The sequence below is a fragment of the Acinonyx jubatus genome, chromosome C1, assembly GCF_027475565.1.
Source record: "Acinonyx jubatus isolate Ajub_Pintada_27869175 chromosome C1, VMU_Ajub_asm_v1.0, whole genome shotgun sequence".
Taxonomy (NCBI): domain Eukaryota; kingdom Metazoa; phylum Chordata; class Mammalia; order Carnivora; family Felidae; genus Acinonyx; species Acinonyx jubatus.
The window spans coordinates 99175168-99751883 of record NC_069381.1 but is presented as its reverse complement, the minus strand read 5'-3'; the positions used below and the strand labels follow the sequence as shown (position 1 = coordinate 99751883).

The 576716-nt window shown below is 40.5% G+C and overlaps 3 protein-coding genes and 3 long non-coding RNA genes across 11 annotated transcripts; 3 read left to right on the top strand and 3 right to left on the bottom strand.

Moving 5' to 3' along the window:
- Positions 1 to 147136: 147136 nt before the first annotated feature.
- LOC128313968 (uncharacterized) lies at positions 147137 to 171539 on the bottom strand. The gene is made up of 3 exons (XR_008295194.1): positions 170975 to 171539; positions 150071 to 151498; positions 147137 to 149566 (listed from the first exon to the last, which is right to left on the bottom strand). It is a non-coding gene; the product is annotated as an uncharacterized LOC128313968 (long non-coding RNA).
- A 51-nt stretch (positions 171540 to 171590) lies between these two features.
- SPAG17 (sperm associated antigen 17) lies at positions 171591 to 403176 on the top strand. The gene is made up of 49 exons (XM_015076178.3): positions 171591 to 171758; positions 204422 to 204562; positions 205175 to 205258; positions 237152 to 237283; positions 248376 to 248562; positions 250108 to 250302; positions 252563 to 252744; positions 256657 to 256818; positions 257967 to 258039; positions 258245 to 258357; positions 269131 to 269268; positions 269357 to 269470; positions 270269 to 270419; positions 273652 to 273879; positions 273975 to 274193; positions 281024 to 281085; positions 281670 to 281783; positions 288697 to 288851; positions 292430 to 292608; positions 294135 to 294232; positions 301793 to 302032; positions 303018 to 303129; positions 305243 to 305401; positions 307226 to 307339; positions 318103 to 318278; positions 320180 to 320297; positions 323174 to 323352; positions 325693 to 325852; positions 333886 to 334103; positions 335960 to 336104; positions 337834 to 337988; positions 347070 to 347258; positions 348910 to 349055; positions 349158 to 349288; positions 351014 to 351141; positions 352954 to 353136; positions 354092 to 354205; positions 354723 to 354768; positions 356671 to 356770; positions 356988 to 357035; positions 359728 to 359827; positions 360532 to 360634; positions 362317 to 362448; positions 370765 to 370901; positions 372387 to 372571; positions 374471 to 374531; positions 377437 to 377581; positions 379772 to 379916; positions 402990 to 403176. The coding sequence occupies exons 1-48, from the start codon at positions 171672 to 171674 to the stop codon at positions 379909 to 379911; spliced, it is 6678 nt and encodes a 2225-aa protein (XP_014931664.2). The 5' UTR covers positions 171591 to 171671; the 3' UTR covers positions 379912 to 379916; positions 402990 to 403176.
- LOC128313967 (uncharacterized) lies at positions 218537 to 225141 on the bottom strand. Its single transcript, XR_008295193.1, has 3 exons — positions 225044 to 225141; positions 219886 to 220032; positions 218537 to 218658 (listed from the first exon to the last, which is right to left on the bottom strand). It is a non-coding gene; the product is annotated as an uncharacterized LOC128313967 (long non-coding RNA).
- Positions 397042 to 428088, bottom strand: WDR3 (WD repeat domain 3). Of its 3 annotated transcripts, none has more exons than XM_027058267.2 (27): positions 427980 to 428088; positions 425290 to 425491; positions 424136 to 424345; positions 421288 to 421406; positions 419112 to 419190; positions 418127 to 418222; positions 417084 to 417197; positions 416776 to 416877; positions 416234 to 416331; positions 415261 to 415368; positions 414513 to 414743; positions 412077 to 412170; positions 410158 to 410259; positions 408404 to 408489; positions 407881 to 408016; positions 407147 to 407203; positions 405782 to 405882; positions 405452 to 405563; positions 404896 to 405030; positions 404569 to 404619; positions 403520 to 403585; positions 402940 to 403032; positions 402404 to 402451; positions 401462 to 401505; positions 399686 to 399814; positions 398080 to 398173; positions 397042 to 397777 (listed from the first exon to the last, which is right to left on the bottom strand). In XM_027058267.2, the coding sequence occupies exons 2-27, from the start codon at positions 425458 to 425460 to the stop codon at positions 397622 to 397624; spliced, it is 2832 nt and encodes a 943-aa protein (XP_026914068.1). In that variant the 5' UTR covers positions 425461 to 425491; positions 427980 to 428088; the 3' UTR covers positions 397042 to 397621. The 3 variants fall into 3 exon arrangements, with proteins under 3 accessions (XP_026914068.1, XP_014931666.2, XP_014931667.3); XM_015076180.3 differs by lacking the exon at positions 427980 to 428088 and adding an exon at positions 427369 to 427507; XM_015076181.3 differs by lacking the exon at positions 427980 to 428088 and having other exon boundaries at positions 397042 to 397234; positions 397610 to 397777.
- A 4-nt stretch (positions 428089 to 428092) lies between these two features.
- On the top strand, positions 428093 to 495060 carry GDAP2 (ganglioside induced differentiation associated protein 2). Of its 3 annotated transcripts, XR_008295192.1 has the most exons (15): positions 428094 to 428309; positions 436630 to 436873; positions 438154 to 438293; positions 446614 to 446767; positions 447171 to 447259; positions 452904 to 452980; positions 454356 to 454515; positions 456786 to 456942; positions 466583 to 466659; positions 467387 to 467463; positions 470615 to 470754; positions 471429 to 471483; positions 482606 to 482749; positions 486644 to 486864; positions 493873 to 495060. XR_008295192.1 is itself a non-coding variant. In XM_015076177.3 (14 exons), the coding sequence occupies exons 2-14, from the start codon at positions 436698 to 436700 to the stop codon at positions 486689 to 486691; spliced, it is 1494 nt and encodes a 497-aa protein (XP_014931663.1). In that variant the 5' UTR covers positions 428094 to 428309; positions 436630 to 436697; the 3' UTR covers positions 486692 to 495060. The 3 variants fall into 3 exon arrangements, 2 of the variants coding, with proteins under 2 accessions (XP_053070649.1, XP_014931663.1); XM_015076177.3 differs by having other exon boundaries at positions 486644 to 495060; XM_053214674.1 differs by lacking the exons at positions 486644 to 486864; positions 493873 to 495060 and having other exon boundaries at positions 428093 to 428309; positions 482643 to 482717.
- Positions 495061 to 507388: 12328 nt separating this feature from the next.
- On the top strand, positions 507389 to 567109 carry LOC128313966 (uncharacterized). 2 transcript variants are annotated; one of them, XR_008295191.1, is made up of 4 exons: positions 507389 to 514866; positions 518161 to 518323; positions 562692 to 562788; positions 563192 to 567109. It is a non-coding gene; the product is annotated as an uncharacterized LOC128313966 (long non-coding RNA). The 2 variants fall into 2 exon arrangements; XR_008295190.1 differs by lacking the exon at positions 563192 to 567109 and having other exon boundaries at positions 562692 to 562966.
- Positions 567110 to 576716: the final 9607 nt, after the last annotated feature.

The following is a 576716-nucleotide window of genomic DNA, read 5'->3' as shown; positions in this document are numbered from 1 at the left end:
TAACACATGGTCCAAGTGGAAAAATGCAGTCAATGAGGACCCAGGCAGCCTGGAGAGGTAGGAAGTTTCCTGAAAATTGAGGTATTCAAGCCTTGGCTGCTAGACTGTAAGATGAGGAAGTCGTACAGAGGGTTCAAGCATCAGATGAGTCATTTTAAACGACTGTCTTTGAGGACTCTTCCGCTCAGAAATTATGTAGCCGGTGAGTTCTGCAGTCAGCAGCATGTACTGAGTTGACAACACAGACATATACTACCTGCAGATGTGTAGATCAGGCCATTTGTGAGCGTCTACCACATGTGCACTTCCTCTTAGTGCCTCGATGAAACAGAATAAACAAACACAGAGGCCATTTATGCACATTTGCATAAGCGGACTTGTCTGTGTACAGAGGGGTGTGTGTGGACCAGCCAGGATGACTAAAGAGCCTGGGGAGTCTTCATGTTGTAGTTTAAGTGATGTGCTGATTCCTAAAACTAAAAAGCAAAGTCATTTTTACAACCCCTCTTCACTCTGTTGAACTGAATAAATGGGGAGGGCCCCCAAATAATATGGCCCTTAGGGAAAAGTGAGAGAAAAGTTAGATGAAGGCTATGAGAGAGGGTTGGGTAAGCGCAGGACATGGAAAAGCATGCTTTATTTCTCAGAAATATCACCGTCCTTGTGAAAACACAGGAGGAAGAAGGGGAAGGGGCCAAGAGCAGGAAAGCCTTTCCTTCATTACAACTGTCATCATCACAGGGTAGGGGGTGTTGAGCTGCCTCCTGGACACAAGCCCCCGCCCCAGTCCAGCCCTCTAGTGCATCTGCTTCTTCAAGGCACCAGCTGGCTTAATGTACACACCACTCACTTTATTTATTGCCTCTTATTCTCATTAAGTGAACCTAGGGGCCTTGTACCAACATGGATCAATGAGAGAGCATTCGCATTTACTCCTTTCCAGCATCAGATGGGGAAGAAAAGAGAGGAAAGTTATGGAGGAAACAGGAAGAGAAATAAATGATAACATAGTGGACAAAGTTGGAGCCTTATCTGGTACGACTGTGTTGGCAGAGCTAAGGAAGTCACTGTGATGTCCCTTACAGAGGACTTTTGGGGAAACTAAGTAAGGTAGAGTTAATGGGGCAGACACCTTTGCGGACTGTACTCCAAACCTGGTTAGGAAGCATTGTTAACTGCCTCAGATTTCTGTTTATTCCCTATTTTAAGGTCTGTGTTGGGAAGGGGCTCAAGCGCAAATCACATAGCCCTTACCTACTCTTACCTGGTCAGCTTGTTGGAAGCACACTTACCAGTTATAAAACTCACAATTATATGAGCTGTTTGTAATATTTATCATTTAATTTTTAAAGTGGCTTTTTTCAGAGCCCTGGTTAATATAGTAGACTGAATTAGCTTAAATGCAGTTGTGATGAGAACATTGACACAATGAATTACTTATTAGCCTTAACACCAGAATTTACTAATTATCTTTATTCTGGCCCAATCTATACAGTGAATTGGTCTGAAGAACAAAATAGCTTCATCCATTATCCCCAGTTACCTTAAACACTTACATCAGAATGCACTTAATGATAAATATAATTATGCCAGTAGTAAGATCTACCATTTATTTGGGCAGGCACTTAAAAATTATCTCTAATTCTAACAACAGTACTACAGACTGGTATTAACCAATTTATAGAGAAGGGGACTGAAACAAAGAGATGTAAAGTTCCTTGACCAAAGTCACACAGCTAGTAAACTGGGGAGCGATACCTCCTTCTATATCACTCTCTTCACCCTCTACTGAAATTTTCTGAATAAAAATACAGTTTATTTTTTCAAAGACTTTTTATTTTTTTTTAAGTTTATGTATTTATTTTGGGAGAGACAGAGATAACAAAGGTTGGGGAGGAACAGAGAGAGGGAGAGAGAGAATCCTGAGCAGGTTCCATGCTACCAGCGCAGAGCCCAACACGGAGCTTGACCTCATGAAACCGTGAGATCACGACATAAGCCAAAACCAAGAGTCAGATGCTTAACTGACTAAGCTACCCAGGTGCCCCACAAAAACATAGTTTAATAGGATTTGTGTACAAGCATTAGGTAGAGGCTTATCACCCTCACCTTATCACCCTCAGATAATCTAAGGAGCCTTCCGCTACACCATTGTGGCTCAGTAGAAATGCTGTAGAGAGGCAGGTTGGGAACACTTTAGCAGCTGTGACCTTCTCCTAAGCCCCAAGTATATGTAAATATTATATCTGCTCTCTCTCTCTTTAACTCACATGAACAAAGACCAGGGACAAACTTACTAAAGTTCCAAGACAAGGGTTCCATGGGCTGCTGCGGATCTTCTAGATTATCAACAAATTCTCCTGAAACAAGGAAGATCATAGGTTATCACCTCTCCAATGTTTTCATGAGATCTCAAGTTCACACTTGTCACACGGTGTGTGATTTGGGATTCAAGCTGATCCAAATGCTTGGCTACCTAAAACCTTGTTACTTAAAGTGTCATCTGTGGACCAGCAGCCTCAGCCTCACCTAGGAACTTATTAGAAATGCAGAATCTTAGGCCCTACTCCAGACCCACTGAACCAGCATCTGTATTTTAACAAGATCCCCAATTTATTTACATGTACGTTAAAGTTTGGGAGATGTTATTCAAAGGGACAGTTTGTACATGAAGAGTCTAAAAATGCTGATTTTTTAAAATAAATTTTTGTAATGTTTATTTATTTTTGAGAGAGAGAGACAGAGTGCAAGTGGGGGAGGGGCAGAGAGAGAGGGAGACACAGAATCTGAAGCAGGCTCCAGGCTCTGAGCTGTCAGCACAGAACCTGATGTGGGGCTTGAACCCACGAACTGTGAGATCATGACCTAAGCCAAAGTCAGATGCTTAACTGACTGAGCCACCCAGGCACCCCTAAAATGCTGAATTCTTAAGGTGACTGGTTACTTGGCAGGAAGGTGCAGCTGAAATGGTTTCTATAGTACATAAGTATAGGAACCACTAAAAGGGCATTTTTAGCAAAGATAGACTCTGAAAAATGTCCTGATTCACATGTTGGAAGGATCAGCACATCTTTAACTGGTTCAGGCATCAGAAGCTCTAAATTTTACAGCCTAGATATAGTCTCAAAATGATTTGTAGAGTATTCATGGAAGGGCAGTAAGTTTTGCTTCATTGGTCTCATGTCTGACTCTGAATTTCCTTTCTCTAGGATTTAAATTTCATTAGCAGTGTTATAGGTAGAAATGTTGTAAGAAATGTTGTAATGACTTTTTCTTAAGGAATATAAAATAACCCTAGGAAGAATAAGTATAGAAGTTAACCAGCACCCAAAATCTATATTTTATTTTATTTTAATTTAATATAATATTATTTTATTAATTTTTATTATTTTTACTTTTTATTTTTAATACTTATTTATTATTGAGACACAGAGAGAGACAGAACATGAGCAGGGGAGGGGCAGAGAGAGAGGGAGACACAGAATCTGAAGCAGGCTCCAGGCTCTGAGCTGTCAGCACAGAGCCTGACACGGAGTTCGAGCCCACAAACCGTGGGATCATTACCTGAGCCAAAGTCGGACGCTCAACAGACTGAGCCACCCAGGTGACCCCACAATCTATGTTTTATATTTAAGATGATATTATAACTTTAAAACTACAAGGTGAACCTCAAGGAGGTAACAAGTTCCTTCCACAGAATCTCTCTGTAAGCAAACAGAGTTATTACAAACCTAGAGGCCAGCCCAGCCATAGCATTAACCTAGGAATGCCCATGTAGGGGACCCTTCAAATAGGAGTAACTATTCAATTCTCTAACAGCTCAACAACAGATGGAATCACACAGATGAGTCCTTTGAGAAGGAGCTGCATGAGCCAATAAAAATCTTCACCACATTAGAAAAGGGTAAAAATATGGTGGAAAGACACAAGGTAGGGAGAATGGAAGGGAAATGAAGAGAAGAGAAGGGGGGAAGGGGAAGAAAGGAAGGAGTGAGGGGAAAACAAAGGAATAAAGACACACATGATTGCTCTGAACCAGATGCTGTGATAGATTCTCTAATACATATCTTCTCAAATACAGTTAATAAAACTGAGGCCCAGAGTTTTAGTAATTTTCCCAAGATCAAATAGTTAGCAAGTCTGAGTACAGGATTTTAACCTAGATTTACACCGGCACCAAGGTACAGTGTTTTCTAAATGTTTGCTGATCGTAGAATCACTGACCAATTTTCAAACTGAAAAAAAGAACCTTAGAGAGCAGAGCTTTGAAAATCTGAGACTCCTAGTGTTGAAGTGACTAGTGGATCTGAAATGACTGGCCATAAGGGATTTGCCTGAGACCAAACAGTAGGTAGGTCAGAAAGTCTACAGAGAACAGAGCTGTTTTGAACGTATCACTCTACACAGAAGGAGGGTATTTTGCAGAGCATAATTGTTGAGCAATATGGATACCACTCGCCTGGTTGGAGATAGTTTGCTCAAAAGTGCAAGAAAATTGGTTTCCACATGATTGAAACCAACTTAGGATTTGCAGGTGTCCAAAACTTAGCCATGCCTAAAACTTGTCCAGAGAGAATTGGCTTACCCAAAATCAAGTATGACTTCCTGTTTTTAAGAAATAAAACAGCTTAAAAAACAGAAATAAAAGCTTAAACCGCTTGTTTAAAAAGCTCATTGAATTTCTTGGCCAAGATATAGCTTTAAAAAAAAAAGTCTATTTTGATGATATAAGTGTAATTGAATCAGAACCATATGGATTCCATTCCCCCTTTTAAACTGCACATGAATTAGAAATTAAGTGTTCATTCTCCTCAAAGTAATTAATGACTCAATTGATTAAATATGATACTGGCCTTAATCACCATGCTGAGCTCACACTGGCTCTATTTTGCAGGAATCAAGATACTTACTAAATCCCAGACTCAGCTTGCATACATTCCTGTTTACGTCTTAGGCCAGTTTTGTTATGTTCCCCCCAAATGAGATATACTCTCTGGTAAGAGCACGGACAGCCTGATCATAATGCAATGCCTTTGCCCAAACCTCTTTTCTGTTAGGTGGGCCCTAAAGGGAGGTGCAGGGGGAGGCACAGATTCTTTCTGTTCTGACTCCTGATTGGGTTGAGTTTTGGGGACAGAGGCAGAAGGCTGGGCCTGGGAAGCTTCAGGGAGGTGGGCCCTGTCTGACTAAAGTACCTCTCCACTCTTCCTCATTCACAGGGCTATAGTCCCCTGAAAATATTATTCTCAGCCAATCAGTCACCTCTCAACCAGTCTAGCTCACAATCTCTACCCTTGTCTTCTTACCTAGCAGATCTCAGAGAGATGATAAGTGGTGTGTCTCTTTCAGAGCCATTGTTTTACATTTGATTACTTCTGACAAAGGCATTTGTGTTTGCTGAGCTCCTACCTCTTTGCCAGACTCTATGCAAGGCAGGGTTCTCACAACCACCTTTAAAGGTAAGGTAGGTATGACCAACCTTGCTGAATAGAAGAGGAACCTAAGACTTGAAGAGGTAGAGCATGTGCTCAAAGCCTCCGTCAGTTCCAGATGACTCCACAACCTGCTGCCTTTGCACCACACCACCAACTTCTTAGATGCTGATACAGACTCACATCAGCCTTCTGTCCTGAATGGCCACTAGCCCCCACCCTTCTTTTCTGTCACTGGTGAGCAAAGAGATGGGCTTAGGTCCCTGATGTGCATGTAAGACAATAGTCATTAGTTCTTACAGACTACCCTACCCAACCCCCACCCAAAGAATCAAGAAGCTCTAGAAAACCATCCTTTGGCCACCTTTTCCAGCTTCTACAGTTTCTGTGCTTTTCTGCAAAATTTATAATTTTGAAAGATAAAACTGAAGATTTATGCATGTATTATTGTATGGGTTTAATATCCACTAGTCTAAACAGTTATTCATTTGTAAATCCTTATTGAGAGAATTGCTACATGTTGAAATTCAATATAATGATAGAATCCTACATATGTTTATAAGAATACTTTCAAAATTCACAGTATCCCACGGACAGACCCGGTACACTGTTTTACCTATGTGCACGTACCTATGTGCACGTATACACATTACTCTCTTGAACAACTTGCACACAGGAAAACCACACATTTTTATATAGTTCACTCCCTCATAAACAAACACACCCACATAAACACATGGAAACAATATGCAAACACAAAGAGATTTGCAGATGTACTCGCAAATAAATCTGTAAAAAACAGACAAGTTCATGTTCATTCACGCTTCTCTCTCTTCCCTTCTTCCCTCCTTCCTTCTCTCTCTTCCTCCCTCTCCTCCTCTCTCTCTCCCTTCCTCCCTCCCTCTCTGTCTGATACACACACACACACACACACACACACACATCAAAACCTTTAAACAAATAACTTTTCAAATTGAAATACTGATTTCTCCTTTTGATTCAAAATACATTCTCTCATAGGCCTGAGGACTAAGTGTCTTTACAAGTCCAGACATGCTATGGGGATCCCCATGTGTAATGTTAATGCTTTCATAAGGAAAACTCTGTTCGTTCTAGACCTTAAAAAATCCTTCTCAAACTCTCAAACTTGTTGCGTTCTCCAACATGAGGTTTAGCCAAGGGAAAATCTTGCTTTTTTTTCTTCTTCTGCTGCTGCTTCTCTTCTCCCTCCTCCCCTTTTATAGTGGTGATAGTGGGCAATCACAGAAAAGAAAATTCTGTTAAACTCAGAAAAACTTTATGAAGCACCCTCGATAAGCCATGGTAAGGATAAGATCTGTAACTTTGAATGATAGTTTCAGACTTCAGAGGATAGCAGCAGACACAGATCTAGATATGATAACTCAGTATCATGTGAAATTCATTTTCAGAGCCGCAGAAAGAAAATAGCAAACAAGAGGGTGTGAGCTACTCCGCCTGGGGAAGGGAGGAAGGTCCTTACCGAATAGGTGGCATTACTGAGAGAGGACTCAGATGGGCTTCCTAAGCAGAGTAAACAACATGTATAGGGGCACAGAGGAGGAGGGTGCAGACCATGCCTGGGCCACAGTGAGCAGCTCAGTGTGCCTGGGGTTTTGAGGTGAGGGTTTCAAGGGTGTGGCAGGTAGAAGACAGTAGCTAAGTTTAGACTTTTTAGTACTGCACGCAGTGAGTGTCAATCCAGGGCTTCATGCAGGATCGTCATGTGGTCAGGTTTCAGTTTAGGAAAGAACTCCTTGTTCAGTGAGGAAGATGGAGAGACCGAAGGCAAGACCGGTTAGAGGATTATTGGGATGACACCAGAGAGACGGGGAGGGTACTAAAGCAGTGACCCACTTACCTGACCAAGTCAGAAACTCTAGAATCTCCCCCAGATTCTTCCGTTCCTCCTCCTCCTCCTACCATCCCTGTCCTGTTTATTACCAGTGTCTTAATGAGTCTGCCTCATAAATTCTTCTGAAATAAATTGCCCCTTTCACATCCTCGACTGTTTCAGAATGCCTCCTCCCCCGACACATACCATTTCAGACTCATTTGGTCAATTCTGTCCCATGCCTGAAATTAGCATATGGTATCCCTTTGCTTTAAAGTCAAAACCCGTTGACAAGAAACCCATTAAGACACTACCTACCTCTCCAGCCACATTTCCAACTACTTCCCTTCCAATCTTATCAACATCTTGCTCTTTCACATGAATGCCACGCTCTCTCCTGCTTATGTTACACATATTATTTCTTTGGTTGAGAATAACATCCCATTAGCTGTCTGACAAATTCATTCTTTAGGAATGAGAACGTACATCACCACTTAAGTTTGGTTTGATTCAACAAGTTTACTGAACATACAAAATGATCTGGGATTGCTACCAGATTCTGCCCTCCCAGAGCATCCTGTGCATGGCTGTATGGAGCCATCTCCCACGCTGGACTGTAAATGTTATTTGTTTATTTATTTATTTGGTCAGTCAGTCTGTCCCATCTCCCCATACTCACATCATTAGTAAAGAAGCCTAGGTCTTATCCAAGCCCTTTGGTGCTCAATACAAATTTAAGTAAAGAATAAAGTCAAAGATACAGATTTCAGAGACCTTTTGGAGAATTGACTTCACAGGTCTTCGTGCCTAAATAGATGGGCTGGGTTGGCGGGGGGAAGAAAGAAGATATTTCTACCTCTAAAGACTATAATGTTTGGTCTCTAAATGACAGTGGGAAGCAGTTTGCATTGGGGAGGAGCAGATATTAAATTTGTTTTGCACATTTCAATTTGCACACTTGTAGAGCATCTAGATGAAGATTTCTATTGGTTGTCAAAAATTCAGAATGAAGCTGAAGCCAGAAAGTATACATGTTCCCCCAGAAAAAGCATGTAGAATGACAAGAAAATGAAGCTAAACAGACCCTGGGAAACTTGGAGCCAGAGAATAAATGTTTCTCTCAAATAAGGGAATAAAAATCTTTGAGGGTCCTCCTTCCTTGGCCAAGAATACTTATAGAAGGAACAAACAGCAAGAGGGGCACCTGGCTGGCTCAGCAGGTAGAGCATGCAACTCTTGAATCAGGGTTGTGAGTTCCAACCCCACATTGGGTATAAAGATTACAAAAAAATAAATGAATAAATAAAAGGAACAGGAAGGCTCTGCTTGCATTTGTACAGGGTCTATATTTGTTTTTAGTAGCATAAACATCTAGGTACTGGCAGATAAGGTCAGACCTACACTTCCCAGCTAATACTCAGAGTGCAGCCTGTAGTCACTGACTTAGGAAACTATTGCTCACTGTACATATTCATTCACCTCTTCATAGCTCTTAAAAGGCAGGACCTGCATACATGTGGAATGTCCCAGGCATGGCACCTTGCTTAGAGCACCACTGGGGCCCTTCCCTATAAAGGCCACCATCTGTGGGCTGCCATCTTGGGAATAAGCCTGCCTTCCCATGAGCCTTAGGTTACTGGGTTCCCAGATGCAGAAACTGGACTGTTCTAAAAGGACTAGGAGCAAGGGTTTGTGCTTTCCTAAATTTCTCAAAGCATTATCCAGAAGAGATGACTTAAGGACCTTTGAAAATTGAGAAGAGTCAAAGCTCTTTTCTGAGCTGAGGTAAGGCATAACTTACTGTATCGTGATACCATTTAAACCCAAGTGCCTAAAATTGGGGCAAGGATTAAATAAATGTGGACATCAGGGCTGGTTGTTGGGAGTAGGGGATTTGAAGCTATCAGCAGCCACCTGCACCGCCCCCCACCCAAACCGTGTCTGTTCTAGCATGATACCTGGAATAATCTTCATCAGAAAATTATTGCTCATGTAATGTTTTTTTCTTATTAAAATGCACATAGTCCAAGATGGAGTAACATAGTGATAATAACAGAATCACAGGATGTTAGAAACTGGTGAGTCAGTTGTTTTCTTTTCCTTTCCCCCTTTCTTTCTTTTGTTACCTTAGAACGCTTTATTTCAATGAAAGCTTACTGCTCAAGTTCAATGTGACTAAGGGAAAAAAAGCAAAGCCGCACTAATGTGCATCAGCAGCAAAGCAAAATACCTGGAGTCCAGTATTAAAACCACTGTTCGGTTCCAATACTTCCACATTTAATCTACTCTTTTGCGAAACTCCCTTTCCACTAGACTTGGATGGGTTTAATGCTGACTCGGCTTGCTAATCACAATTGAAAAGGAACCCCCCACCCATCCTGCACTTCAGCATCAGCCTTTGCCCCGCTTTGGAACCTAGAAGTTGTGATTCCTTATTTACTACCATTTCCTCTCCTCACTCCATTTCATTTCCTTGCTTTGCCTTGTATGCACATCTCTTTCCCTCACTAGATCATATCTTTATTGTCTTTATCCCAATTTAGAGATCCTGATATTTCCCACACATACTGCTCACGATAACCGTACCTAATGCTTTTCACAACCCAAGTCATTTCAAAAATGTTAAATAAATAGATTTTACAGAATTAATCACAGGTCCACAGAAATTAAGCAGTATTCTCTATTTGTGAAATACAAGGACAAGACTCAATTCCTAGCACACACTGAATGTCTGATAAATATATAAATGCGTGATTGGATGAATGGATGAATGAACTAGGTGATAATGTATGTGAATGTACCTTGTAAACCATAAACTACTTCACAAATATGAGTTCGTCTACAAGTTACGTGGTTATTTTCTGGTTCTCCCATCTGTTGCACACTTAACTGAATTTTGGCAAATTTCAAGGAAAGCCCAGGAGGAAATCTGTGACAAGCCTCAGGGGAAGCTGTGAAGGCAGGCATAGAGAGATAAATCTAAGGGGGTGTCCAGGAGCACAAGGGCCTGGAACAGAGGGCTCCCTGACTGCTAACAATCCAGTTCTCACCCTTGAGTTTCCAATGATCAGCAGTAAGCAAACATGAATGTGCTTTAAGCAGCTCATTAATCTTCCTGGAGCCTGGGTGCTGAATAAGTCCTAGGAAAGTGGTAATGGTGGAAACAGGATCTCCTCTCTGGAAGTAGTTCCTTTCAGTGCCAGCTTTTGCCCCTGTTAGCTGCTAACACACATACCCCAGCTGCCTCAGTGAGGCTCATATTCCAATAAAACTGGGCAAATGGAGGACTAGAGACCAGAAGAAGCTTCCTATCATCCCTGAGTTTCCCAATAGGAGAGCCCTCGGTGGGTGATGCCACCCCCTTCAAGAGCTTTCACCTGGGAGATCTGTCCCTGATGTCTGGCAGCCTACGAGGACATGGTTTCCAGACTGAAAGGACAGACCAGAGTTACTTAGCCTCTGCTCAGGAACCCAAAATGAAGAAGAGAAAAAAATGAACCCACAAAGAAAGGTTGCAAAACCTGACTGTGGGATGTAACCTGAATTCACTTTAAACAAACTTCTTACTACATTTGGATGAGAGTGGAAAAGACTAAAGTCTTGTTGGAAACATTTTCCTGGTTTGTAACTGTGTCCAGGAGGAAGTTAACGATTCTCAGAATAGCGTAAAGCCAGAGGATCGCATTCTAAGTAGAGGTAGGCCTTTTCTCTGATTCTGTTGTTGGCATCATGCATTTATTTCAGTAGCTATCCATGTATGGTGTTTATTTCTTTACACTGCCTGTCCCCAATGGAAGGGACTATATCTTGTTTATCCTTTATTGGCTGATTGACAGCCACTAACATAGAATAAAGACTTTTCCCAAAACATTTTTGATACTGATCACACTGATTTATTTAACAAAGTTTATCTCCAGGATCTGATTTTTTATTCGGGACATGTTTAAAAATATATGCTAAATATGATTATACCCAGAGTAGCATAAAATGAGAAGTATTGTGGATCCAATGCATCAAAATATTCAGTACTTGAAGTTGGATTGGCTCATCTTGAGGGAAATCCTTCCCCTAGATCAATCACCTATGGCTATGGGGTGGGGTCGGAGAGTTATAAATATGGCCTGAAGTGGGAGTTATAAGTACTTTTCAGAGAAGGATTCTGCAGGAGGGTTCTGCAGACAACTCAAAAATGTGTCAGCTACAGACTCCCAAGTTTATGTATATATATAAGTGGGTCTTAGGACAGGATGTTCATGCAATTTGCTTAGCTGAGGTGGTGTGCGTCTATGTGATACTATTTTGTGAATGCTTTACTAAATCTCCAAATAAAATCAGCTTCTTTTCTCCTTTGTGTTTCTATATTGCCTTGTACCTACTTTTAATAGGACCATTAGCAAGTTCCACTGCAAACATTTATTTACATATTAGTAAATATTAGACCTCCTCCATTATTAGACTCTGATCTCAGTAATTAATGCATCTTTGTCTTATCCTGCACCCTGGCACGTTGTTTCTAGCACAGGGCCTTGGAGATACAATAATAAGGCTGGATCTGTTCCTCAAGTTGCTTATAATCTAGTCAGAAGGTCAGAATGGTTGAAAAAAAAATTAAAGTATAATCTAAGTGAATTAAGTAGAAGCAAATACAATGGAATTTCAGAAAAGGAAAGTCAGTTCAAGGTTGTTCAATTGAAGAAGGACGTAGCCTTTAATCTAGGTTTGTAAGGAAGGGTAGGATTTCAGCAGACTTGAAGCCATTTAAATCTATACCAAGATCCATTTATTTTAGCTAAGGAAACACGCTCTCCTGAGGAGTGTCCTGGCCTGCTCTGACGGCTACTGTATGGAAGCAATGTACCAGTAGGAGAAACTGCCTGTTCATTAAGGGTGAATTAAATCCAGCCACCTTTCCCTAAGCTCCCTGTGGGGAATCACCTTTATTTGCTGTTGCCTTTAAAGCGATCTTGTCAGGTTGTTTAGGCCTTTAACGTGACTGATCTTTACATTTGTGTTTTTGAGCAGGAAATGGCCAGACCCCACCCTGAGTGCTCTGTCTTCTTTAACAAAAAGCAAAATCCATCATTCCAACAATGAATCTCTTTTCTCCATTTAAAGGAACACTTAAAAACAGAAAACCCATATAAGAAGCTTAAAAAAGAACAGTTACTTGCAAAAATCTAGACTTACTGAAAATTAGTCATAGGGAAAATAGCCCAATTTAACCTTCAGTTCTAGAAATTAATGGAAAGCTCTATATTTATGGATAAGCAAAATTGGGACTATAGTCTATGAAACTGAATTTAATACTAGAAGCTCAAAAGACGTTCCTGCTTTAAGACATGGACCTTCTTGACTGAGAAGGGAAGAATATGGATAAGGCAAGGGTTGTTGCAATTCTGTGAAGAAAACTAAATAGAAACATTTTCCCACTAATATGGTTATGTCTCTTTTGTAGCATTCTGGCTGGATGCAGCCTGGAAAGTAAGACTACACATTCATAAAAGTAGATTTGTTGCAGGAATTGAGAATATAATAATGAGAATTTAGCCCCAGTATAACCTGCCTCTTATCTTGCTAAGAACTTTCTTAGGCTCTTAAATAAATTATTTCTTCTTCTCCCATAAAGAAAAAAAGAAATAATAAGCTGCAAGAGAAATTTAAAATACTTCTATGTAGGCATCACAATTTTAGGAAAATCACAAATCTCACATTTTCAGAAACTAAATAATGACATCAGTATACATATCACGATGCAAATTTGGGGTGAAATGGGTCTTCAGGAATTGTTCAATCCAGTTTCAAGCTTCCCAGTCATATAGCCTCTGTTAACCTTAAAAAGAGACATTCCCAGTTATTTCACCAGTAAAAGATGGGCTTATTCGAGAATAAAAGAGAATTTTAGTCCTGGACAAACAAACTGTGGCAAAGCCATAGGCAAGTCCAGAGAACAAAGGAGAGCCATGCTTTTTTTTTTTTAAGGAGTAAAGGGGTAAGTTGGGAAGGTTGTTACGAACTTAGAGTCCACTGGAGTAAACTGGGAGTTTGAAGTGTGGTGGCTCTTCATTGACTGAGCTGTTGTAGGGCAGGGGTCCCGAAGAAGACGTTTCTCCCTTCCTCTGGAGTAGTAGAGTAGTACCCCTGTGCAAGGTCAAGTCCATGTAAGGTCATCTGTGTCTTCCTGATGGGTCTGTAATTGACTACAAGTGGTAGTCCATTTTAAAATGGAGTCCTGACTCCATTTTAGTGAGGTTTCCCGTTACTAATTTCCACACCTCTAAGAATTAATTTAATTGCCTAAATACTTGATTTTGTTTCCACTGCCTTTGGGAGGCAGAATGTGAATTTCACCTTAATTTCTTCAAAGTAGAATTTCTATGCTACTATAAAAGTTGGCCCAGCATATGCCAGTCTCATTGGTTATGTAATTATATAATGTGATGAAAGAATATTAAAATCAGTGGAAAAAGAAGGTTTGGGCTTTTTTTTTCCTGCAAGAAATTACATTGAATGCTTTGGAGAGATTCAGTAAAGTTAAGACATAAAAAACTTGCTGTGGGCAAGACAATGTAGAAGATGGAGGAAATTTTTGTAAAAATACAGAAGGCTTCTGCACTCAGATTGCTTCAACAGTGTCCTTAAATTCTCACTACATTGTTTTAGAAACAGTAACTGGAAATGAGAGATGCTGCTTTTTGGTGACAGTCAGCTCTTACTCGAGGATTCATAGTCAAAGAAAAGGCTTTGGCCTTTGCATCTAAAGATTGGTTTATAAATAGTCATTCACATGTTTAAAATTATGACAAAATTCATGAGGTGGTATATATGCATCATTCTTGATTTCTCACTTTAACTGGCTTTTCTGATCACAAGATTAATCGCTAGTCCCAACTGCATTAGATAAGATGAGTTTTAATGAACCACTTGATATAACAGTTAATAATTTAGTAGGTGGTTCTCATTTCTTCAGGTGGTACAGACAGGATTTGGAAGTATTTGGAAAAAAATTAGATGATGGAACAAAAGGTCACTCAGGTGCAATAAGGAAGGCAACTATGCCATCATTTCAGTATGATAATTTCTTAATGCTTTTCCTGGCAAAAAGAATACTGAACTAGATGGATATGTAATCATACCAACCTTTACCAATATCTCAACTGTCCTCTACTGCAGATAAAGACATCAATGCCCTTACCATCCCTCTATGTTTTATTGTTCCCTTCGATACCCCATCTTGCCTTTGGTCATGTATGCCTTTTCTTTCTTTAAGTTTTATTTGACTAGAGTGGACACCTGTTACATTAGTTTCAGGTGTACAACATCATGATTGGACAAATCTATACGTTATGCTATGCTCACAAGTACAGCTACCATCTGTTATCATATAACACTATTACACTGTCACTGGCTATATTCCCTATGCTGTGACTTTTACTCCAATGACTTATTCATTCCGTAACTGGGAGCCTGTATCTCCCATATATATGCTGCCTATAAGAGACTCACTTCAGACTTAAAGACACATACAGACTGAAAGTGAAGGGATGGCAGAACATTTATCATGCAAATAGAAGCAAAAAGTCTGGGATAGCAATACTTATATCTTTATTTGTTTTTAATTTATAATTCTTTGACCCATTTTGCCCACCCCCCCCATATGTCTTTTCTTTTACATTGAGAAGTTACTAAAATTTACATTCTGATCTATAAACATTAAGTATTTGTTGTTTCACCTATAAAGAAATCCTGAAAGTTGAAAACCAGCAAATAATATTATTGTGACTATGTGACTAATGCTGCCTATAAATTGTAGGGTTGCCAGATTTCGCAGATAAAATTACAGGATGCCCAGATAAAATTGAATTTCAAATAAACAACAAATACATTTTTAGTTATAGTATAGTCCATGCAATACTTGGGATATGCTAAAAGATTATTATTTATCTGAAATTCAAATTTAGCTGATATCTTGTGTTTTATTTGCTAAGCTGCCTACAAGGATTGTATTTTGTACAAGGATTATATTTTCTCCATGAATCTAATGCCACAACCCCGGACTATTCAAAGTCAAAGAGGTAATATTTTTTTAAACACTGTCAATTATTTAAATTGCAGATTTCTTATTTAAAATCTGTCCAAGATTTTGTTCAGAACTCAGCATTATCATATTCTCTTTGGCCATTCTGAAATCACATGATAGGTTTTATGACTCCTCATCTTAAAAGTGAAGAGGTTAGACAACTTGTGTGTTTTTTCACAAACACACTTTTTTGTATGTTTTTTTAACAAAAAAAACACCCTACTAAATACCTGTTAAAGTGGTGTTTAACATATTATATTCAGTAGTCACTCCTCTGCATGAAACCCTTCTCTGACTTCTGAATTCACTTCAGATAAGGCACGAAATCCACTAAGCGGTCCTCAAGGCTATGCATGATTGAGCCCCTTTCTTCTCTTTAGTCCTACCTGGTGGCACTGTTTTCATTTGATTCACATCTTCCCATTGTTCTGCTGTTGTTAGTGTATCTGTAAGCTCGGTCATTCCTCAGCACCATCAGATTGTTCCCTCTGCCCCAAACACCACCCTACCCCATTGCTATTCTGCTTTCTCTTCACTAATCCCTGTTCATCCGTCATATCTCAACTCAAATGCTCCTACCACAGAGATCCTTTTCACTTTATGTCACATATATTTATTTATTTGTGTGATTATTGATGTTTGTCCTGCTCAGTGGGGACACTATAAACTCTGCCAGGAACCTTATCTCCTTGGTTTTCTACCATATGCCCACCTCTTAGCATTGTGTCTGATACATGGTAAACATTATATAAATATTTGTTAAATGAATGGATAGATGGATGAATAGTTAAAGAATAGTGACAGGATGAGGGTGATACGGTTTTCATCACCATTGTACAAATTAGGAAAGCTGAGTTTTGGAGAAATTGAATCACTCGTTTACTTAGCTAATGATGAGAGTCAGAATTGAAATTCACATCTGTCCACTACCCTGATACTCTGTAATGTTCCTTCATGTTCCAACAACCCATGATTATATGATCTGTAACCTTCTTCTTAAGACCATAGGTGGAGAGCATAATATTAGTTGGTTTTCATAGAACTATTTTCTCAGACATTAAGCTATGTGTCTTGGAGAAGTTGTGGAGGAGTGGGATTGGCTTGTGGTTTGGTGAAAGGGAGGGGCAGATTGAGCCACACAGCCACCAGAGACAGCACCTGGAACAGAAGAGAGCTTTTTGCCCACACACTGAGTATCTGGCTTCCAGATGGATCTTGGGCACACATTTGTTTTTGTAATTTTCCCCCTCCTCCTCATTTCTTCATTCGCCACCCTCCTTTCAGAGGAATTTAAGGATGGGCTTTGTGCTGCACTGCCTCCTTTTTCCTTCTTCAACCCCACCCTCTCTTTCTCTTCCACAAACAGTGACCAGCAATGACAGACTTTTCATGTGCTTCGAATCAAAGGGGAAACGAAATCTAACTGATTCACTCAGCACCCTTTAGCCTAGACACCTGGCTGTTTCTGCAGCTTTGGGGTAGAGTCTGATCTATTAAGTTAGGACAGTAGTAGCCCAGTTCATCTACTTGGATGAACTAGAAGTTCTGTGGGGTGAACTATGCTTATCTGTCCAGGGATATACATTCTGTAGTCACTCCATCATTATAGTATCATATGCAGGAGTTTCATTGCCCTAAAATCCTCTGTGCTTTGCCTTTTCACCCCTCCCTCCCAGTATCTTTTTCCAAAGAAAACCTTAAGACATTTTCAGAAAGTAGTCACTGTCTCCTTCTATTCACTAAACTGAGGGTGGAGTCTAGAATGGATGGTCCTGGCAGGGGTCTGTCTTTTATTATTCTTATTTTCCAGACCACGTACCTGTGCTAGATGAGGATAGTTCTATAAATGGATCCAGGTACACCACTGAACACATTCCAGGCTCCAGTCCCCATTCCCTTCAACCAGATTCTTTGAAGAAGACACCTGCCTTCATCTTTCCACATTATGTAGGGGTGTGGGAGGGATGACTCTGAAAAGGTCAAGGGAAGGTTGCAGCAAAGATGGGCTTTGTTGAACTAATGTCTGGTCTTTGTCTTCACCTTGATTTTTTTAAGCGAAAAATACCAGAGCTTAAAATGTGAGTAGAAGAACATGGAATGTGAATTATTATCCCCATTTGTGTACGAGTTAATGGAGGGAAGGGTCACATCCCTATCTTCCTTTCAGTTTCACTGTTATGGTAGATCATTATTGTTATAAATGCCCAGTATTTCTCCATGTGAAAAGATGACACATTTTTTGCCCTGTTGATGTTAGACTTGGTTAGGTTGCTTGCTCTGGCCAATTAAATATCAGCAGAAGTGATGTGTGCCACTTCTAAGGAAACATTTTAAGAGCCATAACACAATATTCTCTTTTCTCTCTACTACAAGGTTAGGAATATCCCTGAAAAGTATCATTCATTACCCTGGGTTGTGAAAAGAAGATAAGGTGAGGCAGAACCACAGGTGATCTACACTGGGTATAGTTTGAGTAAGAAATAAATACTTGTTACACAAGTCAGTGAGATGTGGGTATTATTTATATCACACCATAATTCAGTCTATATTCTCTGGTCCAACCTCCATTAACTTGGTTCAAAATTAGGTATAGTTATATCAGCTGCCAAGGAACACACAGCACTCATAGACTTTGAAGCCCTAATTCAAAAATACTGAGAGTGGCCCTGCTACTCATATGAATGGCATTATCTGTAGTATTTGAGAGTCCATAACATTTTTCTTGTTTTAGGGCTAAACATCATGTAACTGGTATGATCTCTAGAAACACTGCAATCTCTGTGACAATAAATTTCTTTCTTCCATCTATTCTAAGTCATTTCTCCAATCTAGCTTACCAAGGGGATAGTCCTAATAAGTAGTCCTTATTAAGGTCTGGCAGCAAAGGGAGGGAGTCAAGGTATCAAAAATAGGAACCAGAATATGTGTAGGGACACCATAGAGTTATCTTGGCTGGAATAAGTTACAGAGTTTTCCCAGAATGCCCTGTGGATAGAGGGTAATTACAGAATCAGGTACTAGCCAGACTCCAAGAAGTGGGATTTCAGCAGGAACTAGAATATTGAAATGTAGACAAGAATAGCAAATAAACAAAGCATACATGTTTCTGTTATGTTTCCATCACTAGCCTAAATCCAAGGGAGATTCAATGAAATAGAAACATGGTCCTCAAAATTGGAGTTCACAGTCTACTTAGGAAAATAAGTAAGCCAAACTTTTAAAAACATTATTGAAATATAATACACATACAGAGAATAAGACTACCAGGTGAAGGTTTTTCACAAACAGTATACTTTGGGTGGCACCAAGCATCATGTCAAGAAACAGAACATTGGGGCGCCTGGGTGGCTTAGTTGGTTGAACGACCAACTCTTGATTTCAGTTCAGGTCATAATCCCAGGGTCATGGGATGAAGCCCCGTGTCAGGATCCATGCTGAGTATGGGACCTGCCCCTTTCCCCAACTCATGCTCTCTCTTTATGTACTAAAGTAGAGTAGAGTAAAATAAAATAATGAAATAAACAGAATATTACATATCCCCCAGAAACCACCCTCATGATTCATTCCAATTTCCTCCCAAGGTTAACCATTATCCTGACTTCTAATAGCATAGATAAGTTCTGCATGGTTTTAAACCATGTATAAATGGAATCTTACCATATGTATTCTCTCACGTCTGGTTTCTTTGGTTCAGTGTTATGTTAGTAAGCAGCATTCATATTGTCCAGTGTAGTGGGAATATTCATTCTCATTACTATATAGTATTTAATTTTGTAAAGATACCATAGAGATACTTACATATCCAGTCTACTGTTGATGAGTATTTAGTAGTTTTCTGTTTTGGGGTATTACAAATAATGTGGGTCTGGAAATTCTAGTGCATGTTTTTGGTTAATATGTATGTATTTATATTGTATGTTGCCTAGGGTTGTGGTTGCTCGGTCATAGTGTTGGTAGTGGTTATGTGGAGTCCTCCTATGTTGAGAATAACTGTAAGGTTACGTCTGAGCTCAGAAAAAAATGAGAAGATTATTAATTTCTTCCATGGGTAAGTGACAGAGAGGGTATGCATGCCAAGTGTTTGACATCCCCAGTATTAGGGATCCCCAGTTGAATCAGTTCATCACACAAGTGGTTCTAAGTATAAAGTTAAGGAACAAGACAGAGGAAGCAATACCGGAAGTCATACAGCAAAAGACACACGTGCACACACATACACACACACTGATAAGATAGCCCTGACAGTCCTTTCAAATGCAGATTCTGTCTTTCCCAGTTGTCCACTAGTTTCTTCTTTTCTTTCAGTTACTACAGACAAGCTGTATGGTTGTTCTGAGAAACTGATAGTAATGGGGTGTGACTGTGGTGTAACCCACATTTTTCCAAGTGACATAAGCCTGGGTGCCTTGGAGTACAGAATACTAAGGAAGAGACAGATTAAAGAGGACAGCTGGAATGAAGACAGCCTCTTGGTCTCATGAGACTGGGAAGTGGCTAGGTGTGAGTATGTGTTTTAAACCAAAGAGTACTAATACTAAAAAGTAAAGAATAATACATGATATAAAAAAATAGGGAAAATCAACACACCAAAATGGTTATTCTTTAAAAGATCAATAAAATTGACAAATCCTTAGTTAAACTGACCATGAAAGAAAAGCACAATTCTAAAATCAGGAATGAAAGAAGGGACATCATTACCAATCTTAAAGAAATTCAAAGGATCATAAGGGTATATACTATGAATAAATGTATGCCAACAGATTAGAAAACATAGATGCAATGGACAATTCTTAGAAGAACATAAGTTATCAAAACTAATGCAAGAAGAAATAAAAAAATATAAAAAGACCTATATATATTGAAGATATTTAATTAGTAATTTTAAGGGCGCCTGGGTGGCTCAGTCGGTTGGGCATCCAACTTCGGCTCAGGTCACGATCTCGCGGTCTGTGAGTTCGAGCCCCGCGTCAGGCTCTGGGCTGATGGCTCAGGGCCTGGAGCCTGCTTCTGATTCTGTGTCTCTCTCTCTCTCTCTGCCCCTCCCCCGTTCATGCTCTGTCTCTCTCTGTCTCAAAGGTGAATAAACATTAAAAAAAAATAATTAAAAATAATAATAATAATTAGTAATTTTAAAACTTCCTTCAAAGAAGACCCCAGGCCAATAGTCACTTCATTGGTGAATTCTGTCAAACATTTAAAGAATTCAAGTGCTCATAACTCTTTGAAAAATAGAAGAGGAGGGAACACTTCCTAACTAAATCATTTTATGAGGCCAGTATTACTATGATAATAAAAACACATAAAAATATCACAAGAAAATAAAACTATAGACAAACATCCCTTATAAATATAAATTCAAATGTCACCCCAAAATACTAGCAGACCACATCCAGCATCTTTCAAGGACTATGCACCATGATTTATTCCAGGAATATAAAAAAATGATAAAATACATCATAGTAATGGAAAAAGGGATGAAAACCACGATGTCAACTCAGTAGATACAGAAAAAGCATTTGATAAAATCCAACACCTTCATTATAAAATCATTTGCCAAACTAGGGATGGAAGGGAACTTCCTCAGCATGATAAAGGGCATCTATGAAAGACACGCAACTAAGATCAGGAACAAGACTAGAAGTCTGTTCTCAGCACTTCTATTTAACATTATGCTTGAGGTTTTAGTCGGGGTGATCACTTAAAAAAAAGAAATGAAAGGCATCCAGATTGGAAAGGAAAAAGTAAAACTATCTCTGTAAATGATATGATTACATGTAGAAAAATCTTAAGGAATTTATTAAAAAAACTATTAGAACTAGGAAACAAAATCTGTTGTATTTCCATACAGAAGGAGTGAACAATCCAGAAGTGAATTTAAGAAAACAACTCCATTTACAGTAGCATCAAAAGGAAGAAAATACTCAGGAATAAATTCAAAGAGATAAGTCAAACACTTATACTCTGAAAACTGTAAAACATGATTGAGGAAAGTTTATAAGATCTAAATAAATTGGAAGATATTCTATGTTCATGGATTGGAAGACCTAATATTTTTAAAATGGCAAATACTTATTAAATCTATAGATGCCGTGTGATCTCTGTTAAAATCTCAACTTCCATGTTTGCAGAAACTGGCAAACTGATCACAAAATTTGTAAGGAAATTCAAGGAACCCAGAATAGCCAAAATAGAAAAAGGAGAACAAAGCTGGAGGATTCACACTTTCTGATTTCAAAACTTGTACATAACTGCAGGACCCAGAACAATATGGTACTGGCATAAGGGTCAATCTGTATGTCAATGAAGTAGAACTGAGTATACAGAAATAAACCTTTCTTTTATAATCAGTTGATTTTCAACAAAGGTACCAAGACAATCCATTGGGGAAAAGAACAGTGTTTTCAACAAATGGTGCTGGGATAATTAGATTTCCACATGCAAAAGAATGAGGTTGGACCCTTTATAACATACACAAAAATTAATTCAAATTAATGGATCACAGACAAATTTGAGAGTTAAGACTGACATTCTTAGAGGAAAACATAAAAATAAATCTCTGTAACTTTGAATTAGGTTTTAAATGATACCAAAACATAAGTGGCAATAGAAAAATTAGATAGACTGAACTTCATCAACATTAAATACTTTTGTGCTGCAAACGATACCATCAAGAAACTGACAAGACAACTCACAGAATGGGAGAAAACATGGATTTGACTAAGCAGCTCTCCAAAGAAGACCTCCAAATAGCTAATGAGCACAGGAAAAACTGCTCATTAGCTATTAAAGAAAAGCAAATTAAAGCTGCAATTAGACCACCTCACACTCACTAGGATAACTGTGATCACAAAGACAGATAATAAGTGTTGATGAGATGTGGGGAAGTTTGAACCCTTATACATTGAAGGTGGGAATGTGAAGTGAGAGAAGCAATTCCTCCAAATGTTAAACTGTTACCAAATAATCCAGCAATTCATCTCCCAAGAGAACTGAAAACATATGTCCCCACAAAAACTTGAGTGTTCACAGCAGTGTTATTTGTAATAGCCACAAAGTAGAAAAAGTCCATCAACTGATGAATGGATAAATAAAAAGTGGCATATACATTCAATGGGATATTATTTGGCCATAAAAAGGAATGAATTACTGATATATGCTACAACATGGTGGACCTTGAAAACATCATGTAATTAAAAAAAAAAAAAAAGCCTCTGACAAAGGAGCACCTATTGGTTCAATGTCTATGAAATGTCCAGAATAGGCAAGTGTATTTTGTGACAGAAGATTAGTGGTTGCCTCGGGCTGGGTTTATGGGGAGTGACTGCGAATGGATCAAGGTTTTTTTTTTTAGGGTGAAGACACTGTCCTAAACTTAGATCACGGTGATGTTTGCACAACTTTCTGAATATTCTAAGACCGTTGAATTATACATTTTACATGGAGAAATTTGTGATATAATTCAGTTTTTAAAGAGTAAAGCAGCAGGAGAAAAAAATGCAATCATAATTAAGGTGGAAGGAAGTGCATTTTGTATTTGAAATTGTTAACCGGACTTAATAGGGTCATGTGGTTTCCAACTGCCAGAGCAAAAACGGGGTCTGTGCAAACCTAATCTTTGTACGCAGCTCCAGGATTTCTGAAAATCTTAAAGAACTATTAAATTAAAAAAAAATAACTTTTCATAAATAGGCAGTTTGCTGCCCAAATCTGCCAAGGCTGTCTCTCTCCAAATGGCAGGCAGCAGGCTGGGCTGGGCTGGTTCTTCAGCTTTTAGAAAAGCCCTTGTCTCTGCCCCTCACCACGTACAACACCTTCCAGGAGCTGCCTGCTGCTCCTGGCCGTACAGCTCCGACTTTATTTACATCAGCCAGGCCCCAACCAGCTTCCCAGTCTGGACAGACTGGTTTACACTTGGATCCTAATTGGAGAGGGGTTGAGGGAAACCAGGAAAAAGCCTTCACTGTGGGCGCGAGTTTCCAGAAGATACTGAGGTTGAACAGCAGGATGAAAATATCAGTGTTTCCATGCTACCCTAAGTAGAAACCTTTCTTGCCCTAGTCTCCTCCTCTTTCCTTTTTTCCCCCTTTTCTCTTTCACATTTTGGCCTGAGATACCTTGTTAATTTTTAAAGATTAACAGGCCATTTAGCACGAAAAGAGTGTGGTGTGCAGGTCGCAGATGAATAAATTCATACCAAAACTTCACACTAAGATGAAAATCAAAGCTGTCTGTTTTATTGCTTAAAGTATCTGTGAGTGCTGGGCAGGAGGAAATTGGTATCTCATTAAAAGAAAATGAGAGAGTGAGGTAGAGAGGAAACTGAAAGCTCGTTAAAACTGGTGGAAAAGCGGTCTTAATTATGCTTTTCCACTTGCTAACAAGAGGACATTTGTTATGAGTTCAGGACACTTTATCCCAAGCAAAACAAACAGAGTTAACGACATTATTTTTGTCTTTTTAGCCAGTGGTGACTTTGGAGTCCTGTTTCAAAATAAAGGTTTCACTGCGGGAAGTCAATTAGACCAGAGAACACTGGCAAAGGGTCAACTGCTTTCGCTTTCAAAGATTGATTTGAGAGCTGCTATCCAACCTTTCACCTTGCCCCCATGTAAGGAGGAAGGTGGGCAAAGGTTCCTTATTAGTGCAAGAATCTGTGTGTCTGGAGAGGCATTTAGAGGCCATGCTGAGAGTCATTGGCTCAAAAACAGTTACTGAAAGTCTACTGCCCTGTAAAGTACCAGGTTCCTCTGCTGGAAAATGGAGATGCTAATGACTTCATGGTTGTTTTGGTGATTAAATAAGTTGTTATGTGGGAAAACACCTCCAAGGAACTTTAATGATATTGATTACCACTTAACTGATGATGACTGTGAGTCCAGTACATTATCTTAATTTTTACAATAGCTGTATGTAGTGCTGTAGTCTGCACACTGCGAGTGGAAAAAAATTAGGTTATGTACAGTTTTGTACAAGATCAACGAGTACGTGAGACAGTGGGATTTGAATCCAAGGCTGTTTTACATGGAAGGTCATGAATAAGATGTGGCCTCTGACGTTAAGGCCTATGGAGGTATCGAAACACACTTCAGTAATGGAACAGGGTATGATTAATGGCCAGAGGATTTGGTGTGCTAAGGAAATTTAAAGAAAAGAGAGATTCGTGCTGGCTGAAGAGTTATGCCAAGAGACAGTAGCTAATGTACAAGAGTATATACAGAATACTTGGTTCAAATCCCAGATTTCCTTAGTTTCTAAGCTGTGTAACAATGGACATGTTATTTTTTTTTTCTCTCGGCTGCCTTCAGCTATAACATGAGGATCAAGGTGCTACCTTTTTTTTTTTTTAGGTTGTGAGGGTTGTGAAAAATAATGTCTGTTAAACACTGGTCAGTGCCTGGTGAATAGCTTTTTAAAACTCAATATATTTCATGCAAGAGGCAGTAAATTTAAAGTTCAAAGGACGACAGTAGGGTTTAAACAGAGACATAGAAGTTTGACAAAAAATGAAGTATCTTCCAATATTAAATAAACTGCTATAAAATTGTTATTTACTGAATTTATTCAAAAATCCACTGGGAGCATACCATTTTCTAAGTACGTCAAGCATAAGAACTGATTTCGGGTTCATGTAATGGTGGAATAGTTTGTGTCAGGCAGACTTCCTGCCAACAACAATTATAAACTCTGCACAAAATATAAAAATCAACTGTTATACAGCGCTAGAGAGTTACCAAAGGTAATCAGAACCTGAAAGGGCTTTACCTTTTGTTAGAAGAGGGCCACGTGGGGTGAGATTAGCTTTTCTTCTGAGAGTAATTCCAAATCTATGTGATGTTAAGGGGAAAGAGCTCAAGCAAAGGGCTGTAGTCTTAATGGCTCCAGACAGAGAACAAAAGGGCAATCTAAGAAATGATTTGTCGTAGTGGGAGGAACCCTCAAATTTACAGATAAACTCTTCTCGAATTTTTGACTTACTCTCCAATGGTGCATGCTTAGGGAAATGCTATAAAGAAGAAAACAATAGCTGGAAGGCTGATAGAACTGAGCAGAGATTTCAGTGGCTTTATATTACAGGGGACACCAAGGGTTTAAAGTGCAGCTGGAGAGGCTTGAACTTTCCACTGAAACTACAAAATGACCACACTTTAGGCATGGACTGATTCTAATACTAAGGGAAAAACTGAAAGCAACCAACCCTTATAAAGTCTAAAATCAAGCCGTCACAAAATAAAGGTGACTTACCTGTAATTTAACTGACTTCAAGAACAAAATTTACTCAATCAGGAAAAAGAACTGAATCTAGTCTGGACAATGTGACACCCCGTTATTGGTATATAATTAAAATTTCTAGACATATGAAGAAATAGGAAGATGTTATTCTGGCAGTAGAAACAGACCTATGGGCAAACCAAATGCTGGAATTAGCAGACAAGAATTTGAAATAACTATAGTAGACTTGTACTACCAGTCGAAAGAGACCAAGATGGGCTGGAATTACCATGACTGTAAACAACTTAAAAACTGGATAAAATACAGGGAATTAATATTAGACATTGAACAATATGACTGTGATCACTGAAAAAAGGAAAAAAAAAAAAAGAGATGTGACTTCACATAGATTTTTTTTTTGCCTGCACGTAATTCCTGGATTATAGTGCAGGGAGAGGACACAAGTAGAGTTCAACGATCTTGTTGAGTTGCAGAGAACACAGTTCAAGGGTAACAATGAAGCCAGAATTTGGGGCAGAAGGCTTAAGAAGAGGGGTCTACTAAGAGAAAACGTTCTAAAAGTCTTCATAGTGATCTCCTTGACTATTTGGCTAAATGTCAACCTCTGCCTACAGAGACTGAAATACCAAAAGACCAGGAAAGAACAACTTCCAAGGAAAGAAAAAGTATCCGATAATTGTAAGACTAACAATTCTAGAACTTCCTCAGGGCTGGTCATCATTTGAGTTTCCCCCAGCCATTGTGGAAAAATCTCATTGAATATATGGTACATTCAATAAAAAATTGCAGAAAACCAGTGTATTAGTGGGATTAAATTACTCTTTGAATAAAGTCCACTCTAGATATTTCTTAGAAGATAATAAAATCAAACCTTGAAGGGATCAGATTAATATCTCATTATCCATTTAATTTCTGCTGTATTTGTAATATATCCTTTTTTCATCTAAATGTGATTTATTTGTGTTTTCTCTAATTTTTGTTTATCAGTCTCACCAGAGATTTGTTAATCTGTTTAATGAATGTACTTTGGTTTTATTTGCTTTCTTTATGGTCTCTTTGTTTTCTATTCCATTAATTTTTTGTTCTTTATTAACTTTTCTTCCATATTTGGTTTCTTTCTGTCATTTCTTACTGACTTCTTAAGTTGTATGTTAGCATATTGCTTTTCAGTATTTTTATTTTCTAATATAAAGATTAACATTCCAGCTATAAATTTCCCTCTAAGTACTATGTTAGCTGTATTCCAAAACTTTTTATATGCACTATCGTCGTTTCCCTTTAGTTCTACTTATTTTCTAAGCTCTCTCATGATAGGTTTCCCAACCTATCTGTTATTTAGAAGGGGGATTTTAATTTTTTTCTTTATCTCATTATTTTTTAACTCATTTGAATAGTGGTTAGAGAATGAGACCTGTATTATACTCATTCTTGGAAATGATTGAGACTTGCGTTATGGACTAGTGTATAGTCAGTTTTTAAAAAAGATCTATGTGTGCTTTTAAAAACTGGAAAGTCTACTTAGATTTGAATATAAAATCCAAAGGTATTTAAGCTATTCATCTAGAGTGGGTGGATAACAAGCTGAGGGCACATGATTTTAAAACTGAACAGTTTATAGTGTTACCAAATTACCAAGTATTGAGTTTTAAATTACGGTTAATGTTACATGACACCAACAAATGTGCTCCTTAGTCAGCAAGCCAGACAGGCAGATTAGGAGGTAAAGAGGCAGGCACCCTGACCTGGTGCTCCCTTAAGACAGGGTAATGAAAGAACCAGAAGTTTGTGGTATGGATAGCAATGATAAAGGTTCCACGCACACTTGTCTGTATCACTACCCTGAGGTGTGACCTTCATGCACCATTATAATCAGTGCTTACCTTCTCTTCTTAAGAGAAGATTCCTGATATCATTCTACATGCCAAGACTGCCAACAACTCTTAAGTGCATCTAAAATCCTGATGACAGCAATTAATGTATTCCATTACCCCCGTGCCTTATATACAGCTGTTTTTGTCTGAGATCTGCCAAGTTCAAGAGTCAGAAAACTATTCCCTCCTCACCTCCATGCCCCCTGCCTCATCTTTTCTCTCAACCCCTTTCCTTTTTTGTCTGGAATAACTTTCACTTAATGATTAGTGACTTTATTTCAATCCATCAACACTGGTCAGAATTACATCAATCACTTGGGCACTCAACAAAATCTGACCTGATAGAAAACAGCCTGCCAAAGGAAATTTGCAATCTGAAGGATGGAGAAGGAGACAAAATGGATGGGACAAAGGACGAAGCGAAGATTGAGGCTGAGGCAGAGGAAAACCTGTGGAAGGAGAAACTTCAGATCAGTTCCAGCTTATTGTCACGGTATGAGATGGAACTATTAACAACAAAGGATATGTGGTGGAGAGCCACTTGTCAAGGAAGAAATTGTGCTTATTAATTACACAGAGATCATATTTTCTTATTTATTCTTTCCCCTTAGTTGATTAAAAAGGTTCTTCTTCTACCAGCCAAGAACTCATTTATACACATTTATACATTTCTCTCTTTAGCATTTTTTTTTTACCAGAGATTAAATGACACCTCTAGAAACATGGACTTGAAGCTTCATTGCATTATGAGAATAACTAGGAACCTTTCAGCATCCATGGAACTAAGGCCTAGAAAAACAATATGTGATTCTTTCTCGGGTTGGCAACCTTGGAGACTTCAGGCAGGTTGAGGAGAGAGGTCATCATTATCAAACAGATTCCATTCAGTTTGTACTCAGCTTTTCAAATAGCCTATGGTATAGGCAGCCATGGAGGATGTGGCAAGAAAGCACTTGGTTTCCATTTCCTTGGGGTCCAAGTTCACTGAGTGTAATTAATCTATGTCTTTGACCGCTATTTCTAATGGGTCTGCCACCCAAGAGGATTGGACTGTGTTCGTGTTCATCTCTGTTCTTTGGACCCTGAAGTGTCCACCATCATGGTTCCTCACTTTACTGAAGACATTGTCTCCGCTGCCTTCAGAACGTCAATGTGTATTTTGGGAACAAGGTGGTAACAAAAAGGCACCAAGCTACCAATTTACCAAATTATATCCATCACCTGGCAAAAGAGATGAAATCCCAAGGTAAGGGGAAGCTGGGCTGTTTAATAGCAGAGAAAGTATGTGGTGTGGTGGGCCAGAACAGAGAACCAAGCATGGAAAAGTGCTGCAGGTGTCGGAGCAGGTGGCAGCTAGGAGAGGCTGTAGAAGACTGTTGGGGCCTAGGCTTGGGAGGGATTTAATTAGGTTGAGGAAGGAGGACGGACACGGAAGGCACACCTTGCTGACTTCTCAGAACTTCACTTCTTAAAAGTTAGTCACTGGAAAGAGCTTTAGAGGATTTTGCTTTCGATCAGTTCCTTCATTTAGTGGGCTTGTGATATAAAGCAAGGATTTCTGTGGAACATCTGTAAAACAGGGAGAATAAAATCAACCCAGCCTACCTCACAGGATTGTCCGGGGAGTTCACTAAGATTATAAAGGTAAAAGGGGCTTTGGAAATTGCAAATTCATGTGCAGGAGGACCATATTTTTGGACAGTTTGTTGCCTTGGGCTTTGTTTCTTTATAATGAGGTCTCTTTGATAGGGAAATGGTTGCATCTCTTGAGCATTATAGAGTGGGAAATAATTGAAGGAGAGAGTGAAGACTCAGTGAAAAAATGCAAGGAGGACGTGACGAACAGGCACTCAGGCACTCAGTACAAGTGCTATGTCCTTCTGTGCCAATAACCGGAATAATTATCTTCTGCTGCCTTCCTTTTGGTAAGAAATGCATCTAAATGAAGCACATTCAGAGGGAGAAATAGATCCTGCAATTTATAAAACATGTACTCCTCGTCACTGAAGAAAAGACAGAGACCATTATCCCTCTTGGAAAATGTGTGAAGTTTTAAATAATTCTTTGTTAGAGTGACGCTCTCCCAAGTCATTTCAATTTTATATAAACCGTGTCACAGCAGTGAATACTTAAAGAGAATCAACACATTAGGCTTCAACTGTATGTGTACTTTAAGAATTCAAAATAGAGAGGGGTGCCTGAAAGGCTCAATTGGTGAAGCATCTGACTTCAGCTCAGGTCACAATCTCACATTCACGGGTTGGAGCCCTGTGTCAGGCTCTGTGCTGACAGCTCGGAGCCTGGAGCCTGCTTCAGATTCTGTGTGTGTGTCTCTCTCTCTATCCCCTTCCCCACTTGTACTCTGTCTCTCTCAAAACTAAATAAATGTTAAAAAAATGTTTTTAAAGAATTCAAAATAAAGATTTAAATAAAATATAGCAAAAATGTTAAGATTTTAGAAAGTTGGTAGGTGTGTTCATCTACCAACTGTAAATTTGAAATTATTCTTTGCATAAAAATTATAATTAAAAATAAAGGAAATGGAACAATTATGATTTTTATTAACAGTTTCACAGAGGGGAAAATTAAAAATAAAAATCCACAAAAATCAAAAAGGAGAGAAAGGAACACAGAGGTTAATGAAACTAGTAAAAAACAAGTTGTAAGGTATAGATCAAACCCAAATACATCAGTAATCACTTCGAGTGCAAATAAACCAAATATCCCTAATAAAATATTATGATTATCAGACTGAAGTTAAAAAATGAACTGTATTTTTTAATAAAAATACCTTTAAAATGACAATACTGAAGGATTAAAAGTCAAAGAATGGAAAATACAAATATGTAAATACTAACCAAAGGAAATACTGTAAAATGATTGCAATAACACACAAGTATATTTTGTTTATAGAGTAAGAATGTTAGAAATAAAGAGACACATTTCATAATGTTTAAAAGGGTCAATTCATTGGGAACACACACACACACACACACACCAACACACACACGTTTTACATTCATATATATAGTATGTATTATGTATATATAAACATATATATAGCCTAAATAGCATAGCTTCAAAAAATAGAAAGCAAATGTTGAAAAAAAATAAAAGAAGAAACAGTAAAACCCACAATCGAGAGATTTATTTATGTTGTTTTTATTAAGGTATAATTAGCATCCAGTGAAATGCACAGACCTTAAATCATGAGTTTAAGTATTTATCAATACATATACCCGTGTAACCCACTACCCTATCAAAAGGTGGAATGTGTCAATCAACCTAGAAAGTTCCTTCCTGTCTTGCCCTGTCAATTCTGGCTTTCCAGAGGCCACCCCTGTTGAGTTCTTTCACCGTGTATTAGTTTCATCTTCTAGTTTCATACAAGTGGAATGGTATACTGCGTACTCCTCTTCAGCATAGTGGTTTTGAGTGAGATTCAGCTGTTTCGTTGTATGTACCAGTCCTTTGTTTTTTATTGCTGAGTGTTCCAATGAATGAATATACCACAGTTGGCTATACATTCTCCCCTTGAGGGACCTCTGGGCTTTTTTCAATAGGCTATTACAGATAAAGCTGCTGTGGCTTTCTCATGCAAGACTTTTTGTGGCCATGTTTTCATTTCATTTGGATAAATACCTAGAAGTGAGATTGCTGAGTCACAGGTAAGTAAGTATATGCTTAGCTGTATAAGAAACTGCCCAATCTTTTTCCAGATGCCTTTGGCAGTAAGAGCTCTTTATCTATACACTATCCAGTTTGGTATTGCCAATCTGTTTTCATTTTAGCCATTTACGGCTAATACCCCTTTTTGGTTTTAATTTGCATTTCCCTGTTGACTAATGATGAGCCCTTTTTTACATGTTAATTGGCCATTTTTATATCTTCCTTTGTGAAGTGTCTATTCAATTTTTTTTACCCATTTTAATGGGGTTGTCTTTTTATTATAAAAAAATCTTTAAATATTTATGCATTAGAAACATTTTCTCCTGGTTTGTGACTTGTCTATTATTTTTCTTAATGGTAAATTTTGATGAACAAAAGTTTTTAATTTTGAAGGGGTCTGATTTCTTAACTTTGTTTCTTTTATGGACAGTGCTTTCTAAAGACCTACCTAAGGGGGTGCCTGAGTGGCTCAGTTGGTTAAGCATCCGACTTTGACTTAGGTCATGGTCTCATGGTTCATGAGTTCAAGCCCTATGTGGGGCACTGTGCTGACAGCTCAGAGAGTGGAGCCTGCTTCAGATTCTTTGTCTCCCTCTCTCTCTGCCCCTCCCCCACTATCACTCTGTGTGTGTGTCTATCTCTCTCTCTCTCAAAAATAAATAAAAATTAAAAAAATAAATAAAAACCAATCTAAGAATGTTTAGCCAATATCCTCCAATATTTTCTTCTTAGAAGGTTTATAGTTACAGTTTTTATCTTTAGAGCTATGATATAGTTTGAATTAATTTTTGTGTGGCATAAAATAAGGTGTGAGTTTCTTTTTTATATGAATAGCCAGTTAATAGTCTTTCCTTTCCCCACTAAATTGCTTTGTTAACTATGACAAAATTATAGGCCGTATAACTGTAAATATCTATCTGGACTCTCCATTCCCTTTCACTGACCTATTTGTCTATCTTTGCATTATTAATAATTACTGTACTTTTACAAAAAGAATTAAAGACAGGTAGTATAGGTCCTCCAGTTTCGCTCTTGTTTTGCGTGTTATTTTGGCCAGTCTAGGTCATTTGTGTTACATATAAATTTTGGAATTAGCTTGGACATTTCCACAGAAAAAAAAAAAAGCCAAGATATTTACTGGAATTGGGTTGACTCTATGGATAATTTGGGGAGGATAGAAATCTTAATAATATTTAATCTTGTAATACATGAACATGGTGTATTCTTCACTAATATAAATCCTCTGTAATTTCTCTCCTCTCCCTCTCTCTCTCTCTCTCTCTCTCTATATATATATATATATATAATATATAATTTTTATGAATAGGTCCTTCATATATTTTGCTGCTTTACTCGAAATATTTTATGACTTTTAACATACTACAAATGGTTTGTTTTTATTACATATTCAAATTTTCATTAATAGTACAGGGACAAATGATTGTCAATTATTGACCTTGTATCTTGTGGTCTTACTAAATCCACTTACTAGTTCCAGTAGCTTTTCTTCATAGATCCTTAGAATTCTCTCTGTATCGGATTATCTTCTCTAGAAATATAGTTTTACTTCTTTCTTTCCATTATGTTTGCCTTCTTTCCCCTCATCTAATTCCACTGACTTCTGGTAAAGCTTTGAATAAGAAGCAGAGAGCACATCATTGCCTTTTCCTCAGTATTAAGGGAAAAGCGCTTAATTCTTCATCATTAACATGACATTGGCTATAGACTTTTCATAGATGCCATCTACCATTGTTGAAGAAGATTTCATCTGTAACAAGTCTGAAAGCATTCTGTCAAATGCTTTGCCCACATCTAGTAGGAGGATCATATGTTTTTCTCCTTTATTCTGATATTATGGTAAATTATACTGATTGATTTTCAAATGTGAAACCAACTTTACATTCCTGGAATAAGCCTCGCTTATTCACAATATGTTATCTTTTTTATATTTTGCTAGATTTGATTTGTTATAATATATACTTTTTAATGTTTATTTATTTATTTTGGTGGGGGAGGGGCAGAGAGAGAGAGACTCCCAAGCAGGCTCTGTGCTGTCAGTGCAGAGCCTGATGCAGGGCTCGATCCCATGAACCGTGAGATCATGACCTGAGCCAAATCAAGAGTCAGACACTTAACTGACTGACCCACCCAGGTGTCCCAATTTGCTCTAATATTTTATTAAGGTTTTTGAATGTATGTCAGTGAAGCATATTAATCTTTAATATTTTTTGTTTTGTTTTGGAAAGAGAGTAACACTGAATTGAATGAATGAATAATGAATTGGGAAGTGCTCTCTCCTCTCCTACTTTATGAAAGTAATTGTAGGATTATGTTATTTCTTAAACAAATGTTGACAGAATTCACCAGTTAAGTGTGTGTGTGTATATATGTGAATAGATGTTTAGTTATGAGTTTACTTTTTAGTAGTTATAAAGCTGTTAAGATTTTCTTTTACCTTTTTTAGTTTTGGTCATTTATTTTTCAAAGATAAATTGATCACTTATCGTTGTCACTCCTTTTAACTTGTCAACCATATTGGTGTAAAATTGTTGATAATATTAATATTACTTTATTATCTTTGTCAGCCCCCTTTTTAATACTGGTGATTTGTGTCTGTTCTGTCTCTTTTTGTGACCAGCCTCGCTAATAATTTTATCAATCTTTACAAAGATATGGGTTCTGGGGGATCTGGGTGGCTCAGTCAGATAAGTGTCTGACTCTTGGTTTTGGCTCAGGACATGATCTCACGGTTTCATAAGTTCGAGCCCCATGTTGGGCTCTGTGCTGACAGTGTGGAGCCTGCTTGGGATTCTCTGTCTCCCTGTCTTCTTCCCCTCTCCCACTAGCACTGTGTCTCTCTTTCAGGATAAATAAAATAATTTTTTTTAAATAAAAGAAAGATTTACTATATATATCTGTATCTAATGGCATTCTATTTTGAGTTAATGTTATATTAAGGCACATATAATGTACATTATATGTATCTATAACAGTATATCTACAACATCATGTATATCTACAACAGTATATCTACAATAGTAAATATATCTTGCTCCTTTCCCATCTTGGTACAATTGTTGTCATGCATTTAATATATGTATAATTAAACACCAGAATATATTGTTATTTTTGCTCTAATAAGTCAGTTATATTTTAAAGCAGTTCAAGAATGAAAAACGTAACATTTTAGACTTACCTGCATGTTTACCATTTGGGAAATCTTCATGTTGCCTTGTAGATTTGAGTTGTCATTTTATAGCATTTGCTTCTCCTCAAAGAACCTTCTGTGGTGTCTATTATAGTTTAGGCTTGTTGGCCACAAATTCTCTTAGGATTTACTTGTCTGTTGTCCACCTTCATTTTTGAAGACTGTCTTCACATAGGTATGGATTTCTGGGTTTTTAACCACCTTAAAAATATCTCCCCATTGCCTTTGGCTGTCAATGTTGCTTTTAAGAATTTAACAGTCATTCTTATTATTGTTTTCCTGTTTTGGGGGGATGGGGTAGTGATTTAGGGGTATGCTTTTACCATTTTCTTGTTGGTTTTAGCAGTTTGATTATGATATACCTAGGTGTGGTTTGCCTTGCATTTTTGCTGCTTGGGGATTATTAGATTTGTGGGCTATAGTTCTCATGAAACTAAAAACATCAAGCCGTTACTTACTTCAATATTTTTTTTGCCCCCAAACTCTCCTTTCCTTTTTTAACCAAAATGACTGTCATTTTCAGATGTGAAATAACTGAAAATCTCTTTTATTGATCGTAAGAATGTAAATTGGTACAGCCATGTGGGAAAATTGGTTTCCATTATTAAAGCTGATACGCATACCTAATTGCATAAAAATTACATTCTCAAGGACATACCCAATAGTGTATCCATATATGCACCAAAAGACATGTGTAAGAATGTAAAAACCCAATTTTGGAAATAAATGTGGTATGATCAGTTGTTATATACCATCATTATCATTACATCCAACAAATGAAAATAAACTAATGTATGTGATAGCATGGGCAAAGATCACAAATACGATGTTGAATCAAAGAAACCAAAGAGAAAAGAATATAGTATGGATTCATTTATATAAAATATTAAAATAGGCAAAACTAACCTATGGTATTAGAAATTAGGTTGGTGGTTGTCTTTGTTGGGGGAGGATAGTGTCCGAAACAGGCGTTAGAGAACTTTCTGGGTATGTTCACGTTGTGAAAATTCTTTGAGCTGTACCTGTTTCTGTATATTCCTGTATGCGTCTGTATGTATGTTGTGGTGCAGTTTTCTTTATGTATGTTTTAGATCAGTGAAAAAGTTATAAAAAATAAAAGAATTAAAATTAAGAGGTTAAAGAGGAAATGGTTCATTTCTACTGTACTTTGCTGGTAAACCAATATCACTTCAGAAATAAAAATTGTAAAAATCAAAACAGGGTATTAAGTGATTATAATGCATAGTTATGGGGTTTTTCACCCACAGTTTCCCTTCATTGAGACTTTTTTTTTTTTTGTAATGTGGGGAAAAAAAAATAAACAACATTTGGTTCATTTAGGCACCAAATTCTAGAGTGGTGAGACTCAGTAAAATTTGTTCAACTTTACACTTGTTTCATCTCTGCTTGTTCTGTAGTGGGCTTTCTCCCACTCTCCAAGTCCAGAATATTTTCTTTCTTTTCTGAACACAGATGTAAGTGGGATTTTTTTTTAAATGCTGAAAAAAGATCCAGGCAGAAGCTATTCAGATGGGTGGAATGCAGAGGCAAAGGTCCTTCCCTCCTTCCTTCCCCCACTGCTCCTACCCGCCCTAAATGTGTTTCAGAAGGGTAAGTGCTGAATGTGGTGCTAACTATAGGGAGAGAATGTGAAGGAAATGGAGAGAAAAAAAGTTTTGTGTTTGGTGAATCGAGTAAAAGGATAGTGGAGATCTTTGAGGGAGGGTAAACTAATAAATACTATCTATTTGTACTTTAAGATATATCTCGGGGTGCCTGGGTGGCTCAGTCGGTTAAGCGTCTGACTTCGACTCAGGTCATGATCTCACAGTTGGTGGGTTCGAGCCCTGCATCAGGCTCTGTGCTGACAGCTCGGAGCCTGGAGCCTGCTTCAGATTCTGTCTCCATCTCTATGTCTCTGTCTCAAATATAAAATAAAGTAAAATAAAATAAAATGATACGTCTTCACAAGTCTCCATATGGTCATGAAACCACTTTAAAATCTGTGCTCAAAATGAATTTTTAAGTGTATATTCAAATTATTTTATCCTGGAAGGTGTATGACGACATTAAAGAAAGCATAAGAGAAACATTCTATTAACTGGAAAGGGATACAAAGAGGGCAGAGCTTCGTTCAAGAGAAAATGAGTGAGAATGAGAATAAAAAAATCTTCTTACCTTCTGAGCAGAGAAGGAAACTAAGAAAAGAACATGCTAGCACTGTCTCTGGGAGTTTCTCCTTGATAGGTGAGAAAGAGGAAAATGGACAGAGAGAGAAAGCATGAACACTCAGGGATCCCAAGACCAAGCATGAAATAGCACCAATGAGCTACCTCTTGCTAGTGAGCCAAAAGCTAATCGCTTAGGGAGACTAAAAGGACTTTTGATCCAAATTCACCCCGAGCTAATCTAAAGTCCCTAAGATATAACACACCACAGAAAAACTGGGGCAGATATTCAGATCTCTAGGAGGAGGTTTGGAATTCCAATTACTTTATTACTTCAGCCCCTGAAGTCAATTGATAGTAAATATAGAACAAATGAGGATCAAAGTATCAGCTGTGCAAATGAAACTAAGTGTCCAATAACCCCCCATAGGTTCCCAAGTAACCCCAACTTGGTGAACAAAGACGAGACCTTGGGGTCAAGTAGCTTCCTGCTACTTCCCCAGTTGAGACATTGAGACTTACCATGGCAAGAGCTAGGTCTGCACAGAGGACTCTGATTTCATTTACCCAGGAAGATTGCAACCTGCCCTACAAACCGAGTCACAAGAAGCATGCAGAATGTGAGAGAGCTTCTGGCCTGAAGGCAAATATCCAATGGGCATTTAAGCAAGGTGGACAGAAGTAGAAGAGAGCCAGCCCACTGCCCTTCTCAGGAAACAGACCCTGAGATGGCATTTGGGGTGAAGAGGGTTTTAGGGGAAGGAAAACTTCCGAAATATAAAAAAGAGGAGGTACGGCTGCATGAGGGAATGGCCTGACCACAATGCAGGCCTGACAAGTTTCTGCCAGTCCAACAGAGACCTAGAGGAAAGCTTGACCGTTATAGAAGCGCTGCTGTGGGGAGAAATGGCTAGGCCCTTGTCCTGCCAACTTGTTCGGTCACTGGCTGGGTGCCACCTCCACCAACAGCATCAAAACTGAGGCAGATCCTAAAGAAGATGAGACCAGAAGTGATCAGTTACCCCACTCCCGGAAGCTGTGTGATGCTTTCTCAGGACAGGGTCCAAGTGGCTCATCTCCACGTCTGCCTTAGGGTCCACACCCTGTGCCATGTGATCTGCTTCTCTGTACGTATGTGGGGAGCAACCCCTCCCCAGGGCTCTGAGGGGAGACTTAGAAGAGGGAGGTCAGCAGAACAAACAAAGCCCCCATTGCTGCACTTAGTCTTGGGGCTGCAACTGACAGTCAGGGTCTCCCTGTTCTTCTATCCATCCAGATCCCCTGCTTTCAGCTGCCACGTCAGCTTAAGTGGGGCTGTGACCCTGTCCTTCATTTACGAGGAGTCTGAGCCCCTGGTAACCATGTCTTTCTCAGAGTGCATGACTGCACTAGTCTGATCACTAGTTATGGTTGAGCATAGGGGTACCAAAGGGCACCCAGCCGAGCTTCCCACATGTATCATTCCTCTGTGTCCTCACTATGTAACAACAATCCTACCTCCTCCTACTGACTAGGGCCAGATCCCTTATAAGATGGTGACTCTTTGTGCTCCTTGTCCCTGAACACAAGAGTCCCAGAGTATCCAGGTAGCAGCAGTAGTTTGCAATTTTTTTGAGTACCAGGACATTTGACCCTGCAGAACCTGGAGTAGCAGGCATGGGACGCACAAAGGAGCTTATTGGGTGACAGGATTTGGGGACCCTTGGTTCATGAACTCATGCACACTTCTTGTTGGCAGCAGAGCAGCATATAAATGACTGATTCAGTGCATATCCTGCATACCGAAGACTGTTATTCCATCCTTTCTGGGTGTTACCTCTGACTTTGCTTCCCAGCAGTATCTTTAGCAGGTCATTCCACTGCTCTATCAGGTTGGCAGTTTCTAGGTGATACATTATGTGAAAAGGCCAGTAGAACTATGGTCACGGACCCACATCAACACCTCTTTCAGTGGAAAATATCCCTGATCAGATGCATGTGCTGTGAGATTCCATGCCTGTGGACCGGGCACCGTGCAAGTTCCACATACTGCTATCGGTTGAGTCAGCCAAACTCCTACCTGGAACAGAGGTCTATTCCTAATGGCCCTTTAAGATTAGAAGGGGCCTGATTTTTCTTTGCTGAACTTGACAGTCCGATCCTGACCTACTACTTGAAACTGTCGTGTTGGTGCCAACTTGCCTCCAAGTGGTCGGTTGGTTTCTTTGAGGAATAATGACATTCTGAGGTCTCAATATTGCTTTCTATTGCTGGCAAGGTGGAAATTTAGAGGCAGACGTAATTGGCCTTGGTAAGTGGTTATTCATGTTGATTTATGCATTGTCTTCATCTTTGCCACCATGACCATGTGGTTTGTGCTCTCGAGCACCGGGGTGGGAGGGGGGGGGGGTGGTGACTGTTGACAAAATCTGTCTAACACCAGCAGGTCGAATCTACTTGTCTGCTCAGTCATTTGGGGCCTCTTCCACTGTGTGTGCTTTCTGGTGGGTGTTAACGCAGGTCACAGTGATCTTTGTGCCATGTCCCCTCTTTCATGGCCATCCATATGCCTCCACCTCAAGTCTCCTTGTCTTGATTTTCTACTCTTTCTCCTTCAGGCTTCTAGACAGCTAACCAGGCCAGTCACCACTGCTGGTTGGTTCATATATACTCAAACTTACTTTTCCTTCCACCCAAGCAGATGACCAGCTGCACCATCTAGAGCTCAGTGTGTTGAGCAGCTTTCCTTGCCACTGTCTCTCAATCTCTCTCCCCCTGGTAAAGCTGCAGTGCAGCTGTCATCCAATTTTGTCTTTCACCCACATGTCAAGCCATCCACTCATTAGCCAAGTTCAGGCTTTTTCCTCCACCTCCTTCGGCCAATAGGGGGCAACAGAGAGGGACACTGATGCACTCATAGTGGGTGAAATGGGGGTCTGGGCTTCTTGCTTATGCAGATTGCTGTGTCCTCAGGTCATACTCGTGCTCCGTCTAGGATGGATCATCTCTGTCCAATGGTGGATTGCTGCTGAGCCTGCCCAATTTCTCTTTGTGGAATCTGACAACCTTGGTTTGACTTCCAATTTGAAACAATCCATTTTCTTGGCGTCTAACCCACACTTTTCTGGACTTTCCTTGGCCTTTTGGCTTATTTTTCTCTAGCTCGTTTGTTGCCACTGGTTTGTCTTCCCACACCTTGAATGCTGGTGCTTCATAGGTATCTACCCTTGGTCCACTGGTCCCCTTATTTCTCGTATCTGCTCTGAGGTTTCTCAGGGCTGAAGCTACTGTATAAAACATGAGTTTGTAATAAAAGTGGAGTCTAAACTTCAGCTATACTATTTAGTACCTGTTGAATTTATGTAGGAGGTTGAACCTGTGTACCTTGATACAACTATTTTATTAGTAAGGATAAAATAGGACAATATTTGCCAAGTACTTAGCATGAGATTTGCCCCAAAAAAGTACTCTTTGATGGCAATTTTCCATTATAGCTATTTAACTGCTATCATGTCTATAATCATAGCCTAGACCTCTGGGTTTTTTTAATGTTTATTTATTTTTGAGAGAGAGAGAGAGAGAGAGAGAGAGAGAGAGAGAGCACGAGTGGGGGTACAGGGAGCACAGAGAGAGAGGGAGACACAGAATCCAAAGCAGGCTCCAGGCCCCCAGCTGTCAGCACAGAGCCTGATGTGGAGCTTGAATTCACAAACCACGAGATCATGACCTGAGTGAAAGTTGGATGTTTAATCAACTAGAACCACCCAGGCACCCCTAGACCTCTGTTTTAAGCCTTGATTTCTTAAGGTTGATTGCCTGTATCCATCTGAATGTCTGATGTCCCACAAACAGGCAATCTAAATGTATGTATGTTTGAACTCATCATCTTTCTACCTAATATGCTCTTTTTTGGCGGTTCCATCATTCAATGAATGATGAAGCTAGTTGGAAATCTTACCTCCGTTTTCTCTGTCATCCCAATCTAATCAATTTCTTTTACCTTCTAAGTATGGATCAAATCTATCTCTCCTTCTCCAGGGAAGGGAGGTAGTGGTACAGGTAGAGTTCTCAACTTGCCAACTAAAGGAAATGAGGAAATGTAGACTCTTCTTTAAAAACAAAACATTTTTCTGGGTCACTCAGGTTATTCAGGGAGCAAACGGTGTTTTCTCTCCACTCCCCTACCCCACCTGGTCACCACACACACACACACACACACACACTCTGTTTTCACAGAGATGGGATGGTCTCCTATCTTTATATAAGCTTTTCTATGTGTTCTTCACTAGTCTCTGATGTTAGTTGGTTGATACTGTCTTGACCTTGAGCCTCTTATGCTGGGTTTTCTGAGGTGCACCTGGTTGTATCTAACTTTCGTAGAACTGCTCCACAGTTCCTGCCACAGCCTTGAGTAGTAAGGATCCTGTCCTGGTGGCCCACTGACTCATTCCATTCTCAGCCTCTTCTGATTTGGGGGCAACCTGAGAGGCCTAAAAATTGCATCTGGCTTCTCTACACCTTGCTGAATTATGCAAGTCCCCCTCAGGCTGTCCTCTGGCTCACCCACCTAGACACCTTTCTTTATCTCACATTTCTGAGTCACTGTCTAGGTACCACCATTTTCCCCTGTATTATCATGCTAAATGCAGCTCCTTGCCACAGAGCTTCACTATATGCTGTGACTGTGCCCCGAGAAGCATAAAACTAAGCCCTCCTCCCTCTGTCTACTTCTGAGACTTTTCACAAATTTATTTGGATGTTTTCCCCGCAATGTTCTCCCTTAAGGTTTAGCTAAGCAGGAGCAGGTAAATAAGTGAGAACTCTCTCTGACCCTTGCTTCTCCCCTCTGTCTTCTCCTGCCAGGCTTTTTAGGGGAAAAAAAATTTCCTTTCCTCTCTGTATTATTTATAATGGCAAAAGTCACCATTTCAACCTCTAGGATTTGTTTTAGAACTACACAGGTAACTTTTGGACTTAAGAACCTCTTTGTTCTGAAAGCCTGACACACAAGATTATTCATTCCCCATAGACTAGACAAGCGTCAGCTTTGAGACTGGGAGGAGAAAGATGATCTGTTTCTGTTTGTTTCTCTGCTGTAACAATCTGCTTCTGACTGGAAAAGGAATTAATCATGTGCAATAAGACAGAAAAGATAAAAATCACATTAATAATTGTGATATTATGATTTATAAGAAATACATATTTGGTCCTTCAGATGACCAAATATATTTCTCATTTATATTTGGTCTTAATCCACAGTTCCTGGCATACTGCTCCCCAAACCCTTGGAATTTCCGAAATTTAGAGAATGATAATGGTGTCTTTTGTTGCGTTAATGAGGTGACATGGGAACCTAGTCCCCTCTCCCCTTGCTGGTAATGAAGCCTCAGAACACCAAAAGAATAATATCCCCCACTTTGCAATTTTACAATTGCAATTTTACAAAAAATATTTACAATTTTTCTCTTCTGACTGTTGATAAATCCAATATATCTGCATGATTTTTACCTTTATGACTTTTTTCAATTAGATTAGAATGTAAAGGCAGGAATTCTAATTCTTAAAAATTCTCTTTTATCCCTTCTCTCTATTACCAAGCCCAGGACAAGGATGAGCATCAAATGCTTTGCGAGAGTCTTCATTTGATCACTTAACTGCTGTGTACTAGACGCTATTTTAGTCACTGTGGTCACCATGATGAATAAGATGGAACAGTCCTTGTCCTGATGGAGTTCATATTTTCCTGACGGTTTCCCCATTGCAGGTTGCAATTTTTGATGAACATAGTGTGCACTAGTTATCGATCATCCTAGTCCCATCCCTTTTCAATAAATCTGTCCTATCCACATCCCAGGTGGCTATGACAAGGTGGAGCCATGCATAAGCCAAAATTTTAGAACCCAGAAGCAATGAATAAGTCATGGAGGCTTGTTAGTATAATGAGAGATTAGGCTACAGTCAGTAATGGGCTTAGAAAGAAACATGGATGCTATGATAAACTGAGAGACCAGTTTGCCTTGGTTCTGATTAGATTTTCCACAAAGCCTTACTCTATTGTAGTTCGTAGCTTCTTGGGAGTTCCACATTGAAGCTTTACCAGAAAACCTCCTTTGCTTGGAACAGTCTGAACAGCTCCGAGTTCTTCCTGGCCAGGTGTGTCTGAGGAAGCATGCTTCTGTGGAAAGGAGGGAGATGAAAGGAAAAGTGTTCAGTGGACCGTGAGTCTGGTATTGCTGCTGCTAATGGCATCACTAAGCATATGGGGGTCCAGGCTGAACTAATGAGGGGACTGTCTTACTTCCCTTACTATGTCCACTGCAGCGCTTCCCAAACTGGACTTTTAGGCAATCCTCCGTCATGAATCGTGGCTTGTTTTTCTTTCCTTGACCCTCATATTACACAGCCCCCCCCATCAGTAATTTTTTTTCCTGCATGATATAAAACTGCCAGATGGATCCCTTGCTTTGCTTGATCCCTGGATCATTTGTCCACCTGCTGTTCCTGCTGGTACTTGCCACTGGGATTCCACTGTCTAAGAGGACTGCCAGGGTACATTTGTCATAGCATGGCTCATTATCACACAAACTAAAGGCAGGTCCACGTCTTAAAACCTAACTGTTGAAATTGATTGTAAGAGTCCTGCAAAGCTAAAAATTCATTTATGGAAGCTGCCCCCAACATTTCATTATTAAAAAAAAAAATGTGTAGTGATCTACTAGTTGCCCTTTCCCCACAATTCTCTGGTCTCGTTGCTGAGAATTCACTTTTCAGTCTCTGTCTGGCCCCATCTTTTGAGACCAACCTTGTTTAAGGCAGGGAGAGAGTAAGTGAGCTCAGGAAATTAGGCAGCTATAAACCTTGCATTTCCTACTCTGATCTTACACTTTAGTTTTAACAACTAGATTCCTTCTTTTCTTTGAGATCCACCTGATCCAGGGGCAGGTGTGTGAATACAAGAGTCACTTCTGGCTTTGCTACCATGTGCCTTTGGGGATATTTGCGAGGCCCCTTATAATCCCTTTATATTTTTTATGGTGCTTTTGTATTCATTTCTCACTTGACTCAGAAGAGTCTCATCGGAATCAACCTATTTTACATTTGAAATCCATTTTTAATGGAGCCAGGACTGGAATAAAGCTCTTGTAACTTCAGACTCATGCTTTTTATTATAAGGCAACATTTATTTTCTTCCTTAACATAAACCTGTTCTGGAACATATAGAAATAGGTTTAATATAAAGAAGTTCTAAATCACCTACTGTAATCTCACTATCCCAGTAATAACCATTGCTAATACTTAGGAATTTTTAATATATGTATATCCTTTTTTACATTGTTGAAGTCATTCTGTGCAACCTAAAATTTTGCATACAATGGATTTGGAAGGTTTTTTTTTGTTTTTATTTTTTTACACTGTCACATGTTGATTTGAATCTTCATATTAAATTGGTCCTGAGGCTAAGCTATATATCTCAAATTACTTTAAAGCAAAAAAAGAAATAAGGAAAAGAAAAGAGAAGAAAAGAAAATAGGGGGCACCTGGGTGGCTCAGTCAGTTGAGCATCTGACTTGGGCTCATGTCATGATCTCACAGCTCGTGAATTCTAGCTCTGTGTTGGGTTCTGTGCTGACAGCTCAGAGCCTGGAGCCTGCCTCGGATTCTGTGTGTCTCTCTCTCTTACCCTCCTCTGCTCACACTCTGTCTCTCTGTCTCTCTCTCTCTCTTTCTCTCTCTCTCTCTCAAAATAAATAAACATTAAAAAAATTTTTTGAAACCAAGAAAGGAAAAGAAATGAAAAGAGAAGAAAAAAAGGAAACGAAAAGAAAAGAAAGGAAAAGAAAAGGTAATAGAATCTCCCAGGTGTAACAGAGACTGTCCTATATCCCTATAACTCTATCAGGGAATGTTAAGGCACGACATTCCTGAGCCAGGTTTGTTGGGCTGGGCATTTTATATAGACCAAAGAAGTTTGTAGATAAGCACACAGTAAACACAATACAGGAGCTGTCTGATTCCCTCCTTAAACCATGTGAAATTTGAATACCTCTTTCACAGTAGTCAGTGCAGGGAAAGATGTGTAATATAATCCAAATGACTACTCTGAGATAGTGTATAGTATGGTACATGAAGCAAAAGCATCCCTTTTCAGCAAGCATGCTCATGACCGGGGAAAACTATGTCTGAGAACAACAGCAGAGTTCTGTTTCATCAGCTTCGCCTATGTGCAGTGCCAACCTAAAAGTTAGGTGAGAAAAGCCGCCACCTCTGTGGTTTCATTGGAAAGAGCCTGGAACCTTCCCCATGATCCCAAACCTAGACGTCTCCACATCCTTAGCCCCTGAATTCCAACTGATCGCTGGTTTTGGGATTAAGATATTAAAGAACTTTGCTACAGTGCAAATGTATCATGTCAGTAAATCATTACTTACTTTGAGCTAACGGCTTGGCTGAATGCCTGATGCATAATGAAGATCTGACTCATCACAACAGGGGCAGGTCACTTAGCTGTGAGACCAGGACCTGGGCACCTGGAAGTGGAAGGAACGATGGAAGGAAACAGTGCCAGTCCTGCAGGGAGGCTCTGATGGGAAGCCATGACAGCACGCACACACTGGGTACCCAGGAATGCTAGAAGAGCAAGGAGGAGCACCGTGAGAGAGGAATGACACTGAGAACAGCCTTCAGCATTGTGGATCCCGGAGAATAAAGATACAGTTCACAGACCTGTAAAGAGCCAGGCTGTTTCATGCTTAGGAAAACTAATTAAGTAAATATGTATTCTCAACAGCATAGCCGTTACATCTGTGGCTGAAACAGAAAGCTTTCCTTGGGAGCAGCAGTAAGGTTCAGCCATGGCCCGAGGCCCAGACCGCTGGGCAGAGGCCCTTCCTGTTGGGAGAAAGAGTCACATTCCCCTGTTATTTGTGACAGCCTCAGGACCCACAGGCTGCCTGCAATGTGCAGACTGCATAATTCAGCATGAAGGTTGCCAACAATTTTTGGCCTCAGCTCTTTAACTGGTTTTCATTTAGCAACAATTTCACATTTTTCCAGGACGCTCTATGTTTTAATGAAGAAAAATTGGGCGACCTTTAGTCAACTTGGCAAAAGAGTCAGTGGGTGATAGTGGTCCAGAATAGTAATTACAGGGCTTACTATCACCATTAGAAATCTTAGAGCAGCCATTGGCAGTTCATTCTCGTGTGGTTTGAAAGAGAAGAACGTTCTGCCCTTAAGGTAGGACAGTTGTTCATACTCATCAAGTCATGAAGCTGTGCAACCATTTGTGACTTTAGAAGCAAGGCTTCTAATGGTGACAAAGGAAACATTACCCATGGAGTCAACTGGGGCCAACACCGGGGTGTCGTCCCCAGCCCTGTGCCGCACAGCTCCCATCACTGTCTCTCATCTCTCGCAGGGTACATGAATATCGGGTAGAATTGGCCGTGCAACTAAGGACATGAATAATCTGCAAATTGACTCAACATATCTCATTACATCCTTGACAAAACCAGAACTTTCTTACCACAGGCCATGCTACCCAAGCCTCCTGCCCACCACACTTCCAACCGAAAATGTGTCCCAGCCTTTTGGAAAGTGGCCTCCCAACCACACACAGGGATTTATTCATTATCCTAGCAGAAGCTTCCATTGGACAGCAGAATTTTTAGAGCCTGAAAATGTGGCTGCTCCACTCTTGTAATGGGCCTTCCAGCTGGAGGCAGTGGCCATGACAGGGTGCAACCAGGTCTGTGACATGCGCCTGATCTGGAGCCTGAAGAAAATGTCAAACCGTCTTTCAGCTCTTGTGCCTCAAATCTATGATAAGGATGTGGTTCCTCACCCTCCCCATTTGATTCACCAGACATACAGCGGATATACAGAGTGGTTTCCAGCTCAAGCGAAAGTGTGGGGGCCACCACAAAGGACAGCACGGCAATTGCCCCATTACACACATCTGCCAGAAAAGGACCTTCTGGCCCTTGGCATTTTTTACTTTCTATATTCAGTATGTATAATTCCAATCCGGACATCTTTGGTCCATTCACTTGCCAGTTTTACTTTAAAGAGAAACACAAAGCAGAGGCTGTTAAGGTTCTTTTACTGTGTTTATAACCTAGTGTTGTCAACTGCTTTGAAAAGGTGTATGCAATTTTTTGCCGTGACTGGGTGGCTCAGTTTGTTAAGCTTCTGTCTCTTGATCTTGGCTCAGGTCATGATCTCATGGTTCATGGGATCAAGCTCCGCATTGGGCTCTGTGTTGACAGCACAGAGCTTGCTTGGGATTCTCTCTCTCCCTCTCTCTCTGCCCCTCACCCACTCATGTGAGCATGCTCTCTCTCTCTCAAAATAAATAAACTTTGAAAAAAAGTTTTAAGGTGCATGCAGTTTTTTGATCACATGTGATAAAGCAGGCATTATTAAAGGCTCTGCAGCTATCAAGCCCCTGTTCTTAGTAGATAGCATAGCCTTGAGCCATATAGTAAGCGTTTAGAAAATTATTTTAATGATGACCTGGTTAACATGACCTAGAAATAAGGTCACTGAATTAAAATTAGCTTGAGTGTATAAAAAGTTACACTACTGTGATAGTTATTGCCAAGAAACAAATATTTCTGTTTCTCCTTTTGAGCACATAGAATATTTTGAATAGTAAAATTTGAGTAGAATAATGTTACTTCTGGAGAAGATTTTTCTTTTTTTTTTTTTTTTTTTTTTTTTGTGAGAGAGAGTGAGCCAGTGAGGGTGAGCAGAAGAGGGGCAGAGTGAGAGGAAGCGAGAGAATCTTCAGCAGGCTCCACACCCAGCTGGGGTCCGACAGGGGGTCTCAGTCTCACAACCACGATCATGACCTGAGGTGAAATCAAGAGTACGATGCTCAGCCAACTGAGCCACCCAGGTGCCCCACTTCTGGAAAGGATTTGTAAGAACTGGGTGCACTATTACCTCTATCTTTCCCTCCTTCATAGGTTACGAGCAACTCCAGATAGCTGTTGCTCCATCATTCTTGTCCTGAAGGATGATACAAAGAGCACGTTGTTTGAAGTTACTAGGATTTTAAAGTCGTTACTGCAGCATACTCTAGCTTGTCCTGACTGACAGAGCTACTTAAATGCTATTTTGCAGACATGAGTGTCGAACAGATAAGAGAAAGAGGCAGACCTTCTCAGTTTGGGTTTTTGTTGAAATCTTAAGATACTGTACTTTCAGGAAGGAACACGTGATCGTCTGCTCACCCCCTCATTGGCTTAGCAGGCAACCCAGAGAACCATTTACACTCAGTTGGTTGTGATAGTGACAGAGGAGGTTGGATGGCTCACTGGTTCCTGGAGTCCTTGTTTTGGTCAGATATCAAGTAGCTAGCTACCTATGTGGTAGAGGAGGACGGTATGTTGGATGCTACTAAATGTTGGATCCCACAAAAATATTTTATTATGAGAAAAGCACTGTCATCTATAGCACCAAAAATACTGACAAAGCATTATGTTGAAGACAATGAAGTGATCTTAATTATGTTGTGGAAAATGGTTAATACTAATTTTAAAGGCTAAGGTAGCACAGAAGAGTGCAAACAAGAATACAGCGATTACTCAAAACCTACCACCCAAAAATAACCTTTGCCTACATTTCAGTGAACATTCCTTCAGGCATCTCTCTGTGCATATATATTCACCTGTGCACACACATTTTACGTAAAATGGGAATCTGCTATTAAAGTCACATAAATGTGACTTTTATTTAAAAAAATAAAAATTTAAAAAATTTGAAAAGGGGGCACCTGGGTGGCTCAGTCAGTTAAGCATCTGACTCTCGATTTTGGTTCAGGTCACGATCTCAGGATTTGTGGGATTGAGCCCTGAGTCAGACTCAGCACTGATAGCACAGAGCCTACTTGGGAGTCTCTCTCTCTTTCTCTCTCTTACCCTCTGCCCCTCCCTTGCTCACACATGTGTGTGTGTGCTCTCCCTCTCTCAAATAAATAAATAAATAAATAAATAAATAAATAAATAAACAAATAAATAAATAAACAAGTAATTGAATCTAATATTCATAGTTCTGAGAACTGAGACTCAGGTATAAGCAATCCCTGTCCCGACCTTACTGTCTAGGTGTAAAGATAGATATTCAATAAGAATTTCAAGAGAAGTTAGTGTTGTAATATGGAAAGTCCAGGGAGGTATGCATATTGCAAGGAATTTTACTTAACCTAAGGAGTAAGAGATGACTTCCTGAGGAAGTGGGTTTTTTTTTTAAGTTTATTTATTTATTTTTGAGAGAGAGAGAGAGAAGGCGAGCAGGGGAGAGGCAGAGAGAGAGGATCCCAAGCAGGCTCCACACTGTCAGCTCAAAGCCCAATCTGGGACTTGAGCTCACAAACCACAATATCATGACCTGAGCTGAAATCAAGAGTGAGAAGCTCACCCACTGATCTACCCAGGTGCCCCAGAAGTGGTTTTTTTAGTTAAATTTTTATTTTTCTCTACAGCTGGTCAAAATAACTACATCATAATTCTCAGTGGTAGCATATTTCATTGCATGAAATTATGTATGTATTACAATTTATTTTCAAGTCCTAATTAATAAGCATTCAGCTTGCCCACTTTTATAATTTCTCATATACAGTGTTACAATGGAAGTTTTTTGGTATGCATTTCTTTGCCCTTATATTTCTCTGGGATAAAGACAGAGAAATGAGATCATTGGATCAAAAGTTGTGCAGATGTTGTTATATGTATATATATGTACATATATACACATATGTATACATATATATACACAATATATGTTTATTTATATATATACATATGTATACGCACAATATATGTGTATATATATATTTCTAAATTGTATGTGTACATATGTGCATGCAAGTATGTATATACATTAGAGATATCAAATATAGATATTGCTATATTGCCCACAAAAATGTAACAAGTTATACTCATTATCAATGCTTAGGAGTGACAATTCCCCAAATCCTGGAAAACTCAAGAAATGTAAATCAAATCATTTTGTAAATGTTGCCAACATTATAGGTGGGGAAACCCTTATTTTGTGTGCTTTTCACTAATCACCATGATTACATAATCAGCATCACATAATCAGCATCAGACATTGGATGAGGTGAGCAGGATGTAGATGATCTCATTAGACACATGTATGCCAGAGGGTGGGAGATCACCTTGTGAAAATTCAGGAACCTTCTGCGTTAGTGAAGTTCTTAGGAGTGCAGTGGTATAGGGCATGCTGAGATACCTTCTTTATGGCAGAGTACAAGTTATTGCATCTTGAACCCTCCACCACTAAGAGGCACAGTGTTTGGTAGTCCTCTTTCTTTTTTTGTGTGTTTATTTATTTTTGACAGAGAGAGACAGAGACAGAGCATGAGCAGGGGAGGGGCAGAGAGAGAGAGAGGGAGACACAGAATCCTAAGCAGACTCCAGGCTCTGAGCTGTCAGCACAGAGCCTGACACGGGGCTCGAACCCACAGACCGTGAGATCGTGACCTGAGCCGAAGTCAGACGCTCAACCAACTGAGCCACCCAGGTGCCCCAGTAGTCCTCTTTCAAATTGGGAAGTCAGATATATCATACATGGGAATAATGTTTTAACCCATTTATCAGGTCACTCAGAGATGTTAGTTCTGAGTATGGTCCAGAGCAAGAAAAGACTTCATGAGACGTCCTCTTGCAGCATGGATCATATGATCCATCTAAAGAGGTTGTTAGGGACTGGATGAGGATGCTATGGTGGAGCCTCCTACAGTTAGCAGTTAGCACTTGGAGATATTCAGGGCAGGCCCCCAGAATTCTAAAAGAAATCATGTCTCTACAACAGATGTTAGCCACCACTTAATAAACAGTTATAGGGGCTAGTAGAGCCTGAGAGCCTGACCATGGGATAACAAGTGACTCTGTGACCATAACTTTTTGCTATGACCTAGGTATCTTCATATCCATCAAACTAAGCAGAAAGAGAGAGCATCAGCCATCCACTGAATGATGGAAATAGAAAACCCAGCATTGGGCCAGAGAGGGTCAAGACAGTGGAAGCGAATAGCATGAACAGATGGTTCAACACTCTCAAGAACCCAGGACTCCTCTCCCTCAACTGTGGCCTCCTGGCAGTAGTGACGGATATCTCTGCAAACAATTGAAAAAGGAGGGAAAATCTCAGCTCACAGGTGAGTTGGCATAATAGCAAAAAATGAATGAATTACTATCACACTCTAGCTGCACTCGGGGAAGCCCCTTAAAAAGAGTAGTGAAGAGAAATTCCCTAGCAGGCAAAACTGCACACTCTACACTTCGTGGTTTAATTTGTAGGAAGGAGACAGAGCCTGAGGGGTAGCTTTCATGGACTCTTGAGCTGTGACAGAGGCCTTCAGTGGGTCCAGAGTCTGGAAGGACTGAAAATAGGAGACTAGTAATTCTGGGAAAGAGGCATGTGACTGGGCTGTGGGAGAGGACACAAGAAACAATGCTGGGAAGCACTCTCTTGCCTGTTAACCATTAAGTCCTGAAGGTTTAGAGAGGAAGGGGGTAAAGGAGTGAATATCTACTCTCAGCAGCCTCTCTCACCAATAGGGCTTTGAGCACTCACCTCAGTGTCCTTGTTGACTCAGGATTGACTGATTGAGAAGGGATGGGCAGGCATTCTCTCCAAGTAACACAGGGGAGAGGAAAGAATAGATTTAACATATTCCCTAATGCTCTGTTTTGGCCCCTCTTCCCAAGGCTTCTGCCCTTGGGGCATTTCCCTTAGGGATTTCTACCAGTTTTTAAGTTAGTTCCTAAAAATCCATCTTCCTTGAGGTTTTTGTGATTTCTGTAGAGTTGACTTAGGGGCAGAGAGCAGAACCTTTTCTAGTTCATTATCTACCTGAATTACTGTTTTCATTTTCCACAGCAATGGGGTTGGGGTGAAAACGAGTGCACAGAAAAAAGAAATGTTAGAGCAAGCAAAGAAAACAAAGGAATCTGGGAGATCTGTGGGGAAAAGAAAAGGATGCTGAAAGAGGAGAGAAAACGTACATAGTTCCCGGACTTTTCATATATTTGTGGTTCAAGTTCAAGTCATTGCCTGACTTCATTGGAACAAATTAGGGCCAGTTTCCCAAACCCAGTCTCCATGGTCATATGAATGATAAGTAATCACTGGATCATTTCTTCCACAGCCACTGGGGCATTAATCTTGAAATCCTAGGCGAGGCTCAGAAATGTGTGAAACAGTGGGGGAAGGGAGGTTCTCTGCACAATTTCAAGTTCTGAGATTTCCCAGAAGGTACAGAATAAGCTCTTGCTGTTAGTCCCATGACTTGAAACTGACTTTTCAGGTATATTTTTGATAAGTTGACATAAAACTAGATATTTCAAATATTTTGCTTTTCTTTTATCCTTCTCTATATGTAGTCATGGGAGGCTCACACAAGGCAAGTGTTTTAATTTCACTGCCAGTGTGTAGGATTTCATTGTTGTCATTACTGTGTTTATCACATTCCTCCCGGTTATGGGCCATTAGCATTCCACCAAAAAATATAAATTCTGAAATGCAAGGTAATTCAATGGGCTAGATATCCTAGAAGCCCCTATCCCCACCCCCAGCACACATGGGAGGCCTCTCCCATCTGGCCAGACCTAGCAGCTGAAATTCACCCCTGGGGCTTCTGGCTCCTGTCAATCACCCCATCCTGCTGTGAACACCACGTAGCCATTCCTCTCACACCAGCTCTCAGGCTGGCAGAACAAGGAACCACATGGGCTCTGGTCCACACTGCTAAGGCCCATGACATTCCTGGAGATAGCAATGAATCAATGCACGTCACCAGTACAGCATCTCTGCTGTGCCCAGAGTCCTTCATCCCAGAGGGTCCCCAGATATTTTGCAAGCCGATACCTTGTCCAAGCTGTGCATAAGCGTCTTGCTTCACCCACCACTGTAACCCACGCACAGCACCTCGGTGGTGGAAGCAGCTGTTCTGCAGCCTCACCACAATCCCATGGACCTCAGTTCGGGACAGGAAGCCAAGAAGAATACCATATCCAATTGAAAGGACAGGAGGGAATTTCAGGAGGTAAAACTCACTGAGCCAGACTTGGAGGCTGGCCAAGACACCTGGTTAACACCCTTTCTCTCCCCAGAAAGCATGGTACAAGTGACCACCAACAGCCTCACTCTAAGCTCCACTGGCCCCCAGATACCAAGCCACTTCCTTCTAAGGCTAACCGTAAACTCTAAATCGCCTGAGCGAATAAGAGTAAAATACGGTAAAAACTAAGGTCACCTCATCTCACACCTGCTGGGTTTAGCTAATATCACCTTGGAAGGAATAGGAACATCACTGAGGTACAATGAAGGTATGACCCGAGTATCTAGTCTTGCTTCCTTCATGACATTAGAGGGATATCAAAATCTAAGGACGTATCCAGAGTTTGGAGTTGAGAGTATGGATCATAGCCAGAAAGGTGGTTAGAGGGCCATGTGATGTCAGCTTTGAAGACTCTGGTTAAGTGAGAAATAAGTAATTCATGAAACCAATGATTTTACCCAAAAGGAACGGGGTAAGTCTTTACGGGTGCACTCTTTAAAGAAGTGTTCAGTTAAATAACAATAAAAGTACTACAACAATAACAACAACAACGACTGCTACTATTACTACTGCAATAACAAACAATATTATTACGTGTGAGGTACTCTATCAAGCACTTCCCGTGCGTTCCCGTGCAGTCCTCCCAGTAACTCTCTACAATAAATATTATCGTCATCCCCATTTTACACAGGAGTAAACTGAAGAACAAAAAGCTAAGTGATTTGGCCAGGATCACACAGACTGTAAGTGGTGGCATGATGATGATGTGACTTCAGAAAGTCAGGGGCATGCTGTCACCATACCCTTTATTGTCCTTCCCTCACCATCCTGTATTGGTTTTACAAAAAAGATCGGGGCCACGCGCTTTGTGGTCCTAGAGAGGCACCGCATACAGAACACAAAAGATAAAACCAGCTTTAATTGGGAACGTATAGGGCCACTTACTCCCTCCAAAAATACTTATTGAACATCCATAAAGTACCTGATGCCGTGCTAGAGATAATGGTGAATGAGATAGACGTGAGGCTGAGTTCGTTGGCACTTAAAGGTTAGTGGACATCCACATCATCCCCCACACCCTTCAGCAACTACTTTCTGAGAACCTTTTGAAGCAGACTTACCATAATACCCAAAGAGCAATTTCTAGAATGGGAGCTTCAATTTAGCTTTGAATTGTCAACTTATTCACTTGAGAACCACAAATTGCTTTTATCTTGTCGAAACTCTTTATAATGTATCTATTATGTAATACTTTAAAGAGCACCTTTGAGGGAAATTAAAAGTAATGTATGACAAAGTACAAGAAGAGCATGTACTGACTGGGATGGGAACAATATAGTTTACATAGAAACACACATACTCGGTTGATGGGTTTGTTACCTCCTCCAAATCACACTTGCCTTTTGTGATGGTTAATTTTATATGTCCACTTGGCTAGGCCACAGTTCCCAGATATTTGGTCAGACATTGTTCTAGATGTCTGTGAAAGTATTTTTAGGTGAGATTAACATTTAAAACAGTAGATTTTGAATAAAGCAGATTGCCCTTTATAATATGGAAAGGCCTCATCCAATCAGTTTAAGGCCTTGATAGAAACAGACTGACATTCCCCAGGGAGGAAGGAAGTTTTCCAGCAGACTGCCTGTGGACTTCTCCAACATCAACTCCTCCCTTGGTCTCCAGCCAACCTTGTATACCTTGGACTTGCCAGCCTCTACAGTGATGTGAGCCAATTCCTTAAATCTGTCTGTCTCTCTGTCTCTGTTTTCTCTATCTCTGTCTCTCTTTTTCTGTCTATGCACACACATCCTCTACTGGTTCTTTTTTTCCGCAGTCATCTAGACAAGGACTGATGGTGGCTTGGATTTGGGCTCTAGTGGTTGAGATGGTGAGAGCGGATGCATTCAGGAAATACTTGGAAGGTACAGCAGTCAGACTTGCTTATGAATTAGAAATAGAATGTGAGGGGAACAAGGGGATTAAGTATGACTCCTGGGTTCAGGGTCTGAGTGGGCAAATGATGCTGTTTATTGAGATGGGGAGCACTGGGGGAGCAACAGATTTGCGGGGAAACCATGAATGCTATTTTGAACATGTCATTTTGAAATTTCTGTTAGAAGTGAAAAAGATGTATATTCATTTGTATACAAACAAATGTATATTCGTTTGAGCTCACAGAAGAGGTCAGGATGGAGGTATAAGTTAGAAATCCTTAGTTCATAGTTGCATCTCAAAATCCTGAGATTGGATATAATCACCTAAGGTTCTCAACCCTAGCTGCACATTAAAGTGCTCTGAAGAGGTTTGAAGAAGGGTGTCGTCCTGGGGCCCATCCAGAATCAAGAAATCAGAATCTTTTATGTAAGGCATTGTTTCCATTATTTATTATTAGTGTTTTTTAAGTTTATTTATTTATTTTGAGAGAGAAAGAACATGCACACATGAGCAGGAGAAGGGGCAGAGAGAGAGGAAGAGAATCCCAAGCAGGCTCCATGCTGTCAGCGCAGAGCCTGATATGGGGCTTGATCCCATGAACCATGAGGTCATGACCTGAGCCAAAATCAAGAGTTGGGTGCCTTGCCAACTGAGCCACCCAGGCGCCTCTATTTATTATTTGTTTACATTCTCCGTGTGATTCTAATGAGACTTTGGAAAGTGTTTTATTCCCCGACTTGTGCGGACTCCTTTGCCTCCCCATCCTCTGATACATGTTCCCCCCAAGGCTCTGCCCTCTCCCCTCTTCTGTTCTCACTCCACAGACAGGAGTCTGCCTGGCACGGGCATCCGTGCTCTTTCAAATACCAAAGGCTGGCTGATATTACCAAATCCAAACCTCCAGGCCAAATCTTTCCCTCGATCTCTGGAATCACATATCCAACTAGACTTCTCTATCTGGATGTCCTCCAGATCCCCATACTTAGCAGTCACAACTGATCATATCTTCTTTCCCCCCAAATCTGCCTTCCTCTGCTGTGGCTCTGACTTCCAGGTGTCCACCCAGGACAGAAATATGAGAATCAGCCTAGATCTGTTCCTCTCCCTTACCTGCTTAGTTCATCAACCCCCAAATTACATGTATCCTCCTCTCAACTCTCTTTTCTTTTCTTTCATGCACCTCCCTTCAAATGTGTTGTGAATTTGCATGGTAACTTATAAGAAAACCACATTTTACATTTGTGTTATTTTTAAGTGCTTATTTATATAGCTTTCCATGTATGATTTAATGTATGATCATTTATTCCATTGGTTAGGGTGGGCACTTAGAGTATTATTGATTGTCTCCTCTTTTCTGCTGTTTTTCTATAAAATATTTTCTCTCTTTTCCATCGTTGAGTTCAAGCCCTCATCATTTCTCTCTTACTTATCACTCTTACTCCAGCCCATGCCGCTCTTTTCCATCCTTGATAAGACTAACAGAATACCTTAAAATAAAAACCTGATGCCTTGATCTAAAACATTTAGTCACACCCACATGCCTGCAAGAACACATCTAAACACTCAATGCCTAAAAAACCGTATCTAAGCTCCTCACTACAGCATCATCTTTCCCTTGTCTGGCCTCTGCTGTATCCTTGCTTGTCCTGGCTTTTCATTGTTCTACCACCTTCTTCAGACACACGTCTTCAGCCTCAGACACAACAAATTACTTGTAGTCCTCCAACGATGCCCTCTGTCTCTGTCCCATTTCTCAGGGCTTGGCGTATTGCTTCCTCTGCCAGAATGGCCTCCTACCTTTCTAGATCTGGCCAAGCTATATTCAGTCTTCATGGTCAGCTCTTGTATGAAACCCTCTGGACTTCTCCAACGGCCTCTTTCTCTCTTACCACCATACATTTTATATATCTCCATCATAATAGTTACCCTTTATGATGTATACCATCTCTCTATCTGTTGTTTTTCTCTTCAGGAGGCCCTCCAATTATACAAGCTTCAGATCCCACAAAACCTGACAGGGTCCATATCTTCTTCATGTTTGTACCCAAATTAGCTAGTATGGTGTCTTCTACATATTAGTTGCTTAGTACCCACCATCTGTTGAGTGTCAAGTGAATTAATTAAATTAAAACTTTAATTTTATTGGAAGAGAAAATTCGATGTGGCTTAGAAAAACATGGGGCTTGGAACTAGAGAAATATGAATTTGGTCAGGGCTCTGTCACTTAGATTTAACTTATAGAGACACTTTTTTTTTTTCAAATGTTTGTTTATTTATTTGAGAGAGAGAGCAAGCACGAGTGGGAAAGGGGCAGAGAGAGAGCCGGAGACAGAAAATCTGAAGCAGGCTCCAAGCTGTCAGCCCAGAGCCCGATGGGGCTCAAACTCAGGAACCATGAGATCATGACCTGAGCCAAAGGTGGACGCTTAACTGACTGAGCCGCCCAGATGCCCCAGAGAAGTACTGTTAACAATCCTTTTAGCATTCTGAGTTACATATTTAAAGGACTCAATAAGTGTTAGAATATATTGATATTGGAAGAGGATTAACCAAATAACTGAATATTTTATATCAAATGTTGTAAGATGGCTTCAATTATCATAGTGTAATATGTCTAATTAAAAAGGAGTTCTTTTTTTTCTACTTGACTATGTATGCATCATTTAGAAAGTACTCACATAGTGGGGCTGTGGCTTTCTCAGTGTGTTCTCAGTTAATTCCAAGGGTAGGACTTGCATACCATGAAAGTCTAATAAATACAAACTGGTGATTGTGAGAAGCTTAGAGATTAATAGAAAATCATGGGTAAAAGCTCAACCCTTGAAGGCTTATTCCATTATCAACCAAGCCACTCTCCATGTTTTAAATGGATGGTTGCATTTAATAGTGATTAAAATTTGTTCTGTCATCATTAATTGTATTTACACAGTTTCTTCTGCAAATAATATTTCAGGGAAATACGTGTTCAAATTATTTCCCTTAAACCTAGGAGCTTAACTTGGGTAATACATGCAGGATTCTAAAAAATCAAATTGCATGGAGTAGGTGAGTAGATCAGGGCTTCCAGCTGTTTCTAGTTATGGGTTACAGGTGTGCTGATACTTTTATTATCATTTTCTATGTGTGTCTTGATATGAAGAGCGCTGACAGGCACTTGTGTAGATAGAGGCCTAATTAACTATGAGTTAGTGGTCAGTCTCCATTTTTCTGTCTCGTTGAGTATGGCCCCTGAGGGGATGGCATACCCTCGTCGAGTATGCTGCCAGGCTGTGTGTGAATGGTTGAGCTCAGTGGGAATCTGACTATTTTAAACTCCTGAACAAGTCTTGTTTATCTGTCCCTTGCACCTGTCCCTTGTTTATCTGTCCCGGCTCTGTCCCTTGGGTTCTTGCTTTGATCCTCTGGATCTATTCATCGCTGTCAAACCAGTTTCTCTTGAATGATGCATCTTGAGTTCTCAGTACCCCCATCCTTAGCTACATGTGCACATTTAGACATTCTTTGCCTCTATTTGTCCTGCAAGAAATAATTGGGTCATGGTAAGTTCTCAAGAAAGGATCCATGAAAGTCTTCTACTCATTCATTCGTCATATCAGAGATCAGAACACAGAAGATATTTTCTTAGAATTTGCCCCATGTGTATGATTTGCATACATTTACATAGGTCTGATAATTTATTCCACAAGCATTTTTTGAATGCCACCATGTGTCAGGCACCGAGCAAGACACTTAGGACAAAAGTGAAGAACCATCCTGTTCCTGTCCTGAGAACCGTTTACACTGTGGAAGATAGAGACGTGTGTAAAAAATGACTATATTGCAATGGGAAAAAAAGACACATGAGTGACTGGTGCTACATATTTCCTTCAGGGCTTTCCTAAGCTAAATGTGTATTTTTATTTTATTTAAATTTTTAAAAAATATTTATTTATTTTTTGAGAGACAGAGAGAGGCGGAGCTTGAGTAGGGAAGGGGCAGAGGGAGAGGGAGACGCAGAATCCGAAGCAGGCTTCAGGCTGCTCACAGACCCTGGTGCGGGGCTTGAACCCACGAACTGTGAGATCATGACCTGAGCCGAAATAGGAAGCTTAACTGACTGAGCCACCCAGGCGCCCCTCCTAATTATGTATTTTTAAAAGTGGGATCGCTGCTACCCATATTCGTTTCCATTTTCTAGTTGAAGTATTTCCAGGCAGGCAGGGAAAACAAAGGAAGCAGACAGACCAGGCATATCCCTGGTAAGATCACCTCATTAACCCTAATGCCCCAACTGAGAGATGGTATCATTTCCCAAATTATTTTATAACACATGTCTTCTTATCTTAGATCTTAGTTTTTATATGCACCCTGTATCTTCCACCCCCAACTCCACCTCACCCAGCTGCTCTTCCTTGTGCTTGATTGTGCTTGCACTGCCCTTACTACATAGTATTACAAACCTACGCTCAGGGGTCCACAATAGGAGCGAGGTGAAAACTGCTTTTAGACTTAGTCCCAAAGGAAGGATTGTCCCTTCTGTGCCCAAAACTTCCATGCATTCATTTATTAAAAGGCTTAAGTAAGTTATTCTTTGTGAGTCAGTCAAGTTTTGACTCATTTTTAAAAAAAATTTTTAATGTTTGTTTATTTTTTAGAGAGAGAGAGAGGCAGAGAGGCAGAGCGTGAGCAGGGGATGGGCAGAAAGGGAGAGAGGGAGACACAGAATCCAAAGCAGGCTCCAGGCTCCGAGCTGTCAGCACAGAGCCAGACACAGGGCTCGAACTCATGAATGGTGAGAGATCATGACCTGAGCTGAAGGTCATGATCAACCGACTGAGCCACCCAGGCACCCCGAGTTTTGATTCATTTTTAAATGACAACTGCAACTTTAAAATAAATGAAAAGATTACACAAAACCTTGCTACCAGCTTTGGGAGTTGCATCCAAACTAGGCACAGTAAGCCAGAACAAAATTATTAAAACGTACTCCCTATTCCTGTGCGACAAATGACAGTTCCTCTTTTGAAAGGGAAAAGTCAGCTGTCAAATGCCATAGCAGCATGAACTTTCTTATTTCAGACAACTCCGGCAAAATGATACAAGCCTAAAAGGTGGAACTGATTTTTACCGTATCAAAGAAATTTTCTGCTCTTTGGAAAACATCATACCAAAAATATTTTAGATTCATCAGCCAAGGACTTAGGATACCCTAGTGTGTGGTGGCCATGATTCCATGGCCAGGTGTATCTTGAAAATATATGGGTCAGAAAAAAAAAATTGGAAATCGTGCAAAAGAGAAAACTCTGATATTAAATGATGGACATAAAGTAATTTTCAAATTGAATCTCCATTCACAGTATGCTGACTAGGTTGTGCAGAAGATCTGGTGAAATAAATCAGCCCACCAGCCCATGCGGTCAGACGAAACAGAAAGGATGCTGTTGTTCACACAGTAGTCTTCACAGGACCCCACTTGGAACCCACACAAAATCGTTCAGCCCAGCAAATCCTAGCTCAGTAAATATATGAAGTGTTAATAATGTATTTAACATTGACAGCCCACAAAGCTCTGTTCAAGGTGCTCCAGAAGAATGTGCCTGGAGGAAACAGAATAACCAGGTGGGGAAGCGGACAGTTCGATGTACAGCAAAAGTTCTAGAACAACAGTGAGGGAGTGACGCAGAAGGAGCACAGAGGGAAGGGACAGCTGACTCCAGAGGCCCATGGAAAAGCTTCAAAGGTGATATTTCTCGAAAGAAAAATAGAAGCTTTACAGGCAGATTAAGAAGCATGAAAAAGACTGTTCTAAATTTGTAGTTGCCTGTGGCAAGAAGTGATGGCAGATACAGCAGGAGAGATTGTAGGTTAGACCATAAGAAATAGCTTCTGTTCAACCATTTTTGACCTATAGTATCTTGGATTCTGAGAATGAAGGATCTGGCAGGGCCGTGCCCTAGAGAAGCTGGACTGTATTCTCCTGGAAATGGGGAGCACATGGAGGTTTTAAAGCCAAAATGGCATGCGTGGAATTGTCTTGTAGTAAGATAACTCTGGAGGAAATATGGAACGGGGACTAGAATAGGAAGAAGCTGGTGTCAGGAAGGCCAGTGAGGAGGCTGTAAAAACAGTCCACGCATGAGGTAAAAACAGCCTGAGCAAGGGCAGGAGAGGGACAGAGACAGAGAGTCCGCTATTGGGGCTCAGGTAATAGTTCCTTCCTCTGCTCTGCTTTATATTGCAAGGAACTAAGTTCCTTTCCTGGTCTCAGGTGACAACTAGCTGCCATATGTCTGACCAAGAAGAGGCACTGGAGCAAAACTGGAGATTGAGGAAGAAAGAAGCCAAGGTGGTCCCATTGTCCCTCTACCCTTAAGAGTGATAGTGGCCTCCTACTTTTGCCAAATGTCCCTTCTCAGATCTTCCATTACCTATTTAAGCCAACTTCCTGAATTATAACCTCTCTGTTAGATACACTTGAAGAGATGTCTGTTGCCCTGACTGGACAATAGAAGGATTAATCCAAAAGAGGCAATTGATACTGAGGACAATGTACAAGGATTAATGACCATAGATACGGAGGTAAAGGAGAGGGTGGCATCAAGGACAACTCTGATCCGTCAAAGTAGTGATACTGAGGGAGAAGAATAATTCTAGCAAATACTGCCCGAGAGGAACCATTCTACATGCTTTCCATAAAGTAATGAATTTGATCCTCCCAACAAATTCTATGAGGTAGAAACTCATATTCTATAATTTTCTATAATAATATTCTATAATTTTACAGAAAAACAAGGCCTGGAGAGTTTAAGTACTTTATTTACAGTTACAAATTAGTAAGTGATAGTGGCCAATAACCTAGATGGAGGGGAAAGGTCCGAAGGCCAGCTTATATCGCTTATATCTGGCCACTTGGTGTACCAGTACTCGCTGAATATCCAACTCTAAATGCTCTGTAGTTGGCAATATAGTCTGTAGTTTAAGGGACAGATTAAAGCTGGAGGTGTGAGTCACTGTTGTATAACTAAATGCCAAAGCCATAATGTCACGTAGAAAAATACCAGAAAAGGGGGGGGGGAGGGGTGGGTTAAAACTTTAGCAGTGAATGCTTTTGTGTAAATGAGGCAAGAAAATTGGCCCATTCTCTCCAATGCAGAGGTTATGGGCGAGATGACCACCAATAAGATGCTTCCTAAGTTGCCATGCTACACTGCTATGATATAATCCCCAAATTTCCCTGTTGCATCACTAACTTGTCACCACTTAATAAATTAGATTGGGAGTTTCTTGGCAGCACTGACTGTATATATTTCAACCAGTCAATCAAACAACAAGTATTTACTGAGCTTTTGGTAAATGCCTAGCCATATATTAGGTCCCGTAGGGGATTTAAGAGAAACCCAAGACACTTGCTCTTCCCTGAAGTACTTCATACAAGGAGATTTGTTAAATATTCTGTGCCTTTTTCTTATGTCTTCACTTGAAGCACCACCGCACACACTGAGAAGCTCAGTCAGTATTCATAGGATAGGTTTTTAATGACAGGAGGTGATTGAAATTCTTTCAAATTTTTCTTTCAAACAATCTCAGTTTGATAGTAATTTAGGGCACATTAGAGATGTGTAAAACTTCCCGTATAGTCTTAAGGAACTTCTTTGTTGCTGAAAGGTGTAAGTCGTAACATGAGGTCATTAATTTAACATCATCGAGCATTCCCTACATTAATTCAAAGGGATAAATCCTAAGGATACAAAAAGGTGTAAAACTTAGTTTCCTGAGAATGACACGGAATAAAAGCAATGATTATAAAGCAGTCTATAAAGTGCTACAATGGGGCTGTTCAGACACGCTCAAAAAAGTGCCTAACTCAGCCTTGGAGAGGATATCAGACACACCTACAAGAGAAGGTAGAACTGAAGCTAGGTCTTGGGAGACAGGTCCAATTAACTAGCAAAGAGGATAAGGTATTCTAGACGGAAGCATGCTCAATGGTATAGAGCACACCAGACATCCAAGGGCCACGTGTAAGTCAGAACAGCTAAAAAGAAAGGAACATGTGCCCGTGCCACATATACTAAGCCCGGAAAGTTACAGAGATCAGAGCTGAAGCAGGGCTGTGTAAGTTACACAGAGGGGCTTTGATTATATCCCCACAGCAGCAAGAGGAGCCACTGAAGGATTTTAATTCGGGGAATGAACTGATTATATTCACTTCTAAATAAAATCACATTAATGGTACATGGAACATGTATCTGCTGTTGGTTGTGAGGGGTAGGAAGAAGTAGAATGTGAGACAGAGACAGCACATAGGAGGCAGTTGTAGAAATCCAGGCGAGAAATTGTGAGGGTAACGTCTTTCTCAAGTCAGCCAAGAATCCTGTTCACAATGACCTTTGGTTTGGATGTGTAAACAGAAGGAATTTATTTTCTCTATCTTTCTTTTTTAATGATTATTATTTAATGTAGGTTATAACCCTTCCTGGAACAGTTCACTGAGACCCCCGGAAAGAGGCAGCCATTAAAATTAAGCTGAGTGAGATGGAAAGTGGGGCTGTAAAAACTCCACCGCAGCCACCTGGAAACAGAAAATGTTAGGTTTGTGAGTCCTGGCAGGCTTCATGGGAAGGAACTCTGTACTTTCAGTAAAAAGAAAGGATAGGAGCTGGATTCTTTTGATTGGAGTTTTCAATTTTAACCTTAAAGTAAGAAGAGTTTAGGAGAGTCTGGCAAGGGTCAACCTCTGTCTTTCCTAATTCTAAGAATATAAGCTTCAAAACCCTTTTGTATTCAGTAAAAGCAGTGAACAGTAATGGAATTGAGAAGAAATTTTCAAAGCCAATAATATTAAAATATAATCTTTGAAGATGTAAAATCATGACTCTCAGGCAAATATAAAATGAATACAGGTCAAAGATTTTGTTTAACTCATTAATTAGTGAGGGAACCAGTAAGATCTTCAAACTCCTCTTAAACTTATTTGAGAATCTGAGTGTATGTAGGCAGTGTAATAAATTGATGGGTTAGATACAAAACCAGTTAATGTCCAACAGATCTATCAACCTTTTGTTTATATGTTCTGCCAGACAGTAATTATTTGCATCTCTGCAGGGCAAAAATTTTCATGGTAATCTTCGTTCTTAAAGCGTTGTAAAATAGATAGTCAATAGAAAGTCACAGCCACCATTGCTCTGAAAGAGCATCCTGTAATCAGAGACCTATTTCTAATTGTTGGGTAACTTTTCTGACAGAGCTTTTGGTGAGAATGGAACTTTACAACTAACATGCAGGAAAACAACAAGGATAACAAAGTCAGATTTGGACATAAAAATAGCATTGACACACCATTGTGAAAATGGACACACCATTGTGAAAATGGATTAAGCATATGAATTGATAAGTCAAAAAAGAAGAAACAAAAATGACAAATAGACATATGAAAAACACCCACTCTCACAAGGAGTTTAAGAAATGCTATTGAAAACAATAAGGTACCCCCAACAAGTTAATAAACACAGGCTTAGTTGATGATATCTAGTGTTAGCAATCAGCACAGGGGAGTGTAAACTGAGAACGGCACTCTGGCTCATTCTCCAGTCCTTTGGGCTCTTGTCCACTGTATAGTGTAGTACACATTCCTGCTCAAGAGTAGGAGAAATGGCAAGGATAGAACCCAGGGAAGCTCACTTCTGCCCTAGAACCTGCAGCTTGTGCTAGGGTTCCCTTTGTAGTACTCTCAAGCCTAGTAAGGACAGGCTGCCCCAGACAATTCATAGTCAGCTTCCAATAAAGAAAAATCTCCCAGTTTTACCACTCTGGGGAGCCACTATTGAAAATGATCACAGAAGGGGAATATTTGCCATGCCTTGGAATCAGGAGGCTGGTACTGTTGCTCTGGTTGCCTTCATTCTTTCTTCTGTGTCCTTTTGCTTTATTGCAACCCCTGCCCCCCTTCTCTCCTCACCCTTCTCCTCTCCCATAACATCATCTCTCTCTCTCTCTCTCTCTCTCTCTCTCTCTCTCTCTTACACACACACACACACACACACACACACACGATAGTCACATTTTCTAACAACTCTTTTGTAGCCAAAAAATAGATGTGGTCAACTCATTCATATGATGTTTCCTGATTTTTTGTGTTTGCATTTCAAAAGAAAATATCTATTTAACCCATATTTGGGCAATATATAACCCAAATCTCTGCCGACAGAAGTCCAAACTTCCTTTAAAAGAGCAAGACAAAAAAATCAGACTGACAGAGGAAGTAAGTGCTTTGAAGGGGCCAATCTTATAAGTGGTATATTTTCAGAAAATAATGGGGTATAGTTGAGAAATGCCAAAAAACTGAATTTTTGTCTTTGAGGTGTCTCACTCCTTAGTTCAGGCAAATAATAATGTTTTTCTGACCAACACCATGCAGTAAGCATAGCACTAGGGAAGAACTTAGTATTTCTCATTATCACATGGAGTACAAAGGATACACAGTTGGGTAAAACATGGTTCTTTGAACTCAGAATGTTATGAGATCTTGAAGTATCAGTGAATTTAAAATAAGAAGAAGAAGAACGTAACAAAGATGATGTTTATTAAACGCTTACTATGTTCCAGAGACTGTTCTAAATAATTTACATATATCAACTAATTCCTAGCTTGGACCGAAGAGAAACAACACCGTAAAGCATATACTGTTATGATTCCCATTTACAGAAGACTAAAACAAGGTAGTAGCTTAATTTAAGTAACTTGCCCAAGGTCATCACACAGCTGATAAGTGGGAACACATTCTATATTAGTAGAAATCTATCTATAAATTTACCTATCTATCCATTCTTAGTCCAACAGGTGGAGGGAGGTGTTCCAGACTGGGTGGTACAAGGAAACCTGAAGATTCCCGACACTAATAGATAGACTCACAATTCAAACAGAAGATTTTCTGCTTCAGTTTTTGTCTTCTTCTCACCCAGACGCTTGGCACAAATGTGTTGCCATTGCTGTGTTTACTTTGTACTGTTGCCCCTTGCCAACAACTGCAGTTTGGGAATGAGTACTTCTGGCTGGAGTGACAGTGCCCAGGGTTACCCTTTGGAAGAGCACTCATAGCAGCACCTCTGGGCCACCTCTGTACCTGCAGAGCTCCAGGTGTAGCTAAAGACTACAGGCACCACCCGGCCTTGCCACCAGGCTCTCCAGAGACAGCATCTGAAAAGCGTCATCTAATGGTCGGCAAACCTCCCATGAGCATCCCAGCAGATTCCCAGCAGTGAACCATGGCCCTCTGACAAGTCAGATGACTGCCAGACTGGCCAAGAGTGGGGAGAGACACATATTGTTGACTCTTTCAGACTGAAAAAGGGGAAATTCTGATTCATTGGCAGACAGGCTTTGGAAACAGAGGGTCAGTTGTGGTGGTGGGTGCTTCCTGGTGTTCTGTAGTTTAAATTCCTACAATTACGAATCTCTTTAAACAACATACATACACACTCAAATATCCCCACAACCTGGTCATGTGGATTTCCACTGACTCCAAAATCCGGAACCCTGGGAGAATAATTTTCACAAGGTGAGCATTGAGCATTGAACCTCCTTTTCCAGGAAAAAAAAAAATTTTTTTTCAGTGGCAGCCTGCTGCAGTGGCTTCAAGGGAATAACTCACTTAGCCTGTGAATTCTGTGAGTTCTAAAGGTTTTGACAATGATATCATATTGTTTCCATGGTATTTTTCTTTTTTTTACTCTATCCGTCAAACACTATAGGAGGTGAGAGATCATTAGGACACCAGAGATTCTTGTGGAACAGGAAGAAAGATTCTGATATGGAAACTGGACTGGACTAAAGAAAGAGATTTTAAATTCTTTATAAATAATCAGGGTGAAAAGGGAGGATCATTCCTCCTGAATGATTTAGACGTTCATTTGAATCCATTTTTTTTTTCTCCACATACACTCCAAGGCTTTTCTTCTGTGATTCCAAGTCTCCTAGTGCCTGTTTGCTTGTCTGTTTCTTTCCGTTACAGCACAGCTTTATGCCATCTAGTCTTTTGTTCTCATTGCCACGTCAAAACTATTACTCTACAAAGCTCAATAATCTCACACTTCACATCTATCAAAGTATCCCGCCCTTTACTTATAATGCATAATTATCTCCCTGAAGTTGCTCTTTTCTGCATTTTCTGTGAACTTGTCGGGAGGAAGAAAAAAGAATCATGGCTTTCTCCACGCTAGTATCCCTAAGAATTCACCTCAATTTTAAAAAGTGACCGCAACTCATTTATTTCTCATTCTTTGCATTCACACCCCACCTCCAAAAGAAAAGACCTTGTGTTAACACAATAAAGCCTTAGGCTCTCTAAATACTCAAGAAATGTAGCAGATGATGATGGTGAAATTTCTTTTTTTTTTTTTAATGTTTATTTATTTTTGAAGGAGAGAGCATGAGTGGGGGGAAAGCAGAGAGAAAGGGAGAGACAGAATCTGAAGCAGGCTCTAGGCTCTGAGCTGTGAGCATAGAGTCCAACGTGGGGCTTGAACTCACAAACTGTGAGATCACGATCTGAGCCGAGGTCAGCACTTAACCAACTGAGCCACCTAGGCGCCTCTGATGGTGAAATTTCTTAAATAGCTTATCAAAATCCAAGATATCTCTTATCTACTAACATTAGCATTTAATGTCACTTCCCCAAATCAGAATTTTTACATTAAATTCCCTGTTTTCTGGATTTAGACACAAAGTGTTTCAATTAATCAGATGTGTTGGTTAAAAGAAATTACTTTATACACCATATGGGCCACTGAGTTTCAGGAAATTGCAATCTAACAAAATAGTCTTGATACCAAACTGTACTGAAAAATCTAATTTTTATTATTGGTTATGGCAAAGGTAATTTGGGAACTTGTGGCATCTCAAAGTCATTGTTATGAATTTTAGTTACCATGTTTCTGGCTAGTAGATGGAGCACCATCTTATCAGAGGAGAGTTCTAGACCTACCTTGGCCAACTAGCAATATGACCAATAAGCCAATCCCCTCTGGGCCTTCACTTCCTGAGATGATTAGACTAGATGATCCTGTAGGTCCACTCTAGCTCTAATAATCTATCCCTCTATGATCACATACTGGGGGAGTGATTGTTTAACCTATTTCCAACTAATGGAATGCCATATTACTTAAGCTTTACTTTAATCCCAATGATTATAATACATGTGATTTCTTAAAAAATAAATAATTAACAATGATAGAAAAACATCTAAGTACTTGAAAACCAAAAGGCTTTGAAAATTGCTTCAACTCAATCAATCCACTCTATTCTAACTTTGAAGAATGTGATTTCCAGAGAGAGTAAGTGATTTGTCCAGACTTCTTATCTGTCAGAGACATTGTAAGGACAAATATAGAGCCAAAATTAGAATTGAAAATATCCAGGTGTTCAGAAAGGATGATAGAATTTCTTGATATTCTTAAATCTGAGAAATACTGAGGGGCTCAGAAGGAAATTCACAGGGAAACACCTACAGCAGAGTCCATGAGTCTGGTCCAGGGAGGAGTGAACAGCAAGGAAGCTTAGAATCCACTTGGAACTCTAAGTAGAAAATACATGAGAACTGGAAAACCAACCTTGTATACTATGTGGCTATGAAGTTCACAGACTCATAAGACTAGTTACCCAAAACTGAGAATAACTGGAGTTATTGATAACTGGAGTGAGTCCAGGGAAATCACAGGGCTCTTATGGAATAATCTATAAGAGTATTCCCAGAATAATCTATAGGAGTATTCCCATATCTACATATACACAGACCTCCAACAGAAAGCATTTTGTGTTGAAGATGATATTAAGTATAATTATAAATTTCATGATTGATAAACTAGCATTCAGGAGAGACAGAAGACACTTACTACAGTAGGGGAAATCTGCATACCAAAAACTAGAGATAGTACAACAATCTGAGTGAAACTATAAGTGTGTCTAAAATGCTCCCATATATAAAGGAATAAATGGAACATAAAGTAGGAACAGGATACTTAAAAAGAAAAGGTAAATTTGAGAAATAAATAAGTAGAATCCTAGAAATAGGAAATAGAGTCACTGGTGTGAAAAGCCAAGTGTATGGCTTAAATAACTAGATACAGCTGAAGATAGAATTGGAGAATTAGAAATCAAACCTAATGGAATCACATTGAAAATCATCCAGGAAAGATTGATGGGATGGAATATATAAAAGAGAAATTAAGAGGCCAAGAAGAAAGAATTGAAATTTTATTTTGTTTATTTGAGGTACAGAAGGAAAGGAAAAAGAGAATAAAGAGAGATCTTTGGAAAAAATCTTGTATATGATTTTCCAGGATTGAAGAAATGTGTGATTCTGTAGATTGAAGAAGCACACTGAGTTTTGAGCAGGACAAATAAAAGTAAATCCAAACCTAAACAGTTGTATTGGCATTTCACATCATTACAGCCCTTAAAAACTATCAGAGGGAAACAACAGGTGACTGACAAGGGAATGGCAGCGGAATGTTCATCCACAATGGCAGATGCAAGTTTAAAGTGGAATAAATATCTCTAAAGAGGTAAGGGAAAGTAAGTGTACTGAGAATTCTATCACCAAAACATCCTTAAAGAATGACATAAAAAGACTGCATTTACTACTTCCGGATCCCTGCTAAAAGAATTAGGGAAGGATGTACTTTAGCAAAATGAAATTTTAATGTGGAAGGAAAGAAAGATGAGGAAAACTAGATGTGCAAGTAAGCAAGGAAATCGGTAAACATGCTGTTAAATCAAATGTTTGTTGTTGTTGTTTTAAAGAAAAGGTAATGACTCATGGGGCTGGGTTTAAACCAATCTGGAACTAAAATTCTAGGCAATAATAACATGAAAGAGTTAAGCTGTCCTAAAGTCCTTCTATTGTTTAGGAACACATGAAGATATTAGTTAACTTTAATTATGCATGTTAAAAATGTGAAGGCATGAGCGATGCGTGGGTGGCTCAGTTGGTTAAGCATCCGACTTCAGCTCAGGTCATGATCTCGTGGTCTGTGAGTTCGAGCCCCGCGTCAGACCCTGTGCTGACAGCTTGGAGCCTAGAGCCTGCTTCAGATTCTGTGTCTCCCTTTCTCTCTCTCTGCCCCTCCCCTGCTCATGCTCTGTCTCTCTCACTCTCAAAAATGAATAAATGTTAAAAAAAATTTTTTTTGAATGTAAAGGCATGAATGTGCCAAAATATATGTACCCATTCTACTGTTGCTGGACATTTAGGTTGTCTCCAGATTGGAACTATTATGAATAATATTGCTGTGAACATTCTTGCACATCTCTTTGGGTGCATATATGATCCTAACTGGTGGTGGAAATGAATGCTATACAGCATTTCACAACATAGATTATTCTCACAAGCAAGACTATCAACATATTCTGTGATACCATTTTTCAAGAAAAGTGCTAAAACTAACAAAACAAGTGTATTGGTTTGTTGAAAGTCATATCAGTGGTTACCTTTGAGGAGGAAGGGAGGGTTAGTGATTGAGAAGGACATTAGGGGGCTTCGGGGTATGAGTAATGTTCTCTTTCTTGCCCTGGTTGGTGGTTACCTGTCATGTGGCTATATTCCTTTTATGATAATTCATATAGCTGTATAATTATTACCTGTGCATTTTTCCATATGCACGTTACACTTCAATAAAAAATGGTTTATTTTTTAATGTAAGATTGTCACCAAAGTGATATAAATCATATAACTTCAAAACCCAGTAGAGGAGGAAAAGTAATTTTTTTTAATGTGATTAAACAACAGAAGGCAGAGAAGAAGAAGTGAAAAGAATAGAAAAAAATAATATGACAGAAATAATTCAAGTAGATCAAGAATCATAAGAAATGTGAATGGATTACACAGCACCAAAAGACAATTATGAAATTGATTTTAAGAAATTAGCTAAATGCTGTTTACAAGAGACCTAGTTAAGATGCACAAAACAGTTCAGAACAAAGGATGTTTGAGATGTATATTTGTTTTCTATTGCTGCTGTAACAAATTATCACTAAGTGGCCTAAAAGAAAACAAATGTGTTATCTTAACAGTTCTGTGAGTTAGAAGTCCAACATGGGTTTTACAGAACTGAAATGAAGGTGTGGGCCAGGCTGCATTCCTTTGTGAAGGTCCTGTGCCTTTTCTGGCTTCTAGAGGCTGCCCACATTTCTTGGGTCGTGACCCTTCTTCCCCATCTTTGAAGACAGCCACACGGGGCTGAGTCTTTCTCACGTCGTATCATTCTGACCTCACTGTCATTACATCTCTTTCTCTGACTTTTTCTACTCTTCAGCATTGCTATGATTACATCGCTCATCTTCTTTTCTAAGGTCATCTGATTAGCAACCTCAGCTCCATCCATCTGTTACTTTAATTTCCCTTTACCTAATATAACACATTCGCAGGTTCCAGGGACTAGGATGTGGACATTTTGGGGAAATCATTATTCTGCCTACCACAGATATATTTGGCAAGTAATCACCAAAGAAAGCTGATGTAGTGATAGTAACATCTTGCATAATAGTATTTAAGTAAAAATGTATTAGTAGGGAAAAGGGAGAAATGCATACTGATGAAAACTATAAGAAGATACACAGTAAGGTTGGCCTGATAAGAATTAAAGCCAGGAGTTGGACCCAAGTTTTGTGTCTGCTGGTCTAGTGTTCCTACTAACAAAAACCTCTAAAGGATACAGGCCAATAGAACCTTTTACTTGAAGCTCACTGTATGAGTGCTGGTAAATTTCTTGTCCCGAATGAAAATAATAATTACGACCTAGACCACAGGGCTGTTGTAAGAAATACCTCAGGATTGAGGCACACTGCAGCTATCCTATAAATGTTAAATAAAAATAATATTTCCTGTATCCTTACTAGGGTTGGGCAAATCCAGATGTATATTGTACTTTTCACATATTTCAAAATATTTTCAAATGTTTTGGTTTGGGTTCAATAAAAACCTCAAGTACATTTTGCCAAGTGCTTTTTCCATTAATTATTCAATCCATTTGTATTTCAAGGGAAATTCAGTCCACATGTTTCTAATTCATTTAGCACTAACTCATCAAAATATTGTTTCTCTCAGTGCTATTTTCTATCCAAAAGGCTTTTCAAGCCCTCTCCTCCATTTTTTATTTCTTAGAAACAAAAAGATATAATTTGCCAAGGGCAAACCCTAGTCAAGTACCAGAAGGTTTACTAAATACTGCAGCGAGAGCTCTTTGAGTTTGAAAAGTCTTCTGTCAATGTATCTGGTCCATGTTACCTACTCTCCGACTTCCTTTTTCCTTTGACCCATATAGATTTCAGGTTTAGCAATCACCAGAGTCCACAGGCCTGCAGACACTTTAATTCTCTTGCTGAATCCTTCCCCCTTAATAAATACCTTCCAAGGCTGGGGCCAGTAAAATAATGGATTCGTACCGCCTTCCAAAATACCCTCATGGGATCTGCGGCCAGCCTTAAAAATAGATACATTTTAAAAATCTGATCTTTTTAAGTGGGTAGTTTGTATGTGTGTGATATCTTATGTGTGATTAATGTTGTCTTAACGCAAGAGTGCCTAAAGGGTAAGGAGCTTGATAGTATGTTCATTGTGAGTGCTCCAAAAACAGCAAGAGCTGTGCTTAAGAGTGAGTTCCCACATCACTTGCGGAGCCTTCTTGCCAAAAAGGTTTAACCTGAATCTGATCATAAAGAGATTGTGGAACATTCTACAAGACAGTTCCTCTGGACTCTTTAAAAATCTCAAATACAAGCTGTCAGGGAACTTTTCTAGATTAAAGGGAATTAAAGGATGTGACAACTCAATGCAACATGTTAATTGGATTCAGAGTTTGGAAAAATATCTATAAGGACATTCTGAGGCAGTTGGGGAAGTTTGAATATGTTATATTTCTTGGATATGATAATGATTTGATTGTAGAGAAGTGTGTATATTCATATACACACACACAATGTGTGTGTGTGTGTGAAGAGAAAGTAAATACAGCAAAATATAGCAAATATAGCAAAGTGTTAACACTTGAGAAATCTGCATACACCCACCCCCACAACTGTGCATATACCCACCCACCCACACATACTCATGCGCACCCACACCCAGGAAATATGTAGGAGACTCCTGTCGGCAAATTTGTACAAATCCACCTCCAACCAGAAGTCGGTTTGCCCTTTTTTTTTTAGTATAAACTTTTAGATACTTGAGGTTGACAGTTTCACCACAATGCCAAGTTCAATATGCGTAAATGTTAGTTATTGATAATAATATTGCAAATGAGTATTGTTGCTGTATGTACAAGTAGACCTTGTAAGACAGGAATTCTCAGTGGTTAACAGACTGATGGGCTTTCAAGTCTAAGGACCACCTGAAAAATGCGTGTCCATACATTTCTTCCTGGTAAAGTGTACATAATTTTCATCAGATGTGTAAAGGAAACTTGAAGAGATTTTTTTCAACTGCTTTAAGAAGTTTCTAACTGAGTATTTCCTTTATTAAGAGAAACCTCAGACAAATCTCTAATTTGTCATTGCTAATAATGCCGGTGGCACTTATACCAAGAAATTCACAGCAGCTAGTAGAAGTCCTTCAGTAAAATTGAAGCCTTTTCACCAGTTACACACATTAGTTGTCAACATGTGTAGAGACTACTCCTTGAGAAGCTCAACACATTGGTAAGATATTTAAATAATCACTTTACACGCCAGAGGAAGGAAAGAAAGATAGTGGAAAGCTGGTTGCCAAGCAGTGGCTGGGCTTGTGCATTTTAAAGATTGCAGCATGCAGCCCCCCAGAGTATGAAAGGAGAACTAACTGACTGTGCCTTCTAATTAGAGCAGAATTAACCTCAGCAGCGTGACTTGTGTTCTGGAAGGGAATTTGGAACATCACTGGTTTATGGGACACAATTGTACACCAGGTGGTCCTAGTTAGGTGAGAGACTTTATGTTAAAATAATCCTTCTTTGGCTTTATTCAGCACAATAAAACCACTAAGACGTTTTCCCATATGAAGTATTTCTACAGGCACATTCAAAATGTTAATCCCTGTTTTTTATATGCATTTTTCATGACTCCTAAGAAGTTTACCAGGTTGGGAAATTTGCAAAAACTGGTCCCTTGACAAAGTCATGGGATGCTTTTTACCACAACAGGTTTGTTTTGTTTTCATGTGAGCCCAAAGTACTTTCATAACATCCCTCACTGTGAACGTCACGAATAAGATCAAATATTGTTATCCTAACCTTACAAATGAAGCCAAGGGTCTCACGGTGACTTTTAAAGGCTATCAGATTCTGAGTTAGTATTGCACCTTCATTCTGGGGTGAACAATCCAGAATTTTATCCGTGCTGAACATTCTGTGTAATACAAAGTTGAATTAAGGAAACCAGCAATGGGCACTTTTATTCTACAAATTCAAAATAATACAGTACATATTACACATATAGATATATATGTGAATGCATCTCTAATACAATCCCTGATATTTGGAGCAACCATCTGAGGCCCTGAGCATTTCTTAAGTGTCTTTAGAATCTTCACTGAAAGATAAAAAGTCCATGCCCAGGAGCGCTCGACTCAGCGTGGCGCAGTGGAAAGAATTCAGACCTGGATTTGAATTCTGAAGTCATTGATATTATTTATGTGACCTTGAGAAAAGTTATTTAGTCTCTTAGCGCTTTATTTGTTTCCTAGTCGTGTTTTTTATGAGGACCGAGACATCTTTTGATTGCTCTCGTTTGATTAGATTACTCAATTAAGCCTTTTTTAAAAACATGCTTCATAGTAGAGTTCACCTACATATCTTGGCCATTTACAGTATAAATATATACACTCTTCTCTATTTCAAGTGCCAATCATTCCATGTGAGTATATATGGGTATTTTAGGCACAGCAAAAAGAACGAAACTACAGATTTTGTCCATGTCTTATACCACATTAGTAAAAGTGTCAGGAAACAGTACATATGATTAATGCTGCTGAAATAGGCAGGAAATTATTCAGGTGGATTCAATCAACCCAGCCAAACATATAGGTAGCTTATTAAAATTTAGACAAAAGTCTACAGGCACTTAATACATAATGATGACTCTAGACCTAAATTAAGAGCGCTCCCCACCCCCATGCATGCACCCCAGCGCCTACAACTTACTGCCTAGAAGCAGACACTCCTCTTACAGCTAGAGTTCTTGACCTGCTTTTCAGCTTTTTTTTCCCCTCTCTGAAAGTAAGACACGTGACCTTTCTAAGCCCCCTAACCCAGAGCCCTTGCGGAAACACTGTGCCATTGAGTTTGCCCTTGAGGCTGTCTCTCACCAAAGCAAAGGCAATGTGAAATTGACATGCTGCTTATTCTCAACTACACCCTCAGACCTGTGAGCTCCTCCACATTGACTGGGATTTTGAAGGAAAGGAGGCACAATATGGATTTAATGCAGCTGGAAGACGACAGTTTTGTACACAAAGGACCCCGCACCTGGTTCGCTGGGGTCAAACTATACCTTAGGTATTTACAGCAGTCACTGAGAAGACAAGGTAAAGTGCTTTCCAGAATTCACATATCTTAGTTACTATCACTACAGCAGGAAGCCTGGCCTCATCCCTTCTCCCTTTTTAGGATCCCTTCACCTAGGTTTCGTTAGGAGAGACACGTCTCCTCTACTGGCCAAGCCCAGCCTGAAATTCCCTTAATTACCACAGAGGGGTTCACTGCTTTTAAAATCAGCTCAGAAAGAGCTTAATGTGGCAGTAAAAGCTCTGTCTCCAGTCCCACTTCTACTATTTATCGGCCATAGGACCTTAATAATAATAAAATGACTTACTTATCTAAAACACCTCCTGTTCAAGGACTAACAGATATATTTGGGGCATGTAAGTCTTTTGAGAAATCCAGACTACTGACTTTTACTAGAAAACCAAACACAAGAATAATAGTAACGATATTAATGGACACTTGTGCTGTGGATTCTGGGTAACTGCGAGGGACAGACACCATTTGGTACCATGGGAAACACAATAGGATCCTAGTGTCAGTTCTTGCATTCAAGAGCCAGGTGCTCTCAGGCAAGTTATTAGAATGCCTGAGGTCTCCACTTTACTCATCCGTAACATGAGGGTGTCAGACTACATCAGCATTTCCCAGAGTGTGTTCCTTGGAGCATTCTATATAGTTTGCTCCCCTACCCTCATCCACGTCCCCCTCCACAAAAATGAACCGTCTGGTGAAATCCATTTGCAGGCAGTCTCTGTTGCACCAATATATCTTGTGAGCATCCAAAAGGAGTATTTATTGTTTGCCATTTTCAAAAGAAGGAAAAAAGCAGTGTGTCCGACCAGCAGCATACTGTGCCCGGTACTTTGTAAACGGGGTTTGTCGTAGCATCGTTTGGTTGCTAGATACACGGAAAGCAGAAAACGGGCAGTTTGGGCCGACAGCATCAGTTATCTTCTCCTCAGTTGACAGCAAGTCCTATCCTCCAAGCTGCCGTTTGGCTCCAGAGGTCTTCCTGAGTCATCCACCAATTGTCTCAGTTAAAAATAGGACCGTGTCATGTGGGAGAGATCGCCACCACCAGCAAGCATGACCTTATTTAACATCACACGCTTGCCCGTAAGCTTCTTTCTCCTAGGTGTCTTTGAAAAGCCCACCAGGATCCAGGTATTAATCTGGGTACCGCAGATGTGAGTCATTTTCAAGGAAGGCGAGGAAAGGCTTCTCAAAAGAAAACAACAGCAATAAATTTCTCCCGATACAAGGCCTTTAGTAGATGGTGGGGAGGAGAAACAGGGCTGTCCGGGGAATTTTTCGTTGTTGTTAATTTGTTTTCTATCTTGTCTCATTTAAAAAAAAAAAAAACAAAACAAAACCCTGAAGGAGTTTGTACCACCAAAATGAAAATAGTGCGGTGGTCTCTGGGGGGTTGAGGTGGGGAGTGGGGGGTCACGCTCTGCCGACACATCTGGATTCTTGCCTTAAGTTTACTATTGGCTCTTTGGTGACTGTGATCCAATCACCTACTTGAGTGTGTCTTTGTGAATATGTGCGTATTTTAATTTTAAAGTGGAAAAATCCCACAAGTCAACCTGTAAATTTTAGGAAAAAGAGGAAAGAACCACTCGTAATACCACCATCTGAACACTAGAATTATTTTTACACACATCTCTCCAGTCTGTTATAAATATGTTTATTAGTTATGTAGTTGTAATTCTAATATAATTTTTTTTTCAGTTAACTTATTTCATTTACACTATATTATAAGCTTTTTCCCACAAGGGTACCAAACCTCATGTTATTTTTTAATGACTATCTAAAATTTCATCAATTTATTTACCTTTTCCTTTATTGTAGGACTTTTAGTTGCTTCAAATTACAGATTACTCTTCACTAAACAGCTTTGTGTAGTTGTCTTCTTATTATATTTTGAATAATTTACAAGAAACGTTCATGGACCTGAAATCAGTGAGTCAGATGAAATGAACTATTATGAGATCTCAGTATAAAACACTCAATTTCTCTCTGACATGACTGGGTCTCTGCCATCTCACCACAATGTGAATAACCTTACTTCTTAACACTTAGGAAATGTTTCTACTACCTCAAAAGGATCTTTGTTCTCATTTGCATTTCTTTGATTATTAGGAAAATTGGGTCTTAACCCCCTCGCTGAAAACAACGCAGTGCTCTGATAATGCCTGCTCTCCCCTTAACAATATTTTAATAATTTGCAAGTTGGTAGACTCAATGCTCTGACCCTCAGGTCAAAGACAGGCCTCAAGTTACAGGGCAATCAATCAAGAAAAGCTCTATGCTAGCCTTCCAGCCCAGCCCCCTGCCAGCACTGAAGCAGAAATTGTGCTTTTCAAGGATTGCCCTGGGTTCCCAGCCAGGCATTCACAGCTATTATTTTCCTGATGTTTGGCGTCTCTCTCTGCACTTGTTATAACATGTTAGTTCTGTGTGCTGAATATTCATGAGACACCTATTTGGGGCTAGGTAATGTGGTAGGCTCTTGTAGAGTCAAAATGAATTAAGATACAGGCTTGCTCAGCAAGTTTAAATGTAGCACAGTGGTTCTCGAACCTGCTGATCTTAGACTTATCCGGGGATCTTTCAGGAAAGAAGTTTCCTGGATTCACCTCAGACCTACCAAATCAGAAGTTGCACACTTCTCTATTTCTCACAAGCTACCTGAGGTCAGCCAGGCCCAGGATCCTGTGGCCTAGAGTTTGCTCCTTGGTATTATTCTCTCAGGATGACAAAAGAATAAAGCAGGAATACGAACAGGCAGTTCTCTGTGGGAGGATAAATGAAGGGGGTAAGGGAGAAATCAGCTTGCCCCAGAGGGAATGATTGGTCCCATCAGAATAAAGAGCAAATTACGCAAAGCGTACTGTCACCTTCGAGAAAGGCTCTTTCAAACCAAAGGGGATACATCTTATTCTGCTATAGTAGAAGGAGCCCTGAGCATACCTTCTGCCTGGGTCATTGAAATTGCCTGCCTTTAATTTCCTCCCTTACCCTACAATCCAGTGTTCATCTCCATGTCATTAGAGTGCTCCCTAAAACACAGATGGTCTCCCCACTGCCAACCAAATAAACCCTCACCTTTTTTTTAAGTTTATTTATTTGTTTCTTGTGAGAGAGAGCATGCAGGCGAGCAGAGGAGGGTCAGAGAGACAGGGAGAGAGAGAGAATCCTGCTTTTAAATTTTGTGTAGTGTCTTTCTGAACCTTAAATGTGAATTTGATTTTGTAAGAAAATTATTAACAAGGTCTGTTAAAAAAACAAAACAAAACCCAGCTCTCTAAGGCAAAGAAAATGAGATCAATACAAGGGTTTCTTTCAAAGGGAATACTGTTGGGGACAAGAGTGGATAGTAACAGTGCGGAGCCCAATGTAGGGTTCCAACCCACGAACCGTGAGATCATGACCTGAGCCGGAGTTGGACACTTAACCGACTGAGCCACCCAGGAGCCCCAGCCCTCACCTCCTTAACACGACAGTTGAGGTCCTTCATCAGCTCTCCGCAGACTGACTACCTTTCTATCTCATAATGACAAAATCAGCTGGAGGAGTTTTTCTTTTCAAACCGTACAGCCTCCCCTCCAGTCCAGCTCCTCAGTCTCAGACTCAGTTTCTAAAGGTTCTGGGCACACTCAGTCCACTCCACACCATGATAAAGCAGTCCTTGCCACCTGCAGTTCCCTCTCCCCACATCTAAGCCATCTCCACCCACACTTCCCTCTAAAGCCAAATGCCTCTAGACCATCCCCCTCTCATTTTACTTCCCACTCTCAGCTATCATATTTTTAAAAATTTTTCTGAATGTTTATTTATTTTTGAGACAGAGAGAGACAGAGCATGAACGGGGGAAGGTCGGAGAGAGAGGGAGACACAGAATCCAAAACAGGCTCCAGGCTCTGAGCTGTCAGCACAGAGCCCGACGTGGGGCTCGAACCCACGGACCGTGAGATCATGACCTGAGCTGAAGTCGGATGCTTAACTGACTGAGCGACCCAGGCACCCCTCTTAGCTATCATTTATTAAGTATTCTCTGTGATGTGCGCTCTGCCAAATGTTTTACACATGCAGTGTCGCAAAGGAACCATGAGTTAGGTATGCCCATTCTTCAGATAAGGCAAATAAAGCTCAGAGAGGTTAAATAAACCGTGTAAGTTTACCCAGCTAATAAGGACAGAACATGGAACCAAACCCAAATCTACCACACAAAGCTTGAGCTATGACAATATGTCGTCTTTACTACCTCGATCCCCTAAGACCTCCCATTGCTTGTAGAGTATCATCACATTCTGCCTTGTATTACAGCTAATTCTAAGTGAATTGGGTCCGATCTCTGGGGAGTACTTGCTCAAGGGCAGAGATCCTACCAGATGATAAGTGCTTAGCATTCCCTAGAGCGCTTAAGTTTCGCATTATAGTGAATGTATAGAAAAACGAAATGAATATAGTTTTCGTCTCATGGATGAATTTTTGCTGTGAAATGCAATCATTATTACATGCTGTGTTTATTACACTGACTCAGATATTGTAGATATACTTGCCCTTAAAATATAACAAAGCCAAAAGGCAAAGTCTGACACCAGAGTCACCTTGCAAGCGATTGTTAGACTTATCCCTCAACACCAGCATTATGAAAGGTCCCACTGGATTAGTGTTCAGAATGTCATGCATTTAAAGCACTTTACTAATTTTTGAAAAGAGGCTTTGGCTATGATACCACATACATTATGATTAATAAATAGGAAAATAACTATATAAACCACATGTGAATATTATGTGCTGTGAAAACTGGAATGAAGTTTACCACAATAAATTCCATTCTCCCTTCCAAATTAAAGTCCCACATCTCATCTTCTGAAGATCGAATGTGCCTCTGAAGGTGCAAGATGGTAGAATCCCAGGGCATTTGAGGGCCATCTCATTCTCAAAGTCTTCCCTTACTCTGTTAGCCTCCCAAGTGCAATGCTTTGAAATGCTTTTAAATTTTGTGTAGTATCTTTCTGAACCTTAAATGTGAATTTGCTTTTGTAAAAAGGTCTGTTAAAAATAACAATACAAAACCACCAGAACCCAGCTCTCTAAGGCAAAGAAAATGCCATCAATACAAGGGTTTCTTTCAAAGGGAATACTGTTGGGGACAAGAGTGGGTTAACCCCGAGTCATCCTCCTCCCACCTCTTCTCTCAGCCTCCCAGATACCATACAGCTGTTGAAAAGTATCTGTCAACAAAACTATTACTGTCTTTCCTGGGATCAACACTATGTCCTGGACCCTCAAGGTCAGCAGAGCCTCCTTCAGAGCAAGCAGAGGCAACGAGCAGAAAGCTTACAAGACCAGTGAAACCCCAAGGGACGCTGACAGGTGGAGAGCCTTCCCCGACTCTAGAGGGAATGATAAGGCTGAGGGTAGAGGCCAACAAGATAAAGATACCTTTCCTCACCCTCAAATCTCTTTTCTGGAACAGTCTAAGTCCTTCATCTCACTTTCTCCCTTCTTGCCTCACCTCATGCTTCCATTGAGAGTTAGGAAAAATAGCTATTATGAGGAGTAAATGACTAGATGTAGCTACTGGTTAAAACAAAAAAAAAAGTTACTGTATGTCTGACACTATGGTAAGGCTGTTGTGTAAATCACCTCCATGAACAAAACAAAAACCAAAACACCTGTGAGGTAGAGTCTGTCGTTTTATAGATGAGGAAACCGTTTAGAAGAGGTTAAGTAACTCGCTCAAAGTTGTTGAACTAGCAGACGGTGGAGTCAGAAGTTGAACCAAATTCGGGGCGCCTGGGTGGCGCAGTCGGTTGAGCGTCCGACTTCAGCCCGGGTCATGATCTCGCGGTCTGTGAGTTCGAGCCCCGCGTCAGGCTCTGGGCTGATGGCTCAGAGCCTGGAGCCTGTTTCTGATTCTGTGTCTCCCTCTCTCCCTGCCCCTCCCCCATTCATGCTCTGTCTCTCTCTGTCCCAAAAATAAATAAAAACGTTGAAAAAAAATTAAAAAAAAAAAAGTTGAACCAAATTCTAACTCCTAAGTCCATACATTTGATCTGTATACCTTCTGCCCTTCTATAATTCTCATCCACTGTAGAGGTTCTGACATAGGCAACCCCAATCTCCTGGGGTTTCTCACCAGGTAGATTCCTATTACCATAAAGTTGTGGTCAAGAGAGGGCTTTCAAAGTCATGGCATGACTGCTGGTGGCATAGAAATTATAGTCTTTCTGGAAAGCAATCTCTCAATGTTTATCAAAATCCTGAAAAATGTGACACTGTTTGACTTCACAATTTATCTAAATAAGACAAACAAGGATATTCAGAGACATTTAGGTAGAGGTGTTCATTGGTGCTATTTAATGATGTCAAAAATGAGGAGAAATGCCCTTCTGTGAAAAATCAGGGTTTTGGTTAAATTATGAAGTATGTTGGAATCCTACAAATTCATTAACACAGTAATGGAAAAAACTGATGTGGAAATTCATTCATGATATAATGTGCTTAAAATAGTTTTAATATTACTAATATTGCACAGTATGTTAACTAACTGGAATTTAAATAAAAGCTTGGAAAAAGTGGTTTTTAAAATATTACATAAATATTCTGCTTAAATGTATATAGGTATATTATACATTGTCTAGCAGGCTAACACCAAAAATGGGGTATGTAGAAGTTATAACTTATAGAATCATACATTCTCGTGGTTGGGAGAATTTTAGTTCACAGGCGCCAGTCCCAGCATCCCTGAGAGATAATACTAAGCATCTTTTCTAGGGCTTCTAGTGCCTGGGAGCCCATTAATACCTCCTCTGCCCAATTTCAATGAATTTTTGTACAGCACGTGTACTTGATAAAATCTTCTGTCTACACAGCACAGACCTATGTCAAGTTGCTGTAGTAGAAAAAAGATGGGGCAAATTTGATCCTTACAAGTGATTCAGAGCTAAGAATCCATTTTCTTCCATAACTTTCTCTTCAGAGGAAAAATGTTATATAAATCCAACTAGGTAAAACTTATAAATTTATAGTTCAAGCTGCCCCAGTCACCAGCACTAATAGCCCAACATCTCTAACCAGCATTGGAATCTGTAACTAGTTCTGACAAAGGCTTGCTTATTTAGTGGTACTTCTGGAAAATTCTACCAGTGAAAGGCAGACTACACAGGAGAAAAGAAAGGCAAAAATGAGAAACTTACTGTGGTGTGTGGAAAACTAGGAGCTGAACTGGTTCCTCAGGATATGTTTGAATGTTCTGGAATTTTCTAATTTGTGATCTTGCCTTCCAATCTGTGTATCACTGAGCTGTGTAGCAGAATGCTAGCCAGAGTCAAGGACTTTTCTGAAACTGGACATCTATGAGATGAGATAGTTATGTAATTTGGAATAGTGAGTCTTCCAGAGAGAGAGAGAGAGGGAGAGAGAGGTGTGTGTGTGTGTGTGTGTAAAGGCCTGAGGAATAGAATGAAAAGTCCAGGAGAAAAGAGAAGGATGTGAGTATTTCAGAAAGAGTTGGAAGAGTATATGTAAAAGATCAATAACTTGAAGTAACGGCTGAATAGCCAGAAAGATCAGTCTTACTGCAGAGAGAGAAGCTAGCCAGCTAAACAAAGATCAGATCATGAAAATTCTTTTAGGCCAGGCTCAGTGTCTGGATTTTATGTCAAGCAAGGAGAATTACTTGGCCAAACAGTATAGCATAGTGGTTAAGAGCCCTAAGTTTAAAATCAGTTCCTGGATTTGAAAACTGTCTCTGTCGTTACTATGCTCTTGAGCCATGTGAAATTACTGATATTCTGCTGCTTTTGACCTTCAACAGTGGCAATTGCGTATGGGTCAACCTACTACACAATAGAAGAATCGGTTCTTATCTCTGAAGTATTTCCCCAAAGCCTGCCGAGGTCCCATTCATTAGAGCGGGCGGTAAGAGAGCCCATCAGGAGTCTAGCCAACGACCGGCCTGTTTGCTGACTCCTGTCAGAAGATGTCACCTGCCTTAGCTGGCTGCAAAGGACAGGCCGTGCCCAGGGAAGGCACTGATCCCCAGCTTCCACTCAGTGCCCTCAAGCCCACCTCCCCTGTAGTGCCTGGTCGGCTTCTCCTTTCCCTGGTTTTGGTCCGAAAACATGTAACTCGCAGGGCATGCTGCTTCTGCCGTCATCCCTCAGCTATCTGACCCTGCTCGAGGAATTCCTGGCAAACAAGGCCCAGAGCACATGCAGGCCGCTCTTTTTCTTTCTCTTGCTCATTTGCTCCCTTTCTTTGGCTCAAGAATCTGCCTCCTCTGGTAAGGCAGGGATGAGTTTCTGAATTGTGTTTATTTGTTGGCGCTTTGGTGTGAAAGCACTCCCCGTCAGCTGCATATTAATCTTGTCAGCAGTCTGTATCTATTTTCCTCTGCCTCCCTCCCCTGGCCTAATTTATGGCTTTCCTTCCCCTTGCTTCCTATTGTCACAGTGACAGGGCGGGCTCTGTGGTGGGTACTCAGTCCTCAGACTGGAGCGAGACCTGTCCTTATAAGACGAAGTGATGTGAAACCCTTATACGTGCACAGTGATGTGAAATCCTGCAGTTTGCATGGCGAGGATAAATTGAGAACAGCCTTCCCTCATTTATTGATGTCCCAACGCATGCTGAGTGCTACGCTCCATGCTATCGGCAAATAGAAGAACCAAGAAGCTGGTCCCCGTCTCGTAGTGGAGAAGGCACACGGGACAGAGGCAACCCATGTGTCAGCATGTGTACTTTCATTGCTGAGCCACAGATATTAATAGCACAGACTCAGATTCGGACAAAAAGGGTTGAAGTCCAGGTTCAGACCCTTTCCAGTTTTGTGGCTACTATTTGTCCATTTGTAATGACCGTCTTCATTATCTTCTACACCTCATTTTTCTTATCTCTAAAATCAGTGAAGTAATATCTACTCCGTAGAGTAGTTATGTGAATTATGTCGCAGAATGTAACTTAGCTCTTGTTATAATATGGGGCAGATACTAAGCCTGCAGTTTATAAGCACTTCTTTATGTATTATTATTAGGGAGGAGAAGGTGAGGAGAGAAAGAGGAAGAAAAAGAAATTCATGAGATGGTGAACTTGCATATCAGGAAAGAGTTCTTAATGACGTTGTTTTTGAAGCTCTGCCAATTAACCTTGAGCCTTATGCTAATATTGGGTTTCTTATATAATTAGACCCATAGCAACAGGCTGTGTGTTTGAAATCTTGATAAAACCTCATGTTGGGCCACCTCGTCCTGACAGTGTCCCAGGAATCAGACTAAGTAGGCTCAAACATTTAGTGTGTCTAAATCCTCAGGTGCTGTCTTTAAAGACTGTTTATCCTGAACTGGAACTTCTTTATAATGTTAAGGAGCTAAAATGAGCTGTCATGAGCTAAATCTGATTCCATGCCTGAATCTCTGCTGCTCCTACCATCAAGGTCAACCCCGGGCTATTTTGCTAGTCCTCTCCCATGACAGAGGTCATAGTCACAGCCCTGAATTAGACTCAGCCTAACATGCTCTGAGTGCTTTGGTTTTATTGCAGGAAAAAAAAAAAAAAAAAAGTAGCTCAGTGTGTTACAGAATAAAACCTCACCACACAGTCTCTCAGTGGGCCCTAAGCCCCTTCCAGAAAACTGGTGTTCCATTCCCCCAAGTAGCAATTCTAGCAGAGATTTATGACTCCTCTGTGGACTCTCTCTTTATCTCAGTGTTTATGTGAAATTCTTAGAGGCCATAGGAACTCTGGTATTCCTTGAATTCTGTTACTTCTTAATTAAAAAAAGTTAAAAACAAACCCGGGAGACCCTCTGGCTGCACTCGTGGACAAGCTGGACAGATGGAACCATGGCACGAGACAGACAGCTGGGCTTTGCACAGCCTGCCTCCCTCTCAGGCCTTTCCACAGACTGTCTCTCTTGCTTTTCATGCTCTCTATCCCCACCTGGTGAACGTTACCTCATCCTTCAAGTCTCAGCTTTGATGTATTTTGGTCAGGGAAGCCTCTGTTGACCAAATCTGTCCCCTTGAGCACCTCCGCTTTCATGCATCAGAGCACTTAGCACACTCTATCTTAGTTCCTGGTTTGTCTCCATCCCCCAGGGAGAGCAGGAACCATGCTTGTCATGTTCATTATTTACTGCTGCTCCCCAGGATGGTGCCTGGCTTTCAATGTGTATTTATTGGACAAAGGAAGAGAGAAGAAGAAGGATGCAGCCTTACTGGATACACAGTGATCTGGCCTAGATCAAAACAAAGTCAACCACATCTTCAGACTCTGGGGCTGGTACACTGACACCAAGTGCTGGTGCCCTGCATGTGAATCAAAGGGTCTGAACATAGCCTGCATTGGACACGAAGTGAGGAATGTTGGAAGTTTGTTTGTTTATTGTTATCTGTGGCATTAACCTTAGGTAGCTCCTAACTTACACAGGAGCTTTTCTGTCATCCTGAGACCAGAAGTGTCATGTTAAGTTCTAGCCAAAATTTTAGTTTCAAGAAATTATCATTATGTTTTCAATTCCATTTCCACTTGTGGCTAAGACGTTCTTTTGACAATGGCAACTAAGAGCTAAGAGATCGAATTTTTGGACGATGTTGGAGAGAAACATTTGAGAAACAAACCAGTGCTGGGAAATAGGTGCAGTTAAGAAACATTCAAACTCAAAAAGTAAATCTCGCTCTAGCTCTCTCTGTGTCTCTGTCTCTGTCTCTGTCTCTCTGTCTCTCTCTCTCTCTCTCTCTCTCACACACACACACACACACACACACACATATGCACAGACTGGCAAATTAGAAGCTGAAAGATATCCCAGGAAGGATAGAGGCAGACATCTAGTTTCAAACTTACTAATTTTATGCCTCCAAGCCAGTGATTTGATCACACTGTCTCAATTCCATCATCTGTAAAATTGGGGTAATAATGCCTAGCTGATAGGATTGTTGAGAAGATTAAAAATAATATCTGTAAAGCACCTCACACATAGTAGGCACTCAATAAAAGACAAGACGGTGATGATATCTTTGACACTCATGGGGGAGGAGCAGAGAGAACACCACGTTCCCTGGCAAACCAAACCCCTTACAGCCTAGAGGGAAATCCTGGGCTGGACATGAGGTCAGTGAGAGCTCTGGATTCCTGGGACGGTATCATGCAAACACCATGGAGACATCTGATTACTTGACTTAGCATTGATTTATGGAACTTGCAGGATGTCCAGAACCCGAGGGCTATCTCCAGTCCAGGCCTACCTGGCTGAGAGTGTTGGTGAAATTTCTCTGCACAGTGACATTTCAGAGAGCAAATCAGCTCTGGAGATGCTCCTTAATAAGTAGTCATTCAAACATTTCCAGTTCCATCCAAACATTTTGTTCTCCGTTTTGTCCACCTATATATTTAAAACTGGAGGCTTCTCTCATCACACCTAGCCAAGGACACAGGAACTGTCCCCCGACTCCAGGATTGTCCATCCCCCCAAGTCCCTGAGCCATGAAGACAGTCTCTTCCAATTTCCTCCTGTCAACTGAGGTCTCCAGAGTCCTTGGAGAGGTTCATGCCGTCTATGAGATCTCCGCTCCCAATTTCTGATGCCTTCCAGAAGGAAAATGCCAGGCTCGGTTGCTTTTAATCTATCCTGCTACGTACCTGTCTGTATGAATTTTCACAAAGCTGAAATCACGGTGCATGTACAAATTTGAGTCCTACCTTTGTTTAATGTATGAAGCATCCCGCAGCTTTAGCATTTTTGATATCTTTTATTTTTATGGCAGTATAGTATTTATCCCCAGAAGGATCAAAATCTATTCCATGTTTCTCACGGCTGAATATCGAAGTTGCCCTCCTTTATTTTCTCTAATATATTGAACAAAACAATACCTTTAACCCAGGGAGAGCTAAAAGAAGAAAGCACGTGAGGGCCTCTCTGTAGTCTTTGAGGAGCTTGTCTCTGGCTAAAGCTTTGGGTTTCACTTGCTCCCAGCTTTCACAAACAATTCCCTAAAACAGTGTGTTCCCTGGACATCTGATCACAGAAGACAAATACAAGGACTGGGAAGAAGACTATTGTTCAGCATTTTTTTCTGCATGGAGAGTCTGATGAACAAAACAAAAGAAGCGTCTCTCATTTCAGTTTACAAACAAGAGCACTAACTAAGACCTTTCGCCAATGACTGCAACACTCACCCCAAAATCTAAGCAGGTCAGGCTCTCTGTACACGTTAAATGTGCCATTCCTATTCCTGTACCTGAGTTTATGCTGTCCTTCTCTGTCTGGAACACCTTTCCCCCTGCTGTCTACCTATCCGTTCTTTAGGTTCCAACCTGCTTTCTGTACAATGCCATGTTTAACATGTTTCTACTGTGAATCCTCACCAACATCTTGATTCTTTGAACTCTTATTAAAGGCAGAAAACCCACATTCTGTGTTCAGTTGTTTTCTGCAATCTTCATGTGGAATTACCTTATCTCTTTAGCTAGGTGAAAGCTCCTTAACATAAAGAAGCTCACCTTACCTTTCTTATAAACCCCACGGCTACTATGGTATGATATAACTGGGAATTTGATACATTGTGAAGGCCAAGTATAAGGATGGGTCTAAAGATGGGTGAGACCAAGGATCTAGTAATCCAGGGACATACAAACAGGAGACCACTTCCCAGGAGGTAAGCAGACCAGAAGGAGGAAAAAGAGATAGGAGCTTTGCAAGGTTCTGCAAGCCAGGGAGACATGGGAGGGGTCAGTAGGTGAGCCGACAGGTGCTATTGGAGAGATTTGATCGCCGGTAGCAGGAAACCGAGGAAATACACCAAGTATTTCCATGGCCATGGCCAATAGGAGGGATCAGGATGTCAGACCCTGGACACCTGGTAGATAAGGGCAGCATGTGGCCAGGCTGAGATTGAATCAAGACGTGCCCTGGCTTACTTGGGGGCAGTCACTGAGTGGAAGCTTTTACACTAGAGGTTAAAGATCCCTTTTCCTTATTTAATGCTAAAAGAGAGAGCTGCTAAAGCAAGTCCTAGTACCCACTTTGTTCTCAGCCAGAATTCATCCCAAGTATGGAAAAAGGTCTCATCTACAGATAAATCTAAGTAGGAAAACTTAACCTTTGGAGAAGTTTTGTGGAGGGGAGGCAGGAAAGCCCATTAATTCTCTTTATGTGCTAGGTACTCAGTAAATGTTCCCTTCCCTACCCTTCCTTACCCTCCCATCCCCTCTTTCTCTTTTATTTCTTTCTTCTTTCTTCTTTCTTTCTTTCTTTCTTTCTTTCTTTCTCTCTCTCTTTCTTTCTTTCTTTCTTTCTTTCCTTTTCTTCTTTTCTTTCTTTCTTTCCTTTGTAACTGTAGTTGTAGTTGGTGCTTACATTATGATGAGGACTAATTCCCTAGAGCCTCGAAATCATGACAGAGGGGACAGTTAAGAAACGAGGCAAGGGGCACCTGGGTGGCTCAGTTGGGTAAGTGTCTGACTTGATTTTGGCTCAGGACATGATCCTGCTCGGGGCTCTGGGCTGACAACATGGAGCCTACTTGGGATTCTCTCTCTTCCTCTCTCCCTCTCCCTCCCCGCGGGTGTTCAAATAAACAACTCTCTCTGTCTCAAAATAAATAAAGAAACTTAAAAAGGGAGGCAAGAATGGAGAAGTGGAAAGGATGATAAAAGAGAAATTCTTAAGTAGACCTAAAACCACTGGCTCCAGTTATCTTCCTGCTGGGACCCTAAACAACTACAGCAAATAAGGAGTTGCATAGACAGGAATATGGCAGGCCAGTTTTTGAGATCTCCTAAGAGACTCTCACCTGAATAAGGGCCCTAAATTAACACTGGTGTTAACTTGCTAGATCTGAGACCGTAATGTCAAGCTCCTGTCCCCCAGACCAGTGTTTCTAAGCTGACCACAGAGTCTCTGCGGAGAACAAGAATACTGTGAAATAAACACAGATGGGTAAGCACCAAGCAGGAAAGGATTTCTCCAAGGAAGACAACTGATTTGACAAAAACTCAGATAAAGTCTCAAATGCCCTTAAGTTTACCTCCCTGTTATAAGAACCAAGGGTCATTTGATGAAGTGGAGAGATCCAAACAATTAAAATAATTAAATAAATAAGTGAAGCAAGCTCACGTCAGCTGGTGTGATTTGCTGCCACTGGGGAAGTCCAAGTCAAACACTGTACTAGAGTTTGAAAACAACGGGGTCATTTAGAAACCATTCCTTGCATTCCTCTTAGGTCAGAAGAGGATAAAGATCAGAGTATTCAGGGCTGAAGTTTCAGAACATGATGTGATTACGATGGTGTTCACCCTGTCGTGTACAGCCTTCCCAGCTGGCATTGGGCATTATGAAATTCCCTGCCCCAGGCAAGTGGAACCTTTGCCACGTGGGAGATTGGTGGGGACATCCCCACAGCGTGACCTATTACTCTGTGTTCTCATAAAATCAGGATGGAGTTCAACAGGCCCCTTCCCATCAGCAGAAGGGAAGCCTCACCCAGCTGCCAAGCGGGCTGCAAGGTACTGAATGGGGCAAAACACAAGGCCTGATGTATAGTTTAGAACAGCCTGCTCGCAAATTCCTTAAACGAATTAGGACTGGTTCTGGCCTGGATCTCTCTCTGTGTCAGGGGCAGTAGAGGGAGACGATAAAATAATAACAATAATAATAATAATAATAATGATAATAATAAGCTTGCTAATCCTACCCAGAACTCCCCAAGACTACTTTGGTCTGGGGACACACACGCTCAGCCTTCAGAGATGCATATAGGTGCATTTGGTTAATCCCCATCACTGCGTGTCAGGGATAACTGATCTATGACTAAAAATAGTGTGAGGACAGCAATACCAGCTATGTGGGGCCCAACTGAGGACACAGTGGAAAACTTGACAGCAGCACAGTAGAACCTTCCTGGCCCAAGGCCACCGGCTCAAGGGCAAGAGCCCTGGGTTCATCTGCTGGGGCAGTTTGATTGACAGCTCACCTCCCAAGAGGTACTTTCACTCCCAAGAGTGCGTTTCAGTGGTTATAATCCTCTCACATTATTGAGCGCCCTCTGAGTGTAGGGCGAAGTGTTAGGAACAGGGGATATAATGATAGAAGACATGGTTCTTCTCTGGAAAACGTTTCTAACTGCATGATATTTAAGAAGAATATGTGACATAAAACAAAAACAATCCTGCCTCGCTTCACTTCACCGACTTCAGTCTGAAACTGTCTCCAGCACCCACAGCAACAGAGAAACGAAATGAGACTGCAAAAGCAGAGAGGTTCAAGCCCTGGCCGAAGTCTCTGAGTGGGACGGAGAAGGAGAGAGGCAGAAAAAGGCCTGAAGGTCGCATTTGCCGGTTTATTCACACAGGTATTATTAGTAATGCTCTCTGTAGCCTGAGGAAATGTCTGCCACTAAGCATTAGCTTTTAAAATGATAGAATCATTGAATCTCCGGATTTCTTCCCTATGTAGTTATCACAGGCCTATTCAAAGTCAGATGCTGTGCAGAGAATCTTTTTAAAGATTGCCGTAAAGAGGCGTTATGGTGATCTTGCCCGAAGTGTGTGTGATAGGAGCATAGAGCTGAGGAAAATTGCTGGGTGTTCTTAAGAAAGCCACACGCTATATGCCACGAGAGCGGCAATCGCCAACCATAACACCAGGTCTCATGGAGAGGCTCCTTCTCCCCTTCAGAGTGCTAGACATGACCGGGCATGACCAGGGGTTCATTTCATTTCTTGGCATATACAGTGCTGGGTTTTCGAACAAGGCATTAAATAGAACTTTCACCTCGCTTGTTGGCTTCAGGCCACAGGCCTCATAGAGTGCAATAATAACTTACTTAAACAAGTTCAAATTCAATTAAATGAAAAGTGGCACCTTTCAGTCATGAGTCAAACATCAGGGGTGAGTCGTAATAAAGAGTGTAGCTCCATTTTATGATGTTTGACTGCTGACAGCTTTTAAGTCTCACCCTAACCTCTCCTCCTGTGTTTCACACCTGGGCAAGCAGAGAACAAAGCATGGGTGGTTCCTCCTTTGGCACCAATGGGAGGTTCTAGACCCTGCCTGAATGAAGGAACCCTCATGGTGTGGGCCCCACCCCATAACCATCTATTTTACTCATGAGAGCTTACCTACGAAAAGCACTTACAACAGCTCCTGCCACGTGGTAAATGCTACGAGGTGTCAGTCATCGGCACTAGTGTGATTGTTGTCCTTGTTGATGGCATTGTCACTAGAGGAAAGGACTAAGATATCTCACCCCCACACACAGTTGTGGCTTTCGTTTCAACCCTGTGCCATTCCTGGAAAGGACTCAGAGTGATTTACCTTCCCAACCTCCCAATGTTCCCTAAGGATGAACCCCTTATATTAGAAATGTCTGATTGCTCATTCTTCTTGAAGACAACAAATTCCTAAACCTCTTGGAAATCAGGTCCTAACTCCATGGCAACCCCTCTATGAAGCTTTTCCTAATTTGCTCATGTAGAGTTCATCACAAGCACTGCTTCCCATGTGTATGGCCCTACCTCATCAGAGCATTCGCAACACCGCACTGGGGTCTTTGTGTTCTTGTCACCATCAACATGTAAGATTCTTGTAGGCAAGAAGTGTGCTGGCTGATCTCCTACTGTGGAGGAGAGCAAAGAAAACAAATAGAAAATTTTATTTTTATGCACATCGAAATTGAAAGCTTCAAAATGTGTGAGATATATATGTATACACACTGATGAGCATGTATCCCGATATCTATATCCATACTATGTATAGCTGTGTGTCTGTCTGTGATCTATCTATCCTGATGAGAATATCCATCGGGCGATTGTTAAACCGGCTGGAATTTGGAGAAGGTCGGGGCTAGAGACATACACTGAAGTGTCATTTTTCTGTGCTGATATTTCAAAGGATGAGCGTGGATAAGGTGAGTGAAGGTGAGATTTTAGAGAAAGAAGAGAAGAAGGGCAAGGAAGAAAACCTGGGGAATCTGGACTTTCCTAATTCTTGCCTTTCATCTCCACAGATGGGGCCCATTGCTCATTCTTCCTGTTTCTTATAGGTTCTATCCTTCTCTAAGCTCTGAGACCAGTTTTGGTCTTAGGGAAATTTAAGGAGCTCTTGATCCTTTCTTAGTTTTCATTCATCTCTGAAGTTAATCCAAGATATAAACCAGACTGGAAAGTGGGTCTCTGCTTTGTTCCTCAGGGCTCATCCTATTTGATCATCTTCCCACAGTCTCAGTTTTAACCCGACTTGGCCGTGAGGTATGCATTAGTCACATTAGTGTGCAGGTTTGAGATAGGAGTGACTGAATGAGATCATCAGGATTAGACTGGTGGTCCAAAATAAAAGCAAAATCTGAATTTGATGCCAAACCTAATACATGAATCAAAAAAAAAAAAAAAAAGGGGGGGCGCTTGGGTGGCGCAGTCGGTTAAGCGTCCGACTTCAGCCAGGTCACGATCTCGCGGTCCGTGAGTTCGAGCCCCGCGTCAGGCTCTGGGCTGATGGCTCAGAGCCTGGAGCCTGTTTCCGATTCTGTGTCTCCCTCTCTCTCTGCCCCTCCCCTGTTCATGCTCTGTCTCTCTCTGTCCCAAAAATAAATAAACGTTGAAAAAAAATAAAAAAAAAAAAGTCTTGGGTATGGAAAGAAATGGTTAATGTCAGTTCCTGACCTATCACAACAGAAGGAACAGAGCACAAGTGTATCAATTCATGGGAGCTCCCAAAGTCAAGAGTCAGCAGAATTTACCAGTATTAATAAAAACCTGAGGAAGCAGACACTCTTATTCCCTACTAAAGGAAGTATATCAACCATCTTGGAGGATAACTGGGCAATATATTTCAAAAGCATTAAAGATGTATATACTCCTTGATCCTGTTATTTCACATCCAAGGATCTAAAGGAAATAAAGGATCTTCAGCATGGATATTGAATTTATAAGAATGATGACAAGATAAGGTGGAGAAGAAAATGCAGGCTCCCCATTAATAACTTTCCAGAACTATATGCGCATGTCAATTATGACTCTGAGGCTGAAGTTTTGTTAAAATCTTGGTAAACAACTGTGGCAGTTCCATAGAAGAAACTCCATCAATCTGTGTAGAGAAATCATCCTAATGTAGGGGAAGTATAGTTAGTTGTCCATTATTCAGTCTTTTTTTTTTTTTATGCATCCTATTTAGTGTGGAGGAATGAAGAGCTTCTGGGTGAGTATTGACATCTTTGATAGAAACAGAAGTCCATAAAGTTCAGTTGTTCCTGAGTTCCTGGAAGACTAATGGATTGACCTTTCAAAAAGACCAAACCAAGCCCTAGCCGACCCATGCAATTTGATAACCAGACCTTAAATGTTAGCCATCTTACCAGTAATCTTTGATCAGCCATCCAGCCACTTATTGCTCTGTGATTGGCCATCACACAGGGGTTGTAACATGATGTCATTTACTCACCTTGGTTCAGTTAAATCATGGCACACCACAACTGTGGTAGAGATAGGTTATCTTTCCAGTTAGGGGACATTGATGATGATATATACTAAAACTTCAGTTTACCTGATGGACTTCTAAAATTTTAAAAATTCTTTTTTTAATGTTTATTTACTTTGAGAGAGAGCACACGTGTGTGAGAGGGGCAGAGAGAGGGAGACAGAGGTTTCACAGCAGACTCCACATTGACAGCAAGGAACCTGACGCAGGGCTTGAACTCATGAACGCGAGATCATGACCTGAGCCGAAGTCAGACGCTTATCCGACTGAGCCACCTGGGTACCCCTGTACTTTTAAACTTTTAAAAGGCACAGAGGAACAGAGATGCTCAGTTTGATGTGCCTATTGCCTGACAAGAGGGGAGTTCTATAGCTCTGAATAACATCAAATTGTATTTGCCTGTCATCAAAATTGGTCCCAGAGAAAGGCACACCAGAATGTGTCAGCACTCCATGCAAGAGGAATGCCAGCTGCCCAGAATGAAGAGAAAGGATGAAAATTTCTCTAAGAATAGTGCTTTACACCTTATTTGGCATTTCCATCTGGAAAATCTCAAAACATTTGGCTAATTTAATTACATATCTGTAATTATGTTTTGTACTAGGTTTCACAGAGAGGAGGAAATGAACATTTATTGAGTGCTTCCCTCCTGCCAAACATTGTGGTAGCTGTTTGACAAATGGAACAGGATGCTAAAATAGAACTTGATGCTGAGATACCAAGAGACAGCCAATTGCAGTTTGTATGATTGGCAAAGGAAGTGTTAAGAAACTCTCACAGGACTTACTCCCTCACCCACGTCAAGGATATAAAAGGTCGATGGGTATATATTGGAAGAGATTTTCTTTGGTGTGTCTACCGCCCTGCCCCCCAAGGGAGAGAGGGGTAAGAGTACCACCTCCCGAACCCAAATCCACAGGGCGGGAATTGGAAGAGACCAATATGAGATCTTACTGTAAGTCCTATGAACTTTGGGGGACATAATGGTTTGGTGTTTGAGCCACAGCTGAGGAATGTAAACAGACAGAGGTTGGGTGGAACAGAGTAGAGGGCTGGCGTAGCTTGGGGCATTTACTGTGGACCAGATGGTTGGAGAGAACTTCCTGTGGGGGCAAGAGGATGTCAGAGCCGAGAAGCTGAAGGTGGACCTCTGGTGGATGCTAAGAAACTGTGCAGAAAGTCAAATGTTAATTAATGCCTGGGACCTGCGCTTTAGGTGTGAGGCCCTAGTGATGGCTGAGGGTGGGGTCAGCAAAGAATTCCCAGAAGAACCCTGGAAAGAAAGAATCATTTAAATATCTGTCAGGTCCACAGGCTGCCACCTTTAGAACATCTCAGATTTCCCATTCCCTTACCTCTGCCTCCTCCCCTCTGCGCTGACCCTGAGGAACTCAGAAGCACTGGTTAGAAAAGGAAAAGTCTACCGAGGAAAGAGAAAAGTAGCCAATTGTACCTTCTTTCCAGGGCTGACTGCACACTTCCTGCTCAAAGAGGCACTAGATGCAGAGGAGTAGAAACCTCAAGTTTAGCTTTGCTTGGTACATGGAGCTGTACAGTTTTTTTAATTCTTGAAATGGAGCTATGTCTGTTACTTTGAAGGATGTAGCACCTGTGTGGGATATGATAGAGTAATGGCCCCCCATCCCCCACCCCTAAAAGGTGATGACATCCTAATCCCTGGAACCTGTGGATATGTTACCTTAAATGGCAAGAGGGACTCTGTAGGTGTGATTAAATTAAGGATATTGAAATGACATTATCTTGGAGTTTCCTGATTGGCCCAGTGTGATAGGAAGGGTCCTTATAAGAAGGAGGGTCACAGACCCAGAAGGCAACGTGATTATAGAAGTAGAGGTACAGACAGAGTTTGGAAGATGCTACACTGCTTGCTGGCTTTGAAGATAAAGGATGGGGCCACGAGCCAAGGAATGCAGGTGGTTTCTCGAAGCGAGAAAGAGTGAGGAAACAGATCTTCCCCTAGAGCTTCCAGAAGGAACACAGCCCTGCTAACTCATGTTAGGACTTCTGACCTCCAGAACAATAAGATAATAGTGTTTTCAGCCACCAGGTTGGAGGTAATTTATTATAGAAGCAGTTCACTAGCACAGTAATGCATAGGATTTATTAAAGTTTTCATGAAAGGGGAAGAGCAAAAAGTTGCCTCGCTGGTTCAAGGTAAAGGGACAGGAGGAAAAAAAACTCAGGGAAAGGTTTGCTTTCTGATTTTGTATTTCACAAGGCAAGTGGGTTCGTGGTTTTTCTTGATTATCTCAATTAACATTCACAATAATTCTATGATTAGGTATTATAGTCTCTATAATAAAATGAAAAAATGGAACTTGAGAGATTAATAGACCTGCCCAAGGTGACACAGGGGATGAGTACAGCCACAACAGAGAAAGAGCCCGAACTACTGGTGACAGGCCAGCTGGGAGTCACAAGCCCTCTTTCTTGTCCACCCTGGCTCCACAGCCTGTGATTTTTTCATGCTATCACCCCATTTTCTCATGTGCATCCTTCTCATTTTCAGATGGATCACAAACTGAAACACCTTCCATAAATTTTACGCCCCCTAAATGTATGCGTTCCCCACAAGTCTCAAGGCCTAGTTCATCCTAATTAACCTCCATGACACTCTTGAGCTGATGGTGTCCTAAGTCAGACTCTAGTCCTGACCTCTCACGATGACTGCATTTGCCAGGCTACTTCCCTGATTCAGTCTTTCTGAAAAGAATCGTAATCGTTTGGGAGTTAGGTCATCATCTGGACCTGCCCGTCATTCTTCTATTCCTCCAGACTGGAAAGTTTGGAATTACCTTAGCCTCATCTATTTATTTCATTCTTTACCCCTGTGATTGCCACAGGTGGTATATTCTACTCGTTCTATCTCAGAATGAAACCCAGAGAGAAAACAAACAAACAAAAAACATTAAACAAATGAATAGAATATCAGTGATCTGTAGGTAAAATGGCTTCTTCAAATGGCTTCAGATAGTATAGATAGATAAATATATAGATGAGAGATAGAGAGATAGAGAGATCTAGACAGATAGAGACAGATAGACAGATAGATACAATATTGGAAACCGTGGGAGTGAAGGCTGTGTTCACCATCCTGATTGCAGTGACATTTGCAGGCGTGTAGACATACACCAAATTTTTTTTAATGAACATTTTATTTTTATTTGTTTATTAAAAAACTTTTTGTAATGTTTTATTTATTTTTGACAGAGAGAGAGAGACAGAGCACAAGCGGGAGGGGCACAGAGAGAGAGGGAGACACAGAATCCGAAGCAGGCTCCAGGCTCTGAGCTGTCAGCACAGAGCCCGACACGGGGCTCGAACCCACAGACCACAAGATCATGACCTGAGCCGAAGTCGGATGCTCAACCGACTGAGCCACCCAGGCGCCCCTAATGAACATTTTAAATACGCACCTCTTATTATGTCAGTTATACCTCAACAAAGCTGAAAAATGAGGGGGAAAAGAATATATTTGAAGGAATATTCAACACTAGTTCCTCTGTCATCTTCTTTTCCTGCCTTATGATCTCTCCCTCAGGTACCCTTTTCTCTAGTATTTCTTGCCAGCCCAATCTGGGCTGTGTGCAGGCTCTCTTACCAGTCTTTTTCATGGCAAAGGATCCCTGAATATACCCTAGTTCCCTCCAGCTACAGCACAGGGCCAGGGCCAGGAACAAATCTGACACTCCTCAACGCACCACTTTAAATGCAAAATAAGAATCAATCAGAACGTCCTCACAGAAATTTTAAAAAGCTGTTAGGATACTAGGCATTATAGGTTTTGTTTTTGTTTTTGTTTTTGTTTTTTTGAGACAAGTAAATCTAGTTAGTTAGCAACTCTGTGAATTAGCCATTTGGCAAATTGGTTCTCAGGGAACTGTCTTTTGGTAAATTGACAGACTACCTACCAGACATCAATGTCCTTCCTTTATCAAGGGAAACAGATGACTTAAAAAGAGTATAGCTTGGGTTGCCTGGGTGGCTCAGTTGGTTGTCTGGCTTTATCTCAGGTCATGATCTCACAGTTTATGAGTTTGAGCCCCATATCCGTCTCTGTGCTGATGTCTCAGAGCCTGGAGCCTGCTTCGGATTCTGTGTGTGTGTGAGTCTCTCTCTCTCTCTGCCCCTCCTCTCCAAGATAAACATAAAACTTTTTTAATAATAAAAAAGAGTATAGTTTTTACATAATGTATAGTAAGAACCTGTGTATCACTTCTAGAAGACACGCTATGAATTTGCAAAAGGAGAAGAGAATATATAATATTTTGCAACATTCTCTTGCTTAGAAATTAGGTTTTCTTGATTTTTAAGGTTTCTGTCTTTAAAGTTGTGGCTGGAGAGCCAGGCAAAGTACAAGAACTCAAGATTCAGTGACATGACATTAGAGTTTGGGCCAGAGCTAAATGTAAAGACATTAAAATGACTTATGAATTATGACTAGAACTGGTTGAAAAGATGAAAAGAATGCAGAATTCGAGCACTTTAAAGAAGTAAATATTGAGAGCAGTCTGGGTTGGAGGGTTTGGAATTCTGTTCACCTAAATCAGGTAATAAACTGACTGTGATTATAAAGTAATCACAGAGAAGAATAAACTGAACCTTCGATATGTGAAATCTGTCCCATCTAAGGATATGTTGCCTTGGGAGCCATAAAGAAAAACAAGCAAACCATCAGAGCCTGTTGTAGTATCATCTTGCAGGAAGTACTATAAGGGTCCTTTGTCCTGGTCTCATTTCTGCGTAAAATGTAACTACCACTTGGTCTCATGTATTTGCATCCAGTCACTTCCAGTCTCTCACGATGATAAAACGGTGTCCTGTAGTTTGTTCTTGATCATGTATGGCACCAGTAGAATCATAAATATTTACTGCCCTGGTCCTATATTCTTGTCTCAGATCTTTCCCAGATATGAAGCCGCACTTGCTCAAGATAGAAAAACTGTTCCTCATCACAGTGGAAGTACTTTCTCAATCCTGGGAGTGATTACAATTTAATGTAGAAATGGTGAGGTAAATCAACGCATACTATAATATTTTAAATTATCTTTAGGGATAATATGATATATGTTTGTTATTTAATATGTCGCTAATATTCAGGAAACTCTGACATACTAGTCAAACAAAAATCTAGTTACATGATAAAGTAGTAGCACTTTTAATAATAACTGTCCACACCACGATAGACAGTTTGCAAAAGCAAACAAAGGTCTTGTTTAACTTTTGACAGAATGGTAGATTAAAGATGAACTAAGCCACACTATTGCTTTATTCCTCAGCCAAGAAATTTCTGGGTCTCCTACAGCTAACAACATAGTGAGTCTAATTGAAGAAATAGTTATAGACTGAGAAAATATCATACAATCATCATTGACGATGGAACAATCGAGTGAAGCAATTTAGCAGTCATAAGCATAAGATGTTTTATTCATGCCCTTCTACAAGGTGTTCAGAAAGAAATTGCAATGCAACGTAGTATAACAGAATCACAGACTGACCCAGAAAGACAGTGATCCACTGTGACCAGCCAGTTGATTTGAAAAGTACCTTGTACTAATAATTAAAAAAAAATGTTAAAATAAAACGAAATCACAGCTAGTGTAAGTTAAAAGGTTTCTTCCAGGAGCGCCTAGGTGGCTCAGTTGATTAAGCTCAGGTCTTCAGCTGACTTCAGCTCAGGTCATGATCTCGCGGTTCATGAGTTCAAGCCCCGAGTCAGGCTCTGTGCTGCCTCAGAGCCTGGCGCCTGCTTCAGATTCTGTGTCTCCCTCTCTCTCTCTCTCTCTCTTTCTGCCCCTCCCCTGCTCATTCTCTCTCTCTCTCTCTTTCTCTCTCTCTCAAAAATGAATAAAACATTAAAAAGAATTTTTTTTTAAGTTTCTTCCAACAACAACAAAAGCCTAAGCTTTGTAACTTGTAAATTATAGTATTTACACAGCAGAATTTAACAAACACAACGGTTGCTTAGACAAAGTTTGCTGGAGCCCGATGCAAAGTAGTCAACTAAAATGCCTTGAAGGTTCCGCATTTCACAATCATGTATGGTAAAGAGCCCCTTATCACTCAACTATGGCTATTTTAACACTTGTGTGCATGCAAAGACAGCAGCTATAGATGAAAAGACAGAGGCAGTTTAGTTATCTTGAATCCAATTATATAGCCCCAGTGCTACATTAATATAATAGATCAAACGGAAAAAACCTCAAGCAATTGGGAAAAGCAGTGATTGAAGAAGTATTAGATAAAGTAAATGAGAAGAACAAATTAAGTCTACTTCTGAAAATATTCAGAAAGTATCTTCAAGCAGTACACAAATCTTCAGTTGGGGATTGCTTCAAAAGGCCATCTAAAAAGCTTAAAGGAAACGACCAATAAAACGAAAGGAATCCTAGTGAGTGGAAGAAAATATTTGCAAGTGATATATCTAAAAAGGGGTTAATATCCAAAAGATATAAGGAACTCATACAACTCAATGGCAAATAATAGTAATAATGGTAGTCCTATTAAAAATGGTCAGAGGATCTGAGCAGACCTTTTCCAAAGACCTGCAGATGGCCGACAAGCACACAAAAAGATGCTCAATGTCACTAATCATCAGGAAAATTCAAATCAAAGTCACAACGGGATATCACCTCACTTCAGTCAGAACAGCTAATATCAACAAGATAAGAAATAATAAGTGTTGGCAAGACTATGGAGGAAAGGGAACCTCATACACTGTCAGTAATAATGTAAATTGGTGCAGTCACTATGGAAAACACTACGGAGGGTTCTCAAAAAATTAAAAATAGAAATACCGTATGATCCAGTAATTCCATTGTTGGGTATTTACCCAAAGAAAACAAAAACATTAACTCAAATAGATATATGCCTCTTTACATTTACTGCAACATTATTTACAATAGCCAAGATATGGAAAAAGAAAATGTTTTCTCAATATATATAATGGAATATTACTCAGCCATAAAGAAGAATAAAATCTTGCCCCTTTTTTTTTAAATGTTTATTTATTTTTGAGAGAGGGAGAGACAGGGTGCAAGCTGGGGAGGGGCAGAGAGAGAGAGGGAGACACAGAATCCGAAGCAGGCTCCAGGCTCTGAGCTGTCCGCACAAAGCCCAACATGGGGCTCAAATTCATGAACCATGAGATCATGACCTGAGCCGAAGTTGGACGCTCAACTGACTAAGCCACCTAGGTGCCCCAAATCTTGCCATTTTTGACAACACGGATGGCCTAGAGGGTATCATACCAAGTGAAATAAGTCATACAGAGAAAGACAAATACCACTTATTTGTGACATTACATATATGTGGAATCAAATAAACAAAATACAAACAAAAACAGAAACAGACTCATAAATACAGAGAAGAAGCTGTATTTATTGTCATAGGGGAGGAGGTTGTCATAGGGGAGGAGGGGCGAATGGATGGGCAGAACAGATGAAGGGGATTAAGAGGCACAAACTTTCAGTTATAAAATAAGTAAGTCACTGGGATGAAAAGTATAACATTGGGAATGTAGCCAATATTGTTGTGATAATGTATGGTGACAGATGGTAACTACGCTTATTGTGGTGAGCACTTGTAATGGACACAATTGTTGATAAACTATGTTGTATGTTTGAAACTAATAGAACATTGTATGTCAACTATACTTTGACGTAAAAAAAGAAAAGACTGTGTGTCATAATCATTGGCCAAATCTCCAGGCTCAGGAGATAAAGAAAGAAAGTAAATTTTCATCTTAGTTACTATTAAAAAGATAGAGCATTTTTCTAACAGGAGCTTGCCAAAAATAACTTTGCTTTTCCACTGACCTTAGTTAACAGTGGTACCTATGTAGTGTCACAAGTGAGCAATATTGTTTGTGATTATTTGGGGGTAATCTAACAGCTGACATATCCAAGAATGGATTGTTTTTAGAATGTCAGACTTTTACATTTAATTTTAATTTTGTAATTAAAAATTTTTAATTTTAATTTTAAAAGACTTTTAAATTTAACTACCAACATTTTTTCCTTACCATTTAGAATATTTATTTATGCTTACTAGAATCCATTTTAGAGAAATTTAGACATAGTTTTATCACAATCACACCTGTGTATATGAAAAGGAAAATATAAGCAAACTAAATCGTCACCCATGACTCCAAGTCCAAATCCTCGAAATCACTTTTTTTTGTATACATTTTTCAAGGCAGTGCCATATCCTGTGCCATCAAGAGTATATAAAAGCAGCGTTTCTTAGAAGAATTCTTAGAAGAATGCTGTTTAGTCAGTGGCAAGTTTCTGACAATCTGGTGTTTGATGACTTATTGACAGCCCTGATCCATGCATAAAGTGGTTACAACACCCTTCATCTTGTTGCTTTGAATTTTCTGTCATCTACTCCAAGGATTTGGAGACTTCCCCTTCTTCCATGCCACTACTTGGACAGTGAGAGGCAACCCTTCTGCACCTATCTTTCTAGCAAGTGTAATCCTCCCTTCATCTTCTTGTGGATGTGAACCAACAATATTATAAATAAGTAGTAATGAAAAGTTTTGAATTGTTTCAATTTATCCTTATCCCAAGAGCCGGTTTTATAATGGCAACATTTGACATAAACCTTGATTTTAGCCAGGTATTTATTTTCACTCCTGACCATTTGGCATTCTGTCACAATGTGTATTGGGTGCAGCTCTGCCTTTTATGACTCTTGTTCATCATCTCAGCATTCATTATCCCCACTCTCTTCTCTCTTTGTCTCTCTCTCTCTCTCTTTCTTTTTTTTTTTTTTTTGCAAGAGAGACAGTGCAAGTGGGGGAGGGGCAGGGAGAGAGGGAAACACAGAATCCAAAGCAGGCTTCAGGCTCCCAGCTGTTAGCACAGAGCCCAACTCAGGGCTCGAATCCACGAACCCATGCTGCTAATAAGACTCAGAGAGAGCAGTTCATACCCTCAGCTTCAAGGATGTGCCCTGATAAGTCTTAGAGAAATCCCATTCCCCTTGCCAGTGATGGATTCAGAAATTAACATATTATCTAATTCTGTAAGATGTGAGGGGCAATTTATTGAAGGTTTGGTGAAGGTTTTCTCTTCTATGTTAAAAGAAAGCGATTGGAGGTCTTTGTCTCTGCCACTAGATGCAAAAAGGAAAGTGGACCCGACTGCTACCAGCAGCCATCCCATTGGCATGAAAGAAACTTGACTTAAGATGAAATTGACTCGGCCGATAGTTCAGCAGAAGAGAATGCCCAGAATTCTGAGCCATTGGGTGAACCGACTCAGAAATCTGCCTGGTTTTCTCTCTTCCATTCATGTGAGCTAATATACTTCCTTCAACAATACACAGAGATTAAGATAGTTGCAGCTGAACACATGCTGTTTGATATAAACCCCTTATTTTTGGTTGGTCCGAATGAAATTTTGGACTAAGTCCTATCATTGATTCCTATACATTAAAATTTTTGAAATTATCAGCAAGGCAAATCAAAAACGTACCTGATGCTTTCTCTGGTGTTAGCAAGATGGGACCTAGCAGACATCTGGATTGCTGGAATCTGCCATCAGTATTTAATCTTGGTCTTGCCAGTTAGATGATCTGATTCAATATAGCAAATTAGTCCCTCGGTCAGGGTGATAGGCCTGGCCTAAACATGCTTTGAGTTTGAGAAGTTTACTTTATCTTCACCTTGGTGAAACCGTTGTTTGCACAATGGTGCAAGTTGTTGTGGCTCTGACTCCAGCAATGTCTTTGTGTAACTGAAATAGTTGTATGAGGTGATGCTGACTTGTCTGCTTTCAGATTCAAAAACATTATGTCTTTTGTTATAATACATGCAAAATCAGCTTTTACTTTCTGATTAAACTTGAAGCAAACATATTTTTATTATTGAAAGAATTTTGGTTTTTTTTTTCTTTTCCTATGTTTTCCCCCCTCTATCCCTAGTTTATTTCATAAAGCAAATAGTTACTGATTCTCTGTTGTGTCAGACGTTCAGTGGGTGAAGGCAAGTCAGTATGAATAAGACTCACAACCAGCCCTCAAAACTCTCATCATGCCTAGAGGAGAGTCATACACGCCATGTGAAAGCACAGCGGTATAAGCCTCACGCTGCAGAGGAGAGAGCAAGCCATTCTTCTTGACCTCATGTGATACGCTTTCCAGAAGTCCTTTCATTCCCGCTTTATGATTTTTTAATTTTGACCGAGGTTTCACTTAAATATTGTCCATCTTCCCACACCATATCCATTAAACTGAGCTTGGTTTCTTGTAGACAATCTCAAAAATTAGCCCTGCAGAAATGACATGAACGCTCAGTAAGGATTGTGATTCCGTCTTGAAAAAGACCTTCCTTGCTCTTTGGCCTTCTTCCAGAGATGGGGGTCGTCAGGGTTTCAAAGAGAGTAGAATGTGGTCTGACAACTGTAAAACTATGAATCCTTAGTGTTTCCTGGACCAGTCTCATGAAGTGTCCCTCTCTGCTTTATGGACATGCCCATGTTCTGTCCATTTTTTCTTCTTGAGCATGGAAACTATGACAGACCAGCCCATCCTCTCTCTTAACACAGGTAAAACCAGTATTTGATGTTCTTCTCCTGTTTTCAAAGATTCATCCCCTGAAACAGTAAAGATACAGTATCCCCCTTTCTGCTCTATGTAAAAGTGCTTCAGAGTAAATAGGCTTTCCTGGTAAAATCTTATTCTGATAATCTTAATGGAGTGATGACTTTTATTTTAAAAAGGACCATATATCTTGTCCTAATAAATGGCCTGGGTTCCAGAGTCCTTTAAGCTTTAATATTTTTTTTTATTTAAAAAAAATTTTTTTTAACGTTTATTTATTTTTGAGACAGAGAGAGACACAGCATGAACGGGGGAGGGGCAGAGAGAGAGGGAGACACAGAATCGGAAGCAGGCTCCAGGCTCTGAGCCATCAGCCCAGAGCCCGACGCGGGGCTCGAACTCGCGGACCATGAGATCGTGACCTGAGCTGAAGTCGGACGCTTAACCGACTGAGCCACCCAGGCACCCCTAAGCTTTAATATTAACTCATTCTTACTCGCTTTTTAAAAATGAGTTCTGTGCTTTGAGATATGGCTTCACTTTCTATTATGTGTATCTGCCCTTAACTGCAGCAACATTTTTCTAGCTGCCTTACCCAGGAATGACTAGTCACCCCAATACACGAGCCCTGCTAGCCAGTAGTGTTGGTGACCACCTCACACAATGGGATCCCTCACCTAATCTGGAAAGATGTGGCAGTCTGGTGATCAAGCATAAGCAAGCATATAGTAAGATGGAAGGAGTGACCATGGGTGGCAAAGTGCTCTGGTAGATATAGAGGACCAGACTGGTAAGGGGCTCTGGAGAGGGTATCATAGTTTCTGACCTCCTGGGACTAAGATGACCCTCTGAACTGATAAACAAAACATGAATTCTCCAAACTGCACAGAGGAAGAGAGACAGAAAAAAAGAAAAACAAAAACACAGCTAACATTAATGAATCCTGCACGATGTGACAAGCGTAGTGTTAGACATTTTTATGTATTTATTAATCTTCAAGAACTCTAAGGGCACTAAAATGCCTCCTAGCCAGTGACTGGCAGAACTGGGATTTGACCCAGAACCATCTGACACCAAACTTACCTATAAATTGGCTTTCTTAAAGCACTCCTCTCTGTGTTTATCCTTTTCCTGAACCTCAGGCAGCCATGTTTTTCCAGACCCTGCAAGTGTAAAATTGATGACATAATCATGCGATGGTGTCTATGGGACTATTACAGGAGGATTAGGCTATTATCAACAAATCGGGGACTAGTATTGTTTTATCAGCATGAGAGTGTTTTCAATTAATTTGTAATTAAATAAAGGAAGCAATTTACTGGGTCTTGGAGAAGTCAGGGCTGGGGACGGCTTATCTCATCAGCCTCAGCTGTGCATTCCTCCTGCACCGCCTCATTGTTTAGATCACAGCAGTGATACATGATCTGACCTATAGGAGTAATTCAATAAAACGTCAATATTTTCCTTTCTCCTTAACCCGTGGTGCTGTGGTGACTGGAGAAATCTGCCTGGAATGGCCTCTACCATAAGCCCATCAAGAACTATAGCTCTGGCCTTACTGCTCGCTCAGCTATTCCTGCCAAACAGCCCGACCATGTCAGAAATGACCAAACTGGTTTTGTCTAGGTGTGAGATGAGTGGACTTCATGGGTTCAGAATTTTAAATGTCTTTGTGTCCTCACTTTCTGGACACTATGTTGGCTGCTTTACCACTATGATCCAATACGATCTCTCCCCAATCATCTTGCAAAGTGGGTACAGTTATCTCATTTTATTGGTTGAGTGTATTTATATTAGTTGGTGGCTGAGCCAGGAATAGTACCTAATTCTGCAGCATTCTCAGGGCCCAGAGCTTTTCCATCCACACTGCTCAGCCCAGGCTTTTATGCAAACTGTAAAAGGTGAAATGTTGCTTGTCCTCCCATACAGCCAGAGGATATTGTTGTCATTTCTTTACAGGTTTTTCTTTTATTCGTGGTATCTTTTTTTTTTAAGTTTTTATTTAAATTCCAATTAGTTAACGTACAGCGTAATGTTAGTTTTAGGTGTACAATATAGTGATTCAACACTTCCATACACCACCCAGTGCTCATCACAAGTGCACTCCTTGGTCCCCATCACATATTTCACCCATCCCCCCAGCCTCCTTCCCTCTGATAATCATCAGTTTACTCTCTATAGTTAAGAGTATGTTTCTTGGTTTGCCTCTCTCTCTTTTATCCTCTTTGCTCATTTTTTGTTTCTTAAATTCCACATATGAGTGAAATAATATGGTATTTGCCTTTCTCTGACCGACTTAAGTATTATCACTTAGGATAATACTCTCTACCTCCATCCATGTTGTTGCAAATGGCAATAGTTCATTCTTTTTAATGGCTGAGTTATATTCGTGTGTGTGTGTGTGTGTGTGTGTATAAATACATATATTACATCTTCCTTATCCATTCATCAGTAGATGGACACTTGGGCTGTTTCCATAATTTGGCTATTATAGACGCTGCTGCTGTAAACATTGGGGTGCATGTATCCCTTTGAATTAGTATTTTTGTATTCTTTAGGTAAATACCTAGTTGTGCAATTGCTGGATCATAGGGTAGTTCTATTTTTAACTTCTGGAGAAGCCTCCATACTGTTTTCTGGATTGGCTGCACCAGTTTGCATTCCCACCAGCAGTGCAAGAGAGTTCTTTCGCCATATCCTTTGTTGTTTCTTGTGTTTCTTGTGCCAACACCTGATGTTTCTTGTGTTGTTGATTTTTAGCCATTCTGACAGGTGTGAGGTGATAATCTCATTGTAGTTTTGATTTGCATTTCCCTGATGGTGAATGATGATGAATATTTTTTCATGTGTCTGTTGGCCATCTATATATCTTCTTTGTAGAAATGTCTGTTCATGTCTTCTGCCCATTTTTAATTGGATTGTTTGTTTTTTAGGTGTTGAGTTGTATTGTTTCTTTATATATTTTGGATTCTAACCCTTTATTGGATCTTTCATTTGCAAATATCTTGTCCCATTCCATAGGTTGCCTTTTAGTTTTGTTGATTGTTTCCTTCACTGTGCAGAAGCTTTCTATTTTGATGTAGTCCCAATAGTTTATTATTGCTTTTGTTTCCACTGCCTCCGGAGACATATCTAACAAGATGTTGCTACTATGGATGTCAAAGAAGTTACTCCCTATATTCTCTTCTAGGATTGTTAGGGTTTCAGGTCTCACATTTAGATCTTCAATCCGTTTTGAATTTTATTTTTGTGTATAATGTAAGAAAGTGGTCGAGTTACATTCTTTTGCATGTTGCTGTCCAGTTTCCCAACATCCTTTGTTGAAAAGACTGTCTTTTTCCCACTGGATATTCTTTCCTGCAAATGGAATGATACTCTACAGAAAACGCAAAAGACTCTACAAAAAAAAAACGACTAAAACTGATAAATAAATTCAGTAAAGTTATAGGATACAAGATCAACATACAGAAATCTGTTGCATTTATATACACTAATAATGAAGCAGCAGAAAGAGAAATCAAGGAATTTATCCCATTTACAATTGCTCCACAAACAATAAGATACCTCAGAATAAATGTTACCAAAGAGGTGAAAGATCTGTACTCTGAAAACTATAAAATACTGATGAAAGAAATTGAAGAAGACATACAGGAATGGAAAGACATTTTATGCTTATAGATTGGAAGAACAAATATTGCTAAAATGTCTATACTACCCAAGAGATCTGGGTAGTATAGATTCCAACTGTTGATGTCAGCTCAGGTCATGATCTCGCAGTCATGGTATTAAGCCCTGTGTTGGGCTCTGTGCTGACAGTGCAGAGCCTTCTTGGGATTCTCTCTCTTCCTCTCTTTCTCTCTGCCCCTCCCCCACTCACATACACACACTCTCTCTCTCAAAATAAATAAATAAACTTAAAAAAAAGTCTATACTACCCAAAGCAATCTACATATTCAATGCAACCCATATTAAAATACCAACAGCATTTTTCACAGAGCAAGAGCAATCCTAAAATTGTTGTGGTACCACAAAGACTCCAAATATCCAAAGCAACCTTGAAAAAGAAAAGCAAAACTGGAGGCATCACAAATTCTGGACTTCAGGTTGTATTACAAAGCTGTAGTCTATCAAGACAGTATGGTGCTGGCACAAAAACAGACACATAGATCAATGGAATGGAATAGAAAACCCAGAAATGAATGCATAACTATATGGTCAGTTAATCTTTGATGCAGCAGGAAAGAATATCCAGTGGGAAAAAGACAGTCTCTTCGTGGTATCTTAGTCATCATCCAAGTGTCTGTAGAACTTGGCACAGATATTTCAGTAAACATATGCTAAATAACAATAATTATAAAGCAACCAAAAGAACAAATAAAACCTTACTGCTTACCAGCCTCCAGGGTCCCTTCTAAATGCTTAACTCATTAAAGCCTCATAAAAATGCTATGAGATAGATGCCTATTATTATACCTGTGTTACAGGTGAGGAAACATAGTGAAATAATTATTTATCATTACATATTTATTTTTTATTACTAAATAATTATTTTTTATCTTTTAAATCCTTCGCTGACAGTTAAGATATTTTTTGATATTGGCGCTTACAGTTCTGGTACTGATTTCAACGTGTGAGGGTTTTTCCCACACTTAGGACACAGCTGGGTATCCTGCAATTCAACATAATTCTGACGCTGTCTGCATGGACGTAGTATCAGATTCCACAGGTTAAGGGCCAAGTTCTACAAGACTGCACCCCCAGCCTTACCACTTGTGCTTCTGACCTACCACTTATAAAGTGGAGGCCCCAAGGAGCCCTCCTTATGTTTACTTAATTTACTAGAGTGACTCACAGAACTCAGAGATACATTTTAGTCACAAGATCACTGGTACCTCACAAAAGGATATAACTCAGGAACAGCCAGATGAAGAGATGCAAAGGGGCACAGGCTTCCGTGCCCGTTCTGGGCATCACTGTCCCAGCAGTGTTCACCAGTCCTGAAGCCCTTCCAAACCCTGTCCTTTGGAGTTTTTATGGAGGCTTCATTACTTAAGCACGGTTGATTAAATCTGTTGGTTCTTGGTGATTGAACTCTAGCTCCTCTCCACTCCCCAAGAGGTCAGAGGGTGGGACTCAAAGTTCCAACCCTCTAACCACAGAGTTGGCTCCAGGGACAACCAGCCCCCATCCTAAGTTGCTTTCTTAAAGTTACTTCATTAACATAACAAAAGTCACCTTTATGGCTTTCATCACACAAAATACCAAGGGTTTTAGGAGCTCCCCAAGAGAGGGGACACAGATCAAATATATATTTCTTATTATAAATCCCAGTATAATGGCACCCTTGCTTGATCTAAATGTCTCGTAGTCACATATACTATGCAAGAAACACTAAGGAAAGAGTAGAAATCTTACACATACAACTGGGGTGGGAGTGACTTCTTTACTCTCACTGTCCTGTTGGCTGACTGCACTTTCTTGGGTCTGGCTTAGTTGCATGTGCAGACTAGAATGTCTACATTGATCTCTCTCAGCTCTCTCCCAGAATGCTATATACTTGCACTTGTAAAACAATATTAAATTGTCACCTTTGGGTACAGTCTCAAAACAACAGATTTTCGAGGTAGATGCCGGTGCCTCTTTAGCAGATTTGTATTTTCTTGTTTTTGTGGGTTGCCGTCCCCCCTGGTGCAGAGGAACTGTCTGCAAACTGTTTCTATTTTACCATCAACGTTCTTGAGAAACAAATTCAGTTTCAATACTTCATTAAACTTGCACTTCCATTTTTGAGCTGAATTGCTACTGATGGGCTTCCTACAAAATAAAAAAAAAGTATCGCCAAACAATATAATACTTGTAGATTTATGCCATACAATAAATAACAAAACCATTATGGCAAAAGAACTCAGACTGCTCTCTCTATTCTATGACAAGCCTGCCAGGCCTATATTTCTTGCATATATTTCAGTTTCACCTACCCAGTAATTTCCCATGTTTCTATGGACATGACTCAAGATGACTTACTGTCATTTTCTAGTGGTCTTGAACATCTCCTAAGTCATGGCAGAGTGCAATGGGGTTTATCAATAAACACCTTGCATGCTGTCCTAGGGAAGGAAAGTGCTGCTTACATTGTACAAGGAGGCCCAGGAAAAGACACGATAGGTCATGGATGTGGAGAAAAAGGCAAAAGAAAAAAAATTAAACTTCCTTATAACTTACAGCCCATTGACAAGTCCTTGAGACAGGCAGAGTGACCTTCCTCTAGGAACTCAACTGCCTTGATGTTAATACTTTGCTAAGGGCAAAAGGCCACTTATGCTTAACATTAGTCTGACCTCCAGGATCCTGGAAGTGTCCTTAAACATATAAAAATTCCTTTGGCAACTTCCTTTATCTCTACCCACCCTTCAAGCTATATGTTAGCAATCATCCTGTAAGCATGGCCCCCTGATACACATCTGATGGGTCTCATGACTAAGGGTTTACTAGACAGTAGTAAATGATCTTTTCCTCACAACAGCTTACTCCTCAAGGTCCTGGAAACCTTGCTTCTAAATTCCTTAGAGTCTTACGCTATCCCTGACCCCCTCCCAACTTAAAAGGATGTAATCATTCACCCCTCACAACACCAGTGCTGCTCTTTGTGCCCACATGTCCTGTCCCTGTGCTTTAATTAAACCACCTTTTCCACCAAAGATGCCTCAAGAATTCTTTCTTGAACATTCACTCCCAAAACCCCAACATTTCACATTAGTCCTCACTAGTGTCTTTTACATTTTAATATGTATTAGAGTGATAACTCTTTTTATTAACTGTGTTTCTTACATACTACTAAATGAGCCTTGGAAAAATCCTGGAATAAGAAGTAAAGGTCTACCAAACTCACCCTAGCTTACTTTAATAATAAATAACAAAATGTCATTGAAAAAAATCTATAATAAATGCTAACCCAGACAGGATACCAGAACGACAGGTGTCAACTGGGACCGTTCCATGCAAACCAGGTGTATAGTCAGATTCCCTTTAAAGTCACTTCCAATCCCAAGTGATGCTGAGTCAGACAACTACTCACTTCACTGTAATTTCAAGACCTGATGTCTAGAGCGGTTGAGTCCTGACACAACTGGAGTCTCCTTCACTAGTAGTCAACTGCCATTTGTTCTTTCAATGTTGATTAAGCACTAGATAAATAAAAGACTACTGAGCTAATTCCTTGCCTTAAAGGAACTCACAGCACAGCAGGAGAATCAGGAAAGAAAGCCAACACAGTACAGCTCACTGTTCTGCCCTATGTTGGGTCTCACCACCATTTGTTAGTAGCTTGTTCTCTCTCTCTCTCTCTCTCTCTCTCTCCACACACACACACACACACACACACACACACACAGTGGCAGAGTGTTTGTCTGTCTCATTACTTCTGGTGTATGCAGGACCCAGCCTAGAACCTGGTGTCAGCTTAAGAATTGAATGAAGTGCTACCCTAGAGGTAAGCCTGGGGATTTGGTATCACAGGGGACAGGCAAAAATGAGATGGAAGATTGAAGATGGCGACTCAAGAAGGGACAAATGAGCTCAACTGGAAGGGCAAGGAGAACTCAGCAAGTTGGGAAGGGCAGAAAAATGCCTTCCACGCAGGGAAAATGATGTACATGAATGCACAGATGAGAGAAACAGCAGAGCTTGGGGAACTGCAAGTTATTCTGAATGAGGGGGACAAGGTGGAGGCATGGCAGGAAATGACGTTGTGGATAGGGCTGGCTGAAGCTTGGGAATCTGAATCACCCGTAGTCATGAGGAAATCAGAGTTGCTTTGGGACACCACTCAGATTTAAATTGCTTTTCTGAGGATCCGAACTCCAGTTATCCTCAAGGCTTCCTGGTCCTGAAGAACAGTGATGCCATCAAGAGAGAAATCCAGAATCAACTTGGCTATAAACTCTTGGAAAGAAAAGGAAACACCCCTTCACAAGTTCAATGGTAACAGACCTCTTACAGGAGCTCAAAGGCTCATTCATCTCAGAGCTGCTGTTACATTTTTGTCATGGATGCTGGAGGGCCTGCTTTCAAGCATCAACCTCTTCCTGTAAAGAAGAAAGTAATTGAAATAATTAACCACTTAAATCAAAAAGTAATAAAAATGGGCCTGAACTCTTTAGGTTTTCTTTTCCAGCATATACCCTGCAAATTGCCTAGACTCTGCAGTTTACTTTGGGTATATCCATCCCTTCCAAGGAAGAAAGTTTGGTAGGCTAGAAGCAACTAGCTTCATCGGTGATTACAAGCAGTGGGAATTTCTTATGCATTTGTGTGAGAGAGTACTTCGGTGTAGAAGAGATAGGGAAGATACACACTGCATGTTAGCCATTATGACAATAAATTATATTTAAAAAGTAATAAAATATTTAATAAAAAAATTATAACCCCCCCAAAAAAAAAGAGATGGGGAAGAGGTAGCATAAAGCAGAGACTGAAAATGTCTTTTTGACAGTGACTATGTCCACACTGCTTCTGAAATATCTAGCATTTTTTCCTCGTGTGATCTCTTGCTGAGAATATTATGGCAGTTCCCTTGCTAGAATCTCCATCTCTGGTATCCAACCATCATTATGGGGTCAGTTCCCATAAACCACAACCTCACTATTAATGCCACTTTAGCTTTATCCCCCACCACCTCTTCCCTTCACTCAACTTTCCCCAGGGACCGACCTCTAATTATTGTTCTCCAAACATATCCTGCACTTAGCCGCTTCCAATTATCTTTGCTTTTACAGTTCTCTCTGCCTGCAGTACTTACTTCCTGAGACTTCTATCACAATGCCTGACTCATGGTTCGGGAAGCCAATGAATGAATGAATGAATGAATGAACCCACAGTGTGTGGACACCTCCCTCTGCCAAAGAGGTGTGTAAGGCTGATGGCATTTCTGCGCAGAGACAAACTACAGTGCCTGTGTCTCCCCAGCTGCTGGCTTATGTGGTACTAAAGTCCCCAGCTGCAGACAGCTGTACCAGTTGGGACCAGCTGAGCTTCTAGCTGCATCCACAGAATGAAAACACTCATGCAGGGGTGAGACTTGTCTTACTGACAACTGAGTTTGTCTTAAGTAGTTGTGTCCCTGGGAAGTCCACTCACATTTCTCAGGCTTCTTTCAGGGTGGGCTTCTGGGCATTAGTACCACTTGTTAGCTACAGTCTGCATAAGTGCTTTGTTCCCTCAATAAGGAAAGTCTTGTATCTCTAGGCCCTTGGATGTTTTGGATTCTTTGCGGATAGTGGCTGGTGTTGTGATGAGCATAGTGGGAACACATGTTACAGCAAAGGGTTATTATTTACCGAAACTCTTCCCTTTTCCAAAAGAACTTTAGGAAGATTACAAAAAGACACATAGCACAAAGATGTTTTTAAAGTGAAAAAACTAATGTAAGAGAAGAATAGATGTAAGACAATTAAGATGATTAAGGATTAATAAAGAAAATGATTGATCTAGAACATGAAGGCCATTAAACCCTGTCTATGTACTGTAGGTATACTGCAAATCAGACTCGGAGCTTCCTAGAAACCAGGAAAAAAGAGGGGAAAATAATCAATTACAGGAATCATAGTGTCTGTAAGACAAGAGCAAACCAACTGACCAAGAGGAGCATCTCTCTTTGTATGCCCTAAGAAATGTTATTCTGTGCATTCTATAAAGAAGTGCCCTCCATGATGCAGTGATATAGACAGTAATGTCTTTAAGAACATTGAAACACAGCAGCAGAGTCTGGGCCTGATGGAAATCTGACGATAGGCAGAATATGCCCGTGAGAAAGAACCACTAGAGAGACCAGTGGCTTTCTCCTGCTCCTCACAATTTCAATCCAACAAATATTTCTAGAGCTGCTACTCAGTGTCATCCAGGAGTAAATGTTTCAAGGAGCCAGACAACAGCAGAACATACTGAAACCTAGCAAGGCTGTGGTCATTGCCCATCTGATACCAAAAGAAGAGAGAAGCTTGGTCAAAAGCTTAGTTATTATCATTGGAACCAGAAAGTCAGTGAAACCCAAATGCACAACTTGAACAGGTGAGGGGGTAGGTCTTAACAGTAACTGATTGTTTTCTTTGTTTAATGTTTATTTTTGAAAGAGAGAGAGAGAGAGAGAGAGATCAGGGGAGGGGCAGCGAGAGAGGGAGACACAGGATCCGAAGCAGGTTCCAGGCTCTGAGCTCTGAGCTGTCAGCACAGAGCCTGCTATGGGGCTCAAACTCATGAACCATGAGAGCATGATCTGAGCTGAATTGGCACTTAACTGACTGAGCCACCCAGGCGCCCAACAACAGCTGATTCCTAAATTCCTACAGTCAATGTAGCCATCACTCTGGTTAGTGCTGAGTTCCTTAAAGTTTTCCTGGGAACCCAAAACTACTACCTCAACAAAGTACTCTGGCCTTTTCTCCAGACAGAGGTATATTCTTGTCACACAGAGTAAAACGGGTATTGTGTTGGTGTAGTGGAAATAAACTGGCAAGTGATTGTTATTTTTTGTCTCCAAAGAATAGTCTCCAAATGGTAGAATCCAGAATACAATTAGGAAAGGCTCTTGTTAAAAGAAAATTATTTTACGAATTACCTTCCCACAGAGAAACTGATAATTCCCTTTAATGACTATGAGTGTGGAGACCACTGTGTGGGGAAAAATATCATTATTTGAGTATTTAATATGTGCCAGCACCTATGTAAAGGCTATGTTGCATAATATAAGAAATGTATAATTCTAGACAGCAGGACTAGAACCTTGAGTGGCAGGAAGTAGGCCTTGGTTGAATATAAGGGGTGTTTTAAAAAATAATTCAAGGTGCCAAAGGGCTGCTTTAGAAGGAGGGGATATCTGGGCAGAGTCTGGTCAGCCATTTGTCAGGAAATTATGTATCAGTAAAAAAAATAAACCTGGATAGCATTTGAGGGTACTTTTCAGTGATTCTATGAAAAGTGGGATGCTGCAACCCAGTTCTCAAAAGGAATTTTTTTTTCCATCTGTATTGGAATGGGCTTTGCTAATCCAGTCACGCTCCCTTACTCTGACTTCTGAAGCCTCATGGTCCCTAAGGCATGAAAACAAAAGCTGGGGTCCAAAGGACAGGACACAAATAACTGGTTCATATGTAGATAGAATTCATATCTATCAAAGGTAGGCAAAACAAGGCAATCTCTTTATATAGCAACAGAATCCTTGCTTCCTCAACAAACATTTACAGAGCCCTTGTGTTGTGCATAAGCTGAGAAGAGGAGGTAATGGTGGACAAAAGAATGGGGTGAGGGTATCAGTGCTAGAAAGCTCACAGGCCAGCAGGGGCAGTGAAGAAACTCAGCCAGAGCCATCAGGGTCATACAGCTGTGTCTGGGGCCAGGCTTTGACTTGACACAGCCTTCCTTCGTGTGGCTTTCTCAGACACTCGCCTGGTGCTCCACACCCAGAAATCTCATTCTTGTTGGCAAAGTCCACTTCCCCTGTTTGTGGAGAAAGAGGGAACAGAAATCATGGCAGCTTTGGCATGGCTTTTGTGGCTGAGACAGAGTGAAGGAGGGAGAATGGTAAGAATTGATGTTAGAGAGATGGTTGGGGGCAGATCCCAGGGGCCTGGGGAGTAATTATAAAGACTTTCACTCTGAATGAGATAGGAAGCCACTGGGGAATTTTGAGCAGAGGAGAAATACTGGATTTTATCACTAAGGGATGCCTCCGTGGCATCTGAGGCTACTGTTTTGAATATTCATCGTAGGGAGATAGAGGAAGGAGCAGGGAGGGTGACTGAGTGATTTGGGATGATTCAGGTAAGACTCAGAGAGAAGGTGGCCATGGCAGGGTACAGCAAGAAGGAAGAACACAGCATTAGGGCATGGAAATGATCAAGGTTTCAAGAAAATCGGTCTAGCAACAGGGATGAGAGGAAGGAGTGTATTGGTAGTAGGAAGAAATTGGAAGTCCTAAGAGTATTCTCGAAGGAGGGCCACAGACCACCTACATTTGAATCATCTGTAGAGCTTGTCAAAATACATATTCCTGGACCCCTGACCAAATCCATAGAATCAGAATCTTGATGGAGCCATTGTGAAGCCCTCACCAGGTTATTTTGAACACCAAAGTTTGGGAATCACAAAGGACTGAAGTCCTTAAAATTGAAAATCAACAGTGTCTATTGATGGAAATTTCAAGTTCGAAGAGAACAGATGGATGAATAGTAGACCTTTTCCCCCCCTCTAAAATGACATTATTTCATAGTAGTATGCTAGAAGCAAATATTTTTTTGTGCATATACTATGTACCAGGCACAGTCCTAAATAATTTACCTGCGTGTCAGGGAAAAACTATGTCTGACTAGGAAAATGTCTTGCTAGTGACAACCCTCCCCTCCCTGCACCCCCCTCCCCAGCCATCTAAGACCAGGGGACCCTAAGAAGAATCCTCAGCCTGCTGAGCACAGCCATGCATGTGGAGTTGCTGATCAGAAGCCGGGAAGGTATGACGAGGACAGGGCTCCGTATAAGAAAAGGTTGGAGAGGAAGCCTGGCTCAGCTGGGGGCAGGGCTGGAGCCTCAGCTGAGCGTGGGGCCCAGGAGGAAAGGAAGACAGAAAGACCGGCCTTGAGCAGGAGAACCGGGGAGACAAGAAAGAAGAAGTGGCAAAGGCCCACAGAGGGACTCTTGGGGATTGGCAGAGATGTTGCAACAGGATTTTATGAAGCTTTGTTAGGTAGTCTGTGATGTTTACCCTCTTCCCCGCCACCTCCCCTGTCGAGTTTTTTATCACTTGCCGATCTGTTTTGGGGACGCAGTGACGTGCCGGGTTGTGCACTGAGGGGGCACAGAGACTGCCCAGTCACCTCTGGTTTGCACCACCAGCAACTCATTCAAGCTAACAGCAACTGCACGGGGCTTGCCAACTTTGCCACCCAAGGCCATCCCACTCGCCTCCACTCTCTCTCCCGTGTGAACCCCTTGCGGCTTTTACAGAATCTGTGTGGTAATTTTATTTATTGCCTCGGCGTTTTCTAGGCAGAGAATCTGGAATTAGAGTGACCTTTCGCCCACAGCAGCTGCTGATTTATCACAGAATCTGTTAGAGTCTTGTCCAGATGTTCCTGACATGAAGTTATTTAATTTGAAATTGGCTCAGCTGGAAAATTAGGTTAAGGGTTTTTGTAGTCACAATGCAAGGCAGAAATTTTACCCTTCTTTTATAAACCCAAGGTGCCAGTGGTACAAACCACAATTCAAAGAAGTTTAAATTCTGGACCAGGCAATGAATGTTAATGTTGTATCTGGAGAAAGGCAAAAGGTGGGAGGAAAATTCAGTTGTTCTTACCAGGGGAGTCACCTCCGGGGCCTCAAGAATGGCTGCCAGAAGCCATAAAGAGACTACAGATGTGTGGGAGCCTCAGCAGAGCTCAGGTGAGAAAAGAGGGCAATCCTCTGGCACAAAGAGGGAGCATGCTTTTTTTTGCTCCTCACCTCTGCCCTAAGCACTCGAATCACTGCTGTTGATTAACTGCCGGCTAGGTCAAACTTTCCGTCATTAGGTGGTCCAGGGTACCTGTCAGAGCTCCCGACCTATTTAGCGCTGTGTAAAAGTTTCAGAGCCCTCACCTTATCTTGGAGCCCTGCCAGGAAGAAGGTGGGTGGTAGTTGCTGCTGCTGTGAGAAGCAGTTTGCTGTGTTGGAAGGAGACATTACTCAAGTTTCTATTCATTGTCAGAAAATCAGGCCTCTGAGGTGAGGATGAACTCAGAGGTGAAGCGGAGACCAGGGTAGAAGCCATCTTGCTCTGGTCCACCTTGGTGGTATGCAGCCAGACCCAAGGCAAAGTCAGAGGCTCAAGGGAGGGGAGCCTCAAGGAAGCACGGCCTTCCCAGAATCTACTGCTATAAGAGGAACAAACAAACTGGAACACATTCGGGGAAGAACCTCAGATCTTAGGATGGGAAGGACAGAAGTGACTAGGGAAGTCTTGGCTGAAATTTCAGGACAAGTGGGTGGTGAGGGGTGACGGATGTGAGAAGTTATTTCACATACCAAAAGACAGCCTGACTTGTTCTGTGGGGCCAACGGGGAAGTCAGGGTTCAGCAAATGGAAAGAGAGGTAGATTCTTAGGTAAATTTTAAAAATAATAAGGCCATTCCCTGTCTCCAGAACTGCTTGGATATCCACTCAACAAATGTGCCAAATGGGCATCCGGATGAGGATTTTCCTTAAAAGACCTTTCAACTCCCTCAGATCTAAAAATCTCAACTCAGGTCTACTCTTAAAATGTTTTCTACCTTTTATGTAAAACGGTCTACCTCACCCTAGTCATTTGATAAATTAAGATGATAAAACTCTTTTCACTGGAATATTGAAAGAATATAAAAGGCATCATGTGTTCAGTACTTCAAGGCTTTCATAATGGCAATTAGTGTCCCAATGCAAACTATGTGTTTTTCATTTAATTATATTAAGGGGCAAGTTAGGGAAATTATGCAAACTGAATGAAGTGGATAGTGTGGATATTTTGAAATATTTACCACAATTCTGCAGCCAAGGAAGATTCAAGTTCCCGATTCTTATTCCCTTGAACTTTTTTGCATCTGGATCTACTTATGCTGGGAATGATACCCACTTCCTAACCCACAGTTCTGCATGGTAACAACCCATCACATCCACCCAGGACAAGCCGCTGCACCAATCTTGGTCAGACTAGTGAGTCAGAGGTTCTTTTCACACTGGGACTGAATCTCCCAGAAACTACCATTCTTTACAGAGTGCACACAGTTGAGCTGTGTCTTTATCAATCAAGGCAGTGAGACGAAAATGTTGATGGTAGGAGGAATCATTCATTATCCAGAAGTATCATCCATACTTGCCAAACATCTGGATTTGGTGGAGAAACATCTGAGTGGTTCAACTGAATTTTTCTTTTTCATTTGGATGTTTTGGTGTCATGGAGGCCCAGCCTCAGTCAAGACTTGGAGGAAAAAACTTGGCAGAAAACAAAACAGAATGACTTAATGCAAGCATAACAGTCTAAAAAGAATAAATATTTTTTTTGTTTATGATTGTCATGATGCGAGAAGACACTGGGAAAAAATTTCTTCTAAGTAAGTCCGCGAATAATGACCAGGCAACAGAAAATAATGAACTAAGTTTTTAAGACCTCTTGCACAATTCGGGCAAATGATTGGTAAACTAGGAAGCCATGAAAATGGTACAATGTAAGAAGAACTGCGAAGCATTTTAGCAGATATATTGGGAAATCCTGAATGCACCGAGATTGGCAGAAGACAATAAGCTGCAGTGTGGAGCGTGAAAAAGTGTAGGGAAGAAACCATGTATCTTTTTGAAGGCGAATGAAAATTGGAGAAGAATCTCAGGAATCTAGCTAATAATAAATACCATAGACCAAGCAGGGAAGGGAAGAAAGGGATTTTGAACAGTATTCCTCATTAGAACATGGCTCTTTAGCTATTGAGGATAGATGAGTCCCACCTCCTTGCAGACCTCTTACAGGCTCATGAAGGGGAAAGGGTTTAGGATGTATATGGTGAATGCATTGGGGGCAATGAGACTCTTAAGCTTGATAATTAAATTGGTGCCATAGTTGTGCAGCTCTTCTCAGAGCAAGGAAATTCATAACATTATCCGTTCTTCATTTCCCCCCTCTCCTGGTCCTTCCTACATCACTTCCAGGTTAGTGAGGCTCCTATATACCCTCTCCATTCCTGGTCTGGAAGACGAGAACCCTAAATGTTGGTTTCTTCCATACCGCACCCTGACAATTGTACACTTAATTTCTCTGGGCCTGTTCCTTCATGGGAGTATTGGATAATATTACTTTAATGACAGTACCCAACTGCAGGATGTTAAAATCCGTAAGAACGAAGCAATTATTAGACAAAGCAGCAGGACTTGGAACGTTTAAATGCATTCACAAAGTGATGTTTCTTACTAAGCACTAGGATCCGAGTGCCATCCTTAAGAGGAGGCATTGGGCTGTGAGGTAATAGGCAAAGAGACAGGAGGAAAAGTATTAGGCCCAGTGTGCTTTAAAAAAGATTAATGGAGCTATGCCAATGGTACCAGGTTAGAAGAAGCAGACCCCAGTGTGGGCAAGCACTGAACACATGAATGATATTAAGAGATTATAGAAGTATGGGTGGGAAAGAATGAGACAGGATTCAACTTGGAAAAATGCAAAGTAATGCATTTGGAAGCAAGTAACCAAAAACATATGAGCTTGCGCTGCTATGTGGCAACAGAATTAGCTGGAGACATAATCATCATGCCAGTGAATTGGATTATCTCTGCACCCCTAGGGGAGGCCACACTTGGAATTCCGAGTTCAAATCTCTCCCTTGGAAACTAAGGGCCGGGAAAGAAAATGAAGAGGTCAGGAAAGTACAAAACTAATAATTAGGTAGTTAAAGATCATTGACTTGAGGGGAAGATTTTACAATTTCACAGAGTGGGCTGGCTGGTATCGGGCTGTGGTAGGAACATAGAGCATTGAGAATCCCACTTTAATCTATCGTGGGATTAGAGACTGTTAGAGAAGGAGGTGGTCTTAGAAACCTACTCCATTCCTCCTCCATTTTGCAAATGAAGCCAAGACTCAAATAGTTCAAAAAAGGCTATAGTTGGTTAAAGTGTTGTCTCAAGCAATAGCAGTAAATATGAAACCTCAGGGCCGCTTGGTTATTAAACCCTTAGCCGGATAATCTCTGAATGTGGCATCACTTTTGATGTCTTCTTGTCTTTGAGCAAAAAATTCATTTGGTCTTTGTTCTGGCATCTTTCCCTCGGGTCCCTCTCCCTGGTCTTCCTTTCTCTAGTGAGTATCTCCTCCTCACCTGTGTTTCCACCTGTAAAGACGTGGATTTCTTCTTCATCCCACAGGGCAGATCTGGGAGGGAGCCACCTTCTCCTTCAGAAACCTCTTTCCTTCAATCAGAATTACCAGTTGTCCCTCCTGCCTGTTCTCTTAGGCCTTTGCTTTCTAAGCTTCCTCTAGGACGGTGATCACACAATGCCCTGCAAGCCTGTGTGCTCAGCTCATGCTTTCATAGCACTGCTTCTGAGCCACAAGGCCTGACATAAACAACTATCTTTTGCATGAATGTTCAATGAACAAAATATTCCGTGTTCTCTCCATCAATCACTTCCTATACATTTGTTTCAAGGCAGGGAGATTTGGGGAAGGAATCCATGTGATTGGTGTCTAAGAGCAACATCACTTGCTCCCCTCACACGCTTTCCCCTGTATCAGCAGAAGTCCTTTCCAGAAGTCAAGTCTTCCAAAACACCCAAAATGGAACCACCCTCCTGCCAGCTCAACTGATTGGCCAGTTTTGTCACTCAGCCCTTGCACAGGTAGGTTTTGTATAACCCTCTCTTTAGAGATATATTTCACCACTGAAGGAGGATTCCACGGGGAAAGAAATGGGAAATGTTGGGTTTAAGACATAAAAGTAAGTTGTATTCTTTTACTGGTCTGTGTATCAGCGCATCTCAAGGCTGGGGATCAACCAGTTTAGTTTCAGAACTCTTTCCTCACGTGGCATCTTTAGGAAGGCATCTTTTGTGGAAAATACTTCGAGATACATTGAGCTTCCTCGCAGGTGGCCCTGCCTCATCTTTTTGCAGTAATAAGAATAGCCAGTGCTCGCTGTGTGGCAGACACTGGTGCAACACTTTCTACGTATTAACTCATGTAATACTCACAGCCCCACAAAGTACAATTATTATCCCCACTTTACAGATGAGAAAAGCAAGGTATAGAGAGGTTAAGAAATTTGCCCGTCATCAGACTGCTAAGAAGTGGCAGAAGCAGAGTTCGGTCCAAGACCTTGTGACCCCAGTGTCCTGCATATCAAGCTAAAACCCCACTCCCTATAATTGTCACCCCATGTGGACCTCTGGGTGCTACAAAATGAGTCTAGCCTCTTACAGCATGTGAACCCTTTATCTGAAAACAGTGAACATTCTTTCTGAGCCCTCTCTGCTCTGAATGTTCGAATTCTTCAACTGCTCTTCAAATGACAAGGTCTAAAATTCTTTTACCTTCTTGATGGTTGGCCTCTGAACCACCTCCTTGACTCAATGTCCTCATTAAATTTAGGTCTTGGAAATATCCAGCCAGCCTGACATGGCTCAACCGACTCTAAAAACAGCAAACTGTGGCCTTTCTAGACACACATTGGATTTGGGAAGTTTCATTTTTGTGTTTGTTTGGGGTATCCATATTGTGCCATTGGCCCACGTTTAGCTAAATAATAACTAAATCACTACAAAGCATGGGTTTGAGGAATCGTTCATGGGATCCTTTTATAAGTGACAGAAACAATGAGCAAAGACTGCCCTTAACTAAAAATGTCCCCGCTCAGGCTAAGTCTGCAAGTGTCGCATAAGCCATTTCCTACCTCCTGTCTTCACAGTTGTGACCTTTCATTGACCAGCTGGCAGCTGTAGCCAGCCTTCCCAGGAGGCAATCATGAGGAGGTACCAGTGATAGCCCAGGAAGTACGCTTTAGTAAGAGGAACTTCTTCTTAATTTTTTTTTAATGTTCATTTATTTTTGAGAGAGACAGAGACAGAATGCGAGTGGGTTGGGGCAGGGGCAGAGGGAGGCACAGAATCCGAAGCAGGCCCAAGGCTCCGAGCTGTCAGCACAGAGCCCAACATGGGGCTCAAACCCACAAGCTGCGATATCATGACCTGAGCTGAAGTTGGACACTCAACCGACTGACCACCCAGACGCCCCAAGAGGAACTTCTTCTAATGATGTTCCCATTGAATTAATATTAGCAGCAGTGTGGGAGAGAAGATGAGAGAAGAGGTGATTTTTCCATTATGAATTAGATTATACAGATACCGAGAGACATGAGTACAGCCAAATAGACACTTGGAAACAAAGCTCTCACATTCCATTAGGACCACTTAGTTCAGAAGAGCAGACCACAAGTGGTCTATCACCTGGATAGAGCGGTCAGGCCTCCGCTTGAATGGGAATTTCCTCACTTGACAGATGGGGATTGAGTGTCTGTTGGCTAACATTTTTCCTCTAATTACTAATTATACCAGAGAAAGGGGCTTCATGGCCAGAGTCCTGGAAATGTGAAATGTGATCGGTAGAGATTTGCAGTAAAGATGGAAGGTTGATGTGTGACGTCAGGCAGCTGGCCGGGAGGTTCATGGGCCAGGGGGCCCACAGCTGCTCACAGTGGATTTGAGAGGGTGGGGGCGGGGGGGATCCGGGAGAGGGAGGGGTCAGAAAAGGATCCGGGAGAGGAGAGATAAGGAGAACCATGTTAACAATTTTGTTTCCCCCTCTTCCCCTCTCTGTCATTTCAGAGAAGAACATATTAATCCTCTGAATGTGAAGCTATAGCCAACAGGTGGCAAGGCCCATCCCTGCACAGAAGGCAGCTGCGGAGAGTGAGAAAGGGTGCCAGGAAGAAGGAGCTTCAGGTGGGAATCTGCACAGAGCAATTAACCTTCACCCTGAAACACACCCCACTCTAGCCCCAACACTCGTAAAGGAGACCACGACCCTTAGGGTCACACACTTAGAACATTCCATAGAGCAGTAGTGCTAGATGGACTGCCCAGGGGCCAGCTGCAGTGGGATCCACTGAACCTTCTGGTTGACAGCAGAGATTCCTGGACCCCACCCCAGGCCTCCAGAGTCTGAAGCTAGGGTAGTTCACCTCCCCCATCGCTTTGTCTTGCACCATCCCATTGATTTTCTCCTTTGCACATAAACCAGTATCTGAAATGATAACATCTATTTACTGGTTTCCCGTCTTCCCGTTGCTAGTGTGCATCCCAAAGCAACAGGGACTACATGCTCAGAACAATGCCGACCACACAGGATGTGCATCATAAATACCTGTTAGGTGAATAGGTGAATTGAGGGGAGATGGGGAGGAGGAGAAATGCCTGTCCTGGTGAATAACTAAGCTGAGCTGAGCCCGGTTCCTATGCTCTAGTATCCTCAGGCAGCATGAGTTGGGGTGACAGACAAGAAAGAGGGAGGCTGTTCACCATTTGGGTTGAAAAAACAGTGGAAGACTGACGATCTTATACAAGCACTAAGCCCTGAATGCATTCACACAGGTTTCATGTAGGGAAATGTGTTAACTCCAGCCAAATATATAGACCGCCCCCCCAGCACTTCGGCAGAGAACACGGACCGCCTTTTTGCACCTCTTATCACAGGAAAGTCTCAAATGCACACCTGTCATTATTCTTAAATTGTCCCTGAGACATCAATATGAGACCAGCATTGCTACCCCTAGTTTGAGAGACACAGAAATGAAGGCCCTATCAATAATGGCAACATGCTGTGGGTAACAAAACAGAAAGGGGGAGAAAAAGGCTAACACGTGGCCATCCTGCCTCATAACCAACTGTATCTTCCAACCAGCTGTCTCCTATATATTCTTTGATGCTTATTCTTGAAACTACTATGGTGTTCATGATGGGCAGGAAGGAGAATTACACCATTTTGAATAATGCACGTTGTACTTAATCTACCCATGACTCTTTTTCCTACTTTTATGCGATAAAGTTGTTAATATACTACCATCCATAAAGATGACTAGAGTACTCACAAATGCAGCCTAGTAAATATGACACCTGTCTTATCATATAATGCTTTCTTAGAAACAGGTACTATTAAATCACTCTCTTTTTTTTTTAAAGTTTATTTATTCATTTTTGAGAGAGAGCACACACATGAGTGGGGTGGGGGGCAGAGAGAGAGAGTCCCAAGCAGGCTCTGTGCTGACAGTGCAGAGCCTGGTGCAGAGCTCGAGCTCACAAACCGTGAGATCATGACGGGCCTTAATTTCTGTGTCTCTCAAATCTGGAGTCGGGTGCTTAACTGATTGAGTCACCCAGGTGCCCCTAAATCACTCTTTAAAATCCCCACTCCCATATAATACGTGTAGTATCCTGGTTTAAGACTGAGAATCTTAAGTACAGTTGAAGTCAGAGGATCACAGGCTACTAGGTCTAGCTGTGAAGAACCATAGGATCTAAATTCTGCCCTCCTTACCGTATCGTAAGGAAACAGAGGCCCAGGGATTTCACATGGCATGAGATCCAATATGGCCAGCATTCCTATTTCTCGTTTGCAAGACTTTTCATGGGAAGTACGGTGTTCAGAATAACTCTGAGCACCAACGCAGGGCCTGGCTGGCATTATTTGTCCTTTTCACCATTGACTGATTAGATACAAAATCTCTGTAAGTCTGAGGCTTCGGGCTGCCTTAGAAATCTCTGCCTGTTCTTTTCCCACTATACCTGTATGCCCTCGAACCTCAGGGCAGTTCTGCCCATACAGAGCCAATGAATGTCTTGGTGGCTATAAGCTCCTGGTGACTATAAGGAGACTCTTACTTGTAACACTGTTTAGAGTAACTGAGCAACTGAGCTCATGTCTCCTAGACAGCTGTGTAAGAAAGGCCTCCCGCTGAAATGGTGGGACAAGGCGGACCCCAGCCTCACTCCAGGGAGGCGGGGAGGGGGCTGCTCACCCTTCGGGCACTACACAGGTCTCTCCCACAGCAGCTCTGAGAGCGCTCATTGCCACAAGCTGTGCAGTCCCAGCATCAGCATGAGCCAGGATGGGATAAAGAAGCCAGCTGTGAGCGGGTCTTCTCCTCCCATTTGCCAAGGGAAAAAAGATTAACAAGCATTCCCTGGCATGGGGTAGAAAAGCCATCAGAAGTTCTAAGACTAATGTGGCATCATTTTTCTGGTGGGGCTTGAGTGCTTTGGCACTCAGGGAGGAGTTAAACTCCCAAGTCTACTGTGTTTCATGTATCTGTTCTTAATATATTTCTGAGAGGTAAGTAGAATTATACCTTTTTAAGGACGGAACCACTGGGCATGTCTTTTCTCCTTCCCTACCCAGGGAATTCTTCATTTCCCAGAATTCAGCTCATTGCGAAACTAACTCTAGGATGCCTTGTCAAGTTCCCCATGTAGTCTCCTGGAAGCAATGAGTCTTCTTCCTGTGTGCTCCCACAGCACCCTGCACACCCCTTCGTGACGGTCCTGTCTGGTGGTTTTCTAATCATTGGCTTTAGAAGTCTACTTCCTCAGTAGTCTGCTTTTCTCCAGAGTAGGGGGCAGGTTTTCTTTATCTTTGTCGACACTTCCCCTCCCCACCCACCTACTGTCTCCTCCATTCTAAATCCAGTGTTAAAGACGGGCCCATCAAAGATACTGGAAGAACAGAAAAGCAAAAAAAAAAAAAGGAGGAAACTTAAGTGGCTTACCCGAAGTCACACCATTCAGCATCAGAGTTCCGACATTTAGTGGCCTACTCAGTTCTAAACTAGGCTGTCATCGTGTTTATTTGATTGTCCACAAAGAGTGACATATTTTTACGAATGGTTTTACTACTAAAGAAATGAAGAACATATAGCTCGGGCCAGCCAATTCTTAAGTATGATTAGATGGTGGCTTATGGACTCCATCTATGCCTTAAATCAGGATCATTTTTAGGTCTAATGGAAATTACATGGTGGCTTTGGCTTCACAGGGAAGGAACTTCAAGCTAATCAGCCTTGGGAATGCCACCATCTGAGATGCCAAGGCAAAAACAAAGGAATGCAATCGATTAAGTCTCCCTTCAAGAACTTTCCAAGACCTCGGGGCTGCTGAGATGAGATGGGACTGGAATCCTACCCACAGGCTTAATTGCTTTGCAAGAGGCCACAGCTGTTGTTGCAGGAAAGTGCAGGGTAAAATTCTGTTTTCTTACTTCCAGCTCTCTGCTGACCGTCTTTGAGATTGTTTCTGATCTGCCTAGTGGCCCATGCCTATCGCGAGAGGTTCTTTCTTTAGTGTCCTGTGTCTTGTCTTTGCTTTTCATTATATCCCTAGCGTTTAATGTAGGGCCTGCTATTTGCTTAGTAAATATCTGTTTGATAAATCAATGAAGCCACCAAAAGTAGAGCTTTAAAAGGAAATGGTCATTCTCTGGCACACGAGAGAGATGCCCCTTCACTTTTCCAACCAACATTTCCTTGGGCCCTTTTGCCAGAATGTAGGAACATGAGGAAAGGAGTAGTGTGAAAAACATTTTAATATTGTCCGGCCTATAACTATGTCCACTCAAATTTTCCCATGCATGTTCCATTACCAAATCTACTTTTGGGGGCCTGTTTTGTTTTGTTTTTGTTTTTTTGCTTCTATAATGACAACCAATCCCTGAATAATTAATGACTCGTCACACATTTACAACCTCTTCTGGCCTTTGAAATAGCTAAAAATGACCTGTGGACTAGCAGAAGAGAGGCACGATTGGACTTTGCCAGAAGTTGGGCCCATGGGGTAAGATCTAGAGAGTTACTGGCTTAAGTGGTGTTAAGCAGCGCCTGTGATTGGAAAATAAAAGGAAATAGAATCCCCTCAGAGAATCAAGAATAGCTAGGCCTCATCCTAAAATAAATAGGCCAAAGAAACATGGGTGGCAATGGCTTAATCCTCAAACCTGTTCTCCACCTCCCCCCCTTATTTCCCTTAAGTTTCCAAACATTTGTCTCTGCCTTCTTTCTGTAGTCTTATACCCAAACGTGTTTTAAGACTTTACGCAATGTAGGTTTGTCCCCTTCTGTTATCTTTTGAGAAGAAATGTGCATTCTGTATGTATTTTATCGATATTAGTGATGAAAAAGCCCAGGGAGTTAATCCCATGACTAATCACCATCAGTCCTTCGTGTTACTGTCCATCAAATCAAAATGCTTTCCAGTGGCTACTTACTTTCCAAAGTCAAAACCTTAGGGTTGTGTGTGCTTTTTTGTTAACATTTTACTTACTATAGCCAAGGGGTTGCTTTATTCTAGGAATATTGTAGGTCCTCTCCATGTTCTCCATAGTGTTTTCCCTTCATTTGTGTACCTTGGATCATTTGAAAGGTCCATTTACACTTAACTCTCAAGTCCCTCAATTAGTATAAGCTTAGAATTCTGAGTCTGTTTATTTTGTGCCACCTACCCCCAAGTGACTATATTGGTGTGACTTTCGAGCCTTAAAACCACCATTCAGAACCTAGAGCAAAGCCACCACTGTCAGTGGGTGTCTGCCAGGTGCTCTGGAAAACGCATCTGCTCGTTGCCGAGGGCCAGTTCTTTCACAGTGAGGGGAGAGGTGTTGCTTCCACAAAACAGCCCAGGGAAGTGAAGTTGAAATTGATTGAAGGAAATTACTCCTAAAGCCTTGCTTCTCCACTCCTTTGAAGATAGGAGTAAATTTGCTTTCCTGCATCCAGGTGGTCCTCAGATGTCCTAAATCAAAACCTAGTGAGGACGGGATTTTCACAACTCTACCCTGACCAGTCCACCAGGGCCTCCGTCCCCGAGCTGTGTTTCTGCACCGCCATCCACCCCGTGGCAACTACAGGGGCAAGCGGGCAGTGCTGACGCTCAGTTCCTTTCCCCTGGTTGGAAATAGGCCAAGACTGTGAACGTTAATCACCCAATTCCTCTAAAAGGTACCACGGGGCCTTTAATAAGCACAAAAGGCCGGAGTCTCGGTTTTACACTTCATCCATGAGTTTGTCAGAAGGAGGTGGCAGTTCTAAATGACTATTCATGCAGTACCTCAGACTAGAAGTGGAAGGAGTCCTGCGGTTGTTGATCACGGAGACCAGAAACCTGGTGAAAGACAGGCTCTGAGGAATGGTTTTCCTTTGCTTTTGAGGTCAAGTCTAAAAATCAAGCATTTCAGGGAGCAAATGCCCGTCTTTAAATGTCTTCTGTGCTCTCATGCATGCTGCTACCATCCCGGGGATTTGGAGTTCCCATCTGGGCTGCCGGTCTCAGGAATATAGTCTTTCTTTTCCTTCCGCTTCCGGCCTGCCCTGAAAACAGTGATGGTGGCACGTGCTTCGTCTTCTATCTTCTTAAATTACTTTATTCTAGGTGGGAAAATTAAAGAGGCACAAACCGCAGAGAAACAGGACCAGTGTGGACCTTAACTTTGTCCTGCTTAGTTGTGTGTCTCTACCAAGTAGCTTCAGCTCTCTAAATGTAAATATTGTCATCTATCAAGTGTATCTAAACAATAATTATTATCAGGATAAATTGACAAAAAAGTTAGTGATGGGCTTTGTAAATTACAGAATAATCTATAGATGTAAGCCATGTATTATTATTCTCACATTGTATAGCTATTTATGATGATTATTTATTATGCAGAGGACTTCTAGGAGAGTACACTTTTAAGGAATATATTCTTTTTTTCAAGTTTCTACTGTTATTATGTCCAAGAAAGAGGAACTATTGTAGTCTCCGCAGTGCTCAGAGAAACTGAGGAAAACCAATTATTTTCTTTGATCCAGTAGAGCATTTGGAGGAAAAGATAGAAAATATTTTTGTGTTGTTGGTGAAGTGATGGAGAAAACATTATTTATGCATTAAAAATTTTTAATTTTTTTTAATGTTTATTCATTTTTGAGAGACAGAGCACAAGTTGGGGGGGGTGGGCGGGCAGAGAGAGAGGGAGACACAGAATCTGAATCAGGCTCTAGGCTCTGTGCTGTCAGCATAGAGCCTGATGCAGGGGCCCCAAGCCAGGAACCATGAGATCATGACCTGAGCTGAAGTTGGATGCTTAACCAACTGAGCCACCCAGGCGCCCCTACAAATAATTCTCAAAGCTTGTTATTCACAAGGAAAAGATGGCTCCAAATCCAAATTTTTAAAGTAGCAGAAGTCCTTTAACAACACAGAACAATCAGTCAACAAAAATTTTCTTTATGAACCAGAGCTTTTTTCTACTCTATTGGGTTTTAAATGGAGTTCAGTAGATTGGTTAATATTAACATTTAAAAAAAAGGCGGGGACATGCAAACCTCAGGTTTTTTCATTTTATTTTTTATTTTATTTATTTATTTATTTATTTACTTACTTACTTATTTACTTATTTTAACGTTTATTTATTTTTGAGACAGAGAGAGACAGAGCATGAACGGGGGAGGGTCAGAGAAATACACACAGAATCTGAAACAGGCTCCAGGCTCTGAGCTGTCAGCAAAGAACCCGACGCGGGGCTGGAACTCACGGACCGCGAGATCATGACCTGAGCCGAAGTTGGCTACTTAACCGACTGAGCCACCCAGGCTCCCCTTCATTTTAAGTACAGCTTATTGAAGTATAATTGATATACAAAAACTGTACGTATTTAATGAATACAATTTGATGTGTTTGGACATGTGCGTACAACTTTGGGAAAAAATGGTCACTAGGAAAGAGTTCAGTTTGGTTTTGCAGTGAAAAGAGAGTAAGGCTGACTGATGGTGGTTAACTCCCTGGGCTTCATCATCACCAATATTTATGAAATACATAAAGAATGCACATTTCTTCTCTAAAGATAAAGTTGACAAATCTGTATGAATTTTGTTTCCATTAACAGTAGGTTTTGAGAGATACCTCTTAGGAAAGTATGTCGAATTTCCTCAACAAGTATTTTGCGCCTTTACTTAGTAACGTCTTTATTTTGTTATGAGCTCCCGAATATAAAATGTTTTTGTGAGTCCACTTGGCAGAGAGTTTTCACCACGCCTGCAGAAATGATGCATACACCATGAATTTTGTTTTGGCCTTCCTTACATTCACCTGTGTCACTTCCTCTCATTATTATTACCGATTTCTACTTCTTTTTCCACTTTTTTTTTTTTTGAGAATCTAATAAAAGCAAGCATCCAACTACAAAACATTCCCTATGATCACAGATTCATAGTACAATAAATCCACAAGGACCTCGAAAGTAGCCTAGAAAACTTTGAGCAGCAGGATAAGGTCTGATCGACATTACCTGACACATTTCGTTTTCACTATAGACTAAATAAAAGTCTAAATATTTTCAGTTGTTCCTGAATGTCATTAAGCTTGGCCTGATTTCTATAAGAACATAAGCCTTTAGATTTACATTCCAAGTCATTGAAGATAGTGTTAAGTATGTAGGAGTTTTCCTCAAAAAGAAGGGGCTGTGTCCCCTTGGTATTTCAAAACAATGTTTTTTACTAAAGTTGGGGATTACATCAAAGGGTATTTTTCTAAGCAACAAAATTCTCAACAATCACTAATTAAGGGACATGAAATTACAGGAAAATTTTATGTTTTTTTTTAAATAAGATCATCTGAAACATACTAAAATTCTTTATGCACATATCTGTATTTTTCTCATCATTCATTCAACAAATATAAATATAAAAAGAGGATGATGCTCTGTGAAGATGGAACAGATTTGGGAGGGGGCGAGGGAGAGAGTAGAGAGGAGAGAGAAGCAATTGTAGACACAGAGTACTGGGAAGCACTCTTGTAAAGAGACAGCTGAGAAACAAAGCCCTCAAAGACATGAGAGAAAGAATGATGAAGATAATCCTTAAAGAGCTTTAGAGAGAGAGAGAAAATGGCACCTGTAAAGGCCCTGTGGCAGGAAGGCATGTGGCATGTTGTAGGAACAGAGAGAAGCCTGGGCAAAGGGGACCCAGTAGGCAAGGGGAGCATGGGAGACTGGGAGGCCAGAGAGGTGTCACGGGGCCATATCACATCACCCCTTTGGGTTGTGGTAAAAATTTGGGATTTTCTCAGAGTAAGATAGGATGCTAGTCAAGGATTTATGGACACAGGGGAGACATAGACTGACAAGTTTGAAAAGCATCACTTTGGCTGCAGAATTGATCATTCAGGGCAAGGATGGAAGAAGTAAGCTGCTAGAAGGCTACTGCACTAGTCCAAAGGACAGAGGATGCTGGCTTGGACCAGAAGGGATGCCAGGGAGGTGCTGAGATGTGATTGGATTCTAGTTATATTGAAGGAAGAATCTTCAGGGCATTGATTTGAATTGGACATGAGGTGTGATTGAAATAGAAGGGATAAACTCTATTCCAAAGCTTTATCCTGAGAAACTGGAGCAATATTTATGAAATGAGGAATAATATAAGAGGTGCAAAGTTGGAGGGCAGTTCAGAAAACCAAGAGCTCAGTTTTGAGCAAGTCAATCTCAGAATCTTTATCAGCCTGCAGATAGAGAAGTCTGTGGTTCAGGGGACACTTGGAATTAAAGCCACAAACTTGGGAGTCATCAGCATAGAGATAGCTTGTGAGGCCAAGACACTAGACTGAGATTACCTCCAAGAGAGTGTAGTCAGAGAAGAAGTCTAAGGACTGAGCCCGTGAAACTCCACCATTAAAAGAGGTAGCAGAAATGAGGAGAAACAAGCCAGAAACAGGAACGGAGTGACTAGACAGGGACCAGAGTAACCAAACCAAAAAGAGGAGGCCCAGAAGCCAAGAGAAGTCTTTCGAAAGAAACCGTATCAGATATTCTGAGTAAGATGAGCACTGAGGAAAGTCCACTTTGCCTAGGTCACTGCTGAATTTAGAAAAGGCTGTTTTGATGGAGTGGTAGCGCTGAAAGTCCACCTAGGGTTGGTTCAGAGGAGTCCGAGAGGAGAATGAATGGAGACCGTGAATAGAGACAATTCCTAGAAGAGGGGTTTTCCTGTAAAGGGAGCAGAGCTGGAAGGCAACATGAGGCCAAGGCAGAATTTTGTTTTGTTTTGTTTTGTTTTGTTTGAACAACGGAAGACAGTAAGTATATAGCTTGTTTTTATGCTGATATTAATAGTTCAGTTGAAAGGAAAAATGTGCTAATACAAGAAAAATATGAAGAATTTGAAGACAGAAGTTGCATTAGTTTTCCAGGGCTGCCATAACAAAATGCCACAGACTGTGTGGCTAAAACAACAGAAATGTATTGTGTGTTTTGGAGGCAAGAAGTCCCAGATAAGGTATCAGCAGTGTCAGTTACTGCTGAAGGCCTCTCTTCTTGGCTTGTAGATGACTGTCTTCTGCTGTCTTCCTGTGACCTCTCTGTGTGCCTCTCTGTGTTGTAATCTTCTCCTCTTATAAGGACAGCAGTCACACTGGATTAAAGCTCATCCTTGGTACATTATTTAATCTTAATTGCATCTTTAAAGACCTTATTTCTAAATATAGTCACATTCTGAGATCCTGGAGGTTAAGACTTCAACATACGAACTTCAGAGGGGCACAGTTCATCCCACAAGAGATGCCCTGGGGTAGGAGAGGGGATTGACTCTAGTGCATGGTTTTAGCACATCCATAATAAGAGAATGGAAGAAGGAAAATATAGAAACAGATGTATGAAATTTCCTAGTATTAGTGTTTTCATCATGGAATAAGAAAGCAGATAATGGCCAAGAGGGGAGTGGGAGGAGATGCTGGAGGCTTCAGAAGAATAGAGAAGAGGTAGCACAGTCACAGGGGAGAGCGGTGGAGTGACTGGTGAGGGGAAATGGACTGTAGACTCGCTGGGCAGCACTGGGGCCCACCTGCTATGTGCGCTCGTGCCTCAAATGAGACATCAGCCTATAAAGTTGAGTGTTTTTTCCCCCGGCTATGTTTAGCCTTTGGGGAATGATACGGAGTAGACAGATTCTGGTTTAATTAGAGTTGTGGTTTTGCTAGATGAGTACGGTGGAGGGAGAGGGGAACCAGAAGGTTGAATATGTGTATAAGGTCGGATTGTAATGTTGAACCACAGAATCCAAGGGAGTAGGAAAAGAGGAGATAAGAAAATATGAGTGACAGTGCAAACAGAGTAGAACCAAAAGCTTCCTGTGGAGTTGGGGACTGTTGGAGATAGGAGGTTAGATGGAATGAGTTAAGTAGATGGGAAGGGCCAATCACGAAGAGGAATACTTGAAGTGAGATCTGGAGGAGCCACAGGAAACGGTAGCAGACAGCAGACCCTGCAAGCCCAAACTTCCAGTGAGCTGGGTGAGGGAGGCAGGGGGAAGAGGGAAAGGAGAATGGTCCAGAAGAGCCAGTGAAGAGTAGTGAAGGAAGAGTAAGGAGGCCAACTCAGGCACCCTGGGCATAGGAAAGGAAATGCACATGGCCTGAGAGGGCTATGGAAAAGTATCCTTAGAGAAGAGCTAGGCTTGAATTGAGATAAGAGAGGGAAGGGGTTGAGGATCAGAGGATTTTTGCTGGAGATAGACAGTGAGTTCCAGAGGCTATGGTGCATGTGCCTGGGATTGAAGGGGGCTGAGCCTATGGCTCAGTTTAGGGGAGGAGAGTTTGGTGGCAAGGAATGAGCTGGGAGACTTGGGCTTTCTGTCTGCCTGAGATACAGGGACAGGGGGGTATAAGGGATAAATCTTGACAGTCTCTAATCCCCAGGTCAGGGTGGCAGTGTTTGAGGTGGAAGACAGGAGCCTTTCACAGGGACAGGCTGTGCAGGCAGGCTAAGGGTGACGTGGCGATTGCCACTTGGCTGCTCTCCTAAGAAGGGGTGTGGGCAGCAGAGTCAGGTGCTGGAGATACAAAGTCCTGCCATTAGGGGCCAGAGAACCTATGGCAGAGAAAGTGGGATGAGGCAGGGAATGTTCAGTCTTACTCCTCACGGAATCACTGTGTTCAGTACACAAACAGGAAGCTACAATCCTACTGAGCATAGAAAACAGCTCCCAAGAGTGTGTGTGTGGCTGTGACAATGCAGTGGTGAGGATGTTTTTTAATGTGCTTGTTTGATCAATCATATTATATGGCCCTTCTTTGTCTGAATTTTAAGTACACATTATGATAGCCTACCAGGAAATTATACCCAAGACAGGCCTATGGACATCTAGGACAATGCCAGAGAAAAACACATGAGATTTACTGTGCAGAGCACCTGAGCTCAAGGTCAGGTTTTGTCCCTGTCCACCTGTCAGGCACAGGGCAAGCAATTTAAATACTCTGAGCTCTAGTTTACTATTCCGGAAAATAGAGTTAATGGTATCATCACAACAGGGTAGTTGTGAGTACATGGTGGTAATTCATATAATGCTACGTGTTAAGTATTGTTATTAAAATGATGTTATGACACAACATCATAGATGCATGTGCTTTCAGCTTAGAAATGGACAGAATATGAGAATGCAAGCTGGTGCAGCCACTCTAGAAAACAGTATGAAGGTTCCTCAAAAAACTAAAAATAGAACTACCCTACGACCCAGCAATTGCACTACTAGGCGTTTATCCACGGGATACTGGTGTGCTGTTTTGAAGGGACACATGCACCCTCCCATGTTTATAGCGGCACTATCAACAATAGCCAAAGTATGGAAAGAGCCCGAGTGTCCATCGATGGATGAAAGGATAAAGAAGGTGTGGTATAGATACACAATGGAGTATTACTTGGCAATCAAAAAGAATGAAATCTTGCCATTTGCAACTGTGTGGATGGAACTGGAGGGTATTATGCTAAGTGAAATTAGTCAGAGAAAGACAAAAATCATATGACTTCACTCCTATGAGGACTTTAAGAGACAAAACAGATGAACACAAGGGAAGGGAAGCAAAAATAATATAAAAACAGGGAGGGGGACAAAACATAAGAGACTCTTAAATATGGAGAATAAACAGGGTTGCTGGAGGAGTTGTGGGAGGGGGGATGACTAAATAGGTAAGGGACATTAAGGAATCTACTCCTGAAATCATTGTTGCACTATATACTAACTAATTTGGATGTAAATTTTTTTAAAAAATTTAAAAACTGAAGCCTTCAAAAAAATAAATAAAATAATAAAATTGTTTTTAAAAAAAAGAAGAAATGGACAGAATAGTTGAGAGGTTAAACCTCACTTTGCTCAGCCTGGGAACCCACTGCTATGTCCCCCAGCTGGGGAGACCTCCAAGACAAGTCAGATCTGCTTCCATCTAGGAGAGGGCAGTCAGGAGGTATATATATGTGTTAAGTACCTTGGAATTTATTAATATGAGAATTTAAGCTGCTCTTCTGAGGCATCTTCCAAGAGAGGCCTCTGCTAAGAACTGACCTGCCTCTAGACTTCTTGCTAGACGTGCAATAATGAACGTCTTAGTTGTTTTGTTTTGTTTTCTTAAGGTAGCATCAACCAGGTGCTTCCCTGCAGTTGAATTCCTTGAGTGGGACCACCTTAGCAATTTGTTGTGCATGTGTGTGTGTGTGTGTGTGTGTTTCCGTGTGAAACATATATACAGACAACTACTGCTCACGCAGCCCTGGGAACTCATAAATGAGAGCACACTGCTAAAAAGCGCTTCCCAGGGAAATGCTCATAAATGATAATTCAACCTTGGCCTCACCTTAAGCTATCAGCACAGCACAGGGTTGCTTCCATATAGAGGTGGTTTTATAGTGATTACTATCCACCACTTGACGTTTTTCTCCTATAACTGGGAGCTGGGGAAAGCTTTGATTTTTCCTCCACCATTATGATCTGGGACAGGACTCTCAGTGTAGCTACATCTTGCAAGCCTCCCAGGCATTCAATACTTCTCCCCCCAAAAGGGGAGTGATTCAGTGATTTGGGTGCTTATTTTGTGTTCTTAGATATCCTGCTAAAATATAAACTCATCGAAAGCAAAAGAGATTCAGTGTTTTCGAAACTCCCACAGGGAATGCTTCACAAATATTTCTGCCAATTAATTCACTTTAAAATGTGATCTGTAGAGAATCATTTCTGATCTTATCGTCTTAAAGAAAGGAGTGCAAATCTATAGAGCCAAAAATGGACCAAACCAAGGGTTAATTTCTCACAAACCACTGGCTCCTATAGATTCTAGAATCTGCTATTGAAAAACTGTGGCTACTAAGCATGAATATACAATGAATATGTATGCTTTTTATGCCCTCAAAACCTGCTATGGCAGGATCACTCACATGTGGTCACTTTGTGGACACAAGCTCCCACACTTCTCTGGAACTCACTGAAAATCTCTAAAAGTGTCAGAACTGAGGCCCACAACTATGAGCCTTGACTATTTAGCCACCAATAAAGATGGCTCGTCTCTGCCCCACCCCACGTTGAGGTGCTGTGCAGGTGTCTGTCAGCAACTCTTTGTTGGGTGCGGCTGTCTGCGTGAGCAAGGGACAGAAGTCCTACTCTCTGCCTCCCAATAATCTGACCCTGACCTTCATAACAGCTGGTATGGGGCTGCCCCCTGGAGGTCTAAGAAAGCCTGTTTCCTTAAAGGCAGGCCAGAGAATCTAGGAGAGGCAGTACAGATACCGAATCTGGAACAATTCATCCGACCATCTAGCCCAGGCCCGTCACAAAGAGGACAGTGAGGCCTCAACATTGGTGGAATGAACTCACACAGATGCAATCATTTTCAGGGATTCTGCCCAGCAATGCCAGGAGGTAGGACCCACTGTAAATTCCTCACCGGGGAACTTAACTGCAGCTTAAGACTGGGAAGAAATGGCTTCAAGTTTATCTTATCAATGTCCAGATTGTTCAGGCAGATCATGTCTTGATGGCACTTCCTGGATGTCTACTGCAGATAAGACGATGAGCTTAACATTATCCATTAGTTATCTGTTTCCTGATCATAGTAGCTAATCCTTTAATCCCCAAATACCTAAATCCTGGAAATAAATGATTCGAAGTAGCTTCTCCACTTTCTGGTGCCGTGGCAATGATTGTGCTTAAAAGCAGTAATCTTCTGACCTCTCTTGAAGCAGGCAAATGCCAGTGTCGCCAAGTAACAGGCTGTGCTTTTTGTGTCTCTAATTTCAATCCATTAGCACTGGTTTCCCCAGACTCTACACACTGGGCCCCAACCGTGCGTGATCCTCACCGGGCTGGGCACTTGCCGAATATGTAGCAATGAGCGTTTGAGGCCGAGAGAGTAAATGTTGATGAGTATGGAACACCCTGAGTTATCTCCCTACCTTTGAAACTGCAGTTTGGGTGGATTTGCATTACAGCTTCCTTCTCTTGATATAGTCAGAAGTGAATTAAATGTGATACAAAGAGGTGATCACAATGTTACTAACTAGGAGAAAAGCAGATCATAAAGCCATCCAATAATAGTTGAGAAAATAAAATTACGTGTCTAAGCCTAGAAAAGCTATTATGTTGGGATATTAATGATATTCTCTGGCTGGGAGAATAATGATAGATTTTTATTTTCTCTGAGAGAATCAATTAAGAAAAAGAAAGTACGATACTTATTGGAATTCTAGGAGGCAGAGTCCAGTGCTTCTTAATTGGTGGTTTGAAATCAAAACAAGCATAAAAGTGAAGGAAAAAAAGAGGTGCTGGACTGTAACCAGTGCATGTAAGATTCTTGCTCCCTACAGAGGAAAAAAAGGAAATATTAAAGATTTGTTATCATTTCTTTTCTAAGCAATGAGAATACTCTTGAAGTTTTGAAATAGCTAAAATTCTCTGTCTTTGGAGATGTACGTTGCTGGACTCTATTTCATATTGACTAAAGCTGAAACTTGTCCAAACTGCTTTGAATAAGAGATTTAAGGACGAAGGCCATCCCCACTTTCAGAGGGGGATTTCCCTGCTCAGTGGAGCTAAGCGGTATTTTTAAAATATCTGGCTGGATCTTAAAAGTCATTCATGACAGGTGATAATTGATTACATATTGAATTTTGCCAGAAACTCTAATGTCATTGGCATATAGAGACACAGCATTACCACAGTGTGTATGTGCAGGGGACTGGAACACAAATAGAGGGCTTCATAAATTAAATTTAATGTTTCGTAGCTCTTCTTTAAACAAAGTAGGTGTGGAAATTATTTTAAGCTAAAATTTATTTCTGTGTAAAATAAAAACCAGTCTCTGGATGTAGATGTGGGACAAGAAAGCAGAGTTTAAGATCATGTATAGACCTAACTGAACACTGAAAGAAAGGAAAGATATTTTTATATCCTAAGTAAAAAGTCAAATATTGAAATTTCAAATATTTTCAGACATGGGTTGTGTACAAAATAAGGACAATAATGACAGTGACAGTTACACACACATACCCCTGAATGGGAAAGTTGTTGTCAGTGAGTAGCTTTTAATTGGATAAACTGATCGGTGCATCTCATTTTATTTTTTTTAATTTTTTAATGTTTATTTTTGAGAGAGAGAGAGACCGAGCATGAGCAGGGGAGGGGCAGAGAGAGAGGGAGACACAGAATCCGAAGCAGGCTCCAGGCTCCGAGCTGTCAGCACAGAGCCCGTCTCGGGCTGGAACTTACAGACTGCGAGATCATGACCTGAGCCACCCAGGCGCCCTGCATCTCATTTTAAATTGAACATAATTGTGTTGTTTTATTAAAAGGTCTAGTTCCTTCAATTACCGTTAAGGTGCTGGAAGAGAGAAGAAATTGAAGGTAGGTGAAGAAACTCAATGACTTTGAGTGCAATGAAGCCCTCCTATTTTTTAAAAAAAAATTTTTTTTAACATTTATTTATTTTTGAGACAGAGAGAGACAGAGCATGAACGGGGGAGGGGCAGAGACAGAAGGAGACACAGAATCCAAAGCAGGCTCCAGGCTCTGAGCCATCAGCCCAGAGCCTGACGCGGGGCTCGAACTCACGGACCGCGAGATCGTGACCTGAGCTGAAGCCAGACGCTCAATCGTCTCTGCCACCCAGGCGCCCCGAAGCCCTCCTATTTAAGACATTTGGATTTGTTTACAATTGGTTTTTGCCTTCTTCCCTCCAGAGCAGAAGTAACAAACCAAGGACCGTGTGTCGGGTCAGGCCTAGGCCACCTTTATTTGGCTTACAGGATACATTTTGTTTTACTTTGCATTTGCTTTGCTGTAGTCATTGTTGTTGTTCCTCTTTTTGAAACTTTTTAAATGCCCTTGAAAGGTTGCGCCCCATATCAGTTTATCCGCAGGCCAGCTACCGCCCTACCAGCAAATTCACACACTCACAGTAACCGTTTAGCTTCTGTGTGCGTTTTTGTTTTGTTTTATTCTGTTTCCATTTTGGTCTATAGGCTACAGCAGTTCATTTCTTAAACTGTCCGTCTCCATTCATTGGAGACTGGGAAGTGTATTCAGTGGGTCTGGGATGGCCACTATTTCTCACCAGCTACAATAGAGTAGAAATTAGCAGTGCAGTACAGGTGTGGAAGGTAAACCTGTTTTATGAACTTTCACCTTGTGTACATATACGGGTGTATATTACATGTACGGGCATGCATGCCTCCATATGCAAACACAGGTTATAGGTACAAATTAAAAATGCATTTCTTACTATGACGGTAGTCCGAGAAGTTTGGAAAATACTGCTCTAGAGGGTATCTCTTAATTCTTAAGATGATATTCAAATTATGCATTCCACACACACATAATCTATTCCATATTCCACAAAGGCAGGTGACATTCATTCCACAAATATTTATTTTCTACCGTGAGCACTAAGAATTTTTCAAATTCCTTTGCCTTCCAGGAGCTTACATTCTTATCACTTAGGATACATTCTCAAAATATTTGATTACCTACCTACCAAGTCCTTTGAGTCTTTTCTCCTCCCCACTCCAAATTCTCCTCACTTCCTGTTCACCTCCCCCATCAATTCTTTCTTGCTCACCTTGGCCAAAAGTAAAGAGTTCCTTCCCTGACTGCCTGCCTTAGGTGACCCATTTAGCAGTTATTATATGGGACTATGTGGCAATTCCTCTGTTGCTTTAGTAAATGGCATTGTAATGTTGCTGGTGAGCGCACGCACACGCACACACACACACACACACACACACACAACACCCTAATTTTTCTTTCTCTCACCTTCCAGGGAGGATCTTATGCTGCATTGCTTGACTGTTGAGCCCTTATGGTCCTAAGCACCATCACAAGCCAAAATGCAGAATTTAAGAAGCACAGAGAATGCTATAGGTCATGCTATGTTAGAAAAAGCATAGGGGTACCTGGGTGACTTGGTTGGTTAAGCATCCAACTCTCAGTTTTGGCTCAGGTCATGATCTCATGGTTTGTGGGATCAAGCCCCTCATGGGGCTCTGCACTGACAGCCTGGAGCCTGCTCAGTTTTCTCTCCCTCCCTCTCTCTCTCTCTCTCTCCGCCCCTCCCCACAAGCATGTACTCTTTCTCTCCCTCTCTCTCTCAAAAAATAAATAAACCTTGGGGTGCCTGGTGGCTTAGTGAGTTAAGCGTCTGACTTTGGCTCAGGTCATGATCTCATGGCTTGTGGGTTTGAGCCTCGTGTCCGGGTCTGTGCTGACAGCTCAGAGCCTGGAGCCTGTTTCAGATTCTCTCTCTCTCTCTCTCTCTCTCCCTCCCCCTCCCCCACTCATGCTCTGTCTTTCTCTCAAAAATAAGTAAACATTAAAAAAATTAAAAATAAATAAATAAACCTAAAAAAAAAAAAGATCCAGAAAGTGGGGACAAGAGAGTAAAAGGGACCAGTGATGAATTAAATAGGAGAGCCAGTTGGTCTAGAGTTTTGTTGAGAGACATAAGGGAAATTTTAGGAATTTTTCTGAATTAAAAAAAATTTCTCCTTTGCTACTTGTTCAAGAGAAGCTTAGTAACAGCTTTTATTTTTCTTTAATGTTTACTTGTTTATTTATTTATTTTGAGACAGACAGAGAGAGAGAGAGAGAGAGAGAATGAGCCAGGGGAGAGACAGAAAGTGCGCTGAGGGTGCAGAGCCCGACATGGGGCTTGAACCCATGAACCATGAGATCGAAACCTGAGCCGAAATCAAGAGTCAGCCTAACTGACTGAGCCACCCAAGTGCCCCTAGTAAAAACTTTTTATTATATTTCAGGGCTGTACGGAGTCATATTTGTAACATTTAGGGATACTTCACAGAGCTGCTAGGAACCCAGATTTACTTGGATCACTCCTATATTATTTAATACTTCCCAGGACTGTGCTTAGCATTCCCAGTCAGATTGTGACATTTGAAGAAGGCGTGTTGGACTGTTTTTGCCAACTTCATGAACCTCAGCTCGCAGGATTCGCAACGAAGGGCTGTTTTTTAGTTTTCCCACTACTGTGAAGACTCAGTGCATTTGAAGGTAATTTTCAACCTACCCAGAGTTCAGATTGGACCTTTAAAATCATCAGAAGAAAGACATCACACCTGCGTGCTTGTTGCGTAACTTGCCTGTAAGGATTTGAGAAAGAATCTATGAAAGTCATCAATAAGATATTGGAGAAAAAACTTGCAGCAGCAGGCACAGTACCCCTTTTTGTCTTGCACTGTGTCAAAGGAAACTAATATATTTGGATTTATTACCAATAAATCTAGTTATTTTTCTGCCCAATTCCTGACCTCAAACTTGAAGGTCTGTAACTATAACTTACATGACATCAGACAGAATCATTCTGGGAATAAGGCCATTTCACTGCTCCCTGCATTAAAAATGTCATGTCACATGATCATTCTAACTCCGTGGTCCCATGAGCACATAGATGTGTGTACATACACATTAGTGTCAGTTTATCACCACATGTAACTTATCAGCTCAGGAACAATAGTCTGTCCACTGTGTGCAGTGCCGTGTGAGAAAATCTCAGAAAGAAGCTCTTATCTCCACATTTCAGGAAACCATTCTCCAGCAGACAGAGCCAAATATTGGTATTTCTGCACCTTAAGTCCATCATCTATTGATTCCTTTTATAGTATGAGCATTAACTATATACGTTGTAACCATGTATCATTTAAATAATATTTTTCTTGCTTTCAGGGTATCTTTTTATATGCATGGGCACCTCTGTACTATTAATTTCCACTTCTATAAGTTGTTTATGTTATATTATGCAGCACTAGCCAGTCATCAAGATAATAATGTGCATTTCTTTGATGTACCTCAGTCTGCACATCTGCTTCAGCCCCTCTCCAGATGTTCGTATTTATTTATATTCTTTGCTTACGTTTTCGAGATACTTCTGCTCTGGGGAAAGACATATTAGTACAATAAACTATACTGTACAGAATGTCAAAATAGTGTGGTCACCAGAATTAAACATAACTACCCCAGTCAACTAAAAGCGATATGATTCTAGAATTTTCTTGAATGCATACTTATAATAAGCTCTAAAATCCTTTCTTGATTCATTACTGAAGTGTCCACTGGCATAGTGCAAAGTGGTCTTTTTTTAATTGTTTCTTTTTTGCAAATTGTCTGGTGTGGCCAACTCCATCGTATCCATCTGTGATCATTTAGTACCTATAACTGTGTCTGAATCACCTCTAAAATTATTTCCATAGCAAGTAACTCCCAACAGTTTATATGTACTGAACACTTACTATGTGACAGACACATGCTGTCTGCTTTACAAACATTTCGTTGAATCCTCACAACTCCATGAGGCAATTGCCATCTCACAGATGAGGAAACCATGTGATTATATTGTTGGTTTCACAGAGCAAGGAATCAAGCCTAGAACCGCCCAGCTCTCTCCTAACTTCTGTGCTATCGCATCACATAGAATGATTTTATCTACAAATCAGACATTTGTTAATAGACGCAATCACAAAATAAGTACCTTACAACCCCTCCAGGCAGGAAGTTGCTTTCGGTTCATTTGTAGAATTTCAGGTGGAGGGAGGCCAGCTGATGGAGATTTGGATAGGAGCAGGGACTGGTTCCCCAGGGCCCAGTTTCTCAAGCTTACAGCACACACCCTTGGGACAAAGCAGTGTATCCTCCCGGAGCGTTAATTTTTCCTCAACAATAAGTAGTTTAAAATGATAATTTTTTATGAAAACAATGGTTATGTTATGGAACAGATCAAGACAAATTTACTCAAATTTTTAAATGAAAAGTGAGATTTCCAAGAAGCCTCCTCTTTCTGGGAGAATGGCTCCAGCCAGGTGTCCTGGAGGTCAGGCAGCTTCTTGCTCTGCATTCAGGGTATGTAGACCCACAGCTGTAGGAGCAGGGAAGCCCTTGAAAAGTCTGAAGCAGGTTCTGGGGTGCATTTCATTCTACTGACAGTTTGGAAGATGGATATGAAAGAAGAAAGACCAGAAGCAGAGAAAAAGAAAGTCTGAATAAAGGGTAAGAAGTAACACACTCGGCCATTTCACACACACACACACACACACACACACAGCTTGCAAAATGAAGATGTAAAAGATTTAAAAGGCACATGTCCAAATATCTCATTCACTACCCACCACCCCGCCTCTGTCTTCCTCTTCACAATAAACCTTGCCACATCTGTGTGAGCCTGGCCTGGGTTGCTCATTTAACCTGCCTTACACCGCAGAGCCCTCCAGCAATGACCCTAACTAAACATTTTCACACCCTGGGCAGTTTGCCATGGTCATTTGGTCACAGCCAGTTATATTTCTGGGCAAGGCCTGAAGAAGTCCGAGTTGTCTGCATAATGGTGCTCTGTATAGTCCGATAGGGACACACGTTAAGAGAAAGACAGTTTCGTGGAGGGAAGGAATGTTTCATTTTTTTTCTTTGTTTTATTTTTTTCTCCTCTTCAGCTGATGATTGTTGTTTCAGGATGTAGCAACTTCCACTAGTGAGAGAGATTTATTACTTACTTCCTGGGGAAAGCCGTTTTCTCTCGAGTGGGAACATTTAGACGGGGGCATCCAAAAGAGTCACGAATTTTTTACTTTTGCAACTTAGAGGGAAAGAGAAATTTAAATCTGCCCGATTTTCCCCTCTCGTCAGGAATGAGCAGTGATATGCTCTCCAAAACCACAAGGCGAGAGGGCCCCTGTGCTCCTTCTTTGCAGTCAGAGTCCAAAGTCACCAGCTGCAGCAGACTCTGTAACCACAGGCTGACACAAGTTCTTTTAGTGCCTTGGGGGACCACTGCAGCAAAGGCACAGCTACACAACTGCTTACTGCCCCTGCCTCCGTCACATCCCAGTGGTGGCTCCAGAGATGGGCTTTTTTCTTGTAATGGTTTCACTGGTGACGGTGGCTCTCAATGTCCCCTACGCCTTTTGGTCCCCCTGTACCTTCCCTCCCTGGTCAGTTGCATCCCTTCTCATTGCTGTCCTCGGCATTTACAGGCAGATGCCTGGCCAAGCCGACCACAGCCACACCCGTATCTCTCTGCAGAGCACCAACCATACAGCAGCCGCCTAACAGACCTCTTCCCTCAGAGCGCACACTCCACAGTCAAAGCCTGAGCTCCTCACCTCCCCTCTCAACCCTGTTCAATCCGGAGTGTTTCGTATTTCAGTGACCAGCGCCATTGTCCACTCACTTTCTCAAACCAGAAACCCTGAGCATCCTTCTGTCTCTCTTTCTTAACACCCAGCTTATGCAAGTAATCACCAGCTCCAGGCGGTTCTAACTCTTAACACTTCCAGAGGCTGTTTGCTTTACTTTTCTCCACCTCCACTTCCACCACCCCCAACTGGTCTGTCTGCCCCCCTCCGCTTTCTCTACCCCTGTCTCCACATGGCTGCCAAAGGGAATATCCTAAAAAACAGGTCTAGTCCTACTATGGCCTTTTAAAGAAAGAAAGAAAGAAAAATCCCTGGGGCACCTGGATGGCTCAGTCAGGTAAGCATCTGATTCTTGGTTTCCACTCAGGTCATGATCTCATGGTTCCTGGGCTGGAGCCCCCAGGGAGCCTGCTTGGAATTCTCTCTCTCCCTCTCTCTCTCTGCCCCTCCCCTGCATGTGCATGTGCACATTCTCTCTCTCTCTATCAAAATAAATAAACTTAAAAAAAACAACAACAACCCTGATGCATACCCTTTAGCCTAAGGAGAAAGTTCAAATACCCTAATTTATTTTACAAAACATTTCATGAGCTGGCCCTGTTCACCTTTCATCTTTCATACCTATGGCCTTAACTCTGCTCCCAAATGTAGACACCCAAAGGCACTTGGGGTTCCTAAAGTTCTCTCTTGCCCCTAAGCCTTTGGCACCTGATGTTCTCTTTGCCTACACCTGTTTCTATTGTCTTCCTATGGCTAACTTCATGCATACTGTCCAATTATACACTCGGCATCCAAGACTAGGGTGAGTGCATGTTCCCAACCGAGTGTACCCCTGTTATAGCTCCGCCTCTCTTGCTCTCCCCTAGCTTCAGCCCCACATACACCTCATATCTCTTTCCTCCTGATCCCTGGCGTCTCTCTTCCTCAAAATAGGTTAGGTGCCTGTCCCACGTCCCCCATTTGTACCCACTGTCCCTCCCCTCACTGTAGCATTTATTCCGCTCTATTGTAATTGCCTTTGTACTTGTTTATATTTCCAGTAAGTTCTTTGAGGGCAGGGACCTTATATTTACTATCTTTGTCATAGTGCTTGACATGCAGTAGGCAGTTAATGTGTATTGCATAAATGAATACATGATGACATACCTGTAGAATTTAAGAAAGTTGGACTTGGGAGGGACCCCATAAATCATCAGGCCAAACCCCACATTTTACAAATGAAGAAACTGAGGTCGAGAAGGTCAGGACAAGACTGTTTCTCAAAATGACGTAAGCTAGAAAAGCATCCTAGTATCTTATTTTTAGCGGATATCAGTTGCCACTGCAATGAAACATAAGCTATTCACCGATGATATTTAATATTCAAGCCAAATAATGTAATTTGTCGACCAAAATGATTTTATAGCTCCTTATAAAATAAAATAAAGCAAGTTTTTCTGAGATATTTTTCTTCGGTCAGTATGTAAGTACCTCCCTGCTCCAAATACCACCCACATTTCACAGTTGAAACTGGGAAAATGCCAGAAAGAATAAGGAAAAATGCAACTCGAAAGAAGAGTGTTTACCAATTTGTGATGCTGGGTGGCTAAGCAAGACCTTTCCTTCAACTTGTGGAGTGGACAGGACAGAGGAGGTCTCTAGTGTCTTAGAAACTTCTCCTCCGTGAAGTTCTCAGAGCCTTGTGAACTATTAGAGGTGGGGATTGTCATGAGTGTGCAGGGCAGGGCAGGGCATTGCTCATAGATGGTGTTTATGTCTGTATGTGAAGATATAGGTGGTATATGAAGGAATTAAATCCTTCATATTTGGAGCCCTCAGACAATTATACTGAATATCATTTAATAAAATGGTAATTCATTAGACATTTTTTTAAGTTTATTTTTATTATTTATTTTGAGAGAGAGAGAGCACAAGCAGGGGAGGGGCAGAAAGGAGGAGAGACAGAATCCCAAGCAGGCTCCATGCCATCAGTGCAGAGCCCGATGTGGGGCTTGAACTCACAAACTGTGAGATCATGACCTGAGCCGAGATCAAGAATTGGACGCTTAACTGCACAACCCAGGTGCCCCAAGGCTTTTAAATTTAACATCAGACTTCCAGCAAATCAACCTTGAATCTGTTTGGTTTGTATTCACGAAGGATTTTGGTGAGAAAGGGGAAAGAAATGCATGCAAGTAGCTAAGTCAGAATGAAAGCGGCCAGTTTCTGCTGCTCCCTTGAAAATCCGAAAGGCACAGAGGCCCTGCTGGGGGTTGCCGACTCACGGTGGAAGGAGACACTGGCATTCCTATCCTGTGCAAAGGTAACAGCTGAGATAAAATGAGCTCAGAATCCTGAGGTTTAGGATATGCTGTCAAAGACAGGATTCCAGCACTTTATCCTAGCATGTAGAGAAAACCGCAAGTCGCAGAGTGTCTCTCTACCAAATTTTCTCTTACAGAAAATGTAAGAAAGAGTTAAGGGCTGAAAGGGTTCTTATTTCCCAAAGGCCCTCCTTTCCCATTTCCTACTCCCCACCTTGACTGTCTCTGCAGAGACTTGAAACCAGTGGAATGCTGGTAAATGTATAGCAGCCAGTTTGCCAGGGTGGGTGAGAAATGACATGACCTGTAGCCTTTGCCGGTTTCTGTGGAGTGACCACTCCTGCCAGAGCCAATCACAAGTTACCAGGGCAACGTCACTGAATGCAAGGTGGGGACAAGGTGTGCGCGATCCATCGGCTGCTCAAGGCTGGCATGAGCCCGCCCCAGCACACCGCTGCTTGAAAGCCCGGGACCGACCAGGGTAGCTCCCGCCAGAGCAGGTCCTCGGGCTTCCTTGCCTTGAACCCAAATTCCTCGGTATTTGTCACGATTAGCGAGGTTATGCTACATAACAGATTAGCCATGAAATCTCAGTGGCTTAAAACAGCAAAGGTTTCTGCTTCATTCATGATATATGTCCAGCACAGGTCCATTGTGGGATGGTACTTTGCTTATCAGAATCACTCAGGTCTTAGGCTGATGGGGGCTTCACCATCTGGAAAGTGCTGGTGGCAGTGAGAGCCTGGAGATTTGCACATAGGCTTTTCACCATCTCAGCTCACATTTCATTAGTCAGAACTAGCCTCGTGGCCCCCCCTAAATGCAAGGGATTTGGCAAGTGCGACGGAGCAGATGGAATGTGTGGGGAGTACCACTGTCTCGTCACAGCAGTGATGATTTCAGCAGGCAACTTTGTTTCTTGATGGTTCAGGACACTCCACATACAGGGGACCCGGTAAGGTTAAGAAGAAACGAAGGACCTCACTGAATGCTTTGGGACAACCAGAGGCTCAGGAAAAATCTTCAAGTTATGATGTTTTATTTTATTTTATTTTATTTTATTTTATTTTATTTTATTTTATCTTATTTTACTGTTATAAATATTAATGTGCCAAACGAGTTGTTCTTTGGGAGGGAAACCTAAGAGTTCAACAAGCATCCCAAGCAGGCTTTGCTCTGGTCCTCTTTTACACTTGAGAGATGCAGCAAGTTATTATGAATTTGCTTGTATAAACAGTAAACTAGCAATTTGGGGTTTTTCGGCCTGAGCCTAAAAGCTCAGAGACCATTTCCAGAAGCATAGAACATTCCTGGGGGAAGGCGGCTCCTCAGAGTCCTACTCTCGTTGACACAGGGAATGTCTCACACTGGAGGTGGAGGGTAGGTAGACTGTGGGCTCCCTGAGACTCTTGCCTGAAACCACAGCATTTCATCCCAACTCAAAAGATGTGTATTTTGCCCCCAGGAAGGACCTGGTCTGGAGGCTTCCACTAGGGCTCCTACAGAAGAGAGGGCATCAGGTTCCTCAAATTCTCCCACTGCTTCTTGTATCTCCCAGCCCACGAGACACGACATCACTGTAGCCACCCCTCTTCTGAAAGCAAATAGCTGTGAGTCCAGGGCTAGGATAATGCACTGAGATCAGGACCAGAAGAATGTGATTTCAGTCCCAACTCGATCCCTAATTACTGACCCTTGGACAATCTCTTAATCCCTAGTTTCCTCATCTACAAATTGGAGGAGTTGGACTAGAGCTATAGTTTTCACTCTTGCTCTGTGAAGCCCTCAGGGATGGATTTGCATATGGGGAGAGAAGCTAGTGGGTAAGACCTCAGGACCACATTCTAATTTCCAAGCAGGGCAGGCATATATTTTTTTTATTTGACTTTAGAGATTTTTGGGCTTGTTTTCCAAAGGGGTGTCATTGCTTCATAAGGACATCTTAAGAAGAAGATGTTTCTAATGTGATGTTGTTGTTTTTTTTAAGCTTAAAAACTACCGGACTGATCTGATGGCATGAGAGCACTGGAGACGATAACATGGGGTAACAATTCGGTCCCGGGAGGTAAGGCTCCCTGATGGCTCACGTGGCACTCAGCTGGGATGCTCCTCAAGGAGACTGATAGCCACACTTCCATATCTTCCACACTTCCGCTGTCCAGGCCCCTCCAATTGCAGCCCGCGGGCAGCCTCCCCATCTGATCCTGCCAGCATGTTACAAAGAAGCTCAGACCAAGTAAGTAATACGCAGACTAATGGGCAGTAGGACTTTCCTGAAATGAAGGTAAAAGACCTCAGCCTGCACAGAGAGTGTGTGGTTTGGACTATTTCCACAGCATATTAAATCATACAAGAATTTTCACTCATCTTCGTCTTGGAGGTCACAACATGACTCTCCTCTAATGAATTCTTTACATTGGCAGCTCTTCTGTTTTTCTCCCTTCCTCTGCTGGTTCCTCACTTCCGCCTCTACCCTCCTCCCCGGCTACAGCGGCTTTTGCTCCTCTGGTCTCTGCATGGGAACATATGGAAATACTTTTCCTTGATTTAGGCCTGGAATTTGGTCTACACCTGTGTAGGCCTTTAAGTAACGGCTCAGCAGGCGTTTCGGCGAGGTCGTGCTCCAGAAGTGCTCTGTGCACACATTTGCTCTGGCTCCCTCACAGGCAGGCCCGCACCTCGCCTCCTTTCCCCAGGTGTTCACGCACCTCCAGATGGTGCTCCTGATATGCTGCTTTGCTAATCAGGATTCCAGAGATTATTCTTCAGAGCATGGTATCCCACCCCAGGATGGTCTTCCTCATAAAGCAGATGGTTGACGTCCAAAAGCCCTGCAGCCCCAAAAGGAAAAGAAAAAAGAGACTTCTGTCGCAGGCACTACCCTGACTTAACCTTGTGAAGTTGATACCGTTTGTTTGCTCAGAGAAGTCAAGGGACATGCTCAAGGTCATAGAGCCAGGACGCGGCAGAATCCAGGTTTAAAGACAGACCTTACTTCCAGTTCAGCATTCTCCCTGATTGCCAAGCCACGGTTCTTTGTTTTTGGAGATATCCCCCATATCATAACTATAAACCCAGATACTGTACTAGGTGCCCTATAGCCACTGTCTTCTTTTTACAGTAGCTCAGCAAGGAAGGTTCTAGATTAGTCTGCTTACAGATTTTACGGACGTAGCTCATAAAGGTTATGGTGCCCAAGCTCACAGAGCCAAATGCAGAAATGATCTTGATGCCCTAAATCTAGCAGTTACTTTCCTTAACTTTCAAGAATAAAAATCTCCTTGGAGCTTTCCGTATGCTTTCCGAATAATAGCAAATCCTTATCTTAACACACCAGGCCCGTCGCGATCTGGTTTCTGCCCGCCTTTCCTTCTGCTCCCCTGCTGACACTGATCTTTCCAATCATGTGGAGCTCTTCTTGGCTCCGCCAACTGCTGTCTCAGTCCTGTCTGCAGCCTTTCCTCCATTTTTACCTATGTTCAACTGCCTGCCGCTTAGCTGGTGGCCCCTTTTCTGGCAAGCACTCTGCTCCCACACGCCCACTCCCAACCACCTCGTCACAAAACCCATTGTGATTAACAGTCCTTTTGCTCTTGCACCCTCTTCTGACCTTCTAGACCAAAGCACTGACCACGCCGTAGTGTCATTGTCTATCGGGTTAGCTCCTGCCTCCACCGGACCCCACCCTCCTTGAAGACACAGAACACATCCTGTACAACTTTTATCCGGGAAGCGTACATAACACCTAAAACAAAGTAGAGTTCAAGAAAGTTTGTGGAAGGAACGAAGGGATGAAGAAATGGAAAGGAGAGGGGCGGGAAGGAGAGGGGTCAGGGTAACAAGGGGGAGATGTTAAGGACTGAACCCAGATGCGTCAGATTCTAAAACAGACAAGACTTCTACCATCCTATACACAACCCAAGATGCTACTCACCCTGTCAGAGATGTGATTACATGCTCATTGTCCCTTCTTGTTTTTACACACGCACAAAAGCTTAATTCTCTGCTCTGGCTCTCAAGGCAATCCATCTGGCTCTGCTCCTATCACTAAGTAGCTCCCTCTAGGATTTTCCAGAGTTCTCCATTGAACTTCTCTCTCTCTGTCTGTTTGGATCTTTAGAAGTCATAGGGTTCATCTAACAAAAACAACAAAAAAGACCCAAAAAATCAGAGTGTGGTATTACCAAGGACAATAGCTTACAGTGCCTTCTCCAAATAAATATGTAACATTGAACAGGATCTTGAATCCCGAAGAATGACCTAATAGAACTTTTTGCACTTCAGATTAATTTATTTGTGGGATGTATTTTTACACCGTCTATAGAATCCTCCTGGCAAAAAAGCAAAACCAGTGTTCTGTGTTTTAATGATAAACTTCCCTTTTAAATCACTTTCACTAAATGTTTTCATATGATAACAGCATTATATAATTACATAATAATTACATGTAATTATTATATAAGTTTCATAGGTATAAATATGCAAAATGAAGAAAATAAAAATAACCCACACTCATACCATGCAGAGATAATCACTCTGGTTTTGGTACGTATCCTTCCTTTTTATCTATGCATAGATATATCTATATATATATTTTTATCTATGCATATCTATATATAATTATATATATCTATATATAATTATGTAAAAATAGCTAATGTCTGCTGCATAAATGCTGTGAGTTGACATTGTTGCGTACACTCTAGGTGGATTAATTTTAACCCTCAGAAGAGTCTCATGAGATTGACACAATTACTATGTCCATTTAACATATGAGGAAACTGAGGCATGGAGAGACAGGGAGACTTTCCAGAGGCCACAAACATATTAAGTGGTAGAGCTGGCATTTGAACCAAGGCTGCCTAACTCCTGACATCATGCTTTAAGTCCCTAAGGTACACGGCTTCACAGACACATAAAAACTTGAGATTAGACTGTACAAAACCAACCGTGTCAGTAACTTGCTTTTTTATAGTTAAAATAGCTTGAAGAGTTTTCATGTAATTTAATACTTTTTTGAAACATCATTATGATAAGTACATAATATTTCATCATAATGAGGCAATCAACGAAATTGATGAAATTAATCAATTTCCTATTGATAGAAATTCACATTATTTTCCAATCTACTATAAATAAATGCATTGCGCTGAACAATTCCATAACTAATTTCTTGTTTACAATCTAGAATTGAAATCACTGTTCCAAGAGGTAAGACATTTACACACATCCATCATCCACACCCTCCAGCGTAGCTCCATGTAAAGGGAATATATCTCAGTAGTTGATCGGCAGAAATGCTGAGGAGCACAGCCTGCCCTCTGGCGCTTTTCTGCCAAGTTCTTCCCTATTCTTAGAGCTGGTCAAAACAAATGGAGAAAAAAATATCCTAAGCCAGGCATGTGCTGTTGTCAAAGATTGTCCAGATACTTCTCCTTGGACCAGCGCCACCACCGCCACTTGGGTGCATGCCTCCCTCAGCCTTTCTCCTCTGTCAGCGCCACATCAGAATGAGTTATCATTTGCAGTTCAGCAGTTGGTCTCACCAACATGGGGGCCCTTCCCATTTGGTATTCCTATCATAGGAACGACAGCAGGGAAGAGGAGATGCAGAAAGTTCCTGGAGGAGACATGTGAGAGGGATCCCTAACAGCTAGCCTGCCCCAGTAACCCACATGGCATCTCCAGGGAGGATTCAGGAGAGGGGATAAGCGAAGCCTCTCCTTCAAAGATGGTGAACCCCACTTAGGATGGAGAGACCATGTAAAAGGACCCAAGTGAGAAAAAAAAATAAACAGTAAAGCATGTTTTTAGTGTCTAGTAAGATGGTGAGGATAGCTGGAAAACCTTTTCTGAGCTCATTAAAATGAAGAAGAACATTTAGAAAATAACAAAGAAAGACCTTTAAAAAGAGCACAGCAAAAACAGAGGAGATGTCTTGTGAGTTTTCTGTCAGACCGTGTTGTCATAAATTTCAGAACCTCCTCATCTGGACACCACACGTGGAATGATGAGAGATTCTCCGGCACAGTCATTCAAGCAAGTTCTGTTGAGCACCTAACACTACCTGATATTTACCAAGCACTTTATGGTTTATAAAACTCTGTTCATACACACTATCACATCTTGTCTTCCCCTCAGTCCTGTGGGGCAATTATTATTATTACTTAATTATTGTTTGTGAGTTAACTGAGGCTAATGAACTTAGGCAGCTTACCCAAGATGGTACAGTGTGATGGTTAATTTCATGTCAACTTGATCGGGTCTTGGGGTGCCCAGATACTTGGTTAAATATTATTTCTGGAAGTGTCTGTAAGAGTGTTTCCAAAAGAGGTTAAACCGAGTCTAACTCAGTAGACTGAGTAGATTGTATCCTTTGGTTTTGTTTCTCTGGAGAACCCTAATACACATGGCTGTAGCCAGAATTTGGACAGGGGCTTCTTGACTCCGAATTCTCTGGCACCTACTAAGTGCAAGACCCGCCCAGCAAGGCAGACATGAAAGACCAGAGCCTGTAGAGAGAGCGCGTGACAGTCCCATGGGGAGGAAACTGCCTTTTCTATACTTGGGACCCAGGCCTCCAGCAATCAAGAACAAGACTGCAAGCACAGAGTTCTACTGTGTACCCAACACTGATGTGGGCATGGTGGAAACAAAAAGAGAAATAAAATATGTCTGAGGAATCCTTTCCCTAGGCATGTACCCTACTAATGCACACAAAATAATTAGGAAAAAATGGAGTTTCTAGTGTTGGCAAGAATAATGAATGAAGCTTTCCTAAAGGAGGCAAGGCTTTATCTGAGAAAAACTTACAGAGGAGAAAGGATAATTTAGTGGCTGATTGTAATGAGCAAAGGCATGGAAATAATGGTATTTGTATTTATTAGCATCCGTAATGATGGTGTAGAGGGAGGAGGTGGAGGATGGGAAGAGCTATCCAAAGACAAGTTTAAATGGAATCTAATGGATGTGTTAAAAAGAAGAAGAGGAGGGAAGTTAGAATGAGACCAGATTATAGAAGAAGACTTAGAAATCAATCAAAATCCATCCTTTTAACAAAGACTTACTGAGTGCCTTTTATGTGCCAACCCCTCAGCCTAAATAAATATGAATAAAGCATGCTATCTTCTCTCCAAAAGGAAGTCACCCCCAGTCTTGGGACCGTGGATTCCATATTGCAAATGATAGGGAGTTATGAAAGTTTCCTGAGTCGGGGAAGACAAAAAGAAAATTTATCTCCACGTAGCTATAATCTCTTAACCAGCAAACAGAGAAGATGAAGAGACAACAGAAATGTTACAGACCCACCCATTGTTAGGATAGTCCATAGGGCAGGTTACAGGGGCTATTTTCTAAAAGAAACGTGTTCAAATCTGAAAGCATTCTGGTGTGAGGTGACAGGAACTAGCTTTCATGAAAAGAAGCCAAAATATACAGACAGAAAGCCAATAAAAGGGTAAGAGGCAGGAGAAGTTAAACAGGGAGGAAGGATTTTAGCACAAGAGGAAGGCACTGTTTTTCTAGAATCTGGACAAGGTAAGACCCCAGGAATGGGGAAACAATATAGATACTCAAACACTAGGATCAGGGCACAGGGGCAGGCCTCATACCCAGGGACCAGGCAAAAGCTTGATGATGAAACTCAGAATACAAAATCAGTCTAGTTCCAGAAGCATAACAGTCTGTCCCTTGACCTGGGTTAAAGCTGAGCCTGTGGATGGAGATTAGGCTGATCTATGGGAAAATCTAGTATGACTCAAGACCCAGGAGTCAAACACATCACCATGCACATCTCTGAAATTTTCTAAGGGAAAGCTCTATAATCTGGCTTCACACTGGCACACCTTCTATCCTGCCAGTCTTTATTGTAACACACTCTTGATTCCAATCATCCTGGTCCCATCATTTTGTACCCCCACCTACTCACCCCAGCTGACCAACGCACCATAAAGACACACAGGCACACACACTTCTGTTGTGGTTGGTTTTGCCTGTACTGACTCTCTTACCTATAATGTTCTCTTTCTTCTTCCGAGTCCTTTCCGGCTTTTCTCTGAAATTGCCCAGGTTTGGGGGTTCCTTTCTCTGAAACAGAGCACAGCTTCACCTGGTCCTCTCATTGATTAGCTTCTTTATTGTCATGGCTTGGGGAACATTTTATAGGCCTGAATGTCACTTACTCATTTTGGTTACCTCCACTTAGACTTTGTTTCTAAGGGAAATTCGTTCTGATTTTCAACTTGGGGAGATTTGGAAAATATTCATCCCTTCCCTTTTCCTGGGCTGAAGAAGGCAGAGAATTCTGTTTCCTAACATTGAGAAAGCATCAGCAGCAGAAAAATAAGATAAAGACTCCAGTGAGAGTGAGAGGTCAAGGGAAGAGATAGAACGTGGGAGGTTTCTATCCAATATGGCATTAGTGGCCAGAATAAAATAATAGAGAAAACAGACATGGGTATTTTATATATGTGAGTTGGTGTTTGTTTTTCAGAGACTGTCAGCACAAACAGGTGATAATTGCTAGTAAAATCTACTTATAAGGTCAGTAATAATCAAAATAAAATTTGGGGCGCCAGGGTGGCACAGTTTATTGAGTGTCCAACTCTGGATTTGGGCTCAGGTCATGATCCCAGGATCATGGGATCAAACCCTGTTTTGGGCTCCACACTCAGCACGGGGTCTGCTTAAGATTCTCTCTCTCAAACGAGAACCCTCTTGCACTGTTGATGGGAATGCAAATTGGTGCAGCCACTATGGAAAACAGTGTGGAGGTTCCTCAAAAAATTAAAAATAGACCTACCCTATGACCCAGCAATAGCACTGCTAGGAATTTACCCAAGGGATACAGGAGTACTGATGCATAGGGGCACTTGTACCCCAATGTTTATAGCAGCACTCTTAACAATAGCCAAATTATGGAAAGAGCCTAAATGTCCCTCAACTGATGAATGGATAAAGAAATTGTGGTTTATATACACAATGGAGTACTACGTGGCAATGAGAAAGAATGAAATATGGCCCTTTGTAGCAACATGGATGGAACTGGAGAGTGTGATGCTAAGTGAAATAAGCCATACAGAGAAAGACAGATACCATATGGTTTCACTCTTATGTGGATCCTGAGAAACTTAACAGAAATCCATGGGGGAGGTGTAGGAAAAAAAAAAGAGGTTAGAGTGGAAGAGAGCCAAAACATAAGAGACTCTTAAAAACTGAGAACAAACCGAGGGTTGATGGGAGTGGGAGGGAGGGGAGGGTGGGTGATGGGTATTGAGGAGGGCACCTGTTGGGATGAGCACTGGGTGTTGTATGGAAACCAATTTGACAATAAACTTCATATATTGAAAAAAAAAAGATTCCCTCTCTCCCTCTCTGTCTACCCCACTCTCTCTCTCTCAAATTAAAAATTAAAAAAAAAAGAGTGCATAATGGCTACCATTTATTGATGCTTATATGTGCCAAACACTGAGATAATGTTGATTTTACGGAGGCTTTTTAAACTCTGCCGCTGGTGTCCTGGGATGCATGATATTAAAAAGAATTTTAATATGTATTTATTTATTTTGAGAGAGTAAGAGGGAGCCCCAAGCAGGCTCCCAACACAAGGCTCGATCTCACAAATTCTGAGATCCTGACCTGAGCTGTAATCAAGAGTCTGATGCTTAACCAACTGAGCCACCCAGGTGCCCCTGGAATACCTGATATTTTTCAGAGTATTTGTGAGAATAATTTCCAAAGCAAGAATCAGTAATTCTGTCTCCTTTTTGTGCCAGCATCTCTTTGCAAACTTACAAAAACGTCTTCTCATTGTAACTATCAACCATGATCAGAATTATTATTTTAATTAGAATTACGGTGACAATACACAATGCCTAGGGAAGGGGTGACTAACTCTGGATTTCAGAGCCACAACATTCTGGATTGGATGTTTTAGCTGAACTTCAGTGTTCTGGATTTCTGCAAAGCAAAGTTTCAGCACATATGCTTACCTCAGCTTGAATTCTTGAATTCCAATCAGCAAGGACTAGGTTATGTTAAGTACAGTTCATCTTTTCAGACAAATAGCCATAGTAAGGCTCCAAGAGAATGAAAGAAGTAAGTAAAGTAAAAACCATATTCTACTTCATGTAATACTGGAAAGATGCTGAATTTTCACTTGGGAGGTTTGGGAGATATCTGCCCCTTCTCTTTTCCTGTGTTGCCAAATGGAATTTATTAAGTATAAAACTACTCTTATTATAGTTGTGGTTTTCAGGTAGATTAATTTTAGAACAGATCTCTTTCTATCAGCATTTCAGAGTTGGAAATACAATTTATGAAGACAAATCAGATATTTTTGTTTAAGGAAGTTTAGCAGGAAGTTGAACACAAAAATCTTCCATCATTCCATATTGTCACTGGATATAAGTGTGGTGTGTGTGGCGGGTGGTGGTGGGGGGGGGGGGGTTGCAATCATAAAGGGGCTCTGAATCAAGCCAAAATCAGGTTTCCTTATTGAACCAGAGAATATTCAAACAAGTTCCCCAGACGTCTCTCCATCTGGTTGCCACAACTAGTCTTTCTGTTCTGCAAACCTCAGCCCCCGTACCTTCCTCCTCTTGTTCTTCATACTTTCCTCTTCTGTTCTCTCCCACTTCAAAATGCTCAAGAAATGCAATTCAGAGTCATTATACTGCCAGCAGCCTGCTCCATCTGTTTCTATCCACCAAGCTCCGTCTTAATATTTCTTAGTGCATTGTTCATTTCCCAAGGGCAACATAGGGCCCCATACACCAGGAAGAAGGAGTAAATCCAGGGTGTGGTTTCATTCAAATCTGCATTTGAGATCTATGCTCTTCCCCAGTAAGTGATTTTGTATAGTTTGTTGCCTATTAACGTGTGACCTTTTGACTGGAGGGTTTCCTGTGCACTGCATATGTGCTCAGTGTCCCTCTCATGTGGTAGATAATGTCTTTGATTGCAATGACACTTACTGATGCTTAGAAGATTTATTCAGGCTCACTCTTGGAAGATCCTTCTGTTGCATTTTTGGCTTATACTAGTTTTCAAAGTCTTTGGGGGAATTAGAATGAAAGAACCTACCTTTGACTCTTCCTAAGAATATTCCTATGGTTATTTTATTTTTTTTAGAGATTTTTACCACCTTACATAGGTTCTCTCCCTTACATTCAAGAGTTCCTGTCATTGGACAATGTCAGAATATATACTGAAAATGTCATTCATTTTCAGTATATATAAGCAAGAGCAAGTATCAGTTTAAGGGAAATACATTCATAAAGCTCACTCACACAAAAAAATGATTCTTCCTAAAAGATAGAAATACACATGAGGCTGCCTATGTTGAAGCAGAATTATTGGATGTCCACCAACCAGCCAGACAGGAATTCTTAAATGTGGAGATAATCAATTTAAAAAGAAAGATGTTTCCTATTGCACCATCATTTTGTTGTTTTAATTTGAAAGCTGCTTTGTCTAGGATGGACATCGGTTAAAAATAGATTATAATACTTATGTTTCTGACAGTGTGATACCTTAAATACAATGAGCAACTTGCTCCTTACCAAAAACTTCTGAATACGCATTGAGAATAAAAATAAAAACATTCTGAATAAAATTATATTTGAAAAAATATTAAAATATACTATTGAGCTGAACAGAATGTAAGAAATCTCCAAGACCAAAAACAAAGTAAAAGCAGGAAACCAGAAAAGTATGAAAACACCAAAGTGACCATGAACTTTTGTACTATCAATTCTGCCAGGAGTGGATGGGCTATCAGTAGTTACCCCCACATAAAACTGAAACTACAGGGATGCCTTGGTGGCTCAGTCGGCTAAGCGTTTAATTTCGGCTCAGGTCATGATCTCACAGTTTGTGAGTTTAAGCCCTGCATTGGGTTCTGTGCTGAAAGCTCAGAGCCTAGAGCCTGCTTCACATTCTGTGTCTCCCTCTCTCTCTGCCCCTCCCCTGCTCATGCTCTGTCTCTCTCAAAAACTGAGAACAGAGGGTTGATGGGGGGTAGGAAGGAGGGAAGGGTGGGTGATGGGTATTGAGGAGGGCACCTTTTGGGATGAGCACTGGGTGTTGTATGGAAACCGATTTGACAATAAATTTCATATATTGAAAAAATAAAAAATAAAATAAATAAATAAATAAATAAATAAACATTTAAAAAACCTTTTTTTTTTAAACTGAAACTACAGAGCAGTACACCTTTGGTGAAATAGAAGGCCTAAATACATACATATATAAATCCCACTCCAGAAAGGGTGACAGCAAGGAAACTAGCTTGCCCTAGCGTCGGTAGAGAGGAAAAGCTAACTCTCTCTGGAGGCTGCAAAATGACAAGCCCACCCGCATAGATTTGTAGGTTTGTGACCACAAAACTTCAAATATAGAATTAGTATCCACATACCTATGGGAGAAAGACACATTCAATTCATGCCTTAAAGATTTCATCAATATAAACTCAGAGAAAATAGTAACAAAATGTATCAAGAAAACAGTGCTCCATAAATGAGAACAAAACCAACAAGGATATATTCAGACACAGTTAACACTTCAAACAACAGAATTATCACATAAGAATATAAAATAAGTATGCTTACTATGTTAATAGAAAAAATAAGAATATCAAATAGGTTAAGAAATAAGATACTCGAAACAAAGAAAATGACCAGGCAGATTTGAAAAAAAAAAAAAAATCACATAGACCTACTAGGGCTGAAATTAGAAAGAAAGAAAGAAATGTTAACAGCAATTTAGACATGGATGAAGAGAGAATTAGTGAGTTAGAAAGTAAGTTTGAATGAATTGCAGAAAACTCAGTACAGAGAAACAAAAATATGGAAAATACAAGAGAATTAATAAATCTGAGGAACAGTGTAGGAAGATCAAATATAAATCATGGAGTTTCAAATGAAAACAATAGAAAAAAATAGAAGACAGGATATATGTGAAGACATAACTGCTGAGAAAATTCCCAGAATTTATTAAAGATATTACTTGGCAGATTCAGGAAGCAGAATGAATCCCAAGCTGCATAAATAAAAAGCAATCCATAACTAGGTACATCATAGTGAAACTATAGAAAACCAAAGGTGAAGGGAAGCTCCTGATAAAACCAGAGACAACATAATGACTACACATAAAGAAACAACAATTAAACTTATCGCTGACTTGTCAGCAACCATGGAAGCCAGAAAATTGGAAAATAATTTCTTCAACATTCTGAAAGAAATAAATCATCAGTTTAGAATTGTATGCCAAATGAAATGATCTTTTTAAATTTATTTTTAAATTTTTTAATGTTTATTTATTTTTGAGAGACGGAGCATGAGCAGGGGAGGGGCAGAGAGAGAGAAACACAGAATCAGAAGCAGGCTCCAGGCTCTGAGCTGTCAAACTCATGAACTGTGAAATCATGACCTGACTAGAAGTCAGACACTTAACTGGCTGAGCCACCCAGGCGCCCCTACCAAATGAAATGAGCTTTGACAATTCAATCTTTGAATGCTTTTTCATACAAATGAAATCTAAAATATTTATCACTAACACATAATCATTAAAATAAATTGTAAGGGTTGAACTGCACAAGGATAGGAAATTATATAAGAGGAAAGGTCTGAAATGGAAGAAGATATAATGAGTAAAGAATAACCCAAATTGTGGGTAAATCTAAGCATCTAGGCAAACACTGGCTGTCTTTTGGAGGAGAGATCAAAATGGAATGATATGCTGGCCAACAGTGGTGTACAAATGACAAGGGATTGGTGGAATTTAAAGCAGTCCAAAGTTCTTGTTTTGTTTATGAGGAGACTTTGATAACATAAGTATGCATGTTAAGATTTCTAAGATAATCTTTAAAAGAATGTACATGGAGTGTTTAACTTGTAACTAGTAGAGGCTAAAAATGAAATAGTAAACAAAAGTTTCGGCAAATAAAAAAAATAATAAAATAGCAAGAAAGAAGACAAAAACACAGCTAGAAAAGCAGAACAAAGGGAAACTACAAAATAATAAAATAATATAGTGGAAATAAATTCAGATAAATTGGCCATAATGATAATCAGTATATACAAAATAATAGACTTTAAGGCAAAAATCATTCTTTAGAAGCCACAGAATCACTATACAATGATAGAAACTTGCATATTACTAATAAGACATAATAATTCTGAACTTGTATGAATCAACTGACTCAGCTTCAACAGATATAGAATAAAATTTGATAAAATCTCAAGGATGGTTTTAAAAATTTAAATTTAAGAAAAGAGATTTTAACACCTCTCTAAATAATTGATAGATTAACCAGGCAATAAATCAGTAGTGACATTGAAAAAAAATGAATAATATGTACTCGATCATAGGTCTTCACACAGGCCACTGCTTCCATCAATTAGGGAATAGTCGTTCATTTTAAGTACACATAAAACATTTACAAAAATGTCTCACAGATGTTTCCATAAATTGTGTGTCAGTAAATTTCAAAGAATAAACATCATTCAGAACAAATTAATCATAATACAATTAAGTTAAAAATGAAGATTAAAAGAGGTGCCTGGGTGGCTCAGTCCGTTGAGCGTCCGACTCTTTGTTTCAGCTCAGGTCATGATCTTATAGTTTGTGAGCTCGAGCCCCATATCGGGATCCATGCTGACAGAGCCTCTCACTCTCTCTGTCTCTCTCAAAAATAAATAAACTTAAAAAATTAAAAATAAATAAGTAAACATTAAAAAAATTTTAATATGAACATTAAAGTGATAACTGGGAAAAAATCCACACATTTGGAAACATAAAATTACAATTCTAGTAACTGATGGGTCAAAAAGAAATTACAAAGCAATACCAACCGATAATAAAATACTGCTTATCAAAACTTGTGATATAAAGCTAAAATAGTACTTACAGCAAAATCTGAAGTTTTAAATGATTATATTAGCAAAGAAAAAAGGCTAAAATTAATGTACTAAACATCCATCTTTATAAATTTAAAAATAACAGAATACAACACAGTAAATAGAAGGAAAAACAAAGGTAAGAGTAAAAAATAATAAAATAAGAGACAAACATTCAGTACAGAGTGTCAAAAAGCCCCGTAATTTTTAGAAAAGACTAATAAAATGAGCAAATCTCTGGAAAGATTATTCAAGAAAAAAGAATGGAGGTAGATATACATAACCTTCAGAATGAAGGAAGAGATATAGAGATATAGTTCCCTTCAATTATAAAAATAATGAGAGATTATAACAACTTCGTATCATTAATTGTAAAACAAAAAACACAAATTTTTAAAGAAAAGTGTAACTTCTTGAAACTAACTCAAGAACAACTAGAAAACCTAAATAGTGTTAAAACCATTAAGGAAATCAAATCAGAGGCCAAATACATAAAACAAACAAACACAAAAGACGTCACCAGGCCCATACAGTTGCATAAGTGATCTACTCCAAACAATCTAGGGACTGATAATTCTAGACTTACTCGAACTCTATCAGCAAACAGAAAAAGAATACTTCCCAATCCATTTTATAGACTAATATAATTTTGTTATCAAAACAAAACTAGGACAGTATGAAAAAGAAAATTACAAGTGAATTTCTTTTGTGGACAGAGATAGTTTTAATTCCCCTCAAGCAATGAGAAGGATTGGGTTGAATTCAACTTACAGTAATAAAAATATTTACAAACTGTAACAATGTAAGAAAATATCAAGAAATTTTCTTTTCATTGAGCAGCAAATAAAAGTACTAAAACTGGAAACCCTAGAGTTTCGCACCAGTAGAGATTCTGTATCTGCATGGATGAGTGACGCATGGCCTCCAATTCCTGACAGCGGGAGTCGGGTGAATAGACCATGTGGGGCCTCCTCTCTGATGCATCCCGTGCAAATTCATACAGGTCTGTAGTAATCATAAGACGCCACTATGGACAAACACCTTAGTAATAATCTGATCATTCTTTAAGGAACTCTGCAGTCAAAAATGAGATGAGAAGAAGGTTAAGAATGTGCCATACCAATGGGGAGTAGTAATATGTTGAGTCTGTTTTAATGAGAGGTGAAAATCCCCACAGAACAAGGAGTTGTAGGAAGAGAAATGAGGGTAGAGAGGGAAAAGGATGGTCAATGGCGATGGTACAGTTTTGAAAGTGGGGACATGGAGTGTGGTGGGCAAAAACAGATGTGAAAACAGACTACTGTGAGTGTGAATGGTGTCAGTTCTTGGTAGTACCAAAAAAGTAAGGTAAAAAAATTATGCTGGTGACTGAATTCTAAGCCACATGAGAGTAGGAAGAGCATCTACCATGTTCTAAGCATAGGTCCTGGTGTATGATACTCAGCATACTCTGTTGCATGAATGGGTGTGTGAATGAATGCATAGCTAATAAAATATTAGCAGGGCAGAAGGAACCATGTGGTATTGGATTAGAGTGGTACACATCTGCATGAATTTATGTTTACCCAAATGGGCAGATAGAGATAATTATTGTGTATATGTGTATATACACGTGTTAGTTCTTAATTCTGCCTAGTGACGGCCCCGGAAACAGGTGCCACTCTGGTAGCTACAAGCATTCCCAGCACCCAAATCTGGGGTTTTAAACCCATTCTCCAATAAAAAAGAAGCAGGGCTCTGGAGATTCTAGGGCTGGGGCAGGGAATATGCAATACGAGACTGGAGCATCTGGGAGTGCCAGAAAGTAAAGGGGGGATAAAAGAGAGAGAGAGGAGAAAAGGAAAGAGAACAATGAGGGAAGAATATGTCAAGGGGACCCAGGAGTCAACTGAAGGGACTCCCTATGGTCAAAACTGGAACAACTAAGCTAAGCACTCAATAAATATGGTAGTATTGGATTAGAACCTGAAAGATCAAAAATACTCACGACTCCTTACTGACACAAAGAAATGATTGAATAAATAAATGGGAGAGTAGATTTCTGATACAGAAGAATTCCAAATACTTACCTAGAGCATAACTCCTTAAACCTTAAGTGTGGGCTACACATAGTGACTTCCTTTCAAAGAAAGGAAGCATCAAATCATCAAAAGGTGGTGCTAGAGGGGGATACTTTATAGTGGAGAACCCTACCAACCACTACCTTAGTCAGGTGTTTGAGGTTAACATCATCAATGATAAGTCATGTTGATAGCATGTACCCTTAGGTATCATGTGATGTCCTACTCTTAACTGGCACTTTATGCCTTTATTCTTTCTCCTCAATCCTGTAACTCCAGTCTAAGCATACGGAAAACAGGCAAATCAAAATTGAGGGATATTCTATAAAATATCTTACCACTTGAAACTGTCAAAGTCATCAAAAACAAGGAAAGTTTGAGAAATTATCACAGTTTAGAGGAACCCAAAGAGACAAGATATCTAAGTGTAATGCAGTATCCTGGATACGATCTTGGAACAAAGAAGTAGGTAAAAACTATTTGTTAATGATAGCATATCAATATTGGTTCATTAGTTGTCGCAAATTTATCATACTAATTTAAGATGTTAACAATAGGGGAAGCTGGACAGAGTAAATGGGGCTTCTGGATGCTGTCTTTGCACCTTTTCTGTAAAGCCAAACTACTCTAAAATAAACACTTTATTTAAAGAAAAATAGTAGCTAACATTTCCTGAGGGCACTGCATATGCCAAGTGTTTTAAGCAGTTGGCTACTAAGTACTTTAATCTTCACGACAACCCTATAATGCACACATGATTATCCCATTTCATAAAGAAACTGAAGCAAAGAGGGGCTAAGTAGTTTGTTCAAGGCTGTCACACAGCCTGCAAGGGCTGGAGAGGGGAATGGGGCCTAGGAGAAAGAATGTATAAGATGATCTCTAGAAATGTCTCTTAGCACCATGATTTGATTCTCTGATTTTTAAAAGATCTGTTGCATTGAGGAAGGAGTACATGGCAAGTTTAAAGAAACAAAACAAAACTTAATATTGAGGCATTTTTGGAAACTATGGTAACAAATAGATTAATAGGGTTTCAAACTCTTACCGGAGTAAAGGGGGAGGGAGAGAGATTATGGGTATATATGTGAGTAACTTAAGCTTTATAAAAACAATTTCAATAAAGTGAGGAATTTACTTCGTGGGATGAATTGGCAATGGTTATTACCCAGAAGTACAGTAGGGAAAATGGCCACCCTCTAAAGGATTAAGACAGCTGGCTCAGGTAGAGTGCATACCGTTACGTGAAAATAATCATAAAAGTTTTGAAATGTGGATGATTGTCAAATTGTATAACTTGATTATGAACAAAAGTAGAAGCCTAGAGATTATAGCCAGAGGAAGGGGGAAAAAAAACTTTTGAGAGCATAAAGAAGGCCCTGCTACGCATAAGAGAAAAGTGCAACAAAGCATAACAAAGAATGAGGTTTTATTTTGTTTAATATGGTAGAGAGTTGAAACATAAGAAAGAGTCAATGAAGCCATTATTTTGGTAGGCAAACCTAGAAACGGTTGGCTCCTGTAAAGGAAATGGTGGAAGACGTGAATAGATTCATTCAGAAATGGGGTGAGGCAGGGAAAGCAGCCTCTAATAGGACCTTTGGAAGCAGCATTTGTTCTGCTGATTGACTTGTGCACTGGCTGAAATTATTTTCTGTTTCAACGAGCCTTTTCTTATAATCTTCCTTTTCTTCCTAATATTGGACTTCAAGTGTTTTCTCTTCCCTCGTCTTCTTTCCTTATTTCCATTTGTATCAGCCATAAGGTGAGCTTTCATCGGAGACTGTGCATTCAGAAAAGGACAGAGATGGAGTGTAGGAACTTTTCCTTAATATTAACAAATCCCTCCTCCTTTTTCAGACTGACATGTTCACAAAACGGGTTTCAATGAGAAGGTTTCCTTCCTATTACATTGTTACTAGTAAGATTCTTTACATTTCAATGAAATCTCCTCTTAACCTTCTTAAAAACATAAAAGATGCCCGTGTCATGAATATTTCTTTATATTTCACATAGAAGCCAACGCTGATCAATATCGAGACAAAGATGTCAAATAAAATATATATGATAAGAACTGTGTTGTAATAAATGTGATTTTTCAAAGAATTCACCACAAATCAAACTATAGGAAATGTAATTTTTTAAAAATGCGCTCTTAAAGATCAGTGTACTTAGTCAGTGTTCTCCAGGGAAACATCAACAACAGAATAGATAGATAAAGATACGGATAGAGATACAGATATAGACACAGAGAGACATATAAAATCTTTTCTTCCCAAAAGATCGTTCCGTGGTCTGGCACATGATTTAGCGTAGGCTCACCTCGCCCATAGCTTTTGAAACTTGTACACAGTAAAAAGAAAGCTATTATTTCACATAGCACAAATTTAGAAGTGACGGACATCTGATAAAACATTAAGAAATCAAACATTTAGTTAAGCATTTAGAGAAATGACTTACCATGAGTTATGGATTCTGAAATAGTCCCCAAAGGATTTACAGCAAATCCCTTCACTGAAGACGTTTAAAATTAGATTCAAAGAAAAATTTGAGTGAGAGCACGCTGGTGTGGAAACTCCCACACTAACAAATATGAAACAGATGAATTTTAGCTTTTTCTATTTTTAATATATACAACCGTTATTTTTCGGATTCATTAAAAAATAGACTTGGCGTTCTACACTCTTGGCCACAAATAACATAAAGTAAAATAAAAATTAAATCAACATCACTTAATTACAGCTCCAGAGACCTACAGTTCTAAGAGACAAGACATTCAAGGCTCAAACTGTAACCTTCGAGTATTTTTATCATTCACAGAAACATAGGGTTCTTAGGGAAGTTCTTCTTTAGAAAGTGATCTACTCCCAAACGCCCCAGAGTTCACTGGGGATTAGGACCTGAAGCACTGCAGGTGATTTTAATTGTCACGATGATGCATAGAGAGAGATGTGACATCTGGAGTAAGTGGCTTCTAAACAATGAGGGGCTTTAAAGATTAAAGTCAACACTTTAAATTGCACTCACGACGGAATAGGCAGCTAATGCTGACCATAGGCTGCAGGTGTAATATTCTCCATATGTTTTGAAACTTGTAGCTGAAAGAGATCAAGCCCTCTGCATCACACGCAATAAAAACTCAAGGACAGTGCATTATAACGTTGCATTTTGAAGGTTAGCAGCACAAAGATCATGATGGTAAATAACACAAACAGATTGTGGGAAGTGTTCTTAGATGTAGAATGCCAATCTGAGAAGTCAGTGAACACCTGTGAGGCCTTCTTAGCCAAAGGCAAGCAGATCGTTGGAGCTAAATGTACTTTGAATACCTGAAATGTTGGCCTAGGATTGGATTGGTCCAGAGCTCCTGATGTTACCTGACAACAGTGAGAATGCTGGATGCATCTAGAGCTGGCTAGACCCTTTCAGGTATGAGAAATAATGCTTAGACTGCATGCCTAAATAAGAGTTCAGGGAACACTATGAGATTGAAATAGAAAACTTTAAAAAGTAACTTATGCAGTGATCATAGTATCCTAAAGAAACAGAGCATCCCTAGAAGTAGACAGTCCTTGGTGAACTAAACAATATTAAATGCAAAAATCAAACTAAACAAGCCAGGAGTAACCCTGCCAATGTGAAAGAAAATTCTCCACATAGTCTAGTTTTGTTTTAGCCACTGACATATGGGAAAATTTATGTAGTAAAGTTTATGCTTATAAAGTTTCAACTTATATTTAGTTGGGGAAACAATTTATTATACAAAAAAAAAAAGCATAAATGTATGACAGATGGCAATGCTTTTTTTTTTTTTCCTATTCTTGGCAAGGTCCCTTTTTAGCTGAACCGGCTCTCACTTCTTAAAACTATGAACATTGTTATTCACACCTATTTTCTGAAATTAAACAGACCAATTCTATGATGAAACATCCTATAAATTTGGTTCCTGTATAATGTCTCCCCATTTTGTATCATAAATTATCTAGAGTGCCACCTTCCCTAGAATAATGAAATAGACCCAAAGTAGGCAAAAGGCATAAAACTTTCATTTCAAATTCTCTAAATCAGTTTTAAAAATTTTTCTACATAAAAAAGTCTTCTATAAAATCTTCCATTCTGTTAGGACTTTTACAAAGGAAACCATCAAAGATTATCTGGCAAGTACATTCTAACATCCTGAAATCTTTATTTTTGACATTTAAACCATGCACCATTCCTTTAAATCATTTGCTAAATTATGATTTATGTTCATAGATGTCTTAGTGACACGGTTCATTTTCTGAAAAATGAGCAAAACTTTCCATAGGTGTATGTGATCGTAAGCAGGCTAATTTATTGGATTACTTTAATATGCAAACCACTTCTTTAAAGTTAAAAGCTTATTAATTGATAAAGTGAAAGAATGTACTGTATAAGGGGGTGGAAGGCAAGGTGAAGGGTGCAAGTGGGTTAGTAATACTAGATGCAGTCTCCCTCTTCCTCCCTTCCAGGGACTAACCTAAGAGCAAAGATTAGATTGTAGCCAAGCGTTGTAGCCTACTTGAAAGTAACCAGGTTGTTTTCTCAGCCTATTGTGGGAAGGCTGGCTACTGTCAGGTTTATTAAAAGCTGACTCTCAAATGAAAATTATCAAAAATGTTAGTTAGGGTAGCTCCAGCTGCTATAGCAAACTCCAGTATTTCAGCAGCTTAAGAAAATAAGTCTATTTTTCATGCACTTAATAGTCCCAAGCAATACCTTTGGTGGAGAAAGTGGGGTGAAGCCCAGGGGTAAAGGAGACTTTGGAACCTCTGTGCCACAGCAGTCATTCAGAAATCCAAAGCTTTCAGTGTCACCTCAATATCCAGGCAGATCGGGAAGCACACGAATAATATTGGGAGATATTTTTAAGGGCCAGGCTTGGATGTGGTGATTTATCACTCTGCTCATGTCCCATGCCTAGAACTCAGTCACAAGTTGCCATCTAAGGATAAAGAGGGATGAAAAATGTCTGACTCTCATAGTAGGAGGAAAGAAAATGAAATGTTTGATGAACAGCTAGTCACTTTTTTCCACAATATATGTCACAAAAATTGTGTTGCTGCAAAAATTGGGGTTAGACAGCTGTCACTTGTAAGACAAAGCTAGTGACATTTTCTCTGCAATGTTAAAAACACTTAATTTTACTTTTTTCTCCTTATTCTATTTTTCCTTCATTTCTCTTATCTGCAACCTACTTTATTAATCATCTGCCGGTGATTTGGCTGAACTGATTGTCCATAATGTTTTATTTTGAAATCTGTATTCACATTGAAGAAGAAAGAAAATTAGTAACGTAGTATGACATGCATAAACATCTAGTTAATTTTGTCTTATAAAATCTAACTGGAAGGCCAACAAACTCTTCACTGCTTTTCTAATACAAACACAAGACTCTTTTCCCAAATGGTTTAAAGCTATGGGAAGAATTGTGATCAAAACGAAGAATGATGTCATCAATGATTACTTACTTTTTAGTCTGTAAGCAATTCATCTTTATATTCAAGCTGCAATCCAAAGACGGTTTCATCTTATAAAGAAAATTTTAATGAAGGCCAAAATTTTGGAAAAATTTCTATGATAATGTATCAGTGGCAGCCTAGGTGGTTGCTATGGAGACTCTCAGGAAAATCTCTTTCTGGCATGAGTCCTCTGGATTCACTATGCATCAGACATTTTATTGTCATGACAAGAAGAGAGGGCTTGGAGATATGACTTGTGACTAGGCTGCATGGATCTAGTCTCTCCCACAAGATAAATACGTACATTGCAACAAGAAAGGAAAGTCAACAGTTTTTGTAAATTGCCTGTGAAAAGACTGCTTCTGGAAATTGTGCTTTCTCTTTAATATCTATATTAAAGAATTAGGGTGGCCAGAGAAACTTTCCCTTGGTAGGTCCAAATTATGAACAGGAGTTGTGAAGCAGCAGCATTTTTAAACCTGCTCCCTGCCCCCCAGAATGAAGTAAAATCGTAGGGTCTGGATATCACTACGGCCCTCACACACATTTTTTTCCCCAAAGAAAGCAATCAAAAGAGTTAGAACGTCTTCACCTATAGAAGGTCAGCTGGCAGGCCGTGCTGAATGAAATTAAGCTGCAGGTCACGTGCATCACCTTAGCCATCCCTGGTCCGTTGGGATAATTGAAGCATCTCACAGCAAGAGCAGGGTTTGGGAGGAATAGTTAAGCATTGTATTTTATAGGTACTAAAAGCAAAACACCTCTGGTTGAGTTCTGCCCCTGTCTGTCCTGAAATTAGTCTTAATGCAATGAAAAAAATAAATAAAAGTAAGTCTGCCCTCCTCCCCCCCCCCCCCCAAGAGGGGCATCTCTCATTTTGGCAGTCCTAAAACAGGTGTTGTAGAGGTTAATTAAACAAGATGGATCTGAGATTCAGGTAATCTGGCTTCTAACTCTGGTGCCATCAGTCATACACTGTGGGACTTGGAATAAGGCTGTTGTAAGAATAAAATGATATAACTATGTACAAGATATAGCCAGTGATCATGAAGCAGGAGTTGTTGTTGTTACCATTATTATTATTACTATCATTATTATTTGGGGGATTCTGACCGCTATCTTTTAGATAGTGGTGACTGTGGGGTGGGGAAAAAAAAAAAAAAGCTTCCACTTACCAGTGAAGGACAATTTGAAAGAACTGGGGCTGATTAGGCCGAGAAGACGGTTTAGAAAGACATTAATCCCGACTACAGTTAGATAAAGGATCTCTTGGAGAAGTGAGCCCACTGGTTTAGGAAGTCCCTGGGAGGAGGACTCAAGACGGAAGCAAAAGATGCGAGTCGGGGAGATAAATTTGACTTCACATAAGGAAGTATTTGGGGCAGAGTAGAAGGGAGAAGAAAATGGCATGGGATGTCTCTTGAGAGAGCCAGTTCTCCATTTTAGGTTAACCAGGATCGAAGAAATTTTGAAAGGTGTTGAAATCGTGGGCGGGATTCCAGGGATTCTGAGTTTCTAGACAATACCTCGGACCACAGGGTCTCCAAGAAGCAACAGAGCGGGGGCAAAGCGAGTTAAAGGAAGCCAGACAATCTCGAGGCTAGCGTCGTCCTGACCTCACCATCTTGCACAGTTGCCCTACTGGAAACTCCTAAAATTTAATCTGGGAGTCCGGCCTCGGAGTTGCATGGAGCTGGGAAGCTCGGTTGCTATGGCGACGGGAGCAGTTGGCCGGAGGATTCAGGGCAGGTTTGGGGCAGGGGCACCGCCTACGTTCAGGGAATGGGGCGTGGCTTCGGTTACTATGGCAGCGGGGACGCTTAGTGCGGGCCTGAGCCCAGTTTAGACGCCAATGCCCCTCCCGTCCTTTGCATGGCACCCAAGAAAGAGAAAGGCGGGACTCCAAGCACCAGTTCTAAGATATGGGAACCCTCGCTCATCGCTGCACACTTCAATCAGGTGAGCCCAGAGCCCTGAAAGTCCTCTCTGACCCCGGGAATGCCAAAGCCCCGCCAGACCCTCCAGGAAAGGCAGCCAGGCTCGCCCTCTTTTCCAGACGCCACCGCCGCCCTTTCTGAAAACTGTTCTTGATTCCGCTGTCCTACGCTTTGGGAGTTCCGCCCACTAAACGCCCCACGCTCCCATCCGCGCAGAGTGGGCGTTAAAGGAAGAAGGAAGGGGGCGCCGGTCAATCAGTGCGATTTCAAAGGGTGGAGAAACCGGAGTGAGGGGGAAGGGAGGTGGTGTAGCTCTGACTCCTCAAGATCCTTTTCAGTGAAGTCGCCTAGATGGCACTCCACAATTACACTGGAGTTGTCTTTATGAACTGTTTGCTTCCTGCGGACATGTGAAGGAATCATCCTGTTAAATCATCCGTAGCCTGGCCTGTGGTAAGTAAGGCTTACTAAATGCTGTAGGAAGAGAGACATGGAGTAGTTAAGATACCAACGTATTTAATACAAGTGAGCCTTCTGCAGAGAGGAAAAGACGAGATTCTTCTGCAATGCCCTGATACCACAACACCAAAGTTTTGATATATTTTGAAGGTACTGTAAGAGATCAGAGTACTGAGGGGTTGGCTGGTGGACTCATCCGTAGCCTAGCAAAAAGGTATCAGGCAATCTATAACGCCCCTGCCACATGACTTCAAATTGCACCACGTCCCAACCAGACTAGCTCCCCACCCCACTCATACCCACCAACACTTAGTTGGTTGGGGGGCCCAATAACTCTTGTCACCTGCTCCTGGAAATCCACTGCTACACTTAGTTGCTTCTAAATCCAAGATGACATTTGGATGGAGAAAGGTTGATTCTGGGAATTCTGGCCTGCCATTAATTCCAAAGTACTTTAAAAACTGGAAAAACATTTTTTTTTCATTTTCCATGTGTACATACAGTGCACTAGAGAATCAGTACTTAAAGGAAAAATATACCTAAAGTCTTATGATACCCTCATGAGAAATTCGTACTTCTGTGTCCTTATTTTCTACTGTAATTGTTTTTTTTTTTCTAAGAATGGTATTCTGTCTGATAAGGAATTCTACCTGATGAAGAATTTCATGAAAGTGGTTAAGACACTGCTGATGCTGACATGACATCATGGAATTTGGGGTTATTTCTATAACTTTTAAGAATGAAGGATGTCAGCTCAGTAGTTCTCAGTTACATTCTCAAATTCTCAAAGATGTTTTTCAAAATACTCTGTTAAAAGCCCCCTCTCTTTTGCTTTTATAAGTCAGCACTGGCCAAAATAACTTTTTCTCCATTTTCTTTGAGATTGTGTAGGCCAAGTTTGGGCTTGGAGTGAACCTTTCTGCTTGAATTATAAAGTGCTGAACAACAGAATTTGATGGGGGTGCTGACACTGCATTAGCTTTAGTGTTGCAAATATGAAGCTATAATTTTCCTAGTTGAATGGAAAACCTAAAGACACTATTTTTCCTTATGGCTCGAAAACCTGAAATAATACTCAGCTTTCTCAGTTCTGCTCAAACAGTATAATTTCAATAAATCTTATTTATTAAGAGAAAGATTTTGAACCCAAAGTAATATGTAGTTTTAAGGACAAAGGCTGAACTTCTTCAGTTTGTTGGAATACACACGTTTTGACAGCAGGGGAAGACAACTCCCCCCTACCTCTCCTAATTTTTATTTTCTCAGTTTGAGTTCATGTCTGCTCCGAGAGGAGAATTCCCAGATTACTTAACCCAGCAGTCCAATGTTCAGAGGCATGACTTAACCACCAATGTAATAGATTCTGGAGTGGGGTTAAAGAGGACTTCTAGAGGTGTGAATTCCTGATTCATAGGGTTTAGCAAAGTGCTTTGCACATAGTAGGTGCTCAAAAAATGTTTTGCTTTGGCACCCAAAATTTCTCTCTGTACAGTTGCTACTCAAGGAAATATTGTGTGCCAGTATGTATAGTTGAGTGTGTGTGTGTGTATGTGTGTATATGTGTGTGGGGGGGGGGGGGAGGTGAGAAAGGAAAAGTCTCAGCATTCCATAAGCTAGTTTTTTAGAATTAACGGATTCAAGAGTCACATCAGTAATGATTTTGAACTCGTGTACCTGTGGAGCTGTACTAGACTTTAATGAGAATCAGTAAGTCCACAATCTGGTTTCAGTGAAGTTACCTTGTGTCAGTATTTTGGGCTGTCCTTTCAGGCTGGAATAATTGCTAATTTTTCCGTAGGTTTTAGGTGGTCCTAAAACACAAAATGATAGCAAATGATACAAGGTAGTCTGTTACTAAGCTCTAAACGAATAGATAGAGACTAGACTAAGCATTAAATGACTAACTAGAGGTTAGGAAGATGAATGTGGGCTGGGATTGTCAGGAAATGTTTTACAAAATTACTTGCCTTTAGCTAGGCCCTAAAGAATGGGTAGAATTTGAGCTGGTAGAATGAAGGAGGATGGTTATTTTACGTAAGGAGACCAATATAGGCCTTAAATAAATCTGGGACATTTAAATTGAAAGAGAAATGTGGATTAGACTGCTTCTGGGGTACATTGCTCCTAAAATAATCCTGCCAATCAAAAAAGTCATTTACTAACTTTGCTATCCAGGCATTGAAACATTTATCTTATTAATATATGTGAAATATCACACCTCAAATTCGATAAAAATATTTAGGCACATTGGCAATAAGATAATAAAAATATCTTTGTGTGGGCTTGTATGTGACATAGACATTATATTTATGATATCCAGCAGCGTTAGGGAGTTAAAGATGCTTTAAAAAAAAAAAAAAAGTTAAGGAGGGAGCCAAACCATAAGAGACTCTTAAAAACTGAGAATAAACTGAGGGCTGATGGGGGGTGGGAGGAAGGGAAGGGTGGGCGATGGGTATTGAGGAGGGCACTTGTTGGGATGAGCACTGGGTGTTGTATGGAAACCAATTTGACAATAAATTGCATATTAAAAAAAAAAAAACAAGATAAATTAAAATCTTAATGCAACTGTCAAGGCCGCCTCTACTGGCCACAATGAGAGGAAAAGGTGCTAACCTAAACACTTGGTGACTGAAGGCACTATTTGGAGAACTTCTGGTCTAAGATATTTTTATCTGTACTGTTTTATCATGGTAAAATATAATAACGAAATTTGCCATTTCCACCATTTTTAAATGTACCGTTGGTGGCATTAAGTACATTCTTGTTTAACCATCACCACCATCCCTCTCCAGAATTCTTTCATGTTCCCTGACTGAAACTATACCCATTAAAGAATTCCCTATACCTCCCTCCCCCCAGCTCCCGGCAACCACCATTGTAGTTTTTGTATCTGTGAATTTAACTAAATATTTCATTGTAAATGTAATCATCTAGTACTTGTCTTGCAGTGACCGGCTTATTTCACTTAGCATAATGTCCTCAAGGTTCATTCATGTTGTAGCATGTATTAAAATTGCCTTGTTTTTAAGGCTGAATAATATTCCATCAGATGTACAGGGTACGTTTTATTTATCCATTCATCCATCAATGGGCACTTCTAATTCTTAGTTATTGTGAATAATGCTGTTATTAATAGGAGTGGACCCATTTTACAAAAAGAATACGAGTGTCCAAAAATCTGCTTGAGTCCCTACTTTCAATTTTCTTAGTATATAACTAGAAGTGAGAATTGCTGGATACTATGGTAATTGTATGTTTAATTTTTTGATGAACCACCATAACATTTTCCACAGTGGCTATACCATTTTATATTCCCACCAACAATGCAAACGTGTTCCAATTTCTCCACATCCTTACCAGTACTTTTAAAATTCTGGGGAGAGATAGGTAGATAGATGATAGATAGATAGATAGATAGATAGATAGATAGATAGATAGATTGATTCAGCCATCCTAATGAATGTGAAGTGGTATTTTAGTGTAGTTTTAATTTGCATTTCCCTAATGATTAATGATATCAAGCATCTTTTTATGTACTTCTTGGCCATTTGTATATCTTCTTTTGCCCACATTTTTAATGGAGTTGTTGGGGTTTTATTACTGTTGAATTGTAGGACTAATTTACATATTCTGGCTACTAACGCTTTATGAGGTATGTGATTTGCAAATCCTTTCTTTTATTTCCATGGGTTTCCTCTGCATTCTGTTGGCAGTGTCCTTTGATGCACAAAGAGTTTAGTTTTGATGATGTTCAATTTATCTAGTTTTTCTTCTCTTTCTTGCCTATGCAAGAAATCACTACCAAACCCAGTGTCATGATGCTTTTCCCCTATGTTTTCCTCTAAGATTTTTATGGTTTTAGTATTGAATTTAGATGCATGGTCTATTTTGAGTTAATTTTTGTGTATGGTGTGAGATTATGGTCCAACATTATATATATACACACATGTATATATATGTATATACCCATACATATGTATACATATTTATGTATATATATCTACATATACATATGTGTGTACGTATTATGCATGTGTATATATGTGTGTGTGTGTGTATATGTGTATATATATATATATATATATATATATATATATACACATATATATCCGCATGTGGATATCCACATGTGCATGTGGATATCTAGTTTTCCCAGCACCAATTGTTGAAAAGGCTGTCCTTTCTCATGGAGAAAGGGTGGGGCAAGGGAGAGTACAAGAGCCAAAAAATTTCCTACCTTATTGAATGTGGCTTTTTCTTGATTGGGCATTGCTTGGTGCTTTAGATCTTTGACTGGTTTCAGTGCTCCTATAAAGTAATTTCAGCCAGTTTCAAGTTGTTTTTCTAATGTTTCCAGGGGACGCAGAGGCATGTAACTGCCTAGTCTGCCATTTTTTTGATGTCACTGTGGTCTAAGAGAACTTGTAATCAATTATGATCTTCCCATTTCTTCCAAGCCTATTATAGGACAGGTGATGCTGAGAAAGTGGAGATTAGTAGAAGCTTTGTTCATGACAACTTAGGAAAATTTTTCACAATTGTCCAAACAATATAGCCATTCCCTCTAGGAGCTTACAGATTGCACAAGACCTGCCTCTGGGTAATGTCATGTAGCTTCAGAATGAGTGGGCTTCATGTTTCAATTGGCCTTTTGTGTTATGGTCCAAGCTTTGGTGCCACTATGGGAAAAAAGAATCTCGCAATGTTTTCTATGTTAAGTGACAACATGATAACACTACAGGAAATATTCAGAAGTCAGATACAAATCCTTTTTTTTTTTTCTTTAAGATGTTATGAACATGTGTCTCAAACGTGTTCTTCACAGTTCCAGGTTCCGCAAAAGTTGTTCGGGTTGATTTAGGTATCTCACAGGTAGAATTCTGGAGATTTTGCTAATTTTAATTGTTAACCCCTTTCATATTTTCAGATTATCTGAGGATGTTTATTTCTTTTCATTTGTTCCTGGTTTAAGGTCTCAAATTTTTTAAGTTTGTTTTTATTTATTTTTGACAGAGCAAGAGAGAAAGAGAGGGAGAGAGAGAGAGAGAGAGAGAGAGTGTGTGTGTGTGTGTGTGTGTGTGTGTGTGTGTGTGCACGCGTGCCAGAGAGGAACACAGAGAGGGAGAGAGATAGAATCCCAAGCAGGTTCCATACTATCAGTGCAGAGCCTGATGCAGGGCTCAGTCTCATGAACCATGAGATCATGACCTGAGCTGAGATCAAGAGTTGGACTCTGGGGGCACCTGTGTGGCTCAGTTCGTTAAGCGTCTGACTTTGGCTTAGGTCATGATCTCATGGTTCTTGAGTTTGAGCTCCATGTTGGGCTCTGTACTGACAGCTCAGAGCCTGGAACCTGCTTCAGATTCTGTGTCTCCTTCTCTCTCTGTCTGCCCCCCCCCCAACTCATGCTCTGTTTCTGTCTTAAATAAACATAAAATGTTTTTTTATTTGTTTAAGAGTTGGATGCTGAATCAACTGAGGCACCCAGGTGCCCCTAAGGTTTCATTTTTATGTGTAGTAAAAAGGCAGCTTCAACTCAAGAGACCATCTTTTGGCATAGAAACTTTCCATTTGCTTACTGTGACCCACCACAAAAGAAAAAAAAAAGAAAAAAGTTTATGGCAATTCATATACCCCTTAACCCAGTCAGCTTTGCTATTGTAATTCACTGATTTCATTTTGTAATTATGATTTTAGTTCCCTAATTAATGTCCAACTTAAGGGACTCAATACTACTTGTCATTTGCCTTACATTTATCATTAAGATTTTACTTCTTGATTAATACTTCAATTCTTATTTAATATGATTACTTACATACTTAAAAATATTTGGGGGGGGGGGTGCCTGGGTGGCTCAGTCAGTTCAGTGCCCAACTCTTGATTTCCACTGAGGTCATGATCTCATGGTTTGTGAATTCGAGCCCACGCTGATAGTGCAGAGCTTGCTTAAGATTCTCTCTCTCTCTCTCTCTCTGTCTCTCTCTCTCCGTGTGTGTGTGTGTGTGTCTCCCTGCCCCTCCTCTACTTGCTCGCTCACTCTCTCAAAATCAATAAATAAACTTAAAAAATATATTTGGGAACATCTACCATAATATGTTGAGGTCCTTACTGAGACTCAGGAGGTCTTGCTTCCAACTTCTGTATTTTCATTTTCAATGTATGTTTTTACACATTGAAATGTATGATGCAGGGCACCTGGGTGGCTCAGTCAGTTGAGCCTCCAACTTCAGGTCAGGTCATGATCTCAAGGTTCATGAGTTTGAGCCCTGCATCGGGTTCACTGCTGTTAGCATGGAGCCTGTTTTGGATCTTTGGTCCCTCTTTCTCTCTGTGTCTCCCCCACTCATGCTCTGTCTCTCAAAAATAAATAAACATTAAAAAAAGAAGAAATTCATGATACCTTTCAGGTAAGTAATAATATTGGCATCAAAGACGCAAGCTGAGGACATACATGGTAGTGCCATCCTTTCCTGTGTTCACCCAGAGGTGGAGATTCCTTGGGTATCTGGGCTAACCCGCCCCTTTCATACCACTGAGGATCTAAGCATGGCAAGGTTGAGACATTCAGTGATTTATCTTCCCTCGCTTTGGCTCTAGGCTTTATCGTATAACTTAGTATTTACAGAATGCCTTGAATTATGTGCTATCAATTCATGTTTTGTAGAACACAAGTATAATATGAGCTGCTTCGTAGCAAAATCGTATCTTTATACTTCTTGTACCTACCCCATAATGACTTGCATGGTTCTAAGCACAGGGTACCACACTCAAGCTATATTAATGGAATTAATTCACTGATCTACTTTGAAATATGAAGAAATATATATTGTGGAAATCAGGACAATTAGTAGACCAAAGAGATGTATTCTAAGAGAAGAGGAAGGGACAGAAAACATTCATTCACATAAAAGAGCATCCCAGCAGGTACATAGCATGATTATGACAGTGTCCAGAAAATAACTACGCAATGATACCATTTCAAAACTTCTCAGATATTTCAGCTGCCAGCCAGCTGAAAGTTCTTCAGAATATTTAGTTAGTAGTGTCTCCTTATTATACTTCAGTTGCAGAAGATTTTTTTTCTCTTATTAACTGTAGCTTAGTGACAATAGCTGAGTTGTGCACATTTGAAAAATAATAATAGAGTTCCTTAGAGTCTTGGACAAAGTTTATAGTTCTTGTAAAGGTTTAATAATGTGGATAAGGGTTCAAGATAGGTATTGCTGAAATGTTAATATCCCAGACCTCTTAAACAAACAAAGTTGTAAAACACATAGATGTTAGGATTATAATAAACTGAGTTTAAGTCAGTTTTGGGGGGAAATGTTCAACTGAAATGAAGCGCTTGAACCATTACGAATGCACTTTATCAAAAAGGGAAATACATTTTATTAGGCAGAATCCTTGAGCAGTTTTTGAGAGGCAGTGAAGGATTTTTCAACTTTTTTGATCTTAAACAGTGAGCTATTTCTCATGTTAATGTGTATTTAAGACTTACTGGAAATACTCATAATATGAGCTGAAGACTGATGTCTGGCAGCGAGCATATTTCTGAAATTGGGTTGGTTTTTATTACTATATTTTCTGAAATATGCTTTCATTGATATTTACAAAACAAATTGCCAGTTCACACAAAGGTTGTTTTAATAAAAGCCAATGAAAACAACTGAGTTGCTAGGAAGAATGTTAAGAGGGAAATGGACTTTTCGTAACCTCACATTATAATTTCTCTTTTCTGGACAAAAATGTATTATTTGAATGAGTTTGGAACTGAAAGGAATTAGCATGTCAAAATATCTACCTAGATGTTATATGTGATCACTTTTATTACAAATGAGAAATATTAAATATAAGTAAAATGTAAGTGTTGCCAATGTGAGTTTGGCAACACCCTAGGAAAATGTTAGTTAAGAAATGGTGAATGTTGACCATGTTTCAACTCTAGCCTTAGAAACCATCATTGGCTCCCAGTTACCCATGGGATAAAATCCAAGAAGTTCTGCCTGGCTTTCACAGCGCTGCCTAATTTGGCCTTTCTCTGTCCATCCATCTTTTTCTCTGTCTACTCCAGTTGAATGGTCTCCGTGGTATTCCCAGGCACGTACTGACTGACTATACCCATGCAGGTTCCTGGCCTGAAGACCATCCAACTCCTTCTCATTAAAATCCTCCCTCTTATCTTCCAGAAAGGAGCTCAAGTCACATAGTTCTGCCCATCACTGACTTTTCTCCTTCTACCGAACTACTCCAGTGATTGTTATCTTTAATGCGATCCTATTTTGAGCTGTGGTCCAACAATTTCAGAGTCATCTATTGTATCTCAATTCCCTTACAACACTGCAAATTCCTGGAAGGTAGCAGAAGGAACGTGTGATTCCTTCCTTCCTGATCGCAGCACCTAAGAGTGCTAAGTAAGTACATAGTGATCTTCAAGAAATACTTTTGAATCAAATTCATTGATTGGATTTTACTGTGTCAGCCTCCTGGCCTATTTTCTCCTTTGAGCTCTAGGATTAGTCTCAACCCATTGGCTGTAAGAACTTAAATTGAAGAAAATCTCAAAGCCTTAGTTTTTACAACCATAAAAGAGGGACAGTGGTCATACCTCCGTTACAGATATGAAAGCAATTGTTGAGAGGATTTAAAGGCATCTAACATGTAATATCTCAGACTCCAAACCCAAATCCCGTATTTTCCCCTTCAAACCTGTTCCTCCTACGTCTTCATCTCATTGAGTGGATTCGCCATTCACCCAGTGAGTCACTAGGGCCAAAAATCTTGCAATTGTTGTTTTCTTCCTCTTTTCTGCACTCTATAATTAATTTTTAGTAAATCCTGTTGGTTCCACCTTTGAAATGTTTCTAAAATCTGTCCTGTTGGTCTCAACTCCACTGTTACATCCTATTCTAAGCCATCATCATCACCTGCCTAAGCTACAGGTAGCTCAAGAGCTTTAGAACTTGGTTTCTTACTTCCATTCTTGCTGACGGAGAGTCTTGTCACCATATAGCAGTCAGTGTTTCTCTTAATACACAAGACTTTGAGTAAAATCCCGAGTGGTCTACTATGGGCTTTAAAGACCGTGTGTGTGTGTGTGTGTGTGTGTGTGTGTGTGTGTGTGTGTCCTCTGCTAACTACTTTGACTTCATCTCAAATCTTCTGTGACTCTCCCCTTCACTCAGTCCATGGTAGCCACACTGGCCTTTTTGCTGATCTTCAGACCCATCAAAAACACATTGCCATCTTTGCTCTTACTGTGCCCTCTTCCCAGAATGACCCTTCCCAAAATAATCATGTGAGTCGCTCTTTCCCTTCCTTTAGGTTTCTGTCCAAATATCTCCTTCCCCGACCATCCTATTTAAACTACACCATCACATTCCATCCACTTAACCCTGACTCTGTTCCTGACCTTCTACTTTACATATATTTCATTATTGTCTATTTTCCTCCATGAGAACGTCCACTCCATGAGGGCAGGGATTCATCTTACTGACTGATACATCACCAACCCCTGGCCTATAGAGGGGCTCAAATAGCATTGCTGAATGCAGGAATAGTAGGGCCTCAATAAGGAGGAGCTCCTGGTAATAATAGCGTGACTATATTTACTGGAGCAGCATGAAAATCAAATAAAGTATCTGAAGGAATGTGGAATACTATGTAGCCCAGTATAAATATTTATAATAATAATCATTATTATGTTTTTATAGGATAATATACTAATTATTGTTGTTATTACTCTTTTATATATTTTCACCTGGTCGTTACACATGTCTTCAAACTCAGTGTGTTCAGAACTGGTACTAACTATCCTGTTCATTGAAGTTAGAAACACCCTAGCCCCATCTCTTCTCATAACAAATTGGTCAGCAAATCTTATTACTGTGGCCTCTCTAGTTCACTTCCTTCTTTTTCACGCCTCGTAACTTCCAACACCATTATGATCACCTTCTCAACTTCTTCTTGCCTGCCTTCATCCAGGAGGGAAAATTAAAAATATGTTAACTGGCACAATTACATGGAAATCAACATATAAATTTAACAGTTAAATTACTTTTTCTTTCTTTTTTTTTTACAATTAAATTACTTTTTATTCTTTATATAAACTCAATTATGTGTACCTTATGAAACCCCTTGCCAGATGGTATAGTTTTTCGTCCTTATCAGTCATCACATTTTTCCGATGATTTCCAAATCATTTGTTGGTTTTCAGAAGTGTTGGTGCAGCCTTTGGTTGATGGGTTTCACTTCCTAAAAGTTGCCCTTGTCTGAGCCATGAGGTAACATGAAGAAATGTGCATAGGCTCTTCTGTGACTTTCCTTTTACAATGGTAGTCGTTATGCAATTTGTAGTTCTCTGTATGTAGAGGATTTCTCTCAATATCAACAATATCATTTGTCATAGTAAAAGTAAATTATACTTTTGGATTTCTTATAATTCCAGCCTTTGAACTGCGAATAATTATGTTGAAATTTTTTTCTAGCCTTCATAATATTGTGAGTTTTTTTATATTTAATTTGTTTATGATCAATTAAGTCACAAAACCATTTCTTGGAATGTCACATTCAATTAGTTGACTTAATTTTATAAATTTTTGATCACCCTAAATCTACTTGGTTAACATTGCATACTGTGGCTAAAGTTTAAGATTGAATAAATTGAAAGAGGTTAATAATTCATCGTGTTCTGCATTTTTGTCATAAAATAATAAACCCATTTCTGTATAATTTATTAAACAAAAAATTATTTTTCTCTTATAATTGATTACCTTGCTTTGTTTCAAGTTGTACTCTTTATTCATTTGTTTCTATATATCTTCTACATCTCTTTTATGGTTCACTTTATTAATTTTATATGGGCAAAATGTTTTCATTTCTCTCTGACAAAGCTAAAGAAAGTATTGAAATTCATAGTAGAATATTTCACTAAAGCCAAATCCCTAAAAGTTAGTTGCACTTTTCAAATGTTTAACTACTCCCACTTCAGATTTACATTAAAATGAACACACAGTCTTGGCATGATTTCTTCTCAGTCGGTGCAATGCTAGCACTATGTGTTGCCCAGCTGGGTTCTAATATTTCTCTAATGTCCAATCTTGAGCTCTCTTCAGATATATTATTTAATTATCTCTAGTGTTTGTTTAACATATGGTAATAAATAGGGGCTCCTGGGTGGCTCAGTTGGTTAAGCGTCCAACTTCGGCTTAGGTCATGATCTCACGGTTCATGAGTTCAAGCCCTGCATCAGGCTCGGTGCCGATAGCTCAGAGCCTGGAGCCTGTTTCAGATTCTGTGTCTCCCTCTCTCTCTGCCCCTCCCCTGCTCACATTCTGTCTCTCTCTTTCTCTCAAAAGTAAATAAATTTTAAAAATATGTATTAAAACCCCTTATGGTAACAAATGGAAAATTTATAAAGAAGGTACTAATATTGACTTCATATACATCTCTTATTGTATCAGCTGAATATATCGAATACATGCTGAGTTGGGATGAAAACAAAACATCTGAAATTTTCTTCAAAACTGTGGGCTGTTGGAGTCCCTAGATGGCTCAGTGGGTTAAGTGTCCAACTCTTGATCTCGGCTCAGACTGAGCTTAATCTCAGGGTCTTTCTTGTTCTCAGGGCGCTGAGTTCAAGCCCCCTGTTGGGCTCCACACTGGGTGTGAAGCCTACTTAAAAAAAAAAAAAATGTGGGCTGCAACTCCAGACTTTATGCATGTTACCACTCTGGCACCGTTTTCAAGTAAATACTTCTCAGTGAAACCATTTTTCTTGGTACCCATTGAAATAGTTTGAGATATCACAAATGCTTTTCTGTCTTGCTACACCAGATCAATAAAAAATACCTAATTACCTTCAGCATCTTGAACTTTGCATATTCGGTATTATTAAAATACTTTTACATGGGACTTTTACAGCTCTATCAATAGTGCTTAAAATTTTACTAGTCTGATTTATATGTTTTCCAAAAGGTTGCTCTATCATTTCAGTAGATAAATGCTTTGCCACAGTCAAGATCATAAGGCTACATTGCTATGATATGCCCATACAAATTTTTTTTCAAGGTTCAACTAAGTATTTCATGTCTAAAAATGTTCCCTTATGTTTAACTACGTAATAGATTGTATTAAAAGTTCTGATTATATGTTTAAAAATGTTTAGTAATTACCTTATTGACACACTTGATTTAAAAGAAGATTTTATTTGAAGCACTTTATTGCATGAAACTGATTTATTGTGTTCTTTTTTTCCTTCATTAGTGATTACAAATTTTCTTTATTGGAATCATGACCTTTAACAAAACATGATAGGCAGTTTGATTTAAAAAACTGTTTTGCCTGTTCAACTTTTAACAATACAACCTTTGAGCTCTATTTCCATCCAACATTTATATCACTTGTAATAATAAGTTAATCAGATTTTTATGTTGAAAGAATCAAGTTGTTTTCATTTTAGAAATGCAAACATTTTTAATGTTGTAATGATTTTTGCACAGTATCAGAACATGCCTCAGGTTGGGGTTGATTATTATTTTCTTCTTTGATCTCACGAAAATCCAGAATATTTACCGAGTACATGATACTTAAAAGAAATTTTAGAAACATATCCAGACTTTGAAGTCTCTTCACTGTGGGTTTCTATTTAAAATATTTACCATAATTGTGTATGTTATATCAAAAACTACACACACAGAATTGCATTTCACTATAATGACAATAAAAGTAAAAACGAAACAAGTCAAAAGCAATACTTTGAGGTTAGGGTGATGATTCACTAGGGATCCTCCAGAAGCCCAGGATGCTCTACTAAAGGATACGCAGTGTAGCCTTGCTGTCTACTGTGACACAGCCCAGATCCACAGACCTGCTGCAAAAGTCCCCTTGATGTCACAATGCCAGCAAGCCCAGTTATCAACGATCATAGCAACATCTTATAATGATCAGCTTGTACTAACAAGTCAATAGATTTTACATTCTTAATTTTACCACTTAGCACAGTTACTTTCATTCTGTCTACCAGCCAGCATGCATTTCAGTTCAGCCACCATGTTGGCATAGTGAGCGCTGTGTGTTCAGTGACTGTCAGCGCCTCCTCTTCTCCCCTCTGTGTACCCTCTGTGGCCACCTGGGTTGTCTTTCTGTAGTACCACTATGACTGTGGCACTTCCTGCTTCTGGCTCAGTTACTTATTGGCCCTTCTCAGTCTTCCTAGCTCTATTCCCGCCTCATCGTCCTTCCCCTATCCAGACTCCCCGTCATGCCTGACAACTAGATAACTCAAACCTGCTGGGCAATTTTGTGCTTTCATATATAACATATAGGTATAGATATAGATATAGATATAGATATAGATATAGATATAGATATAGATATATAGATAGATATAGATACAGATATAGATATATAGATATATAGAGATATATATAGATATTAGAATATCCTTCCTTCTCCTACACTGCTTGTTGAACTTCTTCTCTTTCTTAAAGTCACAACTCAAATATTCTTCCTGCATGAAACTATCCCTTGACTTCTCATTTCCTACATTTGATTCACCATGTTTCCATGGTTCTTATGAATAACATGATGATGGCACTTACCGTGTTTATTAGAGTTATTGATGGGTCTGTCCTCTCACATGACTGTGAAATTCTCAAGGACGAGAAGTGAGTGGTATTATCTTTGGGTCTCCCCTCTGGAAATGGTGCCTGGAACATATTCAGTCAATCTCAATTGGAAAAATGACAAAACAAATGCAGTAATCCTTCCTATTATTTGTACTAAAACTACCCTCCTTTAAATCATGTTCTTCCCATCCCATTAGTTTTCTTCTTTTTCTATTGTGGGCAAACAAACAAACAGTAATAATAGATGTCCAGCCCGATATACTTTGACATATGTATACACCCCTGTAATCCATCATCTAGATGAAGATATAGAACACTTCGAGACCTACAGCCAGTTTCCTCACACCTTCATCTGTTGATACTTATAGCCCAGGAATTCCACACAACTCTGACTTCTAACATCCTCAATTTTTCTGCTGTTCTTGCATTTTATATAAATGAACTAATACACAATTTATCCTTTTTGCTCAACCTAATGTCTGTGAAATTCATATATGCTGTTGCAGTATAAGTAGTGTGTTCTTTTTTATGGAATTATACTATTCCATTGTGTAAATATGCCATTATTTTTTTATGCATTCTCCTGCTGATTGACATTTGGGTCATTCCTAATTTGAAATATTACAAACAATGCTATAAACGTCTTGTGCAAATTTTTTCTTTGGACATTTGTACTCATTTCTCTTGGGTATATACTTAGGAATAGAAATGCTAGGTCATATGATAGACATGTGCTTAGCTTTAGTAGCTACTACAGTAGAGTTTTCCAAAGGGTTTACAGCAATTTACACCCCCATCAGTAATGGATGAGAGTACAAGTCGCTTATCAATCTTTTTTTTTTTTCTTTTTGAGAGAGAGAGAGAGAGAGAGAGAGAGAGAGAGAGAGAGAGAGCACCTGAGCTGGGGAGGAGTAGAGGGAGAAAGAGAAGAGACAGAGAGAGAGAGAGAGAGAAAATTTCAAGCAGGCTCCATGCTCAGCATGGAGCCCAGTGTGGGGCTTGATCCCACGACCCTGGGATCATGACTTGAGCTGAAATCAAGAGCATTAGGTGGTGATTAGGTCATGAGAATGGAGCCTCATGAATGGGATGAGTGCCCTAATTAAAGAAACCCAAGAGAGATCCATCACCCCTTCTTCCATTTGAGGTTTTAGTGAGAAGATCACCATCTATACGCCAGAAAGTGAGCTCTCACCAGATGCTGAATCTGCAGATTCCTTGATCTAGGGCTTCCCAGGCTCTAGAACTGTAAGAAATAAGGTCTGTTGTTTATAAGCCACCAAGTCTGTGGCATTCCATTATAACACCCTAAAGAGACTGAGACATACTGTATATTTCCCCCGTCTATCCGAAATTTGTTTTAGTCAATCCTCCCCCTGAAGTCCCTCCTTCCTCATGACCAGTTTATTTGCCATTCTGTCAATCTTTCCAGCTGTTCAATCCTTTCTTAAGTGTTATGCCTAAAACTCAACACAACTTTCCATGAGGACACTCTGGTTTCGTAAAATGGTAGGATAATGTTTTCTATTTAACTCCTCCTTTTTTTTCCAGACAGGAGGAGCAAAGGCCCTTCAATAGACCTGTAGCACATTGAGCTGATGGTTATGGGAAGCATTACATATAGACACGTTCCCTATAGTCGATCATCTAAACTTATGACTGGATTATGTTTTCCTCAAAGCATTCGCTTAGACTTCCCACACTGAATCTCATCTGATATATGTGCTTGCTCAGCTCAGAGACCTTTGTGAAATCTCCCTGCAGTGCTGAGCTATCCCCTTGGCACAGTGTCATTGTCAAAATATCTGATAATGATGGCAAGACAGGGTGACAGAGGAAGGCTCAGTGTCTGGAAATCAGAACATGCTTCTCTCTCTCTGTGTCAACTTGCCAAGATGTCATAGATTTTTCTTTCCATCTGCAAAATAAAGGAATTAGACTAAATGACAATGAAAGAAGCCACCCAGCGTTGGATTGGGATTTTAGATTTCATTGTAATCTATTTTCATATTTTTAATAAAAGTAGTTAAATAAAACCTGTTCAAGAATGATCCCTAGGGCTCCCCCCCCCTCCGTTACTACTACTTCATGCAGAGAAGGGCCTGCTTAAGCCTACCTTTGCTTTTAAGTACTCCCATGGTAACTCAATATTTTTGGGATGAAAACTTGCAAAATGCTTTCTAAGATTACATAAAAGTCTGTTTCCTGGCCTCCCCTCGTCCTCCTCCCTCACAGTCATTATTCTTTGTGTTGTTCTTATTGCGTCTTCTACTAAATATGACTAGAGTGTGTGGCCCTGGGGGGACAGGCAATGGCCCAGTTTCTCAGGCAGTGTACATTGAAACAGAAAATGGAGAAGGAACCCCCCCCCCAAATTATGTAAACATCCATGAAAAAAACATACAATCTCCAGAAATGTACATGACTCCATATATGTACATAATATCTGAGTTTGGGTCAAACTAGTTTAAGGTTAGGAATATTGAGTTCAACCACTTATATCTTCACATCGCATATTTAGAAGGCTGAGCGAGTATAAAAATGGTTTCTTTCTTTACACTTGTTATTGTAATTATAAAGTGAAACCTTCAAGAACGCCTATTGTTATCATCTTGCTTAACTTCTTCATTTAGCACTAACCTAGGAAAATGTGGAAAACTGGTTTATTATGACCATGTTTTCAACCTTTGCTATGGAAAGAACTATAGATATATTACACAGTATTACTCTTTGTGATAAAGACGACACTTTCGGTCAGAAGGCTGTATGCTTTAAATTATGTTTAAAGTAAGGATGTGGCCTGTTTTGCTCAAGAAGGTTTTTTGCTTAGTGCCTCTGTGCTCAATAATGAACGGTCTTATCTAGAGATCAAAGGTTTTGGTCATGTGGAGCCGAATTTGCAAATGTGAAGTCCATATGGGGAGGAGACCTCCGGCTGTACCCTCATTAACACCATCATCAAAACAGCTGAGGAAGCCAGCTCATCCTCCAAGGCGTGCACTTCACTTTTCCGGTTGCAGCTTTGCTGAAAGATTGCTTGTGGCTTCTTTAGGGTTCTTCCTTTTACTTTATCTGTTGGTTGGCCTCACCACCATGGCTAATTATTCTTTTTCCTTTAATGTTTATTTGAGAGAGAGAAAGGGAGAGTGCACACCTGCGCCCTTGCACGAGAGCAGGGGAGAGGGAGAGAGAGAGAAACTCAAGCAGGTGCCATGCCATCAGCACAGAACCCCGATGCGGGGTTCAATCTCACAAACTACGAGATCATGACCTGAGCCAAAAAAAAAAGTCGGACACTTAAAATGAACCAAGCAGGTGCCCCTCTAATTATATTATAGGAGCCAGTCAGTGTTCCAACAAAAGGAAAGTTGAAAGTTTTCTCTCTTTTGAGTTTCAGCTACTAAAAAAAAAGTCTTTAAAGTCATCCAGCTTAATTTGGTTGATGAAAATTTTCAGTCAAACAAATAAACATGTAGACACAGAACAATTGTGCTTGACATGTTTTAAATTAATTCAACTGGAAACAGCCTGCACCCTAGCTTGGATTGGAAAAAGTGAGATTAAAACAAAGGCAAGCTAGGCAAAGTGGATGCCTTTCTAGATCCTTCTTATGTTAATCTTTATAGACCTTCCCCACTAGTCAATTCTAAACATTGAAAATGTCAGCTATCCAGCAGGAACCTCTTTACATAATATGCCTTCAGCCCAGGAGTAGCTGAGATGTGGGTAGTCCACAGGGAGACTAGGCCATGATTAAGTGGCCAGCCATTATCTTCCCCGGGTTTGGAGACAGAATTACCCTTTCATTGTCTTCTGAAAGTTTTCCCCATTTTCATTCCTCTGTCCTATTTTGCTATTGACACTTGCCTCCTAATCTTCCTTCCCACCCATCCATCATCTGTTTTAGAGAAAGCAGACAGTGGTCCTTGATACAGAAACATCCCTTCATGGGGAAAATACTTAAAACACTATGAATTTCTGGAGTGTAAGGCCCATCCCAAAACACAACTTTTAAAATGCATTCCAAGGAAAATACAGATCATTTTCTTTTTTTTCAATTCTTAGAGTTCTTATACCTCTCCACTAACATGAAGAATTGAGGGTTGTCTGCCTGTATTTATATCTAATGGGCTTTTCTTTATAAACAAATACCTGTCATTGACTAAGTCATTCCATTTCAGTAGATTTTAAAATGTTGGACATGGTTTAAGACTGATTACACCAGCTAGTGAACATGGAGTCTGCATTAAATTCCGTTGAAAAAACACGTTTCTTCCATGTTAAATTACTGTCCAATGTACTACCTGGAGTCTATAAAAAAAGGACGGAGTGCCTGGATGGCTCAGTCAGTTAAGTGTCCAACTCTTGGTTTCGACTCAGGTTGTGATCTGACGGTTTGTGAGTTTGAGCCCTGTGTCAGGTTCCATGCTGACAGCGTCGGCCTGCTTGGGATTTTCTTCTCCCTCTCTTTCTGTCCCTCGCTCACTCATGCATGCTCGCTCTCTCTCTTTCTCTCTCAAAATTAAATAAGTAAGTAAACTTAAAAAGAGAGAAAAGAATCAAGAGGGTGGGTCAGTGGAAAAAGGAACAATGCAGCAATTCTGTTTTACAGGAGCTTACAATCTGAGAATGACAGACAGCAGTCCTCCTAAAAGTGTGATCCCTTGGGGCATCTGGGTGACTCAGTCCATTGGGAGTCCGACTTCGGCTCAGGTCATGATCTCGTGGCTTGTGAGTTCAAGCCCCGCGTCAGGCTCTGTGGTGACAGCTCAGAGCCCGGAGCCTGTTTCAGATTCTGTGTCACCCTCTCTCTCTGCCCCTCCCCCGTTCACACTCTGTCTCTGTCTCTCTCAAAAATAAATAAACATTAAAAAAAAATTAAAAAAAAAAAAGTGTGATCCCTGGACCAGAAGCCATAGCAATAGTGAGGAACTTACAAGAAATGTAGATTCTCAGGCCCCACCCCATTCTTACTGAATCATAGATTCAGAGTGGAGCCGGTTATTTGTGCTTTATCAAGCATGTGTCTGATGCAAACTAATGTTTAAGACATACCCTAATACAGTGATCACAATGTATGTACCATATTACTAGCATAGTACTGACAGTGAGTTTTTATAGGTAGTCAGAGGACATAGAGATCACTGTTGGGCTGGGAAAAATCAAGCAGGAATTTCAGCTGGAAGGAAGACATTCTGTATAAAAAGACCAGGCTGAGGTGAGCAGAGAACTGAGAAAACATAGAGCATATTTGTGATATACAGTTAGCCATAAACCAGACGCTGTGTTAGGTTCTTTACACGTATTATCATGGTCAATCCTCACAACAACATATTATTCTTATTTACATGAGAGAGTTGAAGTTCAACATTTTACACAGAGAAATTTACCTGAGCTGTAAGACTTTAGAAAAGTAATAGACAGTATGGTATTAAAAATATCTGAGGAAGGGCAGGTAAAGGGCTTTGAGTTCTACTCCATTAGAGTCCAAGAGTTGACAATTAAAATACCTTCTGTAAATGAGGAGTGAAATGATAAATTTGATGTCTTAGGAAAATTAATAGTTTGGAGATAGAAGAAGCTGGAGGCTTGACTGGACCCTGCGGAAGTTGTTTTCAATGGTCCAGATTCGAGGTAGTTATAGGTTGAGCTAGGAGAATCATCATGAAAATGAAAAGGAAGGGGCATACTCAAGAAACCCTAGGAAGAAAGTAACTGTGGCTGCCAGCCGAGAGGAGAATGGGAGAGGATTTGAAGTTATGATGACTGGGATAAAGGAGAGTCTCAGAAATCAACTAATTTAGCAGGATGAACTTGGATGACTTGTACTGTTTGTGATGTGGAAGATTTTGTTTGTTTTGTTTTTAGGCTAGAGAGAGGCAAAGAGCTCAGCTTTTAGATATACTGAGTTTGAGATGATGGTGGAACATCAAAGTAGAAATGTTCATCAGGAAGTCAAACATAGGCTCACAGTCCATGGTTGGAAACATAAACTTAGGGATTGTCAGTAGAGAGGTGCTCCATGGGAGCAGCTAAACTATCCAGGAGAGAGTATGTGCCAGGAGAAGAACAGAAGGTTAAGAACAGAATTCTGTGGAATATCTAAAAGATCCTCATGTATGAAACGGAAAGAAAAGAAAGAGCCTGATGGTCAGAGATGGAACATCCAAAATAGTAAAGACAGAATGAGGACAGGGTGGAGTCCTGGAAGTTAGATCAGGGAGAAGGGCCAAGTCACCCACATATGGAGATGTGGGGAGAAAAGGGCAAGGCAACTATATTTGGTGATAAGAATATCATTAGTGACCTTCAAGGATGTAATTTCAATAGGGTGAATGGTGGTGGTAATGGTGATCAAGGAGGGAGTTGGAAACAAGACTATAGAGTTTAAGAACATAGGCTTAAATTATGGAAAGAGCCCAAATGTCCAACTGATGAATGGGCTAAGAAGATGTGGTGTATACACACACACACACACACACACACACAATGGAATACTACTCAGCAATGAAAAAGAATGAAATCTTGTCATTTGCAACAACGTGGATGGAACTGGAGGATATTGTGCTAAGTGAAATAAGTCAGAGAAATACAGATATCCTATGATTTAACTCATATGTGAAATTTGAGAAACTTAACAGATGTTCACAGGGGAAGAGCAGGAAAAATAAGATAAAAGTAGAGAGGGAGGCAAACCATAAGAGACTTTTAAATACAAAAGACAAACTGAGGGTTGATGGGGGTGGGGTTGAGGGGTGGGGAAAATGGGTGATGGGCATTAAGGAGGGCACTTATTGGGATGAGCACTGGGTGTTATATGGAAGTGATGAATCACTGGAGTCTAGTCTTGAACCCAAGACTGCACTGTAGGTTAGCTATCTTGAGAATAATTTTTTTTTTTTAAGAAATGGAAAAAAAAAACCACATGGAGCTTCTCAGTATATGGAAGCCTCAAGTGTAGGTCACATGTTCTGGGGAGTTCAATTATGAAGAAAAGGAGATCAGATGGGAATCAGTCAGTGGGAAGACTGGAACTAGGTGAAGATAGTTATCTATGTGTGAAATGCCATAGAGGGGAAAGGAGAAGAAGGGCTGGAAAACTGGAGAGGACGAGACGGGACAATTGAAGGAACAAAGTTGTAGACAAGGTCAAAGGAAAGTGAATCATTGGCTCTAGAACAGCAGAGGAGGGATTAGAATCTTCCTCAGTCCAAGGAAAAGAGCAAGTTCTTGAGACTCATGAAGAATGCATGGAGATGAAATGTGAACAGGGGAGGAAACATAAGCAAGAAAATTTTGCTTTTCTGAGGCACTGGAAGTGAGGCCACTGTGTAGAGAGAAAGTGGACAAGCAGGAGACATAGTTGAAGAATTCCTTTCACTATTTTTTTTTAAGTGGCATCTGCCCATGAAACTTTGCCTAAGACACAGAGAGAGAAGTGGTCTAGTAAAATGCATATCACCTTACATTGTGACTTTCATATATCTGTCTCCCCTACCAGACTGAGGGGGTCTTTTGAGACCAGAGACTTCGTTTCCGTACTTTTTAAAATCAGACAAGCTCGAAGAATAATATAACAAGCACATTTGTACCATGGAAAATTGTATCATGAAAAATTGACAGTTGCTACTTTGTCTTTCTTTTTTTTTAAGTAAATGCTGAAAAAACCCTGAAAACTTTGTCCTTACCGCCACCCCCTGTTCTATCTCTTTCTCTTTCTTCCCAGAAACAAACTCCAACAAGAATTTAAGGCATATCCTCTCAGCCTATCTATGAACTTCTTTGTCTATATCCATGAATGGTATATAGTACTGTTCACTGTATTATTACTCTATGTTACTGTATGATGACTATATTTTTTTAATTTCCATATTCTATTTACCAATTCTGCAATTTGTCTTTTTTTTATTCAGCGTTCATTGTGTTTTGAAGTCAGCCATGCTGAGATATACAGATAGAGTTCATTACCTTTAATTGCTCTTATCCATTTTTGTATCCTCCATTTTTAGAGTAGCACGTACAACATAGGTCCCCACTTAGTAAATGTTCATTATTAGTGAATAAATTAGGATGAACAGTATAATAATTAAAAAAATACTTTGTACGGTGATTTATAGTTATGAAATACTTTCATATATAGTCTCTTTTCACTTTTATTTGTGTATTTCCTTCCCAGGCTGATATGGTTTAAGGATAGTAATTATGTCCCATGCCTATGCATTCTATTCCTAATGCCCATTTTGATGTTTGGCACTTAGTAACTCCTCAGTAAATATTGGTTGAATGAATGAATGACTCTCCACTATAAGCATTATTTTACTAAGGTCCATATTCTGAGTATCTGAGTGTTTTTCCAAGACCATGTGGTTGGAATCAGGACTAATAACCAGGTTTTCTGATACTAAAGCCAGTTCTCTTTTTATTACACCATTGAAAGAGCTATTGTAAGGACTATATTAGGGAATCAATAGGAAAGGAATAATTATAATGAATTACTGCCCTGATGTAACCAATAAATAGACTCCATGTACCTGTGTAATTGGAGAAAATTAATAACCATATCCAGATCGAGGGCTTGAAATTTATCATAATCATTAACTTGGAATACTTAGTCACATGGTCTTTACACGAGGTTCATATGGTGAAGGAGATATGTGAATTATGAGGGTGGATAGTGTTGCAGGAGTGAAGGAATGAGCAGGAAGCAGTTTCATTCAAATAGAACTGCTCTTGCTAAGGTCACTGGTAACCTTCTAATTGCCTTTGACGATATATACCACTCCTCCCCTGACTTCAGTGACGCCTTCCTTCCTGGCTCTCCTCCACCCCACCTTCTTGTCAGCCTCCTGAGAAACTCTTCCCTAACACAGCAGCAGTGGAGTGGATATCTGAAGAAAGTCATGAGCATTCTAGAAGAAAGATCCCAAGAACTGCCTCAGACACCCACCCATGCTCTACTCTGCCCACCCGCCAGGACTGGTTGATATTGATGAGTCCTTTTTACCCTTTGCTTGTCAATTTGGGGGTCTTATCCCAGTTTTCTCACCAGAGACAGATCTCCACCACCTCTGGCCTTCATTGAACAACTCCTGCTTTCTGGGAGGCTGGAAAAGTCAAGGTCACTGCACAATGCCAGCTCTGGAAAGCTGCAAATCCTGACTCCCTTGATGGGCCAGAGAAGTTGAGGTCGTTAAGCAGCCTGAACAAAGGAAAGGTCTTTTAAGGAACTTATTTTGAAATATAAAGATAGTTTGCTTACGTTCAAACTCCTATCTTAGTCATTTTTGTGTAACCATTGCAGTTTCATATATCACAGATGTTTAATCACACTAACAAATGCTTTTTCGGTAGAATTCCTGCTTGTTTCTTGTTGAATGGAGGCAGATCACAGATTCCTGAGCACATTGTTGCTCAAGGGGCACCCTCGCAGCTTTTTTGAGACACCCTCTGGGAGTTTTCAGATTAACCCCATCATTCCCTCTAAGCATGGTCAACCTTGGGTATCTAGAAGACCTGGCATTGCCCCAGGACCATCCTTAGATTCTCCTTCCTTCCCACATCATAATTTGGTTGCCGGAATATTGGTGTTTCTTGAATAGTTCATTGAATTTGGAAGAGAATAAGATGGAGTGTTTACAATCAAGATAGTCTGGTATCCTTGTGGTCGTCAGCAGCATCCTTGGGGATCCTGTACTCACTCTAGATGGATGTGGAAATTAAACTCCGTCAGTGCTTGTGTAGTAAACAAATAAGTGAGGACACTCGGATTAACTACAGGAAAATGAGTTGTCCGTGACACGTAATGAACTCAGCAGCAGCTATGGGGCACGGATGATGCATTAGGAAGAGTATTGGCTGGTTATTCTTTCCCTCTGAGTAGTCTCAGTGCCAAGGCCATACAAATTTATGGAACACGCCCATAACGTTTAGCGGATAAATGGCATTTAAAATAGAGAAATGAAGATGGGAAAAAACAAAAACCAAAGAAAAAGGCTATGAGAGGGTAATCATGAGCTAATACTGAGTCTTGAACATACATCTTAATTTTTAATGTGGGAGATAGCAATTCAACACTGAAGAGACTTGAGGGAGGGACAAGAGGGTCCCATGTCTGAGGATGGAGTTGATGACAAGTTGTAGCCTTTAATATCTGATGATGAAAAGGGATCTCCTTTCTTTGGGGTGAGTCCCCGATTCCCATTTTACGTTTGTGGCGCAATTAGCAGGACCCCTCTTCCCTTTGCTTGGTCTCCTCCGTTAGAAGAATGCCTCTGATATGTAATATTTGTTTGAAAACCCAAAGAAGCATGTTTCCTTTTGAGGTTTGCCTTACTTCTTATGTTCTGAAGTTCGTTCTGGACCTCAGATTTTGCTCCGAGCAACAAAACCGGTTGGGTTGTACTAACGTAATGGAGCCGTAATTTTAGCCAACTGTTGGGGGTGGGGAGATAGTTAAGGTGTGTCGTAGTTTCTGTGGTTTCTCTGTGGAGTAGAATTCCCTGCAAAGCTTTTCCATGTGGTGTTTTACTAGCTGTCTTAAAACTCTCTGATGCACGGAGCAAAACCGAATTAGGCTCATGTGCTACATCGGTGGGATGGGCCAAGGACTCTGAAAAACGAAAGAAAAATGATCAGACAGCCAACCTCAGAGGCTAAAGCATCCAAAGAGGATCAGCAGGACATAGCCAAATTCAAAACTGAAGAAGCAACCAGCTCTTTGAACCCATTTTTGCCGAAGTTTCTAGGGGAAATAAGAATTATTTAATCTATTAATGTTTTACCTTTGCACGGTACGTTACAGTTTACAAAATGATCCTGGGTATGTTTGTTCAGAGGAGCCCTGAAAAAAACCTTTGGAAGCTTGTATTATTAGGCTCATCTTTATAAATGAGAAACTGAGGCACAAAGGTAGTTCCAACGTCATTTGTCTAAGAAACCACAGAGGCAGAAGTGAACAACACTTCAGAGCTCTGTGTCTTTGCACCAGAACTTCAATAATTTTAGTTAGTGACCACATCTAATGTTCATGAAGAAGGAAAGCCAGCCAGATAGCACGTGCGTGCACAGTAAAGATGGTTCTGGACGGCTGAGCTCTCATCAGTGAACAGAAGACATTACAGTGCCGTCTACCTATCAAAGGAATATTTCCTTTCTTTACTTCAAATGCTCCGTGATTCAGAGGCATAGTTCCTTCTGAAGTTCTGAGTGCACCTGATAAAATGCCACATACTTAGCTGTCCTTCCCATTCTAAACATGTGTAAAAATTTCTCCTTACTGTGTGGTTTTGGCTGCTAAGTTCAAGAAACGTTTATTGAATGCTACGATATGCCAGGCCAATGAGCAAAGTAGGAAGTTATCTAGGTGGTATGATTCTAGGGGAGCCTTTTCCACTGGCCCAGACCACTGCTAAATACCCCCGTTAGCAGGGCATCCCTTTGAGTTAGTCCAGGAGTCGCTCAGATTCTTTTTCTGAAAATGCAGATAGCATGGAGAGAAAAAACAAAACAAAACAGAACTCTAAGATGGTCCCAGTCACTAATGCTGTGGGTATATTAATTTGTCTAGTTAACAAATCAAGTATTAAGGCCCTGAGCTGAATAGGAGGTGACGTGGATAAATTGCATTCTGCTCAGGAGAAGGGGGTGATGAATTCTAGAAAGCCCTGTAAGGGGCCCTGAGGAGCCAGAATATAGCCACAGGCCAGGGACTTGTCTGATCTGGAGAGAGAGGTGCATGAATGCTCTCTATCAAAAATAAACTTTAATCACTTCGTTTTTGTTTTTAAGAACTAGCCCTGCGTGGTATCTGGGCTTTAGGTCTGCGTCCATACAATTAATCAGATTAATATTTGCAATTCACATACCAAACGTGTGATCGTGTTCTTATTTTTTTAAGCCCAGTGAGCGGGTCTCCGTCTCTAATGAGAATTAGTCCGGTGCAACTGTCTGCCCCAGCCCTCTGTGCGGCTTCCTCCGAGCTCACTGCCTCCTTGGTCAGCTCTGCCCTTCTCTCCTGACTCCGGCCCACATCTCTTGCCCAGTTGGGGATGAGTCCGTGTCTCTGCCTGGCCTCTTCCAAGCTCAAAATGATTTCAAGCCCCCTTCTGCCACACTCTCGCGTTTTTTTCCCACAGCTCTGCAAAGAACATACCTTTAGAATTTTAAGCATAGTATGTTCGTGACTTGTGCCCTGTCTTCCAAGGACCTAAGATGTTTTGGAAGTGTATCAGTTAATAAGTTTATCGTTATCAAAGAGAGTTATTCTACAGATTGTCATTCAAATTAAGGTTGTTTTTTTTTCATGATACAGCTGTTGATATTCTGCTTGATTTTTTTTTCTTGATTCACTCATAAGCTCTCCCCGCTGGGAACAGCATGTATGGAATAACCATATTTGTTTTAATGGCTACCAAGAACAGAAGCCCCCACCAAAAATAACATCCATGGTGATGCCTATGATCATTCCTAGGTGCTGTGCTCAGAAGGGCCTTCTGTAGGTTTACTCATTCTGTCTTCACAACAATCCCATGAGGCAAGTACTGTGGTTATCCCCATTTATACCTGAGGCACAGAGAAGTTAAGTAACCTGCCCAGGGACACACAGATGATGCATTAAAATTTGAATCCAAGAAGTCGGCCTCCTGAGCCCAGGCTCCTAATCACTATGCTACGAGGACCTGCACCTCTCCAGAAGGTCACTGAAGTGTGAGGGAGTCTCGCCGCCTGTGGGTGAGAGGTGCTCGGGGACCAACCTCCCCCTGACCCCGCCACGGCAGTGGTCCAGTTGAGTCAGATGCCTGAGTGGAAAAGTATCCCCGAGGTGGTCGGGAGGAAAGGAGAGCCTTGGGTTGGGTTGGCCCAGCTCTTGCCGTAGTGGCCTCTCTCTCCTCGCTCTCGTCTGCTTTTCATAAAGCTCATTTGGGAGGACTGGGTCACACCAGAAACAGCATGGGCAGACAATATCACTTCACACAGCACGCGCTGCACAACATGTATGGGGGGGTGGGGAGTGTGACAGATGGAGAGAAACTGCTTGGTCCTCAGTATTTTTCCAGAGACAGTCTTGGCATCTCTATGTGAGTCTTAGACGCATGGGCCTTCCTGGGGCGGGGCCCTGACGTGCTGGTAAATGTTTACCCACCGGTTCTCTAGGGGCAAAGCCCTGACTCATGGCATTTAGCACTGTTGTCGTTTCGATACTCCCACCATGGGGGGATTTCACGTTGTCGCCACAACCTCACCGGGCAGTCGGGAAGAGTGGGGGCAATCGGACCCAGAACACTCCTGCTGAGGGTCAGAAGGTTAGGACGGATGGGGCAGCGATGCCCCATGTGTCAGGTTCGGATTCTGCACATCTGGCCCCTGATACCCTGTGCGGCTTCTGTCTTTCCTCCCTCCCCGCCCCACCCTAATATTCTCTCGCCATAAAATCAGGCTCGTAAGAATTTCATAAAGACCAAGAAAGAGAAAGGAGTCACAGGACTTGCAGCCTGTAGGCAGTTGGGTGGAGGGCAGGAGGGAGCAGGCCATGGAGGTCCCTCTTGTTGGGTGATGGGAGAAAGCAGAAAAGAGAGAGAGGGAGGAATGGTTTTATAGTCCATGCATGTTTGTATGTGAGTCTTTGGCTCTTCCCCTCTTATCTGGAAGAGCTGCCTCCTTCTCCTACCATCTGGTTGCTCGACTGAGCCACTCCCAGGAAACCTGTTTTAGCGGAGGCACAGCTGCAGGGCCTAACGCCCCAAACCCTTGTCACGGACGCCTGCCTTAAACCATGCCGGATCAGATACAGCCTGTTCCCCTCCTAAAAGGCCTCATAGCTGCAGACCGTGTGTGCATCACGGTTTCATGATATGCTACCTTCTAGTGCCTTATGGTTTCACAGAGCCAAAGTCTCACCGTCCAAGCACATTCTCTGTTGCCTTAAAATATTGATCAACAGATATTTATAGAGAGCCCTGCTCTATTTCCCAGTTACTGCTGGGCACCATGAGGTACAAAAGCGATTCAACCTAATTTCTGACCTAAAGAGCTCATGATCCACTTGAGAACACATGACAGCCACATGAACCAATTCCTAAAATAAGAAGCAGTTATAATAGTATGATGACCACGTCAGACTACAGTATTTATCAGAGATTGTGAGGCATCTGCAGTTAGAGAAGAATGTATAATAAGTTGTTTAGTAAAGGCAGTCAAAGCGGTGAGGTAACTGCATATCCTGGGAAATTGTATTGATCTTGTTTATTAGATAACAGCGTGTACCCATTTTTAATCTATATTCCTAACTTTTTTATAATTACAACCCCTTTTTAACACATACGATTGTAGCAGCCGGGTCTATGTAATAAAAATATTTCTTCTGCTGGCCAACAGCCCACACTAACACTCTTTTGCTGATGGAGATCCAAGACTCCTTTTGAAGGAAAAACCTGGTATGAGCAAGACATTCACAAATCCCTGTCCCCTGGCAGTAAATCTACTTAACAAGAAGGTTATCTTTTCAGTGGAGTATCGACCTAAAGGACAGGTTTGCTTCTCTGGATGGTGTTCAATAGCTCTGAAAAGAATTTGACTCCTCAAATGCCTCATCGGTTTTGTTTGGGGCTTGTACATCTCCAAATAAAAGTTGTGACAGTTCTTGGTTCATAGAGCTCGTCGGGATCAATCGGTACTAGGTAGCAGACCGTGGGAATCTCATGGCAGATCTCTGAGGGCAGAAGGCCCCCTGACACAGGCCAGCGAAGGCAGAGGGAGAGACCACGTGTGTTGTGTGGCATTGCCATTCCCCTACCTGATTATTTGTGCTAATAGGAGGAAGCTATCACATTCCCATGGGCCAAAAGCTAGTTTTCACTTGTTTTTGAAAGGGTTTTTGTGACTATCTTAGGAAGTAGGAATGCCGAAGTGAAATCTGGGGAGTTTGCCATATAGGAAAGGCAAGTCGTTATCAATCTACCCTGTGTGTCTGGGACAGTAGGTGCACGTGAGACAGCCAGGGTTGCTGCATCAACGTGAATACTTTGTCACTTCGGAAGGCTGGGATGTCTGTGTTTGGGTTAAGACGCCCTGCTGCTAAGCTTCAATTAGGTGAGGCTGGTAAAGTAAATAGAAGGTAATGGATTGTGTCCATACATGACTTCATTCCATCCTTGGAATGACTTTATCGATAACTGCTGGAAGGCAAGACTCAGCTGTAGCTGTGTCCAATATACCTCCAGGCAACAGAGAGCTGACTTTATTTGCTAAGGTGTTTGAGGTGTGCCCAGGCTAAAACCCCGGATCCTTCACCATCGGATACATCCAGTGTAGTTTTTCTAAGACGATGAATGCTTTCTTTGTCTAGGCGTATGCTAAGAGTTACCCCAAACTTCTTGAATTGTGTTAAACAAACCCTCCTACGGTGGCAGTTGGTCAGAACTCACGAGAGTGCGTGCTATGTGTTCATTTCTCCCCTATGGTCTGTCAACATTTGTATTCTCTGTACTCAATTTCTCTTGGTGCCCTGTGAACCCAAATTTAAGGACTGTGTTTAACGGCATGTTGGCGGGCAGGGGGGGAATACAGGTGGAGGGGTGTTTTGAATAGCTTTTTACCAAATCTGTGTCCCATTTTTTCCAAAACAATTTCCTATTTCTAAAACTGCTGGCAGCTCATGGAAATTTGTAATCTACAGTTATCCTGAAGTCCCAAGAGAAAGATTCAGAAATGATCTCCACAGAGCATTGTTCATTTAAGGATTCTTCCTAATTAGACCCCAGGGCAATGACTTGCTTTTCATTAGTTGATCATTGTGCATTTCCTGACATGTCGCTGCCCCCTAGTGCAGCACGCTAGTGAGTGCATCCTTCTCTGCAGACATTCTTGATTTGCATTATTACTGTCTGATCAGTCCATTTCATGCTTACCTGGGTTCTGGCAATGTGATTAGACACTAATCCATGACTCAGATAAAGTCCTTCATGGGCCCCATTTTTCCAAACAGATCCTATTCCGGGAGCAGGAGTTTGGTGGGCTAGCGAGTGCAGATGAGAAAAATGGAGTTTCAGCTGGACTCTCCAGACCCCTTCCAGTGGAGAGACCGGGCCCAGAATTTTCAGCATAGTGCCATGAATCAGAGGAACAGATCTCGTGTTAAGGTGCATCCAGGGCAAAGTAAAGAACACTCGGCTTGGAGAGAGACAAGCTTAGGAAATTTCCTTAACCTCTTTGAGCCTTTGTAAAACTATCATCGATTCAAAAAAAAAAAAAAAGTAATCTTAAGATGTCTTAAGGATTTACTACATCATCTATTTTTGAAGGTTTTATACACTTTAACATGTGATATAAATCTTCATCTATTATGTTTACTATGAATGAGGTAGCCATTAGGTGCAATTTAAGGATTATGGAAAGGCATTCTGACCCCAAAGACTTGCTCTCAGAACTGTTTCAAAATGATCACAAAATTGTAAGCCATGTATGTGGTCTCCATGCCAAAATGACCTTGAACAAGTTGTTTCACTTCGTTGGGTCTCTGTTTTTCCATCTATAAAGTATTAGTGCACTTATTTAAAGGGATTACTCAGGGATTCAATGAGATAACATATGCCTGGCACATGGCAGATTTCAATAATTGTTAGTTCCTTCCTCCTCCTCCTCCCTTATTTTTTTCTGGTCTGAAATAGTCAACACCTGCCTTTGACACCTGATACTAATGGGTAGATGGTGCCTAGATGGTGTACTGTGATGCCCTGTTTCTGAATTGTCCCCCAAAGAGTGGAGCGGCAGTCCTTCCCCCATCAGCTTTCAAATATTGGCGAGGACATCTGCCCTGGGGAGGGGATAAGGTAGAGGTGGTCATTAAAATCTTCAGTATCAGGAAGTATAACTGACAGGAAGCTGGGGGTATTGCCTGTTCAGGAACCGTGTACTTTCTTGTGAGAATAAAAGAGATTTTCCTTCTTTAATGATTATAGTTGCAGTGTTGACTGGGGGAGCAGACAAGAGATAAGAAAGGCATCCAATGCGGGAAAGGTCATTTGGTGATAGTGGAATTTTTTTTTTTTGTCAAAAGAATACATTATAAATGTCATACCTACTTTGAAAATCAGAATATTTAAAAAAAAACCAGATGCTCAGTCTTCCTGTGGTGAATTAGCAAACAAACGAAAAAGGTCTTAAACCCAATATAACAGAGGCAAACAGATCGAGCCACACCTACATGTACATATGAACACACACGCACGTACTTTGTAGGTAAAATACACATTTTTCTGCTTTCGTGTGTGGTTTCTGTTCTGAATGCAACATTGGTGGGTTTTGTTAGGTAGTTAGTAAGTTTCTGTGGAGAGAAGTAAGAGACCTTTAAGGATACTGATTATTCGATGCTAAAGAAAAATTTGCACTGAGGTCTTTTCTCCCTCCTAAACCCTAGTTCTGTCATCACCCTGACCATGGACTGGACAGAAACCACAGAGCACCACAGAAAATTATGCAATTCATTAAATTTGTGTAATATCCTTTCACCTCATCGTAGACGTTGTTTTGGAATCCATCAACAAGAAGTTTTACTCTTTTTGAATCAGATTTCTAGAGCAGAGCTAGAGGGACGTTAGGTATTGCCCTGTCCGAACTCCTTTATTTCATAAATGGGGGAAGTAAGGCCTAGAGAAGACACGTGGTTAGTGTGCCCCCCTTTATTATTTATCTCTCTTTCCAAATGTCTTTATCAAGTTTGCTTCTTCCATCTCCCCATAGGATTGTGAGTGTGCAAAAGCACTAGACCTGGTGTGCCTGACCTTGACACCCAGCACCACACAGTGGGTAATTCAGTGAATTCCATTCTTACTCGCCAGCCAGCTGCTTCTTCTCAAGAGAATTTATCATTATAATAGACAGAGAAAGGGATTACTGAATAAGAATATTGTAACATTTAGTAACATTTCTTTAAATTATTTGATGCAAATTTCATGTCCGAGTGTAATATTTTAGCCTATGTCTGGGAGTGGGGGGAAGTACTCGTTTGTGAATTAGCAATGAGATTCTCGTGTTACATGAGGAGGAAAAGCTGTGTTCTAGTTCCGTGCTTTACCAAAACTTCAGGGATTAAATTTTTACCCCATATAAAAGCCCATTTGGCAACTCATTCAATGTTACCCAATATTCAACAAGAGTTTATTGAGTTCCTACTATGCTCCTAGCGCTATCTATAGTCTTAGGATGTATCAGGGAACAAAACAAAAGATTTCTGCTTTCAAGATTATTTCTTAATATATATTTGTAACATGAAACGACCTATTTATTCCTAATACCAAATTACTCTTGGACAGCATTCTTGTGAAAGCATGCCATTTTTAAAAAGTTGTCTGCCTTAAAATAAAAGGTCTAGTTTCAAAAGAAAATGGGTTTTTTTTTCCGGTCGAGTTACATGAAATTTGGTGCAACACTGCCGCCTTGCGGCCACTTGAGTCAGAAATTTATACACACTATATATGCTCAACGCTTACCTTTAAGGTAGGGTTTAAAGTGAAAATTACCTTGTTTTTTTGGTGGAAGCCTTAGACACAAAACCTACCCAGGAGTATTTATCATTTAAGTCCTTCTGGTTTTTTTTGAACAGAATGATTGGAAGGGCTCCATCGCTTTTGTAGTCGGAAACCGGATTGAGGACGATCTTCCCATCCGAGCATTGACTCTTGCCGTCCAGGTCCCTCAGCGCAAATTCTTCAGTATCGTATCATGGCAAGACATTCTACAGCAGGTACCTGTCCCTTGCACCTCTAAGCCCCTTGAAGACTTTTTTTTTGCCTAAAATAACAGAATAAAGTAATAAACTAAATAAGACTTTCCTATTCTTGGGCTGTTGGGTAAATTTGGGTGGATTCTTTTCAACAAAATTTAGCTAGAATCAATGTGAACTGTTTAATCGGGAAGAATTAGTTTAGTCCCATGAATATTGCCCTTTCTACACGCATTCATTTGACCAAACCTCTGTAGCCATACCAGACTCCCTGCTAGGCTCTTTGAGGAATTATCTATTTAATAAAAGATTGAATAATAAAAGACTAAACTATTTACTGTTCTAGCAAAGTCCATAACAAGCCAGAAGAATTAAGTCTACAGAGAAGGCTAGCTGTCAGAGGTCAGAGAGGAATGACAACATAGGAAAGTCCTGGCAGGTGGCGCATATGCCTGTAACTACTAACAGCTTTACCAAAGTGACTATAAATTTTTTACTTAATTAATGAATATCTCTTCCTTGCTAGGTTTCTCAACCGTTCAAGTCACCTAAGTATTTGAAATTTATATATACCTAACTATTCTTTAAGTACGCTTCTCTTGTTCATCATAGATGAATTTGATTTTCTTACAGATCAATGAATCAAATGCCCTTCTTGGAACTACATCTAAGAAAGCAAAGAAACCTGTAGGCAATAGTGCTCCCTTATATTATGAGGTAGGTGAACATCTTTACTGAAAAGGGTTTTGTAATTTTTAGAAAATGAGAACTGAAGTGGTGATCTGATAGTCACTTTTTAAGAAGTTTTTAATTCATTCTTTGAAAGCAAGTTCTGGGTCCTCATTGGAGCTGCCTGAGGGCAGACACTTAAAAAAAAATCTGCCTCCATTCTAACAAAATCCCTCTCTAGGAATAAAATTGTTCTAGATTGTCGACACCATCCCTGCATCCAATTGAAGATTATAAATCAGAAGTTTTTATATTCAAGAGAGTTGGGTCATACTTTTTCATGGTAATTATTAAGTGTGTGATGATATTAAAGGGAGTTGTATTATTAGTGTATTACAAAATATTAGTTTCACCAAAGGAACAATGTAAAAATGCCCCAGAAAGTGTTTCCTGTACAAGACAGAGACACAGCTGTTACAATTTTCCATCAGTTTGTGAAATTTGGGCACACTTCCATCCTACTTCGACCAACATGAAATAATGATAATTTTTAGATTAATGGTCCATTCTGTCCCTAGCAGATGCTTAACACAAAAGTCTGGCCTGGGTGACCATTGGGTTTATGCAAAGACTTAGAACTCATGCTCAGTACAAGGGGATTTCCTCTCCTGCTGCCTTGTTAATATCAAACTTACAGCTTACGAGAAGCTATAAAAATCCAGTGATTAATTAGAATATCACTTAAAATTTGTCAGGCACTGTTTTATGGCTCGTCAGACTGAAAGCATAAAGATTTTTGGATCTTTCTAAGACAAACTTGTTTGCACTTTATTTCAGTGATCTAATAAAGTTTTTATGTGTCTCAGGTCTTGGATGATTTCCTAATGGCCACTTTAGTATTGCCTGAGTACTATCTGAACAAGTTTCATTGGATTTATTTACGCTTGACAATACGGTGGATTTTACAACATTAACTCTTGCCATCCTACTCTTACTATCACGAAAAACTGATTCTGTGCTGTTGGAGTCAAATAACGCATGTTTCCCCTCTTTTTATGATGCTCTGGATGTGCGTGCTCCAGTTGAAACATTATGTGATACCTGGATTTAAAATATTGGAAGTTTTCTTCTGAAGTAGCCATAGAAAACCATGTCCAATTCTCAGGCCTGGGACCAATTAGCCCCCAAAGGACTCTTTCTTCTTCAAAGATGCTCAGTAAAAATCAGAGATGATAACAGGCCAGTTTTGATGTCTAATCTGGACAGACATTTTGACTTGGATGTGGGATAGCACAACGTTACAAATCCAGAGTTCAGTTAGAAATCCATTCCTCTCCAATATGTGCTGTGGCTCTGGGTTGTGAATCCTTCACTCAGGGGAGGTCCATTTCACATCTGGCTCTGCCACATTCTTCCAGTGGAGCATTTGGGCACTAAGCCTCCCACACCCCCACACATACCCTTTTCTGAATGGTTCCAGAAGAAAAGGGAAGGGAGAATGAGCACCACAGAGATTGGCCCTTGGGTATACCAGACATGCATCAACTCCAATTGCTTCAGTAAAAACAGATATAGAACATGAAACAAATTCAGGCTCTTGATCAGCGTCAGCCGAGGACAGAATGCACATCGGGAGAAGAGGGCACATTTCCAATCTCAGTCCCTTCACGCTTAGGACATGTTCAGAAACTCTGTCACTTGGTACCTCACCCCAAGTGAATTGAGAAGCTGCAGCCGTGTCAACTGAGAACTCCAAGGTAGTTGTGAGTGGTGACCATGAAAGAGGCGCAGAAGCCAAACTCTTTTGGGACTTGTGTTTGAGGCTTATGAGTCTTTTTCTGCTTGAAGTCTTGCATAATCTGTAGCAACTAGGACGCGTGGCACAGGTCAACTCCCCAGGAGCCTCTTTGGGGAGTATTTCTCAAAAGAAACTCAGCAATGGGGAAGAAAAGGTCACCTAAGAAAATCACTTATGTGATGTGATATCCATAGAGTTGTGTCTCCTCCATTTTGGAAGGAGAACTCAAGGTAGACACTATGAAGACCATCCACTTACATTTACTTCTATTGGTAGGATACCCTCATTGGCCTTAAATCCGAGCCTAGTTGTTCTCACTTTAAACATGGTGCTGACCAGTTTGGCTTTCTGGTTTCCTTGCCTGCAGTCAATTAGGAGCAGCAAATTAAAGTGAAATGTCACCACAGTGCAGTTCATCCATGAGTAGTAAAATAGCGTCAGAACCACATTACATATTTCCAGTAACGACTTGCGATGTCTGGGCCAGCAAAGACCACATTCCTAAGTGATTTGCTCAGGCTTTCACTTGGATGGCTTGGTGTTGTGTACACACAGCCTCATTTTGAAATTGTGTAATTTCCCCTGAAACTTTAGAGTTCATCGAGCCATAGTATTGTATATATGAGAGAGTCTTTATTTATAAACCACAGTTCTTTGAAAATGTGCTTAGATTTGTGCTAATGTAATTCCACAGAGACATAGCTACAGCCCATTTGTTCGTTCACCATCTCCTGTCGGAAACCATGTTCTGCTCTATCAGAAACTATTCTAAGGACTCGTATGGGAATGGGAAAATATTCACCTTTGTGCATAGTCTCAGGGATGTTAGCTATTACTTTATTATTGTAGTAGTATATTATTATTTAATATCATTATTTAATAATGATGATGAAAATGATGATGATCCCATGCATTGGCCTTACATACGAACATACTTTCTAGCTTGTAATCCTATTTGAGGATGCGGACTTCTATGAAAATGGATATACAGATATTGTCTGTATTATATAATGACCAGTTTTGCCAAATAGTGGCATTTTACCAAATACCAAACAATTAACAACTACATTCTTGTTCAACACTAGGGGTTTAAACACTATCTAGACAATGGGTGGTGGGGAGAGATGAATATTATAAGGACTGTAACTTCAAGAAGCTTAAGGATTAGTTATGGGGAGAAGGGGGAAAGATATATCCTAACACACAATAAATGGTCAACAAATGCTTATTAAAAGAGTGAACAATACAGTGCATCGAAGTCCCGGAGAGACAGATGAAGTGTCATGGGCATTCAAAGGAAGATGAGCTTACCATTAGCTACTGTGGGGTGATGGGTGAGATCTAGAGGAGACTTGTGGAGAAGGTGGCATTGGGAGGGAAAGCAAGCGTGGCTAATTTTGATCTTGAACATATATTATTCCAATTAACCCATATCACAATTCTAAAAGGAAATGTAAATATCCCCATTTTACAGATGGGGAGATGGAGGCAGAGAGAAGGTAGGAAGTTTACTAATTAGAATAGTGAAGAACTTGAATTTGGCCATAGTTAAGTACATAGCCTCAGGTTGTTCCTCTTTACCACAAACCTGGTACTTTTCCACTGGGCTCAAATCTGTCCACCCTCGGATAGTAGGTCCTGGCGGTCTTGACATAAGTGAAGGCATAGGAGAGGGAGAAGAGTGAATATGTGCTAAATTTGTAATTAGATGGTATAAGATATACTCAGTAGGAAAGGGAAATCCTATACGTATTTGAATTACAACTTTAAAATCCTGAATATGGATATCTATGAGGAAATATTTCAAACACTCCATAGAATCCATGCTTTAAGATACACTCTTGGGCTTAAATTTGTTTACTAAATGTGCACAAATATTTGGCTGCATGTGTCTGTTTTATGGACCACATAGAGAATCTGACTTGTTCATTTGTAGGTTTATTCAGTCCCAACCAAAACTAAAGAGGAAAATATTAAGGATCATTCAAAGCTAGGTGCAGTGTTCCCTATGAGAGAGGTCTATGCATACCTGCAAAGATTCTCCCACCTGCAATTAAATCTGAGACACAGTATGTTTGCATTATAAGAGATGCACAAATTTTGGACTTTGACTTTGTGACTTTGATAAATTAGGAAGAAAAAAACTACCAATTGGACAGGCTTTTTTTTTTTTTAACTTCTCTGAAATCTGGGTAAACTGTCTTAAACGTTTTAGGTTCCATCCCATGGGTGTCTTTATTTTGTGATGGTGGATATCATACCTTCTACCTAGAAATGAGCATCCATCCACACATCCAGTGTTTGCCTGCCTGTATGACTTATTCGGAAAAAACAAATGAGGTCACCACAAAATTTTTTAAAAAACACAAAAGTTTGCTGAAACAAAAAAGTATCTATAAAGAATAAAAGTATTTATGGCCTAGTTGGTGACTGGCTTATTTTAAAAATTGATCAATTCTATACAACAAAGAACCTGGACAACTTGCAAGATTATGTAATACAGTGCGATTTTATGAACACAAATAATTATTAGTTTTCCTCTTCTATCAGTAAAAAAAAAATAATAAGACCTTATTTTTTAACTCATAGGTTTTAATTAAAATATTTTTATGGGCTTTTCTATTGGGAGATCATTCTGGGAGATCATTGAATATGGAAAGATTTGTTTCTGATGTTAGATTTGAAAGTAATGAATCAAATGCTGCTAAAAAATATATGGGTTGCAAATTTTATACATAAAGATCTAATTAGTTTCATCACGTTTTTAAGATAGTTTGCTGGTATATTGGATTAGTATCCCCAGATGTAATAATTTCATTTTGTTGGTTCCTATTTCTATGTGTGTAGATATATTCTTCGGCTCTTTCCCGAACACGTATTCATAATAATTCACAAGTAAGAACACAGACTTAATTATAATCGAGTTGCCTCCCTTGTCCACATTTCTAATAGGAAACTCATTCCTTTGACAGTGCTTCAAATTAACAGTCTATTCAATGGAATTGGAAGCCCTTATTGGGGGGGGGGGGGTGGCCCTTGTCAGAATGAAAAATGGAAAACTCATGCTTCAGAGATAGAAACAAATAATATGTGAAAACATTTAAGAGGTTTGAAGTTATTAAAATGGCAGCTCTACTGGGAACAGAAAGCAGTATGTCATGGAAGAAACGAAGGAAAAGGGAGTCAGGAAGCATTCTCTGGCCTTTTCAATCCTGCGTTTTAAAACAAAACAAAACAATTCAGGAAGAATTGGAAGGTAGCCAACCTAATGCCGTTATTTCATAGAGCTTAGGGATACACCAGGAAATTACAGGCCAGTTAGTTTAACTTCACTTGTAGGGAAAGTATTAAAAACTGCTGCAGGAGATCAAGTAAAAAGATGCTTAGAAAAGCACAGCTTGATTAAGGCAAGCCTGGCCAGCGTGGTTTTCGGAAAGGGAAGGTCATGTCTTAGGAACTTGTTGAAATTCTTTGAAGCTATTATGGCCAGTACAGTCTTCAAAGAATACAGCGAGGCCCAGGATCTGCGTATCTTTTCCGTTCCACGCCAGTCCTTGAGGGACGCTTGCAGAACGTGGCCCACATCAGGGCCTCGGTGCCCCGAGTTTCGAAACCACTATCAAAATAGTAGAAAATAACCTCTGATGGAACATTTTTAAAGCTGGAACCAATTAATACAACCTGATATTTATAAATGTAAAATAAAGACTTGGAACAAAATTTAGGAATATTGAGCTGTAACAAAGAAGTACTACATTGGGACTATAAAAACAATCTGGGGAGTTACTGTGCCAAAATCTGGGCTTTGGAGGCATTTCTCGCCCGAAGAAGGGAAAATGACGAGAAGTCACAGTGCTAGAAATGGTTGTAGGGGAAAGAGTTATGAAGAGTCACAACCAAATGAATTTTGTCAAGATGGGAAAAGGAGCCGTCAAATGTGTTAACAACCCCGGGCCTCTACAGTCCTGGAGAAGGCCAGAGCGGCCCAGCGGAGAAAGTTTAGTCCAGGCTAGTCAGTGAGGGGGTGGAAGTTCATGGCCTCCATTGCCTCAGGAATGGGCTCCTAGGGAGTGAATATATTTGCCTCTCAGATCGGAAACCTGGAGTTCTGTTTTCAAAGAAAAGCACAACTCAGGCAAAGGCGTTGGAAAGCATCCAAATCATGCCCCCCAGCTCTTTTCCACCCTGGGGCACAGGTGGCTGGCCAGGCCCATGCGTTCCAGGAGGGGGCAAGTAGTAGTCCCTGGTGAGGAGTGGAATCAGAAGCTGAGGCCCCTGGGATTCAGCAGCAGGAAACATACACCATCCAAGGGCCATCCAAGTGATAGAGACGCTGGTGGGACCTTCGGTCCATGGGAGAACTTGCAGACAAGACAAGAATCTAGTCGAGAATTCCAGGACATAGATCTCACTGGAGAAGAAGCCACAAGAACAAAGCAAGGTTCAGCTGGTGTGAAGGGCAGCCATCACAGTCTTAGCCGGGATGGATTCTGGAACTTCCCCAACACTCTGCATTCCACGCCCACCATGATTGGAAGGGTGTCAGGGAGGGAATCAGAAAGACTGTATCATTCTAGTCCTGTACCTAAGACTGTGAATAATCTGCCTTTATATGTGGCAATAATAATAGTTATGATTTATTGACTCCTTCATTTATTCCAAGTCTCATGTGCTTGGTGCTTCACATGTATTAGCTAACCTAATCTTCTCAACAGCCTGCCAGGAGGTACTTACAAATGGTGAAAGTGGAGCCTCAGACAGGTTGAGTAACTCAGTGACTCAGAAGCCTCTGTCCCCTCTGCTTGTGTCACATAAAAATCGAGGATAAATAGTTGAGATTCTGCAAGTGGTTGTTGTGGTTTAACATTTCTTGAATACGAGCTACTGTTAGCAATTAGAATTAAGCTCTAAAGCTCTCAGTCATTCTGTGATATGTTTACTGCTCTTCCTGCTGCTCGGGCAAAAACACTGGTATATCTGTATGTGACAAAGCTGCCAAACAATTTTAGTCCTTTTTTTTTTTTTTTTTTTTTTTTGAGCCACACTGATGAGCAGCTCCTGCCCAAATGGTTGGAGCAACTGGGACTTTTAATTCTTACAGTTTAGATTTATATGGTAAAGGTGACTAAGTCTTTCCTTTGGGAGAGGGAGGATGGAAGGATGGGAATTGAGAGGGAAGTTAATACATATATATGCATTAGAGATAAAGGTGTGGAAAGAAAGAGACCTGTCTGAAATCCTACACGATTTAGTGAGAGTGAATTTCATCTCCCAGAGTGCCTTCTGCTAGCTTGGTGAGACATGTACTTACTGGTTAGATGTGCTGATCCAAACCAGTCTGCCTGGGCTCATGCTCTGATTCCACCACCTACTGGCTATGGGATCTCGGGCAAGTTCCTCTAACTCTGTTGTACCTGTTTTTTCCTCTGTAAACTCAGCGTCCATGGTGGTATCCGCCTCACCGAGCTGTAGTGGTGATAAAATGAGATCGCAAATATAAAATATGTAGCATAGTCCCTGTCCTACAGTAAGTGTCCATTAAAGTGTAGCTATTATTGTTTTTTGTTTTTTTTTTTTTTAATTTCTATTCTCAGTCATCGTGAATGTTGGAGTTTTGGACTTCAGGAAGCATGAATAAACTAGAAACATCTGTGAGCAGGGTGTTTTATTTTTAATTTTATTACAGTGAAAAACACATAACATCACATTTACCATCTTAATTATTTCTAAGTGCACAGTTTAGTGGAGCTCAATGTACTCACATTGTTGTGCAACCAGTCTCCACAACCTTTCATCTTTCAGAACCGAAACTTTATATCCAGTAAACATCTCTCCCTTCCCCACTTCCCCTAGGCCCTGACGGCCATCAGTCTACTTTTTTTTTTTCCTATGAGTTGGACAACTACAGATGCCTCATAGAAGTAGAATCACATAACATTTGTCTTCTTGTAACTGGCTTATTTCACTTCGCATAATGTCTTCAAAGTCCATTCATACTGTTGGATATGTCAGAGTTACCTTCCTTTCCAAGCTGAATAATATTCCATGGTATGTATGTATAATATTTCACTCATCCATTCAACCATGGGTGGGCGCTTGGGTTGCTTCCATCTCCTGGCTATTGCGAATAATGCCGCTATGCCATAACTTTGGTATGCAAATTATGAGCATGTTTTCAGCAAGGGGAATACAATTAATACAAGGTAAGTTAATCACTAGGTGAATGAAGAGAAAAAAAAGGCAAACTAATGGTCAAAGCGTATTTGGGTTGGGGCGCCTGGGTGGCTCCATCGATTGAGCGTCAGACTTTGGCTCAGGTCATGATCTCACGGTTCGTGAGTTCGAGCCCCGCGTCGGGCTCTGTGCTGACAGCTCGGAGCCTGTAGCCTGCTTTGGATTCTGTGTCCCCCTCTCTCTCTGTTCCTCCCACGTTCGTGCTCTGTCTCTCTCTGTCTCAAAAATACCTAAACATTAAAAAAAAAAATCAAAGGGTATTTGGGTTATTCCATTATACTAGTCTTCGTGGCCATGATGGAAACTAATACACATTCTTCTTCTTTGTTATGTCATGTAAGGGATAAATATGACTGAACACCCTGAGGAATAAACAGCAGTAGTAACCATTTCTAAAATAATAATTATAATAACAAAATCTCACATGTAGATAAAAAGAAGGATTTCAAGACTCTTTCATTATATCTTCACACCTTCATGTGAGCTGAACCTAATAGCCAGTAGTATCTCCGTAGTATAAATGGGAACATGGAAACATAGGAACCTTAAGTGATTTGTTCCCTGTCGCCAGCCAGAGCTAAAATGAGTGTCAGTCCTCCTGATTCATAGTCCAGGGCTCCACTCCACACCCAACAGAAAGCAAGCCTCACTCATTAAGAATTTCTTAAAAAAAAAAAAAAAAAAGGGGGGGGGCGCCTGGGTGGCTCAGTCGGTTAAGCGTCCGACTTCGGCTCAGGTCACGATCTCAAAGTTCGTGAGTTTGAGCCCCGCGTCGGGCTCTGTGCTGACAGCTCAGAGCCTGGAGCCTGTTTCAGATTCTGTGTCTCCCTCTCTCTGACCCTCCCCCGTTCATGCTCTGTCTCTCTCTGTCTCAAAAATAAATAAACATTAAAAATATATAACCTAAAAAAAAAAAAAAAAAAGAATTTCATGTTGATTCTTGTATTTTCCACAAGACAATTTTAGACAGTTTATAGATACAAAATTTGTATTTTGTTAAACATATATTTTAATGTGCATTAAAAATAAAAATGGAATACTGACTTACAAAATCCCCAACTCCGTGGCTTAGGATAGAGCTCAATTTTTTCTTTTTTACTTGCTTTAAAGTTTAGAGGAAAATATTAGTTGCATAATACAGGTGGTAGCCAGCTTTGGCTAAATCATCAAGGGATGTTCAATGACCAAGGTTTAGGAAATGCTTCATTTTCATGTATTCCACAAATATTTGAGCGTCTATTACGCACCAAATCTGTGACTGAGTTTGCCTTGGTGAATAAAACAGATATAATTCCCTACCCTCGCACAGTTTACATCCAAGTAAAGGCAGGAATTAAGCAAAGCTCAAACAAGCAAACAAATGTATGCATGATTATGAACTGGGACCATTGCTTTAGATCAGAGAAAATGCTTTAGACTGATTGGAGATGAGCTGGGAGTCAAAAAGGAGCCAACTGGAAAGAGTAGGGGAGAATATTCAGGCAGAGTGGGAAGCAGATGCAAAGAACCTGAGGCAGAAAAGGAAAAGGAAAGATGTTGGCCTGTTAGATGGGCATCGAGGAGGGCACCTGTTGGGATGAGCACTGGGTGTTGTATGGAAACCAATTTGACAATACATTGCATGTATTGAAAAAAAAAAAAAAGAAGATCAAGAGGCCACTGAGCCTGGAACCTGGAATGTGAGGTAGAGAGGAGCGAAGGTTGGACCTTCGGGCACTATTGGGTCCTTGTTAGGAAAGAGTTTGCGTTTTTACCTCATAGGAAATGGGAAGCCATAAAGCCCTTTAAAGGGGGAAAGTGACACAATCTTGAGTTCTTTTTAAAAGAACTGTTTTCCCTGACTGAGTAGAGGCTAAAGTCTGGGATTGTGGTGCCTCCCATTTTGGTTTTCTTCTTCAATATTACTTTGGCTCTTCAGAGTCTTTTATGGTCCCATACAAATTTTAGAATTGTTTGTTCTAGCTTTGAGAAGAATGCTGGTGCAATTTTGATTAGGATTGCATTGAGTGTGTAGATTGCTTCGGGCATGGAGGAAGGCACTTGTTGGGAAACAACGGGGTGTTGTATGGACACCAGTTTGACAGTAAAGTATATTTAAAAAAAATAAAAATTAAATTAAAAAAAAAAGTTTTCCCACTGCTAAGTGAGGGCCAAATTGGGATGGGGCAGGAAGCAAATGTGGGGGTGAAGAAAACGCTTAGGAGACCCTGGAAGTATCCAGGTGGAGACAGAGAGTGCAGACAGATTGGAGGTACGTTTAGGGGGAAGGCTCGGCAGCAGGCCCCAATGTGAGAGGTGAGGGGTGAGGGACAAGTACGCATCAGAAGAGACTGCAAAGTCCTGGCTTGGGATACTGCGCGGAAATACCTTCTGATATAGAGAAAATTGGAGATTAAATTTTGGGGAAGTTTGAAAGGACCATTTGGGATAGTGTAGGAGAGATATCTAGGAAGGAGATATCAAAGAGGAAAGCAGATGTTTGAGTCTTCCTTCCCTTTTCGTGTCCTCACATGCCTAGCTTGGTGATGGTGCGTAGTCAGTGTGGAAGAAGTGCTTTTGGTCCGAAGAGCTCGCTTCTTCAGGCAGGGCTGGTGAGGGTCCCTCGTAGAGGCAACAAGGCCAGTAGAGCACAGCCCATCTCGGGTACCAGCAGTTCCCGGACCTTCCATCCTCCCTGGATGGGTTCTATGTCCCCAGTAGTGGCTTCCTACCTGTGGCTGTCAGCCCAGTGGTTTACAGCTGAGCTTGTATGTGTGTGATTTGTGATGCCAATATTTGTTTGCTATAAATAAGCTCCAAGAGAGTTTGAAAAACCAGTGCCCCGGAATCCCCTCAATCCATCCCTCTTCCTTTTGAATTTTCCTCTCTGTCAGTCTCTCACATCACCCTGCACTAGCCCTCTGCTCACTCAGCAGACATTGACCGAGTTTTTGTTGTGCGCTGGGTAACGGACACAAGATCGAACTGAACCCCGTCTCTGACCTCTGGAGCTCGTCGTGGATAATTGTGTAAACAACGTATTTGTTTCCTGCCATTTCATTTTAATACCTTGTAGCCAGTCTGATGTGAGAGTTACATATTGAATCCCCGGTTATAACTGAGTCTGTTCTTCATTGAGCCCTGTGGCTGACACTACTTATTGTTCACAACTTCCAGCCAAAAGGATAATGGTCCCCTAGACGGGGTATTTTGGAAAGAGGAGAGCAGGACGGTAGGACACACCAAAATAGTCAAAGATGCAACAAAGATACAGAAAGCCTGTTCCCTTAGAGGCAGAGAAAGTATTGCTGGAATTGAAGTATGGTAACAATTTTCATGTTTCTACGTGTCTTTAATATGACTTCTATTTCTGAAAATCTTACTCTTTCCTCGATCTTTGGTTGCAAGGAAAGGAAGAAGAAATGCCAAACTAAAGGGGCAAGAATTCACTATTAGAAATTCATTTATATTTCTTGAAAAGCTACTGTGCGTATTAAATACTCAATGAATATCTGAGTGAATGAATTTCAGATAGATATTTACATATTAAAAATGCTCCCATTCTTCTGTTTCACAAACACTATCAGCCAAAAACAGCCCTCAAACCTTGTTAAGTAGCAAGATCATGTAAGTTCCGAACAACATGTCCTCTGTATTACTTCAAGAAATGTATAAAATATATGTCATTGCAAATTTAGTATTTTGAAACATAGGAAACCAATCCTATAAAAATCCTTACCAAGAAAAAGTGAAGTTGTTCAATAAACCCCTTCCTTTAAAACTTTCGTATTTCAACTTCAAACTTACTTGGATTATAATGTGCATAAGCATTTGAAATCTATAGAACTGTGATGGTGACCAGAAATGCCCTGCATAGTGCCCTGTACTGCCCCCCACACTCCCAAACTATTAAGTTTATCATTATCCTGATTCTGATTAGCCTTTATCAAGAATTTACACCAAAAAAAAAAAAAAAGAATTTATGTAAAAATACAGACTCCCTCTGGCCTCACTCATTCATCAAGAAATCTTTAATTAGATTATCTTATTTGTCAGAAAGAATAGCCAAGTATTTTAGTGATTCTGAAATCTTTTAATATTATCCTTTTATTTATCTCGGGAGCTACAGAGAAGCAGAGCAGAGTCTGATAACATGTGACATTATCACAGGCCACCACCACTGGCCTCTGGGAGGAGGCGGTGCTGTCCTGTGAGCTCAGAGATTCACGTGAGGAATATCACTGAAAAAAGAAAAGGATAGATCCTATCTGGATTTAATGCAGGGGGCTAATATATTACTTTTTGTAACTAATAAAAGGACTGACAGCAAATTTCTGATTTGCTTTTCCCCCAGTAACATGTCTGCTTTGAATTATGCAGAAAGAATTCTTCTTCCTGCCAACTTGTTTCAATTCCCTGTGCGAAATCATCCACAGAACATTGTCAGAGGTTTCCTATAGAAGTTCATTTCAGGATTCCTCAATCAGTGGGGGAACACACACACACACACACACACACACACACACACACACACAGTCCTTTTCCCCCTGTTTTGGAGTAAGCAAAGGAAAATGTATTCCATTGGTAAGGTCTGTGTCTGGTGCTTTCCCTTTCTGAAAGCAGAGACAAGGATTAGTCATCAGATGAGGGAAAGACGTTTTCGCTCTCACCCCCGGCCAGCGTCCTGTTTTATGTACGCAGGCCCGCCCTGTGTGTAGGTGGAGTAGGCAATTGCCGTGTGATGTGATTTAAGAGGTGCTGGAAGTCCTGCCTGTCCAAAAATAGCCCCCACAGCCGCCTGTTGAGTTCAGGCACAGTGTCCATAAAACCCCGGTTTAAATGAAATGAAACTGCATTTTCAAGCTGTTAACCCCTTACATCCGTTATCCCATCAGCATGCCTTTATTTATCAGAGATAAAAGCTGGACCGTGGGGGGGATGTCCCTGCACAGGGAGAGCAGGGGACGGGCTCGGCAAGGTCCAAGACTTCCGGGAATGGGACAAGAGTCACCCACCGTCCCCAGAGGCAATTTCTCCATAACCATGATTGAGTTTGTTGGAACTACACCTCTTCCACGTCCATTTGGTCAGGGAGTCTGTCTGTTTTGAATCACTGTTGGATGGAAGATGACATTTTCTCAAACAGGCAATGTTCTTTGCTGCGACCCTTAAAGAAGGCAAGAATAACAACAGCTCACATTTGGAAAATGCCTCTTTGAGTACAAAATCCTTTCACGCGCCATGTCAGATCCGATCCCGACAACAGCCTTGTGAGGTGGACTTAACATCTGACTCTTCTCAAGTGGCAGATGGGGAGAGTCTCACCCCACCGCCAGCAGGCAGCTAGTAACGGCAGAGCCCCGCGTTGGAACCCAGACATCCTGACTCCAAATTCAAGGATCACTCTGTCAACTTCAAGTTCCTGGAGACACAGCCCCTGTAGTCAAGGAGATGATGGTTAAGTGTAATCCACTTAGTGACTCACCTAGACAAAAAAGCAAGCTCTAGGAGTTTGTTCTAGTGGTATTCCTGAGGAAGTGTTTCCCCTTGTCCTAACGTTTCTAAAGTCACTGTGCCAAATGCAGGCTTCTGCAGGCACACATTCAGCCTCAGAAACTTGAGTTAGGTTTTATCAGGCATTCACATCCTTGTCCAGGCAACAAACGTCTCCCAGCTAGAATACTGACTGCTTTGCGCAAAGCTCTAAAACACAACAATAAGCCAAATTAGATAGGGGAAATAAAAACATGAATTGGTGGAAGTTAACTTAGAATTTTCTCTAGAAGCCCTTGGGATTTAGGGGTTTTCTGAGACTTGATAAAAAGTGGGGGTAGAATCGGATAGGCATTATGAAGTGACTGTGAAGTCTAGGATTTCTACTTTGCTCCGTAGCTGAGCACACATGGCTCTATTTCTTTACAGTTTTGTACTAACTCTAGCCATTATGACACTCCATTCACGTTATACTCCTCTGCTGGTAAGTGCAAAGTGAATAGAATTATGTAAAGTTGAGACTTAGATGTTTCCATTTAGTAGCCAAATAACCCTGTTCAAATTCCGTCTCTTCTATGAAGTCTTCTTGGATTCTCCTAGGCAAAATTCATCTCGCTAGGTTATATTGTGGGTGGGCATGAGCATGAGAAGTCATGTGTTATGCCTCACTAAAACCCCAGTGCTCTAGGCTAGCCACCCTAAACTATTGTGATCACATATCCTATCAGTTAAAAAAAATTGACCAATTATTCCATATACAGTGTGGGTGTATGTGTACAGAGAGAAAGAGGTAAAAGTGTGTAAGAATACAACATCGCTGAACATCCTCAAAAATACAAATTCAAAAGGAAGAGATAAAAATATATTGAATCAGGAATTCTAATAATTTTCCCCTTCCTGGAAGATAGTCTTGTACGTGGCCAGAGATACATTTGGAGACCAAAACCACTGATTTGAACACATTGGTGGCACACAACAAATGTTTGTGTAATGGGTACATGAATGAATGAACCTTCTCCTATACCCACAGTCTCTTTGGCATAGTAGGCATTGTCCAGGACACCACTTTCTAAATTAGCGACCTCGAGCCACTCACTTATTTGCTTTCCTGGTCTTTGAGCACACTGGCTTGGTGAGAGGAGGCTCTGGCTGGGTGTCAGCCCACACTCACCTGTTGCGGGGGACCCTTTTACAAGGCACAACCTGTACAATGCCTGTGAAGGTCTGTGTGATTTGCATGCTCATTCTTTCATTCAGCGTATGTACTTTATCCATTGTTCACCATGCACCTGTCACAGAGTTAATGCCAGCCTTCAACCTGGAAAACAGATATGGAAATGAGCAATTCTATTACCATATGATAAAAAGGAAGTTTAAAAAAGTGTGATGAGTGCACAGAACAATGCCTAAATCTTCCGAAAATTTTGAGGGAAAGGCTTTAGGAAAAGAGCTTGAAAGCCAAATGGGGAATCGACCAAGTGAGGAAGGAGTGGGAATTCTAGGTAAAGGAATCAGCTCCTTCAAAATCATGCAGACCTGGGGTGCCTGGGTGGCTCAGCCGGTTAAGCATCCAACTAGCTCTTGATTTTGGCTTAGGTCATGATCATAGGGTTTGTGGGATTGAGCTCTGGGACAGTGTGGAGCCTGCTTGGAATTCTCTCTCCCTCTCTCTCTGCCCCTCCCCCACTTGCACTCTCTCTCTCTCTCTCTCTCTCTCACTCAAAATAAATAAATAAACATTTAAAAAACAGAACAAAATCATACAGACCTAGGATGCTACAGCATGACCAAGGAACTATAACTGAAGTTGAAGGAGCAGCCAGGAGAGAGACTAGACAGGTGCATCAAGGACACGTCACACAGGGCTTGGCGTTCCCCACTGAGAAGTGTGTGTAGTTTATCGTGAAGGCGTGGGGGCCACTGAGGAATTCTGAGCTGGGAAGTAGTATGAGAGGTAGAGATGTTAGTGTCAGTGTGCGGGAGGGAGCATTCTGTGGGAGGCTGGAGGGGTGGCATGGTTAAAAACAGTCCACTGCCGTATAGCATTTGCATTGTGTGTATACTTTACCAGCTGTTCTATCATAAAGGCAATGCAGTTTAATTGTAGAAAATCTGGAGAATGTAGGAAAAGCATTAGTCCATATAACAGCAGGGAGGGAGTATGGAATTAAAAATTATCTATAGAATATTCCATCATTCAGAGATGTAGCCTTCTTTTTAAAAATGGGGATGATATTATATATGCTTTCTATCATATCCTTTTCTCATATTATGACATGAGCCTTTCTCTAACTCCATATTCAGTGTCTGTATAATAGAAAGCATATCTCTATTCAATAATTCACTTAACCACTCCCCCTTTTCTGCTTTTGCTAAATTTAGACTGTTTACCAACAGTTATGACTCTGATTGTTTCCTTATGCAAAATTTCAAGAAGTGGAATTACTGAGTCAAAATATATCAATCTTTTTAAAGCTCTTGACACGTACTGTCAAAATGCATTCGAGACAATTTGTGCCAATTTACATTCCTTCTAACAGTTCCAGTTGAACCACACCCTCTTCAACACGGTATTTTTTATCTTAGTCTGTTTGATAAGCAAAAATCGTAACGTCAAACACTTAATTGTGTTTTTATTGGCTATGTTTTGTGAGTATGGAATTCATCAGAATGAAATGATTATGTAATTCTACTTTCAGATATCTTCTGATAGTGGGAGGGGACCCTCTATTGTCTAAATTCAGAATGGGGAATATTTGCTTTAAGTGATTTCCAAACAGATTTCAGGTGCTGTGAGGGATAAAAGAAAGAAGCCATCACCCAAGCCCTGTGCAAACTCAAGGTCACCACAGGAGAAGGACACACATGTGCCAGATTGCTAATGAAGGCACAGGAGAGGGGTCGGCAGGTATTAGAAGCGGGACCCAGGGGGAGTGATCTCAGGTAGGAAGTCTGGGAAAGGTTGACCCGGGAGGCTCTTTGGTGTAAGCCATTCCAATTTCCATCCTCTGCTTGCCTCCTCGTATGAGGTGCTCAAAGTTCCATGCCTCAAAATCATCTGGAGGGTTCATTAAAAATGCCAATTCCAGATCCCAGCCATGGTGATGGTGATCAGGGGTATCTTCAGGCAAGTCCAGGAACACATCTTCTGTCCTAGCATCCAGGCACTTCTGAGCTTGCCCTTGGATAAATGCAGCCTCCCTCTGTCCCCATGCTGCTCACAGAGCCAGGAAAGGGGCCATCATCCCCCGCAAGGAACTCTCCATCTTACTCTGGACGCCCCTTGCCGGACACACAGAACTGAACTGTGGCTCCACTTATTCTCACCCTTCCTCACTCCTCTGCACTGCCCAGGTCGTCCATTTGTCTTATTCATTCTGTCTTTCATTTCGAATGCTTGTGCTGGTGCTATTCTGAGAGCTGGAGGGACAGAGGAACATGCCATCAAAGGCCTCTGCCTTTGTAAACATCCAAAGGCCCGGATATCCAAATGGCAATCTGTTGAGTTTTGCCAAAGTAACAGTGACCTGGAAGGGGCCAGAACATGTTCATGCTCTGCTAATTCCCTTGCTTTTCAAGGTAGATGGTGCTGCCTCCCCGCCCTGGGCTTTGTCCGTAGCCTCTGAGCAAATGAGAATACCTCTGGTAAACATGCGAGCCTCTAGTGTCAGAAGCAGATGACAGTTAAAGCTGGAGGGGAAAGGTCCAGAATGTAAACTCTGAAATATGCATTCAAAGCATCTTGAAGTTTGCCATGGGTTACCGAGACCTCCACTAAAGCCTGGGGTTTTTTGCTACATACGATGACTCACTGAAGAAAAATAAAATGCCAAGACTCACAAGGAGAACTCTACACATTTGATCATGTCTCTTACCTGCTCAAAACTCTCTGTGTCTCATCACTTTCAGGATTAAATCCAAATCCCTTTAATATGTCATTCAAGTCCCTGGTGTCCTCGCCAGTGTCAACTTTCCCTTAGTCCTCCCCCTTTGCCCGCCCCTCTGCCACTTCTGTCTTCCCCCAACCCCCCATCACCTGCACCATGCTCCCAGCCACTTTCTAGTTTCCTGAATATGGGACTCTCTCTGGCCTCCGTCGTTGTTCTGTCTGGGATCCCACCCTTCCTCTCTCCTTCCCTCCTCCCCCATTTCGCACTGCCCAGGCTCAATCAGTCACTCCCACTGATCCTTCAAAACTCTCTGAGGAGTGACACCTACAGGAAACCTTTGCTATCTCTCCCAGTTTAGAGGAGGTGCCCTCCCATGGGCCAGCACACCTTCTCTCACCTCCATGACTGGGTAGGGCACAGGATACCATAGGATGTGCTCTGTGCACACTGTAGTGGGCCTTCCCGCCTCGACTGAGAGCTCGTTATGGGCAGAGGCTGCTGCTTTTGTCTCTAGATCTCTAGCATGGGGAATGTAGGGGGTGCTCTGTAAAATATCAGATAGGTGAGTGACAGGGTGGATCCTTAAAGTGTGAGCCAAGTTAATTCCTAACCAAGAATGGCTCCATCTCAACAGCTGGATGATGAAGAAGGGACATCACTGGGATTGCATCACCAGAACAGTCTGTTTCTAGACCAGGTCTCTGAGGAAGGGTAAACAGCATTGGCAATGCACCCTCCAGAAGGCCCAAGTTAACTCAGACTTGATCCAGGTCAACAGGAAGATCCAAGCATGGGTGACTCATGATAGTAGGGGCTCCAGGTAGTGGTGAAATTTGCAATTAAGCATTGTAAAACATGGTTCACAATGACCATCTGATTTAATCCGTACAGTAATTATTTGCTAAACATTTATTATGCTCTAGGCTTTGATTTCTGATCGGGGGGAAAAATAGATAAAAACTGATGCCCTTATGGGAAGGGGAAATAAGAGAAAAGATAAAGCATGTGTTATATGAGATGGTAATAAGTGCTATGGAGAAAAAGAAGCATAGAGTGTTGGGAGTGTGGACAGTAGAAGGAAGTTTTCTAATTTAAACATGGTAGTCAGAGAAGATAAAATTGAGAAGGAAACCCTTGAATAAAAAGCCCAAGGGAGGTGAGTTATGTGGATATCTGAGGAGGAGCCTCCCAGGCAGGAGAAATAGCATGTGCGAGAAGGTTCTGATGCATAGTGGCCGGACACCAAGAAGACAGTGGCTGGAAAGGAGTCCTAGAAGAGGAACGCGACCAGAGGTGGGCTCAGATCGCGTAGGAGTTGATCTGGAGCTCCTGGGAGGGTTTGGAACAACACCTCCAGCAGGCAGTGGGAGTGTGGGGCTCAGAGTCAGAGCCTACAGAAGGGAAATCTGAAGGGAGTGTTCTAAACTGGCAGTCTCGCTCATAACTCCTTGGTGGTGCGGTTCAGACTCCAGTGGAGTTCAGGAGAAAATACTAGCCAATTCTAGAAATGAGAAGCAGATAACCCTCTGCAGACTCTAGAATCACGATGCCATATATAAAGATCAATACCACCATTAGACACCAGTGCGCTTGAGCAAGGGACCACCTCTCGGTGCCCCATGAATGTCTGATGTTAGGTTACTGGTTCCTGACTCTGAGATGAATAGCCATGTCAAATGATACCTGTTAGAGGGAAAGCCAATAGCCTTGCTGCCTCAGATAGACAGACTCAGACTTTAGGGTGACCATGAGGCTCTGAGAAGGTCATCAGTTGATGAGCTAGGACTGAGGAAAGCAGATCAAAGGATAAAACCAGACTAATGACGCCCTACTGCTATACCAGACAGTTTCAAGATGGCTTGCCTCGAACGTGCTTCTTAGGGTGACCAACTGTCCTTGGTGCCAGGGACTTTTAGTTTTAGCTCTGAGGGTACCACACCCTGGGGAACTCCTCTGTCCATGATTCTCATGTTTATCATATACATGACCTTGGTCCCAGTTCTTAAACTCCAGGATTCTTAGGAATCCCTAGAATGCTTGTTAAAATTGCCTACCCCCAGGCCCTCGCCTCCAGAGGTTGATTTGGTAATTTGGGGGGTAGATCCTGGGCAATCTGAATCTTTAATGAGGGTCCCAGGGATTCTGGAGCTCGTGGAAAACTATGTAGCATCCATTTGCTCATAAAGGGTGCTGTCAGTAACTGGCCAGGAGGCACCCATATCCTCTATGCTTCCTCTCTAACTAATGAGTCAAGGACATGAGGGAGGGACAGAGACACTGAAAAACAAGCCCTCTTTGTGTGACAGGTTTGGGATAGATTCAAAGCTAGGAGACAACACCAGCCCTGAAGAACACCGCCAGCAACCACGCTAGAAAAGCATGACAGCTTTCCCATAACTGTGAGGGAACAGAGTACTCAGGGGGAAAGTGCTGACATACCAAAGGCATTCTTCACCCAGCAGGACATTAGCAGAAATCTCCCTGCACGCTGTTCTCTCAAGTGGCCAACTTGGTGTCTCTATATTAAAATAAATAAATAAACAAACAAACGAACAAACAAATAAATAAAGATAAGGGGCGCCCGGGTGGCTCAGTCAGTTAAGTGTCCAACTCTTGGTTTCGGCCCAGGTCATGATCTCACGATTTGTGAGTTCGAGCCCCACATGGGGCTCTGTGCTGACAGCATGGAGCCTGCTTGGGATTCTCTCTCTCCCTTCCTCTGTGCCCCTACTCCACTAGTGCTCTCTCATGTGTGCAAAATTTAAAAAATAAATAAATTAAAAAAATAATTAAAATCTGAGGCAAACTGAGAGTTAACAAGGGACTCAACGGTGAAACTGCCAACATGTGGCTTAAAGACACTGGCATGAAAAGGCCACAGAAGAAACCAGGGATGAAGCAGTGGTTCCTCGAAATCACCTGAGAGCCTGCTAAAACAGACTGTGGGGCCCCTCCCGCAGTTGTGGGTTCGGTAGTTCTGGGGTGGAGCCCACGAATCTGCACGTCTAACAAGTTTCCAGCTGATGTGGGTGCTGCTGGGAAACACACCTGGATTATCCCTGGTGGGTTTTTTGTTTTTTGTTTTTTTTTTAAGGTCTCTTAATTTGAAAGTCTGAATCTCACCATGTCCATAGCAGCTTGGTCACCTTACTTCTGACTTGAGAAAATAGAACTAAAACCGGCTTAAACCAAAGGGGATGTAGCGGCTTGTATAACTAGGAGCCTAGGCAAGCCTCAGGGTAAGCATCGGCCGAGGCTCCAGCCCCACCCCCTCAGTGCCCTGACCCTTCCTGTATCTGGGAGGTGGCTGGGGTGGAGGGTGGGGGGGGAAGGGTGGTGGCTACAGCAACCTGCTCTTCAAGCCTTTTCCCAAAGCTCTGTCACCACAGATCTGGTGGCCCCAGAATAAGACTCCTCACATCCCACTGGCCTTAACTAGATTGTGTGCTCATGCTGGACCAATCCTGGACGGGGCCGGGGCCGGGCGGGGGGGGGGGGGGGATGGGGGGGGTGGGGTGGGCAGGGGCTAGGGGATGGGATTACTTCCAGTACAAATAGGTCCACCCATGGAGCTGTGGTTGCCCTGAGGCACATGGGCCAAATAGGAGAGGAGTCAATCCCTGAAAAGAAGTCAGATTCTCCCAGGAAGAAAGCGGGGATGATGGGTGGGCAACCAGCAACCTTCAGCCTGGGAGGTGGAAGGTGGCATCCGAGCCAAACGGCAAGTGACACGTGCGTGTAATGTTGTGTTGTCGGGCGCAGGAAGTGCAGGGACCAGCCATATCCAGATATGTAGGTCTGGCAATGACTAGCAGGGTCTCAAGTGGCAGGACTCAGACTGAGGCAGGATTTCAGGAGAAGGACTTAGGATTTAAGGACGAAGAGGCTAGGAAGTGGAGGTGGCTGCCAGCCTGAGTTTCTGGCTTTCTACGGGACTCGGGCTATGGGACAAGACACTGATGGAGCCAGAGGGAAGGTCACTGGCCCCCTTTACCCTCTTAGAGTTCTTTTTAGCTGGGCCTGACAATTAAATTGGCGTTGTCCAGAGTAGCAGGAGACAGAAACATACACGTGTGCATCAGTTTTATGTGACAAGGGAGCCCCCATAAGGAAATGAAGATCTCGAAAAAATGGCAAAACCCGTGGGCCTTTGTCTCCAACTGAACAGGGAGGCAATGTGAAAAAGTAAGGAAGCGGTGCGGGGAGGCTAAAGAAACTTGAGCATTTATTTTCACAAGGCCTGTTTGTAGAGAATTCTCTGTCTCAACTTCTCATCCTTGATGATGCTAATGTTTCATTTCCCCTGGTATAGGGATGGCATCTTTCACACGGAAGCTTTTTACCTCCTGTTTTCCACAATCAAGAAAAGGGGAGGTCAGAATGTTCTTCTCGCCCCAGCTGTTTTTTAAGCGCTTTTAGCTCAAAATAATCTTCATGCCAAAGTGGTATACTTTGGGGTGGTGTATTCCACCCCTCCCCCCCCCTCCTCAGAGCCATTAGGGCTGAGAACTCTGAGCCTCAGGTCCCCACTAGGTCTCAGGGGAAAAAAAAAAAAAAGCAGCTCAGCTATTTCAGTAAGAAACACTAGATAAGATATCAAGAGTATTTAAACATAAAACTTTGGGCTAAGAAGCCCTTCATCCCTCCAGCCAAGATGAGGATTGGGTGCGGAGACTGGGGAAAGGCTGAGGCACTAGATGGGACTCCAGGAACTTCAGCGGAGGGGTGAAAAGGCCTACTGTGAGGCTGCAGAATATGGTGATGGCGAGCAGGACTGGAAGAAGATCGTCTGGGTTCAAATCCCATCTCTACTACTCACTTGCCGTGTGATCACGAGGCCTCCCTTTCTTTATCAATAAAACGGGGTGATAAGAGTACCCACCTGGAAGAGAAGGCAAGAATTAAATGAGCTGGAATATCTGAAGCTCAAAATAAAACGTAGTGCAGCACAATCCTTGACCTGTACGTGGTGGGTGCAATGTGACCATTTGCATGTTCCTTAGGCTGAGAACCTACTCCTGCTTGCCATCTATTCCTACAGCTTTGCAGTCGTTGCTGAAAACATTTGAAATAACTCTGAAGACAGCATTCCCACACTGATTGAATGAGTGAACCTGCTGTATGCCTACATCCCTACGTATTCTGTGAGGTCTGCAAGGGGGTTTAGATGAGTTAGGTAAGGATAAGGATCTGACGTCCGAGCTCCTAGAGGAGACAAACCCTGGTCACCAATAATCCTGATATGAGAGCTAATTCCCTTAGGAAAGGTTCAAAAACGTTGTAGGCTTGTTCAGTTGTAGCTTTCATCACAAGCTGAAAGAACCAAGAATGACTTTGGAGCATTAGGGGACCAAGGTGGGAGCATTATGGGACCAAGAAAAAGATCTTGATCTACAAAAAAAAAAAAAAAAAAAAAGATTGCCATGATTATGGAAACATGTGTTACTAATACACACATAAGCTAAGGCACGTCTGAACTTTCTGTATCATTCTTCTGAACTTTCTGTATCATTCTTCCATATATTATCACATTCAGCTTCATGTGCCTTTATATATTTTGTAGGTATACAAAAACCCGATCACTCTGTAATAAAAAGGAGGGAAGCTTTGCATTATCCTGCTTTGGAAGAGTAATTCCAACAAACGCTTCTAAAATAGAGTCCTGTGCTTTTTGACATGGGCATATTAGACGTTCGAAATGCGCGTCTCCTTTGGGAAAATCCATCCCATTTCAAATTATACATGCCTGTGAAAGCACAGATCTGTTCTACCTTCCATGTATTTTGTTATTGCTGCTTCTGAAACTTCCTTACAGCCCCAAAGAAGTCTTAATCCCTGTCAAATGTTATTATGTTACCGACTTTTATGTAGTCTTGAAAGGGGTTGTTTATTTAGTTTCAGTGACTTCTCGTTACTGCCAAATATTATTTCATTTCAGCACAGATGTAAGGGGTCCAATGACTGGAATTACTTTACAAGCCTGACATTGTCGAGAGATGGGTACCAGTTTAATTATGGACAGCTGAAAATGATCTGGGAGTCACCTGCTATGGGTATTTATCATCATTACGAACTTCTCACTGCTGTGGTCTGAGCACCTTCACAACGTCCCGTTTGCGTTGGACAGGCAGTGTGAGCCATGCGGAGCCTACGTCTTCCATCACCTTTAAACCTATGTATGGACAGCTTAATATTGCTTGATTGTTTTCTTTTACTCCGCTCAAAGTGAGAAAATATGTTTCAGCCATTCCTATTCCTTTCCTTTCCTCTTTTTCTGTCCCTCTCCATTGCCTCCTCTCCCTGCAACCCATATCCTTCCAGCTGTTTTTCCAATTATGCCTCATTGGAAATTATTCATTACTTAAAGAATGTGAATTGGGTAGACCAGACGTGTAGAGGATCAAGTAATACAATGACTGCAATATAGCTGGCACTCAGTAAATGCAGAGGGAAGGAGGGAAGGGGGGGCATGGAGGGAGCAGGAAACGGGGACTGTGGGATTGCAGAGCACTCTTCGAATGGGTCCTCCAGCTCACAGTTCAGGAGAAATTAGGAATAGCAGCCCTCCTCCTTCTGCCCGTGCCCCCCTCCCCGCACAACCCTCCCCCCATTGCCATTGCACGCCGTGCCATAACAAAGTATGGTTTCACACCTTCTCTTTTTATCTCTGCTTTCCCTACATGGATCTTGATCTGTTTTGGTCAGAGCAGAGGAAAGGGTTTAATGAAAGGAGAGGCCAGGTTATCACCTGCTGATAATAAATTGAGGTCACTGTCTACCTGCCTAAACGCACTTCACTCCATTCCTTTTCTCTTTTTCCCCAGCCTGGACTGTAAGGCCTTCCAGAATTTCAACTTTTTCCTGGAGAGGAGCATAGTAACAGTAAGAGCTAACCTCAGTGAGGGTTTACCGTGCATATGTCATTCGCCATGCTAAGACTTCTTATGCGTTATTTCAGTCAATTCTTTTGATGTTCTTTTTCATTTTTTTTTTTTTTACTGTTTATTTTTTGAGAGAGAGAGAGACAGAGAGACAGAGAGTAAGCGGGGGAGGAGCAGAGAGAAAGGGAGACACAGAATCTGAGGCAGGCTCCCGGCTCCGAGCTATCAGCACAGAGCCTGACACAGAGCTCAAACTCACAGACCACGAGATCACCACCTATAGGGAAGTAGGACCCTTAACCAACTGAGCCACCCAGGCGCCCCATCAATTCTATTTATGTTCTGTTTCTGTAAATCAGTGGTTCTCAGTCAGAGACAATTCTGTCCCTCTAGGGAACATTTAGCAATGTCTGGCGAGACCTCTGCTTGTCACAACTGGGTGGAGGCCAGGGTTGCACTAAAATATCCTGCAAGGCACAGGGAAACCTCCTACCACAAAGAAACACCTGGCACAAAATGTCAACCATGCCACTGTTGAGAAACCTTGCTGCAGATTAAAAAGCTGAGGTTTAGGGGTGCCTGGGTGGCTCAGTGGGTTGAGGGTCGTACTTCGGCTCAGGTCATGATCTCGTGGTTCATGAGTTGGAGCCCCGCGTTGGGGTCACTGCTGTCAGTACAGAGCTCACTTCAGATCCTCTGTGCCACTCCCTCTGCCCCTTCCCTGCTTGTGTGTGCTGTCTCTCTCTCTCAGAAATAAATAAACATTAAAAAAAAAAGCTGAGGTTTGAGGGGGATTCATTCACTTGCCCAAGACCACCCAGTGGTATCTGAGAAGCCTAGGACGCAAGCACGGCCTGTGCTTCCTCATCATGGTGCACACAAATCATTATAACCTCCGGGGCCCGTGTGCCACAGGAGCTAAAATTCCCAGCAGGAATGTTCCCATGAGAGGGTACCTCCATGAGTCATGTGCAGACCCCCTGCCCGTCCATCCTTTGCACCAAATATGCAGAATGGGGCCCATCCAAACGCTGGAAGTTTTGTAAAATACACACACACACACACACACACACACACACGTGCACGCGTGTGCATATGTGCACACATGCAAATGTGCACACGCACACACTGCAATAGTTCCTATTTAATGTTATCAGTAGATATAACATGTAAGATTAAAGCAGAATGCATAAGCAAACACTGATGCTACCCAAGCAACAAATTTTGAAGATGGCACATGCTGTTACACAGCCTACTTTGATGAATAGGTTCTACATATTTAATCCGACGTGTGTTCAACGGTAAACATAATATCTTGTGTTCTGTAGGGTAATTAGATAGAAATGGCAAGTAGTCCATAGTATCACTTTTTCAAGTGCCTAACAAAGGTGTTAGTATTTTTCTTTTTTATTAATTCTTCAACCTCCACAATCTCAGTTTTGACCCTGGTTTTCGATACAGAGTATCTTTGCAATCTTAATCACCCCACAGGCAGCTGTGCACATAAACATGCATACTCTTGTGCACACACACGCACACGCAGACACCCCCCAGGTCTTGTTCCCAGGGCAGTTTCCGTTGCCTTTATTCCTCCCTCAGGGCACCTAGCTGCCCTCTTACCCTTTCTCCGCCCCACTCACCCATTCACTCGCCCTCTCTGATGCTCCTCAGACCCGGATCTGCGGGAGATTTCCATTTGCTCTTTAGATCCTTTCCTCTGTATGACCCAGTCCTGGAATCTAACCGCAGCTCCCAGCAGTGAAACCCAAGGGTGGGTACCTGGGAAACCCGTCAGGTCCCCCCAGTGTCGCCATCAGTCCCCCCAGGCCTCCGAGCAGAGCACCACGAAGACAGAAACTGTATCTACCTTCCAGCTTGACTCTGGCATTGCAAGATTTCAGGTTAGCAAGAACGGCCACCCCACCCCAAATTCTAAGCAGCCACACCTATGACTTACAGGTTGAAATTATTTCACAGTGTCTAGTCCCTTTTATCCTGTCACTAAGGGGTAAAATCTTAAAATACGGCTAACCCACTGGTATGAATGAACTTCCTTCAAAGTGACTTACCAAGTTAAATCTTGGCTATTTTAGTGGCAAGAAGGATTTGAACTAAAAAATAACTAAGAATTGAAAATTAAAAGTTCGGTTCCTCAGTCATGCTAGCGATAGTCAAGTGCTCGATAACCACATGTGCCTGGTGGCCAGTGTGCTCAACAGCACACAGAACATTTCCGTCACTGCAGAAAGTTCTATCAGCACCGAGCTAGACAGAGATAGAAAAGTTGGAAAGTACTCGGTGTCCGTGAAGGGGTTGGGGAAAAAACACATTCCTTCACAGAGTGGTGGTGGGCACAAAAATGCTACAAAGTTTCCAAATGTCAACTTGGAAGTAGCCATAAGTATTTAAAATACACATGCGTTGGGGGGCGCCTGACTGGCTTAGTCGTAGAACATGCGACCGTGGATCTCAGGGTAATGGGTTCAAGCCCCATGTTGGGTGTAGAGATTACTAAAAAAATAAATACACTGAAAATAAATAAAAAATTAAATTAAAATAAAATAAAATACACATCGCACTTAATAGAAGAAAAAACTGAACTTGCTTAAATGTCCATCATTAGGAAACTGGTAAAATTAATGCCCAAATGTCCATACAAGAGGAGACAATGAAAATAACTTAAAAATCTATATGTAAGCAATATGTGTCAGCACAGAAAGCTGTCCTATAACTTTGTATATAAAAATATAACTCACCTGGGGCACCCGGGGGGCTCAGTCAGTTGAGCCTCTGACTCTTGATTTTGGCTCAGGTCATTATCTCATGGTCATGAGACTGAGCCTGGTGTCGGGCTCTTCCCGGAGCACTCAGTGTGGAGACTGATTACGACTCTGTCTCTCTTTTTGTCTCTCTTCTCCCTCTGCCCCTCTCCTCTGCTCACGTTCTCTCTCTAAAATTAAAAAAAAAAAAAAATACAAGCCACTTGACCCTACGAAAGCATGATCCTGTTTGTATTGAAATACAAAGGGTATCCATATGTATGTGTCTATATGCCCAGGAAACTACATAAGGTTACACAAGGCTTTCCTTCTGGAAAGAGGGAATGGCGGAGCAGGTTGAGGAAGCATTTTCTTTTCATTGTACATCCTTCTGGTGCTGTTTGGACTTTTGACCATGATGATGAACCATTGCACTTAATCGGTCATACGTTAGGGAGATGAGCTACTGAAAACGATGTGGTACCAAATGAATGAAAGTGCAAAAACATACACGGCAGAGTGGGATCCTCTGCGTGTCAAAAGCCTGTTTGCTCAGTCCCGTACTAGCTGGACCGAGTCAAAGTAATGGATTGTGTTCTTTCCATCCATCTCCAAACCCTAAGTCATTGACTCCAGAATAATAGGTTAAATATGAAGTCATACCCGGTGCATCATTTCAGCTGCTTTAACAAACATTGTGGGCCCCCAAGGAGGGACCTGAAACCAAAAGATTGTTTTTAAGGAGATCTGGTGGCTACTTGGAGTTCCTGGAGGGATGTCTTCCCTCTGCCTGACCCTCTCCCATCTCTCCTCTCTCCTCCACCCCTCACAACCACACTTTTCCCTCCCCTCCACCTTCTTCTGTGGCCTCTGCTCCGACCCGGAGAAATGGCAGATCCAAAATCTTTACCTTTCCTCAGAACTCACCTGCGTTGAGCATGACCAGGTTAGGCAATGATTCAAGATGCTCCGTGTGCCTTCTTGTAAGCTTACCGGGGAAACCAGGCAGCAGACCTCATGAAATTGTGTCTATCACCTATCTATCTCTCTGTCTATCCATCCGTCATCTGTCATATATACATGTACACATACATAGGCACGTATGCATATGTGTTTATACGTACGCCTATGTAGACACTTGTACACATGCATACACTTGGTTTCTATGGGAACCTCTGAAGTAGTTCTAACTCCTGTGCCGGCAGATGCTGTGCTTACTACTAATGTGGGAGGAAGCCCGGAGAGGAGGTTTGACAGAGGAGAAGGGAGGGCACTGGTGTCTGTGGGTGGGCCTGATCCCCAGGCAAGGGAAGAATTTGGCTCATTTGATATATTTTTGTTGGATCAGATCATTAGATAGTCAATGTGACATAAGTCTCTGAGCCAGGTCGGTGATAAAGAGGGAAGTGTTTTTTATTTCTTGGTATGCTCAGAATCTCAAATTTTCTAACAGACAAAGGGCATCTACCCTCCAGATACGATCTGCACACAGTTCAGTGCTAATGTGTCTTCTTCCATCAGCTGCACTCCCAAGCTAAGTTTCCTCTTACACCATCTTTCCCAGAACCGAGCACCCCTGGTAAGGCTGGCCTGGATGTGCCGCAGCCCTGGCAGGCCCCGAGACCTGGCCTGAGTGGGTCCAGGAGACACATCCAGGCCTCGCCTGGCAACAGTTTTCCTCCATTTTAATGAGTCTCATTTGCCCATAAGACTTGTTTTTAAGTTTCTGACTCATGCCAGGCTCATTTATTTGGTATTTCGGCTTGATGAGTACCCAGGTTTTAACCCACTTAGGACTGTTGTTCTGCCTCATTCTGGAAGCTCCGGTTTTTGTCTGAATATTCCCCAGCCCCGACCAGCTCACTGCTCCCCTTTTCTGTCGTATCCCTTATCATCCCAATACCTACAACCCTTGTCTGCATGCCTCCCCAGCACACACGCACACACACACACACACACACACACACACACAAATACACACACAAATACATACACATACATTGACTAGATACTGGACAAGCAGCCTTTACGATAATGGAAGGTTGAAGGTTTGATTATTATTTCAATTACCACAAGTAAGGTGAGGAAGGAAAGCCTCCCTGGAATGTTCCGTGAAAAGTTTGCATTCCTTCCAAATGCAGTTTTTTTTCTTCTTCCCTCAAAGACTCCTCCATCGAACACAGGCCCTCTACGGGTTTGTTTTTCATCGGAGACCAAACCACTGACTCCTGATTGGGGAGAACTGTGAGTTATGGAGGGTGACAAGAAGGAGTTTTCGGTAGAAATTAATTTGTAAACATCTTCCCTGCTTTGCCTCTCCTGGGGAGGGGGGTGACCACATACCATAAAAATTTCCAGCCTCAGATTTTGAGCTCAGCAGAGACTTTCATTTTCATTAATTATCCCAAGGATTCTCACTGTCATTCCCTTAGGGGGGACACACCCACAGAAGATGGCATGTGCGGGGGTCAAGTCCCCTCTGAGCAGCCCCAGAGAGGAGGACCGGCATGCTGGTTCCTGACACTGCTCCTGTGGCCACATGCACTGCCCTGCCCTGTGGGCATGAAGTCTGCCTCTGCATGGGGTGCCCTGGGGCTGTTCCAGGGGAGGAAGCTCCATGGGCAGTGTGGGGGGCTCAGTGCTGCCTTGCCCTGCCACTCCTCATCTTCACTGTGTGTACATGCAGCATGAGAACACGGGAACCTGGCAATTCCGGTGACACTGGCAATCTCCCCGCTGCACAGTAGGATAGCATGTTATTTTGATGCCATGCCAGAGTTTTGTTTTAAAACCAGCTCTGTACAGACAGTTTTAGATGGACCAGAAATAGCTTTTATGGTCTGCAAAATACCTTTCCCTCGGGACGTTTTTGTTGTGCTTTGAATACATTTTAGCACAGTGAGGTAACAGTCATAGACTCATAGAGACACGGGATTAGAAAGCAACTCCAGAGACATCCCATCCATCACCATGACGCCAGGCAGGCTTCACCCAGAACATCCCAGACATAGGTAAATATCCTGTTTTCACAGGTCATCAGAAAGAGAGACTCCACGCCACTCTGGGGTAACCCATTCCAGTGTTGACTTCCCTTCAATGCTGTCATTATACTTGTGTTACCGGGAACACACCCCACACTAGACTGCTGTGAGTTTTCAAAACCCAAATTTGTGTATTTTGAGCCAGATGTCACAAAACAGCCTGATTGTCAGCACGCTGTTTAACGGGTATTGAAAAATGTCATTTCAAACCAAATACATCTATCCTGGGGGCCGGACCCAATTGGACAGCTTTCATTTTACAGTAAATGTGTGACCTTCTGTCCCCTTAGGATTCCCTTCCCTCTTGAATCTGGTCATCATTAAACGGTGAGGCCCTGCAGGTGTACCCTTATGCTTTCCTGCTCCCAGAAATCACAGCCGTCATGTCCCTTCCCCTAAATCGTGTTAGCAGGACCAGAACTGCCATCAGAAGCAAAGCACTCCATTCCACGGAGGGGTGTTTGCTTAGACACACACAAAGCTTTCTGACACTTGGTCTGTTCCTTTGGTCTTTAGAAATAGCAGCTTTAAGAGAGTCCTTTCCCTGGCCTTCCCCTTCCGCGATGCAACACAGGAAACCCCAATGTAGTCTCTAAGAGGTCCAGTTACGTTTTGGCATCGAATAATCCACAGGGCCTTCTGCAGTTAGAAGCAAAATAGTCCTCTCCCTTTCTTTCCGCTATTTCCTTTGGCAAAGTGGAGAGTCATAAGGAACCGGATCGGTCAGGAAAGCCCTGACCAAGAGCTGGTATGAACCTCAGACAAGACGCAGCTCGATGAGATGCCGTGCGCGCAGTCATTGTCTGAGACAGAGGGTCTGAAATTGACACCATATGCGCCCCGAGGAGTAATTGCTCCAAAGGGGGGAGAAAAGCAACGTGTCAGAACATTTTAGTAACACCTAATTCATCTCGAGGTTATAAATAAATCTTAATGCTTGCCTAAAAACAAAAGTCGAAAAATACTTTGACCAGATTACTTTTGTGACAGTGCTTCCGGCAGAGGTGAACTTTATTAGGGAGACAACATGAATAAAGAGAAACACATAACAACTTTTTATGGTATATTTTACATGATTTTATTTTTTTGCAGTAAATAAAGTGGTTATAGGGCTCCAAGGAAAAGGCCCCAGATGTTAGAGAGTTGTGTGAAATTTAGAGGAAACAAGCTGTAAAAAGCGCAGTCATAAAACAGGCTGTCAGTGCCACACATCTGGACAATACAGCTGTATGTTCCTAGTGGCTGTCGTCACCCAAAGAAAACTCAATAACCTCATTTCACCCCAATTAGGCTGCATACCAACAGGATCAACATTAAATTGCGAGGGGGCGGGGGAGAAACGTTCATATGGCGCCTCTGCGTCAAGCAGTCTTTATCTTGCATTTGACTTTGGTCACCAAGAAATAAAAGATTGCTAACATAGCTATTTCCATTATTATAAAACCCTATTTAATTCATAATGTTGTAATAAGTCAAAGTTTGACAGCTTGGACTATCGGCTACGCCAAACAATAGACTTTCTGTAGCATGAAACTGACCTATCAGTCATCCAGAATGGAGCCCTGGCATATCTTTCCTCTACCCCTTTTTGGGGAGTCTGAGTCTCGCAGCATTGTGGGAAGCACTCTCTGCCTTATTGGAAAAATAAGTGCATTTTCAGACAACCCAATTTATGTAAAGTAGAAGATAAATGCCCCTCTCGATGGCGATGGGGTATTTTGCTCTAATTCTTTTGGCCAGCAGTGAGGCACCTTTGCAGTAAGATGAATATTGCAAAACTGAAATACCATTTCATCTTTTTGTCACCAACAGACTGTGCCAAAGGTTATAAAATGCCACTTTTCCCATTAATGTGTTTCTTCCTAGGTGTTAACGGCAGCAAAGGCAATTATGGACAGTGGAGAGAAATTAACCCTACCACTGATAGGGAAACTCTTGAAATTTCAGCTTCTCCAGATTAAATTTAAGGACCAGCAGAGACGGGAAAACGAAAAGAAGGTACTGTATGACGCTGGGTCTTCTAAAGAGGGCAAACAGGGCATAAAATGGAGTCAGTTTTCTCCAGGGACACTTCCTCTCTTCATAAGCCTTCCATTAAATGTTACCTAGCACATTCAGCTGTCGCCTGGACAACTTAAGAAAAAGGCCATCCAAAGATTTGTTGGAGGAATTATATTTTCTCAAAGACAGACCCATTAAAAATAAATTCCCTTGTGCAAAAATCAGACAATAATCAGGGCATGTGCCTGAGCTTGATTTTAGAGTAGTCTACTTATATGCTAGTAACAAAGAAGGGAATCAAGGTGAGACAGAGTCAGGAGAAGTAAATGTAATGTGAAAAAAACCCCACAAAGTCAGGGTCTAACCGTTTAAAATATTCTCTCTAATATTCAGTAGGAGTTCCTATTAAAATGGCAGGCTGCATCTGCACCTTCGTAATAATCTGAACATTTCAGCAGCAATCCATCACCCCCCCCCCCCATTATACGCTTGATTACTTCTTCACATGTAGACTTCTCATTTAATTTGCCTATGGAAATCAATCTGTGCGTTTTCCAAAGATTCATATTTTTATCTGAAAAAAAAATATTTTGAAATACCTTTAGCAAAACGATGCTAGGTTCAAATCCATTTGTTATTATCATTACTCGGAATAAGAGATGTTTTTCTTATTTTCCAAATCATGCTGAGATGTTTTTGGAAAGCCGAACGCTCCTGTACATACATGTGGTGTGTGTGTGTGTGTGTGTGTGTGTGTGTGTACACATGTATACATGAAATGGATTTACATGTAAGCTGTATCTTTATGCCCCTGAGTGGAAGAGGCAAAATCAGTTCATGGAAGAAGAAAGAGAAGAGGGAATGTGTTCCAGTAATACCTTTCTCACCTTTGCAAGACCCCCAAACCTAGGTTTCCTATTTGAATTGGATGCTTGACAGGATAATTGTAGGAAAAAAAATAATAATGCCACCTTATATTTGCAGAATAGGGCTTTATGTTTTTCAAAGATTCCCCATATAGCATCTTATTAGAGTGGCACACATTGTTCCCGGGAAAATTCTACTCATAGGAACACAAGTGATGGTCTAGTTTTCCATCTATTGAAGCTCTTTTCATCATGTACAGGACATTTGTGCCTTCAGAAATACTCGGGGTCATTAAGACTTGGCAGAAGAAAAACTGGAAAGTTTGAAGCTAGTATAGAAACATCTTTTCTTGCCTTTTTAAATTCCAACGTCACTTGGGAATATGAATTATAAAAAGTAGACTGTGAGTCCTGTGAAAATCTCTGTGCTTTCTGTTTTCTCTGTGCTTTCCCGCAGCACCTACAAATATACCTAATGTGCTAAAGGGGATCAGTTTACTTGTTTGCCAACTATTGTAAGTCAGCAATCGTTTGTCACAGAGTAAGCTTTAGTTTTCAGTTAATGGATTTTAAGTAACAGTAAATGGAATATCCTGGCAGCTCAGGAAAAAATTTTAAAGCTAGAATCAATATAAAAATATTTCTGCAGTGATTTTCCTCAGCATTTCTTTGAAATGTGAACTGTAATAATACAGCTGTGAGATTCTGAAGATGCTCAAATAATCTTAGTTTATTGTTTGAAAATTCAAAAGTCTAAAGGAAAGCGGGTTTGAATTTTAGATAGATAGATAGATAGATAGATAGATAGATAGATAGATAGATAGATGTAATAGAGGCATTCAGAGAACTCTGAGCAATCAAGAGCCAACAATTACATAGTCTAATCTGATGTCTTCATTAGATTGGGTTCCCAAAACACCAGTCCCAAATCTCTCAGTTGCAACCATACGAGTAAGTGCTAAATAAATTGATGAAAACTGATTGGAATGGAGTACTCTCCGGAAAATACTCTTGGTAAAGGCCAGATGAACAGAGTTGTTTGAGGGATGATATAATCTCTATTCATTTCAACACTACCACCCAACCAGTCAGTTAGAACAATTGAGGTTAATGCTTCTCAGCCAGCAACTTGGGCAGAAAAGTAAAATAAGTATAAAGTAAATAAAACTGACCCATGCTGTGGGATGGGGATGAGAAAAATGCAAAAAAGAAAAGACTTCCAGTTTCTTCCTCTTTCCTGAACCCAGGCGGAGATTCTGAGATTTCCTAGAAGGGGAGCTTTTTAACAGCAATAAGAAATCTACGTAGGTGTTTCCTTTCAAATGCCGACTATATTGCCGAAAACTGTGCAACCCAAATTGTGTTTTGTATCTCCTATCTTGAATTTTCAGAATTGTATTTTTAAAACCGAATGCCAAAAAAATATCCACAGCGGGAACTAACCAAAAATACCAGGGAGAAGATATGGACAAAAATAACTAATATAATTAGGTCCCTGTCCTTTATTCCCCAGTGAAACAAGTAGATCCTTATATATTTGATCCTGTTTTAATCAACCCAAATTTTTTCTTAGAAATAAGTGGTGGAAAAAAAAGTAAGTGGTGAATAATATAGTTCCAGATGCCAAATACGGTAAAAATATCATTATTGTAGATTGCACTGATTTTAATAATTTCTAGCACTTTAGCATGGGCTATGCTTATCATGCGTTTGCTTTGTCCTTGAAGAAAGCTTGCTGGCTAATTAATAGCATAAAAAATAATACAAGGGAAGATATTTCTTAAAGGAGCAGTTTTGAAGGCATTTCTGAAAAGCAAATGCCTGCTTGTAACTGCAATGAAGTAAAAAATAGTTGAAAACTCTGATCTATTTGGAAACACCTTGTTGGCTACATCCAAATCTGCATATCATGAAGAAAATATATTGCATTTCTCTAAATAAATTTTAGAATTTCAGAAATTCTGAAAGACTCTTTTATACAATTAACCCTAAATCGGATTTTGTTGTATCTTAAAATCTGAGAGTTTTGCTTAGAAATGACTCTTCCTTGCACACATGATTATCTCAGCATTTATTCTGTGTTTTTAGATCTGTCATTGTCATTCTGTTTTTAATTCATCAACTTAACAAACACTGATTGAAACAAACTTTACAGAAACAATGTACCGGGGCACACATATATCATAATGTTCATTATCATTTTAAAATAAATTATTTGGGGTTTGTATTCCGATCCGTGTTTTAATTTAATCTATCTGAATATTATAGCATTGTTCACATTTTTTACTTTTTTTTCACTCCAACTTTTATGTCTATATTAATGATAAACATTTATTCAAAACCAAAACACTTTATTGTGAATATATTTAAAATATATCGAGAATTCAGCTAAAACCTTTAATCATCAAAAAAGATGAAAAATGCCTATACTACAAAAAAAATAATAATAACCATTTAAATAATCGGCCAAACTAAGTCTAGTCTTCCTATGCCTCTGAGTCTAGTTTGGAAAATTTGCATATGTTTAGAAAAAGATCCAAATATATTCTAACTGTGCTTTTCATTTGTGGATGCAAATAACCAGTCCATATTTTCTTGGATATTTTCAGCATATTTTTTGTGTAAAAGCAGAACAATTCTTTCTCTTTCTGGCTTCTCTACTTAGGAGAAGTACTTGCCTTATTTTCCAGAGAACTAGAATTGGAGAGAAGGCAGTTAAGAACCATGGAGTGATGGTACCGGTAGACTTTTCTTAAAACAACTCAAAATTAAAAGCACCTACATTTGATAAGGCATTATGAGGAAGCCACAAACAACCCAGAGCCCGCTCCAAAGGAGGCACGAAGAGAAATTAGGGTAACTTTCACAGACGTTTTACAGCTTACTCCAGTTGAAACCCCCAAACACTGGAAACCAGCCAACGTAATGCCATTGTGTGTGTGTGTTTTGTTTTAAAAGAAAGACCAGAGGGACATGCCAGGAAATTACAGGCTGGTTAGTTTTGATTCAGTTGTGGTTAAAATCTTCAGAAACTATTTTGAGAAATCAAACAGAGGAAGAGCAGGAACTCAGTTTAGAGGGACCCGTGTGGTTTCAGGAAAGGAATAACTTGCCTCACTAACTGGATGGAATTCTTTGAAGCAGGATTATCAAAATGAGGGTACTACCAACAAAACCATTGCATCCAAAGAGCTACGAAATTCAGCAATTCAGGGTAAATAATAAATGACTCCCCGGCTAACTGATCTGTAGAAAGAAGTGTTTTCCTCATTGGAATGCTTTTAATTAATGAAAACTGTTTATGGGCTTCAGGAAAAAATGTAAAGAAACACGCATATTTAGAATAGAATAGTAACTTCAAATATGAGCAGCTGTAGTTACAACAGCTAATGATAATATTTAGCTACCGTTATTGACTCTTTGGCATTATACTAAGCTCTTTACACATGTTATATCATTTAATCTTTGAAATGACTTTATGAGGTACGGAGTATTATTCTTGATTTGCAGATGGGAAAACTGAAGGTGTGAAAAGTTAAGTAACTTTCCCCAGGTTAAATAGCTACTCAGAGGTGATGCTGGGATTCAAATCCAAAACTGTCTGACGCTATGTTCTTAACCACTGTACAGACACCTTCCAAATGTGTCTCCTTAGGTGTGCAAAATGGCACCCTTGGCCCACAGTCAAGAGTGCTGGCCCTAAGGTATTTCCCTGTAGGAGCAATGGCTTTGCTCAGTGATCTACCAACAACCCCCTGGTCCCACTAATTACATCACATACAACATCCCGAGGTGAAGTGTGAGGACAAGCCAAGGAAAGGAACAACGCTTACCAAAAAACAAAGTCCACACAGAGCTCACCAACCACCAATTCCCAAGGGAATTCTGATTTCATTTCTGGCCCCGCCCCACTGCCCGGAAATGACCTGGTCTCTGGGAAAATCTCTTAGAACTAAACTCCCTGAGACTATTCCAAACATCCTCACCCCCCTCTCCGCCCTTCTGGATGTTGAGGTGGAACAACACCGGCTGATCCACTGTTAATGCTTCTGAATCACATAGAATCCTGCAAGAGACAGACAATCAGATAGACATCAGACCCACTCCCTCACTGCCACCAGTCATAGAAAATGTCCACGTTCCAATTCTGTGGATTCCAGTTCTGAAGACGGCAATATGGCACCCCAGGACATTCCGCAGGGTTCTGAAGATTGCATTATTTGGTCAAGTAAACCCACTACATTCCTGGACTTATGTCTTCTACACAACAGCAGCTCCCTAGAAAAGTAAGCTCCTAACTCGACCCCATGCATTATATTTTCTATTTGGCAGGGGAGCAGGGAGAAGAGCAGAAGGGAAAGAATAAATAGGAAATATAGAAAAGAAAAAACAACATGTTCATAATGCCATAACACTACTACAAGTAATGTTAACATTCTGATATGTTTCTTTTTTTTTCTTTCTGTGAATTTGTTCCTTTACATAATCGTTGTAAATTAAAATATATCATAATTTTACTTATTACCACAGTAGCCACATCTATCACTATTATTGGTTGTAGGATATTCTATTGACTACTATAATTTTCTTAACCATTCCTCTATTGAACATTTCAGTTATTTCCATATTTTTATAATAAGTAATGTGATGAACAACTTTATAGTATAGAACTCTTTATATTTGGGATAATTTCCTTAGCATTGGCTTATATAAATGGATTAATGTGGCCTCAAAGCCCATTACCTGTGTTTCCAAAGTAAGTTCTAGAACCATTTAGACCCAGTTTTTCATTAAAAAAAAAAAAAGCCCCCCCGGGTCAAAAGAACTTGGAAATCACTGTGTGTTATACACAACTCTTAGAGATTTAACAGCACATTAGCTTATTAAAGATAGAGGAGTTTTGGGACGCCTGGGTGGCGCAGTCGGTTGGGCGTCCGACTTCAGCCAGGTCACGATCTCGCGGTCCGTGAGTTCGAGTCCCGCGTCAGGCTCTGGGCTGATGGCTCGGAGCCTGGAGCCTGTTTCCGATTCTGTGTCTCCCTCTCTCTCTGCCCCTCCCCCATTCATGCTCTGTCTCTCTCTGTCCCAAAAATAAATAAAAAAACGTTGAAAAAAATTTAAAAAAAAAAGGAGTTTTGTGAAAATAAATCTGTTTAATATTGTTTAATCTACCGTCTCTCAAACGTATCTGACTCCATAGATTTCTTTCAGCCCGCCTATTGTTCTCTTATCATCTGTAACCAATAAAATAGATCACTTGTGAGACGGTGATCTCTTGAAAGAGAACTAAAGTAGCATTCAGAAGACAGACCTAGTTTCTCATAAGCCACGTAATAAGAGTGACTTAGTCACTTAACTGCCATGAGCATGTTTTCTTATCTATATCCCTAACAATATTATTGTGGGAATCTGACGATAGAGCATATGTGAGATCATAAAGTACCACACAAATCTAGATGTGCTGTTACCTATAAAAATGAGATGAAGTAGAGCTATTTACCACTGACTTTTACCACTGACTTTTACAGCTAGTTCCACTGACTTTTACCACTTGCTTCCCTTTTATTGTGATAACATAACAAATACCTGTCACGGTATTTGAAGGCATTTGAATCTCGACATCAAGAGTCATTTAGAAAGTTAAATACAATCTAAAATATTTGGAAGCATCAAATAATTAGGTTGCCCTGTTAGAGAGAGGGACAGTTTTGTGTTTTTCCCTCTTAAAAAGTGAGAATAACAAGATTGAGGACACGGGGTAAGTGCCACTTGATACTCAACTAAATATGCGAAATGCTAATAGTTCTTTGGTTGTTGCTAAAACAAGAGCCTCACATCTGCTATGTAGCTTAGCCAGTTAAGAAATCTCTGTGCCTATCCACAGCCTTCTCACAGTAGGAGGCATCCAGATGCTTTTTGTACACACTGCATTTTAAAGAAAATGGACTCTGTAACGAACTTGACCTTTCCTTCATATGCTGGGGAACATGTTTTCCCCAAACATGGTGGAAAGAGGGGACTTTTGGATACGCCCCCTCCTAGTTTTTGTCTTGAGTTGGCAAGGATTCCCTCTTGAGTTACGTTTTGTGCAGATGACCATAGACTGGGAATATGCAAGCTGCACTACCCAGAAGCGAGCAAGAAAAGTTGGTGTGAACAAATTTCAGTTTGTGATTTAGGAAGGGGTCAACTCTGGTGAATGCTCAGCTAATCTGGTTCACTTCCTGCCACCCCCTAGCCCCGGATCTCAAGGCATAAACTCATAGGGGGAGGAGCTTACTCAGGATATGAGAGAATAGAAGAAAAGGGAAGAAGACAGGAGGTGATTTCGCTATGATGGGGGCTTGGTAGAAAAGGATATTTTGCTTTTTGACCAAAGTAGAATTCTGCGGCCCAAGCAGTCAACATTGTCAAGAATCTCAGGGACAAAGAGACTGTCCTGGTTCAGTTCAAGTATGGAGGGTTGGAGGCGTGAGGAACAGAGGGAATATAGGATAAAGTAGGTAGACGACAGCTAGAGTCAGACATGGGGAAGCAGAAGGGACTGGGTAGGGCACCATGTTCAGAAATCCACCAAGGATTTCTCTGCCTGGATCTGGAAGCCAGAATAACCTGGGTACTTCCATTGGCTTTGTCCTCTGCCGTATGATGTCTCTGCACCAGGAAAGTACATACATAGTTGCTCTACTTGGGAAATTCTTTATGTAGTAATTCTTGAAATTCTACCAATTGAAGATGCATCACTGATAAAGGAAAATGCAGAAGACTGAGTTGTATAGAGAGAACAATAACAATGATGTTATAGCGGCGCATAAACCTAATTTGAAAGAATGCGTTAAATATCTCCTTCACTCATCTTCTCTGGTGATTTTTGTTAGATCGCTATATTCTTTCAAATGTTTCAATAATGATGATTTTTATAGTTAAAAAAAGCTTTTTCAAGAAATGAATCAGGATTTATAGGTATTTTTTAGATTCTTTTGTAAAAGGAAGGAGGTAAATATTGATAATTTCAGCACTCAACAGGAAGAATGGGTGGGGGAGGGAGAGCTATGGAGAATCAAAAGAGCATCCAGGAAATAGTATTATTTAGCCCCTGGAAAGACAGAGTAGAAAGACAGACCATCTCTATGGCCTAACAGGACCACAGAAATAAAATGAATTTAGGGTTTGAGGTTAAACTGGCTTGTGTCTCTTCCATAGCAGTGTCTGAGGGCAAACCGTGTGTCTTAATTTATACAACATGAACAAAATTACTCATCTTGCAGGCTGCATTTTGAGAACCAATTAAAGATGATGATGTCTGGAAAGCACCTATCATACCACACAGCTAAGTCTCTCTACTTTATTGCTTATTTTAAATTTTGGTTGTGATCAGTCCTGCCTTCTCTGGGGTGCCAAGAAACCTTACAGAAGAAAGGGCTCAGGGAGTTCTTTACCTTATAGAACTCCAACCTTGCCAAAGAGTTGGGATGGGAACTATGTGATTACACAGGCTCCCAAACACCCCTAGGAAAGCCAGCAGGGCTAGAGGGCCCTCCTAACAGGAAAAGGATAAAGAAACTAGTTTTAAACTTCCTCTGTATTCAGCAGTATTTGTTTGGAATGACAGGATAAATGAATGGATGCATGACTGTATAAATGTTTAGTCTTCTGGGTGAACTTTAGAATAATGTCACCTGAAACAGTTTCTTCTTTTCAGTTCTAAAGCTCACCCTGAGATTTTATTTAAAATTGCAGTTGTGGAAGTTTCTGGAAGATTGTGATGGCAAAGTTGGGACTTTTCTGGGCAAGGCTCACTGTCCACCAAGGAGCTGCACGGGAGTGTTTCACTTCAGTGGATTTACCATCATCCAAGTGTGGCTGTTTGAGCTCCAGCATGAGCCTCGCCAATGCCTCTGAGCTAATTGGACTCAGGGGCACTGATTTGTGCTCTGGTTTCATTTTAAATTAACAATCTTAAAATTTCCAATAAGCTCTCAACACTGGCAGGGATTTCTACCATATTTCTTCAGTCAGCCTGACCTCCCAGTTTCTGACACGACTCACGTTACGGTCTCTGTTCAAAACCTCTTCCCTCGTACCTGCCTGTGCTTGGCCAGTAACCATGCCTCACCCTTCACCTGAAAAAACGGAAACATTCCCTCAGCACCATCGAGACCTCTCGCTCTCTTGAACCCACACTCAGCCAACCCCCTTCTTGCTCTTATTAAACTGAGAAATTGCCTCTCTTCCTATGAAAGGAAGTTGGCATGTTCTTTTGATCTTTTCCCACCTTACCTCCTCGAGGACTTTAGCCTCCCCCATATCTGCAGTGTCTCCCTCTCTACTGGGTCGTTCCATCGGATTGCAAACACATCTCCTGACTTGGCATAGATACATACACACCTGGACCTCATACTCTCCTGCCGCTCACTTACCCACTAACATCTCAAGAACTCTCACCCAGGGCATTTCGTGTCTTCCATTCAGTTCATCACTATGTATATGTGACCCACATCCAAACATGTGACTCCAACCATATCTCTCTTCTCAGAGGAGAATGTGTGTATTTGCCTGCCTCCTGACATTTCTGGGCATCTCAAAGTTAACGTGATTTTCTGAAAAGTTTGCTTACCTCCAGTAAAAGCCATTTCTTGCTCCAACTTCTCTATCATCTAAGTCCCTATTAGGTCTTTTCTAGACCATCGCTAGAGACTCCCTTCCTAGACTTCCTGTTCCCTATCTTGACGAATCGTAGTACTTCTCTACTTGAAACTCTCTGTGGTCTTCCCATTGCATTTTTAATAAAATACGAACTTGTCAACCCCACCTGTGGCATCCACTTTGCCTTTTTCTTGCTTCTCATGTGGAAGACTCCTCATCTTTCAGGCCTTCATTCAAATGTCACCTCCTCAGAAAGGTCCTCCGTCACCCACTTAAAGGTTTCCCCAACTGCGTGCCTATGACTACATTGGGTTTTATCCTTCATAAAAGTCATGGAACTTTGTTGTTATATTTTTACCTGTTTTTGTATGTGCTTTTTTCCTCTTTCTACCCCAGTAGACTAGGAGCTCAAGGGGACAAGCCCCGCCATATTTTATGCACCAGTTTATATCTGGTGCAGAATGAAATGCTGGGGCTTTTCAGACCTCTGCACCTTACCTTGTGCACTCCTGGCTGCCTCCACCCAAGGCTAGTAGTGACATCTACAGCCTTTCCTGATGCTTCCCTCTGCTGCTGAGGAGGGGGAGTTTCCCTACCAGTAGAGCTATAGGACCCAGGCCTGCATGGAGAATCCATAGGTACCTCTGACGCTTCTTCTTGGTGCCAAAGCTACACTGTTCTCTGGAGCCCTCGACATCCAGAAGACACATGGAGTAGAGAAATGCTTCTCTCCCCTTCTGTGTTACATTCTGTTAGCCGGACGCCGAAACAACATATCTTCTGTCTCTAATGTTTTAGAATGGAGTTTTTCAAATTTGATTTCATAACCTCAGGAAAATACAGAGCCCAGATGCTGCTACAATAATTTTCTTTTGTTTCCAATTGTGTTGATTATGGGAAAAACAAGCAACAGAAGCATATTCTGGATCTTCCGTATGGCCACCTTATGACACAGAGAGAGTCATAAGAGAGACAGAGAGAGACAGAACGCAAACAGGGGAGGGGCAGAGAGAGAGGGAGACACAGAATCCGAAGCAGGCTCCCAGCTCTGAACTGTCAGCACGGAGCCCGACTTGGGGCGCGAACCCACGGACAGCGAGATCATGACCTGAGCCGAAGCCGGATGCTTAACTGACTGAGACGCTAGGCACCCCGTGTTTTGTTTTATTTTTAATGAGCAAACAACCTCTCTCTAAGACTCAGACAGAGACTCCCCAGGGTTAGGCTGCAAGATAAACCTAAGATACTGCCATCATGAGGTACTCTGAATCCCCCACTCGCCTTACCCCCGACAACTGTGGTAGTTTATATGCCCATGCTTGACTCTCCCTTAGGATGAATTCTCTTCTAGAAGACCATTTGTGTAAACAGTCTCCTGGCACCCACCCCTCAGTCCTCATAGGATATGTGCCTTATCCCAACCTAGGCCCAACCTGGGATTGCCACTATCCTGCTTGAAGAATGAATACATGAAAAGTAAATGAGTAAACGAGCAATTGAATGAAATAAACCCAACCGTAGAAAAGCCATTGCTTGCACACTATATGATTTGGAGAAAAAGTATTCTCTTTTTCCAGGTAATAGAAGATCGTTTCAAGATAGAAAAGGATAAAGGGAAAGCAAAATCTCCCAAGGAGAAGAAGTCCTCAAGTGCCAAGGTTGCCAAAGGGAAGGGAAAGGATCCTCCTGAGGCGAACACAGCAGTGAAGAAGACCACACAGCTAAAACGGAGAGGGGAAGACGATGACGCTAAACCTTACATTGGTCGGTGACATGCCCTCCTGTGGGCTACCTTTCCCTTCCTGCCTTCCAATCTACAAATTAGCTTGAGAAAGCATTCCAATAACGATGCTTAATCTTTCACTCTTTATGAAACCACAAATCACATACTACCCATGATACCCTAATCGAAAAATATTGCTCTGTAGCAGTTCATTTGTGTTTTCAGCAAATATTTATTTAGCTCAGGTCTTGTTGCTGTGGGCAACGTTGTCATAATGCGAATAGGAAGCCACGAGCTGAGTGTGCTACCACCAAATAGCTTCCTACCTTGTTGGGGGCATTTTAAAAAGTCAGACATAATTATGAGACAAACTAGAAAGTGACTGGGCTAACAAACTAGAAAGTGTTGTAACGAGTGAAATACGGTGGCGATAAAATCAGACCAGTGAATTTGGGACTCACACAGAGCACACAGTTTCCTGACCTGACCTCAGCTTCTCCTGCTATTAGTTTCTCTTAGGGCAACTAGAATTTCCTTTCATTTTTGATTATTGATATAAAGCTGGTTTGACCCGTGCAGCCTATGAGTAATTCATTGCCACCATCACTTGAACCCAGATGGAGCTTCCTGTTATTATTTGCATTGCATTCAAACGAGGTGGCAGGCCTTCACATCCTTTATCAATTTGCCTCTCCTGGCGTATCTCTGCTCTAAATCCACTAGACCTAGCAGCTATGATATTATGGATTCAGTAGATAATATCAACACTGATTCGTTTAGTGATAGGAGAAAAATTATTGCTTAAAAATGAAAAGTTTGTGCATGCTGCATTATTTGTAAATTTATCTTCACGGGCTATTGTGGGATTTAATGTTTTCACATACCATCTAGCATGAATATTAAAGTACAACAATTATTTTTACCCCTCAGAATCTCACAGTCAAGGATAAACTCATATTTTAACATTAATAAAAACAGTGTAATGAGGGCTAAGCAGAGGGGGGACATTTAGGAAGGTGCACAACATATATTTTAAAAATTTAGTGCAATAAGTATATAATTGCTACGTAACCCATACTCAGCATTCACACCTATTGACATAAATACACAGAATACTTTGGTAGGGGGCATGTCCATATTCGATATTTCCCTCTCCTGTAAACACCTCTACTTATAAAATACCACAAAGCTGCAGCCACTCGTAATTCAGGAGTAAAGCCAGATGTTGCTCAAAAGAGGTTGAACCCCCCCCCAAATTACAGCCCACAGCCTAAACCTTTTCTTTTTACAAAAACCCGAGCACACATTTTCCATGACCACAGGCCCCACGTATGTTTGTCCTTCTATTATGACTCTATCTCATTTACAAAAGTGATTTAATATTTTGTAAAATGGCCACAGCCTTTTCACTGGAAGGGTAATAATGAAAACCAGTCAACATGACTGCATTCCGGCCAACTGGACTGTTTTTGGCAAGCCGGAGGTATTATAAACGCATGCATAATGTATGTAGCCATTGAACTGGCTGAGTGCAACCTGTTCTCTTTTAAAATGACGGCTGCTCTTTTTTATGGTATTTTGAACAGACGATGAGCCAGATGATGGTGCCCAACATTACATTATAGTCGTGGGCTTCAACAATCCTCAGCTATTAGCGATTATGACTGAGCTTGGCATTCCCATAAGCAGCGTGATTAAAATATCTTCAGAGAATTATGAGCCTCTGCAGACACACCTGGCAACAGTTAGCCAGCAGCAGGAAGTTCTTCTTCAGCCAGAAGGTATGCAGTCTGCTACACAACCCGCTGAATCTTTCAGTATCACCCACTGTCTGTAAAGTACAAATAGATTTTTCTGTCCAAAAAAATAGTCATGCAATAATACATTCATTGTTAAACCCTTTTAAGGCTCTGATTCGCTGTTTATGCTGCTTGCCCTAGTCAGGTGCTGTAAATTTTACAAAGTAAGATTGTATTCTCTTTATATCCCTGTGTAGCCACAGAGAACACGGACTGTGGGTCGGAAGACTTGGTTATCTGACTACCTTTCTCAGGGACGGTGCATCTGGAACTTTCACCTGAAGTGTGGGCTAGAAAAGATCGACTGTAGCTAATGGGTTCTTCCAGAAGCCACAGGCACGACATGGCCCACGGGAGGTCATAGCTTTGGATTCTTGGTGTGTTTTGCTTCTGTGTGATATTGTGATGAATCAGAGAGGGCACTCTATCTTCCAAGCCTTAGACTATGAAGCTATAGAGTGAAGGCCCTACCACACTGCCATTCACACATTTGGAGTCACGGGATCTTCATCCAAGGGAGTCGTGCCAGAATGGCGCTGTGGGAAGGGAACTGAAAGTCACTGGACCCTTTAGCGATAGAACAGGGATTCTGTGTAAGCCTGCGTGACCTGAAAGTCCAAGAGTTTCTGCCACCTTCTGTTGCTTTTATTGTCATTTACTAATAATACCATTTGCACAGAATTTTGTAATCTGTATAGGGATTACAGATTATATTATATATGTTGTATAACCACATCCCAATTTCTAGAACACTATGTTTTGAAATTCTGCTGTTCCACATGAGAAATTTCTACCACTGATGATAATAAGAGTCACCATTTATTGGGCAGATGCCTCGGGACGGGGCTCAGTGCTAAGGGCTTTAAGTGCATCGATTTCTATAGTTGCTACAACCACCCTCAGAAGTGTGTTTTATTACGGCCGGTCCCCAACTCACAATGGTTGGACTTAACAAATTTTCAACTTTACGATGGTGTGAAAGAGATTTGCATTCAGAAGAAACCTTACCTTGAAGTTGGAATTTTGATTTTTTTTCCTGGGCTAACAACATGCTGTATGATCCTCTTTTGTGATTCTGGATGGTGGCAGCTCCCGGTCATCCACATAATCACGAGGGAAAACTACCAATACGCTGACGATCATTCTGTCCCACACAGCCATTCTGTTTCTCACTTTCAGTACAGTATTCGATAAATTACGTGAGATTTGCAACACTCTATTACAAAATAGGCTTTGTGTTAGATGATGTTGCCCAACTGTAGGGCTAATGTAAGTTCTGAGCATGTTTAAGGTAGGCCAAGCTAAGCTATGATGTGTATTATATGCACTTTCAAATTTTCAATGTATGATGTGTTTGTTGGGATACAACCCCATCCTCATCATATGTCAAGTAGGATCTGTATTTCCATTTTACCAAAAGGACTCTCAGCCTTGAGGCAGCTATTAAGGAAAAGAGGTGAGATTCAAACCCAGATACTCCTGTCTGAAAGCATAGTTGTGACATTAAATAACTTATTATTGAAGCCAGTGAGAAAATGTTCCATAAGTCTGTAGCCTCTCTACAAAAAAAAAAAAAATTAATATATAGAAATAGAATCACAGAAAAATAGACTTTATAGTAGAATAATATCTTAGTAGTAGAACCCATTTAGTTATAGGTGTAATAAACATAAATATTATAGGCAAAATTTCGTGTGTAACTTTATGGGAATAGGTCATTATTTTACAGCCAGAGCACAAATGCTCAGAGAAGGCTCTAGCTATTTGAATGTGACCAAAAGTTACCTGAAGCATCAATCGTTGACATGGTCTATTTTTAGCCATGTGGGAGGAAGAATTGGATCGCCAGCTTTTCTAACCCATTATGAAACAAACACACTAAGATGGTCAAACAGTGATTTGGCAGAAAAACTGCTCCTACACAGATGAGCTCTAAGGGTGATGGATATCTCGAGCATATTTAGCTCCACAAATATGTGACCTTACCATAAGGTTTCTGGGCCTCAAGTGTCAAATGAAGGGGTGGGATGAGCTCGGGTTTAATATCAATTTCAGAAGTGAAATCCTCTGATTTCATAACTCTATAATCCAAGTCCAAATGCTTCTCAAAATTATGTTTGTTTATTTGCCTTTTCTGATACTGCACAGACACCTTTCAATGCATGTCACCCACCATGTCCACTTAAAGTGGGAAAAAATTCAACATTCTCATCTTGTTGTGTTAACATGTTGCTATGATTAGACATAAAGGCTGAAAAACTGAAGAAAGAGAATGCCATAAAAGAACTTGACATTTTCTGGAAATACCTGGAACCAATCCTGAATAATGAGAAACCTGAAACAAATCTCTTTGATGTTGCTCGACTGGAGTATGTGGTCAAGGCAGATGACTTTCCTTCTGACTGGGCAGACAGCGAGATGATGGTTAGTACACGCATTAGTGAGAGTGAATGGTTCGGCCATGTGGTAGTGTGGTTCCATTCATCACATCCACTCATTCCACCGACATTCACTGTGAATTGACTATGCACATGGCTTTGGGATAGACTCCACGGAATGTCCAGTGATGGTTGTAGGCTGGGTCTTTAGCTTTTAGTATATGGATTAATGGCAAAGAATAAGATGGAGACAGAGATGAAGGAAGGTAATTCTTTTATTTGGTGGCATGTGGCTTTGTCTCGTACTTTTAACAGTGTTCTTGGCAGTAGAATCTCAATATATGGTGTGTTAATTGTGAAAATGGTAAATTTTACAGTTTTTTTCAAATTACATTATCTTTCTTTTTTTCATATGTCAGTTCCAAACATTGCTCTTCTAAGCCCTTAATTTTATCGCCAAAAGTGAATTTTCAATATATTTGGCCAACAGGGTCTATCCTAATGGGATAACTTGGACCCACCCCAACAATTAACAAGTATTTTCCGAGAGCATTTACTGGCCCCTGCTACTGAGGATCTTGCAGAGGCATGACCAAAACCATGAAACAGAGAAGCAGTGTTCAAGTGCTCAGCTAGGTGAAATATACTCTGTTTCTGATTAATTTAGAAAAAGAAGAAATGGGATGTATCAAAAAGTAATAGCAAAGGCTAGATACACGACGGTTTTAAAAAAAAAAAAAGAAGGTTGAGTGACTACTTCTCACGGATGTTGTGGAAGATATCCAAGCATCCCTATCACAGAAAACTTCTCCAGTCTCTTTCTGGCCGACCCCCTGTTCCCACAAACAGGGGCCCAGAAGTGCTGAATTCCCTGCAGGGTGATATATTTCAGCATCAAGGGAGCTGAATTCCTAGGGAAAGCAGAGTCCTGGGGAGTGATCACACCAAGTGAGTGCTCTAAAGGGAGCTGGGCAAAGCAGGATACAGGGGGTCCGTGGGTGTCTGTGCACAGTGAGTATGGATAGCTAACAAAAAGAAAACTGTATAAAAGGAGAGTAGTATTGAAGCCTGGAACAGTTTCCGAGTCAAAGGATAGGCTGCCCATGGTCATGGGTTGGAGCATAAACATCTCTCACTGTGAGAGTCCCTGACTGTAGTGTCTTGACATGGATGTGCACATGGTAAGAAAAAACACTGAGGAGGGAGGCCCACATCTGCACTTTGAAGGGTGGACAAGATTGGAATAAGTAACAATGCGTAGATCAGCTTGAGTGATTAAGACTGTCAACATAAAGCAGGAAATGTCATAATTGTAGAAACAGAACACAGAAGTCTGAGACTTTGCCAATTGTAAGAATAAATATTAGCCTTGACCTATATATGGAGATGAAGCTGACCTTAGAGAGAATCTGTGGCTGAAGGCAGAGTTGTTCTAAGCAAAACTGGTTGCTACGAACTCCCTTGGCGTGGCCTCTTTCCACCCCTTCATCTAGACATTTCCATCTTTCCTGTTTTGTCTTTCACTTTTCTGCCTCCTAAACCTGAGTTCAGAAAAGAATCCACTGCGCTCTGTCCTGTACTGTTTCATGCCAAATTTGGTCAATATGCTTCTCTACCCTGGAGATGTTGGCATTCCAAGTAATGTAATACTATGATCATTCCCTCCTATTTTATGGGAATTCTGGATTATACCCAACAAGTATGAGATATGTTTGGGGAAGAAGCTATGTCTCTAGATATCCATGAAACCCCACCTCAAAGCCAGCTTCCTACTTTCTCTCTCCAATAGACCCTTTCTTCTCCTAAGAACATAAAATCTATGCCTAACAAAAACCCACATCTACAAATTTATGTTGGAGAAATAATCTTCCTGTCATCTGGGCCACATCCTGGCTGCATAACCTCTCAAGAACTTGCATACATTTTTGGTTCAATCGGGTGTTGGAGATATAATTCCTGAGCCATAATTCAGAGGAGGCAGTAAGAAGCATCTTCCAAGGCAGCCTCAGACCACGTGTCTTTCACTCTTGCTCTAGTTAGGGCTTTCTTCTTTGTGATTTCTTCACCCTCCAGGCATAGACTGAGAAGAGCTGAAATGTACTGAACCCAAGGTAGAGTACATTCCATTGATCTTCAGCACATAGTTGTAAACACCAAGGCACCTAATCACAGCTTCAAAAGACCCAGAACCCTGCTTCCTCCTCCAGTGTCCACAATTTTCTGTTCATTAGAAGATTTTAATCCCTCCATTTTTAAAGAAAATGAACAGACTATTTTACTTCTTTAAAACATAGAGTAGGAGAATTTAAATGGCAATTAAAGTTCAGAAATTTTCATGTTAGAAAAAATAGTATCATCTCAGTTGAAATACTAGAACATTCCTGACCTCCGAACTAGAACGTAAACACCGAGGATGTCTAGTCAGGCCTTGAAAGGAACAGTCAGGAATGAAAATATTCGGTTGTCTAGGGAGCCACTTATGGCTAGGGTGCCCAGCTGGACACACTGATCTCCTATCAATCAGTTTGCAAGTATTTATTGAATATCTTCTTCATGCCAGAGCTGTGGTCTGGGTCCAATTGCAGTAGTTTTTTTAGAGTCCAAACATGCCTTTATAAGGTACCATTTGTATGGGCTGAATGACCCAGTATTGAGGATGATAGAGAAAGAGAGCCTTGAAAACGGGTTGGTAATGGACTTGGGTTCAAAAAGAAAGGTTTCATATCGAAGAACAATGTTCACATTAAAGTTTGGATCACCTGAGAAACCCAAGAGTAATAAATCTACTTCTCATAGAAATAGACTAAATACATGGTATGGACACATGATGTCACACACTCAGCTATATGTGTAAGTTGGTAATGGCCTCATATCCAAAGCAGAAGCCAGCCAATGAGTCTTCTTCCTCTCTGGAAGAAGGAAAGCATTAGTACCTTTGTCTGCAAACAAGTCGGCTGTATTTCTGCTGAACCAAGGTAACGAAAGCTTTACATCAAATAAATGCCCATCAAGAAGTGCTAACTGCTCACGTAAGACATCTGCAACATCTCAAGTTAAGACCTGGGTTGCTGACATAATTTTCTGGCTTTTAGCATGCGATTTGCTGTTTTATTTAAAAATGAATTAGCTAGTTAAGGTAAGGGATCATCAGGCAGAAGTCTTACCATATTTCTTATAAACACAAGCAAAAACTGTGTTTCTGTGCCAGAATTTAGGCAAAGAGTAGCATGTTGAAGCTTAACTGAAGAATGTTCAGTCATACAGTAGGCATGTGAATCCCAGACTGGCAACTCTGCCTTGAAGATGGGCAGAACTCAGCACTTCTCTGGACTCCCGCCAGACTGTGATTCACTAGCCCCCCAAGGAGTTATCTCATTCTACCTTACCTCTGTAACTCAGAGCTAAGATGAGCCCACTTAATTCTTCTTTGTTTTCAGGTAGGCACACCTAGTGATAACAGTGCTTTTCCAGTTCTGGAAATGAAAGCCCAGGTAATAGGGGTATCTGATCTACTACTTGCTTGCTTGCTTTCTAAATAACAAAACTTATGGCTATTATATACAGAAACTGTGGACTATCTATTTCTTAGGGTTTTTTTCCCCCTGATGGTAGCACAGAACAGATATTGAAGTTACCTATCCAATATGGTGTTTTAGAAACTGAGACATCAGAGAATGGGCCATGTCACAGAAACTGATGAACAGGGTGTTTTTCACTTAGTTGAAGCATTAATTAGATTCTTACAGTATTAGACATAAGGCCCTCCAAAGGGAACATTCCACATTATGGTGAACAAGACGGACAAGAAGGGTTCAACAAATAAAGACTCACTCACCATGGCTGGTATTCAGTGGTTTGGGGATGTGCTTGGTTTAGTTGTTAAGAGAGAAACAAACGATACATCGATTTCAACAACATAAAGCTAATAATTAACTATTATTAATTCTCTCACCTGTAGCTGGAATTGGGTACTGAAATTTTTGAAAATGTTGCCTGTTTGATGTATGACACCCTGGATTGGAAGAGGCAACACCAACACTATTTGGAAAGCATGCAGCTTATAAATATTCCACAAGTGGTTAGTGAGAAACCTCTCTTGGAAGCCATGTCAGTTACTGAGGTAGGCACATCCTGGAATGTCTTCAGCGGGCTGAATGATGAACTGAACAACTTAATTGTCACATTTGTAAAACGTATGAAGGAAAAATTGCATAAATACTTGTAGGAAGGAAATACGGCCTTCTGGGATTTAAGAGGTAAGAGTGGGAACAAGGAGAGCTCCCTAAACACAGTCTAAAGGACACCTATGTGGTCAGGACTTTATGAAGCTCCCTAACTACCTGCACTCACTTTTAGCCCCTGGCACAATAATTAACACCTGAAACAAAGGGGGATATTGATAAGTTAATCACATTGTTTATTTAGCACCTAAAATAATGACCAAGACTCATCCCCTGTCCTCCTCATTGAGGTTGACTTTTAAGGAGGATGGCAGTCACGTTAACAGTGGTTTCAACAGAGCATGATGAGTGCTGTGAGAACAGCTCGGGCTGCGGTAGAAACACTAAAACATGGCACCCAATCTGATCTTGAGAGGAGCAGCAAGGGGAGAGGGAGGAGTCGGGAAAGCCTCACCCAGCAGGGTAAGTGATGTGGGTGAAGGCTGCGTATGAACTGTCTACAGGAAAGCCTGATGGGGGAAGGGACGGAAAGGTATTCTCAAGAAAGGGGCAAAGATGTACACACATATAGGGCCAAAGGAAAGAAGTATTAGCTCACAAGCCAGGACCACAGGGTAGGTCACAAGCCAGGACCACCATACTACCTGGTAGGTGCTCCTAGGTAGTATGTGCAAAATGGAGAACAACACGAACTCCTACTAAAGAGACAGGAGGAGGATGCCCTCTGGTGCTGAGTTAGAGAGTTTGGGTTGTACCCTGAAGGTTATGGGGGACCACTGACGGAGTTTAAAAGGGAGGGTGGCATGATTCTGAGTCACCCAGGGACCAGTGCCCTGTCTCCCCATCCCTTTCCTGGCAATTGCTCATTGGGCTCTGTTAGGGAAAAGTGAAAAATGTCCATTAACCATTAACTTCTTCCCTCCCTCAGACAAAACCCTTTCATTTGATCCTAATATTAGCCAATGGTTTTGTGGTGTGAACGTAAATATACAATCTCAGAATCCCATCAGACCCCATCACGCCAGCATTTGACGAAAGAATCTCTCAGCTGGATACCTCAGTCATTTCTTTTGAACACTTCTTTTAGGCTCCACAACCTGTTGCTCCAACCCCTGGCAAGAAGAAAGCACAGTATGAGGAACCCCAAGCCCCACCATCAGGCATGTATGAAACCTGAAAACCAACATTGTGAGCTGGGTCTTTAAGGAATACTGACTAGCCTCCATATTGCCTTCAGACATCCCTCCACCTAAACATCCTGCATTTATTAGTGCATGGTCATAGTTTGAATTTATGGATCAAATTTTGATGGAAGAAATGGAGAACACATCTTAAGCGAGCAATGACATATTGTATATTTTACAGAAGCTTTCGTCTTCACAACTGAAGTAGACATGAGATATTACAATGACTTGCTGAATCCAATTCCAGAAGAATTCATTTCTGTGCCCCTGATACTGCACTGTATGCTGGAACAGGTAGGTGGATATACGCCAAGGCTTTTTTCCCAGGTGGGTCACCTTGTCAGTCACTTCAACTCTCTTTGTTTGGGGTTTTAACTATTTTAAAACTACACACATAATACCTGAGTGCATTCTCCTTTATAAAGATTAGAACATTTTAGATAAAACTAAAGTTTGCTTTGACCATCTGTTTTAATATCCTTTCTTTTGCAATATTCTGGAACAATTTATATAACATTCCCTGAAGTTTCAGCAGACATGGCCTTGAAACTATCTGTGTCTTCTGTCACCTTTAAATTTATTTTTAAATTTACATCCAAGTTAGTTAGCGTATAGTGCAATAATGATTTCAGGAATAGGTTCCAGTGACTCATCCCCTATGTATAACACCCAGTGCTCATCCCGACAAGTGTCTTCCTTAATGCCCCTTACCCATTTAGCCCATCCCCTCACTCACAACCCCTCCAACAACCCAAAGTTTGTTCTCTGTATTTAAGAGTCTCTTATGTTTTATCTCCCTCCCTGTTTTATATTATTTTTGCTTCCCTTCTCTTATGTTCACCTGTTTTGTATCTTAAATTCCACATATGAACGAAGTCATATTATATTTGTCTTTCTCGGACTGACCAGTTTCGCCTAGCATAATACCCTCCAGTTCCATCCACATAATTGCAAATGGCAAGATTTCATTCTTTTTGATTGCAGAGTAATACTCCATTGCATATATATATATATATATATATATATATATATATATCCCACATCTTTATCCATTCATCCATCGATGGACATTTGGGCTCTTTCCATACTTTGGCTATTGTCGATAGCACTGCTATAAACATTAGGGTGCATCTGCCGCTTTGAAATAGCACACCTGTATCCCTTGGGTAAATACCTAGTAGTGCAGTTGCTGGGTTGTAGGGTAGTTTTATTTCTAACTCTTTGAGGAACCTCCATACTGTTTTCCAGAGTAGCTGCACCAGTTTGCATTCCCATCTGCAGCGCAAAAGGGATCCTCTTTCTCCACATCCTTGCCAATATCTGTTGTTGCCCGAGTTGTTAATTTTAGCCATTCTGACTGGTGTGAGGTGGTATCTCATTGTGTTTTTTTTTAATGTTTATTTATTTTTGAGAGAGAGACAGAGCATGAGCTGGGGAGGGGCAGAGAGAGAGGGAGACACAGAATCTAAAGCAGGCTCCAGGCTCTGAGCTGTCAGCACGGAGCCCGACACAGGGCTCAAACCCACGAAGCATGAAATCATGACCTGAGCTGAAGTCAGACACTTAACCAACTGAGCCACCCAGGCGCCCCTCATTGTGGTTTTAATTTGTATTTCCCAGATGATGAGTGATGTTGAGCATTTTTTTCATGTATCTGTTAGCCATATGGATGTCTTCTTTGGAAAAGTGTCTGTTCATGTCTTTTTCCCATTTCTTCACTGGATTATTTGGTTTTTGGGTGTTGAGTTTGATAAGTTCTTTATAGATTTTGGATACTAACCCTTTATCTGATATGTCATTTACAAATATCTTCTCCCATTCTGTTGGTTGCCTTCAAGTGTTGCTGATTGTTTCCTTTACTGTGCAGAAGGTTTTTATCTTGATGAGGCCCCAGTAGTTCATTTTTGCTTTTGTTTCCCTTGCCTCCAGAGACATGTTGAGTAAGAAGTTGCTGCGGCCAAGGACAAAGGGGTGTTTGCCTGCCTCTAGGATTTTGCTGGCTTCCTATCTTACATTTAGATCTTTCATCCATTTTGAGTTTATTTCCTGTGTATGGTATAAGAAAGTGGTCCAGGTTCACTTTTCTGCAAGTCACTGTCCAGTTTTCCCAGCACAATTTGCTGAAGAGACTGTCTTTATTCATTTGGATATTCTTTCCTGCTTTGTCAAAGATTAGTTGGCCATACGTTTGTGGCTCCACTTCTGGGTTCTCTATTGTGTCCCATTGATCTAAGAGTCTGTTTTTTTTTGTGCCAGAACCATACTGTCTTGATGATTACAGCTTTGTAGTGCATCTTGAAGTCCAGGATTCTGATGCCTCCAGCTTTGGTTTTCTTTTTCAGGATTGCTTTGACTATTCGGGGTCTTTTCTGGTTCCATACAAATTTTAGGATTGTTCCAACTCTGTAAAGAATGCTGGTGTTGTTGTGATTGGGATAGCATTGAATATGTAGATTGCTTTGGGTAGTATTGACATTTTAACAATATTTGTTCTTCCAATCTGTGAGCATGGAATATTTCTCCATTTTTTTGTTTGTCTTCTTTAATTTCTTTCATAAGCTTTCTATAGTTTTCTGTGAATAGATTTTTCAACTCTTTGGTTAAGTTTATTCCTAGATATTTTATGGGTTTGGCTGCAATTGTAAACGGGATAGCTTCCTTGACTTCTCTTTTTGTTGCTTCATAATTGGTGTATAGAAATGCAACTGATTTCTCTGCATTGGTTTTATATCCTGCAACTTTGCTGAATTCATGGATCAGTTCTAGCAGTTTTTTGGTGGAATCTTTTGGGTTTTCCCTATAGAATTTCCTGTCATCTGCAAAGAGTGTAAGTTTGACCTTGCTGATTTGGATGCTTTTATTCCTTTGGTTGCTGACGCTAGGACTTCCAATACTATGTTGGATAACAGTGGTGAAAGTGGACATCCCTGTGGTGCTCCCGACCTTAGGGGGAAAGCTCTCAGTTTTTCCCCATTGAAGATGATTTAGCAGTGGGTCTTTCATATATGGCTTTTATGATCTTGAGGTATGATCCTTCTATCCCTACTTTCTTGAGGGTTTTTATCAAGAAAGGATGCTGTATTTTGTCAAATGCTTTCTCTGCATCTATTGAGAGGATCATGTGGTTCTTGTCCTTTCTTTTATTGATGTGATGTCTCACATTGATTGTTTTGTGGATATTGATCCAGCCCTGCATCCCAGGTATAAATCCCACTTGGTCATGGTGACTAATTATTTTAATGTACTGTTGGCTAGTATCTTGTTGAGGATTTTTGCATCCACGTTCATCAGGGAAATTGGTCTATAGTTCTCCTATTTAGTGGGGTCGTTGTCTGGTTTTGGAATCAAGGTAATGCTGGCTTCATAGAATGAGTTTGGAAGTTCTCCTTCCATTTCTATTTTTTGTAACAACTTCAAAAGAATAGGTGTTAACTCTTCTTTAAATGTTTGGTAGAGTTCCCCTGGAAAGCCCGCCGGCACTGGACTCTTGTTTTTTGGGAGATTGTTGATTACTAATTCAATTTCTTTACTGGTTATGGGTCTGTACAAATTTTCTGTTTCTTCTTGTTTCAGTTTTGGTGGTTTACATGTTTCTAGGAATTTTTCCATTTCTTCCAGATTGCCCAATTTATTGACATATAATTGCTCATAATATTCTCTTATTATTGTTTGTATTTCTGCAGTGTTGGTTGTGATCTCTCCTCTTTCATTCTCGATTTTATTTACTTGGGTCCTTTCCTTTTTCTTTTTGATCATACTGGCTAGAGTTTATCAATTTTGTTAATTCTTTCAAAGAACCAGCTCCTGTTTTCCTTGATCTGTTATACTGTTTGTTTTGTTTTAATTTCGATAGCATTGATTTCTGCTCTAATCTTTATTATTTCCTGTCTTCTAATAGTTTTGGGTTTTATTTGCTGTTCTTTTTCCAGCTCTTTAAGGTGTAAGGTTATGTTGTGTATCTGAGACCTTTCTTCCTTCTTTAGGAAGGCCTGGATTGCTATATACTTCCCTCTTATGACCACCTTTGCTGCATCCAGAAATTTTGGGCTGTGGTGTTATCATTTTCATTGGTTTCCATGTACTTTTTAATTTCCTCTTTGATTTCTTGCTTAGCCCATTCATTCTTTAGTAGGATGTTATTTAGTCTTCAAGTATTTGTTGTCTTTCCCAATTTTTTCTTGTGGTTGATTTCAAGTTTTGTAGCGTTGTGGTCTGAAAATACGCACAGTATGATCTCAGTCTTCTTGTACTTTTTGAAGGCTGATTTGTATCCCAGTATGTGATCTATTCTGGGGAGAGTTCCATGTGCACTTAAGAAGAATGTGTATCCTGCTGCTTTAAGATGAAATGTTCTGAATACATCTGTTAAGTCCATCCAATGCAGTGTGTTGTTCAAAGTCATTGTGTCCTTGTTGATTTTCTGTTTAGATGATCTGTCCCTTGACATAAGTGGGGTGTTGAAGTCCCCTAATATTATGGTATTATTATCAATGAGTTTCTATATGTTTGTGATTAATTGATTTATATATTTGGGTGTTTAACGTTGGGGGCATAAATGTTTACAATTATAAGGTCTTCTTGATGGATATACCCCTTAATTATGACATAATGCCCTTCGTCACCTCTTGTTATAGTCTTTATTTTAAAATCTAGATTGTCTGATATAAGTATGGCTACTCTGGCTTTCTTTTGATGACCATTAGCATGATAGATGGTTCCCCATCCCTTACTTTCAATTTGGAGTTGTCTTTAGGTCTAAAACGGATCTCTTGTAAACAGCGTACAGATGGATCTTGTTTTCTTATCCATTCTGTTACCCTATGTCTTTTGATTGGCGCATTTAGTCCATTGACGTTTAGAGTGAACACTGAAATATATGAATTTATTGCTATTGTGTTGCCTGTAGAGTTTCTGGTGGTGTTCTCTGGTCCTTTCTACTCTTTGTTGCTGTTGGTCTTTTCTCCCTGAGTGACCCTTAAAATTTCTTGCAGGGCTGGTTTAGTGGTCACAAACTCCTTTAGTTTTTGTTTGTCTCAGAAACTTTTTATCTTTCCTTCTATTTTGAATGAAGCTGTGCTGGATAAAGAATTCTTGGCTGCATATCTTTCCAATTCAGCACACTGAATATATCCTGCCATCCCTCTGGCCTGCCAAGGCTAAGGACTTTTTTTCTCTTGTTGCTTTCATTATTCTTTCCTTGTCTGTGTATTTTGTGAATTTGACTATGATATGCCTTGTTGATGGTCGGTTTTTGTTTTTGTTGAATGGGAGTTGAATGGGAGTTCTCTTCTACTCTTTTTTTCTTTCCTTCATCTTCTGGGACCCCTATTATTCGGATGTTATTCATTTTTAATGAGTCACTGAGTTCTCTAATTCTTTTGTTGTGCTCTTTTGACTTAGCTTCCCTCTTTTTTTTTTTTTCTGATTCATTATTCTCCATAAGTTTGTCCTCTGTATCGCTGACTCACTGCTCTGTTTCATCCATCCTTGCTGCCATGGCATCCATTTGAGATTGCATCTCAGTTATAGCATTTTTAATTTCGTCCTGACTAGATTTTACTTTTTTTAAAATCTCTGCAAAAAGAGATTCTATGTTTTTTTCAACCCCAGCTAGTATTCTTATTATCATGATTCTAAATTCTGGTTCAGACATCTTGCTTGTATCTGTGTTGATTAAATCCCTGGCTGTCATTTCTTCCTATTCTTTATTTTGGGGTGAATACTTTTATTTTGTCATTTTGGAGGAAGAAAAGTATTAATTATTTTATTAAATTATTTTTAACATTTAAAGAATTAATTTACTTTATTGAAAATTAAAAATTAAAAAATTAAAAACAAAAAATCAAATAAAGGATGCTAGATCCTAGGTGTGTTTTGGTCTGGTTGTTGAAAGAAGCTTGATAGAATAGAGAAAAAAAGGAAAGAAAAGAAAAGGGAAAAAAAAATGTTTGAAAATTTTATAAAATGAATACAATAAAATAGATAAAATGAAATGATGAAAGTAAATTACAATTTTAAAAATATTATAAAAACTAAAATATATAGTAGAAAAAATTAAAGAAAAATCTTTTATAAAAACGGAAAATAAAAATAATTTTTTCTCTTTCTATATTCAAGAATAAGAAAAGAAAAAGAAAAAATTTGAATAGATGGACCAGCGAACAGAATGAAATACAATTGAAGTTACATCCATGTTCCCCCAGAAGTCAAACTATGAAGCACTTTATAACCCATAAACTTAGCAGGCGGAGAGACTTGTGGTGTTTCTCCAGAGGGTAGTTGGCACAGTTGGACAGGGCTTGGTGTAACAGCTCAATTCTCCACTAGATGGCGCTGCTTAGCTTAATGGGGTGGATCATTATGGATGAGTATGCCTGTATGTGCATGTACAGGAGAGGTGAAAATGGCATCACCCAACTACCAAGTCTCTGGTATCAGAATTATGTGCTCTCGCCCACTGGCAATCAAGCACCCCTGCTTTGTCTTTGGCTTCCGTCCACTCCCTGCTTCTACACCATCTGCAACCAAGCCATCAGCCTGCCAGGTAGCATCTCCCTCCCAAGTTTTATCTCAGATGCAGCTGTGTTTCCAAACCCCTCACTTCTGAGGGCCCTATGGCTTTGACCTACTCCACCCCTCTGGAGGAGGGTCTCCCCAAGCAATGGCCAGGTGCCAGCCATCCCCAGGAACGTTCCTGCGACTGCACTGCTGTAGATGCCCAGAGACTGCCACTGGGTGCCAGCCCGACCCAGAAGAAGTTCACATGATTGTGTAGCCCCAGGCTTCACTGCCCCTTAATGTCCTTGTTCCAACATCAGCAAACATGGCTGTTCTCCAGGGTCCACTGGAACCTTTGCCACACTGCCTCTACCAAATGTCCTCCCAGCAGGGGACCCACCTCTCCCCGTGTGGCCCAAGGACCCCTGGGACCTTGCTGTCTTCTCCTGGGGATTCGCCCTTCCCACCAGAGTACTGCTAGGTATGGAGCTGAGGAGTTTCAGACTCTGGGATCCCCTGTTTATAGAGTCCTAATGGTATTGAAACCCTTTCCTTTCTCCTTTCTCCCTTTCTTGTTAAGTCCCTTATGGGTGTTTCCACTCTTTCTCTTTCTCTCCAGCTGCTTTAGGGGGGAGTGCTTTTCCTATACTCTCCCCTTGTCTGCTGTTCTCTCCACAAGCAAAAACAGCTCCTTACCCTCCGCGGCTTCTCTCTCCCCCAGTTCACCTCTCTGCGCTGCATACGTGCCTAGTTCTCTGGTTCAGGTTATGCAGATTGTTTTGTAAATCCTCAGATTAGTTTTCTAGTTGTGCAAGATGATTTGGTATAGATCTAGCTTCTGTTCAGTGAAGAGAGAAGCAAAAACCTTCCATGCTGCTCTGCCATCTTGGCCCCTCCCTCCTGTGTCTAGTGTTATTTTAATGAATGAGAAAGGGGAGGTAGACACGTGGTTAATGGTCTTTGTCTTTAAAATTTCTTTTGTACTTGTAGGTTTAATCAGGTTTTTCTCTTTTTCAGGCCAATTTTGATCATTAGTGTTTTTTAATAAACATCCCCATTTTATTTGCGTTTTTAATATCACATAAAGTTCTTTGTTCACTTACACACATTTTAAAGTTTCCTTTGCATCTGGTTATGTTCCTTTTCTATGACTGATGTTATTTATTTTACTCTTCTGTCTTCTTGATCATGGTTGTCAGTGGTATATCTATTGTATTGGTCTTTTCAAAGTACTAGCATTTTGTTTCATTGACCAACTTTCATTTTACTTTTTGTTTAATTAATTTTTTCATTTATCTTTATTATTTCCTTCTTTCTACTTTCTTTATTTTGTATTTCATTTGAATTCAAAGCTTATTTCATTTATTTTCAGGCTTTTTGCTTTACGTAAAGCCACACATTTCCTTTGAGTATTTCTTTGGCTGTATCTTGATGCTTTCAATCTATTCAGTTCTAAATCTTTTATTTTCCATTGTTTACTGTCAGTTCCGAATTTTATTGTGTTATGGGCCGTAAAGATGGTCTGCGTCTTAAAAAAATGTTTTTTAATTTCCTGAACTTCCTATGTGACCTGATATATGTGGTCAATTCTTGTGAGTTTTCTAGATGTATTTGAAAAGAGTTGTTATAAATTAACTCATTTAATCCTTAGAACAACCTTATGAAGCAGAAACTATTTTTGTTCCCCATTTTACAGATGAGGAAACTGAGGCATAAAAAGGTTAAGTAACTTGTCCAGTGGTCAGTGTCAGAAATTGCTTTTAAACCCAGTCAATCTGAGTGGAAAAGTATTTTGATGGCTTCGCTTTTTGTCTTCTTTCTTCTAATGTTGTTTATAAATCTGATGTCAGTCAGATACGTTTTCTTTGTAGGTAATCTGTTTTTTCTTTCTGGCAGCTATTAGAGTTTTCTCTTTATAATTCATAACACAAGGTATGTCCAGGTATGGCTTTGTTTGTTTTATCGTTGTCACTAATGCTCTAAAGGAGTATAATCTGGTTTCCCGTTACATTCTGAATAATATAAAAAACTCCTTACACTGGCCCATAAAGCCCTAAAAACACGGTTCCGGCCTGATCTGTCATCTCATCTCCTGCCCCCACCCCCACTACACACCCCCCTCATCATCCACATAGGCTTTCTGGGCTTTCGTCAAATACACTATTTAATTCCACCTTAGCTTTTCACTCCAACTCCTCTTCCTAGAAAGTTTTTGACCCTCATGTCTGCAAAAGGGTGGATATTCCTTATCATTCACTCCCCAGTGGAAATGACATTCCATAGTCTTTCTCCCACCACCTGATCTAAAGGAATCCCCTGACAACACAGAGTGCTTGTTACCACATCACTTTGTTTAATCCTCTTATCAACAACTGCTCTTCTTAAAATAACTTACCTGCTTTGTGTCTTACCTACCTCCCCTCACTAGAATATAAGCTCCATGCAAGCAGGGACCTAACTCTAATCTTGTTCACCGCCATATGCCCAGCACACAATAACCACATCTAACCCACAGCAGACACTGAATATGTATTTGCTGAATTAAATCTATCCTCGGGGTATCTAGGTGGCTGAGTTGGTTGAGCATCTGACTCTGGATTTCGGCTCAGGTCATGATCATTGTGAGATGGAGCCCTGTGTCAGGCTCTGCACCGATGGCATGGATCCTGCTTGGGATTCTCTGTCTCCCTCTCTCTGCCCCTCCCCCACCTCAAAAGTAAATAAAACATTTGATAAATAAATACATATATCCTCAAATATTATTGTTTCTATTAGTTTATCCATTTATTAGATGGATGTTGGAACTTCTGGTTTTTCCTCCTTGTCTTTTAAATTTTCTATAAATTTTATCTTCTTGGGAAATTCCAGCTTCACTTCCAACTAATTCATTCTTCAGTGGAGTCCAGTCTGCTACTGAAGCTTTTTCTCGAGGGTAAATGTTTTTAATTTATAAATTCTCCAATTTCTTTTTACAACTGCTTGTTATTGTCCTTAGTGCATGGATGTAACATATCCCTATACCCTTCTGAATATTCAAATGTTTATTTTAAAGTCCTTCTCAGATTCCATCATCGTTTACCTCCAAGATACATTTTATGTATGTTGACTGCTTAGATAAGCACACTCACAGTTGCCTTTCATTACCCCATTATGTTTCTGGAAGACCAGTAGTTTTATTATATTAATAAATTTGTAAAAGCTGAAAAGCCCTCTAGAACTTGCAGTATCATCATTTTATTTATCTTAGTCTTTCTTATTTTATTCAACTCAATCCAAAGCAACAAACATGTATTAACCACCTGCCATATTTCAGGCACCAGCAGATGACCTCAATTCCTCACACAGGAAGGCACCCAATCATAATACATGTTGATTGAAAAAAATACTTAACAATGGGATGGCAAAAAGGTGAAATATAAGAGGAATGGGATAGAATTTTCCAAGACAGAGTATTAGAGGTTGACATTTCAGAGGTAGAATGGTTTTGAGTGGTCTTTTGTGATTGGAGCGGGTCCAAGAGACAATCGAAGGTAGAAAGTGGAGACATGAGTGGCTCTTTTGAAAGTAAGGAGTTGACAAAAGGTGATGGATATGAGGCTATTTTGTTATCCATCTATAGCAGTGGTTTTCAGCAGCGGCTGATTTTGCCTCCTAGGGGACATTTGTCTGGAGATATTTGGGTTATCACCATTACAGGGGATGCTACTGGCATCGAATGGGTACAGGCCAGGGATACGGCTAAACATTCTCCATTGCACAAAACAGAACCCACAACAAGTAACTGTCTAATTCAAATGCCTTAATTTCCAAGATAGAGAAACTGTATAAAAGGATGTGAAATCACAGAGGATGATTGCAGGATTTAAGGTGACACGAAAAGTTGTAATTTAGGTGCCTACCTTGATTACATTTCAACTCCTTTTGTTTACCATGTAAAATTGAACAGGCCATTTAATCTTTCTAGACCTCAGTTTCCCCATATAAAGGAGACTATTACCCTTGACTGATCTCACCATCTGTCATTATCTTGAAGAAGGAATGAGGACTTGATTTGAACCCAGTTCTTCCCACTCAGTGGCCTTGGGCTTGCACCAGTCACTAACTTCACTCACCCTAGCTCTTCCTCTGTAAAATGAAGAAAATACCTACTCCACAATGTTGCTGTGGTGCTTAAATGAGATAATGGCTGAGAAGCTGCCCCGTACACTGCTTGACATATCATAGGCACTCAATAAATACTTCTCGAACCCAAAGGGTATGTGAGCAGTTTTGAGTGCTTTAAGAGAAAGAGCAAATCATTAAGAAACAAAAAAATTCTTATATGGTTATTTTGACTCCTGCCATAGTAAATTTTCCTATTTACCATTTACGTTTCATTGTATCTATTTTAATACATACATTAAAATTATATCTACTCTTGCGCCTGGATTATAAACACTTTCCCTTTTGTTTTGGTAACCACTGGTAGTTACATTGCCACCTTGTGTCATCACTGTACTTTACTGGTAGGAACCGCCTTGTTTTTACTGTATCCGTAAACTGAATCCTCCCACCTGTTCATTTTAACAGGTTGTGGCAACTGAAGAAGACCTTGTCCCACCCAGTCTGGTGCAGCCACCTCCCAGAACAGATGGGTTGGACCACAGAATCGCCGCTCATATTGTGTCCATCCTGCCCTCTCTCTGTCTCACGGAGAGGGAGCAAAAGGTCAGATGGCATGACATATCCAAAGAGTTTGCATGCTTTGAAAAAGTACAGATTCTCTTTTTAAGTCAATGTATTTCAATTTGAATAGAATCTCCATGAAATATTCTTATCCGAAGAAGAACATGAAAGCAGAGCAGTGCCCAAAGGCCCTCTCCTATTGAACTATCATGATGCACATGCCCACAAGAAGTACGCACTGAAGGTAATAAAACTGGATTACCCAGAGGAGAAGGCATGCAAGAAAACCCATTTGTAATTATTCAGTTGAAGAAATTGCAGTTAGTTTTACCAATGCTAATTAAAAGTAACATTCAAAGGGCTTGCAAAGTGAGACCTCTGAAAATAGAGACACATAAAGGAGCGAAGAAAACGTGCCTAATTATAAGGGTCCAATTAGCCATTAAATTGATTGTGAGTACACTGGGGCACCTGGATGGCTTAGTCGGTTAAGTGTCTGACTTCAGCTCAGGTCATGATCTCGCAGTTCATGAGTTTGAGCCCTGCATCAGGCTCTGCACTGACAGTGGGGAGCCTGCGTAGGATTCTCTCTCTCTCTCTCTCTCTCTCTCTCTCTGCCTCTGCCCCACTTGCATTCTGTCTCTCTCTCAAATATGTAAACGTTTTAAAAAACTGATTTGAGTACACCAAATTCGCATTAAAACCTTCTAGTTACTGGCTTTAAATATCTTACTAATGTGAAAAACTAGTGAAGGCCAAAGAAGAATCCCAGAAGGGAGAGATGAATATATATGAGACTTTGGCAGTTTGTCACAGCGAGTGAAGAATCCATCATTTCTGTGCACCAGGAACCTCTGGCAAAGTGAGAACGAGCTTTTCTGACCTTCAGCAAAATACCAACACTTTGTCTTCCCCAATTACCATTGATTTCCCCTGTTCCCAAATAATGAGAGCAAAGGTATCAGGTTTTGCCTTCTCCATATGCATAAGGCACTTGACAGCTTACTCTAATGTCTTCTGTCATGTTGCGCTTTTTCATCAGGACCAAAAGAATTTTGACCCAGTTCAAATTGAGCAGGAGATGCAGTCCAAGTTGCCACTGTGGGAATTCCTTAAATTCCCTCTGCCCCCGCCATGGAACAGCACTAAGCGTCTAGCTACAATTCATGAGCTCATGCACTTCTGTACAAATGGTGAGTACGTTCTTTGTCTTAGCTTGAACTCATTCATTTATGGTCATATGTGCTTCTTAAGATTACACTCCTATTTGCAAAAAGTATTTTGATTACTTAAAGACCTTTCAGAGACTGAGGTGGGTATTTTGATTTTCTTACCTTGGATAATGTTATTAGCGATAGCGTGATAGCTGTGATGCATAACATTCTTCAATTTGATACACTGGGTTTTCTTTCCATCGTGTTTCCATGACAAGAATAACCTGCTCCTTTCTTCCTTCTCCCCGCTCGCCACCCTGTGTCCCCCTCCTTGGCATCATTGGAGAAGACATGGTGATCTCTATCTGAGGTTAAAGCACTGAGTAGGGAGCCCCCTGGCGGTGTGGTGCTGAGAGTGTGTCCATTCAGGTTCACCTCCTCTCGCAAGGGGAGGGGCCATTTTATGCTCTTGGAGGTAATTTGGAGAATCTAAAATCAGCTTCTCATTGCAGAGTTCACTGAGATTTGAGATACAGTCATTTCCCTAAAAATCTTTATTTCCACTTGAGGCAATCTGGAGATAGATTCCTACTTATAAGAAGGAATATGAGGGGCTCCTGGATGGCTCAGTCAGTTGAGTGTCCGACTTCGGCTCAGGTCATGATCTCACAGCTTGTGAGTTCGAACCCCGCGTCGGGCTCTGTGCTGACAGCTCGGAGCCTGGAGCCTGCTTCGGATTCTGTGTCTCCCTCTCCCTCTGCCCCAACCCACTCACATTCTGTTTCTGTCTCTCTCAAAACTAAATAAACATTAAAAAATATTAAAAAAAAAAAAAGAAAAAGGAATATGAAATGGCATAGACACCTTTATTGGACAAGAAAGCATTTGACCCAGAGAAGAGAAAAAGCACCTCAGTTTCTCCCCTTAAGCAAATCATGAAATATTTTCATCTCGATTTCTTCTTTAACTTTTAAGTAAGCCTAATAACAGAGAAAAAACCAAAATCTCTTGAATACTGTCATGCCGTCTCTTCATGGAAAAGCAGGGGATAGCCTGCTGGCCTGGGCATGTGGAGACCATTGTTGACATAATCACTCTCTTCCTGATGTTCCTGAGAATATCTGTCCTTTGTCTGTGTGCTGCCACACCTCACCTCCTCTTCTGCCTCCATTCTCTCTCTACCTCGTCCTACATGCAGCGTAGAATTCCTGTGTCTGTTGCCACCATTGCAACTTCACACACATCCCACTTATGGGTTTCATCCCAAACCCTTGCTTCTCCTCTTCTCTTCCCTCCTTCAGCACTTCATACTTACCAGATCCAAAACCGAACTCTTGACTGCCCAAAATTTCTCCCTTCACAGTCTTCTTTATTTCAGTAAATGGCAACTATTTTCTTCCACAACCTTGCAAGTCATTTCTGATTCCTCTTTTTTTCTTATGCCCCACAACCAATCCCACCGCATCCCTCAGTGATGCCAGCCCAGTCCACCATTGCCTCTCGCTTGGGCTATTTCAATAGTTTTCCAGTTGGTCTACAGCCTTTCACCTTTTTACCTAGCCTTTGCTTCATGCAATAACTGGAATCATCCTTCTAAAACGGTAGTCAGACCATGTGCCTCTTTAACTCAAAATTCTCGAGTGGCCACCCGTGTCACTCAAAGTAGAATCTAGATTCTTCTGCCATCCATATTTTGAGCTCATCACCTGTCAAGCTCTCACTGTTCCATTCTATCTACGTTGGCCTCACTGTGATTTGTGATTCCTTGAACATGTTGGTCACCCCACTGCCTCAGGGTCTTTGCACTTACTCTTTCTCCTGCGTCTATCACTTTTTCTCTCAGATAGATATTCACAGAACTTGCTCTTCCACTTCTCTACCATATATATATATATATATATATATATATATATATATATATATATATAAAACCCCTCCCCAATCGCTGTCACTTTTTATCCCCTCATCTGGCTTTATCCTTCTTATCATCTCTGATATGGTATACACTTCTCTGTTTACCCTGTTTCCAGTCACCAAAATGGATACTCCATAAGACCAGGAGTTCACTGCTTAGTTTACTGCTGTGGTCACAGCTTTTACTATACTCCTTGCCCACTAATATGTGCTCAAAAGATATTTGCAAAATGAATGAATGAGCAAATCTTCCTTAGTTCTGTAACTTTTCCCCTTTCCCTGTTTCTCTTCTGAATTTCCTCATGATTTTTCCAAAAACACATGCCCTTAGTTCTATTGGAGAAAAAGCGGAGGTTACCCCAGAATCATTGATCTGCCACTATCATTTTACTTTTCCTCATTGCATCCCATGGTTATTTGCTAATACCTACCTCATACCCCTCTAGTTTGAACTTCTAAAGTGCAAGAACCAAATCTTTTCTTTGAATCTGAGGCATCTATGACAAAGCCTAATACTTAGAAAACAAAATGAGTGAGCAGGTAAGTGAGTGAGTAAGTGGATGGATGAACTAAATACTGTAAGAGAATAAAAGCACAAATGGAGGGGCGCCTGGGTGGCTCAGTCGGTTGAGCGTCCGACTTCGGCTCAGGTCATGATCTCACAGTCTGTGAGTTCAAGCCTCGCATCGGGCTCTGTGCTGGTGGCTCAGAGCCTGGAGCCTGCTTCCGATTCTGTGTCTCCCTGTCTCTCTGCCCCTTCCCTGCTCATGCTCTGTCTCTTCCTGTCTCAAAAATCAATAAAAACATTAAGAAAAAAATTTAAAAAAAAGCACAAATGGATAGGGCCAATTGAAAGCTGATAACCTTTGAAGTGCAATTATTATTTTCACCCACCAGTTCAAGTGGCTGAAAAAAGGCCTTTTCTGAGACCTAAGTGTCAGTAAAACCTAGTGAATGTAACAGTTAGACACAAGTGAGTAGTTTGTTTCAAATTATAACAGTGGCAAAGGTGCTTTTGCTTACAAATCATAAGTTTTAAACATATTCAATCAATATGGTACCCTGGAGAATCCATGTGAATTAATACTAATACACCTAATGCTGATTAAGCTATGAAGCAGTTTGTGAACATTATCCTAATAGATTATACCTTGATTGTGCAGCTTTCTTATTATTAAGCACTATTGACATTTGTTGCAGAACTGTGGAGCCCATGTTTAAAGTCAGGTCAACACCCATCATGATATGACTGCCTTGTCATTGCGGTGGACAGACCCTCTGGGCGCCCCTCTGTCAGCCCTGTACCATGTGGTAATAAGAGCATTCCTAGCAGAATATAGTTCTTGCTTTCTTGCAGAAGTCTTGAGCTGGAATGAAGTAGAACGAGCCTTCAAAGTGTTTACTTTTGAGAGCCTGAAACTCTCTGAGGTTAATGAAGAAGGCATACTAATGCCTTCTGACATGATGTATGGAACAGATTCTGAGATGTCCAACATACCGTGGGACAACCCTGCCAGATTTGCTAAACAGATAAGGCAGAAATACATCATGAAAATGAATACTCAAGAGGCCAAACACCAAACAGGTACAGTGCGTGGAGGGAACCAAAAGCATTCTTCTGTTTTATGATTGTTGATTTTTCTAGCATTGTGTCTGATGGAGTCTCTTTAAACTGACTAGATACTGAAGCCAAAGACAGAATTTTATTTGTGGATCAGAATTGGTCAATGTTGGTGCAAGAGGATGAGGTCAGTAAAGAACCTTCAGACCCTAGTCGGTCTGGTTCTAACAAAATGAAGCAGTCTGACCCAAACAGCAAGGAACCCTTAGACTATGAAAATATAGAGCTGTCAGAGCAGGAGACCAGCTTGAGGACTCAGTGCCAGTCTGCGCTGTCAGGTGAGTAATCGTGTGTGTGTGTGTGTGTGTGTGTGTGTGTAGACACTGTTATAGAATGTATTAATCCAAAATATGATTCAAGAAACATTATCACTCATATGTGGAGTTTAAGAAACACAACATATGAATGTAGGCGAAGGGAAGGAAAAATAAGACTAAAACAAAGAGGCGGGCAAACCATAAGAGACGCTTAAATACAGAGAACAAACTGGTAGTTGCTGGAGGGGTATTGGGTGGGGGGATGGGCTAAATGGGTGATGGGCACTAAGGAGGGCACATGTTGGGATGAGCCTTGGGTGTTACCTATAAGTGATGAATCATTGGATTCTACTTCTGAAAATCAATACTACGCTGTATGTTAATGAACTTGAATTCAAGTAAATAAATTTAAAATTTAAAAAAGAAACATTATCTAAATTTAAATGCCCCCCTGTTTCAATTGAAAAACTATTTAACATCTAAGGTATTTGGTTAATTAAACTTTGCTACTGAGTGAGTCCTTGTTATTCCAACCCTTGTTTTTAAAATATCCTAAAGCCTGTTAGTGCACTCTTACCTGAGTAAATATAGTGAGGTGAACGTAATTAAACTTTCCTCATTAGTATTTCATAGGGTTATTGTGATTATATGAAAAATTATTTTAAAACTACCTGCAATAAGATAGTGAACTGCCTACTACAGAGCTTGGTACAAAATCAATGCTCAGTGAAGAACACTGATTCCCTTTCTCTCCTCCTTATAGCTCAGGTAATGACTCTTATTCTAAAATATAGCATCATAGGGGCACCTGGGTGGCTCAGTCAGTTAAGCATCCGACTTTGGCTCAGGTCATGGGTTCAGGTCATGATCTCACAGTTCATGAGTTTGAGCCCCGCATCAGGCTCTGTGCTGACAGGTCAGAGCCTGGAGCCTGCTTCAGATTCTGTGTCTCCCTCGGTCTCTGCTTCTCCCCTGCTCATGCTCTGTCTTTCTCTCTCTCAAAACGAAACAAAACAAAACAAAACACAAAAAAAAACACATTAAAAAAATTAGAATATAGCATCATAAATGTTATATTAGGAAGTATAGAAGCATAGGAGACTATTAGGCTAAATTTACTGAGCAATGTTATACATAGCTGTCAGATTAATCACTTAAAATACAGCTGTTAGTTTCCTGCTTACAACATTCAATGGCTCCCTACTAATAGAACCTAATTCTTTGGCCTGCTGTACCATGCGTCTCCAGTCGTACCAAATTACTTTTCCAAAATCTTTTCCACTTTTTCCCTTTTGCTTACTTATCCCATGCTCTGGCCAAACAGAATTAGGCTCTATTTCCTCTACACAGCCTGCTGTTTTCAATCTGTGTCTTTCCTCCACAATACCCTTTGCCTAGAGCTTTCTTTTTTATTACAATTAGGTTTCAGTGGCACCTCCATGAAGCCTTGTTAGATGTGTCCAGCTAGAAATGAATCCCTTAGCATTCCTGTGGTTACAGTTAATCTGTGCTCCCTTTATAGCATTAATGATCATTTCCTACTACTTATTACAATTATTCATACGTCTGTATTAAGTTTCCATAATACTATAGCTTCTTAAGGGTCACAGGTATGCTTATCTTAAAAATATTAACTGTATGCTGGGCAATAGAACAGGTATCAGCAAATTTTCACAGGATCAAAACTACAGAGTATATTCTCATACCACAGTGAAATTATGGTGGACATTAGTTACAAAAAAAATAACGGGAAAATACCTAAAATTTCCAAATTAAGAAATACACTTCTGCAAAACACCTCACTCAGTGAAAAAGTCACAATAGAAATTAAGAAATATTTCAAGTTGAATAGTAATGGAAATACTGAATATTAAGATTTCTATAATGCAAGATTTCTAAAGCAAGGGATACTCAGAGAGAAGTTCACAGCTTTAAAGGAATACATTTTTAAAAAGAAAGCTAAAAATTAATTAGCCAAACATCAGCCTCAAGTTGTTAAAGATGAACAAAATAAATCCAAATAAAGTAAAAGGAAGAAAATAAAATAAGAGTACATTATTAAGATATAAAATATAGATGTAACAAGGAAGAACAAATAATATAACAGTGTGGTTCTTTGAAAAGACTTTTAAAATTGATAAATTATTTTTTTTAGAAAAGGCTGATCACATAGAAAGTAAGCATAAATAATAATAACAGGAATAAAAATCAATAGGAATAAAGAAACACACTTTTTTCTGATCCTACAGAAATATAAAAGATAATAAGAGGATATGAGCAAATTTATTCCACTAAATATAAGAATGAAATGAGCAAATGACTAGAAAAGTATATCTTACCAACAGTGACTCAAGAAGAAATAGTGTTGTAATTGTTTAAATAAATTAAATCAATAATTAAAAATCCTCCAGGGTGCCTGGGTGGCTTAGTCAGTTGAGTGTCCAACTCTTGATTTCAACTCAGGTCATTATCCCAGGGTCACAGGATTGGACCGCACATTGGGCTTCATGCTGAGCATGAAGATTTTCTCTCTCTCTCTCTCTCTCTCTGCCCCTCCCCCCCAGTTTGTGCTCTCTTTATCTCTCTCAAATAAAAATAAATAGATAGATAAAATAAATAAATAAAAATATAAAAGTCCTCCCTAAAAGGACACACCCAACGCAAATATTCTTATTTACTAGTGATGCCACTCAAAAAAGAAATAATTGTGACCTTAAAAATTATTCCCAGAAATAAAAAAAAGTGTATCCTTTCCTACTCATTTTAGGAAGCTAGCATAAGCCTTAAAATCAAACTGTCAAACTGTCAACAATAGTACTACAGAAGAAAATTATACATCAAACAGATTCATGAATGCAGATGCAAAAATCCTGAATAAAACATACGTAAGCTGATCTAGCAATATACAAAATGATGCTAATACATCACAAGCAAGTTGTTTTTATAACAGGAATAGAGAAAAAACATACATTGTAAAAATCAATATAATTTATCAATTAACACACTAATGAGAAAAATTATATAATCATTCTCAATTGATGCAGAAAAAGCACTTAAAACTCTAGAAATTCATGAAAAAAAAACTTAGCAAACTAGCAATAGAAGGAAAATTTTTCTACCTTATAAAGTTTATTCTTAAATTGCTACAACAATCATTATATATCAAGATAAAATGTTGAAAGATTTCCCTTGACACCAGGAAGGTATATACTATGAACACTTGTATTCAGTATTACATTGGAGATGCTAGCCAACTCAGTAAGGTAAGAAAAAGAGATGAAAATGTAAGATTTGAAAAGGAAGAAACAAAACTATTACTATTTGTAAATATTGTGTATGTAGAAAACCCAAAATGAGCCACACAAAAAAATCAGGATTAATATGATAGTTTAACAAGGAGGTCATGGTTATAAAAGGACACACATAAAATGTCTGCAGTGCTGGAACTTTATCATTATTCACGATACTAAGCATTTCTGTTCTATGTACTTCTCTGTATGTGTTATAACTCATAATTTTAAAAGGCATTAAACAAAAGTAAGTCATCAGTGCCATAAGAGAACAGATGTGAGGTCAGTATTTTTTTAAACATTTATTTATTTTGTGAGAAAGAGAGAGAGATCTCAAGCAGGAAAGAGGCAAAGAGGGAGGGAGGGAGAGAGAATTCCAAGCAGGCTCTATGCTGCCAGCACAGAGCCCAACATGGGGCTCAATCTCAAAAACCATGAGATCATGACCTGAGCAGAAATCAAGAGCTGGACAATTAACTGACTGAGCCCACCAGGAGCCCCAAGTCAGTATTGACCGAATAGTCATCTTGCCATTTTCATTTACTTAGATGAGGGTAAAAGAGGAAGTCATTGATAGAGTAGAATTAGGGAAAATCTGATTGCTGATTAGTAGAGCAGATAAGTGAGGGTGAGGGGGACAGAGGAGAGAAGCATATAACATTTATTTAGTAATGCCCTGCTATATTCCAAGCACTATGCTAAGACATTTTACATATATTAACTAGTATTCAATATAAACTTCAAGTCTATGAGTAAGATACTATTATCCCAATTCTAAAGTCAAGGAGTTGAAGACCAGAGGGGTTAAGTAACTTGTTCAACTACATACAAGTAGGAGGAAGTCAGGATTCCAACAGAGAGCTAACTCCAAACCAGTGCTGTGTCTTGTGGCTTCCTCAGTTCCAGAAATTTCTTGTCTATGGGCTTAGCCACACTCATGGTCTCTTCTTTATGCTGATACTTAACTCGATTTTATTACCATTGGGTCTTACTTCCCAAAAGGGTTGATTTCCTATTTCTCTGTTCTAAGTGCCCTTACATATTAGCCTAGCTCACAGAAATAATTAAGCCAAATAAGTTAATCTGGGATTTTATGGCATTAGTGCATCCTGTGGGAATGTAAATGTATGACAAAGAAGTCACTTTGTGTTAATATGGATCCAGAATAAGCCAGGAGAGATATAAGGCCTAAGGTTTTTTCCTTTGTGTTTTGTTCTTTTCTTTAGAAGAGCAACTGGTGTATAGTTTTCTTCAGGCAACTTTTGCCACCTGGTGGTCAGACCATGTAAATTAGCGTTCCAAATCCTGGTGGAAAGTAGATGATTTGAGCAACTCTAAATCTTCGGGGCTAAAAATGCTATAATGGATAGTGTGTCCTAGAGACGGAGCAATCCTTGAGAGCTGAACCCCCACAACCTGTAAAGGATCCTATAGGGTGTGTATTGACCCCCATCAAGGAACTGTTACAGTTAGACAGGGGAGGGTGGCTGAGCTTTGGTGCCCCATGATGGCTGCTGTGTCTAAGGGAACTTGTTGGTCTTGCGTGCCCCCCCTGACTCTGAATCGTACTTCTAAAGCAGCCACTTGAAATCGTTTGAAACAAAGCAGAAATTGTTCACGTATTTCCTGCAAAACCATCTTAGCATCAAATACATATAAAAACCTGTTGCTGGATGTGAAGGACTGAATATTTGTGCTTTTCTTAACCAAACACTGGATTTCCATCTGAGACTGTTTTTGAACTTGACAGGGCCTATTGGATATTTATGAAAAACCTGAGAGTTGATAACCGTGAGGCTATGGGTTTAGATGTGCCCTCTATGCTTGTTGGGTGTTTTTTTAATAAAGTAACTGCTTTGCAGAGGGATCTTGTTATCTCTAAAGTAAAACAGATTAGGAAAGCTGTTTTTCAAAGGGATGAGAAAGCATCCATTTCCAGATGTGTCAAAAACTACTGAATCACACTGTCAAAGGATTATGGGGTTGAAGGCAGAATCAGAAAGAAAGGAAAAAATGATTTTTACTCTACTATTAAATAAAGAGTTCAGATTGGTTTTAGAATGTTCTTTCCTTTGACAAAATAACTGATGCACAGTTTTTTAAAACATATTTTCTAAACTGGAGACTTTTTCTGCTGGATCCTTAGACACAGGAGGGAGTATCAAATCTCCCGGAAATCTGGCAGACCACAGAATAGAATAATTTTTATTCCACAGATTTCATATCAATTGCTTTAGGGACACAAGGGACATCATGGTCTATTTAGAGTTATAGTTGGCCCGAGTTTTCTCTTGAGTAGATGTATTTATATAAATACTGAACTGAATTGACTTTATAGTTTTCCCCTAAATCAAAATGGAACATTCATGCCATCACCTTCACCAGCCCAAGGCAAGATGAAACTAGTAGCAAAAATGTAAGTAGCTATGCTCCTAAAAGAAAGAAAAACATTGGTCTATCCTTGGTAGACATGATTAACTACTCCCGCTAGAGGTGTAGATACAGTTCTCTTTGCCACAGAATGAAGCTGAATCTTATGCTTACCCTAAAATAAGCTTTTGTTTTGGGTTTCTTCCACAGTTCTTCTCTCTCTGTATGGCTTTAGATACATTTCCGGTTTTATTATATGATATAGATTTTCCTCATTCAATCAGAATGAACTGTACTGAAGTCCCACCATGTGCTGGGCACTCGGGGTACAGTTACAGAAAATAAGAGCAGGTTCTTATTCTCCAGGAATTCACATCCAAGATGGAGAGATAGACACAAGTAAATATTATCAGATGCTAGTAAATGCCATGATTAAAAATACAACAGGGTGAAAGGCAGAAAAGCCCTGGAAGAGATGACATTGGAGTAACAATATGAATGAAATAAGGGTTTGAACCAAGTGATTATCTAAAAGCAAAGCAAGACAGAATGAATGGCAAGTGTAAAAACTTTAAGACACAGCAAGCAAGCTGGAGAGCCTGGAGAGGAAGGAGCAAAACGCGAGTGGAAGGGATGTGTTTGGAGAGTGAAGGTGGGACCATTTTATATATGACTATGCAGCGATTAATTTGCTGTCGTTCTAAGGTTGGTAAAAAGCCATGTTGGCTCAGTTATTCAGCGGCATCACAAATACATTACCCCAAGATTCATCACCCACTCCATTTCTTTGGTCAAACTGGGAATGTGCTATATAGTTTATCCATTTCTATATGAGAGATTCAGAATCACAAGAGCTATAGTTTAATCAGCGAATATTTGCAACTCATAAAGGTAAAGGTACATTTTTAGAAGTGAGGGAGATAGCCTGAAGGCATAATTATCTGATATGATTTAGGAATGTATCATAGAGGAAGCTGGGTTCTTTTCCAAGGGTTTAGTATAACTTTTCTAGGTAGACACTGATTTAGAATTATTGACACAAACACCTTTTTGGAGGCATGAAACATGCCTTTCAGGAATTACCTTTTCAGCACAGAAACATAGATCATATGGGCAACAAAAAGGCACAGCACTGACAAAGGCAAGAACAAAGCCCAAACACAACTGGATGTTGGTGTCTTTGATTTACAGAACAGACCACGAACAATGAGATCAAAGATGAAGCAGTCACAAAGGCTGATCCTCTTGAAAAGGTGAGGAATTGTTTTCCTATAAGTGTAGATACAAGTAAGATGATCTGAGAAAACTGTGACCCAGAGTGAGAAACACACACACACACACACACACACACACACACACACACAAAGGAGATGCTTAGCAGGATAAGGAAGGGGATTACTCGGACATCCTCAGACCAGCTCCAACTGGAGAGAAAGGAGTTAATTTCACTAGCGGCTTAAGCAAAACTTCCAAGCTCCATGCTCCTCTCTAGACAGTGTGGCTTGGCAACCTCACAAACACCTGCTGACCATACAGCCATGTAGAACTAATGCTGTCTTGAAGTGAGTTCAGAAAACCTGCCTATAATTGCTAACAGGACTCAGAAGAGTATAACCTAACAATAAAAATATTTAGATTATGTTGCCCATAAAAAAAAAAAATTCAAAGGCATACTCTTTCTGGCAGGGCTCTCCTAAAATGTTGCCATATGGATTTATACATATGCAGATTTCCCCAATTAAAATGGAGTTCATGCTGGTTAGTCGATGGAGTCCAAGAGGGCTCCATTTGGACTTGAACAAATTAAAGCTGAAATTGTACTCCTATGGTTTTTTAGAAACCCAAGAAGATGACTGTGGAAGCAGACCTGGAGGACATAAAGAAAACGCAACAACGCAGTTTAATGGACTGGAGTTACACTGAACATTTTAAACCGAAAGTTCTGCTTCAGGTATTAATGGACTGTGAGTCTCCAGGAGACGGTTGGACAGGTCTGGGGAGTCATGGTATGATTTAGAACAGTTCGCTTCTAGGTCACTCTCTCAGATCTACTTCTGATCAATATTCCCATTTACTTCAGCTTTAAAATGAATGTATTCCCAGATCGAGCTATGCACGCCCAGGGAATCTCCACCCAAAGGGATGTTTTTATAAAATCTTGAAGAAGAAAGGAAATAGACATGACTGCTGCACATATTTTCTAAGAACAAAAGTAAGGCATTATGGGAAAGCAATCTTATTTTTCCCATATTGCCTATCAGTTCTACAAAGTTTTCACTACATTTCAAAGTATTTTCTGATGCAGTTTACAGGTCAATGGAACCTGTGATAGCTAGTGTTTATTGAGCACTTAACCATTTTGCTAGCAATGATTAGTAAGTATTATTTGTTCATTTAATCCTTGCAACAGTCCTTTGAAGTAGAAACCTATGTAAATAATAGAAAATTGAGACATGTTGACCAAGAGTAACTTTTGTGCAAGGTCACATGGCTGGCAAGTGAGAGAAGCAAGATATGAACCCGAGAAATCTGGCCACAGAACTTGTGCTCATGCAAAATAACAAGTAACCCTACATTTTCTGTGTATACATTTTATGCAAAAACCTGTACTTGCTTTTATCTTTTTAACTACTGACATCAAAGTTTTAGATCCACACATTTTTTTAAATGTTTATTTATTTGAGAGAGAGCTCATGCGTGCAAGGGTGGGAAGGGGCAGAGAGAGAGAGAGAATCCCAAGCAGGCTCTGCGCTGTCAGCAAAGAGCCTGCCGCAGGGCTCGATCTCATGAACCGGAGATCATGACCTGAGCCGAGATCAAGAGTCAGGCATTTAACCAACTGAGCCACCCAGGAGCCCCTACCTCTACACAGTTTTAAACCCAGAAAGTTCTATAAAGAGTCTTATGAAAAATAGCAACTCCCTCCTACCCCCATGCCCAAATTCTCAGAGGTAAAAATCTTCAAGGCATTTACAGGCTTTTTGTGTTACTTAACTCAGTTACCTCTAATAATGAGTATATTTTGTTTAGTTTTACTTTTGGTTGGGCATCACCATCAACTGATTCTCTCTTGAGGAAATAGCTGCCAACCCCCATCTAGCGTATGCATGTGCATGTGAACACACACACACACACACACACACACTCACTCATATACTCCCTTCTTCCCATTCTCTAACACTGTTAACTATATCATCATTTTTGTGTAGCTCAATATTGAATATTTAGTTTATTTCATTTTTATAAATTTTATTCATAGCTGAACTATTTACATTTTCTTTCTTGATACTATTTTTGTTTTCCTTGGTGCTTGTTTTCCCATTTTTTTTCCTTTGTGTAGTTTACTATGCATTTATATTACTCATCCCCAAACTCTCCACCAAAGAGTGAAATCTCCTCTCAATACATTAAACCACACAGGCACTCAATCAATTTTATCATCTAAGCCACCTCTCTCCCATATGCTCTGAACTCCCGCTTGCCCTCCAGGCCTACTTCACAGCTGTGGCCCTGGGAGCTTCCTTTCTTATCATCTGGGTCACATCCTTGGCCCCTCTTTCCAACCAGACACTGGGTTCCTGAATCACGTGTCATCTTCTTTCCTGAGTTACTCCCTTTTTGTAGGGGGCTATCACTTCTAATTGCTTTCTGAATTAAAATTCATGGCAGGTAAATTGGGGGGGGGGGCATTGGATGTGTGAAACCCTCTTAATTCTACCCTTACGTTTGAGTGACACTTTGGCTTTACATAAAATGCTCAGTCAGAAAGCATTTTCCCTCAACATTTTGAAGGCATTCCTCAATTGTCTTCTAGCTTCTTGGGTTGTCCTTGAGGAAAAGCAACAATGAAATTCTGATTCCTGATTAGTTGTTTGAGCCTGTTTTTTTCCTTCTGTCTGGGAGATTTTAAGATCTTCTGTTTGCTCCAGTGTTGTTGGTTTCCTGTTGATGTGCCTTGGTGTGGTTCTATTTCCAAATATCGTAGTGGTAAGCCCAGAACAATCCAGAGACTCCTGTCTTTATATTCTAGGAAACAAATGTTCTGTAATCATTTCTTTGATAACCTTCTCCCTACTGTTTTTTCTGTTTCTTCTTTCTGTTATTCTGGTGCTGAACTTTCTGGACTGAACTTCCAATTTCCTTACCTTTTCTCTCCTAATTTCCAATACTTGTCTTTTTTTTTTTTTTTTCCTGGAGATATGGCTCAGCTTTCATTTGGTTTTTCTACTGAGGCTTCTATTTCTGTTATCATCATTTTTAATTTCCTAAAGTTCTATTTATAATTGCAAGTTACTTTTTTATAGCATCTTATTTGTCTTACCTGATACCATATCTTCTCTTATCTCTATGAGGATATTAAAGTCCTTTGACGTCTTAGTGTTTTATCCCTAGATTGTGTCTTTTTCCTCAAATTTTTTTCTTTTTCTCTCAAGTTTATTTTTACTTTTGTTTTTTGGTCTTTATTTTTCATTTCAGAGAATAATACCTCAAGATATTTGCCTTTTTCTTCATGTTAATAATGAGACACTAAAAATATCATAGGAAGTACTGTATGAGGTCAGGGAAGGAGGGAGTTGTCAATAAATGGACTTCATTTTGGGTGACTTGGCTGGGTAGTTTCCTTGGGATACCCATCAGTGTTGGTATATTAGTCTGTACCCTTAAACCATTTAAATTCTCCAGGGGAGAAAACCCCTAATCTCCTAACTGAAAGACATAACTTACCTGTCAGGGTTTTGGAAGCTGAGTGGTGGGGGGAAGGCAGTTACACTTCTTACCATCCAGTCTCTAGATCTGCATTGTTCAATATGGTAACCACTACTCACAGGTAGCTTCTGACTACCTGAAATGTACTTTGTCCAAATTGAGACGTTCTGTATGTTTGCTATAGTATATACTATAGTATATAAATAATACTTATATACTTATGTATAGTATATACATTACTTCTAATATATATGTATATAGTATTATAATACTTACTATATAAGTAATATATATATTATACTATTATGTATTATATATGTAGTATATAGTATATATATATTACTTATATACTATAGTATATATTACTTATATACTTATATACTATAGTATATATTACTTATATACTATAGTACATATTACTTACATAATATGGTATATATTACTTATATAATATAGTATATATTACTTATATAATATAGTATATATTACTTATTATTATATATGTTACTACATGTATACTATATATTTGGTTTAAGTATATATACCAAATTTCAAAAACTTAATATGGAAAAGGTGATATATCCCATTAACAATTTTTATATTCATTACATATTGAAATGATAATTTTTTGACATATTGAGTTAAATAAAATATATATTTATTTAGGTTTTTATTTATTTATTTTGAGAGAAAGAGAAGGACAGAGAGCGAGTGGGGGAGGGGCAGAGAGAGGAAGAGACAGAACCCTAAGCAGGCTCCCCACTGTAGGCCCAGAACCTGACACAGGGCTCATGACCTGAGCCAAGACCAAGAGTTGGATGCTTAACTGACTGAGCCACCCAGGCGCCCCAAATAAAATATATTTTAAAAAGTAATCTTATCTGTTTCTTTCTACTTGTAAACTACGGCTACTATAAAGTGTAGAATTATACATGTGGGTCACCTTATATTTCTTGGACATCAATTTATGCTTTTAAACAATTCTCATTTATTCTGTAGCACATCTTCCCCTTAGCAGTGCCTGGGATCCCTCTTCTGAGAATCCACGGGGTCATTTCTATAGGTCATAATCCTCCCTTTGTCCGCTGAGGTGGGAGATGGGCAGACGCCTAGTTGCTCAGAATCGTCGAGGGCTTCCGGAGGCCCTAACGGCTTCTTAAAAATACTCTAATCTTCCTATTTTCAGTGTCTCCTTGACCCCACTCTCAGAGTGGGGCAGTGCTCTGGTACTTTCTTGAGCCTTTCTGCACTTCTGCACAAGGTTACTTGTGGCCTCTCGTAAAATTAATCTTAGAATTTGATTTTCTTTCTACCGGCAGTTACCCCTATCCTTCTGCTTTCCAGCTTCTCAACTGTTGTTGCCTTTGTCTCCTCTCCTGTGACCTTCAGCTTTGTGGTACTAAAACCCAGTAATTCTACTGTTCTTTTAATGAGGTGTCAAGAAGTACATGGGTTTCATCTCTCATCTTTAAAATGGAAGTTCATTTCAGGCTTTGGCTTTTTTTCGATTTGGCTCTGTCCTCACCCCTTTATGAATCACTGTCCTGCCACATCTAATGGACAATTATCTTGCTTCATCTTCCTTGGTCTTTTCACAGCATCGCAGAGCTGATCACTTCACTGTGAAACACTGCCCACTCTCGGTTTCCAAGGTGCCAAACTGTACTTCTCCTCAGTGCTCTGTTTGGACTTTTGTTGACCTAATGTCTACATATCGAAATGGCTTGAGTCTGAGCCCTGAACCTTCTTCTCTCCTCTGCAAACATCCTTGTGACGATTTCATCTATTATCTATGACCTAATGCTAATGACTGCTGCAATTTTATCTTCCAAATGATTTCTTAGTTCCATACTAGGATACCTAACTCCAAATTCCACTTGAATTTATGACAGGCGTCTCAACTTCAGGGTCCCACACAAAGCTCATAATTTTCCCACGTGAGAATGTTTCTCTCCTCATCCATCTCAGAAAATGTCACCTTCAAGCCAGAAGGCTAAGAGTTCTCACTTATCTCAGCTTGACTGCATCCCTCATGTCTGATCCATCGTCAGATTTTGAAGGGTGTACCTCAAAATATATCTTCAAGCTCTTCACCACCTCCACTGTTGCTACAGCCACCCTCCTCTTCTCCTGCAACATCCTCCTAATCATTAACCTGCTTCTGCTCTCGTCCAGTCCATTCTATGAATCAGATACTCCCATCAATTTCATCTGCTTAGGACACCTCCCTGAATCCAGGATGATCTGTAAAAATCTTTATTAAATTTTAAAGGAAAATCTCATCTATCTTGTTCATTTTTTCCCCAAGAGCCTACACAGTACCTGGCACATAGTAGGTGTTTATTTTTTAACGGAACTATAAATAACACAGTGTTATATTAGTTTCAGGTGTAAAATATAATGATTCAACTAGTCTATACATTTCTCAATGCTCATCCCACTAAGTGTACTTTTAATCCCCTTTCTCTATTTCACCCATTCCCTACCCACCTCCCCTCTGGGCAGTCACCAGTTTGTTCTCTGTATTTAGGAGTCTGGTTTTTTGTTTGTCTCTTTTTCCTTTGTTTTGTTTCTTGAATTCCACATATAAGTGAAATAATATAGTGTTTTTCTTTCTCTGACGGACTTATTTCACTTAACATTGCACCCTCCAGATCCATCCATGTTGTTGTAAATGGCAAGGTTTCATTATCTATCTATCTATCTATCTATTTTACATCTTCTTTATCCATCTTCTGTGGTTGGACAGTTGGGTTGCCTCCATATCTTGGCTACTGTGAATAATGCTTCAATAAATATGTGTTTATTTTTAATAAAAAAAAATTTAACTAAAGTTCATGGCACCACAATATTAATATAGGATAATAGGGAAAAGCCAAATAGTAAAAAAAAATGGAGAGGAAGGATACTATTTGAAAACTTATCAAACATTGATTGGGAGCAGCCATAGCTCTGAGAAACTTAGTGCTATAAATTCTAGCAGCCAAAGTAAACATGAAAACAAATTTTATAGAGCTCTCTAATGGAAAGAAGGATACATGTTCATCAGAAATGAACATGTTTTGTTTGGGGGTTTAAAGTCTAAAAGGAATTTGCATCTCCAAAAAGTAAAGTAATGAATAGTACCCTATGTAACAACAACAACAAAATTAATGCAAAAATATTCACCACATGTGTGTCTCTGGTATTGCCTCTCGGGGAACAGATGTAATAGTTTCAATACCACTCCATAAAGACACTCATACAGGGGACTAGATTCGGGAAGTAAATGTATTATTTTGGTAATGCTACCAGTGTAAAATTGAAAGCAAAAGTAAAACAGTCCTTTCCTAACATAATATGCAATTCCATGCCTTCAGCTCACCCACCAGCAGAGAACTGAAAGTTCCTGCATGAGATTGATGTTGAAAACGAAAACAAAAACAACAATCCACAGCTGTGTAATTTATTTCCCTGTGGACGTGTTTCCTTATATTGATTGGCAGTGAAATAGAAGCAGGACAAAGTGTGCCCTGCCCTCTGTGCCCCTCTGTCAGTAGCTGAGATCGCAGTGCATGCTGAGGGTGGAATGTTTTGGAAAAGGCCAAGGTTAGAAGTCACGTGCAAACAGTATGTATGAGAAAGACCATGCACCTTGTTCCTCTGTACTACAGCATGGTGTGGTGGAGAGCACTCTTTGGAGTGCAAAAATGATGACACAGAGACTGGTGTCCTGGCACCAGGACTTACGAACTCTATCTTCTTAGACAAACCTCTCATCCTTTCTCAGCCCCAGTTTACACTGAAAAAATGAGGATTTTAATATTTCAAAATAGGAAAAATAATTGTTCCTATTTATCTGAGGTTTTTAATGACGAGAAAATGAGATGATCTATATGAAGGCATGGAAAACGTTAAATAACTGCTTGACTTAATTATTATCTCCAAGCCTGAATAAAAAACACTTGAGCAAATGCCTCTATGCCTGCAGGCTAGTATTTTATTTTCTGTAAGAGTTGCTGAAATGTTCCCCCCAAATTCTACCACTGATGTTCTCACTAACAGTGAGACTAAGTGTGGAAATAAAGGGATGAGGGTAAGGGGGCAGAGACATACCTTAGCAGGAGATGCTTCTCATGGAAAAAAAAGACACAACAATGTAATTATTTTGATTTCAGGTTCTTCAAGAAGCCAGGCAGCAATACAGGTGGATTGATTCTTACTACCATACGCAAGACAACTCTCTACTTTTAGTCTTTCATAATCCAATGAATAGTCAACGTCTGCATTGTGAATATTGGAATATTGCTCTTCACTCCAATGTTGGATTCAGGTAACCACCTTGGACAGTTTAGTTAATTATTATCTTATTTTAGTTAGCTTGTTAGTTACTTGGTTAATTAGCTTTCAGTTCCTTAGCCTAAGGTAAGTGCTTCAAGCCAAACACTAAACCTTCAATTTAGTTTATCAAGTTGCATGTTTGAGGTGTACCAGGCACTGTAATAAGCATTAAAACTATACCAAATAAACAAGACAGACATCATTCCTGGAGCCATTAAGTCTAGTGGGGATTTCATTACCTTACATTTGATTTATTTAGACCCTAATAAAACTGCCTCTGAAAGATTCCAAGTAGAAACTATAACACATGACATTCTTCATGCTGGTTTTGGATAACTCCACTTGATCTGGGGAAGACTCCAAAGTAGGGCAACTGAGTGACATATCAACACAGCGGTCAGGTGCTCAGCAAACTGAGACCTCTAGGAATCAGTGATGTTTTTTTTCTGCCAAGCTCCTTAATTATTTCTTGATGATATTAAAGCTTTGCTCTGTCCTCTGAGTGATTATGAGAACATTTCATTATTTTTTCAATGCCGGTTAATGTATATCCAGTATTTATTTATTTATTTGTACAGCGTTGTTTTAGTTTAAAGGGATACAGAAAGACACAGAGAATGGGCTTACAGAATAACTGGGAAAACAGGTCGTGTGCTAATCCTTTGCTCACATATACAGTAGCTTACAAAATATAGCACATTATTTGGGGAAGGGTAGGAATGCTTCACATGGAAAACTATTTAGAGGTAGTGGCTCCCTACGGACTGGATGGCAGAGCCCAATGGGAGAGACAATATTGGGAAAGGATGAGGAACAGATGATCTACAAGCTTTGCGGTTCTTCTAAAGTTAATCTCTTATCCAGGATTTCTATTTCTTCTTCAGTTACTTTTGGTGATTTTTGTTCTACACATTCATGTATGACATTTGGATTTTGGATGTCTTTCGGAATGAAATTAAACAGTCGTCTCACAATAAATGCCCATTCCTGAGAGAGATGTACTAGCGTCTATCTTTATGATTATAGTTTTGTCTATTTCTCCTGTTAGTTTTGCATGTATTGTGTGTATATGTGTGTATGTCTAAACTTATTTTTGAATCTGTATTTCAGAAGCATCCTTCTTAATGCATTGTAACTTTTATCAATATGAGCAAATGTCTCTCTGTGTTCCCCTTAATGCTTTTCACCTTGAATTTCACCACGTTTGATATTAATATTGTTGGATAGTCTCTTATACAGAAATTTACTGATAGGACTTTCTCAATAATTTTACATGTCAACTGGGAATTGTGTCTCACTATGTTAATAGAAAACGGAATACAGTGGCTAACCTAATAAGGGAATTCTTTTTCTTCTGTAGTGACAAATTTAGAATTGGGCAGTATCTCAGGGGTAGTTCAGCTACTCACCTAAGTCATCAAGGAGCTGGACTTTCTCTGGCTTTCTAGCCAGCCATCTGCCACCCTTTTATTTTTCTGCGTCATTTTGATTTGTAGATACATGTCTTTTCAGTGTTACCTTGGATTTTTCCAGCTACTCTGAGATCCTCTGTCTTTGAAAGATTTTTATAATTAATTTAATAATTAATAACAATATTTTAAAACTTTATATTTTAAAGAATGAATCTATTCACTTCTGTTTTTATAAGTGATATGTTTGGCCTCATTCTTACCATTTAATTTTACATGCATATTTCTACTTTAGGATTAATCCCTTTTCATCCTTAGATTGAATTTTCTTAGTTCATTCTTAGTGTGTGATGTTTTTAAAGTTATATATTCTATTAATATCCCTATAGAGGTTATCCTTTTAAATCACATATTTAAATATTTTTATATCGTAATTGGAGCTAATGAGTATGAATATCATTCCACAGATGTTAAAATTTTTAACATATTTTTACTTACTCCCAAGAAATCGCCATTTTGAAATTGTCTAGAAATTTTATTTCCAACTGTTAAGTAATATTTTTAATCACAGACAAGGAGCACAAATAATTATTTACATTTAATTACAAATTGTACTGTTTTCTTCCTCAGCCCTTTTATTTATATACCATATTGTCTTCTTTCTTGGATTTATTTTTTCAATGCAGCTGGAGTACATTTGTGACTAATTCTTTCAGAAAGTATCTGGCTGGGGAATTCCTGAGTCATTGCATGCTGAAATATTCTTTATTTTGTCATCTCATTTGAATACTGATTGGGCTGTGTACGAGTCTGTGTGCCCTCATCATGAATAAATAGCAAGAACTCTAGGTTTTGTTTGAAAGGCAGACACATCGAAAGGTTCTGAACCTGAGAGAGACATGATCTTCCTTTAGAGTGAAAAACATCTCTCTCTTCTGTGTTGAGAATAGACTACAGGGGGTTAAGGGTAGGTACAGGGAGACCAGTTGGGGGGCTACTGTAGTCATCCCAGCCAGGGGCGATGGTGGCTTAGACCAGGAAGAGAACAGTGAAGCAAATGAGAAATGATTAGATTTTGAATATGTTTTAAATATGTGCTTTAAAAAATCATTTGGATTTCCCAACAGATGCGAAGTGGAGTGTGAGAAAATCAGAGTGGTCAAGGATAACTTCAGGGCATTTGGGCTGATCAACTGAAGTATAGACTTGCCATCAGCTAAGAGAGGAAGATTGGTTCATTTGGGGAAAGGTTGAGTTTGAGATGTCTTTTCCCTTCCCAATGAAGATATTGAGTACCTCAAATTTACAGTCTACGGTTTTCAGTTCATTTCTTTAAAAGGGAATCAAAAATGAGAGAAAACTGTGAAACAGCCTGACTATAGAAACCCTGTAGCTTTATTTTTCAAGCCTTAGGCCTCACTTTCACACAATCTGACAATAACTAATCTTGATTTTCCAACCTAAATATTTCAACTTACTTCCTCAGAAACAACTCTCTAAGGACACTCAAATGTTGTAAGTATATACAACATTTAATTAAAAATAATTACAGTCATCCACATAAATAGAATGAATGGATTTGGGAACAACTATGACTGACCCCTGGTGAGCAACAACTCACAGATGTGAGCCTAAGTGCACATGCAGCGTAGGGCACAGTATTTACAGTGTGGGTATTCCCAGGCCAGTAAGTTTACAGCAAGACTGGAGCATTTCAATTAATCCAGTCAGTCAGTTAGCTATCGTCACTTGAAAGAGTTTCTATTATGCTATAAAATTGCTCTAAAAAGAGATTGTACCTTATTACTCTCCAGCTAACAGTGCTGAGAGTGACTGTTTCTCTAAACTGTCATCAACTCTTGGTGTTATTAAACTTTTGAATCCTTGACTGGGTTAGAAACATCTCATTTTTAAATGTGCATGTCTTTAATTGTGGATGAAGTTGGGCATTGTTCATATGCTCACTGGATATTTATATTTGACGACTTTGTACGAATTACATCAGGATATAATTGAGTCTATTGCATTTGGTATATGGGCAATTTAGGATCAGTTCATTTTTGCAAAGTTTATTTGCATGGTTGGTGTCTTAAGTGTTACTGACTTTAACAGTAACTCGATTGTCATTTTCTCTTCGTTGCTTTTTTTATTTTAATTTTAGGAATTATTTGGAACTTGTTGCAAGCTCCATTCAAGATTGGATCATAAAAGAAGAAGCTATATATCAGGAAGCTAAAATGGCTGAGGAAATCACTAGGACGAAGGCCGAGCTGGAATTGAAATATTCTGCTACTACCAAAATCACTTCTAACAAAATGTATTCTGTTAAAAAACCTAAAAGTAAGTCACTGGTTGAACTTACACGTAAAGTCCCAAGACATTCTTCCATTTGATAATTTAACCAAGACTGAATATTTCAGTATTAAAACAAGTTGCCTACAAATTTCTGTGACTCTTTGCTTTCTCTAAAAAATAGAATAGCTGAGTTCTAAATATGATCAATTTGGTGATGGGATAATGGGATATTTGTCTTATATTGATGCCACCTCCTGCCAGATCTGGAAGATTCGATCTGTCCTGCAGATTAAATGTGATGTTAGGGAAATGCCAGATGTCTTCATTTTGGTAGGGTTGATAGTTTCAGCTATCTAAGATTTGTTGACAATATATGAGGCAAATTCGGAGTCAGTATGTTTCCATTAGAATACTTATAGATTCCAAAAGTGAGATTAAAACAAGACATTTCTTGGAAGAGCAATCAGAAGAATCTCAAGACTAATTGGGAGTAGGAATCTAGAAATAAAGGGAAAATGGATTCTTGAGGATTTGTGGCAGGCACTTAAAAGGGGTGGAGTCAATACATATATATTTATTTTTGTTGTTAATTTCCATGGCTTTGATGCTGTTGGGGAATGGAGAAGAGAGTGAAAAAAAGAAGAAGGATACTTGATAAAGGAGTAAAACAATGAGGTAACCTGTGTGGTAAATAAGGATATCTCACTAGGGAATGGTTTCCATGTTAATAATATTCATTATTTCTGATAGCATAAGTTGAGAATGGTTTCTCATAAAGAAGCAAAGCTATATATTTTCCAAAGATTTTTCAACTTCTGTCAATTACCAAAAGAATTTGTGTTTGACTTAATTCTAATGAATCAGTCACCATCCACTCAAATGGTTATATAATTCATCCATCAGTTTGGCCTTTCTCCTGACGGGGGCACAGAAGGACAGCACTAAGTATCTAGGATGATGGATGGGACTATATAAAGAGAGGTAGGGCTACCCTCTCACAATAGTGTCTAGGGCCACACTTGCCTATGACCAGGAAAAATTGCCTTTTCTTTATTCTGCTTCTGAACAGAACCAAAAGTTTAATTACTATCTAGATGCTGTTAAATCCAGAATACAGTTAGTTGGAGATTGAAATACACTTGGTAGGTATTGCATTCAGTTTGAGACCTCTTAAGTGAGGAAAGTTGTAAATCTTCCAAACAGAAGGACTATTATAGCAAGAGGAGGGCTTCAATGTGGAAAAAAAAAGTTAGATTTGTTCTGTGTGGTCTTAAGCTAGGATTAATTAGGTTAAAGCTCTATGGATAGAGAGTCTACTTCAGTAAAAGCTTCAAGGTCTCAACACAGTGAGAATAGAATGCATTCTCCACAGTCGTTGAGTTCCTCATCCTTGGAGGAGCTCAGTCCCACTTCAGACACCCACTCTGGCGACAGCGAGAAGGAGTCAGGAATGAATAAATGGAGAGTTGAACTTGATAGCCTTTGAGATCCCCTACAGTTCAGACATTTGGTCCTTCAATGAACCTTTGTCATAGAGAGTCACTAAGAAGTTTAATTTTCTCTGGCTTTAGGTAACAAAGGAATGAGCAAAGGAGAGATAGCGGATCAAGAAAAAGAAAAAGAAAAAGAGAAGGAAAAGATTCCTTTTATTTTAGAAGGCTCTCTCAAGGTAATTCAAGGAAAGACAGATGACACTGAATATTTACAAATTCATATTTATTGTGTGATAGAGAGTTTGTGTGGTGGAACAAAAGTGATCTTTTTTGCTAACCTCTCAGAAATAATTGAATCTGCAATGAAAGAGCAGTCTCCCCACCAAGCTGTCTCCTCTTCCAGATGATAAACTTTGAAGGAATTCTGTATCATTCATTTTTATAAAACCCAAATCCAATGTGGTGCCTTGTTCATATCGTCTCTGTTTCTGCTGCAGGTGTTTGTTTCTTGTTTCCAATTTTTAATGACAAACTTAATGTATGCTTTTATAAGAAGTCAAAATTACTCTGGGTCTCCAAACCCCTGAAAATAAGAAATATTAACAACTTGGTATGCTCTATACTTATACATTCATGCATACACAAATATAAAGAGGGTTTTCATTTGTTTGGTTTTGATTTAGATTTGGTTTTTTTTTTTTTTTTTTTTTTTACTCTTCCACATACTCTTTTTTTTATAGCAAAGTATCATGAATATCACTTCCAGATAATATCTACATATCTCACTTATTTTCAGAGAAATGTTGTTAGTTTAAATTTGGATATATGTGAAGTATTAATTTCCTTATTAATAAGCACCACTTATTTTTCTATTTATACAGAAATATTTTACTTCTATGTAGTCAGATCAACCATTTTTGGCTAAAATTTAAGACACAATACCACATTTTGGCAAAGGTGTGAAGCACAGTGAATTCTCATACACTGGTGGTTGACATGTAAGCGGGCACTTCTGCTTTGGAAAACTGGGCATAGCTACTAACGTCAAGCAAACGATTTTCTTTTCACCTAACAGTTCCACTCCTAAGGATATGCCTAACAGAAATGCATGGATGTGCGCACCAAGACACACGGACAGAGTTGTTCTTGCAGCATTATTTTTAATTCTCCCAAACTAGAAACCATTCAAATATTCATCAGTGGAATGCCTAGCATGGTTTAGTCCTATGATGAAATGTTATACAGCTCTGGGAATGCATGACCTATAGCTACACACAGAAATACGGATGAATCTCGGGGCACCTGGGTGGCTCAGTCAGTTAAGCGTTCAGCTTAGGTCGTGATCTCACGTTTGTCAGTTCGAGCCCCACGTTAGGCTCTGTGCTGACCGCTCAGAGCCTGGAGCCTGCTTTGGATTCCGTGTCTCCCTCTCTCTCTGTCCTTCCTCTGCTCACACTGTCTCTGTCTCTCAAAAAATGAATAAATGTTTTTAAAAATTTTAAATACTAATAATTACAGTAGATTTTTTGTAAGCTCACATACTGGGTAGGCAAGAGCTGACTTCCACACCCCCATTAGTATCCAATAAACCACAAAACAATGTAGGTTAATATTGGTGAGCCTCCCTAGCTTCGTGGTCTTAATGGTAAACATCATTACATGACAAATCTTTGAGTTTATTATTAGTTGCTTTATTAAAATTTAAAAATGTATGTTGGTTTTTCTTCTTTATTGACGTATTGAAGTATGGAGACTTATTTAACAACAGGAATAATCTTTGCATTTTTAAAGCAAACTCCTCTTCAGCATTTCCTAAAGTTTAGTCCTCATCCCACAAAGACATGTATTATGAATGCCTAGGGGTCTCCAGGGAGAAGAGACTTAAAAATACAGATGCCTTCATTCCATCTTAATTACATCTTTGTGAGTCGAATCTAGGAATTTTAATTTTGAATAATCTCCTAGAACCATCTTTATGCACATTATAGATTAAGAATGATAGCACCATTTTTTCATGGCGTGTTATTATTTTAATAAATAACTGGGTTTGATCTGATGGTATTTTATCTAGAATTTTTGTGGCCATGATGAATGAATTAGTCTATAGACTTTGCGTTGTTATTAACAAGCATCACTATTAGTGTTAGTTTGGCTTTTCAAATAAATTAAGGAAGTTGGCAAGGTTGCTGTATCACGTGGAAAAAAGTCACTGGAGTTTCTATTTACTAGCAATAACCAATTAGAAAATGTAATCGAAAACAAATATCATTCACAAGAAGAACAAAAACTATAAGGTGCCAAAAAGAATAATAAAAGATAAGCAAAGTCTTTATGGGGAAAATTACCACATATTATTGAGGACATTTAACACTTAATTAAGTGGGAATATATACCATAGTCATGGATGAGAAGATTCAACTTAGGAAATGAAATATACTATAAAATCAATGCTATTCTTATCAAGATCCCAACAGAGTTTTTATGAACCTTAGAAAACCAATTCTGAAATTAATAAAGAAAAATAAAGGGATAAGATCTTTCTTTCAGGTAGCATTTAACTGTCAGCTTACATCTCTTTATTTTCACCTTGCTGTGTGTTTATATTTTAAGCATATCTCTTGTGCAGAGGGACTATAAACTAGATTTTAAAAAAATCCATATCTGGATGATCTCTCTTTTAACAGGAGAGTTGAATCCTTTTATATCCTGCCTTTTCTATGATCCTTTTTTTCCACCTTTCTTTATTTTATGTTGAATTTATTTTGTCTTTCATTCTCAATCAGTTAATGATGGCAACACTAATTTGAACCCTAAGTGAAATGTTGTCCTCCCCCAAAAAACAATTCTATTTTTCTTATTAGTAGACTTATATTACAAAAGAAATTTGTATTCAATGGCTTGTTAAAATATTTGCAAAACTTACTTTCCTCGCTTACTACATAAATACCTACATAATGTCCTCAACTTTGCCTCTAGACCCAAAAGGCCTAAAATATTAACTATCTGGCCCTTGACAGAAGTTTAAAATGTATGCACTCTATTTCTACTAGTGGTTGCTCTAGAAATTCAACTTGTATATGTAATTTAATGAAGTCTAAACTTCATAAAATATCTTTACTTTCTTCCAGAACAATACAAGGACCTATTAATATTATTTAAAATTTGCTTTCCCTCTCCCAACTTATATTTTAAGTTTTATTTTATCTTTTCTTATTCCCACAAACTGAACATTATTATTGTCATTGTTTTACGTAGTCAGTGTTATTTAGCTTATCATTTGTTTGTCAAGCATTTCTTCTCACATTTTATATTTTGGAAGTATTTCCTTTAAAACTTCTTTTAGTGGGGGTTTGTAAAACCCTCAGTTTTTACTTACCTAAAAATTGGCTTTTTTTTACCCTTATTCATTAAATACAGTTTTCATTTGTAAAATTCTCCGTTTTGTTTTTTTTATATATCTTCTTAGTACTCTCAAGATATTGTTCCACATTTTCCTGGGTTGACGTTGTAGTTGTTAATAAATTGTTGATCTAATTTGTCATTTCTTTATAAACAGTTTACCTTTTCTTTTAAAAAAAAATTTTTTTAAATGTGTATTTATTCTTGAGAGATAGAGACAGCATGAGCAGGGGAGGGGCAGAGAGAGAGGGAGATACAGAATCCAAAGCAGGCTCCAGGCTCTGAGCCCGACACGGGGCTGGAACTCACGGACTGTGAGATCATGACCTGAGCCAAAGTGAGGTGCTTAACCAACTGAGCCACTCAGGCACCCCAACAGTTTACCTTTTCTCTCCAGCTGCTTTGAAAATACTCAGTGGTGTGCTGGAAAATGTATAGGAATAGCTCTCTCAGGGAAACAAAATAATATGTTTATTCTAAATTTTACTGATAACATAGTGCGTAGAGCACACAATGTACAAATTATAGAACATACTACTTTTTGTTGTAAATTCCATTTAGCCAGTTGATTCTCACAGAATACTTTCACAGATTTTTACTAAGCTCTTAGTCAACCTATGATTACAATTGACAAACATTCAATATGAATGTTGATTGATGTTTTCATTGATGTGAACAAGTAAAACAAAAATGAACAAAGGAATAGGTCTCACTCATTCATCAATGACATGAGCAACTTCTTTGCTGAATCAGATAATAATTTTTATTTATTTATTTATTTATTTATTTATTTACTTTTTAGTATGTTCACAGCTTCAGTTTATTACAGTGAAAGGATACACGTTAAAATCAGCAAAGAGAAGCACACACAGGGCAAGCAAGGCCTCTGAAAGTTCCAGCCACAAGCTTCCTTTGTTTTCTTCCAGTGGGATTGTGTAGACAGTGCTTATCTCTCCCAGTAACTGTGTGACTACATGCATGGAGTATTGACATATAAGAAGCTCACCCAAACCTTGGTGTCCAGGGCTTTGTTGGGGGTCCGTTACACAGACATGACTGAGGGACCACACGGTTGCACTGTGTCTAGCCTCTCCAGAGGTCACGCTGATAGCACATGGCTCAAAGACCCCACTATAAATTACATTATAAATTGCACTACCTGTTGTAGTCCAAGTAAACAAAGACACTCATCAGGCAGGATGCTCTAAGGCCTTCGAGGTAACCTCCCATAAGCTGGGCAAGAGTCTAACATTTCTTTAAGCAGGGTTAATTCTTTACTGCATAGGTCAAGCCCTAATTCTTGGCCCAAGCTTTCTTAGAGCAAAATAATCATATTTGGTACAGCAATAGTATCAGTATGAATATGCCTAACACTTCGATGATCCAGTATGGAGTAGGGATAGAAGTAAAGAAGCAACTAAGTCATCCTATAAAGTATTACATACATTTTCACATTTATGTAATACTTTGATTATTTGTTCCCCCTTTAATTCAGTATTATTTGTACCTTAGGATAATGTTGTATAGACTATTTGGCACAGAAATTAGCTGATAGTTAGCAAAATCCATTTCTTCCTCAGGCTAGTCATTTTTCCGTTAATATTACATCTGAAGGAAGATTTGTCTATCTCCTAGTACATTTAATCATCAATATCAGTATTATGACTTATTTACATACGGTAATTGACTATACCAATGCCAGAGTTACACCATATTGCAGTATGGTTACGGTATAATTCAGTTACAGAAAAAAAAAAACAACCCTGGAATTTCAGTGGTTTTTGGTATGCCTTCCTAACAGAATCAGTTCATGAACAGATATTATGGACAGGTGTCATTACAATTGGCCATGACTCATTTATTTAGAAGTCAGTTGGGGATGAAGCTATACACTCTGTCTCATTTTACAGACTTGTAGTGAAACTGGATTCTGTTGTGTGCTGTTATATAGCAGGGCTTGCTTTCCATCTAAAAGGACACAGGTGGTATCCAAAACAGTTACTTTCCTTGTTATTTGTACTACCAGATATCTTATTCCAATCTATTCCTGGGGCAAGGGCCATCAGCGCTCCAGTGTAAATTACAAGTACTCCAGAGAATTTCCGTATCTGGAGACCCATAAAGTTCCCATAGGCATGCCCCACCGAGCAGCTACAATGGAGGGTCATTGCCCATGAGCACTTCAGGTTTCATCTGTATTAAAATAGTAAAAAAGGTGCTGTTGGATCAGAATACAAACACTTTCCCAACATGGGGTCCGAGCATCATCCAGGATTATTGTTTTACCCTTCCCAACTCTATTAGCCTCCTAAGGCTGCCGTAATAAAATGCCACAAACAGGGAAGCTTCCAGGCAACAGAAATTTATTGTCTCACAATTCTGGAGGCTAGAAATCTGGAAGCAAGGTGGTGGCAGGGTAATTCTCTCTCTGTAGGCTCTGGGGGAGGATCCTTTCTTGACCCTTCCTAGCTCCTTGTGTTTGGCAGCAAGCCTTGGTGTTCCTCACTTGGTAGATGCATCACTTTTTAGATACTAGAAGAATATTTCCTCAGTTTATTGTACTACTAGTTACAATGTAACAACTCCAAACAGAACACTTTTAAATTTAATCTGCATTATTAACATTTTCACCATCACTTTCATGACTTTGGATAACCAACAGTCAGTTGGTCCGTGCTTTGTAGCACTTGCTGATATGTGTAGTGTAAATACTCCCATCAGGCCATCAATATGACGTCACTGAATGCAGCACTGGAAGCATTATGCAGTCACACACCATTACATTGTACGCATATTATATCTATGATACAGATATAATTGATATAAATAACATCAAAAACATAGATAATAGGGAAATGTAACAAAACAATTAAGAAGGCGCTAAGTTTTTGCTTCAGATTCTATGGTTCCCTCTTTTTCGGCCATACCCTGCTCATGCTCTGTCTCTCTCTCTCTCAAAAATAAACATTAAAAAAAAAAAAAGAAGAAGGTGGTAAGTTTTGAGTATTTAATGTCTTTGTTTTTAATATGTTATTTGAGTGTGCATTTGTATAATTTAATTTTAAATAATGGCTGTAGTTAACAACCAGCTTGCAAAAGTCCTGAAAATTTACCAATAAACTCTTTCCAGTCAACATGAGGTAGATCCAGCACACGACCATTACCGCCTGCTTTTAACTCTTTGGCCTTCCTGACTGTTAGGATTTGTGTCTTTCATCAACTCTGGAAATGACTCAACCATTACCTATTTAAATACTGTACTGCTTTTCTAAAGGTCTATTCCATTTCTAAGAGGGCTTTCAAACTCATCTTATTTTTAATGCCTATTAAAAATGTCTTATTTCTTACTTATACTTTTGATCCTTTCTTCTCTTGAAGCAAATTAAAGACTAAGCAGATTAAAATACTTATTTTACATCCTCTATTTGATAATTTCAATACCTTCAGTCTTTGCAGATATGTTCTCATAGTTTGTTTCTTCTCCAGATTCTTGCTTTTGGCTTACTTCCTCACGTTTTGTGATTTTCATTTGTGAGCTCATATCTACCCACAGTCTTTTTAGAATACATTTTTAAGGTAATGTACATTTTGGCATGCTGTGAAGATAGACTTGTGGTTAGTTCTCAGGGAAGACTCCTCCCACCCCACCTCACCTTTCACGCAGGGCCAAGGAAGAAAGCTAGAATTCATGGTTTTCCTATATGGGAAAGATAAGTTTTTAGTTCACCCAACAAAGGTGTCATTTTTAAAAATACCTGCTCTATTCATAGGTCTGACTCCCATGTTATTGCTCTAGTCCCTGTAGCCCATCAAAACTCCAGTTCTAGGCCTCCAGGGATGGGCAGATAGCCGTCGGAAACTTCTCTACTCAGTTCGCCTGTTCCTTACTGGATTAGTGCTTTCTCATACCTCTCAGTTTGCTGCCAGCCCTGCTATGCACTATGATGATTTTATATTTTACCTATCACTTTTGAAATATTTTGTGCCAGGAATGTTTCTTTAAACATCTGGTCTGCCATATTGCTGATTAACCATGTTTACGATCTAAATTGGGGATTCAGCTCATGTGGAAAAGTATAGGAAGCAGGGAGACCAGCTAAGAGGCTGTTGTAATAGTTCAGGCTAAAGATAAAGAAGACCTGCGTTAAAGAAAATTGCAGCAGCAGGTGAGAGAAGCAGCTGAGTAAAGGGTAACATCTGAAGAGCTTTGGCAGGGTGTAGTACCAGGAAGTTGGGTGAGAGAAGAGAAGCAAAGCTAAATGCAGGGTCTCCAGGTCAAGATATTAACTTGTTAGAGATACCACTTACAAAAAGCATTTGAAATACTCTCCCAAATGAACCTGAGTGGGATCTAATGTGTCTCAAAATCCCATTAATTTTTTTAAATGTGTTCACAGGCATGGAAAGAAGAACAAGATCGATTAGCAGCAGAAGAGCGCTTAAAGGAAGAAAAAAAAGCAGAAAAGAAGAGTAAGGAAACTGGTAGAAAGAAAGGCAAGGAAAAGGTAGAGAAAGAAGACAGTAAGCTTGTGAAGAGAAAATCTTTTTTGAAGGAGAAACCTAAAGAAGACCAGCTGAAGATCCCAGAAATAACAGAGGAGCCCCCCCAGCATCCAGAACCTGGGATTGTTTATCCGGTAAAATCGATGTTGTAAGAAGCCTCTTTGGGTCCTTACTCATTGTTTTGGGAGAAACACAGCTTCTGTGGAAACACAAGTTTCCCAGTCTTCACTGACCCCACCGAAGGCCTTGGAGTTTCTTCTAGCAAAGATGATCTCAGACCCTACTCCACCCTCTAATGCCTAGGATGTTCTTTGTAGCCAGTCACCAAGATAGGAACACCCTGAGGCCAGTTTTCCATGAGTGCCCTGAAGCCAGGTTACTCAGGGCAGGAGAATGGAGATTTGACACAAAAACATTCATTTAGGTTAGTGTAAATAAGCAACTATGAAAGATCACAGTGAGCACAGAGGTTGGCTGTGTTTATCTCCATGACAGGACCTGCTGAGTAGACACCCACATTTTTTGCTCGTATGCTTTGGTAAAACCTCTCCCTCAAGCAGTCTTATGAGGAAAACCTAATGGGAAAGAGATGGACAGAAAAGAAATGAAACAGCCCTTGTCCTTTCTAGCAGCTACTCTAAGCCAGTTCTCAGATGTTAGCATGCATCACCAATCACTGGGAGCTCTATTAGCAACATTTAGTAAAACATGCCTTTACCATAGGACTTCGTAAAATGTAGTGTGTCAAAAAATAAAGAATAAAGTGTCAATATTCCTCAAGATATCAGTTCACTTTAAACAGAAAATTAACAGCCAACAGAAGAGAAATCGATTTCTCCTCCCACTGCTTTTCAGTAGTACAGTCATTTGATTTGCACTAGGGTATCCGGGCGCTCCAGTGAACAGATTTTAAAATCTTGGGCCTCCTTTAATTCTGCCTGTCACTGTAAGACCACAGGAGGTGCTAAAGATAATATGGACATGAGCCTCTGAGTCTGCAGAATGACAGGCATTCATTTAGCAGAAATTTAGCTTATGGTGACTGGAACTGGCTCACATCGATGAGCTGATTCTTGTCAATTGCAGCTCCACACTCAAAGCATGATTTTTCCCTTGTAGTTTTGTGGATACAATATGGGAGAGATACCCATCCAAATCTCTGGAACAAATTCTTACCTGTATCCTTCAGATGGAGGGCAGATTGAAGTAGAGAAGACAACATTTGAAAAAGGTACATTTTGAAGGCAGCTGGTTAATAGCTTGGAAGATAGTAAACCCTTTCAGGTGGTCTCGGGGCCTTGAACCATGAGTGTGATAGGTGAGGGTGGTGATGTGGCCACTGCAGTTTCTTATGCGCCACATTCAGGATTTCCAGACTTCACACTCTTCTGTTAAAATCGCCTGCAGGGCACGGGCCAGCTGAGAGGTTAGCTGGGACGCTCTGTGAAGAAAATTCCAGTGGTGAAAGTCCTAACGTATTTCTCTATGATCGGGGAAATATTATAACAGTAACCACAACAAGCAAAGAGTTAATTAGTAGTATTAATTACAACACGTAGTGACATCTCAGAAACCAAGCACATACTGTGAGTTTACAGCAAATTTCTGGGTTGGTGTCTGGAGCACAGAGTTTGGGGGCCTGCCGCCGAGGTCAGTTATTTGAGCTACAGAGAAGTTGCTTCTGGATTCAGAAGGCTGTGGGTGGGAGAGGAATCTGGCAGATGCACTGCAGAGGACCTAATCTGGAAACCGCATGAAGAAAATGCATATTTCTTCCCCGGGAACCTATCAGGGACATCTTTGAAGGCTTATCTTTTCACTGCCCCTTAAAGATCTCTCAGGTGGATTGGAGCTAGCTGGTTGTCTCTGAGAGATGTGAGGAGGTCCAGGAAGACCCTGTGTAATGTCCACAAGGTTATGCCCCCTGGGAGGGGGCAACACGGGCTCCTCCTATTCCCACACTCCACCTGATGCCAGCCTACCCTCTTCTCCCTCCTCTCCTTCTCCCCTGCCTACCTCCCTCTCTCTCAGTCCCTCTTTCTTTCCTTCTCTCTTGTCATCTAATAACAAGGCATTTAATGAAGAAATTATTGCAACCGTTAGATGCTGTTCCCTGTGTGAAATCATGGCTCAGGCAGAAGCATTATTAGATAGTAAGTAACTGCCACATCAAATAAAAGATCACACCAATAATTTTTTAAAATCAAAAAGCCTGAAAGTTATGCAAATTATTTAAACAGTGCTTGGTGGTACAACTTACATCAAATGTCAGGCCATTTTATTATATAAGGTTTGTTTACTGGAAACATGGCAGGGGTTGTTATTAATATATAGGTACACATTTTTATATTATCATGTGTTTTAGTATTTGATATTTTGAATATCATCCTTGGGTACAGGGTACAATTAGTAGTCATTAAAAATGGAGCTTAGAATCACATAACTGAGAAAACTACTGGACTCAAGTTGTGTGCTGTTATGTTCTATTTTCAACATCTATTCCTTGCTCTCATCGAGATTTGAATATGCATACGTTTATTAGTTTCAAGTGGGTCACAGTAAATACGGTAATTTTATCCTAATCCTATCAGTTTTGGGAGATGGTCGCCCTCTCAACATTGAAAAGAATATGCTGAATTTTAAAAAGAAGAAGAAAGCTGAGAAAGGGGACCAAAAATGAGTCAGAACACTAGAAGAGAGAATGGGCCGTTAGGAAAATGCTTATTTGTTGCTATCAACAATAATAACTGCTATAACTGATTGATGTAATTCTTTGTAAATTGTAAAACCCTTTCACATCAACTGACTCATGTGATTAATCACAAAATTGAGTGTAGGTAGCCTCAGCCACTGTATTTTCTCTTCTGTAATTTGACGAGAAAGTCTGCAAACAGGGACGCCTGGGGGGCTCGGTTGGTTAAGTGTCCGACTTCAGCTCGGGTCATGATCTCTTGGTTCATGAGTTTGAGTCCTGCATCAGGCTCTGTGCTGACAGCTCGGAGCCCAGGGCCAGCTTGGGATTCTGTGTCTCCCTCTCTCTCTGCCGCTCCCTTGCTTGCACTCTGTGTCTCTCTCCTTCAAAATAAATTGACATTAAAAAAAATTTTTATTTTAAAAAAAGAAGAAGAAGAAACTCTGCCAACATCTCCCTGATCCACCTGCCATTCATTTCTGGGATTCCACCCTCACTCTCTTCCTTTAGGCATCTTTTTGTAAACTAGTGATATCCGTAGGTGTTTCCACTCCCTGGAGTACATTCTATACTGCCTTATGTACATGTCTTGTCAAGTGCCCTAATGGGGTATGACCAGCAAGCCCACCTTCTATCCCCTGATTTTCCCCAGGGCCAACTTTTATCAAAGCAACTGTGAAAAAGGACAAGCACACTTTTATAATTCATTTAAAAGACCCTAAGAAAATTGTGAAAAAGGAAAAAAAAGAAGAGGATAGTTCTTTGGAAGATGAGAAAGAAGAAAGAGAGGAAGAGCAAAAGCTTGACACAGGCAAGCGGCTGCCCCTTTGCGTGAGTGGAGGTTAGTCCTTGCGTGAGTGGAGGTTGGTCTTTGCCCGAGTGGAGGTTGGTCCTTGTGTGAGTGGAGGTTAGTCCTTGCGTGAGTGGAGGTTGGTCTTTGCCTGAGTGGAGGTTGGTCCTTGCATGAGTGGAGGTTAGTCTTTGCCCGAGTGGAGGTTGGTCCTTGCGTGAGTGGAGGTTAGTCCTTGCGTGAGTGGAGGTTGGTCTTTGCCCGAGTGGAGGTTGGTCCTTGCGTGAGTGGAGGTTATTCCTTGCGTGAGTGGAGGTTGGTCTTTGCCCGAGTGGAGGTTGGTCCTTGCGTGAGTGGAGGTTAGTCCTTGCGTGAGTGGAGGTTGGTCTTTGCCCGAGTGGAGGTTGGTCGTTGCGTGAGTGGAGGTTAGTCCTTGAGTGGAGGTTAGCCTTCCAGCAGTGCGTCAGACCCATGCATCTGACAGCAACACACATGCATCTCTACCACTTAGTGTAATTTTTCCAGATAGTAAGGCAAGCGCTTTGCCATTTTGCTTATGTACATTTTCCCTGAGGTAATGTGTACATACCCTGCACACACAGCCCATGGATAGTGGGCTACTCACTTGGTTTTTACCCCATCTGGATGCCCAGTTCTTGAGTCCAGTTGTCACACAGAGTCTATATAGGTGGCTGCCTTTAAGTAGCAACATTGAGTGTGCAATGTCCATCCTTGTCTGAATCTTTTACACAACTTGTACCAAGTGCAATCTCTAGGACTTGGGTTCTCATTAATTCATTTCTCCTAAAGTTTTAGCTTTTCTCCAATATTCACTACAAATGATGGGGTTTCTTTCTGTGCTCTATCACTAGTTTTCCCCATGGTATCACATTTTTTAGGTTACAAGGACAAGAGAGAAACCCTATATTTAGTCTTGAGCGTCTCTACCTCTGGTAGTTGGGAGCTCCAGGTAGACGTCCTGTGATTATACACCATGAAACTTCCTGATAACACTATTTAACATCTCCAGGCAGCACCACCTGGGAAGACTAAATGCTTCCTGCCCAATGTGACATGGATTATACCTGCAAAAGGGAAGAGTCAATTAATCAAACGTTTTGAACTCAAGTCACTGATAAAATATATAACTAAATCTTACCAGTAGATTCAGTTATGATCACAGTGTTCTCCAAACTCAAAAAACAATGCTTGACAAGTTTGAATGTACCCAAGAACTTAAAACATAAAATTTTTAGTTACTTTTCTTCATTTTGCCTGATATAAGAATATGTGGTTTATTATTTTTTAAAAATTATGAAATTTGAATATTTAAAGAAAATAACAGTTGCCCATAATTCTGTCACCACGGCGGTAACCGCTATCGTAGTGTATTTCTTACTTTATGATCAGGAACATTTTCTTACTCATTAAATATTCTTCGAAAACAAAGTTTTCTAATTATTTCATAGTGATTTATTGGTATATACATATATATCAATAATTTACTTAACCATATCCATGTTTTGGGGTGCCTGGGTGGCTCCGTTGGTTGGGCGGCTGACTTCAGCTCAGGTCATGATCTCACAGTTGGTGGGTTCGAGCCCCGCGTCAGGCTCTGTGCTGACAGCTCAGAGCCTGGAGCCTGCTTCGGATTCTGTGTCTCCCTCTCTCTCTCTGCCCCTCCCCCACTCCTGCTCCGTCTCTCTCTCTCTCTCTTAAAATTAAATAAACATTAAGAAAAATCATATCTATGTTTTTATATACACGATTTCCACTTTGCACTGATTTTGCTTATATTTCTTTTTAATAAAACGGACATGCCCTTGATTTGATTTTGTCTTTTAGAAGAATCAGATGCAGAGAATAAAGCTGTCAGCAAGTTTGGATCTTTTTCGGCCACCTTAGAAAACGGCATCTGCCTCTCAATAAGTTACTATGGACCAAGTGGAATGACACCAGGTAAAATAAACACAACAGCAAGGATAAGTGTCCCGTGACCAACGGTACCTGTCCATCCTCAACCTGCTCACTGGTTGATAAACACGTTCTGATTTAATGCCCCTCTTTTCTTGAAAGGTGGGAATATACATGTGAGTGTGTATATATACATGTGTATTTACATATACGTACATGTATAATCTTTCACACATAGAAAAAAAACAGTGCTTTGACATTTGAAAAAGAACTCATCATATGTAATTTTACATATAGTCACATATACATATAAAATTTTATAGATAGATAGATAAATAATTTCAGTCATCTTTGTTAACTAGCCCAGGAAAATAAGTCCATTAGTTGGTGCCAAAAAAAAGCATGATTTCTCAAGGAATCCTCCTGGTTTTCCACATAGTATTTTTACGAATCCTGTGATTGTGGAATCTCAATGTACTTCAGAACTTAACAGCCTTAAAGGAGCCATTCACTGGACATCTTGAAGGATTTCTTTACCCCACTTTTAATGAACAAATTCTCCAACTGGAAGCTATTTCCTTACAAACCACAAGATAATATGTCACTTAACCAAGAACCAACTAGGAAATCTTGTGGGTTCCCACGTGTGTTACAAGGATCTAAACACACAGATTTCATTAAAAAGAAAAAAACTTTACAAAATCAAAAGATAATCCCTATGCTATATAGCCTTAAAACTATGTGTAGTTTTATCTGCCTTGCTATCTAGCTCTTTTTATGCAGAGACAATATTCCATTGGATCGTTACAATCTTTTTCTTACCTTGTACAAAATATTGTAGTACTCTAGTGAGTCAGAGAGCCCATTAAATTTGTCAGTATTTTTGCTTTATTTGAGGTTTTATCTTTTAATTTTCTATTTGGTTTGTTTCTGAGCCAGCACTTGAAGTCATTCTGTGCCTAACAAATTATGTATTAGATTCATTATCATACACAGTCACTAAAAAAATCCTATCCATTCTTATCATGATTTCAGATTAAGACATTTACACTCTACAATCAACTCTACTACTGCTGTTTCTTAAGTGATTTCCCTATTTTTTATTTAATCCTTAAGTTATTGTGCAAGTATTCCATTTAAAACAAATGTTCCTAATTTCAAGTTATAAGTACTGCATTTGAAATTGTTTCCAGTGTGAAACAAGTGGAAAGGCATCCCAACACTCATGGATTAGAAGAACAAATACTGTTCAAAAGTCTATACTATAGACACTATAGTGAAATAAGTCAGGCAGAGAAAGACAAATACCATATGATTTCACTCATATGTGGAATTTGAGAAACAAAACAAACGAGCAAAGGGAAAAGAGAGAGAGAGAAATCAAGAGACAGACTTTTATTTTTAAGAAATAGACTCTTAGTTATAGAGAGCAATTAGGGATTGAGTACACTTGTCATGATGAGCATAGGATGAAGTACGGAATTGTTGAATCGCTATATTGTACACCTGAAACCAATATAACAAAGCATGTTAACTAACGAATTAAAATCCAAACTTAAAAAAAAAGTAATGTTTTACTTTTCGTGTATTAAAAATATTGAAGGCATGAGTCTTTGCAAAAAATATAAACTCCTTACGTATGCACATAATAGTAATATTTAAGAACTTTTATCTGCTAATAACTAAACAAATTTCCAGTCCAGTTATCCCCCCTTAATGGGGTATATACAGCTTTCCAGAGCTTATTCATCTTGCTTAACTGAAACTTTTTACCCATTGAGTAGCAACTCCCCATTTCCTACTCCCTGAGCCCCTGGCACTGCCATCTTACACTTTGATTCTATTATTTTGACTATTTTAGATAACTCATGTAAATGGAATCGTACAGTATTTGTCTTTCTGCGACTGGATTATTTCACTAAGCATAATTTCCTCAAGGCTCCATCAGTGTTGTTGCATATTGCAGAATTCCCTTCCTTTTTAAGACTGAATCGTATTCTGTGATATGTATATGGCACATTTTATTTATCCATTCGTCTGTTGATAGACATCTGGGTTGTTTCCACCTACCCGATTCTTTTTGTGACTTTTAGTTCCTTGAGTGCTTTCTCTTATCTCTGGCCATTTGCTCATGCTTTACCTCTTGCTCGGACCACTTTCTCCTGCTGCATGTACCGCCACTTAATGACAGTTAAGCTTCCTACCATCCTTCAGGTCTCAGCTTACAGATTGCTTGCTCTGAGAAAGACTTCACAGATCAAGTGGCAGTAGCATGTGAACTGGGTCTTTGGAAGTGAGTGGGAATTGCCTAAGCAAAGAATCAAAGGAAAAGGGAATTCTAATTACTAAGAACAGTGTGTACAAAATCTCAGTAACATAAAAGCACGACTTGTTTATGGAAAGGCAAACTGTGTAGTATAGTCAAAGTATAAGTTGTATAGAGGTATTTTGTGTTTGATTCCCTTCTTTTGTGTTCCCATGGACCACTGTACCTCCTCTATCATGGACGTAACACATGCCATTGTACCTGAGGGTTTTTTCATTTGTCTACCCATTACAGTGTAAATTCCCTGTAGCCTCGTTCGTCACTGGTTACCCAATTCCTAGTTCATGATAGTAGGTACTCCATAAATATTTACTGAATGAGTAAGTGGATGGGGATGAGAGAGAGGAGTTTCCAACTGCCTATAACTGGACATCATTCACTTGTTTATATACTGTACTTCCTATGGGTCAGGGATCTTGCTGGCACTGAGCCATGATGACGAATAAAACCATAGCATATCTACTCAAAAAAACTCATTGTCTAAAGGGGTGAGAAAACATAAATAGAGAAATAACTGCAGAAGTGCTAGAAATTATATATAAACAGAGTTCCAGGGGCAGCTAGAAAATACTTCAGAGAGAAAATACAGCATCTGAGGTGGTACTTTAGAGACGAATGGGAACTATCCAGACAAAGCAACAAGGAAAGGCAATTCTAGATAGTAAGAACCATTTGTATAAATGTACAATTGTGTAAAAGCATGCCATCTTTACAGAAAGGTGAAAAGTTGAGTGTGGCTGGAGTGGAGGAAAATGAGTCCTGTATGCCCTATAAGATCAGTGAGTGTCAGAGGTGTTTAAGTAAGGGAAGGGAAGTGACATGATTGGATTTCATATTAGGAATATAATTTTAGTGATAGTTTGAAGAATACACTGAAATGGTGGTATTGGAGGTGTCATACCAGTTAGGAGCCTGCTACAGAAAATCAAGAGATCAGTGAGACTACAAGCAAAGGGAGGACTAGATAGGAGAGGCATCATTCAAGAGAAATTTCTGATGGCTTGGTGACTGGTTATATAGGGTCAGCCAAAAAGAGAAAATGCAAATGGCCTCACTGTCTAACTTGGGAAATGAGGTGCTTCATTGGTCATTAAATGAGATTTGAGTACATAGACTTTCCTGTCCTAGGATAAGAGAGAATCACTGAGTTTGAAACGTCTCCAGTACGACAACCGGGGGAGATGTCTAAAGGCAGTTGCACATATGAATCTGATGCTCAGAAAGAAAGGTCATGCCTTGAGATGTAAATTTTGGACTCATCAGTATGTAGATGATAGTTGGACCTCCAGTAGTATATGAGATATTCAGGTCTATTGTATGTAATAAAGGTGCTCAGTGCTGGCTGTGTATCACAATCACATGTGATTTTTCACAGGTGTAAATACCTGTGCCTCATCCATAGAGAGTCTGATTCAGAGGGTCAAGGGGGTGGGAGAGTGCTGAGCTTTTTTTCTTTTTGTAATTCAGTGAGTAATTATTATGAGTAGCCAGAGTTAAAACACATCCTTTGTGTAAGCATAAGGGAAGAATCCTTGAAATTTAACGACAGTTAAGGATTCACGAGACAGGAAGAACCAGTAAAGAGACAGAAAGAAATTGCCCAAAGAAGGAAGAGGAGATTCAGGTGGGAGTATTACTCTGGAACCCAGAGGAGAATAGAACTCAAGATGCAAATTATGCTCAGAAGATTCCAACATAATTCCTTCAGAGATCAGCTCTCCTTTGACAATTCTGACAATCCATTGCTATATTAAGCATAAAAATCAATCTTCTATGACTTCTTTTTATCATCTCAACTAAACAAACCAATTTCTTTTCTGAATTTCCTTATCTGTATCCCTTATTTTCCTATTTAATATGTCCTTGAATTGAAGCTATTTGAGTATAAATCTTATTTAGACTATTTTGGCTTCATAAGGTCTTTTATACATTTTGTTATTATTACTACCCACTGGTTCAAATATTTTGCATATAAGAGCCTCTCAATAAATATTTCTCAAATATACAGTTGTTGCCCTATAATTAGGAGTTCATAATATAGACAGGAAGGCAAGAACATGTGAAATAATGGCATCAAATATGTCAAAGTATTCAGTACCTGAGATTTTTTTAACTACAATTCTGATTCTTTTCAGGCCTTATATATTATTTTATTTTATTGGTTTTTATTTTATTTTTTTTCAATATGAAATTTATTGTCAAATTGGTTTCCATACAACACCCAGTGCTCATCCCAAAAGGTGCCCTCCTCAATACCCATCACCCACCCTCCCCTCCCTCCCATCCCCCATCAACCCTCAGTTTTTCTCAGTTTTTAAGAGTCTCTTATGGTTTGGCTCTCTCCCTCTCTGTTTTTTTTTTTTTTTCTTCCCCTCCCCCATGGTCTTCTGGCAAGTTTCTCAGGATCCACATAAGAGTGAAAACATATGGTATCTGTCTTTCTCTGTGTGACTTATTTCACTTAGCATAACACTCTCCAGTTCCATCCACGTTGCTACAAAAGGCCATATTTCATTCTTTCTCATTGCCAAGTAGTATTCCATTGTGTATATAAACCACAATTTCTTTATCCATTCATCAGTTGATGGGCATTTGGGCTCTTTCCATAATTTGGCTGTTGTTGAAAGTCCTGCTATACACATTGGGGTACAAGTGCCCCTATGCATCAGCACTCCTATATCCCTTGGGTAAATTCCTAGCAGTGCTATTCCTGGGTCATAGGGTAGATCTATTTTTAATTTTTTGAGGAACCTCCACACTGTTTTCCAGAGTGGCTGCACCAGTTTGCATTCCCACCAACAGTGCGAGAGGGTTCCCATTTCTCCACATCCTCTCCAGCATCTATAGTCTCCTGATTTGTTCATTTTAGCCACTCTGACTGGTGTGAGGTGGTATCTCAGTGTGGTTTTTGATTTGTATTTCCCTGATGAGGAGCGACGTTGAGCATCTTTTCATGTGCCTGTTGGCCATCTGGATGTCTTTAGAGAAGTGTCTATTCATGCTTTTTGCCCATTTCTTCACTGGATTATTTGTTTTTGGGTATGGAGTTTGGTGAGCTCTTTATAGATTTTGGATACTAGCCCTTTGTCTGATATGTCATTTGCAAATATCTTTTCCCATTCCATTGGTTGCCTTTTAGTTTTGTTGATTGTTTCCTTTGCAGTGCAGAAGCTTTTTATCTTCATGAGGTCCCAACAGTTCATTTTTGTTTTTAATTCCCTTTTGTTTTGGGGATGTGTCAAGTAAGAAATTGCTGCGGCTGAAGTCAGAGAGGTTTCTTCCTGCTTTCTCCTCTAGGGTTTTGATGGTTTCCTGTCTCACATTCAGGTCCTTTATTCATTTTGAGTTTATTTTTGTGAATGGTGTGAGAAAGTGGTCTAGTTTCATCCTTCTGCATGTTGTTGTCCAGTTCTCCCAGCACCATTGGTTACAGAGACTTTTATCCATCGGATATTCTTTCCTGCTTTGTCAAAGATTAGTTGGCCATACTTTTGTGGGTCTAATTCTGGGGTTTCTATTCGATTCCATTGGTCTATGTGTCTGTTTTTGTGCCAATACCATGCTGTCTTGATGATTACAGCTTTGTAGTAGAGGCTAAAGTCTGGGATTGTGATGCCTCCTGCTTTGGTCTTCTTCAAAATCACTTTGGCTATTCGGGGTCTTTTGTGGTTCCATACACATTTTAGGATTGCTTGTTCTGGCTTTGAGAAGAATGCCGGTGCAATTTTTATTGGGATTGCACTGAATGTGTAGATAGCTTTGGGTAGTATTCACATTTTAACAATATTTATTCTTCCAATCCATGAGCACAGAATGTTTTTCCATTTCTTTATATCTTCTTCAATTTCCTTAATAAGCTTTCTATACTTTTCAGCATACAGATCTTTTACATCTTTGGTCAGGTTTATTCCTAAGTATTTTATGCTTCTCGGTGCAATTGTGAATGGGATCAGTATCTTTATTTGTCTTTCTGTTGCTTCATTATTAGTGTATAAGAATGCAACTGATTTCTGTACATTGATTTTGTATCCTGCAACTTTCCTGAATTCATGTATCAGTTCTAGCAGACTTTTGGTGGAGTCTGTCGGGTTTTCCATGTATAATATCATGTCATCTGCAAAAAGTGAGAGCTTGACTTCATCTTTGCCAATTTTGATGCCTTTGATTTCCTTTTGTTGTCTGATTGCTGGTGCTAGCACTTCCAACACTATGTGAAACAACAGCGGTGAGAGTGGACATCCCTGTCGTGTTCCTGATCTCAGGGGGAAAGCTCTCAGTTTTTCCCCATTGAGGATGATATTAGCTGTGGGATTTTCATAAATAGCTTTTATGATGTTTAAGTATGTTCCTTCTATCCCGACTTTCTCGAGGGTTTTTATTAAGAAAGGATGCTGAATTTGTCAAATGCTTTTTCTGCATCGATTGACAGGATCATATGCTTCTTTTCTTTTCTTTTATTAATGTGCTGTATCACATTGATTGATTTGCGAATGTTGAACCAGCCCTGCATCCCAGGAATGAATCCCACTTGATCATGGTGAATAATTATTTTTATATGCTGCTGAATTCTATTTGCTAGTATCTTATTGAAAAATTTTGCATCCATATTCATCAGGGATATTGGCCTGTAGTTCTCTTTTTTTGCTGGGTCTCTGTCTGGTTTAGGAATCAAAGTAATAGTGGCTTCATAGAATGAGTCTGGAAGTTTTCCTTCCCTTTCTATTTTTTGGAACAGCTTGAGAAGGATAGGTATTATCTCTGCTTTAAATATCTGGTAGAATTCCCCAGGGAAGCCATCTGGTCCTGGACTCTTATTTGTTGGCAGATTTTTGGTAACTGATTCAATTTCTTCACTGCTTATGAGTCTGTTCAAGTTTTCTATTTCTTCCTGTTTTAGTTTTGGAAGGGTGTGGGTGCTTAGGAATTTGTCCATTTCTTCCAGGTTATCCAGTTTGTTGGCATATAATTTTTCATAATATTCCCTGATAATTGCTTGTATTTCTGAAGGATTGGTTGTAATAATTTCCATTTTCATTCATGATTTTATCTATTTGGGTCCTCTCCCTTTTCTTTTTGAGGAGCCTGGCTAGAGGTTTATCAATTTTGTTTATTTTTTCAAAAAACCAACTCTTGGTTTCATGGATCTGCTCTACAGTTTTTTTAGATTCTACATTGTTTATTTCTGCTCTGATCTTTATTATTTCTCTTCTTCTGCTGGGTTTAGGCTGTCTTTGCTGTTCTGCTTCTATTTCCTTTAGGTGTGCTGTTAGATTTTGTATTTGGGATTTTTCTTGTTTCTTGAGATAGGCCTGGATTGCAGTGTATTTTCTTCTCAGGACTGCCTTCGCTGCATCCCAAAGCGTTTGGATTGTTGTATCTTCATTTTCATTTGTTTCCATATATTTTTAAATTTCTTCTCTAATTGTCTGGTTGACCCACTCATTCTTTAGTAGGGTGTTCTTTAACCTCCATGCTTTTGGAGGTTTTCCAGACTTTTTCCTGTGGTTGATTTCAAGCTTCATAGCATTGTGGTCTGAAAGTGTGCATGGTATGATCTCAATTCTTGTATACTTATGAAGGGCTGTTTTGTGACCCAGTATGTGATCTTTCTTGGAGAATGTTCCATGTGCACTCGAGAACAAAGTATATTCTGTTGCTTTGGCATGCAGAGTTCTAAATATATCTGTCAAGTCCATCTGATCCAATGTATCATTCAGGGCCCTTGTTTCTTTATTGATCCTGTGTCTAGATGATCTACCCATTGTTGTAAGTAGACTATTAAAGTCCCCTGAAATTACCACATTCTTATCAGTAAGGTTGCTTATGTTTGTAATTGTTTTATATATTTGGGGGCTCCTGTATTCGGCGCATAGACATTTATAATTGTTAGCTCTTCCTGATGGATAGACCCTGTAATGATTATATAATGCCCCTCTTCATCTCTTGTTACAGCCTTTAATTTAAAGTCTAGTTTGTCTGATATAAGTATGGCTACTCCAGGTTTCTTTTGACTTCCAGTAGCATGATAGATAGTTCTCCATCCCGTCACTTTCAATCTGAAGGTGTCCTCAGGTCTAAAATGAGTCTCTTGTAGACAGCAAATAGATGGGTCTTGATTTTTTTACCCATTCTGATACCCTATGTCTTTTGGTTGGAGCATTTAGTCCATTTATGTTCAGTGTTATTATAGAAAGATATCGGTTTAGAGTCATTGTGATGTCTGTAGGTTTCATGCTTGCAGTGATGTCTCTGGTACTTTGTCTCACAGAATCCCCCTTAGTATCTCTTGTAGGGCTGGTTTAGTGGTGATGAATTTCTTCAGTTTTTGTGTGTTTGGGAAAACCTTTATCTCTCCTTCTATTCTGAATTACAGACTTGTTGGATAAAGAATTCTCAGCTACATATTTTTTTCTGTTCGTCACATTGAAGATTTCCTGCCATTCCTTTCTGGCCTGCCAAGTTTCAGTAGATAGGTCTGTCACTAGTCTTATCGGTCTCCCTTTATATGTTTATAGAGCTGTATATAGAGCATGTTTATCCCTAGCTGCTTTCAGAATTTTCTTGTTATCCTTGTATTTTGCCAGTTTCACTATGATATGTCGTGCAGAAGATCGATTCAAGTTACGTCTGAAGGGAGTTCTCTGTGCCTCTTGGAGTTCAATGCTTTTTTCCTTCCCCAGATCGGGGAAGTTCTCAGCTATGATTTGTTCAAGTACACCTTCAGCCCCTTTCTCTCCCTCTTCCTCTTCTGAAATTCCTATCATACGGATATTGTTACATTTGATTGCATCACTTAGTTCTCTAATTCTCCCCTCATACTGCTGGATTTTTTTATCTCTCTTTTTATCAGCTTCCTCTTTTCCCATAATTTTATCTTCTAATTCACCTATTCTCTCCTCTGCCTCTTCAATCCGAGCTGTGGTCGCCTCCATTTTATTTTGTGCCTCATTTATAGCATTTTTTAGCTCCTCATGACTATTTCTTAATCCCTTGATCTCTGTAGCAATAGATTCTCTGCTGTCCTCTATACGTTTTTCAAGCTCAGCAATTATTTTTATGACTATTATTCTAAATTCTTGTTCCATTAGAGTGCTTAAGTCGTTTTTGATCAATTCATTAGCTGTTGCTACTTCCTGGAGTTTCTTTTGAGGAGAATTCTTCCGTTTTTTCATTTTGGATAGTCCCTGGGGTGGTGTGGAACTGCAGGGAACTTCCCCTGTGCTTTCTGGAGTAACTTGTGTTGGTGGGCGGGGCCACAGTCAGACTGGTGTGTACCTTATCTTCCCCTCTCCCAGGGGTAGGACTCACTGTGGAGTGGTGTGGCCCCTGTCTGGGCTACTTGCACACTGCCAGGTTTGTGGTGCTGCTTGGATGAGGTCTGGCGTATTAGCTGGGGTGGATCCACAAGGTGCACCAGGATGGAAGGGGTAGGCTCAGCTTGCTTTGCCATCAGTGGTCCGCTGCGGGAAGGGCCTTGCAGCACCGGGAGGGGGGCCGCCCCGTCAGAGGGATGGATCCACAGAAGCACAGCGTTGGGTGTTTGCGCGGTGCAAGCAAGTTCGTGATGGGAACTGGTTCCCTTTGGAATTTCGGCTGGGGGATGGGAGAGGGAAATGGCGCTTGCCAGTGCCTTTGTTCCCCGCCAAGCTGAGCTCTGTCTTCCAGGGCTCAACATTTCTCCCTCCTGGTATCCTCTCACCCTCCCGCTCTCCAAGCAGAGCTGCTGACTTTTAACATTCCATATGTTAAGTCCTGCTCGCTGTCAGAACACACTCCGTCTGGCCCTCCACTTTTGCAAGCCAGATTCAGGGGCTCTGCCTTGCTGGGTGGGCTGGCTGCCCCTCCACCACCCCGGCTCCCTCCCTCCAGTCCATGTAGCACGCACCACCTCTCTGCCCTTCCTACTCTCTTCCGTGGGCCTCTCGTCTATGCTTGGCTCTGGAGAGTCTGTTCTGCTGGTCTCCTGGTGTTTTTCTGGGTTATTTAGGCAGGTGTGGGTGGAATCTAAGTGATCAGCTGGACCAGGTGATCCCAGCGTCCTCCTACGCCGCCATCTTCTCCTCCCTATTTTATTGGTTTTTAAATATAATTTATTGTCAAATTGGCTAACATACAGTGTGTACAGTGTGCTCTTGGTTTTGGGGGTAGAGTCCCATGGTTCATCACATACATACAACACCCAGTGGAGGTTCCTCAAAAAATTAAAAATAGAACTACCCTACGACTCAGAAATAGCACTACCTAGGAGTTTATCCAAAGGATACAAGAGTGCTAAGTCATAGGGGCACCTGTATCCCAATGTTTACAATTCTGATTTTAAATCGACTACATTACCCCTGAAATCGATCCAACTGAAAAAATCATATTCAGCAAGGTAAAAATTGTTGCCAACTGGTGTAAATGTTTGTGATACCAATTTTATTTAACAAACATACCCAATATGAATGTCTAATTTACTTGTTTTCTCCTTTTCTCTTTATAGAGGATAAGGATCCTAATTTGGACACAATGTTGAATATCCCATCAGCACTTACTGCAACAGTAATTCCTGTCGTAGTGACTGTTCCTCAAGGCAAAGGAAAACCAAAATCAAAAGGCAAAGAAAAACCCAGAGAATCAATTAAAGAAGAGGAACACCCAAAAGAAGAAGAGAAAAAGGTACAGGGACTTGCCATGGATTCCAAAACTCTACTCCTACCTCAGTGTTAACTTTTTTTAAATCATGAGTTAGGTCCATAGTGTTATTGCACCACACATACATTCTTGTGCAAATGAATTAACATTCCCTGGAGTTTCAATTTTGAATGAATGAGAAGAGATGTGCACACAGGAGTTGGGTCCCTATGCCAGGAGACATATTGTCATATACATCTCTCTCAGGTCTTTCATTCTAAACTCAGCAGGACAAGCTCAGCCTTTTTTGCCACTCTGGTTCTTGAGTTTTCTTTGCTCTTGGTTGGTTAAGTTCCTACCATTCTCTGAGTACTTTATTTAGCTTCATTAGATAAATAACAATTGAAAGAGGAGCATCTTTAATTAAATAATGGAAATGCTTCCATTTGGTAAACTTGGGCTTAGATTTATATGCCAAGGATTGAAGGACAGCCCGCTTCTGGCTAAAGACCAGTTCACCCTGTACCTCCAACCTGCCACCCAATGCAAACACACACTCACAGAGGCTTTGGTTCCAAACATGTTCCTGATAGAAGAATACAGATCAAAAGAGGAGCAAGAAGAAAACCACTGATGAACTCTTGACTCTTTAGGCATTTACTAGAACAGCTGTGCAGTTTGTACAATGTACAAACACTCAACTCGTTAGAATAAAAAACGTGTTAAAAAGAGATCAGGGATCTTGATTTCAGACCTCGGCCCTCTAAAAGTTATGGGGTTTGTATGCTACTTAGCCTCTCTGTACCATATTTATTTAGCTTTACTGCAAGATGACTTTTCTCAAGCCAGGACACTTGACCCTTGCTAAATGAAAATTGCATGGTGTTTGAGCAGAATAGCCCTGGATAATTCATTAATTTGACTGAAAGCAATTTGGTAGCAAACCAGTCAGCTCTCCTAAAATTTTTAAAAAGTGATGCTAATGGAAGGATGGGAGATAATTACTGGTTTTTTGTGTAATGGTAGATTTGCCATGGCAAGGTTCATGTCTTTAAGCAGTATTGTTCATTTTACAGAATTTCATAATTTCTTTCCTCTTAATTTGGTTTTGTGTTTTTAATTAATTTTTAGCTAACTTTTCAGGTTTTATTATTTGTTAGTAACAAAGGCAGAGCAATTTAAATGATCAACAGTAGAAGACTAATTAGAATAAACTAAAGATCCAGAAACAAGGGATCGGTTGGAATGACTTTAGTGGCTAACTGGAAAGAAAGCCGACTGGAAAAACTGAAATTATTATCATGAGGGGTTGGTTGGAAGCAACCAAATAACTTTGATTCTGGAATGCAATTAACCAACCAGGTACTCAGGCATAGTTGGCATAAAATTAATTAGGATTTTTCCCTAGACACACCCAAACTTCATCAGTTTATAAATAATCTTTTTATGCCATTTTAAAATTGTTTTTACTTACTACAAAAGTAATGCCTGCTTATTAGAGAAAAATAAGGACACATATCCTAACAGCATAACGTCTCTAACACCCAAACTTTAAAAAATACACAAAGTGGGTAGTGGGGATGTGGTCAGCCTTTACACCCACACTTGCAAACAGAAATATCATTCAAGGCCTACTTCAAGGCCCAACTCCTCCATGATCCTTTCCTAACTATTCTCATTAACTTTGATATCTTCATTTTTTGAGGAGAGATGTGCCAACCATTTGGTACTATAATTTAATTGTTTCACATGTCTATGTACCATTCTACAATATAGAATATAAATTGCACAAAGGTAGAGACTCATGCATTTTATAGGTTCCATCACAGGGCCCACTAGTCATTGGCAAGTCATATGTTAAGCACTCAGCAAGCCCATGCTTAGTCGTAATAAATCAATAGCTCATTTAGAAAATAACACTTATTCACATGTTAAATTATTTACAGGAAGAAGTGGAACCAGAACCTGTTTTACAAGAGACTCTTTATGTTCCCACTTTCCAGAACCTAAATGTGTCTTGCCCCAATGGGCTCCTAGTGACCTTCATTGGGCAAGAGTCTACAGGTGAGTGTAAGCTGGTGTAGAGCAAGGAGGGAGTGGAGCAAAAAAATATAGAAAACAATTAAATCACCATTGAAAGTGTGTATTTTCCTACTAGTTAAATATACTTGTTAATAATGAACAATAGGCTAATAATAATAATAACCCTCATTTTCTGAGCATTTACTGTTAGCTTGGCACTAAGTATTTAATATACATGAAAAAATACAACTATTATACGGGCGCCTGGGTGGTTCAGTCGGTTGAACATCCAACTCTTGATTTTGGCTCAGATGATGATCTCATGGTTCATGATATCAAGCCCCGCATTGGGCTCTGCACTGTCGGCCAGGAGCCTGCTTGGGGTTCTCTCTGGCCCTCCCCTGCTCATGTTCTCTCTCTCTCTCTCTCTCTCTCTCTCTCAAAATAAATAAATAAACATTTTTCAAAACTACAACTATTTTAAGCTAAGTCCTAGTAATTCCATTTTACAAAATAAATTGAGGTTTCGGGAGGTTCATTAATTTGCCTAAGGTCACTCAACTCCTAAGTGGCAGAGATGAAAGTCCAGTGATGGCAAAGCCTAGAGGCCATACAGAAATAACAGACATTATAAAATCATATGCTGATACTTGAGAACAAGACTGATTTCCTTCAAGCATTCAACCTGTACTTGCCTCTCCCTCCTTTGTGCTCACTGTCCTTTGTTTTGATCAGACCAGCAAATTAATATACCTGCGTCCCTTCATAGAGGCAGGAAGACAGGGCCCACAATAGCTGTTAAGAGCACTGGCTTTGCCATCACTGGACCAAGAATGGACTTTTATCTCTGCCACTTAGGAGTTGAGTGACCTTAGTCACAATAAGTACAAGTAGGATTTCTTTAATTACCCTAATTGGGGCATCCACGTTGGTGACTGAATTTGCATATCACTTAAATGGAGACCCACTATTGCGATAGAATTAACAGAAGCAGCAAAGCAAACATGGGCCTGGGACTTGAGTTCTGACTATATGGCCCTTTCAGTTACTTACTGTCTCTAGACCATGTTTCTTCATCTATAAATGTTGTATTGTATCAGTGGGTCTTGATCTTTTTTCACAACCAAATATTCTCTTTATTATAATTTCCTTATGTACACCATATTGGAAAAGTATATCTATCAAAGAAAAAGAGTATGCCTATTGAAAAATAATTCAATGTCATATTTACTTGCCACCCAAATGAAAAGAAAGTAAATGTGCTGCCGAAGCGAGCACAGATTTGTCTCAATCTTGTTTTTCATTAGGCTTTATCAATTATTAAAAATAGACCACGATTCTTGGAATCGATTTCCCAGGATTCCTAGTGGTCCAGGTTTTCCATGATGAGATGACTGTGTGATGACCATGAAGGGTCTTCCAGAGTCAAAGTCAAAGATGTTATGAGTGTACTAAGAGGGAGATTTCTAGATAAGAACATATTTGTCTGCTTGTTCACTTGATCCTATTATCAAATTCCAGCTTTCCACCTTTTTTTATTAGTTTCATTATCTAGCCTGATATTTTCATCCTTATATCATGGTAGACAATGTGGTTAATAATAACTCTGCTTGGAACATGTAATCTTTTAAAAATCTTCCATATATTATGCATATCCTTATTCAAGTCTGAACATAATTACAACATAAATACCAAAGGAGCAATGTTTTCATTAGGGTCAGCCTTGCACAGAAGGGGGGAAGGTCATGTGGTATATGAAGAAAGAGCTTTCTTGGGTAACCTTGGACAAGTCATAACCCCTCTCCACCTGAATTTCTTCATTTATAAGATAGTGTCATATACCAAACAGGGTTATTATGAGTATTAAATGAGAAAATACTTTCTAATTTGGAGCATACTAATCCAGTGTTAGGTTTTGGGTGGTTTTTGTTTATTTTGGGTCATGGTAGCAGCAGTTGTTTTTACAACATGAGAAAACAGTTAAGCCTAGAGACCCGTTCAACTCCTAGGCCTGCCACTTAACTGTGTGACCTTAGAGAAGCTATAAGCCTTTCCAGCCTCCATTTCTTCAAAACCCTAGAAAGTGAAGTCTCCGTTAAAAGTTCGCTGGGATGAGCTGAATAAAATACATATACAAAGCATTTAACATATAAAAACATCCAAGTAAGTGCTTATTAGTTTATTGTTAGTAATACTTCTGTGACTTAGAGGGTATCACGAAGGGCCCTCATTTCAAAATATTTTTCTGTGAGCCTGATACAGTCCTTGAAATGCCATCATTACATGTTGATAAACCACTTTACAAATTGAGAAGAGGAAAATATTCGGTTAGCAAAAACTGAATTCTCGTTAATATTTTCTTTTGAAGGAAATTACCAGGTGCTTTTCTCCTTGATTGCCAGCTTAGAGTAGAATGCTGAGAAAAATCTGGATTTGGTTAGAGATGAAGAGACGATGTTAACTCTGAAAAATGATGAAATATTTTGGAAGGGCAAGCCTGAAGTGAGTGACTCCCCCTGAGGCTCCAGGCAGCCAGGGGTCACCAGGAGAGCATTGAGCAGCCAGGGGCAAGAGCTTAGTCAAGGGCAAGAGAAAAGTGCCAACAGGGAGAAAAGGGAACCTCTAAGACAGCAAAGCTCTGCTTCCTTCCTAATTTTGCCAGAGGTGTCCTAGAACTCATGAGAAAGAATGGGTTGTACATAGAGAAGGTACCTATTGAGTACCTATAGACGACCTTCTTTACTACATTTGACCATAGCAAAGGTAGAAAAGAACCAGTGCTCTGCGCCATCGGTCATGACATGGAAACTGCCCTATTACTCAGCTGTAGACAGAAGAATGAAAACAATTAATTAAAAAGATAAAACACCGGCCACACAGCATTGCCCAGTTCACATTAAGGCTTGCTTTTTTTTCAGATGGGAATGTTATGGATGAGGAACCCACTTGGGACATCATGGTCCGGCAGAGCTACCCCCAGAAGGTGAAGCACTATGAGTACTATAAGACGGTGATGCCACCAGTGGAACAGGAGGCATCAAGAGTTATCACCAGGCAAGGCACTGTTGTCAAGTACATGTTAGATGGATCCACACAGGTAAGAGAATGTTAGATAAATAATTCTCCTTCCTGCTGCAAAGTAAAATACAAACAAGCTATGGGGCAGGAGTAGTATTGTGGTAGGTAAGAGGGACAACCCACTTGAAAATGGAGTGACACCAGAGATGGAAAATTGAGAATAGAACAGTAGAATAGAATAGAATAGTCTGCCAATAAGACTATTTGTATCCTTATTATAAATAAGCTTATTCTATATATGACCCAAGGCTGAGGATTAAACACAGTGTTCGCCTCCTCTGCCTTTCAAGGCACCTTAAAATAATAAAAAAAAAAAAATACTTTTGAATAGTGCATTCACAACTGTACTGCAAAACAACAAGATGTGTCATCAGTGGATGAAAATTTTGTAAGAATTTCTAGAAAATGCAAGTCAGGTGAGATCAGACTGACGGAGAAACATAAGAAAGTTTAAAACATGTACAGTGAAAAGCCTGCAGCAAAATTCAAACTCAGAAGTTTTAACACAGACATTTCACAGATGGAGATCTGCACTCAGAAAATCAAGTTAGTGTCCCAGGTGACTCACTACTACCTGGAGGGTGGCAACCAGACATCAAAATACCCAGGAGATGTGTGTCCTGCTCCATTCCTTCCCAGCGACCAGAGGCTACGCCACCAAGAAGTGAACAGGGATCCTCAAACAGAAATATGACTGTGCACCCAAGAGTCATCAACCTTACAGAAAAACCAACTGCATGAAAGTAAATTACAGAATAATAAAAAATTAAAGACAGAGCACCTAAAAAGAAGCATAGTTAAACAAAAAACTTGGAAGTGAGTAGAAGTAATATAGACAGAGACTTGAGAGGCTAACAATCTATAAAATAACAATAAAAAAAGAAAAGTTGCTGGGGAAAAAAATCGAGAGTTTTAGATACTAAAAATGACAATTGTGTATCAAATCACTGTGTTGTACACCTGAAAGTCAAATAATAGTGTATGTCAGTATACTTCAATTAAAAATTTAAGAGGGGTTCCTTGGTGGCTCAGTCAGTTAAGTGACCCACTCTTGATTTTGGCTCAGGTCATGATCTCATGGTTATTGAGTCCAAGCCCCATGTCAGGCTCCGCACTGACAGTGTGGAACCTGCTTGGGATTCTCTCTCTCTCTCCCTCTCTCTCTGCCCCTCCTCTGCTCATGCATGCTCTCTCTGTCTCTCTCTCTCTCTCTCTCTCTCTCTCAACATAAATAAACTTTAAAAATACAAAATAAATAAAAATTTAAAAGGAGAAAAAAACAAGAAAAATAATTGTGAAAATTGGGGGGGTGGGGGAGTGGATTGTGAGGGAGAGAAAAGTTAAGAGACATGGAAAAGGGATCTGAAGAATACAATCTCCAGAAGAAGAAAATGGTGGGAGTGAAGAAGGAAAATAAAGAAAGGAACAACATAGGGAATTTTCCCAGAACGAAAAAAAAAATACTTTGGATTAAACAAGAGTCAATCAGGATTGATACTAATAATCTTTAAAAGATCACCTAGATATGTTGTAGTGCAGTTTTGGGACTGCGCAGATAGACAATCCCGAAAGCTTCCTAAAGGAAACCAGTTACCTAGTACAGAATGGACAGGATGGACGTTAGATTTCTCATGAGCAGCAGCTGGTGGTGGTTCTTGTCACATTGGTAAGCGATAGAGATTGATCCAGACAGATGTATCTGTAGTACCTGTAGACACCATATCTACTAGATAGATATCGACAGACACTAAACATTTAAATATGTGATAAAGTTTTAAATGTAGTCATTATGTAAGTTTCAACAGAGTGCATAATTTTCCAATGACATAGGGGAAGGATAAAGAATAGAGAAAATAGGGGTTCCTGGATGGCTCAGTCGGTTAAGTGTTCAACTTTGGCTCAGGTCATGATCTCACGGTTCGTGAGTTCAAGCCCTGCAGCAAGCTCTATGCTAACAGCTCGGAGCCTGAAGCCTGCCTTGGATTCTGTGTCTCCTTCTCTCTCTGCCCCTCAGCTCATGCTCTATCTCTCTCTAAAATAAATAAACATTAAAAATTTTTTTAATGGAGAAAATAAAAACTCAAGTTAATCCAATAAAAGACAAGAAATAAAAAGAAAGGAAACAAAATAGAAGGTAAATGGAAAACATTAAATAATATTATTTTGCTGGATAGTAAGCTATTCTCTCTGCGCTCCCAATCTATCCTCCTATATTATGTTTGTGTTGCTGAGTCTGGAGGTCTGCAAAGAGCGTTTTTCTTTTGGATTTATTTTAACTTATGTCAGTTTGACACAGCATCAAATGTTAACCAGCCTCTTGCTTGCTTCTGAGAACGTAAGGATTTCGCTTTTCCTTCAGATTCTCTTTGCCGATGGTGCCGTGAGCAGTAGTCCTGATTCAGGTTCTGTTTGTCCTCCTGGTGAAATGCCAACAAGCCCTCACAGCGGCGACTTTATGGACACGGCTTCTCAGCATAAATCAGAAATTGTACCATCTGAGATTGTCATCACAAAGAAAGGTAATAATTGAAGACTTTCAGTTTATAATGGATTTAATAAGCTTTCAAATGCTCAATAAATGTTCATTATTGTTATTCTTTTACTTCTCATCTTTTCTATGAATATATTCATCTATACTCATAGACGCATATACATATGTATAAATTTTAATTGGAATCACGGCATTACACACTGTCATGAACTGCTTCCTTCTCGTAGTACTAAATAACGAACATTTTCCTATGCCATTATATACACTTCCACATTAGGTCTAGTGCTGGGCTAGTGTTTTAGGGTTAGTTGACCAGATCGGCAATGTCAAGGTTCTAAGTAGGCATCTCTTTGGTTCTCTTGACTTTCCTCAGAGCTGCAAAGGCCCCAGGTTCTCATGTAGTAACCCTCAAAGCAAAACACGAAGAGAATGGACACAAGAACTTTCAAGGTTGTCTCTCTATCAGGGAGGAAAACATTTCTGGATTCCACCGCCTTCCCCCACCAGAAGACCTTCCCTTATATCTCACTGACTAGACCTGGCCAGGGACCCAAGCTGGAAAAACAAGCATTTGACGTTTCTGGCCTTTTTCTCAGGAGATGCGCACTACCTGTAGGGAAAAAAAGAAGTCCGGTAACAGTTGAGTAAGCAATCAACAGTGTCTGCCATAGTCTAAATTATGAAATTGCTCTCCTCAGAGGTATTCTCGATTTACACCCCTACATCTTGTGTTGTACGAAAATATTTCCTTCCTCATACCCTTGCCGATGCTGGATTTCCTCATTCTCTTAATCTTATTCCATTTGATAGATAATTAATAATCTTATTATTGTGTTAATTTGCATTTCTTTACTACTGGTGAGGTTGAACATTTAATAATTTTTTTCTTTATGAATTTTTCTATTCACATATTTTCTTGTTTACCTTTGGGAGGTTCATTATTTACATATTTATTTGTAAGAGATCTTTAGATGTAGGACATGTGTGTTTGTGTACCAGGCACAATTCTGAATAAAGTATTAAATCAGTGAATCCTCATAGCAACCCTGTGTGATATATATTTTAATAATCCCACTTTACAGATGATGAAATTGAGACACAGAGAGGTTAAATAACTGCCTTGAGGACTCTCAGCTAGTAAGTGGGAGAGCTGGGATTTGGATCTGGGCACCTGCGTTGCAAATTTTTCTCAATCTCTCATTTGACTTAAGTGGTCTGAGACCAGGATTTAATCTTCTTTGTCAGTTTCACACACACACCCCTCCCCACCACCACCACAGTAACCAATGACCAAGAGGCAAATTGAATTCCTTTTTTGGTTACTCAATATTTAGTGAAATAGACTTTCCTTTGGTAGTAGCAAAAGGTCCTTGGTTGAAGTGAATGAAAGCGTCCTCATAGCTTTCAAACTCCCCAGCTCAAAGGCTCCTTCCTTTTCTGATAGGAGAGGACTTCATGTAAGGGTGGCCACTTTCCTTAGCACCCCACAGGGTTCCAAAGAGTTTCCACCTCCAGCATGGTGTGCTCCAGATTTCTTCAAAGCCCTCCCGTCCGAGGTGATGCATTCACTTTAAAAACAAAAACAAAACAAAAAACAAATAGACTTTTTCTTTTTGAGAGAGAGAGAGAGAGATAGTGTGAGAGAGTGCATGGGCAGGAGAGGGGCACAGGGAAAGGGAGAATCTTAAGCAGCCTCCACACTTCAGCACAGAGCCCAATGCCGAGCTAGATCCTACAACTGTGAGATCGTGACCTGAGCCAAAGTCAAGAGTCCAACATTCAACTGACTGAGCCACCCAGGTGCCTCTAGACTTTTTTAAAAAGTTTTTTAAAAATATGTATTTAGTTTTGAGAGAGAGAGAGAGAGACAGAGCGTGAGCAGGGGGAGGAGGAGAGAGAGAGGGAGACACAGAATCTGAAGCACAGAGCACAATGCGGGGCTTGAACTCACAAACTGTGAGTTCATGACCTGAGCCAAAGTCGGTTGCTCAACCGACTGAGCCACCCACGGGCCCCACTAGACTTTGTTTTTAAGAGCAATTTTAGGTTTGCAGAAAAAATGTGCAGAAAGTACAGAATTCCTCCGTGCTTCCTCTCTACCTGGCTCACTGTTGTCCCTGTTTTAAACACATGTCATGGGGCGCCTGGGTGGCTCAGTCAGTTGAGCGTCTGACTTCAGCTCAGGTCTTGATCTCGTGGTTCGTGAGTTCAAGCCCCACGTTGGGCTCTGTGCTGACGGCTCAGGACCTGGAGCCTGCGTCAGATTCTGGATCCCCTTCTCTCTCCGCCCCACCCCGCTTGTGCTCTGTCTCTATCTTTCAAAAAAAATGAATAAACATTAAAAAAATTAATAAACACATGTCTTACAAATTGATGAACCAACATTGATACATTATTATTAACTGAAGTCCATAGTTTGCATTAGGGTTCGATCTTTGATATGTACAGTTCTAAGAGTTTTGACAAATGCGTAATGTAGTGAATCCTACCACTACAATATCATACAGAATAATTTTACTCTCTGTGGGAAAAAAACAAAAACCCTGTGCTCTATTTATTCATCTTTCTCCTCACCCTCTCCCAAAAACCAGTACCCGTGAGCCAACACTCTCTTTTCCCCTCCACCCAGGACCTTGGAACCACTAATCTACTTTCTGTTTCTATGGATTTACACATTCTGGACATTTCATATAAACAGAAGCATACAATATAAGACCTTTTGTGACTGGTTTCTTTTTATCTAGCGTAATATTTTCAAGGGTCATCCATGTTGTAACTTGTGTCAGTACCTCATTTTTATAGCCGAAGAATATTCTCTTGTATGGATATACCACACTTCGTTTACACATTCATCAATGATGGACATATAGGTCGTTTCCACTTTTAGGAAATTACAAATAAAGCTGATGCAAACATTTCTGTACAAGTTTTTGTGTGGACATATATTTTCATTTCTCTTGAGTACATACACCAGGAGTGTAATTGCTGGAATAATAACTCTATGTTTCTCGTTTTGAGCACCTGATAAACTGTTTTCCAAAGCAGCTGCATTATTTTATTTTTCACCAGCATGTTGAACACTTTTTCATGTGCTTAGTGGCCATTTTTTACCGTCTTTGGAGAAATGTCTATTCAAATCCTTTCCCCAATTTTTTAAAAGTTATCCATCCTCTTATTATTGAGTTGTAAGTATACTTTGTATATTTTAGATACAACTTCCTTATCAGATACATGATTTGTGAATATTTTCTCCCATTCTTTGTGCTCTTTTTCTACATTCTTCATGATGTCTTTTCATGGTGTCCGTTTTGCTGAAGTCCAATGTATCTGCTTTTTTCCCCCCTCTGGTTGCTTGTGGTTTTGGTATTATATCTAAGAAATCAGTGAATAATCCAAAGTCACAAAGATTTATTCTTATATTTTCTTCTAAGAGTTTTATATTTTTAGTTCTTGCATTTGGGGTTTTTAAATCCATTTTTATAGAACTTTTAAAAAATATTTATTTACTTTTGAGAGAGAGAGAGAGAGAGCACATGCACACATGTAGGGAGGAGCAGAGAGGGAGGGAGACACAGAATCTGAAGCAGGCTCCAGGCTCTGAGCTGTCAGCACAGAGCCCAACGCGGGTTGGGCTCATGAACCATGAGATCATGACCTGAGCTGAAGTCAGACATTCAACCAACTGAGCTTCCCAGGTGCCTCTTTATATAATTTTTTATACAACAAGAGATAGGGGTCCAGATTCAGTTTTTTGAGTTTACTAAAAAACAATTATTTCCCCCATTGAATTGGTTGGCACCTCAGTCAAGAATCAATTAACCATCAATGGTAAGGTTTATTTTTGGACTCTTACTTCTGCTCCGCTGATAAATATGTTTGTCCTTATGCCAACATCTCACTGTCCTGATTACTACAGCTTTATAAGTTTGAAACTGGGAAGTGGGAGTCATCCATGTTCGTTTTACTTTTTTAATGTTGTTTGGACTACTCTGGGTCCCTTGCATTTCTCTATGAATTTTGGGGACAGATTGTCAATTTCTACAAAAGAGGCAGCTGGGATTTTTATAGAGATTCCACTGAACATGTAGCTAAATTCTGAGAGTATTGACATCTTAACAATATTGTCCCTAATTCATGAACTTGGGATATCTTTCCACTTATTTAGAACTTATTTAATTGCAATCCATACTGTCTTATAGTTTTCGGTGTACAATTATTACGATTGTTTTGTTAAATTTTTCCTAAGTGTCTTATTCTTCTTGATCCTATTATAAATGGAATTATTTTCTTTATTTTTGGATTGTTCATTGATGGTGTATACCAGTATAATTGATTTTTTTGTTTGCATTTTGAGCTAGTATCTTAAAATCTTGCTGACCTTTCTTATTCTACCCTTTTTTTGTTTTGCAGCAACTCTGGAAATAAGATCCTAACCCCCAGTGTTTGTTGTTGTTGCTGTTATTGCTGTTTGTTTAGTGACTTTACTGAACTTGTTCTTGCAAATCTCTTTCCCTTGTCCTGTGTAGCTACTGAAGTTTTTGCTCTGTTAGCCTAGTGGTCAGGTAGTGATTAGGCAGGGGTTCCCTTACATGCCTCAAACCAACAAGTCTCCCAGCCTTTGCCAAGGGGATGTGTGTGCTTACTGGGGCATTTCTTCATCGCTCTCGCAGTTGAGACCCTAGCCTTAGCCTCAAACTCAGCCCGTGTTTCTCAGGTGTTTCTTGGACATGAGTACAATCCTGCATGTACATGTGGCCTTCTAGATTCCTAGGAAAATGACAGAGTTTTTCAAAGTCCTTTTGGTCATCTCATTCTCTAGCTTTTGCTTTTAAGTTTTTAGGTCAGCCTCTTTTTTGCCCCAACTGTTACTGCTGCCTTAGACAGCCACGTTGTGAACAATCGCCACTGACTGTTTCAGCAGGAGCCCCAGGAAAAGGTGGTTTATAATGAGCGAATTCTGACCCAGGTCAGGGTGAGGATTTTCAGGGAGTTTTCAGAGAAGTCAAACAATGACAAGTCTTTGGGAATGGGGCTTTTAGAGAGAATTGCAGGCCTATCTGCCCCCTCCAGTGGCTGCCAGATTGTCACAGCTACTATAACTCCAAGGCTACTGTTTTTCAAGGTTACTGCAGAACTGGAGATGGGGTGGAGGGCATGGAGGGGGGTGGGGGGGGGTGCGGATGGAGGGTGAGAATTGGACAAGTTATAACAACACAAAGCAGTTGTTCTTACTGAGATTCAACTGTTTTCTTGAATTGTTTCTTGGATTGTTGCAATTCTTTGGTTTATGTCCAGAGTTCTGAAAGAGTTGACTTTGATCATTTTTTCCCAGCGCTCTCACTGTTTTGATGGAAGAATGGTTTTTTGAAGGTCCTTTCTTGCCATTCCAGAAGTACTTCTCCCATCTCACAAGAAATACTCTTTAGTATTTTCTTTATTTTTAGCTCTAAATATTTTCTAATTTCCATAATGACCTCCTTTTTGACCCATACTGTTTTTAAATTTCCAAAACTATGAAGTGTTTCTAGGTTTTTTTAATAATTGATTTTTAACTAATCTTTTGAAATTTGTCAAAACATGATATATAGCCTCATATATGGGCAAGTGTTGTAAAAAGTCTGTGTGTGATTGGAAGGGCATGTATCCTGTAGTTATTGAGTATAGTGTTCTCTTTATGTCTATTAGATCAAACCTGTTGGTTGTGTTGTCTGGTCCATTTTCAAGTTCAGCAAACTTCTCTGCAAAGGACAAGATAGTAAATATTTGACTTAGACCTTGTGAGCTGTATTATCTCTGTCACAACTACTCAACTCTGCCCTTATTACACGAAAGTAGCCATAGACAATACATAATCAAATGAGCATGCTGTATTGTGTTTAAATAAAACTTACTTATGAACACTAAAATTTGAATTTCATGTAATTTTCACGTATCACAAGGTATTATTATTCTTTTGATTTGTTAATTATATAGAAACGTCAAAAGAAGTGTTACTTCACAGACTATACAAAAACATACAGCAAACCATATTTGCTCTACAGGTCAAATTTACCAATCAGTATTGTATAACTTCACAGATATTTTTAATCTGCTGTAACAATTTGTTTCAGCAGAAGTATGTTTAAATAAGGGTAGAATAGTCTACTCAGTGATATACTCCTTATAATTTAATCTTTACTTCTTTATTTCTGAAATTATTACATCTTTTGAATAGTTCTGTCTAATTTTTCTTTATATACTTTGAGGATATGGTTTTAGATACTTATAAATTTAAAAATTATAATATCTTTGTGGTGAATTTAACATTTTATCAGTATGCAGTGGTTTTTTGTTCTAGGATTCTTTTTTGCCCTAATGTCTATTCTATGAGGGCAAAATTGTATTTTGCTTATGTTATTATGTTATGTTATTATATTATTATAGACACACCAGCTATTAATCCCTTTACAGTGTAACTTTTTCATATTTTATTTTACTTCCTGTGGTTTATGTTTAAATGTATCTCTTGTGAGCAACTTATAGGGTAATATTTTTAAAATTCAGTTTGATAATTTTTGTCTTTTTACTGGAGCTTCTAATCTATTTATCGTATAACAGATAGCTTCCCAAAAAATGTGTTTATGTTGTCTTCATCCTTGGATGATAATTTCACTGGGTACAGAATTCTGGATTGACAGATGTTTTCTCTCAGTATATTCACAAAAATTCTCCATACTCTTCTTGTTTCCAGTGATGATGTTGAAAAATTGGCTGTCAGTCTAATTGCTATTGCTGTGAAGATAATCTAACTGCCTTGAATATATTTTCTTTTTTTATTATAATTTCAATACAGTTTAGCTGGGTGTGGATTTCTTTTTATTTATCCAGTTAGTATACATTGAGGTTCTTAAATCTCTGGGTTAATATCTTTCATTGATTCTGGAAAGTTCTCAATAGTTACCTCCTCAAATATTGTTTCTGTTCCTTTTTTTCTCTTCTTTTAGAATTCTAATTAAGCATGTATTAGAGATTTTTACCTCTCTTTTATTATTTCTATCCTTTTGACTCTCTGAGATTCATTCGAAATAATTTCTACAGGTCTATCTTTCAGTGCTCTTTTAATGCTCTGGAAATAGAAGTAAGTCCAAATTAAATCCTAGGGCAATGGTATCTGTCTTACTTGGGTCTTCCCATTAGCTGAGTCTGCATATTAGTCCAGGATCGATGCTCTGATGCACATTTCATACTCTGACTCTGAGGAATCTTCCAAGAGTTAACAATCCTTTACTATCTTTTCTTGTAATTTGCTTCTGGGTCTGAATTCACTTCATCATTGAGGTTTGATAACATGGGCAAATTTCATCTACAGATAACTTATTATTATTTATACCAATGGAGCAAATCTATCCTGAAAAAGGCATTGAGACATTATTCAAAAGGCATTGAGTTCCTTGAGGGCTTTTTCATTACTGTCTTCCAAATAGATCGTGGTAGGGAGGGATAGGGATGAGATATGCATCAGATGATTATCAGTGGAGTAGTCGAACTCTACAAATCCTCTCCCCTAGTGAGAGGCCAAGGATATATGCCTGGTTGGTAAAGTTCTCCAGATCCAGGGCTGAAGAAAGCTGTCTCCTATCTGTTACTAAAAAAATGACAAAATCAGGGGAATGAAGAGTTAAAAATCTCATATAATGCTAGAGTTAAGTAAGTCAAAAAAAGGAGTCAAAGGTAGGGAGCAAAGTAGGCTTTAAAAACCAGGGTACAGAGCCCCAAATCTGGAATCCAGGGAGCTATAAGCAATACTTAAAGGTACACAGCAGTTGACCAAATAGGTATCGTGCCATAGAGGGTGAGCTGTATATGCATGTGTCTATTTGGGGAGAGGTGGTGGGAATCCAGCCAAGGTTCAAGTGCATAACTTGATATATTTTTCCACTTGAAAAATAATATAACTGATGAATACTACATAGAATTTCTATGCCACAGTGTCTGAGGTAGTTTACAGTGTGTTAAAACTTAGTAATTTATGTAATTGATATTATAGTTACATTGTGTTTGATTTTACTTGAACTTCTACAGGAAAAAGTCACAAAAATCAGTCATCAATGGCACATAAGAATGAAAGCCATGAACCTCACCCAGAGACGGTTCAAGCAGTAACTCCTGTAGACGTTCATGTAGGCACCTGGTTTACAACCACACCTGAAGGAAATCGGATTGGCACCAGAGGACTGGAAAGAATTGCAGACATGACCCCATTATTATTCTTTAAGGCCACAGATCCTGTCAGTGGAACGGTATGGCAAACTATTGTATGTTGCAAATTTTTATAAGTCGTTAGAGTTCTGAAACACATAGAAGAGTGCCTGGCAAATAATTAGTTTTCTGTAACTGGTAACTAGGTGGATGGATGAACACACGGACCCGTCTTCCCAAACACAAAAACACTGGGTGGTTTATTTGACTAACGTAACGTGCCATGAAATAATAATTTTTGAAATGAGAAACAGATCATGAATGTACCACATTTAACACTTAGAAGATTGTGTCACGTGTTTCTTTATGTTGAATGTATTTGTGTGTATGTCTTATCTTCTAGAAGTTGGGCTGTGCTTGGTTCCTACTTCTTTCTGTGCAGCTGGAATGAATGCTAGAAATTTGCTCGTGATCCTTGACTGCAAAGTATGTATGGTATATTTAAGGAGATACTCACATTAAATAATTCAAGAATTTAGCAACACTCCAGAGCAACTGTACAAAAGATTTTATTTGTGGCCTAAGAATAAGTGACAAATGAGTGGTACAGAAAATAATGGTTTGATTAATGATAAGAAATCGAAACTTCTGGGATGAACAGTAGCACCTTCTGTGTGCCGGGATTTCTGTTAGGGATTTGGGGTTTTGTCTACACTATCTCGTTCAGTCTTTGCACCAATGAATATTATATGACACTGATGAGGAAATTGGGCCTCTGCAAGTTAAGTAATGTGGTCAAGAGTATATCCAGGAAGTGTTGGATTCCACTTGGGCAGCTCTCAGGTCTTTCCACATCTGCCTCAGTTGCAGAGAGTTGCTTTGCCTGACTCACATGGTTCCAAGGTAGCTGCGTGCAGTGACTGAGTGAGGCAGGGCTATGCCAATCTGGCTCCTGCTATCAGACTTGGGACACTGGGGCAGGGGATACTGGCTCCCGAGCTCCTGCCAGTTGACTGAGGCTTTGTCGGGTCTGTGCCACAGCTCAGCTTCCGCCTCTGCCCGTTCATGCTTCCTTCCCCTTCCTTTCACAGATGGTGTCCAATTGGCAATAATAGCAATTTATATAATACATATTTCAATCATGGTGTTCAATTGGCAATAATTGCAAATTCTATAATATATAATTCAACCATTGAGTATTTTCTAACTTGTACTGTCCTAACTGTAAGGGCCATAGTATTTCACCAAAGAGTGCAGATGGGTGTGAGAGTGGGTTTATCAGCTGTTTTTTGACTCAAATGTCTGGGGCTGTTGGAAGCAGGTGATAATTGCCTTCTTATCTCTTTATAGTAGGCAGAAATCACTATATATGAGAAAGAAATGTACACTATTCATTATTTTAGGTTCTTATCCTTGGAACTCTCAACCAGTATGTACAATGAGGAATACTTCTGCAGAACATGGTGGTTAAGAGCATGATTCACCTTCTGTTCTGATGACATTAGGCCAATATTGGCATAGGAAAGGCAGCCTCAGCAGGCCATGCTTACTTTAAACCTATAATTTTCAAGGAGGCAGAACCTGGGGTCATGTTCCCAGACAGAACTCGGCCAGGCCAGTCCTGATACTAACTTTTCATTCACAAATACATGACAATGGAAGGAGCATCAGTGTTCAAGTCAAACAGCCTTAGTCGACACCAGCCCTGACATTTGCTGAGTGACCTTGAGCAAATTTCTTAACTTCTCCAAGCCTAACTTCCATAATCTACAAAATGGGGATAGCATTGCCCACCTCCTAGGAATTGTTGTAAAGCTTTGTCCAAGTATATGAGATAAAACTTTAGCTTATAAACAGATAACCAGGATTTTGATGATACTCAATGAGGCATAAAAATAAACGCACTTGGGATTAACCCACCTGACCAAATGATCATGCTCTGCCTTTGTATGTTCAGGTCATGATAACTCGAGAAGACAGAGTGATCATTGTGGAAAAGAAAGATGGTACTCGGATAGTGGATCATGCTGATGGTACCAGAATCACAACCTTTTATCAAGTTTATGAAGACTGTATTACTCCTCCGGATGATCAAGAAATAAGTAAGTTATCCTTTGCTTTTGCTTTTTTATTTGAGAGAGAGCGAGAGAAAGAGAGAGAGCATGAGTGGAGCAGAGGGAGAGAGAATCCCAAGCAGGCTCCATGCTCAGCACAGAGCCCAACATGGGGCTCAATCCCATGACCCTAGGATCATGACCCGAGTCGAAATCAGCAGTTGGTCACCCAGCCCACTGAGTCACCCAGGTGCCCCAAATATTTGATGTCTTTAGAATAAGACGAGGAGCCTCACTGCTCTTATTAACACACACAAGAAAAATATTTTTTTGAAGAACTCTGTCAACCAAAGAGTGCGTGCACAGTCAAGAGCGGAGCCTCTTAGGTCCTGCTGTTACAATCTTTACCCTCAACAGACACAGGAGTGATAAAGGCCCTAGCTGGCTGTAGATAGTAATAGCACCTTTTTCTATTTTCACCACTAAAACCTAGATTGGTCTAGATTGGTGGCAATTAAAAGTAAATAATCATGACTCAATTGCCCTGGACATCAGCGCTCACACCTGTTTCCATTAATCCTTAAGGAATCTGATCTGCATACAGGTGGCCTCAGGTCCCCCTTCAGTTCTGAACACGCCTCTCATCAGAGAGATGGTGTGAGAGAAAAACAAGCGGGGGCTCAAACTCACAAACTGCAAGATCATGACCTGAGCCAAAGTCGGATGCTTCACCAACTGAGCCACCCAGGCGCCTCTTAAGATTTTTAAGGTCAAATTATTCTCTGACTCCCTTTTCTTTAATTCCAGAGTTTATTTGTTCAGTGCATTAAATGCTTCATTAAATGTCGCCAAATTAAGTGCGACAAAATTGGCAAGTGAATGGGAAAAGAACAACCTTCCTACCCCACTGGTTAGAGGGAACATTAGAAGAGCCACCGGAGAGGGCAATTTAATGTGCCTATCATACGATGCACTAACTCCACTTCACTTCCTCTTCCTCTTACACACTTGTCCAAGGAAACGTGTTCAGGGCATTACTTGCAAATCCAAGTCCAATATCAAAATACTGGTAAATAAATGACCATCAACAGCAGAATAGGAAAATAGAAGGCAGTACAATCTTATAAAGGAATACTATATAGTAGTTAAAAGGAATGAAGTATATCCACACATATATAGCCACACACCTGTATATCAAGAGGGCTGAGGTTCTCAGAGCAACGTTAAGTACAAAAAAGTAGGTGCAGAATGATACATACAGTGATATATATAATCTACGCATATGTAAAGCCCACAAAAGATTATACATTATTTTTGATACACATATTTACATAAAAGATAAAAATAGATTTCAAGAGAAAGGAGTAAACCCAGGGGCCAGGAGAAAAGTGAACTTCGACTCACCTGTAATTTTTCTCTTGTATACGTATGAAAAATGTTGAAACAAATATGGTAAAACACTGAGAAGTGTACCTTTTGATTGGTGAGTACATGAAAAATTAAATTATAATTTATGCTCCTCTGGGTGTTTTCAATTTCTCAAAATAAACATAGTAGAACAAAATAGCACACTAAATTAAGTAGGAAGAGTTGTTCTGGAAGAACAACTCTGCTTTGACAGTGAGTGGACCACACACACCAGCCCTGTGGTGTGAGTCCTCAGCGCCCGTCCCCACCGCTAGTCCAGGGGCCAGGAGACAGGAACAAACCCAGCAGGTGGGCGTGTTTCCCAATGTGTGCATCCTGTCACATCTGCTTACCTTGCACTTGCTTGCAGCCGAAAGTCCTCAAACGGTCACCAGGCAGGTGAAGTGCATGCGGATCGAAAATGCACACTATGCCACTGTCATCACCAACTGCGAGGACAGTAGCTGCTGTGCCACCTTTGGGGACGGGACGTCTATTATCGCAAAACCACAGGGAACGTATCAGGTGGGTCTGTGGGGAAATGAGGGGTGCCAGAGACAAGCGTCCATTCAACTAAGCGAACCCACTGCTCTGGGGCGGTGAACATGCCTGCCATGTACGGCTGATGTTCCTTTTGTCTCATGTTCTTAGAACACATTTCTCAATCTCTTTTTTACTTGTTCACCTTCTTCTGACAATCCATTGCAGAAAGAAACAAAAACAAAACAACAACAACAACAACAACAACAACAACAAATGTCCCGCTTGTCTTACAATGCTTTGGCATTTTTGGATCAAGGTTTTAAACCAGAATGTAGTTGTTGGGGATCTTTTATGTGGTAGGTGGCAGGCACTGTTAGAAGCCCTCATGTGGTCTCTCCTGTGCCTACCCGACCGGCTTCACCTCCTGCGACCTCTGACCTCATTCGTATTCTCCCGTCCTTCCCATCTCCAGCCCGCCTTCACTCTACCTAAAGTCCTGACAGGATGGGGGGCGGGGAGCATAAGGCCTGTGTGGTCCTAGGAGGGCAGTTTGTTCTTGAAGGGTCAGGGAGGAACATTGTCAGCAGCTCCTGTACCTCCCTACATTTCCCTATTAATCACAACCACCCAGTGTCAGCCTGCAGTCCCTTTAGCCTTAGAAGGATTTGCCCTTATCATTCTGCTTGCTGGAGAAGAGACACAAGTGCCAGGATGTCAGACACAATATCACCGGATGCTGACAGCTCAAAGCCTGAAGATGATGGACATAGAGCTCATTTGTTACTGTGGAAGCTGCTGAAGGCCAGTTCATTCTCCCCCCACGCCCACCGTTCTCTCCCTCTTCTTCCAGTGTAGACTGTTATGGGGCAAGGCAGGTGCTGAAAGTGAGACGTGACTGTAAAGTGTTGCAGTTGGCTAAGGGGCGCAATTTTTCTTCTACAACATTCAGAATGTCCTTTTTTTTTTGGCAGATTGGCAGCATCCACAATCTAGTACCATGTGTGCCACCAGAGGTCATGAGAATCCCCTAAGATTCTGTGATAAGGCCAGCTTTTGCCTTTTGTTTTTATCATAGTCCCAAACTCTAATGGTTACAACTATGAGGGCGGAGGAATTTTAGAACCAATGACAGTTGGCACTGGAGGAGGAGACCCAAACAGAAAAGAGATCCAACTTAGGGACATTGAGTGTCTGCCACTATTATGTAGTCACTTGTTCCTCCCAGGTTTGCTCAATCTCCCAAAACACAGCCCGAGAAAGGATTGGAAGGCCAATCACTCCTGATTGAGAAATACACAGACCTTAGTTCCCAACTGGAAAAAAAGAAAACAACAACAACAACAACAACAAAACTCCAAATAAATTTACCAACACCTATGATAGTTCTCTAGTTGTATAGAACAGAAAGATGGCGTGCCTTCTGCACCACCCCCCCCCCCCCCCACCCATGGGTTGGTCATCACTTCCTCACTCACCAGCATTAGGACAATGGACAGATGATAAGCGAGGCTGGATTGTGGGTAATGTATAAAAAGAGAGGTAGAGCTTGGTATTGTCCACCATTGTTCCTTAGCAGCACAAAAAGGTTAACCAAAGCATCAAAGAAGAAGCAGGTATAACAGTTCGTATAGTCAGTATGAGACACTTCCAGAATGGTGGAGTAAGGACCTCCAGAAGTACACTACTCCATAAAAACAACTAGAAAACTGAAAATATTGTCAAAATCAACTTTTTCAGAACGCTGAAAATTAACCAAAGGATTACAACAATCAGAAAAACAAAGAAAGACAAAGACTCATTCTCAGGAAGTACGGCAAGATTCCTGGTGATTTCACTTGCCATATTCCCCTCCCCTCCCCTAGCTTCATGGTAGCCTTGAAGATCAACACCCTCACATTCATGATAGCAATGAAAACCAGCATGCCAGCATCCACTTAAAGAGGAAGAATAGACTTAGAGCTCCCCAAAAGTCCCACCATAAAATATTGTCATTGTTGACCTGTCTCGCAGTTCCCTGGAAACCCCATTTGCAAGCATTGTCTTTGTTTCATCTGACTCTGAGCTTACTCACTACAAACAGACTTCTCCCCGAACAGTGGTAAGTTAACGTTACGGCTGCCTGAAGTGGCAATAACAAAGAAGAGGATAAACAAAAACATTAAAAGCAACAGCTGGGGAACAGAAGTCCTTAGAAGGCTTTGAAAAGCTCTGACATATTGCTTGGAATCATCCTCTACTGAGGGTTCGATCTGCATGCTGCGGTATTTTTTCCAGTGTTCCAGCTGGAAGCTAGAGAAAGCTCGCTCTACTTAGCCTTCACTCCCTGCTTATGCAGATCCTCTTTATCAGCAAGGGTGAAAGATTAGGGCTTTCAGAGTTATTTTCTGGGCATGCACACAGCCCTGCACGTGAATGTGGCTTTCTAGATTCCAAAGAATATGCACTTATAACATATAAAGATGTAATTTTCTTTAACAATAATAACACAAAGAGGAGAGGGGAGGAATAGAGCTATATAGGAACAAAGACTTTATATAATATTGAAATTAAGTTAGTATTAAGTACAGTGTAGATGATTATGAATTAAGACGTTATTTGTGATCCTCAAGAAACTTTAAGAAAATAACTGAAAATATATAGTAAAAGAAACAATAGGGGAACTAAAAGGGCACACTGGAAATATCTGTTTAAAACAAAAGAAGGCAGTAATGGATGAATTGAGAGGAAAAAGAAGCATAAGGCATATAGAAAACAAATGAAAATTGGAAGATGTAATTCTGACCTTCTCAGTATAAACAATCCAATAAAAAAGCAGATATTGGAACGATGGATTTAAAAACATGATCCAAATATATGCTCTTTACAACAGATACACTTATATGGTCAAAGACACAAATAGGTTGAAGGGAAAAGTCTGAAAATAGATAGACCTAGATTAAGTAATTGAAAGGGAACTAGAGTGTGCTAATTCAGACAAAATAGACTTTACAATAAAATATTACCAGAGACAAAGAGGTTATGTTCTGATGATAAAAGGAGTAATCCATCAAGGAAACATAACAATTATAAACATATTAAGCACCAAACAACACAGTTCCTAAACACATTGTTATGGAACCAGGCTGGATCACTGGTGGAAAAACTAAGCGGCACTCAGAGATCTTGATGGATCAGAGTTTTATTTTACACCAGCGGGCTCAGAGGAGGTCCTTCTCCAGAGATCTGAGTCCTGAGCACAAGCATGGGGGACAATTTATCTTCTGTTACTTCCACATTCTGCATTAGTAGTAATTTGGTGCAGGCAAATTACTTGGCTGCAGACAAGCAGGGCAGGAAGAAGAACCTGGAAGAGGAGTCTCTAGACCTTATGTTAGTCCCGTGGGCCATCGTATGGTGCAGAACTTTACTTATTTTCCCAACAACATGAATATTTCCAGAGTTGTACATTATACAATTTAAAATGTCTTATTTTAAATGGTAAGGACTAGCATAGTTAAAAGAAGAAATAGACCATTCAACAATAATTGGAAGCTTTAGTAGCCCATTTTCAGTAATAGATTGAGCAATATACCATAAAAGTGAATGATAAAAGAAAAATAAAAGACTTAAACACCAGAATAAGCCAATGAGACCCACTAGACCTCTATAGAACAAAATGCGTTATTCTCAAGTGCACATGGAATATTCTGTAGGAAAGACAATGTGTTACACCACAAAACAAGTCTCAGTACATTTAAAACGTTCAAAATCATACAAAATATGTTCTACCACCACCACGGAATTAAATTAAAAATCAGAAAGAAGTTTGGGGAATCCACAAATATGTGAAACTTAACACAGAGAAGAAATCACAGAGATGTCTTTGAGATGACTGAAATTAAAAGCTTAACATACCAAAGCTTATGCAATGCAGCTAAGGCAATGCATAGAGGAAAATTATAGCTTTATATGTCTAAATGTGTATACTAAGAAAGAAGATTTCAAATCAATAACCTAAACTTCCACCCTAAGAACCTAGAAAAAAGAAGGGAAACTAAAAGCAAGCATATAGAAGTAAAAAATAGATAAGAATAGAAATAAATGAAGGAACAGAATAGAAAAGGTCAACAAAACCTTTAGCTAGACAGAGAGAGAGAAAGAGAGAGAGGGGAGACCCAAATTACTAGATTTAGGAATGAAAGAGAAAACATTTTTATCCTTACAGAAATGGAAAAGATTATAAGGAAATACTATGAATACCAACAGATTAGATACCATAGATGAAAAAGAGAAATTTCTGGAAAGGTACAAACTACCAAAACTGAGTCAAGAAGAACTAAAAAGTTAGAATAGACCTATAACAAGTAAAGAGATTTAATTGGTAATTTTAAAGCATAACACGCAGAGAAACCCAGGTCCAGATGGCTTCACTGGTGAATTCTACCAAATATTTATGGAAGAATTAATGCTGAATAATTTTCCCAAACTCTTCCAATATATAGAAGAGGAGGAATCACTTCTCAACTAATGCTAGCATGTACGTATTACACTGATATTACAACAAGACAAAGTCATCACAAGAAAACTCCAGACCAATGTTTATTATGAACATAGATAAAAATCCTCAAGAAAATGCTAACCAACTGAACCCAGCAACATGTAAAAAGGATTATACATTGTCACCCAGTAGGATTTATCCCCGGAATGCAAGGTTGGTTCAAGATGAAAAAAATCAATCAATATAATATACTATATTAATAGAATAAAGGACATAAACCATATGATTATCCAAATAAGACTCAGAAAAAGCATTCTACATAATTCAAAGCCCTTTCATGATTAAAAAAAACCTCAAAGCGGTAGGAATAGAAGGAAACTTCTTCAACCTGATAAAGGGCATCTACTAAAAACAAACAAAACAAAACAAAACAAAACAAAACAAAAACAACACCATAGCTAACAAAGAGCATCCTGATTGGTAAAATTTCCCCTAAGATCAGACACGGGACATGAATGTTTGCTCTCACCCTTCTAACTCAACATTGTACTGATTGCTATAACCAAGACAATCAGACAATAAAAACAAATAATGTGCAAGCAAATTGAAAAGAAAGAAGTAAAAGATTTTCTTTTTTTTTTTAAGATGATGAAAAAATGTATTTAGAAAATTCTTAGGAATACAATCCACCAGGAATTCAATGTACACACACACACACACACACACACACCATTAGAACTAATAAAAAAAAGTTCAGCAAGGTGTAAGATCAATATACAAAAATCAATTGTATTTTCTTTTTTTTTTTAATTTTTTTTTTAACATTTATTTATTTTTGAGACAGAGCGAGACAAAGCATGAACGGGGGAGGGTCAGAGAGAGGGAGACACAGAATCTGAAACAGGCTCCAGGCTCTGAGCTGTCAGCACAGAGCCCGACATGGGGCTCGAACTCACAGACCGCGAGATCATGACCTGAGCCGAAGTCGGCCGCCTAACTGACTGAGCCACCCAGGCGCCCCTGTATTTTCTACATTAACAATGAACAATCCAAAATTGAAATTTATAAAAGAATTCCATTTAAAGTAGCATCAAAAGAAATAAAATACTTGTGTTCCACAAATGGCATTGGGAAAACTGGACAGCTACATGCAAAAGAATGAAATTCAAGCACTTTCTTTCACCATGCAAAAACAATAAACTCAAAATGGATTAAAGACCTAAATGTGAGGCCTGAAACCATAAAAATCCTAGAAGGAGCACAGGCAGTAATTTCTCTGACATTGGCTCTAGCAACATTTTTCTAGATATGTTTTCTGAGGCAAAGGAAACAAAAACAAAAATAAAATGTTCGGATGACATCAAAATTCCTTCTGCACAGTGAAGGAAATAATCAACAAAACTAAAAGAAAACCTACTGAATGGGAGAAGATATTTGCAAATGACATATTTGATAAAGAGTTAGTATTCAAAATATATAAAGAACTTACACAACTCAACACACACAAAAAACAAGTCATCCAATTTAAAAATGGGCAGAAGACATGAACAGACATTTTTCCAAAGACAACATCCAGATGGCCAACATATACATGAAAAGATGCTCAACATCACTCATCATCAGGGAAATAAAAATCAAAACTCTGATGAAATATCACCTCACTCCTATCAGAATGGCTAAACTCAGCAACAAAAGAAACAGCAAGTGCTAGTGAGGATGTGGAGAAAAAGGAACACTTTTGCACCGTTGGTAGGAATGCAACTGGTGCAGCCACTGTGGAAAACATTATGGAGTTCCCTCAAAGAGTTAAAAATAGAACTACCCTACAATCCAGTAAATGCACTACTGGGTATTTACCCAAAAAATACAAAACCCCTAATTCAGAAAGATATTGCAGTGTTATTTACAATAGCCACATTATGGAAGCAGCTCAAGTGTCCATCCATAGATGAATGGATAAAGAAGATGTGGTATATATACAACTGAGTATTACTCAGCCATGAAAAAGAATGAAATCTTGCCATCTGCCACAACATGGATGGATCTAGAAAGTATAATGCTAAGTGAAATAAGTCAATCAGAGAAAGACAAATACCATCTGATTTCACTTATATGTGGAATTTAAGAAACAAAACAGATGACCATAGGGGGAAAAAAAAGAGAGAAAGACAAGACAAGAAATAGACTGTTAACTTTAGTGAACAAACAGATGGTTACCAGAGGGAAGGGGGTAGGGCATGGGTGAAAGAGGTGATGAGGATTTAAAAAAAAGGAATAAAATACTTAGAAATAAATTTAATAAGAGAAGTATAAGACTTAAACACTGAAAACTACAAAATATCACTGAACAAAATTAAAGAAAACTTAATAAATGGAAAAACATTACATACTAAATTTATGGAAGACTAAATCTTGTTAAGATGGCAGTACTCCCTACATTCCTCATCAACATCCCAGCTGCCTTTTTTGCAAAAATTGATAAGCTGATACTAAAATTCTTATGTAAATTTGAGGTACTCAGAATAACCAAGACAATCCTGAAAAAGAACAAAGTTAGATGACTGACACTTCCTGATTTTAAAACTTACTGCAAAGCTATAGTAATCAAGACAGTGTGGTTCTAGAAAAGGATGGGCATTGGGGCACCTGGGTGGCTCAGTCGGTGAAGCATCAGCCTTCTGCTCAGGTCATGATCTCACACTTTGTGGTTTTGAGCCCCGCATAGGACTCTGGGCTGACAGCTCAGAGCCTGGAGCCTGCTTCGGATTCTGTGTCTCCCTCACTCTCTGCCCCACCCCTGCTTGCACTTTGTTTCTCTCTCTCTCTTTCAAAAATAAAATAAAAACATTAAAAAAAATTTTAATAGAATAAGGATAGGCATATATATATCAATAGACTAGAACTAAGTATTTATCAACCTGTGGTCTATAATTTTTTTACAAGCATGCCAAGATAACTCAATGGGGGAAAGAATAGTCTTTCAACAAATGGTGAATAAAGTTGGACCTGTACCTCACTCTACACACAGAAATGAACTCAAAAGCAGCAAGGACTTAACTGTAAAAATGCAAATTATAGACCTCTTAGGAGAAAACATTGTGCAAATCTTCATATCCTTAAATTTGACAAGGGCATCTTAGATATGACACCAAAAGCCCAAGCTTTGTCAAAGTGAAAAAAAGTGTGTTTTAAAGGACACCACCCAGAAAGTGGAAAGACAACCTATAAAATGGAAGATATATTTGTAAATCATATATGATAACAGTCTAGTATCCAGAAAATATAAAGAACTACTGCAACTCAACAATGAAGACTAATAACCCAATTTTTTTTAATGGGCAAGGATTTGAATAGACATTTCTCCAAAGAAGATATATACATGACAAATAAGCACATGAAAAGATGCTCAACATCATTAGTCTTCAGGGAATTGCAAAAATTCAACGATGAAATACCACTTCCCAACCACTAACATGACTAGACTCCAAAAGACAGACAATAAGTGTTAGGGAGGATGCAGAGAAATTGGAACCCTCATGCACTGCTGGTAGGAATGCATAATGGTGCAATCCCTTTGGAAAACAGTTCCTCAAAAAGTTAAAAATAGAGTTATCATCTGACTCAACAATTCTACTCCCAGGTAGATATCCAAGGGAAATTAAAATGTAGGTCCACTCAAAAGCTTGTATACAGATGTTGATAGCATTGTGAATAATAGCAAGATTGTGAAAATAACATGTGTCCATCAACTCATAAGTAAACAAAATCTGACATATCTAGACAATGAAATATGATTCATCCATAAAAAAGAATGAAGTAGTGATACTATGACATGGATGAGTCTTGAAAATATTATGCTAAGTGAAAGAAGGCCGACACAAAACGTGTCCTAGTGCATGCTTCCATTTGTATGAAATGTCTCAAATATTCAAGTTCATAGAGAGAGCAGTCCATAGCCACTGGTTTCCAGGAGCTAGGGGCAGGAGTGCAGAGTGACCGCTCGTGGTTGTCACGGTTTCTTTTCGGGATGGCGAAAATGCTCTTAAGTTACTGATAATGTTTGCACAAGTTTTTGGATAAACTAAAATCCACTGAGTGTATACTTTAAAAGGGTGAACTTATGGTATGTGAATTATGTGTCAAAAATGAGTCTCTCTGAACCACACATCTTTACATGAAAGCTAATACTTAAGGACTGTGTCAGCCACCAGAGGAATGGGGACAGTTAAAACCTCCTAAAAGCCTTGGTCCCATAGCTTCTGACTCTCTTTGACTTACTTCTTGCCCAAGAACATGAAGGATTCCAGACATTTTGAGTAGAGGCAAGTGTGTTTATTTCAATTAAAATATATATTTTTTATTTTCTTATTAAATATCTTAAATAAGAAGATGCCAAAAGAAATATTAAAGTGCGTAGATAAATTATGAGGACACGGAAGAAATTATATCTTAATTATTCAGTTTGCCTCTTTATCAGGGAGGCCTTCCCAAAGCCAAAGTCCTCTCTTGGGTAATGTGTTTTTCCTGGAAACGAGAGTTTATGGCTAAGATCTATAGATAATTATTTCTCCTGAAATGATTTTCCAAATCCCTGAAATTTAACAAGACGCTTCTAAATAATTTCTCTCTTTCTGTTACCCTTCTAGGTGTTACCTCCCAACACAGGCTGCCTTCACATTGATCGGGATTGTTCAGCTATATATTGCCATGAACCAAGCAGTGATATATACCATCCTTTCCAAAAACGTGAGCAGCTAAGAGCTAGCAGGTACATCATGAAGCACACATCAGAGATTATCTGTGAGGTCCTGGATCCTGAGGGAAATACCTTTCAGGTAAAGTGCACCATTAGTGTGGAGTGAGAGGCTGGGGCTTTGTTTTTGAGATATTTCGACCAGAGAGCTTCCATTCAGCTTTATGCCTTAGCTGCCTTGGGATTAGTTATCCACTTGCTGCCAATACTTAGCATAAGCAGTAATGGATGCCAATATCTCTGCTTCTAAAGTGTACTTCCAAGGGTATAGAAAATCCTAACAGTTGGGATGGTATAAACGTTAAAGCCAAATAAAGAATTCGAACGGAAGGGGGGGAATACTACTAAACATTTAAAATAATGCCAACGAGAAAGAAATGATGTAAGAATGGTCTGTATCCAGGCTAAAGCGAGAGAACCAGTTTGTTTGACTAGGCAGGGAATCCGTGGTGCGCAATATCAATTAGGGAAGATTCTAGTAGGTGTGAAGATGGGGAGGTGGACAGGTGCTTAGCTGTTAGATGGTAGAGCTCCCTCTTCTGTTTTTCTGTCCTTCCACACCACAGCTATCCTCTTATAGCGAGGCCAGAAACTGGCAAACCATGGCCACTTGTCTATATAGGCCCTTGAGAGAAAAATGACTTTCATATTTTTAAATGGTTGGCAAAAAGTCAAAAGGAGATGAATATTTCATGACACATAAAAATCACAGGAAATTCAAATCTCAGTGTCATTATACAGTTTTATTGGAACACAGCCACGCTTATTTGTTCACACATTGTCTATGGCTGCCTTTGCATATAATGGCAGAATTGAGTAGTTGCAACAGACATTGTATGGCCTACAGTTCCTAAACTATTTACTTTCTGGCCCTTGACAGAAATGGTTTGCCAGCCCCTGCTCCAAGCGTTTCTCCTTGTTTTCACTCCTCACCCAAGACGGTGTATCAGCTAGTACGTGGTGTAGTGATTTTCCAGATTTGGAGCCATAGCACAGAGTCCCCAGCTTTGGTTTGGTACGCAGACTAGCCCTGATCCAGCTTGTTTTTTTCTGTGCTAAATGAGAGTCTTTCCAGCGTGAGTTCAGGCTGCTAACAGATTTTAATTTGTAGTGAATTGAAATTGAACCTTATAGGCCTGAGCCCTCTAGGTTTGAAACACATGGGACATTCAGGCCAAACATTCTTCTAGGCACTGATACTCTTCTTGAACATCCCCTCCAGTGATCTTTTAGCCTGAACTGCATCTCTTCCTGGAGAGACCCACACCAGATCTAAACAGTAGTAATGGCTAGAACATTTCTTCTCATGCTAAATCTGTTTCCCTTTGTAGTCTATTCATGAATCCCAGTTCCACACTTGCAACCACAGAATATGAACTTCTCCCACACTGCCACTTTCTTAATATTTCAAGACAACTCTCAGATGGGTAGCCTCTCCTCAATGGTTAAATCCCCGGTTCTGTGGACCAATGCTCAGATAAGATTTTGAGTCCCTTGCGATCCTACTCACCTTACTCTGAGTATATTCCAGTTTGTCTTCATAGTCTAGGTGTGGTCTGTAAGTAGAGATGTTTTTGCTCTTATTAATGCCAACTGGACTTAGTGTGTATTACCTTGGAAATAAATATCTCTGGTTTTCTGGATATACCAACAGATCGCATGCTTTCTCAAATGAGAAATGTAAGCTTTATGACATTTCTTTTCTTTAGTTGATTATATACTTTGTCCCATAGGTAATGGCTGATGGTACTGTATCAACTATGCTATGTGAAAACAATTTGGAAGATGATCCAAATGAAAAAACTGAAGGCTATGATAGTTTATCATCTACTCACGTTTATAAGAATCATCTGCAAATCTATGGTGAACATGTACCCAGGTAATATGATAAAAATAATACCATGACCTTTATTTTAAATGTTACGTTTCAGGAGCATTTTAACTGAATACTTCACGCGATTCAATTTTATTGCGTCAATAGGTTTTTTGTCATCTATGCTGATGGATCAGGAGCGGAACTTCTTCGAGACAGTGACATAGAAGAATACCTATCCTTGGCACACGGGGAGTCAACTACTGTAGTTCTGCAGGAGCCAATACAAGAACAGCCAGGTAGGGGATCCAGGATGTCTGGAAGTCATTGTGTCTCCTTCCCAGCATCCAGCCCCCTTATTCAGTCCACCCCCACGTCATCTCTACTTCCTCCCTTTTTCTCCCTTTTCAACTCTACTTGCCACATCGCCATGTCAACCCGTTTATACAGCTACTTATGCTCACTCCAAGCTTTATCTGGGCATCGACGTACGTAAACTGTATATAAGCCCCTCTCCTACCTGTAAGCAGATCTGAATTGAATCGGAGTTTAGGTACGGTAGGCATGTATCTGTGATCCTATTTATGTGTTCCTTTCATCTGGCTAGGGGAAAAAAAAAACAACAAAGAAAAGTGAGATATCACTTGTAAGTTCTTTTTTTTTTGAAGGTGTTGCCTTGATGAACTTAATATATTAAGAAAAGAAAATACGTTTGATGTGTGAGTTAGAAAGTCAGCCTGAAATATAAGATAAGTTATATATATAATTATATTTATTGTGTATTTATGCTGTTCTCATCAATTTCAAAGAAATCAGTGTGTGGCTAAGGGTTCGAGATACATATTGCATTAAGAAAGCATCATCGGTGTATGTTATATGTGCATTTAAACATAGATATAAACGTGCATATTATCTGTGAATGAAACCAATGGGTTGTGCTTAGGTTTATGTTTCGTCTTTTCTCTGGTGGTATATACTTTGCACTCATTTATGAATATGCCTGCATCTGCGCACTTATATATTTTAGTGTATCAATGCACGTGTGCGTGATAAAATAAACTTTGTTCTTTGTGAATATGGGGAGTGGGGTGCTCTGATTGGTTGTGCAAGGCTTCATCACAAATTCCTCTGTTAGTTATTTAGCATCTAGATAACCCAGCATGTGCCAAACACACTGGCTGGGTGTTAGGAATACAGTGTGAGCTAAGACAGCGTGGACCCTGCTTTCATAGTGCTTAGAGTTTAATGAGAGGATAGGCATTAATTATATAGTCACATAATAACTGTGATTGTGTGATTATAAATTGGGGTAAGGTCTGTGAAGGAAAGGAATATGGCTCTATGAGAGCATTAACAGAGGAACCTGCTGTAGTCTACAAGGCTTCCCTGAAGACACTGGCACCAAGAGCTGGTGGATAAGTAGCAGTTAATTAAAATAGGAGGGAGAGCCTTCTTGGAAGAGACAGTACAAAGCAGAAAGCAAAAAGCCTTGGAGAACCGGGAGGAAAATGCTGAAGTGGCCAGGGCACAGAAGGAGGGGGTAGTGCAAGTTAGGGCAGGGTGAGAAAACACCGAGGACTCGGGTTTGTCCTGTGAACAGTGGGAAGTCAAAGAAGAGTTTAAACCATGGACTAACATAATCAGTCACTCTGACCACTGGCGGGAGGTTCACTCGCAGAGTAGAGCTGCGTAGAAAAGCTAGTTGTTGCTCTAGCCCAGAACAGCATCTCTCAGAGGCAGATGATCCAAGTAGGTCAGCGGGTAAGCTCAAGTGAACCGACAGGACTTGGATGTGGTTTTTGAAGAATAGTAAGGTGTCAATGAATAATTCCAGGTGATCTAAACCCAGTCTCTAGGTGTTACAGTGGCCAAAAGCCTTACTTTACTTGTTAGATTGTAAGCTTCTTAAGCATAATCACTATGTCTCACTTATCAAAAAGCTCGCTGAATTTAGTGAAAACCTATTGAATTCTCAGAATGTATTTGATAGAGAAATGATCCACTGATAACTCTCTTTGAACCAGGTGCCCTGAGCATCACTGTCCTTCGCCCTTTCTGTGAAGCATCACCATGGCTAATGAAGAAAGAATTAGATACAATTGTTCCTCTGAATCTCCAGTCAAGGTCATGGGAGATGTTTCCCTCAGTGGAGGTATAAATTTTTTCTGCTGCAAAGTCACTACACTATTGCACATCTATTTCATCAATGGATTGGAGTCTCCAGTCTTCTCCCATATATTCGTATATTTTCATTCTTACATAAACTGTTAATGGGCTCGGGAGTTTTATATTTGAAGACTTTTAACATTTGTAGATTTTGGAGAAATACACCTGACTAGCTTTATTTCTTTTAGCCTGTGTTGCAGGCTCAAACGTCTTCCTATAGTATGGAAATATCCACTCTAAGTAACACGTGTTATACCTCTCCTATCATGGAATTACTGATACTATGCAATACAGAAAGCTTTCCTTCTCTCATTTCTTATTTGTTAGTTTTAACACCCAACTTCAGGTCTCCTTTTTTGCCTAATTTACTAATGCACGAACTGAAGCACGTAAGAATGATGTGAAGGACTATACAAAGGATACGCAACTACAATGATAAAAAGTAAATGTTGTGATTATGTCAGATTAGAGAAGCTCCATCGAAAGTCTTTTTAAAGAATGGAAGAAAAGGTCTTAGAGATCTTGAGCAAGAATCATGAAGTCCTATACCTTGCAAGACTTGACACTTCATTTTGCAAGCCATTTGTGTAATAGGCCCAGTATATTGTTAGATGATAAATTATTAGATCAATGAGGACATTGATAATATGATCAGAGAGACATTCAAGTGTTAGGTGGGGAGGACAACGTTTTTTGGTTTATGATGATTTTGGTTCCCCTGCACAACCTTGTAATAGCAAGGGCACAGACAATGAACACTTAAGGTAACAAAGACCTCTGAGTCCTATTTTGTAATTTGGCGGCTATAACCAACACAATGAGTGAAAAGTATCTGAATTCTAGTCCTGAGTCTACCAATTATTAATGTGGGATAGGGGACAAGCCACACTGGACCTCTACTTCCATATCTGAAAAATAGAAAGGCCACACCAAATGACTCACTAAGGCTATATCCAGGTTGAAAGTAGTGCTTCATGACAAATAACATGCCACATCTGAGCTTAATGAAAGAAGTTTATTCTCTTTCTCTGCAACTCCTATGGCTCTGGCCTTCTATGCCCAGTCACAGTGGCCCAGCCCAGGCAAGCCCCTCAGGGTTATCACTGAGCAAGCATCAGACTGAATAGCAGTTTACAATGGAGGACATCAGGCACGCTACAGGACGTAGGGCATCAAAGCACACTACTCCTGAAAATCAATTACAAGGGTAACATAAAGCTGTGAGTCTAATCCGAGGCAGAACATATGTACCCCAAGAGACCCTGGGAAGACTCTGGAGGCATGCTTAATCTAGAGTGAGCTCAGAGACCACTCAGATCTATGGGATGAGTTTTCTCTCTCAAAGAATCTCTCTAAGGTCAACATGAACATGAAACCAGAAAGTGAAAGCCTGATTATTCCAGATGTCTTGGGCTGCTTGTGGGTAATAAGCAACAGTGCATTTATGCATTTTGCATAAGCTAGGCTACATTTCCATGATGCAACATTGCTTACTACTCCCCAAATGCTATCCAGTGGGACAGCACTGGATAATGCTACAGGATTTTAATATATCCAAGTTCCTGGTAACGCATATAAAGAGGAAAGCGTGCCCAGTTCTCTTACCAATTTCCCTTCTATTTGAGAAACATTTTGGGAGCAGGGACCGTATGTTTTTGACCACCGTATTCCCTAACGAGTGGTTCCTAGCATCGAGTCTACATAATAAGGACTCAGTTAAAAAAAAAAAAAAAAAAAAAAAAAAAAGCGAAAACATTCTGATTTTTTTGGTGGTTGTTTTGCTTCGTTTTGTTAACAGAAGAAGACTCCTGGACCTCCATTTGGCACTCAGATTTGGAAGGGCCTTGACATTGGGTCCAAACAGCTAGCAAGTGCGCCGCCCCCTATACTCAAGAGCCCCAGTGTTCTACAGATGCGCCAGTTCACCCAGCACGAGGTCATAAAAGAGGAGGTGAAGCAAAAGCTGCAGATTTCCCTTAAGGTAATGGAATCTGGGTCACCCGACCCAGAGGAATCAGGAACAGGGCAATCATTCCTCTTGATTTCCTGAGGAATCTGAAATTATGTCACTCTACCAATATTTATCTAATGTGACAAAGGAATGTCAATTTTCCAAAGGGTAGGAGGTTGAGAGGTAGAAAATACTCAATGGTTCCCAGAAGGTATAGGAAGTATTGAGACCCTAACGCACTGAAAAGATAGGTAACTTTTATAAACGATTACTATATAGTGTCCTCCTTCTCTCTTACTGTATGGGGAACTGGCTTTGTGACCTCTGGAAAAAAAGTACAGCTGCTTATTAATCTGCTACTTGTCCATGGAAGAAAAGGATTGTTGGTTTTCGGAAATGGTCTAAGAATTTGTAAATATATGGTTAATTGTGCACACCGTACCTATAGCATCTTACTGTCTAGTTTGTCAACTGTCTCTGAACAGGATTATATTTGTTTTGTTTATGGTTATATACCCAGCACCTGGCATACAGCGGGGGACGATTTATTTATGAAAATAGATGTTTATGGAAAAAGTAAAGTGTATTTCTCTTGGAAGCCAAGGCATAGACTAAGCCTAAACTTACATTCATAGACAGAATCATAAAGACTACCCTTGGAAGGGCTCTAGAAACCATCTAACCCAAGTCCGTACATTTTATTGATGAGGACACCAGAGCACAGAGCTAGATGTCTCTGTGGCATCTCCATATAGTTCTAAGATCTTGCGGCCCTCAAGCTTTGTTTTTGGACGTTTCAGGTCTTTGCTCATTAATGTAATCAAGGAAAAGGTTTTCCAGATTGCTCGACCAGTAACTGGTTTGTTGAGCCCTGGGAACTTACATACTCTTACCTTTTCAGTAGTATTTCAAGTTGATGTCCACTGTTTTGGTGTTTCTGCCTCATTTCTGTTTTTTATTGATTTATTTTATTCCGCTGACTTAGGATTATATAAACCATATTCTAAAGAAAGAAGATGAGCTACAGGAAATGACGGTTAAGGATTCCAGAACCGAGGAGGAAAGAGGCAATGCTGCAGATCTCCTCAAGCTCGTCATGGTGAGAAGGAAATGTTTTCAGTACCAATGTTTTCACTGTTGTTTCAATATCAGGTGCTTCAAGACAAAATATTACACCTCATAGCTGTTTCTGCCACTTCCGTGGAACATTCGCCTTCCCTCCCTATAATTTCTTATTTCTGGGGAAAATCTGATTCCTCATGGATTGAATTTTCCAAAAGCTTCTTAGGCCCTTCCTTAAACTGTATATAATTCTGAAGGCTCTTAAATAAAAGTTTATACTGTCTTCAGAGAAAATGATGTTTATTGGAATGTGGAATGAATAGTGAATGAAGGAGGAAGGAGGAAGAAAAAGGAATTTCTACAACATGAAATGACTTGCATTTTTAAAAATTCTGTCTTGTGGAAGGAATGACTACAAAAAATCAAATACATTTTGTACTGGCATTAAAAAACGAATTCATTTGATAGTAATTTTCCATGAAGAATGCTGTAAAACCGAGTGAATTTGTATGTAATATAATCATCACCATTAAGGAATTCTATCTTCATTTCAGTCGTTCCCTAAAATGGAAGAAACTACAAAAAGTCATGTAACTGAAGGTAACTACATATTTTTCTGCAAAATATTTAAAAATCTTAAATATCCTTCTCAGTCATTCCTTTGAGAGCAAAGTACCATGTATATATATATTTCTGTTGTCATATTGGCCATGTTGTATTATAATTACTTATTTATGTATTTTTTCAGCCTACATTGTGAAACATGGCTGCATCTAATTTATCTTTAACTTTCATTTGTTGAGTGAAAACAGTTGACATTTGACTTTTATGTTAACCTCAGCATGTATTTCCAACATACCTAAGACAGAAGGGGGAAACAACCAACAACCAACCAGGTAACGCTCTCCCCCAGCACACACACACACACACACACACACACACACACACACACACACAGAACTTTTGAGCAACTACACAGTTACCACCAAAACCTTGCACTATTTTACACTGAATATATAGCTCAAGCAGTCTACCCTTGGAAAATATCCTCATTCAAAGCATATTTATTTGGAGAATATATAGCTCCAGCGAACTTAGTTATATGATTTCATAGTTCACAGCAGACAAGCAGGGAAGCATTTGGTGGTTTGGGCTTTTCTTTTCCTTTTCTATTTTGGTTGTATTACAAAGGTCAGAAACTGGCAGCCATAGGCTTCATTTAGCCCACAGATGTGTTTTATGTGTACCCCACAGGGTTGGCTTACACAGTTATTTTTAGCTGATTTTCCATCTCTTGAAATGTGACATTACCGCATGGTGACATTTGGCTGAAGATGATTAAAGCTGCCCCTTTAGAATGACCACAAACAGAAGAATCTGTTACAGTCCATGGCTGCCACTCTGTTGTCTCTCTTTTATCTGGGCAGCCCATTAAGTTATGGTTGTCAGATTTAGCAAATAAAAATACAGAAGGCTCAGTTACATTTGAATTTCAGGTACACAATAAGTAATCTTTCAGTATAAGTTCTATTGAATGTTCTATTTGGGACATACTTATACCAAAAAACTATTTGTTGTCCATCTGGAGTTCAAAGTTAACTGGATGCCCTATGCTTTATCCGGTAACTGTAAGTGGCAGCATTTGAATTTGTGGTCTCTGGTCTGAGGGGTACAATCACCATCGAGGTAAATGTGCAGGTTGCCTAATAATGAAGAACAAACTAAACATATTTTCAAACATATAAACAAACCAACAAACAAACAGGGTCTTGCATAGTTACAGCCACAATATTAGTGTTGGTGATTTTAAGTCAATGCTCCCCAAACTATTTCCCGAAACACTAGTCTATGAAATGGCTGCACCAAAAATGAATTTTATGATAAAGTAAGTTTGGATAATGCTGCATATTTCCTTATTTTTTAGAGAGCCACAGTGTATGCTGAGTCCTACAGTAACAAAACATATTTAACCTTGTATAAATCAGTATTTCCCAAGCTCAGATAGAACACGGAAACTTTTTTTTTTTTTAATCTTTGTTAACATCCACTGAGATCATGATCTGAGGAATAAACTCAGAATAACTGCCCGGATTATCAAACAACCATTGTATCATGTTAATATACTTAGATTCAGACCCTTAGATTTTTTTTTTTTTTTAGAAAAACAGTTTCAGTAAGATGGTTAATTTTTTTTTAAAGTTTTGGTGTTTCAGATCTGAAGAAATTCAGTTAGGTAAAACACTGATTCCCCAAATGATGTGGGATGAATGAGATGTCACTACATTCTACATTTGGACAGTAAGGTGTGTGTTCTCTAATAGAATATTTGATAAAAGTGGTCTGGTTTACTGTTATACTACAGTTTGGTCAGGGAAATTCTAGTGAACACTTGATAGATTAAATATAAACTCTTAGAAAACCTCTCAAGTGAGTCACCAGGCACTGATTGTATGTGGTGCCATAAGGATGTGAGGATAAATTTAAATGCATCTATTTTTAAAGTTGCAGCCCACCTAACCGATTTATTCAAGCAATCATTGCCTGCCGCTCCGGAATGTCTGCCAGAGACAACTGATGCAGATTTCTTTGAAAGGAAATGGAGGTAAGCGGATCCCTTAATGTGTTCCAATTAGTATTAAGCATACAGCGATGGAGGAAATGGAGAGCCGTGGCATCATAACTCGGGGTGACTATATCAATGCATCCTCAGCCTTTCATCTCCGACATTGCCAACAATTTATCACACAGTAGAGGTTTTTCGTTTATTGTTTGTAAGCTGAGAGCCTTGCCCTTTTTCATCATTCTTTCCTTTCACGCAGGCAAACAACAAAAGGAAAGCACTGGAAAGAAAAGTTGGAACATAAGAGGTAATTCTATCTTGAAGCACGGTATCCATCAGCATGTGAAAATGGCCAGTTTTGTAGAGTCAGGAATTTTAGAATGGGCTAGGTTGAAAAGTCCTACCACCTAGGCTCCCTGCCGTTGTCTGAATTTCTTCTACATTTTTGCCAAGTGGCTACTCCGCTTATGAGTGAGGCTGTCACTATCTCCAGGGGAAGCCCATTTGACCCTCATGCAGATCCTCTCCTTTTCATAAGCAAGAAAGTTCTCAGGTAGTCTCGGCGCTGTGGCAATTTGAATATACTAATAAATATTCTAGAACTTAAGAGACTAGTCATAAACATTCAAGGATTCTTCTAACTCAGTGAAGAATGTGTTCCAGGCATTATGTGCTTCTCATTCCTAGCCAAAGATACCACCCCGTGAGGAAAGGGAGCCAGATGTATTTACTGAGAATCCAGTAGTACATACGGTACACTTGCACACATTTGCATGACTCCTCTCCACAATGACTGGAGGAAGGATGAAGATTCTTCTTCAAAAAAATGCCTGGGTTACCCTGTAGAATGTGCGGGAGAAGTGGTGAGATAGGATGTTGCATCTCATGGGCCACCCCTGTATTCAAGGTCAAACTAGAAGGTATACGTTGTCTCATGGAATATCCCTGATTTCTAGACCAGTGACAATGATTGCCTGTGGGGAAGCCGACCGAGAGGTTAGGGGACAGTGTGGGATGGAGACTTCCTTTTTATTGCATACTCTTTAATCCTTTTTTTCATTATGTGTCTGTGTTACCCATTCACATTTTTAAAGTTCTTGAAACATGAACACTTTCAGATTTTAACCCACAGGTAGATGCTGGCAAGCCAATGAAAGTTTTTGAAGAAGAAAGTGAAACGCATAATTAGATTTGTGTCATTGAAAGAGAAGTTTTGGCAGCGTGGAAAATGGGTTTGGGGAGGAGGGTTAAGGAATGAGAAGGTCTCAGGGGCACGGAAGGTGAACCACAAAAAGGTCAGGTTCCGTGGAAGAATCAGAAAGGTGAATGCAGAGAGGAATTGGAGGTTATCAACTGGAGGACTTATTCTTTTGTGAGAATGGTTCCTGTCAAGGCAGTAGCCCCACTGCCATAGATTGATGATGAATCAGGTGAGGCAGTAGAGATAAGACAATGTAATGGGAAATTAAAGTTGTTTCAGTAAGATGCTATTTTGATTCGGGCAGTATTTCCTGACAGGCCAAGCTAGTATGAGAGAAAGGACACTAGTGTTAGAGTCAGCAGACCGAGAGTCCGTTCCAACTTGGTTACGTACAGATGCGTGATGTCAGCTGGTCGTGCTTATTTTTTAGAGAGCCACGGTGCACCCTCGGTCCTACGGTAACAAAACGTGTTCAACCTTGTATAAATCAGCATTTCCCAATTTACTGATTTCCATCAGTAAAACGTACCTCAGGAATTCATTTTGCTCATCTGTAACAGGAGGGTGTTGGCCGCCTAATATCGGAGGTATCTCAGCCCACACATTGGGCAGCTAACAGTTGACTAGCGTTTGCACTAATCAAGGTCATGGGCTCAGAGGCAGGCACCCTGGGTTTTAATTCAGACTTCACCTCTTACTGGTTATGTGATTCAAGGTAGGTTACTTAGCCTTTCTATACCTTGGGGTTTTTTGACCAATAAAAGGGGCATAATAAGAGTAACTCATGGAGTTATTACAAGATTAAACGTGTAAAGCACTTTGTAAAATTTCTGGCATGTGAGAAGCACTTAAAAATGAGAACTATTTCAGATAAGATGAGGTCCAGCTACATTTAACAGACAACCCCCCAAATCAGTGCTTTTACAAGAAAGAAGCTTATCTTTCCTGATGTCAAAGAAGTCAGAAGTGGTGCATGACTTCCATCCTCAAGGTTGCCTCATGGTTGCAAAATCACTGCCACAGCTGCAGCCATTCCATCCATATTTCATCCATTCATTCCATATTTCATTCATTCATCCATATTTCATTCCATTCATATTTCATCCATATTTCCTACTGGAAAAGAGGTGAGGCAAGGACAAAGGGAAAGCCTCCCAGCTGAGTTAGATCTCTTTAAAGGCTATCTGGAGTCTTACCCAGTGATGTCAGCTTACTAGTTACTGACCTTCCCTATATATATAGGAAAGGCTGGGAAGTGAAGTCTTCAGCCTTCTAGTCTTTAGAGGTCTATCGCCTCCCCAACAGAGAGTTCTGATACTGGAAAGACAATTAGCAGAATTATCATGATTGTTTTTATTTTACTTTGTAATCACTGATCACACGATTCACAAACCACTCCTGAGGTTTTGGTTTTAGTTTCTGTTACCCTTGCTACTGAAATCATGGAAATTGGTAGAATCAAGCTGGCCTTTAAACCTCAGAGAATTGAAAGACACGCAAAAAAGGTCAACCGTGTGTATTTTAGTCTTTTGAGATCAACTGTAAAACCAAACTCCCACCTGGTATCATTATTTCTTACCTTAAATGAAAGCTGATTTTTGAAGTAGGGAATGTGACTGATTCTAGAAAGAGCAGAAAACGAACCAAAGCAAGCTGACCAAAAAAAATTGTCTGATGAGTTCTTATCCGTTTTATTGTTAGCGATCCCATTTTCTGCAGGATTTAAAGGTAAAACACAAGCGAATAACATTGTAAAACATTCTGTCTTCTTTTGCATCGTTATGGAAATATCAACCAGGAAGGATATTGAAACCACACAAAATTACCTAATGGAAATTAGGAACAAAGTAATACCACCCTACTTCAACTTGGAAATGAGCAAGTTATGTCAGTCTAAGGTAATTGAACGTAATTAACAACAATTAAGTAAGAATCTTTATAGAGATTGATGCAATGCATGTGTTATTATGTAACCTACCTTTCCTGATGTTTCTTTCCTTCATCAGCCCAGCTGACTAACTTTACCTTTCAAATCCACGTCCTCAAGAGCATTTGAGAGGGAAAACTAATTTCAGGTCTTGCCAATTTATTACTACCACTCCAACTTCATACCTTGCATTATCACTATTAATCACCCTCTTTCATCTATTTCAAGTCCTTTTGGGAGTTGAATTCTCCCCACTTTTATCCCATAAATTCCATTTTGAAGTTTTTATCCCATTAAGATTTCTGCATCCATCAGCTGCTGAAACAGCACTAAATTACTGTGAGTTCTTGGAAGCCCGAGGAGACAGAGCACTCCCATGAAACCTTGGAACTTTTCAGCAAAGTGAATATCCTCATGTGTTTAGAGCTTGATGTAGTTCTATGGATGTTCCAGGTGCTATTATTAACCGGAAGCTGCCTGAGAAGAAGTTACAGGAAGTTAGGACAGAATGACAAAATCTAGAATTGAGTTGAACGGTCTCTTGGAAAACTTTCAGTTTCAGAGCCTTAAAAAAGAAAAATGGTTTCATCATTGCTCTTCAACTTAACATGCTTGTGGAGGGTGCCTTCCAGGCATGCATAAGTCTAAAGTAAGTCTTTTGGATTTCTCTTTCAGTTTCATTATCTGGATACGCTTTCCAAAAACTTGCCTCCTTTTCCAAAGACAGCGGAAGCTGCAGACGAAACAGCTGTTCAGAAAACATCCGATCTTCCTCCAGGTAATGTGTTTCTGTAGCTTCCTGTTCCTGTCACTGAACTTAAATGAGGAATGCCTAACAATGGCCTCTTAGGACATAACTAGTTCCTACTGCCTCTTGTCTCAGTAACGGCTGATGGCATAACCTATTGTGACTTGTGTATTACAAATTTGGCTGAGTTATATGAAGAAGCCAAGATACAAATCAAATTTAGTTTTCCTCTGGTGTGCTTAAAATTTACCTAAGAATATTGAGAAGACCTGACTGATTTATAAGTCAAGGGAGTAATGAAAGGTTGGAGGAGAACAGGGCAGACACACAGGCTTGAGGTATCAGCTCACATAATACCCGATAATAAGGAGGAAAATGTGTCTTTATAGTGAAGAGATATGCCATTTTCCAGCCCAACCAAGTGATCAAACTTCTAGCAATTATGACAGCCTAGCAGTAAGTGCTCTCTCATATAATACAATATGAAGTGCCTCGGACCTATATAGAATTCTTGCCAAGATCGGTAACCTGAATTTAACCAAGAGGAAACAATCAGACAAGTCCAGAATGTAGACATTCTAGGAGACGACTGTCCTGGACCCTTCAAAAAAAAGTCAGTGTCATTAAAAGAAAAAAGATGGGATGATTGTTGTATACTGAAAGACACTAGAGAGGCATCTAAACTACCTGCAGTACATAAACTTTGGAAGCCGAGTTGAGAAAAATAAACAGCTATCAAAGATCTTTTGGAGCAACTGTACAAGTCTGGAGTAGGGGACTGTTAGTTGGGGGCACTGTGGAATTTTTCTGAGTTTTCTTGGGTGTGATGATGGATGTGTAGAACAAGGTCTCCTTTTCCAGAGATGCATGTTGGAGAATTTAGGGATGAAATGCAACTTAGTGCTTCTTTTTCATAAACTGGGTAGTGAAAATTCCCCGACAGGAATTTTCTACTGCACAATGCCATACCAGAGGTTCGGCTGCCTGGAATGAGCACAGCCAAAGAAAACATCTGATTACCACAGAGTCTGCAAAGCAAAGATTAAGGCTGGAAAAATGACTTGGAAACAAAATGGGGAGAAATCAGAGACGAAGGCTGATGGTGCTGGTGCCCACCTGTTCCCAGGCAGACAACTGTAATCAATGAAGCCTATTGTCCCCTTGCAAGGGGGCGAGGCCGCAGGTTTCTCAACAATCCTCCAGGGAGCAACCACCATTCAGCCAGGGTGGCCCACATGCAAGTTGAAATGTACTATTTGCATCCCCAGTCCTTGATAGATGTATTTTAAATGTATTTCATGTTGCACTGATTTCTTAGAGAGACACGTCTTAATAAAGAGCTACATTTTCATAATAATGAATGGATTCAAGATTGGAAACCTTAAAAACAAAAATCACAGCTCAGTTACTCTTGCCAGGTAAAAGTAGGCTAAATTACTTGGCTTTTGCTGCATAACTCAACCAAGATAATTACTCTGTTGCCTTGCGGAACCATCTAGCTCCTGGGGAGTGCGTATACCATCCTGTTAATGGCAAACGTGGCATCATATCATGACGAATCCTTGCCTCTTAAAAGCTTTCTTCCATTTAGTCTTTCTAAAGGCAGAGGTGTGGGGAGCACCTTGTTTGCTGTAAAGAAGAATACAAACATCAGTAGTTCTTATCTCATTGCCCAGAGTATCACTTTATAATATTTGTTTGGGGTTTTCTAGATTCCCAGCCAGAAACAGTTTCAGGACAGGAGTCCCCACAAACACCGAGTGTTCCAAAACTCAAGAGTTTTGTAGATGCCAAGGAGTCTGCTGACCAGAACCAAACTGAAAATTTGGCAAAACCTATTGCAGGTATGGCAGTCATTTGCTTTATCTCATTCTTTCTCGAAACTGAATGTTACCTCTTTTTGGAGGAGGGAAGATGACACTGGGAGCTGAGGGTCTGGTTGGCGGTTACAGAAAAAATTCCAGTGGGTCACAGAGCCCAGAACTAAAGCACTTTGTAAGGCTTCTTCGCACATCAAAGTATCTCAAAAAATGTTTTGATGGGGCGCCTGGGTGGCGCAGTCGGTTAAGCGTCCGACTTCAGCCAGGTCATGATCTCGCGGTCTGTGAGTTCGAGCCCCGCATCAGGCTCTGGGCTGATGGCTCAGAGCCTGGAGCCTGTTTCCGATTCTGTGTCTCCCTCTCTCTCTGCCCCTCCCCCGTTCATGCTCTGTCTCTCTCTGTCCCAAAAATAAGTAAACGTTGAAAAAAAAAATGTTTTGAGAATGATTGCAAGTCCTAGATTGAAAGGAAAAAATGGCAAATATGTATTAGACGGTTATTGTATTTTATTTCTTTATTGTATATAATTATTTATTTTAATTAATTTATTACATTGTATTATTTGATTTTATCCCTCGTGGATCTGAGAGCTTGCAATACTTACTAAATGTCAGGAACCTGGTAGCTTTTTTTGAGCAGCCAGTAATTTGGTGGTTGGACTCATATTTACCCACCTTTTCAGGTACTTTCTTGGTCTGCAGGTGCTAGAAGAGAAACATAAAGTGTAGTCTCTATACAGCACACCATCTCATTTGTAGCAGAAATTAAAGTATGGAATAATACAAAATAATTGTAATTACAGTGCAATCACACTGATTTCACTGAAGTTAATTCAACTTTATGGCTGATCCATAAAAAAAAGAAGAACAGAGTATTTAAAATTGTGTAGATGAATTTGCACCCCTTCACTCCTGTGGACATGGTCCATTTTGAGGGGGGCACTTGTTGGGATGAGCACTGGGTGTTGTACGTAAGCAATGAATCACAGGAATCTACCCCAAAACCAAGAGCAACATACACTGTATGTTAGCTAACTTGACAATAAATTATACTAAGAAACAAAACAAAACAGAAAGTGAGATGGGAATCGGCCAAGAGGTCTTAGTTTTACCTCTCCCAGAGGGAGCATCTTGCCACCTCTACGAGTGACTTAAGGGATTTACCTTACACATGCCTTTTGCCTTCCTGATTTCGAAGTTATCTCTTCTGGGGCGCCTGGGGGAGGTTCAGTCGGTTAAGCGTCCAACTTCGGCTCAGGTCATAATCTCACAGTCCGTGAGTTCGAGCCCCGCATTGGGCTCTGTGCCGACAGCTCGGAGCCTGGAGCTTGCTCTGGATTCTGTGTCCCTGCCTCTCTGTGCCCCTCCCCCACTCGTGCTCTGTCTCGCTCTGTCTCCCAAAAATAAATAAATGTTAAAAAAATAAAAATAAGTCAATTTTAGGTTATCTCTTCTATAAAGTTTATTCATCTAGTGGACAATTTACTCAATGCCTATTGTACACCTGGCATTGTTCTAGGCATGGAAATACAGCAGCTAAAAAGCCTACGTCTTATAGAGCTGTACAGACCACGGGCAGACCTAGACAATAAATCAATAAACAGGTAAATCAGATAAATTGCGGTTGGAATAAATGTTATCACGGAGTAAAACCGTACATAAGGTATGGAAAATGTCTTGGGGAGAGGGATGGCCTTTCATTAGGGGGGTAGGAGGCCCCTCTGTGAAAGGACATCTGAGCGTAGACAGAACGACAGGAAGGAGCCAGCCATGCCAACCCTGGGGGAGAGAGAGGGGGCAAGTATTGTGAACAGCAGGTTTGAAGACCCTTAGAGGAGAAGAAGCAGGAAAATGGGCATAAGCCTAGAAGAAAATGGGCAAAGAAAGAAGTAAAGGAAGGTGAGGTCAGAGGGAGGGATAAAGATAAAACCATGCGGTGGTGCATAAGGAGTCTGGGGTTTTAGTCCGTGTACAGTTTTATTCAAATACCACTGGAAGGTTTTGAACAGGGTAGTTTACACAACTATAATTTGTATTTTATTTAAAAAAACTTTTTTTGACGTTTATTTATTTTTGAGACAGAGAGAGACAGAGCATGAACAGGGGAGGAGCAGAGAGAGAGGGAGACACAGAATCTGAAACAGGCTCCAGGCTCTGAGCTGTCAACACAGAGCCCGACGCGGGGCTCGAACTCACGGACCGTGAGATCATGACCTGAGCCGAAGTCGGACACCTAACCGACCGAGCCACCCAGGCGCCCCTATAATTTGTATTTTAAAAAGATTACCCGGTAGCTTGTGGGTGGGGTAAGGGGAGTGGAGAAGCGGAGGCTGGGAGGAAGCCACTGAGGCAGGCCATGTGAGCACTGGCAGAGACCTGGCTAAGGCCGTGGAGTCTGGGCAGGGGGGGGATTAAACCAACTGGGACTGTCCACCCTGGAGGTAGAGCTGAAGGGACTCACGGGTCACCGGGATGTGGAGCTGAGGAATAAGAGGAACCAAGGGTGGTTCCCAGGATGAGTTCTGTGACCAGTTATGAGGCTGAGAATTTGTAGTTGTAACGAGCTTCAGGTGGTGCTGATGTTGGATCACACTTTGAGAACCATGGCCCTAGGGAAGACTCTAGAATGTAACAGGCAGAAGAAGGGCCAGAAAAGGCTACTAAGAAGAAGCCAGTGAGGTCGGAGAAGAACAGGAGCACGAAAACCCATGTTTCCAGTGGATCACATGGCCCCGAAGGGCCAAGGGAGATGCAGAATACCCACGGGACTGGGGGGAGATAGAGATAACTGGTGATCTTGGTAAGAGCCCTTTCAGGGCCTGGAGGAGCCTGCAGCCAACTGAAGCAGGCTGTGTATAGAATGGTGGAAGAGGAACCAGGAATGCACAGCTTCACCCGAGAGCTTTGCTGAAAAGAACGGAGGAACGGCATTGCAGCCGAGGCAGATGTGTGACCAGGGGAGAGATTAAAAAATTTTGACACACTGGAGGATGTTGACTTGCAGACAGTAATTCAGTAGCAAGAGAGAACTTGCAGGAGAAGAGGTCCTGCTTGCAGGAGAGTAAAGTTCTAAAGAAGGTGAGAGAACGTGACGTTTGCGGCAAACCCTGAGTGTCCGAGTTGACCTTGGATGTAAATAGGGCCACCTCATCCAGCGACAGGAGAGAGGAGAAGGAATATGGGTACATTGGCAGGTGGGTTTGCATGTTTGGTATTAGGCAGATGAGCGAGTCTGATGGCAAAGGAGTGGATATAATGATAAGAATAGAAAGTCCATTCCAGAGAAACAAGAAAGCAAAACAAGGGAGGGGCGACTGATTGTTTTCAGGTGACAGTGTCAGTTGATTAGAGGCCTCAGTAAGGCCAAATGATCGTTTGCTAGATACGACAGAGTAATGGGCTGGAAGTTTAGGTTGTGTTCTAGAGAGGAAAGTGGACACGGAGACTGTGAAAGCGGTAAAATTATTGGTGTTGGCAAAGTTGAGATCTGACCATGGGAGCTTGTGGGTGGAGAAGAGGAAAAGAGGAAGAAAGGAGATGATTGAGAATCAGAGAGGACCGGTGGGGGGTGGGTTGGGTGGCTTGTCCAGGTGATGTCAACAGGTGAAGTGGAAGTCCATCCGAGGTGTCAAGACCTCCAGTGAATCAAGGGAATGACAGAGGTCTGTAAGCGACAAGTACATCATGGAGACGTCATAGGTAATAATCTGATGGCACGAGCTTCAAAGAAACAGGAGATTTGGAAGAAGGGAAGAGTCTTTGGAACAAGGACACCTACTGCACCTGTAGGGATCAAGATGCTGAGATGCGAGACGGTAACGGGACTCACTAAAAGTAGTGAATTAAGTTTGGATGGAAACAATAAAGCTTAAGGAAGTGCAAAACAGGAAGAGTGGGGAAAGCTTTATAGGAGAGCTGGCCTTGGGGAATAAGATAAAATTTCGTAGGTTTTAAGATTTAAGATTGGATCACCTCAGACAACCCCCATTTCATCTACTTGAGGAACCTGAAGCCTAGAGAAGTCAAGCAACATCTAAACACATACAGCGAATCTGGAACTAAGCCTGGGGGAGAAAAACGAGTTTTTTTTGACTCCTCATTCTCTATATTTTATTACACTGCCCTCCAGATGTAAGAAAGAGCAAAGAATACTTTATGCAAAAGAGAGAGAGAGAGAGAGAGAGAGAGAGAGAGCGCGCGTGAGAGATGGGCAGGGGGCATGTCTTCCAAAGCCCGAAGGCAGAAATGAACTGGAAACTAACAAATAGTTCAGTGTTCTCGTTTGGTCAGCAACAGCGTCAGCTCGAGGAGGTCTGGATTTTGTACAATTACAAGGTGCTTGTCGGCATTTGCTGCAACAAAACTGTGTAAATCCCGTAGCGGTTTACAGCCAGCGCTGTAAGAGGTCTGGGGGCTGCGGGTGGACTGCGGCAGCCTCTGTTCCAGCGGCGGGCGGGCGGGCGCACGGGGGCGCCACCAGGCCCCTGAGCTCTGAGAGCGCCCCCACCTCCCGGCGCCCGCTCCGCCGCCCCGCCCTGACACCTGCGGACGGCTGGGTGAGAAATCAGCAAATGCTGCAGATGGGCACAGTGTTCAAACCAGGGCAGGTTTCCTCCGGAGAGGCAGTGGCTAGACTTCTACCCGCGCCCCACGTGCTGCGGGTGACTGTCAGGGGTGCTCCAGCCCCCACACGGAAGGAGCCGCCGCCACCACGCCCTCCCCCACCAGCTGAGTTCAGTGTCAGTGGGGCAGAGAAATATGCGCCACGTGCACGGAAGACGTGCTCTGCGAGGAAGGGAAAAAAAGAGTGATGATGAATAAATACTACAGTCGTCCGCCTCAGCGGGGAAGCGGACAACCATGACGGCTTCTTCAGGGGCATTGGGCCCAGCGGTCATATTCAGATGACACCCCCCCAAAAGTGGGACCATCCCAATTTAAATATTAAAGCACCTCTGGGGGCGCCTGGGCCACTCAGTCAGTTAAGCTTCTGCACTCTTGATTATGGCTCAGGTCAACTCAGGTCAGGTGATGGGATGGAGGTCTGTGTCAGCCTTCCAGCTGGGCCCTGAGCCTGCTTAACACTGTCTCCCTCTCTCTCTCTCTCTCTCTGTCTCTAAAAAAAAATATATATATATATATATATATAATATATATAATATATAATTTTTTACACGTGTATATATATTTATATATTTTTTTCACACACGTATATATATTTATATATATATATTATAATTTTTATATAAATATATATTTATATATTTTATACATACATACACATATGTGTGTATATATATACATGTATGTGTGTATATATGTGTGTGTATATATATCTATATATACCTATATAGATATAGATATAGATATATGCGAAGTACCTCTGTATCAGCTGCTTCAAGCGCCTCAAAGCACTCCTCCCCCTCCTCCAATCCCTGCTGAAGCCCAGGGGCGGTCCAGTCGGGTATTAGGGGAGGCAGCCTGGTGACCTGCAGAGCTGAGAGTACAGACAGGCTGTACCTGGCTCCTTATGGAATAGCTGCATAACCTTGGGCACACTGTCTAACCCCACTATCTCTTCCCGTTTCCTCTTCTGGAAAGGGGAAATAACGTAATATGCATCATGAGGTTGTCGAGATTAAATCAGTTAGTATCTGTAAAATGCTTTTCAGAGTAGTGCCTGGCACAGGATAGACTCCCTATCAGTATTTACTGTTAATAATAACAGAGTGAGCAATTAATTACAACTTGTTAGACTCGTAAAACGCATGGACACAAAACAGTAATATGCATATGGTAAGAAAACAAACAAAATGGTACATTCTACCATTCTAATGGTAGAATGGTTGCACATGTAGGAAATGGTAACCAAAGGGAAAGACATTGAAACACTGCTCCCTGAGCTCCATCCCCAGAGATTCTGATTCGGTTTTGGTCTAAAATTGGGCTTGTCTGGCCCGTGGCCTGGGAACCTCTATTTTTCTAGAACAACCCCAGGGGATTATGATGCATGGATGAGTTTGGGACACACTGGGGCAGTTGTCTAGGAAAAACTCACTATTCGTACAGAACACTTCTGTGCCCAGAGGTGGGGCGGGGGGAGGAGTTTCCCACACCAAGCAATTTTGCGGCACTGATTGGGTGTCCTACAATTCACTTCAATTCTGACACCAACCACACGTAGTGCAGACCCTACAGGTGAAGGGCTCAGTCCCACAAAACTGCCCCCCACCCAACTTCAGGTGCGGGTTGCCCGTGCTTCTGACCAACCAGCTATCAATTGGGGCTCCCATGACCCCACCTAGGGTTTTACAATTTGATACAACATCTCCAAACTCACATCTTATTATATAAAGGAAATGATAAACGGCAGAGATGAACAGCCAGATGATGAGGCATAGGGCAAGGTCTGGAAGGGTCCAGTATAGGAGCTTCTGCCCCTGTGGAGTTGGGGTGCACACCTTCCAGGTACACAGATGTGTTCACCAACCCAGAAGCTCTCGCAACCCTGTACTGTGGGCAGTTTCATGAATGATTCATCACCCAGGCGTGATCCATCATTAACTCAATCTCATCTCTTCTCCCCTTCCCAGAGGACGGAGGTGGGACTGAAAGTTCTAAGCTGCTAATCATGTCTTGGTCTTTCTGGTGACCGGCCCCCATCTTGAAGCTATCCAGGGGCTCAGGAAGAGTAGCCTCATTGTATCAAAAGACTCTGCGATTACCCAGGAAAGTCCAAGGCATTTAGGAGCCCTGTGTTAGGAACCTGGGTCAAAGACCAAATCCTAGAACAAAAGATGTTCCTAGCGTTCTTACCATCTAGGAAATTCCAAGGGTTTTAGGAGTTCTGTGCAACCAGGGGTGGAGACCAGTATCTGTATTTTCTGTTAGCTTACACTAAGAGAAGGAACATGTTCCTGGAGGAGTCTGACTCACTTGGCTTCATATTCCAGCCCTGCCACTTCTTTCCATTTCTTGGACCAGTTATTTAACCTCAGTTGACTTGTTTGTAAGAAAAAAAAAGAGAGAGAGAGAGATTGCTATTATATTAGTTACGACTCTTCAGTTTGTAACTGAGAGAACTCAAAGTCGCTGAACAGAAAAGTGGGGGGACATTTACTGGTGCTCAAAAGCCAGCCACAGAGTAGTGGATGTGGTGCCAGCCCAGGGCTGACTGGATCCAGGCACTCTGGCTTTTAAGGAGTGTGTTTGTGTCTGATTGCCCCTCTCTTGGGGCAGCCCTCCCCCCCCCACCTCCATCTTGCTTCATCCCGATTTGTCCCTGTTTGGTTTTACCCTCTCCTGCAAAGAACAGACTATGTCCATGCGGCAGGGACCGTGACAGTAGAGGTCCAAGATCTTGATTCTCCCAGATCCATAACCCGGTAGGCAAAGCTGGAGCCATCGCTGTCAGCTTCTTGGAAATATACTGGTGAAGAGCCTGCATTGGCTCTGCATGGGTCATGCACCATCTTGGTGACTGGAGCCAGAGATGTTGTGGCACCAGAAGTATGTCTGGGCGGAGTGGGGGGTGGAGACGGGCAATGGGGAGAGTGCTGAGTGTACAGTGATTAGAATACCATAGCCCTCAGCTTGTAGGATTTTCTGAGGATTGAGTAAGATGCTACATGTAAGAACACACTTGTGGCGCTTGACTGCACATGGTGGACACTCAAACATTGGTTTCCATGCCTTCCCGCCCTTGGTGATCTGAATGCAAGGAAGGACGTTTAAATCAGATGATCTAAACTACTATTGCTATTTCAACCACTGGGTATTTGGAGAAAGACAGGTGCAGCTATCTATGCACATTATCTAGTTTTGCTCACTCTTTCACCAAGTGTGGTGATCTTAAGATTTAATTCCTGGCTTAATTTACCTGTAATTACTAAGCCACTTTTTAGAAGTATATAAATACTTATACATATATAAGGGTATATATAAAAATATACATTTTTTTCCTTCATCGGTTTTAAAAGATCTTTCCGAGTCAATGTTTACTGTATTGTCCCTCGTTGATTTAACGGAAAGAACCCTGGGGAGATCTGGTCACCCAGCTTCTCAGAATTTGACTTTTCTCATTTATTTAGAAAAGATGATGCTATTAAGCACCTGCCCGCCCATCTCAGAGGGGTGTCGTGAGAACCAACGTTAGGTTACAATCTCTTTGTAAAATGTAAAGACAGAACGCTAGGGTTGACTTTGTTCCTTTAAATAAGTTCTTTTAAAAAGGTAAGAAGGAAAGTTTCCCAAGTTGGCTTATGTTCTCATAAACTCTGGTATGCCCTCAAATGTCTTTGAGTAAAACGTCTGTGTGGCACAATTTAAACTTTTCTAACAGAAGCAGAGTCCTGTGAGCCTGTGAAAATCCCCACCCAGTCGTTGCTGCAGGATGTTGCAGGGCGAGCAAGGAAAGAAAAAGTGAAGTTACCTCACTACCTGCTGAGCTCCAAGCCCAAGTCCCAGCCTCTCACAAAGGTAAAACAGACATGGGGACCAATGTCCCAGAGCCAGGCGCATTTCATGCAATCCCAACCCATTGACGTTACTGATGTCCAGCCACTGGGTACTGCGATTGAGTGGACATACATACCATCATCTCCCCGTGAAGGCCTTTGGATCACACAGAGAATGAGCCAAGGCCGCCCTTTGCCCGGGGCCAGCTCATCCAGGCTCACGAGGGGAATTTTAGGAGCTGGCTCTTAAACCATGGCTAGCCTGAAATCAGCCTGCTGGGAGTGCTCACACCATACACATCAGCAAATGCTACTAATCAACATTCTTTTCAGAGAGCCAGCTTACCAGCGCACCACTGGTCCCAGGGATCATTGGCCATCCTTCCCCGTGGCTCTTAGGATAAAATCCACAATGGCAGCATGGCTACAAGCCCTGTTTGTCTTTACTCTCGTTTTGCCCCCCTACTCACTTCAGCCATCATGGGTTTCCCTTAGTTCTTTAAAATTTTTTTTTAATCTTTATTCACTTTTGAGAGACAGAGCGTGAGTGGGGGAGAGGTGGGACACAGAATCCGAAGCAGGCTCTAAGCTGTCAGCACAGAGCCCGACGTGGGGCTCAAACCCATGAACTGTGAGAACGAGACCTGAACCGAAGCCGGATGCTCAACCGACTGAGCTACCCAGGTGCCCCTCCCTTAGTTCTTTAAAAGCTCCTTCCTTCCTCAGAGCCTCCAAGATTAAGATTTCCTCTCATCTCTGCTGGGAACACCTGCCTTGAGCCTACCAATCCTTTTGATAGTTGTCCTTTGATGTTTTCATAGCACCGTGTGTTCATTGTCATCACAGAATAGGTTGCAACGTAAGTGTTACATGGTAAGAGTGCTTCTCAAACTTTGATGCACACATGATTATCTGGGAATCTTGTGAGCATGGAGATTCTGGGTCACGGGGGCCTGAGAACCGGCCGTTCTAATGAACTCCCAGGTTGAGCTCAGTGCGGGCTAATAACAAGATAACAAGAGCACAGAGTGTGATTAGCTGGCCAGCAGCATTGGCAAAGCCTGAGAACTTGTTACAGATGCAAATCCACGCCCCTCCCTCCCAGATTTACTGGTTGAGAAACTTGGGGGGTAGAGTCAGAAATTTGTGTCTTAACAAGCCTCCCAGGTGATTCGGACGGAAGCTGAAGTTTGCTAGTCACTGGAAGCTGAAGTTTGCTAGTCACTGGCACAGAGGAAAAAGCATAACGTTTAGAATCAGGCCAACTTGAGTTTGAAACTTTTGCTTGAGCAAATGACGCCTTACGCTTCTCGGAACGACAGCTTCTTCATCCTGAAAGCCTAAAATTTGTCCTTACAGCGCTGTTGTAAGGATTACACGAGACCGATGGTGCTCGTTTCCTCCCACAGCCAAGCAGTTCTTTTCCTCTGGCGATAGGGCCTTTTTCTTATCTTGGGAACACAACTTGGAACCATTTTCTTTTGTTACTTTTTCCTTAAATGCAAAGGTGCAAGATTTGGTTGGAGGCAAAGTGAAAACGTCCTCTGTTGCGTCTGCTGCCATTAATAACGTGAACTCATCCCCTTTTGGATTCCACCTTCTCCCACCATCAGTGAAGTTTGGAGTCCTAAAAGAAGGACACACCTATGCGACCACTGTGAAGCTCAAGAATGTTGGAGTGGACTTTTGCAGGTGAGGCCAAGGCACCAAATGTCTACTCACGTCACTTTCTCCTTCGCTGAGACTTGTCTTTGGCTACCTGTGTCACTGAACGTTTATTGAACTGAATTCTAATTACACCTTGACTCTTGAATCCTCACATCATTCATTCAACCATTTACTTCATTCATTCATTCATTCTTCATCACATCAGTATTTTTCAAGCCTCAACTATGTGGTGGGCACTTCTTTGTCCTCCCATTAATCGTTATTCATACTTTGGTAGAAGCAATTCAGGGGCTGATCTACGGTAGCAAAAACTAAAGGGGAAGCTGTACAAGTCTTATAGTAACTAACGCATAAAACCTGAAAGTCTATTTCTCAAACCCACCACCCACTGTAATGCCAGCTGACATTTGTTTGTACTTTATGATCCATAAGGGATTTTAACTCCACTATTTCTGCATAATTGAGGCAAAAAGGAAAAAAAAATTAACCTGAGTCATTAGGGCCATTTTGCCTCTGAAGATCTGACTTGGCCGTAACTCAGAGCCTGACCTCCCAGTTGAAAATACCCTACAGCTGGCATTCAGTGACAAGAGTCCTTCATTTCCAGATCATTAGAATTTTAGAATTTGCAGAGACTATTACAGAGGATCAGAGTAACATATTTTAAGGTCTTATTGGCTAGAGCAAGACAGGATCTCAGATCTCCTGTGGACCTGTTTGTATGTGGCACCATGCTTTATCCACACAGCTGTGGTCACTTCTTGTGTGGGAGTTCAGTCCTTCCCACTGGGTCAATAGACCAGGACATATACCCAATTACAAGTGTCTATACCCAATTACAAAATCTTCCCTATTCTATTTTGGATTAAACTTAAGCATAATATGGAGTCCCCTCCCCCCAAAACAGTGAAATAAATGTTTATTTCAGTTGCAGAGCTATGCTCATTGTAAGTGGCAAGTCCTTCCAGTTTATGGTTCTGGACTCGAGACCGGAAACCAGATGTAATAAAGCTACAGAGGCATCTGGTTTAAAAGATCAACATCCCATTTTAGTTGAGGCAAATATCCAGCTTCAGGAATCACGTTGGTTTCCTCAGAAACAACCAGGCCACCAGATCAGACATTACTGTCTTTTTAGGCTACTGCCAACAAAGTGGGTGGGGAGAAATAGAGAACCAACTTCAAACCAATAAAACTTATCCATGCAGATCCTGTCTACTCAGTATAGAATTTTAGCTTTCGGGATTTCACTCCTCAGCTTGTTAAATTCAGCCACTATGGCTCAGACAGCAAAGTTGATGGTGGAAGGAGCGGGATTGAGGTCATCGTGGAGGTAGGCTTTCCCTGGCATTTTAATTTACTCCAGGTCTTTAACCTTCAGGCAGAACCCACAAACCACAGGAAGGGAAAGATCAATAGGCACCACATGTGAGCTTGGGGCTTTTCAAGGTCTCTACATTTTCTGAGCCTTTTCTGTTTCTCTTCTCCCCAAACATGCAAGCCCCATGCCACGGCAGAGCGAGACGGCTCCCATGCTCTCCTGCTTTCCAAAAGAGCCTTTATTCTTCAGCTTAATGATCTGGCAGGCAGCATCAGTGTTCACACTGGCGGCTATGCTGCCGTGCACACACCAGCCAAACATTCACGACAGTCGGCCGGAGCCCAAGCTGGTCGGCGGCATCCAATAACAGAGGGTTGAAACTGGGGTTGGAGTCTGTTTGACGCTGATGAAAACTGTTGCTGGAAAGGGGGTTGTGAAAGGGGCCCCAGTTTCTCCCAACTGAATATTGGGTGGTTCTTTAATGGTGTGGACCCCCTGCTCCTTTGTAGCAAATATTAACACCTTCCTGGTTTTATGACATCCCAGTTCATTCACTGCTTTTTCGTGATGGTGTAAATTTATTTTCTCTTTTTGCCTGGCAGGTTTAGAGTGAAGCAGCCCCCACCCAGCACAGGACTGAAAGTGACTTATAAACCCGGTCCTGTAAGTCCCATGTGCTACCTGTTGTGTGTGTCCGAGTGTGTGCATGGGAGTGGGCTTTTAAGTGATTCTGTGCATTCAGTTTAAACCATGTAGAAGTCTGATTTTTCTAGGATCATAAGCAAAAGATCCCTGGTATTGGTACAATATGTGGCTTGATATCACTTACTTCGTGTAATGACCCCGAGACAGATCCTATGCATAAATAGAGTTAAACTTCCAGCTATGGAAACTTTCCTGAAGTTCACTCATTTGTCCCAATACTACAGCTACGTACAGTTGTATGAAAACTACCTTTTTAAAAATTAAATATGATTTGACATGCGCTTGGAAAGCTGACTACCTCAAGGTATCCTGTAATAAATTTGTCTGCAAAATGAAAAACTCCTTGGAAAAATAAATATTCTACTCTTTGTATTTTATGTACCTTTGGCTTATTTTGGTTTACCAAGAGAATATTATCTAATGACATACAAAGAAATGGTAGTATATTAACGTCATCAGCCCCCTTATTTCTCCAAGGAGCTCTGAAAATGCCAATTTTAAAATGTCAACCTGTTCTTTATTCAACACATTCCCCAACGTGGGGTGTTTAATATAAAATCTGTATGTTGTCACTCACTTTAAATTATAATTTCAGAAATGTAGTATCAAGCAAACAAAAGTTTACAAATATACAAAATATAAAATAATATATAAAATATAACAAAATCATACTTGTAAATCTTAACATTTATTTCTTGATCAGCGCATCGTCTTGTTTAACGTTCCTCCCATTTCACTCAACAGGCTTTGAGTTACTTGAGCACGCCACTGATAGGGACAGGGGACAGGGGATGTTAAAAATGAGTAGGACACACAAGTTGCTCGCAAAGCTGGGCACATAGCGGGGACACAAGAGATGGATGGCTACGTGACAGAATGAAGTGAGGATATCTGGTAGACACAGGATCAGCCATCACAGACTGGGACGCGCACGGACTCATGGGAACACAGAGCAAGGGCATCCCATTCTATAACCAGCACACGGTGTTCGCCGAGTCCCAGGATCTTAAAACTGCCACGGTTGTGCGTTGACACAGAGGGGCAGTTAGGTATGGTGCAAAATCAGTTGGCTTCTTGTAATGACTGTGCCACCAGCAGCAGTGCCGTTGGTTAATTAAACCCTCCGCGCCTTGTTTCCCTCATCTATAAAAGGAGTCGCTTGAGGCGCCTGGTTGGCTCAGTCGGTTAAGCGTCCGACTTCGGCTCAGGTCATGATCTCACGGTCTGTGAGTTGGAGCCCTGCGTCAGGCTCTGGGCTGATGGCTCAGAGCCTGGAGCCTGCTTCCGGTTCTGTGTCTCCCTCTCTCTCTGACCCTCCCCTGTTCGTGCTCTCTCTCTGTCTCAAAAATAAATAAACGTTAAAAAAATTAAAAAAAAAAAAAAGGAGTTACTTAGACCCGATAATTTCTTGGTCCTCTTCCAGCCCTAATACCTTATGGTCTACAAAACAGTAGTTTGCAGGCTGCAGTTCCAAACAGAAATATACTTTGAGATTAGACCCACCAATTCGTGAGCACCTCTCTCACACATTTCATCATCATACTGTGTCAAGATTTCAGAAACTTCGCAACATAAAGCAAAAAACAAAACAAAACAAAAAATCAAAGTCAGCTCTCCTTCCACTGTTCTGGGAAGTTAGCAGATTTCTTTTCATTTAAAGTAGGGGCAATGCCCAAAGCCAAAATGACTGTTGGATCAATCTTTATAGGTACTAAAAACCCAGCGTGTATTCTTTGAAGCTCACTCTCGACTGTTAGTTTTTTAATATTTTTTTTTCTTTTTGACAGTAAGTTTTGGCTCTGCACAAATATAATCTATAGACTTGTCCATATGTAAAGCTAACCGCTGTTCAGCTTGGTTGGTTGCCAACACCGAGTGAATGTGCTCGGAGCCCGGGTAGACCTGATGGCAGGATGCCAGCTGCCATGCGGAGTGGCGTCACCCCAGCCCTGCCCTCCGTGTTGGGCTCCAGGGCGAAGGGCCTGGTCCTCAGACATGGAGCGTTGGATACCGTCCAGTAAGCAGACCTTCACAAGCACATTGTTGAAAAAGTTGAAACATTTTTCCGGTCCTATTATTTACAAACTATACTGAACAAAACAAATTTTTTGTATCTAACTGCTTTCCATGTGGTGGTTTCTGATGTATTTTTTTCCGGCTAATTGTTCTCAAGTCTGCTTCTTAGCCTACCTCCTGGAGAGGCAGCTTAGGAACCCAAACAGCTCTTTCTTTCCTGGCCAGTGTTCTCTTCAAGGGACAAGGCAAGAAGCCCATTCCTTGCTGTGTTTCTTCTTCATTATATATCGGGTTTCTCCTTTGTTGGTCCAGACCTCTTCCACGTAGCTTTCAGACCTAAGCAGTTTGGCATTTGAACTCCTCCCGTCTCCCTATACTGGCTCTGTCACACCATAGGCCCTCCACTGGGAACATTATAAACTAAGGGGCAGGGCCAGGAAGTTGTGCGATTCACGTAGTCTCTTATTTTAAACGTCTCTTTATCTGCAAGGATGCCCCTAGGAACTCACTGCAGATATTCAAGAAAGAGCACGATTGCGGGCCTTGTAAACTTTGCCTTCAGTGCCACCTCCAGGACGCTGGCTTTTATTTTTCTTACCCTTCTTCCCAAATGGCACCTGGTTTTCCCCTTCGGCAATTTATCCTGGGTCCCATTTGCTCCATGGAAGTCTACCTAGCTAATCTACAAAGTAATTCTTGTAAGTGCCTAACTGCGATGGTTCATGTGCGCCAAATTTATAGATGGGAAAACAGGATTAGAGAGTCTAACTAGCTTGCCCAAATTCATGTTAAAACCCAGATTTGAGCCCCGATGTGTCTGATGCTAAAGCTACATTGTGTCCTATAGGTGGCAGCGGGTCTGCAGACGGAACTGAAAGTGGAGTTATTTGCCATGGCTGTTGGAGAAGAAGGTGCCAGGGGATCAACACACATCACGCACAATATTGAGATTATGACTGAGCATGACATCCTGTTCTTACCCGTGGAAGCAAATATCCTTTAAAGTTCAATTTGAGTAGTCATAAATAGAGCAAAAATTACACTTGAGCAAGGAGAAAATATTAGAATGCTATTCCGTGACCCCCCCACCCCCACACCTGCACTCCATAGCTTCATTAATTCTGTTTTTAAAACCGTAGAGTTGAAGTTTTAGGCTAAAGATTGTCTTCGTCTTCGTGAGCGGCTAGCAAAATGCCTGTTAACACAGTACGTGAGCAGTGACTGCAAGTTGAATGAATGTCAATGTTCATTGCTGTCTATGGGGTATCAGACAATCAGAATTAAGCAGGGAATTGTTTTTAAAACTTTTGAGGAAAGGAGACTTAAGTAGAAAGAACAAACAAATCCACAGCAATAGGAGAGTTCTGGGTGTTGGGAAGTATAGGGAGTTCAACTCGTTGAGACCTTAGGGGTATTAGGAAACATAGTAGGGAAGTTGTGGAAGATTTTGAATCCCTGCTTAAACTTTATTATATAAGCAAGAGTGAATCATTGATCCAGTGCATGATACAATTGTCATATGTTTATCAAGATGAACCCAGCATTACCGTGCTGGACATGCCGAGGAGCAACCTGATGCAAATAGAAACAACGAGTCGTTGGAAGGCCGCTTCATTAGGCCGAGCATAAGGACAGGAACTACCCCGTGGCAGTTATGGAAGAGGGTCATGGGTGGAAAGACATTTGGCGGGGGAGAGGAATCTGTAAAATCTCAGGTGGAACCCATTGAGGGAGGGCAGTAAGAGGACTCAAGAGTTCAAGGTTTGGAGCATGCAGGTCTGGATCTCAATTGAAGAGACAGCGCAGGACAGGTAATGATTTTAAACATCATCTACAAAGAGGAGACAACTGGAGGTATGGAAAAGGAGTAGAGCTGCGGGGTCTGTTAAGGACGCAGAAGGAAGAAGAGGAGACCGTGGAGACAGAACAAGCAATCAGAAAACCAAGAAACATCTCAGAAGCCACACAAGGAATTTCAAGGAAAACACGGACCTCGTTGACAGGTGCTAGAGATGTCCTGGAGAATTCAGATTACGTAGGACTGCTAGATTTGGCTGAAGGGAATGGAAGAGAACCATTAAAAAATATGAATGAGAGGAAGTAACTGAAGCAGCAGCATCCAAAGGAGAGCAAGAGAATAGTTAAGAAGAGAGCTGAAGGCTTAGTCTCGGCGAGGGGGCGTGTGAGGATGGCTAAGGATCCAGACTTTGAGGTGAAGGGGAAATCTGGGGGAGCTTGTGTCAGATGACCTTGGTTTCAGTGGAAATGGAGCTGAATTCATTTGTTCACTTATTTCAAAGGAAGTGTCTCTAGTGTGCTAGGCACTGTTCCAGGCACTGGGGATACAGCAGTGAACAAGACACAAAACTCCCTGCCCCTACGTTGCTTACTTTCCAAGGGGAGAACAGACTGTACGCAAAATAAGTAACACAAGGACTACAATGGTGCTCGTAAGTACAATGGAGATAAATAAAAAGTAGGAAAGGGGGTACAGGGAGGATTAAGGAGGACTGCAATTTAAAGTGGGATGTTCAAGAAAAGACCTCACGGGGGATGTGATTTTTATTTTTTTCTATATGGATGGCAGGGTTCTTCTGCAGTGATAGGAGAAAACTAACCAAAGAACCAGCTTTTTCCTCTAAGAATTAAATCAAGTCTCCATACATCCTCTTCACACAAGTTATGAGATGCTGACCCAGAGACGCTGTAACCCTGCTGCTGGTCACAGTAACTAAGTCATTCTGCTTTTATGCTCGTAGATTAAAGGCCACCTGTCAGGCATAGATAGATGGGGCAGAGAGTTTTATTAGATCTTTTATCTACTTCTAATGTCAGTAGTGAGAATCTGTAGCCCATTTCTCAAGATCTATCCCTTCCCCAGAAAAAAAGGCATGACCTCTAGACATTGATGTGATTTTGGGACCTGATTATGGTGATTGATGTCTCCTATAGGAAGACTCACCACAGTCAGGGGAGAAGCACACACTGGGTGGACAGGAGAAATTCCAGGAAATCAATATCCGTCCGTCTTCCTCTAAGCCTGAGTCCACAGAATTCACATTGCATGGTAAAGGACCCAAAACAGAGCTAATGAGGCTAGAGAGGAGGTTCTGGTTTGAAAATGTTAACGAGTTTGTATATACACATCATTTGGTCACAAAAGTCCTTAACGAGTATCTTACCAGTTTTAACAAGCAGCAATTATGATAAGAGACCAAAAGATTTTCCTCAGGGAAAAGAAAATCCCATGGTCCAGAGGACTTCTACGATTTCTTCTTCTGCACTTGGAGTCTTCATGTCCCGTAAAATTTCTCCACGTTAGGTCCGGTAAGTAAGTAATAAATGGGAATTTGACTGGTAACCATTCATATGCGAGGCCTTAGACCTCATGTTTGTTCCTCTCTTCTTACAGCCAGAAACCAATGAGCCACTAAGTATTTCCTTGTTTTTAATGACCAAATTAAATACTTGTTTTTAATGACCAAAACAGCTACTCCTTTACATATATTATCATATCTCATGCTCACACTACTGATAAGATAGGTATTCTTTCCCACATTATAAATGAGGAAGCTGATGATGTAAAAATCTAACCTACTTCAATGTGATTCTGAAGTTCGTTCTTTTTTTAAAAAATTTTTTTAATGTTTATTTTTTTTAAGTTTATTTTTGAGAGAGAGAAAGAGAGAGCGCACAAGCAGGGGAGGGGCAGACAGAGAGAGGGAGACACAGAATCCAAAGCAGGCGCCAGGCTCTTAGCTGTCTGCGGACATGGGGCTCAAACTCACAAACTGCGAGATCATGACCTGAGCCAAAGTCAGACGCTTAAATTGACTGAGCTATCCAGGCACCCCTAAAGTTCATTCTTTTAAGTGCTGTTTTCAGTGTTGACCTTCCAAGAAGCAGGGGCACCGACACCAGGATGTCCTTCTGAACTTGAAACTTTATAAGTAAGCCAGTGGTTCTCAGACATTTTGAATGCAGATTCTTTATATATTCTTAAAAATTACTGAGGACCCCAAAGAGCTGTCATATATGTGGGTCATATCTACTGCATTTACCAAACTGGAATTAAAACTGGGAAAAATTACCAATGTGAAAACCATAATAAACCCAGTATATTAACATAGATTTTTTTTAATGAAACATTAACAATTTTCCAAAACAGAAATGGATTACTCACGGGACACTGTTTTACATTTTCATAATTCCTTTACTATCTGGCCTAATAGAACACAGCTGGGTTCGTACCCCAGCTCTGCCTTCAGTCTGTCACGATATGAGACATCACGCAGCCTCCAGAAAACTCCACTGTATGCTCATGAGAGAAAAAGGCAAACAGCATCTTGTCTGTTTCCTGGAGCTGCTGAAACAAGTCTGTGCTTGTTTCTTGCGGCTGCTGGGAAAGAGTCACACAAGCCAGGTGGCTTAAAACAACGGATATTCCGTTGCAGTTCAGGAAGCCAGAGATCCAAGATCAAGGTGTCGGACTTGGCTCCTTCTGGAGATGGAGGGAGGATTTGTTCTATGCCTCTCTCCTGCCGTCTCAGGGCTGCCAGCAGGTCTTGGTGTTCACTGGCTTATTGCTGACTCACTTTCATCTCTGGCTCAAATGGCATTCTTCCCCGTGTGTATATTTCTGTGTGTCTCCCTCCTTGTAAGAATGCCATTCATTAGATTTAGTGGGTACCCTAATTCTGAGTGGCATCGTAAAGTCACCTTCCGTTTCTGGTAGACATGAATTTTGTGGAGACAAACCCAGTGTAATCTACCCTCTGGTCCCCCAACATTCACATCCATCCCATCCCAACACTCCCAAAACTTTTCACCCATTCCAGCATTAACTCCAAATTCTCAATTCAGAGTGTCACATCCCATCTGTCTAAATCAAGTACGGGTTAGACTCTGGTATGCCCGGCCTTGGTCTCCTTTGGTCTCCTTTCCATTGGTGGACATATGAAACTAAAAAGCATGTTTTCAGCTTGTACCATACGATGGTGGAAAAAGCATGGGATAGATATTCCCGTTCCAAAAGGAAGAAAGTGGAAGGAATAGAGTCACTGGTCTAAAGCAAATTTGTGACACAGCAGGGCAAATGTCATAAAGTTTCAAGGCCTGAAAATAATCTTTTGTGGCTTGACCGGCCCTCTGGGCCCAGGGGCTGTCCCAGCCCCAACCTCTGGACCATCAGAAGCCCTGTTGGCCCCACCCTCTCTGTCCTCAGCCTGGGACACAATCTTACCCTCCGGGCAGCCCATTTCCTGCTTATAGAATCCTGCAAGTCTGGCAGCCTTCCTTCCGCTTGTCCCATCTCTGTCCCTGCGAGGCCAAAATGGCAGCATTTCTGCTGATGTAACATTCTCACAAACCCGTCAGTCTTCATGGGTGTCAAGGAGTTCCACACCATTAGACATGAGGCTTCTCCACAGATCTTTTCTGGACAACCGTGCCTCTATTCCTAGCTTCTGCTGAGATGCTTGATCGTATCCATGGCCACAAATCTAATCGCACATTTTCCAGCACACACCCTTGGTGACCTCTGAAGAGCATGCCCTTGCAGAATAGATAGGCTGTGAATTTTCAAACTCATCATGTTCTGGTTCCTTTTTGCTAACCATTTCCTTCCTCAAATTATCTCTTTCCTCTTGCATTTTACTATAAGCAGCAAGAAAGTAGGCCACATCTTCCATATTTTGTTTGGAAACCTCAGCTAAATATTCAGTGTCATGGTTCACAAGCTCTACTTTAACCCCAAAGCAGAACACACGTCAGCCAAGTTTTCTGCCACCTTACTTTTCCTCCAGTGTCCAACATGTTCATTTCTGAGTTCACACCAAAAGAACCTTTATCTTCTAACATGTATTCATTTTTGAGAGACAGAAGGCTAGCAGGGGAGGGGCAGAGAGAGAGGGAGACACAGAATCTGAAGCAGGGTCCAGGCTCTGAGCTGTCGGCATAGAGCCTGATGCAGGGCTCGAACTCACAAACTGCGAGATCATAACCTGAGCTGAAGTCAGATGCTCAACCGACTGAGCCACCCAGGCACCCCAGAAGCACCTTTTAATGTTCACACTTCTATCAACATTTTGTTCATGATGAAATAGAAATTCTCTGAGATGCCAGCTTTCTCTACTGTCCATATTTCCATATTTCTACCAAATCATTTCAAGATAACCTAAATTTTTTTTTTTTTAATTATTACATGGCTCAAAATTCTTCCAGTCTTTACCATTTACCCAATTCCAAAGCCACTTCCATATTTTTAGGTATTTGTCCAGTAGCACCCCACTTCCTGGCATCAAAATCATTTGTTTCCTGGGGTTTCCATAAAATTACCATAAACTGGGTGGCTTAAAACAAGGTATTTTCTTGCAGTTCAGGAAACTAAAGGTCTGAAATCAAGGTATTAGAGGACTGGTTCCTTCTGGAGACTGAGGGAGAATTTGTTCCAGCCTATCTCCTGGCTTCTGGTGGTAGCCAGAGTCTTGGTGTCCCTTGGCTTATAGCTGCCTCATGCCAATCGCAGTCTCTGCCTCTGTGGTCCCCCGGCCTCCTGTGTGTCTCCTAACATTGCATTCTTATACGGCCACCATCACTGGATGTAGGGCCCACTCTAATATAGTGTGAACTCATCTTAACTAATTACATTTATAAAGACCCTCTTTCCAAATAAGGACGCATTCATAGGTTCTGGGTAGACATGAATTTTTGGAGAACACTCTTTAAACTACTACGGATTTTAATATGGTTTTGAAAGTATTTTTGGCATTGCAGACTCCTTGAAAGGTCTTACGGACCCCTAGAGATCATAAACTATACTCTGGGAACCACTGAATTCATGGTTTATGTCAGTTCTACTTAATGACTTTTGGAAGTTACTCCAAACTGAGAAGAGGTAAAGTTTGCATCACTAGTTGGACAGAATAGCTTCCAAATAAAAGATACATAATTCCTGTTGGCACCAATCTATCAAAAGTAACTTCATGAATCTATCCAAAAAAGAAATGACTTCAGTGATGTTGCCTTTATGCCTCTGTTCAGGTGATCACAGACTTAATGAGATTGAAAGATGCCTGCTGTACTTATTTTTTTTTAATATGAAATTTATTGTCAAATTGGTTTCCATACAACACCCAGTGCTCATCCCAAAAGGTGCCCTCCTCAATACCCATCACCCACCCTCCCCTCCCTCCCACCCCCCATCAACCCTCAGTTTATTCTCAGTTTTTAAGAGTCTCTTATGGTTTGGCTCTCTTCCACTCTAACCTCTTTTTTTTTTTTTTCTTCCCCTCCCCCATGGGTTTCTGTTAAGTTTCTCAGGATCCACATAAGAGTGAAAACGTATGGTATCTGTCTTTCTCTGTATGACTTATTTCACTTAGCATAACACTCTCCAGTTCCATCCATGTTGCTACAAAAGCCATATTTCATTCTTCCTCATTGCCAAGTAGTATTCCATTGTGTATATAAACCACAATTTATCCATTCATCAGTTGATGGACATTTAGGCTCTTTCCATAATTTGGCTACTGTTGAAAGTGCTACTATAAACATTGGGGTACAAGTGCCCCTATGTATCGGCACTCCTATGTCCCTTGGGTAAATTCCTAGCAGTGCTATTCCTGGGTCATAGGGTAGATCTATTTTTAATTTTTTGAGGAACCTCCATACTGTTTTCCAGAGCGGCTGAACCAGTTTGCATTCCCACCAACAGTGCAAGAGGGTTCCCGTTTCTCCACATCCTTTCCAGCATCTATAATCTCCTGATTTGTTCATTTTAGCCACTCTGACTGGTGTGAGGTAGCATCTCAGTGTGGTTTTGATTTGTATTTCCCTGATGAGGAGTGACCTTGAGCATCTTTTCATGTGCCTGTTGGCCACCTGGATGTTTTCTTTAGGGAACTGTCTATTCATGTTTTCTGCCCATTTCTTCACTGGATTGTGTTTCGGGTGTGGAGTTTGGTGAGCTCTTTATAGATTTTGGATACCAGCCCTTTGTCTGATATGTATCTTTTCCCATTCTGTTGGTTGCCTTTTAGTTTTGTTGTTTCCTTTGCAGTGCAGAAGCTTTTTATCTTCATGAGGTCCCAACAGTTCATTTTTGTTTTTAATTCCCTTTTGTTTTGGGGATGTGTCAAGTAAGAAATTGCTGCGGCTGAAGTCAGAGAGGTTTCTTCCTGCTTTCTCCTCTAGGGCTTTGATGGTTTCCTGTCTCACATTCAGGTCCTTTATCCATTTTGAGTTTATTTTTGTGAATGGTGTGAGAAAGTGGTCTAGTTTCATCCTTCTGCGTGTTGCTATCCAGTTCTCCCAGCACCACTGGTTAAAGAGACTGTCTTTTTTCCATCGGATATTCTTTCCTACTTTGTCAAAGATTAGTTGGCCATACTTTTGTGGGTCTAATTCTGGGGTTTCTATTCGATTCCATTGGTCTATGTGTCTGTTTTTGTGCCAATACCATGCTGTCTTGATGATTACAGCTTTGTAGTAGAGGCTAAAGTCTGGGATTGTGATGCCTCCCGCTTTGGTCTTCTTCAAAATCACTTTGGCTATTTGGGGTCTTTTATGGTTCCATACAAATTTTAGGATTGCTTGTTCTAGCTTCGAGAAGAATGCTGGTGCAATTTTGATTGGGACTGCATTGAATGTGTACATAACTTTGGGTAGTATAGACATTTTAACAATATTTATTCTTCTAAACCATTAGCATGGAATGTTTTTCCATTTCTTTATATCTTCTTCAATTTCCTTAATAAGCTTTCTATACTTTTCAGCATAAAGATCTTTTACATCTTTGGTTATGTTTATTCCCAGATATTTTATGATTCTTTGTGCACTTGTGAATGGAATCAGTTTCTTTGTCTTTCTGTTGCTTCATTATTAGTGTATAAGAATGCAACTGATTTCTGTACATTGATTTTGTATCCTGCAACTTTCCTGAATTCATGTATCAGTTCTAGCAGACTTTTGGTGGAGTCTGTCGGGTTTTCCATGTAGAATATCATGTCATCTGCAAAAAGTGAGAGCTTGACTTCATCTTTGCCAATTTTGATGCTTTTGATTTCCTTTTGTTGTCTGATTGCTGATGCTAGCACTTCCAACACTATGTGAAACAACAGTGGTGAGAGTGGACATCCCTGTCATGTTCCTGATCTCAGGGGGAAAGCTCTCAATTTTTCCCCGTTGACGATGATATTTGCTGTGGGCTTTTCATAAATGGCATTTATGATGTTTAAGTATGTTCCTTCTATCCCAACTTTCTTGAGGGTTTTTATTAAGAAAGGATGCTGAATTTTGTTAAATGCTTTTTCTGCATCGATTGACAGGATCATATGGTTCTTTTCTTTTCTTAATGTGATGTATCACATTGGTTGATTTGCAAATGTTGAACCAGCCCTGCAGCCCAGGAATGAATCCCACTTGATCATGCTTTATATGCTGTTGAATCCAATTTGCTAGTATCTTATTGAGAATTTTTGCATCCATATTCATCAGGGATATTTGCCTGTAGTTCTCTTTTTCTTGCTGGGTCTCTGTCTGGTTTAGGAATGAAAGTAATGCTGGCTTCATAGAATGAGTCTGGAAGTTTTCCTTCCCTTTCTATTTTTGGAACAGCTTGAGAAAGATAGGTATTATCTCTGGTTTAAATGTCTGGTAGAATATCCCTGGGAAGCCATCTGGTCCTGGACTCTTATTTGTTGGGAGATTTTTGGTAACTGATTCAATTTCTTTGCTGGTTATGAGTCTGTTCAAGTTTTTATTTCTTCCTGAGTTTTGGAAGGGTGTGGGTGCTTAGGAACTTGTCCATTTCTTCCGGGTTATCCAGTTTGTTGGCATATAATTTTTCATAGTATTCCCTGATAATTGCTTGTATCTCTGAGGGATTGGTTGTAAAAATTCCATTTTCATTCATGATTTTATCTATTTGGGTCATCTCCCTTTTCTTTTTGAGGAGCCTGGCTAGAGGTTTATCAATTTTGTTTATTTTTTCAAAAAACCAACTCTTGGTTTCATGGATCTGCTCTTTTTTTTAGATTCTACATTGTTTATTTCTGCTCTGATCTTTATTATTTCTCTTCTTCTGCTGGGTTTGAGGTGTCTTTGCTGTTCTGCTCCTATTTCCTTTAGGTGTGCTGTTAGATTTTGTATTTGGGATTTTTCTTGTTTCTTGAGATAGGCCTGGATTGCAATGTATTTTCTTCTCAGGACTGCCTTCGCTGCATCCCAAAGCGTTTGGATTGTTGTATCTTCATTTTCATTTGTTTCCATATATTTTTAAATTTCTTCTCTAATTGCCTGGTTGACCCTTTCATTCTTTAGTAGGATGTTCTTTAATCTCCATGCTTTTGGAGGTTTTCCAGACTTTTTCCTGTGGTTGATTTCAAGCTTCATAGCATTGTGGTCTGAAAGTGTGCATGGTATGATCTCAATTCTTGTATACTTATGAAGGGCTGTTTTGTGACCCAGTATGTGATCTTTCTTGGAGAATGTTCCATGTGCACTCGAGAAGAAAGTACATTCTGTTGCTTTGACATGCAGAGTTCTAAATATATCTGTCAAATCCATCTGATCCAATGTATCATTCAGGGCCCTTGTTTCTTTATTGATCCTGTGTCTAGATGATCCATTACTGTAAGTGGAGTATTAAAGTCCCCTGCAATTACCACATTCTTATCAATAAGGTTGCTTATGTTTATGATTGTTTTATATATTTGGGGGCTCCCGTATTCGGCACATAGACATTTATAATCGTTAGTTCTTCCTGATGGATAGACCCTGTAATGATTATATAATGCCCTTCTTCATTTCTTGTTACAGCCTTTAATTTAAAGTCTAGTTTGTCTGATATAAGTATGGCTACTCCAGCTTTCTTTTGACTTCCAGTAGCATGATAGTTCTCCATCCCCTTTCAATCTGAAGGTGTCCTCAGGTCTAAAATGAGTCTCTTGTAGACAGTAAATAGATGGGTCTTTTTTTATCCATTCTGATACCCCATGTCTTTTGGTTGGAGCATTTAGTCCATTTACATTCAGTGTTATTATTGAAAGATACGGGTTTAGAGTCACTGTGATGTCTGTAGGTTTCATGGTTGTAGTGATGTCTCTAGTACTTTTTGGTCCTTGCAACATTTCACTCACAGAATCCCCCTTGGGATCTCTTGTAGAACTGGTTTAGTGGTGATGAATTCCTTCAGTTTTTGTTTGGGAAGACCTTTATCTCTTCTTCTATTGTGAACGATAGACTTGCTGGATAAAGGATTCTCGGCTGCATATTTTTTCTGTTCATCACATTGAAGGTTTCCTGCCATTCTTTTCTGGCCTGCCAAGTTTCAGTAGATAGGTTTGCTATTACTCTTATGTGTCTACCTTTGTAAGTTATGGCCTGTTTATCCCTAGCTGCTTTCAGATTTTTCTCTTTATCCTTGTATTTTGCCAGTTTTAACTATATGTCGTGCAGAAGATCGATTCAAGTTACATCTGAAGAGAGTTCTCTGTGCCTCTTGGATCAATGCCTTTTTCCTTCCCCACATCGGGGAAGTTCTCAGCTAGGATTTGTTCAAGTACACCTTCAGCCCCTTTCTCTCTCTTCCTCTTCTGGAATTCCTATCGTACGGATATTGTTGCGTTTGATTGCATCACTTAGTTCTCTAATTCTCCCCTCATACTGCTGGATTTTTTTATCTCTCTTTTTATCAGCTTCCTCTTTTCCCATAATTTTATCTTCTAATTCACCTATTCTCTCCTCTGCCTCTTCAATCGGAGCAGTGGTTGCCTCCATTTTATTTTGTGCCTCATTTATAGCATTTTTTAGCTCCTCATGACTATTTCTTAGTCCCTTGATCTCTGTAGCAATAGATTCTCTGCTGTCCTCTATGCTTTTTTCAAGCCCAGCGATTAATTTTATGACTATTATTCTAAATTCTTGTTCCGTTATATTGCTTAAATCATTTTTGATCAACTCATTAGCTGTCACTACTTCCTGGAGTTTCTTTTGAGGAGAGTTCTTCCATTTTTTCATTTTGGGTAGTCCCTGCAGTGGCTCCAAACTGCAGGGCACTTCCCCTGTGCTGTCTGGTGTAACTTGTGTTGGTGGGCAGGGCCGCAGTCAGACCTGATGTCTGTCCCCAGCCCACCACTGGGGCCACAGTCAGACTGGTGTGTACCTTATCTTCCCCTCTCCCAGGGGTAGGACTCACTGTGGAGTGGTGTGGCCCCTGTCTGGGCTACTTGCACACTGCCAGGTTTGTGGTGCTGCTTTGATGGGATCAGGCATATTAGCTGGGGTGGATCCACAAGGTGCACAGGGGCGGGAAGGGCAGGCTTAGCTCACTTTGCCTTCGGTGGTCCCCTGAGGGATGGGTCCTGCGGCACTGGGAGGGAGGCCGACCTGTCGGAGGGATGGATCCACAGAAGCACAGCGTTGGGCATTTGCGTGGTGCAAGCAAGTTCGGTGACAGGAACTAGTTCCCTTTGGAATTTTGGCTGGGGGGTGGGAGAGGGAGATGGCACTTGCCAGCACCTTTGTTCCCCCCACCAAGCTGAGCTCTGTGTTCCAGGGCTTAACAACCCTCCCTCCCAGCGTCCTCTTGCCCTACCCACTCTCGGGAGCAGAACTGTTGACTTTTAACATTCCAGATGTTAAGTTCTGCTGGCTGTCAGAACTCATGCAGTCCGGCCCCTCCGCTTTTGCAAGCCAGACTCGGGGGCTCTGCCTTGCCGGGTGGGCTAGCTGCCCCTCCACCGCCCCGGCTCCCTCCCGCCAGACCGTGTAGCACGCACCGCCTCTCAGCCCTTCCTACTCTCTTCCGTGGGCCTCTTGTCTATGCTTGGCTCCAGAGAGTCCATTCTGCTGGTCTTCTGGCGGTTTTCTGGGTTATTTAGGCAGATGTGGCTGGAATCTATGTGATCAGCAGGACAAGGTAAGCCCAGCATCTTCCTACACCACCATCTTCCCCTATTCTTTCATCTTAAAGGCAAACATCTAGTCTATAGATTCTCTGTAATATTGCCCAGAGCTACCAGATAACATGTTAGTCTATTTCCTTCCCATCCCTCCTATGTGTGTGTACTGGAATCATTCTGTAGTTTTAGATCTTGTGTGTCTCCCACAGTAACAGCACCATGTGTTTATTTTGAGCCAGTAAGCACTTCTATGAGGGTAGACACTAACCTGCTTATTTTATAGATGAGTAACCACGTTAAGTAATTTGCTCTACAGAAGCCGTATTAGTTACCTATTGCTACAAAACAAATCACCCTAAAATGTAGTGGCTTAAAACAACAGACACTTAAGATCTCCTTGCCTCTGTGGTTCCAGAATCCAGGCAGAACTCGGTTGGATACTCTGGGTCAACTAGGGACGAATCTGCTTTTAGCCCACACGGGCAGTCATTGGCAGGAGGCAGCTCCTTGCCATGTGGGCCTCTCCTTAGGGAACCCTACAGCAGGCAGCCTGGTTCATCAGAAGAAGAAGAGCCTGAGAGTGTGAGCAAGGTGGAATTCAGTGTCTTATACCCCAATCTTGGAAAACAGACTACATTTGCTGTAGTCTGTTCTTCAGAAGTCAGTCAGCCAGGTCCCAACCACTCCCACCGGGAAGGGATTACACGGGGGCAGCTGGCACTAGGCCTGACAAGATCGGACGAGGTGTGTGCTCTGTCCTAAAATCACATGAGAGCTGCTCGAGCCCACAACATCTCAGAAATAAAGTGACGGGGCTTAGAATATAAGATGATGTTTCTCGTGAGAACCTCAGTCTCATCTCAAAACTCAGGATCTTATATCATGAGGAAAAGGGGTGGACTGTGGATAGTGTACGGAGGCCGGGCGGCTTCCTGAGTTCGTGCCTGGCATGGACAGGCTACACAGAGCGGGCTCATCGATTATGTGGATAAGTGAGCAGAACCCTAGACACAGTCATGTCCTCAGTGAAACACCACTGCCTCCTTGCGCTGTCCCATATCATCTGCCAGATTTATAGATTTCTTTGGGAGAGTTATGACTTAGGACACTCGCACTGAGAAACCATTTAATACCCGGTACACCAAGTACCTAACTTCCAGCCAGAAAATCTGAAAATGGTTAAGCAAATCTTCTTAAACAAAGACATATATAAATAATACAAGCTTAGATGTTATACTAATAAATCATTCATGAGGCTTTTCTTTATGGCATCACCAGCTTCTACAGGTAACACTGCATGATTTGCAAGGGATATTATTCATAAAATGGTTCCTGTACTAAGGATTATATGTAGCCAATGGCTGGCGAAGCCATTATATGCTGACTAAATGACTAGGAATTGGCTTGGCTTAAAATTTACTTTTTAACTCACTGGTTAACCTCAAACCTTTAGGAGTAAGGAGTTTCAAGTATTTTGATTAAAAGTTGGAACTCAGTTACTTCCTGCACACATCACTTCATTTGCCATAAGCCCTCCTTCTCTTTGATGTGTGTAACCCTTCCCACACAGAAACACCTTTAAATCCCCTACTACTGTTAATCTTAAGTGATGGTAGAGAAATGGGAAAGCAACACTTCTAAAACACAAGGAGAGTACCCTCCTGACTTGCTTTGGTTTGGAACCATCAAAAATGTTAATGGGAGATGCTGCAGCTATTTGGGGATGAACGCTTCCAACAAGCACAGACGTGATGTGGATCCAGCCTTTGCTCACTCAAGAACTAAGACACCTTTCAGTAAGTACACTAACTCCTCTCTCTAGTGGCAGGAACAGCCACCTAAAGAAAAGTCTGCTGCTTCAGACTAAAATCCACCATGCGATCTCTTCTCTTACCTTTTTGTAGTTAAGCCTCAGGAACTCTATGCCAAAAGAATCTTTCTTTACTCCTATTCTGCCCAGTGAATAACCCCACTATATTCCTTACTTTGCTTCCGTGACTGTGTTATGTGTAGGAACAGTATTGGACTTGTGGGGACCTCAGAGAATGACACCACAAGGACTACAGCTCCGAGACTGTCAAGAAAATGGTGGCACCACAACACAGCACCAATGAAATGGACATATTCACAGAAGGACACCACCCACTGAAACTGACTCAAGAAGACAGAAGACAACAGCAGTGGAGTAGGAGAACCCTGGGCTTATCTTGTCCGACAAACAACAACTAGATAATTATAAAATCACCCTAAATACCCCAGAAATCAATTGACAGACTAAACTCCACAACTAAAGGCAGAGAAGAGGCCACCTTGAAGAAGGTAGTAAGTGTGGAGATGTGTTTTAGGGAAGAAATGGGTGCTGTGGAGGCAAGGGAGCTGTGGTCACAGAGAACAGCATTTATATATACACGTACGTATATATGTATGTATATATATGACAGAGGGGAATAGCAGCCAGGGGAAGCAGAAGGAGAATATTTCCCTAAAGCCATTTTCTTGGAAAATGAGAAAGGCTGCAACCAGCGGGCTTAGAGCCTGGTTTTAAAGGTCAGCAGTGGCTTGGCTGGGAGAGAGCCCAGGGGGCACTGTGCTGCTCCTGAAGAGAAAGCAGACACACAACCCAGGGGGAAATAGTGTGGAAACATCAGAAGGACGCCTGGGGCACAGAGAGGGAATATTATTCACTCTTCTCCACAGCATCCCTGAGAGGCAACCATAGATACCTCTCTGGGAACAAAGGAGCTGGCAGGCACCATTTCCCTCCCCTGCCCCTCAGCATAAACACAGAGCCACCCTGAGGGAAGCAGCTCAGTGTTGACACTGGCTGCCTAATTTGCTTACTCCAAGCCCCACACACCTCTCCGCTCTGGCAGGACTGCTCTTCTCAGTCAAGCCTGCCTCAGTCCCAGCAAGGCGGGCCCCTAGCCTACAAGGCAAGCACAGATCCCTGTCCACACATCACCAAGTCATATTATAATTAAATTAAATTTGCAAACATAAGGATAAAGAAAAACCTTAAAAGCAACAAGACAAAAGAAGTCCCTCACTTACAAGGGAAACCTATACGGCTAGCTGGGGATTTCTCAACAGAAATTTGACAAGCCAGAAGGGAGTGGTAGGATATATTCAAAGTGCTGAGTGGGAAAAATCTGCAGCCAAGAGTACTCTGTCCAGCAAGGCTATCATTCAGAATAAAAGGAGTGACGGTTTTCTAGACAAAAACGAAATGCATGACCACTAACCCAGCACTGCAAGAAATCTCAAAGGGGACTCTGACTACAAAGGAAACCAAAAGCGAAAAGAAGAAAAGGATCAAAGAAAATCTTCAGAAACGAGAAAAAATAAAGTGGCAATAAATACACGTCTATCAATAACTACTTTGAATGTAAATGGACTAAATGCTCCAATCAAAAGACATGGGGACCCTTCTATATGCTGCCTACAAGAGACTCATTTTAGACCTAAAGACACCTACAGATAGAAGTGGGGGGATGGTGAAACATCTATCATGCAAATGGATGTCAAAAGAAAGCCAGAGTAGCAGTACTTCTATTGGACAAACTAGACTTTAAAACAAAGACTTTATAAAGAGACAAGAGTGCCATATAATCATTAAGGGGACAAACCACCAAGAAGATATAACAATTGTTCAGTATTTACACACCCAACTCGGAAGTACCCAAATATATATAAAACAATCAATAACAAACATAAACGAACTATACACAATAACACATTAATAGTAGGGCACTTTAATACCCCACTTACACCAAGGGACAGATCACCTAAACAGAAAATCAACAAGGAAACAATGGCTTTGAATGACACGCTTGACCAGATGGGCCTAACGGATGTATTTACAACATCCTATCCTAAAACAACAGAATACATATTTTTTCAAGTGCACATGGAACATTCTCCAGAACAGATCACATATTAGGTCACAAAACAGGCGTCAACAAATACAAAAAGATTGAGATCATACCATGCATATTTCAGACCACAGCACTATGAAACTTGAAATCAACCACAAGAAAAAATTTGGAAAGACCACAAATACACAAAAACTAAACAACATGTTACTAAACAATGAATGGATCAACCAGGAAATCAAAGAAGAAAAAAAAAAATACATGGAAACAAATGAAAATGAAAACATAGCAGTCCAAAACCTTTGTTTGGGATGCAGCAAAAGCAGTTACAAGAGGGAAGTTTATAGCTATACAAGCCTATCTCAAGAAGCAAGAAACATCTCAAATAAATGACCTAACATTATACCTAAAGCAGCTAGAAAAAGAACAACAAATGAAGCCTAAAGCCAGCAGAAGAAGGGAAATAATATAAATTATCTTATTTAGAAACTAAAAAAAAACCAAAACAAACAAAAACAACCCCAATAAAACAGATTGGTGAAACCAGGAGATGGTTCTTGGGAAAAACATCAGTTAAACTGATAAACCTCTAGCCAGACTTATCAAGAAAAAGGACTCAAATAAATAAAATCACAAATGAGAGATGAGAATAACCAACACCACAGAAGTACAACAATTATAAGAGAATATTATGAGAACTATATGCCAACAAATTGAACAACCTGGAAGAAATGGATACATTCCTAGAAACATGAACTACCAAAATTGAAACAAAAGGAAAACGAACATACCAATAACCAGCATAGAACTGATCAGTAATAAAAAAAAGTCCCAACAAACAGAAGTCCAGGGCCAGGTGGCTTCACAGGGGAATTCTATGAAATATTTAAAGAAGAGTTCATGCCTATTCTTCTCAAACTGTTTGAAAAAACAGAAAAGGAAAGAAAACTTCCAAATTCATTTCATGAAGCCAGCATTATCCTTATACCAAAACCAGATAAAGACTCTACTAAAAAAGAGAACTGTAGGCCAATATTCTGATGAACATGGATGCAAAAATTCTCAATAAAACACCAGCAAACCAAATCCAACAGTAACATATTCACTATGATCAAGTGGGATTTATTTCTGGGCTGCAAGGGTGGTTCAATATTCACAAATCAATCATCATGATACACCACATTAATAAAAGAAAGATAACCACATGATCCTCTCAATAGATGCAGAAAAAGCATTTGACAAAGTACAACATCCATTCATGATAAAAACCCTCAACAAAGTAAGTTTAGAGGGAACATATTTCAACATAATAAAGACCATATATGAAACACCCACAGCTAATATCATCCTCAACGAGTAAAACTGAGAGCTTTTCCTCTACAGAACAAGACAGTTATGTCCACTCTCACCACAGTTATTTAATACAGCACTGGGAGTCCTAGCCTCAGCAATCAGACAACAAAAAGAAATAAAAGGCATTCAAATTGGCAAGGAAGAAGTCCAACTTTCACTATGTGCAGATGACATAATACTCTATGTAGAAAACCTGAAAGGCTCCACCAAAAAACTGCTAGAACTGACACATTAATTCAGTAAAGTCACAGGATACAAAATCAACATACAGAACCTGTTGCATTTCTACATACCAATAATGAAGCAGCAGAAAGAGAAATTAAGAAAACATTCCCATTAACAACTGCACCAAAAACATAAGATACCTAGGAATAAACCTACCCAAAGGGGTAAAAGACCAATACTCAGAAAACTATAAAACACTGATGAAAAGAAATTGAAGATGACACAAGGAAATGGAAAAACATTCCAGGCTCATGAGTTAGAAGAACAAATAATGTTAAAATGTCTATATTACACAAAGCAATCTACACATTTAATGCAATCTCTATCAAAATACCACCAGAAGTTTTCACATGGCTAGAAGAAACAATCCGAAAATTTGTATGGAACCACAAAAGATCCTGAATAGCCAAAGCAATCTTGAAAACGCAAAGCAAAGCTGGAGGCATCACAGTTCCAGACTTCAAGTTATATTACAAAGCTGAAGTGAGCCAAAGAGTACGACATTGCCACAAAAACAGACATGCAGACCAATGAAACAGAACAGAAAACCCAGAAATGAACCCACAACTATATGGTCAACTAATGTTCAACAAAGCAGGAAAAGCATATCCAATGGGAAAAAGACAGCCTCTTCAACAAATGGTGTTGGGAAAACTGGACAGCAATGTGCAAAACAATGAAACTGGACCACTTTCTTACACCAAACACAAAAATCAATTCAAAATGGATGAAAGACCTACATGTGAGACCTGAAACCATAAAATTCTGAGAGAACACAGTAACCTTTTTGACATCGAGCATAGCCAACTTCTTTCTAGGTATGTCTTCTGAGGCAAGGGAAACAAGAGCAAAAATAAATTATTGGGACCTCATCAAAATAAAAAGCTTCTGCACAGCGAAGGACACAATCAACAAAACTAAAAGAAAGCCTGCTCAAGGGGAGAAGATATTTGCAAATGACATATCTGATAAAGGGTTAGTATCCAAAATCTATAAAGAACTTACCCAACTCAACACACACAAAAAACAAATAATCCAATTTAAAAATGAGAAGACATGGACAGACCTTTTTCCAAAGATGACATCCAGATGGCCAACAGACATACAAAAAGATGTTCAACATCACTCGTCATCAGGGAAATACCAATCAAAACTACAAAGAAAGATCACGTCACACCTGTCAGAATGGCTAAAATCAACAACACAAGAAACCACAGGTGCTGGTGAGGATGTAGAGAAAGGGGAACTCTCTTGCACTGTTGGTGGGAATGCAAACTGGTGCAGCTGCTCTGGAAAACAGTGTGGAGTTTCCTCAAAAAATTAAAGTTAGAATTAACCTATGATCCAGCAATTGCACTATGAGGCGTTTACCCAAAGAATACAAAAGTACTAATTCAAAGGGACAATGCATCTCAATGTTTATAGCACCAAAACCTTTAATAGTCAAATTATGGAAGCAGCCCAAGTGTCCATCTGTTGATGAAGGGATAAAGATGTGGTACATACATACGATGGGATATCACTCAGCCACGAAACAGAATGAAATTTTGCCATTTGCAATGACATAGATGGAGCGAGAGAGTATTACTATACTATGAAAAATAAGTCAGAGAAAGACAATTATGATTTCACTCATACCTGGAATTTAAGAAACAAAACAAATGAACAAACTGAGAAAAAGAGAGAAGCAAACTAAGAAAGAGACTTAACTGTGGAGAACAAACTGATGGTTACCAGAAGGAAGCGGTGGGGGGAGATGGGTTAAATAGGCAACGGGGATTAAGGAGTGCACTTGTGATGAGCACTGCATGTTGTATGAAAGTGCTGAATCACTATACTGGACATGTGACTCTAATGTTACACTGTAGGTTAACTAAGGAGAATTTAAATAAATCTTAAAGAAGAAAAAAAAAACAAACACAAATCCAAACAGAACTGTAACAAGGTTGGATTAGTGCCTTAAAAACTTCCCACAAAGAAAAGTCAGGCCCAAAGGAATGTATCCATTTCTTTTCCTAAAATATTCTCACCTCCCCAAATCCTTACCGTGTACATACATATGTATATGGTATTAATCACCCAAAAGCCCAGTAAGACATCTCAGCTTAACTACACTTTAATTAGAAACAAGTAGAAAAGATTAGCAATTAGATATTTTTACATACGGTTATAACCTCCTGCAAGAGGTTGAGCTTAAGGAGGCTGTTTTAGATCATTTTTATGGTCCTTTTCAGCTAAGTCCATGACTCTGCACTTATGGGGAGAGGGCAATCAATTGTGCACTTGACGGTCTCTGCAGGAGATAAAACGTAATACAAAGAGTAACATATCAACAAATCTTCTGTTATCACAGAAATAAGAAAAACTTTTGAAATGTTCATTTTAGCTCTAGTGAAATAACTAGTAAAAAACAAAAAAAAAGTTCGTTGTTCCCTGACAGAATATGATAGGAACACCTCCTGCAGGGCTCAACCTCTGAGGGCACAGAAAGATTTTGAACTCTGAGGCCTTATGTCCAAGACATGGGGCCCATAATCTCACATTGGGATCTCCTCAGGCAAAGCTGGGAACCACATCCTGACATCTTCTGTAACACAGTAAGCTCTGGTCTTTGGTAATTTTTAAGTTGACAGCTTAGAAGTCCTTTTAAATAAAAAGAAAAGGGTACCGCATTTCAATTTTAAGTATATGTTAAAATTAGCTTCTCCCTCTTTTTCCTCTTCCTCTTCTTTTCTTCCAAGTGGCTGGTAGCATCAGCAAAAAACATAACTTCACTTTTTGCCTCGCATTCCCTCTTGAGATATTCAAGACCTGCCATATTGAAGCCAATAACATCCTGTGGAGGGATAGAAGAAAGGTGAGATGAACATTCTCTCACTTGAGTTCAATCGCAGCAGCATGTGCAAGTCAGGAGAACCAATGCTTCAGGTGTTCTTGGGCATCCCTCCTTGTCTAAGGTCTTTCTCGTTTTGTTTTCTTCTCTCTATTCTTTATCCAATACAGTGGAAATCTTACCTCAATACAGATATATGTCTGGTCAATATCACCAAAGACAAGGCACAGCTCACTGTGCTACTTCAAAGTCACACACACACTAGGATTTCCCCCTCATTACTGCATTACTACAGGGACACCTACCCGGACTTGGCTGACTTTTGAAATAGTTGTTTCCTTTAATTTTTCAATGACTGGCACAAGCATTTGGTTACTAGTGATCTGCCCAAAGTGAATCCTAATAGAAAAACAAAACAGTCACGTTACAAAGAGAGGTAGTGCTCCGCTCATCCTTTCTAGAAAAGCAAACAGATAAAGCAAAAAACAAACAAAAAAAAAAAAAAGCAAAAAAAAGGATTAATTTTACCATATCATGGCAGTATAAAAAATGGCTGAAGATGTTTCCTCTCTACTACTCGCTTTTATCTGATGTCAATTTTAACATACTATCCTAAAAGTTATGACACATTCAACTTGTTTGCAAAGCTGGCCCTTTTCCCTGCCATCTACCATGAGGCCGCAGACTTTGACAACGGTATTCTAGGAAAGCTCAGAGAGGAATGAGCGTGCTAAGAAATGCTAACTCAACAAAGGTTTGTTAATATTCCTAGGGAAGCCACAGCAGAAAAGAAGATAGTCACTGACGAGAGAGTCAAACTCTGACCTACAGTACCAAGATGACCTACAATGAATTCATGTTCTCGATGTGTAACTCACACTCATGTGTGACCTGTCACAGCTACTTGTAAGGCACTAGCCATCTCCAACCCTCTGATATGCTGGAAATATTCCTAGTGTTTCCCTTAAGATCAGAAACCCCGATTTAGTACTTATGCCAAGCAGTAAGAAATTATTAGCAACATCGTTGAGTGCCAACTTGAGGCCTCATCACTTGCCTCAAATTATAAATATGGCAAGAGACTAACATAAACATATCCCTGTTCTTCTATTGCTACTATCTTGATGGAATAAAAGGAACACAGGATTAAGAGTCATGAAAATAGGTCAATTCAAATACGAATTCTCTAAATATATCTCTTTGTTAGTTTTTTAACTCTTTGGTATTGGCTGATGAGTTTGTATCTTGTCTTCCTAATAGCGTTTCAAGGAGTGTTGGATCTGTCTCTATTCCCGGTCTCTGCTGTAACGGCTGGAGACTGAGGGGGCAGAGATACAAGAGTACACCCTTAAACTCCTACAAACACACTCTTCTCAATTACACATTAAGAGCAATTCTACATATTTAAGAATAGTCTAATAAACATATTTCCTTTGTTTCTTACTTCCCTCTGGATATGCCCTGATGTTTCCATTTGTTTCTAGAGACCCAGGAAAATAAAGGCACTATTCCAGACACAGATGCTGTTAGGAGGACAAAACCAAATCCTTTTGCTTACACTAAACAGTTAAACAGACACAACGAATGAGGCCAACTGGCCACTCGGTACTGGGCTCTCAGCAAACAGACCAGAACCAGAGCCACTGCAGCCTGGAGGCTTATGCCTACTAAGCATCCCTGAGCAGTGCTCCGCCTCATTACTTAAAGAGATGGGTCACCATGACCCTTGTTTAAGGACAAGACTGATTCCACAGCATAAGAAATAACTTATGTCACACAGCAGTGAAATCCTGTAACCATCTCTGAGTCTCAAACATTGGGGTTCCTAATTCCAGTGTGGACACCATCGGCTAAAGTAGCACCGGGGCGGTCAGGCCGAGTAGACACGGTACTCTTTGGAAAGCAGGTTACCTGAGCAGAAAGAAGAGGCACCTGCACAGAAGTTCAATATCAGAGCCCAGCTGGATGAACTCGTTAAAGAGCTTCAGGACGTCTGGGACGTAAGAGAAAGGCAGCACAAGCAGAGACTCTTCCAGCTCGCTGAAGACAAAGAGAATAAACACTAAAAATGCCACGTTTCTTAACCTGCTCAATTTTAAAACTTCTACTGATTTTTCTATGATTTTATGTTTGAATAGCTCTTACCCATTCAGAGTTAAATTTAATATTCGTTTATATTCTGGATGGTTCCCTCTTTTCCATGTTTTGTTTTTTACATTTAATATTTTAATCTATTTGATGCATTCTGGTCCATGACACGATAGGAGAATCTAACTGTTTTTCCAGATTAACTAATTTCTCCAAAGTCTTTTGTTGAATGTTCCGCCTTTACATTATGATACTTCTTTTACCATGTATTGAATCTTTACATTTTAGACTGTCTTTCAGGGCTTTCAAGTTGGTCCTCATGACTGACTGATTCTGACAACAATCCTGTAGTATTTTAGTTCTGCTAGTTTTATAGCTTTTTAATCCAGGAGAATCTAACTCTCTCTTGCTATTCTTCTTGTTTGTTTTCCTTTTTTTGAACTAGTTCTAATATCATTTCATCAATTCCAATTCCAAATCTCAAGAGGACTTCAACTAGAGTCACCAACCTGTAAATTAGTTTTTTTAAAAAAACAAGTAAATCTTTAGAACACTGAATCTTCCCTTCTAGGAATGTGTAACACTTCCATTCATTTAAATTTTCTTTTACGTTTCTCTAGTGAAGTTTCGTCATTATCCTCAGGTCTGTTTACTTCTTGTTGTAAGGGACAGATTCAGATATTGAGAATTGTTATGACCTATCAGTAGGTCAAACTCATAAATAAAACCCAAAGGTAAATCACAAACAAGAAACATGATCCTAAAAATACAGAACAAGAGATATAAAGAATTTTTAGAAACCAATGAGAAATTACTGAAGAGTACAAGAAAGGGAAACTAAAAATTCACAGGAAAAAAAGACAAAAGGCCAACAAATTCATTAATAATTGAAAGAAATTAATATAATACAATACTACCTTTTGCCTCTGAAACTGGCAAAGAATTTTTCAAAGCCTGGTAAAAAGTCATTACAAGCATTCTGGAAAGTAATTCTGCAACACAGACCTTTAAGGAGCTCATGCCCATTGATCAGTTATTGTTATGCTAGGATTCTTATCTTAAAAAACAACAACGAAGATTTCTATGTAAAGGTGTTCACAGAAGCACTACTGCTAACAGCAAAAATCAAAAGCAAATCCAATAGTAATTATCCATGCAATGAGTGTTTTGATATAACGCAACGAATTTATTTTTGAAGAATATTGGCAACATGAGCAAACGCTCAGGAAATATTCTGTGAAAAAGGACAGGATACAACATTATATACAGCAGGATTCCAATAAAAATAAGCCATCGGAAACACACAATCAGAAAAGGTTAGCAGTTGGTACTTGTGACTGATGATAGATGCTTTCATTACCCCCAATGTGCAGTAGCACTACCCTTCGTTTGTCCCTAAAATTTCCCTTCATAGTTTAGGAGGAGCCTCCTGGCTCTGCCTCAAAAAGAGCCTTATAATGTATTATTTTCCACCAAAATGCTGACATAGTTCAACTTATATGGAAAATAACCCTCAGTTATAACTCCTGTTTATCTCATGGTCAGACAGGCAGTCAGTAAATGTCAGCTGACAAATTGTAACCATACACTGGGACTCACCTCGACTTGATTCCTTTAAAAATCTCCAACACATAAGCTGAAGGCTGTAAAGGAAGCACAGCAGCCTCAGTGATACCCTGGGTTGGTTTCTACGGAGGCTCCCTCATTCCTATCTCCTAAACACCAGGGATCCCGCTCACATGACAAACGGGGCTCTAAGAGGGCAATGCATGTGCGGGCTTAGAGTCTGTCACATTTGGGTTCGCAGTCCAGCTCTGCCACTCCCCAACTGTGTTACCTTCTATCTGTGAGTCAGGCCAGTTTCCTAGCAGTAAAATGAGGCTGCCCTGACTCACAGGATGAGTGCAACGAATGACACGTGCATGGAACATACTGCAGACTGCTTGATGTGCACACGCTGTCCCATTTCTCCCTCCTCCTCTATCTGACTGACGTATGCCAACTTTTCCTCCGGAAACCTCAATTTCCAAGTTCATTTACATGGACAGAATCTGCAAGAGGGCTTTGGAAACTGGACAAATAAGCCCTAGAAAATACGAGAATGCCATCCAGTCCAACCAAAAAGGATGGCTTGGAAGTTACGCTAAAATGGTCCTTTTGAAATACTCAACACCACGGAAGACAAAAGAAAGTTTTAACGGCAAAGTATTCCCCAATACGTCCAGCCTCAAATCATGCTTCTTGAGGGGCGCCTGGGTGGCTCAGTCAGTTAAGAGTCCAACTCTGATCGTGGCTCAGGTCATGATCTCACAGTCCATAAGATCGAGCCCTGTGTCAGGCTCCGGGCTGACAGTAAGGAGCCTGCTTGGGATTCTCTCTTCTCTCTCTCCACCCTTCCCCCACTTACACTCCTCTCTTTCTCTCAAAATAAACAAACATTAAAAAAAAAAAATCATGCCTCCTCACTTCCTACTTTGCCTCTCTTGTCCCTGAAAGGAACCTCTGAGTAACCAGGGGGAAGCTGTTAGACACTCTACTCACAGAGATATTGCCATAGGCCATCAGGATGGGGTTGATGGGAAGAGGAACCTATGAAGAAATTATTAAATCACGTCATTAAAAAACAACACTTGGATAGTGCCTGTCACAGGCGGGGCGACAATCGTACTCTAGTTTTGAAAAGGGAAACCCTACAACTTGAAAGAATATAAAACAATGACCAGGCCTTTTAGTTTTAATAGTGCTGAGAATGAGTTGGGACAATATTTTATCTGGAAATCTGGAATGGTTACAGTGCCTCTGCAACCAAAGCAGGAGCAGGAGTTTCTACCCAATATAATGGTCACCTCAGTCTGGAATTTCCTCTCTTTTGCTTTCCATTAAAACCAAGCTTCCCTCCTCCTAGGCCCTCAACTCCTTCTTTCTAATATTTGAAATAGGAAAGACTCTATTACAGTCCAGCTGTAGTAGGGATCTATTTGCAGATCTGAGTCAAGAAAGTCCTAAAATGATGGCTTTCATCTCAGGAATTCCATTTAGACATGTTTCTCAGAGTGTAACTTCATGGACTATCTCACCTCTTTCCCTGCAGCTTTACAAATGGCTTTGTGTTCCTTCATTTTTGCAGTTTCCTCTCGGTATAGCTCGACAGCCTCCATGATCCTCTCAGCCTACACAGATGGGGACAAAGGACAGACATCATTGCCACATGCCCCATCATCCCGGAACACTGCAACCAGAAGACCTGACTAGAGAACTACCAGATAACTTGAATCCGTGTAATAAACACGTGTCAGTAGAGTGCCAGACAGCCACTTGTAGACGTCTTTGGTTTTTCTTTTCTTTCTAATTTATGGGGAGGACACTAAGCGTCTTGGATTCAGGTGAGACCGTATGTACGTGCACTCAGGGAGCAGGGCAGCTCCTGGCACCTGAGAGGAGAACACTGGGGAGAATGAGCTCTCCTTTCTACAAACCATCACCGACTTGGCACTACTTCTGTCCTCGGTTACAAGGAAGGAAAACAGGGGTTATGATCTCCACCTACATATTTCATCGACTTTTCGCCACAAAAGGGCTATCTGGTTGACAAAAACTTTTCACTGAAAAGTTGGTATCCTCTTTAAAAATGAGACACTACATTCTGTATCAACTTACCGCTTTGACCGTTTCAATAGTTTTCTTTCCAGTAAAGTAATTGTCACCTTGAGTCTCTCCTGGAACCTGCCAGAAAAAAAGAGATCCTTGACAATATTGCTGAGAGGCATTACGGAACCAATTAGAGGCACCTGGGTGGCTCAGTAAGTTAAGCATCCGACTCTTGAATTCGCCTCAGGTTGTGATCTCGTGATTTGTGAGATCAATCTGCACATCGGGCTCTAGGCTGACAGCGTGGAGCCTGCCTGGGATTCTCTCTCTCCCTCTCTCTCTGCCCCTCCCCTGCTTGCACACGTGTACATGCTCTCACTCAAAATAAATAGACATTAAAAAAAAAAACAAAACAATAAATTAATCTTATATCCAGAAAAGAACAGACATCACTATGTTATAATAATGGTAACATGGTGTTACCAACTACTGTTAATAGGGTACTTACTAAGTGCCAGACATTGGCAAGTATTTTATATTCATTATTATGAGAATATCCTATTCTACAAAAGTTTAAAGAAAATGCCCAAGGGAGCCTGGGTGGCTCAGTCAGTTGAGTGTCCAACTCTCGATTTTGGTTCCAGGTCATGGTCCCAGGGTTGTGAGGGTTAAGCCCCCACTGGGTTCCACACTGAGTGTGGAGCCTGCTTGGGATTCTCTCTCTCTCTCTTTCTGTCTCCCTCTACTCCTCCCCCACTAGCATGTGCTCACACATTCTCTCTCTCTCTCAAATTAAAGGCAAAAAAAAAACCCCAAATTCTGAAACCTTTTGATTTTTCTATTTGTTCTAGGATTCCATGAGGCATCCTTAAAAAATGAAACAAAACAATAGCGATAATGACAATCATGCATTACCAAATTTGGTCAGTCATTTGTCCCTCAAAATAAGGATATACAGTTGAATCAAACAAGACTGCACAGACAGCGTCCTGCATGAGCTGGTGATGACTTCAGCATCTGATCCTAATTCTAATTCCATTAGAAATTCTTGAAACTAAAGTAAATTCAAATAAGATAATTACAGGGCTCAATCTCAGAGTCCCAGAAGATTTACTTACTACTGGCTGGTCTTCTTTGGCCACGCTCTCCTCATATTCTGCTTCCCTTTGCTGTCAAGAGAGAGATAGAAGTTAATCTGGAAGAAAAAACATGGTCTCTACATGAAGTGAAATGAGACTGAAAAGCTGCTTCTTTCAAAATGCAGTCCCCAATAGCATCTCTGTCTCTGTGTGGCTGCTGAATTGGTGACAGTAGTGCTGGAAACATCTCCTGGAGGTCCCTGGATTCGCACTGACTGAGGGGTGGCCACACTAGACAGAACGCCGCGCCTGGGACAGCAGGTCAGATACCCACCAGCACCTCCGTAACCAAGCCTAAGTCCTTACCATCTCCCTTTCTTCCTCAAGAATAAGAGGCTCCCTTGTTCTCTCCCAAAGTCTCAGAGATTTGTCATGGGATGATGACACAACATAGTCTCCACTGGGGCTTACAGCCAAGCACCAGATTTCCTGGTGGTGCCCCTGGAGAGAAAAGAAACAAAAACAAAAACCCTGAGAAGAAATACCTTATTCATTGACCGATACCTGCTCTACATCAGTGGGAAGCCCACACTTGATCTTAAAAGTAGTTCTGAAAGGGGCGCCTGGGTGGCTCAGTCGGTTGAGTGTCCGACTTTGGCTCAGGTCATGATCTCACAGTCTGTGGGTTCGAGCCCCACATCAGGCTCTGTGCTGACAGCTCAGAGCCTGGAGCCTGCTTGGGATTCTGTGTCTTCCTGTCTCTCTGCCCCTCCCCAACTCATCCTCTGTCTCTCTCACTCTGAAAAATAAACAAACACAAAAAAAATTAAAAAAAGAAAAAAAAGTAGTTCTGAAGTACTGAGTACTGAGTAGTAAAGTTCTGAAGTACTGAGAACTGAGGAAACTAAGCAGCAAGAGTCACCTCCAGAGTCTGTATGTGTTCAAATTTGTCCGCATCCCACTGCTTAATCTTATGGTCCTTCCCAGCAGTGAAGAAGAGGTGGGACTTGGGTACGAACTGGAGGTACATCACGCTGAAAAGTGAGAGAAGGGAGCAAATGTCATCAAATTCCACATTAGTGAAGAGTCTCATGCACATAGTTTTGAAGAGCTAGTTCTAGAATGCCTGATTATTTATATGTTAGAATTTTACATTTATGACTGTCTGAAAACACCAAAATAATAGACACAGAGGCACAAGGGAAATGATACAGGTGACGCAAAGGGACGTCTTTGAAAAGACAGCACCTACCTGTCATCGTGCGCAAAGAGAGACTTGTGGCAGTCCCCGAAGTCCAAACCCCAGATTTTCACGTTCCTGTCAGCAGAGCCAGTGGCTATTAGTGTCCCATCCTACAAGGAAGAGAAGTAAACCGTTACTTTGCTTGACTATCAGAAACCCTACAATTAGACTACCCAGAACATTTAACCCACTTTTTCTGGAAACAGTAAAATCAATACCAAACAATTAATTTCATCTATCAAGAGCACCTATTTCTTTGCTTTTATCTAAGGTTGCCTTTAAAAGCTTGTTGAGTGAGAGCAAGAACTCTGCGGCTCCAGTGGGTTTGTACTGCTATAGGGTGGTGGTGTGCCCTGATGTCAGTTACCTATTTACGTTGTTAAACACATAGGAAGAAGAATGTCTAACCTCTGTCCTAGGATTTGGGGGAAGAAGGAAAGAAGAACCTACTGGAAAGTTTGCAACCCAGCCTTTTATCTCATGTTCCTGATCTCTATTTCTCCTATCTTTCCTATCTCAACTTCTCATTCAAATGGTTGTCAACATAAGAACACCGGAAACGGGGCGCCTGGGTGGCTCAGTTGGTTAAACGTCTGACTTCAGCTCAGGTCGTGATCTCATTGTCTGTGGGTTTGAGCCCCACATAGGGCTCTGTGCTAAGCTGCTCGGAGCCTGGAGCCTGCTTTGGATTCTGTGTCTCCCTCTCTCTCTGCCTCTCCCCCACTCACACTCTGTCTCTCTCTCTCTCTCTCTCTCTCTCTCAAAAATAAACAAACATTCAAAAAATTTAAAAAAAGAACACCGGAAATACTGTGTCACACCTACCTACTGTTAACGCATGGAATTCAAACAGCTAGAGCACGGGGCTGATCCCTTTCACACAGACTAGATCGTGTCTTTAAACACATTATTGCCACTCTTAGCCATAACTAGACATTGCAAAAATATGATTTTGGTCAAGAGACTAAAAGTATACAGATAGTGCAAAATATGGTAAGTGTCCAAATACGAAGCCAAGTTCCATCCTCCTCACCAGCATTATCCTTCAGAACAAAGGGGGAGCCTTTTTAAAAATCGTATTTTAGGGCAGTCTACCAATTATAGTATTTTAGACAGCAAAATACTATCTGGAAAATCCACAGTGGGGTTAGTTTTAAGGATTAATTAAGACATTTGTGAACGTATTCTGAAAGTACTAAAGTAATATACATATTTAAGGTACAATTATAACATATGTCATTTTATGGCTTTTTTGGGTGAAAGATTAACAACAGGATGAAAAAATACTCTGAAGTGAAGATAGCAAGCCAAGAACTAAGAAAGTGCTTTAGAAAAGACAACTTGTTTCTGAGACACTGTTTACGTTTTACTTACGTAAGAGATGTCCATGCATATAACAGGCAGTTTGTGTCCATACAGTGAGAGAAAAAACTAAGTATTAAAAAGAAAAGAACAAATAATTCACATCTATCTATAAAATATAGGCACTGTTTGTTACAAGTGGATCAAAAATATAACTTTAAAATATAATGAACACTGTTCTGGATTGCTTTGTATTTCCCGAGAAGACAAACCACTGAAGGCAGCTCAGCCTGGGTCCAGTATGCGGACCCTGCATGCACCTGCCACAGCCCGGCATGCCCCTGACGCCTACTGCCTCAGGCACAGTAGGGCACAGGGACGTTCACAGCACCTCTCAGCTGAAAAGACTTTGGGCCCTCGCTTCACAACAATGTTCCCAGGTCAGATCCAGTCCTGCCGACTCGGGGCCCAGGGCCCAGTAATCTTCTAGTTTTAAAAGCAACCCAAACGATCCCGACATACAGCCAAGTGTCGAAGCACTGCCCGGGAGACCCAACAATGCTCTTAAGCTACTGGCTGCAACAGGATTTTCTGAACTTACGAAATAGAACTTGCCTCAAGCAAAATTTATGAACCCAAGGGTTCTTTAAAACTCTGGCTTTCCTAGTGCACCTAAAATGTTTTGATTCCCGTATAAATTTTTAGAAACCTACCACTGCTGGGCACAGTTAGGGCCACTTTACAGTCTCAACCCAACCAAGGTCAGTCAGAAAGACAGAAACTATTTGCAGGCATAATCACTGTACCTTTAAAGTGTCAACATAGAAAATTTTCACAGTACAGTCCAGCAAAGAGACAGCCAACAGCTTCTGATTGGGAGAGTAACTGACACAAAGAACATCTTCATCTAGTTGCAAGGTTCGGGTTTGTTTCACAGAAAGTCTAGCAGGACAGAAAGCATCAAGGGAAAAATTAATAAATGAGGGCTCTACAAAGGCAGACAAAAATTCCAAAAAGTCCCTGGAGCACAAGAGAAATACACATGTCGGGTGCCTGGGTGGCTCAGTCGATTAAGCGTCCGACTCCCGCTCAGGTCATGATCATGCAGTCTGTGAGTTCGAGCCCTGCGTCGGGCTCTGTGCTGACAGCTGGGAGCCTGGAGCCTGCTTCAGATTCTGTGTCTCCCTCTCTCTCTGCCCCTCCCCCACACATGCTCTGTCTCTCTTGCAAAAATAAATAAACATTAAAAAAAAAAATGTCAAAAACCCATTCAGTAGTTCCCCATTTTCACTCTAAAACAAGGACACAAATTAAAAAATGTCTACTCACCTCTTCTGGGTACTATTCTCATCTTTTACCAACTCAAAATCCCAGAACTTGACAGATTTATCTGCACCACCTGTCACAAAGCCACGCTGAAAATCAAATGACATTGCAATTAAAAAATATTTTGTTACGGAAACTTTGATAAGACGACATCAAAATAGCATAAAAGACCATTTGTATTTAATGGCATGGGAGAAGAATGAAGAAAAACGTGGTTTCCCTAACCCCTCTCCTTGCTCTTGTGGGGCGGCAGCCACAGATCTTATTTGAAAATTCCTAGCAGGAGCTAATGTAGACACAGTAGCTAGGGGAAAGTTCTAGCTATACTTTCGTTCAGCATCAGGACTCTGAACACTGTAGGGTCTTTTGCTCCACCTAAGAAAGCACCAGTCAAAAGAAGTTGCTGCTAATAAAATGGTTTGACAAATATACACAGACTAGATCATCTAAATAAGTTCATTCAAAGTATTTCTCAGAAGGGTATAAATTTATTCTTGCAATGTCTCTGCGTAAAATACATTTGAAATTGTTTTCTAATATCAAGAAAATCAGTCCCATCGCATTGTAGTGTTAAACTCTATAGAACACGGGTCAGAAAGCTAGATTGCAAGTGTTTATTCTGCCATTTGAGATTTGTAACATAGGAAACAACCTTACAAGGACTCTTGTGATGCTGAAATGACCAAGACTATCTAGCTTCTAAAACCATTATGAAAGAATAAAGGATAAGATGGATATAAAAATACTTCAAGAGGGGCAACTGGGTGGCTCAGTCAGTTAAGCGTCCAACTTCAGCTCAGCTCATGATCTCAGGGTTCGTGAGTTTGAGCCCCACATCAGGCTTTGTGCTGACAGCTCAGAGGCTGGAATAAGCGTCCAACTTCAGCTCAGGTCATGATCTCAGGGTTCGTGAGTTCAAGCCCTGCATCAGGCTTTGTGCTGACAGCTCAGAGCCTGGAACCTGCTTCCGATTCTGTGTCTCCCTCTCTCTCTCTCTCTCTCTCTCTGCCCCTCCCCCACTCATTCTCACGCTCTCTCTCAAAAATAAATAAATGTTAAAAAAAATAAAAATATTTCGAGAGATAGAATCCTAGATGTTACTACTATTTAAACTTTAAATGCTGTTTTATTCTGACCACAGACGACGTAACCTGCTCTAACTTCCAGATTCCGTTTTTTCCAAAAACAGCTACTTTCAGTATATGGTTTGCCACTATCGAGAAGGTTCAAGTGAATGGGCCACAAGCTCTTATTAAAGTATTGTCAAAAAACATCTCAAAATGCTGACCAACAGCACCATTACTAGAATAAGCATACAGTTCTCCAAGGTGACCCCTCACAAGGGAAGCACCCTGTTACTGACTTGAAAGGGCTGATATGTTTCCTACAAACACTAGACTTCTAGCCTCGTGGATGTAGGGACTGAAAGGAGAAACAGAAAGTCTACTGCATCCTCTGCACTTCGTTGCCCAAGGAAATAGTTCCTTTTAGGAAGCAGCACAAAGCACTGGTAAAAATCATAAGGCCAAGTAATCTGATGTCATGCAGCTGAACGAGAATTTACTTGCTACGACAGCTATCCGTATTATCAGGCACGTGATATGCCACCACGTAGAAAATCTCATGATTAGACAAAAAGTTGGCTTTCTTTAAAGATATCCTGAAGAATCTTTGGCAGGCAGCAGGAAACGCTGATGTAAGCAACGGGAAAGGCAGCTAGTGTACGAAGTCCGGATCCAAATGTCTGGCTTAGTTACCTGATCTGGAGAGAGAGACAAGGACCACAGAGCTCCATCGTGTGCATCTACTGTCTCCAGCAGATTTCCTGAGGCCAGGTCATAAAGCTGTAGCTTACCCGTCTGTGGAAGACACAAAATGAGCACAGCTCCAATGAGCACATCCATACCCTCTAAGATTCATGCCTACACAATTTAGATGTGGCCAACTGCTTGTGAATGGAGCGCACATTCCGCGTGGTGAGTGAGGCCACTGATGCGTGGAGCAGTCTCTGGCAGGGTTGCTCTGCTGCCCAACAACAGAGCCTGCGGCCTCACAGTACTGGGCTCATCACTTTCACTGGTCCCTCAACTTCAGAAGGGCAACAGCATGGCCAGAGGCAAACCAGGAGAAACACAGCAGCAAATGCTCCTAAAAACCTTTTGAGTTAAAGCAATTTTAAATGGTATCTGGCTTAATCAGCATTTCTCCATCTAGTTTTGGTGTCCTCCTCTCCAGTACACCGACAGTGAGAAACAGAAATCTACCTACAATGCTAGGGAGGGCAATGGACTTAAAAATAAACTGCAAAGGCTTAGAAAACAATGAGACACACTTCCTGTTTAGAAATTGGGATATGCCACGGTCACAATACCAAGCGAGGAACACACACAGCAGCAAAGCCCGCTCTATGATGGGCTTCTGCAGGGAAAGGGGGTGCGGAGAGCATAAGGTGGAAGGACTGGGGTCCCAGGGCTGACTACTGCTGAATTCACCTCCAAGAGCCCATTTTCTCATCTGCAAAATGGGGCTTATAGCAGCAACCTCTCTAAGCTGCTGTGGGCGTTAAATAAGATCACGTACGTTAAATGATCAGAGACTGGGCTGGGATGTGGGGGCTGCACTTTAGTCATACAGGTAGGTGGACTTGGAAGGTACTCACAACATGCTTTCCTAACAAAAACAATACAGGGCATTTGTTGAAAGAATGAATGAAAGATGAGAGAAACTTTTAATTGGAATTTAATGTCCATTCCAACACTGACCCTAAAATCTCTCTAGCTTATTTTACACTTTTAGCTGGGCAAAAAATACCCATTGTGATACACAGGATTTCTAATAAAGTGATCACGTGCACACAGCACTGGTTTAGGGGGATAACGATGACAAATAACTTGCAAAGCACGTTTTAAAGTATTCCATGACCTTATTCTCCCTGTGCCTCTACTACCAGCTCTTAGTCATTAGTTATTTGCTGTGAGTCAGTTTCTGTGCTAAGTGCTTTACCTACTGTGACGTAGGTTATTCACCCCATTTTACATGAGAAAACCAAGACTTACAGGAGTAAGTAATGTCCAAAGTTCTCACAGCTAGCAAGTGGAAAATCTAGCACTCAGACGTAGGCCCATCTAGTGCAAAAGCCACTGTCAAAAAACAAGTGTCACCATCCTATTATACAGATAAGGAAACACACTAAGAGAAGTTTGGTGACCTTGGGGGAGAATCTGAACCCAAATCTGTGTCTGCTCATTCCTGCATGTCTATCTTCCAATCTGATTAGCAACTGGGAATGAGGACTAGTCAGTCTGTCTCCATTGAATGCTTCCATCTGCCAAGCATGACACTAAGTACTTTGTATATTTTATCATTAGTCTTCTTAAAACAACTACGTAGGTGCTCATAAAAAGATGCGTGAAAGGCCGATCACCAAAACACGGACAGTGATCTCAAGGTCGTGATTGTAATTTTATTACTCATAACATAAGGTTTGATTTTTTTTTATAAAAGAACCTACAACTAAAAAGAAAACCTCTCAAAAAAAAAAGGGGAACCAACTACCAACCTTCACATATCATCCAGCTCTAATACATTCCTGTTCTGTGCAAAAACAGGAGCCAGAATTCTCAAACAACTTTAAGAATATTGAGAAGAGCCTCCAGAGTGCGAGAAGTCTGTTTACCTTTGTTCCTACGACCACCTGCCTGTCACCAGGTACGAAGAACGAGCAAAGCGCGTATTCACAGGTCATGGTGCGAATGCACTGTAGCGTGGCCCTGTGGGAAAGAAGGAATAAAGAACTCACACATTAAGAAACCTGCCTCCCCATCTTAGAGGTCAATGTGTACGTTCAATACACACCTAGCCACGGACTTTGGCTCAAACCTAATTATAGTCAAGAGAGAAAAAAATTACACGGCACCTAACTTTATTTTTTGTGTAGGGGCCTCCTAATCCTAAAGAACAGAGATTATGTAACAGCAGGGCATAAAAAAGCATGTGCTGGGCTCAACGGAGCCCGATGTGCCACCATAAAGACATGAGCCCAGAGGATTATAGGCTGAATTAGCATATTAATATCTCTGCAAGTAAAGTTCATTTTATTGGACCATAAGCATTCATCCATTCAACAGATAAACATCAAATGCCCACTTCAATCAACAACTTACTGAATGCCAAATGCTATTCTAGGTGCTGGCAATATAACAGTGTGTTGAACAGAAAAGAGGTCCTGAACCTCATAAAGCCGAACATTCTTTAGGAACGAGGCAGCCACATGCTGGCCTACCCAGTGCTGGCAGGTGTCCCGGAGAAACCATGCTGGTCAGAAGGGAGGAGGAGGGCGTCCTGGTCGAGGGCAGGACTGTCATTTGGTGAGAAGACAGGGAGAAAGCCTGTATATAATGGGGAAGATGGTTCTAGGCACAAAGACCAAGAGCACAACCGCCACCACAGGGGCACGTTCTTGCTGCGTTTAGGGGATGACAACAGGCCAGCAAGCTCTAGGGCAGCAGAACGGGAGTGGAGTCAGAGGGGAGGTTTGTGAGCACTCTGGTGGCTGTGTGGAGAGACCGCAGAGGGTCAGGCACACGGCAGGAGACCCGTCAGGAAGCTATCGCGACAACCCGGGGGAGGAAGGACAGCAGATGGGGCTGGTGGTGGCCACACAGGTGATAACATGTGGTCAGATGCTGGCCATGTCCTGACAGTAGAGCTGACAGGACCTGCTAGTGAACGGGGCCGGGGATGGGGGAATGGCCCTGAGCAGGTGGGTAGGCTGTCAGAGAAACAGGATCACAAGCATGGTTTGGGACATAAAACCTTGACATGCCCAATTAGACATCCATCTTACTTAAATGTAAGGGTCTGCTGTTCAGGGAGAGGCTAAAGCTAGAGAAACATTTATGCATGGTGAGTACAGAGAAAGCAGTGTAAAGTGACCGTAGACCGAGAAAAGGTCCAAAGACTCTGCCCTGGAAGTAGTCAGACACTTGGAGATCAGAAAGGTAAGAAGGACCCGGCACAGACAGAGGGAACAGCCAGCAGAGGAAGAGGAAGTAATGAGAGTCCAAGGAAGTTATCAATTCAAGGAGAGAGTGTCACATGAAGCTCTTGGGTCACGGGATTCAGAAACATGAAGATCAGTGATGAGGTGACAAGAGCTGCTGTGGCGAGACAGTGGGGAAAGGCCTAATGGAGAATGGAGACAGAATGGAGAAAAGAAACCAGAGGATGGGCTGGCTCTGGAGAGACTGAGCAGGAAACGGGGCATTACTTTTGAGACGGGAGATATTAGAGCGCATCTGTAGGCTGAGGGGAACGATCCGGTAGAGCAGGCACGTTACAGGTGGAGGAGGAGGACCAGTGCTCGCAGGGAGCAGAGGAAGAACCTCAGGTACACGTCGTGGGAAATTCTGGTTAGGAGCGCCACCATGGTAACAGGAGGGAAGACGGATTATGTGGGTGTAGATGCAGCCTAGTTGGCAGATATGCTGGGAGCACGTGAACGGTTTCTAGGATTCCGTTTTTTTAGTGAACTAGGAAGCAAGCTCACTAGCTTATAGGTGCTAGGGGTGTCTGGGGTTTGAGACAAAACGTATAGAATAGTCATCTAGGAAAGTCAGGAATGAGAAACTGCAGTCAAAATACTGAGCAGCACTAACAGCCTATTAGAACTGAAGGAACAGGCAGCACGTTTGTGCATTTTCCTCGAGCCAAGTACAGCGACAAGCTTCACACATGGAATAAGCTTGCATTTTTTGGGCACCAAATTTAAAAAGGCAACTTTTCCCACTCTAAACTCCACACGCCTACAGTTAAGATACGTTCTGAGGGAACTGTAGGTAGGGCCTGAAGAGACTAACAACCAACCATCAAGAGTACTCAAGTCTGGGGGGCCTGGATGGCTCAGTCAGTTGAGCGTCCGACTCTTGATCTTGGCTCAGGTCACGATCTCATGGTTCGTAAGATCAAGCCCCATGTCAGGCTCTGTGCTGCTCTGTCTCTCTCTCTCTCAAAATACATAACTAAACTTAAAAACAAAAAAGCGTACTTAAACCTAATTCACGGGGAAAATCACACGACTGGATAAAGCTATGGAGAGCACCAGCTCACAAACCTGTTCCATATCTTCACGGACTCCGCCGCCGCTGAAAGGATAGCAATGTTGTCTGAGCTGAAAGACAGAGTCCGCACATCGCTGCGATGACCCCCGATGGTGATTCTGCTCGCCCTCACAGCCTGAGGAGCAGGTGCAGATGGGCTCAGCGAATAGGACTCCACCAAATTGTTCTGCAGCAGGAAGACCGCCTTCAACTCTCCTTGAGGCGAGTGAATCAAGTCAAAAGATCTGCATGAGAAAATAATTCATAAATGTTCTAGCTACCATCTTCGCTCACAAGGTTAACGTTTTCTAGTAGAACGGCTTCACCGTGTCCTCAACCTAAGACATTTGAGCAACTGTAAAGAATTTTACAAAAAGTGCTCTGAGAATTGGACAGTCATTAGGCATAGGCTGTTAAGTCAAAGAAACCTGGGCTCAGATACTGAATCCGACATATAACTTGCTTTTGTGTGTAATTTTTTAAGTGACCTTAAATCCTTTTGGAACATAGAGTACATGTTTTTCTTTCTAAATAGCAGCAGGAAAGAAGACTAAACAAATAGAAAAGGTTATTCTAATAAAACAAATATGAGATGATGAATAATTGGCCCATGGTGAGGGCAGGTATCCCATGACCACTGTCTCCAAATATATAATTCCTCTAGGCTGCTTACAAATAGCATGAAAAAGCTAATACAACTTTGTAGCACAATATTTCTATAATGCTGCTTTCAAGTACTTCAGATACTTTATTTTTACTCACTTGATTTTGGCAGAAGTTTTGATATTAGTCACCCGTTGGATTTCATCTTGCAGAGTCATTTCAACACTGACTTCAAGGTCTTCCTCCTCCCCTTTGGAAGAATTTAATCTAGAGAGGGGGGAAAAAGACTATCATGCTACTACTTTTCTATAAGAATCTTTGCAATTACTTGAGTCAAGTTCTGTGTGATCCTGGGGGTCACTTAACCACAGGATTACCGTGAGAATTAGACAACACAGTGTATGCAGAAGTGCTTTGTAAACTACAGTGTTATAAATACAAAGTTTTATTCCATTTAACAGGTACCCTCAATAAATGGATTCTGAAGGCAACGGCCCATAAAATTTCCTGGGCCAAGTCTTTGTAATTCAAACTATCCCAATGATATGTTTCTAGTAAACTTTCTTCACTTCAGAACTTTTTACAAGATCCACTAACCTGTACCTATCAATCTAACAATGTCAGATAAACCAGAGGTCTCAAAAAATTTGCCAAGTCAGGTGTCTTTTCCTTTGAGCCTTGCTAAATTTCAACCACTGAGGAAACAGTTACTGTGGTTATTATAACAACCTATTCCAAGGTTATTTTGCCCCCAAATGTCATTGCTACAGTCTTTCTCCTCATGACCTCCACTGTTAGCATTATGCAACCCAGCTTTGTTCTGTACGGGCTGCTGTCACTGAAGACATCTGCCAGCCTGAGAACAAAATCATTTACAAACTATTTTTACGAAATCTGTACAGCTTTTGTAGTTCTGTATGGCTCTGAGCTCAAGAGCTCAGGAATGTACTATGAAGTTGTACCGTGGAGCAGAAATTTAAAATTTGGACTATCAGTGCTACACAAAATCTTCTCTAGCTTTTAACAGTAATCACTAGCAGGGTAATCACTTCCTTAAAGAAGTTTTTCTATCAGGGCTATGTGGCCCACCCAAGATATTTTATTAGTAGTACATATTTTTAAAAAAACTAACTTTGCTTTCTTTCTAGCTTTTTTCATCTTCTTATCCATTTTCTTCTGAACTTCCGCTTTGGAAAGGATGCAGAACACTTCTAGCACAGAATCGGTTCCCTAGAAAGGTGAAAGTTGACGTGAGTCCAGGAAAGGCAATTTGTAATGTAGCTTTTTCTCACTAAGACCTAAACAAGAATGTTCCTTCAGGGCTTCCTGGTTGTATTAGCTGGGACAACTCCCTCTCTCTGGGATTGTTGGTTCATGTGTAAAGTGGGAATACCGCTTCCTATCACAGCATTGCTCTCAAGACCAAAGAGGAAGCTAATGCCATTAAACTGCTTAGAAAGCACACACTAATGCTCGCTAAGGATAAGGACCATCACAGTAACTATGACTGTGTTATGCTCATAGAAGCTAGGGATCCTAAGTCTACACAGCAGCACATACAGAACTGTTAACACGACTGGGGGAAACGCAGTCTCTGCACTGGATGTGAAACAAGCACGGTCTCTGAGAGGGAACAGCCCATCCCTATTGTTTTCTCTGACGACTGGTACTCACGTGGCAAGCTAGAATCCTGCCCGTCCTGTCTACGGCAAGGTTCACGACTCTGTCCCTGCCCTCCCGCATGATGGAACCAGCCTTTCTGCACGTAAGGATGCGCTACGGAAGAAGCAAAGGAGAAGGTGAAGGTTAAATGCAAGTTCTGTCAAACCTCTGAAAAGATACGATTCTAAGAAATGTGGGTGACAAAGGTATTTCCTGAAATGATGAGAACTGCAAATTTTTAAATTAAAAAATCTCCAATTCTCATTGTTCCCACGCCTCAATTCAAATGAAGCTTAGAAACAAAAAGAAAAAAGAATTACGTCCTCAGGAGTTTCATCTGTCTCCGGGGTACCATCCCGAGGCTCAGGTGTATCCTGTATCCCAGGGGGAGACCCTCTGCTTTTCTTGGGCTCTGGTTCTTCTAGGTCATCCATCTGTTTTATAAAAATAGGAAAATAAAAGCTGAAATAATGTGTCCCAGCCCTAATGACTTAGAAACCTATCCTCATGGCCACCGGTAACTTCCATTTAGGGTTCTCTTTGATCAAACCTCTTCAATGGTAGGACGTTTACTAGAGTATTTTAAAAACTGACTATAGCAAATGCAAACAAAAGTGTTCACTATCCTATCTCCAACAACTTTCTGAAATATACGGACTATAGCTAATAAGTTATTAACTTAATCTAAGATAAAAAAAAAAAAAGGTGACTGACTCTTCATTAACTTTAAAACCTTCTTAGGTGAAAGAGCTACCACCATATTGTGGAGGAAAGATTCAAGTCTGGAATTGAGAACGACAGAGGCAATAAAACCTACAGAGGTTATATGTTCTCCTTTAAAGAAGCAAAGATACAGCCTAGACTACTGCAGTAGAACCCACCAGAACAGCTACTGAACACAACACTCCACACCTAACTCCAGCTAAATCTGAGGTCCATAAACTTTTTTCCACACAAAATCTTTAGGGATCTGAGAAAGTAACAGATCTTCTCAGAATATATTTTTATAAACACATGGAAATTTTACACAGATTTTTGTCCGAGGGGAAAGGGCCACACATATTCTTAAGTCCACCCACGGACTCCCAAGGGCCAGGAATTTTGTGCTAAGAGTTCCACAAAGTAAAAGATTAGCATTACCAGAAGGTGTAACCTAAAATTATCCTTCTTCAAGCTCAAATGAATGAGGGCAATGGCACTAATAATGAAGAAAAAAAATATCTGTTTAGGAGTTGGAAGTTATCAGTGATAGAATTCCTTCTAGTACAATGAGAAGAACTCAATGATTACATCTGATTCTAAATTCGATGAGCCCATGACACTGCTAAAACACAGCACTGCCCATAATCAGAAAAGCAATTACCTCCTGTAGGTAGGCTATGTCCCACGCCCTCAGCTCACTGTCGGAAGACCCAGTGATGAGTCGCTTTTCTTCTGACACGAGAACCAACCCCCACACCTACAGGGTATAAAAAGATCAAACAGGATTTTTAAGACATTCCAGGATATATGATGTGGCATTCCAAAAGTCTAAGTATACTATCTGTAGCGAAATCCCTTTGGAATTTACAAAGCTAATATTAAGGTAATCTTTTCAAAATACTGAAAGAAATTCTCACCCTTGGAAAGAAAAAGTGGTCTGTGGTAGAACCGTTGTTCATGCAGTAACTAGAAGTTTCTCTGTAATTTCCTACCCTTAAATTTACATAATGGCTGTTCAGCACAAATTGATCTAACTAGAATCCACTCCAAGGAGGATTTTAAGTCTGGTACTTCTTTGTTTCAGCAGTGCCTTGCAAATAAAAGGTACCCCCAATGATGTCTACTGTATAATTTTCAGCCTCAAACATCTAAGAACAATATTGTTGCGAGTCAACAAAGAATCTAATTTGCTTTTTATCATCATTAATTCCAGGTATGTTTTTGAAAGCCTGGTAAGAACAAAACATGGAGGAGGATACAACGATCTAAAATACTCCCTGCTCTTCACTGAAAATATGTATGTTCAGGTGACTCTTAAAATGGCCATGTTTGCTGTTTACGTGTCACCGGACCAGGCACTGTACAGTGTCATTAAACTCCCCTACAATCATAAAGGTGGACACATTACTTAGAAGCAATGAAACTCCTATTCGTGGGTTAAAAACCTATCCAAGGCCAATCTTTACTAAATCCCGAAGCAGCTGTATCTGCTCCCATGGCCGGCACTTCCTCCACCACACCAACCTCTCTGTCTCTCAGGACAGCATGCAAGGATTACTGGGAGCAGTAAAAACAAAGCAGGGGAGAACACCATCTTTTCTTTCTGCCTCACCATTCTTTCCCTGGGCCCGTGACCCTACATGTACCTCGGTTCGGTGGCCAACCATTGTTTTAAAGCAGTGCTGGGTGTCAAGGTCCCACCATTTCACCAGGGTATCTTTCCCACTAAAAAAAGAAACGAGAAAAATTTTATGAGGAAAAATCAGTAAACAGGACATCAAGGACTCATTTGTTGCCTTCAAAAAAATACACACAGCAACATGTCTAATGCTACTACTCCTCCTTTTTTTTTTTTTTTTCAGTTTTTTTAATGTTTGTTTATTTTTGAGACAGAGACAGAGCATGAACAGGGGAGGGTCAGAGAGAGGGAGACACAGAATCCAAAGCAGGCTTCAGGCTCTGAGCTATTAGCACAGAGCCTGACGTGGGGCACGAACCCACGGACCATGAGATCATGACCTGAGCCAAGGTTGGATGCTCAACCCACTGAGCCACCCAGGTGCCCCTACTCCTCCTTTTTTTGAGGAAAAAATCTAACTCCATGTGGCTATTAGGTACAAAATACCACGTTGCACCTGCGAGCACAAAAATAACCTTGAATTCAGAGTGATGAGGCACATATCGCCTGTGTGATGGACCTGTGGCCCATCATTTCGAGCATGGCAGCATTAACCTTTTCCTTCTGTCAGCTGTCTGACACAGAAATACCTCGGATCTCTTCTGCTCCCCCATCTCCCGCTTCCAGCTGGTCTCTATGCCGCCTCTGTGAGGCCTTCACTCCTTTGAATTCATTTCTGTACATAAGCCTGAATTTCAGTTCTACTGCCTGAATTATTTTCATGGCTTTTCATCTGATCTCTTTGTCCGTTCCCGTTCCTTCATTACGTCCAATAAACTACTATCAGATAATCACAACTTTTTAAACTTACACTAGCTCCAGGTTCTCTATAGAATCAAAATCAAATTCTTCAGCACCATTTTCAAAACCTCTCGTTAATTGGCTTCTGAGTCTCCCTGCCAATGAGCTCTACTCCTCCTGCCTCAAACACCTCTTCCCTGCTTCGTCACTAATATAAATCCAATATAATTCTCCTTCATGACCAAACTGGAAAAAAACCAAAAGACAAAAAACCCAATTTATGAAGTCTTTCGTATACAATCCCACCTCACTGTGTTATTTCCTTTTTTTTTTTTTTAACAATTGACCCCTGTACAATGAGGGGGTTAGGGGGCACCGGCTCCCTCACCCCAGTGGAGTCAAAAATCAACATACAACTTTGACTCCCCCAAAACACTACTCACATACAGTCTACTGTTGACCAATAACATAAACAGCTGCTTAATGCTTACGTTGTATGTAATATGCATTCTCACAACAAAGCTAGAGAAAAGAAAATGTTAAGAAATCATAAGAGAAAACACATTTACAGTATTCTATTTATTGGAAACAACACACGGATAAGTGGACCGGCCCAATTCAAATCTGTTGTTCAAGGGTCAACTGTTCACTGAGCTATAAAGGGTACAATTCTAGTGGAACCTTAGTCGTTCTCTCATAGAACTTGTGTTATCTAACAAGATACACCAATGTGCCATCCCACAGGAACTAACCCACCAACGGTATGCCATTCAGTGCTCCTTCACAACTGCTTCTGAGTCATTACTAAAGTTCTTCTAGTTACTGCTGGCAAACCTTAGGATCCCAAACTTCCCTGGGTGGCCATTCCTCAGGACCAATAATTATTATAGAAGGTTGAGCCATACGAAATGGCGGATATCATGTTTGACCTACACAAACGGAAATTTCAAATGGCTCAACCTAAGAGATGTTCAGAAGGGTTACGTATAGAGCACGTCTGTTCTCAAAAGGCAGGCAGGAATTCAAGCACTTGGTATTTACACCAGCCCACTGCTCCACATTCTGCTTTCCTGACTTTCTAGGGATCCAGAAAGCAGACAGCTCAGTCTATGAAAGGCATGTCAAGGTTTAAGGAACACGGAAAAGCTAATGCCAGGGGATAACAATAACAAATCAGAAAAGATACTTTAAAAATGCTAGAAACAACTCTGGATAGCTTCTATGATACCACTGGGGAAAAGAGGGAAGGACAGAGGAATGCGGAGGGCAAAGGAGGAAGCGAGCACATGAGCCTGAGGAGAGTGCAGAGAAATGAGGAAGGAATGAGGCACGTTTCCTCTTTGAAACCCTCTCTGATGCATTCACATAGGAAAGAACTGGAAACGAAACTGTTATTTCTTTACCTAGTAACTAGTAGATTCTTTTCTCGTAGAAACAATGCTTGTGTCACAGCGTCCTTGTGCCCCTTCAGACGGTAGAGGCCACTTTCATTGATCACATCCCATACGATAGTATCTGTGTCCTAAAGGGATCAGATAATACAGAAGAATTTTCTTTACCACAGTGCCTTGAGAAACAATAGGAGTAGTATTTTTACTGCAAAGGTGATATAACAGAAAACTGTAGAAAATCTGGAAACACATACAAAAAAGTACAGAGGGAATAAACACCGTTAATTCCACCACCCAGATGTAACCACTGTTGCAGGTATGCTGTTTTATAATGTTCCAATCCAACATCCAGGTTATTTTTAGAAAACTGGGATCATGTTATTGGTAACATCTTATAACCCCCCCCAACTTTTTTCACTTAAAATATTTCCATTTTTCCACATCCCTCCAGACTGTTCTCGTTTTCAGTGATCATATAATAATCAATCCTAAGGATATACCATAACCCATTTAAAATTTTTTGTTTTAACCACTTAGGTAGTTCCCAAATTTCTATCATAAATATGTGGAAATAAACACTCTTGCACAGAAATCTTTGTATATACCTCAGATCAGAATACTAAAAAGGGAAATTCTTGGGTTAAAAGGTGTTATTTTTCAAGTTTGCAATTCATCACGACAAGGCGATCTCTTTAACTTGCACCAATCTGTAGGTCCACCAGGGATATGAATGACAAGGCCAGTTTTCCCATCCCTTTGGCTCTGGATATTATTAGCTTCTCAAAAACCACTGCCAACTTCAGAAGTTAAAAATGCTGTCTCAGTATTTATTGGATTTGCATTTCTGAATACTCACAAGAAATTCTGCACATGCTCTACGGTGACTGCTGGCCGTTTGTACCTCTCTTGAACTGCTAGGTCACGTCTTTCATCCTCCTTAGGGTCTTACCTTAGGCTCGTTTGTAAAGTTATTATGAGATGAACGCTATTAATCCTTCCTATACTGAAAATATTAAATATGTCCCCTTTTTCAATGTCTTTTAACTTTTTTTCCAGTTTCATTGAGAAATAACAATCATACATCACTGGATAAACTTGAGGTGCATGTACACCATGACAACAACAGGTTCAGCTAACACCCATCTTCTCGTACAAATACAGCAAAAAGCAAAGAAGATAAAAGGAAAAAAAAATTCTCCCTGTGACAACTCAGGATTTACTCCCAATAAGTTTCCTTTTTTTTTTAATGTACAAACGCTTTTAATCTAAATATTCAAATCTATTGATCTTTTCCTTTGTAATTTCTTTCTTTACTGACATACTTAAAGTCCCTTTCTACCTTAGTAGCAGATACTTACTTCTAGTGTATCTTCTAGTGTACTTAAAATATCACTCTTTACTATTTAAGTTTCTAACCTGTGACTCATTTTGCATATGGCATAAAGTAAAGCTTTAATTCAAAACTTCCCCCTACATACTGAGCCAATTGCCTATACTATTTTGTGAGTAATTCATCATTTTTATACACACCAGAAACATTATCTTTAAAATATACTAGTTAGAAACATGAGAGTGGATTTGAGTCTGGGATTCCCACTTGGTTGCAATACTCTACCTATTTTTGCATTGATGCCAGATTAACACATTTTAAATTATGACTTCATAATGCATTTAGTATCTGAAACCTCCTAAAAAAATCTAACTCTGAAAAAAAACAAACAAACCTGAAGCCCTGTTTTATTATTCAACTTTCCCAAATTTCTGGTGTTTTTGATTCATTTGTTTTCCATTCATGCTTTAAATAATTTGGTCATGTTCTCAAAAAACAACAAAAACTTGTGAGATATTTATTTAAATTGCTTTATCTATATAAGTGAACTGGAAAAAACTAGCATTTTTGTCTTCCCATTCAACAAGGTTTGTATCTCTATTCAAGTCTTCTGTTACATTCTTCAGTATGGTTTCATAGTATTTTTCTGTTATTTAACCTACTGTTGTCAATGCAATCTTTTTTAATTTTTTTTTTTAACATTTATTCATTTTTGAAAGGCAGAGAGAGACAGAGCGCGAATGGGGGAGGGGCAGAGAGAGAGGGAGACACAGAAACATAAGCAGGCTCCAGGCTCCGAGCTGTCAGCACAGAGCCCGATGCAGGGCTTGAACTCACGGACGGCGAGATCACGACCTGAGCCGAAGTCGGCCGCTTAACCGACTGAGCCACCCAGGCGCCCCTGTCAATGCAATCTTTTATACTGCATCTTCTAAACTGATGACTGTGGACTTTATTGGACTTAATGGCAAAGAATGACCACTGTGTCTCTCCTTGACTCATCTGTTTTTCCCCTAGTGTACTGTTTTAAGTAGCACTTCCACAATGATGTTATATAATAGTTATCTGGGGCACCCTCATCTTGCTCCTATATTTAACAGGCTTTTGGGGCGCCTGGGTGTCTCAGTCAGTTAAGCATCCGACTTCAGCTCAGGTCATGATCTCACGGTTTAGAGTTCCAGCCCCGCGTCAGGCTCTGTGCTGACAGCTCAGAGCCTAGAGCCTACTTCGAATTCTGTGTCTCTTTCTCTCGCTGCCCCTCCCCCATTCACACTCTGCCCTGTCTCTTTCAAAAATAAACATTAAAAAGATTAAAAACAACACCAACAGGCTTTTATCAGAGAACGTGATAGGAAATAAAATGAACCACCCAATTCATACTCATCCTTCTCCCTTTATTTCCACCATCTATACTGTTCTGTACACCAAAAACCCAGTTTCACCCATCAGTTTTTGTGAACAACCAGCTTCAACATAAGCCTTATAGTCCTTTACTAAATCAAAATCTGGGCACCTGATTCAAAGTCTCACCTTGGACCCAGAAGCCAGTCTGCCTCCTAGCTGATCATACTTCAGGGAAGTGATGGCTGCCTTGTGTCCATTGAAGGTCACATTTCCTTCCCCACTCAGGAGACTGAAGATTCGGATAGACCCATCCTCATAACCAACAGCTAAGTGCAGCCCATCTGGGGAGGGACACAAGCAAGTGACTTCTTGTTTAAGTCCCTGAAGGATGAGGATCTGCAATTGTAAGAATCATAAACGATGTACAGGAGTTAAACACGTCATCAAAGGAAAAGTGTGGGAATAATCAGGGACAATAAAATTAAGAACGTCAATAATTCCAGATCACTCTTATGAATGATAATAAAATTCTACAATTCATCTCAAGTTCTTTAATAGAGGAATTATTACTTGTGCTGGGCAATGAAACCCTCAAGAAAGGGTAAAATTGATTCTCCGAAGCCCTACATTAGCATAATAATGTGCGAAAGTTTCCCAAGTGATAAATTACTAAATCCTTATCCTATGTTAACACCAAATGACTTTCCATATAGGGTTATTAAAACATCCTCGCTTTAACTGAGCCCCATCTTAAAGAAGTCAATCTGTGTGCCAGTAGAGTGCTGTATGGTTTATCCCCAAGAAACTCTGGGTGGCAACAAGCATCCAAGTATTAACCTCTTGGGAGTCACATAGTAAGTGGACAAGATCAAAACGCCTCAATTTGGTTTGGCAGAAGTGGTAGGTTTAGGGAACTCAGTCACAAAGTATCAAAACCTAGTTTAACAACCTTGGGCCTCATCTGTAGAAGTGAGAAAAAGACTCGATCAACATAGCTGAGTAATATTCCTTTTAAATGGCTAATATTTTATAACTGGTTGCGAGGCCAAGTAGAAGAACTTGAAAAATAAAGAACTGGCAGAGAAAACCAAACATGTCAGGAATAATGACAACTACTTAACCTGGAAATACTACAAACAGATACCTAAGAGATAAACTGCTGTTTGGTGTGGTTTTCAGAATTTAGTGCAGAAGAACATAATAGAACTTGTTACTTGCTACCTAGGCCCAAAGAAAGACTTCTCTTCCAGGGGCACACACATACAAAAATCTTCCACTTCTGCCTCCCCATCCTCAAATACATATAAATCAGTTATCAACCTCATTGATTTCTGGCTTACCTTCTCTCCTTTCCTTAAGTCCCAGATGAAAACATGTTCGCAGGCTGGTACTGCCACATAGCGTCCTTTTTCACCACGAAGCGTCACAAAGACAATATTACCTTTTTGGCTGCCAATAAGGCCAAAGACTGCACTGGCAACATAGCGGAGATACTGCTTCGTGAGCCCCATGTCGTAATGTCTGGTTCCACAAGTGAGGCAGCTGTGCACGCAAACAAAGAAAACTCAGTTCCTTGGGTGTCTGGGTTCTGTGAGGCCAGCAAACACCAACTGTTTATCATGTAGTTAAAGCATGTAACTTGTGGCTTCTTCGCTTTTATTTACTCTGAATAAATCATTCACATAATACCTGGACATCTTCATTTTTTTATGTGCTGTTGACTCACGTGTAAGCCCTCATTCCTCAAGTTTCAAATTGGTCATCTCGTCGTGCCCACCTCACAAATAACCGACATATGGCCTCAAGGCAGCTCAACAATTCACTTCTGTTCATTCAACCGCCATCAAAGTTTTTACACTGAGATGGACAGAGTCTGAATATATTTACAGTAAACAATTACTATAATCCTACTACCTGGAAAAGTGCTATTTTAGATACTAGATACTAGAGATATGATGTTGAGTAAAAGAAAATCCTTAACTTCATGGCACATTATCCTCTAGCACAGTGGTTCTCAAACTCAGGTACATATCCAAATCACTAGAGGTCTCATGAAAACAGATTGCTGAGAGCCACATTCACATTACCTCCCAGGGCCGATTTCTGTTTTTGTTTTTGTTTTTAATGTTTATTTATTTTTGAGAGACAAAGACACAGAGAGAGCAGGGGACGGACAGAGGGAAACACAGAATCCAAAGCAGGCTCCAGGCTCTGAGCTGTCAGCAGAGAGCCCAACGTGGGGCTCGAACCCATGAACCGTGAGACCATGTCCCGAGCCAAAGTTGGACGCCCAACCGACTGAGCCACCCAGGTGCCCCTGAAACACTGGTTATTGACAAAAGATACAAGTGAAGAAGATAAGTCAAGCTTCTCTGGTCTTGATACAAAGTGAAAAGTGTCCCAAACACCTATGCATCTTAAAAAATACAACACCAAACAGAAATTACACCCTTTTTCTGGGAGCTGCGTTTTGTTGCTGGTTTCTACATTTGGTTTAACTCTACAGAAACTATTTCTGATTACACTCTCCTTCAGCCTACCTTAACAGAAAAATAATCAATGCCAGCTCTCTTTAATATTTTCTTTTAGTAATCACTTAGTGGCCTCATTTTTCCTCACCTAAGAACCAACAAAAGACAGTTAAAAATCAAGAAAAGATTAACAATGTGATAATGCTGTTAGCCCATGCCATTTGATCAATTCTTCCCCAATTCCTCTTATTTCTCCAGCCCCTTAACTAGAATTGGTCCTCTTGGTAGTCTTTGGCCATCTACCAATTCTTTCCACAGTATTTTCCTTGGAGACTTCATATAGGATGCCTGGGCCCAGGGACACCTACATCTCTATTCCTGTCCATATATGTGAATACAAATAACAGAGTTCCAAAAACTTATGAAATATTCCCATTCAAAAGACCTTGCAGCATCTCCTTGAACATATGTAAAACCAAACCTACCTTGCTTCCAGAACCCCTCATTTGTTCCTTTTTCTAAGACACACAACCCTCCCAGCCATTCAGGCTCAAAACCTTGTAGCAACCTTTGGCTCATTAATAAAAAAATATTACTATAGCAGCCAAGACTTAAAGAGCACTTACAAATAGCGATGTATTAAATGAATACACCTGAGTAAACATATGTGGTTGTTTAATGACAAATAGCAATTGAGTGAATTAAAAGGGTTAATACACGTAAGACATTTAGAAAAGCATCTAAAGTATTGTAAATATACCTATAAAAAATTCTTCACAATAACCTTCAAAGTCGGTACTATTCTTACCCCCATTTTACAGACAAGGAAACTAAGCAAAGGGATGTAAGATACTTTCTGTTCCAGCTCTTTGCCACTGGGTTCCTATCAGGTTAGTTGGTTTCCTTCCTTGTCCTGCCACCTTGCTTTCTTCACGTTGTTCCTCTCACCTAGAAAAACGTGCATTGTCCATGACCTATTTTTTTAAACCGGTGTTATTCTCTGAGGCCCACTTCCTCCGAGGCTAGACCAATCCTTGCAGCCTTTTCAATTGCCTCCGTATTCAAACTACCTTCCATACAACTTGGCACTGGTCATTTGTGTCTCACGTGCACAGATCTCGACGTCTTTTAGAGAGGGGTCATGACCTAACCTTCCCCCGCACCCCTACCATCCCTGTTTCCAGGTATAGCCGCAGATCCCCAAAATACGTTGCTGCTACGATGCAGTGAAGGGCTGGGACGTTGCGACAGACTTGTCAGACGTCCCTAACCCAAGTCTTAAGTCAGGACAGAGCGAGGGGGCTCCGCACACGGATCATGCTGCCCGAGCATCCTCTGGAGAGCCGCTGGACGCGCGGCACCTCTACTACCGCAGGGGCCAGCCCCGGGCGATTGCAGGTGGCCTCCGGGGACGTCGGTAGGTTCGCAGTCGCTCAGGGTCCCCTCCACCCTAGCAACCGACCGCAAACGCCCCCGCCTCATCTGGTGCTGGTGCCCCGAAGGCCTCAGCCAGGACCGCGAGAAACGGGGTTGGAACGCCGGGCCCCCACCTTACCCACCTGGGCCTCCACGAGGATCCGGGCCGCTTGGACCCGCCCACAGTACCCGCCCCTTCCGGGTCCGCTCCGCGACCCACTTCCGCCCGGCATTCCTTTTGCCTTCGAGGAGGAAATGACGTACGTGTGGGCTGTGGTTGGTGAGGGCCGGCCGGTAGCGGAAGCCGTGTTCGCCACTCAAAGCTCTTCCAGCTGGTCACTCCAGCCTCCTGGGACTTTGCCTCACCTGATCGTCGAGCTCCTGGCGGGGGGTGTCTGGGGATGCCGCTCGGCCGCTTTCTGCGAGGAGCTTAACCCGCCCCGCTACCGCCCGGATGGGACCGCCGGAGTGCGGTGAGAGGCGGGACCTAGACCCGGGCCGGGGGGGAAAGCGGGGCGGAGCGGGCGGGGGGCGCGGCTGGAGGCGCTCGGACTCGGCCCCGGCTGGGGGTGCGGACGGAGAGGGTTAGTGCTGTCCGCCCTCTGGGAGAATGAGCCTGCCACTTCTTCCCCAGCGGTTGGTCGGGCTCTTCTGGCCCGCAGCACTGTCGGGGACGACTTATCGACAAGAAGACAGGGTAGGCAGACCTGGGTACCAGGGCCAGTGGTGCTGCAGTCACTGGGGAGGCACGCGCCCTGGATGCAGGTGAGATAGGGCGGCTGGGACCCCTGCAGGTTACAGCCCCACGGTCAAGTGTATGTTGCCGCGCGTGTGGACGGGGCGTTCCACAAACCGAGAGCAGGTCGAGTCAGGGCTGGATAGGCGCCGAGCCCAGGATGCTGAGTTGTCTGGATCCCCGCAGTCCCTGGAGTGACATTGGTCTGGCTTTGTGTTTCCGCTCCCTGGCCGCTTGAGGGGGAAGTGACCAGTGCTGACTCCTCCTTGCGTGGTAATCGAGGTTTAGGTACTCTGTCACCAAGTGGAAATTAGGCTTTCTGCCTTGCAGCTCTGTCCGCTTCTATTCTTGGGCTGCACAGAAATGTTCAGAAATGAGTTCTGATGTGTGTAGTTGTGGAAAATTAAAGCTAACAAAAAGCTCTACGATGGAAATAAGCCTTTGCCTTTGCTTATTTAACAAGATGTCTGCAGTCAACCTAGAAATGAGACATTTATCTAAATTGTCTGATTATCTTCAGACGTTTCTGGAGTTCTTAACACATGTGCAGCTGGTCTTCCATATTCAAGAAAATTGCAATAGTAGCTATTGAGACTATAGATAGATGTAGCACTGTAGGTGTTTTGAAACAAGATTACCGTGGTTTGGATGAATGAGAAAGGAGGAAATTGTGGCAACAAACTATTATTTCAGTAAATGTTAGGGGGAAGGGAGCATTTAGGTGGGTGTGTATAGTTAAAATCTCCTATAGGTGATATGCATTATATAATTAGAAAAGAATGTATGCTTCAGTAGAAAACTGCATAATCTAGATTCCATCTAGAAAGCTATTCCAAGAAAGCTATTTTACAACTCTGTGAACTCTAGATAACTAATGTCAATACTGTATAATTTTTGTCTATAGACATGTAGATTTTGTCCTCTTAAAGATTCAGTGGAAGTTGCCTTCCTGTACGTTCATTTCAATATTCCTGATCAATATGTTCAATTTTGGAATTCCCTTCAATCTACCACCTGCCTGGTTTGCTTTTGAGTTAAATAAAATGTTGGATACCTACTCATTTTTATATTTGAATGAGTCATGATTTTACTTAAAATTTCTCTTAATATTTTATGAAATATGCGGAGGGACAATCACAAATGGAAAAAATAATTTTAATAAAAGTTGGGGTAAGAGCAGCTGTGATTGAGTGCCAAGATAATGCATTTTATAAAATTCCCAATTCCTACAGTATTTAAAGAGAATAACCCTAATTTCTCATAAGTTTCACATTGTCCAATTTGTATTAATTGTATTAATACTAATAATTAAAACTTAGTAAAGTTCTTTATTTTTAAAAATGTTAATGTTCATTTATTTTTGAGAGAGAGAGACCCAGAGTGTAAGTGGGCAAGACCAGAGAGAGGGAGGGAGATGCAGAAACTGAAGCAGCCTCCAGGCTCCCAGCTGTCAGTACAGACACGAATGTGGGGCTCGAACTCACAAACCGTTATATCATGACCTGAGCCAAGTCTGACGCTTAACCGACTGAGTCTTCCAGGTGCCCCTAGTTAAATGAAGTTCTTTTAATATGAAGGTGGTACTATGAACTCAACATTGGAGCATGTGCTTTCAGTGGTTTTGAATGATAATGTTAAATTTGACCTGGGCCATTGATACCACTTAGAAATATTTCTTAAACTGTATTTATTGTTGACATATCTTTATTGCCTTGGTTTGTTCCACCTAAGTAACTTAAAAATAAGGTTATTCTTCCTATTTGCATAGAATAATTCATAAATATGATAGATTTGGTGTTGGGATGGAGGTACTCTAGATGAATATCTAATGTGCCCTGAAGTTTTAAATACCGAAATATAAGGCATAAGGAAGGGTAAATCTGTAATTTGTTTTGCTGTGTTTACACAGTGAAAAGAGAGCTGGTGATTAATGGAGGTCAAAAGCATGGACCAGCTCTCTATGTACTTTTACCCAGGCCTGTCCAAACAATGTAAGCATTTAAAAAAAAACAAGCAAACAGATTTAAAGTTCTTGTTTTTCTCTTTTAAATGATACCATTTTCTTTTTATCCAGACAAAAACCAGGTTATCTTGAGACAGTGATCTAGGCTATTCTGCCTGACCCTGCCTAGTCTTGAACAATAAAAATCTAATCCCTCTAGCCAATACAATTATTCATATAAAGCTTTATTTAGAGCACTTCTTAAACTGAAGGATTGCAGATTTGTTTAAAAACAAATGAGGACTTAACCTAAACATTGACAATATTTGAGGAAATAGACAAGCCATAGGGTAATGAGAATTGTTTATTCTCACTATGCATTTGAATCGTAAAGGATTTATCTTTAGGTCATCATTCATGAAGATATTGAAGGTAACCTTAAGATAGTATGGCTAAGGAAATAGATATGATCTATTCTAGAATCTTCTGTTTGTCTCCTGTAGACTTTTTGATCCTGGGACATAGAAGTCTTGCCTCAGGAGCCTTTTAGACTAAGGTTTAGTGTTTACTTATGAACCTGTGTAAAGTACAGAACTGATTAACTGATATTCACTGGAAGGTCTTGCTCCTTAATGTTAACCAAAATTTGGCTTTAACTACATAGCACTGTGTTGCCTTTCCCTCTTCCCTCACCTGAGCACTCTGTGTTTTGTCATTGGGATTCTTAATCAGAGTCTGGGAACCTTCTCAAATTTATTTGCAAATCTTTCCTTACATCAGCTCATGTACTCACATTTTGGGTGGTGAAAAGGTCTTGATCATTTTATGTGATTCCCAAAAGGGTCTGTGACACGAAAAATGTTAAGAACCCATATTCCTTAAGTATCAAGGATCAAATTTTCCTGCCTAGCTTGGCTTTGCTGCTCCATTTGCTTTATTGCCAAGGTGTGTGTTTGGAGAAAAGGGGAGATTTAAATCTCTTTTTGATGAGAAATACCAATTTCTGTTTAGAGATGGAGGTGAAAAAGAATTTATTCTTTGTTAAATGCTATGACACTTTCTATAGAATGCCATTCAACTTTGAGAGCTCTGAAGCATGTTTATTGCTCATTTAGCACCCAATATCTTAAGGGGCACAATGACTTTTAAGATCTGGGAAGGAGGTCCAACAAATTATATGGATAAGATGTGATCGGAGATACAAGCCAACCACCCACTAGTGTACTGTCAAAGAGGATAGTAGAATTTCAGGGAAAGAATGACCAATAGTTAATGCAACTAAAATTTGATTAGCTCCTGGATTTAACATTTGGGCAGTCATTGTTAGACCTTGAAAGAGCAATTTTAGCATTGTTACCAGAGGTGCCAACAAAACTGCAGTAGGTTGAATAAATGGAAGAAAAGGAAATAGATCTCCAAAACAGATTATGTTTATGAAGTTAGGTCATAGAATGAAGCATTTAGCTGGCATCTGAAGAAGAAATAGGGTAGGACTTTTTTTTTTTTTTTTTTTTTTTTTTTTTTTTTTAAGAATAGGAGGACAGAGGGGAAGGAGAGATCAGATATTGTGAAGGAAGAGTTATTACCTTTTCACTTAGAGGAGAGCTGGTAAAGTGGAGTAAAATGCATTATTTGAAGGCAGTTGGGCAGGCTTAAAAGTGCAGCTTCCAGATTTATCCTCACTTCTGTAAAACCTGTCTACTTTTGGTCTCAACTGTCGCATCCTGGAAGAGACATTCTCTCCGATCTAAGTTAGCTTTCCACCTTGTTCTTCTTTACAGAACACTTCTCACAAATTTCAGCTATGCAGTATATTTGTTTCTGTGATTATGTATTTGTGTGATTTTTGTGAGTCTCCCTCTGCCAGTAGAATCTCAGCATCTAACAATACTTAAGTAATTGAATGCCTGGGACATAGTAGGCAAATAAGTATGTATTGTCTGATAACTTCTATGGGCCAGGAATTCAGAATTCAGTAGCAGCTTAGCTGTGTGGTTCTGGTTCATGAGCATTTCTCGTGAGGTTGCAGTCAGGATGTCAGCTGGGGCTGAAGTCATTTGAAGCCCAACTGAGGCTGGAGGATCCAAGGGGATTCCTTCACCTGCCTGGGCATCAATGCTGGTTGTTGGCAGGAACTCTCAGGTACTTCCCATGGGGACCTTCTCATGGGCTTCTTGAGTATCCAACATGGTAGGAGCTAACTTCTCAGAGCAAGCACTCCAAGAGAACACAATATCTTTTATGACTCATCCTTCAAAGTCATATACTATCATTTCTGCAGAATCTATTGGTTGGTATATGGGCCAGCCCTGTTCATTGTCAGAGGCAGCTGTACCCGGGCATTGATATCAGGAATTGGCATCATTGAAGGACATCTTGGAGGATGTCCACCACAAATGCTATATGGTGTAGTATAGAGTCACCCAAGAATTACTAACACAGTTTCCTAGTATTTCCTAATAGTGTTGGTGGAGGGCCTCGGAAAACATGCATTTGTCTTGGCAGCAGACAGGATACTGTTTTTCTAATAGCATAAGACTAGAATGAGAGAAAAAAGATGTTGGGTTGATCTGGGTTTTAGGGGTTAACAAATCATTATAAGGGCAGACATTGAGATAAATAAGTGTATCTTAATTCAGCAGTTGGTTTGGTTTATTTGGTACTGTCTTTGACAGCAAGTGTTTTGGTCTTTGCCACACGTGGAGCCATAACTTTATCTCAGCAGTGGTGCAGGTGACTTTCACCTTGGCTCTGAGAAAGTTGTAACAGGTAACTTTTCATCGTACCTTGCTTTGTGCCAGATTATATTGTATAATCCTCAAAATAACCCTGTAAGTAGATTACTCTTATTTTCGAAGTAAGGAAACCTGGCTTGCAGTTAAGGATGACCCAACTGTTATGTCCTAGACCTAAGCTCAGGTCTGCTGATAACAGAGCCTAAGCTTAATTTATTTACTTTGTACCACCCTGCCTCTCCCTCACAGTGTAATTGCACGTGGAAGGATTTATCTTAAAACACTGAAGAAGCCAGATTCAAAATTGTACATACATTATGATTTCACCTATCATAGAAAAAGATAGGAACTACATAAAAATTGGGGAGTTTTTCCCCTGTTACTTCCCCCCTCCAAATGTTCTATAAGTGGATATTAGAGTTAGAAAAGTTATTTTAAAGAAGTAATTTTGAGGGCGCCTGGCTGGCTCAGTCAGTTGGGCGTCCGACTTCGGCTCAGGTCATGATCTCGCGGTCCGTGAGTTCGAGCCCCGCATCGGGCTCTGGGCTGACAGCTCAGAGTCTGGAGCCTGTTTCGGATTCTGTGTCTCCCTCTCTCTCTCTCTGACCCTCCCCTGCTCATGCTCTGTCTCTCTCTGTCTCAAAAATAAATAAATGTTAAAAAAAATTTTTTTTTAATAAAAAAATAAGTAATTTTGTTCTGAAAGTTGGCACTCGAGTTTGCAAAATGAACACTAACTCTGTGTTTAATGGACTTTTTTATGTTATAGCTAAGTTTCAGCATGAGTCATTGTCTTCAGAAATCTGTGAATAATTTTTTTTAAGTATGAATTTCTGCAAAATGTCATTCCATTGAGCTCCAGGCAGTTCAACTGTGGAAAATAAATGTCTCTATTTGTCCTCTCTTCAGCTTGTCCAGCTCAGGTTTGCATACTTGTTAACAGATCAGCAGATCTCGTGATTGCCTCCAGTTTCAAAGGCCAATTGGATGGATTAAACACTGACTTCTGATAAAATTAATTTATTTCAAAATAATTTCAAAGGCATATTTATATCGAATAAGAATAATCCTCTTACGTAGTTTTATCATGGTATCATCTATAAGGCCTTTCTGAAATTGTTATATAAACGATCACACTTCCCACGCCACAGTGCTGGCGCAGGAGCTAACATATTGTGCCTAATCCATGGTTCGTTCCATTTAGTATCTCACATTTCTCAGCAAGAAACACCAAGGAATTAGATGAAGAAAGGCATGTTTGTTCTCCTTCTCTAACAACAAACCTTAAGGTCACACAGAAAATTCTAACAAGAAGTTCACAGCCTAGCTGATCATCTGCCTGCTCAGTGGTGACAGTGATCTGTAACTTACCAAACACACTAATCAGTTCTTGGCCCTGTGACTCGGCATTTCAGTAGCACTTCCCTTAGCTGATCTTCTCAAACACTCCTTAAAATGCTTTCTTCACCTGGCTTTTAGGCTTTTAGGCTATTTCCTGGTGTTCCTCCCTATCCTTTTATTCCTCTTTATCATTTTTTTTTTTTTTGACTTGTCCTCTTTCCAACCTATAAGTTTTGCCTGAGGACTCAGTCCTTGGATCTCTTTTCTCCATTTGTATCGTCTCTTTTGGTAATCATGTCTGGTTCCCATAGCCTTAAATGCCACCCACACGCTGAGTCTTCCAGATTTATATCTGTAGCCTGACCTCTTTGAGCTCTAGCCTCTTACAGCCAATTGCATGTCTGACTTCAATACTTGGTCATGTTAGGAGCATCTCAAACTTAACACGTGCAAAAACATATGAGGAAAAACGACTGTGATTATCACTGCACTGCACAACCTACTCCAGCCTTCCTCTTCTCTGTAAATAGCATTAGCATCTACTCAGTTGCTTGAGCAAGAAATCTAGGAATTACCTTTGATTCTTTTCTTTTCCCTCATCCTTCACAGCCATTTAGCAAGTCTCGTCGCCTCTACCTTCAAAATACATTCCAAATCCAACCGTTTCTCACCACCTTCTTCACCATGTCACCTAGATCCCTGCAGCATTTTTCTACTGGTCTCTGGTTTTATTCTCGCCCTCACTCCATTTCACGGTAGCTAGAGTAATCTTACCAGGTGTTGTTTATATTGAGTCATTACCTCTGTCAAGATCCTCTAACAGCTTCCCCTCCTGTTTACAATAAGACCGAACCTTCTCATTAGGGCTTACAAACTGCATCATCCAGCCTTTCCATCTCTCACCAACCTCAGTCACCCACCACTCATTACCTAGCTTATTCTACTGTATCCACATCGGCCTCCTCACCCTTCCTGGGATACACCAAGCTCCTTTCTGCCCTCTGGGCCTTTACTCTTGCTATTTCCTCTGCCTGAAACACTGCAGGGCTTCACATTGCCTGCTCTCTCACTTTATTTAGCTCTCTACTCAGGTATCCCCTTTTCTCTTGTAATACTTATTGCCCTCAGTCATTCTTTAGATACCTGCTTGCCTGTTTGGTTACTGATTATCATCTCCTCTCCAGGAAGCATAAGCTCAGTAAGTGCATGGACTTGCTGTCTTATTCACCAGTGCATCTCCCGTGCCTCCAACAATACCTGACCCATGACAGATGCTCATAGAGATTTATTGGATGAATGAATCTGCATTTTACTGCAACAGCTGTCTGGCTTCTTGGCAAATTAAATATCCTCATGCTGAATTTCCCATGGCCTCTCTGTAGTACTTGATACCGTGTGTCTTCCTATCACCGTCTTCTAATTTCTACGTTTCTGTACAACCATCTTCCTACCACATCATTGTCTCCTGCCATATCTTGTAAATTGTCCAGTCCTGTTAATTCTTCCTTTGTATGTATATTGCCTCTCAAATCCACGCCTTCTTCTCCTTCTGCTTCTCTACTAAGTTCAAACTTTTATACTTGATTGCAGGAACCTCCCCACTTTTCCTTTTGTCTTACTCAGTTATCATTGAGTAAGATCTTATCTCCATATTATCATTCCACTGAACTCTTTAAATTGTGCATATTATTTATCTTTGTATCTCTTGCGGCACCTAGCACCACCCCCGCCCCCCATAGCAGACACTCAGTGAATGCTGAATGAATTGTCCTGTGTTTCTAGAAAGTAGAACTGGTGGGTCATGTGATTATTTTAATGACTATAATTCTTTGAAAAGAATTTGTGCTTCAATAATCCCCCTTTCTTCTTTAGAGAAACTATAGCAATTCTTTGTTGTATATTGATTTTTATGGAGTGTTTAAGTGACTAATCACACAATGTACTATTAGAGCATTTCACAGTAGAGATTTGTTTTTTGATCTAATGGAAGTAAAGTAGTATCTGTACTTGTGTTAAAATGGTTCTTTCTTTTCTTTTAGGCTGAAGTCTCCAGTGAATATTGAATTGCTGAGAAATTTGGGGAAAGACCAGCTGAAGTTCCCATTCCATGGATCCCTTGGGTGCCCCTTCCCAGTTTGTGGATGTGGATACGCTACCCAGCTGGGGCGACTCATGTGAAGATGAATTAAATACTTCCGATACTGCAGCTGAAACATTGCAAGAAAATACTGTTAGATCACCTTTTCTTTACAACAAGGATATCAGCGGGAAAGTGATTCTTTGGTAATTCTTTGACTAAATCATACCAAAATATGATAATATTCTCATAATTTTTTTCTAAATTATTTTTTTCTCGTTGTTTCTTCTAAACTCCTTTATTCTCATAACTTCTTCTAAACTTTTTTGTGAGCCCTAGCTCTGTTAACGTATCATTTTGCACATACTTACACAGTTTTATTGAGGTATAATTGACATACAATAAGCTGTGTATTTTTAAAGTGTACAGTTTGGTACACTTTGACATGTGTATATCCGTGAGCCTGCTCTCCCCTTCCGATCACCACAGCCAACTTAATATATTTATCACCCCCAAAAGTGTGTTTTGTGTCCTTGCATAATCCCTCCTTCATGCCCCCCCTGACTTCACATGCCATTAATCTTTCTGTCACTATAGATCAATTTGCATTTTCCAAAGTTTTATGTAAATGGAATCACGTACTCTTTTTTTCATCCGGCCACCTTTGTTCAGCGTGATCATTCAAAAGTTCACCTATGTTGCGTCTGTTAGTAGTAGTGCCTTTCTTCTTAAAAAAAAGCTTTATTGAGAGAGAATTCACATCTCATACAGTTTATCAGTTTAAATTGTAGAAGTCAGTGGTGTTTAGTGTATTCACAAAGTTGTGTAACCATCACCGCAGTCAATTTTAGAACATTTTCATCACCCCAAAGTCCTCTACCCATTAGCAGTCATTCCCTGTCTCCCCATCTCTCAGCTGCAGCCAACCACTAATCTACTTCCTCTGTGTATAGATTTGTATACTGGGGACATCTCATGTAAATGGAGTCAGTTGTGACTTGGTATGTTTTAAAGATTCATCCATGTGGTAGTGTGAATCAGTACTTCATTCCTTTCTATGGCCAGATAATATTCCACTGTATGGATATACATACCTATGCCATTTGTCAGTGTTAGTTCATTAGTTGTTAGACATTTGGGTTCTTTCTACTTTTTGGCTATTAGGAATATGCTGCTGTGGTAAAGTCTTGAAGCCAACCACTTTCAGCTCTATAAGCACTCTGTTGCAATGAAAGCAATACGGAAGAAGGAAAGAAAGAACACGATTCTGTGGGTAGCGGCTTTGCAGCGTTTGCATTGAAGATCTAAGATGCCAGATTAGTCTTCCTGAGTCCGGAACTCCTTTTCTACTGTTGCTTAAGCTTGTGAGCTAGCAAAACCAATGTTGTAAGGGGAGTGAGGATAGAACGTTTTGAAATAATTAGCAGTTAGCTTTTTTATCTCCCTCCTCTTCCCCACGTTTGTTCTTTGTTCATCGTTTCCTCAGGAAAGGAGACGTGGCATTACTGAACTGTACGGCCATTGTGAATACCAGCAATGAAAGTCTTACAGATAAGAACCCTGTGTCAGAGAGTATCTTCATGCTCGCAGGACCCGATTTGAAGGAGGACCTCCAGAAACTTAAGGGTGAGTAAGTTTTCCTAGGTATGTTATTGTTAGGACACATTTTTGATATTTAAAGAAGCATGTTTTGCATTTAGTGAGAATACTAAGTAGATGCAGCTGTTTTGTTTTTGTTTAAACTACATAAAAACAGCTTTTGAAAGCCCCACATTGTGTTAGAAACTGAACACTGAGACTTTACTCTCAGTAAAACTCCTCTGTCATGTTCTTGAATTTAAAAATGCTAGGTACTATAGCCAGCTAAGTCTTTGGTAGCATTTTCTTGGCTGTATATTTTCTTGCACAAATAAGCCTTGTGAAACAACTATCCTTTCTCCAAACTGAAAAATTCTATCATTATTTGATATTGATAGAGAATTTTTCATATACCTCAAGGAGAGTAAATGTTGCACTTTGGAAATGAAGTTGACTTAGTGATAAAACCAAAATGCATTGTAAGGACAAATATATTCTCGATTACTTTTGCACTTGCTTTTTTTTTTTTTTTTTTTTTAACCAGAACCTTCTTCTGAGAATATTTCATTAGAAATGGAGACAGGGAAGAGTTCCATTAGTTCAGAATCTTGTTTACCTTATTTGCATTCATTTTCTTCAATTACCAACCTGGCAAGCCAAGTTACTATTATTTGAGCCCAAATAGAATATTGTGAAATTCAGTCAGCCCATTTTATAAAAGGTATTTAGGAAATACAGCAATGGTTCTTAAAATGTAAATAACAGATATCACCTGTATAAAATCTTGAGTTTTGATCTCTACCATTTATCAGTGAAAACTGGTTTCTAACCTAATAAGAATATTAGAATTTGAAGAGGAATGCTTAATAATGCTGATTCCATGAAAGAGAGGATAGAGAGAGAAGAATTACATCATCTGATCAAGAAACTGAACTATATGATAGTGAAGGAGGAAAAAAGCCCTCAATTAAACTGAAAACATGATACTGGGAAGAACATGTAGAAATTAGAAAATGCAGTAGAGATAATACTGACAAGTTCTTTGATAAAGGTAATAGAGAAGCTGGTCTGGAAAAATTCCTTACGGCCTGTGTGTGTGTGTTCTCACACCTTAGAGCTAGACGAAAGGGTAAGAGAAAGAAAGTAATCAAATTTAATGTAAGCATACAAATGAAACCTCAGTATTTGACAGCATGTGTCTGAGAGTCTCTAAGCAGGAGTTCATGTTGTAACTCTGCCCTTCACTAACTAGTGTAGTGTAAAACCCGTCACTTCACCGCTGAGCCTGAGTTTCCTACTCTCTAAAGTGGCATGGTGATGATAGTCTCTACCTCAGTTCCTGACACATCACAAGAGCTCAGCGAGTATTTGGGGATAGAAACAGTATCATGAAAAGTAAATGAAATAATAGACATTAAGTTCAAAGTACATTCTAGTGTTTAGTGTTACTGCTGCTGTTAGTTACAGGCCCCAATTGTTTGATGCGTCTCTGCAAACCTGAGGAAAGATTATTAATGATGTACTGCAGGCTGGATACTTAATCCTCTCCCCTTTTTACATTTTCAGTAACAGCTTCATAAATGATTGCAAAGCATGACTCCCCAAATTTGTAGATGATAGAAAGTTGAGAGGAGTTAATAGGAGATGTTGGATGACCAAAGAGTTTTAAATATTCTGAGCCGACTGGAACCAGGAGCCAAAAAATGAAAACACTGACAGGGGTGAATATAAAAGTCTTGCAGTAAGTTTAAAACCTGAATTCTCCAAATTTAGGATGGGGAAGCCCAGTTTGACAACCCTTATTATATAAGAAAGTGTTTGCTATCAGTAAAATGGCATCGTCATTCTCTCCCATTTTTCATGCAGAAAACTTTAGGGTTAACGCTTTCTCCTCATTATCCCCCACATAAAGGCTGTCATCAAGCCATAAATATATCTTGAGTCTCTTATCACCACTGCCTCCAACCTAGCCTGTCTTACCATCATTCCCTGACTGGAGCTTCCCTTTCAACTGGTCTCCCTACATTCATTCTTCTTTACCTAAATCTATTTGCCACATACAGTAAGCATTTGCTTTTTAAATTGTAAATCCCTTCTTACTGCTTCCCTGCTTTGAACCATGTAGTGGCCTCCCATGACATTTAAAACACAAACTCCTTGAGCTGGTGTCCAAGGACTTACAAGATCTCAGGCACTTGCCTCCGGGCTCCTTCCATGTCCCTTTCTCCCTCCCTTACCGTACTTGAACCAAACTGATCGTTTAGCTCTTGTTCAATTTTGCATGTACTTTGCTCTTTCAGTTCTTAATTCTTCTTGAGTCTTTGCTTATTCTCTTCTTCGTATTTACTTCAGAATTTGCCAATCTCCCCATGATACATGCTCCCAGCCTGTGTTGCTTTTCTTTTGTGCTCTTATGACAATAGTAATTTCATAAATTGTTTATATGATGATGGGGTTCACATTAAACTTTGACCTCCATGAGGACAGGAACTGTATGTCTCCTTGGTCCCTGTGTGCCTGTACCCAGAGGAGTGGAGGCACCCTTTAAGTAGCAGATGAATGACTACAAACTCCCTGGGATGTTAAGTAACTAGACTCAGCAGTGATGATGTCTTATTGTTATTGAAAACACTAACAGTATCAGACTATGTCACCAGTAGCATCACAGAGGAGGGTAATGTGTTAACAGCTTAAAATAGCTGTTATAAGATGTTTTACATAAGCCTCGTCATATTCATGAAGAAAAGAAACCTCTAATAGATACACAGAAGATAAAGAGAAAGGAATTAAAGCATACCAGTAAGAAAAATAAATCCCAAAGCAAGACAGCAAGAGAGGAAAAAGAGGAACTTAAAAAAACCTCAGGAAACAATTAACAAAATGGCAATAGTAATTCCTTACCTAGCTGCAATTACTTTAAGCATAAAAGGACTAAGGTCTCCAATCAAAGGACACAGAGTGGTTGGTGGATAAAAAAACAAGACCCAGCAGTATAGTGTCTACAAGAGATTCACTTTAATGATACGTGTAGGCTGAAAGTGCAGGGATGGTAAAAGATACTCTGTGCAAATGGAAACCAAAAGAGAACAAGAGTGGCTGTACTTCTGCCAGATAAAATAGACTTCCAGTCAGAATTGGTCACAAGAGACCGAGAAGGTCACTGTATGATGAAAAAGGGGTCAGTTCATCAAAGGGATGTAGCAGTTGTAAATATGTATGTACCCAATGTAGAAGCTCTTAAATATTTAAGGCAAACATTAAAAGACCTAAATGGTTGGGGCGCCTGGGTGGCTTAGTCGGTTAAGCAGCCGACTTCGGCTCAGGTCATGATCTCGCGGTCCGTGCGTTCAAGCCCTGCGTCGGGCTCTGTGCTGACAGCTCAGAGCCTGGAGCCTGCTTCGGATTCTGTGTCTCCCTCTCTCTCTGACCCTCCCCTGTTCATGCTCTGTCTCTCTCTGTCTCAAAAATAAATACTAAAAAAAAAAAAAAATTAAAAAAAAAAAAGATCTAAATGGAGAAATAGCCATACAGTAGCAGGGACCACAGTATGCCACTTTCAACACTGGATGGATCATCCAGACAAAATTAGTAAGGAAACAGCGGGCCTGAATTACAGTATGGGGTCAAATGAATATAATAGGCATACCCAGAATAGTCCATCTAACAGCACCAGAGTGCAAATTTTTCTCAGGCACACACAGAACATTCTCCAGTGTAGAGCTTATGCGTCTCCATGTGCAAATGAGAAGGAAAATACTTTCTCCTGCAATCAGGACCACTGTGTAGTTTTGCTACTTAAATGTTCTGTCACTTGGTACTTAATGTGCACATTTGCTAGGATGGGAGTACACGCACTGAGTTTTTTGATTGCTCTGTTCTCTTATGAATAGGAGTCTTTGCTATAAGGATTAAAACAACTTTTGTGTTTCTTACTGTGGATGTTAGCATTTGGAGAGAAATAAGTGAAGTTGAAAAGTCCTAACTAATCTTTACTGCTCCGATATTCAGGTTATCGTACCAGCAGCGCTCCTTAGCGGAGAGGTAAAAGGCATGCTGGACAGAGTTTCGGCTGGAGTGAACTTGAACTTACTCAAGAAATTTGCATTTGTTCTGCAGGAATTAAAGATACTTTCAGGGTTGTGTTATAACTGTTCATAATGATGTCAGGATTTAGGCTTTGGGTTAGAAGAAATCTGGGCTAGACAGAACAAGTGGAAGGTTGGGAATGGTGTGCTTATTATTAGCATGAGTCTAGTGTCCAGAGTTCTGCATTTTGGTTAACAATTATTAAGGAAAAGGTGCGATTCCCAAAACCAGAGTATCCTGAACACTTAAAATTCTTTTCTGTGTCTGTAGTCTGTCTTCAGAGATCTTCAGGACTGATTTGCCAACTGCCCCAATACATATTACCTTACTTGCTTTATTTTTTTTTTTAATATATATTATGCCTTTCAAATAATTGCTTTCTAGTTACAGAAGCAGTAAATGTAAATTGTAGAAAGTATATGCACACAAGCTATGAAATAAATGGAAACTTAACATTTCAGCACACAGAGATCACCAGTACTCATACTGTAGCACATATTCTTCTGGATCTTTATGTGTATGTGGGCATACGCATACATTCTTAAATATTTTGTTACCAAAATAATTATATGTATGTAGTGCATATCTTAAGATAATTATACACATACTGTTCTGCAGTCTGCTTTCTTCAGCAAATGAATTCTACCTTTTGGCTGTTCATCTAATACCCAAACCATAGTTTTAACTTTCCAGTTGACCCAGAAATGCCCTTTGCAGCTAGTTTATCCAAAGCAATATCCAATCTAGGGTCACACATTACATCTAATTGTTGTATCTTTAAAGATTTTGTTTTCATCCAACTCCATTCCCTTTTTATGACACTTGTTGAGTAAAGTAGGCCAACATGTCTTCCAAGATGGCTCACCTTCTGGGTTTATCTGCTTACCCTGAGGTACCATTTGGTCTGTCGCTTTATCCCTTGTATTTCCTATAACCTGGAAGTTGTATCTAATTGAATCAGATTTGGCTAAAGGATTTCATAGGTGATGGTGTATTGTGTACTTAGTATATCATATTGGGAGACATATAAAATCTGATTGACCTGTTAGTGGACCATTACTGACACTAAGATGGCTCTCTGGCTTAGAGTGATGACAGCTTGATTCTTCCATTTGTGCAGTTGTTTTACCCTCTGTAGTCAATATGGGGTTATTTAAGTTCTATGAATACCCAGGACCCTGTCATACGTTCACATAATGGTTTTAGCAACATTTATAGTCCTTATCTGAGTCAGTAATTTCATTAAGATTGTGAAGTTGTAGGGGCGCCTGGGTGGCCCAGTCGGTTGAGTGTCTGATTTCAGCTCAGGATGTGATCTTGCAGTTTGTGGGTTCAAGCCCCACATGGGGCTCGCTGCTGTCAGCCTGTCAACATAGAGCCCACTTCAGATCCTCTGTCCCTTTCTTTTCCCCTCTGCCCCTTTCTTTTCCCCTCTGCCTGCCCCTCCCCCGCTTGCACTCTCTCAAAAATTAATTAATTAATTTTAACAAAAGATTGTGAAGTTGTATTTTTCTAAAACCTATCATCATATCCTTGGTTACTAGCTCACATTCCTCTAAAGTAGAGCCTTTCCCCAATAACTGACATGTGGTTACTCTGAATTAGTTTCTATTAGAGGGCAGCATAAATGCTTAATTCTTTTAATTACCATTTTTCAAACTAAGAACTGGTTATTAAACCAATTTGCGCTGCCTCAAATGGTGCCAAATGATGTTTTTTTCCCTTTCTCTTTTTTGAGTATCAGTTCGTGCTTACGGCTTTTCATTGATCAACGTATATGTGGTTTTAAAAGTCAAAGAATCTTACATCGAAATATATAAAGGAAAACAACAGTTCTTTGCCTTTCCCTTCCCTTTCTTCAGGGGCATATACTTTCAAACCTTTAACTTCCTTATTTTACTTCTATTTCCAAATAATATGCTACAACTACTGTATTGATTTTTTTCATTCTCTGTTGACTTCCTACTGTGGAAATTAAAGATTAAACTCTTATCCACTCCCTGTTTTTAACTACACAAAAAAAAAAAAAAATTCACATTTTCTTCCCCCTTCACCCCTTTCCCCAATTGGTCTGTCAAATTTTTATTAAATCGACATTCAGCCTTAACATTGTGACTGTATAAATATTGCTCGCTGCTTATTACAAAACGGATTTGAATTCTTTTTGTATAGCTATTTTCCTGAGTTATTGATTTGATTATTTAATATTCTAACTATCACTGATTCAATCTCAAACTTTTAAATACGACTATAAACCTCTCAGTAAAGTCAAAAACTCTTGGTTATCTTTCAAGTCCATTTTCTTCTTGACAAGGTGCCTCCTGAAATCCACCGTCCTCTTTCCTCTCTAGGTTGTTCTCTATGCCTGCTGTATAGTTATTATCCTAGGAAATCCTTTTTTCTATTCAGTGAATCCTCCCATTTTCTGGATCTCTCATGCCTTTCTCTTCTTTGATGTATTCCTTCATTTTTGTGGATAAATCTACTGGAGATATCTGAGAAGGATGGGTGGGGACAAAATTACTGAGACCTTCCACCTTCATACTTAATTGGAAGTTTGGCTGAAAATGAAATTCTAAGCTAGTAATCCTTTTCCAGGTTTTGAAGGCATTGGTCCATTGTTTTCTGTTTTTATTATTGCTCTTGAAAACTCAGATGCTATTCTTGTTCTTGATTCTTTGCGTGATAATGTTTTTTTCTCTGGAAACTATGATCTCATCTTTCTGGTATTCTCAGTTTCATAGTTTCTCCACCTTGATGTGGTTTGGGTATTCTGTGAGCTAGAAACTCTTATCTTTAAGTTCTGGAAAATTTGTTTTCTTTCATAATTTCCTTCCCTCTGTATTCTCTGTTCTCTCTTTGAAGAAATTCTATTGGATTTTGTACCTCCTTCTTTAATCCTCCAATTTTTCATGTCTTATTTTCTAGCTTTTTATTTTCCGGAAGCTTTCCTTAACTTCAGCTTTAATGTATCTGTTGTCATTCCTGATAACATGTTTTCATTTGGCCATAACAGTTATAGAAGTGCTTTGTTTTTTCCTCTTCTCTGAATATTTTTTTTTTATAACATCTTATAACATTCTGGTTTTGTTTCTGAGGTACCGTATCTTCTCTTACCTATCTGACAGTGGTTGCCTTCTCTCTTGTTTGAGCATCGTTTTGACCCCCTTTGGTCAGAGGCTTGGCTCACTTCCTAGTGATCCTTGAGTGTCAGCTGTATTTATGATAGAGGAAGTGAGAAGGTGAAGGGAAGCTCTGTGTACACGGGCAAGAGTTACTGCTTGGCGGGTCTAGCCACAGGTGATGAGCAGAAGGAGCCCTGTTGTTTGGTTGGGGAACTTCCCTTAGTTGTCACAGTCTGCGAGTCCTTTGGTTTGGGCCTCTTAGTTTCCTGGAAGGGGTGTAAGCGTGGGCATCTGTGTTTTGGACACCAGTTAGGAGCAGAAGGCTAAAGCTCTCATTGTAGAGTGTAACACCTTAGCTAAATCCCCTCTTCTCAGCTGCGCCCGGGGTTCTGCAGTCCAGACACTCTCCAGCGCAGCATCTCCAGAGAGTAAATGTTCCTGCTGCTGTGATGGTAAAGAAATCATCCCCTTGCTGTGCTGGCTGGGAAGGGGTTGTTGCAGATTTGACTGTTCTTATGCAAACTTAACTCCGCCTCCTCTTTTTAGTCCCACTTCACATCATAGCCTTTAGAAGTACATAGGCCTCCAAGTCTTGAGCCTTCCTAGTGTTCCGTAGTAACAACAAGAATGGTAGGTAATGCGTGTGTGTACTTTGCATGTATTAACTAATTTCATCCTGTGAAGTGAGTACCAGTAGTATTCCCACTGAATGGGAAATTGAGGCCTGGAGAGGCCAGGCAGCTGCCCAGGTAGCACAGAAGGAAAATGGTAGACCCGAGATTTGAATCCAAGCAGTCTGTCTTGAATCCAACACCGCCTTTCCATACGACCGGCTTGCTTCCAATTGGCGACCTCTTTTCTGTGAGCAGTTAGGTTTCTCTGCTTGCTGAATCAGTTATTTCCAGGCCTTCTGCCTTCCAGAATTTTGATGATGCTTATCTGCTTGATGTTCTCTCCCATTCTCTTTGTCTCTTTTTATACCTATCGTATTGCTTCACTGTCATTTTGACAACAGAGATCAGTGTTTGTGTTCAATCCATATTTTTAATTGAAATTTCTCAATGAAGTTCTTATTACTTCTCTGTTTTATGCCTCATTTTGTTGACTTTTTTTCTCCCCAACACCTCCATGACTTAAGCATGCTCCATTGTTCCCAGGTTGCCGGACAGGTGAAGCAAAATTGACGAAAGGATTTAATCTAGCTGCCCGGTTCATCATTCACACAGTGGGACCTAAGTACAAGAGCCGCTATCGCACCGCTGCTGAGAGCTCCCTGTACAGCTGCTACAGAAACGTGCTTCAGCTGGCAAAGTACGGCTTATTCACCTCCTGGATGCACCATGCCATACACTGTCAAAGGCCCCGGTTTCAAAATGAAACCTGGCTGTGGAAATCAAATTTTGAGGGATTTAAATCACGTAAGAGGATTCTGAAGACAAAATTAATTATCTTCGCAAATTTAGCAGGATAAGAGAAATGGATTTGGGTGACTTAAGAATTTAACCTGTTCTCATTTTACTCAATCTTTGCTTGAACTATATTCCCCCCGAGTGGTACAATTATAATATTAATATAAATATTAAATAGCGTAACTGAGTTAATTGTTACACTAGATTTGTTGAGGAGGTAGGGAAGGAGAAGTTGAGCTGCATTTTTAAATTAATTACATATGTATGTGTTATGAATATTGGTGCTTTGTGTTTTCTGTCCGCAGAGAGCAGTCAATGTCATCTGTGGGATTCTGTGTCATCAATTCTGCAAAACGAGGTTATCCTTTAGAGGATGCAACACACATAGCCCTTCGTAAGTAACATTGGCGAAGCTATGCCTACATCGAGGACTTCATAAATAGGATTGGGTTGCAGCACGTAAATTGAGCCTTACAGATTTTTCTGTTATCACTAATTAAATAATTATAGCCAAAGAAGATTTGTTGATTAGCTAATCATGGCATCCTGGAGGGAACTTTGTATTGATAAGTTGCTGAGCTCAATTTACTTTCCCAGGCTGACATTTTTCTCCGCTTGAATAAAGGCTTGCAGGCTTGCTTACGAAATTTGCAAATGATATCAAGCTGAGAAGTATGGTCAGCGCATTGGGTTTTTGCATCATGATTCAGAATAATTGTAACATTGCAACAATGATGTCAAAACAGATTTCATGATACAGTGTTTATGTAGCACTTTGCAGTTGAAATAGCAGCTTTCACATGTGTCATTTGAGTATAAATCCTTGCATTGAGGTTTAAAAAAGACCAAGCTTGATCATTATGAGACAGAATGTCATATATGTGATATAAAAACAAGGTGTTCGGCTCGAGAGATTCCATGATCTCACTGTATTATGTGCAGGTTCAGACCACATCTAGACGTTTGTATATAGTTCTGGGTGTCCTATCTTATGAGACACTGACAAACTGGAGAGCCAACAGTTTGACACAGGAGAAACAGGTGTTTCTCCTAAAGAAGATGATGCTTTTAGCATATATGGTGCCCATCTTTAACATCTGAAGGAGTCTCGTGAACTTATTCTGTGCTGCATTTTTAGAGTAGTGGTTCTGAGCCTCTTGGGGAGCCATCATAAACTACACCGAGCATCTGATGGAAGAAAGCTGTGGACCCCTTCCCCCAGAGGACATACATACACAGGAAATTTGTGTACAATTTCAGGGAGTTCACAGATTTCTTGTAAGACTTGTAGGTAAGACCTCCAGCAGTAGAGAACAGGTCCAAGACTGTGTCAGAAGGAAGGAGATTTGGTCCCACTTGAGATAGGACTCACTGTAATAGGCGGGTGTTTTAAGTGAACTTCTTGTCACTGGGAATGTGCACGCAGAGGCTAAATGACCATTTGTTGCAGATATTCCTCACTGAGGAGGAAAACTGTATAAGATGATCTTTAAGAACCCTTGTATCTCTAGAATTTAAAGACAAGGAGCTGAAAGTCTTCTCAACGATAAACTAGAGATACTCAAATGTATAAAATTATTATTAGATAGCCTAGAATTTAGGGTGAGTACATAAGTAGTCTTATTTAACAATTAACTATTTTTAAAATGAAGATTGACTGCTCAAGGATTTTGTAGTAAGTTTACCTATTTTATACTTTATATATATTATATTAGACTGAGTTTCTTGAGGAGCAGAGCTCTTATCTTTTCATCTTTGCATTTCTAATGCTTCCATAGGTCAAGAATGGTTTACATATGGTACTTGCTTAAGAAATAGGTATTTTGGGGGAACCTGGGTGGCTCAGTCGGTTGAGCATCCAACTCTTGATTTCAGCTCAGGTCATGATCTCACGGTTTGTGAGTTCGAGCCCCACATTGGGCTCTGTTCTGACAGTGTGGAACCTGCTTCAGATTGTGTCTCCCTTTCCCTCTCTCTCAAATCTTTTTCTCTGTCTCCCTTTCTCTCTCTCTCACTCAAATCTTTAAAGAACTTTTTAAAAAAAGTATGTATTTTAAAAAGGGATATAGAAATTCCCTCAACAGCCCTGTGTTTTAGGGAATATGGTGTCCTTTTTACAAATAAAGAGGCTCAGAAATTTATCATGTTCTTAAGGTTATGCATACTGATGACTCCCAAGTCCAGTAACCTGTTTATTATACTAAATAATTCAATTATGCTTGAGTTAGAACTGCTTCAGTGGGAAGCTCCTATGTTATCACTACTCTGCATGCATTCTGAATGGTGCCTTACCAAAGCAAAGTTCCTGCCTTTATATAATTCTCCCTGGCAAAGCTTTTGGCAGGTCTTGACATTCTCTGATTCCTCTTAGTCCTTGCCTTATCATCCCATACCTTGAGCTATGACTTTTTATATGTCTCCGTTTCTTATTAAAGTAATCATATAGGTTAGAACTTATTTTTTTAATGTTCATTTATTTTTGAGACAGAGTGCAAGCGGGGAAGGGACAGAGAGAGAGGGAGACACAGAATCTGAAGCAGGCTCCAGGCTCTGAGCTGTCAGCACAGAGCCCGACATGGAGCTTGAACTCACGGACCGCGAGATCATGACCTGAGCCAAAGTTGGATGCTCAACCGACTGAGCCACTCAGGCGTTAGAATTTATAAAGGCAGCAACATTTTGTAGAAAAGGCTCTGAAAAGGGAGTCAAGAAGACTGGCTTTTGATCCCAGTTCTACCAGTCTCACTGGCTCTGTGGCCCCAGAAAAACTGCTTGATAAATCACTTGGTACAGTACTCTGGAGGTGTCAACTTTGAGCAGGAATTGTAGTAAGAGCAGATGAAGGTCAATAGTTGGTTTAAGGGACTTCGATGAGGCAGTTTCTAAGAATTTACTTATTTAGTACAAAGGAAATGGAAAACTTAAAGTTGGGCAAGTCAACTTTTATAAGGCCTGTTTGACTTTACCTTAAATCTAATAGCAAAACTGTAGCATTTTATTAAAAAAAGTACAGATGGACTTTCGCAGCATGTACAGACCAAGAGCAAATCTAATAATGTAACTCTAAGTCTTTAGTACCAAACTCTTTAAAATATTACCAAACTTTATTTCATTTGAAACCTAGGTAATGTCCTCTTGATAGATGTATCAAGACTATTTATCGTTTTTCCCTGGGTTCACATGCAGTTCAGTTCTTCTGCATTAGAAGCCCAAAGAAACATCTGCATTAAAATCAGTTCATCAGGTTATTTATTCATTCAACAAAACTTTGAGCGACTGCGTGCTAGGCCCTGTGCTATACAGGAGAGGATACAGTGGTGAGAAAAGAAAGATGACGCTGTTTGTTCTTACTGTGTTTCCCTGTTGGGAATTTTAATGCCCCAGACGTCATTCTCACCAGTTAAAGGGTTTTCACTAAAAGTGAGGTGCATGACATCCTGGTTGGCTGCAAAGAATAGTGCAGAGATGAAACTTGGAAGGAAACAGTTTGAATTGGCTGTTGGTACTAAATCCTTGTAGCCATGACATCACTCTTCTTTTTTTTTTTTAATCCTTTTTTGCAAAATTACTTTTCTTAATGAATTCTGCTGAGGGAATTCAGTTTTAGTTACTATCTGGCATTGCATTTTGTCTTCTAGTGGAAATCCTACAGTTGTATGCTGGGAAACCACTGTGTGTGAACATGAATTAAAACTTGGAGTCAAAGAGAAGAAAATCCCTTTCTGAAAGCTCATTTTAAAAAAATTGTTAAGGCAGAATAGAAAGAGAAATGAAAAATAAATTTATGACCTTATAGAGGGAGAATAATGAACAGTCCTTCAGCAAATGGGTCTGCTGTTATGTTCTCAAGATATAGTAGCAAACAAGGCAGGCAATATGTAGATAACCAGAGCTGTAAAATGTTAGTTCCGGTGCTGGTTACTTTTGAATGATTGCTTGCCACGTCTTTAAGATGTGCTAGGTTCTCATAACATTAACGTAAGATGTACTTGGCCTTCAGAAAGCTCACCATCCAACCGTAAAATGCTAGGAGAACTTCACACATGGAGGGTTATTCAGGTTGTAAGAGGAGCACAAGAAAGGATGGAGTTCTGTACAAACCAGATGGCTTTGGACAGGGTCTTGACAAATGGGTAGGAGTTCACTGAGAGAAGGCCATGGTGAATGAAGGATATCTAGTCAAAGGTAGCCATGGAGGCAGAGGCAGGATCGCGTAAAAGTTAAGTGGAGCGTTCTGAGTACAGCAAAGAAGCCAATTTGCCCACAACATGAGGTGTGTGGGAGGAATGATGGGAAACAGGACTAACGCCAGGGGGTGAGGGCGTGGCCAGTTGAGATCCAAGTGTGAAGAACCAGGCTGGGACTTGGATCCTAACCTATAAGCAGTGCAGAGCCCCAGGATTATTGAGTAAGGAGGGTGACAGGGTAAGGAAGATAACACAGGCAGTGTTGAATATGTAGACCTGGAAAAGAGAAAAATAAGCACACAATTAAGAGCCTACTGCCAAAGGCTCGTAAGCATTAAGATCCTAAGAGCAGCTGGAAGAAAGAAGGAGTGGATGTTTGAAAATTTCTGTCAGCAGTAGAATTTAAAGGACATGATAACCCAGTGAATGCAGGGTGAAGGAATGGGGTGCTGGGTGGCTCAGTCGGTCAAGCATCCGACTTGGGCTCAGGTCATGATCTCGCTCTCCTGGAGTTCAAGCGTCGCATCAGTCTCTGTGCTGACAGCCTGGAGCCTGCTTCAGATTCCTCATCTCCCTCTCTCTCTGTCTCTCTCTCTCTCTGTTTCTCTCTCACTCTCTCAAAAGTAAATAAACATTTAAAAATTTTTTTTTAAAAAGAAAAGGAAGAAGCGAAAGAAGTGTTGAAATCAGGTTTAGAGCTTGGATGAGTGATTGGATGTTGCTATGGTATGGAATAAAGAGTACAGGTAAAGGAACAGATTTGGGGGGAAAGATGGAGGTCAAGTCTAGTCCTCCCCAGTTTGAGGTCTCTGGGTGATCTCGGCAGATATGCCCTGTAGGCAGTAGGCAATTGAGCTCTTACATTCAGAAAACAGTATATAAAGATCTGAGAGTCTGAGTATTTACATCGGTGCCTAGCCAGCAAATTGGTGAGGTAAGAGAATATATATATCAAGAAAATAAATATGGAGGTCAGAACCCTGGAGAATCGCATTTTTAAAAGGTAGAGTATGGGCATTTAAAACTAAAGCTAGAGAAATCTCTAGTGAGGTAAGGACTGAGAAAAAGGCCTTTAGGTTTCATTGATAGGAAATTGATAGAGAAGAATCAGAATAATGTAGAAATTAAGAAAAAAAATCACCTTTGGTTTAATGAGATTTTGATAGGGATGCAGGGCTGAGTAGGTCGTTGAATACTGTAACTGAATGAATACAGAGACGCTTAGGCTAGATCATTCTAGGCAGAGAGTGAGAGGCCCCAGGGAATAAAAATATACTGGATAAGGATGAATTGTCTGGAGTCAGCATCTTCTATGGCCGGGCACTGTTCTAGACATTGACAATAAAGCAGTAAATAAAATAAAGCTCTTGCTGTTGGGGTATTTTCATTCTAGCAGATGGGGCAGGGAGGACAGAGAAGATGTAAAATAGATTCCACGAGATGTCTATAATATTTATTCTGGAGGAAAGTAAATCAGAGAAGGAATTTTATTTTTTTATTTTAGAGCACGTGTGAGCGGAGGAGAGGGGCAGAGAGAGAGAGAGAGAGAGAAAATCTTAAGCGGGCTCCACGCCCAGTGTTGAGCCCAACATGGGGCTTGATCCCATGACCCTGGGATCATGACCTGAGCCGAAATCAAGAGTCGGACGCTTAACTGACTGAGTCACCCAGGCGCCCCAGAGAAGGATTTTTAATTATAGTGGTCTGGGCAGGCGTCACTGATAAGGTGTCATTGAGCAGAGACCTACTGAAATGAGGAGTGATGTATTACAAAAATAAAACTTTGAAGAGTTTGTTTGAATTTTCTTCACACAAGTCATTATTTGTTGAATAATTTATTCTTTTCCTTAGGCACTGTAAGGAGATTCCTGGAGATTCATGGGGAGACCATTGAAAAAGTAGTATTTGCTGTCTCTGAACTTGAAGAGGTATCTTGCTAATTATGTTGCCTTGTTTAAATCTTACTTTTACTAGTGTTTGCCTTTGTGTCATCATTATCTATTTGCTGAATTGCTAGCAGGCAAATCCTAGGTATCAGTGTATGTGTCTGGTATCATTTGTTGAAAAAAATCCATGTTAGAAACCAAAAATAAATCAGAAAGGAGCATTTGTTCATGTTTTTTATTACTAAGACTGTTTTCACTTAGTGAAGTCCCACAAGGTGGAGTTGTTCTGCTTTGCTCCCTGTATTAGCTCTTAAAATATCTTGAGGCATCACCTTATAACCCAAGTACTGGGTGCCTGGGCAGCGTAACTGGAAAACCGCTACTGTGCTGGAAAAGCTTTGATGTCTGCCTCACCTGGAAACAGGTGGCAGCCTAGCCCAGTGACTGGCACTGATTAAGTTGGAGGGTTATGTTTTGTTGTATGTAGTTGGGGTTAGTATGTTTCAGTCTGATTTGGAGCCGTTTTAGAAAATTAGGTCTTCGCTTTAACTCTTATTAAGTTTTATTTAGTTTTAGTGTGCTCTCTCCCATCCAGCTTATATTATTTTGCAGCTTCGTGTCCTTGGGAAAGTTACTTAACCTCTCTGTTCTTTGATAAAATGGGAGTACTAATAGCAGTTATATCACAGGAGTTTTGTGGTGAATGAGTTAATTCCTGTGAAATACCCACTGAAAGTATTAATAGCTACATGCATGATATATAAATACTTTCGAATTTGCTAAAACGAGACACATTTGCTTGTTTGCTGTCTCTTATTTCACCTGGTTACCTATTCATTCGTTCTGTCAGTGATCTTTCATTGAGTGTCTGGCGTACAAGTTTATTACACTAGATGGGAATACACCAGTGAAGAAGTCAGGGTCGTTGTCCTCAAGCAGTCCGTTGTCTCTTGGTGGGGACAGACAGTTTAGAGTTTTTGATCATCGTGATAAGTGCATTAATGGAAGTATGGAATGGACAGGAACACAGAACTCTAGCTTGCACAGGGTTAGGAAATGCTTCCCATGGGAGGTGATAAAGCTGAAATTGTCGTTAAAGAAAAACACGATATTCCAAGGGAGGGGCAGATGACCGTAGGACAGGAGTGGCAGTGCTTCTGCATTCCAGGTTCAGTGACCTGAAGTTGCCAGGATGGGAGTCAGGCTTAACTTGACCATCTAACAATATCCTCACCTTTTACATAAGAACTGATGGAGGGTCCCAGACGGCTCTAGTCGAGCTTAGAAGGGGAAAGGTCTTTATTCTTGGTGGGAGCTGTCTTCACAGTGACTGAAACAGCACAATGCACTGCTGACGCCTGATGGCTGCTTCATTACTTCGTTATTTTTCACAGAGTGTCTTGCTTTTCTGACACAGGCTACTTACCAAAAGCTGCTACCTCTGTACTTCCCAAGGTCATTAAAGGAGGAATGTCGATCATTGCCATACCTACCTGCAGATATTGGAAATGCAGAAGGGGAGCCTGTGGTACCTGAACGACAGATTAGAATAAGTGAAAAACCTGGTGCCCCGGAGGGTGAGTTCTGCCTTTCTTAATTTCCCTCTTCTGTCAGGGACTGATGAACACCACCAAGAAGGAGATGGTTTAGCCTGCCTTTGGGGGCTGTCTATGAGTGTCATAGACACTCACCTTGATCTTAAGATCTTAAGGTCTTAAGATCAAGACCACCTTAAATGTTTTTAGAGTTTTATTCTTATTAAAATTTACTTTTTTTTTTAAGTTTATTTATTTTGAGAGAGTGTGTGTGCATGCAAGCAGGGAAGAGGTAGAGAGGGGGAGAGAGAGAGAGAGAGAGAGAGAGAGAGAGAATGAACGAACGAACGAACCAACCAACCAACCCCGAGCAGGCCCCATGCTGTCAGCATGGAGCCCAATGTGGACCTCAGTCTCAGGAACCGTGAGGTCACAACCTGAGCCCAAACCAAGATTCAGGCGCTTAACCGACTGAGCCACCCAGGGGCCCCCAAGTGTAGTCTTTAAGCTAAAAAAAAAATGTATGTTTATACACACACACACACACACACACACACACACACACACAACATCAAGTTTGTTAGGCAGTAGAGATCCAGAGTTGGGTATAACAACATTTTCACCTTCCTGAAGTACACAATCATCTGAAATTGTCAACAGCTTCAACAATATGTCCTCTAAAAGCCAGACCTAATATTAAATATTGAAACAAGAATGCTGTTCTCACTCTTTTGGTTTCTTTAAGTTATATACTCATGTAGATTGGAGCAGTGGCAGAACACGGTAGGGTGAGAGCCCTTCTGAATCTGTGCTGACAGCTTGCACTGGTCTTCACGGGGACATGGTGAAGGCCATAACTCCCTTCTGTGGAGGCATGCCTTACATGCTTCAGTGCTAGAACTTGATCTGAAAATTCAGCAGTCTAGGAATTACTGTGAGATTCCTGCTGTGAACACTTGTAAATGAGCATCAAGGTAAAAATCTGTAGAAGGCTGCTCATCTCCTTTTTATCACCAGTACGCAGCCTTAACTCCACTGGAGGAATTGTAAGTGGTTTACCACCAGGAAATGTCTGAACCAAGCTTTGCTGGAGGGCTGCCTGTGTACTTTAGGATACGCCCAGACTTATTTGGAATTCTCATGCTTAGGACCACCACTAAAGAATATAGTTTTTCCTAAGTGGGTAAATACATTTTGTATGACAAGGAGTAATGAATAGCAAAACCCAATTCGAGATCGTAATGCTGGGCAGCAGATTAGGCCAGCTCGTTAGGCAAAGGGGTCCTTGTGTCAACCATTCACAAAGAGTGCTTGATCACCTCAAAAATGTAGGCCTTAGTGCTCATAAATCTTTTCAATTAGAATGTTCAGTCTGTTAAAATAGATGTAAAGTCAGCTTACTTGATTCATTCGTGGGTATTTGTTCATAAAAGCACACTTTCTGAGCTATTGACCTGTCACAATTTGAAGAGCAGTAAGTAGAGGTAAGGAAGTCCCACTGAGGTGGCCCACCTGGCTGGGCTTCAAGTAGTGGCATCACCTTGGGAAGCTCCCCATGGTCCAAGTTATTTTTTTTTTCCTTTCTTTAAAGACATTTTTTTTTTTTTTTTAATAAATCTGGGAAGGCAGTGAGGAGCAAATTAAGAGATGATCCATTCCCGAAGTACTGACATCTAGCCAAACAAAATGATCATATGGGTAAATTGGAAAGTTAATTTATTAATTCGTAGTGAAAACTAGAACTCTGACAGGTCGGAATGATTACATAGGCATGACCAGTAGAGAAAACCAGGATGCTACATTAGAATGAAACGTTATCCTAGTGAATGTGGGTCCTGCAGTCCCGCTCCAGCCGTCTGTCATTGGGGCTTATCCAACAAAAGGACTCCAGTTTCTGTGTCCGCTAACCACGTGCTCCCTCCTTAAGCAGTTCTGGATCAATGATCCCAAACATTTGTTCTTTTTTATTTGTTTTGTCAGATGTGGTGTGACAGTCCATCTTTCAGCCTGCATTCTGTATAATTACTTCTTTTTGCTTATCATTAGGTTCTACTCTTTCCTTCCTGAAGTGACACCTAGGTCACCTTGGTATTCCTAAAACTTCTGTCACACAGGGACAGGGGGTTTCTTGCGTTATTTCAGTTCGTTAAATGCCTAAATCTGATTTCAGTTTGATTCTCAAGAAAAAAAAAATACCCTTAACCCCAGTGTTTTTGATTACCTCACAGTCCTCCCTCTTAGGCATTCACAGTCTGTAGCATTTATAGTCGGGTGTTGTCCTACGCTCTCTATTGATAGTATTTTTGTTACAGACAACCAAGAAGAGGAGGCTGAAGGCTTGGGAGTAGATCTCTCTTTCATCGGCTCTCATGCTTTTGCTCGAATGGAAGGAGATATTGATAAGCAGAGAAGACTGATCCTTCAGGGCCAGTTATCAGAGGCAGCCCTGCAGAAGCAGCATCAGAGAAAGTAAGGCGAACCCCTTTGGACTGATAGACATGGAAGGACTTGAGGAATAAGAAGGGACCTTACAGCTGCCAAGTGATCAACATATAATGTATTCTAGTCTATTTTTCATGACAATCCGGTGAGGAAGATGTTGTCCCTATTTGGTAGATGCAGAAAATCAAAGTTAACTTCTCAGCGGTGACAGTTAAAATGTAGCGAAGCCAGTGTTCAGATGCACATCAGATTTCTGAGCCCCCACTCTTTCTACTATAGTTGTGGTGCCTCTGGGTGAAGTTCTAAAAGTAGCAACTAGGGGAAGGGAAAGGCAGAGTTAACAAAGATTTTACTTAACTTTGTTGTATTTATAACTAAAGCGTAATCTATAGTTTCGTTACATTTAAAAACACTTTATTTCTCCCTGATTTATCCCAGGGACCTTAAAAGCCATTCCATTTCTTTCAGGTGTCTTCTAAAGCAATTCTGAATAAGTCCTTTTTCAAGCATAAAGAAAAGCAGCTTATGTGCTTCTGGGTAAGCTTTTCCAAGGATTAACAGTCTTTGGAAAACTAGCTGCTTTTCAGGCACTTTTACAGGAAAGAAAAATGGTAAATTATAGTTCGTATCAGCATTACCTTATAGGGTTGGTTGAGAGGTTAACATCTCATGGGATTGTTGTGAGCGCCTGGTACTTTAGCAAGCTCTTAAAATCGATCACTGTTGTTCTCTTCAGTACTGAGCAAATCCTGGTCTATTTTACCTTTTAGCTTTGGTACTTGCCATCCCTTTTGACCAAAATACTCTCATCCTTCAATTCCTGCCCATTCTCCAGGTTTCAGCTTAAAAGTGATTGCCTCTGGAAATTTATCTCCCTGGAGATAAGCCAGAATAGGTGGAAGGGAAGTCTGGAATAGATGGCTTCTCCTGTATGCTTTTTCACACCTGTACTTAAGCAAAGCATAGCCTCTATCACAGTATCTTGTAGTGATGTGTGGTTGTTGTCAGTCTCCGTCTGTAAGTGGGAGTGGACTGGATGACCTCTGCAGTCCCTTACAGAATTAGAACTTTGTATCTGGTGATTTTCTGGTCTTCGTTTTATTCTGATTTTATTTTTAGAAACACAGCAAATTTGCCGCTAGGGGGCACCAATGAACAGCTTTTCCACAAGCAGTGGCCAGCAAATGATAGTTTCAGTGGTTTCTAAATTTGCATGTGTAAGAATCAACTGGCAAACATTTTTCTTTAAATACAGTGATGGGGTTCTCCCTCACATGACTGGGACTTTGGCATCTGTATATATTTTGAACTTTTTCACATGGTGATTCATGCACTGCTAGATCTGGGTACCTTTTTTTGGTCGGAGGCAGTGTTTAAACTGTTTTGTCTTAGGTCCCCTTTGCACTCTTAAAAATTGTTAAGGACCCCAGAGAGCTTTTGTTTACGTGGTTTGTGTCTACCAGTATTTATCGTATGAGAAATCATTAATTTATTTAAAAATAATCCATTGTGTTTTTATGAAAAATAACTAAAAAAAATAGAAGAAATGGCACTGTTTTACATTTTTGCAAATGTTTTAATGTTTGGCTTAATAGAAGACAGCTGGATTCTCATATCAGCATTCAGACTGTTGCAATAAGTTGTTTTGGGTGAAGTGTATGAAGAAAATCCAGCCCCACTCAGATACATAATTGGGAAGGAGAGGCGTATGTTAATAGCCTTTTCAAATAATTTATGGTATTTTCTGCTATTACAACATAACTCGATAAATGATAGTTTCTTACAGTTTAGTGGTAATCGGGAATCTCAAAGCATATCCATGAATTTTTATATTCTGATATATTAAAATGTTTTGTTCTGTCCTCTTTGAATTGGTTTTATAATAGGAATTTATAGCATGAATGTATAACATTTTCTGTTGGAAAACATCGATCCACTGAATTATTCGGATCTTCTAAATATTGACAGATTTCAGTACCCAATATGAAGAAATTATATTAATATTGCCACTGACCTCATCAGAAAAGTCTTTAAGTATTAGGAGCTCTAAGCTTCTGGTGATAGAGACGAATTTTTCAAAATTGTATGTGCATTTTAAATCTCAAGTTTTATCATTGGCAAGAAATACCGTTGGTTGTTTTTCTGAAAACGACAGGGTCACTTTATTCATTTTTGAGAAAACATCTTCCAAATACTCATGTTGAATAACCACAGTTTGTCTGCCAGTCATTGTTTGAAGAAAAACAGTGTCCCATGAAAAAAAAGCAACTAGTTCAGCTTCTAAGTCACACAGTGCTTTTCTTCAAGACAACCTCATACTTCGGTATGTAGAAGTGTTCTTCCCATTCTGTGCTACATTAAAATTAAAAAGATGTGTTCCCAAGGGTTGATTTAATGAAAATAATAATTTTTACTTCCTCATCAAAGACATTCTTAAATAAAACTGGCTTTTTTCTTTTTCTTTTTTTTTTCTTTTTTTTTTTTTTTTTTGGTTCTCTGGGAATTTTGGCAACAGAAGAGCATAGTGACTGCTAGTACAATCTGGGGCCTCCACCATGGTTCATCATAAGGCACCAGTAGTTTGACTCAACAGTTGTTTTTCCGCCATGGGTGCAAATGTGAACACAGTGAAAGAGGCAAATGATGTTTCAGTATGATGATGAGAACGGTTTTGACTTTGGAAACCCCCTGAAAAGCGTCAAGACTGTGGACCACACTTCAAGAACCACTGGTTTGTGGTTTCTCGTGAATGAATACCCATAGTCAAAAGGAATGTTGGTAATCGTCTGATACAGTTTTCCAAAGTGGAACACATGGTCTGTAAGCATTATCATCACCCGGGCTGCTTGCTAAAAATGTGTATGCCCCACACCAAACTTCCTGCATCAGAACCTCTGTGGAAAGTTTCTAAAGTTTCATAAGTGATTCTTCTGCATCCTAAATCACTGATGTAGTCTGACCCCTTTTTAGAGGGTAAATGATCCCCAAGACTGGCTCGCCCAGAGTCACAGCTCACTGAGAAAGAGCCTTCCGAGTGGCGAGTACGGCACATCTCCCTTCTCCGCCACCTTCTTCAGCCCACTTACACAAACCAACTTCAGACACGGTGGCAAAGGACTAGAGATTTTTTGTATTCATATTCAAAGAACTGCATTGCAGCCACTTTCCTCAAATCAGTCACCCTGTTCTCTGTCTTTCTCTTCTACACACACGTGCACCCCTCATACCTTTTTCATTTCTCCATGAGTAGTATGGATAATCTGGAAATTTTGAAGTTTGTGTTTGGACTGGATACTTGTCTGTGTGTGTCTCTTTCTCTCTTTAATGAGATTTGTTTCACTTAATGATTAGTTCAGTGACTAGTTCAAGTCAGCATTAAAAGCTCTTCACTCCTTTCTGGAAAGGAGTCCTCGGCAAAGGGATAGCTTCTCAGAAGGAATGTGAATACAGCATGGAAAGCACTGTCCTTGTTGGTAGAGGGCCTTGATCTTGAGATTCACATTTGTTGCACAGTTGATAGTTTCCATTCAGTTCAGAAAATGTTGAATATTTACACTGTACAAGATAACATTCTAGATATTGAAGTAGCCAGAGATAATTAAGGTAGTCCCTCTGTTTTAAAATTCATGAGTGAGCCACATGGTCTTCAGGTGTCGGGGTGTGTTCTGGGCAGCGGTCAGGCTGTGACTGTGTAGTCAAAACACAGCCTGTGGCTCCCAAAGCCTGCACTGAGAAACGGGCGGGTGAGGTGCCTCTGTCACACTGTGCTCTTGAGTGGTCTGAATCAAAACGTTGTCAGATTTCCATTTAAGTGCCCAGCGTCTGTGATGATTACAAATGAGGTTGAGTCTCATAGCTATGCTGCAGGATACTTCGGAGTAATAACAGAGGCTCAGAAGGGTGGGCAAGGAACCAGAGACCCTTTCAGGGAGCCCAAGAGACCAAAACCAGTTTTGTGATGCTACTCAGACTATTTGCCCTTGTCCTCCTCCTCCGCCCACCGTTCAGTGGAGTTTCCCAGAGGCTACTTACTGTGTGACATTGCAGTAGATTAAATGCAGAAGCAGATGTGAGAATCCAGCAGAACCTAAAGAGATTTGCCAAAACGAGGAGTATTAACCCTTCTCCCAAAACACAGTTTTTGTCGTGTAAAGTCGCTTAGTGTTCACGTAAAGGTTTTCGTCGTTTTTAGATTTACAAATAAGCACTTTTAACATTTCTGTTTTTATTTCTAACGTGGTAAATGTTGGTAGAGATAACTGACATAAACATCAAAGGGTCCCGAGACCAAAAGGTTTGAGATTTGATGACTCCTTGTCTACGAGTTATAACATAACTGAGTGCTTACTCTGCTACGTGCTGAATGTTTTAAGATATCACGCTGTGGTTTTTCTCAGTTTATTTATTTCTCTTATTTTGTCTAAATAAGGCTTTATTTACACATAACAGGTCTGGTTTCTGTTCATTATGTGGGTTGATCGGGTTGATCGAGTGATTTTTTTTTTTTTTTTTTTTAATCTCTGAGGAAGTAGGTCTTTAGTTAGCAATATCTTTTTGAAAGCTTTCAATTCTTCCATCAGTAACAACACTAAGGTCCCATGGATTGTCTTTATAGAGTCAGATCATTGTTTGCCCAGCACTACCTCGCCACATCATTACCTCTGTGTGGTAATTCTTTTTAACATCTGAAAAAATTAGGCATGTTGCCTAATTCTTTACTAATATTTCTAGGTCTTCTATCCAGTTGTGACAGTGATTTGGGTATATCGTAAGGTACAAGTTGGCTTACTTACAAAAATTAGGAAGCAACCTAGATATTCTTTTTCAAAAATACAGCTTTAAAACTCTTAAAATTATATTACAGTAACTTTTTCTTTTTCCGTTAGTGTTCCTCGCTTGGCTTAAGATCCAATTGCCAACAACTCTTAAGTCATTTTCCGGAATAAAAACTTCATCTCCTTCACTGTTAAGTATTTTCTGAGCCCTTACTAATGTGCTAGGTGTCATGCTGAAAACATAATAGTGACATGCGAGACAGCTCCAGTGTCAGCCTCATGGAGCTTCGGGTCTTGCAGAGGAGAGAAATGTTAAACTAAGTATTGTATGAATAATTTATTTAAACTTACAGGGTCCAATGAGTATGTGACAGGGGTCCTAACCAAGTCCAGCGTGGGGCAGTTCCATCAGGTCAGGAAAGCTTATGTTGATTCCAAAGCCAACATTCTCCCTGGGCTATTGGTTACACACAAATATGTTAGCCATTAGTCTTTTAAGAATAATTTAGCGTATCTTTTCTTCATCATTCAACCTGTGGTTATGCACGTGGATGGTAATTGATTAACTGGAAGAAATTGCCTTCTGTTAGCTTTGTGAGGACGGCATCCAGCCTTAGTTGATTGCAGCCTGTTGAGAATCTGTCCACTCAGTATTTCTGCCTTCAGAGCACTGTAGTGGCTCCCTTCGCTGCCGTGTTGCCATATTTTGTGTGACTGTTTACCTGTGATTATTGCAATTTACCCAGCAGGTAATAGAAATCCGTTTACCTGGAATAAGCTCTAAGAAAACAAGAAACTGTTTTAAGTTGATACTTTCCTTTTAGCATTTGTTTTGATTGTTGGATTGGGGTAAAAAATTGTACGTCTTTATTGAAAAAAAGTGCAGAAACTATAGCAACAAATGAGGTGCAGTTTATAAGAGATATAATGGAAGTTTTAAAATTGTTTTGAAATTTTTTTAATGCTTATTTTTGAGAGACAGAGATAGCATGAGCAAGGGAGGGCCAGAGAAGAGAGAGAGGGAGACTTAGAATACGAAGCAGGCTTCAGGCTCCAAGCTGTCAGCACAGAGCCCGACGCGGGGCTCCAGCTCACCAGCCGCGAGATCATGACCTGAGCTGAAGTCGGGACGCTCAACCGACTGAGCCACCCAGGCGCTCCTAAAATATTTTTTTAATAGTTGAGGGAAACAAACATGTTAGCTGAGGAGATAAAGCTAACATCTTTTGCTTCTATTCCCTTCTTCCAAATTCTTGTTTAAAGGAAAAGAAAGTTGATAGATAATCAAATTAAACTTCTATGATCCGTAGTGGGAAGGGAGGAGACTTGATTAGAATAAAGAAGAAACCAGCTGAAGATTGCAGTCCTGAGTTGTTGCATTGGAATTCGTCTCAGGCTTAGAAACTAAACCTTTTTGAATCATAAAGCCTTTAAAGAATCACATGTAAGCTATAAACCTTCTCCCCATGAATATGCTCGTATAGATTTTGCCAGCCAAAATCTATTCTAGGATCTCAAGCTGTTAATCACAGATCAAGGTTAACAACATTTTAGAGTTTATACCATATCAGGATTCACACCATGGACTAAAGTCAATTTTAGATGGATTGAGGCCTTAAATTTTTTTTTTAATTAAAACTCATGGAAGAAGTTGTAGGATAGTGTCTTTTATACCTTGGAGAAAGGACAGGTTTCTTAGACAAGATATAAAAGGAATTGACTGTAAAAGAAAAAATAGTTTTGACTGCATTAAAATTAAGAGTTCTGGCAGATGGAGCAGTGAATCTTAAAGTGAAAAACAAGTTACAGAATGGGAGTGTTCACGGTAAACATAACTGGAAAATGACTAGGATCAAGAATATACAAAAAATTCCTACAGGTGAGTGAGAAAAGAACAAATGGCCCTCTAGAAAAACAATATGAACAGGCATCTCACAGAAGGCATGTCCAATAAATATGAACAGGTAGGTTCTCAGCATCATTAGTGACCAGAGAAATGAGATACCCTTTCAAACCCGACTGGCAAAAGTTAAAACATCTGCCAATACCACGTGCTGAGGACATGGGTTCCCAGGAAGTCGTATCCATTGCTTGTAGAAGCACAAGTAGGTACAACCCTTTGGAAAAGGGGTCTGGCCTTACCTCCCAAAACTGAATATACCTGTAACCTAGCACTTCAACCCTTATGTAGCTACCCAAGAGAACGCATGCACACATATACCAGGAAACATGTAAAATAAGTTGATCGTAGCACTGTGCACAGGAGCACAAACCTGGGAACAGTCCGGGCGCCCACCAGTAGGAGAGTAGATGAAAAAAAAGCGTCGTTTTCATGTAGTACAGCTACAGTTTACATGGTAATCAAGGTGAATGAAGAACAATGCCACCCAATGATACAGATGAATCTTAGCAGTCCAGTAGGTCAAACAAGACCCAAGAGATTACATACAGAGTGGTAAGCTTTTTCCAAAAAACTTCTTAGGAATACATACAAATGAACAAAAAAAGATATAAAAAGGAAAGCAAGAAAATGATGAACCTGTGATTCCAGACACTGGTTATGGGGGGGGGGGGGGGGGCGGGAGGAGAGGAGGCAGGGGCCAGAATTGGAGGGAAGTGACCATGTGATTACATGTAGATTATTGTGAGAGTGCCTGCTTTTGTTTTGGCCAGGAGGTTTCGCAGTACTTATTACTTCATTAAACATAAGTAATTAGATAAGCAGTTTTTTAAAGAGAACCATGTGTGTACCCGTGATGAGAGGGATTTGAACCAAGGCTAATTAATTTTGTTTTGTTCACCTGAATTCCAATTCGAAAAAGATTTTTTTCAGAGTTCATTGAACACATCGTTACTAAGTATCAGGAGCTACCCTAGGGATTGGCTGGAAATATGGAGACAAATAAGCCATATTCTCTGTCATGTGGTCTGAGTAGAAGCAAACACTGGCAGTAAGTGGGTGAAGCCTTGTACTAATCTTTGTGGTTCAAAGAAGAGAACAGTTAATTCTGCATGTCTGGATCTTGCCTCCACTCCACTCCCACTATCCGCACCCCCGCCAGTCCTCCTCTGACACTTGATTGATAGAATTTTAGACGTCTGTTGGACTGCTTGTTTCGTTCCATCCTGTTACAAAGTTTATTCTTTGTAATATGTGTCTGTCTCATATATTCAGCTTTAAAATCTTTGAAACCAAGTGCCTTTTATTATCATTCTCCAGTGCCCCCCCAAATATCTTGAATAATACTTATGTTTATTATTTCATTCAACAAAGCTTAGAGTCCCTACTATGATGCAGACATTTGCATGTATGCCCTGCACCTTTGAAAAGTGAGCTAATGAATACATGAATGGAGTATAGAAATTAACAGACGTTTACTGAATTCCTGTTACATGTTTTATGCCAGGTCGGACCTGTGGAACTCATGAGACACTTATGATCTGTTCAGTCTTGCAGTGAGATGACTTAACCGTAAGACAGTTAGAAAACAGTACCTTTGCGGATTTCATGTGAATAACCAAGGAAATGACTCTAAAATTTTGGAACAGTACATAGGGATAAGGGAGAACGACCTTATATAAACATAGTTCTTTTCTTGAGTTGCAAGTTATGTCTTAAGCCAGAGTTGAAAGCTATTTTGTCTTTCACTTTTCAATTTGCGTAGGTGGGTAAGTTTCCAGATTTAAACTGTAGAATCTTGTGATACCAAGTATGTTTTTCACAGGCAGTTCAATGTCTGTGATACTAGCAGACATATCACTTGTTGATTACAATCCATATGTAATAGGTTTCGTATTAAATACCCTTAGTTGTGTGAGTGTACATTATAGCTGAAAGGTGTCCTCTGTAAACGCCACTTTACGGATGAGGAAACAGGTCCATAGAGGTGAAGCAGCTTTACTTACTAAGGTTGCACAGAAAGCGATAGGATTAGAACCCAAGTCTCCCTCTCCTGGTTTAGTTTTCCTCATGTTGTGGGATGTTGCCCTATGTAACCTAGATTCTTCAGAGTTGCTTCTCATGATTTCAGTGCTGTGAAAGCTGTTTTTGCAAATAAGTGGCACTTTGAATTACAACAAAACAGTATGAAATAGTAGAAAAAGTACTGACCTTTCCAGAACTCTGGAGATATGAGTAAACTTCAAATTCAACTCTAGCAATAATTGGTGACTAAGACTAGCTCGACCTTGCAAGTCGTTTCCCCGCTTTGAGATCTTTAACGTCTCTTCCAGCTTTCATGTCCTTTTAGCTAAAGCCAAGCTAAGCCAAGATCCCTGGGATCTGCTCTGTGGGTTCTCAGTGCAACTGGTTTGATTAGCCAATCATTAAAATAAACCTGGACTTCCCACATAAAATTACCTAGTTCCTTTGTGGTCCCATGTAACATGTAAAACACTTACTTGTTTTTCATCTGAAAAGTAAACTCGAGGGCACTGACAGTGTTTATTCACTGTAGCATTCTCGATACCTCGCGTTTTGTAAGCACTCGGTAAATCGTTGGGTGAGTGTACATCTGTTTTGGATAACTGCTATTGCTTTAGGCCTTCTCTGCCATGTTGTTTAGTAAGGGAAAATAATAGTATTTGAAAACAGTGTCCATTTGAGTACTTGCTGTCTTTGTCATTTATATGAATAGTCTTCACTTGATCATAAAGGATTATTTTAAATCCTGCAGTATGAACACATTTTCTCAGTGACTTATCTTTGTTTATTATATAATAAACATTGGTTTAACATTTTCTCAACATTGGTTGAGATTCTGCATAACATGCCCTCCTTAACTTCTTGCACATTATAATAAAACCTCATTCTTTAGGGAAAGAAACAGATTCCATTTGTAAATTTAATTTACAGGGGATTATTATAATAATTATATCCTTTATTTCTCTAGTTATAATCGCTGGTTGTGTCAAGCAAGATCTGAGGATCTATCTGATATTGCTTCTCTAAAAGCCTTATACCAAACAGGTGAGCGTAAGTAGCTTTTCTTTTCCTTTTTAAGGACCCCACCTAGCACGCTACTAGAAACTTCATTTTTCTCTGATTTTGTCCATTTTGCCTATGAAAAAAAAATTTTTTATACTAATGAGGATAGTTTGGCTCATCATCAAGATCTTAAAAATAACATCTCAACCTATAAAATTTTCATCTTGTAGTTCTACGTTGGTCCACTTCTTCTTAATGTCTCTTTTCTTACCTTTTAACATCTTTTCTGCTCTTAAAAATACCATTCACTTGCTATACAAAATTCAAACCTTGTCTAAATATATAACGGAGATGGGGAAAGTTCTCAAATTTCCACTCTTTCTCCATTAAATTCCTTTTTCAGGCAGTAATTGTTAATTTTCAGAATTGAGTTCCCATTAGTTTTTCCTGGATCACTGATGTTATTAAAACTTGAACAAAACCTATTTATAAAAAGGCCTTGGCCCTGCAGCCTTACCCTTGGCTATCCCTGATTTAAAACCTGCAGGAAGCCTTTGTCTTAAAAATAAGTGCAGTCATCAGAACCTCATAAAGCTAAAATATATATATGTATTGTTTTCCACAAAGTGAAAGAAATCTGAGGATGAAATTTGAAAAACGTTAAGTTCCTGGTTTTCAGTCTTTTATATTTGTGTAGAATGTTTTTACAGTGTCCGAGTCCAGCCTTGGAATAAAGTCTCTAGGCGCTGATCACATTTCCCGTTCGCAGGTGTTGATAACTGTGGGCGCACAGTGATGGTGGTAGTTGGAAGAAACATTCCTGTCACATTAATAGATATGGACAAGGTAAGCCACAGCAAGGCTCTATTTTACACATGATGTTGATTTTTACAATTAGTAGGATGTGAATTTGGAATCAGGACTGAGAATATGAGAGGGGGCGGAAATGTGTGTATCTGGGCAGAGGAGCAGCCCTGGGTCTGCAGGCTGGCATGCACCATTCATTTCAGTACGTTAGGGGTTCGGTTTTGCTCTGTAGGAGAGCAAATTCTCGAAAATACGAGAATGCCATCATATGATCTCCAAAAACGCAGCCGCTCCGTTTCGGATGTGATGTAGCCGGAGAGTTTTGGGTTGGAATCACTCTAGGTTATAATTGTACTAACAATCAGATACTGCTTGTCTTGAAAAAAAGAAAAATTAACTCTTGAGTACCTATCTGAAGAGAAGAAGTCAGAGATGTAGTTACCCCAAGATGTCATAATTCCATAACCCCTTCATTTGGATGCAAAGGACAGATTCGTAAGAGAAAAAATGGTATTATTACTGGCAAATAAAAATAAGAAAATGATTATGCTTTTAAAAATGATTACTGGGGCGCCTGGGTGGCTCAGTCGGTTGAGCATCCGACTCCGGCTCAGGTCATGATCTCACAGTTCGCGAGTTGGAGCCCCGCGTCGGGCTCTGTGCTGACAGCTCAGAGCCTGGAGCCTGCTTCAGATTCTGTGTCCCCCTCTCGCTCTGCCCCACCCCTGCCTGTGCCCTGTCTCTCTCTGTCTTTCAGAAATGAATAAACATTAAAAAAAAAATTTATAAAGAAATGATTAGTAATCCAGGGCGCCTGGGTGGCTCAGTCAGTTGAGCATCCCCCTTTGACTCTGGTTATGATCTCATGGTTTGTGAGTTTGAGCCCCGGATGGGGCTCTGTGATGTTAGCGTGGAACCCACTTCAGAGCCTCTGTTCCCCACCCCCGCCCCTTCCCTGCATGCTTCCTCTCTCTCTCTCTCTCAAAAATAAATAAACTTAAAAAAATAAAATAAATAAAAAATAAAAATGATTAGTAATCCAAAAAAAAAAAAAAAAAAACGAATCAGAATGAGATATCTTTTTTCACTTTCAAAACTGGCCTGAACTTTTAAATAATAATCATTGTCATCAAAGATGAATTAAAATGATAAAGGTGGTCACATCCATCGACCCAGGAATTCTGTTCCTCAGAATTTGTACTAAGGAAATAATCTGAGTATGGAAGTAGCTGTAGAGCCTGAAGCTGCCCAAATTGGAATACTTGGGCAAGAGACCATTGAATCCAAAAGATAAATACATAGGTCATCCAAGAACATCACTGTATTAGAAAGTGACTACAAAAGAGGAAAATCACTTTAACAAATCGTTCTTAATCATAGTAACAAATTTTGTAGCTAAAAATATAAAAATTGCACACAATTTTGAGATAAAACACATATGTACAAAAGCAGATCATTGCTTTCTGGCTAAGCCCTTAGGCTCCCGGTCACTGGTGTTTAGGTAAAAAAAAAAAAAAAAAATTATGGAAGCATTGGACCTGGCATGCTCCCATGGGCTGGTTTGTACCACAAAACTATGACTTAAAGTTCTAACAATTATGGCATATCCACAGATGGAGTATTTTGTGACCCTTAAAGGTTATAGTTACAAAGGCAAATAAATACAGTACTATAGAGAAATATTTATAATGTAATATCAATAGAAAAGTGGTGCATTAATTGCCTATACCCTGACTTTAACTTGTTTTGTTTTAAGCATAAAGGTAAAAACTCAAAATGTAAATATTTCAAAATGGATGTCATGGTTTTGGGGAGAACTTGTTTTCTACATTTTTCTGTCATGTGGCTATACTTCCTTATAATGAAAAACATTTAAGTTAAAGATGGGGAATTTAAAGCTGAAAATGGGTATCTTAATTGCCCTGCAGGGGGTGGAGAGTGGATAGAAAGAGGGCCAAAAGCAGTCTGGTAAAAGCAGAAATAATAATAAAAATACACACACACAAATGCACAGGAAAAGCTCGACTGATGCAAATTATATCATTACTAAGTTTCTACTTGTAGCCATTTGTTTTGTGTCATTAACAACCAACATAACATTCATTTTCATCATTAATAATGTGATTGATAACCAATAAAAACATAAATCTCTGCATTTGATTTTGGCGTGCACTTGCTTGGTGTTCTGGATATCCATGATGTATCATTTCATGTAATATAATGAGATACATTGTGAGGTCCAAACCAGCAAAGTGGAAGGATCCTGTGTGTTGTTAGTGCCCTGCTCCTTCGTCCGCTCTGGTAGCAGTTGGATGCTAATCCATTTTAGTCTACTCATGATAATGCCAAAGACTATCCTGAGGAGAATTGGGAAATCGCCTGTTTGATAATCTTTCAGTGGTTAATTCTTAGCTTCCTCTATGTCATTGTTTATAGCTACACCACTGGGTTACCCTGGCCCTGCCCATATTGGAGCTCTGCTCCGTGTTTAATGTTTCTCTTAAATTTCATCCTTCTTATAATGAAGTGTTTCTCTAATGTGATCTGGGTCACATTAAATTTGAATCTTTCAGAGCTCTAGAAATGCTGCCCGGCTCATTGCCATCTACTGACTAAACCTGTTGTCCTTTTCCTCATTTCAGCTCAACATTAAAGAGGCCAAGAAAATTAGTCCTCCAAGTGAGCCATGGGAGGGAGGCATCACTCAGAATGTCCTTCTGTAGTAATTCTTGGTTACGTGAGAGCCATAAGTCTGCATCCCACTAGAGACTGCAAAGATTTTCATTGAGTTTCAGGCAGAAACTTCAAGAATGATCAGAAGTCTAGAAATTGTACTTCTACAATTCATTATTATCCTAGAGAGGGAAAACCTCGCAATTGACTGAAGAACTCTTTTGAGTATATGAAGAGTTATTTGAGCACATAGAGACTGATTGTTCCCCTCCAGCCCTTAGAACAAGGCAGAAAGGGATCCTACTGTAGCATTTCTGAGAACTGGTAAACACTGGCTAGGTTCACTTTCCTGAAGCTCTTTTTCAAAGAGAATTGATACTCATTAGTCTGAGATGTCCATCTGTAGTGCCTGGGGCATCAATTAGGTTCATCTTCTGAGTTTTGTCTCTCTCTTGGCTTCTGCGAAATTGACTACTTATGCAAGATGATCTTACGTTTACTTCTTTTTTCCTTCTAGGCTCTCTTATATTTCATCCATGTAATGGATCACATTGCTGTGAAGGAGTATGTATTAGTATATTTTCACACACTGACCAGTGAATACAATCACCTGGACTCTGACTTCCTGAAGAAACTCTACGATGTTGTTGATGTCAAGTTAGTTATTTTTGCAAATTATGAAGAGGGGAGATAGCTTCTTTCTTTCCTAATATTAATGAGTAGTAAACATTGCTGTGTATTCTGTGAAAAGATATTTCATGTAACAAAGATTTTTATCACACATAGATCAGATATTTTAATATCAGGAGGCCCTCCTTAACTCCAGTGTATTTTGCATTTAAGTAAATTCATATGTAAAATTTTTGCTGCTTTTAAACATCTTGCGAAAGGGTTGGGGTCGTTACCAATCTTTGTATATAACAAAAATACTACCTTCTGTTAATAAGGTGTGTTACTCTTCTCAAAATACATTTATAAATATTATTTCATTTGACCAGTGACCCATGAGTTTTATAATTCATGATATGATCTCAGATATTCTAGTACAGTATAAAAAAAGGCACATGATAACTTTTTGTTAGATATGAATTTACTTTGTTTTACCTGTAGTTGGCTCTGTCACAGCCAAGGGAAACAATATCTTCTATAAAATGGATACTTTAAATAATGAAATGTCCCCTGAATTATTTTTTGACATTTCACTTAAATTCAATATGTAAACTAGACCCATTTAAAATTTTTTTCCCCTTTGTGAATATATTTCTGTGTTCTAGCAAAGAGTTAATTGTCTATAACATGACATACTGACCCATGTTTTTATTTCGCATTAGATACAAGAGGAATTTGAAGGCTGTTTATTTTGTTCATCCAACATTTCGTTCAAAGGTACAGTGTGTTTCTCTTTAGCTAAATCTCACATTTAAGTGCACTGCATGCCAGCATTTTAAGATCTATTTCAACATCTTAATTCTCACTATCACCACTGTGATGGCCAATTTCTTTGTCTACTGTTCCTTTTCAGTGATTTTCAGTCATGATCCTAATGCTTTGGTCCCACGTTAAGTCTAGTATCTTTGTAGGCAACGCATACAGGCTGTCCGCCTCTCAGTTCTTGCGCTTGCCTCTTCATGCTCTGTGTTCATTGGACTTCGCTCACGCTCTTGATACGCAATGCGCTTTCCTTCCTCTGCTCGTGCTAACTTCTGTTTGCCCCTCTGCTCAGTAGTTACTTTCCATAGAAAGCCTTCCCCGACCCGTTCTGCCAACGAGTAGGTACTCCTGCATTATACTCCCCCTTAAGATTTTAATTTTTAATTCCAATTAATTGTTTAATTTTCTACTTTATGCTAGCCTGCAGGATGTGTGAGAGCTAGATTAGAGCTGTCTTGTTCACAGTCACATCCCTAATATCTCTAATATCTAGTCCTGCATTTTGACCTCATCAACACATGCACTCCCTTGGTTCTTTTACTTTTTCTAAAAATATCATCTTTTTTTTTTTTTTTTTTTTTTTTGGTCTTTATTTTCTTCCCTGTGCAGCCTGAAACCCTTGCCCTGTCACTTCAGTCACTGCTGTTAATGCCTACAATATCGTTCATCACACTTGCTCATCAAAACCTGGTCGTGAGACATTTCACCACTCTGCTTTCTTCACTCTCGTATCTGGGTTGCTGAACACAGATGGAGAAATCTTAGAGCCATGTGACTGGGGGCTTCTAAGCAGACACGGAGCTTTCACTGCTAAGGCCCCCCTGGTATTTCACTAGACAGTATGTCCCAGGAAGGACACATTCTCCTCAAGCAGCCCCTCATTCCAACAGTTGGCCCTGCCTTATTCTTGATCAAGAACATCAAAAGCATCAGTAAAAAGCTTTCTGTCCTCTCCCTCCCACCCCAAGCTTACCTGACATCTGTTCCTATCATTAGCTCCTTTTCTGTCACAAAAAAAATGTGTTTCTTCTTAATGAAGGGCAGGCCTTCTACCTGGTGGTCTGGATCCCCTAGTAATAAGAGCTGATGTTTTCTAAGCGCTTCCTGTGTGCCAGCTCTTCCCAGGCATTATCTTGTTAAAGTCTTGTGTCTATGAAGTAGATAGTAGTTTATGCCCACTTTACAGGCAAGGAAATTGATGCTTTGAGAGAGTAAGTAACTTTTCTGAGGTAAGCACCTAGTAAGTAGTGGAGTTTGGATTTGGATCTAGACATTTTAATTGGAGAGCCTCCACTCATCAACCACACAACACATTTCCGTCTCCTCAGGAATTCTCTTCAGCAGTTTTTGTCTTTGTCTTTCTCCTCCCATTTTTCTGGATCTAACTCATCAACTTTTAAACACGCTAAAGCCTCCACTTCTATTTCCTCCCCTTTACAACCAAAATTTTTTAGTGTGACCTACGTTCTGCACTCACTGTCTCCATTTTTTATCCACCTTAATTTACTCCAGTCTCATTCAGATGCCACTCTGGCAACTAAAGCGACTCACAGCAAAATCACTGGTCATCTGCGTCCTACCTGTTTTCCCTGCAGCCTTAATCCCAGCCGGTCCCTTCTTCCTTGAAACACTTTGTCTTGGCTCCCTTGAAATGTAACCTTGCTGAGCTTTCTCGCACTTCGAGCTGCTCCTTCTCGGTCTCCTATGCTGTCCCCTCTCTCTGCTCCTGCTTATCCTTGGAATGTCAGTGTTCCCAAACCCTCATCCTTTTCTTTCATTCTGTACCTTGTTTCATTCCTGTGTCTTCAGCAACCCTCAAATATATATATGCGGTTCCCAAATACATACATGTCAGGGGAGGCAGTAAAGCCCAATGTTTAAAGCATAATCCAAGACTCAGGTTCTAATCCCAGCTCTGCCAACTACCAGTTTATCATCTCAGGCAAATAACGGAACCTCTGTGCTTTAATTTCATCTTGTATAAAACGGAGATAATAATAACAGTGCTCACCTTGTAGGGTTATTGGAAGGATAACATTAGTTAATACCTGCAAAATGCTTAAAATTTTACCTGACCTATAATAAACGCTCAGGAAACGTTAACCACTCTCATCATCGTCGCCATCGTCCTCCTCCTCGTCGTCATTCCTGTGCTTAGACGTGAATGTTGAACTGTTGATTAAGTATCTTCATTTAGATGTCTTACAGGCCCCTGAAACTCAACATTTGAGAAACAGAATAACTCCTGTGTTCCCCTACTCACTCCCAAACTGCTATTTATATTTCCTGTCCTAGTCAGTGGGACCACTGCCCTTCAGGTGCCCAAGCCAGGAGCCAGGGAAACATCCTATTACATCAGTTCTGTGTGCTCACTACTGTCCAAATCCATGCCTGTGCCATTAGTCCCACTGCCTCTACGTGAGCTCGTCCCGCCACCGTCTTGTATCTGAAAGGACACAGCTACCTCCTAGTCCATATCCATACTGTCCTGCTTCCAGTAGAGCACACCACTGTTCCTTCAGGCCTGCCTAATGATACTTTCTTAGAATGTTAATGGAAGCCTAAAATATTTACAGTGGAGTCCTTTGCAAAAGTTGGCCAAACTCAGGCCCAGGCAAGGAAAAAAAAAAAAATCTGACTATATCATTGGGGTTTGGAGAAAAGAGGACTTAGTTCAGCATAAAACCCAGGATTTATTTATTTAGTAAATGAAAGGACTGTGTCATTCATGACTTCTAGCCGTCATCAGATAAAGGGGATCATGGGCTAGGATATAAATCTGAGAGTCTCCATCAAGCAAATAGTGCTTTAACTCTTTAAATATGCTAATGAATAAAATCACAAAGAAGACAGCTAAAGTTGACAGAGCCCTGGGATCAAGGAGGGCGACCAAGGAGCAGTAATGTGAAGATCTTCCAGAGAGCCAAGATTGACTAATGTTGTGGGAGCCAGTGGACAGGAAAAGCGTCAAAGACGGTAGAAGTAGTCATTATTTTAAAGCACTGTGGAGAAATTAAGTAAGATAAGTAGTGAAAAGTCCTCATTACCCTTCATAGTAAGAGATGAGTGAAGACTTCATTGAGAGAATGTTTTTCACTTTTCGCTTTCTGATTGTTTACAGAATTGTTGAATTTCTCATCTTAAAATTTGCATGTAAGGAGCATCTGGGTGGCTCAGTCGGTAAAGCATCCGACTTTGGCTCGGGTCATGATCTCATGGTTCAGTTCATGAGTTCAAGCCCTGCGTGAGGCTGTGTGCTGACACTCAGAACCTGGAGCCTACTTCAGATTCTGTGTCTCCTCTCTCTCTCTCTCTCTCTCTCTCTCTCTCTCTCTCTCTCTCTCTCTGTCTCTCCCTCTCTCTCCCTCTCCCCCTCCCCCACTTATGCTCTGTCTCTCAAAAAAGAAACATTTAAAAATTTGCATGAAATATTTTAAGTAATCCTTTTAAAAATTGCAAAATTTTTTTTGGTTTCCTCAGTGTTGGAATAGCATAGTAAGTGCTAATTAAGTGCTTATGAGAATGCTGTTTGGCCAGGCTTAAAGGAAGGAAGGAAGGAAGGAAAGAAGGAAAGGAAGGGAAGGAAGGAAGGAAGGAAGGAAAGGAAAGAAAGAGAAAGAAAGAAAGAAAGAAAGAAAGAAAGAAAGAAAGAAAGAAAGAAAGAAAGAGAAAAGTACAGTGTTGGAACAATCAGTTAAATGAAAGGCTTTTCCTGCTCTTTGTTCAGTAAAGTTCTGATTACATAGTCTTATCAGATAACATCTGTTATATCAACATTCCTACTATTTTGTTATGCTTAGTGGGTGGCTAATTTTTTTCTTTCTGTAGCACTTAAAGATATCACTTGACTATTTCCCCACATCTCATAATCCATTTATATTTTGTTCACCCAGTAGCTACTGAATATTTTTCTTTAATGGAGACAGGAGGATTAGGTTGGTTTTTAGCATGTCTGCTCTCTCCACTTTTATTCATTATTGTACCAGAGGTTCTAACCAGTGTAATATGGCAAGAAAAAGAAGCAAAATGTCTCTAGATGTAGAGAGGAGTAAATAATAGTGTCTTTATTCACAGATGACATGAGCATCTATGTAGAAGACCCTGTGGTATCCTCAGAAAAACTAGTAGAATTAATAAGTAAGTTTTATCAGGGCTTCAGGGTTTGAGATCAGTATTCACAAGTCAGTTGTATATATTAGCAATAGGCAGTGCAATTGAAATTTAAAAGATAATGTTATTTATATTAGCTTCAAAATCTGTTAAGTGCTTATGGGTAAATAGGGCAAAAGATGTGAAAGACTCGTGCACTGTACAAGTTGTGTACATTGCAAAACATTTGTGAGAGAAAGGAGGCATAAATAAAGGAAGACATGCTGTATTTGGGGGTTAGAAGACACTATTATTGTCAAAATCTCAGTGCTTGCTAAATGTACAGATTCAATGCCAATCAAAAGTTCAGCAAGCTTTTTTGTAGAAATTGACAAGCAAAAATGCAAAGAACCTAAAAGAACCAAAGCGATTTTATTTATTATTTATTTATTTTTAAATGTTTATTTATTTTTGAGAGAGACAGAACATGAGTGGTAGAGGGGCAGAGAGAGAGACAGAGGAACACATAGAATCAGAAGCAGGCTCCAGGCTGTGAGCTGTCAGCACAGAGCCCAACGTGGGGCTCAAACCCATAAACCATGAGAACATGACCTGAACTGAAGTCGGACGCTAAACTGACTGAGCCATCGAGGCACCCCCTCCCCACTTTTTTTTTTAATGGAGCCAAAACAATTTTGAAAGAAGACCAAAGTTGAGGACCAACACTCCCTGCTTTCAAAGCTTATTCTAAAACTGCAGTACTCAAGACAGCACAAGGTATTGGCATAAAGGTAGACATCTAGATCAGTGGAGCAGAATAGAGAACCCTGAAATAGATTCACGTGTATAGAGATAACTGGTTTTTGAGAAATGTGTGAAGTCAGGTCAGTGGAAAAAGAACATTCTCTTCAACAAATGATGCTGGAACAATTAGATACCTATATGCAAAACAACAACAACAACTTTGACCCATGTCTTGCATCACATACAAAAATTAACTGGAAATGGGTCAAAGACCTTAATTGTAAAACTAAAAGTGTTAAACTTCTAAAAAGAAAATATAAGAGAAAAAGCTTTGTGACATTGAGTAAAGCAAAGATTTCTTAGATAAAACACCAAAACACAACCCATAAACAAAATTGGACTTCATCAAATTTAAAAACTTCTGCCTTTTTAGAGATGGTTAAGAGAGTGAAAAGATGAGGCTACAGCCTGAGAGAAATCTTTGTAAATAAGCATTTATCTGAAAAAGGATTTCTCTTTAGAATAAAGGAATCCCAGAAATCACTAATAAGGAAAAACTCAGTTTAGAAACGGGCAAGAAATTTGTGCTAGCATTTCCCGAAAGAAAATATATAGGTGGCAAATAAGCACACAAAAAGATGTTTAATATAATTGGTCATTGGGAAGGTGCAAATTAAAAATGAGGTATCATTGCACTCCTGTTAGAATGCTAAAACTTAAAAGAGTGCCCATACCAAATGTTGGTGAGAATGTGGAAGAACTGGTATTCTGATGCAGTGCTGATCTGAATGTAAAATGTTACAGAAGCTTTGGAATGCAATCTGGCAGTTTATTTAAAGACTTGAACGTACACCTACCATGTGATCTGGCCATTCCACTCTTAGTATTTACCTGAGACAAATGAAAATCTAGCTATACAAAGACTTATCCACAAACGCTCATGGAGGTTGTATTGTAGCCCTAAACTGGAAACGACCCCCCTATGCCCGTCACTAGGAGAACTGATAACCAAACTCGTGTATCCACACAATAGAATACTACTCAGTAATGAAAAAGGATGAAGTGTTGATGCACATCACAACACGAATGGATTTCTAAGTAATTATGCTGAGTGAAAGAAGCCAGACAGGCGTGCACACCGTATGATCTCATTCGTATAAAATTCTAGGGCACACAAACGAACGTGTAATTACGGAAAGTAGAGCAGCGATTACCTGCAGACAGGGAGGAGGGTGGGGGGGGTGGGAGGAGGGTGGGAGGGGAGAGTGGCAAAGGGCCCTGAGAACCTCCAGGACTGATGGCTATGTCCTTTTTCTTGATTATGGTGATGGTTTTATGGGTGTGTGTGTGTGTGTGTGTGTGTATATATATAATATATATTATATATATATATTATATATATTATATATATATCAATGCTTAAAAAATTGTATACTTCAAATATGTGCAGTTTATTATATGTCAGTTATATTTTAAAAGATACGTTTTTTTAAACTGCAATGAAATACTGCTACATTGCCACCAGAATAGCTAAAATTTGGAAGACCGGCAGTACCAAATACTGACAGTGATGTGAAGTGACAGGAATTCTCCTACATCATAAGAGGGAGTTGGAAATCATGCAACTACTTTGAAAAGAGTTAACGAAAATTTCTTATAAACTAAATATATACCTAGCCTGTGACCCATCAGTGCCACTAAGTATTTACCCAAATGAAATGAAAATCATGTGCCAAAAAAGACTTCTATGAGAACGTGCATAGCAGCTTTAGTCATAGCAGCCAAAGACTGGAAACAGCCAGGCACCCATCAATAGGATTATGAATAATTAAGCTCTAGTATATTCTCGTAATGCAGTGTTTCTTGGCAGTGAAAGAGAACACACTACTGATAGAACCACATGCTAGAATCTTAAAAACATTAAGCTGGGTAGGAGAACCCTTACATAAAAATTATACTGTATGAATCCATTTATATGAAATTCTAGAGCAGACCAGACTAATCCATGGTAGAAAAAAAATCAACACACTGCCTCCGTGGAGAGGGCCATAAGGGAAGAGGAGTATGAGGGAACATTCTGGGGTGATGAAAATGTTTTCTAACTTAATATGTGCATTTGGCGAAACAGTAAAAGTACACACAAAATCTGTGCACTTCGTCGAATGTAAATTTTATAGCAAAGAAACTGAGTGAACGTTGAACTCTAGTTAGAGAGATGAATGCTGTATTTGGGGACAGCTTCTTGATGTCTGCAGTTTACTTGCAAATGCAAAAACGTAAGATCCACAGATGGATAGACGGATGGATAAATATGTGATAGAGAAAACATAAGGAAAGTGTTAATGATTGAGTGGTGGCTATGCTGGTATTCACTGTAAAATCCTTCCAACTTTAGTGACTATTTGAACATTTTCATAATTTTCTTTTGTTACAAATTCAGACTTACCAGAATAGTGTTCCTTTATACCATACTTATAAAAATGTGTAGCCACTGTTTGCTAAGATGTGGCTTTAGTCCCTCCTCCTCCACACAGAAAATCTATAAATAGCTATCCATCCTGTGACTTTGATGGAAACACATTACCAGAAATTTCAGAGTTAGAGCCACTAGCCTTGGCTGTCACACGTTGGAACTGTTTCAGATAGGAGTCAGTGGCAGGCTGGGCAGAGGCTGAAGACCAGATGAATAAAGTGAAAACTGTTATATTACCTCTTCATAACATTTTGGGATGGGGAAAATTAGGATTGAGAGAATAAAAGCCATGTGTAATGAAATCCACCATTATTTTATACTAAGTCAAGAACTCTAAATGGGGTGTTTGTAATTATAAAATAATGAGATGAAATCACGGGCTAATAAAACAATCGAATCACATTGTTCTGATTTTGATACTCTTCAGATCTTTTCCAGGCCACTCCACCCAAAGTGGTAATAAATTGACTGCTCATATAAATCACTACTCTTTTTCTCCTTAGAAGTTTACTAATACAAGGCAAAGTAACAGAATTTAAACCCACCATTGATTCTGGCTCCAACTGATTAGTGCATACATGTGTAAACAGTCTTCTAGTTTATATTGTTTTGTGATTCTGTGTTCTTGGCTTTGCGTTTGTGAATAATTGGGTGAAAGAATTTATGGCATTCACAAAATATCAAAGCAGTCCTTTTTCAAGTTTTACATTTTTTTCAGTTTGTTAAAATAGTAGATAACAAGTAATACAAATTTACCTATGTAAATGTATATGAGTTACAAATAATTGAAAATTAAAAGTTAAGCTATATAAAAGTTAAAATTTTAAAAAGTGAAGACAGTGTTCTTGAGTTTTCTGCTCAGATTGCCGAGCAAAAGTTAACTGAGTTTTTACTTCTATCTACTTTGAGTCATTTTCTCTTGCAATACATGGAGGATGTGAAGAAGGTAATGGCAGAAAGTGCGACAGAGAAATGTGTTTCTTTCACAGATCGCTGCCTCAACTTCCCCAATCCAACCGTCTCTGTGAGTTTACCGCCGCCGCCCCCATGTTGGTCTGGTGTGGCATATGCAGGAGTGCTTTCGTAGAACTGTACAATTAAGAGGGACCTTAAAGATCATTTAAGTCTAATTTGCTGATTTTATAGATGAAGAAACTGAGGCACCGATTGAAGGGCAATATATTTTTATTGTAGAATGAAGAAACATTAAACCAGCCCTAAACAGTATTAAAGTAATAAGCTCAGAAACTCTTATTACTCCATTTGTTAATTCTTCCAAAACATGTTGAATTCCTTACTTTTTTGGTTGGGCATTAATTGGATGCTATGAATATGGAATTGAATAAGACATTCCCCACATTAGGGAGTTTATAGTCTATTTAGAGAATCAGGTAATATAATACTATTGCTAGCTTTGCAGTAACATGAGTAAACAAAGTGTTGTTGGAACATTTAGAAGGAGGCTCCTTTTCCGCTTTGGGTGGAGGGTGGTAAAAGAAAGCCTCCTCATTGGGGTGAATTTTGATCTGAGCTCTGAAGAACACTTAGCCAGGCAAAGAATTGAGGGAAAGGGTGTCAGGACTATAAAAGCAGCATGTAAAAGGGTTTTGAGGCAAGAGAACAATGGCACAAAAGTCTTCTGCATAGGCCCTTATAGCTCTGTATGTTTCTCCCTTTTTCCAAGTGGCTGGGGCTGCTTGCATACATAGGTAGTCACGTGTCTCTGTGGGCCATTCATTACAGTCAGTACATTTTGCCTTAGCTAGTTGTTAGTCTCATGCTTATAATCTGGCTCCTCTACTAGGCTCTAAGCTCCCTTTAGAGGAGCGGCTCTATCATTGTTTTCCTGTTTGACGTACAACTCAATGCTTAGGACACAGATGACCAGCAGATGTTTATGCCTTGCATAAATGTTTACTGTCTTAACACAGCCTTCTGGTTCTTCTCTGTCCAGACTCTACAATCTTCTAATTTTCTTAAGCTCCTTCTGGAATCTGTAACATGTCTGTGACCTCTCCATAGCTCTTAACTAGTTTATTAGCTACCTCTGTGGCCAGTCTGAGAGCTTCTTCTAATCTGCAAGTTTCACTAACCTAGTTTGCAGAAGTTTACATTCGTGAGGTATATAACAGCATGTACTTTAAAGGAACTGATGTCAAAAACTGATTGGGGGTATATAATTGAGTGACTATTCAATTTGATTTAAATTAACTCGCCTAGTTCTAGCAAGGCCAAATGCCTCCCCTCCCCTCCAACACCCCCCTTTAAATAAACTTGGTAATACTGGGGCAGGGGGAGAGGGTAGCGGAGAGGCTAATGTTAATACTTGAGGCCTTATGCCAGTCATTGGTAGTGTAGCCAAAATAAAATAGTGACTCAAGCTATAAAAATCATTGTAAAGTAAGTCCTATCTTTATTTATTCTTTCTTTATCAAATATTTTGAGAATGCTGGTTCTGTCTGTGTCTCACAAAACATTAGGCTGTTATTCTATGATTGTCTGCCAAGTACTAGGGAAATTATAGAAATGGACGTAGGAAACTGAAATCCTAGGAAGCAGGAATAAGTGCTCTAAATGCAGTGTAAATTTCTGGTATTAAGAACTCAATAGAAGGGGTAATCTGGAGCTGGAAGGGAGAAATAATGATTGAAAATGAGTCTCTACCAAGTTCTGCAAATCTGGACAGGATCCTGATAAGTCAGTGCAGTGTTGTCTCTCTTCTTTCATGCCTTTTCTTGTAAGAAAGCGTGAAGGAGAAGGAGGTATGTCATATTAGGGGCCTAGAATATGTGAAAGGTTTGGACAGCCAGTGGAAAATGTGGTAAGACATTAACAAAATGACTGGCATCGGTGGCAGATATCCAAAGTGTCCTGTATTTGTAACGTGCCCAGTTGTACATTTGTAGCGCACTGTCCCAGGGCACACGTTCGCATGCACATTTCCTTCTGTAAATAAAATGGGGATAGCGACAATATTGCACCTACTGCGCAGAGCCGTTGTGTAAGCCATTGATAAACATGACTGATTAGATCAGCAATTGAGAGCGATGAACAATAATTTGTGAGTTCTAGCTGTTGCCTAGTTTATGTCACTATTGTTTGCTGTTAATAATTTTTCTTTTTTGCAACAAATTTTGCAGACTGGCTCTTACAGAGGGTTTGCATGTTGTAAACTGAAATGAGTAAAGGTGGCTTCATGTTCACAGAAGATTCACTTTGACTAAGAAAGACTGCATGCCAAATGTCAAATGAAAAATAAATGTATCACATTTCGGCACAAATTTTCTTCGCAGTCTCATTTGGAAAAACGATGAGTTTCTGAGATTTGGAAATGTTAACCATTTTCAGAGTACCACTGAATCCATTATTCTACCAAATAATGCGGGGTCCTTTTGCCCACAACCCACAGTAAGAAGCGTATATTATGTGACAACACACTACACATGGAAGCATACAGACACCTCACAGAAGCGAAAGCTTCATGAAACACTTGGCTCGCCCCTTATCACCTTCCCTAGTAATTGTTGCTCTAGCGTGTTTCCTTTTCATTGTGGTTGTTTTTAATTCTGTCCATAATCCACTAAACTAATTGCATAATTCACTGATGAGCTACCACCTGCACTTTGACAAATACGGCTCATTATAAGCTTTTTCTGACATCAGTTTCAACTTTGAAATAATAGTTTCTCTCTAGTATAAATTTTCAGAATCACGTTGTGCATTTCTAACACTGGCCCCTGGCTTAAATTGTGTTTCTCTTCTATTGATTAGGTATCAACATGGTTTTTTACCACCTTTTCTGTCTCAGGACTGAAGGACAAAATCCACCATGTGGACAGCCTCCACCAGCTATTTTCTGCCATATCACCAGAACAGATTGATTTTCCACCTTTTGTCCTTGAATATGATGCCAGGGTAAGAAGTTCCAGGAGTTCTCCCTCACCCGGTGTAGTATCTTAACTGCTCTATGGGGCCCTGCTTAGGCGCACAGCATCCTTTTATTATAAGATGGTATTAATGCAATTCATGTGTTTTAGTAAACTTGACAGTATCATTCAACATTCTCTTCCTGCAGTAACTAGGAAAACGCTTTGTCCTAAGAGAGCTTTTTCCTCAGTTAACTTTTCAATGGGAGATTTTTCTGCTGGTTTGAAGCCAACCCTTGCTTATATGGTCAGTTTTCTGCCACCTCTGCCGAATTTCCTTAAGATTGAATTGCTTTTTATCTACATAAGTAAGGTCAGAAGAATCTCTTGGTGTCTGACATTTTCAGCATTAATTCAGACAAGGTAGCGTATCTTAGTAGCCTTTACCCTGCTGCAAGTTTCATTTTGCTGAAAGTTTATCTAATGTTTTTAAGAACAAGCAACACTAGTATTATTATTACTTCTAGATGAATTTGTGAATATATCAAACACTAGTAAAGGGCTACTCTTGAGTTTCATTAAAGCTCTATCCATCGCATTGTGTTTATTCTCACTACCGCTTTAGTAGTTAAAAACAAAACAAAAGTAAGTAACATGCTTGGCCAAAAGATCATCAGTCTCCTTATTTAACTGTTGCTGATTACGTAACATTATGCATGAATCAGGGAATATATTTGAAGGTTATATTAAGCTTCAAATGGATTGTTCTTCCCCAATTATTGTACAGCATGTATACACCAAAATAAATATTCTACAAGACATTTTCTCTCCACCATTTCTTTAACTTCAGCTATAATTCCTGTGTTCCTTTATGTGAAGAGCAAAGTATTTAATATGTTCTAATGACTAATAAAATTTCGTATTTGGCTTTTGTGCAGAGAGGATTTGTAATTGCAGTAGCTGGATCATAGAAAGATGTTGAATATGTGGAAGGGGGGGGAAGAATACCAATTTGTGTTCATGCAGATTGCTGGAGTAGAAAATAACCTTATTATTATTCTTTTGAACTATATATCATTCTTCTTAATATTTAAAAAAAATGGATAGCGGGAAATAAAAGGAAAGATACTAAAAGACATTTTGAGATCAAAAATTTGGAATGACAGTTCAAAGCCAGTGTCTGGATTTATAATATATTTTCTGGGGTAGAACATACAAGTTGGATTGCATTGGTTAGAAAACCCAAACGACTGTCTTTTAAGCCAACACATTTTCTATAATCTTAGGGGCCCATAAAACAGACTTTCGTTAAATATCAACACCACACTCTAGCTTGGTTTTGTCTGTCTGTTTTGTTTGTGTGCTTGTTTTAGGTTTTTCTTCTATTTTGTATATCAAATGCAGGCCTAATTAATGATGTGATTAATTACATTTTAATAAAACAACCTATAATGTAACACTTGGGTCATTGGATCATCTCTCTGTGCCTGTACTAGAGCTTTCTAAAATTGAGATATCAGGCCATCTATATATAAAGGCCAAAGAGAAGGACAAAAAAAGGGGAGAAACTAAAGAAGGTGTCAGGAGACAGTGTGGAAAGGGCTGGCAGGGGGCAGGTCACTAGATACTAGAGCTTTACATGTTACTTGCAGCACTTTGGCTCTGGGGTCAGTGGGGAGTGTTCTACAAGGGAGAGCTGCCATCATATTTCTATTTAGAACCATGGCAAAAGCAACAGTGCAGAACGTGACTGGAGAAGGATAACACTAGAGGCAGGGAGACAAGGAAGAGGCGAGTGGAGGATCGGAGGAGAAAGGAGACTAGAGCTAGGGCAGCAGCAGTGCTCATGGCAAGGGCTTGAAGATCTTAGATTTAGAAGTAGACATTTTAGGAAATAAAACCCACAGCATTTGGTGATGGAGGAAGCCATTCAGGAAGATGAAAAGGCAAAGATGCCTAAAGTGACTACCAGAGCTTCCGCCGTGGGAGACTGGGTCGATGGCGTGGCCGCCACCCCAGAGGGGCATTTTGGAGGAAGAGCATGGCGGGCGGGGGCAGTGTTGGAGTGGGAGAGAAGAGACAGGCGGTGTGTTTGTTCAGTTTGTGACACTGCGTTTGAGGTGGCCCGTGGAACACTGAGGTGGAGATCCAATAGGTGGTTGGTTATTGCCTTGTAAGGAAACATTTTCTCTTGCTAGGAAGAATTGAAAGTATGATTAGAGAAAAGGAAATAAGTATGGAGTTGGTTAATTTACTGGCATGTTCAGTCATGCCTTGCACATAGTAGGTGTGATGTGGCGTTTGTTGTTGGCAGGTCTCAGCGGGCTTCTATTTTCTGGGTCTTGTGTGACTTAGAATAGTGACATAAGTTTTATGGGAATGAAAGGAACCTTTGAAGGTAGTTAGAAGGTAATTTTTATCTATCTGTATCAAAATGGTACGGAGACGATTTCAGAAAAGGAGCTAGCCAGTCAGCACTCTTATAAATGTAGTCGAAGAAGAGTATACAAGTTTACCTGGCGACAATTCTTCAAAGTTCTTTGACTGTTTCCAGAAATAGAGAAAATAGATTGCACGGCAGTCTCTTGCACAGTGTGAGACTAATGTAAAAAGCTCTATTTCATACCATTAAGAATTAGATTTGCCCTTCCTACTTTATCACAATTTAATGCGGATGTAAGAAACCTAAAACAATATGGTAGTCGAATGGAACGGAGAAATCTTAAAGACAGATAGTGAACCATTTCTTTTCAGATGAACTTCAAAGTTGATTTATTTGTTGAGGCATGTTTCGTAAGCATAGCTTCCATGCGTGTTGAGGATATAGGATTGGTTAGTATGAAAGATCTTGATGGGCAATTCTGAAATACAAAACAAAAACAAAAAGGCTTTCCTTAACTTTTTTTCAAATAACATGAAAGGCGGCCAATCCTAGGATTTGTTTCTACCTAATTTTTAGAAATGTTTTTAATATCTGGTCAGATTTGTAATCAGAAAGTAAGTTTTCCTAGATATTCTCTTGTTTTCCGGGCTAAGGTCCCAAGATCAATTCTTGCCCTAGAGCATCTGCTCTGAAGAATATTGGAGCTTTTGATTCCCTTAGATAACATTTAGCCACCTACTGGGTTCAAAACCAGATACATTTAATGCTCTGTCATAACCAATAATGTAAATGTACCGTAAAGCAATGCTATTTTCATCTGTCCGCCATTCTGCTTTCCTAATTATTATCTACATTGGTGCTAAACAATTCTGTTTATGATTTACTGACAAACAAGTTTTTGTCAAATACTTTCCTTAGATATGAGAAATGAATCCTAAGTCTAATAAGTATAATCAGAGGTCCATCTACCATAAAGTGAACTGTCTTCATTTTTTTATTAAGATAAAGTTAGCCAAAATGAAGTCAGGAAATTTGCCCTTACTCTTGTTTTCCATCATTCTACATTAATTTAAGACGCAGCACACAGAGTAAGACAATACAGTCTAAAAAAGTAAATCTGGGTGTTAGATTTGAATAGACGAGGATTTAAATTCAGACTCTTCTGGTTACTGCTGGCTGGCCTTGGGTGAGTTCTGCAAGCTGTGTGATCCTTGGTGTCTTCTTCTGTAAAAAGAGGATGTTATCTACTTCATGGCATTATGTGAGAATATGAAGGGATAATGAAAGGAAAGTGCCGATAAAGTGTCTGGTATATAGAGTTAAATATTAAGTAATGAGGTTATTTAAAAATATTACCATCCTGATTACCTCTGCCTACTCTACACCAGCTCTGGCTGACTCCAGCGGACCTGGTTTGATGGCTGAGGGCCTTGCTCAGGGCCGCTCATGTGCTAGACATTTTACAGAGGCCATATCGCCGACTGTAAATCCCGTTCTTTCACATTCCCATTTGAATTGGTTTTATTACTTAATGTTCTTGTCTTTTTTTTTCTTCCACAGGAAAATGGGCCTTACTATACATCTTATCCCCCATCACCAGATTTGTGACCTGCCATCTTTTAGCGCTACTGGTTTCCAGGGACGTCACTTTCTCCACGAATTGCTACCTATTGAAGTGATATTCATTTTTGCTCTTCAGATCCAGAGAGCCTTTTGTCCCCACCTCTCTGGTATTTTTTTATTGACTGTATATTTTCTGGCACATAAGCAATCTGAAAATGGTAGGCCATTCCGAACTGCACACTTATTTTAAATTTGTATATTTGTATCAAATGAAAATGTTCATTTTTAGAGGGTTGTTAATAGAAATCGGGGAGCAACTTTTGAGTATCTTCAGTTTCCTGAGAGGACACTAGATTCTCCATTAGACCAGCCACCAATGTTGTCCATGCCATCTCTCTAACATTGCACGCTTCCTTTGTGTACTTCACTGTTTCTCAAAATATATAGAACCAGTGTGTGCTGACCATAGATGCATTGTTTGCTTCAGATCCTGGCACTACATTTTATGCAGATAATTTGCTTATGATAAAAGAGAATTGTCTGGGATCAAGGATGTGGAAATGTATCTGATCAAAATACCAAAATCATTAGCAAAATATAGGTCTTAGAATCTTACTGCACTAGTTAAGACGAAGATTTAAGGACTAAAGTTCCTTGGATTTATGATCTGTTAAGATTGCCACTGTTCTGGTCTCAGTAGTGGAGGACAATAAGACCATATCTTCCGCCTTTTTCCTATAATCATGGGTGATTTGGTTGCCTTATTTTAGAGGACTTCACTTATTAGTACTCTTAAGTGAAAGGTATCTCTTAGACTCGATCAGTGACCCTTTCGAGAGCATGGTCTTCCCAGAGGTGTGATTTTGTTTGGCTCTTAAAGCTACTCCCTCTAAGGACATTTCCTCGCAGTGTCTCTTGAGTTGCCTACATCAATATGGAGGAAGTTTGTTGCAGCAAATGAAATTCCAGATTGCATTTGCCACTCAGACTCTATTTGTGCCTTAGCTTGTTTATGAATAAGAACCAGAATTACGATACCTACCTCACAGAGGTATCCTAAGAGCATTTAGAAAGGGCTTTTGATGCCTTTGGGTGCAAAATGCTAGCGGAGCTTATCTAGGGTGTCGTTTCGGTCAGTCTTTAAATGATAATAATAGACTTGAGGGTACTACCAGGCACTCCTCTTGTCCTTGGCACCTTCTGAGTCATTTTTCTTTTCGTGGGACAAGAGCTGCTAGTGAAAAATCCCAACCGTGAGGACCTCCTTCCTACTTTGTCCAGAATTTCTTCTGGCCTGCTCCTCCCCCAATGCCACACTTTAACAAGAGGCATCTGTTAGCCATTTTAAACATTTCTTCTTGAGTTAAGGTCAAACCACTGTCATTTCCGTCTGGTTGTCTTCATATTCCTTTTGATTCCTATGCCACGCCCCTCCCTCAGTCCATCCTGTACATTGGTGGTTCAGGGAAGAAAAAGTAGAACCCTTCTGTTCCAGTGTGTTCAGGATCAGTGCTTCCAAAGGTCCCATACATCTGTGCCCAAGTTAATCGTTCAGTGGCGATAAAGGAAACCTCCTCCTTTTATGACAGAGAAATTCCCCTATAGTTGTATTAGCTCCATTCAAGCAACAGGGGGCTTTACATTTCTTCGATAAACCCTCTTCTCTTTTGTATGTACTGGACACATTTGCTTTGCATCAGATATCAAAGCCACTTAGCTCCTTATATGTGCTTATTTGGTAAGAGTTTCCTGTTATGTTCCCTAGGTCATCAGATCCAGACAGCCAGTCAGTTGGCTGGTATTAGGCTTCCTCCTTCCTCTCTGATAGCACTGCTTTAAATCCCTTAAGCTTTGAGCTTTAAAAATCTGAAAAATTATCTTCATCTTCTCCAGGCTATTATTAGATCAGAGTTGGGGTCACTGGGAGCGGTCATTAAAAATATACCACCTTTTCTTTTTTGAAAGTGGACTGGGCTACCTCCAGTTGGCATCTGGCCTGAATCATTTCCTCTGTAGATAATAGAGGCTGCAAACTACTTTGCCGTTCAAAAGGCACTAAAATTATTGGAAACAATAATTTGGAAAGAATGTCCCTCTGCTATATTCATACGAGTATATTAATGTCTAGTAACACAAGCAAGATTCTACATACAGTGAAATTCTGGTTCAATTGATATCCTAGGGTATAAAGGTATGAAAGTATATACATATCAGCCCCATTTCACAATTTAATGGTGTCCAAAGATAAGGGCTGTACTTTTCAGTGAAACTAAATTTGGTATGGGACCAAGCTCATGCTTTTATAGCTGCCTAGAGTGTTATATAATGAAGTTGTTTCAGCGCATTAAGTCCTACGAGGGGAACATAGTGACCTTATGGTGAAATGATCATGTAAAGTTCAGTATGTATCTGCCTTTGTCAACAGGTTGCGTTGTCTGGATAACATGCCATTTTCCAGGGACACATTAGAGGATAAAAGGGTGACTGGGTGGAGATGAGCACTAGCATCTGATGTTAATTCAAAGCCCCACCAAGTCTTTGATTTAATCCAACTTCGGTCATGCCAGATGCTAGTCGAATTGAGGAAGAAACAACTTCTAAAATTTTAATTTAATTCATTAATTCATCCAAGGCATAATAGGATTTTTTAAACAAGTACATTTCTTCAGCGTATATTTGGGTTCTTCTTAACTCCTCTATATCCAAGTTTCTTGCTAGCGAAAATAACGTCTGGAAAAAAACTATCTTTATTAGACTCCTAAAGCTTAGAGATCAAGTGGTTTCAAGATTTTCTTTTCTTTAATATACATCTTATTTCACTGGCTGGTGCTCTGTTATATTTATTTTTTCAAAGGAATCCAAGTAGTTTGAGACCAAACAACAGGATTTTTAATTTTGATAGGAAAAATGGATACAGGTTTTTGATCACATATCTGAAATCTGAAAGGATTAAAATATCTTGCATTTCTAGAGAGGGATGAGAGTAACCACTCCAGTAGAAGAACAGGGCCTGACTATTTCTCCCTGTTCTCCATTTGCTTAGATATTGTTTAATGAATTCATACTGTAGGTAATGGTTTCTTTTCTTTGCAATAGTTAATAAGAAAATGATAAAATGTGGTTTCGGTATAAGCTACAAATCGCTCTTTGTGTTTCCCCTGATTGTGTATGTATATATAGAGAGAGTTTATGTTGATTAATATATGAATAGAAATGATTAGAATTTGAAGTACTAGAAGGAGGACTGTATTTTAAGACCAGTGGATTGATTGTATTAATGACCCAGAGGACTATAAGGTAGCAGCATATACACCTCTAAAATTGGAGATGGCCAGTGAGTTTCAGATGGTTGTTCTCTTAAGTTATGGTCATCATAGTCCACATGCACTAGAATGTTTTACCTACACTGGCACTGATATACCTCATGGTACGTGATTGACTCTCGTTCAGGATTGTCTGAAACCATGAAAGATTAAAGGAGGACTCTACCTGTGATCTAGGTCATATCAGAAACCCAGAGATTATAAGGATTGCCCAGTAGGCCAAACCCTATATATATATACATATACATATACATATACATATACATATACATATACACATCCTATATACATCTACCTTCATACATATGTATGTGAATATATATGTGTGTACACACACACACATACACACCCAGTAATCCACTTTGCATCACATTCTTTGAATGTGGTTTCTATGGCCCATATGTAGATAACACAGAGCAATAAATAACATAGTTCAAGCTTTGATTCTATCAGAATAGCCCTTAAGCAGATGATATCAAGGTCACTTTATGTGTTAGTGGCTCTTTTGGATATTAGTTAATTTTGTTTTCGTTGCTTCCAGGAATAGTATCTAATCTTTTTACATGAAACAAGCATGAAATGTATAGGGTCACTGAGTTCAAGAAGAAAAACAGATATTCTGTGGGTGAATTACACTAACAAAATCGTAACTGCTGAATGATCTAATATTTTTGTTGAACGGTTAAAATTAATACATTTTGTATATACAATCATACTTTTCCTTTGCGGTGTGTTTTGTTAGTGTAAGTGCACAGTCATCATAAACTGAGCCAGCACTTTGTTAGACCAATTCTTGTGGGCCAAAATATTTACATAAGAGTTTAACATATGTAAATGATTTTAATTGCTGTTGGGCACAGAAGACCCAAAAATGTTTTCTTGACATGATCTTAAAATGTGTTTATTCAGAATTCAGAATGCTTTTATGAATATTTTATTTTACTTTTTTTTTTTTTAATGTTATTTTTGAGAGAGAGAGAGATACAAAGCGTGAGCAGGGGGAGGGGCAGAGAGAGAGAGGGAGACACAGAATCCAAAGCAGGCTCCAGGCTCTGAACTGTCAGCACAGAGCCAGATGCAGGGCTCGAACTCAAAGACTGCGAGATCATGACCTGAGCCAAAGTCGGAGTTTTAAGCAACTGAGCCACCCAGGTGCCCCTGAATATTTTACATTTAAAAATGTATTTTGGTCTTTCTGAAGTTGAAGTTTGATCCCATCACTCTGTAAATATAGCCTATGAAGAGCCAGTAGTAAAATGGTAGTGTTTATATTGAACCATAGGGTGGGATAGTTTGTTTTGGTCATTTACACCTGGATTTTCTGTAATCACCAAAGTTAACCTATGGAGTTAAATGCAGTGAATTTTACTGTCAACCTTCTCTATGGGGACTTGGACTAGTGTTTCTCAAACTTTAATGCGCATACAATAAATCATCTGGCAATATGTCAAAATGCAGATTCTGATCCAGTAGCTCTGGTGTGGGGCCTGGGATTCTCAGTTCCTAACAAGCTCAGGTGATTATCAATACTCCTGGTCCCAAGACCACAAGGAAAAGAGCCAAGACTATATTCAGCTTCCATATTTTCCCTGTTTCGAGGAAAGGAGATATAACTATCGTAATCCTTTCTGTGGGCCAGGCACTCCGATTCATTATCTCATTTAATCCTACAAATCCTGTGAGGTCGATGGTGATAGAGAGGTTAAATGACCTGCTGAAGCCCACGCACACAAGCAGTGCATGACAGAGGTGTGTTTCTCAAACTTGAATAATGCACATCCCCTTTTAGTAAGGAGAGGTTGTCTTGGTTCCTCAGTGTTTACTCCATTATTTATTATGTTATCTCAGTATGTATAAAGCTATGTATAATGCTTTACGCTTATAGTTCTTGCACAATTATAAAACCAGAAGAAGTTTATAGATTAGATACAAGCAAAACTATAAAACTAATACAACTTAAAGTAACCATAACGAAATAGGATGTACAACGATGTTTTGCCCAAACAGAACTGTCACCCGTAATGTGATGATGGTACTGAGCCCTGTAGCACAGGTTCCTTCAGGGTTAGCACACACCCGCCCTGTGCTGTGTGTGCTGCGTAGTGACTCAGCTGTCTCCCCCGTGTGTCTCAGTTCAGACTGTTCCTTTCATTTGTTTAGCACGTAGTGGTATCACTTGGCCTTCATCTAGCTTGAATGTATCGTTCCCCTATTAAGTCAGCCTCTGTTCTCCATAAGCCCGCAGCCAAAGCAGAACCCAGCTTTAGTGTGCAAGTAAACATAAATACGAACGTAGGCACTTAAAATGTCCTGGCAAAATTGGGTTTTAAAGCAGTTTATGTTAATAAACTAATATCCGGAACATGAATATTAATTATTTTGAAGTTTTTCATCAGCACAAAAAATATCTAATTCTCACAGTAAACTCATGGATTCCCCCAACCAAACACACACACACCCACACACTCACATTCCCCCCCACCATTCCCCCCACCCCCTGACCCAAGAATTTTTAAGGATGGTTAGTTAATATTGGTGCTTTGGCCCCTAACACACCTGGGTTCAGACCTCAGGCATGGTTCTCCACCTTTTCTGAACCTCAGTGTTTCCATGTATTCAACAGGGATAATAATACTCATTGGATAATTAGAAAGAAATGCAATAATGCTCATAAAGCATGGATGGTTAAGTGTTTATAGAAGGTAGCTACCATTGCCTTGATTAGAAATAATAATAACTGGGGCTCCTAGGTGGCTCAGTCACTTAAGTGTCCAACTCTTGATTTCGGCCGAGGTCATGATCTCACAAGTCATGAGATTGAGCCCCGTGTCAGGCTTCGCGCTGGGTGTGGAGCCTGCTTGGGATTCTCTCTCTCCCCCTCTCTCTGCCCCTCCCCCACCTCAGAATAAATAAATACTAAAAAAAAAAAGAACAACTAACATTTGAGGACTTAGTATGTGCCTTCTACATTGCCAAGCTCTTTATATATGTTACCTTCTACATTGAGAGAGAGAATCAGGATTCAAATCAAAGTCTGATTTCAAAACTCATACTCTTAAGTAATAATACAAAGCATCAATATAAGTTGCTTATTTAACAAGCTTATTTAATTTTAATTTGTATTTTCTCAAAAATACTATAAAACTAATGATGTTTCTCTGGAGGGGATGTGGCTAAGGTTTTTTTAAACAATTGTGTAATGTGCTAAGAAATTGACACAATAAATATGAATTGTTTTTCAAGGCTATCATGCTAGGTTGTGGTCCAGTAAAAGGGTATTAGGACCGTTAGGCTCAACTTGTACATTAATGTTCTCTTGCACATTTAACATCTGTAACTAATGATAACATGAGATTCTTCCTGAATCTCGATATAGCTTTTTTGCAGAAAAAAAAAAGAATTCCTCCCCCTCACCACTATTATATTCTTTGATAGTTCTGAGAAATAGTCTGCAGACATCTAAGTTTCACCTGTGAGACATATTTTTAAAAATTGCCCTGTCCTTTAAAATAGTTTCAAATAAGTTTTTTTACCTTCTCCTAGTTTTCTAAAATAAGTTCTGGAGTTCTGAAAAGAACTCCAGATATGAACAAGCATATCTGTAGGCTGGGTTTTTACTGTTTTGTGTTTTTTTTCTAATTGGGTGCTGGGAGAAAATACCAGGAGAGAGTTGCAAGAGGAACTCATTTATTAACAAAGATAGTATGTATCAAAATCCAGTTCTTTCCCTACTTCCTAAAACATACTTGCACAAATTATTAAGGCAGTGGAGATACATGAAACATGAGGCTGCCACTGAATTTTGTAAGGTCTGTTTTTAAAAATATATATATTTTCTTTATGACATCCTATATAGAAGCATAATAATAATCTATGTCGTGGAAATTATTGTTTCTGATCCAGCCTCTTTTCCCCATCTGCAAGATCTTTAAGTTCAATGAATGTATGGCTCTCCATCAAGATAGAAAAGATGTCCTCTCTGCCTTATCCTGTAGCCCAGCATTGGAAAATTGTTCTGGCTTCACATTACAGATAAGGCCCAGTTTTACCTGCTTTTCTCCAGTTTTAGCAGCCTGTTACTTGATTTGGGTTGTAAGCCCTACTTCAAGTTATTTTTCCTCTTTCTCTTATTAAAGGCAAATAAGATCAATTCATTATAACTTTGGATGGAATGGCCTCTCGTCTTTGAATTTTTAAAAAAAATCCAAATTTATTTTTTTATAAGGAGGTATCCAAAGCATTTGACCATTTCATTATGTCTTCTAGTTGAGATGTGTCTGACATTTTCATTTTGAAATGCTTATTGTAAATGATAACATTGGTTGTTTAACACATTTTCTTAGGTGGGTTATTATCTGTGAATTTTATTTCTAATAACAAAGTAAGTGTTAAAACTTACTATGAAAGAGGCATAGGTTCTCAAACAAATGAGGAAGTAGAGGGCCAGGCAGGTTAAGGCAGCAACGTTGCGCTCACAGCCAGATCATGGTGATAGTAGGTAGTTTCAGGATGACCTTGCCCATCTATAGCTGGAGCCCTTTGGTTTAACTATGTTTGCACGGCCCCCTGCCTTTGACATTCCCTCTGAGACCTCTAAACAAGTTTTGTTTTGTTTTTTTTAATTTATTATTTATCATTTATTTTTTTATCTAAGTTGCACTTGCTCAGCCAAGTTCCCTGGGAGGACCAGAGTTCAAGAATTAGCAGCAGAGTTATCAGTCAAAGTTAGGTAAGTGAATGCACAGTTCACAGTTCACAGCGGACATGCTGCACAGTTGTTTTCTTTGTAAAACACTTAGTACAAGACCAGAACTATGAGGTGCTATCATTTCCTTGTTGAATCCATCCTGTTGCTATGGAAAATGTTGTCTTAGTAAAGTCGGTTTGGAGCCTCACGTACCCCCATGGGAGTTACACAAGGAGTGAGAAAAAGGCAAGAACCCCATTTTTTTTTTTTTTTTTTTTTTTTTTAGTTTTTAGTGGAGTGGCATAGGGTAAGACTACTCTGCATCTATGGCTTTTTGTTTGTCTTGTTTTTATGTTTATATAATTTATTGTGACATGTATCAAAATCAAGTTGTAAATATAATACCATCCTATATTATATTCTTATGGATATAAAAGCTCTCGTGACTATACCTATTTCTATTCTAGTTTTATGGAGTATATCCTTTATTGGTATGTGCATTTTTTAATTTTCTCTTTACTTTTTTTGGCATCTTTATTGAAATGTAATTCACATATCATAAAATTCATCCATTTAAAATGTATACTTCCATGGTTGTTAGTATGCTCAGTGTTATACAGCCATCACCACCATCTACTTTTAGAACATTTTAACACCCTAAATGGAAGCCCCATACCCATTAAGAGTCATTCTCCATCCCCACTCCCCTCCACCCTTCCTCCTGCGTTGTTTGGACTTTACTCCTCCCTCTTAAGACACAACTCCATGTTGCACGATTGGTAGAACAGTGTCTCAATAAGTACCTATTGAATGAATTAATATCCACATAGGTCCCTAGCCGTAGCAACTGAGGAGTAATTGAAAGGGCAGTGGAATCAGTGTCAAAAGACTAGATTCCGATCCTGACTGATGCTTAACAGGAGTGCTGTTGTGGCTATGGAGTCACTTAGCCGTACTAAGCCTCAGTTTTCATACCTATAAAACATTGATAGCAGTGTCTACTTCACAAGATGCTTGTGAGAATCACCCGAGAAAATATGGTCACAACACTTGGCGCAGTGCCTGGCCCACACTAAGAAAGTCACTGACATTTGTTCTTGGTAAAAGAGAAACCCCTAGGTTGGTGACCGGGGGAAATGCCTGCTACCAGATTGGACATTAGAGAAATCTGGCAGCAGGCATTTGCCCTGGTCGCCAACCTAGGGGTTCCAAGTAGTGGCATAGCTCCTTCTTATTGCCATTCTTCCCAGTTTCCTTCCTCACGAGAGAGAATTCTAAAGTACAACTTCCAGCTGTTCACTCTCCCTTGACCTCCCAACTGCTGCCTCTCCCGTTTCCTCTCCAGCATGATCGCTGCGTCCTCCTCATGTGTGGTGTTGATTCTCACATAGTAGCTACTCCATAAGCTACTTTGTACAGAAGCGAGCGTGTCCAATGTCAATGCCTAATTTAGGCAACTGATAGCCTGGTACTGATTGCCAGGCCTTTCAGGGACAAGGGGACGTATTTAACTCTACTTTTCTCTCATAGCCACCACCTCCCCCTGCCTCTCGAGTTGCCTTAGCAGATTTGCTATACATGCATCTTACAAAAACATCCCGACACAGTAGTAATGAAATAATAGCAGCTGTCATTTACAGGATACCAGACATTGCGAATATATTATCCCTAACTCTTAAAATAAACTTGCAGGTTAGATTATTTCCCCCATTTTACAGAAGAAAAAAAAGAGAAGAAACTGGGAGCACTAAAGAAACTGCCCATCAGGTAATTTTAGGGAATACGTTTTGGAAAGGCAGAGAAGATTGGGTAAATCTATCTATACAGAGTGTCTTCCTTAAGCTATCAGGCTGTCCATTGTATGGCATTTGGTCTGGTATATAGAAGCATAGACCTCAATTCAAATCCCAGCTCAGCCGTTTACTGGCTGTGTGACCCAGACACGTCTCCCAACCTCTTTGAATTTCAGCCCTCTTATATGTAAAGAGTACTTACCTCTTAGAGTTATTCTGAGGATCAAATGACTTACTACTTCCAAAAGTCTCATAAACACTAGCTGGTGTCTCATTGAAGTATTCTAATTGCTGTGATCAAAAGTGTCTCACTTTCCAGACTTAATCTTGGCTCTTTAATCTTAAATTATGTCACATTCCCAGTTCAGAAGATGATGATGTATTTGGTATGTCTTTCCTTCAAGAGAAAAATGACATTGTAAGTCAGGAGTTGGCAAACTTTTTTGGTCAAGGGCCATATCATAAGTATTTTAGGCTTTTCAGGCCATATGGTCTCTGTCACAACCATTCAGCTCTGCCACTATAGCATGAAAGCAGCCACGGACAGTACTTGAGCAAATGGGTGTGCCTGTGTTCAATAAGACTTTATGGAGACTGGAATGTAAAGTTCAACTAACTTTTCAAGTATAACAAAATAATATTTTTCTTTGTTTTCAACCGTGTAAAACTATAAAAGTACGCTCAGCTTGAGGGCCATGTGAAAATAGGCAGCGGGCCCCCGTCTGCCAACCCCCGTTTTAAATAATTCAGTGTTTCTCTAAAACTGATGAATCCAGTAGAGGCCTAATTAAGAAAAAGCAATTTGGAGAAAGAAAAAATCAAGAGCCAGTCAGTGTATCAACTGGCTAGCCCAGATCAGAGCTATGTATTGATCACTCCCTTGCCTAACACAATTCATGCAACCCCTTTGAGCTTAACCTTTGTATCTACAAAAATGAAGATAGCGCTACCTCTCTGACCTACGCCTACTTCCTCCGGGCGATGGGAGTTTTATAATAATTATTATTTATTGTATTTATACCTTTGTACAAGATACTTGACTCATTTTTGTTCTTATCCTCTTATTCCTACTTTACAGATGAAGCAGGGAGGCTCAGAGAAGCAAAAAACTTGCCCAGGGTTCTAAACCCCATAAGCCTGCCCAACCCACTCAGTAGAATACAGACTGCATGGGAATAGGGAGCTCATTGAACTCATTACATGCTATATGCCCAGTGCCTAGCCTAGTACCTGGTATATAACGGACATTGCATAAATGCATGTGCAATGAATGAATGAACAAACAGATGAATGAATGAATGAATGAATGAATGAATGAATGAATGAATTTTCCCTTATGCCAGTGGTTCTTCATCTTTTCTTAGGTCAGGGACACCTCTGAGAAACTATTTTAAAGGTCTGGATCATCTCTCCAGATAAATATCAAACTAAGAAACCTTACATTAAGTATTTGGCCAACTATTGAAAGAAGATGCTGTTTATGTGTTCTGAATAATGTTGATCACAGTTCTTTTCATAAGCATGGAAACAGGATTTGGAGATGTCTTATTTCTTTCCTTTTCTTGAAATAATTATATCAAGGGCACTAAACATTAAGGCCTAACATGTTTTCTGTAGGCACTCATGGCTCCCAGGCATATTTCTCAAAACTTAATTCCCTTAAAAGTCACTTTCTCAAAAATTACCACTTAAAAAATGACATTTATTGGTCCCAAGTGCTTCAACAGGAAAAGTGAGAAACCACAGCCTGTTAGGACTAACATGCAATTTTTTGCCTTCAGAAATACAGTTGTGAGGGTAACATTCACAGCTCACTGCTCAGAAGCCACTTGGATCTGCGTCCAGCGTGTTACTCAGGATTGGCCTTCTGCTGCTTCTCCTTCTTGTCATTTACTTACCACATCGCATTCCATACCATGGTCTCCTGTTAAGGAGAGAGAGGGTTATTAATATTCAGACATTAAATTCAGATGTTACTGATTTTTATTTTCTCCTCTAAAGCATCTGCCGTTTACATACTCTCATCATTTACATCAGAACCTTTAGGTCATGACTCATTTCAGGTAAACTGTGAGATTAAGGGTATTTTGTTTTCACGGAGTGCTATAAAAACAAAGTCTGTTGCTGACGGAGACTTAAAAAAGAACATTCAGGTACTGCATTCACTTGCTCCTCCCTTTGCACTCCCTTTACTGCACCCCCCCCCCACCAGCCCTTGACCACCCCCCCCCCCCCCCGAAAGAAGTTGCTTTCTAAAACATGAGTATTACTGTGTTTCTGGGATAAGTCACTCTATTCACGCTTTGGTCATGGTGTGCCATTTAATATTCCCCATGGCACTTACCGCCAGGGCTCATATTCAACCACATCAACTGTTAAAAGTACCAAAATAGCTGCCATCCTGAGCCCTGCAGGTGCCCTTTACTACCCTCATCCTTCCCCCAGGTTCCCTGGATCTCCACACAATCCTAGCAACTAAAGGGATAATACCACCTGCCCTTCCAGCACCCTATGCCAAGACTATGGCTAGCACCTCTTCTGATTGGTCAGTGCCACATTTATTAAATACTACATTTATTGCCATATTCATATATATATATATATTCATATATATATGAATATACATATATACATATATACATATATATGAATATATATGTTCATATATATACATATATATACATATATATGAATATATACATATATATACATATACATATATACATATATATAATATATATACATATATATGAATATATATATTCATATATATATGAATATATATATATATATAAATAACTAGGGACATAGACTTTCTGTTTTGTTCATTGCAGTGTTCTCAATATCTCCTTGAACAGTCGCTGACATGTAGTAGGTTTTTAAATAATTGCTGAAAGCAAAATGTATTTATGCTTATGGTATCCAAGAAGTAAGATCTGAAGCAGGAGAATCACTTGGTCAGTCAGGATTTGGGAACTACTTGATGAGTCCTAGGAGCAGGAAAGCCATAAGAATTAAGAGGATCCCCATATAATACATTTTTATGGATAGCCAAATTTTCTTTCCTTTGGTTAGCAACTTGGCTTCACAACATTAACTCTGAATAATTTGCTTCCCTCCACCCCGGGGAAGGGCTGTTAAGTGAGGATTGGGTTTCAGGTCCCAAATTGCCTCATTAATGACCAAATACTAGACCTGGAGGTAGAAGCTGATTTTCTACCAAGCCAACAAGATGTGGAAACCTGTGGGAAGGCTCTGAGGTGATGAGACAGCCTTGCAGAGGAGTTTTGTGCAGTCTTCTAGGATGGTGGAGACTGAGTCACCCATAAAACGAGCCAGAAAGCCTAAGTGGCCAGAGCCGTTCCTGTCCTTCCCGACAGCTGGGCCTTCACACACACACACACACGCACACACACACACACACACACACACGCAGAGAGAGTGGGCACTGATGAATGCTTAATACCTACCCCTGGAGCTACCCTCAGGTAAAGTTACCCCACACGAACCTGGGCACCATCGTCAGCATGCCTCTCTTGCCAGGCTAGGAGACGGACAAGAGATGCTCGTGTCACATCACCTCGGCAGAGTCCAAACAATTCAGTGTGGTGCATTCTTAAGAATTCCCTAACACTTCCTGCCTTTCCTTAATATCCACCTGTGAATGTCTCTGAACTTCGGAAGCTATTCCAAGCCTATGCCATCCATTATTTTTTTATTTTTACTCTGTGAGATACAATCTTCCACGTGTTCCAGATTTGTCTTTTTCAGTGTTCAAGGACTACCTGCTAAACCTGGCATTTTATAACTTGGTGATTATTTAGTTCCGTGCTCACCTCCCTAATGCCTCCTGTCTTCATGTAATCATCCCCAGATGAATGTAGCTCTTCAAGAGGCCCCGTGTGCTTGGGGGACCTGCCAGGCACCCGGATGCTAACCGTAAACTACCTCTTGGGTCCATTACTCTTCTCCATCACACCAAAGAGGTGCTCTGTTTTCTCCCTCATGACAGCAAAATGATTGAGGTGGAACCAGATGGCACTCTGCCTCCTCGTTTCAGCTCCCATGCCATAAGCAAGTCTCCTGGTTTTGGTTCATTTAGTGCCAGGTGTTTTGCATTTTTGTTCTCTGTTGATTTCTCTGTTTAAAATGGCTCCCAGTGCAGCACTCGAGTGCTGTCTGGTATTCCTAAATGCAGGAAGGCTGTGATGTTCCTTAGGAAAGAAATAAATGGGCTAGATGAGCTCCGTTCAGGCATGAGTTGTACGGTGCTGTTGGCCACAAGTGTTAGTGAGTCAACCATATAAGGGATCTTTAAACAGGAACATACAGAAAACAAAGTTACGGATTGATTGGTTGGTGAAAAATGTTTTGACCAGAGGCTCAGTGAGTGGAACCTCGTATTTCTCCTAGCAACAGTGTTTCAGGATTCACTGATTTAGTGTCCCAGCACCTTTATAAAACGTAACTACCACAAACAATAAGAATCAATTGCAGTTGTGAGCAACTGAATCCACTATATTTGTTCTACTAAACAGTTACTAGACACAAGTTTACTTACTACCTACTCCGAAAATCCTTGTTAAGCAGCTACCATGCACTGGGCTGTAGGAACACAGGCTTGCATAACAGGGTCAGAGTCCTTAACTTCATGCATCTTCTAGCCTGGTGGGGACATTTGTAAACATGCAAGACAAGTATGAATCTGATGTTAATGACCAGTTCTGTCCCAACAAGGGATAGACAAAATCCTTGGTCAGGAGGGACTAGGCAGATGTCTGTTCGTCAGTTCTTGCCCACCTATCCTGTCAATCCTCCTATCTGTACTAAAATGTACTCACCTACCTGAAAGTTCCTCTTCACTCACTCCAGCATCCAGGGAGAACCTTGATAGGCGACAAGTTAATAGGTCCTTCCCCACTTACAAGAGAGCTCTGGGGAAAGCCTAGTCCAAGTGTTGCAAAAAGGTTATGTTTGGACATTAACTGATCACAGATGCTTGCATCACTGTAATGAGAATGACCAGGGCGCCCTCCTGGGCTGAGCAGGGAAAAGTTCTGGAATCTAATAGTAATAGCTGGTGTATTTTGTATTTGCCTAACTCCCCATGGCTGCCCTATATCTGATATTGGAATGTCTGGAAGCACACAGAGTCATTGATCCACTTACTGTGTGGTAGTAAATACACAGACTTTCTGCTTAATCAGGGCTAGACTGTGATTCTAAACCCTCTTGCTGTGCACTTCACAGTTTTCCATATGATTCTAAGACTCTGCCTCGTCCAAAGTGTCCTGGGTCACACTCCACAGTCTCTCTTTAAATACTGACATCTGCCCTTTGAACTTGTCTGGGGACCACGTGCCCATCCTCAGAAAGGGAGCCACCAACTCCCCGCTTGTATTTGTGATGGCTCAGTCCCTGCCAGCTTCTCCCTCTTCCAGCAGAATGTCATCAGGAGGCTAATACATGATTTATGAGAGCCTCGTGCTCATCTAGATCCTTTCTCAGCATGCCGGTCTGTACCAGCCGTCTGCTTGTGTGATCCAGGATCGTGTGGGACCCCTCCAGTCCGCTAGAGACAGGTGACCTTATTGCCCAGCAACAAATTTCAGAGACTTATTTGTCACTGTGAGTAGTTGCTCTGATTTCAAGTTTTAACATTCAGAATCTTCAAAAAAGATGCAGAATCTTCAGCTATATTTCTATTGCTACAGACATTTCTCTCCCTGTTTGCTCCTTGGGAAATCCTTGCAGTAATCAGATTGCCCAATGTTAGACAATTCTTCAAACATGGCTCTGGATGCAGCCTGCTGTGTAATGCTCCCTTTGCATTTTTGCAGTGAGAAAAGGAGTTTTATTAACCTTCCAGGTAGGTTTTGGTGAAAGACAGGAACTTTGCATCTAGAGGGTGCACTGTGCAGTGTCTGTTTTGAACACCACACTATTCACAGTGCTGAGCACGATACCTGTACTATTTATTTTTAATAAATATTTGGGCTAACTGCTCTCTTGGATTCTCACATTAATTGGAAGCCCTGCCCTTTATAGTTACTTCTGAACATGACATTATAAATATGTACTTCTTGACTACACTACATTTTAAAAATAGCTTACTTACTGCTGAGCTATGAGCAGTATTTAACTGACACCCATTTTTATGTTTTTTGCTTGTTTTTGTTGTTTTTTACTTTATATTGTAATATTACTATGAAAAACAAGTAGGCATGTATCTATAAAGCCATGCATTACAACCAGGGGGTAGAGAAGGTAGGAAGAAGAGGCAGGAAAATCAGTCTTGCCTTGTTTACATATCTAAATAGCTAAATGACTTTCGATGTAGAATGAGTTATTTGCAAAGAAGGTATGAAAGACGGATATATGTTCATCAAAAATGCATTCTTTAGCAAAGGAGAGTGTGTGTTCCATTGTAGAAAGAAAGGCTTAATAGTGTGCTGTGTTTTAAGGGTTGAAGATTCTTTTTCCTGCTTTCCTTGTTCATTGCACTTAACTTGTTAGAGTGTTGGCAGAAAGAACACAGGGCTCTGGAATTACAAGACCTGTGTTTGAAACTTAGCTTCTCCATTTTCTTACCTACCTGGCCTTTATCTCTAGACCTTATTCTTGCCTTATAATTATACTGCATCACCTCAAAACGTAGCTGATGGTAAATTAGAAACTAGAAAGCGCAATATCCGACTAGAGAAGTAGCATCGTCACATCCTTTGTAAATAAGATCAACCCCCTGACTCTGGATATTGTCAGAATTCACCAGAATTACATCTTTTATGAAAGGCTTCTGCTCACCCAAGTCTAATGTAATAAATGCAAGGACTTTGCCAAGGCAAATTCCTGAAAAGAACACAGTGCAACAGAAGCAGTTCACAAAGTCCTGTGAGTTTTGGTCAATGATTACATCCTGTTGCAGTGTTAGCAAGGGTTGGCAACCAACCTGGAGATAGAGAAAAGAAGTGACGAAAATGTCAAGATTCCTCAAGCAGATATGTCACGGAATGAATTAGAGTAGACTAGGACATTGTGTTCAGCGATAAGGGCCAGGAGGTTTGGCCATGTCCATACCAAATTATTACTGTCCTGTTTGAAGAATCTCACTTTGCCGTGAAGTGTTGAAAACAAATGCATTCCAGCAGAGAGTTGTCAGTCCTGCCCTTTATTCTGGATGACCTACGGACAGGAATAGCATACTGTACTTTCTTGTCTTATAGTTTTAACACTTCCTGTTTTTCAAACAAACATTTAGGACTCGTGGTATGACAGTTGCAAAGTGATCGTTTGAGGGGACGAGCTTTATTTGAATTTGCAGCTATTCCAGAGAGACTGCACGATAATCGTGTCCTTGTTCGGTCGTGGTTTCAGTGAAGTGTAACCTTGTAGAGATTTTCCAGAGGGAATCCGATCTGAGAGTATGTTGAACTCAACCGAATTTTGCAACATGTCTAAGAACATTCCTTTAGGCACTCCTGACTTGGATTTTTAACTCCCTTAGCTTCAGGTGTGAGGAAGGCACACAGGAATAGAAAAGGTATGTTGTCCCTGTTTTCCCCAGGAAATTTGTTTGCCAGAAGTCTCCTGAGTCCAGCCCACTAACTCCATGGTTCCCCAAGCACGTTCTCCCACTGGGTGAACCAAGAGGCTCCGTACTCTTCTCTCAACCTCTTACCAGAGAAACTGATCTTCTGACCCAGGTTATCAGGCTTTGACCTTTGGCACGTTTTTCCTGGTGTCCTTATACAGATAAGCACACTTGGGCTAGGTGAGAAAGAAAAGAAGGTGAGAAAAAAAGGTGAGAAAATGGGCTAGGTGAGAAAGAAAAGAAAAACTGGTACCAATGAAGCGACCAAAGGAAAAATGGGAAAAGGAGCTACCAGGAAATTGAAGAAGGGAAATGGAAATGGATAATGAGGTGGTGGGGGGAAGAGTTTTCTTGAAGAACATGCTGTACCAGAGGGTCACTATGACCACCTCAAAGAAAAAATTCTGACAGAACTTCTCTCTTTCTTCCCAGGGGTCTCTGATCATAGATCACACACCAGTGAGTCTGGGAGAAGAAGTGGAGGTGAAAGGTCAGATTTCTGAGCATCCTAAATTCTGCTTCACAGTCCTTTACGGAAACTATGTTCCTGCCTTGCTTATTTAAAACCATCAGTAGGCAGTGATAACCTCAGAGAGAGGCTGAAGTAGTGTGGAGGTAAATTGTAATAACTAGTATTTATAATTCTTTACCACAGGCCAGGCAGTATTCTAAATATATGAACACATTTGATTCTCCCAACAATCCTGGGAAGCTAGAACCTTTGTTATCCCCACTCTACAGATGAGGAAACTGAGGCACAAAGAGAATTAAGGCCAGAGTCCTATTAGTGGCAGGGCCAGGATTTGAACCTGGTGTTAAAGTATCCAGGCCTCCAGTTTGCCAACTAATAGTGGCAGGCAGTTACTTTCTTAAGGATACCTGTGAATTGGTGGTGGGATCAATGGGAATTCAGACTCTTAGGCTCCCCACACAGCTTTGTGAACCCCACAACTGGCACCAGTGTTAAAGGCTGTTGAACACTGTTGAAGTATTTAATGTTGAGCTTTATACAAAGTAACCAAGAATGTGCTAGCAACTAAATGAGAATATATATTTGATCTTAGAACTGAGTATTTTGTCCTGTCATTTAACATTTATTTGCCCTTTGTATGACAAGATTTGTCTTGGCAACCACCCATATAACTGCATGTCCCAGTATGACAAGAAATGGGCATTCTCCTGTGGTAACTTGGAACAGAATGTTCCTGATATGGAGAGACTAGGTTCCAGGGTTAAATGTATAGTTACAGTCAGAAAAAAAACAGATATTTGGTACACCAGGACTCTAGGGTTACTCATTTGTTCTCTTTGGACAATTTCCAGATGTGCTTTGGCCAAATTAATCAGAAAGATGATTTTCTCTTCATCTCTGCCCCATTCCCTGTATTAGAGACTGGAACCTTAGCTACACAAATTCATGTTGGACATAGGACTCAAGCTGAGCTGCAAAACATACTTGTTTCCATTGTTTCCACTGTCTTTAGTTTTTTTCAGCATGAATTTTCATGCCGCATGTAAAGAACAAGCCTTTCATTCAGACCTCAAGTTTCCAACAATAGGGCCCCAGCCCATTTTTACAGCCTCGTCTTTTTCCCACTACTTTCCTTCACCTCCAACACATTGGGCTGACTCCTGGCAGAGTTTCTGCAGCTCTGAACTTCTACTGTTCCTCTGAGTATCCTTTAAGCCCTGTCATAAACCCTATCCTCCAGGAAACCTCCACCAGTTCTCCTAACTTCATTGATCTCCCCCACCCTGAACTTGATCCCTATTTGAAGGCCCTTACTGTTAACCTCCCTGGTAAAAGGATCCTTTGTGTTCCTGTCCCGTGCCCCATGTTCCTCCGGTGGAGGAGTGTGTGGCTTACAATACCTTTCTTAAACAGCCTCGCTCTGCTTTGTGCCTTGCCTGATGTGTATGTACATTGTGAGGGGACATGTCATCGATATCCAGTGTTAACCAGAGAAGGAATCTTAGAGATTCACTTGTATCACCTTTTCATTTTATAGATGAGAAAAAGAGGTGTGCAAAGGTCAACCACCCAAGGTCATTGGTGACATGGTGGCAGAGCCAGGCCTCTTGGCTCCCTGTACATTACGATCCTTCTAAAATGTGGAGGGTCACATGATGTCAAGGGAGAATATTTGGGGGGTTGTGAAATTGTATGGACTATTTATATCCTGATGGGAATAATAGAGCAGAGAGGGGAAATTGATGATAAAATTACTGCAGGGGGGAAATTGTTGAGTATGTGAGAGGGGATAGAATCTGGTGCAGGACTTCGAAAATATCCTGGACACTTTACCCATTGCGACAGTAGGGGACACTGAGTATGTGGGTGTAGTTGTAGGTATATTGGTAGATAATCAAGAGAATGTGGACATTTTTTCTTGAACTCTCCTGTTTTTTTCTTTCGATTAAGAGATAGGGTTTTTAGCTGAAAATGAGGAAGAGGGAAAAGGTTTTAGAGGTTTGAAATGAGAAGAGAGAAAAGTTGTCTGGGGAGTGGAAAAAGGAATCGATGAAGGAATTCTAGCATGATTGTGGTCAGCACTTACCACTTGAGGTTTGTGGTCAAGCAGTGTTTTCCAGGCTATTGGCCCTCTGGACATTTAGCATCTCTGGCCCTTAGTAATACCCCTCACTGATTGTGATGATCAAAAGAACTCCCGGTCACATTTCCAAATGCCCCCTAGGGGACTGATCTATTCCTAATTGAGAAAAACTAGGACACCAGTCACAAAGAAGCATGCTTTTCTGTAGTCACATTCACCTGCCGGCAGGAAGTAGGTAGCAATCTGAATTTAGGACTCTTGGGGTTTGACAGTCAAGAACATGGGCAGGAGAAGAGGGGGAGGGGGATTGAGGGTATATGTAATGGAGTGATTGTAGCAGTCAGATTTTCTGAGCGACAGAAGGCCCGCGGCTGGCTCAAAGCATCTCAGGAACACCCCAGTGGTGGAGGATTTCTGGCGACCATTCAGGGGCTTTTGGATATGTGTCTAATTTCTGGCTATTACAAATAAAGTGCTATGAACATTCTGGTACATATGTTTGGGTGGACGTATACATTCATTTCTCTTGGGAATATAGCCAGAGTGGACTTGATGGGTCATAGGGAACATGTTCATTTAGCTCTATTAAAAACTGCTGCTCATCTGTTTAAAGGTTACATGTACCTCTACCTATGATTCAGTCATTCCATTTATCCAAGAGAAAACAAGGCATATGTCCACACAAAGACCTGTACATTAGTGTTCAGGGCTGCTTTATTTGTAATAGTAAAGAACTGGAAACAGCACAGCTGTCCATCAACAGGTGCATAGATCAACAAATGGGGTACAGCAATAAAAAACAATAGCTAAGTCAACATGGATGAATTCTAAAATCAATATGTGAGTAAAAGAACTGGGTACAAAAATACCTACTCTGTGATTCCATGAATATAAAATCCTAGAGAAGACAAACTGATCCATAGTGATAGAAAGCAGATCAGCGGTTGCCTAAGTATCAAGTGGTGGGGAATAGAGAGAAGGAATGGGTTCCAAAAAGTACTAGGAAATTTCTGGGGGTGGTGGACATGTTTATTTTCTTGACTGTGGCAATTGCTTCATGGGTACATACATATGTACAACTCACCAAGTTATACACGACAAAAATATGCAATTTATTGTATATGAATTACACCTCAGAGCTACTAAAAAAAAATTAACCTACCGAATGGTTTTCCAAAGTGGTTGAACCAATCTGTACTCCATCAGCAGCGTGTGAGAATTCTAGTTGTCTACCACATTGTTGCCAACATTTGGTTCTAATCAGTCCTTTTAATTTTGGTGGTAGTGTGGCGGTATCACATTTTTGGTTTTCATTTGCATTTTCCTCATCAAATGACATTGAGCACCTTTTCATCTGCACATGGGTCATTTGAATATCCTCTTCTGTTAAATGCCAACTTCAAGTGTTTTCCCATTTGTCTGTTGCATTCTTAGTCTTTTGATTTGTAGGTCTTTGTGTATTTGGATGAGGCCCTTGTCATGACAGGGAGGGAGGGAGTTCTCTTCTCAGTGTGTCACCTCCCTTTTCACTCTCTGAATGTTGTCTTTTGATGAAGAGTTCTTAATTTTAATGGAATCCAATTTATTAAATTTTTCTCTTGTTTAGTGGTTTTTACATCTTGTTTTAAAAATGTTTGCCTGCCTAAAGTTGTAGAGACACCGTCTGTGGTTTTGGTTTTGTTTTGTTTTGTTTTGTTTTGTTTCTGGTAGCATATTGCTTTAACAATCATATATACACGTCTATGTTTTTAAAAAAAATTTTTTGGTATACTGTGAAATAGAGTGTGAAATAAAGGATCAATGAACCTTTTACTTTAAGGGATTTCAGTTGACCCACCATTATTTATTGAAAAGACCATCCCTTCCTGTACTGAATTGCGATGACATCTTTGTCACAAACCAAGCAGCCATATGAAAACCATTTCTTAAGCCTTATTTGTAGTTTTCTTCTGCTGCGTTTACAGGCTTTGTATCAAAGCTATGCTTTGAACACATAGGTGTTCTTTATACCCTTTTTTTTTTTTGCAATTTTTGTTGTAAGTTTTAAAGTATTTCCAAGTAAAAAGGAATATGTATATTATACAACATATATATTCTTTTTGTCTTCCCCGTCTCTTTTTTTATTAAACAGTATATCTTGAAGGTTTGTCCATGGTACTATATAGAGAGATGGCTCATTGTTTTTCAAGATTGCTATTATTACATTGTCTGGGAATCTAGTGCACCATAATTGATCTAAGTAACAGTACATAGATGGCCAGTGAGGTTGTTTTAAAATCCGTTGATACTGCCAAGATGCTGTTGTGAAATGCCCTTTAAAAGGTGGTGGTTCATGTGTGTAAGCATACCTGTGTAAACACCTAGGCGTGGAACTGCCACATCAAAGAATATGTGAGCTTCTAATTTTAATAGTTAGCACCAAATTATCCAGTATACACTTCTACTACTTTCTTGACAGTGCTGGCGTTCTCATAGTCAGCAACACAATGCATCATGGAACTCTATTTCCAATCTGATAGTTGAAAACATTGAATTTCTTTGTAGTTTTAACTTGCATGGCTCTTTTGGTTTAAACGTTGCCTGTATTTTCTTTTCTGTGAACTATCTGCTTATATCCTTCACCTTCTCTGTTGGGGTACTGGCTTTTTTTTTTTTTTTTTAGTTGGTTTGTAGGAGGTCTTTGTATGTTAAGAAAGCCTCTTGTCTGTGATCACATAACATGTTTGAGCTGGAAACAATAACCTGACAATAATCGAGTTCAGCACTATCATGTTACAAATTTAAAAACTGGCTTAAGGATATGAAATGACTTGCGATTCCACAGCCCAGGATTTTTGACTCGTGGTTTAGAAATTTTACACGGTACCATGTCAACCCTAGGACAGAAAGAACCAGTACCCACCCTTTCAAAATGGATAAGCATTGGGATTTCGGGATTTTGCCCCTCTACCTTGGCCCCATTTTTTTCTCACTAGTTCATTTAGGGAAATAGCTCCCTCCCCCACTCGGTTTGCACCTCTGATTCACCACACTTGCCTTTATCAAAGTTCTAACTCCCCTCAAGCAAAATGACTTCTTGACTTCTCCTACAAATTCTCATTCTTGAGCCAGCTTCTGTTAAATGAAGATCCCTGCATTGGGCAAGACAGAAGGATGAAAAGGAAATGGAAGTTTCATTCCCTGCCTTGTTGAACAGTCCATTTGAGGATACATAGCAAATGCTGAATTTATTTGAAAACGAGGCCCTAATTCTTGCTAATGCTCACAGCATACAAATCAAGCAAGTGATTAAATGGGTTTGTATCAGTCAGAAAAGGACTCCTGCAAGTTAGGTTTTTACTTCAGATCTAGAAAGAAGTCATGTGTGTAGATTATAACAATACCAATTAACACACATATCGCTTTCTAGTCTCAGAGAACATTACAGACATCATCTCTTTTCATCCTAACGGTGGTACTTTTTTCTCCTTTCATTCATGAATAAACTGTAGAATGATAGACCAAACAGCTTGTTCAGACAGCCTGGAAGGGCCCAGGCCTTCTCTGTCTAGGACCTGTGATCTGTCCACTACAGCATACTGCTTCAGTTTGGCAGAGGAGGGGAACGGAGTGGGGAGGAAGTGAAGGTGGTGAATGGAGTCACAGATTTGACCTCTTTTAAGAGACCCTGTGGGGTAGTGAGAAGACTGTAATTTTGGAGTCAGACAAGATTTGAATCTGCCTTGCCATTTACAAGTTGTGACCTTGGCAAGTTACGTAGCCTCCATTTTTTCAGCTGCAGAATGGAGTTGATATCTACTCTTGAAGGTTGCCTGACACGCAGCAGGCATCTGGCAAATGGTAGCTCCTTTAGCCAGCAGTGGGCCACAGCAACAACGTGGGTTGCTTTTCCCCTGCACGTGTTGTTGATTGACGTGGTGGAAGCAACGAGAGTGGGAAGCAACAGGCATAAAAAACCAAAGGGCATTTAGTCCTGGGGAAGAGCGCTGCCCTTGTCCCTCGGACTCTTCTCAGGCTCCTGTCCTGGCAGGGAGATCTCTGTAACCATAAGGAAGAGCTTCCGGAGAAAAGTAGAGATTGTGCTCTCCAGACGCAGTCCTGACTTGACGTAGCACGTGAGACGACGTGTGTCCAGAGTACACTGGAGACCGTGAACCTGAGTTCCGGTCTCGGTGGTAGAAGAGGGGCTTGCCCTTCTTTGCCTTTGCCACTTTCCAGCTCTGTGTTCTCAAATGAATCCATTAACTTCCTCGCTCCAGGGTCACCTATGAAGTGGGGCTAGTCATCCATGTATCATAGACCTTCCAAGGATCAAACTAGAAATTCAGTTAACACTTACACAATATCTACTGTGATGGCTAATTTTATGGGTCCACCTGGAAGGTGTTTTAAATGGGATTACATTTAAATTGATGGATTTTGAGTAAGCAGATTATCCTGTACAATGTACATGGCTCTCATTCAGTCAGTTGAAGTCCTGGTTAGAACAAAAAGATCAGCCTCCCCCAGCAAAAAGGAATCCTCCAGCAGACTGCCTTCAGATTTCACCTGCACCACTAGTTTTCCTGGATCTCCAGGCTTCCGGCCCACACTGCAGATTTTGGACTGGCCAACCTCCATAATCATGTGAACTAATCTCGTAATAAGTCTCCTCTCTCTCTCTCTTTCTCCCTCTTCCTCTCTCCCCTCTCTATCTCTTCTCTCCTCTCTCTCTCTTTTCTCTCTCTCTCTCTCTCTCTCTCTCTCTCTCTCTCTCTCTCTCTCCTATTGGTTCATTTCTCTGGAGAACCTGACTAATACAACTGCTATGTGTCAGGCATTGTTCTAGAGCCTGGGGCACACTGTTGAAGGAGACAGGGAACAAGTATTCTTGAGGGGCAAGAGTCAGACAATTAGGCAAACAAGGCAATATCAGATAGTGATGTGAATAAAATGCAAAACCAGGTGCTGATTGTGATTGCGTGGGGCTCCTTCGGATTGGGTGGATCTGGGTGGAACATTATTATAGACTGGGGCATGCAGAGCTTCTTAGGAATGAGCTCAGTGTGCTTGTGCAGAGAGGAAGTGAGTGTGCCTGGAAACAGAGCCGTGCAATAAAGAGTGGTAGGAGATGAGGTAGGTTAAGGTCGCAAGGTCACATCAGGTAGGCCTAGTATTCTCATGGAAAAAAATTTAGGTTTCGTTCTAAATACAGCGGGGAAACCATTGAGGAGTTTTGTGCTAACACACGACATATGGTGATTTACATACACACACACATCTTTTTTTTTTTAACTTATTTATTTATTTTGAGTAAAAACGAGTGAGTGTGCGTGCAAGTGGGGTAGGGGCAGAGAGAGGGGGAGAGAGAATCCCAAGCACAGATCGTGGGGCTCAATCCCACGAACCATGACATCACGACCTGAGCCGAAGTCAAGTGCCGGATGCTTAAGCGACTGAGCCACCCGGGTGCTCCCACACACACGTCTTAATGGAGGTGAAATTCACATAACATACATAAAATTCTAAAGTGAATATTGTAGTGGCATTTAGTACATTCACAAGGTTGTGCAGCCACCACCAATGTATATTTTTAAAAAATCGTTCTGGTCAGCATGTGGAAAATGGGTGGCGGAGGAGCAAGGCACAAAAGAACAAACGTGTTTGGAGGCTGACGCCGAAGAGGTGAGGGTGCCAGGGTGGCAGCAGGGAAGATGGGGAGAGCGGACGGGTCCACAGGGCACACTTTAGAAGAAGAGTCCGCAGACCTTTAACAGATCCAATGTGCTATGTGAGGGGAACGTGAAATGTACATGAAAGCCTTTTGTAGACTCTGCAGACTGTAAAATGTCTTCGTGACTATGACTGGGATTGTCTGGTTATTAAAGAGCCAGACTGGTTGGTTTGTCAAGGTCCCTTGGATTCCTGAAATCCTCTCACGCTTTAAACCTGGGTAAACTGCCTTTGGGGAAAAAGAGAAGGTTTATTAGAAGATGTCCCTGATCCATGCAGTGCCCAAGTGCTTCCAGAAGACAGCTCCAGGGCACCGTCCAACCAAATACTTGTTGACAACAGGCAAAGCCTGCCTTCCTCGAGCCAGCAAAGCTAGGTCATGGCCTGGAGGCGTGCATGGGAACTGGCAGGCCCGGGGTTCGGCATCCCAGACACTACACTCTTAAGAAGGAAGTGCCCTGACGCCTGGGCTCTGAGGCCTCCTAGATGTCCAGTAAAAACAGACTGGGTGGCGAGGCCCCAGGCCAGAGAAGGGAGACTGCTTCCAGTGGCACAGCCCCATGCCGATGATGATTCTTGCTGGCACCGAGCACGCCTCAGAAGGTTATAGCACTTTCCCCAGAATCCCGGGGAGCTGGAGTCTGAGACCTTGTGCCCAAGGGGAGGTTCAGCGTCTGACACCATCGGGGCGCAGGCCACATTCAGGTGGCAAGAGTCTTCAAGAAAGACGGTTTCTTCCCTCCTTCCCTTCTCTGCTTTGAGGAGCTTGCCATAAACCCAAATCTGTTTGGTTTTCAGCCTTTGCGGTCTCCTCTGGAAGAAAGTGACCTCTTTTGCCCATAAGATTTAGCTTTTGAGAGTTGGGCCCCAACTGGGCTGGGAATGCACTTCCTTAAACAGAGAGTTTCTCACTAAGCAAATGAAGAAGCTGAATTAACTCTTTAAAGTCACTTGAGGAATAGTGCCACCGCGTTATAATTGGTGAACCAGCCCCTTTTCTGTCTGAAAGAAGAGGCAGCCCTTAGATACCATTCAAGCTGTGGTCCTCAATGCGTGGCCCCCCAACCTCCATCACCTGGGACTTGTGAGAAATATGCAGATTCTTGGACCCCACCCCTGACCCACTAAATGAGACACTCTAGTGGTGGTACCCAGCAGTCTGTGTCCTCACAAGTCTTTTGAGAGGTGTTTGTTTTGTTTTGTTTTGTTTTGTTTTTTTAATATAATTGATTGTCAAATTGGCTAACATACAGTACGTAAAGTGTGCTCTTGTTTTTGGAGGTAGATTTCCCATGCTTCATCGCTTAGGTACAATACCCAGTGCTCATCCCAGCAAGTGACCTCCTCAATGCCCATCACCCATTTTCCCCTCTCCCCCGCACCCCCTGCCACCCAGAGGTTATTTGACGCATGCAAGTTGGGAGGGACTACCGCCTTAGAGAAACAGAAACAGAGAACCTAGGAAGTCTGAGCAGAGCAATCAGGTGGTGATCCCACGATGGATGGAGGAGATGAGGCCCAGAGAGAGAAGGCAACTGGTCCTAGGAGATGTAGAGGGTGGATAGCCTTTTGGTCTCTCTGGATTCTCTCCTTTCCCTCAGGGAAACTCGGACTTTTCTTTTGAATCGTTGTCCTCTCTCAGAAGTTCCAGTTGCTCACCAGACCTCACATTATCAAATAACTTTTAACATTTACTCTGTGAGTTTTCTAGACATCTGGCCATTTTATGCAGTAAAAGGTAAAAGACGTACGTAGAATGCTAAAGAGATCTTAAATTTTTTTTTTTAACGTTTATTCATTTTTGAGAGACAGAGTGTGAGCAGGGGAGGGGCAGAGAGAGAGGGAGACACAGAATCCAAAGCAGGCTTCAGGCTCCGAGCTATCAGCACAGAGACCAACACAGGGCTCGAACTCATGAACAGTGAGATCATGACCTGAGCCAGAGTTGGACACTTAACCAACTGAGCCACCCAGGCACCCCTAAAGAGATCTTAGAGTATGGCCTAGATAGGGTTCCTTGGAGGCAGATCCGATGCCAAGAATTACAGTGTAGCAGTTGGGTGTACTTCCATAGGGACACCTATGATGATTGGTCAGAAGAAGAAACTAATCTTTAATATAGTTGTAACTGAGCCCTTAGACAATCTGATGGAATTCTGGAGCTGGAATGAGCTTTCAGAATGACTTCCAACTGAAGCCAGGAGGCCTGGCCTTTATAATGCTGCATTAGCCAGTCCTGGATGTGAGCCACCCCTGGGAGGGGCCTCAATCTTGGGCCAGGCAGTTCTCTGCCAAGGGCACTGACCTAGTAAGGGACACAGCTGAGAGCCTTCAGCAGCTGGGAGCTGGGTGCCTCAGCCCTGAAGAGGGGACCTGGAGAGAACAGAAGGTATTCAAGATTTGTGAGGATTAGAAGAATTCATCTGCCGAAAGTAAAACCAAAACACCCTGAGACTCAGTGTTAAAAGAATCAGATCCTAAAAGAAGGTGTGTTGCTGATGAGACTGGAGAACTTACCATCTCTACTAAATACCCCCAAGTCCAGTGAAGAAGATCATGGTATGTGCCAGAGCTTTCTAACATGTTCGCTAGCAACAATGACCCACCGTTGTATGGGGGCTTTTACTTTCTTGGAACCTTAGGGTGGCAGAACAGGACTTAGGATGACAAGTCCCTCTATCAGTACACCCAGTATGCCACACAAACATTGTTGTGTATGGTTGCATGATGGACAAGAAGTTGGGAAGCACTAAAGTTATTGGTTCAATTGTACTGTATTATGTCTGGGTCAAGGCAGGCATCACAGATGGGCGTGGTCTGTGTGAGTTTACACCAAACTGGTTGGTGCTTCTCAAGCTCCAGGCTGGAGTGGGATCCCTCTGATTCTGAGAACCAGCACTGTTCAACTAGAAACATCTCCAGAGTGCAGTAGGCAGTTCATCCAGGTACTCTAGGATGATTAAATATCCCTTAGGAGCAAAGGATATCCCGTGGAGCTTTTCCCTGCTTGTGTCCACATTAAGAATATCTGCTTTGTGTTTCAGCATCCTGAGTGGTATGATCCTCAGGAGTTCTCTGAGAAAAGATGGGCACCAGTGATCCTACCTGATCTCCTCATTGTCATTCAGGCCCTTATTTAAGGGACGTGGTTCTCCATACCTTGCTTATCTGTGAGGAACTGATGAAATTAAGTTCTCAAACCAGCAAACCTAAGGGTCAACCTCTGGGTCATGGTGACTCGGTACAGAAACCCTGGGCAAGTTCTCTCAGCATCATCATTCAACAAATACATTAAGGAAACATCTCAAACAGAAGGAACTGGCCACTAGAGAAACAATATGTTGTCACCTAAGAATTCTGGGGCTGTGCTCTCTAAGACCCGGCGGGATGGGAAGGAGTTTGAGAAGCCTCAATGACAGACATCCGATCAATGAGCCTTCGGCTGGTCCCCTGGGAGGATATCTGAGTCCTGTAGCGCAAATAGATAGCATGGTCTGTAATCTCTGGTCATAGGGACAGACTAGGGGAGACACCAGAACCATATTCATCTTCCCATTCTGCCTCTCACTTTTTTGTAGGGGAAGAAACGCTAGGTGTTTCCCCTGTGTGGTTGTGAGCTTTGACCCAAACCCTTGGTCTTCTTGATCCCAGGGCTGCCCCAGGACTAGATCTCAGGTGGATTTCAAACCCGTTTTGCCTACCCACTGGGCTATAAAAAATGGCCCTCTTGATTTTCTTTCCAAGGAGAGAGGCAAGAGGTAGTAGTGGTGTGAAACCATCGCACCTGTGCCAGAGGATTCCTGTTCTTAGATGCGTGTGCGTGCGCGCATAGACACACACACACACACACACACAACAGAAGGTGCACTAATTTCCCCCTGGGTGACACCATGGAAGATTCTCTGGCAAAGCAAGTCTGGGCAGGTCTGATGGCAGTTTCACCTGGGCTACTGGCTTAGGGACCAGAGAAGAAGAAAAGGGAGAGAGCCAGACTGGACAACTGAAATTCAGCCCGAGTTCCTGCCTGTCTCCAAGGAAGGTTTTGTGCTGTTCTCTGGAACTGTTCTAGCCAGCTTGAAGGAGAGAGGTATCATCTCTGTTTGTAGTTAGCCAGAGTCCACTCCCTAGTGCTTTGGGGCAGCCAACTGAACTCTGGCGTCTCCTTCTCGTTGTGCTTTAACACGATGCCAGTAGGCTCCACCCGAGCTGGGAGATGGCGTAGCCCCTGCCGAGGCCTTTGTCTTTTTTGACCACAAGCCCCAGCGTATCTAGAAGCCTCCAGCTCTCTAGATTCCACCAAACCCCCAGGCCTCCCTGGCCCATTGTCAGAGGGTTGTGCCACTGCTTTGACATAGACTTAATCACAAGCTGTTGCTCTTATCTCTGCCTCTGTGCTCTGCCTTTTAAGGACAAGGACCAAGACCTCTTCATTTCTCCAAACTCCGTGTCACCTACAGCAGTGCTAGTTACAAGGTAGGGTCTTGGGAAACATTTGGTAGGCGAACAAGTAAAGGCATGAATAAATGAATTTATGAAGATGCCAAATGAATAAATGCATTTATGAATTATGAAAGCCCTGTTACCACTGACCACTTGAGTCAGGGGGCCAAGCCGGAGCATCTAATCCTAGAGTAGAGGGTGGGAGATGGGGTGGAAGGCCCTTACTAGCTGCCCCAGAAGCATTCCCCCAGCCTCAGGGAGCAACTCAGTCTCTCTGTCAACAGAGACATCTTATTATCATCCCTGCAAGTCCCAGTCTTGAATGGAATTGGGTGAATTGAGTGTATAATAAGAGTAATAATAATAGGTCAGAAAAATCTGTATGAAGGATAATATGTATAACCATTTTCCCTCTGGGGGCTTCTGAGGTTAAAAAAGGGTTTTGTTTTCTTTGAGCTAAGCAGGTATACTAACCAAGGCAAAACTAGCTTCTGTAATAAGCAGACCTTCCAGTTCTCCATAGCATCACTATGATCGTTTCATTTCTTGTTAACGTCAATCCTATCAGGGATTCCATAGGTAGCCTCACATGTGATGATTCATGAACCCATGTTCCTTCCTTGAAGTGGAGTCCGTCCTGCCTTTAGCTGGCGGAGAAGGAAAGAGAAGGTGGAGGAGAAGTACCCCCTTCTCAATCACTTAAGCCTGGAAGTGACCTTTATGCCCACCTCCCAGGGATGAGGACCAGTCTACCTAGTCCACATAGATGCTAGGCAGGTGAGAAATGTAGCTCCGGTTGGGAATCCCTCTTTCAGACCCCCTCATCATGAGAGGGGACACAGGTCTCAGAAAAACAGTCCCTGACATGGCGAGGTAATGACTGGCAGTAATGGAGTGAAGAAGCCAAGGGAATGGACTAGAAAGGACACAGACCTATCTACTGGGAAGGACACAGTTGCTCAGAGAAGGGAGATGGGGAGGAGGAGAGAGAATAGATTGGAGCTGAGGCTGTGGGGTGTGAGACTTTGGAGATGTTAAGAAATCTTGCAGAGTATTGTTGGTGTGATGGCTCCCGTGTCAGGCTTTGCCAAGCCTCCGGTAGCTGGCAAGAGGACAGAGGCCGAGCTCAAGTTACTGAGTTACATGGGTTAAAAGCCAGGAGCTGTTCTGAAATTAAATAGTGATGATGGTTGCAGAGCGTTGTGCATATACTAGAAATTACTGAACTGCACACTCACAGGGGTGAATTGTATGACAATATGAATATAGCTCAACAAAGAAATTATATGAGGGAGAAACAGGAACCACCACCTTTTGAGCACTACTTTGGGCCACCATTTCACATACCTTGATCAACCCTAATTCTTACTTTAACCTGAAAGATAGGTAGGTACTGATGTCTCTATTTTACAGATAAAAAACAGACTCACTGAAGTGAAAGGGCCCAACATCACACAGGTGGTGAAGTCAGAATTCACACCCCAAGGTCTGCCCAGCTCCAGAGCTGGCGTTCTCCCCATGACGCTGCCTGCTTTCGGTGACAGTCGCTGCCATTTACTGAGTGCCACGTACTGAGGTAGGAACTTTGTATTATATGATTTGAATTTCCTCAACAGATCTGGGAAGTCGGTGATATTCTTAATTCATAGATGAGGTCACCAAGGCTCCCAAAAGTCAATGATTACCCCAACTTGGCTAATAAACGGCATTGCCAGGTTTTGATCCTTGTCTGATTTCAAAGCCCCTCAAAGTGCTTTCACTTGAGAGTTCATCAGCACTACTCAACTTGCAGCAGCAAACATGCCTCTGTCTAACTTTTTAACAAATAACGCTTGCTTTTCCCTGCCTGATTCAAATCCAGCTCACTTACTTTATGGAGTGTTTATTAACTGGCAAGTATTATGTTAAGATGCCTTCTCTTTCCTTCTTCACTAACAGAGGTCCATCATCTTTTTCAAAGTTGGATGCAAAGGTTGTTTCTCTACAAAGTTTATACCAATTCTATCCAATTCTGTTCACGTTTATCTCTTAAATGAGAAGATTATTGTGATTTTAGCAGTGTGGCTCAGAGTGTTATCTTTGAACAGATCTAACGTGAGATGTTCGTTGCCAGTTCATGCAAGATAGGTAAAGAAAGTGTAACTAGAAGCTTTGATAGTAATTTGGCATTGCTATGACATCTAATTGCATAATCAGTGGGCTTGTATTTTATGTCTTTTATTTCATTTTTGTAGTAATTCACTTTTGTTGTATTTTACGAAAGAATCAGTCTACCACAGACTGGAAATTTAAAAAAAATTATCCAGCTGGTTTTAGAGGCATTGATCTGAACCAGCACACTGTGGCCCACGGGCCAAATCCGCCCTACCACCAAATTCTGTAAATAAAAATGTATTAAGGGCCACATGGCTCAGTCAGTTAAGCAGCTAGATTCGGCTCAGGTCATGATCTTACAGTTTGTGGGTTCGGACCCAGCATCAGGCTCTGTGCTGACAGCTCAGAGCCTGGAGCCTGCTTCGGATTCTGTGTCTGTCTCTCCCTCCCCCACTCGTGCTCTGTCTCTGTCTCTGAAAAATAAATAAACATTAAAAAATTTAAAATAAATGTATTAAAACATAGGCACACCTGTCCATTTACATACTGTCTATGACTGCTTTCACGCTACAATGGCAGCATTGAGTAGCGATCTTCCCTGACTTACCATAGGGTTAGATTCCCATAAACCCATCGTAAGTTGTAAATATCACAGGTCAAAAATGTGTTTAATACACATAACCTACTGAGCATTATAGCTTAGCCTGGCCTATGTAGACATTAGTCTGCATTTGAGCAACATCATCTAACACAAAGCCTATTTTATAATAAAGGGTTGAGTCTCTCATGTAATTTATTGACTACTGAAAGTGAGAAACAGGATGGTCGTGTGGGACAGAATGGTCGTCCGTGTCTTGGTGATTCACCCTCAGGATCACATGGCCGACTGGGAGCTGCGACCAGCCAGCATCATGGCAGAGTATTGTGCCACATGTCACTGGCCCGGGAAGAGATCAAAATTAAACATTCCAAGTATGGTTTCTGCTGAATGCATATCACTTTCTCACCATCGTAAATCAAGAAATTGTAAGTCAAACCGTTGTAAGTCAAGGACCATCTGTAGTTGTGACAGACACCATATGGCCCCCAAAGTCAAAAATATTTTCTGGACTTTTACAGAAGAAGTTGTTGACCCCTGGTCTAGACCACTGGTTCTCAGCTGTGACTGCACATTAGGAGCACCTGGGAGAGGCTGTTTCTTTTTCTTTTTCTTTTTCTTTTATTTTTATTTATTTATTTAATTCAAGTTAGTTAGCATACAGTGTAGTATGGGCTTCAGGAGTAGAACCCAGTAGAACCCAGAACTTCATCTCTTACGTATGATGCTCAGTGGTCATCCCAACAAGTATCCTCCTTAATGCCCATGTAGCCCAGAGACTTTTTAAATACGAATGATTCTATTTCCAGTTATTTTGCTTTAATGGCCTGGGGTGCGGCCCGTGCAGGCCATTTTAATTGCAGCAAACTTTCAACTGGAGCTGAGAATAAGAAGCACTGGATGCCAGAGATCCACCCTGAACCTATCTAGTCACAACTCTGGAGTACGGGGCCCATACTTGAGTGGGTATGGCTTGAGTGTATTTTGTTAAGTAAATCCCTCATGGGTGATCTAGACATTTAGCTAGGCTTGAGAGCCCCTGCTGTAGACTCGGGAGCAATGGCCTCAAAGCTATAAAATGTATGCAAATTACATGAGGAAGGTGCAAAGAATACAGATTCCCAGGCCGACCTCTAGTGAGTCTAAACAACCCATGTGACTGTGGCCTCGGAATGTGCTTTTGTAGCAAAGCCCCACAATGCTTCTGGAGCGGGGGCATCTGTGGACACCCTCTGAGCGACTGCTCTAGTGCAATAAGCACTTGGTTTCTGTCCAGACTCCCTCAGAATGACTTGGATTCTGTGACTCATTTTTCCCCTTTGTGCAATGAAGAGAACGATCCCTCCCTAGGCTCACTTTTCCAGGACCGTATTGAGTTCTGAACATACAATGTACGTGCAAGTGTTCTGTTTAAAGTGAAGGAAAATGCGCGTAGAGAAGCATATTCCATCTCCCTGAGACAGAAGCGACTGACGGTGACGTACCTTGTTTTATCTCCAGACAGATGGACGTTTATTCCAAAAGAATCTCCAGAGGAGGATTCAGGCAGCTAGAACAGACTCAGAGCAGGAGGTCTGGGGTTTTCATGGGACCCTGTCTACACCCTTTGATTCCTGTCTTTGTCACAATAGGAAGAAGAAAAAGGTTTATTTTTCTGAAACTGATTATTTCCAGCAATCCTCACATCAGTTCTTTACGTCAGAAATAGTATGCTCATTTTAGAGATGAGGGAAGTACAGCTCAGAGGAGTTGAAAGATTTTTCCGAAGTCACTGACAGCCAGAATGTGTCAGAATGTGACAGCCAGAATGTGTTAGGGTTCAGGTCCCCAAACTCTAGACCCCGCCTTCTTAAGCACTCTTGCCACTCTCCCGTTTGTGTAGGGGAGGGAAGAGAAGGCTCCTGGAAGGCCACTCAGCCACCTGTATGCTTCCTTCCATGGCAGTATTTGCTCGGAATTCCTGACTGTGCACACATGCCCTGTGCCTCCCTCCACTCCAAGTTCATGTGCAGGCACAATGTAGACTCTGCATGATGCAAGCAGCCTTGGGAGGACCTGCTCTTTGTTAAGGAGCTGATTGCCATTTCTGAAGTCATTCCATGATCTGACCATCCATTATCTGGGAGCTGTCAACAGCAAACGGTGCAGAATCCTTAGTATTCTGAGAAGCAGATGCACAAGAAAGGAGAAATCACTGAGTATTTCCTCCCACCCTACAGGGAAAACATGGCGATCCTGGGGACTCAGTACTTCTGAAGATTAGCTCTGTGATAGCTGAGAGCGGGAACATGACTCGGGAAAGGGGATCTGCCCTGTGTCACTTCTAAGCATCTATTTGAGTTCAGTTGAAATCTGGTATAGTGAGTTTTGAGAAATGGGAGGTATCCAAGATCTGAGATGGCAGAAAGAATGGACCAGTTCTCTACCCGCAAGACTGTGGACCACCTGAAGGCCCAGCCAGAGGTGCTGGAGGCTTTGTCCAAAAGAAGCTGGACAAAGTCATCTGTGACCCAGAGCAAGTGTTTTCCAGTCCAGCCCCGGTAAAAGGGAGCTGGCTAAAGCAGAGATTCCTATCCATCCACCTATTTTAATCCTCCCATCCCCAGCTTCTCCCTGATCCCCTCCTTTGTCCCACCCAGAGTCCCCTTTCTCACCATACATTCTAACTTTCCCTCTCCTCGTGCCCCTCATGCCTCTGACCATCCTTCTTCTGCTTCCTTCAGCAGAGTGGCCTTGAGTGCAGCAACCAGGGCAAGGCTGACGACCTACTATTGACCTTCTGCCCCCCAGGTCACGCCTGTCCTTAAGCCTCATTCCTCGGAGAAGCCCAGAACATGGCAGTAACCTGCTGTAATGTGGGAGAACCATTTCGGTAATGACAGCTTTTTGTTGATCTAATGCAGGAGTCAGCAAACCATGGCCCATGGGTCAAATCCAGCTCACTATTTTGTAAGTGAAATTTTATTGAAACACAGCCACACTCATTTATTCACATGGTGTCTATGGCTACGTTCATGCTTCAGGGGGCAGAGGTGAGGCGTTGGGAAATAAATGTCATGGTCTGCAAAAAAGCCTAAGATATTCACTCTCTGGCTATTTGCAGGAAAAAAAAAAATTGTCAACCTCTGATCTAGAAAAGACCCTGCCAAGTCTGAAGTCTTGCTCAAATAAGTCCTTCTGTTGTTTCTGCTAGGTAGAAGTGGTTTGTGGTTGTTTTCTTCGGAAGTTACTGAGCCTTTGAAAGACGTTAGTGAGCTCTGTGCAACAGTAAGTCGGTGACGAAAGGAGACCCAATCACCTTGCCCCCACCAAGCAGCACAGTCGCCCCCATACTGACCAGGATATTCCTGCTTCAGGAGGTGGGGGGATGGGGCTCTTCTCTGCTGAGAAGCAGGGCAACTCCCCATGACAAAGCCCTTCACTCCCCACCGCTCCTCTCAGTGAGAGCCTCCTGGTGCCACAGAGACAGAAACTGAAGAAGTACTAATGGAAGCTGGGCAGTCATGCATTGACAACTCTGTGCGACTTTTGTCTCAGGTGAGACGTGTTGCCTGACGAATTGCAAGACCCCCACAGCTCTTTGATAACCAGGCCTAGTGGGTTCCGGTCTTGTACTTGCTTTCTCTTCCTTTCATCTCACAACGAAACTACTTGAGCCATGAAGTCACTCCCTCCACCCACAAATAATTGGCTATTTAGTGTTGGGGTCATTTTAATTTTTGGCTTGATCATATTAACAATGATATTACTACTAGTATCCTTCCATATATGGGACTTGCTCTGGCAGGAATTACGTGCTTTACATCATGTATGGCAATTTGACCAACTCAAAATAGTGCCAGATCCCACCCACCGCTTTTTCATGTCCAGGCCCCCCACCACAGTGACTGTCCCCATGGTTGTTTTGACCCTGCTCTGTATCTGGCAACAGAACACAGGTCAACTGAGGCTCCTATTGGTGCTGCTCTGGAAGCAACTCTGAGACACTGTAGTATTGAGATGTCTCGGGGGGGCCTCTCTCAATGGTGTTTTGAGGCCACACCATAACCTAAAACAAACCTTCATCATCATTGCTCTGTACGTTGCCTCAGAACGGCTACACACTCTGCATACTCAGTTCTAATAGCATAATGGTCACCAAGCCATCCCTGGGGCCCCACTCTCGTCCCCATCCTTGACCTTAATGGGAACTGTTGGTCTTGGGATCCCTGGGAGAAGCCCCACTGCTCTGCTCTCCTGATGTGCCATCTTTAAGATATCTCTGCTACTCTGCTCTAGCTCCTCAGGATCCCAGGATGCCATTCCTTTATTTGTTTATTCAAAGAACAGTTCTGAGTATTCCTGTGTGTACAGAATGGATAAGGCACCGCCCTGACTTCAGAGAAACCTAGAGGCTAAATGGGAGAGAGAAAAAACAGTGTAACACAGTCAGAGGGCACCAGGTGCTGTGGGAACTTGGCCTTGGAAGTGATGGGTTCAAGAAGACTTTCCAGCAGGGTAACACCAAGTTTTAAAGGATAAGTAGGAGCCAGGCAAAGGGGTCTAGGACAGAGATGGAGCTCTAGGCAAGAGGAGGAACATACATTGACCCATAGGCATAGGAGAAAGTTGAAGGTTTGAAAAAAAAAAGAATATTTCTGTCTTCCTTGACTTACGGAGCCTGAAGATATACCCCATGTACTTATGGGGCCTGCACCGTAGTGCCCAAGGCTCCAGGTCCTGCCAGAAGTCTAGCATTATAGGTGACAGCTTCCCCACCATGGGAACTCAGACCAGACCCTGCCTGGGAAAGCAGATTCTTGGTGTTGTATCACCATAGCACTATTCCTTCCTCCTTCTAACGCCCTTGATATAGACCGTGGGTCCACCTTACCTTGGCATGGGCTGGCCTTTCCATCAGTTGAGGGATATTTTTCTATGTTTTTCTGATGAGTTTTATTATCTTAAGTGAAGGAAGCAAGTCTCAAAATGCCTTTTTGTCACCTTTCTGGATTCTCCATGGCCTCTAGGCCAAATTAGACCACCACCCCACTGTACGGAACTGGAACAAGCCAGAACCCCCCTGCATCATGTCTGGAACCCTCGGCAACATTCGCTTGGCTCTACTGGGCCCTATGCTATACTTACACAGTCATGATTAACAACTGGTTGAAAATTGTAACTTTTATTTGTCCCTACGTGGCTCTAGCTTGAGAAAGGCATGAAGAAGATTGAGACCCCTGTCCCAGTTCTCAGAAAAAGAAAACATCTAAAACAGTTAATCTGGGGTTTGTGCTTGGCTTTACGGTCTTCATGAGGTTTGTTCAACAGATGCCAGCAACATCTGGAACTGGGAGTGTGTCTGGTCACATTGCAATAAAAGGAGCCTCTCTTGGCTGGGTTTCTCTGCAGGAAGAGACCCAGAAGGCAGAGCAGCAGAGAGGGTGCAAGGGTATTGGAGGCAGCAGGAATGGGCAGGGGCATGTGGGTTTTGCTTAAGGAGAGAGCAGGCATTCCGTCTGACTGAGGCAGGACCCAGAAAGTAGAGAATTACCACCCCAAAGCAGGTACTTTGCACTATCCTATGCCTTAACCAGTCAGTCCCTTTCCTCCCTCAGCCTCCCTACTCCTTCCTTCACTTCTAGGCTTTCAGAGCTCTTCTGCTCTGAGCCCAGCTGCCAACTCTTTACTCTAAATCTATTTCCCCAAACTTCTCCCACCAAAATATTTCTGACTACCACTATGTTAAAAAAATAATAATAATTTTGAAAAAACAGTGTGCAGAGGGAAAAATGCAGGAAATGTCAAAGTGAAATCAGTTTTAAGACAACAGGGCAAAGGGTGATTTCTCTTCCTGTCATAAAAATTCCTTTACAGTTACGATGATCGTGTTTTGTTAATAAAAGTAATATATTTTTTTATTTCTTTCTCTTTCCCTGCCGATTTTTGAGTCTAATCTATGGCCAATCTTTGATAAATTCAGTTAGGGTTATGTGCTAATTTCTTAAAGCTTCCTATACCTAGAAGTAACTGTGCTTTTAAGATAGATTCCTGGAGTCAACTGATAGGCAAATAGTGTTTTTCCTAATATCATTTCAGTTACAGAATTAAGAGTTTTTGGTAAGGGGTAGGTATAGAATCCCTTGAACCTTAACCCCTGGTAAAGATTTTGATGGCCATCTAGCAAAATCTTCTACCCAGTGATGGAATTCTCTTTAAAACACCCAGAACGGGTTGATCACTTCTAGTAACAGCAACTTATTTCTGTGAGAGACAGATATTCAGCCTTTGAATGGTTTTGTTAGAAATTCTCCGCCCCCCCCCCCCCTTGTTTTCCGAAAGAAAAACCTACCTTCCTAAAGATTCCTTTTACCAAACCAAGTGAGTGAGATCCTCTGGAGCCTAAATAAGTCGAATCCCTTCCCCACATCATAGTAGGCTAAATATTTTAAAGTAGCCATCCCAGCCCAAGGCTTCTCTCTAAGCAAAGAAAAAACAAACAAACAAAAAAAACAACAAACCCAAACCCTAAAATCTTCAACCCTCTCTGGTATGACTCCCACACAGCCAACCTGACCTCCGCAGGGTTCTCTCTAGTTGGTCAATGTTCCTCTTAAAATAGGTGCCCATAATTGGACCCAAACTCCAGATGCATTCTAGCCATTTGCAAAATAGAGTATGAGTCTTACCGCTCTTTTAGCAACCCTAGCATGCCATTTCCTTTCCTTGTGCTGAATTTGGAGGACATATTTCTTCCTCCTGTCTCCGCCTCTCCCCTTCCCTTTTTCAGACATGTGGCTATTAATTCAGCTCTTCCTCTCAACAATGTTTTTCCAAGTACATTTTTAAACTAAACTGAGGGTTTTGTTTTTAATCTGTGCTCACTCTGTCTTGTCCAGGTCTCTCTCAGTCCTGGTTCTGGCACCGAATATATTATTAGCTCCCCCTCCACATTTCAAGGCTGCACAAGAACGGCAAGGAGGCCGGGGACAGGGCTCACTCAGGCTGGTACTGACCAATACATTTTGGCTTGTTCAGTCGGCAACAAATCCACACATTTCCACTCTCTATCTTGTCTGCAAAAACAGAGGACTTTTTTTTATCAAAGGTCTTGCTAAGATCACTTAGCAAGATCACACTATGTTTCTGCCTGCCTAATCATGATACACGTCCAATCACCCCATAACAAACAGAAATTACACTTGCCAGTAACCCACGAAGCTCCTGGTGGGCACATGATTCTTTCAAAATGCCAACATGTCATCTGTTAGAAATTTGTGACAGGAATCCATATGAAGTTGATTGCCATTATTTTAAAAAACTCTACCTTTCCCAGCTTCTAAAAAATCAGGGTATTTATTTAACTGTCTTCACTTTACTATCATATCTCCCATTCATGATTTTCTAAAGACTTTTAACAACCACATCTGCAAATTCTTTTAACATTCTGGGACAGAATTCATCTGACCTGGAAATTTAGTTCATTTAAGTTGGCTACATACTTGCTCTATCTAGCCCATCTCAGCCTTTCATTTCTTTCTTCATTTTTTAAATGCTTCCCCTCTGTTGTGTTTAATAGAATACTTGCCACGTTCAAGAGTATTTATCACAAACATGTAAACTACAAACATACAATAAAAATATGATTCTATAAACTATATAATATATATTACATAGTATATAATAAATAATTATGTTATAATACAACTATTATATAAACTATAAATATATAATATATACAATAATGTGTAATAATATGATGAGCACCTGGAAACCTACAAACCAGTAGGTTTAAATTTTATAATTAAAAAAAAAAATTTTTTAGCATTTGTTTATTTTTAAGAGACAGAGACAGAGTGCAAGTGGGGGAGGGGCAGGGAGAAAGGGAGACAAAGAATCTGAAGCGGGATCCAGACTCTGAGCTGTCAGCACAGAGCCCGACCTGGGGGCTCAAACCCACGAACAGTGAGATCATGACCTGAGCTGAAGTCGGACACTCAACCAACTGAGCCACCCAGGCGCCCCACCAGTATACAATTTTTAATGTAACATTATCTTGTCTCTTATAGTGTGCTCTCTCTTGCTTAAGACATTCTTTCTTACCCCAAGATCAGAAAGCTATATTTTATTTTACGTTTTAAAAGGTTTGCCTTTCACATTTTGTTTTATACATCTAGAATTGATTTTATGTACGGAGTGGGTTGGGGATCCAATTTAACTTTTTTTCATATGAATAATCAACTTTCTCAGTACCATTTCTTCCCCCACTGATTTGTGATGCCATCTGTGTCATGTATCAAAGTTCCATTTTGTATAAGCTTATTTCTCTTTTTACCTACTATTAAATGTATCCACTTGTGTATTCCTATAATTTTATAATAAGTCTTGGTAACTAGTAGGGCAAGGATCCCAGTGTATTCTTCTTTCTCATCCTTCTGCTCTTAAATATACATTTTTAAATAAGCTTATTGAATTCCAAGCCAGTTGCAAGTGTGATTAAAATGGCATGGAATCAATCAACTTAGATCTTTCTATTCATGAACAATAACAACAAAAAACCTCTCCATTTACTTAAGTCCCCTTTTTTCCAATAAAAAAATTTTAAATTTCTACAGACAAGTCTTGCATATGCTTTGTTAGATCTATTCTTAAGCACCTTATTTTTTACTGATACTCAAATGCTTTCCTTTTTAAAACTGTTTTGTTCTTTGTTGGCATAAAAATATAACTTTATCTTTTATCTTGCTAATTTAGCCAGTCACTTTGCTAACTTCTATTATTGTTTCTAATTCTGTTGGTTGGGATTTTTCTGTGTAGACAAATATATTATTTGGGAAAATCATTTTTTGTTTCTTTTTTCCTCCCATTCTTACCTTTCTTAGTACTTTTTTTTTTAATATATGAAATTTATTGTCAAATTGGTTTCCATACAACACCCAGTGCTCATCCCAAAAGGTGCCCTCCTCAATACCCATCACCCACCCTCCCCTCCCTCCCACCCCCCATCAACCCTCAGTTTGTTCTCAGTTTTTAACCTTTCTTAGTACTTTTATTGTCTTACCATGCTGGCTAAAATTACCAAGGCAATATTGAATAGAAGTCATAATGGTGGCCATCTTCGTCTTCTTTCTAATTTTGAAAGTAATGCTTCTAACATTCCTTAGTAAGAATGATGTGGCTTCCTATGTAAATTTTTGGTAGATAGTCTTTATCAGAGTAAGAATGCTTTCTTTTATTCATGTAATTTACTAAGAATTTTTATCATGAAATATGTGTGGAATTCTATAAAATGTCTCTTTAAAAATAAAATTAAAAACGTATTTGAAAATAAGTTAATTGAGGTATAATTTATATACAATAATATTAACTTTTGGAGTCTATAGTGCAATGGATTTTAACAAATACATGCAATCATGTATCTACTACAGTCAACGTGTAAGATCATTTCTGTCACCCTAAAAATTCCTTCGTGCCCCTTTACAGTCATTCCTCTGTATTCTTTCTTTCAAAAACTGATGGATTTAGTTTGATAATATTTTATTTAGGACTTTTATGTGTAAATTCATGAGTGCTTTTTTCCTGTTATTATACTTCTTTTACCATCCTTGACTGGTATTGGTATTGAGATTATTCTGGCCTCATTAGATTTATTGGGCAGGGGGTGGGGGGAAAGGTTTGGTTCTTTTTTCTTCCACTTTATAGAAGAGCTTTTATGATAATGAAATGATCAGCTCCTTGAAAACTTGGTAGAATTTGCTTGTACAACTGTAACCTATGCTGTTTTCATTACTGAGGAGTTTTAAATGCTACTTCAATTATGTTATAAAGATTGGACTATTAAGGCTTTCTATTTCTTCTAGCATCAGGTTTATGTTCTAGGAATTTGTCCATTTTGTCTACATTTCAAATTTATTGGCATACATTTGGTCATAATATCATTTCCTTTTAACCACTGCTATATTAATGCAATATTAATATTATGTGGCATTAATAGTACATTAGTGTAATGTAATACTCTTTAATTGTATATTTCTTTTTTTCTTCCTTATCAATCTTGACAGAGGTTAAGTAATTTTATTAGCCTTTCCAGAGACTTAACCTTTGGCTTTCTGACACTCTAATGTATCTTTGTTTCCTATTTCATTGATTTTTTACTCTTCGTTTTCCCTTTCTTTTCTCTGTGTTTATTCTGTTGTTGTTTTCCAAATTTCCTAATCTTATTACACTTCAGGCTTCTTCTTTTACAAGATAAACATTTAAAGCTATGGGCCACCTGGGTGGCTCTGTCAGTTGAGTGTCTGACTTTTGATTTGGCTCAGGTCATGGGATCAAGCTCTGCATAGGGCATGGAGCCTGCTTGGGATTCTTTCTCTCCCTCTCTCTTTCTGTTCCTCCCCAACTCATGCTCTTTCTGCCCCTCCCCCACTCATGCTCTCTCTCTCTCTCTCTCTCTCTCTCTCTCTCTTTCTCTCTCTCAAAATAAATAAACACTTATAAAAAAATATTTAAAGCTAAAAATTACCCTACAATTTCCACTTTAACTGTATGCCACAAGTATTGATATTTATTATTTTATTACTATTCATATCTAAGTAATTTAATATCCAATATGATTTGGTTTTTGACTCATTATGTATTTAGAAGAGTGCTTTTAAGAACACCTGGGTGACTTAGGTGGTTAAGCGCCTAACTCTTGATTTCAGCTCAGGTCATGATCTCACAGTGTGTGACTTTGAGCCATGTGTCAGGCTCTTTACTGACAGCATGGAGCCTGCTTGGGATTCTCTTTCCTTCTCTCTCTCTGAACCTCCCTGGCTCATATGTGTGCATGCATGTGTGGTCTCTCTCTCAAAATTTTTAAATTTTTAAATATAGGAGAATTTTTAGTCTTTTTGTTATTGACTCTTACCTAATTGCACTCTTGTTACAGAATGTAGTCTTTGTGTACCAATTTTTAAATTTATTGCAGCTTGCTTAACATGATTATGATCTCTGTGAATGTTGGGAAGAAGGTGATTTTCTAGTCTTAAGGAGCCAAGTTTATGTATGATCTATATATTAGATCAGATTCATTAGTTACATTCGAGTCATCTACATTACTATGTTTTTTTTGGCATGTGCTATCTATATTTGATAGTTAAAATAGTTATAATATTTGATGTGTTAAAATCTGCTTTGATGACAGATTTATCAATATCATCTTTAAATTTTATCAATGTTTCTTTTATATATTTGCTTTATTTCTTACACTGTACATAAAAATAAACTCAAAGGGGATTAAGTACCTAAATATAAGACTTAAAACTGTAAAACTCCTAAAATTCTGGAAAAGCTCCATGGGAATAGCTACATGATGTTGAGCTTGGTGATGATGATATTTTAGATTTGTCACCAAAAGCACAAGCAACAAAAGCAAAAATAAACAAGTGGGACTATATCAAACTAGAGAGTTTCTGCACAGCAAAGGAAACAGTTTAAAAAAAATAAAAAGGACAAGAAAAGAAAAGCAACCTACATAATGATAGAACATATTTGCAAACTGTATATCCAATAAGGGGTTAATATCTAAAATATACACTTAGAAGTCAATAGCAGAAAATCATATAACCCAATTAAAAAATGGGCAAAGGACCTGAATAGACATTTTTCCAAAGGTATACAAATGGCCAACAGTTATATGAAAAGATGTTCAACATCATTAATCATCAAGGAAACACAAATCAAAACCACAATGAAATACCAGCTCATATTTGTTAGGATGCCTATTATTAAAAAATTCAAGAAATTATTGTACAAGAGTAATGTATATAAATCAAGCTCAGTGCCCTGAATAGGAATATTTATTAACTTGTTATTAATAAAGAATAAATAATAATAAATAAATGATAAATTTATGATTTATTATTATTATAAATGTTATAAATAATACAGTATCTCTGTAAATAAATTAAGTATATATTTTCCTAAAAACTACAGTTTGCAGAGGAAAAAATGTCAAGCAATAACAAATTCTGGCAAGAGTGTGGAGAAAAGGGAACCCTTGTACACTGTTGGTGGGAATGTAAATTTGTACAACCATTACATAAAACAGTATGAAGATTCCTTAAAAAACTAAAAATAGAGGGGCATCTAGGTGGCTGTCGGTTAAGCTCCAGACTTTGGCTGGGGTCGTGATCTCGCATCAGGCTCTGGGCTGACAGCGCAGAGCCTGGAGCCTGTTTCGGATTCTGTCTCCCTCTCTCTCTGCCCCTCCCCCACTCGCACTCTGTCTCTCTCTCTCTCTCTCTCTCTCTCTCTCTCTCTCAAAAATAAATAAATGCTAAAAAAATTTTTTTTAACTAAAAATAGAACTATCATATAATTCAGCAATCTCACTTCTGGGTATACATCAAATGGAAATAAAATTAGTATCTCAAAGAGATAGCTGCTCTCCCGTATTTATCACATGACATTATGCTGATTGGACCTAATGAGTGAGAATTAGTAACTCTCTAGATTTATTGGTAAGACGTGTGTGTGTCGGAGAGTGAAAAATAAATGTGACTAAAATTTAGGGGCCTTCTACTCAGTGAAGTTTCTAGGGGTTCAGTGATAATGGCACATGTTGAAACATCCCTTCTAAAGTAAAGGAGAAGTTGTTACAGCTGGCCTTTTCTACAACCAAGAAAGAGGCACAATGCCTTAGTGGGCTGCTTCTCCTCCTCCTCTCCCTCCTCCTCCTCCTCCTCCTCCTTCTTCTTCTTCTTCTTCCTCTTCTTCTTTTTAATATTTTATTGATTTTTGAAAGTGAGAGAGACAGAACACAAACAGGGGAGGGGCAGAGAGAGAGAGGGAGACACAGAATCCAAAGCGGGCTCCAGGCTCTGAGCTGTTAGCACAGAGCCAGACACGGGGCTTAAACTCAAGAACCATAAGATGCTGACCTGACCTGAAGTTGGCCACTTAACTAACTGAGTTGGTGCCCCTAGTGGGCTTTTGAGGACAACAGTTTACTCATTTCAGTGTGTTACTTCAGGCCATTTACCATGTGACCCGAAAAACTGCTAGTTTTGAATGGGGCCCGGAACCAGAAAAAGGCTTTACAACAGGTTTAGGCTGCTGTGTAAGCTGCTTTGCCAGTTGGGCCATATGATATAGCAGATCCATTGGTGCTTGGAATGTCAGTGGCAGATAGGGATGTGTTTGGAGACTTGGAAAGGTCCGTATAGTTGAACTGCCACATAGGCCTTTGGGATTTTGGAGAAAGGCCCTAAGATCCTCCTTGGATAACTACTCTCCTTTTGAAAAATGGTTCTTGGCCTGCTACTGGGCCTTCGTAGAGACTGAACACTTAACCATGGGCCACCAATTTACTATGTGAACTGAGCTACCTTCGTGAACTGGTTGTTATCTAACTCACCAAACCATAAAATTAGACATGCACAACAACCCATCATTAAATGGAAGCAGTAAGTACATGCTCAATCCCGATCGGATCCTGAAGGCGTAAGTTACATGAAGAAGTGGCTCAAATGGCCATTGGACCTACTCCTGCTGCCCTATCTTCTCTCACCCCGCGTACCTGTGGCCTCATGGAAAGTTCCCTACAGTCAACTGGCAGAGGAAGAGAACACTTAGAACTGGCTTACAGATGCTTCTGTACCATGTACAGGCGCCCCACAAAAGTGAAGAGCTGTAGCACTACAGTCCCTCCCTGGGACATCCCATAAGGACAGTGGTGAAGGGAAGTCCTCCCAGAGGTCAGAGCTTCAAGCAGTGTACCTGGGTGTTTACTTTGTTCAGAAGGAGAAATGAGGAGATGTGCAAATAGATTCATGGACTGTAGCAAAAGGTTTGGCTGAATGGTCAAGGTCTTAGAAGTGACATAATGGACATTTGGTAACAGAATTGGGGAAGAGGTATGTGACTAGACCTCTCTGAATGGGCAAAAACCATGAAGATGTTTGGGTTCCATGTGAATGCTTACCAAAGCATAGCCTCAGCAGAGGAGGATTTTAATAATCAAGTGTATAGAATCATCTGTTTTGTGGATATCGGTCAGCCTCTTTCCCCTTCCGTCCCTTGTCATTCCCTAGCGGGCTCACGAACAAAGTGACTATGGCGGCAGAAATGGACATTTGCCTGGGCCAGCAACATGGGCATGCACTCATCAAGGTTAATCTGGCTATGGTCACCAGTGCCTAATCCACAAGTAACAGAGACTATCACTGAGAGCCTCCAAAATGGCACTATTCTTGGATGAACAGCCAGCTACCTGGGTTAATTACGTTGGACTGCTTCCATCCTGGAAGCTGCGATGTTTTATCTTTTTTGGAATACACATTTATTCCAGATATGATTTTGCCTTCCCTATACCCAGTGCTTCTACAAAAACTATTATCCATGAACTCCTAGAATGTCTTATCCTCTCTCATGGTATTCCATACAGCATTGTTTCTGATCAAGGAACTCACTTCATAATAGACGAAGTGCAGTAATGGGCCCATTGTTCATGGAATTTACTGGTCTTCTCATGTTCCTCAACACCCCAAAGCAGCTGCTTTAATGGAACAGGGGAATAGATTTATGAAGACTCGGTTATAGTTCCAGTAAGGTGGCAATACCTTCCCGGGCTGGGGTGAAGGTTCTCCAGTAGCTCAGATAAACTGCGAATCAGCACCCAATATCTGGTGCTGTGTCTCAGATAGCCAGTAGTCATGGGTCCAGGAATCAAGGGGTGGAAATGGGAGTGGTACCACTCATTCATTCTTAATAATAGCAAAGTTTTTGTTTTCTGTTCCTGCAACTTTCTGGTCTGCTGGCCTAGAGATCTTAGTTCAAGAGGGAAGAATGTTTCCACCAATAGACACAATAACAATTCCATTAAACTGAAAATTAAGGTTGTCACCTGGCTGCTTTGGGCTTCTCATGCCATTGAATCCACAAAGAACAGTGTTGGTTGGGATGATTGATCCTGAATACCCAAGGAAAATTGGATGAGCATTCCACAATGGAGGCATATAGGAGATCCCATATGACATCTTAGTATTACCCTATATTTAGCAGAATATTGATATTAAATACTTCAGAGTTTATTTCCTTAGTCCACTTGTACTCATCTACAAGTACCCTATGTGGACTGCAGTTTTCTCTGACCATTTAGACAAAATGGGCTCATCTCTGCTGACCTCACCTGGAGTTATTATTTTGTCTTTTAAAGACACTTTTATTGAGGTATGATACAATGTACATATGTACATTGTACAATAAACTGTACCTACATAAAATATGAACTTTGATACATGTTTAAAAATGTTTCAACTGTGGTAAAATACACATGACATAAATTTGCCATTTTAACTATTTTCAAGTATATCTTTTGATGGTGTTACGTATATTCACATTGCTGTGCAACCAATCTCCAGAACTCTTTTCATCTTCCAGAACGGAAACTCTGCACCCATCACGCAACAGCTCCCATGTCTTAGCCTATTCAGGCCACTATACAAAAATACCATAGACTGGATGGGGTTGACTAAACAAAAAAACATTGATTTCTCACAGTTCTTGTAGGTTGGAAGTCCAAGCCTTCTTTCTGGTTTCTGGTTTATAGACAGCTGTCTTGTCAGTGTATCTTCACATAGTGGGAGGGGAGAGAGCTCTCTGAGATCTGTTTTTTAAGGACCATAGTCCCATTCATGGGGGCTCCACCTTCATGACCTAATCACCTCCCAAAGCCCCCCCCCCCACCTCTTAATACCATCATATTGGGGGTTAAGATTTCAACAGATAAATTTTGGTGGGACACAAACATTCAGACCATAACATTTCATTTCCTCCTCTCCATAACCCCTGACAACCACCATTCTACTTTTTGTTTCTATGAATTTGACTACTCTAGATATCTCACATAAGTGGAATCATATAGTATTTGTCATTTTTTGACTGGCTTATTTCATTCAGTATATTGTCCTCAAGTTTCACCTATATGGTAACATGTGCCAGAATTTCCTGCCTTTTTAAGGCTGAATGATAATCCATTGTATGTACATACCACATTTTGTTTATCCACTCATCTGTCAATGATTACATAAGTTGCTTCCAACTTCTGGAGAGGGTTTGAGTTAGCATAGATTTGCCTCAGTCCTTAGTCTAGCCTGATGTTTGTCAACAAAACATAGCATGCATCATCCAACAGATCCTTGATAAGAATTGGCCATACTATTGTGTTCATCTCTTAGTGCCTACTTACCGCACCTATTTGCTAAGTCTTATGGGTGTGTCAATCCTCTGCAATCTTGAATTCTCTTGTTGGGATGAGTCTCACTGTTTTCATGATGGTGCTGGTCTCAGGAAACCTCTCTGAGAGCATTATCCTCTCGACTCCCCCTCTTCCACACCAATCTCTTTGAAACCTGACAATAGCTCATAACTGCTAGCTACTTCTCTGATTAGGCCTTTCTGGGTCAAATGAATCCCCCTTTCCATTGAGAGTTGGCAGGCTCTGTTATATTTCAGAGTTGGAATGCTCTTTCTAGCCAAAGTGATATATGTCTTAGTACATTTCCTTTTAATTAATAGTGACTTGGGATATTTTCATTTCTTTGGACGAATCCTTCCCATCAAGAATTGTTATGATTCACTTGGGAAAGCAAACTGAAATTTATGTTCTCATAAATATTTGAAAAGAAGCCATCTCATAGTCCAGGATCGGAAATCACAGGCTTGCCATGTGGATAGTCTGAGGGCTCTTGGTTTTGAAATAAATATATATCCACTTCAGCATCATTGTGAACAGAATTTGCATGCGTGCCACTAGGTGAGGCCATGTGTGAGCTCATCTCCGCAGAACCCTGCTGGGTACTCCTTGCTGGACTGGTGGGCTTTATGAGTGTCACATGATCACTTCAAACAGGTCAAGTTGGTCTTGGGTTTTAGTTCTCCACTTTGTGGCTGATGGCATTCTGCAAGAATCTAAATTCTATGATAATAAAAGTTTATATAATGCCAAACACAAGAGCACATTCTGTATTTCACTGGTCTAAGTTTAATTTGAGTACCTAGCAATTTTGAATTGCATGACTAAACCAGTTGTCCTGCTGTGAACCTACCCCTTGCAACCCTGAGTGTGGGTGGAGGGCAAGAGTTTCCTCCTCGAGTGGGGAAGAGACACAGATGTCCTGGAGGAAGCAAGAATTTTTTACAAATAGAGGGAAACAAAAGGAAGAATTGTACAACTCTCCTCTAGAGGACTCAGCTGAACAGGAAGGTCTGGAAATGCCGGAAGCTACCATCACTTTGAGGCAAGAGTGAGAAGAACAAAATTTTACTGCAAGTTTCTGAAGGACTTGATTTAGAAACCTTTGAAAAGCCCAGGACTGACTTAATGGGGGCCAAGACCTCAACCCGAGAGGAGCTGGCATACAAAGAATGTAGTGAGGTTGCTTTTCCTGCCTCAGCAGCTGACTTGGATGTCACTGGCAAAGCAGTTTCCTTCTTAAGACCTAAAAGTTCGCTACACGTATACCGTCTCTATAACATTTTCCAATATATGTAGCATATACCATGGTCTTCCCCACTGCTTAATCTTCTTGTTCATTCATTTCGAGTTTTTATTTAAATTCCAACTAGTCAACATATAGGGTAACACTAGTTTCAGGAGGAGAATCCAGTGACTCATCACTCACGCACAACACTGATTGCTCATCACGACAAGTGCCCTCCTCAATACCCATCACCCACCCAACCTATCCCCCCAGTGGCCTCCCCTCCACCACCCCCCAATCTGCTCTCCACACCCACTGCTTAGTCATTTGATTTTCACTCTGTATCCTCAGAAGAGAATCATTTTTTTTCCTCTTACAAAGGATCTGTTGATAAACTGGGTCCGGTCTTGAAAGCTTCATTCTTAAGCAAATGTGTATTAATCTCCTAGTTCCTGATTTGCCAGGAACATTAGGAAGCCAAAGGCAAAACAAACCAAAAGTCTATTTTTGGATGAGCTGACTTATAGACAACAAGGGAGAGCGCCCCTCCTCCGTGACCCAAGAACTGGTCAAATGTAAATCTTATGAATTCTTATCGCCTCCAGAATACCTGGGTGTGATAAATACATGCGGGAGGTCACGGGCCTGAGTTTGTAACCAGTAGCAAGAATATATTTAGGGTTATGGTCTGAGACCTGGTTCTAGTTGAAAGAAGTCACAGAAATATAGATAGAAGAGGCCTGTTTTTCTTAGTTCTGAAGTTCTCGGGTCATTGTCTCGACCCACTAACATTTCTTTATATAGGTTACTTGCTGAAAATATTAAATAATCAGAACATATTTTGCCACCAACACGACTCAAAGTTGGTAGTAACTGGTGAGCTCTGATTCTTGCCAATCAGCTTAATTGACTCCACAGGTCAATTAATGCGACTCTTCACATTTAAAAAAAAAAATGGACAACCTTCGACTGTAGCTTGTCGTTAGCTTGTCTGATATTTTAAACAAGTTGTATGCAAGTTTACTCTTTAATAAATATTAGTTCTTGGCTTATCGATCTGATAATTGACAAGGGGAGCAGCATCTGTTAAAAATGATCTATTTTCAGACTACTGTCAACTGTTGCCTTGAATATTATAACAATTCTAGTCTCCACACAGCAACCAGAGTTGATTTTCCTAAAACTCTTATGTCATCCCTCTTTTTTTTTTTAATTTTTTTTTTAACGTTTGTTTATTTTTGAGACAGAGAGAGACAGAGCATGAACAGGGGAGGGGCAGAGAGAGAGGGAGACACAGAATCTGAAATAGGCTCCAGGCTCTGAGCTGTCAGCACAGAGCCTGACATGGGGCTTGAACTCATGGGCCGTGAGATCATGACCTGAGCCGAAGTCGGACACTTAACCGACTGAGCCACCCAGGTGCCCCTCATCCCTCTTCTTGATATCATTCGGTGCTCCCTACACCTTCAGGATAAAGTCCAAACTCCTTAATATGGGGTTTCAGAAGAACAACTGAACTAGCTTAGCCAAATATCCCTTGGCCTACTCACAAGTTTCAAGTGGATTAAACATTCTTTAAGCCACATGCTCTAAAAAGTGATTTACTGATTTGTTTACAGGTGCTACTGATCTCAGACAAGGAAGTGGCACACTCCTGGTCACCCTCATCTCCTCTCCCACCGTGCCAGGGCAGAATGCTTTCAAGGTCTGGGCATTCTTTCCCTCCAGATGAACTGGGCTGATAGCAGATGCTGTGCTAATGGCTCCTCGTAGACAGTGGATGAGTCGTAGGGCCAGGAGAATTCAGGAAGTGGGGTTGAGTCAGGGCATAATCCAAATAGGATGTATATTACACCAGCCAGCAAGGAGCCTGGTCTGTGTCCAGTCCTCAGACTTGTATCATGCTCCCCGTTCCTGTTAAGGCCAGGTCATTTTTCCACCTCCTCCTCTAAGGCTGTACCCTCATAAGTGGGCTTTATGTCTCGCTAGCTTATTTCCTCCTAAGATCCAGCCATGCTAGCAGGGTCTAATTCGGATTGGCTCAAATATTAGGCAATCAGATTTCGTTATTATAAACATTCTTCTGACTAGGTCTTATTGAGCCGTATAAAATTGTTTCTGATTCATTGCATATTTTACACCCAAACGTATTCATCTTCTGTATCTAAACGTAGTCAGAACAACTTTTACATTTCTCCTATTTTGCTTAAGCTGGTTTGAGTTGGGTTTCTGTCAATTACAACCAGAGTCCTGACAGATTGTGATTATGTAAAGCAACTTTTGGATGGCCTTGATGCAGGCTTACTGTGACAGGGAATTTGTGGATATCTGTTCTCCTTTACACTGGCCTCTTCTACAGATGCTTGGACCTTTTATCTAACTCTTGCCAGAAAATAACAACTATTTTAAAATTAAAATTGTTTTGAGCAGATGGTCTCTAAATGTTAATTGATTCATCCTGTGGAAAGCATGTCACTTATATGACAACAAATAAAAGTGTAATTTAATTAATTACCTAAGCATACAATTTGCCACTATTTCATCCTGATAGCTTCTTTGGAAAGCTATGTTGTTCCCAACTAGTCCTTGCACTGGAGTGGTTTTGAAATTATTCCACGTCCTTCTCTGGGCCAACTCTGTAGGAGCGGATATGGCTATCCCTCCGGATTGGAGGCTTAATTTCTTTATTTTGCAGAAAAGAACATGACCTTCTAAGGCTGCGATTCTCAAATTTTAGCCTGCATTGGAATCAGGAGGGCTTAGTAAGCCACAGGTTGCTGGACTCTCTACACCTGAGATTCTGATTCAGGAGGTCTGGGGTGGGGTCCCAGAGTATTTGCATTTCTACCAAGTTCCAGGTGATCTGATGTTGCTCACGTGAGACCACCCTTCACTATCACAGAGTGCGCCTACTAGAGTAGACCCTGACAGTAGGCAAATAGACACCATTTGTTTTCTGCTTGGTTCTTCATAAAGGCCTTGTTGGCAGAGGTGCTTTACATGGGAGAGTGGCAGTCAGCTATATGGAGCATATCCACTCTGCTGTATTAGGGGTCCCCAAATTAAGTGCATGTGGGGCCAATGAGATAGCCTAAAAGAGTCCAGGGGAGGGGGAGGGGGAGATAGAAAAAGGGGGTATGGTGCACACTGGATATGTAATGGTGAGTACAATGGCAAACTGGAGAGGGCGCCCCCCGCCTAAAAGAACATTCTATAGCGTGACCATCGAGATCACAGACCCTGGAGCGGGCTCCACCACTTATTTGTCATGTGACAAGGTTAGGCAAGTTACCTAACCTCTCCATGGCTCAGTTTCCTCATTCCCCAGAATCTGGATAATAACAGAACCTAGCTCATAGGGTTATTAGGAAGAGTAGATAAATTAACATATGAAAATAATTTAGAAGGAAAGGTAATAATTAATTAATTAATTAATTATTAAGTAATAATAACCATTACTACTAGGTTATAATAACAGTAAATACTTATGCAATAGTGACTTTGGGGGCACCTGGGTGGCTCAGTTGGTTAAGTGTCCAACTCTGGTTTTGGCTCAGGTCATGATCTCACACATCGGGCTCCTCAGTGACAGTGACAGTGTGGAACCTGCTTGGGATTCTCTCTCACTGTCTCTCTCTCTCTCTCTCTCTCTCTCTGCCCCTCCCCTGACTGGTCCCCCCCCCACCTCAAAATAAATAAATAACCTTCAAAAACTACTGTCTTTTACTGGCACTCCCGGAAACACACTTGCTTTGATTAATTTTCACAATAACCTGTGAGATAAGCACGATTACTAGTCTTATCTTATTGACTGGTAAACTGAGCCCCACAGACATTACGAAGCTGGCCGAAGTGCACACAGCGAGTGAATGAGGGTGTTGGACTGCAGACCCCAGCAGGTTGCTCAGTCTGGCTGTCACCATCACACGCCAGCACCAAACACCACTCTGGGTCTGTAACGAGCTGCCACTGAACTTGGGCCAGCTCACGTCATGGGGCGCAGGAGTCAGCTTCACCTGCCTGTTCCTTTTTATTTATTTATTTTTTCTTTTAAGAGAAACTAGAAATCTGGAGTTTTGTGTATTGTTTTGCATGCTCAGTTTTGAAAAATTGACCCACTGCGTGGGTCAGAGAGCACACATCTCTGGACCACTGTTGGCCCACAGGCCACACACTCAGGAGCTCTGCATGGACCCTGGAGGTGAGGAGAGGGTAACGCAGTGGCTGATTATCCTGCCGTACATGCAGCAGAATCAGAGCCTCTGTGATTCTACCCTCTAGCCTCTGCCTAGAAGGGCAGTTTATTTCATGATGCCTCATAGGGCGCCCCTTCCTCAGCAGTCTTCTCTTTGTGCTGACAGCTTTCCAGCCCTTTTACTCTCCAATTTTCTCAGACAGAGACCACACAGATGCTTCACCCACTAAAACGTTGATCCCTCCCTCCTTCTGAATGAAGAATTATTTTTTTAAAAAAAATTTTTTTTAGTGTTTATTTATTTTTGAGGGATGGTGGGGGGGAAGGAGAGAGAGAGCATCCAAAAGTAGGCTGCAGGCTCTGAGCTGTCAGCACAGAGTCCAACAGGGGGCTCAAACCTACTGACCGTGAGATCATGACCTGAGCGGAAGTCAGATGCTTCAGCGACAGAGCCACCCCCTGGAGAATTATTTCTAAAGGTACAAGAGAGCGATGTCAGCCATCAAACCCATCCCTTATCCCTTCTTAAAAATTCCTTTGATTCTGATCTCTTTGTATGGAAAATAAGCAGCCTCCCCTACGTTTCCAGTACTTGAGATCTGAAGTTCTTGATGACATGGTTACTTCCGCAAGGCACACCTGAAGGACACATCTACAAAACCAGATAAATTCACCTTCCAGCGGAAGAGCTCTTGCTGTGGCTTGAATTATAGCTCACGGATCTGGCCTGTCCAATCGAAAACACAAGATTTCGATATGTGTCATGATGACATAACATTATTTTCCCAAAATAAACAGAGGCTATTCGTTCCATCTGGATCTTATTAGTGGTTTTCCTATTTTGCTTTTGGTCAGCCCCCAGGCCAACCTCCCAGGCTGAGCTCCTTCTGAGGCCAAGAAAGGCTTTTCCATGCGCGGACCCTGCTGGGACAATTGATCATGACCACTAAAGCCCCAGCCAGCTCTATGCTGGAAGGTGAAGGGGTCCCCTCGCAGAAGAGGCGTGAACAGCCAGCTCTGACCTGGAATCACATCATCCCGAAGCAAAGTTCTCAGCAGAGGCTGACTTCTACAACTTATTATTATTATTTTTTTAAGTTCCTATGGTTAGAAATGTGCAGCGTTCGTTTCTAAATCGCGGCCTTCTTCGGACATGCAGAATTATTGCCACATTCAGCGGTTGCATTTCGGGCTGTGAAATATTTGCATTGCTTCTCTGAGTAGTAAGGACAACTGCGGGAGTCCTCCCTGTGGAAGAGGACTTCCACATGTTCGTGACAGGAAATTTATGGCTTTCACTTCATTTAACGCCTCGGAGCCAAATCCAATCATTTGTGTCGAAGACCTTAAAAGCAGTTAGTGTTGTGGAAACGTTCACTGCTGCTGAGAGAGGAAGACGGAAAGGGAAGCAGGGAGCCTGGGGAAGGGTAGAGGGAGATGGCTTTTGTGGTCTTGGAAAGGGGTAGAGGTATAGAAGTGATGGCTTTGAAAAATCTAGCTGGTGCTGGTTTTATTTGTATGTAATAATTACTTGGTTCTAGGTACCCTACTGCAGAAAATGTAATTATGGGTCATTAATTTTCACAACTTACTATAACGTACTCAGATTTAACACAAAGGCATGGGCACAGCTGCATCGGTTATTTAATCCTTTGCTGGTCTGTGGTACACATGGGTATTCAACTTGGGGTGAAGACCCAACATATATTTGAGGAGACCTGCCGTGTCTTGCTGTGGTAAACATGATCTGGGTCTGGTCCTCAGCTTTGCGAAGTCCAAAACTCAAGCCTTTTAGTTTATACAAAGTTGATTTGGCTTAGGGGGACTGATTATATCAGACAACCCACAAGAAACCAGATGCCAATGTATATACTCTCGGTGAGAAATAAAATCCGAGTATCTACGTTAGCACAATCTCTCTGCTGTTGGAAAGTCTGCATGGAAAAAGCCAAATTATTATCAGGAAGTGACTTGATGAGCATAGAATCCAAGCCAGGGAGTCAGCCTAAGAATCCCACTGTGACCACCTCCCCAGGGGACTAAGTGCTGGAAATGCAATGGGAAAGAGGCAGCTTTTGTCTCGTCTGTCTCCAGACTTTGTACTTTCTCTAGAGTCCTCTTGGCAACCTTTCTTACCTCTTTTGGTAATACCATTAATAGGGCAACAATTTTCTTCCACACTGTTGTATCTCCATTAGATTTCCAGGCTCTGCTCTGTTGGAATTAGGAAATCACCAGCACCCAAAGGAATCCTGAAGTTCTTACTCCATCATAATGCAGTAATTTTACTGGTTTACTCCTGTTAGGGGGATGCACTACTTCCCCACTCCTTTAAGTGTTCATGCAGAAGGATTTCCATGACTGCTGACCTCCCCTCTAGGAAGGAGAAGTGATTTATTTCATAGATAAATCTGAGAAATGGTCCTGAGAGTGGGTGGTTCTGCCTTTTCTAGGATCCCTCTCCAGATCTACAGGCTGGCAAAAGGGATAGTGTCTAATACTGTCTCCTGCTATGCAGCAAGGGTCCCGTCCCTGAGACGTAAGTCCCTTGTGTCAGTGACCAGATGCATCTAAATAAGAGGAAGAAAGGTATAATTAATGGACCCATCTCTGGACAGCCCCCCTATGCCAGATGGAACATGCCAGCAAGCACACAGTGCCAGGTGGGTAGACATTTGAGCTCTGTTTGCCTTCTCAATTCCTGAAGCATGAGTCACTTACCAGCATTCAAGTTTCATTGAGAATTCTGTTGTTGTTTTCTTATCATTTCATTTTTGCTAAACAGTGACAGAGCACCTTGGCCTGAGTAAGGATCAACTTGTGTTTGATGAATAACTAATTTCATTATTATTATTTGAATTATTCCTATATCCATCTTGTCTCCTTTTAGGACATCAAGACCTTAAGAAACACCAAAGTGTCTTTCAAAATCCTAAAGATGGTTAATTCCATCTTGACACTTTGGTGCTTTTTCTATTCTTTTTTTCTTCATTCCAGTTGCTGCCTAAGTGCATCTCCCTTGGGCCATATATTCCCATCCCCATTCAGTTCAACTTTTCTTCCCACTCCTTCCTCCTGGGCCTCCTCCCACTGGGGTCCTCCCTTCCAGTCCTTTCCATTCCACTCTTTTCACATTTTCTTTCATGTTAAGCATCTTCTGAATACTCCTCTAACACCCCCCTGCCCTATCCTACTCCCCAGCCACCTTCAGGGAGAGACTCCAAGGCTCCCAGAGCAGGGAGTCAAAACTGGCATTCCTATTCCGCCTTGTTGCCCTTTCTAAATCAGTGTTTTTCCAAACTTGATTCAAAATCCACTCAAAGCTCATACCATCTTGTCTTTCTGTTCAGATGCTGCACCTTGAAGCCAAGCAGACCATATGTCATCATTGTCAGCTTTGACAATGTTCACTTACTGTTTTTGATTTGAGTGTTTCTTCCTGGTTATATTTCACCGGGAAGTTGGCAAGAGACAGCTTGTCATTATCAGGCCACAGGTTCTATCACTATGTTCACCTCATGTTTAGTCAGCATGTTGAAAGCATTCTTTTCCCAACATCCCATCCAATATTCAACCTGCTTCCTGTATCCAACAGGGATACAGTAAAAAAATATGAACAAAGACTGAATTGTTACCTGGCATACTTAGTAGTTAAGAAAATACACTGTGCACTGAACAGTGCATTCTATAAAGTATTTCCAACTGCAAGCTCTATCTGACAGCCTCTAATTGGCCCAAAATTAAGACAGTGGTAGCTGGAGATCTTTTCTCAGTCCAACAGACCTCACTAGATGAATTACTCTCAGGCAACTCAAACTGATCTGAGTACATCAGATCAGAAACATCAACTTCGCTTTCAGGCTTAAATTTGAAAGAGGGAAGCTGCTGGCTACCAAGTAGAGAGTGGAGAAAAAAAAGTATGTGCACCTGATAAAAAATTACTTTATCATAAGGAAAAATATAACATGGTTCTGAAGGCTTTGAGGAAGATAATTTTTCTCAGGAAACAAAACCACCTAGAATTCCTCCAAAAGACACAAGAGGATATAGCTTCTATAAAATAGAAGTAAGGAAACCAAAGGAAAAATAGGCTATAATGAAGGAGGAGATTTGAAGAGAATTGGTTAAAATGAAGAATGGATGTAAGAAAATTCAAAAAAATGCAAAAGCAGAGTTCCACTTGTTGGGATAAAGATGTTAATATCACTCCCACCGCAACAACAGAAAACGCCAGATGAATGGAAAAAAGAAATCTATAGTCTGATTTAAAGTCGTCTGTGGTGCTTTTTAATTAAAGCCATCGGATGTTGTTGTGGATGCAAGGAAGTTCAAATGAATTAAATTCCAGAGAGTATTAAGCCTTCTTAGGTGAGCTAAGACTGGTAGCTGCTTTCATCCCTGGGGGCATTGACTCTACCAGGCATCACAGGTAGGCTAAGCAGGGAGCTGCCATAAGCAAAAGACTTACCTGGGTCAAGGGTAAACTCTCTGAGCTCATGAGAGTGTACATAGACTGGCATGGTAGATTGAAATCCGGGAGGAGCCCAAACATAGAGCTAGGCCTCACTACTCAGCAGTTTTTCCCATCCAAACTTCTGTTGAGCAAATACTGATAAGGACAGGCTGAGAGTGAAAGGACAAGAAAGATAGCATAATTTTGTGGTACTTAGGTCCAAAAGCCCTGACAATTAAAACAACAGGTGAACTGAAATCATCATAAATCAGAGCATCAGCAAGATGGAGGAGGAGGACCTTTCTACCATCATCCTTCCATAGAAGCATGAGTTTGACAACTACCCACAGAGGAAAGTACCTTTGTGGGAGTCTAGGAATCCAGCCAAGAAGTTCCAGATCACTGGGGGAGCAAAATTTCCAAATATAGATATAGCATGAGACTAAGAAAGAAATACAGAACGTACAAAACACCCAGGAAAAATTTAACAAAATGGCAATAGTAATTCCTAATGTATCAATAATTACTTTAACTATACTTTAAATATAAATGGATTAAATTCCCTGACCAAAAGACACACAGAAGCTTAATGGATAAAAAACCCCACAAGACTAAACTATGGGCTGCCTGCAAGAGAGTCACAGTCACTTCAGTTTTTTGTTTTGTTTTGTTTTTTACTTTTTAAAAAAACTCCTAGTATAGTTAACATACAGTGTTATATTAGCTTCAGGTGTACAAACAGTGGTTCAACAGTTCTATACATTACTCAGTGTTCATCATGATTAAGTGTACTCTTAATAGTCTTCACCTATTTTGCCCATCCCCCAGATTTCAAGATATGCTACAAAGGTGTAGTAATCAAAATGATATTATACTGGCACAAAAATAGACACATAGATCAATGGAACAGAACAGGGAGTCCAGAAACAAGCCCAGCATTATATGGTCAATTAATCTTCAATAGAGAAGGCAAGAACATGCAATGAGGAAAAGGCAGTCTCTTCAACAAATAGTCTTGGGAAAACTGGACAGCAATGCGCAAAAGAATGAAACTGGGCCACTTTCTTGCACCATACACAACAATAAACTCAAAATGGGTTAAGGACTTAAATGTGAAACCATAAAAATCCTTGAAGAGAGCCAAATTATGGCAGTAATTTCTCTGACATTGGCCACAGGAATATTTTTGTAGATATGTCTCCTGAAGCAAGGGAAACAAGAGCAAAAACAAACTATTGGGGCCACATCAAAGCTTCTGCACAACAAAGAAACAATCAACAAAACTAAAAGACAAACTCTTATGAATGAGAGAAGATATTTGCAAATGACATATCTGATAAAAGGTTAGTATCCAAAATAGAAAGGAACTTATACAACCCAACAGCAAATAATAATAATAATAATAATAATAATAATAATAATAAAAACAATAATCCCATTTAAAAATGGGCAAAAGACATGAACAGACATTTCTCCAAAGAAAAAATACAGGTGGCCAACAGACACATACAAAGATGCTCATCATCACTTACCATCAGGGAAATGCAAATCAGAACTACCATGAGATATTCATACCTGTCAGAATGGCTAAAATCAACAATATAAGAGTCACTTTAGCTTTAAAGACACACACAGACTAAAGGTGAAGTCATGGAAAAAGATAGTCATGTAAATAAAAACCAAAAGAGAGCAAAGTGAGGTGTACTTACACCAGACTAGCTAGGTTTTAACTCAAAAGCTGTAACAAGAGACAAAGGTTATTATATAATTATAGAGGGGTAAATTCATTAAAAGGATTTAACAGTTATAAATATATAGGTACCCAACATTGGAGCACCTAAGTATATAAAGCAAATAATTAACAGATCTGAAGGGACACATGGGCAGCAATACAATAATACTAGGAGATTTCATTACTCCACTTTCAGCAATGGATGACTCATTCAGACATAAAATCAACAAGATAACATGACTAGAACTATACATTAGCCCAAATGGACCTAACAGACATTTAATAGCAGCAGAAGATACATTTTTCTCAAGCACTCCTAAACATTCTCCAGGATAGATCACATATTGGGCCACAAAAGACATCTTAGCAAATTTAAGAAGTTTGCAATTATACCAAGCATCTTTCCTGATCACAATGGTATGAAACTAGAAATCAATAACAGGAAATCAGAAAAACTTACAAATATGTGGAAAGTAAGCAATGCATTCCTAAACAACCAATCGATCAAAGAAGAAATCAAAAGGGAAATTAAAAAAAAAATCATGAGACAAACAGAAATGGAAACAAGATATACCAAAATGCAGCAAAAACATTTCTAAGAGGGAAATTTATAGTGATAAATGCCTACATTACGAAAAAAGAAAAATCTCAACTCAGCAACCTAACTTTACATCACATGTAGCTAGAAAAAGAACTAAGTCCAAAATTAGTAGAAGAAAACAAAACAAAGTTCAGAGCAGAAATAATGAGGCTAATAAGTAAATACTTTAGAAGAGATCAATGAAACTAGGTTTTTTTTTTAAGTTAAACAGAATTACAAATCTTTAGTCAGACTAAGAAAAAAGGGAAGATTCAAATAAATAATTCAGAAATGAAAGTGGAACCATTAAAACTGATACGACAGAAATATAAAAAAAATCATGAAATACTACTGTGAACAATTATATACCAACAAGTTGGATAACCTAGAAGAAAAGGATAAATTCATAGAAACAAAAATCCACCAAGACTGAATGATAAAGAAAAAAAATCTGAACAGACCAAAAGGAGTAAAGATATAGAATCAATAATTGAAAACCTCCCAACAAAGATAAACCTAAAGTCTGATGGCTTCACTGGTGTATTGTACTATATAAAGAAGAATTAATACCAATTCTTCTCAAACTCTTTCCAAAAATTGAAGAGGAAGGAATACTTCCAAAATCATCTTACAAAGCCAGCATTACCCTAATACCAAAGCTATAAGAAAAAATAAATTACAAACTAATATCCCTGATGAACACAGAGGCAAAATTCCTCAACAAAATTCTGGAAAATACACATTAAGTTTCATACACCATGATCAAGTGAGATTTATCCTTGAGATGCAAGGATAATTCAACATATACGTATCAATAAATGTGATTTATCACATTAATAGAACGAAGGACAAAAATCAAATATCACCTCAATAGGTGCATAGAAAGCATTTGACAAAATTCAACAAAGGTGCTAAGAATACACAATGGGTAAAGGATAGTGTCTTCAATAAATGGTGTTGGGAAAAATGGATGTTCACATGAAATAAATAAATAAATACATACATACATACATACATACATACATAAAAGAAGAAATTGGATCCTTACACATAAGGATACACCATACACAAAAAATAACTCAAAATGGATTAAAGACTTAGACTATAAACTGTAAACCTGAAACTGTAAACTCCTAGGAAAAAAACAAGGGAAAAGCTCCATGATGTTTGCCTTGGCAATGATTTTTTGGATTTGACAACAAAGTCACAGGCAACAAAAGCAAAAATTAACAAGTGGGACAACATCAAAGTAAAAAGTTTCTGCACTGCAAGGGAAACAGTCAACAAAATGAAAAGGTAACATATGGAATGGCAGAAAATATTTGCAAACCATATGTCCCATAAGGGGTCAATATCCAAATTATAAAAGAAACTAACTCAAATAAATAGCAAAAACAAAAAAACCAAATAACTAGATTAAAAAATGGCCAGAGGACCTAAATAGACATTTTTCAAAAGAAAACATACAAATGGCCAACTGGCATATGAAAAGGTATTCGACATCACTAATCATCATGGAAATGCAAATCTAAACCACAATAAGTTATCAACTCATACCTGTTAGGATGGCTATTATCAAAAAATCAAAAAACAACAAGTGTTGGTGAGCATGTGGAGAAACAGGAACTTTTATAGACTGTTGGTGGGAATTTAAATTGGTACAGTACAGCCATTATAAAAAACAGTATGGAGGTTTCTCCAAAAATTAAAAATGGAACTAACATGTGATTCAGCATTCGCGATTTTGGGTATATATCCAAAGAAATATATATATCCAAATATATATCCAAAGAAAATGGAATCACTATCCCAAAGAGATTATCTGCACTCCCCTGTTCATTGCATCTAAATGTCCATCGGTGTATGAATGGATAAAGAAAATGTGGTACACATAGGTTAAAATGTTGTTCAGTCTTTAAAAAAAGGAAGGAAATCCTGCCATTTGCAACAACATGGATGGGTCCAGAGGACAATTATACTATGTGAAATGAGCCAGAAACAGAAAGACAAATATTGCATGCGTTCACTTATAGGTGGAATCTAAAAAAGCCAATGTTATAGACACAGAGTAGAAAGGGTGGTTACTAGGGATAGAGAATAGGGGAAATGGGGAGATGTTGCTTAAAGGGTACAAACTTTCAGTTACAACAAAAATAAGTTTTAGAGATCTAATAAACACCATGGTGACTATAGTTAATAATAATGTACTATATACCTGAAATTTGCTGAAAGTAGATTTTAAGTATTCTTGCCCCCCTCCTCACAAAGGTACCTATGTGAGGTGATGGATATTTTAATTAGCTTGCTTGTGGTAACTATTCCACAATGTATGTGTATATCAAAACGTCCTATATTTTAATGTGTACACAATTTTTAGTTTTGACAATTATACCTCAACAAAGATGTGGAGAAAATAAATACACAAAAATAAGAGATAAACTTCACTGAACTAAAGTAGTAAACTAACCCCAACCCAGATTGATTCCTGATTAGAAGAGGGAGGTCTTACTGTCTGGAAGAGAAAAGGGTAAGCCCCCCCCCTTTTTTTTAATTTTTAAACGTTTATTTATTTTTGAGAGACAGAGATAGAACACGAGTCAGGGAGGAGCAGAGAGGGAGACACAGAATCTGAGGCAGGCTCCAGGCTCTGAGCTGGTCAACAGAGCCCGACACGGGGCTCAAACTCACGAACCTTGAGGTCATGACCTGAGCCGAAGTCAGACACTTAAACGACTGAGCCACCCAGGTGACCCAAGGGCAGGGCCTTTTTAAAACAAATATTATTTTACTCCAGTCTTTACTGTTCTCATGTATATAACTTTTGGCATGCAATCAAATGGCAAAAAGTAGGAAAATGTGACATACAATCAAGATAATAAAGTTAAATGAAGCAGATACACAAACAACTTGGATGTTGGAGGTATCAAGCAAGGACATTAAAATTGCTTTCATAATTATATTAAAAATGTATATTTTAATACAAATATTAAAGCATAAATAATATTCATTTTATGTAAACTCTTCTAGAAAATAGAAGAGGAGAGAGTGCTTCCCACCTCATGAAGAACATGAGAGAACATGAGAGTGCTTCATGTTATTGGGCCAGAATTACTCTGACACAAAAACAGTAAAATACATTATAAGAAAACTAAATATCAATATCCTTCATGAACACAAGTGGAAAATTCTTAACAAAATTTTAGCAACAATGTATAAAAATGATAGTATAAATATGTGGGGTTTATCCCATGATTGCAGAATTTAACAATTGAAAAGTAATCAATGTAATTTACTATATTAACAGACTAAAATAAATCCATGTTTTTGTCTCAACACATGCAGGTGATGTATTTGAAGAAAGTTGATTTAGGGTTGAAACTCCCAGCAAAGTAGAAATAGAAGGGAAAGTCTTGTCCTGATAAGGGTCATCTACAAAACTCTACAGCAAAATATTTTGCTTACTGGTGAAAAATTGAATGTTTCTCTCTAGAAATTGGGAAAACGGTAAGAATGTCCACTCTCACCTTTTCTATTCAAAATTGTAGTGAAGATGCTAGCCAGTGCAGTAAGAGAAGAAAAAGGGATCAAAAGATAAAGATTTGGAAAGGCAGATATAAAACTGTCTTTATTTACTGCATGATCATCCATGTACAAAATCCTAAGGAATCTATAAACACTACTGGAGAAAATAATTGAGTTTAGCAAGTTTATAGGATACGAAGTTAATGTACAAAACTCAGTTGTATTTCTATATACTATAAACAAAGATCAAAATTAAAATGCCATTTATAATGGCATCAAAAATATACTATACTTAGGAATAAATCTGACAGAAGATGTGCAGATCTGTATACCGAAAACTATAAATCATTGTAGAGCAAAACTAAAGACTTAAACAAATGAACATATATACTATATTTATGGATTAAAAGACTCAATATGATGAAGATATCAATTCTTCCCAAAGTGATCTATAAGAATCAAAACCATCTGAAACAAAATCCTGGCAAGATTTGTTGTAGAAATTGACAAACTGATTTAAAAATTGATATAAATGTATCAAATCAACACATCATACACTTTAAACTTACACAATGTTACACATCAATTACACTGACATTTAAAAACCAATTAAAAATTGATAAACATTTTTCTCTTCCACACTCCCATCCCTAACCTGGACCACAAGTTTTATTGCTTTTATTTTTTCCTTTCATGTTTGCTCTCGCTTTTTTTTTTAAATTTTATTTTAGAGACAGAGAGAGAGCTTGCACACAAGGGAGGGGGCAGAGGGAGAAAGGAGGAGAGAGACAGAGAGAGAGAGAGAGAGAGAGAGAGAGAGAGAGAGAGAATCTTAATCAGGCTCCACACTCAGCACAGAAATGACATGGGGCCTGATCCCACAACCCTGCGATCATGACCTGAGCTGAAATCAAGAGTCGGATGCTCAACTGACTGAGCCTACCAGGCATCCCTGTTCTCACCAAAATATTTCCCCATGAAAAACAATGTTTAAAAGCATAGAATTGGCTGCCTTGCAACACACTGAATTATCTGTTCCTGGAAGCATTCAAGAGAGACTGAACTATCTTTTTCTGGGGTTTTTTTGTTTTGTTTTTTTGTTTTGTTTTGTTTTTTTAGAGAGTACACAAGCAAGGGGGAGAGAGAGAGAGAGAGAGAGAGAGAGAGAGAGAGAGAGAGAGAGAGAGAAACCCAAGCAGGTTCCATGCTCAACACAGAAGCAGACATGGGGTTCCATCCCATGACCCTGGGATCATGACTTGAGCTGAAATCAAGAGTCAGACACTTGGGGCACCTAGGTGGCTCAGTCAGTTAAGCATTCAACTTCAGCTCTGGTCACGATCTTGTGGTTCATGGGTTCAAGGCCTGCATTGGGCTCTGTGGTGACAGCTCAGAACCTGGAGACTGCTTCAGATTCTGTGTCTCCTTCTCTCTCTGCCTTTTCCTCGCTCTGTCTGTCTGTCTCTCTCAAAAATGGATAAGCGTTAAAAAAAATTTTTTTTTTTAAATTAGACACTCAACTGATGGAGATATTGAGGCACCACTGGACTGAACTATCTTAATTCAACACTCATTTATAGAATACCTACCACGAATCAGACACTGGGAATATGGTAGTAAATAAGGCAGATATGGTCTTTGTTCTCATGGGTCTTAAAATCTAGTAGCATGTCTAGGAGACTGGGTTTTCTGGATGAAGTAGAAATTTGAACTAGGTGACCTGAGAGTTCTCTTCTGGATATCTATAAATCTATGTTTCTGGGATTAAAAAGAGAAACAAAATAAAAACAAAAACCCTTTGTCTTCTAACAAGGCAAATGCTTTTCTCTTGAGCCCTTTCTGAGTTTGACAATGGTAGACTGAGTGCCAAGGAATAAAGAAGCCCAACACCTAGGAAAGCACCCCTCCAAGCCTAAAACAAAAGAATTTGCCTGGCTCCATCATTAATCAAATGCATCTTGTACATGAAAGTTCTTGTGGGCTTCTGCCAGAGGGAAATGTCAAACACATGGTCACAGGCCATTTTTACCCCCAGGAAAGCATGGAAGGAACTATGTCAGGAAATACAAACCCATTTCCAGGAAAGTTTACCTTCTGGCCTTGTCCCCTTCCCCTGGCTCTGGATGTTGTTTCAGGGACTCTGAAAAGGAAAGCGAGGCAGCCATGAGCCATCCCAAGCCAGAGGGAGCAGATGGCCTGGCATTCTGGGAACATTCTAGGCATAGTCCTTAAAGAACTACCACAGAAACAAGGGACAGTTCCAGGAAAACAAGGAGTTGTAACTACTCATGGCTTAGGCACACTAGACCAACAAAGAGGTCCCAAGAGCAGAGCAGACTTGCTGGAGTCAGGGTGGAGGAGACAGTTGGCTTCTCCTGCACACAAATCAGTTCGATCATCCCTGCCTTGTTGGACATGATCACTGCTCCCTCCCAAAGACACCCCTTGGGTCTGCAGGCTGATGTCTACTTGTAGCTCTAGTGTTTAGGAACAGGCTTGAAATGTTTCAGAAAAGAAAGGGAATGGACATCCAATCATCATCCCACTAACAGTTTTGTCCAAAGTGCTCTTTTACAGGCTTCATATCTTTGTTCATGCTTTTCCTTCCTGGGATGTTCTCTGCCTTCTGTTCTGTTGAACTCCTACTTTTTTTTTCCCTAGGGTTATCTCAAGTGCTACTTCTTTCATGAGGCTTTGCTGGATTCTTTCAGTTCCACGTGACCTCTCCTCTCTTGGCATTTTAAATTCTCTTACAGCAATGTTTTACCTTCTATTACAGCATTTTGTGCATGCCTTTCCTTTTCAAAAATTAAATTCTAAGTATCTTATGGAGATCAATCTTACTTTATTCTTTGTTTAAGTTTATTTGTTTATCTTGAGGAGAGACAGAGCGCGTGTGCACAAGCAAGGGACGGGCAGATAGAGAGGGAGAGAGAGAATCCGAAGCAGACTCCATCCTGTCAACTCAGAGCCCGACTTGGGGCTTGATCTCACAACGGTGAGATCATGACGCAAGCCAAAACCAAGAGTTGGAGGCTTAACCAACTGAGTCACCACACAGGCACGCTGAGTCTTATTCTTTACATCCTGCCCCCAAAGTAGGATGCATTTCCCCCCCCCAACCGCCGTGTGTTTACACACAATAGGATTAAAAAAGCTTGGGGGAATGGAGTTGAGTAAACAATGTTTACTCAGTGATAAAGGTCAGAACCCTCCCGTCTCCACATTGGGCACTGGCAAGGTCTCTCCCATAGTCTCTGGAGTCAACAATGTCTCTTTCTGTCCCATTAAACTAGAAAATTAAATTCACACTCAGTGATGCCTAATTCACCCTGAATTGTTGAGAAATAAGCAGTTCCACCTAAGTGAATTTTCCAGATCACTGGAGATTATTTATTAGAATCCAAAATTTTAGAAGCGATTTACAAAGCATGCTTTCCTAAAGGCATTTTGAATATCTCTGGAGACGTCCAAAAGAAATGGGTTATAGTGGTTGTATCAATAGAGGATTACTTGGAGATTAGGAATAGAGGTATAAGAAAACGACTATCCACTATGTACCCTTTTGTACTTTTTGAATTTTGAATGATGTACATCTATTACCTATTAATTTAAAACTAATGGCATGCTTCCTTACTTCCTTAAATATGGTTGCCAAGGCCAATTTAACGTTTCTTTCTGAATCAAGGTCCAAGATCACCGTTATCAACATTATTTATTGTTTTGTTCCTAAATAGAATTATTCCAACAATGGATATTAAAGTGACCCAGAATTATCTTCCCCTATACAAAATGGCTCCAAAACTTCTAAGCCTCCAGAGGTTTTGGGTTTGGTTTATTTTTTAGATTCTCTGTCTCTTCCCTGGCAGCCAACACTTTTTGTTGTTATTATAGTGACTGCTTATAGCAACCACCGCACCCTCCCCCTTCTTATTTGCTCATTTGTTCTGATGTGAATTGGAAGTCAAATGATCTCAGATGATAAGTAGGATTCAAGTGAAGAGGGGAAGAAGAGAATTCCAGGAGTTTTTAAAAAATGTGATCAGCTATGTGGGCTATAGTTTTACTAAAGTGGATTGGGCTAGATGGCATTCTAATCTAACACCAGATTTACCCCTCTCTCACTCAAAATGATACAGTGCTGAGCCTTCAGACAGCAGGCCCTTGTGCTGGGCAAGCCTTTGGAACACCTGGTTCCATAATGCTGGAGACAATGCCTCCTAAAGCTAGAGACTACCTGTATCTTGCAGTCCGTGGAGGACATAGGAAAACTACTAAGATAATAACCTAGGAACCCAGAAAGCGATGAAGATTGTTGTCATTCAATACGTGAACTTCATTACGTCTTTTCTGGCCAGCCTGTGGTATTTCTGATTATTTCTAGGTTTTTAGGTTCTTATGTGTGTTTTGCTGTGTTCTAGATACCAAAGATACTAGATAAGTGGCTTCTAGGTAAGTAAAGTTACTCATCAATACCATCATTAAATTTTTTTTCTTTCTGTCTGAGGGAGGTTAAAAAAAGAAAAGAAAAAAACCTGGCCAATTAACTGGCAACAGAAATGTAAGCAACAATAGCTCTAAATCAGGTTAAAACACCCCTTCATTGAAGCTCAGATCTGTCACCAAGAAGGCGGAGTCCTGAGCCTCACCATTCTGGGTTGAAGTATAAAAAGTTTGAAAAATCACTGGAAAACTACAAAGAGAGTTGAAAATCAAGGGCAGAGAATGAGAAGAGGCCATAAATATGGTGTGAATGTTCAAAAAAGAAAGCAAAAGAAAGCTAATTGTGGAAATTACTAGCCAGTAAATTGGATAGTCACAGTAATAAAACAGATGTTAACAGTGAAAATCCATCAACATCTGGAAAGGATAAAGTCACAAAGGATTTATGGAAAGGAGCAAGTTCAAGAGACTTGGGCAGAGGGGAAAAACAGAGCGAGGCCAGGTCTTTAGTAAAGGATTTGGAACTTGGGTAAAGGCTTTTGCTCAGCCTGACACGCCATTGCTACTCTGAGGCCAGATCAGATTGTTTTGGATGAGAACGTGGTCACATGGACTCAATAACTGGCTGAGAGATCATAAATGAAGGATAATGATATAAATACCCAGAAAGAGCTCCAGTGAGGGGAACGGGGCGCTGAGGGCACTTCCCCAGAGAGCAAGGTCAGGTCTGGTTTTATTTAACATCTTTGCTAATGATTTGAAAGCAGGAACAAACAAATGTCAAGAAAATGTGCAAAGCCCATCAGCTAGAGACAAGGTACACACACCAACCAGTGAGGAGTTCACCTAACAGGACTGAGAGCAATTATCAAAGGGAGCTGGAAATAACTCAGGCCAGGGCAGCCTAGAAAAATGATCTGAAACGAAAGCCAATCACTTTTTGAGGTTGGGTGGGGAAGGGTGGTGGGTAGGGAGAAGGGGGATCGGAGAGACAGAGTAGGAAATAAGCATGGCCAAAAGCAGTCTGAAGGGACAAATAATGCGTAGCAGCATAACAGGGGAATGAAGGCCCAACAGCACAGAGGTCCAGTTTTGAAGTTTGTAAATATACGGCTGTGGTTCGACAGATGTGAAATGATAAGTGACCCATTTATTCAGGGTTAGAGGAGAGAGAAGCAGAGGTGGGAGGATCGGACTTCAGACATTTACCCAGAGCGTGCAAGCCCTAAGGGTGCACCTCTCTGCACTCCTGGATCTTGGCTCCTAGAATGTTGGAAGTCCCATAAGCTAATACAGATCCTCCTTGATGTACCATGCTGCATAGTAGATGCTCAGCGATTGTGGGACAAATGCAGGAAGCCCCGTGGAATTCTTAATGTATCTGTGGTCATTAAGTGAAAATGGGGCGAGGGTTGCTGCTAAGGACCCCTCCAGCTTTGAGACTGGGGAATTCTGTGATTGGAAGAAAAACACAGATCCGGGAGCAGCCAGATGTTTAAGCAAACAGTGACAACTGTCCCAGATTCTGCTCTGGGTCCTGGCCTGGCCCATCCCTGCTTGTGAAAATGGAACTGAGATACATCTACTCCTCTTCCTGATTCTGCCACTCCCGTTCCTGACCGTGGCTAAGTGACTGGTCACCTATGACCAAACTTTACTTTCTTGTATTCTGTACCTGCCCCCACCGTGTTCTAGCTCTGTTCAAGACCCTGATTGGATTCATGAGGGCTCTTTTTGCTTTCCCTGTTTAACTCCAAATTGGTATCTCAGAGAAAAGACCCAAGCCTCTCATGTTGATATGAAACACTAAATCCCCCTGTATGTCAACATCCATTGTGTAACTATTTCACTAGACTGCCTAGACCAGGGCTTTTCGAACTTTAATGTGCATAAAATCTTATGGGAGGGGAGATTACGCATTTCTAACAAGATCCCAGATAATGCCAATGTAGATAAATAGACCATATGTTTGAAAAGCAAAACAGGGCACCTGGGTGGCTCAGTCAGTTAAGCATCGACTCTTGATTTGGGCTCAGGTCGTATTCTCACAGTCGTGAGATTGTGAGATCAAGCCCCACATTGGGCTCTGCACTGACAGTGTGAAGGCTCCTTGGGATTCTCTGTCTCCCTCTCTCTCTCTGCCCCTCCCCTGATCTCTCGCTCTCTCTCTCAAGTAAAACTTAAAAAAAAAAAAAGAAAAGAAAAAGAAAGCAAGACTTCACAGTAGCAGTGTCCAATAGAACTTTCTGCAATGATAGAAAAGTTCTCTATCTGCACTGTGCAATACACTAACCACCTAGCCATATGTGCCTATCGAATACTAGCATGACGTGTGAACTTTTTAATTTTATTTCATTTAAATTAATTTATTTTTGATTTTGTTAATGTTTATTTTTGAGAGAGAGACAGCACGAGTGGGGGAGAGGCAGAGAGAGAGGGAGACACAGAATCTGAAGCAGGCTGCAGGCTCTGAGCCATCAGCACAGAGCCTGATGTGGGGCTCAAACTCACAAACCATGAGATCATGACCTGATCCAAAGTCAGATGCTTAACCGACTGAGCCACCCAGGCGTGCCTCATTTAAGTGAATTTAAATTTAAATAGCTACATGTAGTCAGTGGCTACATATTGGACAGCACAACTCTAAAGAAATTCAGATGTAAGTAAAATTTTGAGATGTCTGTAGAATGGCAGGTCATGATTTACCTTCTCACAATAAACCACCAATCATACAGGCATCTGGGCTGCATAATACTGCACATTCAGCTGGTCTACAGCCAATTTGACCAGAAATAACATATGAACATATCTATTACCCTCCAAAGTCTTGCACCCTTTGTAATCTTTCATTCCTGCACTGCTCTCCTCTCAGTCATCAATAGGCAATCATAAGCTGCTCTCTGTCACTATACATTAGTTTGCACCTCCTAGAATTTTATATAAATGAAAACATAGGGGCGCCTGGGTGGCTCAGTCGGTTGAGCGTCCAACTTCAGCTCAGGTCATGGATCTCACGGTTCGTAAGTTCGAGCCACGCATCAGGCTCTGTGCTGACAGCTCGGAGCCTGGAGCCTGCTTCCACTTCTGTGTCTCCCTCTTTCTCTGTCCCTCTCCCCCTCATGCTCTCTTGCTCTCAAAAATAAATAAACATTAAAAAAAAATTTTTTTTAAAAGAAAGAAAGCACAAATGCAGTATTTTATTTGCTCACCTGGCTTCTTTTACTCAGCATCATTATTTTAAGATTTATCCATATTGTTGTGTGTATCGATAGTACCTTTTTTTTTTTTTCTGAATGGTGTACCACAATTTGTTTATCCATTCATCTATGAATGGCATTTCAATTGTTTCCATTTTTGACTATGGCAAACAATGCTGCTATGAACATTTTTGTACAAGTCTTGTATGGACATATACCTGCATTTCTCTTTGGTAAATACCTAGGAGTGTGATAACTGGATCATATGTGGGTATGTATTTAAATCTTTAAGAAACTTACCACAGGTGTACCATTTTACATTCCAACAAGCAGTATATGAGAGTTCCAGTTCCTCCATATGCTAATCAACAAATGATATGGTCAGACTTTTAAATTTTAGCATTTTAATATGGGAGCAATGGTATCTCATTGTGGTTTTAATTTGCATTTTCTAATGATTATTGATCTAAAGTATATTTTCATGTACTTATTTGTCATCTATAGATCTTCTTTGCTGAGCTGTTCAATTTTTTCACTTATTTTTCCTTTTTTCCTATTTTTCTTTCTGTATTTATTTCTTTTTTCTTCTTCCCTTTTTTTTTTTTTTTTGTTGTTGAATTTTAAGAGCGTGTCACATGTTCTGGATCAAGTACTTTTTCAGATATGAGATTTGCAGATATTTTCTCCCACTCTGTGATTTGTTTCTTCCTTCTCTTAAAAGTGTCTTTTGAAGAGAAAATTCATTTTGACTATACCCAAGTAATCAATTATTTCTTTTCTTAAGCTAAGAACTTGATCTTTGTATATTGATCTTGTATGTTACATCCTTGATAAACTCATTAATTTTAGTAGCTTTTTGTGGATTTCATCAGATATTCTCCATAGATAATTATGCCATCTGCAAATAAAGATAGCTTTGTACTTCTTCCTTTCCAATCTGAGTGCCTTTTATTCCTTTTCATTGCCTTATTACACCAATTAGAACCTCAAATACAACATTGAATAGGAATGATGAAAAGGGCAAAATCTTGTCTTGTTTCTGATCTTAAGAGAAAGCATTCAGTCTTTCGCTATTGAGTGTGATGTTAGCTATTGGTTTATCATACATGTCCCATATTTTGTTGAGGAAGTTTCCTTCTATTCCTAGCTGCTGAGACTTTTTATCAGGAATGGATGTTGGATTTTTTCAAATGTTTTTTCTGCACCTATTGAGATAATCATGTGGATTTTCTCTTTTAACTCTGTTAGTATGGTTAGTTACATTGACTGATTTTCAAATATTAAACCAATCCTGCGTTCCTGGGATAAACTGGTCATGCTCTATTATCCATTTTATATATTGTTGGATTATATATAATCATTGGATTATATATCGTAGGATGTTGATCTATAGTTTTTCTTTTCTTGTAATATCTTCAGTTTAGGTATCAAGGTAATGCTGACTTGATAGAATAAATTGGAAAGTATTCCCTTCCCTTCACCTTTCTGGAAGAGTTTTCATGGAATTGATACTATGTCCTTATATGTTTGATAGATTCCCCTCAGTAATGTTTTCTTCTTAGCCTTGACTTTTCTTTGTGGGAAAGTTTTCAATTATAAATTCAATTTCTTCAATAGATTTGGAATATTCAAGTTATCAATTTCTTTTTGAGTAAGGTTTGGTAGTTTGTATCTTTCAAGAAATTTGTCCACTTCATGTAAGTTATCAGGTTTTGTTTTTTTTGTTTTTTTTTTTGTTTTTTTGTTTTTTTGGCCTAAAGTTGTTTAAAGAATTTCTTTATTATTTTTTAAATATCTGTAGAATCAATAGTGATATATTCTTTATCATTCTGATATTGGTGATTTGTTTCTTGTCAATTTTCTGATCAGTTTGGCTAGAGGTTTATCACTTTTATTGAGTTGTTTTCTTCCTTAGACTTGGGTTCTGGGGGCAATGTCAACATTTTTATTAAACAAATGAACAGAACACTTTGAATCTGTTTGAATATCAACCAGAAAAAATGTCTAGTCTTTATGGTTATGCATGACCACCTTCTCCTTACCAGCCCTAACCCAGTCCCACACAGCTTCCCCAAAGGCAGGTTCAGGAATCCATGACAGAAGTTTTTCCATAATAATCCTCTGTCAAACCAATTAAATAGCATTGCTCTCTGGCAAGGAGGTGGTCAAAAGGAACGTATCACAGTTCTGCCCTCACGGGTCAACATCAACTCTCATTCCTACTTGACATAAGCCACTGGGAGTAAATGGGGTGTAGGTACAACAGAAACACTTCCCAGAGCTGTAGCCACAGAAAAGCAAGAATGCCAGGCTCCGGAGTGGTAAACTGAAGAGGAGTCAACGTCATCCATTTGTTATACATTTTGTTACCTATTATTTTGTAAGACTACAGGTTAAGCAGAAAAGACTGGGTAATTCTTAACACTGGAAGTCAAGATGAGATGGAAAAGACATAGAACATGTGGAACATGAACTTTACCCTGTGGGCAATGGGCAGTTCTCACCAAAGTTTTTCACCTGAGGGGTTTTGGTATCCAATCTTGGTTTTGTTTCAGAAAGATTTTTCTGGGGGGCAATGTGGAGGACGGACTTGATGAGGCCCAGACTAAAAATGGAAGACTATTTAGGAGGATATTGGGTCAGATTTGGACCACAGGGGTAGCAACGGGAGACTCATTAAGTATAATGTGATGGTGAAGGGTGGGGAGAAAGGAAGGCATGGAGGCTGTCCTATTGCTTAGGCCCTTGCTGGAAGAACTTCACAGAACTACAAAAATACATTCCACCAAAGCCACACTAAATGTTTCCCCAATTCCACCTCCACTTAGCTGGGCCCCCTGAATCTTCACAGTCATACTAAAGTCATCTGTCATGAGGGCAAGCGTGACGGAGGGTGAGTTAGAGTGGACGAGATGGGAGTTCATCTGGTTCTGTTAAGTCATCTTACTCTCACAAATTCTGTGAAAACATTTCAGCACGAGAGAGCATTACAGGGCTCTCTCAAGAACACCTTGTAAGAGATTCGTGCTAGTGGGGAGCCTTGAAGCATAAGTTTCATGAGCATAATGATAAATCTGTTTTGCCTGGATCATTACAATTGCTTGCTAACTGGCTTCCCCCTTCCACTCTTTTCTCATTCCTCCCAACCCATTTCCACATGGCAGCAAGAGTTATATTAAAAGATAAACCTATTTGTGTCCTTCCTTGAATGAAAATTCCTCAATGGCTTCCCATTGCACTTAGAAGAAAAAAAATCCCAATTTCTCACCATGGTTTAGAATGCCCTGGCTTGAGGTAATTCCTCTCTAACCTCTTCTCATGCACAGATCCAGACACACAGATCTCATTTAATTTCTCTAACACGCTAAGAACTTCCTTTCTTAGGGGCTTTGTCCATCACACTTTTCTTCTTGAAATGTTCTAACCCTATGTAGTGGACATTGTAGATGTCTCTTCAATATCCTTTGTCCTCTTTCCCAGGGCATGGCAGCCTCCATGGTAAGGGTGGGCTCTGCTTGGTTTAAGCTAATCAGGGTTAACCCATCCCTCTTGCTATAAGTAGGTCTAAAACAAACCTAACCTGGCATTCTTATGACCACAGAGTATGGTTCAAGGATAGTCCAAATAATGTAAAACTCAAGACTTTCATTCTGTATTTGTCAAGCGGTGCTTTCTCTTTCCCCCAGATGTGAAAAAAGAAGCATATAGCCTAGTGGCTGCTAGTGGACAACTTGCAACTAGCCTGTGGTCAAAACAGACACATGGAAGAGAGCAGAGCCAAAGGTATTACAGACAAATGGAGTCGGAGCCCTGATCAAATGGATCCTGAAAGCATAATGCCTTGGGAGTTGTCAGTTATGTGAACCAAAGCATTTCCCTTTATTGTTTAAGCCAGTTTGGGTTAATTTAAATGACTAATGATGTTGTTTTGCAAAAATTAAATTGTCACTGGCAACACAAACATGTTAATTACTGCTATGGTGTCAGTGTTTTTGCATTCAACATGCCTTTATTACTATGCTTTATTATCTTATTACTGTACACTTCTACTCTGTTTTGTTTTGTTTTTTTTCTATTTAGGCTACTGTGAAAGTTGTTGTTACAGTGGTTGTTACAGTGGGCACTCAGCTTTCAGTGGTGACAAGGCTTCATTTATGCATTAAATCCACTTCTCTTTTCTTAACAGCAATTCAAGGTGGACTCTATGGAGCCTCTGATTTGTGTGTAAACACAGACACAGACGTGGGCACCAAAATCCTACGTGTACTTGGCCATAAGGAGCCATCGTGGTGACTCAGAATATGCTTATATCAATGTATTAAATTATCGACAAAATAAACGCAATTGAAAATCCTTAGGGAGAACTCATGTACCCTCAAGAGGACTCCAGCGGTCTGAAGCATGCAGGATTCGGAATCAGAGACCTGAGATTGAGCCCTGGCTCCCTGCTTCCTGCTCTGTGACCTTGCACAAAGATTTACCTTCTCTGGACCCTCAGTTTCCTCGTCTCTAAAAGGGAGATGGAATTCACCTGAATTCACTTCGCTCACATGAAGTATCTGCTGTGAGCCAGGACTCCAGTGCTTTCCTTCCTCACCTAAAAGAGTTGTTTTAGGGATCAAATGAGATTACTTAGGAGGAAGCGTTGCACAAAACGCAAGCTCAGTACAGTTGTTAGTTATTTTGTTCTCTTGCACTTTCTTCCCTTCTGAGCCAGAGGAGCCCCTCTGCACTTTGTAGAAATCTGTCTCCAAGGTACTTCTCACACCTCCCCCCTGAGTTCTCATCATACCTTCTATAAATCTAATAGGTCTCTCACTGTCTGTTTACCTGGCTCTCTCCTCCCTGGCCAAGAGATGGGTGAGGTCAGGGCTAGGGCCCAGCACGGCGCCTGACACACAGGAGGTAAACAAAATGAATGTTTGTTAGTGGAGAGCCCTGAAGGCTGTAGGTAGGGAAGACGAGGCCCAAGAGGCCAGGACAAAGAATTCAGACATGCCTTCCCCGCTCGATTTTGTCTGAGCCTGGCTCTTTTGACACCTCCATTTCTGGCCTCCACCACAACTCACATGTCAGTCCACCTAAAAACGCACCGACGGTGACAGCACAAGCAAGCCATGAGTTTGTTCTGAAAACTGGGACCAAGTCAGGGCTTTGCGGCTCCAAGAGCCTTTTGGAGAGTGACTGGGGAATTTGATGCTGCTTTCACATTTGGTGCCACCAGTCCCTGTCCCAAGGTCCAGCACAGTGACGGGTGTGGCTCCCTGGCTCTTTGCAGGGCCCTTGACGGGGTGTGCTCCTGGGCTGGCTTTATCAACTGAGAGAAGAGGGCCAGAGGACTGGGTTAGCAGCAGCTATGCCAGGAAAGGAGGATGGGTAGGAGGTGCAGAAAGGGCTAGATTTCCTGAATCTCATTGGCCTGCTCCCCGAACCAGGGTGGGGTAGGGTGGAGCAGCTATTCCACAGAGAGCAGCTATTCCACACTTTGCCGAGCCCAGATAGCAGGTCCGTGAGAACCGCTTAATTGTCCACAGGGAGAGGACGTCTCACTCTGGCAGAAGACGTAAGCTAACCAGAATCAGCCCCCATCCTCTCCTCCCTTCTCCCCTCCCTCTGTGAATTCAGTTTGATGGGTACAAGATGAGGTGCCAGGGCTTTGATCCCGGGACAGGCTGCCCAGCCTCGAGTATGGGACATTCAGAAAGAGTTCAAGGCATGTTTTGTTTTGGGACTCGGAAAGGGAGTTCTTCTGTGAGCCCACCTTGGCCAGGGTACGAAATGCCTCATTCAGGGCTCAACTGTAGCAACGCCTTTTTTTCTCAGTCTGATAGGATATGAAGACCAAAATTTAGGCTCAACCTTGTAATCCTCTCTCCAAAATCGTTGTTGTTTACTATACAGATTTTCTCCTCTCACCACCTTTACTGTCTGGTTCCTGTTATCTTTTGACTGTGTCAGTCATATTAGTCTTATTATTCCTATGATTTGTATCGTAAAAATCCATCTGGCATTAGCTACTAGGTATAAAACAGTCAGATCAAGGTCAGATCTGTTCTTGTTAACCTAGATATACTTCTGCCTTATCAAAAATGCTCCTTATGATTTTTATAACCAAAAGGTTTTGACTCTAAATACAGTTTTAAGAATTAAAAGTCATTTAAATTGCAAACATCAAACATAGATATGTATTTTTGCAAATATATTTGCAAAACATATAATATACGCCAGCACCACAGAGTAGGCCCACCCCTACACACAGTGACGTATGAATTTTAACCAGGACAGTTGAGTGTGTGGCTTTGTCACAGTACAGATTGAAACCAGATGGGCTTCTGAAACATGTTGCATGTAAATGGTTGGCCTGAACAGAGAATTCTATTTGAATGCACTTTTTTTGGACATTCAGCAGCTGACAGGTGTTTTCAATGGCCTCAAGCCTTGTCTCTGGCTATTCTCCTTTGCCTGTGGCCACGGGGCTCCCCCACCCCCATCCATTCCTCAGAAAGCGTACGGCTGAAGAGTCCTCTCCCCTCTCTTTCATAGGGTGGTTCCCTGAAGGATACAGTCTCTGTCCATCCCCAGAACGCCACTAGCCACTTTTTTTCACTGCTAATGTTGCATCCACATGACTCCTGAAACAATGCTACGGGCACCAGTGACAGTCACAACAAGGTTTATTGCAATGAGAGGCAAGGCCGACGGATCGGGACCGACACTATTGATCAGAGTGCAGCCTCGAACAGCCGGGGTACAGAGTTTTTATAGCCGACCACATCGTCTTATCATCACCTGGGAACAGAACAAAGGAACAGTTCCCAGATGGGGGTGGAAATAGTTCCAACCTTCTGCCGTTAAGCCGCAACCAGTTGACCTCCTTGACCTTGCCTCCGGTGCCATTTTTTCAAAGTTCTCAACATGCCCTTGCCCCAATCCAATCAAACACTAATCCAGTTGATTTTCCTTGAACTTTTGTTCCCTTGATTGATAGGACAAGGCTGTTATCTCTTAACCTATAGTGTCAAAACAAAGCTGTTATTTCTCAAGGCTACAGGTTAGCCCTACACTACAATTTAACCCTGACACTAAGAAACAGGTTTGAAGGCTAGGCTGCTGGGGCAGGGGAGGGGGGGAGAATATAGCTTCTTCGTTTCTCTCTAGCTCCGCTACTTCCACGTTCTTTCTCTCTTAAACCATGACCACCGCACCAAAGCCTGGATGAGGATTTTAAGCACATTCCAGAGGCAGCCACCAAGTTGAGTGTCACTCAACTTACAGCACAAGCCTGCCAGAGCCTGAGGCTGTCAGGGGGTGTGAACTAGATCACACCCAACCTCGTGCTAGAGTCACAGAGCCCCAGTGCTCACAAACCCTGTGTTCCCAGAGAAGTCACTTGTCACTGTTTTGCACTCGCGTTTCCCCAACTCTAAAATCCATGGGAAAACGGAGATGACCCTTAGTCGGCCTCCAGATTCAAGACTCTCCAGGGAAACGTGGGCATTGGGCATGGCCACTAGGTGGCAGTACGTGGAAGGCCACGGGAGCTGGAGCCATTGACTGGCAGGAAGTGCTCTGAAATCCTTAGGGCCTCTGAGAGGCCCAGGTGCAGCCTGAGGGAAAAGCTGTGGAGATCACTCATTCAGCTTGTCCCCACATATTTACTGAGGACCAGCGTTTTGTCATCTTCTGCCCTTCCCCTGTCTGCACTTGGGGCTGGTCACGGGGACAGGTGTATACCCTTTCTCTTCCTTTTCCTGGCAAACTGCCACACGTTTGACTCAGCTGAATGAGGTCTCTTATGAAGCTTTCTCTGGAAAAACCCCTCTCACGTACTTCTCAGACAATGTTCATTGTTGTCACCATGTCTCCTCACCATCCTTAATCCACACCTTGATCATGCCACGTACCCCCGCAGAGTGATCATTCCCTTGCCTGGTTCCATTACTGGATTATAAAATCCATCTGTGTCTCCCCAGTGCCCAGCACGGGACTGGTGCAATGCCTGCTGCTCTATATTTGTTTTTCTGATGACTTAACTCACGAATAGGTTTGGGAAGACCAAATGAACCCCTTTATCCATGCCTTTGATCTTCTTTTTCCGTGATTCTTAGTAGTAAGCATTATGCCTTTCTTGATTTTGACAATCAAGCATGACTTTAGTGGGGCCCTAAGCTTGGAACTCTTGGTTCAAACAAAACCCTATGACAACCCAAAAGTGTAAAACAAATGAGAGTAGAGCTACTTGAGTTGAAGCTGCGATGGGATGGCCTGGAGCCTCTCGTCGTACCTTCACCCACTTCCGTGGCCAGGGAGCACCTCCTTAGAATCTGAGGGTTCTGTAAACATGGTTTGAACATGACTATCCTGGTGGTTATGTTATTTCTCTTTTTTTTTATATCCAGTTCACAGAAAGATGAATGACTGGGGAAGGACTGTGTTTCTTGGGGACAGGAAGCGTGTTCCCATCAACATACCTTTGCAAACAGTGCGCGCTCAATGGGTGTTTGATTAACTGAATTGTGTTGAGTTGAATTAAAATGACAGGTAGACTTAGAAGCCAAAAATTGCTTTCCAAGTTGGAGAGAAGAGGCCTTTCCTGGATTTTCCCCAAGGTAGACATGGGAAGGTAGCTAAGCAGATGGTTAGCCTGACAATCACCTCTATCTTGAATTAATTCATTGTGATCTCTGAATCAGAGAGAGCTGGGGTGGTCAAGTAGCCAACAGCCCCGACTGCCGACCTGGATGATTCCATCAGTGATATAGCTTTAATCTACATGCATATCCTGCCTCGGTCAGTGTACAGCAATGCAAATACGAAAAGATCAATAAATCACCATCACATTGAAGAATCTAAGAATTAAATTTTTTTTTTCAACGTTTATTGATTTTTGGGACAGAGAGAGACAGAGCATGAACGGGGGAGGGGCAGAGAGAGAGGGAGACACAGAATCGGAAACAGGCTCCAGGCTCTGAGCCATCAGCCCAGAGCCCGACGCGGGGCTCGAACTCACGGACCGCGAGATCGTGACCTGGCTGAAGTCGGACGCTTAACCGACTGCGCCACCCAGGCGCCCCAAGAATCTAAGAATTAGAAGGTTTCATTGGGTTAGCTAGACTGATCGAAGGAAGAGCCCTTCCTCTAGCATTCCTGACAGTGGGTGTGCTCTAATAGTGACAGACAGCTCGCTCCTCGCAGCATGTCAGAGAGGGATCCCTTCCATCCAGCCTTTATCTTTAATCTCTCCCCTTCCCATAGAAATGTGTTCAGGGCTCTCAATGTCTCTTCAAAAATTTCCCCCTCAAACTGGCATCTCTTTAAATCTGTCCCTTCCTTCACAACTAAGCCTCTTGAGAGAGCAGCCTATGTTCTATCTCTACTTTCTCACCCCAGCCCACTGCAGTCTGGCTTATGTCCCCACTACTCCGTTGACACTACTCTTGACTGTCTCAAGAACTGCCTTGCTATTGCTAAGTCCAATACTTAGACGCTATTGGCTTCCTACCTGAAACCCTTGCCTTTCTTGATTTTTTCATGACAACTCCCTATCCTGGTTTGCTTCTTACTTCTTTGGCTACTTCTTCACTCCCTTCTTGGTTTGCAATTCAATCAGTCCTCTATCTTCTTTTCATCTTACCTCCTCTACCTACTCTCCCTGCACCTCCTCATCTACTCTTTTGTCTTCAGTTACCAACATTATCCGTTATGTTATCATTAACAGTAGCGCCAAGTCCATTTGCTTATCTCCATAGCAAAATCATGTCAGTTCTACCTCCTAAGATCGCCCGATCCACTCCCTCTTTTCCATTTTCTTGCCACTCCCTAGCTTATTTCTCATCTCTTGTAGATTTCTGCTACTGTTCTCTCTTCTTTCAACTTTGATTCTATACAATCCATCCTGCACGATGCTACAGACCTAAAATATAATTGAGACCGTGTTGTTCCCTCAATTCAAACTTTTTTGTGATGTCCACTACCTGCAGGATAACACCCAAGATCATTAACGAAAGTCCTTATGCAAGGTTCTCCTTATACAAGGCCCCTTATGACCTGGCTGTCTCTCTACCTCTCCAGCTCCCATCTCCCTTTATGCCATAATTCAAAATTAGTTATAAATAAAAGCTAAATTGTTCCAAGTTTCCACTATGATCTCTTTCAGACAGTCATTTCTCCAGAATAGAACCTCCTTCTTACCTGTCCTTCTTACCTATGCTTCTATGTATTCGTCAAAACTCACATCAGCTATCACCTCCGCTGGGGAGCTTTCTCTAATCCTTCCCCGTCTGGCTAGGTGCCTCTCGCAGGTTTCTTTGCAGTCTGGGCACACTTTTTTCTTAACATTACTCAGACTATATTGGAGTTCTGTACTTGACATCATCTCCATAAACATTTATTATTATTTAACATTTATTATTATTTATTTAACATAATGTCCTCACGGTTCATCCATGTTGTCACAAATGGCAAGATTTCATTCTTTTTTATGGCTGAATAATATTCCATTATAATATATTTTGAATAATATTCTATTATATGTATAAATCACATCTTCTTCATCCACTCATTCATTGGTGGACACTTAGGTTGTTGCATTTCCCTGATTATTCATAATGTTGAGCATTGTTTCATGTGTCTGTTGACCATCTGTATGTATTCTTCACAAAAATATCTATTCAGAATCTCCGCCAACTTTTTAATCAGATTGTTTGTTTTTTTGTTATTGAGTTGAATGAGTTCTTTACACATTTTGGGAGATATTTTCTCCCATGAAATAGGCTGCCTTTTGTTTTCTTTAGATAGGTACCCAGTAGTGGAATTCCTAGATCATATGGTAGTTCTAGTTTTAATTTTTTAATGTTTTTTATTTTATTTATTTATTTATTTTTATTTTTATTTATTTATTTTTAGTAAACACGATACTGTTTTCTATTATGGCTGCACCAATTTACACTTCCACCAATAGTGTATGGGGGTTCCCTTTTCTCTACATCCTCACCAACAGTCATTATTTCTTGTCTTTTTTATTTTAGCCATGGTGACAGGTATAAAATGATATCTCATTGTGGTTTTGATTTGCATTTCCCTGATTACTCATAATGTTGAGCATTGTTTCATGTGTCTGTTGACCATCTGTATGTATTCTTCACAAAAATGTCTACTCAGAATCTCCGCCAACTTTTTAATCAGATTGTTTGGTTTTTGTTATTCAGTTGAATGAGTTCTTTACACATTTTGGGGGACATTTTCTCCCACTCAATAGGTTGCTTTTTGATCTTGTTGATGCTTTCCTTTGCTGTGCAGAGGCTTTTTAGTTTGATGTAGTCCCAATAGTTTATTTTTGCTTTTCTTGCCCTTGTCTTTCAAGTCAGATCCAAAAACATCGTAAGACTGATGTTAAGTAACTTACCACCACTCTTTTCTTCTAAAAGTGTTATGGTTTCAGGTCTTATGAATATAAGTCTTTAATCCATTTTGACTTATTTTTTGTCTATGGTGTAAGATAGTGATCTAGTTTCATTCCTTTGCATGTGGCTGCCCAGTTTTCTTGACATCATTTGTTGAAATGATAAATATTCTTTCCCCATTGTATATTCTTTCCTCCTTTGTCATAAATTACTTGACCCTATATGTGTCTGTTTAATTCTGGGCTCTCAATTCCATTCCGTTGCTTTTTGTGTCTTTATGCCAATACCATACTGTTCTGATTACCATAGCTTTGCAGTATAGTTTGAAAGCAGGGAGCCCATTATCTCCAACTTTGTTCTTCTTTCTCAAGATTGAGAAAGTTTGTTTCTATACCTTTTGTGAACAATTTAGAATTATTTGTTCTAGTTCTATGAAAAATGCCATTGGAATTTTGATAAGGATTGCATTAAATCTGGATATTGCTTTGAGTAGTGTGAACATTTTAACAGTATTAATTCCTCCAATCCATGAGCATGGAATATCTTTCTATTTATTTGTGTCTTTTTCAATTTCTTTCACCAATATCTTACGATTTTCCATGTACAGTTCTTTTCACTCTTTGGTTAGATATTTTATTCATTTAGATGCAATCATAAGTTATTGTTTTCTTGATTTCTCCTTCTGAAAGTTTATTAGTGTATAGACACACAACAGATTTTTGTATATTAACTTTGTAACATGCAACTTTATTGAATTCATTTCTAATTTTTTTTGGTGGAGTCTTCAGAGTTTTCAATATATAATTAACTGCAAATAGTGACAGCTTTACTTCTTTCAAATTTTCATGTCTCTTGTTTCTTTTTCTTTCCCAATTGCTTCGGCTATGACTTCTAATACTATGTTGAATAAAAGTGGGGACAGTAGGCACCTTTGTCTTGTTCTTGATCTTAGAGAAAAAGGTTTCAGCTTTTCATCATTGAATATGATAGCACCAGTGAGTTTGTCATATATGGCCTTTATTATGTTGGGGTATATAACCGCTATAACCACTTTATTGAGAGTTTTATCATAAATCGATGTTAAATTTTGTCAAATGCTTTTTCTGCATCTATTGAAATGATTTTATGATTTTAATCCTTTATTTCATTAATGTGGTATATCACATTGATTGATTTGCAAATGTTGAACCATCCTTGCATCCCTGAAATAAATCCTACTTGATCATGGTGTGTGATCCTTTTAATGTACTGTTGAATTCAGTTTGCTAATATTTTGTTGAGGAGTTTTGCATCAGGGTGATTCTGGCCTCATAAAGTGAGTTTGGAAGCCTTCATTCCTCTTCAGTTTTTCAGAAGAGTTTGAAAAAGATAGGTATTAAAACTTTGAATGTTTGGTAGAATTCACAATGAAGCCATCTGGTCTTGGACTTTTGTTTGTTGGGGGGTTTTTGATTACTGATTCAATCTCTGTACTAGTAATAGGTCCATTCAGATTTTCTATTTCTTCATGGTTCAGAGTTAGAAGATTATAAATTTCTAGGAATGTATCCATTTCTTCTAAGTTGTCCAATTTGTTGGCATACAACTGTTCATAATAGTTTCTTATGATCCTTATATTTCTATAGTATCAGTTGTAACTTCTCCTCTTTCATTTCTGATTTTATTTGAGACTTCTCCATTTTTTTTGTTTGGTTTATTATTTTTTTTTTATCTTTTCAGAGCACCAGTTCTTAATTTCATTGATCTTTTCTATTGTCATTTTAGTCTATTTCATTAATTTCCACTCTGATCTTTCTTATTTCCTTCCCTCTAAATTTGGGCTTTGTTTGTTCTTTTTTCCCCCTAGTTCCTTTAGGTATAAAGTTAAATTGTTTGTAGCAATACAGGGTAGGCCTATATTGCTATGAACTTCCTTCTTAGAATTGCTTTTGCTGCATCACATAGATTTGGATATGTTGTTTTTCTGTTTTGTGTTTTCCTTTGATTTCTTCTATGACCCAGGACTTGTTCAGTAACATGTTGTTTAATTTCCTCATATTTGTAGTTTTTCCAGATTTCTTCTTGTACTTGATTTCTAGTTTCATACCACTGTGGTCAGAAAAGATTCTTGATATGATGTCAACCTTCTTGAATTTACTGAGACTTGTTTATGGCCTAACATATGATCTATCCTAGAAAATGTTTCATATGCACTCGAGAAGTGTATTCTGCCACTGTTGGATGGGATGTTCTGTATATACCTATTAAGTCCATCTGGTCTAATGTCTCATTCCTTACTGATTTTCTGTTTGGATGACCTATCCATTGATGTAAATGGGATGTTAAGATCCCCTATTATTGTATTGCTGTCAATTTCTCTCTTTAGCTCTGTCAATATTTTGTTTTATATATTTTGGTACACCTATGTTGGGTGTATATATATATATTTATAAATATATCTTTTTAATTTTTTTCTCTTATTTATTTATTTATCTATTTAGAGAGAGAGAGAGAGGGAGGGGCAGAGCAAGAGGGAGAGGGAGAGAATCCCAAGCCCAAGATGTAGGGCTTGAACTTGTGAAATGTGAGACTGTGATCTGAGCTGAAACCAAGAGTTGGATGCTTAACTCACTGAGTCACCCAGGGGCCCAATAAATGTCATATCTTGCTTGATTGACCCCTTTATTATTATGTAGTGGCCCCCTTTGTCTTTTATTATGGTCTTTATTTTAAAGTTATTTACATAACTTTTTGTCTGACATGAATATAGCTAAACCAGCTTTTTTATCCATTTCCATTTGCATGGCATATCTTTTTCCATCCCATTTATTTTTAGTCTGTGTATGCCCTTACTCTGAAGTGAGTCTTTTGTAGGTAGTATATAGAGTGTTGGGTTGTTGTTGTTGTTGTTGTTTTTTATCATTCAGCTATTCTATGTTTTTAAAAAAATTAAACATTTATTTATTTATGAGAGACAGAGAGAAAGCAGGGGAGGGGAAGAGAGAAAAGGAGACACAGAATCCAAAGCAGACTCCAGGTTCTGAGGTGTCAGCACAGAGTCCAACACGGGGCTTGAACTCATAAACCACGAGATTATGACCTGAGTCGAAGTCAGATGTTTAACCAACTGAGCCTCCCAGGTGCCCCAAGCTACTCTGTATTTTTGATTGGAGAATTTAGTTCATTTGTATTTAAAAGTAATTATTGATAGGTACATACTTATTGCCATTTTGTCCATTGTTTTCTAGCTGTTTTTGTAGTTCTCCTCTGTTCATTTCTTCTTCTCTTTCTTTCCTTGTGGTTTGATGACTTTCTTTAGTGCTGTGTTTAGATTACTTTCTCATTTTCTTTTGTGTATTTACAAAACTTTTTGCTTTGTGGTTACTGTGACATTCACATACATCATGCTATGTATATAACAGTCTATTTTTTAAGTTGATAATGACTCAAATTTGGACACTATTCAAAACTCTACATTTTATTCCCCCATTTTATGTTTTTGAAGTGACTTTTTCTATCTTTTTATTTTATATATCTCCTAATTATTGTAGTTTTTCTTAATTTTACTACTTTTGTCTCTTAATCTTCTTAGTAACTTTATAAGTAATTAATCCATCACCTTTACTATATATTCAGCTTTTCCAGTGAGATTTTTACTTTTGTATGTTTTCTTGTTATTAATTAGTGCCATTTCTTTTCAGCTTTAAGAAATACCTTTAACGTTTCTTGCAAGGCTGGCTTATAGTGGCAATGAATTCTTTTGGCTTTTGCTTGTCTGGAAAACTTTATCTCTCCTTCAAATCTGAATTATAACCTTGCTAGTTAGAGTATTCTTGGTTGGAAGATTTTTCCTTGTAGCACTTTGAATATGTTATGCCACTCTTTCCTGGCTTACAAAGTTTCTGCTGAGAAATCTGCTGATAGTCCTATGGGGTTTCCTTTTTAGGTAATAATTTGTTTTTCTATTGTTGCTTTTAAGATTCTCTATCTTTAATTTTTGATATTATAACGTGTCTTGGTGTAGCTCACTTTGGGTTCATCTTATTTGGAACTCCCTGGACTTCCTGGACCTGGAAATCTGTTTCTTTCCTTAGGTTAGGGAAATTTCCAGCCATTATTTCTTCAAATAAGTTTTCTGGCCCCTTCTCTCTCTCTTCTCTTTCTGGGACTTCTATATTACAAATGTTATTCTGCTTGATGTTATACTGAGTTGTCTCAAGTTGTCTTAATTTTTTTTAATTCACTTTTCTTTTTGCTGCTCTGTCTGGATGACTCCCATTGCTTTATATTCTAGCTTGCCGATCTATTCTTCTACTTCATACAGTCTATTGATGAACCCCTATAGTGTATTTTTCAGTTCAGTTATTGTGTTCTCTAGTGCTGTGACTTCTCTTTGGTACCTTCTTACGTATTCTACCTTTTGGTTGAAATTCTCACTCTGTTTGCTTATTTTTTCCTGAATTTGGTGAGTCTCTTTATGATTATTACTTTGAATTATTTATCAGGTAGATGACTTATATTCATATTATTTAGGTCTTTTTCTAGGGGGTTATCATGTTCATTTGTTTGGAACATATGTTTCCTCATTTTGCTTGACCCTCTGTGTTTGTTTCTATGTATTAGGTTAAATAGTTATCTCTCCCAGTCTTGAAGGAGTGAACTTTTTGAGGTGATGATCCTTTTCATTCAAACTATTCCCAGTTCTTTGTTGTCTGTCAAGATTTTGTGATTGTATAACCGGCTGATTTATTCTTGATATGACCTCATTGTTGAGGGTGTGCTTGTCAGCGATTCAAGGAAAAATATCTCATTAAGAACCTAGTTTCAGACTGACTGGAAACCAGACCCTTGGGCAGCAGCTCTTAAAGTATGCAAATGTATACAGCCTGTGGAGCCACAATTATGGTAGTTGCCGGCCTCCGGACCAGAAGATCTAGTGTCCCCTAGGCAACAGTTGTGAAATTGGAGCTTTGTAAGAATACTTAAGCTTCTTTCTGGGAAGTCTTGTCAAGCTGTAGCAAGGTCAAGGGGGTGCACAAGGGTTGTGTCTTTCTGCTTACGTTCTCTGGTGTACTTTCTTAGTATCCAGATGTGTGGGAAATCTGAAGGCTATCTCTCAGGCTGAAGCTCCAGGATAAGTAAATATGCCTTTTTCATAGGAATACTGGAGTTGGGTTTCAGTCTGCTGTCTGTGTAGTGCTTTGTGGGTGGTGGACCGCCAAGAGCTGTCTTTCCAATTGTCATAGTTCTGTGGAGCTATGGAACACCAGTCCTCTTATCCACCAGGACCAGACAATCAAGGGTGTCTCCTTTCTGAATTGCTCATGCCTGTTGTTGCCTCCAGGCAGCTGGAGAGCATTGGGAGTGGGCATGCTCACCAACTTCTGAAAGGAAGCAGGAAAATGTCTTGACTGTGTGTGCCTGTGGGCTTTCAGCAGTGCAGCTGGAGACTGCCTTGTCTGTGTGGGCACTTCAGCTTTAGGCTGGGGAGTGGGAGAATGCCACAACCACTTATGCTTGCCAGCTCTGTCTAGGGGGCAGAAGAGTGTTGCAACTGGTCATACTTCCTGGCCTCAGTGAGTGCCATGACCATTCACTCCTGTCCATCCCAGCAATGTAGTGGGAGGGTGCCTTGTCCAAGCTTGCTTGTCTGTGCTACCAGACTATGTGAAAAGTGCACAACAGCATCTGCTGGGGACTCCATCTCCAGGGAGCAACTCAACTGTCCCCTGCCCCTACAACTGATATTCCCAGGTGAGCAAATGAAGCTCCCTCACGTGTCTAGGTGCTTTTCAGAGTGCTATTTTTTCACTTGGTCTCAGGGAGCAAGACCACATACAAGGCCTCCAAGAAGGACATATCCCTCTCCTGGGGACCCTTGGACCCCCTGGATCAGACCATTGGTTTTCCCAGCCAGACATTCTGGGGGCTTGTCTCTCTGTTGGATTTCCCAGGGGCCCAGGTGCTTCACATGGAGCACCAACCCTTTGCTCCTCTGGGAGAAGCATCTGTCTGGTAAAGATTTTTGCAAGAATATTTCTCTGCCTTTCCTACCCATCAAGATGTTCTTTTAAACTTTGTTGTGGAGATCAGTTCATCTCATTTTCAGATCTTTTTCAGAGGAAATTATCCATATGTAGCTGTAGATTTGGTGTGTCCTTGGGAGGAAGTGAGTTCAGGATCTTTGGATGCCACTATCTTGGATCAGTCCTCCCTTTCCTGCCTTCTCTCTCTCTCTGTTTTAATTTTCAGCATGAGATGGAAAATTAGTAAATAACAGAAAAAGACTTTGGAAGTTCACTCCCTCATTTCATTAATGAGAAAAATGTA

Excerpts from the sequence above, each read along its gene's own strand:
- SPAG17 (XM_015076178.3), top strand. The coding sequence starts at position 171,672 with ATGGCACCCAAGAAAGAGAAAGGCGGGACTCCAAGCACCAGTTCTAAG. Across the intron at positions 270,420-273,651 it reads CATGCACTTCTGTACAAATG|AAGTCTTGAGCTGGAATGAA; the intron begins GTGAGTACGTTC and ends GCTTTCTTGCAG. Across the intron at positions 337,989-347,069 it reads AACCACAGGGAACGTATCAG|GTGTTACCTCCCAACACAGG; the intron begins GTGGGTCTGTGG and ends TTACCCTTCTAG.
- WDR3 (XM_015076180.3), bottom strand. The coding sequence starts at position 427,391 with ATGGACAATGCACGTTTTTCTAG. Across the intron at positions 405,564-405,781 it reads CTCTTTGCGCACGATGACAG|CGTGATGTACCTCCAGTTCG; the intron begins GTAGGTGCTGTC and ends CTCACTTTTCAG. Across the intron at positions 403,586-404,568 it reads CCAAAGAAGACCAGCCAGTA|GTTCCAGGAGAGACTCAAGG; the intron begins GTAAGTAAATCT and ends TTTTTCTGGCAG.
- GDAP2 (XM_015076177.3), top strand. The coding sequence starts at position 436,698 with ATGGATCCCTTGGGTGCCCCTTCCCAGTTTGTGGATGTGGATACGCTA. Across the intron at positions 454,516-456,785 it reads AAAACCTGGTGCCCCGGAGG|ACAACCAAGAAGAGGAGGCT; the intron begins GTGAGTTCTGCC and ends TTTTTGTTACAG. Across the intron at positions 471,484-482,605 it reads ATCCAACATTTCGTTCAAAG|GTATCAACATGGTTTTTTAC; the intron begins GTACAGTGTGTT and ends TCTATTGATTAG.